The sequence below is a fragment of the Vulpes vulpes genome, chromosome 9 (genome assembly GCF_048418805.1).
Source record: "Vulpes vulpes isolate BD-2025 chromosome 9, VulVul3, whole genome shotgun sequence".
NCBI lineage: Eukaryota > Metazoa > Chordata > Mammalia > Carnivora > Canidae > Vulpes > Vulpes vulpes.
In genome coordinates, this window is record NC_132788.1 from 92,970,841 (window position 1) to 93,414,692 (window position 443,852).

At 45.7% G+C, this 443,852-nt stretch overlaps 22 protein-coding genes, 1 non-coding gene and 2 pseudogenes across 113 annotated transcripts; 17 read left to right on the forward strand and 8 right to left on the reverse strand.

Annotated features, from left to right (window-relative positions):
* Window positions 1–4,618: 4,618 nt before the first annotated feature.
* NICN1 (nicolin 1, tubulin polyglutamylase complex subunit) lies at window positions 4,619–14,696 on the forward strand. 2 transcript variants are annotated; one of them, XM_025988083.2, is made up of 7 exons: window positions 4,619–4,688; window positions 10,231–10,661; window positions 12,222–12,398; window positions 12,646–12,759; window positions 13,215–13,286; window positions 13,620–13,724; window positions 13,799–14,696. In XM_025988083.2, the coding sequence occupies exons 2-7, from the start codon at window positions 10,530–10,532 to the stop codon at window positions 13,838–13,840; spliced, it is 642 nt and encodes a 213-aa protein (XP_025843868.1). In that variant the 5' UTR covers window positions 4,619–4,688; window positions 10,231–10,529; the 3' UTR covers window positions 13,841–14,696. The 2 variants fall into 2 exon arrangements, with proteins under 2 accessions (XP_025843868.1, XP_025843876.1); XM_025988091.2 differs by lacking the exon at window positions 4,619–4,688 and having other exon boundaries at window positions 10,446–10,661; window positions 12,228–12,398.
* AMT (aminomethyltransferase) lies at window positions 13,799–20,366 on the forward strand. Of its 7 annotated transcripts, XM_072722286.1 has the most exons (13): window positions 14,471–14,607; window positions 14,729–14,812; window positions 15,443–15,720; window positions 15,822–15,989; window positions 16,215–16,362; window positions 16,489–16,569; window positions 17,444–17,575; window positions 17,974–18,052; window positions 18,352–18,497; window positions 18,583–18,763; window positions 18,912–18,974; window positions 19,137–19,292; window positions 19,387–20,366. In XM_072722286.1, exons 4-13 carry the CDS (start codon window positions 15,847–15,849, stop codon window positions 19,563–19,565), a joined length of 1,308 nt encoding a protein of 435 aa, XP_072578387.1. In that variant the 5' UTR covers window positions 14,471–14,607; window positions 14,729–14,812; window positions 15,443–15,720; window positions 15,822–15,846; the 3' UTR covers window positions 19,566–20,366. The 7 variants fall into 7 exon arrangements, with proteins under 7 accessions (XP_025843850.1, XP_072578387.1, XP_072578389.1 ...); XM_072722288.1 differs by lacking the exon at window positions 18,912–18,974; XM_072722287.1 differs by lacking the exon at window positions 16,215–16,362.
* Window positions 20,367–20,659: 293 nt separating this feature from the next.
* On the reverse strand, window positions 20,660–24,158 carry TCTA (T cell leukemia translocation altered). Of its 2 annotated transcripts, none has more exons than XM_025988131.2 (3): window positions 23,720–24,158; window positions 23,342–23,396; window positions 20,660–22,039 (listed from the first exon to the last, which is right to left on the reverse strand). In XM_025988131.2, exons 1-3 carry the CDS (start codon window positions 23,940–23,942, stop codon window positions 22,000–22,002), a joined length of 318 nt encoding a protein of 105 aa, XP_025843916.1. In that variant the 5' UTR covers window positions 23,943–24,158; the 3' UTR covers window positions 20,660–21,999. The 2 variants fall into 2 exon arrangements, with proteins under 2 accessions (XP_025843916.1, XP_025843909.1); XM_025988124.2 differs by having other exon boundaries at window positions 23,342–23,444; window positions 23,720–24,153.
* On the forward strand, window positions 24,072–86,885 carry RHOA (ras homolog family member A). Of its 2 annotated transcripts, XM_025988113.2 has the most exons (6): window positions 24,072–24,542; window positions 28,608–28,684; window positions 75,922–76,078; window positions 78,816–78,936; window positions 84,468–84,598; window positions 85,636–86,885. In XM_025988113.2, exons 3-6 carry the CDS (start codon window positions 75,923–75,925, stop codon window positions 85,807–85,809), a joined length of 582 nt encoding a protein of 193 aa, XP_025843898.1. In that variant the 5' UTR covers window positions 24,072–24,542; window positions 28,608–28,684; window position 75,922; the 3' UTR covers window positions 85,810–86,885. The 2 variants fall into 2 exon arrangements, with proteins under 2 accessions (XP_025843898.1, XP_072578394.1); XM_072722293.1 differs by lacking the exon at window positions 28,608–28,684 and having other exon boundaries at window positions 24,270–24,542.
* A 973-nt stretch (window positions 86,886–87,858) lies between these two features.
* On the forward strand, window positions 87,859–89,074 carry GPX1 (glutathione peroxidase 1). Its single transcript, XM_025988104.2, has 2 exons — window positions 87,859–88,245; window positions 88,520–89,074. Exons 1-2 carry the CDS (start codon window positions 87,988–87,990, stop codon window positions 88,877–88,879), a joined length of 618 nt encoding a protein of 205 aa, XP_025843889.1. The 5' UTR covers window positions 87,859–87,987; the 3' UTR covers window positions 88,880–89,074.
* Window positions 89,075–97,027: 7,953 nt separating this feature from the next.
* Window positions 97,028–150,061, forward strand: USP4 (ubiquitin specific peptidase 4). 5 transcript variants are annotated; one of them, XR_011994399.1, is made up of 23 exons: window positions 97,586–97,796; window positions 100,405–100,532; window positions 104,578–104,708; window positions 106,051–106,177; window positions 106,763–106,908; window positions 107,037–107,098; window positions 124,751–124,891; window positions 125,752–125,869; window positions 129,437–129,610; window positions 131,849–132,007; window positions 133,795–134,019; window positions 134,758–134,841; window positions 135,752–135,846; window positions 137,398–137,494; window positions 138,128–138,319; window positions 138,950–139,038; window positions 142,333–142,560; window positions 143,841–143,911; window positions 144,174–144,292; window positions 144,646–144,795; window positions 145,832–145,935; window positions 148,842–148,930; window positions 149,300–150,061. XR_011994399.1 is itself a non-coding variant. In XM_025988145.2 (22 exons), the coding sequence occupies exons 1-22, from the start codon at window positions 97,696–97,698 to the stop codon at window positions 149,459–149,461; spliced, it is 2,895 nt and encodes a 964-aa protein (XP_025843930.1). In that variant the 5' UTR covers window positions 97,028–97,695; the 3' UTR covers window positions 149,462–150,061. The 5 variants fall into 5 exon arrangements, 3 of the variants coding, with proteins under 3 accessions (XP_025843930.1, XP_025843944.1, XP_025843938.1); XM_025988145.2 differs by lacking the exon at window positions 137,398–137,494 and having other exon boundaries at window positions 97,028–97,796; XR_011994400.1 differs by lacking the exon at window positions 124,751–124,891.
* A 56-nt stretch (window positions 150,062–150,117) lies between these two features.
* C9H3orf62 (chromosome 9 C3orf62 homolog) lies at window positions 150,118–153,794 on the forward strand. Of its 3 annotated transcripts, none has more exons than XM_025988190.2 (4): window positions 150,118–150,254; window positions 150,959–151,376; window positions 152,232–152,323; window positions 153,239–153,794. In XM_025988190.2, the coding sequence occupies exons 2-4, from the start codon at window positions 150,964–150,966 to the stop codon at window positions 153,502–153,504; spliced, it is 771 nt and encodes a 256-aa protein (XP_025843975.1). In that variant the 5' UTR covers window positions 150,118–150,254; window positions 150,959–150,963; the 3' UTR covers window positions 153,505–153,794. The 3 variants fall into 3 exon arrangements, with proteins under 3 accessions (XP_025843975.1, XP_025843960.1, XP_025843968.1); XM_025988183.2 differs by lacking the exon at window positions 150,118–150,254 and adding an exon at window positions 150,464–150,584; XM_025988175.2 differs by lacking the exon at window positions 150,118–150,254 and having other exon boundaries at window positions 150,404–151,376.
* A 6,500-nt stretch (window positions 153,795–160,294) lies between these two features.
* On the reverse strand, window positions 160,295–202,810 carry IHO1 (interactor of HORMAD1 1). Of its 2 annotated transcripts, XM_072722294.1 has the most exons (11): window positions 202,732–202,810; window positions 201,710–201,930; window positions 198,455–198,527; window positions 190,894–190,963; window positions 187,251–187,425; window positions 185,176–185,339; window positions 172,418–172,466; window positions 172,112–172,199; window positions 163,715–163,818; window positions 162,558–163,173; window positions 160,295–160,633 (listed from the first exon to the last, which is right to left on the reverse strand). In XM_072722294.1, exons 4-11 carry the CDS (start codon window positions 190,947–190,949, stop codon window positions 160,608–160,610), a joined length of 1,278 nt encoding a protein of 425 aa, XP_072578395.1. In that variant the 5' UTR covers window positions 190,950–190,963; window positions 198,455–198,527; window positions 201,710–201,930; window positions 202,732–202,810; the 3' UTR covers window positions 160,295–160,607. The 2 variants fall into 2 exon arrangements, with proteins under 2 accessions (XP_072578395.1, XP_025843978.1); XM_025988193.2 differs by lacking the exons at window positions 160,295–160,633; window positions 202,732–202,810 and having other exon boundaries at window positions 161,172–163,173.
* Window positions 184,481–184,584, forward strand: LOC112913330 (U6 spliceosomal RNA). Its single transcript, XR_003233661.1, has one exon. It is a non-coding gene; the product is annotated as a U6 spliceosomal RNA (small nuclear RNA).
* Window positions 202,811–208,396: 5,586 nt separating the features above from the next.
* Window positions 208,397–209,136, reverse strand: LOC112911598 (RWD domain-containing protein 1 pseudogene; annotated as a pseudogene).
* Window positions 209,137–210,713: 1,577 nt separating this feature from the next.
* On the forward strand, window positions 210,714–219,220 carry CIMIP7 (ciliary microtubule inner protein 7). The gene is made up of 4 exons (XM_025984249.2): window positions 210,714–210,731; window positions 211,781–211,894; window positions 218,386–218,442; window positions 218,816–219,220. Exons 1-4 carry the CDS (start codon window positions 210,714–210,716, stop codon window positions 219,218–219,220), a joined length of 594 nt encoding a protein of 197 aa, XP_025840034.1.
* A 768-nt stretch (window positions 219,221–219,988) lies between these two features.
* On the reverse strand, window positions 219,989–225,063 carry KLHDC8B (kelch domain containing 8B). 2 transcript variants are annotated; one of them, XM_025988215.2, is made up of 6 exons: window positions 224,723–225,063; window positions 223,274–223,782; window positions 222,029–222,193; window positions 221,463–221,687; window positions 221,263–221,364; window positions 219,989–220,848 (listed from the first exon to the last, which is right to left on the reverse strand). In XM_025988215.2, the coding sequence occupies exons 2-6, from the start codon at window positions 223,647–223,649 to the stop codon at window positions 220,652–220,654; spliced, it is 1,065 nt and encodes a 354-aa protein (XP_025844000.2). In that variant the 5' UTR covers window positions 223,650–223,782; window positions 224,723–225,063; the 3' UTR covers window positions 219,989–220,651. The 2 variants fall into 2 exon arrangements, with proteins under 2 accessions (XP_025844000.2, XP_025844006.2); XM_025988221.2 differs by having other exon boundaries at window positions 224,250–224,772.
* Window positions 225,064–228,810: 3,747 nt separating this feature from the next.
* Window positions 228,811–236,902, forward strand: CCDC71 (coiled-coil domain containing 71). 5 transcript variants are annotated; one of them, XR_003233403.2, is made up of 6 exons: window positions 228,821–228,904; window positions 231,074–232,797; window positions 234,130–234,218; window positions 234,290–234,397; window positions 235,500–235,563; window positions 236,882–236,902. XR_003233403.2 is itself a non-coding variant. In XM_072722297.1 (5 exons), exons 2-5 carry the CDS (start codon window positions 231,126–231,128, stop codon window positions 234,605–234,607), a joined length of 1,785 nt encoding a protein of 594 aa, XP_072578398.1. In that variant the 5' UTR covers window positions 228,821–228,904; window positions 231,074–231,125; the 3' UTR covers window positions 234,608–234,653. The 5 variants fall into 5 exon arrangements, 2 of the variants coding, with proteins under 2 accessions (XP_025844090.1, XP_072578398.1); XR_011994572.1 differs by lacking the exons at window positions 235,500–235,563; window positions 236,882–236,902 and adding an exon at window positions 234,517–234,653; XM_072722297.1 differs by lacking the exons at window positions 235,500–235,563; window positions 236,882–236,902 and adding an exon at window positions 234,517–234,653 and having other exon boundaries at window positions 231,074–232,622.
* Window positions 236,903–236,952: 50 nt separating this feature from the next.
* Window positions 236,953–260,465, forward strand: LAMB2 (laminin subunit beta 2). 7 transcript variants are annotated; one of them, XM_025988257.2, is made up of 34 exons: window positions 236,953–237,078; window positions 237,197–237,317; window positions 247,713–247,798; window positions 247,915–248,087; window positions 248,186–248,321; window positions 248,403–248,476; window positions 248,883–249,071; window positions 249,164–249,227; window positions 249,462–249,664; window positions 249,753–249,873; window positions 250,205–250,393; window positions 250,598–250,777; window positions 250,898–251,010; window positions 251,246–251,325; window positions 251,415–251,547; window positions 251,787–251,945; window positions 252,023–252,150; window positions 254,971–255,103; window positions 255,282–255,474; window positions 255,556–255,699; window positions 255,908–256,139; window positions 256,223–256,386; window positions 256,470–256,694; window positions 256,783–257,000; window positions 257,110–257,206; window positions 257,295–257,667; window positions 257,762–257,946; window positions 258,204–258,445; window positions 258,525–258,873; window positions 259,192–259,399; window positions 259,477–259,618; window positions 259,703–259,879; window positions 259,971–260,130; window positions 260,210–260,465. In XM_025988257.2, the coding sequence occupies exons 2-34, from the start codon at window positions 237,277–237,279 to the stop codon at window positions 260,344–260,346; spliced, it is 5,448 nt and encodes a 1,815-aa protein (XP_025844042.1). In that variant the 5' UTR covers window positions 236,953–237,078; window positions 237,197–237,276; the 3' UTR covers window positions 260,347–260,465. The 7 variants fall into 7 exon arrangements, with proteins under 7 accessions (XP_025844042.1, XP_072578397.1, XP_025844068.1 ...); XM_025988272.2 differs by lacking the exons at window positions 236,953–237,078; window positions 237,197–237,317 and adding exons at window positions 246,602–247,311; window positions 247,542–247,621; XM_025988283.2 differs by lacking the exons at window positions 236,953–237,078; window positions 237,197–237,317 and adding an exon at window positions 243,727–247,311.
* Window positions 260,466–260,568: 103 nt separating this feature from the next.
* USP19 (ubiquitin specific peptidase 19) lies at window positions 260,569–272,193 on the forward strand. 50 transcript variants are annotated; one of them, XM_025988365.2, is made up of 27 exons: window positions 260,569–260,820; window positions 262,306–262,562; window positions 262,812–262,847; window positions 263,017–263,145; window positions 263,232–263,365; window positions 263,439–263,741; window positions 263,857–264,016; window positions 264,204–264,360; window positions 264,473–264,544; window positions 264,663–264,778; window positions 264,881–265,101; window positions 265,187–265,382; window positions 265,467–265,600; window positions 265,709–265,867; window positions 265,952–266,062; window positions 266,544–266,654; window positions 266,735–266,836; window positions 267,581–267,721; window positions 267,815–267,933; window positions 268,187–268,324; window positions 268,424–268,737; window positions 268,842–268,952; window positions 269,040–269,256; window positions 269,340–269,492; window positions 269,590–269,750; window positions 269,832–270,010; window positions 271,048–272,193. In XM_025988365.2, the coding sequence occupies exons 2-27, from the start codon at window positions 262,439–262,441 to the stop codon at window positions 271,273–271,275; spliced, it is 4,026 nt and encodes a 1,341-aa protein (XP_025844150.1). In that variant the 5' UTR covers window positions 260,569–260,820; window positions 262,306–262,438; the 3' UTR covers window positions 271,276–272,193. The 50 variants fall into 50 exon arrangements, with proteins under 50 accessions (XP_025844150.1, XP_072578416.1, XP_072578419.1 ...); XM_072722315.1 differs by having other exon boundaries at window positions 271,703–272,193; XM_072722318.1 differs by having other exon boundaries at window positions 264,887–265,101; window positions 271,703–272,193.
* Window positions 272,194–274,852: 2,659 nt separating this feature from the next.
* QARS1 (glutaminyl-tRNA synthetase 1) lies at window positions 274,853–282,612 on the forward strand. The gene is made up of 24 exons (XM_025988422.2): window positions 274,853–275,810; window positions 275,969–276,116; window positions 276,491–276,600; window positions 276,756–276,831; window positions 277,260–277,324; window positions 277,900–277,953; window positions 278,080–278,140; window positions 278,482–278,553; window positions 278,669–278,754; window positions 278,928–279,014; window positions 279,435–279,534; window positions 279,646–279,724; window positions 279,806–279,914; window positions 280,013–280,143; window positions 280,230–280,322; window positions 280,435–280,572; window positions 280,661–280,748; window positions 280,838–280,981; window positions 281,084–281,188; window positions 281,374–281,466; window positions 281,585–281,712; window positions 281,806–281,872; window positions 281,949–282,074; window positions 282,469–282,612. Exons 1-24 carry the CDS (start codon window positions 275,694–275,696, stop codon window positions 282,517–282,519), a joined length of 2,328 nt encoding a protein of 775 aa, XP_025844207.1. The 5' UTR covers window positions 274,853–275,693; the 3' UTR covers window positions 282,520–282,612.
* Window positions 282,613–283,810: 1,198 nt separating this feature from the next.
* Window positions 283,811–336,482, forward strand: QRICH1 (glutamine rich 1). Of its 6 annotated transcripts, none has more exons than XM_025988449.2 (11): window positions 283,838–283,987; window positions 285,437–285,496; window positions 294,826–295,155; window positions 315,634–316,674; window positions 323,749–323,926; window positions 324,766–324,920; window positions 326,925–327,039; window positions 333,069–333,177; window positions 333,532–333,683; window positions 333,991–334,081; window positions 335,520–336,482. In XM_025988449.2, the coding sequence occupies exons 3-11, from the start codon at window positions 294,847–294,849 to the stop codon at window positions 335,710–335,712; spliced, it is 2,343 nt and encodes a 780-aa protein (XP_025844234.1). In that variant the 5' UTR covers window positions 283,838–283,987; window positions 285,437–285,496; window positions 294,826–294,846; the 3' UTR covers window positions 335,713–336,482. The 6 variants fall into 6 exon arrangements, with proteins under 6 accessions (XP_025844228.1, XP_025844234.1, XP_025844224.1 ...); XM_025988439.2 differs by lacking the exon at window positions 283,838–283,987 and adding an exon at window positions 284,295–284,717; XM_072722337.1 differs by lacking the exon at window positions 283,838–283,987 and adding an exon at window positions 284,295–284,504.
* A 205-nt stretch (window positions 336,483–336,687) lies between these two features.
* IMPDH2 (inosine monophosphate dehydrogenase 2) lies at window positions 336,688–341,609 on the forward strand. Of its 6 annotated transcripts, none has more exons than XM_025988460.2 (15): window positions 336,716–336,910; window positions 337,356–337,404; window positions 337,606–337,725; window positions 337,846–337,920; window positions 338,211–338,417; window positions 338,917–339,004; window positions 339,078–339,277; window positions 339,360–339,450; window positions 339,551–339,646; window positions 339,923–339,994; window positions 340,651–340,794; window positions 340,881–341,025; window positions 341,123–341,266; window positions 341,346–341,429; window positions 341,534–341,609. In XM_025988460.2, the coding sequence occupies exons 1-15, from the start codon at window positions 336,813–336,815 to the stop codon at window positions 341,553–341,555; spliced, it is 1,635 nt and encodes a 544-aa protein (XP_025844245.1). In that variant the 5' UTR covers window positions 336,716–336,812; the 3' UTR covers window positions 341,556–341,609. The 6 variants fall into 6 exon arrangements, with proteins under 6 accessions (XP_025844264.1, XP_025844245.1, XP_025844253.1 ...); XM_025988468.2 differs by having other exon boundaries at window positions 336,719–336,910; window positions 337,624–337,725; XM_025988479.2 differs by lacking the exon at window positions 339,923–339,994 and having other exon boundaries at window positions 336,688–336,910; window positions 337,624–337,725.
* A 571-nt stretch (window positions 341,610–342,180) lies between these two features.
* Window positions 342,181–343,833, reverse strand: NDUFAF3 (NADH:ubiquinone oxidoreductase complex assembly factor 3). Its single transcript, XM_025988491.2, has 6 exons — window positions 343,690–343,833; window positions 343,251–343,437; window positions 342,963–343,155; window positions 342,738–342,804; window positions 342,525–342,625; window positions 342,181–342,445 (listed from the first exon to the last, which is right to left on the reverse strand). Exons 2-6 carry the CDS (start codon window positions 343,325–343,327, stop codon window positions 342,329–342,331), a joined length of 555 nt encoding a protein of 184 aa, XP_025844276.1. The 5' UTR covers window positions 343,328–343,437; window positions 343,690–343,833; the 3' UTR covers window positions 342,181–342,328.
* Window positions 343,834–346,113: 2,280 nt separating this feature from the next.
* DALRD3 (DALR anticodon binding domain containing 3) lies at window positions 346,114–349,594 on the forward strand. Of its 3 annotated transcripts, none has more exons than XM_025988515.2 (12): window positions 346,114–346,716; window positions 346,790–347,085; window positions 347,207–347,463; window positions 347,545–347,624; window positions 347,712–347,840; window positions 348,215–348,285; window positions 348,398–348,459; window positions 348,560–348,642; window positions 348,718–348,900; window positions 348,988–349,101; window positions 349,205–349,273; window positions 349,361–349,594. In XM_025988515.2, exons 1-12 carry the CDS (start codon window positions 346,231–346,233, stop codon window positions 349,478–349,480), a joined length of 1,950 nt encoding a protein of 649 aa, XP_025844300.2. In that variant the 5' UTR covers window positions 346,114–346,230; the 3' UTR covers window positions 349,481–349,594. The 3 variants fall into 3 exon arrangements, 2 of the variants coding, with proteins under 2 accessions (XP_025844300.2, XP_072578439.1); XR_011994574.1 differs by having other exon boundaries at window positions 346,138–346,716; window positions 349,031–349,101; XM_072722338.1 differs by lacking the exons at window positions 349,205–349,273; window positions 349,361–349,594 and having other exon boundaries at window positions 346,137–346,716; window positions 349,031–349,165.
* On the reverse strand, window positions 349,125–358,528 carry WDR6 (WD repeat domain 6). Of its 2 annotated transcripts, none has more exons than XM_025988501.2 (7): window positions 357,909–358,528; window positions 350,955–353,436; window positions 350,762–350,845; window positions 350,554–350,670; window positions 350,348–350,466; window positions 349,645–350,248; window positions 349,125–349,525 (listed from the first exon to the last, which is right to left on the reverse strand). In XM_025988501.2, exons 1-6 carry the CDS (start codon window positions 358,006–358,008, stop codon window positions 349,791–349,793), a joined length of 3,360 nt encoding a protein of 1,119 aa, XP_025844286.1. In that variant the 5' UTR covers window positions 358,009–358,528; the 3' UTR covers window positions 349,125–349,525; window positions 349,645–349,790. The 2 variants fall into 2 exon arrangements, with proteins under 2 accessions (XP_025844286.1, XP_072578435.1); XM_072722334.1 differs by having other exon boundaries at window positions 350,955–353,431; window positions 357,904–358,038.
* On the forward strand, window positions 354,716–355,577 carry LOC112911854 (U6 snRNA-associated Sm-like protein LSm3 pseudogene; annotated as a pseudogene).
* Window positions 358,310–373,302, reverse strand: P4HTM (prolyl 4-hydroxylase, transmembrane). Its single transcript, XM_025988535.2, has 9 exons — window positions 372,674–373,302; window positions 372,408–372,489; window positions 363,917–364,107; window positions 363,016–363,112; window positions 361,099–361,261; window positions 360,357–360,542; window positions 359,565–359,655; window positions 359,233–359,356; window positions 358,310–358,743 (listed from the first exon to the last, which is right to left on the reverse strand). Exons 1-9 carry the CDS (start codon window positions 373,013–373,015, stop codon window positions 358,523–358,525), a joined length of 1,497 nt encoding a protein of 498 aa, XP_025844320.2. The 5' UTR covers window positions 373,016–373,302; the 3' UTR covers window positions 358,310–358,522.
* A 4,389-nt stretch (window positions 373,303–377,691) lies between these two features.
* On the reverse strand, window positions 377,692–432,768 carry ARIH2 (ariadne RBR E3 ubiquitin protein ligase 2). 2 transcript variants are annotated; one of them, XM_025988568.2, is made up of 17 exons: window positions 432,609–432,748; window positions 429,573–429,634; window positions 427,007–427,349; window positions 409,788–409,833; window positions 398,250–398,317; window positions 393,819–393,882; window positions 391,901–392,051; window positions 390,588–390,709; window positions 389,223–389,332; window positions 387,392–387,509; window positions 386,344–386,394; window positions 386,232–386,253; window positions 383,958–384,109; window positions 382,614–382,757; window positions 381,953–382,021; window positions 380,224–380,307; window positions 377,692–379,994 (listed from the first exon to the last, which is right to left on the reverse strand). In XM_025988568.2, the coding sequence occupies exons 4-17, from the start codon at window positions 409,824–409,826 to the stop codon at window positions 379,923–379,925; spliced, it is 1,266 nt and encodes a 421-aa protein (XP_025844353.1). In that variant the 5' UTR covers window positions 409,827–409,833; window positions 427,007–427,349; window positions 429,573–429,634; window positions 432,609–432,748; the 3' UTR covers window positions 377,692–379,922. The 2 variants fall into 2 exon arrangements, with proteins under 2 accessions (XP_025844353.1, XP_025844338.1); XM_025988553.2 differs by lacking the exon at window positions 409,788–409,833 and having other exon boundaries at window positions 432,609–432,768.
* Window positions 415,421–416,364, forward strand: LOC112911883 (large ribosomal subunit protein eL8). The gene has a single exon (XM_025988577.2). It carries the CDS (start codon window positions 415,502–415,504, stop codon window positions 416,300–416,302), a length of 801 nt encoding a protein of 266 aa, XP_025844362.2. The 5' UTR covers window positions 415,421–415,501; the 3' UTR covers window positions 416,303–416,364.
* Window positions 432,769–443,852: the final 11,084 nt, after the last annotated feature.

Consider the following 443,852-nt stretch of genomic DNA (forward strand, 5'->3'; position numbering starts at 1 on the left):
GTCCCTCATGAATAAATAAATAAAATCTTAAAATAAAAATAAATGGGGGAATCCCTGGGTGGCTCAGCGGTTTAGCACCTGCCTTTGGCCCAGAGCGGGATCCTGGAGTTCTGGGATCGAGTCCCGCGTGGGGCTTCCTGCATGGAGCCTGCTTCTCCCTCTGCCTGTGTCTCTGCCTCTCTCTCTCTCTCTCTCTATGTCTATCAAGAATAAATAAATAAAATCTTAAAAAAACAAATAAAAATAAATAAAAATAATAAATGTTAAAAGATTGAAATCACACAAAGAATATTTTCTGATCATAATGGAATGAAACTAGAAATAAGAGAAAGAAAACTAAAAAAAAAAAAATCACAGTGGCTCAGTCAGGTAAATGTCTGACTCTTGATCTCAGCTCAGGTCTTGTTCTGGGAGTTGTGACTTCACCCCACATTAGACTCCATGCTGGCGATGGAGCCTATTTAGAAAATAATAAAATAGGGGTGCCTGGGGGCTCAGTCAGTTAAGCATCTGCCTTTAGCTCAAGTCATGATCCCAGAGTCCTGGGATCAAGCCCCATGTTGGGCTCCCTGCTCTGTGGGGAGTCTGCTTCTCTCTCTCCTTCTGTCCTTCCCCCTTGTTTGTGCTCTCTCATCCTCTCTCTCTCTGTCAAATAAATAAAATCTTTTTTTAGATAAAATATTTTAAGAATAAATCAAAATAATAAAATAAAATATTAACAAACAACAACATCAGCAGCAAAAAATACTCCGTAATGGTTCATTTTCATGTGGACCATGGAGTATCTGGACATTTAGCCAAACATTATTCTGAGTGCGGTGTTTGTGAGGGTGTTTCTGGTTAGGATTAACATGCAAAGAGACTGAATAAAGCACATTTCCCTCCCTAATATGGGTGGGCTTTATCCAATCAAGTAAAAACCTGAAAAGAACAGAAAAGTTTAGTAAAAGGAAACTCCTCCTGCCTGATGGCTTGAGCTTGAAACACTGTTTTTTTCCAGCCTTTGGACTGGGACTGACAAATTAGCTCTTCTTGGGTCTTGAGTCTGCTAGCTTTGGGACTAGAATTTTTTTTTTAAGATTTTATTTTTATTTATTCATGAGAGACACAGAGAGACACAGGCAGAGGGAGAAGCAGGATCCATGCAGAGAGCCCGACGTGGGACTTGATACCGGGTCTCCAGGATCACACCCTGGGCTGCAGGCGATGCTAAACCGCTGTGCCACCAGGGCTGCCCGGGACTAGAATTCATACAATAAAATTTTCTGGTTCTTAGGCTTTCAGACTTGAACTGCACATTGGCTCTCCTGGGCTTCCAGTTTGCCATCTGCAGACCTTTGGTAGTTCTCACCCTCAAAACTGCATGATCCAATTGCTAATTCTCTCTCTTTGTCTATGTATAATATAGCATGCTCAAAAAATAAAAACTGTGGGGTGCCTGGCTGGCTCAGTAAATAGAACATGTGACTCTTGGTTTTAGGGCTGTAAGTTCTAGCCATACGTTGGGTGTAGAGATTACTTAAAAATAAAATATTTAAAAACAAATATGCTCGACATTTTATTTATTTATTTATTTATTTATTTATTTATTTATTTATTTATTTTTAATTTATTTATGATAGACATGGAAAGAGAGAGAGAGGCAGAGACACAGGAGGAGGGAGAAGCAGGCTCCATTCCAGGGACTCCGGGATCGCGCCCCAGGCCAAAGGCAGGCGCTAAACCGCTGAGCCACCCAGGGATCCCCAACATTTCTCCTTTTTAAAACAATTTTCAGGGCAGCCTTGGTGACTCAGAGGTTTAGCGCCGCCTTCAGTCCAGGGCGTGATCCTGGAGACTGGGATCGAGACACACGTCAGGCTCCCTGCATGGAGCCTTCCTCTCCTTCTGCCTGTGTCTCTGCCTGTCTCTCATGAATAAATAAGTAAAATCTTAAAAGAAAAAAAAAAAACCACAACAACTTTCAAAAGACTTTATTTATTTGACAGAGAGAGCATAAACAGGGGAAGCTGCAGAGGGAGAGGGAGAAGCAGACTCCCTGATGAGCAGGAACCCTAGGATCATGAATTGAGCCGCAGGCAGACACTTAAGGGACTGAGCCACTCAGGCATCCCTTGAGGCTTGATTTTAAGTTTTGTTACGTGGTGACCTAGACCGAACAGTCTAGGTCAAATTTTTATCCACAACTAAAGCAGTTTCTTTCTGGGCATTTTGCACAATGTCCCATGAATTAGTGATGGAGGCAGACTGGATCTGAGGAGCCAGAGAGGGTCCTGTAGGACTAACTAAGCAGGTCTTGGCTTCATTAAGGATGGAAATCAGATGTGAGCCAGTAGAAGGTGAAAGCAGATTTTATTGAAGATATATGTATATGGAATGATATGGACAGAGTGTCTGGGAGACTTGGAAAGAACATGAGTCTTGTTTTTGCTTGGGGCTGGGGTTTTTAATGGAGATGGTGGTCTGGTGCACATATCCTCTTAGGCATCAGGAATTAGAACAAGAACAGGGTCCAGGTACTCTTCATAAGTCATTCATTTCCTGAAGTCAAGAGTCTTGGTGTCAAGGTGTTTGGAGTCAGTGGTCTTGGAGAACATTCATGATGACCCTGCTTCTTAGATGTTATTTATTGTGCTGGAAGCCTCCAAAGATATCACTGTCTCTTTATCCCTTATAAAGAAGACATATGGAAGGTGGGGTAAGATGGCGGAAGAATAAAAGTCCTCAAGGAAGACATATGCTATTTGTATTACAAGGTATGTGTAGAGTGCAGTGTAGAGGCCTGCATCTGTAGGGTGGGGTGCAGGTCCCAGTAAGAATAGAAGCCAGAGCAAAGGGAAAAAATGGCTTTTCTTTAGGGGTCCTTTCATCTTCCTTGTCTAGTTTTTTTTGTTTTTCTCTTTTTCTTTCTTTCTTTCTTTCTTTCTTTCTTTCTTTCTTTCTTTCTTTCTTTCTTTCTTTCTTCTTTCTTTCCTATGGCTGATGGGAACACAAACTTTCCGGCTCTAAGTAAGATTGGTGTTATAACCTTTTAATTCTTTTTTTTTTAACCTTTTAATTCTTTTGGCTAGTTCTTTCTTTGACCTTGGGTAGTTTCCTCACATGCATGTACTGATTATTACTAAGCTGAAGCCTCAAAGGGATTCCCCTAGAGATCCCTGGAACCATCTCTCTGTGCAACTTTGTCCTGTCTAGCTTCTAGCCATCTTTACCTCCCGAAACTCCTGCTTTTGTCTCTTCATCTCAGGGAGTCTGACACTCCACCCAGGTTCCTCCTCCTTCTATTTGGAAACTCTTTCCTGACAGTAATCTGGGATAATCATGTGCTTATTTTGTTTATTCCTCCTTTCTTAGGGATGACTGTCCTGTGCTGCCTGATGGACGATGTCTGAAAATGATTGTTTCATGTATTTGTGTGGTTCTTTAATTGGGTCATGTGGGAGGGTAAATCTTTCCCAATTACTCCATCTTAGCTGGAAGTGGAACTCCCTAAAATCGAACAATTGTTTATTTGGAATGTTTCTATTGAACACCATCTATGCCCAGCATGACACTAGAAGATGTGGGATACAAGCCAACAGACTAAATTCCTGCTCTCCTACCCCATGTAGCCCAATGTGGGAGACAGGCTTTGGGGGGATGATTATAATAAAATGTGGAGACCCTCTGACAATATACAGTGAGTGATCTAGCTTAGTCCAGGAGATCAAGAAAGTGCTCCCTGAAAAATCAAAATCTAAACCAATAACTGAATGGTAGATAGGTGGTTGGTGGTAGTGTAGAAGTGATCTAATGAGTGTTATGTGAGCAGGCTACAAGGAAAGAGTGGGCAACATTCAATACAAACTGGAGTGACAGTGCCAGCGTTGGGGAAAGGGGCAGGTTCTTTTTGTTTTTAAGTTGTTTTGGGGGACACCTGAGTGGCTTAGTGGTTGAGCGTCTGCCTTTTAGCCCAGGGCGTGATCCTGGGATCTGGGATTGAGTCCCACATCAGGTTCCCTGCAGGGAGCCTGCTTCTCCCTCGGTTTGTGTCTCTGCCTCTCTCTGTCTGTGTCTGTCATGAATAACTAAATAAAATATTTTAAAAAAATAATAAAGTTGTTTTTGTTTGTTTGATAATCTCTACATCCAACATGAGGCTCAAATTTACAACCGCAAAAAAAAAAAAAAAAAAAATTTACAACCGCAAGATCAAGAGTCACGTGCTTTTCTGAATGAGCTAGCCAGGCACCCCTAGGGACTAGGGTTTTTTGTTTTTTTTTCTTTTTTAAAGATTATTTATTTATTTATTTATTTATTTATTTATTTATTTATTCATGAGACACACACACACACAGAGTCAGAGACATAAGCAGAGGGAGAAACAGGCTCCATGCAGGGAGCCTGATGTGGGACTTGATCCCGGGACTCCAGGATCACTCCCTGGGCGGAAAGCAGATGCTCAACCACTGAGCAACCCAGATGTCCCAGGACCAGGTTTTGAGTAGCCGGTGGCAGGAGCCATTCATGCCTTGGATTCTTGGACTTACCAAGAGCTTTTGGATTTGACCTTGAAGCGGAAGGATTCCATGACGTGTTGTTTTTTTTTTTTCCATGACGTTTTCACATTGAAAACATTGTCTTGCCACAAAGTGGGTAATGGATTGGAGGGACTGGAGTGGAGTGACTGTCTACCTGAGAGATATGAGGTGAGACTGGTCTGCAGTGAGGGGCCACATAGGTCTGTGTCTCCTATTGTAACTGAACTAACATGAGTTTGCTCCTTGTTGAGTCACAGAAACTACACAAGGTAGAGTTGTCACACAAAGGAAATTTTATTTGCAGCAAAGAATATCACAGGGAATAACTTACAACTTTGACTCCCAGAGTGAGAGTGAATGGGTTCCTTTTATTTAGGGTTAGCATGAATATTTATTTATTTATTTACTTATTTTATGTATTTATTTTTTAAGCTTTTATTTTATTTTTATTTATTTATTTTTAAGATTTTATTTATTTACTCATGAGAAACACACACACACACAGAGGCAGAGACACAGGCAGAGGGAGAAGCAGGCTCCATGCAGGGAGCCTGATGTGGGACTTGAACCCAGGTCTCTAGGATCAGGCCCTGGGCTGGAGATGGCGCTAAACTGTTGAACCACCTAGGCTGCCCTTATTTTTATTTTTTTAAATTTTATTTTATTCTTTATTCATGAGAGACACACACAGAGAGAAGCAGAGATACAGGCAGAAGGAGAAGCAGGCTCCACACAGGGAGCCTGACGTGGGACTCAATCCCGGGTCTCCAGGATTGGGCCCTGGGCTGAAGGTTCTGCCACACCACTGAGCCACCCGAGCTGCCCTAAGATTTTATTTTTAAGTAATCTCTACACCCATTGTGGGGCCCAAAATCATGACCCTGAGATCAAGAGTCACATGCTCTACTAACTGAGCCAACCAGGTGGCCCCTAGGGTTAGGATGAATATTTAGAAATGGGAGCTTTGGGGCACCCAACTGGCTCAGTTAGAAGAGCAAGCAACTCTTAATCTTAGGATCGTGTGTGTGTGTGTGTGTGTGTGTGTGTTTAATATTTTATTTATTTATTCATGAGAAAAACACAGAGAGAGAGGCAGAGACACAGGCAGAGGGAGAAGCAGTCTCCAAGCAGGGGAGCCTGATGTGGGACTCAATGTGGGACTCGATGTGGGACTCAATCCCAGGACTCCAGGATCACATCCTGAGCCAAAGGCAGACGCTCAACCACTGAGCCACCCAGGTATCCCAGGGTCATGTGTTTGAGCCCCACAATGGGAGTAGAGATTACTAAAAACAATACATAAATAAACTTAAAAAAAAAAAAGAGAGAGAGAAGGAAAAGAAATGGGAGCCTTATCATATGTAAAAGTGGGCATAAGGTCATGTATGTGCCTTAAGGAAACACCCATATACATACTTTGTATGTTATATAAACAAGGCTTGTGCTTCTCCTTGGGTGGAGACTCTAGTATTATGATGAGATAAAGGTAACTGTCAGTGAGTCTACGGGTCTCTTCATGGTCCATCTGCCCAGGCATGAGTCAAGGGTTAAGCTCAAACTCGTCTGGGTGGTCTGGGCTGCCAGAACACTTCATTTAGGCAGTTATCATTGCTTGAGGGGTAGTTTTGGTTTCCATTACAGGATGCTGCATGGATCCTGGGGGTCTTTTGCCTGAGCTAAGAGATAAGCTGGAAAGGAGAGTTTAGGGGGAAATGTGGGACAAAAGTCAGTGGGTACTAACAGGTGAGCAATAAAGGTCAAGTCTTGGGGTTCTAGCTGGTGGCCTGACTATGCTTTCAGATCTGAATCCTGAAGCCCAGAGCCTGTGTGTATCCTCCAGATTTCCAGGGGACCTAAAATCTGGGATTTGGAGAAGTCTCTGCTCCAGCATGAGGTGATTTTCATGAAGAGGAAACTCTCAGGAACCTGGAGGGACCCAGACTGTGAATCATTAGTCTGAGTTCAAATAGAGATAGCAATGGCCAGTCCAGAAGACCCACAGATATAAATTATTTTCCCTATACAACAGCCAATGAGAAGACAGGGGATGTCTTCTGTCACTAGGAGTCTCTGGGGGCACCTGGACTGGGAAGGCACAAGTGTACCAGGCTGTTCCTTAGGCTGGCCTGGAATCCTGGTTCTGTATCTTACTGATATGATATTCCAACTCCACTCTGAGAGCTCTATGGGTTACACTGGGTCTGCGTCTTTGGGTTCCTCAACATAAAGAAGGCCCAGGTCACCAAAGCTGACCATTACCTGGAGGGTTCTGACCTGTGAAGAAGGAGCCCAAAAGAGGCCCTGGCTCCAGCTTTACTCCATATTGCTTTATTGGCTTAGGAAATCACTTAGGACCACTTCTGGCCTCAGCTTTGTTATAAATAAACAGGCTTAACTAATGACCTCTGTGGCATTGTTTCCACAAGTGCCTGGAAGGAGGAGGATGATGATAAACATTCATTTTTTGTTTGATTAACATTTTTGTAATGATTAGCATTCATTTTGTTTTGTTTTGTTTTGCTTTTTTTTTCTTTTAAAATCATGTTTATTGGGACGTCTGTGTGGCTCAGCATTTGTGCATCTGCCTTCGGCTTAGGGAGTGATGCTAGGGTCCGGGATCAAGTCGTGCATTGGACTCCTTGCAAGGAGCATGCTTCTCCCTCTGCCTGTGTCTCTGCCTCTCTCTCTCTGTATCTCTCATGCATAAATAAATAATATCTTAAAAAAAAATAAAATCATGTTTACTGGGCATCTGGGCGGCTCAGTGGTTGACCATCTGCTTTCAGCTCAGGTCATGATACTGGGGTCCTGGGATCCCAGGACCTGGGGTCCTGCGGGCAGCCTGTTTCTCTCTCTGTCTATATCTCTGCCTCTCAATCTGTGTCTCTCATGAATGAATGGATAAAATCTTTTTTTTAAAAATCATGTTTATTGAGGTATAATTTAGATGCAATAAAAATGCAAAAATTTGGGGGCATCTAGCTGGCTCAGTCAGTAGAACACATGTGATTCTTGATCTCGGGGTTGTGAGTTTGAGTCCTATCTTGGGTGTAGAGATTACTTAAAAATAAAATCTTTAGGGACGCCTAGGTGGCTCAGTTAATTGATTGTGTCTTTGGCTCAGGTCATGATCCCAGGATCCTGGGATTGAGCCTTTCATTGGGCTCCCCTCTTCCTCCCTCTCTCTCTGCCTGCCACTCCCCCTGCTTGTGTTGTCTCTTTCTCTGTGTCAAATAAATAAAAACTTAAAAAAATAAAATCTTGGGGACACCTGGGTGGCTCAGTGGTTCAGTGTCGCCTATAGCTTGGGGCGTGGTCCCTGCAGGGAGCCTGCTTCCCTCTGCCTGTATCTCTCTCTCTATGTGTGTGGGTGTCTCTTGTGAATAAAAAAAAAAATCTCTATTAAAAAAGTAAAATCTTAAAAAATTCACAAATCTTAAGCATTCAGTTTAATAAATTTTGACAATTGTCTAGACAAATATAACTATCACCACAATCAAGTTTTATTATTCTTTTTTTTTAGAGAGATTTTATTTATTTATTTATGAGAGACACAGAGACAGGCAGAGGGAGAAGCAGGCTCCATGCAGAGAGCCCGAAGGCTCTCTGGGACTCTCTGATCCTGGGACTCCAGGATCACCCTGGGCCAAAGGCAGGCGCTAAACCGCTGAGCCACCCAGGCTGCCCACACAATCAAGTTTTAGAGCCTCTCCATCACCCCAAAGTATACCTTTGTTCTTCTTCATAACCAAATCCTTCCCTTCACTCTCTGCCTCAGGAAAAACTGTTCTTATTAATTTTACTATAGATTAGTTTTGTCTCTTCTAGACTTTCATGTAAGTGGAATCATACAGTATGTACTCTTTGGGGTCTGACATTTTTTGCTTAATTTAGCACATTTGAGATTTAGTGGTGGTGGTGTGCATACTATTTGTTCATTCCTTTTTATTTTATTTTATTTTTTAAAAATTATTTATTTATTTATTCATAGAGACACACAGAGAGAGAGAGAGAGAGAGAGAGAGAGAGAGAGGCAGAGGCACAGGCAGAGGGAGAAGCAGGCTCCATGCAGGGAGCCCAACATGGGACTCGATCCAGGGTCCCCAGGATCAAACCCCCGGCTTCATGCGGTGCTAAACCGCTGCACCATTGGGGCTGCCCTTAAAAAAATGTTAAAATATGCGTAATATCTACCATTTTACTCATTGTAAGTGTAGAAGTCAGTGGCATTAAGCATATTATTATTATTATTATTATTATTTTATTTGAGAGAGAGAGCACAGCAGAGGAAAGGAGCAGAGGGAGAGGGAGAAGCAGACTCCCTGTTGAGTAGGGAGGCCAATGCAGGGTTTGATCCCAGGACCCCAAAGTCAGACACAACCAACTGAGCCACCCAGGAGCCCAGCATTAAGTATATTAATAGTGTTGTATAATCATCACTACTATTTCCAGAAATTTTTTCATCATCCTAAACACAAACTTTATACCTGTTAAACAATATCTCTATTTCCCCTCACCCCTAGTCGTGGCAACCTCTATTTTACTTTCTGTCTCTATGAATTCGCCTATTCTAAGTACCTCATGTAAGTGTGATCATATAATATTTGTCCTTCATGTCTATTTTTTTTCACTTAGCATGATATTTTCTTTTTTTATTTTAAAGATTTTTATTTATTTATTTATTCATGAGAGACACACACACACACAGAGGCAGAGACACAGGCAGAGAGAGAAGCAGGCTCCATGCAGGGAGCCCAATGTGGGACTCCATCCCAGGTTTCCAGGATCACACCCTGGGCTGAAGGCAGGCCACCCAAGCACTGAGCCACCCAGGCAGCCCAGCGTGATATTTTCAATGTTAACTTATGTTAATTTATTAGAGTTTCATTCATCTTTAAGGCTGAGTAATTCATTGCATGTATATACCAGGCTCTGTTTACCCATTCATATGTTGATAGATATTTGGATTTGTTTATTTCTTTTTATTGCTGAGCAGCATTCCATTGTAGAGATACACCACAATCAGTTTATCTGTTCATCTCTTGGACATTTGGATTATTTCCAATTTCTGTCTATTGTGAACAAAGTCCTTGAGTGGGCCTATGCATTCATTTCTCTTGGGTAAATACTTGGGAGTATAATGGATGAATCATATCGTAGGTATGAATTTGGTTTTTATTTTATTTTTTTAATTTTTATTTATTTATGATAGTCACAGAGAGAGAGAGAGAGAGGCAGAGACATAGGCAGAGGGAGAAGCAGGCTCCATGCACCGGGAGCCCGACATGGGATTCGATCCTGGGTCTCCAGGATCGCGCCCTGGGCCAAAGGCAGGCGCTAAACCGCTGCGCCACCCAGGGATCCCTGAATTTGGTTTTTAAAGAAATGCCAAACTTTTTCAGAATAGCTGGAAATTATAAGTGGATTAAGGTCCCAGGCACTCCACATCCTTGCCAGTCTTTAACTTCAGCCCCTTCAGTGGGGTTGTGCGAATTCTAATTTGAACTTCCCTGAGGAATAGTCACATTAAGCATCTTTTCATGGGTTTATTGGCTATTTATATTCTTTTGTGAATTGTCTGTTCAAATCCTTTGTCCATTAAAAAAAGGGGGGGTTGTTCATACCTATTTTTGCAATTAATGTTTGCCGGGCACTATGCTCATTAGTGCTCAGGGCATGATATGCTTTAACTAACGACCGTCCTGCACAGGTGTAATAACGGAGCATAACAGACGGTGAAAGGCCAGGATCGCTAAGACACAGAATGGCTCGGAAATTTCTGGGCAGGGCCCAAGGCTCTTGAAGGCTTGCGCTGAGATTGGCTGAAGGAACCCTTCCTCAAGCACTTCCGACTCCCGGCCGGCTTGGGGCGTCAGTAATTGGCCGGGCTGGCCCAGCGCGAGGTTTTCTGGGAGTTGTAGTTCTTGGGGACTCTGCTGAGGACGCCGGGAAGGACCCGTAGTCCGAGGCCAGGAGCAGCAGTTGGGCTTGGTCGAGGCTGCTGACACCATGTCCCGTGTGTCGGTGCCCTGCCATGTGAAAGGTACCGTGGCCCTGCAGGTGGGCGACGTGCGAACCTCCCAAGGCCGGCCTGGTGTGCTGGTCATCGATGTCACCTTCCCCAGCGTCGCGCCCTTTGAGGTGAGCCAGACCCGTGGGCGCGACTGGGGCTCCTGGGCGGGGCTGACCTGGGAACTCGGGCGTATCCCAGGCATTTAATCTTTTACCGAAAGCCTCTGCAGTGTCCTCGCCCTTGCAAATTAGCTTACCATTTATTTATTACCTCAGTTAACACATATTTACTAGAATGCAGCCTTCTGTGCTATTCTCTTCAGCATCTCTCCCCCATGTCCAGGACAGAGCTGGCATACAAGTGCTAAGATAATAGGGTGATGCTGGAAATACAGTTGTCTACTAAAGAGAGGTCATTTTGTTCCTGGCCCAGGGGCTGGGGAATCACTGGACAATGAGTTACCCCAAAACCTGCCTCCTGCCCATTCCCTACAGTCCCTGCTGGAGGTCAGGTTCAGCTCATTCCTCATCAGGATCATTTTAGTGTTTCCAGTTTCCAGTCTCCAGTTGCTGGTCCACATGTGCTGGCAGAGTGACCGACACTACAAGACCTCAGCACAGAGGACAAAGTCCACATTCTAATGGCTTGGCATTTGGGGCCACTCTAGGCCTGTGCCCTGCCTGCTTCTTGACCCCATGCACTTTGTCCCATGGTGTGTGATCACCTTTCAAGTTGTTCCTTACCATAAGCTGGGAATCCTCACTAAAACTCCCAACCTGTAAATACTGATTCAGTAGGTTTAGGGTGAAACTTGTACATTTATAGTTTTTAAAAAACTTGCTTGGGTGATTCTGGTGAGTCTTCAGGAATGAGAATTGCTGTAGCTAGGCTGAATCACTGCTGTTTCCAGGGTGGGCCAAGTTCTCTCAACCTTTGGTGTCCCTTTGCTTATGTTACTTTTATACTCTTTCCCGTTCCACTTGGTGAACTCTTCCTTCTTGAGGCCTCATCTGTATATTTTCTGCCTCCTCCAAAGTTAGGGTTCTGACCTCTGGGAGCCTCTTAGACCTTTTTTTTTTTTTTTTTAAGATTTTGTTTATTATTCCTGAGAGAGGCAGAGACATAGGCAGAGAGAGAAGCAGGCTCCTTGTGGGGAGCCTGATGTGGGACTTGATCCTAGGACCCTGGGATCACTATCTGAGTCAAAGGCAGACACTCAATCACTGAGACACCCAGATGGCCCAGCATCTTAGACTTGTGCCAAGATCTGCAGTCATGGTTTATTTGCATGACCTGCTCATTTGGGCTGTGAGCTCTTCTAGGAAAGGGAAATTGTCTTTGGGCCCAGTGGGTGCTTGTTGAAATTGTTCGATTGGTAGAAGAATACTTTCCCTTTTTTTTTGTTTTTTTAAGATTTTATTTATTTCTTCATGAGAGAGACACACACACACACACAGAGGCAGAGACACAGGCAGAGGGAGAAGCAGGCTCCATGAAGGAAGCCTGATGTGGAAACACGATCCCGGGACTATAGGATCATGCCCTGAGTGGAGGCAGATGGTTAACCACTGAGCCACTCAGGTATCCCAGAAGAGTACTTTCCCAAGGGGAGGAAGAGATGGTAGGTTTGAACTTCTCAGGCCCTGGGCCTGGTTCTGATTTGTCATGGTAGTTTGTGTGTGCTCTAGTTACAGGAGATAATGTTTAAGAATTACTACACAGCCTTTCTGAGCATCCGTGTTCGCCAGCATACCTCAACACACACACCAGCCAAGTGGGTGACCTGCCTGCGGGACTACTGCCTCATGCCTGATCCACACAGTGAGGAGGGAGCCCAGGAGTATGTATCGTTGTTCAAGCATCAGGTCAGCTGGGACTCAGCATGGCTAGGGAAGTCCAGATAAGGGCTCACAGGGGATGTAGGGATTGGGCCAGGATACCAGGAGGGAAGAGGGGAGGGGAGGCTGGCCTGGGCTTGTGCCATGGAGAGATTAAGGCCTGGGGAGGCAGCATCTTGGCTTATTGCTGGTTGGGAGGCTCTTGGGCAGTGAGCTAGGGCCTTGCTGGGTCCTTGTGTGTGTGTGTGTGTGTGTGTGTGTTTGTATATGTCAGATGCTGTGTGACATGGCCAGAGTACTGGAACTGCGCCTGATTCTGCGACAGCCATCACCACTATGGCTGTCTTTCACAGTGGAGGAACTGCAGATTTACCAGCAGGGACCAAAGGTAGGTGACCAGCTCAGAGCTGTTGCTATGAAAGGGAATGCTGGGTGTGGGGCTATGGCTGGGAATGCTGGGGTAGGAGTGGGAGTGAACAGTAAGACTCAGAGGGAAATTAGCCAGGAGGGAATGCTCAGAAGGAAATTAGCCAGGAGGGAAGTTAGCCAGGAGAGGTAAGGTCATGTCCCCATATCCACCTGCCTCTCTCAGAGCTTGAGCCTTCAGGTGCTGGGAGACACTTCCGTTCCTTGTGTTCCTGGGGCCTCCCGCATAGCAGAAGAGCTTATGTAGTCTCTAGCTCTTAGGTAATCTGACTGCCCCTTGGACCGCATGGACCCCTGAACAGGGTTTCTCAGTGTCTGAGGCTCAGGTGCCCTTCTGTCTGCTCCAAGGACCTTGGAATCTGGTCCTAGGGCTTTCCCACTCTGCGTCCTTTAGAGCAGTTTGCCTTTGTTTTGCAGAGCCCCTCCATGACCTTCCCCAAGTGGCTCTCCCACCCAGTGCCTTGTGAGCAGCCTGCTCCCCTCATTGAGGTAAGCCCTCATTGTGAGTAAGAACCATGTATGAAAAGCTCTTGTGTCCAGCACAGGCCCAGGTGGGCCTCTTTCTGCAAGAATCTGGGGTTGGACCCAGGGCCCTTCATTTACTCTGTGCCATCTTCTTGGGTGGTGCATGGGATTTGAGGTATCTCTGAGTGAGGCTGGGCTGGCTACTGCACATGAGGCTCCAACGTCATGTTTCACAAGTCATCTGGGAATATTACTAGTGTCAGCTGGAGGGCCCCATAGCCCAACTTGGCTTCTCTGGAGCTTTAAGGGCACTGCTGGGGAGATACCCATGGCCACTGACCCCTCCTTCTGGAGCAGGGTCTCCCAGACCCCAACAGGGTATCCTCCGAGGTGCAGCAGATGTGGGCACTGACAGAGATGATCCGGGCCAGTCACACCTCTACAAGGATCGGCCGCTTTGATGTGAGTGATCGCTTCCCTCTGCTTCATTCCTGTTGCCCTGAGTGGGTCAGATCTGATAGTCTTTTGTGTTGCAGGTGGATGGCTGTTATGACCTCAACTTGCTCTCCTACACTTGAACTATGGCTCTTAGCCAAGATGTTGGCCTTCCGTGTCCACCCAGACCTGATTTGGGCCACCAGAGGCTGAAGTGCTTTCCCTGTGCATTCCGAGTGTTGCCTGCATGCCCACTATGTCTGGGCCACATTCACAGATTCAAGATTCTTGGGGGCTGTGTTGCTTCAGCATGAGCTCTTGGCAGGGGTGTACTCTGTCTTAATCTGACTGCAAGCTGAAATTCTTTTTCCTACCCTAAAAACACTCCAGTTCTACTTACTAAGAATCCCCATGTGCCCTCTGCTCCTTCTGCCAACATGCACACTCCAGTCTCCTGCCTGCTCCTTCACCCTGAGTGCAGTGGGTTGCACCTACTAAACCGGCTCTAACTATTGTTGGAAGGCTGCTGTAGCCATGGCACTCAAGTAGTTTGAAGTGTGAGGGGAAAACCGGAGCCCATTTCTTCCTTCTGCGCCCTCTAGTGGTCTTCTTTCCCTTTGTGTTATGCCCATAAGAAGTTGTTTCCTGTCTTACCTCCTGCCTGCCTAGGGAGCAAAGCTGGGGATTTGGGCAGCCTGAGCCCCTTGGTTCCTGAGCTGGCTTCTGGATGTGTGTTCAAGTGGGTCTACCCATCCAGCCTGGACAGGTGCCTCCGGCAAGGCTGGCATCTGATAATGAGTCCTGGGACCTTTTTGTCTAAAGCACATCCTTGTCCCTTCTCCCAGCTGCCACGTTCCAAGAGTCATGCTCAGTGTGATAAAAGATCAACCTTGGTAGGGTGTGGGTCCAGGTGAGCATTCTCATTGGTGTCCTTTAAGAGACTGACATCTACTACAACCCCAGGCCTGCTGTGGAATAAAGCAGGCTGCTCTTAGAAAATCTTTTAAGTTTTTTTCCTGGCTTTGCCCCAGGGAGCTGGGATGTAGCAGTACTGCAACCTGTGCTAGACCTGGAAAATTGGACATTTGTGTGGCTCAACAGCTTTCTGGAGGAAGGTCAGCCACCTTTTGGTGACTACCCTCTGCTCTTTATCTATCAGAGTTCTTGCAGGTGTTATCTTTGCCTGCAGGGTCATTTATTTACCCCATTCGGCTTTTGCTAAAAGGGTAATGACCATAATCCTGTGCTCAGGGAGTAGCAGCCCTCAGAGAGTGTGTGTGTGTGTGTGTGAGAGAGAGAGAGAGAGAGAGAGAGAGGGAGTGGGGGGAGGACCTTGGGGGAGTGGCAGGAACTGTGCTTCATTCATATCCAGCACAGGGCCTAGTGTGCAGCAAGATCAATAAATACTTGTGGAATGCATGACTGCTGGCTGCCTGTGTCCTCCCAGTGGGAGAGCCCCGAGACCCTCACCAGAGGCCAGATTACTGATGTGCTCAGCATGCTGGCTGGATCCACCCTCCAGCAACCTCTCCACCCCTCCCCCTCCTGTGACCTTACACTCCTGCTGTCCTGAATGTGCAATTCAGGCCTTTTGGCCTTTTATGGAACTTCGACCTTTTGGAGGCTGAGCAGTCAGCAAGGGGAGGTCTAGCCCCTAGCTCTGTTTCTGAGCAGTTTAACTGGTTTGGACAGCCTAATCTACCCTGGAAGATCAACTTGAAGTGCCTGGGGCTGTTTCCCTACAGATTGGAGTCACTGTCCACTGCTCGAAAGCCCCGCCTGCCCTTGGGGCTGCCTGCCTTTGGGGCTGCCCGCCCCTTCAAATCCCCTTTGTGGGAGAGTGACCTATCCCAGCAGAGCCCGGACTACATCTCCCAGCGTGCCTGGCAGAGTGGTAACCTCTGTGTGCCGGCTGCACCGGTTGCGGGCAACAATGCAGCGGGCAATGACCGTGGTACCCCATCTGGGCTTGCGGCTGCAGGCGCTCCCGTTGGCCCTGGGCCGTCCGCTCAGTCACGCACAGGTGGGACAGAGGGTGATGGGGTATGTTGCTGATTTTGGAGGTGGGCGAGGGAGGAGGGTGGAGGCCGGGACACTGGTGGCCCTGAACCCAGCCACCCGCAGGACGTACTCCGAAGGACACCTCTTTATGACTTCCACCTGGCTCATGGCGGGAAGATGGTGGCGTTTGCAGGCTGGAGTCTGCCTGTACAGTACCGGGACAGTCATGTTGACTCACACCTGCACACACGCCGGCACTGCTCGCTCTTTGACGTGTCCCACATGCTGCAGGTGAGCAAGGGGAGCACACTGTTTGCTAGATCAGGGCTTCCCATCTACAGTGGTGCAACTCTTGGCTTTGTTGGGAGCTGGATTCCAAGGGCCACCCTCCCAGAAGAGGTGGAGGTCTAGGTGTTGTAGACTATGGCTCCCAGGAAGTTAACTCAGAGGGTCTCTTGGTTGTCTCTTTAGTCTTTTCAGTCTGCTCCTACTCAGTGGTGTGCCTTTATGTCCCAGGTTCCCCAGGGCTGGTACCCACTCCCATCGACTCTCCTGGGTGTTGGTTTGGAAACGGGGGTATTTCAGGATGGTGCCGGGCCCTTTCAAGTTCCCGAACTTCCCCCATTTCACCCTCTTCTGTACTGGCAGAGGTGGGAATCAGAAGGTAGGGCTCTGCCACTTGCAGAATCAAAAGGACTGCTCAGGCATTTGGGCTGGGTTGGACTGGACTGTGGACAGCAGGGAGGATGCCTCCTGCCCAGTGGCCTGAGGTTTTTGATCTCTTTCCCAGACCAAGATACTTGGTTGTGACCGGGTGAAGCTGATGGAGAGTCTAGTGGTTGGAGATATTGCAGAGCTAAGGCCAAACCAGGTGGGCCCCTCTTCTCTCTTGTATTTCTGCTCAGTGGGTGTTCTTATTCTTGAGCCAGCAATGGGAATGGTGGGGGCACAGCAATGGATCAGACACAGCTGCTCAGGGCTTGCAGTCTTGGGAGATGGGGGTCCCTGAGTCATGTCTAGACGTTTAGTTATCTGCAGGGAGAGGTTTATTCTGTCCTTAGCCACATCAGGCTGGGAAGCCAGAGACTCAGGTTTATGTCCTGTATTGTGACCTCCATGCTGCCAAACCTCTTGCAGTGCAAAGGTAGTCCCTAAACCAGCAGTCTCATCACCAAGAGCTTGTTAGGAATATACTCTCAGGCCCTGCTCCAGACCTGTGGAATCAGAACCTACATTTTTAACAAATACCCAGGTGATCCATGTGACCTTTCAATCTCAGGCTCTGTCCATCCAGTGGGGAGGCTGTGAAGCCAGCCCCCCAGTATTTTGAAGTATTGCTGTGGCATTTATGGGATCATCAATGGACTTTGAAGTTTGTCTTGGGGTTTGGGGCACGGACTAAGTTGTCTGAGGTCTGGGTGGGATGAAGCACCAAGGCCTAGGAGTCCTGGATTAAGTGTGAAGTGGGTCTCTCAGTACTTGAGTGGGGAGAAGTGCAGAGGCCCCACCAAATCAGGGAGGTCTAACAAGATGAGAAAGGGGTGAAAACTTTTTCAATGCAGGAAGATTAAAAAAAACCCTGGGGTTGGGCAAGGGCCTGGGTTTACCTAGCCTTGTCCCCACCCCCCCACCCAATCCCGTTGCCTGAGGGTTCATTAATTAGTAGCCCCAGGGGTGTGTCTAACTCATATACTTTACCTGGGCCTCCTGAACCTGGAAGCAAAGATGTTCCACTTTGGCACTAGGGGACACTGTCGCTGTTTACCAATGAGGCTGGAGGCATCGAAGATGACTTGATTGTGACCAGCACCTCTGAGGGGTACCTGTATGTGGTGTCCAATGCTGGCTGCTGGGACAAGGACTTGGCCCTCATGCAGGTACAGCCCTTCTGTGTTCTAGGTACCCTGTCTTCTTTGTTCACAGAACAGCATCCTTGTTGTCTAGGACAGACCTGGCAGGGTAAAGGGGCTCAGACAATGTCTCTTTGAGTGAATGAACAGCAGGCCAGAGTGGGCCCTCCATGAAGAATGCCAGGTTTCAGTGATGGGAGAGTAGGGAAGGTGAAACTGGTCCTGGCTCCCAAGTGAGAAGGTGGAGGCTGGAGCCTGATGTTAACACTCGCAGACCTGAGCTGCGGTTGTTCCTACCACTTAGTTATAGGACCTTGTAAGATAGGAACCAGCTTATTCTGCCTAAATCTTCAGCTCTCAGCCCACAGTAGGTGCTCAGTAAGTGGTCCCAGAAGCTGATGTGTTTCTTCTGTCTTTCCTTTCAGGGCAAGGTCAGGGAGCTTCAAAACATGGGCAGTGATGTGAGCCTGGAGGTGGTGGATAATGCCTTGCTAGCCCTGCAAGGTGAGCAGGCCAGGCTGGGGTTGGAGCCGACCTTTGCCTTGCTGGCTTTTTTGACTGCTTAGCACTGGCCATTCTAGGAGGGAGGTGTCGATGCTGTAGTAGTTGTGTGCCATAATTAAGTTTGGAAATAGGCACTCCCTCCACCTGCTGTAAGGCCCAGGGGCTGTGGGCAAGACCATCTTCTCCCACCTGCAAAGTAGGACTTGCTCAGGGCTTATTCTGGCCCGAGTAAGGGCTCTGGTCCAGGTTTGAGGGAAAATGGGAACCTGGACACTTGGTCACTGGCTCCCTGGGCCCAGGCCCCACTGCGACCCAGGTGTTGCAGGCCGGCGTGGCAGATGATTTGAGGAAATTGCCCTTCATGACCAGTGCTGTGATGGAGGTGTTTGGTGTGTCCGGCTGCCGCGTGACCCGCTGTGGCTACACAGGAGAAGATGGTGTGGAGGTAGGTCAAGAAGTGGGAGTTAGGGTAGTGTGCGGCCCAGGACTCCAGAGCTAGTTGCTTACCTCCTCACTGGTGTCCCATACAGATCTCGGTGCCAGCAGCAGCGGCAGTCCGCCTGGCTGCAGCTCTGCTGGAAAACCCAGAGGTGAAGCTGGCAGGGCTGGCAGCTCGGGACAGCCTGCGCCTAGAGGCAGGCCTCTGCCTGTATGGGAGTGACATTGATGAGCACACCACGCCTGTGGAAGGCAGCCTTAGTTGGACACTGGGTGAGTTGGGCTGGCACTCAGGGATAGAATCGCAAAGGCTGCAGTGGCTAGCCCATGACTGCTCCCAAGGGTGTGCACCCTGGAGCAAATGATGCAGCCTCCCCAAGCCTCCTTTCCCTGAAGATGCCATTGTGACTTTGCCCATTAGACGCTGAGGATCTTCAGCAGGCTGAGGTGGGCAGCACAGCCTCTTTAAGACCTGGGGCAAGAGGTGGGTGGCCGACTGCAGTACAAAGGAGGAATGGGGCTTGGGAGAACCTGAGCAAAGGGGCCCTCACTGTTGGATGGATGTTATTTGGGGTCCTTGTAACTAGGACCTCCTAGGGCCAGGGGTCTTATGGACTATAGCTAATCCTGGGGTGTCATGCTTCAGGGAAGCGCCGCCGAGCTGCCATGGACTTCCCTGGAGCCTCGGTCATCATTGCCCAGCTGAAGGGCAAGGTGCAGCGGAGACGTGTTGGATTAACATGCGAGGGGGCACCTGTGCGGGCACACAGCCCCATCCTGAATATGGAGGGCACCGTGATTGGTAGGTGGACCAGAGAGGTTGGGGAGCTGTTGTTCCCAGAGGGTGGGCATCAGAGTGGTAAGGTGGTGCTGACCTATGGCATCTGCCCACACAGGTACAGTGACCAGTGGCTGCCCCTCTCCATGCCTGAAGAAGAATGTGGCCATGGGTTATGTGCCCTCTGAGTACAGTCGGCCAGGTACCCCACTGCTGGTAGAGGTGCGGCGGAAGCAGCAAATGGCTGTGGTCAGCAAGATGCCCTTTGTGACCACAAATTACTATACCCTCAAGTGAAAGTGGCTTGGGGCAGGGGCTCTCCCATCCAGGAACCTGGACCTGTAGGGCATATAAGGGTTGGTCAGGAAGCTGAGGCTGAATACACTGGGGTGGCTAGGGTGGAGGTGGGTTCTGGTTGTCTGGTCAAGGGGGGGGCCCATACCACCTATTCTCACTCCCACCCTCATCCTAGGCCTCTTCAATTTCAAGACCCCATTTCTGAGCAAGAGAGCGGCTGCTGCAATGTCAGCCTGGGCTCCCACTGACCCCCTTCTGGTCTGTCTGCCAGAAGGCTATGGGACACTGTCGTTCTGGCATCTCTCCCTTCCACTGTGCCAGTGCTGGCTGTGGAGTAATAGCTCACTTTGGGGGGTGGGGGGAATAAAGCCTGCCCGACCTACCTCACCATGGTTTCTCACACTGCAAAGGAGTTATTACCGTGGGTAGTGCCGGACGTCTCCTTCAGTTTACTTTGCACGAATGCAAACTCCTGCCTCTCCCTGGGCAGGAATGATTCCTGACTCACTGAGGGTTGGCCCTGTCTGGCTGCTGTGCCTATGTAAACTTGGGGACAGCTGAGGGGCACAGACTCACTCTTCCACATTCCCAAGTTAGCCCAGCCTGCTGCCCAGTAGCAACCATGCCAGGCTCACCACCTGTTCTGAGCCCTAGGGCTGCTGTAGGACAGGCTGGGCCTCCTGGACTTGCCTTACCCTGGGCTGACCTTTGCCCCTGGGGCCCATTACTGGACTCCACTCACTCCTAAAAAAAAAAAAAAAAAAAAAAAAACATTAAACAAGCTTCCTTCTTGCTTGCCAATCTCTAGCTTCATTGTCCTTTGTCTACATGGTTCCTGGGGTGCCAGCTCAATGCCTGCTTGCCTGGCCTCTGAGGCAAGCTCAGAGTGGGTTCCCCTTGAGAAGGGCAGGTCTAAAAACTTAACGAGGATAGTGCCCCTCTGTATTGGGGCATCCATTGCTGCTCCTCTAGGGAGCTGGCCTCACCTCTCCACCTCTGCAAGTTATTACATTCTGGGTACTGAGGGGCAGTACCCCTTAATATTCCCCCTGTGCATGTACACCCTTGTCCTGTCTGAATAATCACACAGCTGATGCGCTTCCATGTTTAATAAACCACATCCTCAGTTGAACCTGGGGTGAAATGTGAGACCCTGATTCTGTGTGGTGGTGTCAATGGATAGGGCTGGGGTGCAAAACCGCCATCCTATCAGCCAGAAGATAGCTCTGGAATAGGTACACATACATCAGTTCAGTGTAGTCCTACTTCCAGTGCACTTCTGCTGTCAAGGTGGCCAATCCAAAGGCTGACAAATACAAATGTGACTTCTACTAGAGAAGCAGTGACAGGACACTGAGGTAGGTGGTGGCCCAGCAGAAGCAGGAATACAGCCTTCAGGAAAGGAGACAATTCTAGGGTTATGCTGTTTTCAGAAACTGGCATGTGCCATTCACACATTTGGAAGCTCCCTTGGCCCACTGTCTAAATGGCGGCCTATGGCTCTTCCCTGTTGAGAGTTCTTGGGCTGAGATGGTGCTAGTAGAGAGTTGCTGAGCCTGTGCCTCTTAGGATGAAGCTTATGTGGTTCCTGGTCAAGATGGGAACCGATGAAGCTGCAGGACATGGTGGGGCAGGGCCACTCCACATTACTGCTTAGTGTCTCCCTGTGAGGGGGCAGGGTACAATCTCATGGGTACTTAAAACAGTTGGGGGTGGAAGGTCACTCCCTGGGGCTCAGCCTCTTTTAGGCACCCAGTTTCCCATAAGAATTGAGAGGAGTATGAATTGATATTCAGTAAAAGACCATTTCTACAGCCTGACTCACACCTGGAAAGCTTTGGATGGGCCAGGGAGGAGGGTGTTGGGTGCCTCTGTGTCCGGATGGTGCCAGCTCCCCAGCCTGACTCTTGAATGGCCAGCTAAGTAACCACAAAGTATAAGGCCATGTCCAGTCCAGAATTCCCTGGCTTCCTGCCGACGAAGCAAACATTCAAGAAACCCAGAGCTTAGGGGAAAACAGGCTTCCTTTACAAATCCCAGAGCTGGTCAACCTCAAGTTTCCTCTCAGGACAAATTTCTATGGGGTCATATCCCAGGGGGATGAGAAGAGGGACAGGAAAAAGCCAAGGAAGAAAATGGACAGTTGGTCTCCCCAACCCAGAGGCTTCTCCTGAGCTGACCCCTGAGAGGAGGAGCATGCCTTCTCTCCTTAAGGCACTCAGATCAGGGTAGAGGCGAACTTTACTGGTCCAATGCCTGGGACTGCTGGAGACAAGGCCAAGGGCAGTGGAGGCCCAGGCCTCCAAGCACTGGGGTATTCCCTGCCCCCAACCCTGACCTCCCTGCCGTCGTCTCAGGTCTGGGCGGCAGCAGAACCCAGTGTGGGAACCAGCAGAACCGGTGATGTCCCTGGAGATCCCTCTGCTGCCTTTCCTTATTCTCTGTGAGTTTTGAGAGGTTCATTTGCTGTTTCCCTAAAAAGTGATGGAGAGAAGAGAAGGATTATTCTACAGGCAGCTTAACAGTCCCTGAAACTGGTTCTCTCTAGCCCTTTTAAGGGCTGAGGTGGACTCAGAAAGGCCACACTACAATCTAGACCTCTCTACTGAGTTCCCACAGCCCACTCGGTCTCCCACCTTTCTCCCGCTGACATGTTATTCCTCCTGGTTCCTCACCTTATGGAGTGCCTACCTTTTCCCAGTTGCCCAGGTCCTGGGCAGTGGCAGGCAGCCTCCTAACTGGCCTCTTGCCTTCTCTATTGGACCCCTTCATCTTCTTGCCATAAAGCGGCAGTTATAAAGGCAAGTTAGATTAGACCATAGCCTTGCTGAGTCCTTTAATAGCTTCCTGAGACTTAAGGTCAGGTTTCGTGGTCCCTCCATGCCTTCATGTTTGAGCTATAGTGTCACAGCCTTGTCTATCCTTCCAATGTGATACCCTTGTTCTTCCCCTGGGTCTTGTTCTATCCATTCTCTCTGCCTGGTACACTTAAGCACTCCCTAGCCTTTGCCCTTGGCTTAGCTGTCTGTTTTGGGAGAAAACTGCCCTCACCCCCTGCTCTACTGCCCTTTCCTTTTATTATTTTTTATTTTTTTGCTGCCCTCCTTTTTAAATCTTGGGCTCCCCCTGTAAAGGGCCTGGGTTCCTTGTTCTCTGGACCTAGTGTGGCCCCTGTCATGATAGGAGCTCAGAAATTGGTTGAATGAATGCTCTTGATCAGGGAGTTGATGTTTTACAGATGAGGCGGCTGACCCTGATGAGGCCAGTCAATGCAATAAGGACAAAGGCTGGGCAGCCCGGGTGGCTCAGCGGTTAGCGCCGTCTTCAGCCCAGGATGTGATCCTGGACACCCAGGATCAAGTCCCATGTCAGGCTCCCTGCATGGAGCCTGCTTCTCCCTCTGCCTGTGTCTCTGCCTCTGTCTCTCATGAATAAATAAAATCTTAAAAAAAAAAAAAAAAAAAGGACAAAGCATCCTGCCTTTTTAAACTGAGGGGCTTGCAGTAGAGTTGAACTCAACAGACCTGCTACTTTATCTCTGAAATTTTGACAGTAGCACCACCAGCCCCACAGGTTGCTGAATAGCCTATCAATGGGCTGTTAAATTGGTATCATTCGAAGCCTGAGCTCTACTTGCAAGCCTTGGAGCTTGCTGCAAAGGCCACTAAACTGGTGGACTCCTGCCCTGAGAACTTCCTGGCCCTGTCCCTGCTCCCAGCATAGGTGTGTCTTCTGCCTGCCAAGCATGGGGTTGCCATGGGCACAGATTTACTTACCACGAAGTGAAATGCGTGGAGCCATCAGGTGTGGATCCGTTCTGGCCGCCCAGACCTGGGGGCAGGAACACATCCAGAGCTGCAGCAGGCTTGGGGTGGGAATCTGAGCAAGTATCAGCCCAGATCAAGTTAAAGGCCAGTGATGTTGTTTGATGGAGTCTTGTGGGGGCCTTAAAGGGACTAGTGGTATTGTCTGATGGAGGTTCAGGGGAGCGGTTAAAACGTGATGGGTGGTCCGGGATTTCTGGCATGAAATGGTATGTTGGCATGGGTCAGGGTAGAGCATAAAGTTATGATGAGGTTTTTAGGAGACCAGTGGTAGTCTAGGGAGTTTTGGGGAGCCCAATGATGCAGTCCGGTGGGGATGGGGAGCCTCACCTGGGCGGTGATACAGCCCTGTTACCGTGCTCCCGTAGAACCCCCACGCCAGCTGGATGCCCAGGAGACTTATCACCAACCACAGTAGCAGCAGCTTGAAGAGGGTAACGCGCATGTCCTGCGCCTCCCACTCCCGCAGGAACTCGCTGCCCAGGGTGCCCAGGGTGCCCAGCACCAAGGTCGGCAGAGACTGCAAGGACTGCCCAGACCAAGGCTCCGCCATGACTGGCCCATGCCCCACCCGGGGGACTGTCACTATAGCACCCACTGCGCAGGCGTCTGGTCTTCCGGGCCAGGCCCGTTAATGCGCACGCGTAAACCAGGCAAGGCGAGCCTACTTCGCTTGCGCGAAGAGTTGGCAGTTTGGGGAGGAGTACTAAAACCGCGCACGCGCACCTAGCCCCACCCTGCTTACTTAAAACGATGAGTGAGACGAGGAGCATAAAATAGCAACCAGGTCTTTTATAGCCCCGGAGTTCCCGTGATGCCCCACGCGGCTGCAGTGATTGGTTAAGCGCCCTGCTTTTAGGGCGTGGACGCGCTCCTGAGCAATCGTGGCTGAGCTGTAAGTGTGCGCGCGTGCGCGGGGCCGCGGCTGGGGCCGGCTCGAGCCCGCTGGCACACGGGGGCGCGCACGTCGCTCCCCGCCCTCCAGCCGCCGACCGCCCTCGCTCGAGCTCCCCGCCCGCCGCCCGCCGTCCTCCGTCGGTTCTCTCGTTAGTTCGCCGCGGTCTTCTCAGCCACCCGCCCCAGTCTCCGAGCTTCGGACTCGCGGACAGGCGCACTCGGCGCAGAGAGGCCGGACTGCGAGTCGTCGCCTGAGGTGAGCCGAGAGGGTTCTCTCCTGGCGCCGCGGCGCCCCGGGCCCGCCCGCCGCTCTTCCGGCCTCCCGCCCGCCCGCCGCCCCGCCGCGGCCGCGCCCCACCTGCTGCTCTCAGCCGGCTACCCCTGGGCCCCGGCCCCAGCCTTCTGGCCGGGGCCCCGCTCCCCAAAGCGACGGCCCCGCCCGCGCAGTCCCCGGAAGCGCGCCCCGCGGCCTCCCGCGCCCCTTCCCCCGCCCGGCCAGGCCTGGTGGAGCCCAAGACGCCCGCCCGCGGTCCCTGGCTCTTCCTCTCTCACGGCCGTGCGGGGCAGGGCGGGGGCTTCGAGCTGGGCCCGGCGACCGCGCGGTGCAGCCGGTCCCTGCGAAGCGCGCGTGGCTGTCGGGAGTTGAAATGGGAAAGAAACTCTTTACAACTCCATCTTGGCTTTTGCATTGAATATGAAACATGAATCACCGTTTTATACGGGGTGAAGTCCAGTTATGTTTTGGGTAGATTTTCTTTTTAAATGCAGTAGTTTCGGAGATTGTGTAAGTAAAGTAGTGTTGAAATCTTACGGGTTAGGATTCTTGGGTATTGAAAAGGGAATTTTCCAGTTGAAAACACTTTTTCATGATTTAAACTCTATTGCATTGAAATAGAGTATTAATTTGCAACTTTGCTTAGTCTAAGTTATTGCCTTGATTGGAATCCCCTAAACATCTGTCCTTAGTTACCGATTGAACCCAATTACAAGCTGTCTTTATTAAATAGCACTATTTGCACTCAAATCGATTTGGTCAAGACAATGTGCAGTAGTTTATGGTGGAAAATTGGTATCCTTTTTTACCACAGTGTTTTCCACTTGTGTTTTTTTAATGGTCCTGATTTAAAGTTTTTACCAATATTGGTGATATGTTTCCTTCTTTTGGTGTTTGTCTTTGAAGTAAATGTTTTTTTCAGGTATGCATTTTATAGCCCTCCCTGCCAGATCTGAAGGGGAAAAATACTTAAAGAAAATTCTTTAAAATGTTATATGTGGTGAGAATTTTTCAGTCATTTAATTTTTCAACCACTAAATGGTTGAAAATGGTACATATATGTACCATTGCATGATTGTCACTTTAGACATGGCTAAATTGGTAGAAATACTGGTATGAGCGTTGGGCGTGACATTGTTTGGCCTGAAAGTACAAGACTAATTCTTAATTGTGAAGGAAAACTTAAAGATCTTTTGATAAATTGTTTTTATAGTAGTTCCATCTACTTTTGTAGATGAGTGGTGGCCCTTGGGAACCTAACAAAATAGATGAAAACTCGGTTTGAGTCAGAGTCTAGGCTTAGAGTTATGGCTTCTTTTCTCATAAAAAATTTGTACCGGAGGGAAGAAGAGAATAGAAATCCACTGACTTTTTCATATATCTAGAATTTTAGACCCAAAGGTATCTTCAGGACTTATGGTCCAGCCCTATTTGCAGATGAGGAAACTGAGTCTCAGAGACTTACATAAATTTCCTAAGGTCATTTTTCTGGTCAGGTGCAGACCAGAACTCTGAGATATTCTTGTACTCTGAAACAACTTGCTTAGAGTTAAGTAAAATTCAGGACTTATTTCCAGTATTTTCTTCTTTTACATATTACTGATTTTATATATGTTTTAAGAACCTGAAAAATTCATTTCTAAACAAACTCAGTTCTTTAGATTTCACTGTGCTCTCCTCCCTGGAACTGGATGGTCCTACAGCAGTTGATTGAAATACATAAATGAATATACAGAGTCCCTGCTTGGCCTAGTTTTAGCTTTAGGTGTTTTGGGGTTTTTGTTCGCTTGTTTGGTTTTTTTTTTTAGAGATTTATTTAACCATTTGAGAGAGAGCACGAGCATGGGGAGGTTTTGAGGAAGAGAGAGAAACCCTAGCTGACTCCTCCCTGAGCTCGGAGGCCAACTTTGGGCCGAATCTCACAACCTGGAGATCATGATCTGAGCCAAAACCAAGAGTCTGATGCTCGACTGAGTGTACCACCCAGGGGTGTTTGGGTCTTCTTGAGGGAACAACTTCTTCCAGTGTGAGGCCCAGACTCCCCTGCTCCAAAGCCCAACATAATTAGGTCAGACCAAGATGTTCTAATGTGACTGAGGGCTCTTTTGCCTATTAATTTGAGGTGGGATGGTGAGAAACTGCACATATTAAGTAAATAGTTCTGTGTATGTGTGGCAGTAGTTTTATCATATTCTCATTGTCCTGATTGTTCTTAGGAGAGTGAAAACAGGTAGATATTGAGGTGGAATTCAAGCTGTGACAGGAGGAGGAGTTGCTACTTTGGGTTGTTTTAGTTCTAGAGCTGAGAGATTTATGTTAACTCTCAGAAGACAGACTGATACTTCAGCTTCTAAGAGAACTAATTTGGGCTTGCTGAGCTTCTCTAGACAGCACTTTGGGTTTAATTGCATTTTGCTGCTAGTGATAATGATAAATGGTACATAATCACTGGATTTTAATCACATATATTTATACTTTAAAAGGTACTTAAAAGTTATTTTACCTTCCCGTAGCACTTAGTTTAGTCTTTTATGTCCCTCGCTAGAGGAACTTTGTTTGCACCTACATATTAATGTAACTAAATTTTAAACATGTGTTAATGTGTCTTACTATACTGTGCTCTTTGGGGATATGCTCACTGTTAAGTACTTGTGGGATTAATAAATTAAAATTTCCAAGACAGTTGGAAGTTAATAATTACTGTAAAATTCCTATTTCAAGTGTTTCTATTTCAAATGACTCATTTTTGATCTGTGGTGCTGTAGTATTATGTGAAGGCCCTGTATACTCATAATTATGGTAGTCATGTGACAGAAAAATCAGCCGTCGAAGCTGCTCATTCTGGGTGTTGGTCTGAATTTATTGGTGCTTCCTCCAGAGGATTGTGAATAATATTTTATAGTTAAAGTGGTCAAAATACGAGATACACTCAGTTATATTGCAGCCGGTTTGCAGTTTGTCCCAAAATGAGCTTGTTTTGTTTTTAATGAAGAGAGTGGGTAAAGTAAATATGTTAAAGAATGTTTATAATAGTGTCTCACTATTCAGGTGAAGGTAAAGAGGAGAACATAAGTGACCAAAATATTTGGAGTGGAGTAAAGGGAGAAGTGGAATGTAAAATGAAATTAGAGAGGTGGGTAGGAACCAGATCATGTCGGGCCTTTAGGATATGGGAAGTTCTTTGGGATTATTCTGAGATGAGAAATCATTAGATGTTTTTTAGCAGGAGAATAATTTGATCTGATGTTAAATAACTAGAATCACTCACCAAGAGTAGGGGTAGATCTGAGTTCATTCTGACTTTATTTTTTTTTCTCCAAAGATTTTTATTTATTCAAGAGAGAGAGACAGAGACATAGGCAGAGAGAGAAGCAGGTTCCATACAGGGAACCCAATGTGGAACTCGATCCCAGGACTCCAGGATCACACCCTGGGCAGCAGGCAGACGCTTAACCACTGAGCCACCCAGGTGTCCCTCATTCTGACTTTAAATAGTAAACTAATATTGATCATTTCTGACAAAAACATTATAAGCATTTCCTAATACTATTTTCCTTGACCTAATGACTTCACCCTGATTTTTTATTTTCTGACAGTTGCCTTTCAGTTTGTAATTTCTCTGTAATGCCTATATTAATAAGAATGTATAATTAAATAAAGCAAGTTATTCATATGTTTGTGGTAGTCTAGGTGGTAGGTTACAGGTGTTCATTGTAAGATTCCTTTAATTTAGCCGTATGTTTGAAAAGTTTTATAATGTTGGAAAATTAATTTACATAGGATTCATTTGCTTTTAAAGGGAAATATTTAGAAAATAATATTCATAAGATAACATTGGTTGTGAATATTAACTGAAGGAGGCTAAGCTTGTATAAATGTGATAAATTTGGTGGTATATTAGTCAGAAATTAAATTCTACACTTTTTCCCTCTCTTGGATTCTAAATTATGTCTTGGAACTTTGGGCAAGCCTGTTTACATCCTGTGTTTTGTGTTGTTCCTTGTAAAATGAATAGACATAATTCCTGATATATTTATATTTTTATAGTGCCTACATCTGAGAATTTCAAGGCACTTGTAGAACTTCTGCCACATAGCCCGTGGGTCTTGCAGCACATTTGTAAGGTATGTAAATAGAAACTTTTTTACTCTCTTTTTCCCATGGAAGACGTGATTATATATTAATGTTAAGTTCTAGGGAAATGTGAGTGCATTATTGTTTTTTTTGTTTTGTTTTGTTTTTTTTAACTTTTTTTTTTAATTTTTATTTATTTATGATAGTCACAGAGAGAGAGAGAGAGAGAGAGAGAGGCAGAGACACAGGCAGAGGGAGAAGCAGGCTCCATGCACTGGGACCCCGACGTGGGATTCGATCCCGGGTCTCCAGGATCGCGCCCTGGGCCAAAGGCAGGCGCCAAACCGCTGCGCCACCCAGGGATCCCTGAGTGCATTATTGTTAATGATTCTCTTTAGTAATCTTGAGAGTTTTTTAAATCTTACTCCATACGTTTTCTCTCTGGTCTTCTTATCTTTCTATGAAGTATTCCTCTAGCTTCTTTTTTCACTTATAAGTCTGCCTGCTTTCCTTCCGAGAGGGGTGGGGAGGGGCAAAGGGAGAGAGAAACCCCAAGCAGGCTCCACGCCCAGTGCACAGCCCAATGTGGGTCTTGATCCCACAACCCCTAAATGATGGCCTGAGCCAAAACCAAGAATTGGACCCTCACCCAACTGAGCCACCAGGTGCCCTAAGATATTTCTTTTTCAGATGCTATATTTTCTAAGGATATTCACTGTGTTATATACATACCTCTTTCACTTCTGGGCCATTCTCATCTTTTACTTCTGGGCCATTATTCCATCTGTTTTTCATCTTTAAGTTTTCATTATTTTAATAGTTTGGTTCTTATACAGTTTATCCAGAGGTTGTGGTTTGGATGTATCAAATTATCATTAGCAAATGAGCCAGCTGGAGAATGAAGATCAGAGGACAATCTTCCCTCTTACCAGAGGGGTCGGAGTCACATTGGCTTAGGTGGGAGCAGTGTTAACAGCTGGTATAATAGCTCATCCTGGGGTTGTTTAGATATTTAAACTAATTACAGATAAAGGAAATAGAAGTATCTTCATTCATTCCATGATAAATATCTTGGTCTAGTACTGTTTTTATCAGCTTTCCTTGTTTTTGGGGGGATCTGAAGGAACTCTGTAGATGGAGAAGTGAGCTGTGAAGGAGATGAATAATCTCTTTTGATGAGATGGGCTACCTGGCAGTGAAGGCATATAATGGTAATGGTTTTGATTAGCTTTGAACTCCTTGGTATGGTAAGAAGAATGGCCAAGCTAGGTTTTGGTTTTGTCATTCATTCATTGAACAAGTAGTTACTGAATGGTTACTATATGTCAGAGCTGTCCTGGGACACATCTGAAGAAAACAGAGAAGGTCCTTGCCCTTGGGACACCTGGCTGGCTCATTTGGTAGAGCATGCGACTCTTTATCTTGAATTCTTTTGATCTTGGGGTCGTGAGTTCAAGCCCCAATTTGGGCATAGAGCTTACTTAGGAAAAGAAATAAACTGTAGGGACTGCTGGGTGGCTCAGCAGTTGGGCATCTGCCTTTGGCTCAGGGCATGCTCCTTGGGTTGGGATGGAGTCCTGCATCGGGCTCCTTGCTGGGGGCCTGCTTCTCCCTCCTTATGTCTCTGCCTCTCTCTGTCTATTGGATAAATAAGTAAAATCCTTTAAAAAGAAAGAAAGAGGGCAGCCCAGGTGGCTCTGCAGTTTAGCGCCTCCTTCAGCCCAGGGCATGATCCTGGAGATCCAGGATCGAGTCCATATCGGGCTCCCTGTGTGGAGCCTGCTTCTCCCTCTGCCTGTGTCTCTGCCTCTCTCTCTCTCTCTCATGAATAAATAAAATCTTAAAAAAATAGAAAGAAAGAAACTAACTCTCATATTAAAAAAAAAAAAAAAAAGGATGTTCCTACCCTTAAGTTTTTTTATTTGTTTTATGATATCTTTATTCCTAAAAATATAGACATTTGGTTTGGAACTAAAGATTGTTAGTTTTGAATCTTATCTATTTTTCTCAATATCACTGACAGGAAGTAGAAAGCACATTAGGTGTTAATAATCACAAAAATATTAATAGTCCCGCTTCTTGAGTTAATGTTCTAGTAGGGAAGTCTCATGAAAGGTAAGGGATGGGCTTCCCTTTTTTAGGGAACAGCAAAAAAATTCTTGAATGGCCGGAGCTTAAAGAGTAAGTGGAAAGAGTGGAAGAAATAAAATCTTACATGTAGACTGTGTCCAGATCTTGGAGGAACTAGAAATTTAGAGTTCATTTGGATTGTATTGGAAAGTTACTGAAGAGTTTTTATAATGGGAATAATGTGATCTGATTTATTTATATTTCTAGTTCATGTATGGAAAATAGACTATAGGGTGACAAAAACGGAAGCACGGAGATTTATTGGAAACTATTTGAGAGAGCTTTTGTGCACAGTAGGAGGGGCAAAGAGAGAATCTCAAGCAGACTTTTTTTTTTTTAAGTATTTATTTATTTATTCATGAGAGACCGAGGCGGGGGAGCAGAGGCACAGACAGAGGGAGAAGCAGGCTTCATGCAGGGAGCCCGATGTGGAACTCAATCCCAGGACTCTGGGACCGCGCCCTGAACCAAAGGCAGATGCTCAACCATTGAGTCACCCAGGCATCTCAGACATAGATACACTTAACCAGGTTATTTCTGTGAGCCTCAGGACCTATCTATAAAATGATGATTACATTTAATTTATCGAAATTATGGATTTTTAAAAAATATTTATTCACGAGACACACAGAGAGAGCAGAGACGTAGGCAGAGGGAGAAGCAGGCTCCATGCAGGGAGTCGGACAAGGGACTCAATCCCGAGATTCACGCCCTGAGCTGAAGGCAGGCACTCAACTGCTGAGCCACCCGGGCATCCTGGAATTTTTTTTTTTTTTTTTTAAGGTAGGCTTCACACCCAGCGTAGAGCCCAGGGTGGGGCTTGAACGCACAATCCTGAGATCAAGAGTTGGATGCTTAACCAACTGAGCCACCCAGATGCTCCCATTTTATAGGAATTTTTTTTTTTTTAAGATTTTATTTTTTTAAATTTTTTATTTATTTATTATAGTCACAGAGAGAGAGAGGCAGAGACATAGGCAGAGGGAGAGGGAGAGAAGCAGGCTCCATGCACCGGGAGCCTGACGTGGGATTCGATCCCGGGTCTCCAGGATCGCGCCCTGGGCCAAAGGCAGGTGCCAAACTGCTGCGCCACCCAGGGATCCCATTTTATAGGAATTTTAGGTGAAATAATATATGAAGAGGACAATGCTCAATGCATACTAGTTTTCTTCCTTAGTGGAAATACTTGTTTAACTCTAATAGATTTTTTTTTTTTAAAGATTTTATTTAATTGATGCAGAGGAAAAGTGTGTGTGTGGGAGGAGGGGCAGAGAGAGAGAGGGAGAAGCAAACTCCCCACTGAGCAGGAAGCCCAATGTTAAGACTCCATGCCAGGACTCTGGGATCATGACCTGAGCTAAAGGCAGATGCTTCCCTGACTGAGCCACCCAGGCGCCCAATATGAGACCATATAAATTATCTTAATTTATTCTTGCGCTGTAGTAAGGATTCTGCCTTTATTTGACTCCGGGATCATTTAGTTCCACTCTTAAGCAACGGTAAGTAATAGCAGAGATGGTACTTTCCCAATAGACAGAAAAGTAGGTGGTGGGATGAAGATTTTTTTCTGCTCAGACTACCTTTTATGACTAATGGGTTCTTGGGCAGTTTCTAACCCAAGCTAACTCCTGCACACTGTGTATTGAACTGTGGTTGAAGAGCGTTCAGTCATGAAGCCAGAAGCATTTATTTTTCATGTACCTGCTATATGTACACTTCATTCATCTTTCAGGCTTATTCTTAGGAGTTTTGTTTTTCATTGTTCTTTTTTTTTTTTTTTTTTAAGATTTTATTTATTTATTCATGAGAGACACAAAGAGAAAGAGAGAGGCAGAGAGAGAAGCAGGCTCCACACAGGGAATCTGACGTCGGACTCCATCCCTGGTCTCCAGCATCACGCCCTGAGCTGAAGGCGGCGCTAAACCGCTGAGCCACCCAGGCTGCCCTTCATTAAGTTTTCCAATTTTATTAACACTGCATCCTGACCACAGTCCCTAAAACAAATTCTTTTTTCAAGTGTTTTTTTATTTAAGTAATCTCTACACCCAACGTGGGGCTCAAATTCACAACCCTGAGTTCAGGAGTCTCATGCTTTTCCAACTGAAAATATTTTTTTTTGTTGTTTTTAAATATTTTATTTATTAATTCATGAGAGACACGGAGAGAGAAAGCGAAGCAGAGACACAGGCAGAGGGAGAAGCAGGCTCCATGCAGGGAGGCTGATGTGGGACTTGATCCCGGGACTCCAGGATCATGCCGTGGGCCCAAGGCAGGTGCTAAACCGCTGAACCACCCAGGGATCCGAAGAATTTGGTTTTTATCTTTTGAAGCTCTTAGCTGATTTTATTTTGTTTTGTTTTGTTTTATTTTATATTTTTTATTTTAATTAATTAATTTATTTTTCTTAGCTGCTTTAAAACACAGATATGGGACACCTGGGTGGCTCAGCGGTTGGGTGGCTACCTGCAGCTCAGGATGTGATCCCTGGGTGCCTGGGTCAAGTCCCACATTGGGCTCCTTGCATGGAGCCTGCTTCTCCCTCTGCCTATGTCTCTGCCTCTCTCTCTCTGTCTCTCATGAATAAATAAAATCTTAAAAAAAAAAAAACAACAGAGATTTAATTGTTACTTTAAAAAAAATTGTTTGTTGGGATCCCTGGGTGGCGCAGCGGTTTGGCGCCTGCCTTTGGCCCAGGGCGCGATCCTGGAGACCCGGGTTCGAATCCCACATCAGGCTCCCGGTGCATGGAGCCTGCTTCTCCCTCCGCCTGTGTCTCTGCCTCTCTCTCTCTCTCTGTGACTATCATAAATAAATAAAAAATTAAAAAAAAAATAAAAAATTGTTTGTTTTGACTTTAAGCATGTTTGAAAATTCTACTTTTGTTTTTTATATATATACTATTTTTACCTTTTTCTCATTTTATTTTCCTTTTTTTAAGACTTTATTCATTCATTCATTCATTTATGAGAGACACAGAGAGAGAGAGAGGCAAGAGACATAGGCAAAGAGAGAGGCAGGCTCCATGCAGGGAGCGTGATGTGGGACCTGATCTTGGGGGGGCTCGACCCTGGGACTCCAGGATCATGCTCTGGGCTGAAGCCAGGCACTTAACTGCTGAGCCACCCAGATGTCCTTACCTTTTTCTCATTGTGTTCAAGCCTTCTGTTGCAGAGCTGTGTCTTTCATGAATCCATAGTGAATGCTATGTCACTTTTCTGGTGTTTTTTTTTTTTTTTTTTTTTTTTTAAGATTTTATTTATTTATTCATGAACACATACAGAGAGGCAGAGACACAGAGGGAGAAGTAGGCTCCCTTTCTGGAGCGTGATGGCAGAACTCAATTCCTGGACCCTGGGATCATGACCTGAGTGAAAGGCTCAACCACTGAGCCCCCTAGCCGCATCTTCTGGTGTATTTTTATGTAACCCTATTATTTGATATTTAAGTTTTGAGAGCCTAAGGAAGTACATTTAAGTGGATGTTTAATGCTGTAGCTGTATGTTTTTTGCCATGAAACCATTTTATTACGTGATTTGGCAGTTTTGTTGGAAATAATGCATTTAATTTTTTGTGGAAAAATTATTTTCTGGATGAAGTCTCTTGTTTAACTTCTCTAGTTACTTACTTGGAAGGAAGCTCCTGTTTATCTCTTGAAGGTCTTAAGTTCAGAAGAGAAAGGCAGTAAATATCTTGGGTAAGAGCATAGGTTCTGGAGAGTGGCTGACAGTTAAGTACTAGTTCTTATGCTTTTTTTTTAAAAAAGATTTTATTATTTATTCATGAGAGACACACAGAGAGAAGCAGGCCCCCACAGGGAGCTCGATGTGGGACTTGGTCCCTCAACCAGGATCATGCCCTGAGCCAAAGTCAGATGCTCAACCACTGAGCCACCCATGCATCCCAACTTTTTTTTTTTTTTTTAAGGTAAACTCTGCCCCCAATGTTGGGCTTGAATTCATGACCCTGAGATTAAGAGTCACATGCTCTACTCACTGAACCAAACTGGTGCCCCTAGTTCTTACACTTAGGACCCTGGACAGTAACGTGACCCCTTTGAAACTCAGTTTCCTCTTCTGTAGAATAGGAATAATATCTAAATGCTATGAGGATTCAGTGAGAGAGAAGCACGTAGCTCCAGTGCCAGACATGCAACCCTTTAACTTTGACTATTCAAGTTACAGTTTGTAGTACCCAATAATCACACTCATTTAATGTGGAAGAAATGTTATTTTAAGTTTGTTTTTAAGTAATCTTAGCACCATGTGTGGAGCTTGAACATATAATCCCAATATCAAGAGTTGCATGCTCTACTGACTGACTGACCCAGTGAGGCAGCCCAATGTGGAAGAGATTTTTTTGGGGGGAGGAGGTAGCATCCTAAGATGTCATTCTTGGGGAACTACAACAGAACTCTGATGCTTAAGAACAGTGGCTCCCAAACTTGGCTGTTCCCAAACTTGGGATCCAATTTCCAAAATTGGAGTCATTTGGGGAGGTTTGTTTTTGTTTTTGTTTTCTAATCATCTTTATTGAAGTATAATTTGCACACAGTAAAATGCAACTATTTAAGTGATAGTTTGGCAAGTTTTGGTAAATACATACACATGTTTAATTTGCCACCCAGTCAAAAGATGAAACAGTTCTTTGGGAAACTTTATTTTATTTTATTTTATTTTAAAATTTTATTTATTCATGAGAGAGAGGCAGAGACACAGACAGAGGGAGAAGCAGGCTCCACGCAGGGAGCCCGATGTGGGACTCGATCCCGGGACTCCAGGATCATGCCCCGAGCCGAAGGCAGGTGCTCAACCACTGAGCCACCCAGGCGTCCCGGAAACTTTATTTTTTTTTATTTTATTATTTTGGGGGGGGGGGGGACTTTAAAGTTTTCTATTTTTTAATACATTTTTTAAGATTTTATTTTATTTATTAAGATTTTATTTATTTACTCATGAGAGACCCAGAGAGAGACAGAGGAAGAAGCAGGCTCCATGCAGGGTGCCTGATGTTGGACTCGATCCCCGGTATCCAGGATCACACCCTGGGCTGAAGGCGGCGCTAAACCACTAAGCCACCTGGGCTGCCCTAAGATTTTATTATTTATTTTTTTTTTTTTTTGCTAAAATTTTATCTTATTTAAATTTTTTTTTATTTTTTTCATTTATGATAGTCACACACACACAGAGAGAGGCAGAGACACAGGCAGAGGGAGAAGCAGGCTCCATGCACTGGGAGCCCGACGTGGGATTCGATCCTGGGTCTCCAGGATCGCGCCCTGGGCCAAAGGCAGGCGCCAAACCGCTGCGCCACCCAGGGATCCCTAAAATTTTATTTTTAAGTAATCTCTACATCCTGCATGGGACTTGAACACATAGCCCAATTTTTTTTTTTTTTTTTTAAGATTTTATTTATCTGTTCATGACAGACATAGAGAAGCAGACCTAGTTAGAGGGAGACGTGGGCTCCTTGCACGGAGCCTGATGCGGGTCTTGATACCCCAACCCAGGATCACGCCCTGATCCGAAGGCAGACGCTCAACCGCTGAGCCACCCAGGTGTCCCTGTCCCCGAGATTAAGAGCTCCACTGACTAAAAAAAAAAAAAAAAGAGCTCCACTGACTGAGCCAACCAGGTGCCCCACAGTTTTCTAAGTAGGCTCCACACCCAGCATGGGCCCAACGTAGGGCTTCATTCAAGATCATTGACCTGAGCTGAAATCAACAGTTGCCTGCTTATGCATATTTAACCACAATAAAAAAAGAGGGGTGCCTGGGTGTTTCAGTCATTTAAGCAACCAACTCTTGGTTTCAGCTCAGGTCAATGATCTTAGGGTTGTGAAGTCGAGCCCCATGTAAGGCTCCTCACTCAGTGCAGTCTGCTTATCCCTCTCCTGCTCATGCATTCTTTCTATGTCTCTCTCTCTTTCTCTAAAATAAAATATCAAAAAGAGCAAAAAATACTAGATAAAAATAAAAACATACAAAAAGTTTTTAAATAAAAGATGGGGGCACCTGGCTCGATCAATTGGTAGAGCATATGACTGTTGATCTTGGGGTTGTGAATTCAAGCCCCACATTTAGGGTAGAGTTTACTTTACAAAAAAATGTGTATTTTTCCTATTCCAGAACATACTCCTCCTCTCATTGTATTACTTGCTTTGGGGCTTTAAAAATATTTTATCAGGGTCCTGGCTGCTCAGTTAGAACATTCAACTCTTGATCTAGGGATTGTGAGCTAGGTGTAAAGATTACTTAAAACTTTTTTTTAATTTTTAAAATATTTTAGAGCAAGGGAGTTGATGAAGCGTATATATGAAACAGTGCAAAAGGGGTAGGCATGAAAAATAAGCCTTTCTCCATTTTAATCTCCCAAGGTCCTCTTTTAGAAAAAAAACATGTAACTGTTTCCAGTGTATCTTTCTAGAGATACTGTGTCTATATGTATATTACACATTTTTCCTTTTTTAAAGATATATACTATTGTGCATCACAGTATTATTTTATCCTTTCTCCTTTACAATAGGCCTGGATGATTATATGGCAAGATATTTAATACCATACACTGTGGAAAATAGTTTGGCAGAGAGTTAGAGAGTTAACATACAACCCAGCCATACCATTCCTAGATCCACACACAAAACAGGTATTTGGACAAATGTTGGTAGTAAATGTTCATAGCATCACTATTCTTATAGCCAAAATAAGAATAATTTGGAAATAAGTCCAGTAGTCCAAAGGAGGAATAGATAACAAATGTGGTTATGTATATACCATGGAATATTATTCAGCTATTTAAAATTTGAAGTAGTAAAACTACATGCTATAACATGGATGAACCTTGAAAGTGTTATGCTAAATGAAAGAAGCCATAAACAGAAGGTCGTATATTGTATGATTTCATTTATATGACCTACTTAGAATTGTAAATTTATAGAGCATAAAGCAAATCGGTGGTTGCCAGGTGCTAGGAGAGAGGGAACTGGAGATAAACTGCTTAATAGGTATGGGGTTTTCTTTTGTGGTAATGAAAATGTTTTGGAACTAGATAGACTTGGTTGTTATACAATATTGTGAATGTGCTAAATATCACTGAATTGGGACACCTTGGTGGCTCAGCAGTTGAGCATCTGCCTTTGGCTCAGGGTATGATCCTGAGGTCCCTGGATCAAGTCCCACATCAGGCTCCCTGCATGGAGCCTGCTTCTCTCTCTGCCTGTGTCTCTGCCTCTCTCTGTGTGTCTCTCATGAATAAATAAATAAAATCTTAAAAAAAATAAGTAGCACTGAATTATATGGTTTAAAAAGGCAAGCTTTATGTTATGTGTATTTCACCTCAATTTTAAAAAAGAAAAAAGTTGTAAATAGGTGCAGGCCCCACCCTGAAGAGTTTTCATCTGCTAATCACAGAGCCTTGAGAGGAATAGAGATGTTTGTGCCAGAACATAGGATGTCTGGCTGTGTATTGTCCTTACTGAAAAACCTAGGCGGTTTACTGGAGCTACCTTTTGGTTTATTCTTGTCTGTATGGCAATTTTGCAGACAAGCATTGTCTTGGCGGGCAATGTTAAGTGGAGAATTAGACTGCGCAAAGTCAATTCCTGATTCTGCCCATCCATTTAAGGTTAACACTGGAATATTTACATTTTGAGGTGAATGATACCACACACTGACTTAGAAAGCCAGAAGGGAGTGTCTCTTCCTCCAACCCCAAAGAAGAATTTGAATCTGGGGTGGTTCTGACTTGGCTGTATATTAGAGGCTTTGTGGGGTTCTCCTCTGCTTGCCTTTGTATGCTTTAGGCCTGTGCTCTTCATCTCTAAGGGCCCTTGAACTGACATCCATCCTTGACAACTGCTTGATCAAGATGGCAAAATAACAACAGTACCAGGCTCAAGGGCATTATGAACAAATGGACAGATGTTGAGCCTTTTTTGCCAGAGGTTTCCTATGTTGTCTGCAGACAAAATAAATGGTTTTATGTTTTGGATTTGATTTCCCAGTGTTTAATGGTGTCTCCTGTTTGCTAGGTTTGGGTGAACCTGGAGTGGATAGGACAGGTTTCTGCACACTGCACTGAAATGGATTCAATGTAGAGATTTTCTTCTCTGACTTTTTTTCTTCGTCTGACTTAATGAAGTAGTATGTATTCTATTTATTTTAGATGCATACTTTAACAAAGGACAAAAGAGTAGAATGGAAGGTATTGGAGAAAGGAGCACCTGAAAATCTACACTTTAAATCAGGTTTATTGTTTGTACGAAAAATTGATTCTAATTTGGTGGTTACTTTTGGGACTGTCTGGAGAAAAGGCTGTATTTTGACCTTTATTTTCAGTTTAATAATAGCTTTGCTTCCAGAGAATGCATCGTAGGGCATTGTTTAAGCTTTTGTGGGATTCACAAAAAAAAAGCTTTTGTGGGATGCGTGTTTAGGTACAGTATGGCTCTTGTGGAAAAATTGAAGTCTTAAACCACTGAAAGAGTATCATTGTGTTATAGATAACTGAAACTTGCTTTCTTAAGCTTTAAAATTTGTTTTATTTCTCTAGTGGATGTCTTTTTCCCTGTCTTGCAGTATCTGGGACCTAAGTTTCCTTGTGTAATAATTGAGATCTTTCTTCCTAAGGGAAAGAGTTTTTGGGTTCTATCCTTGGAGTCTGTTGGCCTGCTTTAGGACTGGCCAGAATGGCATTTCTGTCACTCCCCGTTTTGTTTCTGAGCCTGATTTTCAGGGGTTTCTGTCTCCTGTGTCTTGTCATAGGCTGCACCTGTTTCTCACCCCTGCATACATTTTTCTAAACTGCTGTGAATTCAGTTACTGGTCAATTACAGAGTTGTTTATTAAAATAAGAGCAAATGAGTTCATAAGAAGGATCTGAGTTTTAACACTCTTGTTAAGGATAAGTTTCTGATTTATATGAGGGTTTTCTATAATTCTGTGAGGGTAAATTATTGAACTACTAAAACAAGTGTCCTGGGAGATTGTCTCACCACTAGTGTACACAGCTGATGTTGTAACTGTTTTCTTTTTAAAAATCTGTGCTCAGCAAATTGATTATATAGAACTTCTTTGCTTCCTGGAAATGTATTGTTTTTTTTAATTTGTTATTTGAACACTTTACTACTATGTGCTTTGCACCTATGCTTATCTGACAATGGTGGATAAGATAGATATGATTCTAATACTAATAGAGTTTGGGAGGAAGAGGGGTATAATGAATGAGGTAGAGAAATGTTTGGTGCTGGGGGAGTATCCAAGGGGCCTGATCTAAGCTGGGAGCTCAGAGAATGGCCTGAAAGACAGTGACTTAGCCTAAAGTATGAGTTATCCAAGTAGGGGAAGGGTAGGTGGGGTGCAATCAGGACAAAGGAAAGAAGGAGAAAAGCATGGCTTAATATCTTTAAAGGATATTTTGTTTTGGCTGAGGGTGGTTGTATCTTTTAGATTTTAGGATTTCCTAAAATAATGTTTTGGGATTTATATGTTTTCTTATCTACAATATGACATTTTGTACCCAGATTTCATCCAAAGTATCTTTTGCAAAATTTGCATTGACAGCACAATTTGCATTGACACTACACCCTCCTGCGGAAACAGACATTGACAAAACCTGGGGTTGAGAGGAAGTGCATTATGATTGTCCTTCTGTGTGTAATTCACAGGATTTTTTGGAGTTTTAAAATGTTTTTATACTTTTTTTAGTTTACTTCCCAAAAGACTATAGAGCTTTTGCTTTTGTTATAGTCATCTGTACAATACTGATTCATAACAACTTATTTGGAGAGAGAAATAAAACATACAGTAGTTCTTAGCACAGTTTCTGTTACCTGTGGTCAACCGTGGTCTAGAAGTAGTGATCCTCTTTCTGATATCTGTCAGAAAGTCATAAGTAGCCTAATGCTACATCACAGTGCCTGTGGCATTCACCTCACTTCATCTCGTCACATGGGCGTTTTACCATCTCATATTATCACATAAAGGATGAGTACAATATGGTATTTTGGGGAGATGGGGAGAGGCTGCATACACATAACTTCTTATAGCATATTGTAATTGTTATATTTTATTATTTAGTCTCTTACTATGTGTAATTTGTAAATTAAATTTTATAATAGGTATGTATACACAGGAAAAAGTATAGTATATATGATTCTGTACCATCTGTGGTTTCAGGCATCCATTGGGGGTCTTGGAATTTATCTTTTGCAGAGAAGGGGGGTAATAAAGGATCTAAAATTTCAAACTGGGTTATATAATTGAAGCATATGGATGTCAAAAAGGTAAGTTTTACAAACTCCTAATCTTGTGTCCACTATGTTTAAAGTAATAAGTGCATTAAAAATAAGTGAAAATTAAATCATGTCCAAAGCTATCCTGTATTAAATGCTTTTATTTCTTAGGTGATTGAGAAATGGTAGAAAGCTTGTTGTAATCATCACTGCTTCTTTTGCGTAATTAGTTCCTTTGAAGAATTATGAGGTAAAATTATAATCATCTCAAGTGTTCTAAGTTAATCATTTAAAGCTGTGATTATTTTATCTGCATAGAAATTTATTCATTATCTTTCCAAAATATTGTAAAGATCTTGATCCAGCAGAAGCAGCATGGTTATTCAGTTGAATTATTTCTACTTCTGCTTCTTGGCTGGAGAACGGTTTGTGCCTGCTTATAATGAATGTTTGCCTAATAAATGTATAATACATATATTGTAACCTAGTAACACCATCTGAAACATCTTTGGTGGCTTCTTATCTGCTGAAAATAAGCTAAAAATTGTGCACAGAGGCAGATTTACTATGAATCTAAGAAAATAAGTATTACAAAATGTGTAGTCCCTTAACAAGTTATTGAAATTATTCAGTTAATTTAGGTTATAGAATTCATTTTTTTAGGTGTTTTTTGTTTGATTTTGTTTTAGCTTGTAGAATTCAAATTATTGTCAGCCCTGAGGTTTAGCTTAAATACACACCATACCCAATCTTTAACTTATTTAATTTAAAGCCTATTTTGTTTTAACTTCCCAAAAGAAATAGCAAGAGGAGCTCAGTCCAGTTCTCTGAGACAATAGCATCGTTATCAGTCAGGAAAAAATGAGACTTAAAGGCATTAGAAAAGGTGCTTAAAAAGTATTGAGAGGAATGTGATTGTGTGTCTATGTTTAAAACAAACTGGCATTGGGATCCCTGGGTGGCGCAGCGGTTTGGCGCCTGCCTTTGGCCCAGGGCGCGATCCTGGAGACCCGGGATCGAATCCCACATCGGGCTCCCGGTGCATGGAGCCTGCTTCTCCCTCTGCCTGTGTCTCTGCCTCTCTCTCTCTCTCTGTGACTATCATAAATAAATAAAGATTAAAAAAAAAAATGTTTAAAACAAACTGGCATTGGGTTAAGGATTTTCATAACTGCCTTTTGGAAAGTTCTGAAAACCACAACTGTTTTTGATGGCAAAACCTGAACTGAACTGATGAGAGGTTGCTTAGGCTTTATCCTCCTTAGTATGAATGTTCGTGTATTTTACTGAAATATTAACCCATTGAGTGTATTATGGAGTATTTGGCATTTGCACTGTATCATCTTTCTAAAATCTGAAGAATTCTGAGTTTTGAAACATCTAGTCCCAAGGCTTTTAGATGAACCATTCTGGGCCTATAATTCTAGACAGTGAGAAGTAAGCTGAATAGTAATTTATTGCTTTTTTTAACAGGAAAGAGAGTGGAATGAGGTGTGGGTATGATACTTTGGAAGACTAATTGCAGGTGACTCTTGAACAAATGGGGGTTAGGTGACCAAAATCTGAATATAACTCCACTCCCTGAAAATGTAACTAATAGCCTACTGTTGATTGGAAGCCTGATAAATAGTCAATACATTGAGTATGTTATACATATTACATACTGTATTCTTACAGTAAAGTAAACTAAAAGGAAAAAGGATACTAAGAAAATCATAAGGAAGAGAAAATACATTTAGGACTCTACTGTAGGTCTGCATATAAATGGACCAGTGCCGTTCAAACCTGGTTTGTTCAAGAGTCAAATATATTTGCTAGACTGGTAAAAGTTTCATTTTAGGAAAAACAACATTCTTTTCAGGTCAGGCCATATTGCAAACTGGTCTTCAATTTCTGGACAGTTGGAATTTGGAGGGAGTTGCTATTTGTCCAAAATAAGACCTAAATAATAAGGAGAAACATTTATTGAACACTGACCTACTTTCAGTAGGTCTTTTTGTCTTAATCTTCATACCAACTCTTTTTAGAAGATTTCATCGGGCACAAAGCTAGTAGGTAATAGAGCCTGGTTTAATTCTTAGTGTAGCTCCTTTACCACTACTGTTAACAGCTTATAACTCAATAATTATTGCTGCATAGAACTGAAATTAGTTTCTTCTTCTTTTTTTTAGATTTTATTTATTTGAGAGAGAGCACATAGCAGGTGGGAGGGCCAGAGAAAGAAGGAAAAGCAGACTCCCTACTCAGCGGGGAGCCTGAGATGGGACTTGATCCCAGGACAGAAGGAAGGATCATGACCTGAGCTGAAAGCCCACACTTAATCAACTAAGCCCCCCAGGTGTCCCTAAAATTAATTTCTAGTAGAACCTTTTACTTTGGCTAGTCTACATGGGATCTGTCTATGTAATGAATATTTCTAATTTTACTGAGTAGTCCATATGGTACTGCATGTTCATTAGACACATGCAGGATGGGACTCAGATTTTGAAACCCAAAAGTAATGTTTGCTCAAGTAACATTTTTGGTAATATTTTGGGTGGGGATGGGAGGTGGGTGAGAATCACCTGGAACTCTGAGAACGCGTCAGGTGGCCCCTCCTAGAAGGTGTGGATGAGGTAGGAATTGGAGTGCATGTAATCATACACTATATTAAATAGTCACCAACTATATAAAATAATCCTCCAACTATATTAAATAATCCATTATTCCTCCAACTATATTAAATAATCACCATTATTTAATATGGTGATTGTAATGCACAATTTCCAGGCCTTTTCCCTGCTGTTTGGGACCACTTACTAGAAAACAAGAAGGGAATCCTAATAGGCCTTAAAAACACTTATTCTTAGGGGTGCCTGGGTGGCTCAGTAGGTTAAGCATCTGCCTTCAGCTCAGGTCATGATCCTGGAGTTCTGGGATTGAGCCCCACATCAGACTCCCTGCTCAGTGGGGAATCTGCTTCTCCCTCTGCCCCACACCTCATGAGAGTACCTCGTGTTCCCTCTCTCAAGAGATCGAGAGATTGAGCTCTGTCAGGCTCTCTGCTCAGCAGGGTGTCTGCTTCTCCCTCCTCCTCCCCTCTTGCTTGTGCTTTCTCTCTCTCAAATAAGTAAATAAAATCTTAAAAAAAAAAATCCTTAAAAAGTTATTTGCTAGATTGGGAAAAGTTTCAATTTTGAAAAAACCCTACCCTTGAATGTACTCTAATTTATGGAAAAAATGAATTGTGCTTTAGCACAGTCTTCAGTGCTTTAGCTGTTAATAAGTTATTTTTGATCTTCTATAACGAATATCTTCAGCAGTTGAAATTGCTGCTCTAGGGGTGCCTGAGTGGCCCAGTTTAAGTATCTGCCTTCAGCTCAAGTCATGATCTCAGGGCCCTCGGATCAACCCCTGCGTTGGGCTTCCTGCTCTACCTGCACTTGTGCTGTTTCTCTCACTCTTTCTCTCTGTCAAATAAAATCTTCTTGTTTTTTTTAGAAAAATTTTTTTAAAGATTTTATTTATTCACGAGAGACACAGGGAGAGGCAGAGACACAGGTAGAGGGAGAAGCAGGCTCCATGCAGGGAGCCCGAGGTGGGACTCGATCCTAGGTCCCCAGGATCACACCCTGGGCCGAAGGCGGTGCTAAACCGCTGAGCCTCCCGGGCTGCCCATCAAATAAAATCTTAAAAAAAAAAAAAAAAGAAAGTAATTGCTGCTCTAAAATACTCCCAAGAATGGGATGCCTGGCTAGTTCAGTTGGTAGAGTGGGTGATTCTTGGTTCCTAGGTTATACCTTTGAGGTGTAGAGATTACTTAAAAAAAAAAAAAAAAAAAAAAGGCAAAACCAAAAAACTTAAAAAAAAAATTTTCCAGGAGGGACACCTGGGTAGCTCAGCGGTTTAGCACCTGCATTTGGCCCAGGGCTTGATCCTGGTATTCTGGGATCGAGTCCCACATTGGGCTCCCTGCATGGAGCCTGCTTTTCCTTCTGCCTTTGTCGCTGCCCTTCTCTCTCTGTCTCTCATGAATAAATAAATAAAATCTTAAAAAAAAAAAAAAAAGTTCCAGGAGTACTTATTGTCTTCAGTGCTCTTGCCATATGTAAGATGATAAGATAGATGTTTAGTCGTCGCCACCCCCCATATCATTCCATACATGAATGTACGGACTAGGGAGTTTTATATACAGTAGTTTGTTATTTGTAAGTCTTGTTTGGAAAGAAGTAACTTCCTAGTTGAAGAATGAGACTTAAGGCCAATTTAGAAAATAAGGGAAGTGCTTAGAGGAAGTAAATTTGAAGGCTAATGTCTAATCTTAGTAACTTGAGATTTTGAAAGTTTCCTTTCAAAAAGTTAAATTAACTCTTTCTTATACCAATGCTTTTTTTTTTTTTTTTTTTCCTTTGGTAATCTCTACATCCATCTTGACACTCAAACTCATGGCTCTGAGATCAAGAGTTGCATGTTCTTCCAGCTGAGCCAGGCAGGCACCCCATACCAATGTATTTTTTCTATTAAGAAGGCTAGATTTCTTATCCTTGATTTAGTAGGCAAACACTTCGTTTAGTGCTATTTTTTTTTATTAGGTGTGGGGAATATAGAAATGAAGATAGTCTTTTTTACTGAAATTTACAATTGGTAGTATCCAACAGTTAAACATTAGCTGATATATCCTAGGTATTGTTTATTCTAAGCTCTTTCCTCTGTTAACTCATTCAGTAATTACTACTGTCCTGTGATGGTAGGAACCATTATTTTCCCCATTGGTACAGATGATGAGGAAGTAGAAGTACAGGGGTTAAGTAACTTGCCCAAAGATTCACAGCTTCTCTGAATACTAGTAGTTGTCCCCTACTTCTTTCTACCACTGCAAACAATATCAAGTGATGCAGGCTTACATAATCTTTGGGAAGCAGCCCCTAGTAGACCAAGTGCTATCCAAGTTCAGGGATGAAGAGTGAGTAGTCAGGGAGGCCTCTCTGGGGGAGGTTGTAACTCTTGACCTAAAAGGAGATAAAGAAAGGTATTATGAGTGGTGGGAATCAGTTATTGGTAGTGTTATATTGTACTTGAACACAGATAATAATCTTTTACCTCCTTACAGGGAAAAGAGGCTAACCTAGGGAAGTTGTAAGGGGGAAAGGGGACAAGTATACTTTTATAGCCTCCAGGGGGTGAGATCCCAGGATGGATCTCTCTCTCTTTTAAGATCTTATTTATTTTAGGGTAGTAGGGGCAGAGGGAGAGAATCTCAAGGAGAGCTGTAGGGGCTGGATGCCACAATTTTGAGATCATGAACTGAGCTGAAATCAGGAGTCCTATGCTTAATTACTGAGCTACGCCAGGCACCCCTCTCCTATTTTTAGATTGCACCACCACCTTTAGCTCAAACTTTGTTTCCCATTCCCAGCTTCACTGTCAACTGGTGATCTTGCTTCTTACTTAATTGAGAAAATGGAAGCAATTAGAAGGGTCTGCCATTATATCTACTCACTCGCCAATGTTTGGCTCTTGTGGTCTGCTTCCTCCTCTTTTTGGAGCAGTCACTTAGGAATCCATAGTTTGGGATCCCTGGGTGGCTCAGCAGTTTAGTGCCTGCCTTCAGCCCAGGGCCTCATCCTGGAGTCCCAGGATCGAGCCCCACGTCAGGCTCCCTGCATGGAGCCTGCTTCTCTCCCTCTGCCTGTGTCTCTGTCTCTCTCTGTCTGTCTCTCTCTCTGTGTGTGTCTCATGAATGAATGAATGCATAAATAAATAAATAAATAAGATCTTTTTTTAAAAAAAAAAGGAGGGATCCCTGGGTGGCGCAGTGGTTTGGCGCCTGCCTTTGGCCCAGGGCGCGATCCTAGAGACCCGGGATTGAATCCCACGTTGGGCTCCCGGTGCATGGAGCCTGCTTCTCCCTCTGCCTATGTCTCTGCCTCTCTCTTTCTCTCTGTGTGACTATCATAAATAAATAAAAATTTAAAAAAAAAAAGAGTCCATAGTTCATGTCCAGGGTTCTCTCCTCCACTTGTTGTAGATATGTTCCCTTTAATCTCCAAACATCATTGTAGCAGCTCTCCCCTCTCCTGCCTCATTCAGCATATGGTCCACTGGCCAGCCCTTAATGACTTCACCTAGCTGCAGCAGAGGCCAAGAAATGTAGTTTTTATTATTGGCAACCACATGACCAAAAAAGAGAATGATAGATAATGAGACGGACGACAAGCAGTCTCTACCACACCTTCCAGACTGTGTTTTCTTCTTTTTTCCCCCAGCCTGTTTTTTCTTTTTCTTTTTTTTAAGATTTTATTTATTCATGAGAGAGACAGAGACCTAGGCAGAGGGAGAAGTAGGGTCCATGCAGGGAGCCCTATGTGGGACTTGATCCTGGGACTCAGATCATGACCTGAGCTAAAGGCAGATGCTCAACCACTGAGCCACCCAGGTCCCCCATTTCCTGACTTTTTGAAAGTGTTTTATACCACCTACCTCAGTGCCCTCCTTGTCTCCTCAGTCCACCACAGTCTAAAGTATTATTCTTTCCTCAACTGAAAAAGGGTTTTCCCTGTGTTCCTCGAGGCCTTTTGGTTGCTATGCCTATGCCCTTTTCACTAGCTATGTAATATGAACCTATTCCTTGAAATGCCCTCTTCCTTTCTCTTGGTGCTCGTTGTCATCAACGACTTTCTGACTGTTCTCTTCAAATATCTCTGGCTTCTTTATGCCTACCTTTTTCATGTTACTAGCAGTCTCTTTGGATACATCACTGTTTCCCATTCCGTACACTTAAGGGCTATCCTGTTTTTACCTGTAATAACAACTTATCTGGGCACTAATCTTTTTCAGCTGGTTGGAGAGGAGAGGGGATATGTAGGGTTAGGAAAAAGCCTGTTAGATATTAGGCTTCTCTCTTCTCCAGGGCACTCTAATACCCTCACCATGGTCTTCTCATCCCTGTCCAGTTCATCTCTTAGCCATTTGTCATGCTGCTGCTTAGGCTGTCTTTGTAAATCACAGATCTGATTATGCTGTTTCCTTGGCTTTCCCTTGCTTACAGAATAGAACACACGTTGCTATGCATGACATTCCAGATCCTCCAGTCTATCACTCATATTTCTAGCTTCATTTTCCATCAGTCTCCTCTCTGAATTCTTATATTAAGGGTCATTGAGGTTATCTATTCAGGCTGTTGCTCACATTAGGAAATATTCTAAACTGCTACCACTCTTCTCAACTCCTCAGTGTACTTGTTCTTCAAGGTCTAGGTCAGATGTTAACCTTTTCTGAAGCCTTCTGGAAGAATTCCTTACTTTTTATTCATACCAAAGAGGAAGAATTTCTGTTCCAGCATTTAATTACATTGTATTTTCTTGAAGACTGTCTTCCAGATAAGGCTGCTCTCTAGCACCTAGAACAGAGAAAACCCACACTTTGTGTTAAGCTGATCAAGTATAGAGGAGATGAGAATTGAGACAAGGGCACTGGACCTGGCAAGGAGGTGATTGCCATTGTATTGAAGTAGTGGGTGGAAGAGTGACTTGGAAGAAGCATGAGGGATAGGTGGAAGTGCCTGCCAGAATTTGTCTTTAAGTGACCTGATTAAATGTTTTCTACAAAACCTATAGGATGAAATTATGAGTATGTTTTCTTTGGCAGATCCTTGTAGCATGCAAAAAAAATTGAGAACATTGAATAAGAATTCTGTGTCTGCCAGCCATGATAGAATTGTTTAGAATAGTGCTGTCCAGTAGACTTTGTGACCATGGACATGTTCAGTATCTGCCCTGCCCAGTATAATAGTACTGTGTGTCTGTTGAGTATTTGAAATGTGGCCATTGGGACAAGGGAAGTGAATTTTAAAATTTCAATTAATTAAGAAATAGTCACATGTGACTAGTGGCTACTGTGTTAAGCAGTGGAACTGTGACAGTACCATCTTTGGGAATGAATGCAGCCCAAACATTCTCTATGTTCAGATGCTTCAAACAATGACTCTGCTCCCATATATTTTTTTTTCACTATTTTTATATTCCAGTTTGTAACTCTTATAGAAGTCTTTGGCTTTCTCCCTGCTTGTGTATGATTCAGATATGAGGGAAATCTTCAGGATGTTGAGGAGAGCTTCACATGTGCCTCCTTTGAAAGGTGGATTGAAGTTAAAATTTTATTTCTGTATATAGCAACCGCTGGTGGATTACACAGTGGTTTTTTTTGTTTGTTTTTGTTTTTCCATTCAGCAAATGCATGTAGATAATCTAATGGTGTCTGACATTGGTGGTGTGAAGATGAATAATACTGTCCCTGCTCTAAATTAACTTTCAGTCTAGTAAAGAGTCTTGATTAAATATGAGTGATAAATAAGTGTGAAGAAATTTATGAAGTAAGTTGGGTGGGTTGACAAAAGGAAAGACATGGGGAAAGAAGTGACTTTTGTTTTCGTGAAAGGTAAATACTTACTATATAGACAAGAGGTTAGGAGGCTTCATAGACAAAAGGAGGTCTAGAACCAAATATGCCTTTAATTTTATAAAATTGTATTGTGATGCCGATGTTAGTGGAATACAGTCAATTGGACCCTTTACCTGGAGACTTGAGGGTGACTTTTAATTTCAGAGAGCTTTGTTGGAAAACATTGATTCTGCAGTGCTGTCCTTAAAACCCAGAACGTATCTTTGCTATCTGGGTTTATTTACTTTTAAGATTTTACTTAATTATTCATGAGGGGCAGAGACATAGATGGAGGGAGAAGTAGGCTTCTTGCAGGGAACCTGATGCGGGACTCGATCTCCGGACTGGGATCACACCCTGAGCCGAAGGCAGACCCTCAAACCTTGAGCCACCGAGGCGTCCCATTATCTGGATTTAAACTAATTTTTTTTTTAAAGATTTTATTTATTCATGAGAGAGAGAGAGAGGCAGAGACACAGGCAGAGGGAGAAGCAGGCTCCATGCAGGGATCCTGATGTGGGACTCGATCCCAGGTCTCCAGGATCATGCCCTGGGCCGAAGGCGGTACTAAACCATTGAGCCACCTGGGCTGCCCTAAACTAAATTTCTTTTTTTTTTTTTTAAATTTTTATTTATTTATGATAGTGAGAGAGAGGCAGAGACACAGGCAGAGGGAGAAGCAGGCTCCATGCACCGGGAGCCCGACGTGGGATTCGATCCTGGGTCTCCAGGATCGCGCCCTGGGCCAAAGGCAGGCGCTAAACCGCTGCGCCACCCAGGGATCCCCCTAAACTAAATTTCTGATCTTTGATCCTTGAGCTGATTTTTCTATTCCACCATCTTTCTTACCTAACTCTAGGTGAAATTCTTGTTTGTTACACTGGCTTGCTTAGTAAAGCCAACTTTGTAGGTAGGTTCAAAGGTTTTGTTTTTAAAGATTTTATTTATTAGAAAGAGCACAAGCAGGGAGAGCAGCAGAGGGAGAGGGAGAAGCAGGCTGCCTACTGAGCAGGGAGCCCGATGTGAGGCTTGATCCCAGGACCTTGGGATCATGACCTGAGCCAAAGGCAGATGCTTAACTGAGCCATCCAGGCGCTCCATAGTTTGCTTTTTAAGATTTTATTTTTAAGTAATCTCTACACTCAAGGTGAGTGGGGCTCAAGCCTACAACCCTGAGATTAGGAGTTACATACTCCCATCAACTGAGCCAGCCAGGCACTCCCAACAGTTCTATAGTTATTAATGATTGGTGTATAAACATATATATAGTAGGTACTGTTTATTTTCTGTCATTGAAATGTCTTCGGAATCCTGTAGGTGCCTAACCTTGAGCAGCTTTCTGCTCATCTTTGTTCCAGTTATAATTAAGCTATGCTTTTTAAAATCTCAAATCACAATATTTGCAACAACTTGTTACCTGCGCTTGTCACTCTGAACTCTTTGAAGATCTGTTAGATGACTTCTTCACTCTTCTTCATCAAGTAAACTTTTCACTTTGATTCCCTATTTTCCCCTCCTAATGTCTGTTCTTTCATATTAGTAACCATGATTCCTTTTGGCTTTTTTTTTTTTTTAAGTAGACTCCATGCTTGGGCACTTGGGTGGCTTAGTTGGTTAAGCATCTGCCTTCGGCTCAGGTCATGATATAAAGGTCCTGGGATCAAGCCCTGCGTCAGGCTCCTAGCTTAGCAGAAAGCCTGCTTCTCCCTCTGTTGTGTGTCTCCCTCCCTCCTCCAGCTTGTGCACTCAGGCGCACACTCTCTGTCTCTCTCTCTCTCAAATGAATGAGTGAATGATCAGTCTATCTATCTATCTAGATAATCTTTAAAAATACATTTAAAAAGTAGGCTGCATGTTGGGCATGGAGCCCAACCTGGGGCTTGAACTCATGACGCTGAGTCAAGACTGTGCCACCCAGGTGCCCACTTTTGAGATTCATTCATTCATTCATTTAAGATTTTATTTATTCATGAGGGACACAGAGAGGGGGGCAGAGACATAGGCAGAGAGAGAAGCAGGCTCCATGCAGGGAGCCCAATGAGGGACTCGATCTTGGGACCTCAGGATCACGCCCTGAGCCAAAGGCAGATGCTCAACCTGTGAGCCACCCAGGCTTTCCTCCCTTTTGAGATTTCTTGAGAGAGTTTTAGTTTCTCTATTGCCACCATTAACGTTTGTAATTTTTTCTTAGAATTTTGAGCCCAGGATTAGGCCGTATATTTCCTGTTCCATCTGTACTTGTTACATATTCAGTATTTCAAACTGACTAGCATTTCACATAAAGACTGGACTAAGCCCTGGCATGGATTGTCAGGCGATTGCCTCTTAACAGCCTTTGGGTGATATGGATGAAGCACAGGCACCTGCCAACAAATGGAGGGGAACCATCCTTTCTTTTGTAAAACTCATTTGTTTCTGTCTTCTGAATCAGTGTGCAGATTTAGGCCTACTAATCACTTTTTTTCTCTTGAGTTAAAATACACATAACAAATTTACCGTCTTACCCAGTTTAAAAAAGATTTTGTTTATTTGAGAGAAAGTGTGCGAGAGTACAAGTAGGGGCGAGGAGTGGAAGGCAGAGGGAGAAGCAGACTCCCCACTGAGAAGGGAACCCACCTCTGGGCTTGATCCCAGGACCCTGAGATCATGACCAAAGCTAAACCGACTGAGCCTCCCAGGCACCCCCCATCTTAGCCTTTTTTTTTTTTTTAGCCATTTTTAAATGTACAGTTCAGTGGTATTAAACACATTCACATTGTTGTGTAACCATTACCACCATCAATCATCTTGGTAAATCTGAAATTCTGTACTCACTGAACATTAACTCTCCATTGCTCCCTACTCTAGCCCCTGACAATCACCATTCTGCTTTCTGTCTTTATGATTTCAACTGTTCTAATAAGTACCTTATATAAGTGGAGTCATACAGTATTGGTCTTTTTATAAATGACTATTTCAGTAAGAATAATGTCATTAGGGTTCATCCATGTCCTGGTATATTGCAAAATTTCCTTTCTTTTTATAACTGAACAATACTCCATTGTATGTATATCACATTTTGCTTACCTATTCTGTTTAATGGATGCATGGATTGCTTCCATGTTTTAGCTACTATAAATAATGGTTCTATGAACGTGAGCATACTTGTATCTCTTCAAGACCCTGTTTTCAGTTCTTTGGGGTATATATCCAGAAGTGGAATTGCTGGGTAATATGCTAATTCAGTTTCTGATTTTTTTGAGGAACTGCTCTACTGTTTTCTTTTTTTTTTTTTTTTTTTTTTAATTTTTTATTTATTTATTTATTTACGATAGTCACAGAGAGATAGAGAGGCAGACACAGGCAGAGGGAGAGGCAGGCTCCATGCACCGGGATCCCGACGTGGGATTCGATCCCGGGTCTCCAGGATCGCGCCCTGGGCCAAAGGCAGGCGCCAAACCGCTGCGCCACCCAGGGATCCCCTGCTCTACTGTTTTCCACAGCAGCTATACCATTTTACATTCTTGCCAATGCTTGTTATTATCTTTTTTTTTTTTTTCTTAAGATTTTATTTATTTATGAGAGGCAGAGACACAGGCAGAGGGAGAAGCAGGCTCCATGCAGGGAGCCCGACATGGGACTCGATCCCGGGTCTCCAGGATCAGGCCCTGGGCTAACGGCTGCACTAAACCACTGAGCCACCTGGGCTGCCCTCTTTTTTTTTTTTTTTTTTTTTTTTTTTCAGTAGTGGTTGTCCTGATGGGTGTGAGGTGTTACCTCATAGTTTAGATTTGCATTTCCCTAATAATTAGTGATGTTGATAATTTTTTCTTTTTTTTTAAGATTTTATTTATTTATTCATAGAGAAAGAGAGAGAGAGAGAGGCAGAGACACAGGCAGAGGGAGAAGCAGGCTCCATGCAGGGAGCCCGACGTGGGACTTGATCCTGGGTCTCCAGGATCACACCTCAGGCTGCAGGCGGCGCTAAACCGCTGCGCCATGGGGGCTGCCCTCAAATGGTTCTTTGTTGTTGTTGCTGAGTTTTAAGAGTTCTCTATATATTCTAGATGTTAATCCTTTATCAGGTACATGGTTTACAAATATTTTCTCCCATTTTGTGTGTTGCCTGCTTATACTGTTGATGGTGTCCTTTCAAGCATGAAGGTTAATAATTTTGAAGACAGATGTACTTGTATTAATTTTGCCTCTGGGGTCATATCGAAAAAAATAATTGCTCAATCCAGTGACACAATTTTCCCTGAATATTTTAGGTTTTTTATAATTTTATTCTTAGGTTTAGGTCTTTTATCCATTTTGAGTTAATTTTGTTTATGGTACATGGTAAGAGTAAATTCTTTTACTTGTGAATATCCAGTTTCCCAGTGTACCGTTTATTGAAAAGACTGTCAATTTCTCAAAAAAATATCTTTACCATGTCAAAACTCAATTAACCATATTTGTTAAGGTTTATTTCTGGTCTCTTTGTCCTATCTCATATGACTATATGTCTTTTTATATACACTGGCATTTTGATAGGGTTTATATTAGTCTGTAGATCATTTTAGAAAGTTTTTTTTTGGTGGGACTCCTGGGTGGCTCAGCGGTTTAGCGCCTGCCTTTGGCCCAGGGAGTGATCCTGGAGTACCCGGATTGAGTCCCACATCGGGCTCCCTGCATGGAGCCTGCTTCTCCCTCTGCCTGTGTCTCTCATGAATAAATAAATAAAATCTTTAAAAAAGAAAAAAAAGTAAGTTTTTTGTGTAAGTAATCTCTACACCCAGTGTGGGATTTAAGCTTACAACCCCGGGATCAAGAGTCACATACTCTACTGACTGAGCCAGCCAGGTGCCCATGCCCCTCTGTAGATCATATAGTATTGTTATCTTAACAACATCAAGTCCTTTAATCCATGAACATGGGATATCTTTTCATTCATGTCTAATTTTTTCAACAGTGTTTTGTAGATTCCGTTATACATTTGGCCTTCAGAGCTTTTTTGCTGTAGAAAGTTTTTTTGTGGTGACATCTCCTTATGATGACAGAAATGGAGTGATGCTGAATCCTTAATATAAACTACCTTCCACTAATCCTGAAAAAAGTGTTAACAATGAAATGAGAACCCATTTGCAGAAGGGAAAAGTTGCTTTTGTAGATGGAATGAAAGCAGACAACTAGCATCTATTCTGGCCTTTCTAAAAGTATTCTTTTCTTCCCAAATTAATTTTTATAATGCAAATTGATTCCTTGAGCGATTCTCTTAGCTAGGTGTGAGAAGATCACGAGATTGTAGTAATAATATATAAACTATGACAGACTGAACTCTTCACTTGCATTCCATTTACACGAACCTATAAAATCAAAATAAACATCCATCAGATGATTACTACATGAGAGATGAACCTTCCTTGACTATTTCTTGGCTACTCTCAATAACTTAAATAGTCTGTACTTGGGGGGAGTGGGAGGCATGGGAAGATACATAAAAAAGAGAAAGAGAACAAAGACTAAACTCTTAAAAATTCTTAAGATACCAGAGGGGGGAGCAATAAAGAAAACATGATACAAAGGGACCCCTGGGTGGCTCAGCGGTTGAGCCACCTGCCTTTGGCTCAAGGCGTAATCCTGGAGTCCTGGGATCAAGTCCCACATCGGGCTCCCTGCATGGAGCCTGCTTCTCCCTTTGCCTCTGTCTCTCCTGAATAAGTAAAATTAAGAAAAAAAAAAAATGCACCTGGAAAGAAGTGTTGGAGACCCGAGATCGAGTCCCACGTCTGGCTCCCTGCATGGAGCCTGCTTCTCTCTCTGCCTGTGTCTCTGCCTCTCTTCGCGCTCTCTGAATGAATGAATGAATGAATGAATGAATAAATAAATAAATCTATCTTAAAAAAAAACACAGTTAATTTTGTGCACAGTTCAGTGAATTTCACAAAGAAAGCAGATACATGTAGCCACCATTAAGAACAAGAAGCAACACAGCTAGCATCCCCAAAGCTTCCCTGTGTCGTCATCTTCTTAAGGCATCCTGGACTAGTCTAATTTCTTTCACTATTTATTGGGTTTACCTGGATTTAAATTTCTTTGCTGGGGGCAGCCCGGGTGGCTCAGCGGTTTAGCGCCACCTTCGGCCCAGGGCGTGATCCTGGAGACCTGGGATCAAGTCCCATGTCGGGCTCCCTGCATGGAGCCTGCTTCTCCCTCTGCCTGTGTCTCTGCCTCTCTCTGTGTGTGTCTCTAATGAATAAACAAATAAAATCTTTAAAAATTTTTTTCTCTGCTGGATTTTGTTAGGGCCTGGTTTATTTTGTTTAACAATTTTCCAGAGATTCATCCAAGTTGCTTCGAATAGTAGTTGTCTTTCATGGGTGTATAATCTGTTCTTTGACACAACATCATGTATCCATTCAACTAATGACTGATGAGTGTTTCTTTTCTTTTCTTTTTTTTTTTAAAGATTTTATTTATTTATTCATGAGAGACACAGGCAGAGGGAGAAGCAGGTTCCATGCAGGGAGCCCGATGTGGGACTCGATCCCGGGTCTCCAGGATCACACCCTGGGCCAAAGGTGATGCTAAACCGCTGAGCCACCGGGGCTGCCCTGATTGTTTCTATTAGGAAGTGTTGCACATATGTTTGGTATACTTAACTACACATTTTTGTGGTTTTTTTTTTTTTTTTTTTTTTTTTATTTATTTATGATAGTCACAGAGAGAGAGAGAGAGAGAGAGAGGCAGAGACATAGGCAGAGGGAGAAGCAGGCTCCATGCACCGGGAGCCCGATGTGGGATTCGATCCCGGGTCTCCAGGATCGCGCCCTGGGCCAAAGGCAAGCGCCAAACCACTGCACCACCCAGGGATCCCTTTTTGTGGGTTTATACCTAAGATTGAATGTTCTGCTTTAGTACATGCTAGTAAACAGTTTTGCAAAGTTGGTTGTATACTCCCACCAGCAGTAAAGTGAGTTCCAGTTAATTCGCATCCAGCAGCACTTTTTTTTTTTTGAGAGATGGGGGTACATGTTGGGGGGTTGGGAGGGGCAAAGGGAGAGAGAGAGAATCTTAAGCAGGCTCCATGCCAACTTGGGGCTGCATCTTCTGACCCTGAGTCATGACCTGTGCTGAAATCAGGAGTTGGATGCTTAACCAACTCAGCCACCCAGGTGCCCCCGATCAGCACTTTTTACATTTTAGCCATGCTGGTGGGTTTGTATCAATGTCTCATTGTGGCTTGAAACTTTTTTAAGATTTTTTTTTTTTTTTTTTTTTTAGAGGGCACATGCATGTGGGTGGGGGTAATGGGGAAGGAGAGAACAAGCATGGACTACATTGGGTTTCCCATGGGGAACCTGCTTATCCCTCTGCCTATATCTCTGCCTCTCTCTCTGTGTCTCTCAGAAGTTCTGATTGAGTAGGTTTGTAGTGGGAGCTGAGAATTTTCATTTCTTTCAGGTTGTCAGGTGATGTTGATAGCACTAGTCTGGGGACCAATTTGAGAACCACTGTCTAGAGACTCAGGATATTGAATTATCATGGCTAGATATTTTTCTTAATAAGATTATTTTGTTAATTGAAAACTATGATTGAACGATTAAAAATATAGGTCAGTCATTATTAGTGCCTTACAGTATTTTATTTTTGTCCAGTGAGCAGTTATTTAAAATTTCCAATTCAATGAAGCTAGGAAGACTAGAATGTTTTATACTAAACTCTGGGCTAAATGAATACTCCAGAAAACCTTCAGGAAGCTATCTAGACAAATGAGTCTACATGATGGTCACAGAAACATGAGGAAATAACCAAAGACTGCTGTGTGAAATGGAGAGAGCTGAATGTTAATACATGGTTGTGGTTTACCTGTCCAAGTGCAGGAAGCAGCCACTCTTAACTCCTGAACATGTCTGATGGACAAACCATTCCACACTGCAACTAGATGAGCAAGGCAAGTAGGAGTGCAAATAGGCTGTAGTTACCACAGGAAATCATTAGACTTGTAAAAAGAAGTGTGAAGAGGGCTGGCCACCCCTTATCAGTCTTACTGTAGCAGAGTTTCCTGCAGTGCAGAAAGCCACAACTGTTGCTTGACATCATCTGTCCCCTAGTGAGAGTAAACAGACTTAAGACACACTAGAACCAAGAGTTGCTAACTTCATAGCAACTCAAACGTACTTGACATTTGGCAACTCTCTCTTCCTCTTTTTATGTAAATGACATTCTAAAAAGAATGTGTGCAAAAAATCATAAAAGGCTAGAAAACAACCTGGGAAACGTCAAACAAATGTAACATAGTTTTGAAACCACCAGACTTTTTTGTTTTGTTTTAAGTAATCTCTACTCTAAACTTGGGGCTTGAGCTCAAGAGCCTGACATCAAGAATTGCATGCTCTGTGTACTGAACCAGCCTGGTGCCCCCAAACCTCAAGGTTTTTGATAAATACATCAAAAACTCAGGGAAAAATAACAGTAATCAGTCACTCTGGGTTACATATTAATTGATTGACTTTTTCACAGTGTCACCAAGGTTTACTTGGGTAGGCAGAGGTGAAAAGGATTGCTTCTTGACGTTTGGGGGAGAAGTAGCACAAGAAAGTGGAGTCCTTACGAATGGGGGCTCTGGAACATATTGCTTATTTGTTCAGTGCCTGGTTCTGCCCCTTACTGGCTAACTGTGTGACCTTGGGCAAGTTAGCCTTTCTATACTTCATTTTCCTTATCTGGAAATGAGAATACTAGGCTTTATCTCATCAGGCAGTTACAAGGATTAAATGTGTTAATAAAAATTAAAAATTTTGTAACAGCATTATTAGAGTGTTTACTATTGCTCGCAGTTTCCGCAGTGGTGGAAAACAAGGCTTCTCCACCTTTAACTAAATGCCTATGAGTCTAGGTATAAAAGAGGAGAAAAAGGAAGCTGTGGAGAAGGCTGACAAAAACAAAAGATGACCCAAATAAATGGAAAGACATTTTGTCTTCATGGAACAGAAGACTTAATACTGTAAAGTTGGCAGTAATCCTCCAATTGATATATAGGTGCAGTGTAGTCCTTATTAAAAATCTCAGCTGCCTTTGCAGAAATTGACAGGCTGCTTCTAAAATTCATTTGGAAATCCAGGGACCCAGAATAGCCAAAACAATCTTGAAACAGAACACGGAGGATTCACAACTCCTGCTTTCAAAACTTACTACAAACCAACAGTAATCAAGACAGTGTGATACTGGCATAAAGACAGACATACAGGTCAATGGAATAAAATTGACGATCAAGAAATAAGTCCTCAGGCAGCCCGGATGGCTCAGTGGTTTAGCACCTGCCTTCGGCCCAGGGTGTGATCCTGGAGACCCGGGATCGAGTCCCGCATCGGGCTCTCTGCATGGAGCCTGCTTCTCCCTCTGCCTGTGTCTCTGCCTCTCTCTGTGTGTGTCTCTTGTAAATAAATAAATAAAATCTTAAAAAAAAAAAAAAAAAAGTCCTCATATTGAGGGTCAATTGATTTTAAACGTGGTTACCAACACCAGTGGGGAAAGAATAGTCTTCATAATGCTAGGATGACTAGATTTCCACATGACAAAATAATGAAGTTGGACTCCTACCTCATATCATGTATAAAGATTAACCCAAAATAGATAAAAAGTCTAAGTGTAAGACTTACAACTATAGAAGTCTTAGAAAAAAGTATAGATTTCTCATGATCTTGGATTTGGCAATGGTTTCTTAGGATACACATCGAACAGACCTTTTCCCCAGAGAAGATATACAAATGGCCAATAAGCGCATGAAAAGATGCTCAACATTATTAATCATTAGGAAAATGCAAATCAAAACCATATGAGATACCACTTCACACCCACTCAAATGGCAATAATTAAAAGAGGATAGTTTTGGCAAGAATGTGAAGTAATTGGAACCTTTGTACATTGCTAATGAGAATGTAAAATGGTACAACTACTCTAAGAAACATTTTTGCAGTTCTTTAAAAAGCAAAACATAATTGCCTAACATTCTACTGTATGTATATATACACACACACATTCACACATACCACAAAGGAGCTGAAAGCAGAGACTTGAGCAGATACTTTAATGGACACCAGTGTTCATGTGGCTTTAGTACAATAGCTATAAGGTGGAAGTAACACCAAGTAGCCATCAACAGGTGAATGGACAAAATAGGGTACATCCACACCATGGAATATAATTCAGCCATAAAAAGAAATGAAATTTGATACATGTTACAACATAGATGAACATTAAACATGCTGTGTGAAGTAAGCACAAAATGACAAATATTGTATGATTTAGTTTATATAAAGAGATCTAGAGTGACAAATTTATTATTTTTAAAAAGATTTTATTTGAGAGAGAGAGCAAAGACACAGGCAGAGGGAGGAGCAGACTCCATGCAGGGAGCCTGACGTGGGACTTGATCCCGGGATTCCAGGCTCATGCCCTGGGCCGAAGGCAGGTGCTAAACTGCTGAGCCACCCAGGGATCCCCGTAGAATGACAAATTTATAAGGAAAGTAGATTAGAGGATTTTATCAAAGACTAAGAGGGGAGAAGAATGAGGAATCACTGTTTAATGGTTACATTAAACCATTACAATGTTTAATGGTTGGGGTGAGAAAGCTTTGAAAATAGTGGTAGTAATTGCACAACATTGTGAATGTAATATTGCCACTAAATTGTTGTAAAGGAATAAAACATTTCATGTTTGTATCCTTTACTCTCAGTACTCCACTACAGCATCTTCCACTTCTCACACATTGGTCACCAAATATGGAGAGGAGGTGGTTCCCACACCAAGCAGTTCTGCAACACTGAGTGGTGTCTTCAATTCAATTCTGACACTATCTACCTGAAGTTAGCATCAGATCCCACAGGTTAAGCATAAGACTGCCCTACAGCCTCCTACTTCAGACCTCAATAGCAAGTCCAGGTTATTACCTGTGCTTCTGACTGGTTTAAATCCCAGGGTCCAGGATTCCATGATCTCCTCCTTGAGTTCAGTTAATTTTCAAGAGCAGTTCATAGAACTCAGGAAAAAATTTTGCTCACTAGATTACAAGTTTGTTACAAAAGCATACAACCCAGGAACAGTCAGATACATAGCACAAGGTATGTGAGAACAGATCTGGAGCTAGCTTGCCCACCCACCCTAGACGTGCCACTCTCAGTACCTGCACATGTCCACCAACCTGGAAGGTCTCTGAACCTCACTTTGTTTGTTTTGGGAGGGGCTTTATTAAGTAGGCATGATTAATTAAATCATTGGCCTTTGGTGATTACTTCAATCTCCAGTCCATCTTTCCTACCCTAAGTTGTCAGGGAGGGGCTAAAAGTTGCAACCCCCTTATCACAGGATGGGGGCTCCTTCCAGGGGGTTCCCCTGGCAACCAACCCCCCATCTTTAGGGATTTTCCAAAATCACCTCCTTTACATAAATTCAGGTGTGGTTGAAGAAGATTTTGTTACGAATAACAAGATACTCCTTTCACTTTAATCATTCCAGAGCTGTTTCAGGAACTGGAGCTATTTGAGGACAAAAGATCAAATATAGGGATCCCTGGGTGGCTCAGCGGTTTAGCACTTGCCTTGGGCCCAGGGTGTGATCCTGGATTCCCGGGATTGAGTCCCAGGTCGGGCTCCTTGCATGGAGCCTGCTTCTCCTTCTGCCTGTGTCTCTGCCTCTCTCATGAATAAATAAATAAAATCTTAAAAAAAAAATCAAATATAATAAATTTTTTCATTGTTCATATAATTTGAGAAATTTCAAGGGTTATAGGAACCATGTGCTAGGAACAGGGACTAGGACCAACCAAATATATATAAATCAGTGTCTCATTTGTATACTTAAAAATAATTAAAATGGCAAATTCTGTTATAAATTACCACAACTCCTAAAAATTGTCTATGGTTTTCTCCAGCTTTATTGAGATATAATTGACATAAAACATTGTGTAAGTTAAAGGTGTACAAAGTGTTGATATGATACATTAGCTAACACCTGTATCATGTCACATAATTACTATGTCTTTTGTAGTGAAATCATTTAAGATTTACTCCTTAGCAACTTTCAAGTATACATACAGTATTAACTGTAATCACTGTGCAGTAATTAGATCCCCAGAATTGTATACTTTCAATATATAAATTAACTTATTTATATGTGACTTATATTTCAATAAAGCTATTTTTTAATAAAGCTATTTTTAAGAGCTTATTTTCACTTGTGTCTAGCTTCTCCGCCCCCAGTGTGACTAGTTTGTTGTTATTCCACAGCATGTTTGTTGAGTAGACCTGGCCTAGTTTAATGTTTACTGGCAGAAATATAGGCTAATAGAATTTGAGTATGATTGACTTGTAGGCCTTTTTGGCAATGAGTAAATCCTTTGTGTCTGTCCCAATTTCGTAAGTTATATTTCAGTAACATCTCTAAAAATGGATTCTTATACAAGAATGGTTTTTCAGTTTGAAAATTAGTGTGTTTTAACATACTGGCCTTATACTTAATAAATTCTAGTAACTAAACTTCTTTCCCCATTGATAAAATAGGTATAATTATCATTCATCTCTGTCTTTGAAAGTTTAGGGTCAAATGTATAGGGAGGGCATTGTAATACACTAGTGTAGGTGTCATGGTCACTCATGAATGTCCACACAGGATCTGTCATAGCAGTTTTTGAAACTTCTGATAGCATTTGTATTATTAAAGAGAATACCAGAAGAATGGTTAGTATAGTGTGTTTGTCTTTGTCTCTTTCTTTCTTTCTTTCTTTCTTTCTTTCTTTCTTTCTTTCTTTCTTTCTTTCTTTTTCTTTCTTTTCCTTCCTTCCTTCCTTCCTTCCTTTTTTCCTTTCTTTTCTTTTCTTTTCTTTTCTTTTCTTTTCTTTTTTCTTTTCTTCCCTTTCCCTTTCCCTTTCCCTTTTTTCCTTCCTTCCTTCCTTCCTTCCTTCCTTCCTTCCTTCCTTCCTTCCTTCCTTCCTTCCAGTTGTATGCCAGGTAATAGGTGTAGAATGGATTTGAGAGCCACAAGCAGCCTGTGATTAGCAGTAGGCATCACTATCAGACATGGCAGTGAAGTGTATCTTGTGGTTCCTGTGGTTGTCCCTCTGATGGGGGCCAGTGAAGTATATGCTTTGGAAAGTGCTTCATCAGCAGTGCCAGCAGAGGAGACGCCCTGAAAAGGGGCGCATCACTTCTGGGTACTTACACCTTGTCAGCCAGGATTTGCACATCACAAAAAAGATGTTCTTACCCTCTGTTTTCTCACTGCTTTTCGGAGGAGAATGTTTATGTCCAGACAGCCTTTATTTCCTCTTGTGAAAGGAAGATGGTTTCCATAAGGGCATTATCTTGCCATTCGTTCCCAGCTCTGCTCCTCAGCAGCAGGGCCAGCCCCATCCTCCTGAGTTCCAAGTAAGAGCATTCTGTGTTAAGTTTCGAGTCTTTGGACCAGTAAAACAAAGGTTCCTACCATTAAAGAGTAATTAATACGGGTTTTTTTTTTTCCCCATTTGTTTTTTATGCTTTAACCACAAGATAATTGTAATGCTAGCTGTAGACAGTTATCCATGTGTCATTATGAAGTTTACCCTATTGCTGTAGCTTAAATCTCTTATGTCCCAGCATTCTGGACACAAAAAGGTCTTATTGACCCTGTGTATGTGGTCATCAGTAAGTTTTTGGGTGAGACTATACCAGGAGGACTGAGGAGCTTTCATTTTGCCTATAGAATAGTAACTGCCTGTTGTCAAAGCAAGGCATGCTCCATATCCAAGTCAGGGTCACCTTCTTATTGTTGTGGTTGATCTTGATTTGCAGTAGCTGTTGATATTGATAACTGCCTATATTTCCTTTCCAGGGAATTTTCCTGGGCTTGTAAATCAAATGGCAGGGTTAGGTGTGATATACCTTGTATGCTGTCCCACTATGAACAGTAACCACTAACAGCAGTCATTTTGCTCAGGTGTTACCTGGCTTTCTGGCAGCATGTTTTCAAGCGTGAAGTATCCAATTGCAAGACAGTGATGATAGGAAGTATATGCTTGAAATTGGAGGCTTTTAAAAGGTAAATAGCAAACTTTATATGACATATTAGACTTAAAGAGGGGAAGCTAGAATGTTGACTCCAAAATCATTCCTAGTAAGTCAGGCAGAAGTAGTTTCAGGTTGACCTACTCTAATTAGTTTGCTTTTTCAAAGGAATATCATTGCAATTCTCCTAGTATAGCATATATGCAGGTCCAAATGGTCTTTTTCAGTCCTTTTGTGCTTGGCCTATGTTAGTTTGATTAGAATTTCAGTTGTCTGATTATTCACTGTTCCACATATTTTCCCCCCAATCTCCTGAGTTCTGTAAAAAAGTCCTTGCTTCAAGAAAAGAGTAATCAGAGTGCCAAGGAGTTGGGGTTCTTTAATCAGTATTTTTGGGAAACTGCCCGTTCTTTGGACTTTCCTCTGTATAAGCATCCCATTAGACATACTCTTGCCACACTAATAATTTAGCTCCAAATGGCACAGACCAAGCCAGATGTGGTCCCTATCCTTAAGGAACCTAACATTCTAGGAATGGATATAAGTTAAGCACACAAGAACTATAACTCCTATCTCTCTTCCATAGAATAGGATGCCTGATAAAAGTGATTGAATTGAGGTGTATGATATAAGGATTAAGAGAGGACCAAAGCCTCACTTGGAGGCAGCATTTGATTTGGGGGAGTGAAAGATCTAGGACCATAAATAAGAAATAGGCTTTGGCAGGGCGGGGGAGCACCAGGCTGGTTCTTGGGTAGAGCATATGATTTAATCTCAAGGTTGTGAGTTTGATCCCCACTTTGAGCATAGAGATTACTAATAATAAGGGCAGCCTGGGTGGCTCAGCAGTTTAGCGCCACCTTCGGCCCAGGGCCTGATCCTGGAGACCCGGGATCAAGTCCCATGTCGGGCTCCCTGCATGGAGCCTGCTTCTCCCTCTGCCTGTGTCTCTGCCTCTCTCTCTCTGTGTGTCTCTCATGAATAAATAAATAAAATCTTTTTTTTAAATAATATTAAATCTAAAAAAAAAATGCTTTAGAACAGAAGGCAGTCTTTGGGGTGGACAGATGAGGTGTTATTTTCTGAAGAGAAGAAGAAAAAAATTCAAATAAGGCATGACTTTGAGCTGAAGTGGGGGAGTTTTACAAGTCCAGTTAGTGGAATTAGGTGTGTGATAAGGAATGAAGAGAAAGTGGGAGGAGAAAATCAGAATTTTAGAGGACCCCATGGTAAGGCTAAGGAGTTCTTGACCTGATTTTGACATTGAGGACCTTCTGACGGCCTTTGAGCAAAGGCATGATGGGCTAAAGCCCAGGCATAGGAATGTAGACTTCATCTGCTGCAAGCAGGGTAGAAGGGAGGTGAGACCAGTTGGCTTTTTGCTTTTTTCCGGGTAGGCAGTATGGAGGACTATTGAACAGTGATTATGAGAAGTCAAAGTGGGTAGGTAGTGGTAGTGGTGGAAGGGGCAGAATTCCCCAGAACTTGAAAGCAGTCTTGCTGTGAGAGACAAAAGAAAAGTAAGAGAATTGTTTAACCACAGGGTTTCTTATCTTTTTTACTATAGTATAGAGGGAGGGAGGGACAAAGAGAGAGAGAGAGAATCTTTAGCAGGCTCCACAATGGATATGGCTCCATCTCACAACCCTGAGATCGTGACCTGATCCTAAATCAAGAGTGAGATGCTTAACCAACTGAGCCACCCAGGTGCCCCAAACCACAAGGGTTTCCACAGTGAGTTTTTAGGAGTGTAATTTTGTTTTCATCACCAAGATTGAGGTAACTGGGAAGAGAAGATTTGATAGAAGTTGGGGTGATACCTGCAAGACACTGAATTTGATATGCAAGTAGAGCATAGAGTTCATGTATCAGGTTTAGAACAGGGACCAGGTCAGAGTGAGATATAGGAGTGTTCATAGAAGTGTTTTTTGAAGAATTGAGATCCTCAGAGATAGGTAGAGTATTAGAGTGATTAGATGTGAAGGCTGTAATTAATGAGACGGACAACAGATATCGGCACACCAGTGTACTGATGTAAGTTACAACAAAAAATACGAGGGAGAATTCAGATTATATTTTGTGAAGGTAGGTTATTGGTGATTTTTAAAAGAGATTTTTATTTATTTATTTAGTTTTTTTTTTAGTTTTTATTTTTATTTATGATAGTCACAGAGAGAGAGAGAGAGAGAGGCAGAGACATAGGCAGAGGGAGAAGCAGGCTCCATGCACCGGGAGCCCGATGTGGGATTCGATCCCGGGTCTCCAGGATCGCGCCCTGGGCCAAAGGCAGGTGCCAAACCGCTGCGCCACCCAGGAATCCCTATTTATTTAGTTTTTTAAAGAGATTTTATTTTTTTATTCATGAAAGACATAAAGAAGCAGAGATACAGGCAGAGGGAGAAGCAGGCTTCTCCCAGGGAGCCCTACGTGGGACTCATTCCCCATAGCCCAGGATCATGCCATGAGCTGAAGGCAGACGCTCAACTGCTGAACCACCCAGGCGTCCTGGTTATTGGTGATTTCTGAGAAAGTTTCAGTAGTTTGAGCCAGAAGGCATATTGGAAGAATTTTAAACAAGTCAGTGGATATGAAGCAGCAGAAATATATACCTTTTCTTTGAAATAGGCCAGAGAGAGAGCAGTAACCAGAAGAAAGTGTGGATGTGGGATGGTTTATTATTTTAAAGTAGGAACACTGTGCACTTTATTGTAGAGTGAGAGAGAAAAACTGTTAGGGAGAGAGAAAGAAGGTGAGGGGTACCAAAAGTGGCAATACTGAAGGAATTGAAAGGTGCTAGAGGATGTGAGGTTAAGCCTATTGGAGGGTGAGACCATAGTAGTATGAGCTGCAGGAGCTGCTATTTGCTGAGTGCCTCCTGTGATGCCAGACTCCATAAGATGCTGAGATACTGTACTCCCTGTGGAGGAGTGCTGCCCTGGAGGCCTCTGGTGCAGGCTTCTGAGTCAGTGAGCTGTCTGCTGTTGTGTCTGTTGAGTATGAAGCACAGGATTACATGTGTGGCACTACATGTAGCTCCTCTGTTGTTTGTGGGAAATGTATTACAATACTGTTTATCTTTGTTAATAACTGCTTAATGTAATTTGCCAAAGTATGGTCCACAGCCAGAGCACACTGTTTTTTGAGATTGTGGGGAAAGACTGATCTTGTGATGATCTTGTGATGACATGGTGCAATAAAGTGCACAGTGTTCCTACTTTAAAATAATAAACCATCCCACATGGTAGACAGGTAACCTTATTTGGAGTAGGTATTTTCAGCACCATGGGAGGTCTCCTTTCGACCTTTCTTTTTCCTTTAAATTTTTGTGAGGATGGCAGAGTAACTCATATAAAGGTTTTGAACTGAGGAAAGAAATCACTTACATAGTGTTACAGGTAACTTAAATAGATATGTCATAACTGTTAGTGGACAAATAAACCTCTCCTCAAAATCCTTTAAGATTTATTTCTGAGACTGCATTCAGCCTAGAAAATGACAAATCTAGCTGAAAGACTGCGGATAGAGTTCAGGGTGATTTTCTTTCTCAAGCTGGCAAGCCATGTACTTGAAAAACATACTGGATTTATAGCAAAGTGAAAGGAAAAGACTAGAGTAACATTTTCCTGGGTCATTTCAGGAAATAACTCGATGTTTGTACTTTTCACTTCTTGTCAACATCTCTGGTTGTGTGGCCAGACTCCCAGAAATCAACTTCTGATTCTAGGCTTTATTTTCATTTTGTCCCATAGTCACTTGTAATTTCTGTCTTTTTCACCAGTAAAGGCTGATGGGTTTTACACTTTTCCTGGGCCAAATGTTCCCCAAGGAAAAATTTCCAAAGCCTTTTTGGTGCTCCTTAGCATTTTCATTTTGGGTGTCCTTAACCACATTAGATTGAAAGAAATTATTTCTTTTTTTTTTTTTTTTTTTTTTTTTTTAAAGAAATTATTTCTTGAGAATTGAGTGCTTTCTAGGAGGGAGGTATTCAAAGCTGGCAGCCTTTTTTTGAAACAGGAATTTCCTGATAAATTTTGTTTGCATCCCTTGAGGCCCTGGTTGTTTGCCTTTGGGCACAAACCAATACAAGTTAGGCCTGAAGAGATGTGTAAAGTGTATAAAATCTTGAAGTGATTTTGAGAGGATGGGAAAAACAAAATGATTTATAAATCCTATCAAGTTGTTAGCAGTCAGACTGACTAGAAGAATGATTTTTAAGAGGTAAATTGATTAGTGTCTGTGCCCTGGATTCTGAAAATGAGGTAATCTGTCTCCTTTCTCATTTAATAATTTTTTTTTAATTTTTTTTTGTTTTCTTGTATTTAATGCCTATTGTATGCTCACTAAATACCAAACCACATAAGGTTGCAAAGAAATTTAAGTACATTCTTTGCTCTTAGGTGATTTGCAGTCCAGTTGGAAGACAAAACACAAGTGAAACAACTGCAGGAACTTGAGGCAGGTTCCATATCCATTAGAAATCCTGAACAAAAAAGGGAAGAGGGAGCTGAAGGGGTTGCCAGAGTACTGAGCTATATAGTTAAAGGGTCTCAATATAATACTGTTTTGATTGCATGCTCCTGTTGCTTGTTTTTTTAAAGTAGGCTCTGAGCCCAGTGTGGGGCTTGAACTCACAACCCTGAGATCAGTAGTCACATGCTCAAGGCACCTGGGTGGCTCAGTAAGTTAAGCATCTGCCTTCAGTTCAGGTCATGATCCTGGGGTCCTGGAATTGAACCCGCATCTGACTCCCTGCTCAGCAGGGAGTCTGCTTCTCCCTCTGCCCCACCCCCTGCTTGTGTTCTCTCTCTCTCTCTCTCTCTCATAAAAGAAAAAGGAAAGGAAAAAAAAGTCACATGATCTACTGACTGAGCCAGCTAGGCACCCCTGCATGCTCCTGTTTAAAGAATGATATTGAGCACATTTCCTGTTTATGCTTATTATTGTGCTTTCATTTAAAAAAAAAAAGATTTTTATTTTATTTATTCATGAGAGACATAGAAGGAGAAGCAGGCTCCTCACAGGGTGCCTGATGTGGGACTCTATCCCTAGACCAGGATCACATCCTGAGCCAAAGGCAGACGTTCAACTTCTGAGCCATTCAGCTATCCCTGTGCTTTAATTTTTGTATTATTCTAGATCTAATGCTTTTGTGCAAAAAGAAAAGATTTTTTAAAAATCACTAGATTACTTTTGGGTTTGGTAAAACTTTATAATGTCTATGTGTATATACTTAGCCAGGTACATACTGCAGTATGTCAAGCATACTGAGATCTTAAAAATGCTGATGGCAGCACTGTGAACCCTTCCATTATGGAATCTTCTGCTTAGGAGTTTATGCAATTAAAATTTTATTTTAAGAATTTTATTTGTTTATTCATGAGAGACAGAGAGAGAGAGAGAGAGAGAGAGAGAGAGAGAGAGGCAGAGACACAGGCAGAGGGAGAAGCAGGCTCCATGCAGGGAGCCTGATGTGGGACTCCATCCCGTGTCTCCAGGATCACACCCTGGGCTTCAGGCGGCGCTAAACCGCTGCGCCACCGGGGCTGCCCTGCAATTAAAATTTTAAAGCTAGGTACAGGTGGGTGGCTCAGCTGAGCATCTGCCTTTGGGTCGGTCAGGGTGTGATCCCGAAATCGGGGATCAAATCCCACATCGGGCTCCCTTGCAAGGAGCCTGCTTTTTCCTCTGCCTGCCTATGTCTCCCTCCTCTCTGAGTCTCTCATGAATAAATAACATCTTCAAAAAAAAATTGGGGGGGCGGATGCCTAGGTGGCTCAGTGGTTGAGTGTCTGCCTTTGGCTCAGGGCGGAATCCCGGAATCCCAGGATTGAGTCCCACATCAGGCTTCCCGCATGGAGCCTAGTTCTCCCTCTGCCGATGTCTCTGCCTCTCTCTCTACGTGTCTTTCATGAATAAATAAAATCTTTAAAAAAAATTTTTTTAAGCTAAATTCCTTAGGTATTCTAGACTTAAAAAAATGTGTTTCTCATGTTTGCTTCATGTACCTCCAGTGGATTATCGTGGCTACTCCAGTTTGGGAAACATTCCATTTAGATAGTCTGGTTTTGTGATATGTATTTGTTTTTTGTTTGTTTGTTTAAGATTTTATTTATTTATTCATGAGAGACACACAGAGGCTGAGACACAGGCAGAGGGAGAAGCAGGCTCCATGCAGGGAGCCGGATGTGGGACTCGATCTCGGGTCTCCAGGATCACACCCCAGGCCGAAGGCGGCCACCAGGGCTGCCCATTGTGATATGTATTGTTGAGGATTCATTTGACTACATATAATAAAGACCTGGAAATTACCATATTAAAGAAGACAGTCATTTATTTTTCACATAAAGGAGGGTAGAAGTGTAGGCAGTCTGTGACTGAGGTGGTGTCTCCCAAGAACAATTAGGATTCAGACTCTACCTTTTATTTTTCCAATTCCAGAATGGCATTTATGTTTTTCATCCACACATCCACGTCCTCACGTTCCAGGATGGCTCTTCAGAAAGTAGCCTTGGCTCCAGGTTTAAGCACCATGAAGGAGGAAAGGGACAAAGAAGGGCATGTGACTTCACTTTAAGGAAGACTTCTTGGAAGTCTCACAGGCATTGCTGATTACATCTCATAGGCTTGAACTTTGTGTGTGAATATGTATATGTGTATATATATATATATACCTATATATGTATATGTATGTGTATATTTATATATTAGGTACATACATACCTAATGTAAGGGAAGCTGAGAAATGTAGTCTTTTAACTAGGCAGCAAAGTACACAGCTAAAAATTGAAGTGCTGTTCTAAAAGGGATTGTAGGAATTGGAGTGGTTGACCATTAATTAGTCTCTGGCAAATAGGATGCTAGAATTCTTTTTTGGTAACAGCTTTATTGAAATACACTTCACATACCTTACAATCTACTCATTTAGAGTGTACTATTCAATGTCATGTATTTATACTATATAGTATGTTCATAGAGCTTTGGCTGTGTATCCGTCTTATGACAATTTCACTACCGGTCTTTTTTTTTTGTTTTTGAAGATTTTATTTATTTATTCATTGATTCATTCATGAGAGCATCTCATGACAATTTCATCATCCCAAAAAGAGGCTCAACTGTTCCCTTAGTGATCATTTCCTTTCTTCCCTCTTCCAACTCCCTTCTTTAGGCAATCACCAACCTACTTTCTGTGTCTGTATTTTCCTATTCTGGACATTTTACACACACACACACACACACACACACACTGTATTATTTTGTTTTTTTTTAATGTGAGGCTGAACTCATGACCCTGAGATTAAGAGTCCTCATGCTCATCTGACTGAGCCAGCCAGATGTCTCTGGACATTCTATACAAATGGAGTCACTCAATATGTGGTTCTTTATGGTTAGCTTCTTTATATATGTAATGTTTCAAGTTTCATTCAACTGTAGTATGTATCAACACTTTTCTCTGTCCTGAATATTATTCCATTGCATGGATATATATGCCACATTTTATGCATTTATTATTTTTTTTTTTAATTTTTTAAATTTATTTATGATAGGCACACAGTGAGAGAGAGAGAAGCAGAGACACAGGCAGAGGGAGAAGCAGGCTCCATGCACCGGGAGCCCGACGTGGGACCCGATCCCCGGTCTCCAGGATCGCGCCCCGGGCCAAAGGCAGGCGCCAAACCGCTGCGCCACCCAGGGATCCCTGCATTTATTATTTTTGGATGTTTGGTTTATTTCCACTTTTTGACTATGATGAATATTTTTTATTAAGATGTTATTTATTTAGGGATCCCTGGGTGGCGCAGCGGTTTGGCACCTGCCTTTGGCCTCGGGCGCAATCCTGGAGACCCGGGATCGAATCCCACGTTGGGCTCCCGGTGCGTGGAGCCTGCTTCTCCCTCTGCCTGTGTCTCTGCCTCTCTCTCTCTCTCTCTCTCTCTCTCTCTCTCTGTGTGACTATCATAAATTTAAAAAAAAAAAAAAGATTTTATTTATTTAGAGAGTATGCAAGCAGGGGGAGGGGCAGAGGGAGAGAATCTTCAAGTAGGCTCCCTGCTGAGTGCTAAACCCAGCATGGGGCTTGATCTCTTGACCTGAGCTGAAACCAAGAGTCGGACTCTTACCTGAGTCACCAAGGTGCCCTGGCTGTGAATATTTCAGTGTTGCTGTGAACATTTGTGTATAAGTGTTTGTGTGGACATAGGTTTTCATCTTTCTCGGATGTATGTCTAGGAATGGAATTGCTAGGTCATATCCAGACCCCCCCCCCCCTTTTTTTCTTCTCTTTTCTTTTTTTTTTTTTTTTTTTTAAGATTTTACTGGAACGCCTGGGCGGCTCAGTGGTTGAGGGTCTGCCTTTGGCTCAGGGCATGGTCCCCAGGTCCTGGGATCAAGTCCCACATCAGGTTCCTCTCAGGGAGCCTGCTTCTCCCTCTGCCTATGTCTCTGCCTCTCTCTGTGTTTCTCTCATGAATAAATAATCTTTAAAAAATAATGATTTTATTTTAGGGAATGCATGAACATGGGAGAAGGAGTGGAAGGGGAGGCAGGGGGAAAGAATCTCAAGCATATTCCATGCTGAGTGTGGAGCCTGACATGGGGCTTGATCTCACCACCCTGAGATCAGGACCTGAGCTGAAACCAAGAATCAGATGTTTAATCAACAGAGTCACCCAGGCACCACCCCCAAATCAGCATCTTTATTGCAGTCTCATAAGAGACCCTGAGCCAGACCATCCATCTAAGCTGAGTTTTTTTGTTGTTGAGTTACCCTGAGTAAGGGTTCTTCATGTATTCTAGATAGTATGTTATTTGTAAACATTTACTCCTGTTTGGTTGTTTTCTTATTTTCTTTTTTTGTTTTAAGTGGTCTCTGTACCCAACAAGGGGCTTGAACTCAGGACTCTTAGATCAAACCTTACGTGCTGAGCCAGCCACATGCCCCATGTCTTCTCATTTTCTTGATGGTATCTCTGGAAGTACAGAAGTTTTAAGTTTTTATGAAAGTCCAATTATCTGTTTTTTCCTCAGTTGCTAGTGATGAATATACTCTTGCACATGCACACAAAGGGGATGGCCAGAGGGAGAGAAATTCTCAAGCAGACTCTGCTAAGCATGGAGCCTGATGTAGGGCTTGATCTTAGGACTCCTGGACCCTGAGACCACAATGCAAGCCAAAATCAAGAGTTAGGAACCCAACCAACTGTGCCACCCAGGCGCCTCCAATATATTCCTCCAATATTTTCCGTTAGGTTTTATTTGGTATTTATTTATTTGACACAGAGCAAGAGGGTGAGCGCAAGCACAGGGAGCAGCAGAGAGTGAGAAACAGGCTCTCCACTGAGCAGGGAGCCCAAGGCTAAGGCAGACAGCCAACCAACTGAACCACCCAGGCACCTTGCCCCAAATGTATATATATGTATTTTTAAAGATTGTATTCACTCATGAGAGACACAGAGAGAGGCAGACACATAGGCAGAGGGAGCAGCAGGCTCCCTATGGGGAGTCTCATGTGGGACTCGATCCCAGGACTCCAGGATCAGATCTGAGCCAAAGGCAGACAGTCAACCACTGAGCTACCTAGGTGCCCCGCCCCAAATATATTCTTAAATATATTACTCACAGTGACCAAGAGGTGGAAGCTACCCAGTGTCTATCAGTGGATCAGTGAGTAAACAATGCAGTATATACATATACAATGGAATATTACTCAACTTTAAAGAAGGAAGGAAATTCTGATGCACGCTATAACACCTATCAAACTTGAAGACATGCTGAGTAAAATAAGCCAATCCCAAAAGGACAAATGCTGCTTGGTTCTACTTCCTTCCAAATGAAGTAGGTAGTGGTAAAACTCAGAGATAGAAAGTAGAATGGTGGTTATCAGGGGTGAGTGGGTAGAAAGGGGGGATAGGGAGTTAAATATTTTATGATTTTAGATCTTATATTTGGGCTTATAGTTCATCTTGATTTAACTTTTGTATATGATAGGGGCACCTGGGTGGCTCCAGTGGTTGAGTGTCTGCCTTTGGCTCAGGTCATGATCCCAGGGTACTGGGATCGAGTTCTGCATCAGGCTCCCTGCAGGGAGCCCTGCTTTTCCCTCTGCCTATGTATGTCTCTGCCTTTCTCTTGTGTGTGTCTCATGAATGAATATATTAAATCTAAAAAAAAAAATTTTTTTTTTAAATACAATATGAGGTGTGGCTTTCTAACTTGATTCTTTGTGTGGATCTCCTCAGCACCATTTGTTGAATAGAATGCCTTTCCTCCATCAGATTGTCTTGGCATCCTTGTTGAAAATCACTTGACCCGGGACGCCTGGGTGGCTCAGCGGTTGAGCCCCTGCTTTGGCCCAGGGCGTGATCCTGGAGTCCCGGGGATTGAGTCCCACATCAGGCTTCCTGCAGGGTTCCTGCTTCTTCCTCTGCCCTGTGTCTCTGTCTCTCATGAATAAATAAATAAAATCTTGAAAGAAAGAAAGAAAGAAAGAAAGAAAGAAAGAAAGAAAGAAAGAAAGAAAGAAAGAAAGAAAGAAAGAAAGAAAGAAAGAAAGAAAGAAAGAAAGAAAGAAAGAAAGAAAAGAAAGAGAGAGAGAGAGAGAGGGAGGGAGGGAGGGAGGGAGGGGGAGGGAGGAGAAAGGAAAGAGAAAGAAAGAAAGAAAAGAAAAGAAAAGAAAACAAAACAAAACAAAAGAAAACAAAAGAAAACAAAACCACTTGACCCTTAATGTGGGAGCATATTTCTAGACTCTCAGTTCTATTCCACTGATCTCTATGTCTGTCTTTATAACAGTGCAATAGTATCTTGATTACTATAGCTTTAAAACAGCCTTTTTTTTTTTTTTAATCTTTCTTTCTTTGAGAGCACAAGTAGGGCAAGGAAGGGTAAATGGTGAGGGAGCAGACTCCTCACAGAGCAGGGTGCCCAATGTGGGGCTCCATCCCAGGACCCTGAGATCATGACTTGAGTTGAAGGCAGATGCCTAACCAACTGAACCACCAGGCACTCCTACAGTAAGTTTTAAAATCAGGAAGCTTGAGTCCTGCAACTTTGTTCTTTTTCACTATTGTTTTTACATTCTGAGTCCATTGAATATCTTTGTGAATTTTCTAATCAGTTTGTCAATTTCTGTGAAGAAGCCCTCTGGTATTTTGATAGGGATTGTCTTGAATCTCTAGAATAATTTGGAAGATGTTGCCATTTAACAATATTGTCTTCCAGTCCAGAAACTTGAAATGTCTTCATTCATTATCTTCATAGATCTTTCATAGATCTATTATCTTCATAGTTCTTTCTCAACAGTGTTTTGGAGTTTTCAGGGTATATTTTATACTTTTGTTAAATTTATCCTTATTCTTTGTGAAGCCATTGAAAATGAAATTGTCTTTTAAGATTTTATTTATTCATGAGAGACTTGCAGAGACAGAGGGATAAGCAGGCCTGACACATGACTCGATCCCCACCCCAGATCACAACCTGAGCCAAAGGCAGATGCTCAACCACTGAGCCACCCAGGAACCCCTGAAATTTTATCTTCTTAATTTCATTTTCTCTTTGTTCATTACTAGGTTATAGAAATACAGTTGTTTTTAGTATGTTCGTCTTGTATCCTACGGCCTTACTGAATTTGTGTTTGTTTTTTTTTTAATAGATCCCTCCTTTTTTTTAAATATTTTATTTATTTATTCATAAGAGACACAGAAAGAGAGAGAGTGAGTCAGAGACACAGGCAGAGAGAGAAGCAGGCTCCATGCAGAGAGCCCGATGTGGGACTTGATCCCGGGACTCCAGGATCATGCCCTGGGCTAAAGGCAGGCACCAAACCGCTGAGCCACCCAGGGATCCCCTGAATTTGTTTTAATAATGTTTAGTGGGTTCCTTAGGATTTTCCATATATAAGGTCATGTCATCTTCAAGTTAAGATAGTTTTATTTCTTCCTTTCCAATCTGGATGTCTTGTTTCATCACCTTGTTTAATTACTCTGGCTAGAGTCTCCAGTATCATGTTAGTTAGAAGTGGCAAGAGTGGCCACTCTTGTCTTGTTCCTGATCTTGAGGAAAAGCTTTCAGTCTTTTTACCATTAAGTATAAACATCTGTTTGGGGTGCTTGGATGGCACAGTCAGTTAAGCATTCTACTATAGGGTTGAGCTCAGGTGATGATCTCAGGATCCTGGGATCAAGCCCCACGTCAGGCTCCACACTCAGCATGGAGTGCTTACATATGGTATCGCCATCTGCCCCTCACTCCTATCCTGTCCTATCCTATTCTATCCTATATTATCCTTTCCATCATCTCTCAAATAAATCTTAAAAAGAAATCAAGTTTAAATAGTGTAACCGTTAGTTGTGGAGTTATGACCTTTTGATGTCAAGTGGAAAGCCGTACTAGCATTTTGTATTTGGGTGTGCTATACAGACTTGTGCCCCATGGTTAGAAAAGTGTGTGTCATAGCTTGAAGCTATTAATAGCTTATGCATTCTAGATAACACCTTTGTCTCATGTTTCAGCATGGCTGCCATCCGGAAGAAACTGGTGATTGTTGGTGATGGAGCCTGTGGTAAGACTTGTTTGCTCATCGTCTTTAGCAAGGACCAGTTCCCAGAGGTGTATGTACCCACAGTGTTTGAGAACTATGTGGCAGATATTGAAGTTGATGGAAAGCAGGTGAGTACACTTTTCATAACAACTGGTTTCATTTTGTATCTTAGGCTGTTCATAGAGCCTGTAGAGAATTAGGTCTTTTTGTTTCTTCAGTATACAGTTTAATGATAACAAACGTGTTTGAATGAGAAATCCATTCTGTTCTTGCCATCTTAACTTTATTAATTTTTAACTGCTATCATCTAGACTTTGCTAACATTCCTACCTATTTATATAGGGAAGCCCTAGTATATGTGCTCTTAACAGTTTTATTTTATTTTATTTTTTTTTAATTTTTTTTTTATTTATTTCTGATAGTCACAGAGAGAGAGAGAGAGAGGCAGAGACACAGGCGGAGGGAGAAGCAGGCTCCATGCACCGGGAGCCCGATGTGGGATTCGATCCCGGGTCTCCAGGATCGCGCCCTGGGCCAAAGGCAGGCGCCAAACCGCTGCGCCACCCAGGGATCCCTCTTAACAGTTTTATTCCTAATACTTCATTCAGCACTAAAATACGGGATTACTAGGTCAACAGGTCATTTTATGGGTCTCAAAGGGCTATACTGATCTACTCCACCAGCAATGTGACAGTTAAATAACATCCTCATATTTAATTTGTGTAAATGGTTTTTGACTTTAACATAAATAGGCTGCCACCTTTGCTTCAATTACCTGTCACTGGCAATGAGAATGGTGTTTCTTCATGTCTGTCCTGAAAATCCACTGGCAAGACTAGAGGAAAACTCTTCTGGAATTAGAGTTTATAGATTTTTTATTTTCTGCTTTTTGTTGTGAATATGTCTTATCCAGCTTCCTGTACATATTTTGAAGATGCATGAAATTCCCACTGCAGGTGGGTCAGCTGAAAAAGAAAACTAGAACAATGGGCTCTTCTCCAATAACTCAGTCCTCTCGGGCATTTGTTCACGTGTCTCATGCTGCTAGCACCTAATATATTGGCCCCCATAATTCTTTTTTTTTTTTTTTAAGATATTTATTTATTCATGAGAGACAGAGAGAGAGAGAGAGGCAGAAACACAGGCAGAGGGAGAAGCAGGCTCCATGCAGGGAGCCCAATGTGGGACTCGATCCCGGGTCTCCAGGATCACACCCTGGGCCGAAGGCGGCACTAAACCGCTGAGCCACCCGGGCTGCCCTGGCCCCCATAATTCCATGCCCTTTCATCCTTCTCATTTTTCTGCTTTACCTTACTATCCCTTTCTGTTCTAGTGCCTCAGTTTGTGGCACTGTGTTTGGAAAGCACATTAAGCCAGCTATTCAGAATTCTAGGGTCCCTGAAATAAAAATGCTTGGTAGTAACTAAGTAACCTCCAACTTGAGAAAGGGTACTGCCTTAGAATGTTCATCTAAGAGTATACAGTAACAGAGCCTAGGAAACCATCAAAGATTCTAGGTAATTGTGTCCCAGGAACAGACCTGCCAAAAATGGAAAAGCCCATTCTAACAAGAGATAGGCCCAATACCCTGAACCATTCATTTATCAGCATATAGGGTTGGATGTGTCTCACTGAATACACATGAGGCATGAAGGGGCCAGGGCGGCGTGATTTGGCAGAGAGTAAATGTTCCAGTTTGTTGTGAGGATTGGGTATCAAAGTATTAGAAATACACATATCAAACTGATGTTGTGTGTGTGTGTGTGTGTGTGTGTATGATAGAAGTGCAGTGGGCCTCGTGGAGGTTGTGAGTGATGCATCCTAGGGCAGAGTTTGAGGGTGGAAGAGATAATTAGCCATCAACTTTAAGGAAATGATGATACTTAGAAACTTTGAAATATGGGCTGTGAAAGTTCTAGGAGAAAAAAAAAAGGTATTCCAAATACTAGGAGAGCTTTGAGCACCATGGGGTCGCTAAGCAGAAGATGTTAAAATCCCATTCTGGATGTGAGAAATCACAGGGCTGGCTGCAGTGCTGGAGAACATGGAGGGGGACCTCTGTCCAGAGCCCAGGCATTAGCTTGCCCTCCTATCACAGGAAGGTGAGCAGGTTTCCAGGTGTGAAGGGAATACTTTACTTTCTTAGTGATGCTTTCATTCACATTTTTTGAGCAGAAAAGGCAGGTCCAGAGACCTTTCTTGTCCACTCAGACCTTGCCTAACACCTAGCCTGGTGTCTTTTCTTACCCACCAATTCAAATACCTTTTTTTTTTTTTTTAAGATTTTTTTTATTTATTAGCAGAAGAACAGAGGGAAACAGAGAAGGAGAAGCAGACTCCCCATTGAGCAGGGAGCCCAATGTGGTGCTCTATCCCAGGACCTGGGACCATGATCTGAGCCAAAGGCAGATGCTTAGCTGACTGAGTTACCCAGGTTCCCCTCAAATAATCTTGTATCCATGTTTGCACATTGGGGCAAAATGATGAGAAAAACATAAGGAAAGGGTTATATTAGAATATATAGGGGAAAGTTACTCAGGTCTAGTGTTTCTCTGTCATGTTTTGTACACTTGGTAGAATGTTGTTTATAGTTGATTTTCCTTGTTCAACTGCTTTTCTGTGTATAATGTTTATAATTAAATACTGTGCTTTTTTAAATACTGTGCTTTTTACAAGATAAGTAATTTTTGACTCTATTTTGAATTATGTACTTTATATACTGCTAGTATTTTGAGAAATTTCAACCTAAAACAATTTAAACACACCCTCTGCCTCAGGTTTGTTTTACTATTTTGGACTATTTGCCATATTCTGAAAGAGGGTAGGATTAACCTTGCATTCTTACGTTTATTTTTCCTATCACAGGTAGAGTTGGCTTTGTGGGATACAGCTGGGCAGGAAGATTATGATCGTTTGAGGCCTCTCTCCTATCCAGACACTGATGTTATACTGATGTGTTTCTCTATTGACAGCCCTGATAGCTTAGGTGAGTAGCCCTGCGGTCTGTTGTTTGTCACTGTGTGCCTGCCTGGCTGACACTGGTTTCTCAGGTTCTTTTTCATGCATCAACTGGTAAAAAGCAAACATGAACTTCAAAGAAGGAGTCATCAGTGGCTGGAGTAGAGGCTTCGGACTATAGAGCCTAAGCCTTGGGTCACTTTTCAGCCTAGGTCTCCTATGGCTGCCATGTGTCTCTACCTTGTAAAGTAGGTGGGTTATCAAATACAAAGCCATCTTTTGGACTAAGATATTGGAAAGGCTTTTTTGGGTGCTCACCTTTTTTTTCAGTACTTCATATTGCCTGTTGCTTCCTGATATCTAGACTGGTGATTTGCTGTTTCCTGGTATTGTTTTTGTTTGTTTGTTTAAAGGTTTATTTTTTTGAGACACAGAGACCACTCAGGGAGGGCAGAGGGAGAGAGAGAGAGAAGGAGACTCCACTGAGTGTGGAGGTGGATACAGGGCTTGATTTCACGACCCTGAGATTATACCTGAGCTAAATCAAAGAGTTGGATGCTTAGCTAGCTGAGCCACCCCGGGCCCCTCCTGGTAATGTTTTTATTTATTTATTTTTTTTTTTATACTCATTTACGATAGACATAGAGAGGGAGAGGCAGAGACACAGGCAGAGGGAGAAGCAGGCTCCATGCAGGGAGCCTGACACGGAACTCGATCCCGGGACTTCAGGATCGCGCCTTGGGCCAAAGGCAGGCGCTAAACCGCTGAGCCACCCAGGGATCCCCTGGTAATGTTTTTAAAGCCACATTTTAGCCCTTTTCTAAAGTATCTAGGCTAATAAGGAGAGACTTGAACTTGACCATTGCACTAGCTCAGTTGGTCACACATCTCAGAAGCCACTGTCCTTCAGAAAGAGACTGAATAACACTGACCTCACACTCTGCAGAACAAGGCACCAGGGCCTGAAACAGAACTTACTTTCAGTTTGTGCTGATAAGTTTGAAATGTCTCATGGTGGGCAGCCCCGGTGGCGCAGCGGTTTAGTGCCGCCTGCAGCCCGGGGTGTGATCCTGGAGACCCGGGATCGAGTCCCGCGTTGGGCTCCCTGCATGGAGCCTGCTTCTCTCTCTGCCTGTGTCTCTGCCTTTCTTTCCCTCTCTCTGAATAAATAAATAAATAAATCTTAAAAAAAAAAAAAATGTCTCATGGTGATGTAGTGCTGTCTTTACAAGGTAGCAGTAAGGCCAAGAATATTGTTATCATTAACACAAACCATCTTGGAGGGCCTGCTGGTGATTTGGGCTTGTGCTGGCCAGTTAGGGTTGTGTGACCTTTTTTTTTTTTTTTTCCATAGTTATACTCATTTTAATGAAAATACTTGGGCACTCCCAAGAGTTTGAACCACTTTATCAAGGTTATGCAACCCAAGGAGTCAAGCTGAGACTGAGCTCTCTGTGCAGTGTCTCCCAGGACTGAAACAGAGCAAGTCCTCTCTGCCATTGGTTAACTTTGGTCATTTTCAACAGTTGTTTTAGTTCTGGGTTTTCAAACAAATCTGGCTTGCTTTGGGGGACTGTTGGAAGGCCCTAGAGGGTAGGGCAGAGCTTCAGGTCACAGAAAACAGACATGTGATACCCTCCCTTTACACACACAACATAGATTATGTCTAAATCCTGTAGGAATGAGGAAAAAACGTGTGCCCTCTATCTCATCATCCAAGGTATAATCCTCTAGGGACAGAAACATCTTCGGAGCAAAATGTTACTTGTCTACATGTCTCCTGGTCTCAAGGGAGGTCTTTAGCCGCCCCCTCCCCCTTTTATTTAAAGTAGGTTGCCCAGTACAGGGCTTGAACCCAAAGCCCTGAGATCAAGACCTGAGCTGATTTCAAGAGTTGGATGCTTAACTGACTGAGCCACCCAGGTTCCTTTCTTTAGCTTTTGATTTCTCTTTACTAGCCATGACTTGTTTCTTGATGGCCCTTCTCCCAGAAGGCAGGCCCTGGGGAGGAGAGCAGAGGTAGAAAGTAAAGAGGCAAAGAGAGATTGATCTCCTCTGAAATACAAACACACCTAGGGAGAGGGTCTGATGTTGGAGGATGCTCTGCCTTCCTTGGAGGTCCTTGCAAGAGTGTGATTGTTAGGTGGAGCTCCTTTGCTGAGCTAACTAGCTTGGCTTTGCCAAAGTACTTTTAAAAGTTCTATTATTAAAAATAAATAAATAAATAAAAATAAAAAAATAAAAGTTCTATTGTTGAAGGTGCCTGAGTGGCTCAGTCGCTTAAGTGTCTACCTTCAGCTCAGATTATGGTCCAGAGTCCTGGCATTGAGCCCTGCATCAGGCTCCCTGCTCAGCGGGAAGCCTGCTTCTCCCTCTCCCTCTGCCATTCCCCCTATGTATGCTCTCTGGCTTTTGCTCTCTGTCAAATAAATGAAATCTTAAAGTTCTATTGTCTTGGCTTGGATAGGGTGGGGCGAATCCCACCAGTAGTTGGCCGAAGTAAATAAAATGTGTTACGGGAACTCAAAATCTGGATCAAGAAAATAAAAAGCTATTGTCAATCTAATGTTATACTTTGGTTTTACTTGCTTGGATGTTAGACTATTGCCTTACCTCTAGGTATAGGATAACAAGTTTGATCAGGAATCAGGATGTTAAAAAAAAACAACAACAACAAAAAAAAAAAGGAATCAGGATGTTGTGAAAGTTTCAGCCCTGCTGTCTGGACTGGCAGTTGGTCTAGAGTCTATAATACTAGTTTGAGACCTGGGGTAGCAAACTTACAAAAGACCGAATAGCAAATGTTTTAGGCTTTGTTGGCCATATATTCTAGTAAACTTTGCCACAACACTCAATTCCACTGTTGTATCACAAAAGCAGCCACAGAAAATATATAATGAATGAGTTTGTCTATGTTCTAGTTAAACCCCCCCCCCCTTTTTAAAGATTTTATTTATTTTAGAGAGTTTGAGCGAGTCAGGGAAAGAGCAGAGGGGGAAGGAATGAGAATCTGAAGCTCTATGCTCAGAGACTCATGGGACTCAGTCTCACGATTGTGAGATCATGACCTGAGCCAAAACCAAGAGTTGGACTCTTAACAAACTGAGCCACCCAGCCTCCCCACGTATTTTTTATTTATTTGTTTGTTTGTTTGTTTGTTTGTTTATTTGCACATGCAAGAGAGAAGATGAGGAGGAGGGGGAGAGGGACAAACAGACTTCTCACTGAGCAGGGAGCCTGACTCAAGGCTCTATCCCAGGGCCCTGAAATCATGATCTGAGCTGAAGTCAGACACTTAACCAACCAAGCTACCCAGGTGCTGACAAGATTGTATTTGTTGACCCCTGATCTAGATGATAAGGATTCCTTCTCCTGGTTTTCTGGAATTCCCAAAGGCCATCATACAACCCCACAATAAATCCATGCAAGGTGCTATGCCCCAATGTGATCAGATTATTTTAGGGGTAGGAGAGATTATAGGTGATTGCCATCACTGAATTTAAGAATAAAGTTTTGGGGCACCTGGCTGGCTCAGTCAGTAAAGCATGATACTCTTGCTCACACTGGGCATGAAGCCTACTTTAAAAAAAAAAAAAAATGGAGGGGATCCCTGGGTGGCTCAGCGGTTTAGCGCCTGCCTTTGGCCCAGGCACAATCCTGGAGTCCCGGGATCGAGTCCCACTTCGGGCTCCCAGCATGGAGCCTGCTTCTCCCTCTGCCTCTCTCTCTCTATGTCTATCATAAATAAATAAAATCTTTTAAAAAAAAAAAAAGGAAAAAAATTATTCACGAAAGGAGGAGGCAGCACAGGCAATTCATTTTAATTTTTGTGTCCTACACTCCCAAGGGATGGGGGACTATTGGGAGTAATAATTTCATATATTCAGCGAATAATTATTGAGCGCCTATTTATGAAAGAAACTTCTAGATTGAGACAGAAGAGCAAATACAACAGTAAATCCAAGAAACATAACAGTAGATCTGATAGCAAGAAATTTTACAGATAACATTCTCAGAAGTGGTTATGGAATGGGTAGTTCAGAGGATGACCATAGAGGATGGTCAGCAACCTTGCTGAAAAGGTGACTTTTGGGAGAGACCTAAAGGAACTGAGGGAGGCCAATACAGATACCCAACAAAAAAACCTTTCCAGGTAGGGGGAACAGCAGATGCAAAGCCACCAAGACAGGAAGAATAAGGAATCTCAGTGTTGTAGCAGAGGGTGTGGGAGTGAGGGTTGCAGAGCCATGTGGTTAATGGTGTGGACTTTTCCTCATCACGAGTGAGGTTGGAGCTCTTGGAAGGTTTGAACAAGGGAATGAGGTCTCATTTACCTTTTAAAGTGATCACTGATCACAGCTGCAGTGAAAAGTAAGAACATGTGCAGAGGTGAGAGCAAGGTTCAGAGCTCAGGCTGTTTGGCTTGGTCCTTAGAAGTGTCCATCTTCTGTCCTAAAGAGTGGAGCATTAAATTATAGGAGTTTCCTGACCTCACGCATTTAGCTTCTTTACCTGATGTGGTTCCTCAGCCAGAAGACAGAGCATCTTTCCATATTCTAAGCAGTTCTTGCCGTTTGTTTTTTTTGTCTTGAAGTCAGAGAATAAACAGTTTACTTCTAAACTACAGCCTCAAATTACAAGCAGACTTTTTTTTTTTTTTTTTTTAATTCATTCATGAGAGACACAGAGAAAGAGGCAGAGACACAGGCAGAGAGAGAGAAGCAGGCTCCTTGCAGGGAGCCCAATGTGGGACTGGATCCCGGGACTCCAGGATCACACCCTGGGCTGAAGGTGGGCGCTCAACCGCTGAGCCACCCAGGTGTCCCAACAAGAAGACCATTTAAATGATTGTCATATTAAGTACTTTGTATGCATTGATTCAAAATAGCCCTGTGTAAGGTAGGTAATACTGTTAACCTCATTTTGTAAAATCATGCCTGACCCTGAGATGCCCAAGCCATGGTTGTGGGAGGTTGAACCTGGCCACTTACACAACATGATTGATGTACATCCAACCTTTCTAAATTAGTACCATATTGGCAAGAAGTGGTTATCACTCATTTTTGGAAGTCAGTCGAGCTATTTGAAAATACCAGTAACCTACATGATGGAGGTCATGTTGAAGGTCCATAAGCAAGGTGTAGAGAGAACATGGGGAACCTGGGCCAGCTGCAGCCCTAGAATGGAGACCCTTTCTGTAAGATATGCTCATAGTTACTAGCCAGCAGTGATGGAAATGGTCCACGAATAGCTTCCCTCCTTGGGTCAGGTTGCATCATGTGGAGCCACCTTGTATTCTGGATCCTTTGTTCCTCCACAGCTTTAACTGGGCCCCACTTCACAGGAGCTGAGCTCCTTAGTGGGGACTGAGGAGAAGCTGGTGATTTTGTGCTTAATGGAAGGGGGTTAGATTTTGCCTTTTTTCTGTCGTTTTGAAACTAGTGAGATTCTATTAAATGTCCAGCATACTTTAAAGTAGTTCCCTTGCAGTTTAACTAGGGCTCTTGGACATTCATCAAGATCAGAATTGTATGTAACACCAAATTTTGCTTCTTTCAGAAAACATCCCAGAAAAATGGACCCCAGAAGTCAAGCACTTCTGTCCCAACGTGCCCATCATCCTGGTTGGGAACAAGAAGGATCTTCGGAATGATGAGCACACAAGGCGGGAGCTAGCCAAGATGAAGCAGGCATGGTCTGGGGCAGGGTTCTGTTTTCCTGTAGTATTCTTAAACTCGGGGCCCAAAGTTGGATGTTGAGGGGGCCCAGCAGAAACTCTCACAAGCCAGGTTATTTATTTTTTTTTAATATTTTATTTATTCATGAGAGACACAGAGACCGAGAGAGGTAGAGACAAAGGCAGAGGGAGAAGCAGGCTCCATGCAGGGAGCCTGATGCGGGACTCAATCCTGGGTCTCCAGGATCATGCCCTGGGCTGAAGGCGGCACTAAACCGCTGAGCCACCCGGGCTACCCAAGCCAGGTTATTTAAAGAGTCCCAGAAGCCTCTCTTTCTCCATTCGTCCCTCATTCCCTGATGCCTGTTCAGAGGGTCCTTAAGACTCCCTACTTATCTGAGATGGGAACCTCTCCTGTGAGATAGCACTATGCCTCCAAGGATTGCCTGCCTGAGACAGCAGTAGTCAGTGCTCCAAATGCCCAAACTTTATCAAGCTCTGGATTTCCCTCTCCAGTTGTTACCCTGCTATAATGTGAGGCCAAAGATTAAATTGGTAGCAACCAAAGGATCAGGAAAGCTTGAGGACAAGGAGTCTAGAGAGCCCTGGTGCCTTTATAAGTGATGATGAGGGCTTCCCCAGTGCAGGACAAGAGCCTTAATTAAGATATTCAGCCCAGGTTCTTCCACTGAAGTTTCTCTGTTTAAATGTCAAGGTCAGGATTTATTTCCTTTCATAGGCATTCAGTCCTCTCTGAAGCCAACAATTGGAAGACCCAAGTGCTTACTCTGGATTGACAGCTTGAATCATTTGCTCTTGATTTCCTCTTTAACCCGGCAGGGCTTCTCTGGCCTCTCCCTTCTGTCTACTTCTCAGGAAGAGCCTGTTTGATAGGGATTTTATATTGGGGTAGGGAGGGTCACTGCATATGAGTTTCATAAGACTCCTCTAGGTCTGGCAGCTTTTAAAAGAAGTTTTTTAAGCTGAATTTTGAGTACTTTATACTTCATATATGTGACACTTAACTGAAAGTGCTTTTCTCTTTGCTAGGAGCCGGTGAAACCGGAAGAAGGCAGAGATATGGCAAACAGGATTGGTGCTTTTGGGTACATGGAGTGTTCAGCAAAGACCAAAGATGGAGTGAGGGAGGTTTTTGAAATGGCCACGAGAGCTGCTCTGCAAGCCAGACGTGGGAAGAAAAAATCTGGGTGCCTTGTCTTGTGAAACCCTGCTGCAAGCACAGCCCTCATGCGGTTAATTTTGAAGTGCTGTTTATTAATCTTAGTGTATGATTACTGGCCTTTTTCATTTATCTATAATTTACCTAAGATTACAAATCAAAAGTCATCTTGCTACCAGTATTTAGAAGCCAACCATGATTATTAATGATGTCCAACCCACCTGACCACCGAGGTCCTCCTGACACCGCTCTAACAGCCCTCCTCTGCACTCCCACCTGACACACCAGGCGCTAATTCAAGGAATTTCTTAACTTCTTGCTTCTTTCTAGAAAGAGAAACAGTTGGTAACTTTTGTGAATTAGGCTGTAACTACTTTATAACTAACATGTCCTGCCTGTCATCTGTCAGCTGCAAGGTACTCTGGTGAGTCCCTACTTCAGAGCTTTACTCCTTAACAGATTTTATTGGCATAGCTCTGTGATGGTCATCCAGTTTTTTGAAAATGTGCTTATCCAGAAAGGCTCAAGTCCATGCAGCTGTGGCAGAGTTACAGTTCTGTGGTTTCATGTTAGTTACCTTATAGTTACTGTGTAATTAGTGCCACTTAATGTATGTTACCAAAAAATAAATCTATCTACCCCAGACTAGATGTAGTATTTTTTGTATAATTGGATTTCCTAATACTGATATTTGTCATCCCTGCAGAAAGTGTATTGGTTTTTTTAAAAAAGAAAGTGTATTTGAAAATAAAGTCAGATGGAAAATTCATTTTTAAAATTCCCGTTTTGTCAGTTTCTCTGATAAAAGATGGCCCGTTTCACCTGTTTTCAGCCCCACATATCCTAGTACCCTTCCCCAGAGCTGGGCTAAATAAATAAGAATTTGGTTTCATGCCTGAGACACTCAGACACTTCAAAAGGTGGCATAACCTCTCACCTGGACTGCAGGGTCTGGCTCTAGTTCACAGTGCTCTTTTTCCTCACTGTATCCAGGTTCCCTACCAGAGGAGCCACCATTTCTCTTGGGTGGCACTCAATTTCTTCTCTCCAGCTGACTAAACTTTTTTTCTGTACCAGTTAATTTTTCCAACTACTAATAGAATAAAGGCAGTTTTCTAAACTTCCTGTATCCTGGTGTTTGTGTTGCTCTCTCCAGGGTTGGGAGTGGGAGGATATATATGTCTAGCCTAGCTCTGTTTGGACTATTTGAATGTGAAATATCAGCTTGCCCCCCACTCTGACCCCTCAATTTGGCACTAACCCGGCTCCTAAGGAGGTGGAAATGCTTTTTCTGTGTCACGTTCAAGTTCACAGTGGCCTAGTGCGGGGAATGCAGTGTACCAGGGAGACATGTCGGGCACTCCCAACAGTCATTCCTCTAGAGGAATCTCAGGAGTGTGACATTTTTTGCTTTCTATCCATTTTTAGTCTTTTACTTAAAGGTCTGAGCCTCAGGTTGTTGATAGGTATGAAGGATGGTCTCAAATCTGCCCATCCACTCCACAAGGCAGGGAGGGGCTGGGACTCAGTGGCTCCTTCCGAAAGCCAGTGTTAAGGACAGTGCCATATTGGAGATACAGGAGAAAGGAGACCAGAGGCCTAGATAAGAACACACTCCAGGCAGCCTCAGAATGCAGGGAAATGAGTTATAGCTGCATTTTGGAGTTTGATCCCTGGCTGCCCCTGGCATTGCCCACTTTCCTCCAACAACCTTCCTAGGGCTACAGGGCCTCATCGCTGAACTCGCCTTGGCAGCCACTGCTAACTGCACCACCACAAGTCACAACTCGCTCTGTGCACCTGGCGACAAGTAGGGCACAGACTGCAAGGGGAGTAATATGGCTTGACCTGGGAGGGTTCGTAAACAGGAGCCGCTCCCCGTGCTGTTGCTGCCCAGTTCCCTTGGGTCCTGCTTCATCCCTTAACTAAAAACCTTTGAGAAGGAATCGGAGCCCTCTTGGGCCTGTGCCCTGGTCGAGGTAATTTTCGCCGCCACCGCTGCGCTGCCTAAACTGAATCTGCTGTGCCTGCGCCTCCACACCGCCTAGGCGGTGCCCGTATCCGGCCAGGGCGCACCCTCCCACCCGGCTGGAGGGAGGGCGGAGGCCGGATGAGGCGGGGCCGTGAGGGGGCGGAGCGCCCGGAAAAGTGCCTGCGCCACGTGATCCTACAATCTTCGCGGTCTCCAGCCGCAGCTCCGCACTCCTTTTGGGTAGCCAGTCATGTGCGCCGCTGCCCTTGCTGCAGCCGCGGCGGCGGCGGCCCCGCGCTCTGTGTACGCCTTCTCAGCGCGTCCGCTGGCCGGCGGGGAACCTATGAGCCTGGGTTCCCTGCGGGGCAAGGTGCTGCTCATCGAGAATGTGGCGTCGCTCTGAGGCACAACGGTCCGGGACTACACCCAGATGAACGAGCTGCAGCGGCGCCTCGGACCCCGGGGCCTGGTTGTGCTCGGCTTCCCGTGCAACCAGTTCGGGCATCAGGTACGCGGCGAGGGGCAGAGTGGGGTGGGCTTGCACCTGGGGTTGGGAGCGACGGCGAGACGGCCGTCGGGCAGGACAGCCGCAGACCCTGGCTGCAGAGAGACGGGCTGCTGGCGCTCGTCCCAGCTCGTCTCGGGTCTGCCTAGGGGTTGTACAGGAAAGGCAAGAGCGTGATGACTCATCGAGAAACCTCGGTTCGAACCTCTCGGTTTGCGTTTCGAACGTTTCCCTTCCCCTTGCGGGCCCGGATTCCAGTTTCTCTTCCTTCCCGCAGGAAAACGCTAAGAACGAAGAGATCCTGAATTCCCTCAAGTACGTTCGACCTGGCGGCGGGTTCGAGCCCAACTTCACGCTTTTTGAGAAGTGCGAGGTGAACGGCGCGCAGGCGCACCCCCTCTTCGCCTTCCTGCGGGAGTCTCTGCCTGCCCCCAGTGACGACACCACTGCGCTAATGACCGACCCCAAGTTCATCACCTGGTCCCCGGTGTGCCGCAACGACGTTGCCTGGAACTTTGAGAAGTTCCTAGTGGGCCCAGACGGCGTGCCTGTGCGCAGGTATAGCCGCCGCTTCCCAACCATCGATATCGAGCCTGACATCGAAGCCTTGCTGTCCCAGGGGCCCAGCTGTGCCTAGGCAACCCTCCTTTCCCTGCTGCTTGGCAGTCACAGCGCTGCCCTCTGGGGATTTCATCCATGATGGTGTTTCCTTGAAATCTGCATGGAGGAACGCCTGAATTCCAGGAAAGTCCCCTGAGCTGGGCTCTTCTTGTCCATCCCAGCACCCCCTCCCTAACTAGGCTCCTCACTAATAAAGTGTTGGCCGTCAGCAGAATTGTGTGTTTGTCTTGGTCAGTTGGGGACACCTTCCTTAGTAACCTCATTGTCACAGGGCTGTGAGCTTAAGTCCCCGCCCCTTGGCCTTTGTTTTAGCCAAGCCTGAACTTCCTGTGCTTTTGTTTTCGGTGTGTGGAAAGCCTAACTCCTGTCCTAGTGTTTTTCCCTCTGCCAGGATATTCAGTAGGGCCATCCCAAGGCCCTCTTACAAAAGAAAGTCCTGATTCCAAAAAGAGGAAGACAAGTCAAGGGCTAACTATCTAATCACAGCAGTAGGCCTCCTTTCCAAATATTTGCTAGGCATGAAACAACATTCACAAAAAAATAATACCATGAGTTCTCATTCAGAGTATGGCTTCTCCAAGTGCCAGGCCCACCTGTTTTACACAATTGTAAGTCCATGCAATTTTACAGTTTGTTTTCCATTACTTGTTAGATCATTGCATGTTGCTACCCAGGTTTACTTAGTCTGCTCTGGTGCTGCCCATACTGGTTGTTGCCTGTCATGTATTCAGAGTGAGAAGGGTATACAACTGGCCCTTCTGAACATGCCCTGCATGGCACTTAGCAGTTGGAATTGGACGATTAGGCTCAGGGTAGGGGCTTATCTTGGGGGCCAGCTGCTGTTTCTCAGGTGTGGTTTGGGTCTAACCTCTCCCTCTTGGTTCTGCTGCCAATCTTTTGAGACAGACCTGGGGCCACTTCCTATCACAGTCCAGGGGACTCTTCAGCTTGGATGCAGCTTCTGCTTGGGCAGACAAGGATGCAGAAACGTTAGCAGTGTCACCCAGTCCAGAATGTGGGCTCATCATTCAGTCCTGGACCATGTATTTTGTTGGCTGCCAGGAATGCAGTGCTCAGGAAGGCAGAAAGGATATATAATTACTAAAAGCTTGTGTAGTTCTGAGGTAGTCCAGTGTACTTTGAGAATAAGAGAGCCTGGCTTACTAGGAAGGAGCATGCTTCCCTCCTGGAGGAAACAGCAGTGAAGCTGAAGAGAAGTCAAGCAGCATCTGAGGAATGAACTGATGGAGGATGGACAGGCAAGGAGTATGGTGTGCAAGGGTCTGAAGTGGGAAGGGGCATCACTGACTGAATTGGACAATACAAGGACAAGCAGGTTTGGGGAGAAGAGTATGTGTTCAGATTCAGACATCTTGCATGAGACATCCAGGTGGAATATCTGGAGCAAGTAGTTAGGCTCAGAGAAGGAGTAGGGGTTTGAGACAAAGGCCTAGCAAAGGGGACAATAAGTAGCCACTGCAGGGTATGAGATCATCTGGGGGAGTGGCAAGAAATAAGTAGGGGTGGGGGGCAGGAAGGCCCAAGGCCTATTAATTCACTGTAACAGGCACAGTGGGAAGAACAAGAATGGAGCCAGGCATAAGAAGGGATATTTCATAACAGTTGCTGGGGCAAGTGCTTGTGGATTGAACGTTCCTCAGCAAATAGTTTCAAGGGGACAGATGGAGCTGAAGCCAGATAACCAAGTGTCCAAGATGTGTCAGGTCCTGTTCTACATGAGATATAGAGCCCCCAATAATCACCAAGGTACTTTTTTTTTTTTTTAAAGATTTTATTTACTCATCAGAGACACAGGCAGAGGGAGAGGTAGCAGGGAACCCCACATGGGATTTCATCCTAGGACTCCAGGATCACGCCCTGGGCCAAAGGCAGACGCAAAACTGCTGAACCACCCAGGTGTCCCATCAAAGTATTTGTTAAAACTTCTGTTCCATTGCCCACATCCAGACACTGCTTTGGAAAGTCTGGGAACTTAGGTTCCTACTCAGCTACCTACCAGCTGAACCTGAGTATAGACTGTGGTCCAACTCTTTCCCTTTCCTGTAAAGGGTCAGTGGGGCCCAGCCACATTCTCTGGTTAGGCTCCTAGATGGGAAACCGGGGCTTTCCAAACTGACTTCAACCTCTTCCCGCCCAAGCTGCCTGGTGACTCACTCTTACCTACTTTTTTTTCCCTCTCAGTTTCTTGCCTTGGGTTGCCAAAGAAAGGAACTTATATGAGTTCCCAATGTGGCTGCCCCTGGCTGGCATATCCTCCTAAGACTTCAAGCTGCCTGCTTCCCTTGACTTAAAAGTCCTTTCCAACTCTCTCTTCTTCAGGAAGAATCAGAATAAAGCCAGTTAACGCTGCCTCTTCCTCCCCAAGAAACTGGGAATCTTCCCCCAAAACATATAAACACACACTCCTACAGACATTCCTTATCATTCAACCATGAAACCACTACTGGCTCTGACCTGCACCCACGACACCCCATCGTGAATCAGCAGTTCAAATGAACAAGTAAAAGTGAAGGAATCCCAATGAGCCTGCCTGAGGTCCAAGTTTGTAAAGTGGCTGCAGGACATTGCTTGATTCGGGAGTAGGCAACACCATTTAGGCCACAGGCTTTTTTTTTTTTTTTTTTTTTAAGATTTTATTTATTTATTCATGAGAGACACACAGAGAGAGAGGCAGAGACACAGGCAGAGAGAGAAACAGGCCCCATGCAGGGAGCCGGACATGGGACTTGATCCTAGGACTCCAGGATCAAGCCAGGGGCCGAAGGGTGGCGCTAAACCGCTGAGCCGCCTGGACTGCCCTGCCACAGGCTTTCTGAGAAGAGAATGACCAGTTGTTGTTAGGTTCAGAAGCTTTCATTTTTGCAGTTCTTCCAGAAATACTGGGTTTTCTTTTTGTTGTTGTTAAGATTTTTATTTATTGGGCAGCCTGGATGGCTCAACAGTTTAGTGCCGCCTTCAGCCCAGGGCCTGATCCTGGAGACCTGGGATGGAGTCCCATGTCGGGCTCCCTGCATGGAGCCTGCTTCTCCCTCTGCCTATGACTCTGCCTCTCTCTCTGTGTCTCTCATGAATAAAAAGTAAAATCTTAAAAAAAATTTTTTTATTTATTCATGAAAGACACACAGAGAGAGGCAGAGTCATAGGCAGAGGGAGAAGCAGGCTCCCTTGGGGAGCCTGATACAGGACTTGATTCCAGGATTCTGGGATCAGAACTGAGACAAAGGCAGACGCTCAACCACTGAGCTACCCAGGCGTCCTTGTTTTTGTTTTTAAAGCATCAAATATGATAAAATTACATAGAAGTACATCAAATCACCACGATGTACACTTTATATATTTTACAATTTTATTGGTCAATTAAATCTCAATAAAACTGAAAATATATCTGATAAAATTCAGATACATTTTTCACATTTAGCTCTTTATCAGGTGCAGATGACTTCCTGATTCTGTCTCAATGTAGTTCCACAAACAACATTTAAAACTAGCTTATTGGGATCCCTGGGTGGCGCAGCAGTTTAGTGCCTGCCTTTGGCCCAGGGCGCGATTCTGGAGACCCGGGATCGAATCCCATGTCGGGCTTCCGGTGCATGGAGCCTGCTTCTCCCTCTGCCTATGTCTCTGCCTCTCTCTCTCTCTGTGACTATCATAAATAAAAAAATAAAAAATAAAAATAAAACTAGCTTATTGGGGCAGCCCGGGGGGCTCAGCGGTTTAGTGCTGCCTTCGGCCCAGGGTGTAGTCCTAGAGACCTGGGATCAAGTCCCGTGTCAGGCTCCCAGCGTGGAGCCTGCTTCTCCCTCTGTGTCTCTATCTCTCTCTCATGAATAAATAAGTAAAATCTTCAAAAAATAAGAAAATTAAAAAAACTAGCCTATTAAAAAAATTAAAATAGGGGTGCCTGGGTGGCTCAGCAAGTTAAGCGTCTGACTTGGGCTCAGGTCATGATCTCAGGGTCCTGGGATTGAGCCTCACATCTGGTTCCACACTCACAGGGAGTCTGCTTCTCTCCCTCTCCTTCATGTTCTGTTGGCAGATTTCTGTTATTTTACAATCAACAAATAGACTGGAAGAGCATGTTTTCACACATGGAGGTATGACATGGCTGGGATGGTACTAAAATAAAGCCCAGCTCCAGCTGGTCACACAAGTTATCAGATACATGCTTTGCATCAGGCTCTGCTGGAGTGGGAGCTGGGAGCACAAATAAGAGTTCTTGCCTGAGGAGTAAGGGCTTGTGGAACCCGACCCTAACCCTGGAAGAACTAGAGAAGCAAACTCTAAGCCCCAACATCCTTAGCTTTGACCTCCTTAAGGACAAATCAACTCTAGATTTTTTTTTTAAGATTTTATTTATTTATTCATGAGACACACAGAGAGGGAGAGAGGCAGAGACACAGGCAGAGGAAGAAGCAGGCTCCACACAGGGAGCCTGGCACAGGACTCAATCCCAGGTCTGCAGGATCACGCCCTGCCGAAGGCGGCGCTAAACCGCTAAGCCACTGGGGCTGCCCTAAAATCTTTTTTAAAAAATGAAATGTACTTCTAGAAACTTTTACTTTTTCATAGTCCCCTGGTCAGGTTAAAGGAGCACAGACAAGAAGAAAACAGAAATATCCCCTGAAGAGACCTGTAATCAAAAGCTCCCCAATATTTGTGAACACTGCCATGTGTACTCTGTCATTCCCGACCAAGTATGGACCAATGCTGACTTGGGAGGGCCAACTCCAGTTAGGTGTAGAGCAAGCCACAGTGCCAGCAAGGCAAGAACTTTATGATTTGGAACCAAATAAAGCTTAACATTCACACACCCAGACATTACAAACTCTCAGTTAGGTCATCACAGTTCAAGATCAAGCAGTACATGACAAATAAGTCAAACCTGTTCCCTCTAGCTCTCTTCCTGCTTTCCTTCCTGTTCTTGTGGCCCAAGCTGCCATGGCAATGGGTGGGGTGTTCAGTTCTGAGGTTTGGCTGTGAGGCCGAGTATCCTACTAGGCCTACACCTTTCCTAGGCTAAAAGGCCCAAAGAGGACATGGCCCCAGTGCCAAAGTGTCTCCTGACCTGAATCATTAATTTCTTCCATAATCCACAGGTCACCCACAACAGCAGGAACACACAGGCAGATGTTCATTGTTTCTAATTCTCAATCTTTAACATTTTAATCAAACTCACTAGGGACGCCTGGGTGGCTAAGTGATTGGGCATCTGCCTTCAGCTCAGGGCGTGATCCTGGGATCTGAGATCAAGCTCCACGTAGGGCTCCCTTCGAGGAGCCTGCTTCTCCCCCTGCCTGTGTATCTGCCTCTCTCTCTGTATCTCTCATGAATAAATGAATAAATCTTTAAAAAAAAAAAACCTCACTAAAAGCGTTTTATTTTTTAATTAATTTATTTTTTAAAGTTTTATTTATTTATTCATGAGAGACAGAGAGAGAGAGAGGCAGAGACACAGGCAGAGAGAGAGAGAAGCAGGTTCCACACAGGGAGCCTGACGTGGAGCTTGATCTCGGATCCCAGGATCACGCCCTGGGCCGAAGGCAGGCGCTAAACCGCTGAGCCACCCAGGGATCCCCTTAATTTATTTTTTAAAAAAGATTTTATTTATATATTCATGAGAGACACACAGAGAGAGGCAGAGACATAGGCAGAGGAAGAAGCAGAGCAGGCTTCCTGTGGGGAGCCTGATGCAGGACCCAATCCCAGGACTCGGGGATCACGACCCGAGTGGGAGGCAAATGCTCAACCACTGAGCCACCGAGGTGCCCCTAATTTAATTTTTAAGTTCTATTTATTTAAGTAATCTTTATAGCCAACATGGGGCTTAAACTCAGGACCCTGAGATCAAAAGTGACATGTTCTTCCAAATGAGCCAGCCAGGTACCCCATTAAAAACGTTTTAATACTTTGGAAGTAATTATTTTCTGACTACGACATTTCTCTCCCTCACATTTCGACTACTGGCACTTTGTGATCTTAGTATAAATTTTTTAGGAACTATCCATAATTAGAGCAAGATTTTTACAGCCATTTAATAGCACTGAAGAGATCCTGCCTTAAAAAGTTTTCATATTTATAATTAGGTTTTGGCCCCTTTTCTAGTGGTGCTGAGGACTTGTCCTACTTCCTTAAGACTCTGACCCATGCCATAAATGGTATAGGAGAAACTGCTAAAAAAAGAAGAGAGAAGTAGACACCCTGTAATGTAGGTTCTGAAGTCATGTCGATAACCTAGCTTTCTTTTTCCATAAATAACAGGGCTAAAGGTGGTGTTTCTCATTTAACAACATTTTTAATATTTTCAGATAACTTTCACAGAAGGGCACTCAGGTTGTCAAGGTCGGCTCCCCAGATGCAGAATTATCACGTGGTGGTAATTCTTATCTGCGGAGGATTAACTGCTATGAAGTTATTTAGTTATTCAAGACAGTTTTAATTCCAAATTTACTTTTCTTCTCCTAGCTACCCAACTCCCAAGAGGCCTGTGTTACCAGAGGGTACCTGAGGGGTGTCCCAGGTAGCATATATTCGATTCATGCTAATTTCAATTAGCCAAAACCCAGGATAAAAATAGTAAATTTGCTCAAATGACCTATCACACCTTCACCTAACCAGTGATCCCTCCTCCATCCCCAACACTGAACATGGCTCATCTGTTTCTCCTTCCTCATTGCCATCTCTCTAGTTAAAGGTTCTTAATAGGTCTCTTCTCAGCTTCAGCTAGTTTGTCTCTGATCCAAAACCTTTTACAATATCTGGGGGGCATTTATTTATTTTTATTTTTTAAAGATTTTACTTATTTATTCACGAGAGACAGAGAGAGGCAGAGACATAAGCAGAGGGAAAAGCAGGCTTCTCTGTGGGTGAGCCTGATGTGGGACTCAATCCCAGGACCCTGGGATCACAACCTGAGCCAAAAGCAGATGCTCAATCACTGACCCACCCCGGCATCCCTCTGTGAGCCATTTAAAGCAGAATATATGGCCTTTCTGGCCTGTTTTAGCTTTAGATCAAAGGTTCTTTCCACTACTCTGTGCCCAGCTTAATTTCTTTCTTTCTTTCTTTCTTTTTTTTTTTTTTTAAGATTTTATTTATTTATTCATAGACACAGAGAGAGAGAGGCAGAGACACAGGGAAAGGGAGAAGCAGGCTCCATGCAGGGAGCCTGATGTGGGACTTGATCCCGAGTCCCCAGGATCACACCCAAGGCTGCAGGCGGCGCCAAACCGCTGCGCCACCAGGGCTGCCCCCCAGCTTAATTTCTAATCCTTAATCTTTGGTTCTGCCCTACCTGTTCCAGAAATTGACTCCTGTAGTTTCCCTTCTTATAACATAAACCTCCAATTTCTATGCTTCTTAAAAACCACACTCAAGGGGGCACCTGGGTGCTCAGGTTGTGATCCAGCAGGGCCTGGGATAGAGTCCTGCATCAGGCTCCCTGTGTGGAGCCTGTTCTGTCTCTCTCTGTGTGTCTCATGAATAAATAAAATTTTAAATAAAAATAAAACCACACTCAAATGCTACCAAGTCAAACTTGCCCTTTCACAACTCTAGGGGTCTACAGTCTTTGGTTCATACCCTTTCATGGCACTTACCTATACCATACAGTGCTTGATGCTGGGGTTATTTGTGGGAGATCTCTTCTCCATTAGTTTGAAATCAGGCACTGTGACATTTTTTTGGGCAGGAACTGCTAGAAAATGAATGGTGACTCATCAAGGCCAGCTGCCCGGTCTCTCTGCTCTGGGCTTACTTCCCACTCCATGAGGTGAGCTGTGCTTTTTGTATGCAGGGCTGAGTGGAAGACACATAGTGTTCAGGACACTGAATCTTGTTGCAGCAACAAATTATTATTATCATTACTTTTAAAGATTTTAATTATTTATTCATGAGAGACAGAGAGAGAAGCAGAGACACAGGCAGAGGGAGAAGCAGGCTCCATGCAGGGAGCCCGTTGAGGGACTCGATCCTCAGACTCCAGGATCACGCCCTGGGCCAAAGGCAGGTGCCAAACCACTGGACCACCCAGGCGTGCCTGTAGCAACAAATTAAGCAGCAACTTGGGCACCTAATGTGGAGAACACACCCAGATCTCTCCTTCTAACCTCGCTGCTATCGCCACTCAGCGGCTGCTTGTTTCCCTGACAAGGCAAGCAGCTAGCTGTGTGGAGGGCTTGGGTTATTCGGTCGTGGGCCATGATTCTGGCGTCTAGACTGTTTGAAAGGAGTGTTAATGACTAGACTACACCGTCGAGTCCCGGTCCCAAGGCGCAGGAATACCGGCACTCTCCAATATCCCTGCAGGGCCTCCAGGACCGGCACCCGGATCCCCCGTTTGGAAGGCTAAGGACTGGCTTAAGATCTCCAGCTCAAAGCAAGAAAAGCTAGTTCCAGGGCTTCTCGCACCTGGCCCTGGGTTTATCTAAAAAGCAGGCTAACACCGTGGGCCTGGACGGGGTGCCTGAGGGGTCAAGGGGACTGCGGTCAGGTGCCTAAAGATCGCCGGGCTCGACAAAGGGATGCAAAGCAGCCCACCTCGCGGCCCCCAGAGCGGCAGAAAGGGCCCGCACATTTGCCAGTACCCACCTCCTCCTCCAGCCCCCTCCCGGCTCCGCCCCGCCCCGGTGGGGAAGGGCCGCACGTGATAGGGAGAAAAGGCAGAAGCAGGCGAGCGGACGTTCGAGGCCGCGGCGCTAGGTGGGGCTTGGGTACGCGCGTGCGTCCGTGCGTCCGTGCGTGCGTGGGCGTGGCCCGCAGCACGCCGTGCGCGAGGCGGATGTCCGGGCCGGCTGGGCCGGGGCGGCGGACGAGATGGCGGAAGGTGGAGGGTACCGTGAGCGGCCTGATGCGGAGACCCAGAAATCCGAGCTCGGGGCCTTGATGAGGACCACGCTCCAACGAGGGGCGCAGTGGTGAGCACCGGGCCCGCCTTTCCGCCGCCCAGACCCAGAGGCAGGGGCTCTGGTCCTTAGGCCAGACCTCTCTTTCCCGGCTTGGATAGGGGCCGGGTGGGGGCGGTGTTAGTGACCCTGAGAGGGTGTCCTGAACCTTGTCTCTCAGAAGAGGACCCGTAGAAGCACCTCCGGGAAAGTGTGAGGGTTATCCTGGCCCTTTCGGAGCCCCAGAGGGCGGACCCGGTGGGGGGTAGGGGCTACAGGGTACGGGGAAGGGGCGTGCTCACGGGGACCTTCAGGATGGGAAGAGCCCCTTACCTTCGAGGACTCTCTGTGTGACCTTGAGGGAAGGCGACCTCACCTCCCCGACCTCGGTACCTTACTATTAAAGCCAGGGTAGCAGTATTTGGCATCCCCACGTTATGGGTTGAGAAGAACATCAGAAGTAGATACTTTTGTAACTTGTAAATTCTCGAACAGATGTCTCCAACAAATGTTTGAAAGCTCCGGGTTACTTTGGTTGCAAGTGTCAAAAATAATTGTGGCAGCAGCGTTTCAGTGTGGGGGAGGAGGATAGCTTAGAGCCTAGATAAGAAGATGAAAAGTCCATGGTTTAGAAGAGCAAATCTGAGACAGTAGGCTTCTTAATAAATTAGTAGTGAAGAGATTCCTGGGTGGTATTATCGTGTGGGAGTAGAAAGCTAAGGCTTAGATTTGCATCGGATATGATTGAACATCGAATCTTTAAGAAATTAGGTGGTGTTTATGCTACTTAAGGTAATTGAGCAGGAAAAGGGAAACATTTGGATTAGGAGGAATTCAGATAGGGCTGTACAGCAGGGCAAGCAGAAGTTATCCTGCTTCAGAGTGATAGATGAAGAATATGTGGCAAGATCAGAGAGAGGATGTTTCAGATAGTCTAAGGTCACACTAAAAGTGTTTGGAGAGTATATTGTTCAAGGGGTTTAGAGGGAGGAACACCTGGGTGTTTCAGCGGTTGAGCATCTGCCTTCCGCTCAGGGTGAGATCCTGTAGACGCGGGATGGAGTCCCACATCAGGCTCCGTGCAGGGAGCCTGCTTCTCCCTCTGCCTCTCTTTCTCTGTCTCTCACGAATAAATGAAATCTTAAAAAAAAAAAAAAAGTGTGTGGGGGGGTTTGGAGGGAAAAGAACATTTTTTTAAAAAGATTTTATTTATTTCTTAGAGCGAGGCAGAGACACAGGCAGAGAGAGAAGCAGGCTCCGCCCACACAGGGAGCCTGGTGTAGGACTCGATTCCAGATCCCAGGATCATGTCCTGAACCAAAGGCAGATGCTCAATCACTGAGCCACCTAGGCGTCCAGGAAAGGAGCATTTTAAAGATTTGGGTGTATATATAGATCCTTGTGGCTTTTGGGAAGCTACCTGATCGCTCAGGTTTGTTTTTTATAAAACTTAAAGGACTTGGGATACCTGAGTGGCTCAATCAGTTTTAAGCGCCTTGCTTCACCTCAGGTCATGATCCTGGGGTCCTGGGATCATCCCTGCATCAGGCTCCCTGTTCAGCAGGGAGTCTGCCTCTCCCTCCTCCCCTCCCCCTGCTTGTGATCTCTCAAGTGCTCTCTCTTAAATGAATAGATAGACAAAAATCTTTAAAAAAAAAAAAAAAAAAAAAACCTTGAAGGATTCACCAATATGATTGTTGTGCTTTTTTCCCCCCACAAAGATTTACTCCTCCTCTCTTAATTGTAAAACATCATAGTGATACTTTTTAAAAATTTTTTCGTAGTGATACTTATAAAAGTTAACTGTCCTAGACAAGAACTTCTATAAAGATCATTTGAAAAAAAAAAAGATCATTTGAAATTACTGAATTACTCATTAGTGAACAGGAATTTACTCATAGGAGGACTTCATTTAAATAAGCTTGAATCCAATAATTTCCTTTCATTTATTTATTCATTTATTTATTTATTCATTCTTTTTTTTTCTTAAAGTAGATTCCATACCCAGTTGTAGAGTGCTGTGTAGGGCTTGAACTCACAACTCTGAGATCAGAACTTGATTTGAGACCAAGAATTGGATGCTTAAGCAACTGAGCCACCCGAGCACCTCTCATTCTTTTCTTTTTCTTTCTTTTTATTTATTTATTTATTTATTTATTTATTTATTTATTTATTTATTTATTTTTAATTTTTATTTATTTATGATAGTCACAGAGAGAGAGAGAGAGAGAGGCAGAGACACAGGTAGAGGGAGAAGCAGGCTCCATGCACCGGGAGCCCGACATGGGATTCGATCCCGGGTCTCCAGGATCGCGCCCTGGGCCAAAGGCAGGTGCCAAACCGCTGCGCCACCCAGGGATCCCTCTTTTTTTTTTTTTTAAAGACTATTTATTCATGAGACAGAGAGAGAGGCAGGTTCCATGCAGGAAGTCTGACATGGGACTCTATCCCAGGTCTCCAGGATCACACCCTGGCCTGAAGGCAGTGTAAACTGCTGAGCCACTAGGGCTGCCTGAGAGTGTGTTTTTAAATGGGAATTGTGTGTTCTCCAGGTGGAAAGACCATAAAAAATTTAAAGGAGCAACTGCAGAAACTCAGAACCTCAGTTTTTATGGCATAGTAAATTTTTATCTCTGTCTAGGTATCTTATTGACAGCCGGTGGTTCAAGCAGTGGAAGAAGTATGTGGGTTTCGACAGCTGGGATATGTACAATGTGGGTGAACACAATCTGTTTCCTGGCCCGATAGATAACTCTGGACTCTTCTCAGGTATATTATCCTATTGCTTTTCTAAGTGAAATAACCACCTAAGCAGTGGCCTGAGGTCATATTTATCATTAACATGAAGTTGTGAACCTAACTTTCCTACTGTGATGGATTAGAAACAAGTGTCCTTGATTTGCGTCAATAGCAGAAATCTTTGTAGACCCTCAGGGAGAAGTTAAACTATTTTTCCCCAAACTTAACTGCTTCAGGCAGAAGCATGCTTCTAACATTTTTCTTTTGCAAATTAGTTTTGCTAGAGATGTCAGATTTTATATTAATTAGATGTGGAATGGAAAGAAGTAGGATATCATTTTGAAATTGCATCTGGAATTTGAAATTTGGGTACTATAATTTTTTGTTATCTTTTTAGTGGAACAAATTGCACACCTGTCTACATCCATCAAGCATTCCGATGATAGTAGTTTGTCATAGGAGTAGTGTGAAGAGAGGTGGAAGGTAGAGTTATTAACACCGTCAGCTCTCATGATTGAAAAAATTAGCATGACATACCAGAGCTGGGCTAGTACCTCTAGATGCATAGATAAGACAATTGATCTTTCCTGGGCTGTGTTTTGCCTAGCTTTAGACTTCCTTGCAAGCAGGATAGAGCTGATCTATTGATTGTGCCCAAGGCGGGGAGTAGGAAGGCAGACTATGTATGAGGCTTGATCCAAGTACTTAACGCTAACCTGGGTGTTTTTAAAAATGAGCAGTTCTTCAAATCAGACTTGTTTTAGGGGAGGTCTTAGTGGCATAATAATTCATGTGCTTTATTTCCTGATGATGTAGGTCAGATGGTGTCATCACATCATGCAGTTGGCCTGAGGGAGCACGGGGTTGTGTGTACATCCCCCCCCCCCCCCCTTTATTTTTTTAAGTAACCTCTAACCCACTGTGAGGCTTGAACTCATGACCCTGAGATCAGGAGTTGCATGCTCTACTGACTGAGCCAGGCAGGTGCTCCTCTTTTTTTTTTTTTTTTTTTTTAAGTAACAGATTTCTTAATGCTTTTAAGAATACTAGTGGTGTGAATTCTAGGGCTAGAGGGGCTCTGTGAAATCATTTTGGTAAGGGCAAGCTTTCTTCCATGGTCCTCCATTTTTATGTCATTTGGCTATGGCTTGAAACATTTACTGTGTGCTTAGGAGGTGAGAAGTGTATTCTGTTCAGACCCTGCTTGGAACATTGACAGTGCAGGAATGACCTATCTTTGGTGAGATAGGTTACCCCCTTAGTTCCCAGACTCAGTCCCCTGTCCCAGTCAGGCTGCCTTTCACCTAGGGAATGGAAGTGGCTGGGTGGGACTCTTGAAAGTGTAGGAAGGATAGGGTACAGCATACCCTTGCTTATGTTGGTCTGCAGAGTACCCTTCTTTCCACCTCTGTACCTGCTGTATATCAGATGGAATCCCTGTGTGTAGGCCAAGCTGTGCTCTCACTTTCCCCCCCTTTATTTGCCTCTGTTGAAGAAATTTGCAGAGACTAAATCCTCATTCTCAAACCTTTGTGTGATTCTGAGCATGATGCCTTTTAGACTGATCTTGTTTCAAGTGAAAATAGTAAACTTCATTGGGAATTCCCAGTCATGTTTCCTGTATTTGTACTGAGTCTGGAAGAGTGACGTGGGTGAAAATCATCACAGAGCCTTAAAGAGGAAAATGCCCTGTGGAAATGATGCACTTGGTGTTGGTGGTGCTGAGAGATGCATGTCCCTTTCCCACATTTAAAGGTTTCTAGCCACTGCGTGACACTGTGTTTAATGCCAGATCTGCATAGTGCTTATTGTTAGAAATGAAGAAGAGTATCTCCCCAAGTTAGACAAGAAGTGAGTAACTTCTGTGGGTTTTAATTTATAAATCAGAGAAAAGTTTGGAATTAGGTGTCAATTTTGTCAAGCAGAATGATATCAGGGGATCATCCTTTTATTGCTCACCAAAAAAGGCCTGGTTTATTGGTGTTAATAATCATGCCAGAGCTGCTGTGGAAGGTGGTTGGCTCATCAATGAAAAGGATCCATCTATTTTTTATCATTATTATTATTATTATTTTTAAAGATTTTATTTATTCACAAGAGAGAGAGAGAGGCAGGCAGAGACACAGGCAGAGGGAGAAGCAGGCTCCATGCAGGGAGCCCAACCCGGGACTCGATCCTGGGACTCCAGGATTATGCCCTGGGCCGAAGGCAGGAGCTAAACTGCTGAGCCACCCAGGGATCCCCTATGATTATTATGATTATTATTATTATGATAAAATACACATCACTTAGAATTTATCATCTTAACGATTTTTTAATTTTTTTTTTTTTTTTTAATTTATTTATGATAGGCACACAGTGAGAGAGAGAGAGGCAGAGACACAGGCAGAGGGAGAAGCAGGCTCCATGCACCGGGAGCCCGATGTGGGATTCGATCCCGGGTCTCCAGGATCGCGCCCTGGGCCAAAGGCAGGCGCCAAACCCCTGCGCCACCCAGGGATCCCTCATCTTAATGATTTTTAAGTGTATATAGCATTAAGTATATTCACATTGATTTGCAACCAATCTTGAGGACTTTTTCATGTTGCAGAACTGAAACTCCATACCCATTAAACAATAGCTCCCAATCTCCTTCCCTCTGAGCCCCTGGCAGCCACCATTCTACTTTTTGTGTCTGAATCTCACTATTCTAGATAACCTCTTTTAAGTGGAGTCATTCAGTGTGTTTTTCTGTGACTGCCTTATATTATTTAGTATCATATTCTTGGGTTCATCCTCATAGCATGTGTCAGGATTTCCTTCCATTTAAAGTTTGAATAGTATTCCACAGTAGTTGTATACCCCATCATAATTATCTGTTCATCCAACTCACCTTGGTATTCCTGTCCTCTGCTGCTATTTGACGCCTTTCCTATTCTCCCCGGAAATGAAAAAGGCAGAGGCGGATCAGATCTGAAACTTGGCTCTAAGGAAGGGCAGAAGAGCTGATGGGATAAAGTATAAATTGCTGGAGGGGCAAGGGGTCATGTGGGACTGGAAGCCCTAGTCACCTTGTGAATGCTATTTATGATTTTGGTTTTGTTTTGCTTGTATATATTTGCTTTTGTTTTGCTTGTGTGTGTGTGTGTGTGTGTGTGTGTATGTATTTATTATTTATTTTTGTTAAAGATTTTATTTATTCATGAGACACAGAGAGAGAGGGACAGAGACACAGGCAGAGGGAGAAGCAGGCTCCATGCAGGGAGCCTGATAATGGGACTCAATCCCAGGACCCTAGGATCACAACCTGAGCCAAAGACAGATGCGCAACTACTGAGCCACCCAGGCATCCTATGCCTTGAGTTACAGATGAGGGGGCACTGTTGTGCATACTTTTGCTTTCCCACTTTTGTGGCTTGTGCTACGGCAGGAGTGGGTGTTGATCAGCACAGGGAAGCTCCATTGATGGGAGATGATGGTTGAGTCTTCTTTTGATCCAGTTCCTTGGTCCTCAGTTGAGGGAGTGTGTATAAGATTGCGGATGTCCACTTCTGACTTCTACTAGTTATGCTTCCTGCCTGTGGTGCATGTGAGGTGGATGTTTAGCACGTTAGGGTCTTAAAGACATCTCCCTCTGTAAGGGGTTGTCCAGCTGGGTTTTTACTTGGGACTGTGGGAAACTAAAAATACTGAATACTCTTGATAAAATAAAATTAACTTCAGTGATGTGTTTGTTGCTTTCTTAGTAAATCAGAAGATGATACTTGTCTTCAGTGAAGTTTCAGTAAGCAGAGTATTATGTTAAATATTCATATTTAAAGTTTTCATTGTGGATTTGGGAAGCACGTTGAAAATGTAAACAGGTGTTTTTTATTCTGCGTACTCCACTTCATTATAGAAGAAAAACCCGTTTCTCTGAGGGCATGGCTGAAGACAGTTGCCAGGTCTGCTCTGTGTTATGACCAGTGACAGAATTTTGTGATTTTGTAACTGTTTCTATAATAATTTTCTTGTTTCTGAAAAGTACATAAGAATTCTGTTAAACATTTCTGGGAAGAAGATGAATGAATTATGAGGTGTTTTGTTTTGTTTTCAGATCCCGAGAGTCAGACATTGAAAGAACATTTAATTGATGAATTGGACTATGTATTGGTCCCAACCGAGGCCTGGAATAAATTACTAAACTGGTATGGCTGTGTAGAAGGCCAGCAGCCCATTGTCAGAAAAGTGAGTATGCAGATTATCCCAGCTGCTGGTCAATGTTTGTGAATGCTCCTTGGGGACACCGGTGTTCGTTTTCCGGGGTACTGGATGTACCTAAGGGGTTGATGTGTTTGAGGCCTTGTATCTGATTCTCTTTAGGGAATTGTGGTCATGAGTGTGGTGAGTAAGGCTGCTCACCTGGGATGTTACAGTGAGTGGCCTCCAAACATCAGAGCTGCCCAATGGCTTGGGGATGTGTCCAGCAGTGCCATGAGAGCACTTTCTGGCAGGCTGTATGAGAGAAAGTTTATTTGGGGTCATACAGACATATAATAATGTACTGCTTCATTTATCTTACAACTTTTCTGAGACTACTTTTTTCTCTGTGCTTGTCTTTGGCCACACTGTTGAATATCTCAAAAAGCAGATGGTTATAAGCCAGAGAAGAATAGCCTTCTGAGGGAAAGTGGCCCGTGGGATAGAAACCCAGATTCTTCACCCTTTTGGTAAATGGGACTTTGGAGAAGACCACCAATCCTGACTCCCATAGTCATTTGCTTGCTTGTCCTACCAGAGGGGAAATCACAGGAGCCCACATGCCTGCTAATAGGTAGACATTGGGTAAATTTCTCACTCTTCCTGGTATGTAGTTCCCCTTCTCAGAGTAGGAAAGAGCTGCAGTCCTGAGGCCATGCTTCTAAGAGTCATTGTTTGGGACCGGAACTACCTACTTTCTCCAACTGTAAACCTGGGCCCCTGAGGGGGGTTAGGGATCAAAAAGTTGGGGGTGTGCGGTCTCCTTCAGATGTCCCCTAATGCCCATAGTGCTGCCATATGGTGAGTGTTCTGCTACCACAGGGATTTAGCTACATTCTCTAGTTCTCTCTTTCAACAAACCCTGCAAGAGAGATACCACGATCCCAACTTAGAGATGAACAGTGTTTTCTCTGTGGTGCAGTTTTCTAGCTAGCTCTGTTTCCATCCTTCCTCATGAGTGGAAAGATTTTAAACTCCTAGGACAGATGCTCGTGGCTTTAAAAATCTGTCCTTCTGATCCCCTGATCACTTAGGGAAACTGATTTTTTTTTTTTAAAGATTTTTATCTATTTATACATGAGAGAGACACACATAGAGAGAGAGGCAGAGGGAGAAGCAGACTCCATGCAGGGAGCCCAATGCGGGACTCGATCCCAGGACTCCAGGATCATGCCCTGGGCCGAAGGCAGGCACTAAACCGCTGAGCCACCCAGGGATCCCTGGGAAACTGATTATTGTGTGGATTCTGCCTCTTAGCACTGATGAAAACTATCATTTCCAAGACTGCCTGGTATGGAACCACTACTTCACCTGTGCCTCTTGTTTGCAGGTTGTGGAGCACGGCCTGTTTGTCAAGCATTGCAAGGTAGAGGTGTATTTGCTGGAACTGAAGCTCTGTGAGAATAGCAACCCCACCAATGTGCTGAGTTGCCATTTCAGCAAGGCAGACACCATCGGTGAGTAGCTTGGCTGGGGTCCTGAATATCTGGGGGTAGAGTGCAGAGCACTATAGCTGATGGGAAGGAATCTGGGCACCCCCTCCAGAATTGTTATCCACAGTCTCAGGTTGTGGTTATCAATCCTGACCTGGTTCTTGTGGATAGCTAAGCCTGGGAATCATGTTTTATAGAACGCTGGGTGTGCTCCTACCTGTTTGACATAGTGATAAAGATGAGGAAATGCAGATTCAGAGAGGTTACAGTAACTTAGAGAAAATGTCAGGGCTGGTATTTGAAACCACATTTATCTTAACCTGGAAGATAAGCTTTCTTACTTTTCTGCATTGCTTAAATGTTATAAATGGGACCCACTTCATCAAAGGAGAAACATAGGGAAAATTTCTAGGTATGTGAATGAAAGAGGATGCCTGTGGAAGATGTGTGGCCTTAGGAATCACTGAGGGGCTGAGGTTAGTCAGAACTGTTAGTCCAAAGCACCGTGTGACCATCCAAACAGGAAGGAGGATGAGCATTAGCTTGCTACAGCTGGTTTTAGCCTTGTGTCTGGAGAAAACCCTGAGTGATCTTTCTGCCTGTCCCCAGCAACCATCGAGAAGGAGATGCGGAAGCTGTTCAACATCCCTGCTGAGCGTGAAACACGGCTGTGGAACAAATACATGAGTAATACCTACGAGCAGCTGAGCAAGCTAGACAACACTGTCCAGGATGCCGGGCTCTACCAGGGTCAGGTAGGATGGCTCAGGCCACACTCAGCAGGCAGCTCTGCCAGGGTCTGTGGCCAGATAGCTTCTGGTTCTGAGCTCGTCAGCAGTGAGGTCCTTTGCATATTCCTTACATGGTTTCCCCTTTCACTTAGGTGCTAGTAATTGAGCCCCAAAATGAAGATGGCACATGGCCGAGACAGACCTTGCAGTCAAAGTAAGTGAACTTTTTCTTGGCTTGTGGCTGGGCACACAGGTGTAAGAGACACTATTTCCTAAGGCTTTTACTTGTGCTATGAAAAAATTTTCGGATTCAGATGAAGAAACCTTCCATTTCATATCTAGAGTCTGTGATATTGGCCTCAGTAAGCAGCTGGGAAGCTGTCTGAGGAAAGCTGTAAGGGTTTGTGAACACTGTGGTGAGCCTCTCCTTATTGAGAATGAAAGAAGGAAGAGAAGGGTCACAGATCCCGGAATGCTCCTCTGCTAAGAGGTGGCTTTGTTTTTGCCAGGGGCTTTTATTTTCTCCACCTGTGGTTAGAGGCTTAGCTGGAAAAGAAGAGGGCTCAAGCATGGGTCCTGTGTGACTTAAAGTTTGATTCAAACCCCCTTTTTACCCACAGGCCTGTTACTCATTACTGCTCTTTCCACTTACTGGGGCAATTATTCTGCTGTTAAACTGTGCCCTCAGGCACCTCTATCTCAGGAGAGGTTTGTGTGCGGTGTGGAATTGTGCATGTCCTGAGAAGGGGTTGGAAGAAGTGATGAGTTTTTCTTAACTGTATAAGGTGGGAGAATTGTGTCTGTGTTATGATAATTATGGGTACGGTGCTGGTCTTGGCTCTCTTCCTTCAGTCAGGTCTTGGACAGTAAGTGATAGTGTTGGGCTTGTAGCTCTGTGGAAAATCATGAAAGATACAGGAACTCTCTTGAGAAACACTCCAGAACATACAACATTTTGCCAACAATCTCATGGGTTTTACAGATAATCTGAAGCCTAGCCATGGACTCTAGTTTTAGAAACCCTGGTCACCAGTTCCTAACAAGATGACAAATAGCTGTGGTAGGCCAAATAATGCCCCCCTCCTTGTCCAAGTCTTAATCCCCAGAACCTGTGAATATGTTAGGTTACATGGCAAAAGTAATTAAGATGTAGTTAAGGGTCTTGACATGGGAAGATTATCCTGGATTATCTGGATGGGCCCAGTGTAATCACAGGGTGATTGGGGAAGACGGAGTCAGGGAAGGAGATGTGGGGATAGAAGCAGAGTCTAGTGATGACATGCAAGAAAGACTTCACTGGATGACGACCTTAGTTTTGTTGGGTGCAAGGAACTCAGCTAGGTATCTATTAAATCATCCTGATGAACACCTTCGAACTCAACTGGAGATTTAAGAAAAGAATAGCTGCAAATCTACAAATAAAACAGTGACTGCTTTATACAAGGTAGGAGGTGCAGAGAAGTGAATCTGAGGCGATATATGGGAAGATAAACCGCAGAGGGAGGGAGCCTTTGTAAACTGGCTACCAGAAAGTATTAGAAAAGTAGGGCACAAAATCAGAACTTTTAGAAGTCTGTTCCCTTGAGGCAAGTCCCTGTCTGAAAGGCACTCAGGTGGGAAAGTGGAGTGGGATCCCAGATGAGACAGTGTTGCCTCAGGATCCCTAGGGTCAGAGGAAGACCAGGCGTGCCCAAGTGTGGCAGGGTTCCCAGGCATCTGGAGTGGGGAAGCCAGCTGTAATCAGTGAGCCTACTCCTGGGACTTGTGCCATAAACCGCAAACTGTTCTCTGAGCAGGGGCCCAGTGAGCTGCAGGACCAGTGCTATACACACACACACACACACACACACACACACACAATCACACACAGTGCGTGCTGCAAGAGTCTGCAAGGTCTGGAGACTTGAAGAGGGGTCACGTGCCTGAAATAGAAATGCTCAGTCACAGGGTAGGTGAGCGCAGAGTGCTGATAGAAACCAGAGAGAAGGGTGATTGACTGATTTTCCTTGAGGGCACACTGAAGAGTTGGGGCAGGGTACAAGTTTCGGCTTTGGGGCTGGAAATTGGGAGGCTGCCATTTTCATTCTCATCCTCTAAAGCAGTGTGGAAAGGCTTCAGGGAACAAAAGCCACATAGAGCAATCCTGAGCTCTTACTTAGCCTGGCCCCCAGGCAAGGGTGGTACAGTTCTGCCCGGGGCAGACACCTGATAATCAGCACATCAGGCCCCTCCCTCAGAAGATCAGCAAGAATATCCAGCTAGGACCAAGTTTATTGATCATCGAGAGCTGCAAAACTCCACACTAGGGGAAAATAGTATATAGAATTCATGGGCTTTTTTCTCATGATTTGTTAGTCTTTCAATTTTAAGTTTTTTCTCATTCCTTTTCAATCGATTTCTTACTTTATCAACTTTTTTTAAGTCTTAATTTTCATTTTTACAGTTACTTTTTATCCTTTCTTTGTTTTTCATTTTATGTTTGTACATATATGTTTTTCTTCCTTTATAATTTTGAGATGCAGTTTTCTTCTAACAGGCCAAAATACACCCAGGATATAGTGTATTACTTTGTCCTGTTTATCTGTCTATGGATTCTTTTTTTGTGTCTTTTAATTTTCATTTTCACAGTTATATTTTTTCCTTTCATGGTATTTAATTTTATTTTTGTACATATATAAGGGTTTTGTTTTGTTTTGTTTTGTTTTTACAATTTTGGAATCTAGTTGTCTAACAGACCAAAGTACACACATGGTCCAGTGTATTGCTCTGTTTATATTCTGTCTTTTGAAAAATTTATTTATTTATGTATTTTAGGTTTGGGGTCTCTTCTGATTTGTTTAGTGTATGTTTTTCTCTGGAATGGTTGTTGCCATTTTAGTATTTTGTTCTCGTTCATCTATTCTTCTCTGGACAGAATGACAAGACGGGAAAACTCACCTCAAAAAGAACAAGAGGCAGTACTGATTGCTAAGGATCTAATCAGTATGGATATAAGTAAGATGCCAAAACCAGAGTTCAGAATAACGATTATAAAGCTACTAGCTGGGCTTGAAAAAAGCATAGAAGACTCTAGAGAATTCCTTTTTGAAGAAATACAGGAAATAAAATCTAATCAAGTTGAAATAAAAAAGGCTGTTAATGATATGCAATAAAAATGGAGGCTCTAACTGCTAGGATAAATGAGGCAGAAGAATTAGTGATAAAGAAGACAGAATTTTAGAGAATAGAGAAGCTGAGAAAAAGAAATACTGGATCTCGAAGGAAGAATTTGAGAGATAATGCTAAACAATTTAGAATAATTGGGATCCCAAAAAAAGAAGAAAGAGGGGGGCAGAAGGTATATTGGAGCAAATTATAGTGGAGAATTTCCCTAAACTGGGGAAGGAAACATGCATTCAAGTCCAGGAGGCACAGAGAACCCCCCTCAAATCAGTAACAATAGGTCAGCACTCTGACATATAATACTGAAGCTTGCAAATCTCTGAGACAAAGAAAAATTCCTGAAAGCAGTTCAGGACAAGAGATTGGTAACCTACAAGGATAGAAACATTTGACTTTCAGTAGACCTACCCAGAGACCTGGCAGGCCAGAAAGGACTAGCATCATTTATTTTGGGTGCTAAATGAGAAGAATAAGCAGCCAAGGATACTTTATCCAACAAGGCTGTAATTCAAAATAGAAGGAGAGGTAAAAAAGCTTCCAGGACAAACAGAAATTAAAAAGAATTTGAGATCACTAAACCAGTCCTGCAAGAAATATTAAAGGGGGTCCTTTAATCAAAGAGAGAACCCAAAAGTAATAGAGACCAGAATGGAACAGTGACAATATACATTAATAGTGACTTTGCATGCAATATAGTGTCACTAAATTCTTTCAGTGGTTACTCTGAATGTAAATGGGCTAAATTCCCCAATCAGAAGACACAGGGTATCAGATTGGATAAAAATGGAAGACCCATGGATCTGCTGACTGCAGGACACTCACTTTAGACCCAAAGACAAAAAAAAAAAAAAAAAAAAAAAGACCCAAAGACACCTCCAGATTGAAATTGAGGGGGTGGAGAACCATTTAGCATGCTAATGGACATCAAAAGAAAGCTGTGGTGGCAATCCTTACATCAGACAAATTAGATTTTAAACTGTAATAAGAAATAAGGAAGGAGACTGTATCATAATTGAAGAGTCTATCCGATCAGAAGATCTAACCATTGTAAATATTTATGCCCCTAACCTGGGAGCAGCCAGTTTTATAAACCAATTAATAACAAAATTAAAGAAACATTGTTAATACAATAATAGTAGGGGACTTTAGCACCCTATTCTCTGCAGTGGACAGATCATCTAAGCAGGTCAGTAAGGAGACAAATGCTTTTTTGAATGACACACTGGACCAGATGGACTTCACAGATGTATTCATAGCATTCCATTGTAAAGCAACAGAATACATATTCGTCTCAAGTGCACATAGAACACTTTCCAGAATAGATCACATACTGGGTCACAACTCAGATCTCAACTGGTACCAAAAGACTGAAATCATTCCCTGAATATTTTCAGACCACAATGCTCTGAAAGCGGAACTCAATCATAAGAAATTTGGGAAGAAACACATGGAGGTTAAAGAACATCCTACTAAAGAATGAATTTGTCAACTAGGAAATTAAATAAGAATTTTAAAAATTCATGGAAACATGAAAATGAAAACACAGCTGTTAAAAACCTTTGGGATGCAACAAAGTTGGTCCTAAAAGGGAAGTGTATTATAATATAAGCCTGTCTCATGAAACAAGAAAGGTCTCAAATACACATCATAGCCTTACACCTAAAGGAGTTGCAGAAAGAACAATAAAGTCTAAACCCATCAGGAGACGAGAATAAAGATTAGAGCAGAAGTCAACAAAATAGAAACCGAAAGAATAGAACAGATCAACGAAACTAGGAGCTGGTTCTTTTTTTTTTTTTTTTTCCCAAAGATTTTATTTATTCATAGAGACAGAGAGAGAGGTAGAGACACGGGCAGAGGGAGAAGCAGGCATCATACAGAGAGCCTGACGTGGGACTCGATCCAGGGTTTCCAGGCTCACGCCCTGGGCTGTAGGCGGTGTGAAACCGCTGCGCCACCGGGGCTACCTGGAGCTGGTTCTAAGAAATAATGAGATCAATAAGCCCTGGCCAGACTTATCAAAAAGAAGAGAAAGGACCCAAATAAATAAAATCATGAATGAAAGATGTTAGATTAGAACTAACACCAAAGAAATACAAACAGTTTTAAGACTATGCTATGAGCAACTATATGTCAACAAATTAGGCCATCTGGAAGAAATGGATGCATTGCTAGAAATGTATAAACTGATGTGTCCGAGTGCCACAGTTAGTTAAGTGTCTGCTTTTGGCTCAGGTCATTATCCAGGGTCCTGCAGTCAAACCCCGCATTGGACTCCCTGCTTGGCAGGGAAGTCTGCTTCTCCCTCTTCCTCTGCCTCTTCTTTCTCTCTCCTCCTCCCCTCAAATAAATAAAATCTTAAATACCAAAATAAAATCTTAAACAGGAAGACCTAGGAAACCTGGACAGACTCATAAGTAGCAAGGAAATAGAAACAGTAATGAAAAATCTCCCAAAAGGGGCAATCTAAGTGGCTCAGTGGTTTAGCACCTGCCTTCAGCCCAGGGCATGATCCTGGAGACCTGGGATCGAGACCCACATCAGGCTCCCTGCATGGAGCCTGCTTCTCCTTCTGCCTATGTCTCTGCCTCTCTCTCTCTCTCTCTCTCTCTCTCTCTCTAAATAAATAAAATCTTAAAAAAAAAAAAAAAATCTCCCAACAAATAAAGAGTCCAGGGCCAGATAGCTTCCCAAGGTAATTCTTCCAAACATTTAAAGAAGAATTAATATCTATTCTGAAGCTGTTTGAAAAAAATAAAAATAGAAGGAAATCTTTCAGACTTTCTATGAGCCCAGCAGTACCTCGATCCCAAAACCAGACAAAGATCCCACCAAGAAGAAGGATTACAGATCAGTATTTCTGATGAACATGGATGTAAAAATTCTCACCAAGATACTAGCCAATAGGATCCAACAGTACATTAAAAGGATCATTCACCACGACCAAGCAGGATTCATTGCTGGACTGCAAGAGTGGTTCAGCATCTGCAAATTAATCAATGTGATACACTATGTTAATAAAAGAAAGGAGAAGAACTGTATGATCCTTTCAGTAGATGCAGAAAAAGTATTTGACAAAGTATAGCATCCTTCCTTGATTAAAGCTTTTCACAGTTCAGAGATAAAGGGAACATACCTCAACATCAGAAAAGCTATATACAAGAAGCCCACAGTGAATATCATACTCAGTGGATTCCCCAAAAAATGAGAGCCTTTCCCCTAAGGTCAGGAACACAACAAGGATGTCCACTCTCACCACTGTTGTTCAACGTAGTACTAGAAGTCCTAGCCTCAGCAATCAGGAAACAAAAAGAAATAAAATGTATCTGAATTGGCAAAGAGAAGGTCAAACTTTTGCTCTTTTTTTTTTTCAAACTTTCACTCTTTGCAGATGACATGATTCTCTGTGGAAAACCCAAGACTCCACCCCAAAATTTCTAGAACTCAGGAATTCAGCAAAGTGGCAGGACATAAAATCAGTGTACAAAGATCAGTTGCATTTTTGTATACTAACAATGAGACAGAAGAAGGAGAAATTAAGTACTTAAAATTGCACTGAAAACCATAAGATAGCTAGAAATAAACCTAACCAAAGAGGCAAAGGATCTGTATTCAGAGAACTATAGAATACTCATGAAGGAAGTTGAGGAAGACACAAAGAAATCCTTGCTCATGGATTGGAAGAACAAGTATTGTTAAAATGTCTATACTACCTAGAGCAACCTGTACATTCAATGCAATCCTTATCAAAATATCATCAACTTTTCTCACAATAATCGTAAAATTTGTACAGGACCAGAAAAGACCCAGAATAGTTGAAGGAAAGTTGAATAAAACCAAAGCTGGTGACATCACAATTCCAGAGTTCAAGCCACACTGTATCACAAAGCTATAATCTTCAAGATGCTATGGTGCTGGCACAAAAACAGGCACATAGATCACTGGAACAGAATGGAAAACCCAGAAATGGACCCTCAAGTCTATGGTCAGCTAATTTTCGGCAAAGCAGGAAAGAATATCCAATGGAAAAAAGATCGTCTCTTCAACAAATGTTGTTGGACAGTCTCATGCAGAGGAGTGGTTCATTTTCTCACACCATACATAAAAACATTCAAAATGGATGAAAGACCTAAATGTGAGAAAGGAATCCATCAAAATTGTAGCAGAACACAGGCAGCAACCTCTGTGACATCGGCCACAGCAACTTCTTGCTAGACACGTCTCCAAAGGCAAGAGAAACAAAGGCAAAAATGAACTATTGGGACTTCATCAAGATAAAAAGCTTTTGCACAGCAAAGGAAACTGTTGACAAAACCAAGACAACTGACAGAATAGGAGAAAATATTTGAAAATGTCTCAGCAGATAAAGGGTTAGTATCCAAAATCTGTAAAGAACTTATCAGACTCAATACCCAAAGAACAAATAATCCAGTTAAGAAGTGGGCAGAAGAGGGATGCCTGGGTGGCTCAGTGGTTGAGCTTCTGCCTTCAGCTCAGGGTGTGATCCCGGGCCAGGGATCGAGTCCTGCATCGGGATCCCTGCGAGGAGCCTGCTTCTCCCTCTGCCTATGTTTGACTCTCTGTTTCTCTCATGAATAATTTTTTTTTACAGAAAGAAATGAGCAGAAGTTATGAACAGACATTTCTCCAAAGAAGACCTAAAAATGGCCAACAGACACATGAAAAACTGCTCAATATCATTTGGCATCAGAGAAATACAAATCAAAATCACAATGAGATACCACCTCACACCCATCAGAATGGCTAAAATTAACAAGTCAGGAAACAAAAGCTGTTGGTGAGGATGCAGAGAAAAGGGAACCCTCTTACACTGTTGGTGGGAATGTAAGCTGGTACAGCCGTTCTGGAAAAAGAAGTATGGAGTTCCTCAGAAAGTTGAAAATAGAGCTGCCCTGCAACCCAGCAATTGCACTAAGTATTTGTCCCAAAAATACAAATGTAGTGATCCAAAGGGACGCCTGCACTCCAGTGGTTCATAGCAATGTCCACAATAGCCAAACTATAGAAAGAGCCCAAATGTCCCATCTACAGATAAATGGATAAAGGTGTGGCATATGTGTGTGTGTGTATACATACACATACACATTGGAATATTATTCAGCCATAAAAAATGAAATATTGCCATTTGCAATGACTTGTATGGAACTAGAGGGTATTATGCTAAGCGAAATAAGTCAAACATCATAGTATTTCACTCGTGGAATTTAAGAAAAAACAGGATCATATGGGAAGGGAGGAAAAACCAAGACAATTAGGGAGACAAATCATAATAAATTCTTTTTTTAAAAATTTTTTATTTATTTATGCATTATAGTCACAGAGAGAGAGAGGCAGAGACACAGGCAGAGGGAGAAGCAGGCTCCATGCACCGGGAGCCCGATGTGGGATTCGATCCCGGGTCTCCAGGATCGCGCCCTGGGCCAAAGGCAGGCGCTAAACCGCTGCGCCACCGAGGGATCCCCATAAATTCTTAATCATAGGAAAGAAACAGCATTGCTGGAGTCGAGGGGGATGGGGTAACTAAATGATGGATGTTAAGGAGGGCACCTGATGTAATGAGCCAGGGAATGTGGGCAGCCTCTAGAAGTTCTTACAGCCTCTACTAAGGAACACAGCTTTTTAGGTCAGTGAGGATCATTTTGGATTTCTGACCTGCAAAACTGTTAAGATAATTTATGTTGTTTGAAGCCATTAAGTTTTTGGTGATTTGACAGCAGCAATCAGAAGGCTAGCCTAGGGATCCCTGGGTGGCGCAGGGGTTTGGCGCCTGCCTTTGGCCCAGGGCGCGATCCTGGAGACCCGGGATCGAATCCCACGTCGGGCTCCCGGTGCATGGAGCCTGCTTCTCCCTCTGCCTGTGTCTCTGCCTCTCTCTCTCTCTCTCTGTGTGGCTGTCATAAATAAATAAAAATTAAAAAAAAAAAAAGACTATTTAAAAAAAAAAAAAAAAAAAAAAGAAGGCTAGCCTAAACTGCTAACTCTTTTCTCGGAACTGGAAATGTCTAGAGCTGAGAAAAAATAACATAAAAACTGTGAGGAACCCCCAGGGGAAACAAGGTGGTCGGATTTCTGTGAGGTAGGGTTGAAAACTCAGCAGAAGAGGTTGGATGTACTGGCCAAGGGACACTCTTAGAGTCCTTAGAGTCCTGCCTGTTTCTCTTCCTAGTGCTACTTCTTCACATCCTTTCCATACCTTGAGGTCTCCGATTCCAAAGAAGGGAGATAACTTTTGTAAAAGAGCAATGCCTCTTTGAATTTTCCTGAAGGTTAAAGCCTCCCTGCAATTTGGAGTGAGCCTGTGGCCGGTGAGCCCAGAGTGAGAGTCCTGAGGTACACTCTCTTCTCCCCTCCCCCTAATAGTGCCAGACACTGTTCTAATAACTGTAGATACAGCAATTAACAAAGTTTCTATCTCAAGGAACAGTAAATAGACCAGAAAAGCCCACATGTCCAATGATTTTTAAGTACTGTAGGAAAAAATCAGGGAAGAAAATTAGAAAGTGTTAGGCTTTGGGAAGGGTTAGATTTAAATAGGATGATGGGGAGGACCCACGGAGGTGCCATTTGAACATGATCACAAAGTCGGTGAGGGAGTCAGAAGCCAGCAGATTGCTTAATGAGAATAATGTGAGGCTGAGGCACCAGCAGTGCTGGCAGTTCTGAGGTGGAAGCAGGCTTTGTTGAAGACTGGCAGGAGTTTTTTGTGGCTCATGCCAGAAGGGATGGCAGGAGGGTTTGGGGGATGAGGTTGGTGGGCCCCATGGGCCACGTGAGACCATGGATTCTACCTGAACTCCATAGGGAGTTCCTTGGAGAGATTGCTGTGAGTGGAGGAGTATGGTCTCACTTGGTGAATAGCTCACAGGGAGCTGTGATGAGAAGCTGACTGGTATAGTCAGAGTGGAAGGAAAATGGCAGATTGACAGCCTGTGGTAGTGGGAACATAATTCATGTTCCCAGCCTCCTGTGTGGATGCAGTAAGCATAATGAATATCAAGCAAAGGAAGGAAATGGGTCCATGAAACAGGAATAAGTAGGCATCCTTGGGAACAAAGAATTCAGGAGATGGGTTGAATAGCATATTGGATGTAGCTGAAGACTGAATGAGCATGTTGGAAGGTCAGGTTTAAGAATTCTGTAAGGCATTGGGATAAAAAGGTGAAAGGTGAAGCACAGTGCTATAAGGATGAGTGTAGAAATGTCAATATTTGTATAATAGAAATCTCAGAAGCAGAGAGGAAATGACAGGAAGAAGGGGAAGAACATGTTTGAGAATATAATGACCAAGAGTTTCTCAGAAATCCTAAGAGGGAAAGGTCTGTAATTTAAAGAATGCTAAATATGACAGATGGGAGGAAGAAAGCCCACGCCTCGACACACTACAGTGAAAATTTAACAAAGATGTAGAGAAAATTCCAAATTTTTTTGAAAGGAAGTCACAAAGGAATAAGCAGACCAGTATCAAATTTGTCAGTAGCAACAATAGATCTAAGAGCTACTTTTTCAGTGTCAAAGTAAAATGGCTTTAAAAGTAGAATTTTGTATCTTACTAAACTGTTATTTAAACGTAGTATTTTTTTTCCTCTAGCATAGCTGACCTTGGAAGGTTTTCCACACGGAGCTCTTGAGTGGGGGAAGTACTTTTAAGAGCTCAGCGGCATGCAGTAGAATCCATAACACATGTGGGAGAGCACATAGCTAAGGAAGTGTTCTTTTGGTCAGAAGAACAAGGGTTTTGTGATTTTGGAGTAAGCAAAGATTTCTTACATGAGACAACCCCACAAACCCTGGAGAAGGAAATGGATAGAAGGGGGTGACTGACTTACAAGTTAAGAACGTCACTAGAGAGTAAAAAGGCAAGCCACGGGGTGAGAAAAGATATTTGCAATACATATGTCTGACACATTGCTTATATGCAGAATTTTGAAGAAGCACCTCCAAGTCAATAAGTAAGTTAGGCAACCCTATTAGAAAAGAGGCAAAGAAAAATCTTTAGAACAGTTACTTTACCAAAAAGGATATCCAGATGGCTAGCAAGCACATGGAAAGGTGTTAACCTCAGCAGTCATTCAGAAATAGCAAATTAAAACCACAACTGCTTCTGCACACCCACTGGAATGGCTCAGTGAAAAAGATAGTACCAAGTGATGTTGAAGTGTGGAGCACCCCAAATTGTTTGGCCTTGCTGGTGGGGCATATCAATTTGTGCAGTGATTTTAGGAAAAGATTTGGCAACCCATACTACATGAAGAATTATGTGCATATTCTACAATTTAGCAATCCACTTCTAGGCATACAGCCAGCAGAAATACATCTGATGTTCACTTAAAGATAGGTTCAAAGATACTCACGACAGCACTGCTTGTCACAGTCAGAAACTGGAGTTAAACCAGATATCCACCAAAAATAGAGGGGATAGATACATTGTGGTATATTCACACAGTGGAAGCCTGTAGGGATCCAACAATGTTGAGTATCATGAATGTTGAATGAGAAGCCAGACAAAAACAGCATCCTATAATCTCTTGATACAAAGTTTAAAAACAGGCAAAACTTACATTGGGGGGGCTCAGTATCATGGTAGTGGTTAGCTGTGGGAGGAAGAATCATGGCTGAAGAGAGCATGAAGAGGACACATGGGGTCTAGGGGTGTCCCGTTTCTGTGTCAGTATTGGTTATGTAAATGTATTCACTTGGTGCAAATTTCTTTTTTCTTTTTCTTTTTTTGGTGCAAATTTCTTAATTTTGACTTAGATTTATGTATTCTGTATGTAATTCTTCAATAGAAAGTATAAGAAGAAAGGTGTAAGAAAGCAACCTACATCAATAACAGTCCAGAATTAAATTCTGGGCAATCCCAACATGGAAGACAAGTACGGAATGGGTGACAGTACAGAGCAGAGAGAGATGGGAACATGCTGAACTCTTTGTCTGTGGGGAAGTGTGGATGGTTACAAGTGTAAGTAATTGATGGGGAAAAATAATAGTTACAGGTCCTAAGAAGTTAATTGAGTAACTGCCAGAAGTGTAAAAATAGAATATATATGTTTGAAATGTATTGATTAGGAAAGCTTTGATGGCAATTAAAGAGATGTTGGAGAGATGTTGGGCAGCCCGGGTGGCTCAGCAATTTAGCACTGCCTCCAACCCAGAGACTGATCCTGGAGACCTGGGATCGAGTCCTGTGTCGGGCTCCCTCTGTGGAGCCAGCTTCTCCCTCTGCCTGTGTCTCTGCCCCACCCCCATAAATAAATTAACTAAATCTTTAAAAGAGAGAGCGAGAGATGCTTAAGTCTTTCCAAGTAGAATTTCTGAGGTGGGCAGTCCAGTGCTGGTATCATTAGAAACCCAACCACTCTGTCCTGTTACTCTGCTGTGTACAGCTTCTACTTCAAAGGTGCTTGTTGGGCAGCCTGGGTGGCTCAGCAGTTTAGCGCCGCCTTCGGTCCAGGGTGTGATCCTGGAGACCCAGGATCGAGTCCTTCATTGGTCTCCCTGCGAGGAGCCTGCTTCTCCCTCTGCCTGTGTTTCTGCCCCTCCCTCTCTCTCTCTCTGTCTCTCATGAATAAATAAAATCTTAAAAAAAAAAAGGTGCTTGTCTGTGGGTCCTGGGTCCAGGATCCTGGAGCTGCTGTGGTTACACCTGTATTCAAGTGGCAAGGGAGGGACACCTGGGTGGCTCAGCAGTTGAGCATCTGCCTTCAGCTCAGGCTGTGATCCCAGAGTTCCGGGATCGAGTTCCCCATCAGGTTCCCTATGGGGAGCCTCTCTATCTATGTCTCTGCCTCGCTCTCTATGTCTATGTCTCATGAATAAACAAAATCTTTTTTAAAATGTGGCAAGGAGGAGGAAGCAGGAGGGACATAGCCCCCCCCCCCCTTTTTAAGATTTTATTTATTCATGAGAGACACAGGCAGAGGGAGAAGCAGGCTCCATGCAGGGAGCTTGATGTGGGAGTCAATCCCGGGACTCCAGGATCTTGCCCCGGGCCAAAGGCAGGCACCCCGGACATAGCCCTTTGAAGGAAATTTCCCAGAAATCCTACATAAAACATTTGCATCTCTTTGGCCAATGATATGACCATACCTGGCTTCGGGGGAGGCAGGGAATTGCCTCTTAGCAGGGTTGCAAAGTGTCTAGCTAAAAATTGGGGTTCATTAAGGAAAAAGGGCAGAATAGCTTACTGGGAGGCAAAATGGGGGGAAAACCCTCCTTTTCTTCTCTTTCTACCAGTACTTTTGCCCACCATACATGTGTAGGTTTTCCCCACACATCCAGTTCTCTGATTCCTGCTGGGTATTCTACAGTTTCACTCAGTTCTGGCACAGTCTACCTGGAAGTAGCATCAGATCCCACAGATTAAGGGCTCAGTCCCATCAGACTAACCCACTTTTTAAAAAAAAATTTTTTTTATTTATTTATGATAGTCACAGAGAGAGGGAGAGAGAGAGGCAGAGACATAGGCAGAGGGAGAAGCAGGCTCCATGCACTGGGAGCCCGACGTGGGATTCGATCCGGGGTCTCCAGGATCGCGCCCTGGGCCAAAGGCAGGCGCTAAACCCCTGCGCCACCCAGGGATCCCCCAGACTAACCCACTTTTAATCCCAATTCCAAGTATGGGTTGTTACTGTTAATCAGAGGCTCCTGTGACACCTCTTTGGACTTGATAATTTCGTGGAACAGTTCACAGATCTCAGGAGGACAGTTTACTTACTCGACTGATTTGTCATAAAAGGCTATAACTTGGGAACAGTGAGATGGAAGAGGTGTTGGGTGGGTTGGGAAAGGGGTGAGGATTTGCCATGTCCTTTTTAGTCATGCCATGCTTCTGGCACCTCCATGTTTTCTCCAACCCAGAAGCTGTCCAAAATTCCCATACTTCAGAGACTTTTGTACAGTCCTCAGTAATTAGGCATGATTGATTCAATCATTTACCATTGGTAACAGAACTCAGATTTCTAGCCCTTCTCCCCCCACTGGGGGTTCGGGGTGGGCAGCTGCAAATTCCAAACCTCTGCGTGGTTAGTTCCCCTGGAAAACGCCATCCTTTGTGACTTTCCAAAAATCATTGACAAACTGAGGTGTGGTTGAAAGGCATGTGTTGGAAATAAGAAGACATAGTTTTCACTTTAGCACTTTGAAGCTGTTTTGGAAACCAAGGACAAAAATGCAAGTATAACAAAAGATGCTCTCATCACTCTTATCACTGAGGAAATTACAAGGGTTTTAGGGACTGTGTACTAGGAATTTTGGACCAGACCAAAATACATATTTCTTATTTTTTAATTTTAACTTATTTTTATTTTAAAGATTTTATTTATTTGAGAGAGAGAGAGCAATAGACAAACATGAGGAGAGGGGACAGAGGGAGCCTGAGAAGCAGACTCCTTATTGAGCAGGGAGCCTCATGTGGGCCTCAATCCCAGGACTCTGGAATCATGACCTGAGCCAAAGGCAGATGCTTAACCAACTGAGCCACCCAGGCACCCCCTTCTTAGTTATTTAACAGTACATATTTCTTATTATAAATCACAATACCCTAGAAGACAGGAAACTGCCACACCTAGGAAGGGAAATTGAAGGCAAAAAAGGAAGAAAGAAAAACTGAGAAGTTGGTAATTAAAAAACAGGAGATAAGGAGGCTGAATTGAGGCTAGCTCAAGTAGTGATTAGCTATAAATGGATTAAACTCACTAATCAAAACTCTCAGCTCAGGGCAGCCTGGGTTAGCGCTGCCTTTGGCCCAGGGCATGATCCTTATCCTGGAGACCTGGGAGTCCCACATTGTCGGGCTCCTTGTATGGAGCCTGCTTCTCCCTCTGCCTGTGCCTCTACCTTTCTCTCTCTCCGTGTCTCTCATGAATAAATAAATAAATAATCTTCAAAACTCTCAGCTAAGATTTTCTTTTTTTAATAGGATTTTTTCAAGTTTTTTTTTTTTTTTTTTTTTAAGATTTTATTTATTCATGAAAGAGGCAGGGAGCTGGACTCAGGACTCGATCCCCAGACTGGGATCACATGCCCTCATCCAAGGACAAATACTCAACTGCTAAGCCACCCAGGCATCCCTTAAAGATTTTATTTATTCATGAGAGAGAGTGCAAATGTGAGAGAATGTACAAGCAGGGGGAAGGGCAAAGGGAGAGGGAGAATCTGGCCTCCCACTGAGCAGGACCCTGGAATGCTAACCTGAGTAGAAGGCAGACACTTAACACCCAGGTGCCCCTTTTGATAGGATTTTCTCAAAGAAAACAAACAGCCATAATCAGTAATGCATCATCTATCAACCAGACACAAAGATTAACATTGATGAAGTGGTAAAATCCATCTAGTGAATTTGTCATCAGGGGAAATCATTGATTGGCCTAGCCCTCCCCCCACTTTTTTTAACCCACCTATAGAATCCGTTCTACATGTGTTGTGGCAGGAGAACAGCCTAAATTGTTTCTGTCCAGCTCTTCTTAGTGAGGGCCACCTTGTAAATTCTGAACATCTTAAGACAGTTTTCTCTACCTTGTAGATTGCTCCAACTGTTGTGTTTGTGCTTCCAAGGCTTTCTGTAGATCTGGCTGCCGCCCCCCCCCCCCCCCCCCTTTTTCTCTTTCCCTAATTCTACCTCCCTCTAATGTTACTTGCCTGAGTTAGAGCTCTGCACCATGGCCCCCTTTCAGGGCTGCCTGCCCAGAACTAGAAGAGGCCACAGGTCCTGACGTGGAAATGTGGGTGCATGCAGACGAGGGGTAACAGCGTTGGTGTGGGGAGAGCACAGCTTAGGATGATGTGAAGGCAGTGAGGATTCTAGCTAAGATTTCATTGTTATCTTTTTTTTTTTTTTTTTTTTAAGATTTAAGTAATCTCTATACCCAGCCTGGAGCTCACAACTTTGGAGATCAAAGTTGCATGCTCTACAACTGAGCCAGCTAGGCACCCTGAGTTAATTGTCATCTTAATGATAATACTGGGTACCAGATTCTGTCTACTTGAGGTCATCCCTGTAGGGTGAGCTCATCCACAGAGCAGCTTTCAGCCTGGAGAACATCTGAGAAGCATGCAGAGGATGGATATTGGAGCAAGGAAGGCAGGCATGTTCTAGTGATTGGTAAGGACTGGAGATGCTTAGAAGCTTCTATGGATTTTTCCCGTTTTGAGTTCAGAGAAATAGAGTAAGTTACCAGTGAACAGTTAGTTAAAAGGGGAGTGTTAGTTAGACTATATGTCTTGAGGTTCTGTGTATCAGAATTTAAGTTTCACTATTCTATAGTACCTGTCAACAGACCTGAGATAACTGCCATATCATATCAGCCTTGGATAGTGACTTTCCTGTCTGCATAGGAGGCTGGGAATACCTACATTACATTGGACAGGTTTCATGTGTGTGTTGAAGTCACATGGGTGGTGCAAGAGTGCCCTTTGTCTGCCAAGTCTCACTTACTGAAATATCTGGGTTCTTGGACTTCTTTGCAGCATGAGGATGAGGCTCTGTGAAGCAAATGGTCTTTAGGATTTGAGAAAGGTGCATTTCCCTGTGGGGAGGGGCAAGGGGCTGGAGAGCCCTCTTTCCTTCTAAATCACTGTCACGTCAGAGTGTGGAGCAGAACTCAGTTCCTGATGCCCATTTAGGCCCCTGGATAATTTCCTGATGTCTGTCTGCTGCAGGTGTATGTGCAGGTGTGTGTGTCTGTTGCCTTGTTTTGCTTTCTTGCAAGGAACCCTGGTTGAGAGCAGATCCCATGAGGTTGGGCTCTCTTGCTGAGGCATATCATAATTTTCTGGAGTCTGAAAATAGCCCCAAATCTAGATGGAAAATCACGTTTGTGCATATTTGAAGCAAAGCAGAACGATTCACTTTTTCTACACATTCTTATACAGATTTTAATAGAAAATTGATAAAATTCATACCAATTTAATATTTTAGACAGCCTTTGAATTTATTAATCTGAAAGTTGGTATAAATCTAAAGTAAAATGCTGTGAAAAATATTGAAACCTGAGTTTGAAATAGGACTTTTGGTAAATTTGAGGAAGCAAAAGGAATTCTCTTTGAATAGCATAGTGAAACCAAATTACCGGGGATCCCTGGGTGGCTCAGCGGTTTAGCGCCTGCCTTTGGCCCAGGGCGTGATCCTGGGGTCCCAGGATCGAGTCCCGCGTCAGGCTCCCGACATGGAGCCTGTTTCTCCCTCCTCCTGTGTCTCTGCCTCTTTCTCTCTCTCTCTCTATGTCTATCATGAATAAATAAGTAAATAAATCTTAAAAAAAAAAAAAAACCAAATTACCATTTTCCTGTTATAGTGTACTTATAGCTAGCTGTTCATTTTGGGTCAAGTGTTTTGGGGAATATTCATCTCTTATTGGCATATTTCTATGTTTTTCACTGGTAACTCTTCTCAGGGAAGTTTATGATTTATAAATCAAACCTGGTTGCCCTAAAGATCAACCTTGTGGTTTATCCTGCTGAGAAATTGGGTGGGTGACCATGTGGATCAACGAGACCAGGAAGACCAATTAATTTCTTGATTACTTAAATAAAATTTATCTTGAAGTAATATGAAAGTAGGCCTTTTGCAGTTTATTTTAAATAACAATATGGAGAACATTTATTTCTTGAAAAGAGATATAAGGCATTTGGTAGGGCTTGCTTTTTGCAAAAAGTCAGTAGCCTTGTCTCTGCTTCTCTCTCCCAGATCAAGCACTGCGCCTAGCAGAAATTTTCCTACCTCTCCAACATCATCAGCAAGTCCCTATTCCTCAGTGTCTGCCTCTCCCATTGCAAATGGTGATAGCACTAACACCTCTGGGATGCACAGCTCCGGTGTCAGCAGGGGGTAAGAGCAGGCCCTTTCACATTGCTTCCCTCCCTCTTGAGTCTTTCCTAGGCTGCACCAGGAGAGCTTCTCTGCTGCCACACTAGTGTGGGATTATCCCACTAGACTAATCTAGTGGGATTAGCGTTCCCCATGGGAACATGCTACAGGGAATGTGGTTTCTCTCTTTCATATCCACCATAAAATGCCTCCTACTTTTCACTTATGTTTCTTGTCCTTCTATGATCTGCTATTTTGTCCACAGCCTTAGTCACTGGTGGTCTTGTGGGGTCACCGCTTTTGTATGTGACGGGGTGAGCTGGCCATATTAGAGCACAGTAAAAGCTGTGAGGGAATGGTTCTCAGCTATGGGAGAGCCCTGCCTGCTTCCCTTCTAGGTGGCTGTGATCCTTTATGCAAGCATCTCAGGAGAGCCTGCCACAAATCATAGACTGAATGGAGGAGGAGGGTCAGGCAAGAGAATGTGCATGAATACTCAGGCACAGTCAGGACTGAGTGTGGCCTGGTGTGTGGTGACAGGTGTGAGCTCTTGATCTTGGTAACCACATGTTCTTCCCTGAAGTCACGTGGCAGTTAGCCTTCTAGAGGGATATACAGCTAGCATTTGCCAAAAGCCTGAGAGTAGAGGACTCCGCATCCCTTCCTGTAAGGATGTGCTTACCACCTACGATGATGTCAAATCAAGGCCAGGGGTGGGAGAAGGATAGTGGTGAAGGGCTGGCAAGGGGAGTAGAAAGAACTTGTATCATGGCATTATTACCAGATAAGAATTGTAGAGGCCCTGGAGGAGCCCCAAAAGGCATCCTGAGGGCATGCGTACAGCACTCACTCTTATTGTTGATGTGGGTTATGTTTTCCAGTGGATCTGGCTTCTCTGCTTCGTATAATTGTCAGGAGTCCCCATCGTCTCACATACAGCCTGGGCTCTGCGGACTTGGAAACCTTGGGAACACCTGCTTCATGAACTCCGCTTTGCAGGTAGAAGGGAGAACTGTCATCTCAATAACACTGGTGCTTTAAGAGACTGATGCTTGGTTAGGAAAGGCATGCTAAAATGTTGGGAGGATCCTTTCCTGGGGGTCCCTGCTTACTCTTTGTTAATATTTCAGGGTTCCCTATCAGGACATCTCCCTTGGTTAGTACAGAATGGCCTCATCCGTGTTAATGGCCATAAAATGTCTTCTTAATTAGTTCTGGGATGGATTTTACAGTAAAAATATTTTGAATTTTGTTGACCATTAGGGAATGATCTTCCCAGAACATATTAGAGTACTTGTCTGGTTGGTTTTTGATGGGAAGAGAACTCACAGCAGCTGGTACCATCTTTTTACAATGATAGCTGTCTTATCTCATGCCCCTGATTGTGCAAAATCCTAAAATCCTCCCTTCAATACCTCATTTGTTCATTGATCAAATATTTTGGGGACATACTATGTGACCATACTATGGTGGACATGGGCTGGAGTTAGGGTCCAACTACAGAATTAGGAGGGCACAGTTCCCAAGACTGTCTTCCTTTCTGATGCCAACTGCAAGTTTGGGAGTCCCTAAGACTGCCTTCAGTTTCAATAATTTGCTTGAAGAACTCATAGACTCACTTAAAACTATTATACTCACAGATATAGTTTATTATAGGGAAAGGGTATAACTTAAAATTAGCCAAGGGAAGAAAAAAAAATAAGGCAGAGTCCAGGAGGGTCTTTAGGGCAGAGCTTCTGTTGTTTTCTCCCTGTGGAGCTAGGATGCATTACTCTCCTGGCATTGATATGTAATGGTAGTCGTGGGGTATTGCCAAATATATGTAAACTCATCCGAGCTTTGGTTTCCAGAATTTTTGTTGGTTACATGGTGTGATTGATTGATTGCCCAGATTGTTAAACTCAGTCTCTAGGTAGATAGATACGATGTGACCCAAGGCTCCCCCTGCTCCCCACCTCCCCATCCTGCCCCCACTAAGTCACAGTGTTGGTCTTTCTGGAGTGGTTAGCTCTCACCCTAAGATGACAGTATAAGTATGGCTGCCACCACCCCAAATCACAATGTTAGATTCTCCACTATGACTGATAACCTCCAAACAAAGATACTCTTGTCAACAAAGTACTTTCCAGGAGCTAAGGGCAAGAGCCAGACTTTCTCTTTGGGCAAGGCCAAATTCTTTACTTTACATAGAGACTCAGTGGTGAACAAATGAGACATGGTTTTTATACTTACAGTACTTTTAATCTAACTTTGAAGTTTCATGGAGTAGGAAGGAAAGGATAAAAAGACATGTAAAAAACTAGGTAACTCCTGGGTTTGGAAATTATTTTTTTCTATGTGGTGAGATGGGAAGAGCTGAGCAGTAAAGAAAAGAAACTTGAGATTTGGCTTTTCAGGTAGGTTTTTTTCAACTCTGTATCCTCAGTTTTCCTCAACTGTTGAATGAAGATAATAATGAGGTCTATAGCTCTGCATGTAAATATCAGGAAAAAAAGAAATGCTAAATTCCGTGATTTAAGTTTCTATCTCCTAATGCTAAGAACAAATGAAACCCAGATGAAGTGGCAGGAAAGGAATAATAGAAGAACAGAAATTAACGAAATACAGGGGTGATTTACATTACAGCCAAATATGTAATGTAATATGTCTTTGGCAAAAAAAAACTAATAAAATTGATATAAGTGCTCAGGGTAATTGAAGAGGAAGAAAAGAGAGAAAATATAAATGACCAAAACTAGAAATGAAAGTGGAATATCACTATAGACCCTACAGCCATCAAAAAGATTAGAGAATAGTAAACTACTCCAGAAACCCAGTATTGCACTGTATGTTAATTAAGTAAAATTTAAATAAAATTAAATTTAAAAACTTCTAAAAAGGTTAGAGGATAGTAGAACAACTTTATGCCATTAAATTAGACAATTTAGATGACAAGTTTGGACGTGTTGCTCTGAAAGGCATAATTTATCAAACTTACACAGGAAGAAATAGAAAATCTGAAAAGTCTCATATTTGTTAAAGAAATTGACTGAGGTTGGGGGGCACCTGAGTGGCTAGCGGTAGAGTATGTGCCTTTGGCTCAGGTTGTGATCCTGGGTTCCTGGAATCGAGTTCCGCATCGGGCTCCCCATGAGGACCCTGCTTCTCCCTCTGCCTACGTCTCTGGCTCTCTGTCTCTCATGAATAAATAAATAAAATCTTAAAATAGCAAAAAATATATATATAAATTGACTCAGTAATTAAAAAGCTTTATTATTATTATTATTTTTAAATATTTAATTTTTTTTTATTTTTATTTTTATTTATTTATGATAGGCACACAGTGAGAGAGAGAGAGAGGCAGAGACACAGGCAGAGGGAGAAGCAGGCTCCATGCACTGGGAGCCCGATGTGGGATTCGATCCCGAGTCTCCAGGATCGCGCCCTGGGCCAAAGGCAGGAGCCAAACCGCTGCGCCACCCAGGGATCCCTAAAAAGCTTTATAACAAGGGAAATTCTTGTTCTGGATAGCTTTTTTGGTGAATATATTCAAAGATTTAAAGCAAGAAGTGCTACCAATCATATATATTTTTTCAGGAAATGGAGAAAGAGGGACAGCTCCCCAAACCATTTTACAAGGCAGCACACTCTGATACCAAAACCTGACAAGGAATTGTTTTTTCTAAAATTTTATTTTGAAGTAACCTTTACACCCATTGTGGAGCTTGAACTCAGAACCCTGAGATCAAGAGTCACATGCTTCGCCACCTGAGCCAGCCAGGCGCTCGTGGCAGGAAGTTTTAAAAAAAGGAAAATTTTAGTCAGTCATATCTCATAACTATAGACACAAGTAACATAAGTGAAATTTTAGCAAATCAAATTCAGTGATATCTAGATGAAAATGTCGAATAAGTAGGATTTGTACCAAGAGAACTTGGTTGGTTTGACACCTGAAAAATGTATGTGTGTCATTTAGCATAGTAACAGAATAATGGAGAAAACCATATGACCATCTTAATAGATGTAGAAAAAAAATTTGATAAAATAACAGTTTTTGAATTTGGAGAGTTAAAGTTTTCATGTAAACACGTATATTGTGTTATTCATTGTTTTTTTCTACTATCTTGTTATCCTGATCTTTTCCCCCATAATGTTTTGGCTCTAGTAAAATATTTTGTCTTCAGCTTAATTATATTTTGTCTTCCTGTGAGACAGTGGAATGTTCCAATCAATTCCAGTTAAATTATCATCTTAACATTATGTTAAAAGTGATCATGCTTCATTGAATAGAAACTTACTCTGTCAGGTACTTGGGTGCAGCTTTTGCCTTTGGATAGTTATTTCAGAGACAGTTCTTAGGCAATGAGTGTGAGCCCCAAGACCATGTCCTCTGGAGGTTAGCTGCAAGGCAGGCTACCAGCTTGGGCTTCTGGGAGGCTGTGCCTTACTGTTGGTGAGCCTTGCAGAGAATCTGCTGAGAACTTCATTTTGTTGGGAGTTGACCCCTCATTGGCCATTAATAACTTGGTTTATCTTTTTCTCTGTGTGTTCACCGAGAGTGTGAGCTCTGATCATGTTCTCTTTCAGTGCTTGAGCAACACTGCACCACTGACCGACTACTTTCTCAAAGACAAATATGAGGCTGAAATCAACAGAGACAACCCTTTGGGAATGAAAGGGGAAATTGCAGAAGCCTACGCAGAGCTCATTAAACAGATGTGGTCTGGAAGGGACGCTCATGTGGCACCTCGCATGTTCAAAGTAGGTTGCTGTGTGTATTTTTTTCCATTTTAGGGAGAGTGATTTAGTGTTATAATGAGGTATTCTAGTTGCATATTGAGGTTAAGATGGGGTCTGAGACTAAAAGACTCACACGATGAGATCCTTCTTTTTTCTTGTTTAGTCATTCAGCACATACCTCTGGGCTGAGGATACTGTTGGTTGCTCAGAATGGTGTATTGTACCAGTCTGGAAGTAGGAAACCTGCTAACACAGACCATAACAATTCAGTTTAATTTCCAGTATTATCTGAAGGGTATTCCCAGGTTCTCTGAGCCTGGAACCTATACCCACTGTGGGCTCCGTAACTCAGGAATTGGGTTGATATTCTTGGAATGTGAAGGCAGTTTTCAATTGGATCTTCCAGATAGGAAGATTGGGTGAACTGTAGTGGGCTCTTGGAGCAACTTGGGCTTTCTCTTGCTTTCATATTTTGAAATCTGAGAGATCTTTAGCCTGCACCACTGCAGTTCACGGAGCCTTCGTGAAGCACATGGTAGAAAAAAATAGGCATATTTTCTATTCAAAGGGGATGAGGGGGAAGTAGCACTTGGGCTCAGTGAGAAAATTTAAATGGTTTATTGAAATTGAAAACTAGGGATTCCTGGGTTCAGTGGTTTAGCGCCTGCCTTCAGCCCAGGGCATGATCCTAGAGTCCCACGATTGAGTCCCACATCAGGCTCCTTGCATAGGAGCCTGCTTCTCCCTCTGCCTATGTCTCTGCCTGTCTCTCTCTCTCTCTCTCTCTCTCTCTCTCTCTCTCTCGGTGTCTCATGAATAAATAAATAAAATATGTTTTTTTAAAGGAAAGAATGAAATTGAAAACTAATTCTTTTTTTTTTTTTTTTGAAAACTAATTCTTTTTACCCCTGTAGTCACATTAATCCCTCAGAAATATGCGTAAATTACAATTCCATACCATAAAGTCAGAAAGGGACTGGAATCAGGTGATGGCACATTAAGCTCAAGCTCCTATCAATGAACAATTGATAGACCGTATTTAGGGATGTTAGGGGTAGTGTAGAGCTTCCTTGATGATAGACATTTTCTCTCTTTGCACGGTCTGCTTTGGCAGCCACTAGCCACTTAAAATGTGGTTAGTGTGAACAGGGAACTGAATTTTTTTAATTGTATTTAATTTAAAAGGTTTTATTTATTTGAGAGAGAGAGAGAGAGAGAGAGAGACAGCATAAGCTAGGAGGAAATGGAGAAGCAGACTCCCAACTGAGCAGGGAGTCCGATGTGGGGCTCAATCCCAGGACCTCGGGGATCATGATCTGAGCCAAAGGCAGACACTTAAGTGACTGAGCCACACGGGTGACCCTATTGTATTTGTTTTTAATTTAAATAGTCACATGTGGGGCAGCCCCGGTGGCACAGCGGTTTAGCGCCGCCTGCAGCTCAGGGCGTGATCCTGGAGACCCGGGATCGAGTCCCACATCGGGCTTCCTGCACGGAGCCTGTTTCTCCCTCTGCCTGTGTCTTTGCCTCTCTCTCTCTGTGTGTGTCTCTATAAATAAGTAAATAAATCTTTTTTTTAAAAAAATAAATAAATAGTCACATGTGGCCAGTGGCTATGGTACTGGGCAACACGGTAGAGAGCATTGATTCTCCAACTTTAGGATTCATCAGAACCTCCGGAAGGGCTTGTGAAAATACAGACTACTGGACCTATCCCCAGAGTTTCTGATTCTGTCCAGGTTGGGCCCAAGAATGTGTATTACTAACAAGCTCCCAGGTGATTCTAGTGATGCCAGTTGGGGACCATACTCTTGGGGATCATAGATGCAGAGCAGTGCAAGGCAGAGTTACTTAAAGAGAAGAGGCCTGGTAGGTACAGGAGGATTCCTCTGGCTGAAGAGATACCATTTGTAAAGTTGTAATGGAGAGTCTGAACCAAAGAAGGAAGTAAGAGAGGGACTCACGTCAGTACTTCCAAGGTTCTGGCTGCTCAGGAGACCACCCTTCACTTCACTCTTTTAGGGTACTGGCCCAGGTGCCAGGTTCACTGTTGTCCTGGCTTTTAATCTGAGCCCTCTCTCTGGCAAGAACTACTGGCCTCCTTTAGGCTCTTGAGGAATTAATTGGGCCGCTCAACCAGATGGTACTCTCCCTTACTGTCCCAGCTGACCCTGCAAAGTTAGTTTTGATGGCAGGTTCCCATCTGACTTCACTAGTTCTTTAAATCTTATGCCTCTGATTTGGTTGCTTTTGTTGTAGACCCAAGTGGGACGTTTCGCCCCTCAGTTTTCTGGCTACCAGCAACAAGACTCTCAGGAGCTGTTAGCCTTTCTTCTAGATGGATTGCATGAAGATCTGAACCGAGTAAAGAAGAAACCCTACCTGGAACTAAAGGATGCCAATGGGCGGCCAGATGCGGTATGATATAGAAGATTTTTGAGCAATAGCATTTCATAGATGTTGCCTTTTACTGAGAGTTGTAGGGACATTCTTTTGGTCTTTGAGTATTGGTGCCGGGGCCCTGGTTGCCTCTTGCTCTTGATGTGGATCTGGGCTCTGGTAGAGAAATGTATTCCAGGTTAGAAAGAGGCAAACTCTGGTTACTCCAGATTCTCCTGCTTGGGCTTCTTTAAGTTAGTGTCAGTTTGCATAGTACAATGCTGTTGTTGAATCAGAGACGAGGGCAGTCTGAGAACTAAAGTGCCTGTAGTATGAGCCTTGGGATTATTACTGCCCTCATTAAAATACGTAGATGATAGTAAAATAGTTTATTAATAACATTATTAGGGCACTGATTTTTTTTGGCCTTGATTTTCCAATCTATGAAAAGGAGATTTAGCATTCAAGTTACCCTATCACATTGGACTTGATCATATGAAAACTTTAAAGTAGTATTTATATCTTGAAGAAAAAACAATGAGTTAGCTGAACCATAGTATAAAACCTCACACACACATATATATATATACACACACACACACACATTGGAATACTGTTCAGCCATCAAAAATTAAAAAAATCTTGTCATTTGCAATGACATGGATGGAACTAGAGGGGATTATGCTAGGGGAAATAAGTCTATCAGAGAAAGACAATTACATGATCTCCCTCAGAAGATCATAGGGGGGGATCCCTGGGTGGCGCAGCGGTTTAGCACCTGCCTTTGGCCCAGGGCGTGATCCTGGAGACGGGATCGAATCCCACGTCAGGCTCCCTGCATGGAGCCTGCTTCTCCCTCTGCCTATGTCTCTGCCTCTCTCTCTCTCTCTCTGTGTGTGTGTGTGTGTGTGTGTGACTATCATGAATAAATAAATAAAATCTTAAAAAAAATATTAAAAAAAAAAAAGAAGATCATAGGGGAAGAAAAAAAATAAGATTATCAGAGAGGGAGACAAACCATAAGAGACTTTTAATCATAGGAAACAAACAGGGTCACTGGAGGGGAGGGTGTTAGGATGGGGAGTTTGGTGATGGGCGTTAGGGAAGGCATATGATGGAATGAGCACTTGGTATTATTTATATAAGATGGATGAAATTGGGCAGCCCCAGTGGCTCAGCGGTTTAGCGCCCAGGATGTGATTCTGGAGACCCGGGATCAAGTCCCACGTCAGGTTCCCTGCATAGAGCCTGCTTTTCCCTCTGCCTGTGTCTCTACCCCTCTCTCTCTCTCTCTCTCTCTGTCTGTCATGAATAAATAAATAAAATCTTTAAAAAAAAAAAAAAGACTGATGAATCACTGATCTCTACCTCTGAAACTAAAAACATATATTAATGAATTGAATTTTAATTAAAATAAGTAAAAATAAATAAAAATTGACTTTTATACACCCCCCAAAATAAATAAATAAAACCTCACTGAAGGGACTTTGGATCATTGAAAACCTTATAGGAAGCAGTCCTTGTCCTAGTCCAGTCCATTTGCCATTTGCTGTCAGGGCTGTCTCCCATCAGAGACCACACAGATCCCTATATGCCCCACGGTCCAATGTGAAGACTTTGTTAAGTGTGGAATTGGGCATAACACTGGAATGTAGTTGTGAGTATGGTATGCTAAGAGTAATCCAAGCCCTGGCTGGCCTGGACCAAGTTCTTTGCTGTAGAGACTGCCTCATGATCCATCTCAGAATCTGTGGTGGATCATTCTGGTTGAAAGAGTAAACAACTCTGATGAGGTAAGAATATCTGGTTTATCTTTCTCCTTCCAGGTGGTGGCAAAAGAAGCCTGGGAGAATCACAGGTTACGGAATGACTCTGTGATTGTGGACACATTCCATGGCCTCTTCAAATCTACTTTGGTTTGCCCAGAATGTGCTAAGGTTTCTGTGACCTTTGACCCATTTTGCTATTTAACTCTCCCACTGCCCCTGAAGAAAGATAGAGTTATGGAGATCTTTCTGGTTCCTGCTGACCCTCGCTGCAGACCTACCCAGGTAAGAGGATCTGCACCCTCATGGCACCCTTCATTGTGGGACCTTGAGTAGGGCTTCTTCTACCAGCTGCCTCTGACTCCCTGTGGCACTTGCCTAGGTGTGTTCCCTTGGCCTCCATCTAACCTTTGTGTAATCCTGTAAGGATTCAAGGAAGATTGTGATGGTCCTTTGGGCTTCTCTGTCAGTTTTTTTCCTCGTTTCATTTGTTCAACTCAGGTAATATGACTGATCTGCTAAGTGGTCCTTGCATCTGAATACTGGGAGGCCGCAGCAGGGTACTCGGTCAGTCAGCTAAGAGAGTCTGGCCAGAACAAACGGCTGGATGAGTGGCATGGTCAGCAGGTCTGCAGTGTTCCGCCTTGCTGCCAGCTCACTGAATGACCATACTGCTTCATCCTCTGGCTTCAGTTTCTTCACCTCTTACAGATCATGGCAATCTATACTTTTTAACAATTCCTTAAAGGAAGGAGTAAAGGACTGCCAAAAGTTAAGAATGAGACGAATCAGTATTTAGGAGGGAAAGAAATGGGTGGGCTCCTTTGCTGCTGCTGGAATAGAGAGGCAGGTGCTGAGGCAGAGGACTTGCTGTTTGTTTTCCTGACCACTCATGTGGGCCCTTGACCTCATGTACGCTGTTCTTAGGAAAGAGGTTATGTTTGCACTCTGATGCCTGCTCATCCCAGCTCATCTACCCTTTGCCAAGCACCCTTGTCACCCCTCCCATCTTTCTATTTGCAGTACCGTGTGGTCGTGCCATTGATGGGGGCCGTGTCTGACCTGTGTGAGGCTCTTTCCAGGCTGTCCGGCGTTGCTGCAGAAAATGTAAGGGTGGTCAGTGGCAATTGGTCTGCTGGGGCCACTTTGTAGTCCTTTGCTCTGTATTTTCAAACTTGTGCCCATTTTGAGTGGGAAGTTTTTTGGCCAGCACAAACGTGATTATATGTGGATGCCTCAGTCCTGGCCCTCATTCACTGTGCACACTGCAGCTGAGACTGTCCCTTCAGCCATGGGGAACACTGTTTCTCCTCCATTGATGGCACACTAGCCAGAGGGCCAGGAGTAGGGTTCTGCTTTCAGCTTTCCTGCCCCTTGCCACATGACCTCTTCTGTAGTATGAGAAAGCTGGAAGTTCTTTCCTACACTAAATTCTGTAAGTCTGGAGTGACAATGTCATATTCTTGATAGAAATCTGTATTTAAAAGCAACTGCCCTCACAGGACTTTCCACTGAGCCTGGCCCTGTGTGGAGGTGGGGAAAGTGAAGAACCCCCCCGCCCCCGCCCCATCCTCCTGTATAGTCTGAGTCTCAGCCCTGGTCAGTGCCCCTGCTCAGCCCCACTCCCCTTGCACCCTTGCTAGTGTTAGGTACTTGCATAGTTGGGGTTTGGTGTGTTCAGCCATGTGCTGAAGATGGTTTCAAGACTCTTGGCCCTGGGGGGCACTCCAGAGGTTTCTGGATGAGTACTAGTATTTGGTCAGCACTTACTCCCCACCATTACTGCCATTTGAGGGAAGATCCCATTGTAAACATCAGGACAGATGTTGCCAGCATGTTTTCTGCTGGTGGTATTCATGCTGTTCTTCTTGGGGTTTGGCCCCTGAATTCTGGGGCTGGTTGCATGGTGGTCTCTCTGGAGACCACCGTGTGGCAGCACATCGTTTTCATTGGCTCCTGAGTTTTATGTAGAAGCTCTTACCCATCCTGTAATCTTTCTGTTACTGTTGATTCTTAGATGGTGGTCACAGATGTATATAATCACCGGTTCCACAAAATTTTCCAAATGGATGAAGGTTTAAACCACATCATGCCTCGGGATGACATTTTTGTGTGAGTACTTGTGGTTTCTGCTGCAGTGTCCAAGGAAACATCCTAGAGGCTTTGCCTTATAGGTGTCTCTAGAGCAGAAGATTTGGTAGTCAGTGCTCATGTAGATTTGCCCTGACTCCTGGGTGCATAGGATGGATGTTCAGAGAATTGTGGGCAGCCATCAATGTGCTAAGCACTTCCTGGCACTTCAGAGCTAGACATTCCAGATAATTCTCTTCAGCATGGACATAGTCTTTTGTCAACAATTACTACCTGTTAAGAAGGCCTATTTAATGGTTCCACAGATGGTTTTGCTATCAGAAATCTCTTTCTCAAGAAGAGTTAACAGCTGTGTAAGGGGCCACGGGAAGGTGAGAGAAGGGATGTGGTAGGCCATGGCTCCTTTAGCAGGTGCCATCTCAGAGTGACAAGGAGGGTTGATAGAAACAGCCTTTTTCTCTTCTAAAATCATGTAAGCTCTGATACTTATTTTTCTCTTCCATGTGGGGATAGTACACTGCCAGTTCCTGTGGCCCCCTGGGCCCCCTCCCAGGTCCTCTTTAGGGCCCTGTAATTTTGTGTGTCTCTCTCCCAGATTGGGTAGAGTGCAATATGAGCTTGCCTGCGCTCCCTGACAGCCACTTGCTCAGGGAAGCTTGAATGTAAACCATAGCCATGCTCTTTCTCCCTCATTCCCTCTCACTGGAAACTTGTCCTCTGCTGAGAAAGGTTTTTAGGATTTGTTTTGGTTGAGGAATGCAGTGCACAGAGGAGGTATTTTCTTCCCTTTAAGTTTTCAGGCCGGTGACTTCTAGATCACTCTAAAAAGAGTACTTCTTGACCACATCTAAGATCCTAGTTCTGTTCACACTTATGCAGGCTGCCTCCCAATCACAGCCATCTTCACTCACTTTACAAACAGAGGCACCAGGGCTCATGCTGGGCATCGGGCTAAGGCTTTCCATTTCTGATCCCAAGTCCTGAAAGCATCTCACCTCAATTTGGAAATTAATGTTTACACACACCAGAGCTTAGAGGAACTGGGACATTGCCATATGGGGAGCTTGGCAAACCACCACCAACAAAAGAATTTGTAGAGTGCTGAGTGCCAACCGTCAGAAAACAAATTATTTTAAAGATGAATTGGTAATTGTCATGAAAACATACTTGTACTAATATTTTTTTAACATGTGGTAGACTGTGCTAAGTTACTGAATTTTCATGGCTGTCCCATAAGGTGGGTAATTCCATTGTTTACTGAGTAAGCGGAGTCAGAAGGGAGCACTTGGCCCCGTTAGAGCAGCCAGAAAGTGACAGCGACAGACCTGGAATTTGGGCCAGACTCTCTCCAAGACCATGTTCTTGTCCCTGATCCTGGACAATAGGGTCTGTACCTAGAGCACACTTTGGTCATTTTTTTTTTTTTAGTTTTCCTAGGGCTCCTACACATACTTCATTTAGGATTGTTTGCCAGGCATCTGGGGAGGGGTGTGTGTGTGTGTGTGTGTGTGTGTGTGTGTGTGTGTTTAGTTTTCAAAAATTGAATCAGTAAGTTTGTGTCTCCCCCTATAGGAAGAGGGAAAGACTACAGTCGGTTGCCAGCAATTTTGGTAACATCTGTTCCAGGATAAAACATCTATAAATCTCCTCAATCCCATGTATTCACTAAGTAAGACATATTTTTCAAAATCATTGATTTGTATTTAGCATTTTCTTTGGTTATCTCTAATTTTTAAAAAATTAAATATGATTCTTTAATTTCAATGTTTTTGAACAAAGATGGCAAACAGTTTTATAAATTTGTTTCCTCATTTGAAATAAAGAACCTTTGCCTCCTATTTTAGGTATACATTCTTGTATGATACTTGGTTTTATTAAAGGTCAGGGCACTTAGGAATACCTTTTTACAAGTTGACAAAAGATAAACTTGGTGACAAAAGATAAACTTGGTGGCCAGCCCCCTGTCTCCCCCACCTCTGTGTCTGCAGTGATGGTCCGGATGACACCTGTCATCTGTGTTGAGTCCCATTTGAAGGACCACAGAGTTGAGGCCCTGGTTGGGGGAAAGAGAATCATGTTAGCCCCAAGTCCTGGGTTATGTAGGTTCACGTTTTGCTGACAATGACCCTTGGGATTGCTGCCCCAGTTTCTAGAATCATCTTGGAAATGGTTTATCCACCTTTTATGCTGAGGTATGGTTTGTCCCAGTAACCACAGTCCTGGCCACCATGTAACTGCAGCTCAGATTTCTGCTTTTCATGTGATCCACTGCTGAAGGTACCCTTTCATGTGATTGACACAGGTACGAGGTCTGCAGCACCTCTGCTGATGGCTCTGAATGTGTGACACTTCCAGTCTACTTCAGGGAAAGGAAGTCCAGGCCATCGAGCACTTCCTCTGGGGCGGTGCTATATGGGCAGCCACTGCTGGTTTCTGTTGCCAAGCACAAGCTAACCCTCGAGTCCTTGTACCAGGCTGTCTGTGAGCGTATCAGGTTGGTGTCAGGAATGTGTTTTGCTTATTTCCTAAAATCATGATGGGCCCAGTCATAGTAGTGACTGCCCTCTTGCAGAGTGCCTCTGTTGTACCTGGGTCCTCATTCCTATGAAAATGCAGTTGGGCCATCCCCTGGGAGGGCCGGGACAGGTGCTCTTGGGACAGGGCATCTGGCACATCTTATGCACCATGATACTGGGGACCTATATTTCCTCTGTGATCCCTGGAATCATATCTGTCACTTGTTAGTAACTTGGTTTAAGCTATCTAGTGCTTTGATGTCAGTTTTTGTTTGAATACAGTTTCCAAAATACTCTGCTGTCATTCTAATGTTACTGAGAAATATTTCTTTTAATGATGGTGCCATGTGACATTCATAAACGACTTGAAACAGGCATTCATAGAAGATTCAGTCTTCAGTGACTTGGTATTTAAACATCTTATTTTTGGGTTCCTCTAAATTTCTTAAAATATGGAACTATCATGTGATTTTAAAGCTCTTTTATGTACCTGAATTGCTTTGTGAAATAGCTGTATGTCCATTGTGAACCACATGTATCTGAGTAGTAGAGAAAAACAGGTAAATGTTACAGCTAACAAATAATTTCTTTTCTTTCTTTTTTTCCAGCCGCTATATCAAACAGCCTTTGCCTGAGGAGTCTGGCAGCTCGCCCTTGGAGCCGGGGGCCTGCAATGGCTCCAGGGGCAGCTGTGAAGGTGAGCACTCACCATGCTGTGGGGCTATGACTGACCAAATCCCTCCCGACCTCCCCCTTCTTCCAAAGGTGTGGTGTACACAGGAGAGGGAGGCGCTAAGGCTGGATGAGGGCTCTGGCTGGAGGGCAGACCTGGGAGCTCCATCACATTGCTCTATGCTGCCAGCGTCTGTTCTCTAGCTTCAGCTCTCTGTGGATTCTGCTTAGACATGTAGGCTGGGTTTAACCATAGGCAGAGTTAACCTCACAGAACTGAGTGACTTGCCAAGGGTCATGGGGCAGTTAGGATTTGATTTTAGTCTGTTGGAATTTCCGAGTAGGTGCTTAGCTAGTAGCCCTTGACCGCCTCCATGGCCTGGCATCTATCTGAAGATCTATTACCTTGGCCCTTACCCATCACTCTGGTGTGGCAATACCTCTGGAAAGGACAGGAGTCCTGGCCAGCCAGTCAGAGGGCAGAGGCTGTTTCTCTTGAGTATTTCTTTCTACCCAGGAAGCTACAGGTGATAGCTGACTCTAGATAGCTCCTGTTTCAAGAGCGAAGAGAGCCACAGTGTGCAAAGAGGTAGGATAGGCTGGTTGCAGGAAACCCAGAGCCCTTGCCATCCTCCCATGGCCAAATGCCCACAAGCTCATATTTGATTGGGGAGCTCAGGTTGTCACTCTTCTTTTGGGGGCCTAGGTAACTTAGTGGATTTATCACTGTAAAACCACAAATGCCAACTTGCACAAATGCAAGTTAATGCCATACATTTTCAGTTGCAAATTCAAATGCTCGGATTTCTCCAACACACACACAGTCCTGGAAAGTGAGAGGTGACATTAGAAATAATGCCCACAAGGCTCCATCCTCAGTGGATATTGCAAATTATATTTTATGGTATTTAGTATAGTCATAATGTTATTCTTGCCTAGAATATATTCTCCCACTAGGGATGAATAAGAGCGTCTTTTGTACATAGGTCCCATGTGCAGAGATGTCAGAGTGGCTGTGGCAGTTTCTGAGCAGACCCTGGATCATGGGTTCTTGGCGTTCTGTCAGTTAAAGCACTGTGATTCCTAGCTTAAAGTGTGGGGTGGACTTGAAGTTTTCTCATTCCTCTGAACTCATCTGCAGAATGGGATAATAACTTTTTCACAGTTGAGGTTGTAACTTAATGAGATAATGTGGGTTAAAGTATGGCATGTAATAGGCGCTCAATTAATAATAATCATACCATGTAAATATTTGCTCTTGTTACAATTAGCCTAGCTTTTTAGACATTTTGTCTGTCGGTTTTGTCAGAACAGAGAGAGGTAGAGTGTACACAGGCAGAGGGGGAAGCTGCCCCATGCAGGGATCCCGATTTGGGACTTGATCCCGGGTCTCCAGGATCACGCCCCAGGCTGAAGGTGGCGCTAAACCGCTGAGCCACCCAGGCTGCCCACTGCCTTCTTTTGAGTCTTGGTGCGTAGACTTTGAACTCCATTTAATGTTGAAATACTTCTAATGTCTTTACTGCCGTGGCTCCTCATCAGGCCTCTGTGGCTGTCTCCTATTGATTCTCTGAGCGATCTTGGGTGGCTGCTTTCAGTGGACTCTGCTTTCTTTTCTCATCCTGTGATATACATTTCTTGGTATTTAATTCTGACTGCATTAGCAGAAGCTTCCTGAGGTTGTCTGAGTAGCTGGTAGCCAGTGACACAGCCAGGAAACACAGTTTATAGTTTCAGGGCTCTGTTTGTTCACTGAGTGGGCCTGAAGCAGGCTTTGGCTGTGTTCCTCTCAGAGAGGTAATGGGTAGAGCAGGGTTTCCACTTGCTGGTTTGGGAGCGGAGCAGGCCCACCTGGGTGTAAAAGAGGCAGAGCCTCCATCTGTCTCTGAGCCAAGTGAGCTGGTCTTGGAAACAGAATGTCTGTGAGTATGGGGCTTATGCCAGCTGGCTATTTAAGAATGGTACCGATGAGGACCCATGTCACACCCTCATCCACGGCTGTGTTATTTCTGTGGCCTGAGAGGAAAGTGCTGTGTTGTCTTGGACCTGACTTGTCTTTCCTTGTGAACACTGCTGAGGCAGACTGTCTTTAAAAGAGGATTCTTGGGCAGCCCGGGTGGCTCAGCAGTTTAGCACCACCTTCAGCCCAGGGCATGATCCTGGAGACCTGGGATCGAGTCCCATGTCGGGCTCCCTGCGTGGAACCTGCTTCTCCCTCTGCCTTGTGTCTCTTGCCTCTTTCTCTGTGTCTCTCGTGAATAAATAAATAAAATCTTTAAGAAAAGAAAAAGAGGATTCTTATGTTAGAACATCCTCTTTTCCTTGGAGTTTCCATGTCTACTCATGTTGCCCAAGTATATAAACTTCATGTTTTAAATGTTTTCTTCTCCTGTTACTTTTCCATCACCTCTTGGAGCTGTCCCATCTTTGTTGAAATTGCTTATCCAATGTCCTCACTTTCCCTTTGGCCCAACAACAAAAAAGTGCGATGATCATATTCATGGGTCGCCTTCGTGCAGCCACAGATACCAGTTCTCTGGAAATACCTGGGAAATTTACTCATCAGCATAATGTCTCTAGAATGCCTATAAAACTCTTGAGGGGTACCTGGCTGGCTCAGACGGAAGAGCATGGGACTTGATCTCAGTGTAATGAGTTCAGGCCCACATTGTGTGTAGAGATAACTAAAAAAATAAATAAATCAATTTAGAAAAATTCTTGAAATTCTACCATCTCAAATGAATAAGGGCGGGGAAAGTGGGGAGGACTGTGTCTGCTGTGTCCCCGGAACCCAACCTGGCACCTGTACCTGAGCCACAATCACTGACTACTTGTTGAAGGGCCAGCCAGCATGTTTCTTGTAGAGGAACTGAAGCTTTAACTTAGTATTTGTGATCATAGTAATACTTTTTAAATTGACATTTAAATTGTTTCTAAACCACTCTGGTCCTTTTTTCTCTGTGGATCAAGTGACAAAGTTGAAAGAGTCTGAGGATGTGGGGTGAAGCCCAGTAAAGTACCAGGTGTGGAGGGGCCCACATTTAGGACAGGTGGGCCTGCTGACTCATCTCGTGCCTTTGGGGGCCTCAGTAAGCTTTCCTGGGCTCACGCTTCCTTATCACAGGTTAGCAGGACCCACTCTGCCTGTCTCACCAGCTTGGGGTGAGGGTGAATTCAGGTGCCTCGTAAAGGGCTAGATGTGATTTCACACGCAGAGAACAAAATCTGGAAGGAAGTACCATAATTAGGTATAAAAGTAAATTTTTAGCATTGAAATGTTGGCAAATTATATATGCTTTGGTTTTCGTTTGTATGCCAGGAGAAGATGAAGAAGAAATGGAGCATCAGGAAGAAGGCAAAGAGCAGCTCTCAGAAACAGAAGACAGTGGGGAAGACGAGCTAGGAGGTGACCACGAGGAGACCACCCAAAAGAAAGTCAAAGGCCAGCCCTGCCCAAAAAGGCTTTTTACCTTCAGCCTTGTGAACTCCTATGGGACAGCTGACATAAATTCCCTTGCAACTGATGGAAAACTACTTAAACTCAACTGTAAGTACTTTTTTCAACCTTTCAAACTAGGTTTGGGTTGTAGGATTGCTTAGAATCTGTTCGAAAATCCTCTTTGCTCTCAGTATTCGATGCGCTGGGCTCTCACCATCTCCCTGTAGCTTCAGGAACAGACATGCATGTGGGCCTTGGCTTAAAGCTCCCTAACTGGTCTCTGTTTCAGAGACTTGACCCCTGCCCCAGCCATCTTGTCAGGCTTGTCCCTCTGGTCCTCGATGACGTTAGATGGAAGTGAGCTCTTCCTCCACTGCCACTACCCTCAGGACCTTTGCTCTGGATTGATAACACTTCTCATGCCTCCCACATGGCAGCGTTTCCCCAGAGTCCTCTCACTTATGAGACTACATGCCTATTTCTTTTCTTCCATAAGACTGCTCATGACATATGACCCGTCTAGATGGTGGTCATGGATTTCATGGGCTGTTTGTTAGCTGGAGCCGTGAAGGGGGCTGCCGTGCACATGGAAGAGGCATCCCAGCAGGATGTGCATTGTGTGGAGAGCCCGAGAGGATGGTGAAGACTCCTGCCTGGAAGCATTACTGTGTCTCCTTCACTGGAAAATAAATTCGCTTTCTTTCATTCCCTTTCTTTTTCCTCAGATCTCTTTAAAAATTTGTTTTCATATCAGCTTTATTGACGTGTTTTCGGGTCTTTGTGTCTTTGTCTCCCTGTCCCTGCAGCTCTTGCCTCTCTGTGCAGGAGCCTCCTTCTCTTGTCCAATGCCTTGCAAATTCTAGGTACCTTCTCGAACTCCAGTCTGGTTCCCCACCTCGGTCTTCCCATCTCCTTCCCCCTCTGTCGCATGCTGGGGCCTGGAAAGTGCCCGCAGGGAGTAATCTGTGCTGGTGTAGGCTTCACCTTGTTTGTTTTCCTTCTCTTGGGGGTGGCACTGTGCCTCTGCCTGATACCCATCGTCTCAAAACAGGCGTTTCATTATTTTGTCAGCATTCCTCATGAGTTAAGATGGGAAGGTGATTCTCGTCGCTGTGACTTTATCTTAACTTATACTTTTCAGTAGCCCATATGGTTAGCACCCCTGGAACTTAACTGTGGCATTGAGGAAATCTTTGCCAAAGGATTTAGGGGTCCAAGGGTTCAGACCTGGCTGGCTCAGGGCTGAGCATTGCTCTTGCTGTGGCTGGTGATGGGAGAGCAAGAGTTGATGATGCAGCTTGAGTGTTTTCTTTTCACTCCTGTCACTTGAAGAGCCTTTCCTGTTGCTGGTCATTAATAATGAGTAACACTGTGGTCCTCCTCCACAGCTCGATCCACACTGGCCATCGATTGGGACAGTGAGACCCGGAGCCTGTATTACGATGAGCAAGAGTCTGAGGTACGTGACTCGGGATTCTTGGTCATGAAGCAGTGCTGGTTTCTGCTCTGGCTGTATATTTGGGTCACTCTCACCAGTTCTCCGGCAATTTAACAAATTCTGTTCAGAATGAGAATGGAAACCACTTAAAGATTTTGTCACATTATGTTCAGAGGCTCCAGAAAGTATATTATATTCTAAGCATAGAAGTTTGTGAGGTTGTGGCTTAACCTGGTAAGAACTCATTTCCCCACCAGAAGTCAGCGCTTTTTTTCCCTCACAGGCCTATGAGAAGCACATGAGCATGTTGCAGCCTCAGAAGAAGAAGAAGACTGCCGTGGCCCTGAGAGACTGCATTGAGCTCTTCACCACCATGGAGACCCTTGGGGAGCATGACCCCTGGTATGCAGCTCCCCAGTCTGGGTGGGGGCCCCCATGCACCCTGCACTGATCTGCTGGGGCCATCTGTGTACATAAAAATCCTTTTTTGAGGGTGGGGAAATGTGCCACTGTCACTTCTTTACATTGACCCTATATCACAGTCTGTGCAAATTGTTTTCCAGACTAAGAAAGCCATGCCTCCTTTTCAGAAGGTGGCTTAGACATACACACACACACCCCACCCTGAAGCAATCATGCTAAGTACAGGAAAGGATGCTGTGGGATTGTGGCTATGCCTGTGTGCTTGGGTGCTCAGGGGCCCTGGTCCCATCCCCCACCGCCCCAGTAAATGGAGGTTTCTCTTTTCTCTGCAGGTACTGTCCCAACTGTAAGAAGCATCAACAGGCCACTAAGAAGTTTGACCTGTGGTCCTTGCCGAAGATCCTGGTAGTCCACCTCAAACGTTTCTCCTACAATAGATACTGGAGGGATAAGCTTGACACAGTCGTGGAATTCCCAGTCAGGTGGGTCCCTGAGCTGCAAGTTCTTAGGAGAATTCAAAAGTAGGCAGAAGACTTGGGCACTGATTTACTGAGAGTTTTGTCACCAAAGACATTTCTGCTTTAGGATGCATGTTGCTGGGCTTTAGGCAGTTGGACTTGGGCTCACCCCTCTCCCCATCCTCCTACCTTTAGCGAAAAGATTGTCCTACAGAAGCACTTTCCAGGCTCAGAGTGAGGCTAATCATTTCTGCCCTCTGACTGAACCAGGCCTCCCATCCGTCATTAGTCCCAGGGAGCCTGGTCTCAGCTAGACAGCACAAATACAGTGCTGCTTCTCATTAACTGGGTGATGAAGCAACCAGAGCATGCTCAGCTGAGGAGAATTGGATAACTGGGGGCTGCAGTGGGGGTGCAGATCCAACTGTCTTGTTCCTGGGGCAGAGAGTGGGATTGACTAACTCCCTGTGTTCCCGGGTCCCAGGATGCAGAGTGTAACTGACACAGAAAAGGAAGCCAGCCTCATAAGAGTTCGTCTGCCAAATGCAGATTTTAAAATGCTCACTGGGCAGTGGGAGTGAAGGTAGATGCATGGAGTATAGACGTGTCAGTGGGAGAACCTGGGTGGTGGTACAGGAGGATTTGTTGTAAAATTTAACTTCTCTGTGTGTTTAAAATTTTCAAACTAAAATGTTGGGGAGAAAAGTTTTCTGGGGCCTCTTTTGGTATTTAAATTTTTATGGCATCAACTGTAATTTTGATCCTAATTGCCCTTCCTACATAGTTGCTGCAGCCCTCTTCTCCATGCCCAGAGCCCTTCCTCACTGGTGCTAGCTTGGTGCTTGGATCTAGCCGGGCAACTTCTCTCCAGCCTGCATAGGCCAGTGGTCAGACGAGCCCACAGGGCCCCTGCCACGCAGCCTGGCTGTGCATTCCTGATGTAGTTACTGTTTCTGCTTCCCTGTGTCCTAGCCTAGTACAGAGAAGGGGTTGCTGGGTTACTCCAGCTGCTTTCTCTAGTTTGATGCAGTAAAGGCCATTTTTTGTGTTTTGTGCTCAGAGCTCTGAACATGTCCGAGTTTGTATGTGACCTGTCGGCAAGGCCTTATGTGTACGACCTCATTGCCGTGTCTAATCATTACGGAGCCATGGGAGTTGGCCACTGTAAGTACTGGCATCTGCCACCTCTGACATGTTGAAATGCCTGTGGCCAGTCTCACTGGTCTCTTCCTGTGTGCCAGGCCCTGCCCTCAGTACTTTATCTTTAGTGCTTCAGGCCTCAAGTGTCAAGGTTTCAGGTTTGGTTCAAACTACTACTGCTTCTCCATTATTTTTCTTTCTTTTTTTGGGGTAGGGATGGAGCTTCATGTCTTCCCCCCCACCCCAGATTTTAGTTTTAAATGGTCTCTACACCCAACATGGGGCTTGAACTCATGACCCCAGAATCAAGAGTCCCTTGCTCCACCAACTGAGCCAGCCAGGCACCCCAGTCTTCATATTCTTGAATCCAAGTAATCCCGACCTCTGGGAATCTATCCTAAGGAAAGTACTTGACATTGGGAAAAAGCTTAATGCACAAAGATTCCCCTATTTATAACAGTGAAAACTTTGTAGCTGCGTTGGTAAGCCAACAGTTGGCACTGCTGTCCACCTACTTGATGGACGAGAACACCGCCATTGCAAAATAAACAATAACATGGGGAAATGCCCATGACATGTTCAAACTCGTATCACTGTAGAAGCTCATATCACAACTACATTAAAGCAAAAATCAACAAAACTTTCTCTTTGCTCTACCTTATCTTCCAAAATGTCTAGAATGTGTAGGTTTTTGTTTTGTTTTGTTTTAAACTATTTTTTATTTATTTTAGAGAGAGAACCAGCACTTGCGATGGGGAGGGACGGAGGGAGAGGGAATCTCCAGCAGACCCCTGCACTGAGTGTGTAGCCTGATGCAGGGCTCGATCTCATGATCCTGAGGTCATGACCTGAGCCAAAACCAAGAGTTGGATGCTTAACCTCTGAGCCACTCAGGTGCCGCTGGAAATTTTCTTTTTTAATGAAAAGACTTCGTATATTTTGTTACTTGTTTGTGGAAGGGTGTTAGTGATGCTTGAAGTGAAGAGCTGGGTTTCTTCACATCTCTGCTGCATCTACACCATGCCAACTGCCACTACACCCAGTGTTAGGACCCCAGAGATGGCCGCACAGGAGGTTTCAGTTCCTTTTACATTCAACAATAGATTATAGAACTTCCCTAAGCTTCAGACCTCTTCCCTATACTGTGACACTTTTTCTCTCAGCCCAGCAGTCTGCTTTCTTGCCCCTCCGTTTTTACTGTATCACCTCATGGCTCAGGATGGCTGCTCAGTGTCTGGCCCTCATGTCTACATTGCACACTATCAGAAGAAGAGAAAAATGGACGCAGCCTTCCCCTTTAAGGCAGCCTCCTAGAAGTCCCCCCTCAGCTCTTCTGTGGACATTTCATTAGCTTGTAACTGGGCACGTGGTTACATGTAGCTTTAGGAGAGGCTAGGAAATAAAATTGTGCCTGTTTGAAAGTTGGGGCTCTCCTAGAATGGCTATTGGTGATCCCTCGTCACATCATACCCTGTAGCACTTAATGCAGCTTTTTTCCAGAAAAATTAATTTCCCAGAATTAATTTTGGGATCTGTGTTCATGCATGCCAAATGAAATAACTTTTAAAAGTTTTAGTATATAAACATACCACTTGGGCAAGTTCCTTAGCCTCCATATCCTTCGGTGTTCTCTCTCATCCATGAGATCAGGCTGGTTGCCTGAGGACCCACATTAGGTCCACAGTTGGAACTCCAGGATTGAGAGCCACCATTATTACTGTAATGCCAAATGTAGGGACAGGTCCTTGGCACCTTTTCCTGTGTTCTTCATCCCTGCAGTAGGCGCCCAGTCCTCACTGGAGAGTTAAATGGCTGGCCCAGCGTCACGCAGCTGGTGGAGACTAACAGCCACTTCTCCATTAGAGTCATTTTGTAGAGGGTGGGGTGGGCAAGGAATTACTCATTGCTGCTGGGATTGCTGTTTACAAACATCCTGCTGGAGAATAGTATAAAATCAAGATAGAAAGTGTTGGCTGTGGGGAAGGCTTGGACCACTGTGAGGAATTGTTACCCAGCCACAGACTTTGATTCTCAGAGAAAGATAAAATTTAAGCCATCTTGTTCACATCCCAGCTCTGCAAGCCTGAACGCCCAGTGTATCCCTCACTGGGATTACCCCAGAGGCTCTGGAGGCAGGAAGAGGCAGTAGTAGCCATCTACCTGGACCAAGGGGAGTTTGATTTGGTCTGTTCTTTTGAAAGCCATTTTGCTTAAATCTTAAACTTCATCAGCTTTTATGGGTCCTTGGCTCTGGATTATTACTTATAGCCATCCTGAAGATTGATACTGATTTCTTTGTTTGATTAGTTTCCCAAAATTACAGTTTAAAAAGCCTTGGTCTGTGACAACTCCATTTTTGCCTTTTTTTTTTTTTTTTAAAGAGTGGGAGGGGAGAAAGAGATGGGAGGAAAAAAGAAAATCCTAGGCAGGCTTCATACCCAGCATGGAACCTGATGCAGGGCTTGAACTCACAACTCTGAGATCATTACCTGAACTGAAATCAAGAGTCAGATGCTTTAACCAACTGAGCCACCCAGGTGCCCCATTTTTACTCTTTTCAAGAAAGAATAGATTTCAAAAAAAAAAAAATTAGTTATCTTGGTTGTATTTGTAAATTATTCTTTTATTTTTTTTAAGATTTTATTTATTTATTCATGAGAGACAGAGAGAGAGAGGCAGAGACACAGAGGGAGAAGCAGGCTCCATGCAGGGAGCCCCACGTGGGACTCGATCCTGGGTCTCCAGGATCACACCCTGGTCTGCAGGCAGCGCTAAACCGCTGCGCCACTGGGGCTGCCCTGTAAATTATTCTTAATTTCAGGGCCTATGTTTTGTTTTTTTAGAGTTTTATTGTTTAGTCCAAGTCTAATAAACTAGCCAGATTAGTTCTCTGGTGATTGCTAGAGGTATTTTCTTTGTTGACTTGGCAGATACTGCGTATGCGAAGAACAAACTGAACGGGAAATGGTATTATTTTGATGATAGCAACGTGTCCCTGGCCTCTGAAGATCAGATAGTGGTGAGTAGGCTCTAATACTTGGCTCCTCCTCTTACCTTGATGATGGATTAAAGCTGGGAAGAGCCTCCTGGGCTAGTTGGTTATTTGGTCATCCTGATGTGACAATGGGAGCTGGGTGTGGTAGAGTTGACTGCCATTCCTTCCAGGACCCTTCCTAAATGAGAAGCTAGGTTCTTCTCTGGGTTCTGTCACAGGGTACCGGCCTTTCCCCACGCTCTGAGCAGGGTCTCCTTCCTTGTTGCCTCTGTTTGAATGCACAGGGCAAGATGGCAAAACTCTGAGAGTGGGTTTTGAACAGTGAGAGAAAAGCCAGGGAGAGTGGATGGTAATTCCAACCAGTGAATGAACTTTTCCCCTCTTGTGTTATAGACAAAAGCAGCTTATGTGCTCTTTTACCAACGTCGAGATGATGAATTTTATAAGACGCCTTCACTTGCTAGTTTTCCTGGATCCTCTGAAGGAGGGACAAGCCCAAGCAGCTCACAGCAGGGCATGGGGGACGATGAGGCTTGCAGCATGGACACCAACTGATGCTGCCTCCAAGACCCTGCCGCCCCACAGCACCAGTGTAATCCCCCAGGAGAACATCTTTGACACCCTGAAGACTACTAGTGTTTGGTCTAAAAACCAGATGAGGAAATCCCCTTCTTTTATGAGCAGAAGGAAAAAAAAAAAAAGACCCTGTTTGCTCAGAAGGGTTATGTCAAGAGGCTGAATTATTTTCTTTTTACACAGGTGGTGAGAAGTTTCTGTAAGACCTGTAGAGCTGGAATGTGGGGGTCGGGAGGGGGGGCTACACAGTGGAGTAAGGCCGATGAATTCCAAAGAATGGAGAGGAACACTGTAATTGAGGATGGTGGCCATGAAGACCTACAGCAGGCTGCCCTGAGTTCCTGGATTTCTTACTCTGGTGCTGGTTCCTGGTCACCCCAGCAGTCTACCCACAGTAAACCAAGCCTCAAGTTCACTTGATATCCCCTTTTCCCTTGCTGTGCACTGAGATGGGTTTATAATTCCCACAGAATTAGTCCCTGAAGCCTGTTTGTTTCCCTTTGAGCCATCTTGGAATTTCCATCTTTCTCTCCCCTAATGAAATGAAGATATTTGGTGTTGGGGTCTCCTGCCCCTCAATCTCGTGTGGAACCTAGCAGTTCTGTTATGTCCCTCACCATCTTTGATGAATTGACTGTTGGATATGGTGTGGAGCTTTTATTACATACCACTTAAAAGAAGTTGGTGTACAAAACTTCTGGGTACAGTAGCCCATCCAGTTTCTCTCCACATTGGCTTGAGAATGGGAACCTTTCCCTTCTTACCCACTTTGGTAAGAAGTGAGATCCCCGCCCCACCGGCAGCTTTCTGGGCGGCCTGGCCCCCCCTCACCCCAGTCCCGGTTGCCCCCACCCCCACCCGCTGTCCAACGGGTCCCTGCCGCCTCCCTCGCTGGGAGGGGTGGGGGTGGGGGGACGGGCTTCCAGCCGGGCCGCGTGGGTTTTAAGAACGGGGTGGGGTGGTCGCTCCGGGCATTCTTATCTGACCTTTAACCTTGGCAGGGTGGGGATCAGGGAGCGCCATTCTTGAGCGCGTGATAGGCCGGGGCGCGCAGCGACCGTTGGCGGGGGTGGCAGTGTAGCCACACTGCCGGGTGAGGACGGTGAGGACGCGGCTGCAGACGTGGCCGCCTGCGGGCTGCTGGTGGGGGCCGAGGGTGCTGCACACATGGCCGGGCCTCGGCTGGGGCGGGCGGGGAGGGCGGGGAGGGCGGGCCCGAGCCCGGGGAGGCGGGGCCGGGCGTCCTTGGGGCTCCCGCCCGATCGCAGGTTCCTCCCAGAGAACCGCGGGCTACACCCGCCACCTGGGAGGAAGGCGCCCGCAGTGTGGGTACCTCTAGCCACTGGCCTGTGGAGTGGATCGAGCTCTGGGACATGCGTCTTTCGGGGGTGGTTTACAACCTAGTCTGTAACGTTATTCTCGTTTTGCTCTGTGCATTTCCAACGTATTACATAATAAAGACGTGGTCGCTTTTAGGGGAAATGTCTGAAAAACTGAGAAGATGCAGAAAGGAGCTGACTGCAGCCATTGACCGGGCCTTTGAAGGCGTCAGTCATTCCCAGGAATGCTCAGGCCGGCAGAGGCTGGAGCTGGACGCCGCCGTGCCGCCCTCCCCCCTCCCTGTGCACCGGCTTCTCTGCAGGAGGCACCCGCTGGCAGCCTGCTCCTCCTCCGCAGCTCCTTTCATCCCAGTCCCGTGTGCTCCTGAGAACGAGAGCCCTGCCTTTGCTCCAAACCATGCCCCAATGAATGCAAAGCCACATGCTTTATGCCCGAAAAGAAAACCTCTGACCAGTAAGGAAAACGTATTGATGCACTCCTCCATTTTGGCACCCGAAAGACAGTTTTGGAGAGCCGTGGGAGATGGGGAGAACTGGAGAAAAGACAGCCTAAGGTGATTCCAATTTGACTGTAAAAAGTTAGGAGGGGGACTCTGACTTCTGAACATTTTGAAGTTCCTAAATTGAGTCTGTAGCATTGCTTCTGCCTCCCCTTGAGGACTGTCAGACCATTCCCAGAAATCACTTTGCAGTTCCCAGTGGGGTAGTGAATGTTAGAGAACCTGATTTCTAAGTCACTTCAGTTTTTATGCTGCAGAAACAAAGACCTTAATTTCAATGTGCATACTAGGGAGAGGCCAGACGGATGGGATGGCTTGGCCCTACTTCTTTCATCCTTCTCCCTTCACCCCCATCCCACCCGATGAGGTTTTAGACCATCCCTGGGTTAACATCTCCCTAGACCTTTTTTCTCCCTGATAACTTTCAAGTTTGTTTATTTATATAATCTCTACATCCACTCTGGTATCAAACTCATCACCCCAAGGCCAAGAGTCACATGCTCTTCTGACTGAACCAGCCCGGTGCCCCTCTTCCAACTCGGTTTAAACTGCCTGGTTCTAGGCACCTTTGGAGCAAGGGTGACCATGTGGGTTGGAATTTCAAGGTCCTGCCATCTTGGCTGCCCTGGAGGCAGAGAAGGAAGAAGCCATTTACTTGGTTCAATTCTAACAAATTCATAGGCATGAATTCGCCCTTGGTGATGCTCATGAGTCCTGAGGATGATGCTACTAGTCAACTTACCTGACTTAGCAGTTTCCAGTTGTCTGCTCTAATCACAGCACAAGAGTCAATTTAAAGTTACAGTATGTTTTTGTTTTTAGGATTAACACTGAGTTCCCTACAATACTTTATTGAAAGAGACTCTAACTCTCCACCTTCTTTTTTTTTTTTCCACCTGGGGGCTACAGGAAAGATAAGGAGAAAGATTTGAAGGTTGACTCAAACATGCCATTCAGCAATTCTAGCCAAGAGGTCACAAAAGATCTGCTTGATATGATCGGTGAGTACAGAGGCCAGACCTGTCCTCTCCTTGGGAGAATAGGTCCTTCACACGGGCTCTTGAGTCAGCAGATGTCTTTAAAAAAAAAAAAAAAAAAAAAAACAGTACTCTCTTAGTTCTCATAAATCTTTAAAAAAAAAAAAAAATTAGAAGAAAAGTTAGAAGCCCAAAGTTCCCCTGTAATTCCAGCACCCAGAGAAAGCCACTGTTAACAGTGCTGTATACCCTGCCAGAGGTTTTTTCCTACACATCTGTACATTCTGTAGGCGAACTATATATGCCCTGTTTTTATTTTTATTTATTTTTTGTATGTTTTTTTTTTCTTCAAATGACTCACGCTGCACATTAGATAAACAGCCTGAAGCTGTTGGCTCTGGAAGGGCCTCTAGGTTATAGGGGATGAAAGGGAGGAATGGTGGGAGGAGCCACTCCCCTGAGGCCACAGAATAAGACACCTGCCAGGCTACTGGCAGCCTGTGAGTGGCTGGAGTCTCTTCCAGTAGCCTCAGCCTCAGCCTCAGGAGGAAAGCTGAAGGGCATCTCCCTCCACTCACCATCTTCCATAGTCCTTGCCAGCGGGGGCAGCATTCCCCTAAAGACTCCATTGTTTTCACACTATGTCTTGTCAGGTGTCATGTGTCATGGCTTGTCATGAATCTTGTTACCTAAGATTCAAGACAAGCCTGTATATCTCTATAGTCTTCCACTTCCACTTTCCTTGGGGACTGGCAGGTAGCTGAGCTCAATAACTCTGGGACTAGACGTGGGCACCTTAGAATTTGGCACTCAGCCTGGGAGCCTGCCTGTCCCAAAGTCTCTGAAGAGTGGCCACCCTATGTGGGTTTTAACTTGTGCCTGACCTGTCTTCTGAAACCTCTCACTGGAATTGTAATGCTGAACGTTCTTATTTTAAAGACCACACAAGCATCCGAACTATTGAAGAGTTGGCTGGGAAACTAGAATTTGAAAATGAGCTGAACCGTGTGTGCAGTCGTTGCGAAGACTCGCCCTTCAGGGAGGAAGCCTGGGCCTTGCTCGTGGACGAGAGCCCTCAGAAGGCCTCGGATACTGACCCCGGCAGCCTCAAGCAGGCTTTTGATGATCACAATATTGTTGAGACTGTGCTAGACTTGGAAGAGGACTACAATTTGATGACCTCTTTCAAATACCAAATTGAGTAAGGACAGTTGACTGGAGCTTTGGTTCTTTCTAGCAGGAGGCTGCCATTCAGACAGTGATCAGTGTCACTGGGGGCCACTGCCAAGTGGCTGGTAGGATCTGAGTTACCACACCTTCTTTAACTTCTACTTGTGTCCCTTTTTGAGCTGAAAGCCCAATTTTTTTATTCTGTTGCTTTGAAATGTTTCTTACTGTAGTTTTTTTTTTTTTTTTTTTTCACTTTTCTTGGCATCTGAAATGTGTTTTTTGATGTTTAATACAACCCTTACCCAAGGTGGGTGTTGGCCATGGGCCTCTGCTGTGTCTCCTGGTCTTCTTTTCCATGGGTCCCTGAAGAAGTACTGGGACCACAGTCAGGGTGGGCTTTGTATACCCCCTGGGACCAGCCCATCCCAGGCCAGCACAGACTATTGGCCTCAAGCCCTCCTATCCTTGCTCACTTTGCACACAGGGCTGCCTGTTGTCTTCGAGGAGGGCCATACCCTGCTCATTTCCAGACCAATCTCCCCTCAGCACCCCTAACCCTGACCCTGCGTAGCTTGAAGGCCTCCCTGCCACCATCCCTCACATCAGACACCTGGGCCCCCAGCCAAGGGCAGTGGGAGGAAAAGGGAAACACAGGTCCTGCCCATCTACCTTCATGCCTGAGCCCTCATGCATCCCACTCTAGGCCTGGAGACCCGGGAAGCCATAGGTAGTTCCAGTGGCATTGACCCTGCTAGGGCAAGACGGGCAGGAGTGAGGGAGGAAGCAGTCTACTGCCTGCCTGAGGTCAGCTACAGCAGCAAAGCCTACCAGGGCTGCTCCACCGTAACTCTGGACAGAAATGACAAGGACATCCTCAGAAATTTTTTTCTCAGAAATTATTTTGACGAATGTCTCAAAACCATGATGTTCTTTGGTGGCTTTTTTTTTTTTTTTAAGATTTTATTTGAGAGAAAGAAGGTGTGTGCATGAGTTGGGGGGAGGGGCAAAGGGGAGGCGGGAGGAAAAGCCCCACCCCTGAACAGGGCTTAATTCCAGCACCCTGAGATCATGACCTCAGCTAAGGGCAGACACTTCACTGACTGAGCCACCCAGGTGCCCCTCAGACCCATGATGCTCTTTCAGGAAACATAAGCTATCAGGCAAGTTTTAATGGCCTTGCAGAAACGGAGTCTTAGAGGAGTATCTGCCTTCTGGGCTCATATGGGGAGGACGGCGGGGTGGTGAGGAGGCTAGCACAGGGGCTATTTGTAAGACCCAAAGAACTGGGAAGGAAAGCCCAGTGGCCAAGGGGCCCCCTTGCCAGGTCGTTTTTCAGGCTATAGACCTCAGCACAGGGCAGGCTGCAAAGCCAGTGACACAGGCCTGGTGATTCCTGCAGGCTCTCAGGTGGAGACTGCACACCCACCCTTCAGCGGAGTGGCCACTTACGAGGTAGGCCTCCCCTGAGATGGGCCTCCCCTGCCAAGGCAGCTGCCACCGTTGCCCTGCCTGAGGCAGAGGGCAGGGCCAGATTAACCAGAGGCTCCTCCCTGGTCACCTGACATTCAGTCCCTGTGGTCCCTGCACAGGGGTTGGGGGACACCCTCAGTAAGCACTTGCAGTCTGTGGAGTCGGGGATCATTTTCTTCTCCCTTAGCAGGAAGGACCAGAGCAAATGAGACGAAATGCTCACAGCATCCTGGGTTGCCCTGCTCAGACGAAGAATGGCTGTGTGCATGCTAGGGGTCTACTTGATATCCAGAAAAGCCAGGGCTCAAATAATAAGTGTTGATGTGGATAGTCTCCCATAGAGATGGTAGAGCTTAATCCAACCTCAATCCCTTCATCACCCCTTGAGGCCAGGCTAGACTTAGTAACTCACTTCCAAGGACCAGAGCAGTGAAAAGAAAAAGAGTAGATTTCTATGGGGAAGCCTGATAGCACCTAAGCAAATGAAGGTGAACACCATCAATGATAGGGAGCAATGGGAAGGGTGCTCCTACCTCTGTTGTGTTCTTACCAGGACCCCATCTCCCTGGTCTAATCATAAACTAAATGTTAGACAAACCCAGACTGGGGGGTATTCTGCAGGATGCCTGGCCAGCACTCCAGATTGTCAAGGGCATGAAGAACAAAGACTCAAAACCTGTCACAGACACATTGACTAAGGAGACACACTGACTAAATCTTGCTGTGGTAGTCTGGATTGTATCCTGGAACAAGACAATGGAAAAACTGGTGAAGTCTAAATAAAGGCTAGAGTTCATGTATTTATGTTTCTTAGCTTTGACAAATATGCTTCAGTTATGTAAGATTAGGGGAAGCTGAGTGAAGGGTAGATACAAACTGTCATCTCAACCCTTCCTATAAATCTAAAAGTTATTCCAAAATGTAAAGTGTATTTGTTTTTTAAAAGTGCACTTGATCTCCAGTTTGTACAGATGTGTGTATGTGAGAACAGTGTATACAGGAGATCGTTTTGGAAGAACAAGGGAGTTTGTCTTTTTTTCCCTTGTCCATATTTTCTAATTCATCTGCTGTGTGTGTGTGTGTGTGTGTGTGTGTGTGTGTGTGTGTGTATATACACACACACGCACATATATATGGCTTCTTAAAGCCCTCATCTACACCAACCAGCCATGGGTATTCCTCCCCAGCTAATTGCCCAGAGCTGACCTTCACAGTCCCCAGAAACTGGGGCAGAGGCCAGACCCCCATGGGAGGACTCACAGGACCTTGACCTTGAGGATGCTGGGTCCTAGGGACTGGAAGCTCTAGGTCTGGAGCTCCTTCTTCAATGTTCCATTCATGCTCCCCCAGGGTCTTTGCACAGGAAGTGGGTGCTGGGAATGGGGGCCTAACCCTAACCCTAGAAAACTGAGAGGATTATTTCTGCCCATAGAGGAGACTGTGAGCCTTGAGAACAAGGGTCAGCATGGGGGAGGGACCTGGCACTACCTGGCTGGACAGACGGATATATTACTGCTTTAGCTAAGTCTTTACCAGAGGGGTAACTCATCCTGGGATCCTCGAATGAGGAGCTATTCCTCACTGTAGAAACACAGCATCCAGTTTAAGCAGGTTAGCCCTGAACCTCTGGCTCTCCAGTCCCAGATTAACAGGAATAGCCATATGGTCATTTCCCTGCTGATATGGACTCCTGTCTGCATCTCTGGCTCCCTGAGGTGCTCCAAGGAGACGTTCCTGCCTTTGTCATCTGCTTTACTGGGCAGATGTATGCTCATCTATATATAGCGGGGCAGGGGTTTGGGGCAGTGGGTTTCCAAGGACTTAGCTAGAAGGGGAACAAGAGTCTAAAACATTTATTTTAATAAAACTTCCTCAGGTTTTCAGGGGACTGAGACCAAAAGCTTCTTGGGGAGACAATGATAGTCATATTTGAGAAACTAAAAATGTTTTACGTCATTTGGTTCTCTCCCCCGCAGCTCATCTTGGCAAACCAAACAATCACTGAATTGTTTCCATGGAAACACCAAACTGATTTGGATTAGCAGAATCAAAATAGTAACAAGGCAACCTCAAGAATAAATAGGAGCTTTGGAACCTGCTCATCACAAACTGCAAATTCAAACCACAGCACAAGGCACGTGAGAAGCAGGGCCCATCCAGCCCTGTAAGAGGTCTCCAGGTCCCCTGGCTGCATCCCACCAGTGTCCATGCCCTAGCCACTAGAAACCAGCTCTATATGCAGGCTGGCAAGACTTTGTAAGGCAGGAGATGGTCCGTAGAAGCTCCTAGGACCTGCTGGAGGGCAGGCAGGGAAGGCTGAGGAAGAAGGGATAAGAGAAAGGAGAGAGGTGAGGCAATGGTTGAGTGAAGGTCAGCAAGGAGCAGAGAGCCACAGCTGAGGCCTGAGAGCTGAGCAACAATTCTTTCAAAAGGACAATTCAAGGATGGCCATGGGCTGGAAATGTTGCCCCTGCCTTCAACCTCATCCAGATTGCCATGTTCACATTCCTGGGCATGGCTATCTAGCTACACGGGTCTAGAGTCTGAAATCATGCCAAGTGAGGTCTGGGGGCACTTACGGTTAGTATGCCTCTGCTTCTGTGTGGCTCCAGCTAGTGCAATCAGGCACTGGGGCCTGCCCTCTCATCTCTGGGTCTCTGGGCTCCCCTCAGCCTGTCTCCTGCTCCCCCTCACTGGGGAAATAGGGGAGCCACCTCCTGGCCCACCTGCCTTGCCTCCTTGAACCCTCTACTTCTAATCCCAGGAAAAACTGCAAGGGGGTCAGGAGATGAGGCAGAAGGCAGCAGACAACCTGGGCGCATGTGTCCCTGTGCACCCCAGAATGTGCTGATAAGGAAGCATCACCGTCCTCCCACTAGAGGAGTTGTGAGCTATTAGTGATCAATGAAATTGAGGAAGAGGATTTGCAAAAGAGGCCTGATTCAGGCCAGTCTCCCTCTTCCTGAATGGCCAGGCTGGGGGCTCATCTGGTACCAGAGTGCCACTGCTAACAGAAGCACAGAACATTTACCATGGCAGTGACCAGTGAATAAGGCATGCAAACAAGGGAGGCCACCGCACCTGATTATAGATCATTATTGAAAAGGCTTTCGTCCCAAGACTGTCTGAGGCTCTGGCAATTTGCTTTCTCCCTGGAGCATGTGGAAGAATGTTAATATTTTAAGTTCTAGCTAAATATTTATAGAGTAGACAAAGTTTTGCTTAGGAAATCTACTTGACGATGGATCCCAGCCCTAGTGGGAAGGACTGTCTGTGCTCGGCTGGCTAGAAGATGCCTGATTTGATGAAGAGTTTTGGCCTAAGGCCTGGTGTGAAAAAATTTTCAAAACTGCTCAATCCTTGTAGGAAGCAACTATCTTTTTAAAGGCAGAAAAGCTATTGTTTTCTGGGTACTTTGGGTAGAGAGGGGTTGCTGGCACCTGGCCTGGGAGAGAAGAGGGCATATGCAGGAGACTCCTCATCAGGAGCCCTTTGGAACTTCTGAGACAAAATGCAAAGGCTTGCCAGAAAGACTGGACTTTGCGATAGAGCTGTTCAAATGATGAGCGAGAAATCCCTGCCCTAGGTATTTGTCAAATGTCTATTAGTGTCAGACATTCTCCTGGATGCTGAGGATACAGCAGGGATGAGGCAGATGCTGCTCTTGCTTTTGAAGTTTATATCCTATCCAGCAAGGCAGATAAAACAGAAGTATACACATCAGTACACCACTCCAGATGGAGCTGTAGGAGAAAATTAAAACAGGGTAAGGGCATGGGCAGTGAATAGGGCAAGCTCCTATAGAAGAGATCACAAAAGGCCTTTCTGTAGGTGACATTTAAATTGACACTTGAATGTCAAGACAGGTGCTGTGGTTGGCTTTATTCCCCTCCTCCAATGTAGCTGGGGTCATGAACAGGCAGAGGAGCCCCTAGGTGGCTCTCTGGGCCCTAGGTCCACAGACACTTGTCCCCTGACCCCCCCCCCCCCATCTGCCCCTGTGTGGCCACATCTCTGTCAGCATCCAGACAGCCAAAAACGTTGTGTGCTCTGGGAATGTGCCTGAGCTATGTCACGCTCACCAAATCTGGCAAGTACTCAGTAGTTTCAAAAAAAAAAAAAAAAAAAAAGTCTTAGGAATAAAATAAGAAACAGAATATCCTTTCTTGATGATCACCAGAGACAGGCAGTGTAATTTTAATTAACCCAGCCTTGTTAGAAGATAAATTTACTGCTCATTCTACAAAAACATCCAGCTCATGGAACACTGAGTCACTCTGATCTTTGACTTCATAACACAAAAAGAAATACTTCTGAAGAAATACAGGATTTCATAACAGCAGAATCAGAACAGAGGGTCCTGCTTTGGCATTTCAAAACTGGACAGAACCTTCAATGAGAAGGCCGCAGTCATAAATATTAATGGAGTTCTCTCGACAGGGTCTCAACTTTGAGTTAAAATGATTAAACTTTTCAACTTAGAGTAATAAGATATTTCCAGATACAAACCCCTGTGGTCCTCAAGTCTCATGCTAACCACTCAACAGCCACCTGTAGTCAGTGTGAGAAGGGCTAGAAGGAACCCATGGCTTAGCCGGACCCCTTCTTCCCATGCCTCCTTGCACAAGGAGACAAAACCAGTAGGGAGGGCAAGTAGAAGTTGGCAGAGGGCAGGATAAACACATCCAGTGAGGCTCACAGGGAGAAAAGCCAGGGAAGCCTGAGGCAGAGGCCAAGTCTGTACTTCCTTGGCCTTGGAAAGGGCTGCTGCCGTTGCCTGTGGCTCCCAGCTACAGCCCACAGGAGGCCCTTGATCTGGAAACGGGGGTAAGAGCAGCTTAGGCTGGTGCCCAGGATCCCTGCAAAGGTGTCGAAGGACAATTAAACTCAGACTTTTGTGGGATACACACCCTTGAAAATAAAGAATGTAAAAATAAAGATCAAGAACCATTGCTTTCTTAATGGTCCACTCAGAGGCCCCATTGTCATTTACTGTACTGCCTTAAAAATGGGCAACAACATGGATGGAACTAGGGGGTATTATGTTAAGCACAATAAGTCAGTCAGGGAAAGATATCATATGATCTCACTCACATATGGAATTTAAGAAACAAAACAGATGTCATAGGGGAAGGGAAGGAAAAATAAGAGGAGACCAGAGAGAGAGACAAGCCTTAAGAGACACTTAACTCTAGGAACCAAACTGAAGGTCGCTGGAAGGGAGGAGGTGGGGGGATGGGATAACTGGGTGATGGACATTGAGGAGGCCACAGGATATATGAGCACCGGGTATTTATGCAACTGATGAGTCACTGAATTTCACCCCTGAAAATAATACAGTATATGTTACCTAAATTGAATTTTTTTAAAGATTTTATTTATTCATAGACACAGAGAGAAAGAGGCAGAGACACAGGCAGAGGGAGAAGCAGGCTCCACGCAGGGAGCCTGACGTGGGACTCGATCCCAGGTCTCCAGGATCACACCCCCGGCTGCAGGTGGCGCCAAACCACTGCGCCACCAGGGCTGCCCCTAAATTGAATTTAAATAAAGAATATATAAAAAAAGAAAAGAAGAAAAGAAAATGGGCAGATTCTGGAAGCCATCCATCCAGTGAGGATTTTTACTTCAAAACAATACAGGAAGAGAATTCAGTCTGAGTAGGGTGTTATTCATAATCATCTTGGGAGGAGCCTATGGAATAAAAAGAAGGTATGTATCTTATCTATTTGACTTTTTAAAAACTATTTATTCATGAGAGACACAAAGAGAGAGGCAGAGACACAGGCAGAGGGAGAAGCAGGCTCCCTGTATGGGAGCCCGATGAGGGACTCGCTTCCTGGACTCCAGGATCAGGCCCTGAGCTGAAGGCAGATGCTCAACCAATGAGCCACCCAGGCGACCCTCTATTTGATTTTCTTAATTAAGTTGGTGGGAGATCAGTAAATTTAATGAAAAAATATGCTTTTAAGTTTTTTGGGTTTTCTGTGTTTTTTGTTTTGTTTTGTTTTATTTTTAAGAGCACATGAGCATGAGTGAGGGGAGGGGCAAAGGGAGAAGAGAGAATCTTTTTTTTTTTTTTTTTTTTTTTGAGAAGAGAGAATCTTAAGCAGGCTCTACACTCAGTGCAGAGCTACATGAAGAGCTTGATCCCAGGATCCTGAGATCATGACCTGAGCTGAAATCAAGAGTCGGATGCCTGAGCCACCCAGGCACCCCCCAAAAAATATGCTTTTAAATGTTTCATATATTTTATTTTTTGTTACAAAAGAAATATATAACAAAAACTCAAAACTGCAAGATAGAAAGCCAAAGTCTCATAATAGGCCCATTGCTCTCCAGAAATATTACTGGACCCTTAGATGCTCTCATTAGCTTAAAGAGTAATTGAAAATAGGATGGGGAAAAACAGGAAGAAGGGCAGAATTGTGCAGCTTGTAGACAGCGCCACTCTGGGCATCTTTTGGGTCCATGTCACCTCTTTTTCATTGGCAGCTTAACATTCTCTGTTTCTCTGTTCACAATAAGGTAGACTTAGTGTATCCTGTAATACTTGCACTGATGAAAAAATGCAAGCACTCTGACAGTAAAACTGAATAAATATCATAATAAAAATATACTGAGGCCTGGAAAGGTATCAGTTATGTGTAGGAAGTACTGTGAAGACCAAAAATGTTGTGTTTGGGAGTCATGCTGCCACAGCAACAGTTCTGTGAGAGCCCTTCTGCCACTCAATAGACAGCCCACCTTTCATCAAAATCAGCACCTTCCACCTGATGCCCTACACTGAGGCTGCTGCTCCAGCTCATCACCACTGTCTTCACACACTTCATTTCAATAAATAAGGATGCACTTATCTCTTAAACTTGCCATGGGTAGCAGCTGGTATCTAGAATGCCAGATTTGCTCCCCTGGCCTTGCACCCATCCTGCACTGAAACCTCCCCCCCGCCCCCCCCCCAGCAGGGCCTCTGAGCCTGAGGGCTCGTCAGGCTCCAGGGACTTTCTGCCGCTAGACAGCCCCAGTGTGCTATAATTTGTCTTTCCAGCTGAGACCAATAAACTATCAGCTAAAGTCATTATGTGGGCTGGTCAGAAGCCATCATCACTGCTATCAAAACCCAGGTCATAGAGCATATTCTTCCCTGGCTCCTTGCTCAGAGGGCGCTCTGAACTTCCAAGGTTGAGGTCACTGAACCAACTCATATGGTGGTCCCCGTGGGAACTGTTAGAGAGCAGGCTGTTGTCTAGGGAAGAACACCCACTGAGCTGTAAGATATTCCTTTGCGCTGCTCTCATTGTCTTACAGGGCATGACTGTTCCTGCCATAACAGGGCTGACTAGCTTTGTGGGGCTCCTGGGGTCCCACAAATGCAGGGGCTGAGCAAGGGGCTCCTGCTGCTCCAGGGGGGACCTTTGTGGGCCAGAAACTGGAGGCTGAGGATATTTAGAAGTGACAGCACAGTTTTTGCTAGGGGTTTGTTCTTGTTTCCTGGCTAGGAGCCTGCCTCTGTGGGATTTCCTGGTCTGCTGTTTCTTGCCTTTCCCCCCTCTTTCCACAGTTTTGCGTTTCTGTGCAGCCCTCAACTTTTGTTCACAAGGGTCACACGGAAACACACCTTGACATTTTTGGCAGGTGTTCTTAATGCAGGTTTCAAAGTTGTTTAAGTCCAGGGGTATAAGCCTTGAGGCTCTTTGGGAAACCCAGTCCCTATCACCAGGAACTTTGCAGCCTGGGAAACCAGAGCCATGGTACTCAGAACTGGTTTTAGTCAGAGTCCGGTTCTCGCAGTTGGTCTGCACTGCCTTGTCCTTTCCTTGCCTGTTTCTTTTGCTGGTTCCAGCTGCCATCAGTGCAGTCTCTTCTTGGAGAGTATCACTTTTTGCTCCCTCACTTTGGACACGAAATTCTCCAGGCTGCGGGGAGCCCATATTCAGATTCCATATGCCAGGGAGGGCCTGAGCCTGCCACATAACTGGTTCTTCAGAAGCATATCTGTCGTGCCTGGTGAAATTGAGACTCTGGGCCAGAGGTGGTGAGGTCTGGGAAGTGCTGTCTTTCACATGCCCCGGTACCCAAGGGACTGAAATCAATCTCTTCAGCTCTGCTAGGACACTGGCCACATTCAGCTGGCCTAGCTGATCACACAGCTGCTGGAAGTCCTTACTCTGCTGGGCAACTAAAACTTCAAGGTGCTTCAGGTCAGATTTCATTTCTATAAATTCTGCTTGTCTCTAGGGAAAGACGTGAGAAAAGAGTTAGGGACCCTGCAACTCAGAACGCACAATGAAATGTGCAAACTAACCAAAGGATGTGCTAGCAGAACCAAAGCTTGTCCCTTGCTGGGTGCTTTACAGAGGAAGGATGGCAACATTCTGGAGCAGAGCCCCTTGGGTCCACATGATGCCAGGGAACCTTGGAGGAGGAAGTTAGCCTCTACCCTGGTCCATTACCAAGGGACCTATCTGGCTCCTATTCTTGGCTAAAAAAAAATTGCAAATTTAAAGGTGTCTATCTGGGTCTTAGTGACAAAGCTAAAAACATACTTGAGGGGCAGCCCCGGTGGCGCAGCGGTTTAGTGCTGCCTGCAGCCCGGGGTGTGATCCTGGAGACCCAGGATCGAGTCCCACATCAGGCTCCTTGCATGGAACCTGCTTCTCCCTCTGCCTGTGTCTCTGCACCTCTCTCTTTCTGGGTCTCTCATGAATAAATAAATAAAATCTTAAAAAAAAAAAAAAAACTTCCTTGAGGATAGAGGTTGGGATCCACACTTACAGCTTCAAATCTCTTCTGTATCTCAGAGATGACCTGCTCCATGTTGCCTTTGTCATGCACTGTTTCCAACACCAGATCACTATGGGCCTGTACAGTCTCTTGCACTAAATACAGAAAAATGACAATTACTTCATGAAGACTATGGCATGCCCCACCTGCCCATACCATATGATGAAGAGGGAAGAGCTGAAATCTGGCATGGGCCACTTGAGCCTGCTCTGCTAATGTCCAGGATTCTCCGCCCAGATCAACCTTGGTGAGGAGAGCAAGCCAGAGTAGGACGATTCCTCCACTGTCTCTTCTTTCCTTCCTCCCTGAGAATATTCTAGCCAAGGCAGACTCAGTCTCATCAGCCTCCTGGGGACTCTGAAACCTGCTTCCTAGATGACGGCACGAACTTTTTCCTTGGCCTACATTCTTGGTCCTGTCATCAGAGTGATCTCTTCAGAATGTAGATGTGATTATACCTCCTCTGAAACCTGCACTGTAACTTTCAATAGCACCCCGCTGGCCATTGGATGAAGTCCAAATCTTTACATTGGCCATGAAGACCCAGGCTCACTTTCCCCTTACCCTCTCTATCCAGCTCCACATCTCTGAGGTCTTTCTTTCTTTTTTTTTTTTTTAAAGATTTTATTTATTTATTCATGAGAGACAGAGTGAGAGGCAGAAACAGGCAGAGGGAGAAGCAGGCTCCAGGCAGGGAGCCTGACCTGGGACTCGATTTAGCGCTGAGCCACCCGGGCTGCCCTGAGGTCTGTTTTCTATGCAATCTCTCTCACCATTGGCTTTGTACATGCTCTTCCCTTGGCTTGGAGTATTTATACTTCTATCCCAGTCAACTCTACCCATTCCCTTCAACCACTACCTCTGTGCAATTAATTCATTTTTTGTTAAAGATTTTATTTGAGAGAGAGAGCATGAGTGGGAATGGTAGAGGGAGAAGCAGACTCTGAGCTGGGAACCTGATGTGGGGCTCAATCCCAGCACTCCAGGATCATGACCTGAACCTAAGGCAGACGCTTAACCTACTGAGCCACTCAGGTGCCCCTCAGTGCAACTAATTTCTTTTCTTCCTTATGCTCTCAGCAATCACCTCCTTTGAAAATAGCCATTTCCTGGCAGGCTTGGGGGCTCCTTTTCTCTGGTGTTGGCACGACGTGTGTGCTCTATTATCACTTATCACCCACCATTTATTTATCCTCTATTTACACTTGGGCTGTAATGAACTTGGTGACTTGACTGACTTGCTAACCACTCAGGACTGATACTGATTCCTCTCTTTGGCATAGAGTATTTTACACACACACACACACACACACACACACACACACACTAACACATTGTGTTGCAATCAATCATTGCCATCCTGTTGTTAAATGGCAGGTCATGTGAAGATGCTTCTTACATTTATTTAGCAAATACTTGATGAGTATCTGCTATATGCTATAAGCTATTATAAGTTCACATACATCTTAAATGCATAAGAAGTATAATTTACAGATAATCAGGAATAACACACCAGATATTCCTTTTATCTTCTCATAACTGAAAGGGTGTTTCAAGATTCTTGACAAAATTTTTTAAAGATTTTATTTTTATTTATTCATGAGACACATACACACACATAGAGAGAGGCAGAGACACAAGCAGAGGGAGAAGCAGGCTCCATGCAGGGAGCCTGACGTGGGACTCGACCCCAGGACTCCAGGATCACGCCCTGGGCTGAAGGCGGCACTAAATTGCTGAGCCACCTGGACTGCCCAACAAAATTTTTTCATTTTAGGTGGGTAAAAAACAATTTGGCAACAAGAGAGTGTTTAGCTCTTCACAATAAATGGAAGGAAAACCAGAGTGACGTCTGGTGCTTGAAAAGACAGGATAATAATCTCAAATTTAGTCTTACTTGAAAACTTGCCTCAGTCTGATAGGTGCTTTGGTTAGTTCCCCGTATTCTAACTATTCTGTCGCTTTTGTCTTCTCCTATTAGCTAAGGGCAGGAATTTAGCATATGCTATCTGATAAAGGTCAAGTGATTTATCTCAGCGTTCCTCTTTAAAATAAAACATAAGGGCACTTGGATGGCTCAGTGGTTGAGTGTCTGCCTTTGGTTCAGGTCATGATTCCAGGGTCCTAGGATCGAGTCCCATGTCAGGCTCCCTGCATGGAGCCTGCTTCTCCCTCTGCCTATGTCTCTCTGCCTCTCTCTCATGAATAAATAAATAAAATATTTAAAAAACAAAAACAAAACATAATCCCCCTCCTAAAAGGAGTCTTACATTTCAGATTTCATATATTAACATAAATTCTAGATATATTAACAATTTTACTATAAGTAAACCATAAAGTAAGAAGGAAAAATGGGGGAAATTGTAACTTTGTAAGGAAAGGCATTTCTAAACAAGACATAAAACCCAGAAAACATTAAAAAAAAAAAAAAAAAGATGAGTGAGTTATGTATCATTGTTAAATTAATTCCTGGGTAGTTTATCTTCTGTGTTAGATTTATAAATGGCATCTTTTTTTCCCATTACATTTTTGTTAATTTCTGCCACCTTACTAAATTATCTTACATTTTGTGGCACTTTTCCAGTTGGTTCTCAGAATATCAAAGGAAAACATGAGGCTCAAAAATCTCTATAAAGGGAAAAAGTCAGGAGTACCCAGACAACATACAGAATCTAGAAGCAAAATGGCATCAAACATCTCATTAACCAAACTAAAACTAGAAGACAATGGAGCCATCCCTTAGAAATTCTGAGGACAAAGCATTTCCCACTAGGATTCTAGACCCATGTGGAGATAGAAAACATTTTCAAACATGCAGTGTAAGTTAGCTCTCATACACTCTTTCTCAGAAAGCTACTGGAAGATGTGTATGATGAAACACAAGTATAAACTAAAGTCCAGGAGACAAAGGGATCCAAGACTGGGGATGAAAAACAGAGGATCCTTAGAATGACAATGAAGAGAAGTCCTAAGCCTGGGACCTCAGGAGTTATCTGCCCGGGGTTAGAGCTAGAAGATGGAGCTCCAGGCAGGACATCTCTAATTAGAAAAGGAAACAGAAAGAATTCCTGATGTGTTTGAATGTATTATTTGTAGATTTACAGTTTAAGAATTATCAGAGAACTGTGCTAGGAATATGGAAACAATCTTGAACAAAACTGTGTACTACATACATGAATTTTTGCAGTTTTGAAAGGAAAAAAATAAACATGTACATAAATAAATGAAAATTGTACTAAGTGCTATGATAGGGATTATAATAAAAAGAACAGAGTGGGGGCACCTATTTCAGATAAGGTCATTGGAGATGAAGACATTTAAGGTGAGGGACACCTGGGTGGCTCAGTGGTTGAGCATCTGCCTTCAGCTCAGGTCATGATCCTCGGGTCCTAGGATTGAGTCCCATATCTCCCTCTGCCTATGTCTCTGCCTCTCTCTGTGTGTCTCTCATGAATAAATAAATAAAATCTAAAAAAAAAAAAAGGACATTTAAGGTGAAACCAGAAGGATTAAAAGGAGCTAGCCCTGCAAAGATTAGGGGAAGGTTATTGAGAAAAAAGAGGACAGCAAGTGTAAAGTTCTGAGGCAAGAAAGAGCCTGGTAGGACTATAAACAGACAAACCAGTGTAGTCTTGCAAAAATAGCAATAAGAAATGGTAAATTTCATTTTATGTTTATTTTACCACAATAAAAAAAGAATTTTCTAGAAGGCAAATTTTCTCCTATTACCCAATACAAAGTTAAATTCCATATGTCAACCAATTAGAAAAAGGCTGTTTACTTATGTTTCAAGTACTAGATTCCTATTCCTAAATTTAGTCAAATATTTTTCCAGACATCCTTGTGGATATTTGTAGTAGAAAGCAAATGTAATTATCCTATCCTAGATGAATTCCTAAATAGCAATGTTTCTTAGCAACAGTGAACATTACCAACCACAAAAGCAGAGAATGAAGAAGGCAAGCAAAGTGTTCAGTTTCAGAGTGAGTACTCAGAAAGCATCTATCTGTGGTCCCACAAAGTCTTTCCTTGTCCCCTTGGAAACATATGTTTGGGATCTTTACTTTCACAGGAGCATTTTTTTTTAAAAGATTTATTTATTTTATTTATTCATGATAGACACAGAGAGAGAGAGAGAGACAGAGGCAGAGGCAGAGACACACAGGCAGAGGGAGAAGCAGGCTCCATGCCGGGAGCCCAATGCGGGACTCAATCCTGGGTCTCCAGGATCAGGCCCTGGGCCAAAGGCAGGCGCCAAACCAAGGATCCCCTCACAGGAGCTTTTATATCAAGCTCATTACTTCCGGGATCCCTGGGTGGCGCAGTGGTTTAGCGTCTGCCTTTGGCCCAGGGCACGATCCTGGAGACCCGGAATCCCACGTCGGGTTCCCGGTGCATGGAGCCTGCTTCTCCCTCTGCCTGTGTCTTTGCCTCTCTCTCTCTCTCTCTCTCTCTCTGTGTGACTATCATAAATAAATAAAAATTGAAAAAAAAATTTTTTAAATAAATAAAATAAAATAAAAAAAGCTCATTACTTCCAAAATCTATCCCTTTTTTTTTCTTTTAAAAAGTTTAAGAAAATAACTCAAACCTAGAACAGTATAAAAAAATATGCAATGAAAAATGACAGATTCGCTCCCATGCAAACCTTGGTTCACTTCCTGGAATTTAACATTACAAGCAGTTCCTAGAATTTTGTGTTGATACATTGGTACATGTGCATATCTATGTGTATAGATTATAGATCATGTGTGTGTGTGTAAGTGTATGGGTGTTATTTAGAAGAGGACTCATTTCATTTTTGCTTTAGCAATAAACATCAGGTATTTTTAACTATTTTGTAAAAATGCCATTTAAAATCCATTTCCATATCCTGGACAGTATCTCTGTTTTCTTTGAAGATGATTTTTTAATTCATTTCTATTTTTGTGATTTGACAAGGCTCAGATTCTACACTTTTCCACTGATGGCCAGTGGTTTTCCTTTTATGTACTCTGTAATTTTGCTCTCCTTGCCATGCTGATGACAGCCTGAGGAAAGGTCTGGGAGCCTCCATGTATAAGAAGCATCTCCCATTTTCTTCAGGATGCCCTTCCTAATTTTCACTGACTGGTCATACTCCTCCACAAAATGTACCCCGGAGTAAATTATGTGCACACAAGCAGCACCTTGCTATTATTATTTAACGATGGACAGATATTTCCATTTTAACATGGTTCATAAAGATAGACCTCATTCTTTTTTTTTTTATTTAAGATTTTATTTATTTGAGAGAAGGAGAGAGTTGGGGAGGTGGGGAGCAGAGTGAGAGGGACGAGCAGACTCTGTGCTGAGCTCAGAGCCTGATACAAAGTTGGTTCCCAGGACTCTGAAATCATGACCTGAGCTGGTCAGATGCTTAGACTACTGAGCCATTCAGGTGCCCTAGACCTCATTCTTCTTGGTGATTATATGTGCCTTGCTTAGAAAAGCATTTCTTGACTCCAAAATTATAAAAATGTTGCCCATTGTTTTCTTTTTCTTTTTCTTTTTTTTTTTTTTAAAGATTTTATTTATTCATGAGAGACACAGAGAGAGAGGCAGAGACACAGGCAGAGGGAGGAGCAGGCTCCACGCAGGGAGCCCGACATGGGACTCAATCCCGAGTCTCCAGGATCACGCCTTGGGCTGAAGGCGGTGCTAAACTGCTGAGCCACAGGGGCTGTCTGCCCATTATTTTCTTATTTATATTACTTATTACTATATTATTTCTTATTTATATTACTTAATCACTACATTTACTATATTGATTCATATGGAATTTATGTATAAAGTTATCTATTTTCCAAAGAAGATATTTTCTGATCTTCTTTCTTTTTTTATTTTTTAAAGTAGGCTCCACACCCAGCATGGAGCCCAATGCAGAGCTTGAACTCCTAACCCTGAGATCAAGAGTTGAATGTTTAGCCAACTGAGCCACCAGCACTCTGATTTTCAATAGCAGCCCCTCCTTTTTATTTTCCTATTGATCATATATTTTTTAAAGATTTTATTAATTTACTCATGACAGACACAGAGATAGGCAGCGACATAGGCAGAGGGAGATACGGGACTCAGTCCCAGGACCCCAGGATCATGACCTGCCATGACCTGAGCATCTGCTCAACCACTGAGCCACCCAAGTGCCCCAATCATATTTTTCAATCCCTATTAGGTGCTACTGCTTTTTACTAATTAGCCCACCCAAACTTAAATTAGGATGTGGATGACCTTGGTAATTTATTCTATTATTCTAGTCTTCAGTCCTCAACTGAAGAACAAGAGGAGCTGGATTAAATGGCTTTAGGGAACCAGTGTTCCCTCTGGTTGAACAGACTGACTAGGGAAAGATTTCATGACCTCCGTTCTGTGAAGGTACCAATTACATTGTAGCACAAGAGAGCACTTTCACACAGTATCTTTCCCTTTCCCTTATGAGCCACAGTAAATGCGTATTGAAGGCTGCAGGATGTACTGGCTGACAAATTCAGTGTTTCAGGCCAGCTAGACTGGGCCAGACCATGTGAAGATAGAGGATTTGTTTGGTTCCTCTTTCAATGACTAACTTCCTGATCACTACATACCAAGAAAAGGAATGACTTTGGACAGGCTATTTATGCCATTTTCAAGAATGATCTGGCTTTCTAGGGGTGCCTGGGTGGCTCAGTTGGTTAAGTATCCAACTCTTGATTTTACCTCAGGTCATGATCTCAGGGTGATAGAATCAAGCCCTGCGTCAAGTTCTGCACTGACCACAAAATCTGCTGGAGATTCTCTCTCCCTTTCTCTCTGCCCCATCCCGCACACTGCCACTTGAGCTCCATACATACATACATACATACATAAAATCTTTTTTTAAAAAAGGAATGATCTGGCTTTGTAATTAATATGATGCCACAGTGTCTGTTACTGTTTGCCCTATCAACGTGGCTCCTTCTCCTGAGTCTTACCCTCTAAAAAGGAACCATCAGGATGAAGGATCAGGATCCCTATGCCTACTATAAGCCAGACCCAGTTCTAGTCCTCACTCTGTCTTGATCTTGTATTGGGAGTTTGGGCACTTCCATTCCCTAGTCTGGGCTAAGAATGTCACACTTATGCTGCAATCCTCCTTTTTGTACTTCACTTAGCTTTAAATGAAGAAAACAAAAAGTGGGCAGCCCGGGTGGCTCAGCAGTTTAGTGCCGCCTTCGGCCCAGGGCGTGATCCTGGGGACCCTGGATTGAGTCCCACGTCCGGCTCCTTGCACGGAGACTGCTTCTCCCTCTGCCTGTGTCTCTGCCATTCTCTCTCTTTCTCTCTCTCTGTCTCTCATGAGTAAATAAATAAAATCTTAAAAAAAAAAAAAAAAGAGTGCTTTCCTTGGGCACTTATAAATGAGTTATTCTATCACTTTACACAAAGGAAACACTCCTGGTTTGCTTCTGCTCTTTGTCTTGCTACTTCTTGTGAGAGTAATAGTCCCAGGTGTCCATAACTGGTTTCGAAAAAGATTAGGCACAGTTGCCCTATGTGTGGAATACCCAGGTTGGAAGCCAGCAGACAGCGCAGTGCTTTTTTGCAGACAGATGGAGATTAATTTCTAAGCCACACAAAGGCATTAATTTTTGTAAATCATGAGCAATCATGATTCCAAGGCATTTAAATAAGTTGACTTCAATTTGTTTAAAATAAAAAATAAACACACAGACAAAAGCAAACAAGTACAGATGCAGTCATCATCTTGCTATTTAGCTGAGAAGCTGTTGGTTCTACAGAGGTGTCCGCCTAAGGAGAGCAGTGTTATGGCTCTCTTCTGTTTAGTAAGAGCCAGGAACATGTTTTATTTAAACATAAATTGCTAACTGGTAGAGCAAGGGACTTTACAAACCACTAACTGAAATGGAGAAAGAGGTAATTCACTACAAAATAGCTCTCATTGAAACCAAGGCATCAAGAAGATTGGGTGGCTGGAGTATTTCTAACTCCTAAGGGAGCAGTCTTTATTTCTAAGTCCTAACGGAACAATGTCTTTATAGACAATACAGACAGCAATTCATTAGGGATTCAGGGATGCTTCTGATTCACTTTAGGCAGTGAGATGAGAAATCTGGCAGAGCTACCCATCCTGAGGCAGCAATGGGATTACTAGGTGGAGGATTAGTGCTTCACAGGGGGCAGCTAAGGACCAGGAACACTCCCACACCTGGGTGGGTCCCACCACTGAGTTCAGTGTGCTCCACATCTCTTCAGGGCTAACCTTAATGTACCCATTCTCTCATCTGAAACACTATGGAACCTCACCACTGACAGAAACATGGCTAGGGTCAGAAAGTTCAGTTCACTGCACACAGTGCCCTCTGCTGCTAACCTCAAATACAAGATACTCACATGTCTTAGTCACAGTCTCCAAACAATCCAAAATTGTTTGGCTTCTTGAGCTGAGATGTTCCTCAGATTTTTCCACAGATGTCTGCAACTAAGAAATCCCAGATTAAGAAAGAATTCACGGATTATTGACTTATTTTACTAACTTGTAATATTGTCATTTAATAATTTTAAAAAGGTAGTTAAAACATGCTAAAAAAAAAAAAGAAAAGAAAAAACATGCTATCCTATATGAGTTAAGGTCAATGTAATTAGTAAACTTCTTAAAATGTAAAATGTTCTAATTCCTTGACATGTAGCTATACTTACCCTGTGAATGCTTTCTCTGATATGGGAAATTAAGTTGTATAGAGTCTCACTAGAATAAGCAAGAAAAAATAAAATAAATCTTTGTAAAATACTGAAAAATTATGTAACAGAATTGATTCCATAAACATGGCAGGCTTCCACTTGGTGCAGCATCAAAACAGTGCTTGATTAGATTGGACACTCACCCCTGAAAAATTTTAGTGTCCAGCAACAAAAAATGAGAACATAGACTTGTTGTGAACATTGCCAAGGCAAAACATTTTTTTCTTTTTAAAGTTTACTCTCTTTGTATCTTCAATAAAGTAAATATTAGCAACTCAAGTGGCTACTACAGTAAAAGAGATCAGCTTTCATTTTTGTAGCAACAATAGCTAGTCAAAAATTCCTGGAAACATCTTAGTCTAATGACTGTTACTTTGTAAGAATGGGTAGAGACGATTATTGGATATTATTATATCCAATATTATTACATTTAAATTAATATAAATATTAATTTTGGGGTAATATTAATTTTTTAAAGAGTTTATTTTGAGAATGAGAACAGAGGAGGGGCAGAGGGAGAGGGAGACCGAGAATCTCCACCAGACTCCCCACCAATGGCAGAGCCTGACTCTGGCTTGATCTCATGACCCTGAGATCATGACTTGAGCCTAAACTGAGAGTCCAGGGCTTAATCAACTGAGTCACCCAGGCATCCTTCTTTTTTTCCCAAAGATTTTATTTATTTATTTATTTATTTATTTATTTATTTACTTATTTACTTGCTTGCTTGCTTATTTATTGGAGTGGGGGGAAGTAGAGAAAAGGGGGAAAAATCCAAAGCAGATCCACCTTGGAGCTTGCTCTAATGACTGGGAGATCAAGACGTGAGCCAAAACAAAGAGTCAGCCACTTGACCAGCTGAACCACCTAGGTGCCCCAGCAATATTACTTTTTAATGAAAAGGAAACTATCACAATTATTCCTCAAATAAATATGCCATTTTCGAAAAGATTCAGACATGGATTATCATAAAATTATTTTTTTACAGATTTTGTTTCTTCAATCTGCACAATATAAATGCAGATATCAATTTTTGAACCCTAATAGGACTATTCTTCATACCAAGTCTTTTGGATGCTCCACCAGACTGACTTTTTTTTTTTTAAGATTTTTATTTATTTATTCACAGAGACAGAGAGAGAGAGGCAGAGACATAGGCAGAGGGAGAAGCAGGCATCATACAGCCTGACGTGAGACTCTATCCAGGGTCTCCAGGATCACACCCTGTGCTGCAGGCAGCGCTAAACCGCTGCGCCATGGGGGCTGCCCCACCACACTGACTTTAAAAGGAGAATTTTATAAAACCATTAGGGTCTACAAGCCTTATGCTTTTTATGAAGCAGATTGGGACATTACCTGAAAACAATAAAAATATTAAAAATAAAAAGTTAATGAATTAGGAGCACCTGGGTGGCTCAGTCAGTTGAGCATCTGACTCTTGATTTCAGCTCAGGCCATGATCTCAGGATCATGGGACTGACTGTTCCCAGGCTTCAGGCTCACCAGAGAGCCTACTTTTCTCCCTCTCCCTCTCTGCCCTTCCCCCCTGCTCGTGTGTTCATGTGCTCTTTCTCTCTCAAATAAATAAATCTTTTAAAAAATTAATGAATTAAGGATATTAAGAACAGAATACTATTAAATTATAAATGTACAGAATAAGAAAGTAACCTAGAAATTAAACATAGCAGAAACAAGTAGAATAGTAAGGAAATAGTACAGAAAATAAAACAAAAGACAAAGAGATGGAAAATAGATCAATAGGAAAAATAAAGAGGATCAATGCAGGAGATCCAACACACACCCAAAACTAGAGATTCAGAAGAAAGAAGAAAAATAGAGAGATTTTCAAAGATAACAAAAGAAAAATTCCCAGAACCAAAAAAATAAGTTTATATAGGTCCAAAGGAACCCCTCAATGCCCAAAGATTATAACATGCCGTATCAGAGCACATTTACTGAAAAATTTCAAGTTTATGGATATTGAGAAGGCCTTAAAAACTTCTGGAAAGGGGGCTGCCAGGGTGGTTCCGTGGTTTAGTGCCCCCTTCAGCCCAGAGCGTGATCCTGGAGACCGGGGATCAAGTCCCACGTCAGGCTCTCTGCATGGAGCCTGCATCTCCCTCTGCCTGTGTCTCTGCCTCTCTCTCCTCTCTGTGTATTCTCATGAATAAATAAATAAAATCTTAAAAAAAAAACTTCTAGAAAGAAAGAACGTAATGTACACAGATCAGGAATTAGAATGGCATCAGATCTCTCTCTCTCTCTCTCTCTCTCTCTCTCTCTTTTTAGATTTTATTTATTCATAGAGACAGAAAGAGAGAGAGAGAGAGTCAGAGACACAGGCAGAAGGAGAAGCAGGCCCCATGCAGGGAGCCCAACATGGGACTTGATCCCAGGACTCCAGGTCATGTCCTGGGCTGAAGGCAGGTGATAAACCACAGAGCCACCCAGGGATCCCCATCAGATCTCTTAAAAGCAACATAAAAGTGACATGGCAATGAGAACAATGCTTTAGAAATTTTGGGGAAAAATAGTTTCCAATCTAGAATTCTATATCCAGCTTAAACTATTTGCAATCAAGTGTCAGGGGAAAATAAAGAATTTCAGATATGCAAGGTCTCAAAAAATTATTTAGGTGCCATGCACCTGTTGTTAAGTTTCTGGAATTTATGTTCCACCAAATCCAAGGAGTACAGTAAGAAAGAAAAGAATGTAGGATCAAAGTAACAGAAAATCCAACGCAGGAGAGAGGAGGTAGGAATGCTTAGGATGATGGTGAAGGGAAGACTCAGGATGACAGCTGCACTGCAGAGTAAGAGAGTACAAAGTTCAGATCAGAATTAGTAAGGCTGACTGAGAAGAAAATGACACTGAAAGAATTTCGGATGTGTTTGGGTATAAAATAAGGAGCTTCTGTGGCACCTGGATGGCTCAGTCAGTTAAATATCTGCCTTCAGCCCAGATCATGACCCCAGCATCCTGGGATCAAGTCCCACATTGGGCTCCCCCTGCTTGGGATCTTTCTCTCTCAGACACACGCGCGCACACACACACACACCCTCTCTCTCTCTCTCTCTCTTTCTCAAATAAATAAAATCTTTTTAAAAAAATAAAATGAGGCTTTTTAAGTTTTGCTGCAGAATTTGGGGATGTGATTCCTACATTGAAAATTCAGCAAAAAAGAAAAAAGGTAATTTTTAACATTTAGGAAAACGTCATCATACTGTATATAATTTTTCTAGGCTATCTAGATAAGGATTTAAAGATTGAAAATCAATTTAGGGCAGCCCAGGTGGCTCAGCAGTTTAGCGCAGCCTTCAGCCCAGGGCATGATCCTGGAGACCTGGGATCAACTCCCACATCGGGCTCCCTGTGTGGAGCTTGCTTCTCTCTGCCTGTGTCTCTGCCTCCCTCTCTCTCTGTGTCTCTCGTGAATAAACAAATAAAATCTTTAAAAAATAAAATAAAAATAAAAAGCAGATTGAAGAGCACCTGGATGGCTCAATCGATTAAGCATCTGCCTTCAGCTCAGGTCATCCTGGGTTGATGGGATCCAGCCAGCAGTAAGCTCCCTGCTCAGTGGGAAGTCTGCTTCTCCCTCTCCCTCTACCCCTCCCCCCCGCTCGTGCTCTTTCAAAAAAATAAAATCTTAAAAAAATAAAAAATAAAAAACAGATTGAAAAATAGTCCATAGGAAACAACATTTAAAAAAAATACATAAAAATAGAGCAGCATTATATAAAACATTGCTAATGGTGGTTCACAGAGTAAACTGATTCAAGAGGCAGACTGGAGGATCTTTGCCCAAAACTCCTCCTCAGTTTATATGTGCCCCTTTAGATGGAGTCTTTCCTGACGCCCACAGTCAGAGCTGGGAGCCTGTCCTCAGGGCTTCCAAAGCATTTGGATGCAACCTCAACAATACCATTTGTAACTTTGTACTTAAGAGTGGAAAGTCCAAAGTCTTTATTTTAGGCTGGTTTGCATCTGATCCTCTTTTCTGTTTTAGTTCTTCAGGTTTGGGATCTTGGAGGGAAGCAGAGCCTCCTTCTTCTAGAGGTTGATTGTGCCAGGGGCTTGCTTTCTTAGCTTCTCCTGAACCCTGGGCTCTTCCCTCACACATAACTGGCCAGACCAAGAGTCAGGAGGAAAAGACTGTGAGTTCTCTCTAGTGGCTGTTGCTCCAGTACAAGGAAGATAGAGCTCCAGGAGAATAGTAAAAGTATCCAGGCCTACACTGGTTACAGTGTGGAGAGGTCTATTACAATCTGGGCAGCGGGTAGCAGGCAGGAGAATCTGTACTAGACTAATTTTGTGGTTTGTTTGGAGAATTATTCACAATGGGTAGCACTTGGCAATTGTAGGACTGTTGCAAAAACTCAAAGAGGCATCATTTTCTTCCTTGGAAATCAGAATCCTGATTTTTTCCTCCCTGGATACACTTGCCACCCAGATAGATGACATTCCCAGATTCCCCTGAAGTTAGGTACAACCATGTGAGTAAATTCTAGCCAATGTGAGGTATAAGGAATGTTACATGCAACTTCCAAGAAGAATCCTAAAGGGAAAGGAAAATACCCTTTGTTCTTTCCTTCATCTATCATGTGTCTGGAACTCTAACAACAGCTAGAACTCCAGCAGCCACCAAGCACTGTGAGGACAGGGGTCACACTTTAGGGATGGGAGACTAGAGTGCTGGAAGGAACCACATCCTTCAGAACCATGAACCTACCATTCTAGTCCCAGACCACATACTTTGGGATTATTTTTGCATTAAAGAAAAACATCTATCTTTTTAAAGCTTTTCTTATATGTATGAGTGTATATATGTTATATGCAGTTGAACATAATCCTAGCTAATAAAATGAGCTACCCAATATCTTTTTCTCTTTTTATTTTATTTTTTTCTTTTCAAATTGTAGTTGATACTCATCAACTATTCAATATCTTTTAATAACTTTTTAACATTAAAAAAACTTGGGATCCCTAGGGGGCGCCGCGGTTTGGCGCCTGCCTTTGGCCCAGGGCACGATCCTGGAGACCCGGGATCGAATCCCACGTCGGGCTCCCGGTGCATGGAGCCTGCTTCTCTCTCTGCCTGTGTCTCTGCCTCTCTCTCTCTGTGTGTGTGACTATCATAAATAAATAAAAATTAAAAAAAAAAAACTTTTTAAAGATTCTAGTTATTTATTTGAGAGAAAGAGAGAGAGAGATAGGAGAGCACAAGCAGGAAGGAGAGAAGAAAAGAAGCAAGCTCCCCACTGAGCAGGGAGCCTGTCTCAGGGCTCTATCCCAGGACCCCAGGATCATGACCCAAGTCAAAGGCAGACACCTAACTGACTGAGCCACCCAGGCACCCCAACATTAAAAAAATTTAAGTTAGGGGGCACCTGGGTGGCTCAGTCAATTAAGCATCTGCCTTCAGCTCAGGTCATGATCCCAGGATCCTGGGATTAAGCCCTGCATCAGACCCCCTGCTCAGCAGGGAGCCTGCTTCTCCCTCTCCCTCTGCTGCTCCCGCTGCTTATGCTCTCACACTGTCAAATAAAATATTTAAAAATGTTTTCAGTTAACACAGGAAATTAACTGTGTACGTGTGTATGTACACATTTCTGAATTTTAACACAAACTTGGGGTTCATGTAACCATTACTACAATCAGAAGGGTAGTATCCAAAGAACACCTTCATGGGGATCCCTGGGTGGTGCAGCGGTTTGGCGGCTGGCTTTGGCCCAGGGCGTGATCCTGGAGACCCGGGATTGAATCCCACGTCGGGCTCCCGGTGCATGGAGCCTGCTTCTCCCTCTGCCTATGTCTCTGCCTCTCTCTCTCTCTCTCTCTCTCTCTGTGACTATCATAGATAAATAAAATTAAAAACAAAAACAAAAACAAAAAACACCTTCATGATGTCCCTTTGTAGTGAAGTCCAGCCTACATCCCTTAACCTCTGGTAATCAGTGACATATTCGCCATCTCCATAGTTTTGCCTTTCTCAGAAGGCCATGTAAATGGAGTCATATAGTATATAACTTTTGAACTGATTTTTTTCACTCAACATAGTGTCTTTGAGATTCACCCATGTAATTGTATATCAGTAGTTCTTTTTTTTTTTTTTATTGCTGAGTAGCGTTCTGTTTTATGGACATACATTGTTTGTTAATCCATTCATTTATTTAAGGATATTCAAGTTGTGTCTAGTTTTTGGTAATTATGAACAAAGCTGCTATAAACATTACTGTACAGGCTTCTGTGTAAACATAAGTCTTGATTCAGGGTAAATGCCTAGGAGAATTACAGAGGCATATAATAAATTAGGTTTACTTACAAGAAACTGTCAAACTCTAGTTGCCCTATATCCTTGCTCAGCACTTGGTATTGTTAGCTTTTATTTATTTTAAGTTTAGCCATGCTAATAGATATGTAGTAATATGTCATTGTGATTTCAACTTGTATTTCCAAAATGGCTAATGATGTTGAACATCATTAGGATCATTTTTGTATTGAGCATTTTCATGTACTTATTTGTTATCCATATATATTTTTTAAGTTTATTTTTTTAAGTAATCTCTATATCCAAAGGGGGGCTTGAACTCACAACCCTGAGATCAAGAGTCACATCCTCTTCCAACTGAGCAGGCCAGGTACCTGCTGGTTATCCATATGTTGTTATCCATATGTTGTTTTTGACGTATCTGTTAAAATCTTTTCCCATTTTTTTTATTGAGTTGCTTATTACTTACTAAGTTTTAAGAATTCTTTTTATATTCTGAATATAAGTCCTTTGCTGAAAACGTTTACAAATATTTTTCCCTTTTTTTAGCTTTTTTTTTAAGTGTTTTTTTTTTTTTTTTTTTTTTTTTTTTTAATTTGAGAAAGAGATTGAGAAAGCATGAGCAGGAGGCAGGGCTAAGGAGACAGGAAAAGCAGACTCCCTACTGAGCAGGGAGGGAGCCCAATGTGAGGCTAGATCCCAGGACCCTGAGATCATGACCTGAGCTCCTGAATTAAAGGCAGACAACCAACTGAGCCACTCAGGCACCCCTGTAGCTTATCTTTTCATTCTCTTAACAGTGATTGTTGCAGAGCAATCACCTTAAATTTTGCTTAGAAATAAACAAAACACAGGAAACTCTAAGCCAGAACTTTCATACTTTGAATTCAGGTTTCCTTCCCCAATTGCTACCATTTACTTTTTTCAGAGACTTCAAATGCCACATGCACTGTGTCCAGGGCTTTTATTTTTTTTAAAGATTTATTTATTTATGATAGACACGGGGCGGGGGGCGGTACAGAGACGCAGGCAGAGGGAGAAGCAGGCTCTGTGCAGGGAGCCTGATGTGGGACTCCATCCCAGGACTCCAGAATTACGCTTTGGGCCTAAGGCGGCACTAAACCGCTGAGCCACCCAGGCTGCCCTGTCCAGGGCTTTTAAATTGCATTCAGTGGGAAAGATAGGATAGAGTATGCTTACTCTGTCATACCCAGAACCAGAACTCATTCAAGAATCTTTTTAATGGGCATCCCGGGTGGCTCAGCTGTTTAGTGCCGCCTTCAGCTAAAGGCGTGATCCTGGAGTCCTGGGATGGAGTCCCATGTTGGGCTCCCTGCACAGAGGCTGCTTCTCCCTCTGCCTGTGTCTCTGCCTCTCTCTCTCTCTCTCTGTGTGTGTCTCTCATGAATAAATAAATAAAGATCTTAAAAAAAAGAATCTTTTTAATAAATTCCTTTTCCATTTAAATGAACTTATTTCTATTATTTACAATCAATAACTCCAGTCTAGTTGTATAATTTATCCATCAAATGTCTGTTTTCCTAACCAGACTGAGAACTACAAAGATAAATTTATAGTACTGGGCCTAGCACAGTGTTTATTTAGTGAATGTATAAATAAATTTCACTATGGTGGGCAGCCCCAGTGGCGCAGCGATTTAGCGCCGCCTGCAGCCCGGGGTGTGATCCTGGAGACCCGGGATTGAGTCCCACATCAGACTTCCTGCATGGAGCCTGCTTCTCCCTCTGCCTGTGTCTCTGCCTCTCTCTCTCTCTCTGAATTAATAAATAAATCTTTAAAAAAAATTCACTATGGTGATCAACAATAATTGAAAGAAAGATAGAAAAAAACAATTACTAAAAGAACATGAGACACCTGGGTGGCTCAGTGGTTGAGTGTCTGCCTTCGGCTCAGGGCATGATCCTGGAGTCCCGAGATCGAGTCCCACATGAGGCCTCCTGCATGGAGCCTGCTTCTCCCTCTGCCTATGTCTCTGCCTCTGTGTGTGTGTGTGTGTGTGTGTGTGTGTGTGTGTCTCATGAATAAATAAATAAAATCTTTAAAAAATAATAATTATGGAAAGAACAGGGTTACTTTATAATCTACTTGTGGTCCTTGGATGATTTTTTAGTTATGAGACTAATTTCTTTTCTAAAATATTACAGACAGGGATCCCTGGGTGGCGCAGTGGTTTGGCGCCTGCCTTTGGCCCAGGGCGCGATCCTGGAGACCCGGAATCGAATCCCACGTCGGGCTCCTGGTGCATGGAGCCTGCTTCTCCCTCTGCCTGTGTCTCTGCCTCTCTCTCTCTCTGTGTGACTATCATAAATAAATAAAAATTTAAAAAATAAAATAAAATAAAATATTACAGACAACCCCCCCCCCCCCAATAATCTGAGTAATGGACATGCATTGTTTGGTGTACCCAGAATCCTCCTCTAGTGGGGAACTGCTTCTTTCTTATACCAAAAAGTGGTTCGGAGACACCTGGGTGGCTCAGTGGTTGAGCGTCTGCCTTTGGCTCAGGGCATCATCCTGAATTCCTGGGATCGAATCCCACATGGGGCTTCTTGCATGGAGCCTGCCTCTCCTCCCTCTACCTGTGTCTCTGCCTCTCTTTCTGTGTCTCTCATGAATAAATACATAAAATCTAAAAAAATAAAAAGTGGTTCTGGTGAGGACTTCCAATTACACCTCCCTCCTTTCATCCCTATGACCTAAGCAAACCTACCATATCCTTCCACTGGGATTTTTCAAATTCAAAGTAAGGGAAAAGAGACTCTCTGTGTTGGTAGGAAGCTGGTTTCTAATAGGAAAGAATACTATAGATGGAGAGAGAAGCACAGAAAAAGATGCTGATTTCATTTTATTCTCTGTCCTTCCCAGGTTGGTTAAATGAGCTAATATATTCTGTTTTGTCAAAGCTACTTTGAGGTATCTATTTACTACCAAAAGAGTCATAACAAATGCAATATGAACTAACTGATTAGGCTTCTTTTCAGATTTCTATCCCTCATACACACTCCTTATAAGTTTGGGAAAGGGACACTTGGTAGCTCAGTGGTTGAGCATCTGCCTTTCGGCTCAGGTCATGATCCCAGAGTTTCTGGATGGAGTCCCACATCGGGCTCCCTGCAGGGAGCCTGCTTCTCCCTCTGCCTATGTCTCTGCTTCTCTCTGTGTCTCTCATGAATAAATAAAATAAATCTTAAAAAAATAGTTTGGGAAAATATATACTTTCAAAGCACAATATGCAAAACTATGTCTTATAGTATCTCTTATGTTTGAACCCTGCACTAAGTCTTAGCACTTTCTTGCTTCCAAATTTACAGCAATATGCTTTCTCTCTCTCATTTAAAAATTTCTCATTCCTTCCCACACTTTTTTTTTTAATCTTTTTTTTTAATATTATTTATTTATGATAGTCATACAGAGAGAGAGAGAGGCAGAGACAAGGCAGAGACACAGGCAGAGGGAGAAGCAGACTCCATGCACCGGGAGCCCGATGTGGGATTCGATCCCGGGTCTCCAGGATCGCGCCCTGGGCCAAAGGCAGGCGCCAAACCACTGCGCCACCCAGGGATCCCCTCTTCCCACACTTTTTAAAGGATTTTATTTATTTGAGAGAGACAGAGAATGAGTGGGGGGAGGGCCAGAGGGAAAAGCAGACTCCCTGTTGAGCAGGGAGCCTGAAGTCGGGCTAGATCCTAGGACTCTGGGACTATGACCTGAGCCAAAGGCAGACACTTAACCAACTGAGCCACCTAGGCACCCCCCACATTTTTTTAAAGCAACATGAGGCTTGAACTCATGACCTTGAAATCAAGAGTTTCAAGCTCTACCAACTGAACCAGTCAGGTATCCCATTCTTACCACATTTCTGACAAGCACTAATTGACAAAAAACAAAACAAAACAAAACAAAACAAAAAACCTAAAATCTAAAATCTTGGGTTTTGGGTTCAGTAGTTATGCTGCCAACTCTTAATTTTGGCTCAGGTCATGATTTCAAGAGTCATGAGATGGAGCCCCACATTGGGTTCCACACTTAGAGCGGAGTCTGCTTGAGATTCTCTGTCTCTCCCTTTGCCCCTTCCCCTGCTTGCACTCATGCTTTCTCTCTCTAAAGTAAATAAATAATTTTTTTAAAAATTTTTATTTATTTATTCATGAAAGACACAGGTACAGAGAGAGGCAGAGACACAGGCAGAGGGAGAAGCAGGCTCCATGCAGGGAGCCAGATGTGGGACTCGATCCCGGGTCTCCAGGATCACACCCTGGGCTGAAGGCGTCGCTAAACCGCTGAGCCACCTGGGCTGCCCAACAAATAAAATCTTTAAAAATGATAATATAAAGTAAAATGTTGGGTTTCATTTTTGCCAGAATGTATTAAAATTATGATTTTTTTTTGCCTATAAGTCAGTATCTTGAGCTTGAAAATTTTTTTAATGGGGAGAGATTCTTCAGAGTCCTCAATTATTTGTTCTATTTAAGTGCTATAAAAAAATAAGTGCTATATAGTTTTTGCTATCTAGTTAATAATAACTGTTAATAGAAACTAATTTCACTACAAAAAAAAAGAGAGAGAGAAGGAAATGATATAGGGAGAGATAGCAAAAGGAAACAAAGAAGAAAATTTTGAGAGAGGGATGCCTGGGTGGCTCAGCGGTTTAGTGCCACCTTCAGCTAAGGTCGTGATCCTGGGGTCCTGGGCTTGAGTCCCGCGTCAGACTCCCTGCATGGAGCCTGCTTCTCCCTCTGCCTGTGTCTCTGCCTCTCTCCCTCTGTCTCTCATAAATAAATAAATAAAATCTAAAAAAAAAAAAAAAAAAAAAGAATTCTTAAAGAAATTCTGGCTCTTTCAACAGGAAAGTACTACTGGTGACACTAAGTGATAGATCTTCACTGTCACAGAAATAATAAAGTATATCTCTGCTTGAGTGTTATGAATTCCATGATACCTAAAGATGTTCTTTGATAATTTACTACCAAGAAATAAGCAACTTAATTTCCTAATTGACTTCAAATTACTTATTTATAAATTAATAGAGGAGCCCTAATTTATCTCATGTATTTGCTAAGGTAAATGAATAAATATAAAACAAATAAGACTATGTATAAAACTTGGAGTATACCTTAAAAACTACCAACATTTTGGGGCACCTGGCTGCTCAGTCAGTGGAGCACATGACTCTTGATCTCAGCGTTTGGGGCTGGAGCCTCACGTTGGTATAGAGATTACTTAAAAATAAAATCTTAAAAAAAAAAAAAAAAAAAACCAACAGGGACGCCTGGGTGGCTCAGTGGTTGAGCGTCTGTCTTTGGCTCAGGGCATGATCCTAGGACCGGGGATAGAGTCCCACATCGGGTTCTCCTTGCAAGGAGCCTGCTTCTTCCTCTGCCTATGTCTCTGCCTCTCTCTCTCTCTCATAAATAAATAAATAAAATCTTTAAAACAAAAAACCCCAACATTTTGGGGTGCCTGCATGGCTCAGTTGGTTAAGCATCTGCCTTTGGCTAGGGTCATGATCTCAGGGTCCTGGGACTGGGGCTGGGATTGAGCCCATGCGGGGCTCCCTGCTCATCAGGGAGCCTGCTTGTCCCTCTCCCTCTGCCCCTCCTGCCTACTCATGCATGCTCTCTTGTTCTCCCTCAAATAAATGAATAAACAACAACAAAAACCACCAACATTTCAAAGTGAGGAAATCAGCCTGGATAGCCTGAATCAGCTTTTTAAAGAATTCATGTGCTGTGCTCACTTCAGCAGCACATATACTAAAATTGGAACTACACAGAGATTAGCATGGCCCCTGCACAAGAATGACACTCAAATTCGGGAACCATTACATATTAAAAAAAATAATAGGGATCCCTGGGTGGCGCAGTGGTTTGGCGCTTGTCTTTGGCCCGGGGCGCGATCCTGGAGACCCGGGATCGAATCCCACATCAGGCTCCCGGTGCATGGAGCCTGCTTCTCCCTCTGCCTATGTCTCTGCCTCTCTCTCTCTCTCTGTGACTATCATAAATAAATAAAAATTAAAAAAAAAAATAATAATTCATGTGCTATCTTCTTTTTTATTTTTTTTTTCATGTGCTATCTTCTTAACGCTAAAGCAACTGTTATCTAATTTCCTAACTCTGATGATCTGAAAAAACAACAAATTAAAGGGCAGAATTTTAGGGAAAATAAACATAACATTACTTGAATATTCTATTTCTCTAAGAAGTCCCATAGCTTCCTTTTCAGAGGGCCAGAACTGTGGCAGTCATAGTCAAATTTGCCACAAGCCACACTGACAAATAAGCAAATAAAGAGTAATTATTAGACGAGCTATAACAGCAAGAGTGTTATCATGCTGAAATAGAATTATTTAACTGTTAATATTCCATTTTCTGTTTCCCTGAGAAAAGATGAGATGTCTCATCTACTTGAATGGTTTGCATACCTGTCACATTTGTCTTTTGCCCTTTTCTTTTTCTCTTCAAACTGTTCCAAAAGGCCTTTTGATTTTCCAACTGACAAAGGAAGAGGAAATAAACCTCTATCTTGTGTATCTCCTCCAAACAGCTGGGGTTTTGTCTGGTACTTTGTGAAAATACTAGGTTCACTCTGTTAAATGAAAAAAATAATAGCAGTTCATACATGAAAATATTTATAGCATTCAGTATTTTCTACACAATGTAGAGTCACATTGAAGTGCAAACCATAATATTAAAAACAACATGGTTGGGATGCCTGAGTGGTTCAGCGGTTGAGCGTCTGCCTGCAGCTCAGGGCCTGATCCCAGGATTCAGGATCGAGTCTCACATCAGGCTCCCTGCATGGAGCCTGCTTCTCCCTCTGCCTGTGTCTCTGCTTCTCTCTCTGTGTGTCTCATGAATAAATGAATAAATCTTCAAACAAACAAACAAACAAACAACATGGCATGTAGTATTTCCTTTTTAATTTATATAAATCAAAAAATTACATTAAAGCAATTCTTTTTATTAATAAGGTTTCTGCCTTACCAGCCCAGAGATATTTAAAATATCAGCTAATCAGGGTACCTGGCTGACTCAGTCAGTAGAGCATGTGACTCTTAATCTCAGGGTCATGAGTTCAAGCCCCACGTTAGATGTGGGGCCTACTTAAATAAAAATAAAAATAAAAATAAAAATAAAAATAAAAATAAAAATAAAAATAAAAATATCAGCTAAAATGGCTTAAAATCAGTTGCACAGATTTGAAGACAATAACAGAATTATTTATACTGTCTTTGAGAGGATATGTTTTTTTTTTAATTTTTTTTATTTTAAAGTATTTTATTGGAATCCTTTTAATAAAAACAAGTATTCATATTAAATAAGTCTAATTGGTCTAAAAGTGTTTTTTTTTTTTTAAAGATTTTATTTATTTATTCATGAGAGACAGAGAGAGAGAGAGAGAGAGAGAGAGAGAGAGAGAGGCAGAGACACACAGGCCAAGGGAGAAACAGGCTCCATGCAGGGAGCCAGACGTGGGACTTGACCCCGGGTCTCCAGGACTAGGCCCTGGGCTGAAGGTAGCATTAAACTGCTGAGCCACCCAGGCTGCCCCTCTGAGATGATATGTTAAAGTTCATATATTAATAAGTTTAATTCAATTACTAGTTGAACTAGACTTCTTGATAAGTTTGACATGGACTGGACAGTAGGCATGCTGGCATGCAGTGAGTTATTGCTTGCATTCTAAAGCAAAACTTACTCTGAAACATTCAGGGAGTACCTTTCCTCCTTCATATCACTGGGGACCAATTTTTGTATTGAAATACTTATCTGAGAGCATACCCTACTATCTTAAAGCACTGACCTAATCTTATCCATGGAATCTCTATTTGATGCAGGTAAGTTTGTATACAGAGTTAAATCTAGTTTTAGACCATAATAAATAAATATATAAAAATATTTCTGACACACAAAAGAAGACAGGCTGGTCTCAAAAAATTGAGAACTCAGGAGACTCTATTATTGGTTCTGGCCCTTATTCATTAACTAAGTCCTCAGAATCCTTATGTCCTTCTCCAAGGAGATAACATAGCATAGTAGACTAAAATTCACAAAGTACTTAAAGTTTCTTAGAAAAATGTTCATTTAAAATAAAATTTATGTTACTTTATTCCTATTTTTCTAAAGCCCTGGTTTCTTATGAAATTTTAACAAACAATAGTATGTCTTAGAAAATGTCATGCAAAAAAAAAAAAAAAAAAGAAAAGAAAATGTCATGCAATATTTGGCTCTCCCTGAGGGCAAAGGTACTGGCAATATTCTGCAACATATATATTTTTTCTATTTCAGACTACCAAATCTGTCAAATTACTGAATCACCAATCAAGTACAAATCCATTTAGGAGAGTAATCCTTTTTTTTTTTTTTTTTTTTTTAGGAGAGTAATCCTTAAAGATGTAAATTCTAAAATATAATCCAACAGAATAATTCTTCTTTATAGCTTATCTTCATATTGACTATGAAATATGTGCAGAGAAATTCTAGAAATGAGACTCACGTCCAGAGAATTCGGTTGTGACTGTTTTGGATGTCTCAAGTGGACACCAAAGTCCAAGGGTGCTGACAGAGTCTCTGAACTTTCTGGACAGAACTGTGATCCAAAGAGGAACTGAGAATCACTGAGACTAGAGTGATCAGTCTGATTATTATTCCAGCTAGATGACTTAGTGGTCCTGAAATTAAGCAAGAAAAGAGAAGTATATCAAGTGAACAAACATTCTGAACAAATGAAATCATAATTCACAGATATTCATTTCAAAATACTCTGGGCAGAGTACTAGTTTATTTTGACCTCCTAGTCCCCTGCACACTGCCAATACTATCTATAAAAAAAAAACCACAAATTCTGAATGCCAGACATTTTGATTACTGGAGAACAATCAGATAGAAATTCAAACATTAAGGAATGACACCATTATTCCTTGTAAAATAGAACTGTGAGCTATAACACCCTTCAGGGAAGTTCCTGAAATTTTTAGAGATTAAAAGAACATTGAATCTGGGGGAACCTGGGTGGCTCAGTTGGTTGGGCATCCAACTCTTGATTTCAGCTCAAGTCATGACCTCAGGGTCATGGGATCAAGCCCTACATAGGGCTCTGTGCTGGGAGTGGAGCCTGCTTGGGATTCTCTCTCCTTCTCCCTCTGCCCTTCCTCCCCACCCCATTCTTTCACACATACTCTCTCTCTCTAAAAAAGAATCTGTTAATCACTAAGGGAATGGATAAAAATAAAATATGGTGTATGCATATAACTGATGCATTAGTCAGAAGCAATAAACTAGATTTACATATAACCACCTGATAAGTCTCCAAAATGTCATTTTGAGTGAAGAAAAAAAGTAAAAATTGAATGAACTCTATCACATATCATTTATATAACCTTTTAAATTTACATCATACCACACCAAACAAGTATGGAACTGAGTATATAGAAGGTAAATTAGAACTCTCATTAACTCTCCAGAATGTGCCTACAAGGAAGGAAGGAAGCAGGATTACAGGGAGAGTAGGAGTCATAATACAAAAAACACAAGACAGCTTAGTTACAGACTAAATGTTTGTGTTCTCCCAAAATTCTTATGTTGAAGTCCTAATCTCTAATGTGATAATATTTAGAAATGGGACCTTTGGGAGGTAATTAGGGTTAGACAAGGTCACGAGGGTGAGGCTTTCATGATGGGAGAGTTTGTCCTCCTCTTTCTTTCTCTTCCATGTGAAGACACAGAGAGAAGACAATTGTCTGCAAGCCAGGAAGGGAGCCCTCACCAGAAATTTTCTAGCTGACATATGGTTCTAGGACTTCTAATCTCCAGAACTGAAAAAATAAATTTCTATTGTTGAAGCCATCCAGTTTAGGATACTTTGTGATGGCAGCTAGCAGACTAATATCAGTCTTATCCAGACTGAAGAATATGATCAACTCAGATTTGTGCACAGGAGGATTCATTAAAAATTGTTTTTGAAACAAAGTGGTGTTCCCTTTCACACCTTTAGTGTCTTATTCTTGCTTACTTTAATTAAGCACTTCCAGCTGTGGACTTCTAGATTCCCATAGATTTCTATGCCAGCCTTTAGACTTGTAATATAAAAGAGAGTGATATTGATAATGACACAGTAACACTTGAACACAGTGTATTAAGCCTTTTACAGACACAGCACATAAGCAGGTAGACAAGTAAAATATGATCTTCAAGTTTTTACTTGTAAGACATCTCAATAACAATTTGTGTTACTTAATGCTATTGTGTAACCTGAAAAAAAAAACATACTTTTCATTAAAACACACAAACACAAATCACAAATTCCTTTTAAAAAAGCTAAATCTAGGGGCTCCTAGGTAGCTCAGTTAGTTGGTTAAGCATTCAACTCTTGATTTCGGCTCAGGTCTAATTTCAGAGTTGTGAGATTGAGTCCCACATTGGGCTTTGTGCTGGGCATGGAGCCCACTTAAAATTCTTGATTCTTTCTCCTCTCCCTAGGGCCCTCCCCCTACCCTCTGTCTCTCTTTCCTCCCTCTCCAATAAATAAATAAGCCAAATCTAAAGTAATTAGATAGCATATACGTACATATTCTAAGCCAAAGGAACCATCATATATGAATATAAGACAAAAATTCTAATAGTTCGGGCAGCCTGGGTTTAGCGCCACCTTGAGCCCAAGGCGTGATCCTGGACACCCGGTATAGAGTCCCACATCTGGCTCCCTGCATGGAGCTTGCTTCTCCCTCTGCCTGTCTCTGCCTCTCTCTCTCCCTGTGTCACTCATGAATAAATAAATATTTTAAAAATTTCTAATAGCTCAAACACAGGAAAGAGCAATTATTTCACTGACAAAACCATTTTCTAAGATTAGCTAAAGTAATGGGCTGCACACATATAATATAGGTTGCATAATCATTGCTCAAAATAGCTTTAATAGCTCTCTGTGACTACCCTCTTAGATCAAAGAGAATAATTAGCTGAGCTGGAAAAAAAACTGTGAGCTTATAGAAATTATGTAGGATTTATATCTTAAAGTTCTGATTTGGAATTTAACAAAGACATTTTCCCTACTTGTATCAACTGCAAGCATTTTTTTTTCTTTTTGAGAAATAAAAAGTACAGTGCTCTAGGTTTTTGTTGAATTAATAACTGTCTTCAGGAAGGTGTTAGGAAGGAAATAAACTACCCAATAATAAAACATACCAAAAGCAATTAAAAATCTCTTAAATATATACTGCTTCTGGGGCACATCTACCACGTTAGCAATGGCAGGCCCACTGCATGGCTGGCAGACACAAATGTAAATACTTCAGTGGAGTAGTAGAAGGGGCAACATCTCAGTGAGCCTTGTCAGTAGCTGGAGTGGCTCTTAACTCCACAGTACCTACCATTGTACTATACAACTGAATAAATACATATCTGAACATGGTCTTAATTTTGCTCCTTGATGTTTCAATATCAATCACTCCATGTCTAATTCTCACAGGCCTCATAGTCTCTAGGCCCAGTGCTAGACACAGAACCACTGCTCAATTAACACACATAGCTGAATTGACATTGCTTTTATAATCAGAAAATAAGCAAAAGAAAAAAGACAAGTATGGGAGAGCAGTGAAAGGAAGGGAAGAAAAGGGGAAGAAGCTATATGAAATAACTCTGTTACTAATTAACTAATAAGAAGGGGAGACTTTTTATACAAAATCAATATAGGATCTTCAGTATCAGGGGCGCCTGGGTGGCTCAGTTAAGCATCTGCCTTGGGGTCAGGTCATGATCCCAGGGTCCTGGGATCAAGCCCCACATGGGACTCCCTGCTCACCAGGGAGTCTGCTTCTTCCTCTGTCCCTCACCCTGTTCTCGTTCTGTCTCTCAAATAAATAAGTAAAATCTTTTTTAAAAAAATCCTCAGTGGGGATCCCTGGGTGGCTCAGCGGTTTAGCGCCTGCCTTTGACCCAGGGTGTGATCCTGGAGACCCAGGTTCGAGTCCCACGTCGGGCTCCCTGCATGGAGCCTGCTTCTCCCTCTGCCTGTGTCTCTGCCTCTCTCTCTCTCTCTCTGTGTGTGTCTCTCATGAATAAATAAATAAAATCTTAAAAATAAAAAAAATATATATTAAAAAAAAAATCCTCAGTATCAGAATATAAACCAGAAAACTTACCCAGAGCCAGAAGGAATACTGAGCATTTCTTTGATATTCCAGACATTAAAATTCATTTCTTATGGTTACCCTATTAGAAAGAGAGGGATATTAATTTAAAAAGTTAAGATAGTGGGCAGCCCGGGTGGCTCAGCGGTTTAGTGCCGCCTTCGGCCCAGGACATGATCCTGGAGACCCGGGATCAAGTCCCACGTCGGGCTCCCTGCATGGAGCCTGCTTCTCCCTCTGCCTGTGTCTCTGCCTCTCTCTCATGAATAAATAAATAAAATTAAGAAAAAAAAAAGGAAACCTCCCTCTTAAAAAAAAAAAAAAAGTTAAGGTAGTATAACTTTCCCCCAAAGATTATAGGATGCCTGAGTGACTCAGTGGTTGAGCATCTGCCTTCAGCTCAGGGCATGATCCCGGGGTCCTGGGATTGAGTCCCACATTGACTCCCTGTAGGGAGCCACCTTCTCCCTCCAACTATATGTCTCTGCCTCTCTCTCTGTGTGTCTCTCATGAACAATTAAATAAAATATTTAAAATCACTTTACTGGTGACTATTATATGTAGATGAAGACATTTCAGCAACTATATTTCCATCCATTTGGTGAAAACTCCCATTAAGTATGGGTCAGAAAAAGGTATTTTCGAAGCACCTGGCTGGTTCAGTCAGTGGAACATGTGACTCTTGATCTTGAAGGTTATGAGTTTGATCCCCATGTTGGGTGTACAGATTACTTAAAAATAAAATCCTTTTTAAAAGAAAAAATAGATATCTTCTGCTATTATCTTTTTAAGATTTTATTCATTCATTCATTCATTCATTCATTCATTCATTCATTCATGAGATACACAGAGAGAGAGAGACAGAGGCATAAGCAGAGGGAGAAGCAGACTCCCTGCAGAGAGCCTGATGCAAGACTTGATCCTGGGATGACCTGAGTGGAAGGCAGACACTCAACCACAGGCACCCAGGTGCCCCTATTTTCTGCTATTAAATTGCATACAAATCCCTTCCTTCTTAATACCAGGGAGATCTCAGTCATCTGCGAGACAGTAAATTTGAATTCCATCTTCTACTCTCTTGTCCTTTTCTCTTGCCAACCTGTTAATAATCTGCCTTTAGGAAAAGACCAATAAACTATTTTTCACTGCCTGATACAATGAATGACTTAAACTATAACCTCTCCCAAGAGGACTAGTTCTTTACAGATCATAGGATACTGGAATGCCAACTGTGCTGTGGAATTTGGGCAATAAGAAGCTGGATGGAAAAAAAAAAAAAAGCTTGATGAAGAGTGAATGCTTTGGGCAAAAGTACTTTCCCATACCTCTTATTTCCAACTCTGCTCATTTCCAACCTGATACACTGCACAATATGGTTCATTATTATGATCATAGAGCCTGGATTTTATGAAACAAACCCAATTTCTAAATTTTGTCTCCCTGATCTCACGGAACATTCATATTTATCAGGTTATATTACCATTGAGGGTATCAGAAAATGATTCCCATACAAAAGTCAATCACTTTCCTATATACCAGCAATGAACAAATGGAATTTGAAATTAAAAACACAATACCTTTTATATTAGAACCCCAAAATACTGAAGTATAAATCTAACAAAATATGTGTAAGATCTATATGAAGAAAACTATAAAATTCTGATGAAAGATACCAAAAAAGAACTAAATAAGTAGAGAGATACTCATGTTCATGGATAAGAAGATTCAATATTGTCAAGATTTCAGTTCTTTCCAACTTGATCTATATATTCAATGCAATCTCAAAAAAAATTTGAGCAAGATATTTTGTAGATATTGACAAACTGATTCTAGAGTTTATATGGAGAGACAAAAGATCCAGAATAGCCAACACAATACTGAAGGAGGAAAGCAAAGTCAGAGGACTGACACTACCCAACTTGAAGATTTACTATAAAGCTACATTAATCAAAAGAGTGTGGTATTGGGACGCCTGGGTGGCTCAGCAGTTGAATATCCGCCTTCGGCTCAGGGCCTGATCCCAGGATCTGAGATCAAGTCCCACATCAGGCTCCCTGTCAGGAGCCTGCTTCTCCCTCTGCCTATGTCTTTGCCTCTTTCTCTCTCTGTCTCTCATAAATAAATAAGTAAATAAATGTTAAAAGAGAGAGAGAGAGAGAAAGGTATTTGCAAAGGAACAGACTAATAATAGATCAATGGAACAGAATAGAGTGCCCAGAAATAGACTCACTCAAATATAGTCAACTGATCTTTGATAAAGGATCAAAGTCAATAAAACAAAGAAAACATAGTCTTTTGAATAAATTGTGCTGGAATATCTGGATATCCACATGCAAAGAAAATCTAGACACAGAGTTTATACCTTAACAAAAAATTAACTCAAAATGGATGATACAAACCTAAATGTAAAATGCAAAGCTATAAAAACTCTTAGAAAATAACATAGGAGGGGGGTCCCTGGGTGGCTCAGCAGTTTAGAGCCTGCCTTTGGCCCAGGGTGTGATCCTGGAGTCCTGGGATCAAGTCCCACGTCGGGCTCCCTGCATGGAGACTGCTTCTCCCTCTGCCTGTGTCTCTGCCTCTCTCTCTGTGTGTCTCTTGTGAATAAATAAATAAAATCTTTTTAAAAAAATGAAAAAAGAAAAGAACATAGAAAATCTAGATGACTCCTACACTTGACAAAGACTTTGTAACTACAATGCCAAAGACATGATCCATAAATGAAAGAATAAGCTGGAATTCCCTAGAATTAAAAACTTCTGCTCTAAAAAATAAAATAAAATAAAATAAAAATAAATAAATAAATAAAATAAAAACTTCTGCTCTGTGAAAAACACTGTCAAGAAAGTGAGAAGATAAGCCACATACTAGGAGAAAATATTTGCAAAAGATATCTGAAAGAGGCATCCTGAGGGCAGCTCGGTTGGCTCAGCAGTTTAGCGCCGCCTTTAGCCCAGGGCCTGATCCTGGAGATGCGGGATCGAGTCCCACAACGGGCTCTCTGCATGGAACCTGCTTCTCCCTCTGCCTGTGTCTCTGTCTCTCTTTCTCTTTCTCTGTCTCTCTCTCTCTCTGTGTTTGTCTCTCATGAATAAATAAATAAAATCTTAAAAAAAAAAAAAAGGCATCCTGGGACGCCTGGGTGGCTCCGCAGTTGAGTGTCTGCCTTTGGCTCAGGGCATGATCCTGGAGTCCTGGGATCAAGTCCTACATTGGGCTTCCTGCATGGAGCCTGCTTCTCCCTCTGCCTATGTCTCTGCCTCTCTCTCTCGGTGTCTTTCATGAATAAATAAATAAAATCTTTAAAAAAAGAAAAAGGCATCCAAAGTATCCAAAATATACAAAAAAAAAAGAGATCCTTTTTAAAAAAATTATGTTTTTAAGTAATCTCTAATCTCTATACCCAATATGGGGCTAAAACTCATGACTCCTAGATTAAGAGTCATATGTTCCACTGACTGAGCTAGCCAGGTGTCCCAAATATACAAAGAACTCTTAAAAACTCAATAATAAAACAAACAACTCGACCCACAGATCAATGGAATAGAAAAGATTGCCCAGAAAATAACCCATGTATATATGGTTCATTAATTTACGACAAAAGAGCCAAGAATATAAAATGGGGAAAGGACAGTCTCTTTAATAAATAGTGCTCGGAAAACTGGACAGCCGCATACCAAAGAATGAAACTGGACCTCTGTCTTCTTAGATTACATAGAAAATCAACTCAAAATGGATTAAAAACTTAAGTTTAAGACCTGAAATAGTTAAATTCCTAGAGGAAAACATAGGGGATAGGCTACTTGACATCAGTCTTGGCAATGATTTTTTGGACTTGACACAAGAAGCAAAAGCAACAAAAGCAAAAACTAAACAAGTGAGACCACACCAAACTGAAAAGCTTCTACACAACAAAGGAAACCATCAACAAAGTGAAAAGGGGAACCTGTGGAATAGGAGAAAACATTTGCAAACCATATATCTAATAAAGTGTTAATATCCGAAATAATGAACTTGTACAACTCATAGAAAAAAAACCCCAAACAAATAAATTAACAAATAGAGGAACTGAATAGATATTTTTCCAAGGCAGACACACAAATGGCCCAAGGTACATGAAACAGTGCTCAACATCTCTATTCATCAGGGAAATGCAAATCAAAACCACACTGAGATATCCTCTCACATTTATCAGGATGGCCATCATCAAAATAATAAGAGATAAATATTGGTGAAGATGAGGAGAAAGGAAAACTTTGTGCATTGTTGGTGGTAATGTAAATTGGTGCAGCCACTATAAAAAAGTATGGAGTTTCTTCAAGAAATTAAAAATAGAACTACTATATATAATCCAGCAATCCTCCTCCTGGGTATATCTCCAAAGGATATGAAAATAGGATATCGAAGAGACTTCTGTACTCCATGTTCATTGCAGCATTATTCACATAGCCAAGATATGGAAACAAACTGTCTCACAGTGGATGAATAGATAACGATAATACACACACGCAGAGAGAGGAATATTATTCAGCCATAAGAAAGAAATTCTGCTACTTATGACACCATAGAGGGAACGTAAGGGCATTATGCTAAGTGAATAAGCCAGAGAAGACAAATACTGCATGGTTTCACTTGCTTGTGAACTTAAAAAAAAAAAAAAAAAAAAAAAAAAAAAAAAGTCAAACTCATAGAAACAGAGCAGAAAAATAGTTGCTAAGGGCTAGAGGGTAGGGGAAATAGGGAAACATTGGTAAAAGGATATAAACTTTTAGGTATAAGATAAATAAGGTCTGAAAACATAATGAATAGTGGGGTGAGTATAGCTGATAACACTGTATTGTATAATTGGAATTTGCTAAGAGAGTAAAACTTAAATAGTTTTACCAAATAAATAAATCCATGCATACATACATAAACAAATAAGTGATAATAAGAGGTGATGAATGTAATAATTAACCAGATGGGAGAGATCCTTTCACAATGTCAAATCATCATGATGTACACTTTAAATATACTACAATTTTATTTATCAATTATATCTCATTAAAGCTGAAAATAAACCTAGGCAAAAATTTAACAAGAATTGTCCAAAAGCTATGTAAAGAAAACTATAAACCATTCCCGAATAATGAGAAAGATACATCATGTTCATCGATAGAAAGAATCAACATCACAAAGATGTCAAATCTATCCAGGTTAATTTATAACTTTGAAATGTCCCAAAAAAATACCATATTTTTTTTTCTACAGGGAGAAAACTGATTAGAATGCTCATTTGGGGAAACAAGCAAGACCAGCCAGGAAAATCCTGAAACAGAAAAAGAGGAAAGAGAAAAAGGGGGGAAAAATGGGGGTTGGGGGGAAAGCCAGCCCTACTAGGTATTAAAAATATATTATAAATCTTCTACAATTTTACAGATGTATATTGGTACATGATTAGATAGACAAGCCAGTAGAATAGATTTATAACAATAGATCTATCTGAAAATGGAAATGTATATGAATATATAATAAAGATAGCATCTCAAAAAAAAAAGATAGCATCTCAAATATATTGAGGAGAGAAAGACATTTTATTTTTTTCAAGATTTTATTTATTTATTCATGAGAGACACACAGAGAGAGGCAGAGACATAGACAGAGGGAGAAGCAGGCTCCTCGCAGGGAGCCCAATGCAGGACTGGTTCCCAGACCAGGATCATGCCCTGAGCAGCAGGCAGACACTCAACCACTGAACCACTCAGGCGTCCCGAGAAAGAGATTTTAAAAAGTAGAGTTGAGAGGTGCCTGGGTAGCTCAGTCAATTAAGCATCTAACTCTTGGTTTTGGTTCAGGTCATGATCTCAGGGTCCTGAGATTAATCCCTGAGTGGGACTCTGCGCTCAGCACAGAGTCTCCTTGTCCCTCTTCCTCATCTCCTCCTGCAGCTCTCTCTCTCACTCTCTCTTGCACATAACATCTTTAATAAAAAAAAAAAAAAAAAAGAAGAAGAAGAAGTAGAATTGGGATAACTGAATAGCTATATGAGAAAAAGATTAGGATTGGATCTAGTCCTTTTACCACACACTACAAAATATCCAAATGGATCAGAGATAATATAAAAATGAAACCATAAAAGCACTGGAGGGGAAGCTCACAAACTCCTCTATAGCCTGGACGTGGGGAAAACTTTGACTCAAAATCCAGAAGTAATAAGAGAAGACACCAACAAATCTGACTGCATGCATTTTTTTAAAAGATTTATTTTTTTTGAGAGAATGAGTGGAGTGACAATCTGAAGCAACTTCACACTGAGCCCAATGTGGGGCTCAATCCCACAACTGCAAGATCATGACTTGAGCTGAAATCAAGAGCTGGACACTTAACTGACTGAGCCACTCAGGCTGCCTGACTTCATGAAATTTTTAAAAAGAACATTTGGGGGATCCCTGGGTGGCTCAACAGTTTAGCGCCTGCCTTTGGCCCAGGGTGTGATCCTGGAGTCCCAGGATCAAGTCCCACATCAGGCTCCCTGCATGGAGCCTGCTTCAACCTCTGCCTGTGTTTCTGCCTCTCTCTCTCTCTCTCTCTCTCTCTGTGTCTCTCATGAATAAATAAATAAAATATAGAAAAAAAAAGATTCTCTCTTAAAAAAAAAAGAACATTTTGTAGGGTGCCTCGGTGGCTCAGATGGTTAAGTGTCTGCCTTCAGCTCAGGTCATGATATCTGGGTCCAGGGATTGAGTTCCACCTCTGGCTCCCTGCCCAGCAGGGGAGTCTGCTTCTTCTCCTTCTGCCTTTTTCCTGCCCCCACCCCGCACGCTTTTGTTCTCTCTCTCTCTCTCTCATATAAATAAAATCTTTTTAAAAAGGAACACCTGGGTGGCTCAGTCAATTGAATCTGTTTTCTGCTCAGGTCATGATCCCAGGGTCCTAGGATGAAGCCTCACAGTGAGCTCCCTGCTCAGTGGGGAGCCTGCTTCTCCCTCTCCTCCTTGCTCACATTCTTACTATTTCTGTTTCTCTCTCAAATAAATAAATAAAATATTTAAAAATATAGAACATTTTGGGCAGTCTGGGTGGCTCAGCAGTTTAGAGCCGCCTTCAGCTCAGGGTGTGATCCTGAAGTCCCGGGATTGAGTCCCACATCAGGCTCCCTGCATGGAGCCTACTTCTCCCTCTGTCTGTGTCTCTGCCTCTCTCTCTTCTGTGTCTCTCATGAATAAATAATAAATAATCTTTAAAAAAAATAGAACATTTTGTTTCACATAAATGTCTTATAGAAAACGGCCAAGACATATGACCCAATAATGCATACTCAGTTTTTGATCTAAATATTATTCACCACTAAAAGGAACCAGGTCTGGGACAGGAAATGTGCAAGATGAGTCTGGGACATCTTGTTGTCCCAGAGAATAAGTAGTTATCAAAAACTACTAGGCCCAAAGATAACTGAAGATCCTAAAGGTGCTTCCTCTGTTAAATTTATAATTATATTTTTAAAGACCTTCATCAGTCGCTTTGGAGGATAGGCAACCAACTTATTATTCTGAAAACTGGTAGAGTAGACAAAAGAATCAATCATTTATCTTACCTTTCTAGAATAGATGTACCTCAAGGTAACCCACATAAACGTGAGAAAGTTCTTCTTTATAGAAGTATTCCAGCTAATAAACACAGAATGAATGGTAGAATTAGATTATCACCATTTTGGAGGTCCAATGAAAATAAAGGATCTAAGCAATGATCATCAGTGGCTGCTAAAACCATGAGGTGGAAGGCTGATAAGAAACTGCATAATGAATAGGTAATGCTGAAAATACCAAAACCTCTTAATTGATCTTTCCACTACAAAGACACCAGCCCTCGTAAGTACTTCTTGTTGAGATTCAAGCATTACTAAAGAAGTAAGTATACTTGCCAAAAATAGAGACTTAAGCTGGTTAAGCTTCTAGATCTAAGGACCAGTTTGCAGAAAATACAAGTATTTAAATAGAACCAGAGGAATATAATCACCAAATTTAGAGTGATTAATTCTATAGTTTAAATGACTATATTCTTTTATTATTTTTTCAAATTTTATTTATTTATTCATGAGAGAGAGAGAGAGAGAGAGAGAGAGAGAGAGGCAGAGACACAGGCAGGAGAAGCAGGCTTCATGCAGGGAGCCTAACGTGGTACTCGATTCCAGGTCTCTAGGATCACGCCCTGGGCCAAAGGCAGCGCTAAACCACTGAGCCACCAGGGCCACCCTACTATATTCTTTTAAAGCACAAAAGGCAAGGGGTGCCAGCATGGCTCAGTTGGTTAAGCACCCGACTCTTGGTTTCAGCTCAGGTCATGATCTCATGGATTGTGAAATCAAGTCTCTAGTTGGGCTCCATGCTCAGCATGGAGCCTGCTTGAGATTTTCTCTCCCTCTTTCTCTGCCCCTCCTGCTTGTGCTCTCTCTATCTAAAATAAATAAATATTTAAAATAACCTAATGTTTGTGCTTTGCTTTAAAACAATGTAGATTGGAGGACCTAGAGAGGGGTTTAGACTGCCCCAGGTTATTTATTGAAGCTAGGTGATAAGTACCTACATTAGAGTTCATTTATCCAATGATTTCTACTTCTATAAGTTTGAACTTTATCACAATAAAAAGTCATTAAGTGAATGGATAAATACCTTGTATTAGCTGACATTTCCCAGGTTTGTTACCTCCAGCCCAGACCCCTCTCCTGAACTTCCCACATCTATATTCAACTGCTGACCTGACAGCTCTACTTGGGTGACTAAATATGCACCTCAAACTCAACATATCCAAAACCAAGATCATCATCTTTCCCCCAAATATTCTCCACCTATAGTTTTCCTATTCCAGTTAATGGCAACTCCATCTTTCTAGTTGCTTGAGCCAATATCTATGAGTCCTCTTTGACTCTCTTCTCACTAACTCTTTCAAATCTTATCCAGGATCTGCCCATTTCTCATTCCTTCTACTAGAGGTTTACCAGATAAAATATATACCCCGTCAAATTTGAACTTCCCAAATACTGCACAGGACACACTTGTACTAAAAAACTTATTATTTACCTGAAATTCAAATTTAACTCAGTGTCCTGTATTTTTATTTGCTAAATCAGACACTACTCTACTGCCACCAGTTTGGATTACCGAATGGCCTCCTAACTGGTCTCCCTGATTTTACTCTTGTTTCAACTTTTAGATTCTTCTTTTTGAAGCAAAGTTCTTCCAACCTTAAATCAGATCATATTATCCCTTTGTTCAAACTCTCCACTGCTCCTACGCTACTCAAATACAAGCCAAAGTTCACACTCCACACACCTCTTGCAGGGCTCCCCAATGTTGTTCTCCCTTGCTGGGCACACAACCAGCTTCAGGTCCCTTTCCCATACTGTTTCCTCCACTTGGTTCACTTTTCCCTCAGATATCAGCATAATAGGCCAAACCACCTCCACCACCTCCAGGTGTTCTCTCAAATTATCTATTCAAAATTGTAATGCCTCAATAATTACTATTTCTCCCTCACTTTTTCTCCACGGCATATCATTCATTATTCTAATACACTATATACTTTATTAATTTATCTTGTTTTGTCTATTTCAGTATGCACACCCTAGCCTACTACAATGTAATGTTAAGCTCTTTGATGATAGGAATTTTTGTGTGTTCTCTTCCATACTATATATCCTCAGTATCTAGAATTGTGCCTGGCACATAATGGTGTCCAGAAAATATTTACTGTAGATGAGTTTTTTAAAAAATAAGAACTATGAGTGCCTGGGTGGCTCAGTCAGTTAAGCATCTGCCTTGGGTTCAGGTCATGATCATGGGGTCCCAGGATCTGACCCCATGCCCCCATCTCTTTGCTCAGCAGGGAGTCTGCTTTTCCTTTTCCCTCTGTTCCTCCCCCTTACTTGTGCTCTCTAATAAATCTCTTTTTTTTAAAATAAGAACTAAATTAGGACAATGGAGCAAAACTTTCTAATTATCCACAAATTTAAAAAGATATAGGATTTGTTTTAAATTATTACATTTCAAACCCCTAGATCACCACAGACTTATTACATATTTTAACAAAGGAGAACTGAAGTAAATATAGGATTCCTGACTCTTTATTTATTTCTTTGATAATCTGTTTTTTCTTCCATCCACACGTGAAAATTCTTCCTTCTAGTCTAGATTTAGAATCTTATACACGCCACTACAAGACCATTAATTAGGACTATTATTACATCTAGATGATAAATTCTCTATCTTCCATTTCTGTTTATGCTGAGGAGAATAATTTATGCAGTATGTGGCTTGGGGTTTAGAATAACTACATTGGGGATTCCAAACCTAACTTACTCTTAAGAGGTTTCATAAACGTTGAAAAGAATTTCATAGTTGCACCCTTGACTATGTGTAAGGATCACATGGGGCTTGACCTACTCAGCCTCAGGTTTATCTGTTCTTTGAGCATCTATCCATTAGCATGCTATTATAGGCTTTTAAATTCCCAGAGGGCAGGGACACCTGGGTGGCTCAGCAGTTGAGCGTCTGCCTTTGGCTCAGGGCATGATCCTGGAGTCCTGGGATGCAAGTCCTGCATTGGGCTCCCTGCATGGAGCCTGCTTCTCCCTCTGCCTAGGTCTTTGCCTCTCTATCTCTCATGAATAAATAAATAAATCTTATAAATAAGACATAAATCTTATATATCTGTATATATAAAATCTTATAAATTCCCAGAAGGCAGAAATCCCATCTGCCTAAAGCTGTCCTTGCAGATGCTCGTATACTAGTAATGAAGAGGTAGTCATTCTTAGGCAGGACACTAGGTAAATGAAAACTGAAATACATACATTTCAAGGGCAGGATTCTCCTCTTGCCCTCCAGTCCTATTAGAAGCATAAAGTAGAGGAAAGGTTTAGGGGCTCCTGGGTGGCTCAGTCATTGAGCGTGGGATTCTTGGTCTGAGCTGGGATGGTGATCTCATGGATCCTGGGATCCAGGCTTGCAGCCTCCGCGCTCAGCAGGAAACCTGGGGATTCTCTCCCTCTGTTCACCCCACCCCCAAATAAATCTTAAAACAAAAGGCAGAAGAAAGGGTTAAGTGCATGCAAGGATTGCGACTGTCTCCATAGGAAGGGCTCTTGCAAAGTTGTAGGTAGGGGAGGAACATGTGGGCTGAAGAGAATATCCTAAGGGTCTCACTGAGCACCCCTCACCCCCATCTGACCCCGTCCGTCTTCAGTACTGAGAATCCTGAAGCATGTGTGCGGTCCTCCACTTGCCCCTTTGACTGCTCCACTCGGTCGCTGAAAAAAAGTCTGTCCCCTCAGACTTTGCGGCCCCGCGGGCCGTCAGGAGGCCCGCCTCAGCCTCCTGCAGCCATCCTTTCACCTTCAGTCCCTTTTCAACCAGGAGACATGCTCTGGGCTTCTAGACTAAATCATTTCATCGTCCTTTCCAGAGGTCTCCAAGGGATATTGCATAATAATAAAAAAGGCAAATCCCAGTCGGTTTCCCCGGATTTCTGTTCACCCTGACTTTCTGGATCATTTCTCTTCCTTGTGTCTCTTAGTCCCGGACTCGGGATGAGAGGCTGTGGAACCTCGCGAATCTGACAAAAACAGCTCTCCAAGGATGACCACAGAACGTAAAGTCTCCTTGAAGACCCCAAAGTGGTCTTTCGTCACAGGGAAAGAATGAATGGCTAGGAACTCCAGGACAAGGATCAAACGGACAAACTAGCGTCCCAAGAAACTCCTCTGAGGTCCCCGGAAACCCCGAACTTACTCGTGAAGCCTCGCATGGTTCCCCAAAGCCCCGCCCCCCCTCCGCTCAACGTTCGCCCCCCACACACACACACCCTTCACCACACCTCTCTTCCCCGCCCTCTCTGACAAGCCCCTCTCGCCTCCACTTCTGAGGCCCGGCTCGCGCCCCTTCTGGGGCGTCTCTGATCTCGCCTCAAGGCTAGTTCGACGGAGGTTGCCTGAGCATGCGTGATCCCTCCCCTAGGGCCCGATCTGACCAATGACGGTTAAGGCCCGCCCCCTCTGCAGCTCGAGACGATGGCTTTAATTGTTCTAACGGTTCTAACGGTTTTAACGGTTTTACTAGCAGGTTCATTGCCCAGGCTAGGTGATCTACCTTTCACTGCATACCGCTGCATGGCCCACGTGTACCTCGCAAGATGTACCCGCGCACCTCTACAGTCGGACTGCTGCCACCCACACCCCCTCCCCAGGAGTTACCTGACACATTGCTGCATGCGGAGTAGATTGAGTGCCCAGGGGCTAGGGCATGGCTGGGGCCAAGTGGTCCTAACAAGAGCTGGGTAGGGGGAGCCACTGGGAGGAGAGGCGCTGTGGTCAAAAGGGGACACAGAACTGGCAACCTGTAGAGAGAAAAAGGCAAGAAATGATCCAAGGTCTGCTGGATACTGGGACAATCTGAGGGCAGGGTGAGTAGGGGTAGAGGTTGTAGGGAGGAGGGGTCTGTGTAACTGCCTCTGATGGCTTTTAAAGCAATGAAACAGAGATCACCAGTGAAAGAAATAAGTGGAAAACATTATATTGAGCCCCAGGACATACAACTTTAGAGACCTAGATAAGGAAAAAGCAGCAAAAGACCCCAAGCAGGTGTGGTCAGAGACAGCGGAGGACATCCAAGAGAGAGAGGTGCTGTGGAAGCCTCCTGGACCGACCTTCAAAGAGAAGGAGGAGGGGATCCCTGGGTGGCGCAGCGGTTTGGCGCCTGCCTTTGGCCCAGGGCGCGATCCTGGAGACCCGGGATCGAATCCCACGTTGGGCTCCTGGTGCATGGAGCCTACTTCTCCCTCTGCCTATGTCTCTGCCTCTCTCTCTCTCTCTCTCTCTCTCTCTCTGTGTGTGTGTGTGACTATCATAAATAAAAATTAAAAAAAAAAAAGATTGGGGACGCCTGGGTGGCTCAGTGGTTGAGTGTCCACCTTTGGCTCAGGGCCTGATCCTGGAGACCTGGGATGGAGTCCCATGTCGGAATCCCTGCAGGGAGCCTGCTTCTCTCTCTGCCTCTCTGTCTCTCATGAATAAATAAATAAACAAACTTTTTAAAAAAGTTTAAGATTGGAGAGTTGGTAGGCCCAGAGATGGGAACAGTACCAGGGTTAGAGGTGTCTTTTTATGTTTGCATAGTTTATGGGTCATAGCTAGGATGGTCTCTGACAAAAGTTGTTTCCAATCATCTGAGGGACTCCTCCTACTGGTTAGGTGAGGGAGTTTTTGACTCTACAAGATTCTTGGTGGAACTGCCATGGCCATCTTGCCCCACTGGCGGTCAAAACCACAATGTAAATATAACGAACCTAGGGAGCCACCCTGGGGCAGAAGTTGAAGAGGAGAGCACATGTTCTGCACCTGTGGCTCTTGGTAGGTCAACCCCTGGGTTTTGGGAGCAGTAAGACCAGGATGTTAAAAGCCACAAAGTTAGGATGTTTTATCTTCAGGCTTCTAATGTATCACCTATTACAGCCTTTGCCTCCAGCTCATGTCTGACTGCCTACTTTGTCAATGTCAAATGCTGCTGATAGGTCAGGGAAAATGAAGAGTGAGAATTATTGGTGACCTTGACTAGTGGTGTAGTAGGAACAAAAACCTGATTAGTGTGTGGATTCAAGACATCTGATAAAGAACCAAAATATATGAAGAACCCTTAAAGCTCAACAATAAGGGGGCGCCTGGATGGCTCAGCGGTTGAATGTCTGCCTTTGGCTCAGGTCGTGATCCCGGTTTGGGGATCGAGTCCCGTATCAGGCTCCCCACAGGGATCCTGCTTCTCCCTCTGCCTATGTCTCCGCCTCTCCCTGTGTGTCTCATGAATAAATAAAAAAGCTCAACAATAAGAACACAACCTGATTTAAAAATGGGCCAGGAGTGCCTGAGGAGACTCAGTGGATTAAGTGTCTTACTCTTGATTTCGACTCAGGTCATGATCTCTGGGTTGTGAGATCAAGCCTTGTGTCAGGCTCTGTGGTGTGGATGGAGCCTGCTTAAGATTCTCCCTCCCTCTGCTCCTCCCCCTTCTAAAAACAAATAAATGGACCAACACAGAGTTTAACACATTGCACCAAAAAAGATATACAGATGGCATATTAGCATATGAAAAGATGCCCAACATTATATGTTATTAGGGAAATGTAAATTAAAATAACACAACAATGAGCTACCACTACACAGGAGAATGGCTAAAATTCAGAACACATGTAACACAGATGCAGGTGAGGATGTGGAGCAACAGGGAACTCTTATTCATTGTTATTGGGAATACTAAATGGTAGTACTTAGTATACTAAATACTTGGAAGTATTGTTCGGCATACTTGGAAGTATGGTTTGGCAGTTTCTTACAAAACTAAACATACTCTTATTATACGATCCAGCAATAATGCTCTTTAGTATTTACGCAAAGGACCTGAAAACTTGGGCAGCCTGGGTGGCTCAGTGGTTTAGCACTGCCTTTGGCCCAGGGCGTGATCCTGGAGACCCGGGATTGAGCCTCGCGTTGGGCTCCCTGCCTGTGTCTCTGCCCCCACCCTCTCTCTGTGTCTCTAATAAATAAAATCTTTAAAAAAAAAAAAAAAGGACCTGAAAACTTATGTCCACACAAAAACCTACACATGGATATTTATAGCAGCTTTATTTCATAATTGCCAAATCTTAAAAAGCAACAAGAAATTATTTTCAGTAGGTGAAAGAATAAATAAACCATGGTACATCCAGACAATGGAATATTTTTCTTAAAATTTTATTTATTCATTTAACAGAGAAAGCACAACAAGCAGGGGGAGCTGCAGGCAGAGGGAGAGGGAGAGAGCAGGCTCCCCACTGAGCAGGGAGCCCAATGCAGGGCTTGAACCCAGAACCCTGGGATCATGACCCAAGCCAAAGGCAGATGCTTAACTGACTGAGCCCCCTAGGTGCCCACAGACAATAGAATATTATTAAGCACTAAAAAGAAATGAGCTATCAAGCTAGGAAAAGACATAGAAGAAAACTTCAATATGTTTTACTAAGTGAAAGAAGCCAATCTGAAAAGGCTATATACCATAGTATTTCAACCATATGACATTGTGGAAAAGGGAAAATTATATAGTAAAAATATTAGTAGTTGCCATTGGTTAGGGGGGAGGGAGAGATGTATAGGTGGAGCACAGAGGATTTTTAAGGCAGTAAAACTATTCTTTATGATACTATAATGGTGCATACATGTAATTGCAGTATACATTTATCCAAACCCAAAAAATATACAACTGCAAGAGTGAACCCGAGGTAAACTGTGGACTTTGGCAGATAATGATGCATCAATTTAGGTTCAGCAATTATAGCAAATGTGCTATTCCGGTGGAAGATATTGGTAATAGAAGAGGTTATAAAACATAGGGGGCAGAGGGTATATGAGAAATTACTGTACCTTCCACTCAAGTTTGCTGTGAACCTAAAATTGCTTTAAAAAGTATATTTAGGGCAGCCTGGGTGGCTTAGCGGTTTAGCGCCACCTTCAGCCCAGTGCGGAATCCTGGAGAAGTGAGATCCTGGAGACCTGGGTTCGAGTCCCACGTCAGGCTCCCTGCATGGAGTCTTCTTCTCCCTCTGCTTGTGTCTCTGCCTCTCTCTCTCTGTCTCTCATGAGTAAATAAAATCTTAAAAAAAAGTATATTTAAAAAATATATATGTGCACATATATGTATATGGAGAGCTTTGTATATCCATACAATGGAAAGTTACTTAGCCATAAAAAGGAATGAGTGATTGATAGGCACAGTGACATGGATAAAACACAAGATAATTATGCTGCATGGAAGAAATCAGACACAAAGAATACATATTGAATGATTCCATTTCCAAATTCTAGAAAATGCAAAGTAATGCTTAGTGACAGAAAGTCAACGAGTGGTTTCTTGAGACCAATGAGTGCCATAGAGGAGGATTACCAATGGGCAGAAGGAAACTTGGTGTTGATGGAAACGTTTACTACCTTGATTATGGCTATGATTCATACATATATACATAGAACAAAATGTGTCAGATTACACACTTAATATGTGCAGTTTGTTGTGTTAGTTGTACCTAAATAAAGCTTTGAAAGATAAAAACATTACAGATAGAGTTGATGTTCTACTCTGCCTTCCTGAAACCATTCCCCAGGTGACTTTTCTGAATTTGATGTTTATCATTTCTATGCATGTTTTATACTTTTAGTTCATATGTTTATATCCATAAACAATATATAGCATTGTTTATAAATGGTACACTTTGTGCATCTTTCTACAATTTGACTTTTTTGACTTACCATCTTTAAGATATATATGTGTGTGTGTAGATTCAAGGCAGCCCGGGTGGCTCAGCGGTTTAGCGCCGTCGTTGGTCCAGGGTGTGATCCTGGGGACCAGGGATTGAGTCCCGCATTGGGATCCCTGCATGGAGCCTGCTTCTCCCTCTGCCTGTGTCTCTGCCTCTGTGTGTGTGTGTGTGTGTGTGTGTGTGTGCGTGTGTCTCATAAATAAATAAATAAATAAGATCTTTAAAAAAAAAGATATATATGTGTGTAAATTCAAGTATCTTTCCAATTGCCCTATTGGTAAAACATTCAGGCTGCTTAGTTTTTCCCCTATGCAGATGCTGCAAGGACCTTTTTGTACCTATGAATACATGTTAGAGTGGATCTTCAGGGTAACTATGGTAGGGCTGGTTTTCTGGCTCGTAGGGTTGTATCAGCGACAGCAGCATGCGCTGAGTGTTTTCTGCTGTTAAGCTTTTTATTGGTACATTTTTAGAGGCTTATTGCCAGTTTCTTTTGGTTAGTGGAAGGGGTGAACTGTTTGTGTCCCTGTGTTACAAATGATAGACAATAATCTGCCGAAGGGTAGCTTAGAATGGAACCACAATGTCAAATGTTTTCGTGCTCTTTCTTTTGCTCCTCTGTTATGCTCTCCTTCTTTACTGGGGCTCTGGTAACAGTCACCTAACCAGTGTTTTCAGATGCCAGACTCCTAAGAGAAAGGTTGACAGAAACTTATTCTGAAGCAGCAATTTTATCCTTTATTTTTTTTAAGATTTTATTTATTCATGAGATACACACACAGAGAGAGGCAGAGACACAGGCAGAGGGAGAAGCAGGCTCCTTGCAGGGAACCCAATGTGGGACTCGACTCCCAGGACTCCAGGATCACGCCCTGAGCCAAAGGCAGGCACTCAACCACTGAGCCACCCAGGCATCCCCTGAAGCAGCAATTTTATCTTAAGAACCATCAACCCTTTTAACATTTCTTCTGACTCTGTGGAATGCTTTTTTTTTTTTTAAGATTTTTTTTTATTTATTCATGACAGACACAGACAGAGAGAGAGAGAGGCAGAGACAGAAGCAGGCTCCATGCAGGGAGCCTGACATGGGACTCGATCCCAGGTCTCCAGGATCAGGCCCTCCGCTGAAGGCAGTGCTCAATCGCTGAGCCACCCGGGCTGCCTGGTTACACAATTTTTTTTTTTATTTGAAACTTTAAGGTCAGTTTATTAAGTTCAATGATGAAAGCTATCAGAAGAATATTCTCCTGAAAATTATTTTTTCTTAGAAAAAAAGAAAGGAAAATCAACACCTCCACACAGCCACAGATGCTGTGGCAGTCACACCTCTCTGTAGATGGGGATAGTCCATTAGTCAGTCAGATCACTCTCTGGGTCAGCAGGATTATAGTCTGGATCATCCTCATCATCCTCTAGCTCCAAGTCATCCATTTCCTGGAACAGGGATTCATCTACCTCCACATTGTTTCCAGCATCTTCCAAAAACTGGATATCAGATGTGTCAAGATTATGATCTGTTTCAAATAGCTGTTTCCCACTTAATTTATTTTTTCCTGCTTGTTCTTCTTCTTTCATTCGTTTCTTTTTAATTTCCAAGAGTTCTGCATCAAATTTGGCCTTCCAACTTAAGAAATTCTCAACTGTGACAGGAGTGCCATGAAATAATTGCTTTTCAGCTTCTTCTGCCTCTTTCTCTTTTTGTTTCTTTTCTTCTTCTCTTCTAGTTTTTATTTGATCTACTATTTCATTTAATTTTTCTTGCACAGCTGTCACTAAAGTAAAGATCATTACCATACCAAGGTTTTCTTCTGCCTGTAACGCTAATAGTTTTAAAATATCTGAGACATCATTATCTTCTAGATTTTCCTGGGAGAATATTTCATAAAGAGGGGCTTCATCTGGGTATTTCTCACTGTATGTAAACTTGAGGGTAGTCTGGACAGTTTCATCATTTTCTCCAGCCTCAGATGTCACAGTAATGGTGAAACTGGGTGGATTTTCTGATAATACCAGTTAATGACACTCTCAAACCCCTCTTCACTCATCCCCTTAACATCCTCACAGCACAGCTGTACTGATGGTGAGAGAGAACATGAACAGGACTGGAGCTATACAGGGGTAGCTGAGAGACATCTGCCTGTGAAGGAGTTGGGGTAGATGGACTCCAGGGCCTCCAGCTCTTTGCGCTGCTCCTCGCCGTAATCTGTCATCGTGGCCCTCTCTGCTGCCCATGGGCCGCCCAGCCACCCAGGCGGCGCGCTGCAGCTGGGACCGCCGCCGCGCCGGGAGCTGGTTACACAATTTTAAAACGCAGGATTTGCCTCTAAAATGTTCTTAAGGGACGCCTGGGTGGCTCAGCTGTTGAGCGCATGCCTTCAGCCCAGGGGCTGATCCTGGAGTCCCGGGATCGAGTCCCACATTGGGTTCCCTGCAAGGAGCCTGCTTCTCTCTCTGCCTGTGTCTCTGCCTCTATCTCTGTGTCTCTCATGAATAAATAAATAAAATATTTTAAAAAAATAATAAAATAAAATGTTCTTTGATATTTCATTGACTGTGAGTTCATTACACTCCACTGTGGAGTATGTTTCTATTTGTTAATGCTAAGGAGCAGATTTCTCACGAAGTAAAAACAAGCAGGAAGCACAAAGGAGTAGCAGGCTGGGCACTGCCTCAACAATCTCAGCAGCATTATGCAGTCACAACTCCCTAATTCCCTTTGTCACTAAGCAACAAGAAGTTGACCACTGAGAGTCTCTTACCTCAGACATAGCCTCAAAAAGACAAGAGGAAAGTTTGCCTTTTTACTTCCTGGAAGGATGCAAAGTGCGTTAGTAGGCTCCTGGGTAAGAGTGCACTTTACATTTAATCTTGGCTCCTGGCTCTGGGGTAGTACCTGAAATTTGAATGAATCATGAGAACAAATTTAGTAAGGAAGATTTCATCCAGCATCCAGGCTGGTGGAGGACCCATGCCCCCTCTGCCATTCTAAGATCACCCCTGGAGCCTACTTAGTCTTTCTGATGCCATGTCTTTTTCCATGGGTCCTGGTCTCATGCTAACCAGCTGAACCTCCTAGTCTTCTAGCCACCCCATTTATTCCCAATTCTTTGCTTGGTCCCCCTAGTAATCCTTTGCTTGGTCTTCTGAAGTTTGACTGCTCTCTATACTCAGAACATCTTGAGAGCAAAGACTGTTTTCCACCTCTATAGCCCATGCCTAGTCCCTTGCTTGGAATGCAGTAAAGGCAGCCTAGTAAATAATATTGAACTAAACTGAATAGAGAGCACATTCAACAGATAGTAGAAAGATGGTCAGACAAGCTGGGCAACCCAAACCCTCAGTGGGATGAGAAGATAAAAGGCTTCTCAGTCATATATAGGAATCTGCTATGATGGCCAGAGGCTGAACTTGGGACAGCATCTTTCTTCACTGGGCTATAATCATGGAGGACCAGATACACCCTTCCTTTCCAGGGAACTCTCAGGACAAAGAGTTCAGCTCTAGGAGTTCCCTGGCTAGACATGGCTGTTGTCCACAAGGTATCCATCTAATGATATCCACACAGTACAGCTCCTTCTTAGAACCCTGATAAATGCTCATTTCTGTCTTTTGCCAGTCCCTGTCTCTGAAATTCTCTCCAGAAGGTACTACTGTTGGTAAAGTACTTCTTTTGAAAAGCTTATTTCTTGCTTAGGTGCTCCAGTTTCAGAGGGTATCCTTCTTGCCCCAGAATAGCAAAGTATGTGGCAAACAGGTGTTCATGACTTTGTCAATAGATGCCTAAGATGGATTCATTCAACCTCCAGGGAAGGATCCTATCACCAGCCAGTGGCCCTGTTATCAAAACTTCTCAGTGCTCTGAATAATCCCAACTCAGAACCTGTCTGGTCCCCTCCCCTGCCAAAAAGTCTCTCTTTGGTCTTAGAAGAGAATCCGTATTCTTAAACTTGTGTGGGCCCTGCCCCTCCCTGACCTTAACCTGACTAGTTTGCTCATAATCCTTTAGTCATAAGGATTTTAGTTCTTTTCTGTTCTTCCAACATATCTCTCTCTTTCTGGCCTTGGAACCTTTGCTCTTTTGGTTCCCATCACATAGAATGCTCTGCTGTTCCTCACACAGCTGACTCTTCATGTTCAGGTCCCACCCTCATTGTCATGAGGGGCTATCCCTGTTCCCTGTCATTCTTGATCTAGTCATCAGGTTATTTCTTCCCTGACTCTATTTGCTGTGTCTGATTCCTTCACCAGAAAGTTCACAAGGGCCAGGATATTTCTGTCCTTTCACTGTTGTCTCCCCAGCTTATGTTAAGGCCTAATGAAAGAAAGAGGGGGAAGGATGGAATAAAGGAAAGAAGAGAAAAGAAAAAACATATACCCTTTCTCTACACACACATAGCTCTCCCAGGTGGGCCAGTATAGCCAAGGCCAGCTGTTCTAATGATGGATGGGAGACAGGTATCCCTCTCCTCAGATTCTTTGTATTCTGTCAGTAGCTCCCAGGAGAGGCTTCTGGCCTGGGGACCCTGTGGGTCTGAGACTCAGAGTCAGGGTTTGGGAGGGATTCATCCTCATGCCTGCCTTATTATAGCACAACACTGGCTTCTATGGGCACTACAGAGGCCAATTCAAGAGTGAAAGTGCTCAAGAATACCGCCTTGCAGCCAAGCCCCAGCCTCCAGCAGTGTTCCTGCAGCGATGTCAGGTACAAGGCAGCCCTGGGGGCAGCTGGGGTGGCTGGACCAGTTTCTGCTGCTTTTGGACCCCAAAAGCATCATCCCCAGAACTACCACTGCTGGACTGACACCTGAAGCCAGCTTATCCTCAGGAAATGCATGTGGCCTGGCCACTCTTCCCTGAAATGGCAGATCTTCCCCCTATAGAAAGGGTGGAAAAGAGCTAGTACCAAGCTGAACAGTCTTTCTCAATGCTCCTTTTAGGTGAAAGGAGGGTCAGGGCCCAGTTTGGGTAGGTGGCCATGGGGAGAGAGCTTCCAGAACCCAGAAAGTAAGCCTTCAGTTTTGCCAACAATGGCTCTCAAGCTCAGATTCCTTGATGTCATGGAAACCTATGGTCTAATTCACAGTCAGCCTTGTAGTCCAAGGGGCTCAGGAGGCCTTCACTGGTAAGGGAAGCAGAATATAAAGTGTCTAGGTACCCACCCACATGCATAGCCAAGGAGGACTGGAAAGGAGTGATGGCAGAAGTGGCTAGAAAAAGGCTTTCAGAGAACAGGAGAGAATGCAGGGCCCAGACCCTCTACTGCTTCTAGTGGAGACAAAGAGGGGGCACTGAGCATCAGTTGAGGTTCTAATGGTAAAAAGCTTACTCAAAACAGGAGAACTCAGTAGAATGCACATGCAAAGGAGTGGATGTGAGGACCTCAGGTAAAGGTGGTATCATAGGTTGGTAACAACCAAGCGGTCACTGAAGGGACAGGAGAAGGTATGGGTCCTAGAACCCAAAAGGAGAGGGAGGTGTGGAGAGAACCACCCAGAGAAGAGTGGTGATTTTGGGTAGAGAGACACAGACAGGTGGGGGCTAGTCTGGGAAGGAGTTAAAAAAAAAAAAAAAAAGAAACATCTCTTTCCTTCCCTCCATCTCCTCCCAGAGTTTTCCAGTGGCCAGAGGGAAGGCAGCCTGGTGAAAAATGCACTCAGACCAGCCCCCCCTGGGCAACAGCAGGGTGGAGAACATGGAAGGGGACCTAGAGGAGTGTCTGGAACATGCTCTGCCCACTGCAGCTTCTTACTTCCCAGCCTCTAGCCAGATCCTACTTGATCTGCCATCTGAATTCTCCCTGACTTATTTTCCCAGGTCAAGAACAGGCTCCTAGAGGCTACCATGCCTGAATTTCCTTAGAATTCTCAGTTGGAAGGGCTTCCTGACACTGCCTATAGATGAGCCAGGTCCAAATGCAACTCCAGACTGCTCTTCTGGGGCCACCTTCCCTTGAGAGTAATGGGACCTGGGTAGTGTAGGGACAGAGGCAGACGGGGCTTCCTGCTGGGTGTTTGTAGTAGCCCAGTGGCAGCTATCATTCTAAAGACTACAACATCCTCTCAATCTGTCCCCCAGGAACAGAAGTAGGGAACATGTTTTGGGATATGTTTTAATTGAAGACTTGCTACATAAAGCATTTACTAGCATTACTAGCAGTCCCAAAGAGCATAATCTATGTGTCTTAGGTTGATTGTATAAATGCCAAGTCTGGTGGCTCTATGCCTAAAGCTTTTTCAATTAGTGGGATTGCTTGGTGAAGGTGCACATTTTATTTTCCTATTAGCTGAGAGATACCAGGTTTCAGCCAGCTGCTTGCATCTATTATTGTTGAAAACCTTTTCAATACGTGATAACACTTCTGTTTAGTTTGGGGCAAGTAGAAATTTTGCCTGTGTCATTGAGATGCAAAAAAAATTCTCTTTTCTTCTTTTTCTTTTTCTCTTCTAGGCCAGATTAATTTATTTCTAGCCTTCACATGCCTAACTCTTAGGACATGTAATTCTGGTCCTGTTTGTTCTTAAGGTCAGACAAGAGTCCCAGGGACTCATGGTTTGGAGTGGGTCCTTCCTTGATGGTGCCATGATTGTTGTGTCCCTCCCTGCCCTACCCCTCCATACCTCAGTGTGTCACAGGGGTTCCTTACTCAGCACCCTACTGACTGTGAAATGCCCAGGCTTCACAGGGGCCCTCATAGCCCTCCCCCATGCAACTACTGCCGCCAACCCCCCGGAAATCTACCTTTCCTCCAAGGCTTCTTTAACTGGAACCCCAGCCCAAGCCCCACCTGCTCAGAGACCATGGGTTTTATCACCTCAATGGAAAAGGAGCCCTAGAAACCAAGATGCAGGTGAAATTCTCCCCAGAGAAAAGAATACTCAGAACTGCCTAGGTGGAAGGAAATGACTGCACTTCTCACCAGGCTCTCACTATTGTCGGAACAAAACTTGAGTCAGTATGAGTCAATACATTATTCCGCCACTGTAATAGTGAGTTTCTCTTTTCCGGGGATGGTGTCTAAAGGCATTCAGAAGGACCCAGAATCTGATATACCATCATAAGCCATCCTATCATACAGCCTCTAACAAAACTAGGCTATCCTAAACTCCTGGTAATAGAATTGTGTACCTTTATACCAACTAGGTTGGGAAAGCACCAAAATCTGCATATGGCATATGACCAGGAGGACTTCAAGAAATTTGTGTTGTGAGACCTAAAGTTCTTATGAGGTTGTCTAAAACAAACAAACAAACAAACAAACAACACATCAGCAGGGCATATGGTAGTTCCATATATGCTAAGTGTATGTATGAACATATCAAGCACACTTTCCTTACTGAGGAGAAAACCACTGTGAAAGTGTTGAAAGCACAAGCACAAAGTCAGTCTATATATATATATTATATATATATATATATATTTATTTAGTATATATTATATATATTATATATAATATATATATATAAGTAATGGGACCTGGGTAGTGCAAGGACAAGAGGCAAACAGGACTTCCTGCTGGTTGTTTGTAGTGGCCCAGTGGCAGCTGTCATTCTAAAGACTGGAACATCCTCTCAATCTGTCCCACAGGAACAGAAGTAGGGGAGATTATATATATATATATATATATATATATATATATATGAGAGAGAGAGAGAGAGAGAGAGGGAGAGAGAGAGAGGGAGAGGGAGAGGGAGAGGGAGAGGGAGAGGGAGAGGGAGAGGGAGAGGGAGAGGGAGAGGGAGAGGGAGAGGGTTTTCAGAGTCAGAACTGCCTCCAACAATAGTGGCATCCACATTCTAAGGCTATGTACAATTCTTTAGCAAAAGATAGAGTTGGAGAAGAAATTTGGGAGTCAATTGGAAATTGCTACAGACCCTTAGTATTATTGAAATTTTTATTGAAAGGACTATAAATTCATAACTTGTGAGAAATAATAGAGATCCCTTCTATACTTTTCCCTGTTTTCCCCAATAATAACATTTTGAAAAACTATAGAATAATATTGCAACCAGGACATTGACATTAATGCAATCCACTTATCTCAGATTTCTAGTTTTACTTATACTCATTTGTGTGTGTATTAAGATCTATAAAATTTTATTACCTATGTAGGTTTGTGTATCCATCACCACAGTTAAGATACTGGCCAACATCGCCAAGTATCCCTGGTAGTGCCTTTTTATGACCAGCTTCCTGCTACTTCACCCTTTCTCTGTCCCTAATCCTTGGCAACCACCAGCCTCTTCTCCCTTTCTAAACATTTTTTTTTTTGAAGATTATATTCATTCACTCATGAGAGACACAGAGAGAGACAGGCAGAGGGAGAAGCAGGCTCCACACAAGGAGCCCAACACGGAACTTGATCCCGGGACTCCAGGATCATGCCCTGGGCTGAAGGCAGGCGCCAAACTGCTGAGCCACCCAGGGATCTCCCCTTTCTAAAATTTTGTCATTTCAAAAATGTTATACAAATGGAATGATACAGTATACAATCTTTGGAAATTGGCTTTTCTTACTCAGCATAATTTCCTAGAGATTCATCTCAGTTATTCATGGCTCATTCCTCTTCATTGCTAAGTAGTATTTTATGGCATGTATATACCAGTTTGTGTAACCACTCACCTATTAAAAGATATCTGAGCTGATTCCAGTTTTTGGCTCTCACAAATAGAGCTGCTACAGGTTTTTGAGTGAACATAAGTTTTCATTTCTTTGGCATAAATGCCCAGGAGTGCAACTGCTAGATCATATGGTAGTTGTATGTTTAGTTTTTAGAAGATACTGTCAAATGGTTTTCTAGAATGATTGTACCATTTTACATTCTCATCAGCAAAGTATGAGTGATCTGTTTTCTCTGCATTCTCCCAAAATTTGATGTTGTCTGTTTTTAGCCATTCTGATAAGTAGGTCATGATATCTCATTGTGATTTTAATTTGCATTTCCCTAATGTTTAATGATGGTGGCAAACATTTTTTTCACGTGTTATTTGCCATATGTATATCCTCTTCAGTGTAATGGCTTCATGTTGTTTGCCCATTTTCTAATTAGATTGTTATTTTACTGTTGAGTTGTGAGAATTCTTTATATAGTCTAGAAATTATTCCTTTATTGGATATTTGGCTTGCAAATATTTTTTCCCGGTCTGCAGCTTGTCTTTTCATTTTCTTTACACAAACTTTCACAGAGCAGAACTTTAAAATTTTTTGATGAGGTCCAGTTTATCCATTTTTTCTTTTATTGCTCTTGTTTTTGGTGTCAAGTCAAAGAACTCTTTGCCTAGTTCTAAATACTGAAGATTTTTTTTTCCTATTTTTTTTTAAAAGGCCCCGGGTTTTTAATCCCTGTCGTGTCAGTTTGCTTTATGAGGAATGAAAGGTAAGGCTGGCTGGCTTCCCACCTTCATGGAGCTTTTATTCTATTTGGAAACCAACACCAGCTGTCTAAGGCAGGAGGTACTGATAGGGGAGCTTGTCAAAGACACATACCACAGAAGATTCTCATTCAGGAATCTGGGATGGAGCTAGCTTCAGCCTTTTATCTAGGAACCTGTTGTCAGCCATTGCACATATCCTAACCCAGCCAAGACTGACCTCATCAGATCAGACACTTCATTCAGGTCTGCAGCAGGAGAAGCTGAATGGCTGGGGACAGGGAACTCTGGGGGCAGACAGCAGGCACAAAGGCAAGGTGGATGGTCCTGGGAGAGATTCCTAAGATTCCTATTGAGGTCTAGGGGCCTGGGAGGTGGTCTTTCTCTGCCTGGGGTTAGGGCATGGTTCTCTGGCTCCACCTGGGCCAAAGGAAATACTCTGGGGACTTTCTGAACCCTACTCATTAATTAAACAGCAAACACATATTTTCTCAGGCACTGGGCTCAGTGTTGGAGTTACAAAGGTGAGCAAGAAAAAAAACAAAAAAACAAAAAAACAAAGGTGAACAAGACAGATAATAACCTTTGCCCATAAGGAGCTTATGTTCTAGTCAGGAGCCTTAGACACTAAGCAACATCATACTATGTAGTCACACAGTATGCCATGTGAAAAATGCAGCACTAGGATGATGGCACCGCTAGTGTCAGTGCTCGAAGAAGCCCTTTTAAGAGGGAAGTGAGGGGGTGTCCTACAGCCAGCTGCCCGACTGCAGAGTCCCAGACAGAAGGCACAGGTGGTGCAAAGGCCCAAAGTGGGAATTGCTGGTGTGTTTGAGGAGCTGGATGCCAGGGTGGTTCTAGGTAATGGAGAGATCAATATTGTGTGCATCTCATGGACCACTATGATGATTTTGGCTTTTATAAACATGAGGAACTATTGTGGATTCTCAGCAAACAAGGGAAGTGATCTGATCTGCATATCAGAAGAATCATTCCTGCTAAGAGGACAATAAACCGGAGGGGAAAGTTTGGAAGCAGGGAACCAGGTAGGAAGCTCTTGCAATAATTCAAGCAAGAGAATAAGGTGGCTCTTGGAACAGGGAAAGCAGTAGACATGTTGAGGAGTGGACCAATCCCAGGCACATATTGAAGGAGTAATCAACAGGATTTTTTTGGACACATTGGATATAGGGTGTGAAAGAAAAGAATCAAGGGGACTCCAAGCTGTTTGGCAGGATCTATCTACCAGCATCTGACATGGAGAAGGCTGTGAACAGGTAGGATTGGGGAATGATCCAGAGCTCAGTCAAGTGTTTGGAGATGCCTGTAAGACATTTACAAGGAGATATGTAGGCTGTTGGCTATTGAGTCTGGAGTTCAGGAGAGAGCTCAAGCTAGAAAGACAAATGGCAGTTTCCAGGTGGAACTTAGGGCCTAGAGTTTGGGTTGTTGATGAAGGACTAAATGTGGAGAGAGGGGAGGAGAGAACCAAAGCCTGTGCTGGACAATCTAGAGTTAAAGGGCCTGACATGAAACTTGAACCACTGCCCTCTAGATGGACGGATATCTCAGAAGATGCCTCAATCCCTTCCTCAATCAGCAGCCCTAAGAGACTTCTGCTTTGGAGGCAAATGCTAGCATGAGACGTCCTAGGAGTGAGGCATTGCTTAATTTGTAACTGCTCTTTCAGGATTTTGGCAAGTTTAGCAGTTTAGGGGTAGTGGCTCCTGGCACCTCCCCTCCATTATAGGTTCTGAGGCAAGATCTTTAAGGGCAGGTGAGCATCATTTTCCCGCATTCATCTTCTTTCTCTCTGTCTTTAAAGGAGCCAGTGCAGCGACACTTCTTTTCCAAGCATGACAACCGTACGTCTTTCGACAAAGTGAGTACTGAAGAAAGGAGAGTGGGTAGGGCCCTAGCCTAAGTTGAAGCTGAGGTAGGGTGGAGGGGATAAGAAACTGTGGGGAGGGAGGACTCCTGGCAACCTCTCTCATTTGGGAAACAGTCCATTCCCCAAACAGAGGTGGTACCTCTGCTTTGATTTCATTTTGCCTGACAATGCACAAATATCCTAGGGGTCACTGACTTTCTGGAGGCTTCATGCTGGAATATAAGGCATGGCTGGGGAGGCAGGCCCAAGAGGCTGGGGTACAGGCCAGGGGAGCCAAGCATCACCAACGAGGCTTGGGTTGGGGAGGGACCAAAGAGGTGGTTGGTACCAGGACTGTGGGCCAAGGGCCCATATTGTTGAGGAGGGCCCCTACTGCCTGCTGCAGGGAATCGGAAGGCGGAAGGACCTGGACCGCCTGTGGCAACGGCACACCTTCCTGCGCTGGGCACCCTGTGAGCTGGAGTTGAGCCAGCAGCGGCCTCTTGAATCCTCCTACCAGGCCAATTTCCAGTCAGGCCCAGGAGTCAGTGACTTCCCTCAGCGTCTTGTCCACTTTGTGCAGATACAGCCTCCCCGTACCAGCACCACCTACCAGCAGAACTTCTGCCAGCCATCCCGGGGTGGCTACTGTGGCAACAACATGGGGTCAGTCACCGACACACTGCCTGACCTCCCAGGGATCCCAAGACCCAAGCTGCTGCAGCATTACCTTCATGCTGGGGTCTCTGAATGTCTAAACTGGTCCAGAGCATTAAACAAAGATAGATGACACAGCGGTCTGTCTGTGCTTGCAGTCCAAGTGGTCTTAGAAGCTTCAGAGCAGTAAGGCCCATGGCACCTCTGTGCTGGGCAGGGGAGGTGCTGCCCTGGGAACCCTGCCACTAAGCAAGAAGGGATAAAGCCTGCAGGAGGTTACGGGTTCAGGAGGGTTACCCTGGCTGCAGCAGATCAGTTCTGGGACCCGAAATCCATTTCTGCAGTAAACCCAGATGTGAGACCCTTGCACTCTTGTGGCTGCAGGGAAAGCAGAGTCAGTGGGCCCTACTAGTGAGCAGCAAAGACTGGAGGAGGAGGCTGGCAGCTTTGATTTCTCCAGGAGGCTATCACGCCTCTAGGGGTCTGGTGGGAGGCCATGCAGTTCTGTCTAATGCGGGACAGTGGGGGACTGCCCTGGCCACAGCCCCCACTAGACCACCCCTCCCTATGGAAGTAAGCCAAGACTTTGAGGAGATGCTGCATGACACAGATCTGGTATTCACTCATCCTGATCCCGTGGTGCTTTGTTGTAGTTTTCTGAGCTCTTCTCTGGCTGCCTTTGAGTGCCCTCTAACCCCCAAGACAGCAGAGGGCAGCAGTCATATCACCAAAAGAGAAGCTAAGGCTTAGGTGGGGGCTGAAACACCAGAACACTTTGGGGGCAGAAGCCAGATCCAAAAGGCTACTCTGGACCCTCATCCCTGGGAGAGTGTAGGCCCCTGAAGGAGAGCAAGCAGCTAGCTACAGGGGCAACACATGAGTCCACACTGAGGGCCATACACCACATTTTAGCAGCACTTTTACTTTCACATCTGAACTTCCTGGGTCCTCACAACAGCCCTGTGAGGTAGGTAGGGCAGGAAGGTTTCAGAGATCCCCATTTACAGATGAGGATGCTGAGGCACAGAGAGGTGAAATGACTTGCTCAAGATCACACAGTCAACAGTGTAATGGGCCCAAAGCCAATATTCCCCGGGGTCCTCTGGAGGGTCCTATATCCACTCCTCTATTTCCTCTGTGTCCTGTGACCTCTCTGAACTTGCCTGGGGCCACAGAGGCCTTCAAGGCAGACTGACAGCTAGGATTTCTCAGGAACAGCCATGGGGGTGAGCCTGGTCAACTCCAGGTAGGCACTAATCCTGTGGGGCATGAGGCCAGCTCTCCAATCCTCCCACTTTCCGGTTGGACAGAGGGCCCAGTAGTTCCAGAGCAAGTGTGGAGCTAGGCATGATCCATGAATGAATGGGGATAAAGGTGGGTATAAGCATATGTGTCCTGCACTAAAGACAAAGTCCCCTCACTCTTTGAGACATTTGCCTCAAGTGCCTGCCCCTGTGCCTCCCTCATCCCACAGAGCCACAGTGAGCTTCTTCAGCAGCAAAAGGAGCCACAGATATTTGCCTCTGGCACTGCGTTGCTCCAGTTGACACATCCCATCAGGCATTCACACCCCATCACGCAAACACAGAGCCTCCACAGCTTGGCTGGGACCCTGGGCCACACCCCCAATGACAAACAGCCGAGACCCAGCCTGCAGACTAGAACAGGAGCAGCGGGCTGTGGGCATGGTGGGTAGGGCCTCCCAGCGTCGCCGGGCAAGGCTGAAGCCCTCCACAGAGCCCAGAGGGCATGGCTGGTTTCCTGCAGGAAGGAGACAGAAGTTGTAAAAGGCACAGGCCACAGGGGCTCCAACTCATGCTTGCTAAGCCCAAAGATGGCCGAGTAGGCATCACCCCAAGATGGGCTACCAGTGCCTTGCTACTCATTGCCCCCATTCATCATTTGTTAATTTCTTTAGATTTGTATTTGTCCATTCATTCAATGGTCACTTGTCCTGTTTCTGTTTCCTAGGCCCTTGCTGGTACAGAGCCCATCAGTCAGGTGCTGAGGGATTCCCCAAGAGTTAGGCTATGCAGACTATACCCGATCTGTGTAACGGATTGGAAAGGGAAGCTCACAAAGCCCTGATCCCTGGAGTGCCTGAAGAAGGGCAAGAGGTGATGGTTCCTGCTTGGGGTTATTCCTTCCTGTATTGGGCTCCCCAGAGATACTCACCAAGGCCCCCGATGGCCATGATGTGGCCCCCAAGGGAGCCAACCACAAAGTCGGCTCTCTTATCCCTCATGCGTAGGCTGCGGGGCAGCTTGGTCCAGGACCCTGCAACAAAGGGGAGGTCAGATCCAGCCCCACAACACACCCTGTGCCCCTCCATCCCATGGGAAGTGGGAGGACAGCCCAGGCTAGCCACTGCTCACCATGTTCCAGGTCGAACATCTCCACAGTGTTGACAAAGTGTGGGCGAGAGTAGAAATTGTGCGGCCCAGGCTGCTGCAGGCCACCCAGGCTAAAGACATTGCCTTCCGCCATGGCACAGTCAGCAAAGGCCCGGCGGCTGGGCAGGCTTGGGTGCCGGGTCCAGGTACATGCCTCCAGATCAAAGGCCTCAAAAGCAGTCACTGGGAGCTTTCCCTGGCGGCCCCCTGCCAATGGAATTGGGGAAGCAACCTGGGAAGGAGCCTGGGAGGCCTGGCAGGCTCCTCCTTCACCAGGTTGCTAAGCCTTCACCACCGCCCAGCCTAGCCACCCATACCCAGCTGTATGCACACCAGAGCATGGATCACCTACCCTGCCAATCCTTAGGCACTGGGGTTTGGTTTTCCAGCCCTAGGAGGGCCACCAAAGGTCAGAACCTCCAAGCAAGCCTGGCTCACTCAAAGTTTCTCTTGTCCTGCCATCTCAGGCTAAACCTTATCCCAGCCAACCTATGGGGATAGGTGCTTCTGCACTTCGAGCCTCTTTCCCACATCCCCCAGGCCCTTACCCAGGACATAGATCTTGTTCCCGTGCAGGAAAGTAGAAGCCCCGTAGCAGGGTGTGGGCATGGAGGGTAGCGAAAGCCAGCAGTCCCGTCGGGGCTCATACACCCGAACTTGGGCCTGGGGGGCCGTGTCTGGGCCCATTCCCCCCAGGGCATACACCATACCATCTGCATAGAAAAGAGTGATTCAGAGTGTACCTCAGCCTGCCAGGGCACCCTATCCTGACAGCTGCCCTGGTCAGGTCTGGGGGTGGCTAGGGACCCACACGTTTGTAGTACCCCTCCCAAGCAGCAGAGAAACCCTCCTTCCTTCCTGGAGTGGGGGCTGGGAGAGCTAGGATTCCTGCTCTGGCCAGGGCCCCTAAAAGTGAAGAGCAGGAGGCAGATGATCTAATTATAATCCATCTCTGTCTCCCTGGAGATGCTATGGCAACCAAGTCTGGCATCTAAGCAGGACTGGTGGTCAGACCTAGAGGCCACAAGGTGGGGGCTCCCCTAGGGAAAGGAGGGTGGAGGATGGTTTAGGTCAGGGAGGGACATATGGGGATGTTAAGCATGGAATTCAGACTAGGGAGGGAGCTCTGGGGATCAGCTGGGGGCTAGGAGAGGGGCTGAGGATTGTAGGATGGAGGTGCTGGCTGCAAGCCTGCTGCCCAGAAGCCCTGCCAGCACTTCTGTATTCCATCCTTTCATTAGGGTAAGTTCTGGCCCTGTTACATCCTCCAGGTCAGCTGGGGGCACGTCTGGGGGCCTTGGGGAAATGGGTCAGTCAGCTGAAGGCTTCCATGGCAACTATCCCCAGGCCAGCTTGGCCTTCCCATCTCAGACTCCCTGGTAAATGTGTACATGGAAGGAAGAGGGGGGAGGGAGTCTAAGCACTTACTGGGCTCTGAGCCAAGGCCCTGCTCCCTTCTTCCTCCCCTAGACTATTTATAACCCTGAGAGTCATTGGGCTACCCCTCCTTACCTCTTAGAGAAGAGGAATGGGCAGGGAGGTGGTTAGGGCCTCCCATCATGCTGGAGGCCAGCCTGGGCTCTGCCTCCCACTTCACAGCAGGAAAGGGCAGTTAAGACTGCTGCTAGCTCAGCTCAGAGCTAGGTAGGAAGGGGTCTTTACAAGAGTCATAGCTGTGTCCAGGGCACTCAGACAAAATTTACAGCTCTTGTCCAATTTCTGAGGGTAAGGGACCATGTCAGAAAAGAATGGAGGGTGTTGGGCACCTGAGGGACTCCCTTAAGGCCACTCACCTCTCTCCACAGTTGCAACCCCCATGGCTGCCTGAGGGAGGGTGGCCCGACGCTCCCAGCGGCCCTCATCAGCCAGGAAGGCCTCCACGGCAGCTACAGGGCTCTGACCCTCATTCACACCGCCCACCACTAGCACCTGCTTGCCCAGCACCACAGCAGCCGCACCAGCCCGGGCAGTGGGCAGGGGTGCCAGCGCAAGCCATGTATGTGAGGCCATATCCAGTGTCTCGGCAGTGTCCAGGGGCAGGCCAGCCCGGCCACAGCCCCCCAGCACTAGCAGGTGCCCATCCTGGTATGCCACTGTACCATACACCCGGCAGGTGGGCATGGGTGGGAACACCTGCCAAGCAAAGGCCCGGCCACCTCCTGTAGCCATGCTGTTCACCTCCAGTGGCAGGCCATACTATCTGCTCAGGCTGCAGGCCTCACTGAGGAGCATGATGGGGCCTCATCTTGACTCTACCAGGGCTACAGGGAGTGTCTGAGCAGTTCAGGGACCTTGCCTTCACCTGGAGGAGAGAGGGAAAACAAAGGGTCAGGGCCCCTAACCAGTCCCTCGGGGTACAGGTGAGCAGTCTGTAGCTAAGGGCAGGACTGGCGCAAAATCAGTCGTGGGCAAGGCACAGGGAGGACCCACCGCTGCTGGCTAGCACACCACTGAGAGGCCTTCCTGGGTGGGAAAGAGGGTGGATTCCCAGATACTCCGGCAACTTCTCCCCTTCCTATGGGGCATGAGGGATTCTCCTCCCAAACCCTGCCCTCACCTAAGAACACCCAACATCCCTCCCCACTTCAAATCTAGGTCTTAGGTGGGTAGTAAGTTGACCAGGATAGGACACTCCACCCTGGCCCCCTTCTCTTCCTCTTGACAATCCTCATCTGGTGCTCTGCATGAATAGAGTCCTACTATACCCGCCTCTTACTGCCTTCCGGGGTGCCCTGGGCAGCCAGGGATCAGACTCCAGGGTATACTTACAACCCTTTTGGGGGCCATTCCATAGAGATCATCCATTCCCAGCAGCAAAAGGCCAAGATCAGAGCGTTTGAGACTGGGAGGGGAGGAGTTGGACGCCAGGGTCCCATATTCCCTCTTCGGGTCTAAGGGGTTTGCCCATGCCAGGTTCCCAGAGGCCAGTCTCCTTGGTGTCCAGAAGTAGGGAGAGGGGTGTTTTTTGGATCCCATGAGCATATGACTCTAGACTCCTATAGTCCAGGGCGTTTCCAGTAGGAATGAGCAGCTGGACTTCCAAGTACCCGCACAGCAGATCCCCAAGTTCCTCAGCCTCTCCTTTCCCGTGGGGGCCACGCTCCTGGGACCCTTGGCGTGATGGCCTCCTGGCCCCAAACTTCGAGCTCGCGGGAGGCGGGGGGCGGGTCCAGGCGAACGCACTTAGGGCTCTGCGCCCCGCGCCCCAAACTTCCCCTGAGCGCGGCTCCTGCGGGACTCACCGGCCGGGGCTCCGGCGCCGCCGGGGCGCGGGGTCCGCCGTTCCGGGTCCGTGCCGGCTCTGGCTGGGGCTGAGGCCAGGCTTCGGCGGGGCTCCGGCGGGGCTCCGGCTTGGTTCGGCGCGGGGCGGGGCTGGACCGGGTCCGCCCCTCGTCCCCCCCTCGACTCGGGAAAATCTCCCCCTGCCTTAACCCTGCACCTGCCGTGGCCGGAACAGGGCGCGTCGACCCATAGTCACAGGCAAACCTGTAAACAGACAGACGGACATGTGGACGCTGGGCCTGCCCAGAATTTAGGGTCCGACCTTGGGCGAGGGGCGAAATGAGGCAGCAGTGAGCAACACAACACGTGTATGGTGGGGGAGCGCTCAGAGCGGGACCCAGCCTAGGAGCACCCGCGTGGTGGGGGGTGAGGAGTAGGGGGTGGCGGCAGGGGGCGGGCCTGCAGAACCAGCTGGCTTGAGGGGCGGGCGCCCGCCCACCGGCAAGGAGCTTGTGGGAGCCCAAAGACTGGCTTTGCGGCGGCGCCCCCTGGAGGCCACTTGGGGCGTGGCTTGGGCCTCTGGTGGGGGCGACGGCTGGGTCGCACTTCCCCAGGAACGCAGCAAGGTGTAGAATAGGTCTTACGGTGGACATTGAGGCTAGCAGGGGATGGAGGAGCGGACAGTGCCGGCCTCAGTGCTTGACAGGCCCTTCCACAGGCCTGGGTGGGGGAAGTATGCAGGCAGGGTAGATCTGAGCAAGGAATGAGCTTCAAGAGTCAGAGGCCAGGGGACCTCCCCAGACAAGTCACTCTGTAGGGCCTGAGGCCTGGGCTATTCCCGGACCCAAGACATTTTGTAACTGTTCATATCCAGGGTCCTAGGCCTGTCTATAGCCAACTCTGGGACCAGGTGAGAGCAAGTTGGGGTGACAGAGGACTATCTATTTCAAACCCAGACCCTGGCCCAGCCTATCTTCTGGGCATTCAGAGTATTGGCTAAGTCTGTGAGCTGCTGGACCATTTGTGCAGGTTAGTGGTCACCTAGAAGAAATCCTTGTGGTTGTCTGTGCTTGCCACTATCTTGTCCCTCTTTCATGGACAGTGTGTGTCTCATTTTCTTCAGAAGCACATCTGGAGACAAAGATATCAGTACACACAGTTAATGTGGGAAGTGAAGCCAGGAAGCACCAGCAGAGGAGTGGCAAAAAGAGAAAGCAGCCAGTTAAGTTAAGGCTGTGTCATTAAGCAAGTTACCACTGTGGGCAACTGGGGCCAATCTTGCTGGGTTCCTTGCCAGAGCAAAGGTTGCTTGAAGAATTCATTCTCAAATCTCCAACAGTCATGGATTGAGAGCAGCTTGGGGGGCATTAACTCCTTGGTTTGCCTAATTTCTGAAGCCAATCCTGAGTGTGAGCAGAGCGTTCTTCATGATCAGAGAGTCTGAGCCCCTTTTGCAGGCTGGCAATTGGAGTTGGAAGGCCTCCATGGAAATGGTGATCCAAGGCCAGGTATAGAACCTGGCTTCCATCTTCTCACTCCACTCTGCTCCTAACTTGCTCTTCACTTAGGCCACTGGTACCTTCCTCCACAGAGTGTTCACATCGCTCTGCAAAACCCCTCCCATTTCCCACTATTCCCTTTCCAGGCCCTTTCCTCTCTCTGGCAATTAAGCGCTTAAAAGTCTTCCACTTTGATAAACTTCCCAGTACCCCAAGTCCCTCCAGTCTCCCCTTCCTCCCCTCCAGTCACCTTGATATCTGCTACTCTATGTCCACTGCTTCTCCAAAATTGCTTTTGCCAATGTCACTATGGAACACCATATAGCTAATACTATGGGTCCCTACAGTCTTTGTCACAACTGAAATTTTGTTGACATCCTCAAAGTTTCATTTCTTGTGACCTTGGGACCTCTGCTCCAAATTGTCTTGCTTCTCAGAGTCTTTTGCAGGCAGTGCTTCCTCTTGTCCCAAGGAAGCAGCTCCTCAAGATCCAGCCCTGGCATTTCTCCTGTCACACAGACTCCCTCCTGGGGTAATCCCTCCGAGGCCCACTGGCCTCACTCACAACTAGATCTCCACCAGATTTCTCTGGTCAGGTGGAAATGGGTCTAGGGCCCATTACTCAGGCCTGTAAAAGATGCCAAATGAAGAGCAAGGGCTGGATACTGGGATTACCCTGTAGTCTCTACCAACCTCATCTTTTCTGATCCCAGTTATGCCTACAGGGTCAGCATCCACCAAAATCCAGGTCAAGTCACACACTTTGCTCTGATGAATGCTCTCATAGTTCCATCTGGGACATACTGAGCACTAAGAAGAAGAAGAAGGCTCAGCTTCTCTCCAGGATGTTAGGATTCCATGACTCCTACTATCCCAGTTCTAATGTCTGCAAAGGATAGAGCCTGGAGATGAACCTGCCCTACCTATTACTCCATTTTGCACTGAACTCTGGGCTGGACATCACCAGAGAGTGATTCGCTTTTCCAGGACACACCAAAAACTATGCCATCCCTGAAGGCTGGGCCCTACCTCCTCATGGGGCTGGCTTCTGTTTACACAGTCCTGGCACCACCTAAACATGGGAGACCGACCAACACTGCTGGCTTTGGAGAAGCTGTGGAAGACAAGTGGGGCAGAAGATGAGGCTAGATTGGTCCTGAGATTAGCAGCTAATCCTCAACCATGGATGGGACAGAGATAGGGCTCACCCACAGCTGGGGACTGGACATACTAAGGTGGGACTTCCTGATTGTACCAGGAGACCCTGGCCCTTAGGACTCCACACTTCCCTTATTTCTAACAGGATGAGGGGCTAGAAGCACTGACCCCAGAGGAGCAGGAGAGTTTGCATTTATTGTTGGACACCTTGGCTATCTTTGAAGGCACTGAGGATCTCAGTGCTGAGGCTCTGGGAAACTCAGAGTTACTAGATAAGGCTTAGGGCATGTTGGGTATTTCTCTTTAGGGGTGCCCAGACCCTTATATATAGGCAGGAAAATGTAGCACAAGCCTGAGGATCCTGGGGTCCTACAGGGAGGGAGAGAAGCTATTAACCAGTCCCTAAATGAAGCATCCACTCACCCTCTTGTGACTGCCCACAGGCTTCCACCTATCTCCAGCTACCAAATATGGCACCATTATACATATCAGGGTCCAAGTGTTGTGACAATATTTCTGCCTCCTAATTCAGGCTCTGACTCAAGTGTAAATGTCCCCACTATCTCATCCATGAAACTAGAGCTTCCATGCTGGCTCCCAACCTGGACTTGCAGGGGGCCTAAGGGGGGCCTTTGGTCAGAATCCAACCTCTTAGACTCCAAAGGTTAATTTCAACCTGTGTCATCTCACCTGGTGCTGTTTGGGCAGTGGCCCCTGTAACCACCACCTCTCCGCTGACCCCAGGGTACAGGTAGCAAGACTGAGGTCCCAGTCTCCTAAGCAAAAGGATAAGGATTCTGGGCAGAGTTAAGACTGAAGGCAGACTTCCTGCCATTGACAGGGCTGAGGCTGGGCAAGGGTTCTCCCACCACGACCATGCACATGTTCCTAGGCAAGTACACTGGTATTCTAGGACTCTCAGATTGGACATGGCCAGCTTTGGGGTGGTGGCAGCATGTATGTGCATGCCAGTCTTTCATGCCACGTGCCAGCCTTATTCTCAGGAAGAGAGGAGGGCCTGCTGCCCTTGGGGAGGTACCTCTGCAACACCCCCAGGCAGGCAAGAGGCATTCCTCTTTCCTTCTGGTCAAGAGCTTAGGACAGAGGCAGGCCTTGTCCATGGCTGTGGGTGGACCAGAGCCTGGAGGATGGCTTGGAGTTTGCAGGGAGTCCCTCCCACATGTCTCTGCACCACCAGGCCCGTGAGAGGGAATGTCAGTTGGGCCCTGACATGTCAGGGAGGGCTCCTGTGCAGTCGTGCCTGGGACCAAGGCTCAGAGCTCTTGTGCTTCTCAGACTCATGCGCAGGTCCGGAATGGATTTAGAGCGTTTCCTGTCGCCACCTCCTCCAGGAAGCCTTCCTTGGTACCCACCGGCCCTGCTCCCAGACTTTGGGGGAAACGGGGTCTCGAGGGGTCAAGGGTCACTAGGGCGGGCCCGGCCCCGGAAGCGGAAGTGCGGCGCACTTCCGGTGCGCAGCGGGCGGCCATGTTGGAGCAGCGGAGGCGGCGCAGAGGCGCGTCCTGGGTCCCCGCGGCGGCGCCGGTAGGTTGGGGCCGTGGGCCTAGCCGCGCCGCGGAGGGGCAGTCCGCGAGGCGACGGGGCGGATGGGCCGGGCGGCCGGCTCTTTCGGGACCCGCGCCCTCCACCGGCCCGGCCAAGATTCCTCCCACCCCCCCACCCCTTGCCTAGCGACCCCACCCTGGGGCTGTGCGACCCAGTCGGGCTCGCCCCGCTCGCCCCGCGCGTTTCGCTGCCTCCAAGATCCCTGCTCCTACCCGCGGCTCAGGCCCCAGGGACATGGACTCCCAGGCCAATGGCCCTGATCTGTCCCCAACCCGGTCCCCCTTGGATGAGGCCTCTCCCTTCCCCCATCTTTCATCAACTTCCCTGTCGGCCCCGGGGGCACGTGTAAAGGGAAGTCGGGGGCGAGACTGCAGCCTCTGTTTCCGGAGCCTCTTGGAAAGCCCAGAAGACCCTTCCCAAGAGTCTAGACCGACCTGGGCGGAAGAGCCCCCAGTTCACCCCCAATATCTGTGCCTGCAGGGAAACAGCCCTCTCCCTATTCAACAGTTCACAGTCCTGGGAACTACACCCCTTGGAAAAAAAATAATAAAAGAACTAAAGTCATGTGCAAGGATTGTGCTTGGAGAATGGCCTCTGGAGAGAGGAAGTGCCGAGACACCTGAGGATCCAAGAATGTTTCCAAACAAAGAGCCCCAGGGCACTTCCTCCAGGGGATTCTGAAAACTTCCTCTGCTCCATTAGGGTGGTGGGAAGAAGCTGCACAGATGCTCCTCCTGGCCCTAGGGACCTGCCTGATCCCAGCTGATCTTTTAATGCTCCAGTACAGCTGGGGAGCTCCCTCTGGGAGCCCTCAGTCCTGGGTTGGGCATTAGACATTAGTCGTGACTGATGCCTTACGTCGGAGATGAAGCCTATAACAACTTGAGTGTTTCCAGACAGCTCCATCTGGGCTACACTGAGGTCTGCAGCCCTCCAGACCCTAGTTAGGACAGCACAAATCTCTAGTGTCCACCTTATTAACCATTCTGTTGGATCCTTTGGCTGTCAGACCTTAGGCTCTTGGTCTGGCTGCCTGATTGCTCAGACGTGTGTCTTGAGTACCTGTTACTTAACTTTTTAGTTTTTGTTGAAGGAGAGTCTGACTCTTACTTTGGGATTAGTCTCTGTGATTTGAGTGCCAGGAGTCAAACTTCTGAGCCTGTCTGGGGATTCTGAAAGCAGAACTTTTGGAGGACGGGGGTTCACCCCTGAGCACCTGAACAACAGCAGCTGAAGGAACTGAGATGGGCATGACTTCAAGGCTCATGTTGTCCTGCTCTTAGTTGTTTTTCCATCTAGATCTCTCAGTCCTAACCAGAGACCCCCGTCACACACACTAAATGTGCCTTACTGTTTCTCATTTCCAAGCCATTGCATAGGCTGCTCCGCCCTTTGCTCCATTTCCATCTGGTCCTTCCTGTTCATCAGTTGTGTCCCACCTAGGTGTTGCCTCTCCTAGGAATCCTTCTCTGACCCAGTGGCAAGCTGAGCTGGGAGCCAATGTGCACTCCCCAGAACTTTGATGGTCTCTGTCTTGTCTTCTGTATAAGGCTCCTTGAAGGCAGATATTCACCTGTGTTCCCAGGGTTGAGTCTAATACCAGATTTCTGGCCTCAGAAAATGGAGAATTGAATTAAAATGGGCCAACCAAGCCCAAATCTTTCCAGGGACCCAACAGCCGCTTGGATGCTCTCATGAGCTTCTGGACATTTATCTTGAAGAAACTGCCTCTGACCCATATGGGTCCTCCTTGCCATCCCAGTCTTCACCCTGACACCATGATAGTTCAGGAGACCAGGGTTTTGCAGCAAAAAGTGGCTCACTGGCCAGGCCCCTCTGTATCGCACTTAGGCGAACGCACTTAGGGCTCTGCGTTCAGTGGTGGTTATTGTGGAGAGTGCAGGCCCTGATGGACTTAACCTACTTGCCTTGCCCCTTATCTCAGTGCCGTTCTTTTTTTTTTTAATTTAATGATATATTTTCTTTAATCCAATAAATCCAAAGTATCATTTTTTGTAAGTAATCTCTGCACCCATCATGGGGTGTGAACTCATGACCCCAAGATCAAGGAACGCATGCTCCACCAACTGAGCCAGCCTGGCGCCCCTCGGTGCCGTTCTTATTGATTCTTTTCCTCTTGTCTTGGAGGTGCTGAGCGCTGGTTTGTGGATACCCAGGCAGATCTGCAGTGCCTAATGCCATGAGCGTGGTGGTGCAGCATGTGGAGGAGAAAGCTGTGCACTCCTGGTCGCGGATCTCCACGGCAGGGAAGAAGGCCCTGGAGGAGGCGCTGCTTGTCTTTAACCCCATGAGCCAGGATCTCAGTGCCACAGAGGCCCAGCTTGTAGCCTTTCTGCAGGGCCTGCGGGATGATGGCTTCCAACCCACCATCCTGCGCAGCGGTGATGTCTATGGCTATAGTTCATGCACAGCCAATCCCCCAAGCCAGACGAAACTGCAAGCTCGTGCCCCCACCCCAGCTGCCACATCACCTCCAACCAGTGCTCCCCGAACTGCCATGCGGCTGCCTGCAGGCCGGGCCACGCTGCTCCCTGTGCCACTATCTGGAAGGCTGGCCAAAGCATCCACACCAGCCCTTGCCAAACATGCTACCACCAACCTGCTGCTGAGCTCCCTGAAGCAGTCAAGTGCCAGCCGTGCCCAGGGTGCAGCAGTGGGCTTCCCTGCCCACCTCTATCCAGGTGTCTACCCTGCCATGCGGCTCTCTGTTGTCCTTGAGGCCCTGGTTCCACTAAAGACTCCCATGCCCTGCTTGGGTGCCAAGCACAAGGCACAGTCACTGCAGCTCTCGCTTGCAGACTCTCCCCTGAAGCTGCGCAAAGGTCCAGGAAAGAGGCCGGGGAACTGTCGATCCAAAGCTCCCAGAAAAGCCACAGGCAAGGGCCCTAAGTGTCTGACTCCCAGAGCCCCCAGGGCCAGACCTCAGCAAGGCACTACGCCCCGGAACAAGACCTACAAAGCCACTGGGTCCCTTAGTGGCCTACGAATGAAAGGTGGCTCTGCTTTGGGCACCAAAACATCACAGTCCAAGGCAGCTCGAACACTGGCCAAAGCTGCCCAGGCCAAGGTGGCTCGAACACATGCCAAAGCTGCCAAGGCTCATGCAAAAGCCAAGGCAGCACAGATCAGGGCTAGGGCCAAGGCAGCACGGATCACGGCCAAGGCCAAGGCAGCCCAGATCAAGGCCAAAGCCAAAGCCAAAGCCAAGGCAGTGCGGGCTAATAAGGCCAAGGCCAGGGCAGTGCAGGCTAAAGCCAAGGCCAAGGTTGTACGAGCTAAAGCCAAGGCCAAGGTAGTACGGGCTAAATCCAAGGCCAAGGCAGTGCGGGCCAAGGCCAAGGTGATGCGGGCCAAGGTCAAGGTGGTACGGGCCAAGGCCAAGGTGGTGCGGGCCAAGGCCAAGGTGGTACGGGCCAAGGCCAAGGTGGCTCGGACCCAGTCAAGGAGCAGGGGCAGGCCAGAAGGGGCTGTTCAGGCCAGGACTGCAAAAAGGGGCCAGAAAAGCCACCCTGAGACTGTGGGGCAGAAGAGGAAAAGGGCTGAGGAGGCAAAGGATCTTCCTCTCCGGAAAAGAACACGACTTGGGCCCCGATCACCTAAGGTGTGGCTAGGGCCTGGAACAGCAAAACTGAAATTCCGGGCCATCAAGGTGGACAGGCGGTCCTCAGATGATGAGGTGCGGCAGCGGGCTCAACAGATCCTCCGTGTGAACCTGTCCCCTGTAATACAGCTCCAGCCATTGCTGCCATACTCAGCATATAGCAATGTTTGGGGAAACTGAGTCCAGTTGTCTGTGTGGCCAGTGGCACAGTGTGCAATGCCCATGGATTCTACAACCCCAAGGACTCCAGGTGCCTCTCCAGGGCCCAGAGAGCCACCGTTTCTCCTTTCAGAGACTGGAGGATATGGGGTGGTATGGGTGGATGGGAGGGGTGGTCTCATGGCGCGATGCACTGTGATTTGTTACTCTTTGAGTTGTACCTCCACTGTTCCATCTATCACGTTTTATACCTTTCCACCTTCCAGTCTCCCTGCCCACCCTTCATGTTTTTGTTTTTGTTTATTTTTTTATTTTTATTTTTTTGCGTTTGGCTGCTGATAGGCCAGCAGCATATAGAAAAAGTGGCCACAGGAACAGGGCTGCCAGAGAGGGTCCTGGCAGCCTGAGATGGGTCATTGATATGGGTGGAAAGAGTAACTCCCAGGCTCTTCTGGAGGTGCTGGTCTCTGTAGATGTTGATAAGCAGCCCCTGAGGACAGGGGCAGAGCCACCCTGAGGGTGGCATACCTCCCCTTAGGCCTGCAGTGGTTTGTTATCCAGGTAGGCCCTATACAAGAGGACAGTGGGTGGCTCTGTGAGGAACCTTGCAGCCAGCAGGTTTTTAGGCCAGGGAGGCAGGGTTTTGTGGTACTGCTCCCCAGGGGCTGTTCAGACAGCCTGGTCTTGTCTCCTAACCTGCTCTGGCTAAAGTCTTGGGACTTTATCTGAGCTTGTCTGGGGCAGGGCCAGGCCTGAATTTGCTAAAGTAACTCCCTGAACTTCCAGCCTTGATTGACCTCCCCAGTTGGTGGCAAGGAATTAGGGATTGAGTCAGAGGCCAGGGCCCTGGGTTGTAGGGCCACTGAGTGTCCTCACTGACTGCAGAATTTTCTCCCTGGATGAGTGGGATACTGTGTTAGCTGAGCCAGGAGAGTTTCCACAACTGCTTCATCCCATCATCAGTGCTTTCTGCCTGGGTCCCAAGCACTCTGTTCTCAGGTCTAGCCTTATCAAGCTTCCCACAGGGGCATGTATGTGTTTCAGACATTAATGGCTCTTCCATTCGGAAGTACTGGGCCCTGAACAAAACTAGCTCCCCTCCCATCTGCCAGTCTTTCCCTGTCTGCCTAGCCTGAAAGGCAATGGCTGGGGCTGGCAGGGAGGGGAACACATTCCCCAGAGGCTCCTAGAGACCAACAGCCTTTCAGGGCTAGGGGTGGTAGCCTCATTTGAATGAGAATCAGATCTTTTCCGTCTCTGGATTAGTCTGAACCCTGGCCCCACTAGCGCCTGCTGCATTGGATGGCAGACCTGTAGAGAAGTTTTGCTTGCTTTTTGGTACTCCTTCCCTCTTTTTTTTTTTTTTTTTTTCTCTGCATCTGGTGGCTGCAATTAATAGGGTGCGGTCTCCCTTGGTTCCCAGGCTCTAGGGACCACTTTGCTCCCAGCCTCACCGTGGCTTTACAACCCTGCATGCTCCTTGTGTCTGGCAGTCCTGCTTTCATCTACCATGTGAGTATGGGGCCACACCCTGCTCCTCAAGGGCAGCCTGCTTGGGGCCCACTCTTCATCCTCTCTCTCAGGCCTGATTCCAGCTTCCATGGCCCAGGACCCCCAGCCGGGCTAGGCTTCTTCCTTTCCAGTCTACAACTCCTTTCAATTCTGCTGCTGCTGCCACCAGTGGATGAGAGGTTGGCTCATTTCCCTGAGGGGCATCCAGAGGGGAAGAATTCTCCAGGCCTCCCTGTGGGGCAGTGAGGTGGGGGATACCCCTCGAATCTCTACCCAGACCCTGTCCTTCCCAATCCAGGCTCCCAGAAAAATTGCTGAGGAGGTGCCAGACACACTTCCCCCACCCAGCTGCTCCAGTGGCAGCTGCTACCCACTTACTGGCGACTTGATTGGTGGCTGTGGCCAGAACCTTCGAGCCTCTTCCACCTGTGACCTTCATGGCCCTGAGCCTATTGCATTGTCAGTCACCTATAGGTGGGTAGGAGCGTGAGAGCTCTGGAGATGGTATCTCTGGGTTTTCCTGGGTAGGTTTGGCCTTTTGGGGGTTTAGGTCATTGCTGGGGGCTGCAGAGGGAGGCCTGTGCTGTGAAATTTTGGAAGGGGCCTGTAGCTCCATGTACTTCCTGCCTTGTCATTCTCCTTGGGCATTACCCCAGGAATCTGAGAAGTGCTTCTTTTGTGATTCTTGGAACCAGGGAGGCCATGGCATTGAGAATGTGCTCTCGAGTGGTTGTGGCAACAAGAAGACCTGGTGGCAAGCAAAGAGTGATGAGGGTACCCATGTGCCCATGTGTGCGGGTCTAGGGTCAGGGCCTGGCCACTGACAAGCCCTGGTGGTTACAGATGTTGAGAATGTCACCATCCAGCTTGACCTAGAGAGTACCTTCTACTTTATCCACCTCATCATGACTTTCAAGGTGACCCAATGCCCCAGTCTGAAGTCTTACTTTGTGCCTCCTGACCTGATGGCCACCAGTGATGCTTGCCCCAGGTGACCCAAGGATCCCCCTCCAATCCCCAGACATTCTGCCCAGCAGCTCTGCTCCTGGAGCGCTCAATGGACCATGGCCACTCCTAGCACGTGTACCAATACTTTGCCTACAACTGCTCAGGCCTTTTTCCTGGGATCCCTCTTGCTCCTGGCCACAGAGTCAGTGATCTTGTTTGTGACCAGCGTTACTCTAACATTGAGCCTTTCACTGAGGACAAGGTCAGGCCCAGAGGAAGGGGGGTTGGGCCATGGGGTGAAGCCAGAGGCTCAGGTTTGCTTTTTTCTCTCAGGTAATTTTCAAAGTTCTGGACCCAGCCATTCTGGTGGAGAGCCCAAACAACCCCAAGATTCAGGGTAATAATCCCCACAGCCAATCCTGTATCCTTGCATGTCAAGATAGCCAGATACTGGGGGGAAGGTGAGGTCCTCCCTGGGTGTATACACAAGTGGGGCAGAATGGCAGGCAAGCCAGCATCATTCCCCAGCTCTGCCCCGTCATAGTCCCCTATTGTGAGCCCTGTTATGGCTCCCCCATTCCTGTCCCATCATTGTTCCCCACACCCGTGCCCAGTGCATAGAACAGGCATGTGTAGCAGTTTCCATTCTCTGTCCTATCTGCCCCATCATAACTCCTTTATGGGGCCCCATTGTGGTTCCCATCACTACTTTCTATGTCAGCCCCCAACACTGTACCCCATCACTGCACTTATCACTGAACCTTGTAACTGTCCCCTCTTTGAGCTTCCGTCACTGCCCCCACTCTGGTTTCCTGGGATTGCCCTTCCCTGATTCATCACCAGGGCCTTAGGTGGTACCCTACATCTCTGCAGCTACCTCTAAGTGGTGCCAGGGTGTCTGGGTTGTGACTTCTTTCTTGTAAAGCTGAAGTCTTGAAAGAAGAGACATAACCAAAACCCAGCAGGGCAGCCCAGAGTCAGTTCAGGTGAGTACCAGAGCAGTACATACCCCAACCTAGCTTTTTCTCTGTACTCTCCACCCATCTTGACTGGTTATTACCAACTACTCGCTGAGTTCCCATACTAGGTTTCTAAGCAGCTGTTGCTTTTCTGATCTGAAGAGAGACAGCTGGCAAAGGAGGGATAAAAAAGATAACCTTAGCTCAGCCATGGACCCATCTCTCCCATGTGTACATTGAACAAGTGTCCATTGAGCTCCACTGTGTGCCAGACATCTATCCTCTGAGCAGTGCTCAGTGGGGAGCAGATAGACAAGGTATCTCTCTTCTTGGAGCTGACAATGAAAGAAAAGGGATAAATAAGTAAACCAGTAACTGTATATGGTTCGGCTGGATGATAAACTGATTTCTAGTTTTGATGATGGGCTGGGAAATGTTAAGCTTTACTTTATTAAGGAAGCAGGTTTCACATATCTAGTGATGCCAGGAAGCAGTGGGATGGGCAAGTGTCAGCTCAGGAGTGATACCAGGGCTTGAGCCATGCAGAAGTGGAATCATCACCTTTAGGCTATAGTCATCCAAAGATGGTATGCCCAGAGGAACAGGAATGGGAGAGTCCCACTGTAGAAATGATGGAGGAGGTGGCTGTAGTGATGTAGAGAGAAAAGAGACTCTACCTCCATTCCTTCCCCTTCCATCCCAGCCATAGAGGGATGATGACCAGTGCACCTGAGGTCTCCCAATCTGTGTCTCCAGAGCTCCTGCATGTGACAAACCTCTGTGTGAACTTCTCCAAACTGCGCACACTGACAGGCCACTGGGGGGCCTACATGGACACCCCTTCTACTTCTATGGCCTTTCATGAGCTCATGGCCAGAGGCAGCTGCCAGTGCCCATGGCCATGCCTCTGTGTGTAAGCCCACAGCTGAGACCCAGCCAACAGGAAAGGCATGGTGAGCACCACGGCGGGGGGGGGGGGGGGGGGGGGGGAGGGGGGTGGGCATCCTATCGCTGGTAGGGTGGGCGTGTTAGGGGACTGAGGCAGACTCATCTTGCCCTCCTCCCTGGCAGGTGCATGGCCTTTGCGTCTGCTGCCACCAAACAGCTGGTACCCACTGTGAGTGCTGCCAGGACCTGTACCAGGACCACCCATGGCAAGCAGCAGAGTCTGGGCACCTCCACGCCTGCCAGGGTAGGTGCCATGCCCTGTCTGCCTGGCCATACTTGCCTGGGTGAGCCCACCCTATATCCACCTTCCTTGTTCTGCCCCAGAATGCAAGTGCAGTGGGCATGCCTGCAGTTGTCCCTTTGACATGGCCTTGTATTTGGCATCTGGCAATGTGAGTGGAGGCATGTGTGAGCGTGTCAGTACAACACAGCTGGGCGCCACTATGAGCTCTGCCAGCGCTTCTACCGAGATCCCAGGGAGGATCCCTGTTCCCTTCACCCTTGCAAACGTGAGCCCTCCAATCCCCATTCACAACTCTGAGCCTTCAGCTCCATGGTGACCTCTGACCTCTGTTCTCATTTCTGACCCATGATCCAGCCTGTGACTGTGACCCTGTGAAGGGTGTCTGTGTGATGCCTACACAGGTGACACTTGGGTCTCCTCTCTGGGCAGTGCCACTGCAAAGTTCATGTTTGGGGCCAGCGCTGTGACTTCTGCCAGCCCCGTCGCTATGGCCTCAGCCCTACCCACACAGAAGGTTGCCAGTGTGAGTTGCTCTGGGAATGTACCCCAAATCCCATGTCCTTGCTCTGCCCCCAATCACTGCTCTGATAACACCATGTGCCTACCACTGCAGCAGTCCCAATAGTGCCCTAAGAACCCTGTGCCCTAGCCTGCAGTTGTGACCCCCAGAGCTGGGTCCCTGGCACTCATATCTGTGACAGTGCCTGTCACTGCAAACGCTTTGTCTCTGGACGGGACTGCAGCTGTTGTCTGTTGCACCTTGATCCACCTTGTGATTTGACCTTGATTTTGAGCATTGAGCTGCTAGAAACTGATGAATATAAGACTATAATCAGTGTGACTATAGACTGAGCCTTGCACATCGGTTGATTCAGCTCCCTGATCTGGTAATCAAGGTCAATGCCACCTTAGCTAGCTGAACCAGCATATGCCCGTAGGTGGGAGCTTTGGGAGCATAAAAAGAAAAGCAATGAAACAAGTTACAACAGTATTGAGTTTAAAGATGTTTGGAACAAACATGTTTGAGGGAACACTCAGTCCAAGAAACAGTTCCATCCATTTCTTATCTTTCCTTTAATGTAAATCCTTTGCTTAATTATTACTTTAACCCCTGCAGTGTCCTCTTATGAAGTTGTGCATAAGTACACTGGGGTTTCCTCACCCCCTCAGCAATAAGCAGAGGAGCATTTGTGCCCTTTAATTTCCCTTTTAGGTTAGGAAAATGCTTTAAAAATAAAAATTACTCTCTTATAACAGGTCTGTGGTCAGGATTTAGTGAAAGAAATAGAAATCACTTTATGTATTTCCCACAAAAGGAATTCAATACAGGGGACTGAAAAGTATTAGAAGTAAAGACATAGGAACATGCTTCAGTGGTGAGGATGCTACTTCTGCTGCCATATTCACAATGGTAGCTCTGTCTCCAGATGTCCAAAGAGCCTGCAATGCTAAGTCTGGATACTTTTTAATGCTCACTTCTCATGGCCTTGTTCTAGCTGTAACAGCAGCAAGGTGGCTTCTGCTACACTTCTGCCTTCTGTAAGTCCAAAACATGAATTCATTCGAGAACCTTTGCTGCAGTAGAGATTAAGAAACAGTTTGTTTGTTTTTTTATGTACCCTTTCCTCCTGCAACAAGTAGTCCCAGTATATGATCTCCCAGGCCCCAGATCTTCCTGTCCTTTTTCCACCTACTTGCTCTCTCTTACGGCCCAAGTTCTGGGGTCTGAGAAGTGACTCTCTAGGCTGCTGGCCCTGTGACTATGACTTTGGGGGTGCCTACAGCAACAGGTACAAGGCAAGGCCTGGGAATTGGGATCAAGTGACAAGAAGCCGGAGTTGACTCTCCTCACCCCCATGCTTGCTCAGGTGTTCTGCTGGGGAGGGCCTCTGCCTGTGCTGCCCTTACCTCCGTGTCTGTCTCTGCCATGAACTCCAATCTGGGCACTTCTGAGCTGCTCTTGACCAAGCCACTGCTGAAGCTGAGCTTGGCCAGGTCCTCCAGGCAACTGACCCCCAGTTGCCTGTGAGTGTCCAGGTGGGGCAGGGGCAGGAGGAAACCATGGCTCTGACTTGGTTTTAAGGGGAGGGAGGGAATGTGTAGAGAGAACTAGAGCAGAGTTAGGAAGGTGAGAAGTCCAGGTGAGAGCGTCAGCATGGTCTAACATTTGGTGCCTTAGAACCCATATTTTCAGGGCAGTATGGGAGAAGAGAGGGCCAGAATATTGGAGGACACTGACACTTGACTTGCCCCAGGGGTTCCCTGGCCTGCTCCTTCCCACTGTACACAAGCCTCAGGGATCTCTCCTGGTTGGCTCCAGCTCCAAATTCAGAGACAGCGTGACCCTCGATGTGCCCACCACCCTGCTAGACAAGCCTATCACGGAAACCAGCTGCCCAATGTGAGGAATCTGAGGAACAGGCTGGGGTCATAGGTCACGGAAGGTCTGAGTAGGGATGAGGCCCATGCCCTGGGATATGGGTCCCTGAGGCCTGGGGGTAATGGGAATCTAAGTCCTGAGGGTCCAGGCCTTGGGGTGATCTAAGCCCTGGAGTCTGTGTCTCATATCCAGGCCCCAGAGGAGCCCCTGCCCTTACAGCAGGGAGCTGGCTCTGCACTGCAAACTGGCTTGGACTTTGCACATGTGGTTGATGGGGCTGGCCTCTCTCTACTGGCACCCACAGTGCCTTATGCCATGGAGTATGACATTGTCCTGTGCTATGAGACCAAGGTCTGTGACATAGGTGCCAAGCAGGTGAATGGGTGATGTGATGCTGGATGGTGGGCAAGCACGGCTCTATGACTGCTGACCCCTAACTCCAGGCACCTGAAGACTGGCAGGCATTAGTCTGTGTTCATGCCTAATCCCTCCCCAGGAGCATCCACTGTGCCCATCTGCACTCAGAACAGCTGAGTGTTCCAGGTGGCCTTGACCTATGAGCACAGATCGGCAGGACCCTAGGACCCCCAACACCCAAGATCCTAGTATGCTGACAACACATTTGAAACCACAAACTGGAAAATCTCCAGTATGGAATATCATTATGCTGTACAGCAATCAAAACAGGGACTGAATGTAGAGCAGTAGGATTTAAGAAGTTGGCCTTTTTTGCATGGGTCATAAGATGAAATACTGGATGCAGCAGAAATGGGACATCCCTGGGACCACATGATCATGGCCTCCTTATCCCACCCTTACCCTTTCCCTGCTCCTGCAGAGCTGTGGTTTTATCTAGACCTTTCTGCTTTGAACTGGGAACACACTACGTGATCCTGCCAAGGGAGTGTGGAGACCTGAGGGAGGCACTATCCTGGATTCCGTGAGGTCCTAGGGGCACTTCCCCACATCCGGGGGAGACAAATTATAACATGATGATGTGGATGCAGTGGGGCTGGGGAGTAGGCATCCCAGAGGCCTGGAGTTTCACCAAGAGGATAGAAACAGGTGGATAGTGTGAGGAGGGGGATCCAGGCAGGAGCAAAGCACATATCAAAGAAAGAAGATGAGAATAGGCAGCCATCGGACCTCAGCGGTCCTATGGGCCACTTACTGTGGGGCAGTGGGGAGCCATGGAAGGGGCTTGAACAGGGAAGATTCATGGAGGAGAATGAATTGTTAGGAGGAGGCTGCTGCTTTGATTCTGAGTTGAAAGTGGCATTGCCTAGACTAGATCGGGGCCATTGGAGAGGAGGAAGAAACCGATTCAGAAGAGGAATGAAAAAGGGCAGGAATGGGCTGTGAGATCCACCGCACGCAAGGAAGAATAGTTAGGAGGTACTAGTCAGTGGTGGGGGGCTCACTGCCCTCTGCCTGCCACCCTCTATCCTCCTATCAGATTGTGCTCTTGCCTCGGATGAAGGAATTGCCTGGGCTGAGATCTCTGGACCCTGGGGCCACAGAGCACTTACAGTAGCTCTACAGGGCAGGCTGCATGGAGGCAGCAAGGACTGGCCTCTCCAGCACCATGCCTGAGGTTTGTGTCTGCCTTGTCTGCAGCATCTCAGCCCTGCTCCATCGGGGTGGCCTTGGTGAGTGTGTGCCCCTGGCTTGAGGGGGCTGCAAGATAAGGGTTTCAGGAAGATGAACTGTGAGGTTCATCTTGCTCTTTCTCCTGTCAGCATGTGAGTGCCATCCCCAGGGGTCACTGAATACTGAGTGTGCCTTGGGTGGGCAGTGCCCTTGCCATCCTAATATCATTGGTTGTACCTGTGGCCACTGCATATCTGGAACATAGGGCTTCGGGCCCACTGTTTGCAGTGGTAAGCCTTCAGGGCCAGTGAATATGGGTATGGGGTCTGGAACCAACCATATCCTTTCTCTACATGACTTGATTGCCCGGTCATTCCCCAGAGTGCCACTGCCACGCTGAGGTGCCACCAGTACCATTTGTGACCCTGTGAGTGGGCAGTGCACATGCCAGGCAGGCTTTGGTGGTTGCCGCTGTGACCACTGCCTCTCTGGCTGGTGGGGCTTCCCATGCTGCCAGCCTGTGCCTGCAATGGGTATGCTGAGTTGTGCCACCCACTTACAGGTATCTTTCAGGCTTGCCGTGGATCCATCATAGGCTGACACTGTGAGAGGTGAGCACTGTCACTGACGGGTTGGGTAGGAATTATGATGAGTGGGTCAGGCCCCATTCCTTGTGCTACTGCCCACAGGTGCCTGGATGGCTATTATGGAGACCCTACCCTGGGCTCGGGCCAGCAGTACTGACCTTGCCCCTGTCCTGGGCTCCCTGGCTCTGGCCTCTATCATGGGATTTCCTGTCATGTGGACAGTGCAAGTGGATGGGTCCTCTGTTTCTGTGCACCTGGCTATGCAAGTGAGGGATGTTTGGCAAGGGCAAGCCCATGGCCCTGCTCATTTGTTCACAATTTCAGCGGGTCCATGAGGCAAATCTTTGTCAGTGCCACCTGTAGAGCTGCAGGCTGGGTACCTCTCCTGGAGGAGTTGCTGTTCAAGGATAGGAGGGCCAAATGGAGGGGAGCTATAGGCATGGAATCTGTAAGCCATGAAGGTGGGCTGTAATGTAGCTTCTGTGTTCTCTCTGTGTTCTCTCTCTTGGCTCAACCTTGGACTTTCTGGTTGGGTGTATGGGACCTAAAGGCCACAAGGATACAGGAAGATACCTGAGACAACCCATGCATATCTCAATCCTTTAGAGGCCTCCACTGTGACTGCTGTTCCTCTGGCTACTTTGGGTACTCTTGGCCAGGGGGAGACCCTGGGAGGAGTCCATGCTGACCCTGTCAGTGCAACAATAATATCGATCCCCGTGATCCTGCTGCCTGTGACCCCCCAGTGGGCACTACCACCACTGTTTGTACCACAGCCATGGTCCTAGCTGTGCCCACTGCAGGCCTGGCTTCCATGGCACTTGTTCCAGGGGGCTGCTGGCATGAGTGTGTGATGAGGATGGGTGGAAACATGCCAAGGTGGGTGGACGGGTTCTTCCTCAGTCCCTGCCTCTTCCCAGGCTGCAGCTGTGACCCACAGGGTACTGTTTCTGCACAGTGCCCATCTCAGGCTGAAGCCTGCTTCTGCACCCAGGTCAATGGGCTGTGCTCTTGCTGTCCCCACACACTGGGGTGGGACTGTAGCCACTGTGCCCCCATCTTCTGGAACCTTGGGGGACTCCAGGGCTGTGAGCCCTGCAATGGCCATGCCCAACACACTGTGCAGCCAGCATGTCACCCAGCGAGTGAGGCCATGTTGCACATAGCTTGTGGCAGTGGCCAGGTGTGAGTGAAGGTGTGTGTGCCTATGACAGGATGTTACTTGTGGCTGGTGTGAATGTTCATGTGACCAGCAGCACTGGTGTGTGTGGCTGCAAGCAGGTGTGTGAATCTCTGTGTTTGTGTTACATAAACTATAAGGTAGGGGCAGAATTAGGGGTAGAGCAAACATGAGACTGCATGTACCTGACCCTGCATGCAGCTGTGTGCTAGTATGTGGGTGACCCACCGTGAATGGGTCCCAACAAGTGGAGTGAACATGGTGGGGGTTAACGGGGGGGGGGAGGCTGAGGAGACACAGGTGAAGGGTGAGGATTGAGAGCTAGTACAGGCAAAGGGGGATTACCACTGTGAGGAAGAGTTTCCAGGAGGAGAATGGTCAGCGACTGAATGAAATGAGGCCTGAAGCATGCATTCTTGTGTCCTTAGTGAAGAGATGGTGGGAATCAGGGTGAAGGAGGCATCGGGGTGAGGAAATGGAGACAGTGGGGTGTTTGGGTCAGGACACAGAGGAGGCAAGGACAGCAGATCAGGAGACCCTCAGAGGGTCTGTGGGAGGTGGCAATGTGGGAAGGTGGGGGCTGGCCAAGGAGGTCAAGCCAGGAGAAGCAGGAAGGGAGAAGCCTTCAGCCAAGCACAGGTGTGGGTGCTGCCCGGGGCAGGAGCAGGGCAAGGAGAAGACTGTGTTTGGTGTGCATATGCTGCCTTTGAGCACTCATATCCTTCTCCCTGGCCCAGAAGAGGCTCTGTGTTCCTGCTGAATGGCCCATGCTCTTTTCCTTCAGGTCACAGGTTAGTGCACCTGCCAGGAAGGATTTGGGGGCCATACGTGCTCCAGGTGTCAGGATGGGTACTGGGGTGACCCAGAGCAGGAATGCAGAGGTGAGAGGGCCACTCAGAGATCCACACCATCTGGGGTGAGGTTGCCCTGAAGAGGCCCAGTGTGGAGTAGCAGGGGAACAGTGGGGCTTTCCTCAAGGAAGAGCATAGCATGTTTATTGCTGTTTCCCCCAAAACTCAAAGAAATGCTCATGAAAATAGCTGTTGGCAAGGCCAGGTGGGATATGCACATAGAGAGCACACATCAGGTGGCTTTTTTCTGAATCCATCTTCCTGACCCACCCCTACCTACCAGCTGCAGCAAATCTAGGCCACAGCAAGCTCCACAGGAATCCGGGCCTGGAAGTCATGGCATCGTGCAAGGGGGCCCTGGGGTATGGCCACCCTAGCCCATGTGCAAGCAACTGCGCAGATCCTCTAGCATTTCTTCTTAGGTACCTGTATGCTTGTTGTGTGTCTGTTCACAGCTGAGGGAAAGGGCAGGTGGGCATCTGAGACATCTGCTATCATCTGCTATGATACTCCTTCCAGAATAAGGAATACTCCTAAAGGTTGACCAGAGTTCGGGTGGGAGCACTAGTATGCTAGTAAATGTTTAACAATTGGCTGGAGGTCAGAGGGAACTGATTTGTAGTGTATGCAGGTTTCCATGGTGTAAGGAAATCCACCATGGCTGATTTTAGTCTGCCTATCATTTACCAGCTGATTCACAAAATTCCTGAAAATTTAACACTTGGCTCTTGTTAGCTCCCACCACACCATGTAGTCATGTGAGAGGTTAGGGTCAGGGTTTGTTGGGTCAGAGATCAGAGTTCACATCTGAGATTCCTACCCCCATCTCCATTCCCACAGATGAAGGTGCAGATGCTGTGAGTGTGGAGCTGGTGGCATGGTGTAGGCTGGTGGTGCCGCTCCTCCAGAGTGGGGCAGTGGGCATTGCTCTCCTGCTGGGTCAGATCCAGGGGGACCTCCCTGCACCAGACACCATAGGCCAGGAGCTGCCCAGATCTGAAGGTGTCCTCCATTAGGCACAGCAGACCAGGTGAAGGGCCAGGAGGCTGGAGGCAGAGGTCAGAGGGTAGGGAGGAAAAGAATGCACAACTGATCATCTGATCATCTGCACCCTTCAGGGAGGGGACAGCTAGGGCCAAGGACCAAGCACTGGATGTTCATGAGGTACTGGCTGAGGTGGGAAGTCACGCAAGGGCTGCAGAGCGAAAGCTGCAGGCAGCACAACAGACATCCTGAGGCCTGGAGGCCAGTGTACAGGAGGTCACATCCCACTCCTACCTTTGTTCAGTGGCTGCTATTATCCCTATTTTCGCCCTGAGATCCTTGAGCCTTTGTGATACCTTAGCACTACTAAATACACAGACCATGAAAGCACCCTACTTAGTTGCTACCTTGCTATGACCTCCTTGTGATCCTCTGACTTGGTGGCAGGGCACCTGGCCTGGGTGATACTAACAGTGGAAGTGACCCTAGTCCTGGGGCATCTGTCCAGTGCAGCTGTGGCTTTCAGGACCCATTTAGCCCTGAGTCAGTGGCAGGCCTGGGAGGCAGAAGAGCAAGCAGTACATGTAATGGGTGTGGCAGGGGGCCTGAACAAGGTGAGATGGGTACATTGGACATTGAGAGGTGGGATTTAGGCTGGGACTGAGCTATGCTGGGCTGAGGCAGGGTCTCAGTTCTAAAATCCCCTATCCTGTCCCCCTGAAAGGAATCTTGGATAGCAATGTGCCTGAGACAGTAGGATCTAGGTGGGGTGGATTTTCAGGACAAGTCCTGCTCTAGGAGTTGCAGGTGGCCCAATTAGGCATGGCAGAGCTGCAGAAGGGCACAAATAGCCTGGTGGCCACAGTGCAGGACACAAGAGAGCAGACACAGCAGGCACAAGCTGAAGCCCAAGACCTGTTGAAGTGGGCGCCGAACAGCGGGAGCCGGCTAGAAGGTACGTGGAGGGGCCATGTCGGGGTGGATATGGAGTGGGATAAGTGTCAGAGTCAGAATAGGGATGGTGTGGGAGGGTTAGGGTTGAGGTCAAAGTTCAGAACGGGGGTCAGATGTTAATTCAGGTTAGAGCTCATTTAGGGGCTGGGGTTAGAGTTAAGGTCATGACAGAGTTGAGCACCAGAGTCAGAGATTAGGGCCAAAGGTGAGATCCTGGCTCACATGACCTGATCCTCAGGGTAGGAGCACCACCTGGTGCAGAATGAGCAGATACTGGGCAAAAAGGTGGCCACCCTGTGGGCCCTGGAGCAGTGGGCAGCAGAGCTGCTCAAGCACATGCAGCCATGGGCAAATGTGAATGCCACCTGCTGACTGTAGTCTATAGATAGTCTGGTCTAGTAAGATAGACCAGATCTGGGACTACCTGAGTGACTCATGGTGACCCCAGATTGACTCAAGAATCTCTTCACCTTGAAAGACCAAGGACTTCACCAAATGCCTTCGTTGACCCTGAGTAATCCCTCATGCATCCCCATGATATCCTCCAGTGACCCTCTGTCCTTGAGAAACGAGATCATGTAAACCCCAACAGAGGCCATCCAGTGCCTTTGATCCTGATAAATCCTTTTCTGAGTGATCTAAAACTCTGAGTCACTTCTGATATCCCTGAGCCCCTCAGGTTGACTATGTGAGCCCCAGAGTAACTGGAGACCCTGCTACCAGTAATTGGAGAAACTCCTAGAGACCCTGTAAGTCCAGTAGATTGTCCCCTGCTTAGACTCTCCCTGAGAAGCCTGTTGATCCCCCTGAAAAATCCCCAGCTTTCGTCCCCAGTCCCGTAGCTCTGGGTACTCTCTACCTGGCCCCAGACAAAATGAGTGGGGCACAGCTTTGGCAGCTCAGAGCCACTGGGGCCTGGCCCTACAGACCTGTGGAGTCCTCCCGCCTGTGGTCCCTGGGGCCTGGGTGGGGCACTTGCTAGCAGCTCGCATTCCAAGCCCGGGCTCTGGCCTCTCGGCAGGCCAGAAGGCATGGGATGGATGAATGGCTGTAAGATCTGGATTCACTCCCTGCCTCTGTCATCGGCTGCCCAATACCCATTTTCACACTGAAAACCTGAGACAGCACTTTTTGTGCCTACTTGCCGTAGTGACTAATGGAGGTGGATACACCTGGAGCCATGATTTGGGCAGGGGATGGCTTTTCTCCACTTCTCCTCCTACCCCCCATCTTGTCCTGTTGCTTGGGCCAGGCCAACAAATTTTCCACATCCCTAAATGAGGAGCTTGATGTGTCTGTGTGCTCTCTCTCATCTCCCCACTGATGCTGGAGCCCAGGGACTGAACAGCTTAGTTGATGGTGACTTCCACAGCACTTACAACACTGGGGACAAAGGCTGTGTTCTGTGGGCCATTTGAAGTCTCAAGATCAGACTGCTTTCCTTTGCTCATGCCAGATCCCTTACTTGGTGAGCCCCTTAACTGTGGTAGCCTAAAGCCAAACCCCTTTCCCCTTGTTCTGCACAGGTCTGGGCAAGGGAGCACAATATAGATTTGTGAGTGAGCTGGCCTGTGTCTGGTTTCTAGAGTGAGGGTTGTTTCTGGAGAGGTGGGAGGAGAATCTTTGCATGGTATGTACTCCTGCCCAAGATCCACTCCATGCTTTCCTTCTTGCCGTGCTTCTCAACTTTGCTCAAAGTCGCAGGACTCAGCTAGTGGAGGGACCGCCGCTGGCTGGAGGATTGAGTGGGAAATCAACCCTGGACTTACTCCGGCTGGGTCTGCATGGCACCCCAAGGGCGGGGGGGGGAGGTGGGCACGGGCTCCAGACTCTTATCCCCCCCCTCATCTGTATTCCCTTCCTCTTCAGGATGGAGCGGGCCCCAGGGGAACGAGGGAGGGACCTGCGGGGACAGCCTGGGCCCTGGGAGCTTCATGTGGGCCTACTGTTGAGTGGTGAGAGGGCCTGGTGAAGGCCTGGGTTTTGTGGGGTGTGATGGTGGGTCCTGGGAGAGCCAGCCCTGGGGCTACTGGTGGGAGCACGGCAAAACTGGATGACCCACTGTTCCCAGTGCTGGCCACTGCCCTGGCCCAGGCCCTGGCCCCGGATATGCCAGGCTGTTCGAGGGGAAGCTGCTACCCTGCCACAGGTGACTTGCTAGTGGGCCGTGCTGACAGACTGACTGCCTCATCCACCTGTGGCTTACATGGCCCCCAACCTTACTGCATCGTTAGTCACCTACAGGTGCGGCTGGGTGGGATGGGGGTATTCAGGGATGCGGGGGAGAGGGTTCTGGCCCTGCCTGTGGCACTGACCCTGACCTTGACTCTGACCCAACCTAGGATGAGAAGAAGTGCTTCCTGTGTGACTCCCGGCGCCCCTTCTCTGCCAGAGACAACCCAAACAGCCATCGCATCCAGAATGTAGTTACCAGCTTTGCACCACAGCGCCGGGCAGCCTGGTGGCAGTCAGAGAATGGTGAGGCCGTGGATGGGGCATGGGGTGAGCAGGGTTGCCCACCAGTAGTCTCAAGTCCCTGACCTCCGACTCCTGCCCCAGGTGTCCCCGTGGTCACCATCCAGCTGGACTTGGAGGCTGAGTTTCATTTCACGCACCTCATTATGACCTTCAAGGTGCCCGCATGTCTGGGAGCCTGCTTGAATCATCCTGCTTGGCTCCCCCTTGCCCCTGAACAGAGTCGCAGCTCCTTGGCCCAGCCTTACTGAGCTCTTATGCTGTGTTTGACTGCATGGGAGGCTCCTTCATCTCCCACACCTTCTGTTGCCTTCTGCCTTCAGGACTTTCCCCATGTTTCCCCAATGTGAGGCTGGATCAGGCGTTGCCTCCCTGGGCCCCATGATCCCTGAGCCTTCCCCCTAGAAGTGGCTACCCTCCCTGATTATTGCTTGGCTTCCAGTGGTCACCCCCACCTGTCCATGAGCTGCTTAAGGGCAAGCCCTAGCTGGGCAGGGCTCTTGATGGGCCTGGGGTGGACTTGAGTCCTGATGCTCACTGATCAGCCATGCCCCCCCCACCCAGACGTTTCGTCCTGCTGCCATGCTGGTGGAACGCTCAGCTGACTTTGGACGCACCTGGCATGTGTACCGATATTTTTCCTATGACTGTGGGGCTGACTTTCCAGGAGTCCCACTGGCCCCACCACGATACTGGGATGACATAGTTTGTGAGTCCCGCTACTCAGAGATTGAGCCATCCACTGAAGGCGAGGTGAGGACTGAGATCTGACATCGGGCAGGATGAGGGGGGATGATGGGCCTGAGTCAGAGTCCAGTGTTTCTAATGGCTCCACGTCCCTCCAGGTCATCTATCGGGTGCTGGATCCTGCCATCCCTATCCCAGACCCCTATAGCCCACGGATCCAGAGTGAGTGTTCCTCCCTTTGAGCCTGGCACAGTCCCAGCGTCCGGCTGGTGACTATTTGGGGCCTCAGTAGCTATTTTGGGTACTTCATAGGGCAGGTGCCAAGTCCAATTTAGCTCATATAACAGTAGACAGGAGGTCTCACAAGGTGACCTTGGCAGCTGCAGCCCCTGAGTGGGCATGGGGCAACAAGAGCCTGCCTGGCCAGCTGGCTTCTAATCCTTTCCCCCCACTTAGACCTGCTGAAGATCACCAACCTACGGGTGAACCTGACACGGCTACATACGCTGGGAGACAACCTGCTTGACCCACGGCGGGAGATTCGTGAGAAATACTATTATGCCCTTTACGAGCTGGTTGTTCGAGGCAACTGCTTCTGTTATGGACACGCCTCACAGTGTGCACCTGCCCCAGGAGCACCAGCCCATGCTGAGGGCATGGTGAGGGGCTTCAGCTGGCTGGAATGGGGCTGGGGGCAGGGACAGGTCTGGCTAGACAGTGCTGACCACTTGCCTGCCCACCTCCTAGGTTCATGGGGCCTGCGTCTGCAAACACAACACTCGAGGCCTCAACTGTGAGCAGTGTCAGGATTTCTATCATGACTTGCCCTGGCGTCCAGCTGAGGATGGCCACAGTCATGCCTGCAGGAGTGAGTGACATCCTGGCCCCTATAGCCCCAGAACACTGTGACCTGGCTGTGCCTTGGGTTGAACTTAGAGGGGGTTGGTCAAGTGCCTAACACTCAGGTTATATCTGGAGGGTATCCAGGCCTTGATGCCTCTGGGGACTCTCATAACTCTCCTCCACAATCTGCTCTGGGCAGGGGCCCAGTATGATGCTGAAACTGTAAAGTACCTGAGCCCCCACCCACAAATTCTGGCCAGTGGCAAGTACCTGCCGTGTCACTGGGACCCCTACACCCCTTAGCCTCAGGATGTAGTCCCTCAATTGGCCTTTGTCCTGCCTTTCCCTCCCCCAAGAATGTGAGTGCCATGGGCATGCACACAGCTGCCACTTTGATATGGCCATATACCTGGCATCTGGCAACGTGAGTGGAGGCGTGTGTGATGGATGTCAGCACAATACAGCTGGGCGCCACTGTGAGCTCTGCCGACCCTTCTTCTACCGTGATCCAAGCAAGGACCTGCGGGACCCAGCTATGTGTCGCTGTGAGGCTGGGGTTGGGGATGGGAAAGCTGAGTCTGGGGTAGGAAGTAGAAAGCCAGATTGTTGTCCAGGTTGTAGGGATTTGGGGTGGGGGTGGGGGCATAGGGTGGACCCAGGCTGGAAATCTAGGCTGGGGGAGGCTTGGGAGATGTGTGGTGCTGGACTAGTTGGGATTAGGGTGACCCTGCACCTCTTTTTGCCCTCAGCCTGTGATTGTGACCCCATGGGTTCCCAAGATGGTGGTCGCTGCGATCCCCATGATGATCCTGCCCTGGGGCTGGTTTCGGGCCAGTGTCGCTGCAAAGAACATGTGGTGGGCTCTCGCTGCCAGCAATGTCGTGATGGCTTCTTTGGACTTAGTGCCAGTGACCCTGCAGGCTGCCGGCGTATGTGTATCTTGCTCTAATACCTGTACTGATGTTAACCCTTGACTTCTTACTTTTGACCCAACTCAACACCAGCACTGCCACAGCTCTCCAGAGTGTGATGGGTCTCTTTCCCTGCAGGGTGCCAGTGTGATGCACGAGGCACAGTGCCTGGGACCACCTCTTGTGACCCCAACAGTGGAACCTGTTTCTGCAAGCGTCTAGTGACTGGACGTGGCTGCAACCACTGCCTGGTGCGACTGGAGGGGGCTAGTGCTATGGGGTCCTGTACTTATCCTCAGAGTATAGGGCTAAGGGGTGGTGGGTGCTAAGAGCTTAGAGTCCATTCTTGGCTGAGAGGCCTTAGGTTGGAGAGGTGAAGGTTGGGAGCCATGGTCTAGGGACTATTTTCACCAAGGGGTAGTAGATTCCCTGATGGGTGGTGAGGGGGGTCTGTTTCTAGCCCCCCAGCAACTTCCTCTCCCCTAGCCTGGCCACTGGGGCCTGAGCCATGACCTGCTTGGCTGTCGTCCTTGTGATTGCGACGTGGGCGGTGCCTTGGATCCCCAGTGAGTGCTGTATCAGGAGTCCCAGGAGGGGTGGGAAAAGAACCTGGGCAGGATAAAGGGTCCTTCTTGAGTAACCGTGGGCTTTCCAGGTGCAGTGAGGCCACAGGTCAGTGCCACTGTCGCCAGCACATGGTGGGGCGACGCTGTGAGCAGGTGCAGCCTGGCTATTTCCGGCCTTTCCTTGATCACCTAACTTGGGAGGCTGAGGATACCCGAGGACAGGTAGGGGGCAATGGACAGGTAGGGGGCAACGTTGGAGGGCAGGGCTTGAGTTGGAGAGGTGGAGTTATGTACCTGCTTCCACCTCCAGCACCACATTGGCACAGACAGTGTGCCGTTGTCAGGGGAGGGTGTCTAACCTTGGACAGGGCCTCAGCTGAAGAGCTGGGGTTTGAGGACAGGTTGTAGCAGAAGAGATGGTGTCTTACCTGAGCACCCACCCTGAGCTGCATACCTCCCAGGTGCTTGATGTGGTGGAGCGCTTGGTGACTTCCAGTGGGACTCCATCCTGGACCGGCCGGGGCTTTGTTAGGCTGCAGGAGGGTCAGGCACTGGAGTTTCTGGTGGGCCCTGTGCCGAGAGCCATGGACTACGACCTGCTGTTGCGCTTGGAACCTCAGGTCAGACCCTGTGAAACATGACCCAGAGCTGAACTTCTAGGTGTAGTAGCATTTCCTTCATCTTCCCATCCTTCCAGGTCCCCAAGCAATGGGCAGAGATGGAAGTGACCGTGCAGCGCCCAGGGCCTGTGTCTGCCCACAGCCTATGTGGGCATGTGCTGCCCAAGGATGACCACATCCCAGGGACTCTGCAACCAGAAACCAGGTGAGGGTACTAATGGTAGCATCTATAATGCTGGAGAGTTGGGGGCCAGCCCTAATTCCCTGAAGGGCACTTGTGGGATGCCACTGCTCATTCATCTGCCCTTGCTTCAAGTGCCTCCTCCTGAGTTCTGTTTGCCAGGTGCTGTTAGGCATGGCATAGGTCAGAAGAAGGAAGTAGAACAAGGCCTTCTCTCTTAGGGGTCTAAGTTCCAGAGGCCTGGGGCAAGAATTAATGAGAAACTAGTGTCACTATAGGTAATGCCCATCGCAGAGGGGGTTGGGTGGAGATGTAAGGGTGGGGATGGGGAAGGGAGGGCATCAAAGCATTCTGAGCAGGGATGTGACTGGGCTGATTATTGTTTTATTACATTTTGGGTAGTATTTGTTTGTTTCATGTTATCTTTTTTTCATCACTTTATTTTTTAACTTTTTGTTTGTTATGTAAATATTCAAACAATACACAGAAGTTGAGAGAGCAGCGTACAATGGGCCACACCCATTATAGACATTTTACCAACTGTGATTTGTGTTTAACAAAGATCCCTCTACTTGCTGAGTGGAAAATAGACTTAAAGGGACCAAGGTGGAAGCTGGAAGATCTGCTGCAGGCTATTGAATTAGCTGAGTGACAGAGGTTTAGCCATTGATGGGGCAAGATGATGAAGTTTCCAGAGGATTCTAGCAGCCCAGCTGATGACTTAGACATGTAGAAAAGGGAGATAAAGTGGAAAGATGACTCTAGCATTTTGGGTTTGTTCATCTGGGGGAGGATTGGGCGCTCTATCTGAGATAGAGACATAGGGAGAAACAGTTCTGAGGTACTTAGGCATATGGAGGAGAAGGCCAGTGGGTGGTTGGATTTCTGTGTCTGGATTTTCTGGGAGGCCTCAAGGTGGAGATAATAATTTGGGACTTGTCACCAGAGAGATAGGTCTAAGTGAAATGACCAGAGAAAGGAAGGAGGACCAGAACCAAGCTTTGGGGTGTTAGACGTCAATAGAAAATTGGGATCTGGGATCCCTGGGTGACGCAGCGGTTTGGCGCCTGCCTTTGGCCCAGGGCGCGATCCTGGAGCCCCGGGATCGAATCCCACGTCGGGCTCCCGGTGCATGGAGCCTGCTTCTCCCTCTGCCTGTGTCTCTGCCTCTCTCTCTCTGTGTGTGACTATCATAAATAAATAAAAATTAAAAAAAAAAAAGAAAGAAAAGGAGGATCTGGGGGAGAAAATCAGGAGTGTGGATAAGTTTCCAGAAGGGGACAGAAGAGTGTCTCAGGAAAGAAGATACACTGCTTTAATCACATGCCACTGAATACTGGAGCAGACAGGAATAGAGAAGAGGCTTCTGGGTTTGGCTACATGGAGGTCAATGGTGAGTTTGGTATATAGGCTGTCTCCATGGCATGTTGGCATAAAAACCCCATTGGAGTGGGAGGCTAGAGTGGAGGCAATGAACACAGTCCAGTTTTAGGAATTTGTTATGCAGGAAAGCAAAGATAACAGCTAAGGGAGACTCAGGGATTGAAGGAAGATGTTTTCAAGGGGGATAAAAGAACCCTAGCATGAGGGGTGGTGCACCTGGTGGCTCAGTTGGTTAAGCGTCTGCCTTCAGCTCAGGTTATGGTCTCATGGTTCTGGGATCGTGTTGTGTTGGGCTCCCTGTTCAGTGGGAAGTCTGCTTCTCATTCTCCCTCTGCCCCTCCTCCTGCTTGTGCTTTCTTACACTCATGCATACTCTCTCTCACTCAAGTAAATAAGTAAAATCTTAAAAACAAAACAAAACAAAACAAAACAAAACAAAACAAAAAAACGGGCAGCCCAGGTGGCTCAGTGGTTTAGCGCCGCCTTCAGCCCAGGGCCTGATCCTGGAGACCCAGGATCGAGTCCCACGTCAGGCTCCCTGCACAGAGCCTGCTTCTCCTTCTGCCTGTGTCTCTGCCTCTCTCTCTCTCTCATGAGTAAATAAATAAAATCTTAAAAAAAAAAAAAAAAGAGGGATCCCTGGGTGGCGCAGCAGTTTGGCGCCTGCCTTTGGCCCAGGGCGCGATCCTGGAGACCCGGGATTGAATCCCACATCGGGCTCCCGGTGCATGGAGCCTGCTTCTTCCTCCGCCTGTGTCTCTGCCTCTCCCTCTCTCTCTGTGATTATCATAAATAAGTAAATAAAAATAAAAAAAAAAATAAAAATTTGTTTAAAAAAAAAAAAAAAAAGAATCCTAGCAGGCTGATGAGAATGACCTAGGAAAGGCAGGGCCAGGTGGCTGAGGGAGAATGATATAGTCTCAGTGAAGAGGAGCAGAGGTTGGAGGTCATAGTTGCAGGAAGTCTGAGGAAGCTGTTGAAGAAAAATTGGCAAGTATTTTGCCAGGGAAATGCTGTGCGGTTGCAAGGTTGTAGAGCATGTTTCAAGAGATTGGTCTGCACAGGTATAGGATTCCAGTGAGGCATGTTTGTGGGAATCTCCTGTATAGGGGCACCTGGGTGGCTCAGTGGTTGAATGTCTGCCTTCGGCTTGGGTCATGATCTCGGGGTTCTGGGATGGAGTTCTACATTGGGTTCCCTGCAGGGGCCTGCTGCTCCCTCTGCCTATGTCTCTGCCTCTCTCTGTGTGTCTCTCATGAATAAATAAATAAAATCTTTAAAAAAAGGGGGTATCTCCTGTATAGATTTTCTGTCAGGCTGTGCAAGTGTCTGTTGGCATGACCCAGTCCTAGTGTCTCTCTTGGCCAATGATTTAGTTGTTGGTGTGCGGGGTGGGGAGGCCTAGGATGGTGGGTACAGTGACCCTGGGTAAACCCCATATCTGTCTTTATCTACCTCCAGGTATATGGTGTTTCCCAGACCTGTCTGTCTTGAGCCTGGCATCTCCTACAAGCTGCTTCTGAAGTTGGTGCGAACAGGGGGAAGTGCTCAGACCGAGGCTCCCTACTCTGGACCCAGTCTGCTCATTGACTCGGTGAACAGTCCCTCTCCCGACACTGACCAAGGAGGCCGGGTCTGTGGGATGGGATCTGCAGTGGTGGCTGGACAGGGGCCTGTGACAGAAGAGGCAGGCCCATGGTGGTGTTAAGTACTCTGGTGGTGCCAATATGGTCCTGGCTCTAAATCTTCCTCTTCCTTGCTCATCTCTTTAGCTGGTGCTGCTGCCCCGTGTCCTGGTGCTAGAGATGTTTAGTGGGGGTGATGCTGCTGCCCTGGAGCGCCGTGCCACCTTTGAACGCTACCGTTGCCATGAGGAGGGTCTGGTGCCTAGCAAGACCCTTCCCTCTGAGGCCTGCGCTCCCCTCCTTATCAGTCTGTCCACCCTCCTCTACAATGGTGCCTTGCGTGAGTGTCTGTGTTTTGTGGGTTGGTGGGGCAGAGGTGTGGGGCCCCAGCCTGACTTGGCCCTACCCACCTGCCCCACAGCCTGTCAGTGTGACCCCCAGGGCTCACTAAGTTCTGAGTGCAATCCTCATGGCGGTCAGTGCGTGTGTAAACCTGCAGTGGTGGGGCGCCGCTGTGATCACTGTGCCCCTGGCTTCTACGGCTTTGGTCCCACAGGCTGTCAAGGTACTTGCCTACCTTTTTTCCCTCTTACTTTCTCTCCCCCCACTACTGTTTTCTTTCCAACTCTGCCTTTCTCTAACTCTGTGTTAGACCCCAAACTCCCAGCACTGTAACACTGGAAGTTCTCTTCCATTCCGTGACTTTCCTACCCTAACCCCATCTAGATTCCCTCAAACCCCCCTCCCTGGTTCAGCCTCTGCCTTGCCCTCAGCCTGCCAGTGTAGCCCTGAGGGGGCACTCAGTGGCCTATGTGAAGAGACCAGTGGGCAGTGCCCCTGCCGAACTGGTGCCTTTGGGCTTCGCTGTGATCGCTGCCAGCGTGGCCAGTGGGGATTCCCTAGCTGCCAGCCATGTGTCTGCAATGGGCATGCCGACGAATGTGACACCCACACAGGCGCTTGCCTGGGCTGCCGTGATCACACAGGGGGTGAGCACTGTGAAAGGTGAGCCTGGAGCAGCAAGGAGTGGGTTGGTGGGTTTGAAGGCTGCTCAGGGATCACATATTTCTTCCTGTCCTTCCCTGAAGGTGCATTGCTGGCTTCCATGGGGACCCAAGGCTACCATACGGGGGTCAGTGCCGGCCCTGTCCCTGCCCTGAAGGCCCTGGGAGCCAGCGTCACTTTGCTACTTCTTGCCATCGGGATGGGTACTCCCAGCAGATCATGTGCCACTGTAGGGCAGGGTACACAGGTGAGTAGATAGATAAGGTGCAGGCATGGGATCAGGGTGGGGCAGCTGAACTGAACATTCATGCCTTCCCCAACTGTGGGCAGGGCTACGGTGTGAAGCTTGTGCCCCTGGACACTTTGGGGACCCATCAAGGCCAGGTGGCCAGTGCCAACCGTGTGAGTGCAGTGGAAACATTGACCCTATGGACCCTGATGCCTGTGATCCCCGCACGGGGCAGTGCCTGCGCTGCTTACACCACACGGAGGGGCCACACTGTGCCCACTGCAAGCCTGGCTTCCATGGGCAGGCTGCCCGACAGAGCTGTCACCGTGAGTGTGGGAGAGTATGGGGAGGGGAGGGCTGTGGTAGGGCTCTGCTGCTCGGACTCCCCTTGATTAATGTGCTTGACTGGCACAGGCTGTACCTGCAACTTGCTGGGAACAGATCCCCAGCAGTGCCCGTCCATTGATCGCTGCAACTGTGACCCAAGCAGTGGGCAGTGCCCATGCCTCCCCAATGTCCAGGGCCCTACCTGTGACCGCTGTGCTCCCAACTTCTGGAACCTTACTAGTGGCCACGGCTGCCAGCCCTGTGCCTGTCATCCAAGCCGAGCCAGAGGCCCCACCTGCAATGAGGTATAGGACCCCCCCTGTGGATCCCTGGGTGGATGGGGTCATCTGTCTGTCTTGAGTCTCAAGAACTTAGCTTCTGATTGAAGCTTTGAAATCTGTGTTCCCACTCTAGTTCACAGGGCAGTGCCACTGCCGTGCTGGCTTTGGTGGGCGAACCTGTTCTGAATGCCAGGAGCTCCACTGGGGAGACCCTGGGTTGCAGTGTCGTGGTGAGAGTCCTAACAGGGCCAGAGTGGGTGGGGGACTTCCCAGGATGCCCCCGCTGGCACCCTAACTCTGATCTGCCCTTTCCTACAGCCTGTGATTGTGACCCTCATGGAATAGACACACCTCAGTGTCACCGCTCTACAGGTCACTGCAGCTGCCGCCCAGGAGTGTCTGGCGTGCGCTGTGACCAGTGTGCTCGTGGCTTTTCCGGGGTCTTTCCTGCCTGCCACCCATGTCACACATGCTTCGGGGACTGGGACCGTGTGGTACAGGATTTGGCGGCCCGTACACGGCGCCTGGAGCAGCGGGTGCAGGATTTACAACAGACTGGTGTGCTGGGTGCCTTTGAGAGCAGCTTCTGGCGCATCCAGGAGAAGCTGGGGACTGTGCAGGGGATCGTGGGTGCCCGCAACACCTCAGCTGCCTCCACTGCACAGCTCGTGGAGGCCACAGAGGAGCTGCGGTGCGGAAGGGTCTAAGGATACATGGAGGGATGGGGCAGAGACCCAATGGACCAGGGCTGAAGCTTCTCTAAACACCACTCCTCACTGGCACAGGCGTGAAATTGGAGAGGCCACTGAGCACCTGACCCAGCTAGAAGCAGAACTGACAGATGTGCAGGATGAGAACTTCAATGCCAACCATGCACTTAGCAGTCTGGAGCGAGATGGGCTTGCGCTTAATCTCACGCTGAGGCAGCTGGACCAGCATCTGGACCTGCTCAAGCATTCAAATTTCCTGGGTGAGCTTTCAGCCAACTAGGCAGGTGGACCAGGGTTGGATGATCTCTTTTTCTTCTTAGAGAGTGTGAGTGGGGAGGGGTAGAAGGAGAGGGAGACAGAATCTTAAGCAGGTTCCAAGTCTAGGGCAGAGCCCAACACAGGGCTTGATCTCAGTGACCTTGATCATGACCTAAGCCAAAATCATGAGTTGGATGCTTATCCCAGGCACCCCAGATTTGGTGATCTTTTGCTGACTGCCAGCCTCTGCCCAATATAGGTGCCTATGACAGCATCCGCCACGCCCACAGTCTCTCTGCAGAGGCAGAACATCGTGCCAACACATCAGCTTTGACAGTGCCTAGCCCTGTGAGCAACTCAGCAGATACTCGGCACCATACAGAGATGCTAATGAGTGCCCAGAGGGAGGACTTCAACCGCAAACACAAGGCCAACCAGCAGGCACTAGGCAAACTCTCTGCCCGTACCCACTCCCTGAGCCTGACAGCCATAAATGAACTGGTAAGGCACAAGTGTAGGGTGGGACATGTAGGTGTGGCTGTTCTTTCCACAGGGCCCTGACTTGTTCTGTGCCTGGCAGGTGTGTGGACCCCCAGGGGATGCACCCTGTGCTACAAGCCCTTGCGGGGGTGCTGGCTGTCTGGATGAGGATGGGCAGCCCCGCTGTGGGGGCCTCGGCTGCAATGGGGCAGTAGCCATGGCGGACCTGGCACTGGGTCGGGCCCGGCACACACAGGCAGAGTTGCAGCGGGCACTGGCAGAAGGTGGAGGCATCCTCAGCCAGGTGGCTGAGACCCGTCGGCAAGCAGGCGAGGCACAGCAACGGGCCCAGGCAGCCCTGGACAAAGCTAATGCTTCCAGAGGACAGGTGGAGAAGGCCAACCAAGAACTTCGGGAACTTATCCAGAGTGTGAAGGACTTCCTCAGCCGTGAGCCTCCCGTGTGGCCCAGGCCATGTGGTTGTTTCACCCGTGTCTGTGTTCATACTTATGTCCCTGGGTTTATACTTGGGTCAGGGCCTGCACTGGATCTATGTTTAAAACCCCACGTCTAGTTCCTAAACCCTTGCCTATATGTGGTCCTCAAGTCCATGACCCCCAAGTCTCTGCCCACTTACAGTTCTTGTAGTTACATCACTATGCCTATTAGCAAACTCATTTTCCATGTGTGGTCTCACACCCCAAGATTGTGTCTGATGCCCATGCTGGAGAATCTGTGTCCCTAAGCCCTTGCCTGTGTCTCCATAGAGGAGGGGGCTGATCCCGATAGCATTGAGATGGTGGCCACAAGAGTGCTAGAGCTCTCCATCCCAGCATCACCTGAGCAGATTCAGCACCTGGCAGGTGCAATTGCAGAGAGAGTCCGGAGCCTGGCAGATGTGGACACAATCCTGGCGCGTACCGTGGGAGATGTGCGTCGGGCAGAGCAGCTACTACAAGATGCACGGCGGGCAAGGTCTGACCATGACCCTGGCCCCTATCCTTGACACCTGGTCCTGATACTTATAGGCCCTGATTCGCTGTCTTCCTCAGGAGCCGGGCTGAGGGTGAGAAGCAGAAGGCAGAAACAGTACAGGCAGCACTGGAGGAAGCCCAGAGGGCACAGGGTGCTGCTCAGGGCGCCATCCAGGGGGCAGTAGTTGACACACAGGACACAGAGCGGACCCTGCACCAGGTGTGGTCTCTCTGGGACATCAGTGGGGCAAGATTATGGGCATGCACCCATAGACCTGTTTAACCCTGGGTCCACCCGTGACAGGTGCAGGCGAAGATGGCAGGTGCAGAGCAGGCACTGAGCTCTGCAGGCAAGCGGGCTCAAGAATTGGATGGTCTCCTGGAGGCTCTGAAATTGAAACGAGCAGGGAATAGCCTGGCAGCCTCTAGTGCTGAAGAAACAGCAGGCAGTGCCCAGGGTCGTGCCCGGGAGGCTGAGCAGGTGGGTAGAGCCAGAGCCAGCTGGTGAGGGTTGGGGTAGAGGCTGGGCCTCCACTGGGCCACCACGCTAACTCTGCCCTCTATATTCCCAGCTGCTGCAGGGCCCACTAGGCGACCAGTACCAGACAGTGAAGGCCTTGGCTGAGCGCAAGGCCCAGGGTGTGCTGGCTGCACAGGTGCGGGCAGAACAACTTCGGGATGAAGCTCGTGGCTTGTTGCAGGCTGCGCAGGACAAGCTGCAACGGCTGCAAGGTGAGGATTGGAGTGGGTGGATGCCAGAGGTGTGGGACTGTGGGAGTAGGACCTTTCAGCTGAGACCTGCCCATCCTAGAGCTGGAAGGCACCTATGAGGAGAACGAGCGGGCACTGGAAGGCAAAGCAGCCCAATTGGATGGGCTGGAGGCCAGGATGCGTAGTGTGCTTCAAGCCATCAACTTGCAGGTCCAGATCTACAACACCTGCCAGTGACTCTTGCAGGATTCCTACCCCAGCCCCCAGCCCCCAGCCCCGCCGCACCCCTGTTACTGCCTCTGCATGGAAAAGTTCCCACCCTGACTAGGCCTTCAATAAACTGCTGTGAATCCCCACCGCGTTGTCTGGACTCTGATTTGGAGAGGGCGTTGTCTCTGGGCGGAATCTCAGGATACCACCAGCAGGGCCAGGGCGAGGCCAAGCCACCGGAGTCCCGCCTCCTCCGTTCGGGCCCGCCCCGGAGCTGCCCGCCGCCGCGTGCCCACTCCCACCGGAAGTGCGTCACTAGCTAGGCGCTTCGCCACCCGCGGCCTTAACTAGAAGTCGAAACAAAACAAGCGGCCGAGGCGGCGGCAGCGGCGACAGGACGGGGGAGGGGCGCGCCGGAACCGGAACCGACCAGACGCCGGAACCGGAACCGAGAGCGGGTTGCCAGGGCCCTAAGAGGGCTGGCGGCGGCGGCCTCGCTCGGTGAGTGGGACGGGCCGCCACTGGCCTGTCTGGCTGGAGCCGGGAAGGCCGCGACGCGAGCCCCGGGCTGCCTGTTCAAGGTCACGGGCCGTGCCAGCCTCGACTCCTCGAGCCTCGCGGCGTGCCGGGCCCACCGATGCAGGCGGGGCCGTTACTCTACCCCCGGGGTCGGCCTCCTGCCTCCGAGAGGGCTGGCGGCTAACGAAGGCGGCTTCCTGGAGGAGGTGGTGGCGGGCCCGGGGTTTGGAGGCTGGAGCTGAGTCCCAGCCCTGCCGGGGCGCTGGTCTCTAGTCAGTAACCCCGCGCAGCAGGATAGGTCGGAATGGTCTCTAGACAGCCCCTTTCTTGTCTCGGTATCCCCAGGAGAAGTGGGAGGGACGCGACCTTAAGCTGAGGCCTGGTGCAGAGGCGGAGGGTGCCCCCCCCCCCCCCCAGCTATGGATCTGTCGTCATTAAAGATCCAACCTCCTAGTCCCCCATAGAAGAACGTCCCTCTAACCCTCCACCACACACATACCTTGGGGAACACAAAGTAGTCAATATTTACTACCATCTCGGGCCAGGCTTGAGGCTGCAACGGGTCCTGGATTCATAGTTCATCCCCACTGTTGTCTCAATTTTGAAAACTTTATTTTGGATGGAAAAACAGTCCAGAATCTGATGGGTCTGTGGGAAACTGAATAGAAAGTCTCTAGCCCAGTGCTGATGAGTGAGTGGACCTGGAAAAGAAGGGGATGATGTCGGCTTCATTCTCAAACTGGATGCTCGTCCTGCCTTGGCTCTGGGGCAAGATTGCTACTGAAAGGGTAGTGTGACAGCTACTCTTTTCTCCCCAGCTTTTGCAGGTCCTTTTCTGCTTGGGATAGCAGTTGGAGAGGAAAATGTCTTCTGGGATGTGGGAAGAAAAACCAAACCGTGCATAGGAATAAATTCAGAGGAGGGTGGGAGTTGGCAGGTGGCAGGTGGAGCATCTTAACACCAGGACCTTGCCTGGGCAATGATAGCACCTGGGCTGAGCCTGTCTTGAGCCACAGAGCCTGGTCCCTTTGCTGTTTGATCGTCTTCTCCTTTCTGCCTTCCTCCTCCACCTCCTACTTCTTGGGTGGTGACTAAGCAGCCAGTGAGAGTGAGGAAAAGTGAGCACCCTGCTCAGAGTGCCAGCCCTGTGGGCTGGAGCCATGGCTTCTCTCCAGATTGGTTGAGGAGACAGGTTCCAGGCTATGGCTGCCTTGACCTGGCATCTCCTCAGTAAGGCTCCTATCTTTGTGGGTCTGTATGGCAGGCATTTAGGAGTCTCTACCAGAAGTTGTTGCTACTTGTATTGTTTTTTCCTTCAGAATAGTCTGAGAGTGTCCAGGGCTACATTAGGTGATGGAGAGATAGTGTTCTATAGGCTTAGTCATATTCTGGGGTTGCTGAGCCCTGGCTGTGACTGTGGAGCAAATTGTTGGGCCTTGGTGGTGATCACTGGTCCCTTTTCATTAGGCTGTCGGTTCCTTGGAGAATTTGGCCCCAAAGAGTTGCCAAGATAGCTGGGCCAGGAAGAAAGCGCCGTAGCCCTGACCCAGACGCCGTTACCGACCCTGGGGCACTCTGGCTGTCAACCAAGCGGCTCAAGATGTCTGGTGGGGCCAGCGCCACAGGCCCAAGGAGGGGTCCCCCAGGATTGGAGGAGGCCACCAGTAAGAAGAAGCAGAAGGATCGAGCAAACCAGGAGAGCAAGGATGGAGATCCTAGGAGAGGTGATTGTGATATTCCCACAGTACTTGTGGTCTCCACCCTGTTGAGCATGCAGACTAGGGGTTGAGAGATGACATTTTTACTGTTCCTTCTGTTTTGGTCTGATACTGAGAGAAGGACTCAGAGCAGGCTTGGTAGAGTCTCAGCTTTAAGTCTATGTACCTGGCTGAGATCCTGAAGATGGTGCTTGGTGGAGTGGTAGGGTCTTGGAGACTACCTCCCATCATCATTTCCCGGTTCTTTGTTGTCAGGGTCGGCATCTTCTCGGGAGGAGCAGGCCAAAGAGGGTGAGTAATAAATAGGCCTTTTGGGTGCTAGAGTGCTGGGGGTGGGGAGGAAACACTGGGGCTATAATGCCTTCATCTGGAGCAGTTCTGTTAGGGCTAGGTCTCTGGCACCTGTTTATCTCCATCAGGAGCTTATGAGACCCTCATAGTCTCATTGGTACTCCTACAGAGTTGTTGCTTGATTGGAGGCAGAGTGCAGATGAGGTGATTGTCAAGCTGCGTGTGGGAGCAGGTCCCCTGCGGCTGGAGGAAGTGGATGCTGCTTTCACGGACACAGACTGTGTGGTGCGGCTTCCAGGTATGTCCATCTGCCCTGAGCCCAGTGGTGTATTTGAATCCTCTGATATTTCCCACCCTAGCTCACTGCCCCTACTCTGTCTCCAGGTGGTCGGCAGTGGGGTGGTGTTTTCTACGCTGAAATAGAAAGTTCTTGCACCAAAGTACAAGCTCGTAAAGGTGGCCTCCTGCAGCTGGCACTGCCCAAGAAGGTGCCTCTGCTCACATGGCCCTCTCTTCTGGTAAGTTCCACAGCAGAGTAGGGTAGGGATAACCAGTGTAGTTGACAGGGCCTGACTGCTGTATCTTTGATAGAAGAAACCTCTAGGGACCCAGGAGGTGGTACCAGGGCTGCGGTGCCAGGAGAATGGGCAGGAGCCATCTCCCATTGCTCTGGAGCCAGGCCCTGAGCCCCGTCGGGCCAAACAGGAGGCCCGGAACCAGAAGCGGGCCCAGGGCCGTGGTGAGGTAGGCGCAGGGGCTGGCCCCGGGGCCCAGGCAGGCCCCAGCGCCAAGAGGGCTGTGCATCTCCGCAGAGGGCCAGAGGGGGAAGGGTCCAGAGATGGGCCTGGACCCCGGGGTGATGCCCCCCCCTTCTTGGCTGAGACAGCCACCCAGGTGAGAGTGGGGTACCTGTGGGAGCTGGGAGAGGGGAGAGTTGGGAGATGGTCAGCAGTGGGGGGCCACCTGCCAGACCTGCAGCTGATCCTGCCCACAATCTTGCCACAAATAGGCTGAAGCTGAGGAACAGCTCCGGGTACCACCATTGAACCCCCAGACCTGCCTCTTGGGCTCAGAGGAGAATCTAGCACTCTTGGCAGGAGAAAAGACTGTGTCTCCCAGGAATGATCCAGTCTCCCCAGCCATGGCCCGGAGCAGAGACCCTGAGAAAGGTGACCGTTCCAAAGAGGAGATGGCAGTGGCAGCAGATGCTGTAACCTTGGTGGATGGTAAAGGTGGGGCTAGGGGTGGGCAGGCAGAGCCCTAGGTTGGGTTGCAAGGTTGGTGGGTGGATAGGGAATAGAACAGCAGTGGGCTGGAACCTGTCCTGGGTGGTGCTGAGCTGTGGTCTCAACGTAGAGCCGGAATCCATGGTGAACCTGGCATTTGTCAAGAATGACTCATATGAGAAGGGGCCAGATTCTGTGGTGGTGCACGTGTACGTGAAAGAAATCCGCAGGGACACCTCTCGAGTGCTTTTCCGCGAGCAGGACTTCACACTTATCTTCCAGACCAGGTGGGTGGGTAGGCAGGAGCTGGGGCAGAGGGTACACTTCAGGCAGGACAGTGTATCTCATGCTCTTTTTCCCTACCCTTCCTACTGCCCTTTCCCTGGTCTGCTTCTGCAGGGATGGAAACTTCCTGAGACTACACCCGGGCTGTGGGCCCCACACCCTCTTCCGTTGGCAGGTGAAGCTCAGGTGGGTGGTTCTCGGCCCCCAAGCACTGTGCCTTGTCCCACCCTGGGCTCAGTCTCCCTGGCCCAGCTAGCCCAACACCTACTTCACCTAAGTCCCTGAGTTCAGCCTTTCCCCACAGGAACCTGATTGAACCTGAGCAGTGCACCTTCTGCTTCACCGCCTCTCGCATTGACATCTGCCTCCGTAAGCGGCAAAGTCAACGCTGGGGGGGCTTGGAGGCCCCAGCTGCACGAGGTCTGCACACGAGCTCCCTTCATTGTCCAGCCTTCATAACCTGGACCCCCAACCCCTGCCACATGCTGCTAACCACCAGCCCCCTCATTCCCCCTTTTTAAGGTGCAGTGGGTGGTGCAAAGGTTGCCGTGCCGACAGGTCCAACCCCTCTGGATTCGGCACCACCAGGAGGCACCCCTCACCCCCTCACAGGACAGGAGGAAGCTCGGGCTGTGGAGAAGGAAAAACCCAAGCCTCGGTCTGAGGACACGGGGTTGGATGGTGTAGCTGCCCGTACGCCCATGGAGCATGTAGCCCCAAAGCCAGAGCCACACCTGGCCTCGGTGAGAATCCTGGGGTGGGGAGGGCCAAGGGTAAAGGCTGGAGAGCCTCAGGGCTACTCTTTCATGCCCCTCCTTGCTCCTACAGCCCAAGCCCACATGTATGGTGCCTCCAATGCCCCATAGCCCAGTGAGTGGAGACAGTGTGGAGGAAGAGGAGGAGGAAGAGAAGAAGGTGTGTCTGCCAGGCTTCACTGGCCTTGTCAACCTAGGCAACACTTGCTTCATGAACAGTGTTATTCAGTCTTTGTCTAACACTCGGGAGCTCCGTGACTTCTTCCACGGTGAGAGCAGGACCAGGAGCCAAGGGCTGTGGGCAGAGGGGATGCCTTTCCCCGCTCACACTTCTACTTGGCTGCTGTCCCTAGACCGCTCCTTTGAGACTGAGATCAACTACAACAACCCATTGGGGACTGGTGGGCGTCTGGCCATTGGCTTTGCTGTGCTGCTCCGGGCGCTGTGGAAGGGCACTCACCATGCCTTCCAGCCTTCCAAGTTGAAGGTGATCTGTGGCCACTCCCACCCTGGCTAGATAGGGTGGGGAAGGCTAGCCAGCTGGGTATGTGGTGGGTGTTGGGGCTCCGTGCTCACACTTGGCCCCTGTATCCAGGCCATTGTGGCGAGCAAGGCCAGCCAGTTCACAGGCTATGCACAGCATGATGCCCAGGAGTTCATGGCTTTCTTGCTGGATGGGCTGCATGAAGACCTGAATCGCATTCAGAACAAGCCCTACACAGAGACTGTGGACTCGGATGGGCGGCCTGATGAGGTCAGGATTGTGGGCAGAGGTGGGCATATCTCATGCATATCCCAGTCCCTGGGTCTCCTTGATCCTCACCACTCTGCTCCTCAGGTGGTGGCTGAAGAAGCATGGCAGCGGCATAAGATGCGGAATGACTCTTTCATCGTAGACCTATTTCAGGGGCAGTATAAGTCGAAGCTGGTGTGCCCTGTGTGTGCCAAGGTGTGAAGGGCTCCCCTGGAAAGAGGCCCCTAGCTTGGTCTAGATAGCTTGGTTAATTTGTAGTTGGGGGCATGTACATCTCAAGATGTTGTTTGAGCAAAGAGACTGTCAGGGAGGTCTTCAGCTTCTTTGTGGGCTGCGGAGGTCAGGCTAGATAGCTCTCCTAACTGAGATAAAAGGGGTGTTTGGGTTCAAAGCCAGCTTATATGGTGGGGCCGAGGTATGGGTAAGATTGGAAAGACATTTAGGGTACAGGTGAGAGACAAATGGATATGTGGTGAGGCTGAGCAAGGCCTCAATTGCCAGAAAGAGGGAGTATTCTCTCCTGGTAGCCATCCTAGTCTGTACAGTATTCTCAAGCCTGAGAGTTGAGAATACTGAGGCCCTAGAGCCATCCGAGTACCTGGGTTGGGCCCCCTGGGTGTAAGCATCCCGTCCCTCACTCCCTGTGCAGCCACCTGGTGCCACTTGTGTATCCCAGGTCTCCATCACTTTCGACCCATTCCTCTACCTGCCGGTACCCTTGCCACAGAAGCAGAAGGTTCTCCCCGTCTTCTATTTTGCCCGGGAGCCCCACAGCAAGCCTATCAAGGTGAGAGAAGTGGGCTCCTATTTCTGGGCGTCCCAGAGACCCTGGTCCACCTCCCCCATGGACTCTACTTTTGTTACCAGTTTCTGGTGAGCATCAGCAAGGAGAACTCCAGCGCAAGTGAAGTGTTGGACTCCCTCTCTCAGAGTGTCCACGTGAAGCCTGAGAACCTGCGTCTGGCTGAGGTACATCTGTCCTTCCCTAGAGTCTTAGGCACACAGATATATATATACGTGCTTTCAACACAAACCCATGTGAACACATACGTCTGAATTCATACCTATACACCTATGTACATGTGACTCCACAAAACCCACTGGTGTGTTAGGGGTTTAGGCACGGTTGAAGCCAGGCATTTGTGTTGTGTAACAAAAGTGCCCTCAGTTCTCCAGGTTGCCATCGTCAGGGTTTACTCCCCCTTTGGTGGGGACCCTCAGCTGCTTTTCCATCTTCATACAAGGAGCTGGAGCTTTCTAGCAGCTGTGGTTCTCCCTCTATCCTGCTGCTCCCTCATATTATCCCAGATCTGTGTGCTAGTCTTTCACAAAGATTCCTAGCTTCTGGCCTAGAAGTGCTGTCTTTGGGGATAAAAGTAGGAAGGAGCCTCCTCAGATATGGCCCCACCATAACAGCCATGTTGCAGTCTCAGCAGGGCCCCACTGATTGATAGAGTAGAGGCCTTGGGTATGGAGTGCTGGTCTGGTAGGTACCTTTCCCACTCCCAGCTTTCAGACTCTCTGATGCACCAGGCTGCTTATTTTGTTGGGCACTGAAGCTAGTGCCAGCAGAGGCATATGATGCTTTCAGGCCACAATCTCCCCTCTGCTGCCCAGATCCAAGTTCAGGGCCAAGCCTCCTTGTTGTGCCCTGAGTCAGGGCTAGAGAAAGGGCTCGTCCTCACATAGGATCTGTGTGTTCTCTGCCCCCAGGTGATAAAGAATCGTTTCCACCGTGTGTTCCTGCCCTCCCACTCATTGGACACCGTGTCCCCATCTGACACACTCCTCTGCTTTGAGCTGCTATCCCCAGAGTTGGCTAAGGAACGGGTGGTGGTGCTAGAGGTGCAGCAGGTAAGTGAGGACCAACCTGATGACACAGGGCCCTGTGGAACCAGGGGCATCTTCACCGGAGCTGGCCTTGCTGAGCCAAACAACCCACCCTAGCGCCCCCAGGTGCCCAGCATCCCCATCTCCAAGTGTGCAGCCTGCCAGCGGAAGCAGCAGTCAGAAGATGAGAAGCTGAAGCGCTGTACTCGGTGCTACCGCGTGGGCTACTGCAACCAGTGAGGACCCTGTGGTCTCCCCCTCCCAAACCCTGCTGTCCATGTTTCACTTGCCATCCTACCTCCTCTCCACATAAAGGCACATATTTAAAACCCCTTGCTTATCGTTCTACTCTGCTAGGGTCTGACTTTTAAGGGTTGGGGTGGGGGGTAGGGCTGGCACATGCAGTTCCTAAGGACAGAGGCTAGCCCCCAGTGGAGAGTCATAAGAAGTGGGGCCTTGGCCCTATTCTTAGTTCCCCCTTCCCTCCAGGCTCTGCCAGAAAACCCACTGGCCTGACCACAAGGGTCTCTGCCGCCCTGAGAACATTGGCTACCCATTTCTGGTCAGTGTACCTGCCTCACGTCTCACTTACGCTCGTCTTGCTCAGCTGCTAGAGGGCTATGCCCGGTGAGTGCCCAGTGGTTGGATTAGGGTGGGGTAGTTGGGGGAGCAGAGATGTCAGGTAGGCTTGTCAGGATTCTTACTTGCCTTGCTGCCTGTTGCCAGGTACTCTGTGAGTGTATTCCAGCCACCCTTCCAGCCTGGCCGCATGGCCTTGGAGTCCCAGGGCCCTGGCTGCACTACGTTGCTCTCCACTAGCTCCCTGGAGGCTGGGGACAGTGAGAGGGACCCGATTCAGCCGCCTGAGCTCCAGTTGGTGACCCCTGTGGCTGAGGGGGACACAGGGGTCCCTCGGGCATGGGCGGCCCCTGACCGGGGCCCTGTGCCCAGCACCAGTGGCGTTTCTTCTGAGGTGCTGGCCAGCGGGCCTGTTGAAGTTGGCTCCTTGCCTGCTGGTGAGAGGGTGTCTCGGCCCGAAGGTAAGAGTCTGCTAAAAGGCTCTGCGGCTGGGGTAGGGGAGGTTGGGGGAAGCTTATTTAGGTCCCAGTAGGTAGGAGAGCTCTGATTTTATGTTTTTTCACAGCTGCTGTGCCCGGATATCAGCATCCAAGTGAAGCCATGAACGCCCACACACCCCAGTTCTTCATCTATAAAATTGATGCATCTAACCGAGAGCAGCGGCTGGAGGACAAAGGTGTCTGAGGCTATGGGTGGGAGCCACGGGGTGGCCTGGGCTGGCCACTCCCGCAGCTACGTGACCCCTCTCCCTGCCCATTTCTAGGAGACACCCCCCTGGAGCTGGGTGAGGACTGTAGTCTGGCTCTAGTCTGGCGAAACAATGAGCGCCTACAGGAGTTTGTGTTGGTAGCCTCCAAGGAGCTGGAATGTGCTGAGGATCCAGGGTCTGCTGGTGAGGCTGCCCGTGCTGGCCACTTCACTCTGGACCAGTGCCTGAACCTCTTCACTCGGCCTGAGGTGCTGGCACCGGAGGAGGCTTGGTGAGGACAGGGCAGCAGGCAGGGAGTGGGCTGGGTAGAGTGGAGATTTGCTGGCCTTGACCCCACCTCTGGTCTTCTACCAGGTACTGCCCACAGTGTAAACAACACCGAGAGGCCTCCAAGCAGCTGCTGCTATGGCGCCTTCCTAACGTACTTATTGTTCAGCTCAAGCGCTTTTCCTTTCGGAGTTTCATCTGGCGTGACAAGATCAATGACTTGGTGGAGTTCCCCGTTCGGTGAGCCATGAGCCCTGGTCCCTGTGGTCTGGTCGTGGCGGGTGTAGCATCCTGGGTACTTGTTGACTGTCTCACGTTTCTGTGGCTGGGACCACAGGAATCTGGACCTGAGCAAGTTCTGCATCGGTCAGAAAGAGGAACAGCTGCCTAGCTACGACCTGTATGCTGTCATCAACCACTATGGAGGCATGATTGGCGGCCACTACACTGCCTGTGCGCGTCTACCCAATGACCGCAGCAGCCAGCGCAGCGACGTGGGTGAGGGCACACGCAGCCAGCAGGATAGGTGGTAGGGGTGGTGGTGCAGGTTATGTTCACACTCTTCCCACCTCGCTGTAGGCTGGCGCTTGTTTGATGACAGCACGGTGACAACAGTAGACGAGAGCCAGGTCGTGACGCGTTATGCCTATGTACTCTTCTACCGTCGGCGAAACTCTCCTGTGGAGAGGCCCCCCAGGGCAGGTCACTCTGAGCACCACCCAGACCTAGGCCCTGCAGCTGAGGCTGCTGCCAGCCAGGTGAGGCATGGGAGAGGCTTCACAAGCTAGGGAGCTCAACTCACAGATGGGATGGGGTGGGGCACAGCCTTTTCTCCTCCAGCCATAGGTCCCTGGAGTCTTGGGATTCGTGATCCTCTTACATCAGAGTCCTAACTGGAGGGATTCCCATGCTGTAGTGACACTTATAAAGGTGCACACACACCAGCACGTTGCTGTTGGTGTACATATAGGCATTCTCTTGGCACAGGCTAAGTAGTTGCTTTGAATCTCACTGGGTAGGTTGTCATAGATAGACTGTACCTTACATTCTCCCAGCTTCCCCATGCACCTTCCTCACATGCCAGCCAGCCCACAGACCCTCACTTGTCATAACTCCTTTTTCTGATGTGCACTTAGGACAGGGCCTATCCAGGCTGGCCATGGGCTAGGGTGGCCGCCACCTTCTCTGGGGTGAGCGTCTGTCCCTGCTGAGCCCTCGGGGTCTTCTGTCCCTTACTGATGTGGAGAGCCATAGTTCTGGTTGGTGGGCACAGCTGTATCTCTTGACTGGTTTCTTCTTTGCTGTCCTCTCCTTTGAGCCCTTTCTGGTCAGATGCAGAGGAATCCTGATAGAAGATGGTCACAGTCTATCTGGACATGGGTGGGAGGGAGCCAGATTACTTGGGTTGACAGTTCTATCCTCTATGAGCTCCTCTGTGGGAGGCCTGGGTTAAAAAGCTGGCAAAAAAAAAAAAAAAAAAAAAAAAAAAGCTGGCCAGCTAACTATCTCCTCCCTCCTTTGGCCAACCCCTGTGGGAAGCTGCATGTCAATTGGGAAGCTTCTTGACAGGGCCAAAATGCTGTCAAGATTCGCCTGCCTTGGTGCTCTGTCTGGACAACCCTGAGAATCGCCCGCTTGGCTCCCATCTGCCCACCTCCCAGCTGCTTGACTTGGGTTGTGTCAGGGGTTATTGCCAGTCACCATGGGTGGGACTTCATGGCCAGGGGTCTTGGGAACACCGGGTCCCTCCCTACCCCCTGCCCCAGGTGCTGATGGCCGTTTCCGCACACTGTAGGCTTCCCGGATTTGGCAGGAGCTGGAGGCCGAGGAGGAACCGGTACCCGAGGGGCCTGTGCCCCTGGGTCCCTGGGGGCCCCAAGACTGGGTGGGCCCCCCACCACGTGGCCCTACCACACCAGATGAGGGCTGTCTCCGGTACTTTGTTCTGGGCACCGTGGCAGCTTTGGTGGCCCTCGTGCTCAACGTGTTCTATCCTCTGGTATCCCAGAGTCGCTGGAGATGAGCTCGCCTGCAGGCAGCTGCTGTGAGCTGGCCCACCTGCCTGCCTACCGGGCAATGCCTGCCTCTGTGGTGGGGACCAACTCTGGGCTTGGGCCTCAGTGTGTGCATCTGGTGGAAGAGGGTGGGGAATGTGGTTCCTGCAGGGGCAGAGCATCCTAGGGTGGGTATCCGTCCAGCTGTCTGTCCGTTTGTCCTGCTGCTCTGATCCTTGGCCTGGGGCTTAGCCCTGCCCAAGCAGCTTCCTGTATTTAAAGTGTTAATAAAGTGAGACTGTTCAGGCCCAATCTTGTCTCTCTGTCTCAACGCCGCTGCTGTCTGCGCCTGCCTTGGGGCCCTCCCTTGGGTGCCGGGACTCTGAGCCAGCACCCCCGGGATGCCAGGCAGCATACCGGGCAGCCCCCAACCCCTGTCCTCATATTCTGTTGCAGGGACTAGGCCCTGGCCAGGCCCCCGAGGTGGCCCCCACGCGGACAGCCCCTGAACGCTTCGCCCCCTCTGTGGACCGCCCAGCCCCCACCTACAGCAACATGGAGGAGGTCGATTAGCAGGTCCCTGGCTGGTGGGGTGGGGTGGGGACTGGGTTTGGGGAATCCCTGACAAAGGGCCAGCTCTTTGCCGCTTCTCTTTCTCTAACCCAGAGGACACTGGCTTCATCAGTTTGGGTTGGGGGTATGATTGAGGTGGGAACCTCACAGGTTGGGCCCTCTTGTCAGCTTGACCCTCCCAACTCATGGGTCTTGGCTTCTCCAGCCACCCCTCAGTGCTGCGTGATTTGATTCTCAGTTGTACCTTCAATTCTTTCTGACTCGCATCATAAACGTTATAATTTTATTCTTAAAAATTGTAATTTTTTTTTTTTGCATTTTGGAAGTGATTGCTGCTGTTTAAATATATTTTAAAAATAAATGATAAATAAGCAGACCTAGTGAGTGTGATGCACCAGGTGCTGTGGACACCTTTTCCCATCATCTAGAGGGTGTGTTCGTGTGTGTGTGTGTGTATGCACGTGCACGCTAAAGACCCTGAAAGTGCTCTGGTCTGAGGAGAGATTGTGGGATCCTACCTCAGCCCCTCTGGGTCACGAAGCCATCATCTTTCTGAGGCCTACCTGCCGTCCTTTGATCCCGAACCAGTTCTGGGTCTCACGTGGAGGCAGCTATGTTTGACATCATTATCAATACTTCACACCTAAAGAATGGATGCATACCCCATGAAGCTTCAGAGGCTGGGGTAAAAGGTGTATGCACTGGAGTAGCCTGCGGCTGACAGCCAGACAGCAGGTCATGGAGGACTTGCTGGGGAACAGGAAGCACTGGAGTACTGTCTTTCTCCTTTCCTAGTATCAGGTCTTTCTTGCTGTAGTCTGAGCACCATCTGGATCCCTTAGTGGAGAACAGAGCAGAAAGAAATGCTCTGGGGAGAAAGATCCTGCTCCAAAAAGAGGACAGGCAGCAAGCCCAGAGCTCGTCTTGGCTGCCATTGTGTGGAATGGAAGGTGCAGTGTCCTGCTAGGCCATTTCTTCGAGTCTTTGAGACCTTGGCTCCTGGACTTTGCCCCAGGCTGTTCACCCATCGTGGGTCTGCAGTCTTGTCCTAATCTCAGAGCCTCTGTTACCTTGCACATATCCATATCAAGGGAAAATCTTTTTTTTTTTTTTTTTTTAAGATTTATTCATGAGAGACACAGAAGAGAGAGAGAGACATAGACATAGGCAGAGGGAGAAGCAGGCTCCCTACAGCAAGCCTGATGCAGGACTTGATCCTGGACCCCAGGATCACAACCTGAGCCAAAAGCAGGCACCTAACTGCTGAGCCACCCAGGCATCCAATAGCAAGGGCAAATCTTATGAGAACCTTCCTCACCTCTTTTTTTTTTTTTTTTTTTAAGATTTTTATTTATTTATTAATGAGAAACAGAGAGGCAGAGACACAGGCAGAGGGAGAAGCAGGCTTCATGCAGGGAGCCCGACGTGGGACTCAATCTTAGGTCTTCAGGATCACACCCTGGACTGAAGGCAGCACCAAACCACTGGGCCACTGGGGCTGCTCTCCTCACCTCTTTTTATGGATAATGCTGCCTCCTCCTCTGTCCAGTTGTTTGAGGGTAAGGGTGGGTGTCTCCAGCCAGAGGAGATGGGGAGCAGAAGTACTGATGAGGTGAGTATTTAGATAAGTCAGAAAGAGTAGAAGGTAGGTAGAGATGGTGCAGGATATTGGCAGCCCTGTAGATCCATCCTTGCTCCAAGCCTCTGGGGCCAGTCTTACAAGAAGCTTAGCATGTAGGCCCTGCTAGTACACCTTAGCTCGGAGTTAGGGAGGGCAGTGAGCAGAGGGAACTCCTGCAGAAAGCTACCCTTGTGACCAGTGTTGGCTTTTTCTTATGGGAACATGGCACAAGGGCAGTGTAGGGTTGCTGGCTATGGAGTGGAGCCTGGAGAGATGGGTGTGAGAACCTGCAGAAATGGTAAAATTGCCAAGCTGAATGCTGGTGCTAGCATACTGTTAGAGGGCCTTCTAGGTATGGGCTGCAACAGGATTGTGCTGGAAATTTACTGCACAGCCCCAAATGTCTAGCACCTGGTGGTCTGCTTGTACTGGATGCACTAATCCAGGCCCTTTGTCCGCCCCTGACCACAGCCTGCTGCTGTTGTGTCTGCCATATAACCTTTCTGTGGCATTTGCACTGTGGCCTCTACTGTCTCTGTCCTGTCAGCCCCTGGGCCCAGTCTCTTCCCATGCCACAGCTGGGCCTTGCTGACCACTGCTTGGTTTTCTCCTTGATCATCTTTTTCTTGATTTTCCTTGAAGTAGTGCCAAGGACCCATGTAATAAGCAAGCCAGCCCCTGGGCTGGGCCATAAAATTTAAAGGTTCTATTCTGTGCAAGTCATAGGGCTCCAGAGGGCTGGCTAGCCTGCCACACTGGTGGGGCTACTGCCTCATCTTGTGATATGGAGCCACAGCATTCCCAGGGTAGGCACCATGAGAGAACCAGAAAAGGTGATGCAGGCTATGACTTCATTGAGGGAGCCATCACAAGATCTATAGATGGTGATGGTGCTGTAATAAATCCTTCAGTGGCGTCAAGTACAGAGGGGATAGTGGGTGTGGCAGGCACTGTGCTCATAAGTACCTTTGTTGTGGGCTAGGTACCTGCAGCTGTGGACTCAGCACAGGTGTGGTGTGGCTGAGGCTCTGCTTGGTGCCTCTCCATGGCACCACTGGACTGCATCCCCTCCGCTCAGTGCCTGCACCTGGCATTGCCTGGGCTGGACATCAGGCTGGAGCCATGGGGACCAAGAGTCAGGACCGGATTTAGATATCGATGCAGCATGTGGCACTAGGCAGAACCTGGATGTTGTCATGTGGAATTTGGTCATTAGTGGGATATGCAGGACACAAAGCAGGACACAATGTGAATGGATTGCAATCAGTATTCTGCCCAGTTCTTGAAGGTCCACAAGTATCAGTGACACCAAAGCCTCCAACAGCCTGAGTTCAAATCCCAAATTTTGGGATCTCCTCACCATCCCAGCAGCTCCAGTTCCACAAAGAATACAGATTGTTCTGTTATACCCCGATTCTCAGCAGATCCTGAAAGCAGGTCCAATGAGACTGGGGAGATTTCCCCAAGCACAATAGGCTTCATCATGAAGACCGAATCTCCTCTGCCCCACCAAACCCCAACTTCAATAAAATATCTTGTCAAATATTTGCAGATGGATTTCTAGGTCTAATTTGCTTGTGGTCTTTGTGACATTTGCATGCTTTGGCAAGGGAGGGTAAGTGTGTCAGATTTTAAAGCACATCATAACCGAGCATCTCGGAGGTCCTTCCTGGCCCAAACCCCTCTGTCTCCTGGCCAGGTGTGTCTAGGTGGGCGCCTGAAAAGTACTGGACTTATGGAGTCCCTCTATCTGCCATTAGGCACATTATGTGTGCTGGAGTCTTGACCGCATTTCCCCTGGAATCTTGAACGGATTTCCCGGAGCTCAGGGAGGGTTGGTTGGTTGGTTTTTCTCAACTGTTTCCATGATTACTCCAAAGCTGTGACGTCAGAACCGTAATGGGAACTCGCAATTGCTCCCAATAACAGAACTGGCATGGTCCGAAGGTTTCCTGCTTCTATGCTGAACACCTTCCCTCAGTCCGCGGCAAATACCCCCTGAAGTTCTGCCGCCCACTAGCACTGCGCTTCAAGAGATCGGAAGCACGAAGACGGAAGTGAAGCGCCCGGAAAGGCGGGATTGGGCGGCCTCTGTTCTTTAAATGGCGCCGACGAGCCCGGCTAGCCCGCCCCTTCCTTCCAGGAAGGCCACCATTGGCTTTCCTGGCGGTTTCGCTCTTCTATTGGTCAGTGGCCTAATACCAAAGTGCAGATTGGCCCCAAAGTTTTCTTTCGGTTTCCGGTGTCCCAACAATGGCGGCTCTGGACTCCCTGTCACTCTTCACTGGCCTTGGCCTGAGCGAGCATAAGGCCAGGGAGACGCTCAAGAACACGGCTCTGAGCGCGCAGCTGCGCGAGGCGGCAACCCAGGTGCGAGTCCCTCTGCCCTTGGTCCTGGCTGCGGACTGTGCTCCAGTGCGGTGCTAAGTCCCGATCCCGAGTCTGATCCCGATCCCAATCTACCAACTTTGTCTGATTCGCTTTTCTTACTGGGCGTGGGGCTTCTCTCCTGACCCCTTGGACCGCAGGCACAGCAGACTCTGGGCTCCACCGTTGACAAAGCTACCGGGACCCTGCTGTATGGCTTGGCATCCCGACTAAGGGATCCCCGGCGTCTCTCTTTCCTTGTGAGCTACATAGCCAATAAGAAGATCCACACGGAGCTCCAGCTGAGTGGTAAGATCCCTGACTGCCCTGCCACTTCCACCTCCAACTCCTCTCTTCAGCCAAGACCTCTATCTGCCCTTTCTGCCAAGTCCCCCAGTGTCTCTCCATATGCTCCTACTGCACTCCTCTCTAAACCCAGGTCCTGGCAATGAAGGGTGGAGAGACCTCCCCTGGTGAGACTGGGGAACTGTGTAGGTCTGAGGGAGAGCCTCTCTTGGAACAGGATTCTTTCCTATTGTCTCAAGGCTTCTCTAGGATGGTGTAAGGCTTAACCTCTGAGGAGGCCAGTCAACCTCTCAGGAGGCCAAACTGTGACAGGGTTTTCATGGGGTTAGGGCCTTGTCTTGGAGCTGAGATTCCACTCATTGATTCTCCTTTCTTAGCTGCCCTTGAATATGTGCGAAGTCATCCCCTGGACCCCATCAACACCGAGGACTTTGAGCAGGAATGTGGAGTGGGTGTCATGGTGACCCCAGAGCAGATTGAGGAGGCTGTGAGTCTTTTCTTAGACATCGGGTACCTCTTTACTACTGACCCTGGAAAGGAGTGGCTCAGCTTCTCCACCCAGGAAGACAGGGTGAGTGTGTGGGTCCCTAGAGCATTTCTGAAGGACAATTTTTCTGAACCACATGGTTTGGCTTTCTGCAGGTGGAGGCTGCCATAAATCGCCACCGTCCCCAGCTCCTGGAGGAGCGTTATCGTTTCAACATGGGACTGCTGATGGGTGAGGAGGGCCTGGGGGCAGAGGTCTATGTTGTTCTCCCTCCCTGGTCATGCCTTTTAGGGGAGGATATAAGTGAGAGAGGGAGGAGAAGGAGCAATAGAAGCATTAAAAAAAAAAAAAAGATTTATTTATTTGTTTATTCATTCATTCATGAGAGATACAGAAGAGAGAGGCAGAGACATAGAAAGATGGAGAAGCAGGGTCCTCACTGGGAGCTCAATGCGGGACTTGATTCCCCAACCTGAGATCATACCCTGAGCCCAAGGAAGACGCTCAACCGCTCAGCCACCCAGGTGTCAGAATAGGAGCATTTTTAAAGTGGTCTTGCTAGGCCCAGGCTCTGGTTCTTGAGGTCAGCCAGGACTTTTTCTCAGGAAAGAGTAGGAAGTTCTTGGCTCTTCTGCAGCTCCTTGTGCCCATGTTTCTAGGAGAGGCTCGAGCTGTGCTCAAGTGGGCAGATGGCAAAATGATCAAGCACGAAGTGGACATGCAGGTAGGTAACTTCTTGAAGTAAAGCAGGCAAAAATTCTTCCATGGACAGTGCCTAGAGTTCACTGAGGAATAAATGGGGGCAGGAGGGGAAGACACCCTGTCCATATTTTGACGAGGGAGAACAGAGCCTAGTATGGAGGGCAGCACCTTGGTGGGTAGTAAAAGGCTGGAGCCTCTGGATTATGCCTGTTTTCGGGTGAGTTGCTTTCTTCTTAACCTCAGTTCCCTAATCTTGTAAATAGAGACGATATGGCCTTCATCTCAGATGATGGCATAGAATCACAAAAGGCTGATGACTGAGGTAGTTTGTTATCTTGATGCTAAGCCCACAGTACTTTTCTGTAAGTGGCAGCTTTTGTTACCTGTTTTCTTACCAGCTTTTGGACTCTCAGAGGGGAAAGAGACTTTGAGGCCAGTAGAACCATGTGAGGAGCAGAAGTGGGATGGGCTAGGTAGGTTCTTCAAGGCAGTGTTGGTAGGCAAGCCAGGAAGCCCTTAGGTGGGTAGGGGGTGTCCATCAGGCACTCCTTGAAACAGAACACTCCTGTCTCAGCCCTGACTCTGGTTTCTGCTCAGGTTCTTCACCTTCTGGGTCCCAAGACTGAGAGTGATCTGGAGAAGAAACCCAAGGTGGGGCTCAGTATGGTCCTGTATCCCTGGGGATGAAGTGTGGTGGGGTGAGACTTCAGACTGGGGAAGGGAATATCTGACCCCAGTGATCGCAGGACCCTGACCCAACTTTTGGGCTTCTCTCAGGTATCAAAAGCTCGGCCAGAAGAAAAAGACCAGAGGACAGCAAAGGACCTGATGGAGAATGGTGAGAGGCTTGAGGTCCCTGCCACATTCAGCTTCCTGACTTCTGGGCTTTTCACCTGATGGGTTTTTATAGCCCAGTCTCCTCAGGCTGTTAGCTTACTCATCACCCTGCCTTCTGCCAAACTGCAATTTTTGGTGTTTCCTTTGTTCCCATTACCTAGAGACTAGCATGAGGAAACTGAGGAGTCTGGCTCAGTATCTCTTGTCTCGGAGGTTAGGGAAGAGGGACCTGCTTGGCTCTCTTCTGGTTGCGGAATATAGGTAGTACCAAGAGGTACCTCCCTGAGCTGGATGGGATAGGTGTATTCAGAGGATAAGTTTTCCTTGGTCTGTTCTTCATAGGTGAGGCTGCAGACCAGACCCTGTCTCTGATTGAGCAGCTTCGAGGGGAGGCACTTAAGTTCCACAAGCCTGGTGAGCTGGCAATCAAAACCCTGGGGGAGGGTAAGATCTTGATAGCAACTCTTACAGCCAGGGTAGGGAGCCTTGGGCTGCAGCCTAGTCCTCAGGCTTATTCTGGCCCTGGCAGGTGAGAACTACAAGACCCCGGGTTATGTGACCACTCCACATACCATGGATCTACTGAAGCAGCACCTGGAGATCACTGGAGGACAGGTGTGTGGAAGTACTGTCAGGCAAGTTAGTGCTGTCAACACGGCAGGGGGCCTGGGCTGCCTTCATACTTCTCCATCTATCCTATCACTGTGGCCTCCCTGCAAAGGAACATCTGTTCCTTTAGGGGAGTCAGTTCTGGCTTAATTCCCCTGTTCCCATTTCCTTTATCTCAGGTACGTACCCGGTTCCCGCCAGAACCCAATGGAATCCTGCACATAGGACATGCCAAAGCCATCAATTTCAACTTCGGCTATGCCAAGGTGAGTGTGTAGGGATGTGACAATCAGGGTGATGCCTTGTTACTCCCATGACTGGATACCAAAAAGGTGTCCCTGCCTTTCCTGCTGCTCCTATGATGTGCCCAGATCAGACACATGCCCAGAGGCCATGGAGGGGAATCACATATGTGATATGCGGCTAGCAATTCATTTGGCTCATTGGGAAAAAGCTCTAGGTGAGGCAGTGAGTTCAACTCTGGTGAAATGCCCAGTGCAACCCCTCAGGCTTAGAAAGAGGATGTTTGAAGTTGGTGTAAAGGCACTTAGATACAGAAAGATGAGTGAAATTTCTGAAGGCATTTTCAATTCTGACATGGGAGAGCTCTGAGAATGTCTGAGTTCGGTGAGTTGGACTCTGGGAGCTGATGATGTGAGAGCTCACAGATTCTGTGACTCTCCTAGGCCAACAATGGGATCTGTTTTCTGCGCTTTGATGACACCAATCCTGAGAAAGAGGAAGCAAAGTTCTTCACTGCCATCTGTGACATGGTGACCTGGCTGGGTATGGGCTGGGCAAGGCCTGGGAAGAAAGACCTGGGTCAATGGGCCTCTTGGGCTATGGCTTGTATTGGGTGTCGCTAACTGGTACTCATATTGTCTTTTTCTGCCCCAGGTTACACTCCTTACAAGGTTACATATGCCTCTGACTATTTTGACCAGCTGTATGCCTGGGCTGTGGAGCTCATCCACAGGTGAGGCCAGGGCCATCCTGTAGAGCCAGGTAGGCTGCCCAGGACATAGCCATCCTGGGTACTCACACCTCTTCCACTTAGGGGCCAGGCCTATGTGTGCCACCAGCGAGGAGAGGAACTCAAGGGGCATAACTCATTGCCCTCACCCTGGAGAGACCGTCCCATAGAGGAGTCACTGCTGCTCTTTGAGGTGGGGTTCTGGAGGGGCATTTGGATCTGGGTGGGCCAGAGTGCTAAGGAGGAGATGCCCCTGTGCTGAGAGGCAGCCTGAGCCCTTGCTCCTATCAGGCAATGCGCAAGGGCAAGTTTGCGGAGGGTGAGGCCACACTGCGGATGAAGCTGGTGATGGAGGATGGCAAGATGGACCCTGTGGCCTATCGAGTCAAGTATACACCACACCATCGCACAGGGGACACCTGGTGGGTGTGAGCATGGGGTGGGGCTGTGGAGTTGTAGAGTGGGGTGGTGGGTCTGGATGGTGGGGCCCATTGCCTATGCCCTGCAGGTGCATCTATCCCACCTATGACTACACACACTGCCTCTGTGACTCCATCGAGCACATCACCCACTCACTCTGCACCAAGGAATTCCAGGCCCGGTGAGGGAGCTGGGCCCACGGGGTGGGTAGGGCCAGTGGGATTCCAGTAGCCCTTCCTGTGGTGTCTCTCTGGTCTGAGGTGACCAGACCTGACTCTACCCTCCTACCCCAGACGCTCTTCCTACTTCTGGCTGTGCAATGCATTGGATGTCTATTGCCCTGTTCAGTGGGAGTATGGTCGTCTCAACCTTCACTATGCTGTTGTGTCTAAGAGGAAGATTCTCCAGCTTGTGGCAGCTGGTGCTGTGCGGTAGGTGTGATTGTTTGCCTCGCTGAAGGTTGGAAGTAACTAGTGGTGTATACTGCCAAAGGCTTTCTCACCACCTTCTTGCCTACAGGGACTGGGACGACCCACGGCTCTTCACACTCACAGCCTTACGACGGCGGGGCTTTCCGCCTGAGGCCATCAACAACTTCTGTGCTCGGGTATAACCCAGTGGGCTGGGTGAGCAGGTGAGGGCTGAGCAAAGCAGTGTGTGGTTTTGGCTGTGAGTGATGCTGATCTTTCATGATAGGTGGGTGTGACAGTGGCACAGACCACAATGGAACCCCATCTACTAGAAGCCTGTGTGCGTGATGTGCTGAATGACACAGCCCCACGGGCCATGGCTGTGTTGGAGCCATTACAGGTCGTCATCACCAACTTTCCTGCTACCAAGGTAGGTGTGCCTCCACGTGTGATATGTTGTGGGGGTGTACTTAGGTCTGGGTATGGGGATCCCAGTGCCTAGTGTAACTCAGACACCTATCTCCTGCTATAGTCCTTAGACATCCAGGTTCCCAACTTCCCAGCTGATGAGACCAAGGGCTTCCATCAGGTTCCCTTTGGATCCATGATCTTCATTGAAAGGACTGACTTTAAAGAGGTAAGTGGGGGTGTGAAGGGTCCTATTTGATGCTGAGCCCAGTCCTGAGATCTCATCTCTTCTGTCAGTCCACCTACTTCCTACTTCAGATGAACTAGCGCCTGCCAGACATGGGGGTGGGGGAGAAGCCTCTTGTACCTGTTTGGCCCATGCAGTCTTGTGTCCACACCACTTCCTACCTCTAGGAGCCAGAGCCAGGCTATAAGCGCCTGGCGTGGGGCCAGCCTGTGGGCCTGAGGCATACAGGCTACGTCATCGAGCTGCAGCATGTTGTCAAGGTGAGAGCAGGCTGTAGCCTTCCTCCTTCAATGCCTGCTGCGGGGAAGATCTGGGTGCATGCAGCCTGCAGTCCTAGTAGTGGTCCCTAGGTCTAATTGTAGGCCCCTTAACTTCCAGGGCCCCAGTGGCTGTGTAGAGAGCCTGGAGGTGACCTGTAGACGGGCAGATGCTGCAGAAAAGCCCAAGGCCTTTATTCACTGGGTGTCACAGCCTCTGACTTGTGAGATTCGCCTTTATGAGCGACTGTGAGTGAACAGAGCTAGGGTATAGGGAGATACAAGATGGGCATTGCCTGCTATGGCTACTTAGCTGGAGTCTGATCTTCCTTCTGGCTGCAGATTTCAGCACAAGAACCCTGAGGATCCTGCTGAGGTGCCTGGTGGATTCTTAAGTGACCTGAACCCGGTAGGCTCATTGGGGTGTAAGGTGGAGGGTGGTGGGTCTCCCTGGGTGGATGCCCACCTGAATTCCTTGCCCACAGGCATCGCTACAAGTGGTGGAGGCAGCGTTAGTGGACTGCTCTGTGGCCCTGGCAAAGCCTTTTGACAAGTTCCAGTTTGAGCGGCTTGGCTACTTCTCCTTGGATCCAGACAGCTGCCAGGGACAGGTGCTTGAATTTACCTGTCTGCCCTTTGCACAACAGTGACAGTGGTGGCTGCCATTTACTGTGCTAAGTGCTCTGCCGACATTCCATTAGTTAATCCTTACCACCTGAGATGGGGTTCATATTTTACTGATGAGGAAACAGGTTCAGAGATCCATGCACAAAATTTTGGACCCTGCTTTTCTTACTCAAGGTATAGGGGTCAGGCATAGTGGTTGTTATAATCTCTATAAAGTGGAGGTCCAGAGCCATCTAGTCCCCTACCCAAAGTCATAAAGTTATTGAGAACCCGAGTGTCCTATCAGCTCCTCTGGAATGGGGTGAGGGTAGGGTCTGGTGAGGTCTGGTCCTCCTAGCCTGGTTCTGGCTTGATAATTCTTCCCCCTCTGCCATCCAGCTTGTCTTCAACCGGACTGTCACTCTTAAGGAGGACCCAGGAAAGGTGTGAGCTGTAAGGAAGCCCCATGGACCTACCTCATGCTTCTGGAGGCTAGGGATACCCCAGACTCCGTGTCAATAAAAAACAGCTAAATCTCCTGGAGTCCGTGTGTTCTCTGTTTGCACTTCCAGCCCCTGAGGATCTTAGAGACTTGCTGGGGGTAGGGAGTAGGTGCACTACACACAGAGCAGTACTGACAGCTTTGAAACCATTGATGCACTTCTTAGTACTCAAGTGCAGGGACCTGGGCCTGATTCAAAATCCTCTATACCTGGTCTGAGGGACTAGCAATCTCTGGGTGCTTTTCCACTGTTAGGAACCTTTTGCTAGAAGGATCTGGAGGGTTTGTGTCTGCCTGCGTGCCTAGGCAGGTGAAAACACACATGGTTTCAGTCCAGTCATTCAGCAAATAATCATTAATTGCTTACTACATGCCAGGCACAATAAGAAGAGGAAGACTTGTGCAGTGGCCTTCTCATTTGACCATCTAGTTGGGGAGACAGAGGGTGACCAGGCACTGTGCAAAAGAGGTCTCCCTGGAGCCTGTGCAAGGCTGGAGGAAGTTCCTGACCAAGCCTGTGCCTCAGACTACTCTCAGGCAGTGATTCCTTAGGGAACCCATAAAGACCAAAGAGATGTTTGCCAGCGCAGGAGGAACAAGTGCAAAGACCCTAAGGCCCTTTTAAGAAAGCCTATAGCTGACTGGTTGCCCTCTGGGACAGTGTGGGCTACCACTGAGGTCCAAGTGTCCCTGCAGCTTTAACACCCTCCACATTTTCCCTGTATACAAACACCAGGCTACCAGAGGCCCGCTTTAAGGTGGACTGGGTCCTGGAAAGCTGGATTAGGACGACAGCAGATTGAGGAGGGGGTTCCCAAACGTCAAAGACTCCTGCAAGAGAGTGACTCTGAGCTTCCCAGGTGAGACGATGATACGGGGGCGCAGGGCCTAGGTCAAGGGCTGTGGGGGCTACCTTAAGCAAGAGACGGGGCCCCGCCCCACGTGGGCCTGCGCGACTAAAGGAGGCCCAAGCACGCTGCAGAAGGTGGGTCCAGAGAGCAAGCTTGGATCCCCAAACCGCCCAGGCTCCAACTCCCGGCAGATCTCCAGCCCTGGCTCCGCCCAGCATGGAGCGGCGTTCGAGGGCGGGGCGCTCCGTCCTACACTCCTGGCTTTTCTCGCTGTTTCTGCAGCCCGAGGCCCAGCCTCTTGCCTCGGCAGAAGCGTTCCCTTTAAGTTTGGCCAGGAGGCAGCCTCAACTCTCGCGGGATCCGACGCTTCGGTTATCGCGAGAGGGGCATTCGGCACCCATTGGCTGTGAGGGTTGAATGTAAGATGGCGCCCAGGGAGCTGTGAGGGGAAAATCCTGTCGGTCTTGGAGCGGCGACGGCGGAACCGGGGCCCCAAGCGGTGCGGCGGGGCCGGCGGGTAGAGCGGCGGCGGCGGCGGCGGCGACGACGACGACGACGTCGCCGGGTGAGGGCTGCAGTGGGGGGCAGGGATGTGGCGAACCTGCGGGCCTGAGACAGCGGGCCCACCCCACACAACGGCGGGCGGGGGCGGGCGGGCGGGCCGCTGCCACTGGGCCCAGGAGACCTCGGGGCGGCTCCGGAACGGAGAATGCCCCTGGGCTCGCGCGCTCCCGCCCCTTGTGGGGTGGGGAGAGGCAGGTCGGGGACTCGGGTGGGCGCGGCGCGCGAACGCGCACTGGTGCTCGCGCGCGGCCTGGCCTGTTTATACGCGGGCGCGCGCGCGCTGTGCGGCCCTCTTGGTGCGCGTGTCCGCCGACGTGCGCGTTCCCGGTTCGGATATCTCCGCTCTTGGAGCTGCGGCCCTTGGGCAAGAGCGGCTTTCTGTGGCGCGCGCCCGCCCCGCGACCCCTGGCTTCGGGACGCGCGCCCTGCTGTTGGGTGGTGGCGGCGCCGCGGCCGCGAGGACGCGCAGGACACCTCTGCTGCGTGGAGCGGCGGCGAGCTGGCGGGCAGCTCGCAGTGTGAGGAAGGTTGTGGGTTGGGCCCTTCCTGCTCTGGTGACGTCCCCGGACCGCTGCGGCCTAGGCCTGGGGAGAAACCAACCGGCTTTGCCGTCTGACTTGAGGCTCCGCTTCTCTGCGAGGCGGGCGAGATTGCTCGTTCTTCTCGAAGAATGCAGTGACCTGAGGCCAGTGTGTGGGGACGGTGCTGCCCTGTTTCTGAAACTGAGCCCTGTAGGTCTGTGAGGGCAGCGAGCCCACTCGAATGTCCTCACCTTGTTCTGGTGCTTTGTGCTGGAGAGGGAAGGTTAATCCTAGAAGGCTCTTCAGCAGTACCTGCTTTCTTGTCATTGGGAAGTAATTCTTCCACAAGCGCAATTCCCACACGTCACCTCTGTGCGCTCCGGAAGGGGATCTTTTTCTGTAGTCGTGAAACTACCCGAGCTTTAAAATTCCACTTCACATCTTTAAATGCAGCCTTTTCTTCTGTGTGGGTGGGAGGGGCTTAGTGTACTCTGTTAGACTAAGGAAGGCCCGCTGTCGTTCAGCCAGAAAGTTGCCCAGAACAAAATTAAGTAACCTGAGAAATCTGTTTTTGCCATCTTTTATAATTATAAAATTTCCCAACAGAAATTTTAAAAATCTGTTCATGTATCACTGTAGAAGTCACTTTTGATGTAGAATTTCAATCCTTTTCAGGTTTTTTGTTCTGGTGCTAGGGGAGTTCTAGGTTTGTCCTAGAGAAATACGTACTTTTCTCTAAGACAAGACGTCTGACTGTTGTACAGTCTTGCTTAATTGAGTTGAAGGAGAAAGAAGCTGAGAGGAGGTTAAATTAGCAACTAAATTTAATGATGGGGGTCGTTCTTTTAAAATACTGTATTTTAAGGACGAAGTTAAAATTTAAAAAGAGGCTGAGGATGGAAAGGACTTCTTTGTTCTATCTTCTTCAGAATGTTACAAGTCTTAAGAACTCAGGACAAGCAGCAGAAATACATGCAACATGGTGACTGGTGAGTTAAAATCATTCATATGCTGAAATATGTGTGCAGTCTTTTTCCTAGTAATACTGAAACATTACAAATCCTGCCAATCATCCTGGGTGCTGACAAACTACTAAGTGCTGGGAAATTGAAGATGTGCATCTTTGAATCCAGCCAGTTTGCTGCTTGAACAATTTTATCTTGAAATGTAAGTCAGTGCAACTTTCAGGTTTTAGCAGGAGGAAGCCACCAGCTTTTCTAAGGACCTTAAATGGTTCAAAGAGAAGCAGTAAAGTTTGAGATACACTTAAAATTTTTAATATACCTTTTAGGCCTGCTTGTTCTGGGATATCTTTTTTTTTTTTTTAAACTATTAAGTTTGAGATCTGCCTTTCAAATTGTTTGTAGATAATGTTTTTTTTTAAGCTCATTAACTTAGATTTACCTATTAGAAGATGTCCTACTTCCAGCCCTCTGTGATGAATGATTTGTGTACCTTTTCGTGAACCTTTGCTTTTCACATCCCCTTTCTAGTTTATGTTGTTGGTATTTCACACAAAAGATCATATAGGGGTTCAGGTTTCTTACAACTTTGAATTACTCCCAAAAGGTAACCAAAATAAGTCAGGGGCTTATTAGTTGTAGCTGTCTTCCATTATGACAGGTTCAGAATCAGGGATCTCTTCTTTAAGCTTGCATGCTGTCTTTCAATTTAATCAGTTGTGGTTTGTCCTCCATGTGTCATGCTTCTTGTCTACTTTTTAAATGGCCACCCTTCATCTGAAATCGTCTTTTATTTTATTTCTCAGCCTCAGAATGAGGTGTTACATGAACACCTGTTCTATTACTTTGTACTTGGTTGCGCTGCATTTTGTTCCAGATGTTTTAAGTTCTCTCCAGACTAAATGCTTCATTTGTCACACTGGATTGTGATTTCCGATTGTGGCTGCATGAAGAAATGATAGATTAACCTCTTGCTTTGCTGAAAAGGGGAAGAGAATGAACCTTTGGTGTCACATTTGAGGCTAGAGCAAAATGGTAGAGCTGGTGGGCTGTGTCAGAAAGCTTTTTTTTTTTTTTTTTTTAACCTATCTGTAAATTCAGGTGATCTGTATAAAATTTAATGAAAAATTATAAATTGAACCACAGTGTAACTGCCACCTCTTCAAGTAGAACAATGGCAGCATCCTAGCACCCTTCATAGGTCCCTTCCTGGTCATAGTTTCTCAACTACTAGTGCTAATTACCATTCTGACTTCTGTGACAATCATGTTCCTTTTACTTTTGTCACCCTTGTATCCCTCAACAACATAGTTTTGTTTGCTTTTGAGTTTTATGTAAATAGAATTGTTCTGTATTTTATGTTTTCTTCCTTTAGGCATTGCTAAATTCACCCACGTAATGTGTTGTCATAGTTCATTCATTCCAGTTTCCTTATAGTGTTCAGTTATATGTTTATACTGTAATTTACTTTTGCCTTCTACTATTAATAGACACCTGGATTCCTTCCACTTTGGGACTATTATTAACAATGCTACTGTGAACATTTTTATAGGAGTATCTTTCTATATGTGTGTGTCATACACACCTAGGGATAGAATTGTTGGGTTATAAGGAATGAATAATGTCAGCTTTACTGGTTAATGCAAATGGTTGTGCCAATTTATAGTTCATCAGTCTTTGGCAGGAATGTGAATTTAAGTTCCTGATTGAAAGCGTGTTGCCCTAAAACAGAAACCATGGCAAAAATGCCCCTAAATCAGGAACTCCTCTGGTAAAGGCATGGGGCAGATGAATGGTCCGATGGGGTAATACCGGTCACAAACCCTGTATTGGGTTAGTATCTTTAAGAATAGACATGTATCGGGGATCCCTGGGTGGCGCAGTGGTTTGGCGCTTGCCTTTGGCCCAGGGCGCGATCCTGGAGACCCGGGATCGAATCCCACATCAGGCTCCCATGGAGCCTGCTTCTCCCTCTGCCTATGTCTCTGCCTCTCTCTCTCTCTCTCTGTGACTATCATAAATAAATAAAAATTAAAAAAAAAAAAAAAAAAAGAATAGACATGTATCCCAATTTGGTTTTTTTTTTTTTTGAAATGACTGTGTTAATTAAGACAGATGTAACTGTAACTCCTTAAAGTAGAAATTGATTTATTTTTTAATGGAATGTATTCTTTAAACCAGACTTACAAAGCTATGAGCAGCCATTGGTAGAGTAGATGTGAACCATGAGAAGGGCCCAAGAACATGACTGGGTAAACAGGAAGAGGCAGGGCTCTGAGGTAGCTCAGAGTTTTCTTCTCTTAGTTCATCCTCATATTCAAGACCCAATTTGTGGAGCTCCATTGGGAGTGGGAAGAGGTATCAAAAATTTGGGGACAAGATAAGATGATTCTGGTGAGTACTTAAGTCTTGTCTTAGTACCTAAATAGAAAAAAGAAAGAAATTGACAAAGAGACCTATGAAAATGTAATAGATTGTTGCTTTGGAATAACTTGTTCCATCATACCCGCTTGTGTTCTAATGATAACATGATAAAAGTAAGGGCATCTGGGTGGCTCAGTTTGTTCAATGTCTGCCTTCGGCTCAGGTTAGGATCCCAGAACTTGAGCCCCACTTTGGGCTTCCTGCTCAGTGGGGAGTCTGCATCTCCCTCTCCCATTCCCACTCCTGCTCCCCCTGCTTGTGTGCATGCTCGTGCCATCTCTTTCTCTCTCTGTTAAATAAATAAAATCTTTAAAAAAAATTTTTTAAGTAATAAAAATAATAACTATCATACACTCTGGGCCTAAATCTAGTCAGACACTCTGCTAAGCTCCAGTAGAAGGTACAGGGGAAATACTAGTGATTAATGGGTGAATGAATACAAGTGAAAATTTCCAGGTCTGTTGGTGTGGGGTAGGTCTGTTTATTGTTTTGCAAAGCAACTATGCTTAAAAGTATTCAGAAGCAAATGCTTGTTTACAGACTTCCCTACCCCCAAAAGCCCCAAAGCGTTTTTCCTCTCTTTCCTTTTTGACTCCCAGAAATTGGGAGTACTCTACTGTCCCTCCAGCTTCATGTTTTTTTGATGTAGAAAACATGAAGTATTTTCTGAAGTATTTTAATCAGTTTATTTACTGTTCCTCACCAAATCTTTGACTTGAAGCAAGTTAAGAATCTTTCTTCTTTGGGGGGTTGTAGAGAGTTTATCCATTTCTTTATTACCAGTGCTCAGCCTTCTGTTTCTTGTGAGCAGTATTTTGAAGAAGTTAACAGTCGTCATTATTATGCAAGCTGTGGTGCTTCATAATTTTATTTTTTAAAGATTTGTTTATTGGGGATCCCTGGGTGGCTCAGCGGTTTAGCACCTGCCTTGGCCAGCCTGGGGGCGTTTTCCTGGAGTCCGGGGATTGAGTCCCACATCAGGCTCCCTGCAGGGAGCCTGCTTCTCCCTCTGCCTGTGTCTCTGCTTCTCTCTCTCTCTCATGAATAAATAAAATCTTGAAAAAAAATTATAAGAGACAGAGAGAGGGAGGCAGAGACACAGGCAGAGGGAGAAGCAGACTCCATGGAAGGGAGCCCGATGTGGGGGACTCATTTCGGATCCTAGGATCACGCCCTGAGCCAGAGGCAGATGCTCAACTGCTGAGCCACCGAGGCGTTCCATGGAGTTTCAGATTTTGAGGGAAAAATCATGTTATGATCAGCCAGAACTGTTTGTGTCTGTTATTTTTATTGTATAATCACTGTGTAAAAATGATTAATGTTTAATTATCTTTTTGATTCAATACAAATTGTGGAGAATACAAATTAAACAAGAAGAAATTTGAGTTCTCTGTGATTCTACTGCCAAGGCATAACTAGAGTTATTTTGTGTCTCTTTTCCCATTAGGTGTATAAACAGTACTGGGATGTATAAATAAAATTGTATTGCTTCCCTTCTCATACGTAATTTAAATAAACTTTGTGTTGAGGGGACAAGAAATCTTCCAGATAGTTTTTTAAGCTGCTGTATTATAGAAAAATCTGTAGAATGACACAGTAAATGCTTAGGGGCAGACTTTCTTCATATGAATTTGGTATATGATAACAGTGGCATTTCAAGTCTGGGCAAAGGAATTTCAATAATTCAATAAACAATACAGGGACAAGTTGTTTGCTTTTGGAAAAAATAAAATTAGACCTTGACCTCACGTTATGCAAAATAAATTTTAAATGATCAAAGCATTATATTAGAAAATCACATTGTAAATTTAAAAATGATAAGTGATTAATGACCTGACCTTATGGTAGAGAAGGCTTTTTCTGAGCATAAAAACAAAAGAAGAAACTGTCATCACCACTATTGAGAATTTAATTTTTCTCAGTGTTTTTTTTTTTTGTCACTGACTAGTCTAAAATATTGGAATATATTTCTGAAGCTTTCCCTCTACCCTCCACCCTCTTCTAAGCACCACTTTTGTGTCAGATCAAATGCTGACTTAGTGTACTTTCATTATTGGGATGTGTCAGTCTGTTGGATACTGCCAAGTGAGCAGGTTAAAAGGACAAGAAATGAAGCCATGTGTTTTTTAGTCTGTATAAATGGGCAGATTGGAATGTTCTTTTAAATTGGCCTTTTCAGTTAAACGTTTAAGTTCTCTAGGGGGCGCCTGGCTGGCTCAGTCAGTAGGGCATGCAACTCTTGATCTCTGAGTTGTTGAGTTTGAGCCTCACATTGGGTGTAGAGATTACTTAAAATCTTAAAAAAAAAAAAAAAAAGATTTTTTGTAAGTTCTCCATTAATCCATTATTGGTTAATATTTTTGGCTTCCTCTGATTCATTGGTTCTCAAATGATTCTGTGGACTTGTACAGAGTCAGTGAAGAACGTCCTAGAGGCTTAGTGAAAGTAAAAAGCAATGAGAATTGGGAAGCAGTGGCTTCTGCTTGAAGCTCCACTGGCTCTAAGTTTGGAGCACCGCAGAGGGTTTTTATACTTTGTAGTCTAAACTGTTTAAAATACAAAAGGTGGTTTTATCGTATAATATTTCAGGTATTTTCATAAGGATACAGAAGAATAGAATGAGTACCTATTTATGAGCCTTTAGCAACATTTACTGAGTTTTATAGAATTTTTCCTAGTTCAAGCTGTTGGTGGTTTTTTTTTTTTTTTTTTTAGTGAAATCTTAAAAGAATGAACTTTGAGACCTTATAGCAGATATATTTCTAAACTTCTATTTTATTCTTTCTTTTTTAAAATTAAATTAAATTCTTCTTCGCATAGAATCCACACCCAGTGTGGGGCCCAACGCAAGGCTCCGACTCATGACCCTGAGTTCCTGGCCTGAGCTGAGATCAAGAGTCAGACACTTAAGTGACTGAGCCACCCAGGTGCCCTTTATTCCATTCTTTTTGAGAGCTGAATATCCATGCATCTTATTTGTCCTTTTTGGAATAAGTTTATATTTGGACTAGAGTTTCTTATAGTGATTTATTTTAAGATACTATTCTAGAAATACAGATAGGATCTGCTTATATCCCGAGTTTAATTTGGTATGAAATGCTTTTTTCTAAAACTAAATGATTGATTAATTAGAAGCTATACTCCTGGGGTGTCTGGGTGGCTCAGCCAGTTAAGCATCTGCCTTTGCCTCAGGTTGTTGTCTCCAGGGTCCTGGGATCAAGCCCCATATCCGGCTCCCTGCTTATCTGGGAGCCTGCTTCTCCCTCTCCCTCTGCGTGTTGCACGCGCTCTTTCAAATAAATAAAATCTTTTTAAAAAAAGAAGAAGAAACTCTACTCCCTTTGCTAAATGCTTATAAAAAATGGAGGACACGGGAATTTAATTTCCTTCCCTTACGTAGTGGGAAGTCTAGAGATATTTGAACATTAATAAGTCTACAAATAGAGATTTAAAGCTATGAAAGTGGGCAGCCCGGGTGGCTCTGCGGTTTAGCGCTGCCTTCAGCCCAGGGCCTGATCCTGGAGACCTGGGATGGAGTCCCACGTCGGGCTCCCTGCATGGAGCCTGCTTCTCTCTCTACCTGTGTCTCTGCCTCTCTTTCTCTCTCTGTGTGTCTCTCATGAATAAATAAATAAAATCTTTACAAATTTTTAAAAAATAAAGCTATGAAAGTGGTCATGGCAAAAATAACAATGTGATTGGCAGGGGTTGGTGAGAGGAGGAGGATGTTTAAATGACCTAAACTTACCTTTCCTGAAGGACAGGTCAGTATTTAAAATTGGTAGATCAAGAAAGCATACTTACCTGGTTTTTGTGGTGGTGGTGTTTTTAATGTTTCTATACTAGTTGAATATTTCTTCTTAGAAAACGGATGTTACTTTTACTGCCCTCCCCTCCCCCCAAAAAAACCAAAGAAACCCAGAAAACCTGGTATAATTCTCTGAATACTGAAGAAAATTTGTTGCTAGGAGGAGAAGTTGGTGCTTTTTTCCTTTATATTTAATATCAGGCTTCAGATGAGGTTTAAGCCTCCTGATTACCAAAACTTGAAAGAATGAAGGTAAATAAGTCATAGGAAGATTCAGGGCTTGCCTTTACCAAACAATGTTTGTTTGAAGGTTTTCCAATTCTATGAGCTTAATTTGCATTTTTTTTTGTATTTGTGTGTGTTTGTACTTATTTTCTCCCACATTTTATACAAAAAAAAGGTTTTGCTGCATCGTTCTCTATACTTTTAAAAAAATTGCTGTGACACAGTAGCTATGATTCCAGTACAGACAGTCTCAGACTTCAAGCAGTCTCTCGGAATTTTGTGAGAATACAACTAATTGTTGAAGAAAATAAATCTGGGGAAATGTAAATTTTAGTTGACCACTGTTGTTCTTTTGTAATGGAGGTGGAAAACGGAAATATGTAGCAGCATGGTAGAGAACCAGTTAATTGCTGTTCATATATCTCTTCTTTGTTCCTTTTTGAGTAGAAGGGTAGGTGTGATTAAGTATTTAGAGTCACATGTTGTGAATTTTGTAATGTTGCTGGATCTGTTTTATGAGAGCTCCCTTCTTCAGAAGGAAATTCCAGTCATGATGCTCTTATCAGAGGAGAGATTTGACACATTCATGTCAGTGTGGTGAGTGACTGTGGGTCACCTACACTGGAATGTCCTTCTCTGAATAGGTAACAAAAGGATAAGGTGCTTGGCCTGGGTTGTGGTCTTTCTCATTTGTGTCTTGGACATCATTGAGAGCTTAATTTCAGAGTCTTATAGCAGACCTCCTAATATTCAGCTCTGAGAGAAGATATCTGGAAAGCCCTTGCAGCAGAGAGAAGGGAGAACTGAGTAAGGGAGATGGTCAGAAGAGAAGTGAGAAAGGGACGAACGAGTTAAATTTCAGATTAGAGGTTGTCAGCAAAGGCTTTAACCTTGCACTCACCTGACCTGCACTTGCTGTTCTCTGTACTTTATTGTGCTTGGGGTTTCCTGAGAAGTAGAGGCTCTCTTGAGAGTAGTGGCCTAGGATTTGATTTTAGATAGGATAAGGTGTATGTGTTGTTCTTCATGAAGAAATATATTTACAATATACTATATGCATCATTGTAAGAGATTTACTGTTGAGTCTATTCTGTTTGAAAGTACCCAAGTATAATTTGCATACTATATTTACAGTGACCCACAGAAATGTTACCAGTGTTAGTAACTTAATAACAATAAGGATCATATGTTTCTTTGGTCTCAACACTTGTCCTGGATATATAGGTTCTTTTCCCAAGATATATACTAACCACTTAGCAAGAAAAAGCGTAACTGCTATGATTATAATTTATAGATGTTACAGGGACAAAGAGCCATAATCTTTTTTTTTTTTTAAGATTTTATTTATTCATGAGAGACACACAGAGAGAGAGAGAAAGAGAAAGGCAGAGATACAGGCAGAGGGAGAAGCAGGCTCTATTCAGGGAGCCGATGCCGGACTCGATCCTGGGATTCTGGGATCATGCCCTGGGCTGAAGGCAGACACTCAACTGCTGAGCCACCCAGGTGTCCCTGAGCCATAATCCTTATTTACATTCAATTAGAAATGCAGCATAGATACACATACATGTATGTGCCTACCACATGTGTCAGCCATTCAGAGATAATCGGGATATAGTCTTGTCTGCCAGGATTTTAAAGTCAGGTGGGAGAGCGGAGATGATTAGTCATATCTCTTTTATCTGAACATAAGGTAAAACATCTGGGCAGTGAAAGAGTGACTGGCATTTCTAGTCTTGATGCCCTTCTAGCCTTTCCTTGATGGCTCAAGGAAACCACTTTTCCATTTATGGTTGACAGAGGAGTCCTTTTTGGCAAAAAGGTTCCCTTGGTTTGTGTGACTCTCATATCCTGCTGCTGCTTTTGTTCTGGAGATGGTTCTGATCCAGAGAGGAGGGAATGGTATGAAAGCAGCAGTGGCTGGACATTCAGCAGTCTATAGGTAGATTGCACAGTTGTCTCTCAGGTAATTGAGAATTACTATCTACCCCTGCAGATTCATTCTTAGGGGAAATACTCTAATGAAAAATTTGCACAATTTATTTTGAATTTTAGTAGTGACCTAGTTATTTAAAGCACTATTCAGCTTCCTCCAACTAATTTTAATATTAGTAGTTACATAGTGCTATCTTTGTCAGGTATTTTTTAAAGTACTTTACATATGTTTAACTTTATGTCAATTATGCTTGATAAATACTATTTTGTCCCCATTTTATACACAAGAAAACTAAGGTTAACTAACTGGTCCAGGGTTTCAGAGCTAAGGAGAGATCAAACTAGGATTTGAATCCAGGCGGGCTAGCTCTAAAATCCATGCTTTGATCAGGAAGCTGTGCTACAAAAGAACGTGAGCAGTATATGGTAAATGGATTATTGGTGTTTCTGTTGGGAGATGAAGTATAATATATATTCTCTTTTTCGAGGGTCTTGCTATACAGCTAGATGGCATATATGTTCTTCACTCTAGGACGTAGTTGGCAGCAGAAACTGAATACGCCAGAAGAATCCTTGCTCCTAGCTTCCTTGGTAGTCCTCTCTGTGATGGTCACAAAGTAGTTTTGCATGTGACTTGTATTGTCCAGTGCTTGGCTCCAAGAAGATAGCATTGGCCTAGTGCTGGATGGAGAGTGTGTTTTCAGTCTGTTTAATCCAGTACTGTGACGCATGCCTTTGTTTTTTGTTTTCAGTGTGATAGTTTGATTTAAGAAATGTTAATAGAAACATTTTAAGACACTGTTAACCAAAAAAAAGAAAAAAGTATAGTAACTTTATTTTAGATTCTAGATGTACACGGTTCTCCTGAATATACCACTCTGATGCAAGAATGATTACTTTTTGCATTTCAAAATATGAAAACAATAGCATAATTTTGACTTCTGGTCATTTATTTTATTTCTAGGAACCCTAAGGACTCTGCAATATGAATAATTCTCTGGAGAACACCATTTCCTTTGAAGAGTACATCCGAGTGAAGGCTCGGTCTGTCCCGCAACACAGGATGAAGGAATTTCTGGACTCACTAGCCTCAAAGGGGCCAGAAGCCCTTCAGGAGTTCCAGCAGACAGCTACCACTACCATGGTGTACCAACAGGGTGGGAACTGCATATACACAGATAGCACCGAAGTGGCTGGTTCTTTGCTTGAACTTGCCTGTCCAGTCACCACCAGTGTTCAGCCACAAACCCAACAAGAACAGCAGATTCAGGTTCAACAGCCACAGCAGGTTCAGGTAAAAAGGAAATGTTGAGGCGCATCCTGTTTAATAGGTTTTATTTGCCATCAGGGTTTTGGTTAGTAGGAACATCACATCTTATATACAAATGTCCAAGGTTATTTTCACTAAGGGGAGTATTCTGTTTTTTAAAAACATTTTATTTAACACAAAGCCTTTCACACTACAGACTAAAAATGTTTGCAACCACCAGAAAATAAAAAGACTACAGATACATGCCATTTGATTTGGAGAATTAAACAATACAGGGATTAGAGGTCTTCTGGGACTGGATTTGGATGTGACACAACTGTGAAGGTTCCCTTTTATCTATATCACCCTGAACAGATCAAGAGCAAAGGAGGGGCTCATCTTAGCTCATTACTTAAAGCATGGCATTTGGAACTTATTTTAAAATATATATGATGCATTTTAGTGATCTTCATTTAGTTCTATGGTTCCACGACTTAGGTCACTTGTAGATTTCTAGGTTTGCATTTACTATTTGTGATCCTCAGGAAATAATGCTAATTGATAATGAGCTTTCTCAAAGAGGAGAAACTAATACATTGGGGAAGTAAAAGTGCCTCATGTGAAACTAACAGAATGCTCCATTTACAAATACTGCTTTCTTGCTCCTTGCCCTCAATGCTTTCTCCACCAAGAGAATTGGAAAGGGTAGAACCTGACAGAGGGGCAAGAACTATGGAGAGGTATGTCAGGTGAGATAGAAAGACTGTGGCCTCTTTGCTCCTTAGGAATGCAGGTAGTTATATTGGAAGGACACGGCCTCTGGAGTTGCATTCCTGGGTTTAAATCTGGCTTAACCTCCTATTTGTTGACATGATTTCAATCTTTTTAGCTCTAGATTTTTCATCTGTTGAATAGGGATAATAACTATTTAGTGAGACTGAGCCAGATAATAGATAAGAAAACATCTGGCACTTGGAGGAACACAGTCTTTGTTATTTCCATTCGTTGTAAGGAAGGAGGGGTACAGGAAAGGTAGATAAGAGAAGGCTGACTTTTTGGTTTGAGAAATTATTCTGCTGTTATACAGCTTGGACTTCGTTTTTTATAAGATTAAAATGGCTTAGGATCAGGGCATCTGACTGGATAAATCCTTTGACCATGTGACTCTTGATCTTGGTCGTGAGTTCAGACCCCATGTTGGGTATAGAGCTCACTTTAAAAAAAATAGGGAAAGGGGCGCCTGGGTGGCTCAGCGGTTGAGCGTCTGCCTTCAGCTCAGGTTGTGATCCCGGGGTACCGGGATGGAGTCTCCTATCAGGCTCCCTTGATGGAGCCTGCTTCTCCCTCTGCCTGTGTCTCTGCCTCTCTCTTTCCGTGTGTCTCATGAATAAATAAATCTCTAAAAAAACAAAAACAAACTAGAGAACCAAGTGCTTTGGGATTTGAGTCTAAAGTGTTGAGACTTTATGTTTAGGATGGCTGGTTGAGGTCACCTATTAACATATTCTTTCCCCAAAAGCTCTATAAATAAAAGAAGAAATGTGAACATAATAATAAATCCATGAAATAGGAATACTGAGCGTAGAGCCTGCTTAAGATTCTCTTTCTCTCCCTCTGCCACTCCCACCACTTGTGCTCCCTCTCTCTCACTTAAAACAAAAAAAAAAAAAACAAACTCATAAGGCAAATATATTTTCATTAATAACTGGCTTAAGCCAGATGGGATTTAATTTTTCTAAAAGTTAGTTTTGTAGATTTAACTTAAATATTGATACTGATGTTACATGAAAATTGACATTGTTAATCTAAAGCTACCAAAATCATAAGCCAGACATAATTAATAAAAATGTGACTGAAGATACAACTTTTTTTGTTTGTTTGTTTATTTATGAGAGATGCAGAGAGAATCAGAGACATAGGCAGAGGGAGAAGCAGGCTCCTTGTAGGGAGCCTAATGCGGGACTCCATTCCAGGACCTCCAGATCCCGAGCTGAGCTAAAGGGCAGATGCTCAACCACTGAACCACCTGGATTTCCTGAAGATACAACTTTATATAAGACTTTGAAGAACGTTTTTTTTTTTTTTTTTTTTTTTTCTGAGTAACATTAGAATCAAATATTGCCTTGTAGTTACAAAATTATTTTACAGGGGCACCTGGGTGGTTCAGTTGGTCAAGTATCCAACTCTTGATCTCAGCTCAGGTCTTGATCTCAGGGTTGTGAGTTCAAGCCCAGCTTGAAAGCCCAGCTCCATGCCCACTTAAAAAAACACCCAAATTATACACACATGTTGATTTCTTGATCTCTTTCATAGGTCTACCTATACTGTTTAAAAGCATAATTTTTGAAATTAAAGATAGCACATAAAAAAAAAGATAGCACATGAGGCATAGAGAGGTTGTCTTTTTTTTTTTTTTTTTTTTTAAGATTTTAATTACTCATGAGACACAGAGACAGAGAGAGAGGCAGAGACAGGCAGAGGGAGAAGCAGCCTCCATGCAGGGAGCCCAATGTGGGGACTCCATCCCTGGTCTCCAGGATCATGCCTTGGACTGAAGGTGGCGCTAAACTGCTGAGCCACCTGGGCTGCCCGAGAGGTGAAGCCTTGTACCAGTACCTGCTGTTTGTACCCAAGCTGTTATAACTGGAGTCTGTGCTTTTAAATAGTGTTTCTAATATGCCAAGAAGTCTTAGAAAGTAGGAAAAAATGATAGTAACAAAATGAACAGAGGGGTGGCGCTAATAACCTTATCAGAAGATGTTTCATACTACTGGTGATTATGGAAGTATAAATTTTATTTTTATTTATTTTTTAAAGATTTTATTTATTCATGAGAGACACACTGAGAGAGAGAGAGGGGCAGAGACACAGGCAGAGGGAGGAGCAGGCCCCATGCAGGGAGCCTGACGTGGGACTCAATTCTGGGTCTCCAGGATCACACCTTGGGCTGCAGGCGTCTCTAAACCACTGTGCTACTGGGGCTGCCCTGGAACTATAAATTTAAAAGTGAAATATATTTCATTTATTAGGAAAACATTTATAAAGATTTCACCCAGGGCAGCAAGGGTATGGAGAGGATAAATTAGTGTAACTTCTTTAAAGTGATTTTGGCAATACTTGTGAGATGTGTAAATGTGCATACCTTTGGCCTTGCATTTGTGTTCGCAGATATATTTGTATACAAGGATATTCACTGCTGCACTGATTATAGAAGTAACTAGAAACAAGTCAATAAGGGAAATGGCAAATAATGATACAATTTTAGTATACATTCCTCTGTAGCCAGAAGAATGAGGTAGGTCTGTGCATATTGACAGGGTAGGATGTTTAACAGATTGTCAAGTGTCAAAACTAATTTAGTATTGCTGATTTTTTTTTTAAGATTTTATTTATTTATTCATGATAGACATGGGGGCGGGGGGTAGAGACACAGAGGGATAAGCAGGCTCCATGCCGGGAGCCTGTTGTGGGACTCAATCCCAGGACTCCAGGATCACACCCTGGGTCAAAGGCAGGCGCTGAATTGCTAAGCCACCCAGGAATCCCCAGTATTGCTGATTTTTAACATGTAGAATGTAGTGGTCCTTGAATAAGAGTGAAGTTTAAAACAGTAATTGGGCTTGGGAATAGGGTGCTAAGGAGACAGATTTCCAGTTTTTATTTACTTATGTATTTGTTTTTAAGTAGGCTCCATGCTGGGCTTGAATTTTTTTTTTTTTTTTTAATTTTTATTTATTTATGATAGTCACACACACAGAGAGAGAGAGAGAGGCAGAGACACAGGCAGAGGGAGAAGCAGGCTCCATGTACCAGGAGCCCGATGTGGGATTCGATCCTGGGTCTCCAGGATCGCGCCCTCGGCCAAAGACAGGCGCTAAACCGCTGCGCCACCCAGGGATCCCACTGGGCTTGAATTTTTAAGTAAACATGAGGGAATGCCTAGATGGCTTAGTTGGTTGAGTGACTGACTCTTATTAGTTTCTGCTCAGAGGCTCAGGTCATGGTCTCAGGTTTGTGGGATTGAGCCCTGCATCTGGCTTCTCGCTCAGTGGGGAGTCCACTTCTGACCTACTCACCCAGCCCCTCTTCCTGCTTGCATGTGTATGTTCTCTCTCTCAAATCTTTTTTTTTAATTTATAGAAATATCTACTTTTAAAATTTTATTTATTTTTATTTTTATTTTTTTTAGATTTTATTCATTTAATCATGAGAGACACACAGAGAGAGAGAGAGGGGCAGAGACACAGGCAGAAGGAGAAACAGGCTCCACGCAAAGAGCCCAGTGTGGTACTCAAACCTGGGAATCTGGGATCATGCCCTGAGCCAAAGGCAGGTGCTCACCCACTGAGCCACCCAGGCGTCCCATAACGAAATCTTGAAGATGGGGCAGCCCCGGTGGCTCAGTGGTTTGGCGTCTCCTGCAGCCCAGGGCGTGATCCTGGAGACCCAGGATCGAATCCTACGTTGGGCTCCCTACATGGGGCCTGCTTCTCCCTCTGCCTGTGTCTCTGCCTCTCTCTCTCTCTCTCTCTGTATCTCTCATGAATAAATAAATATTTAAAAAAAAAAGAAAAAGAAATCTTGAAGAAAAACTAATTTTGTATTTAAAGAGAAGTCCTGGGGCACCTGGGTGGCTCAGTCGATTAATTGCCTTCAGCTCAGTTCATGGTCTCAGGGTGCTAGGATCAAGCCCCACGTTCAGCTCCCTGCTTAGCAGAGACTCTTCTCCCTATGCCTCTTTCCCCTTTTGTGCTCTCTCTCATTCACTCATTCTCTCTCTCTAATAAACAAATAAAATCATAAAAAAAAACAAAAACGAAAAGTGGGGAATATTTTGCTTTGAACTTACAGGTATAAGGCAAGGATTCTTAACCGTTTTTCCTTATCCCATTTTTTTTTTTTTTCTTTTAAGATTTTGTATATTCATGAAAGACAGAGGCAGAGACATAGGCAGAGGGAGGAGCAGGCTTCATGCAGGGAGCCCAATGTGGGATTTGATTGACTCCCAGGATCATGCCCTGAGCCAAAGGCAAACACTCAACCGCTGAGCCACCTAGGCCTGCCCCTATATCAGACATCTTAAGCCTCTTTATGTATAAACCCCTTTACTCTAGGCTTAGGTATAGCAATGAACAAGACAGAAATATATATTATAATACAGACCTTGTGGAGCATACATTATAGCTGGAAGGAGATTGATGGTACATAAGATAAGAAAAATCTTGTTATATAGTGATGAATAGAGAGGAGTGAGACAAAGCAGCTGGAGGGACTAGGATAAGCTCCAGTGTGCTCTTAACATCGAGTTAAGACCACAGAGTGTTGGCAGATGAACCTTAGTGGTTATCTGAGGAAAGAACATTCCAAATCAGAAAGCTCTAAGATGGGAGTCTGCTTATTTAAAAAATATTTAAAAGGCTGGGGTGCCTGGGTGGCTCAGTTAGTTAAGCGTCCGAGTCTTCATTTCAGCTCATGTCTTGATCTTGGGGTCATGAGTTGAAGCCCCATGACTCTTGAACAATGTGGAGTTAGGGAAATTTTCAACTCCTTGCACAGTTGAAAATCTCTGTGTAATTTTTGGCTCCCCCTGAACTTAAATAGCCTACTGTTGACTGGAAGCCTTCCCAATGACATTAGCAGTCAGTTAACACATATTTTGTATATAAATCTATTATATACTGTATTTTTATAGGCAGAGAAAAGAAAATGTGAAGAAAATCATAAAATACGTTTTCTTTTTTTAAAGATTTTATTTATTTGAGAGAGAGAGTGCATGCACATGTGAGGGTGGGGGAGCAAAGGCAGAGAATCTCAAGCGGACTCCACAGAGCCCGATGTGGGGCAGGGCTCAATGTTAGGACCCATGAGATCATGACCTAAGTTGGACACTCAACCAACTGAGCCACCTAGGCATCCCAAGAAAGTACATTTTTAGTATTACACCGCATTTATCGAAAAATAACCTGTGTTTAAGTGGACCCATGCAGTTCAAACCAAAGTTGTTCAGGGTCTGCTGTATTATCTCAGCCTAACCCATTTGATAAGAATAAAAAATTGTGTCTATATTTTTGTTATTTAAAATTTCAAAATAATATACTATCTTGGGAACCTAGGCTGTTTTCTAGATTCCTTTTTTTTTTTTTCTTTTTTAAATTGTGGCAAAATTAGATTATTTTTTGAAAACCATCTGTTATCACCAGAGTTTCCTTTGTTCCCTGACCTCCTGACTTCCTCATCTGTCCACCCTAGAAGCAGCACATACATTGCTGGATTTGACAAAGTAATTACATCCTTAGAACATTTTTTTTTTTTAAGATTTTATTTATTTATTCGTGACAGACACAGAGAGGGGCAGAGACAGGCAGAGGGAGAAGCAGGCTCCACACAGGGAGCCCGACATGGGACTCAATCCTGGGTCTCCAGGATCACAACCTGGGCCGAAGGCGGCGCTAAACTGCTGGGCCACCAGTGCTGCCCCTTAGAACAATTTTAATGAGTCTGTGGGAGACAAAGGTATATGTTAAAGGTTAATCACAAGGGTAACTATCTGAATAAGTCTTAACTGTGTTCCTTTACTCTCTACTGCTAAAACAGTCACACTTCAGGCCACCAAATGTGTGGGTTTTTTTCATATCGACCAATTCTCTGACAACAGCTTGCTGTCCTACAATTCAGTTGACACTGTCTACTTGGAGTTGGTGTCAGGTCCCACAAAGTAAGGAATCAGTCCTACAGGATTGCCCCCCAGCTCATATACCAATCATAAGTCCCAGGATGTCACCTGTATTTCTGGTTGACCAGCTGTCAATTGGGATTCTCACTACCCCTCCTCAGGTTTTTCATAATTTGTTAGAACAGCTCACAGAACTCAAGGAAACACAATTACTGATATATTGTATAATAAATAATACAGAAAATACAAATGAACAGCCAGATAGAGACATACAGGAGCCTCTGTCCTTATGGAGTTGGGGTCCACCACCTTCCTGGCATGTGAATGTGTTCACCAATCCAGCAGTTTCTTAAACCCCATACTTCTGGGATTTTTTTTTTTTGATTTTTTTTTTTTTTTATATGATAGTCACACACACACAGAGAGAGAGAGAGAGGGAGGCAGAGACACAGGCAGAGGGAGAAGCAGGCTCCATGCACCAGGAGCCCGACGTAGGATTCGATCCCACGTCTCCAGGATCATGCCCTGGGCCAAAGGCAGGCGCTAAACCGCTGCGCCACCCAGGGATCCCCTACTTCTGGGATTTTTATGGAGGCTACATCATATAGGTATAATTCTTTAGTAACTCAGTCTCTATCTAGCCTCTCTTTCTTCTACAGAGAATGAAGTGTGAGGCTTAAAGTACCAAGCTTCTTTTTTTTTTTTTTTTAAGATATTATTTATTTATGAGAGACACAGAGACAGAGATCCAGGAAGAGAGAGAAACAAGCTCCCTATAAGGAGCCTTATTCGTGACTCGATCCCAGGACCCTAGGATCACAACCTGAGCCAAAGGCAGATGCTCAACCACTGAGCCACCCAGGCACCCTGAGTACCAAGCTTCTAAACATGGCTTGGTCTTTCTGGTGACTAGCCTCCATCCATTAGCCCACCAAGAGTTGCCTCATTAGAACACAAGATGCATATAGCACTTTTATTATCATGAAATCACAAAGGTTTTAGAGCTCTGGCCAGGAACCAGAGAGAACAAAATACATACTTTTAATTATATCATAGTATCATACAGCTAGGTAAGATAAGGAGCCACCTTTTTATTTTTGTTTTTATTTTTATTTTTATTTTTATTTTTATTCATTCATGAGATGCAGAGACACAGGCAGAGGGAGAAGCAGGCTCCACGCAGGGAGCCCAATGTGGGACTCGACCCTGGGGAACCCAGGGATCCCCAAGGAGCCACCTTCTGAAGGCAAAAACAGGAGCTGCCATGTAAATGCCTTGACAGTGTGTACAATACTAGGAAAGGCCCAAGTTTTCTGTTCCTGGTAAATCAACCTGAGCCAGGTGAAGGGGATTCATTTGGAACTTCCCTTTCAAGAGGCCTCTTGTTGGATGTTTCCTAAAGTAGCCACATAGAGTTGAATACATGTGCCAGAGAAAACGCCTTCTCATGGCGAATCCCAGGGGTCAGGTTTCACTCATAAAATTTTAGCCCCCCCAAAATTACTTGTTTCTTCTCTGCCCTTCTACAGGGTGGGAACTGAGGCTTCACACAAGGCTGGTTGGTCGATCTGACCTCACTAAGTGAAGTATACTTTGGGGAAGGGGATCTCATCACTTGCTTCTTTTGGTGTTCAAAGTGAATATCTCAAGGCTTCAGTGGCTCAAAGTGCAACTCTTCCTTGTTTGTCATTTCAACTTTTGTCCCTCTTTCTCTTTTTCTTCTTGCTGATCTCCATGCTGGATGGTCCCTAATTCCCCATCATAGTGTGGAATTACTGAGAGTGAGGAAAGAGTTAATCAAGAGCCAGACATGGCTCTGAGACAAACAGGAGTTTGGTCTGCCGCTGCAGTTTTATACATATCATCTTAGGCAAGTGATTTAACCACAGAGTTCATTTCCTTATCTATGTCATGAAAATTAAAGACTTTATGTTGTAGTTACTTTAAGGATTATGTAAAATATTGAGTCTTAAACACTTTGCCTGGCACATAGTAATCCTTTAATAAATAAATAATAGCAGCTGTTGTTTTCTTATGATTATTAGTGCCTTTTCTACCTAGGGTTCCAATGGCTTTACTTTTTTTTTTCTTTTTAAGATTTTATCTATCTATCATATATCTATCTGTCTGTCTGTCTGTCTATCTATCTATCTATCTATCTATCTATCTATCAGAGAGAGAGAGGGGCGGAGACCTAGGCAGAGAGAAAAGCAGGCCCCACGCAAGGAGCCCAGTGCGGGACTCGATCCCGGACCCTGGGATCACACCCTGTGCCAAAAGCAGGTGCTCAACTGCTGAGCCACCCAGGCGTCCCTCCAGTTGCTTTTCAAATATTTGAAAAGTATCCAAAGATTTATAAACAAGTATTCCCACACGGTTGGTAATTTGCCACTTTATTCTTTCTTTCTTTTTTTAAGATTTTATTTATTCATGAGAGAGACAGAGAGGCGGAGACATAGACAGAGGGAGAAGCAGGCTCCTTATAGGGAGCCCGATGTGGGACTCAATCCGTAGACCCAGGATCACGCCACGCCCTGAGCAGAGCCCTGAGCAGAAGGTAGACGCTCAATCACTGAGCCATGCAGGCATCCCTTTTCTTTTTTTCTTTTTGTAAGTAGGCTCCACGCCTAGCGTGGAACCCAAGGCAAAGCTTGAACCCAAGACCCTGAGATCAAGAGTCAGATGCTTAACCAACTGAGCTACCCAGGTGCTCCATCTTTTTTTTTTTCTTTTAATACATAAACTGTTAACAGATGCAGTTCAGATCTCTAATACTCCTGAACGTCAGCCAGTCTCAGGGTAAATACTATTTTGAAGTTTTCAGCTTGGTGTGATATTTTCTGTATTTGGGTATTGGTTTTTACTTGCAAATATCAAACATTTCCCCTCAATTCCTTGGTTTATTCAGGTGAAATGACTAACAGTAGCAGTTAGTTCAAGGAATTTGTGGGAGGGCCAGAGAATGGGTCTTAGAGACTGTGTAGCCAGGAACAGGACTCCGGTCACATTGCTGGCTTGCTCTGGCAAGGACTTGCTGCTGCACCCTTGGGCACAGGTCCTTGCTCTCCTAAAGTCTTGTTGGGATCTATGCCATCCTGCTCCATTTCTGCCACATTCCTCCACTCTCACCAGAAAATGGAGATTGTGGTTCCTGCTGCCTCATGTTGCTCCCATCTGAGTCCAAATTTCATGTACTGTGTGTCTAATTTGGGAAGCTTTGGTCACATGCCCTCATTCTAGCAGCAGGAGGGGTTCAGAGACTGATTCTGGCTTCTGCCTTGGAGAGGCAGCATTCATGTTATGATGTATTCTGCAAACATGGGTTTGCAGCCAAAAATGGGACTGCAGTCAGCTACTCTCCCTGGCACATGTGGGCTGATTGGGATCTTGATCATCACTTTGGATTGGTGAACCATTTATTGCTGCTTTTTCTGGCCCTTCATGTCCAGCCTTTTACTCACATTTAAATTTCTTCCCTGACCATATTTTTAAGTTCATTTGTATAAGAATTTGGTAAATGTTTAATATGAATAAAGACTTTTACCATTTTCACTTACTTAAAGAGTGAAATTCTACCAAAGTCCCTAAAGTTTTGCTAGGCTAGTTGTTAAATGTTGCAGATAGGTTCCTCAACTAGTGTGGTCTTCCACCATACTGAGCACTGTCCTCAGCTGTCCCTCACAGACTCAAAACATGTAATGGAATGTGAGCCACATACGTTATCATAAGTTTTCTAGTATTCCCTTTTTTAAAGCGGATAAAAGAAAAGTGCAATTCATTTTTAAAAATCACGCTTAGTCACAATATAATATTGCTTTTTTTTTTTTTAAGATTTTATTTAGTTTTTTCATGAGAGACACACAGAAGCAGAGACACAGGCAGAGGGAGAAGCAGGCTCCTTGCAGGGAGCCTGATGTGGGACTTGATCCCAGGTCGGGATCATGACCCAAGCTGAAGGTAGACGCTCAACCGCTGAGCCACCCAGGTGTCCCGGGATTTACTCTCCTAACAACTTTTCTCTAAACCATACAGCAGTATTCACTACAGTCATCCTATTGTGCTATTGTACATTATATCCCTAGCATTTGTATATTTTGTAACTCAGAGTTTGTACCTTTTGACCAGATTCATCCAGTTCTTCCACCTCTCTGCACCCACTGCTTTTAGTAATCACAAATCAACTCTTTTTATATGAGTTCTGTTTTTTAGATTCCACATATATATGAGATCATTAGTATTTGTCTTTCTCTTTCTGACGTACTTCACTTAGCATAAAGCCTTCAGTGTCCATCTGTGTTCCACAGATCTCAAAATTTCTTCCTTTTTGTGACTGGATAATACATTTTAAAAATATATTTCATAATTTCTTCACCCATTCATTGATAGACACTTCAACCATTTTCATGTCTTATTATAAATAATGCTTTGAACATGGGAGTGTAGATATCTCTTTGACATGTTTTTATTTCCAGAGAATGAATTTATTTATTTATTTATTTATTTATTTATTTATTTATTTATTTAATTAATTTATGATAGTCACAGAGAGAGAGAGAGAGAGGCAGAGACACAGGCGGAGGAAGAAGCAGGCTCCATGCACCGGGAGCCTGATGTGGGATTCGATCCCGGGTCTCCAGGATCGCGCCCTGGGCCAAAGGCAGGTGCCAAACTGCTGCGCCACCCAGGGATCCCCAGAGAATTTATTTATTTGTTTATTTATTTGAGAGAGAATGTGTAAGAGAGAGAGAGAGAGAGAGCGCACGAGCCCTGAGTTGGGGGAGGGGCAGAGAGAGAAAAGTAGGCTCCCTGCTCCCAGGACCCTGGGATCAACCAGAGCTGGCAGAACCAGCTCAGAATTGAAATCTAATTGCAGTGTGGTACCTGTATAGAAAAGGTAGAAAGCAGTCTTTCCAGGTTGAAATATAAAATCAGAATGCTGGGATCCCTGGGTGGCGCAGCGGTCTGGCGCCTGCCTTTGGCCCAGGGCGTGATCCTGGAGACCCGGGATCGAATCCCATGTCGGGCTCCCGGTGCATGGAGCCTGCTTCTCCCTCTGCCTATGTCTCTGCCTCTCTCTCTCTCTCTGTGTGTGTGTGACTATCATAAAAAAAAAAAAAATTAAAAAAAAAATAAAATCAGAATGCTTAAGAAGAAAGTAGTGCTGTACTATAACATGGTCAAGAGCCCAGAAATATGGTTATTTTAATTTCTCATCAGCAGGGAAAAAATGGCAATTAAAAACTTTGGAAAAGGTGAGAGGTACTGAATGAGAAATTTGAATGATTTAAATGTGAAGGGGACTAAAACAGTGTGATTTATGAGGAGTTAATAGAAGGTGAGAAACTGGTTTTTGAAGCAGTAAAACCAAATTCATTCCCTCAGAAATATCCCTGTCTCCTGTTTGATATATAACTTTTCTAGGATATGCTAGACTTAGAGATGATCTTTTTCTTCTTTTACCTCTTTTTACCTCTTGAGAATCCTCTTAAATCTAGTCTTAAGTTTCAAAAAGCTTTATGTTTTATATATTTATATATGTATATGTATGTATTTTATATATATAGTTTGTTGAGTTACCAGTCTGTCAGTTTGGCTTTTTTTCTTTTGAGACAATTGACCTAAGTATTATAACCTTGAAAATCACAGATAAACCTGTTCAGATACATAGGGCTAATGGGTTACAGTACCAATTTCTGAACGTCTTTTCCTTTTTTTTTTTTTCCAATGAGGAATTCTGAGAAAAAATACTCAAAGTTGAGCAGTTCTTTCAATTCACTTCTTTTACTTCCTTTTCGAGTAAAATTAAATCTTTATTTTGCTGAGTTTCCAAATTCTTACTATGATTACGTAGCAGTGATTAACCAGATAAAAAGTTAATGTTTTTATATAAATAAAAAATTGGAAGGGAGATAATAAAAATAACATTTAATTCTTATCGACCAATGATAGTTGTGAATAAAGGTTATGAATATATAATAGCTCATTTCTTATTCAGTATGTTGACATTGGTAAAGAAATGTCACAAAGTGTTTTTAACTCTTACTCCTGTAATTTTAAATTCTAACTACTTTGGATCTAAAATGGCATCAAATTATTTGTACTTGTTTATTCTGGAGCGAGGAGTAGTCCTATTACCACCACCACCACCCCCAACCTGTAGTTCTGATTCCATTTTATTTGCGACAGCTTGTTTCTGTTTCTTTTGGAAGTCTGAATGTTGATAAGTGGTTTCTAAGAAAAATCACTTCAATACTATAGGGGCATATGGGTGGCTCAGTCAGCTAAGTGTCCAACTCTTGGTTTCTGCTCCCATCGTGATCCCAGGGTCATAGCAAGCCCCTAATGGATCTTTTCAGTCAGCATGGAACTTTTTAGTTGGCAAGGAGTCTGCTTGAGTTCTCTCTCCTCCCTCTGCCCCACCCTCCCAACCCCCCTGTGCTTGCTCAGGTGTGGTCTTTCTAAAAATACATGAATAGGGCAGCCCAGGTGGCTTAGCAGTTTAGAGCTGCCTTCAGCCCAGGGTGTGGTCCTGGAGACCCAGGTTCAAGTCCCATGTCGGGCTCCCTGCATGGAGCCTTCTTCTGCCTGTGTCTGTGCCTCTCTGTGTCTCTCATGAATAAATAAAATCTTAAAAAAAAATACATGAATAAATCTTTTTTTTGTTAAGATTTTATTTATTTGACAGAGCACAAGCAGGGGGAGGGGCAGGCAGAGGGAGAGAGAGAGACACAGGCTCCCACTGAGCAGAGAGCCCGATGTGGGGTTCAATCCCAGGACCCTGGGGTCATGACCGGAGTTGAAGGCAGGTGCTTAACTGACTCCCACCCAGGCACCTCGATAATTAATCTTTAAGAAAAATATAATAGTAAACTTACGAAGCATATTATCACTAAATCATATCACTATGATATGTGAGACAATTGAAGCAATGAAGAATTGTTTCCTAAAGATGAGCAAAGGAAGTGGTCTTTTGAGATAGAATTATCACTAAATCATATCACTATGATTTAGTGATAATAACCAGACTTTTATTTATTTATTTTTTAAGATTATTTGAGAGAATGTATGACAGTGAGGGGGAAGGGCAGAGGGAGAATTTTCAGGTCAACTCCCTGCTGAACACGGAGCCTGATGTGTGCTCAGTCTCACTGCCAATGAGATCATGAGATCATGACCTGAACCAAAACCAAGAGTTGGACAGTTAACCAAATGAGCCACTTAGCTGCCCCAATAACCAGGTTTTTAAAATTTTGTTTTTAAGCAAGTGATAACAATTATAAGGTGTACTGTGTATCTTAAGTCTGTAGCAGTGGGGGTTTTTTTTTTTTTTTTTTTTTTTGAAGAGTTATTTATTTAAAGATTTTATTTATTTATTTATTTATTTGAGAGCATGTACAGAACAGGAGGGACAAGGGAAAGGGAGAGAATCTAAAGCAGACTCCCCACTGAGTGCAGAGCCTGATCTGGGGTTTGATCTCACAACCCTGAGATCATGACCTAAAGTGAAATCAAGAGTCGGACACAAAGTCTGAGCCACCCAGGTGCCCCATTCTCTGTAGTATGCTGTGCTGTTTGATAGCATTTTACCCACAGTGGAACTTCTTTCAAAATTATGTTCAGTCTTTTGGAGCCCTGCTGCTGCTTTATCAGTTAAGTTTTTGTGATACTCTAAATCCTTTGTTGTCATTTCAACAATCTTAACAACATTGTCACCAGGTATAGATTCTGTCTCAAAAAACCACTTCCTTTGCTCATCCTTAAGAAGCAATTCTTCATCCATTAAAGTTTTATTGTGAGAATGCACCAATTCAGTCATATCTTCAGGCTCCATATTCTAGTTCTCTTGCTCATTCCACCACATCTACTTTCTCTAAACTGAAATGTTGAACACTTGGAAGTAATCTGTGAGGGTCAGAATCAATTTCTTTTAAACCTCTGATAATGCTGTATTTTATCTCTTCCCATGAATCATGAGTGTTCTTAATGGTATCTAGAATGGTGAATCCTTTCCAAAGGTTTCAGTTTACTTTGCCCAGATATTCAGAAGAATCACTCTCTATCTAAAATATCATTAGCTTTAAAAAATTTATTTTTTATATTATAAGACTTTAAATTCAAAAATATTCTTTGATTGCTGGGCTGCAGAATGGATATTGTATTCACAAATGTGAAAACAATTTTCTTGTTGTACATGTCTATTAGACCTCTTAGGTGACCACATGGATTGTCCATGAGCAGTAGTATTTTGAAAAGAATCTTTTTTTTCTGAGCAGTCGGTCTCAACAGTGGGCTCAAAATTAAAATATTCAGTAAGCCCTATTAAACATGTGCTGTCATCCAGCTATTCTTGTTCCATTTACAGAGTACAAGCAGAGTAGATTTAGCATAAATCCTAAGGGCCCTGGGACCCTTGTAGTAATAAATGAGCATTGCCTTCACCATAATGTCCCCAGCTACATTGGCCCCTGACATAGAGTCAGCCTCTTCTTTGAGGCTTTGTAACCAGGCATTGCTTTCTCCTCTCTAGCTACGAAAGTCCTAGGTGGCAACTTCTTCAAATACTCTGTTTTATCTACACTGAAAATGTACTGGTTAGTATAACCACTTTTGTAATTATCTTAGCTAGGTCTTCTGGATAACTTCCTGCAGCTTCTATATCAGCACTTGCTGCTTCACCTTGCCCTTTTATGTTACGGAGACAGCTTCTTAAACCATGGAACCAACATCTGCTAGCTCTAAACTTTTCTTCTGCAGGTTCTTCATCTCTCTCAGCCTTTATAGAATTGAAGAGAGTTGGAGTCTTGCTCTGAATTAGGCTTTGGCTTTATGGGAATGTTGTGGCTGGTTTAATCTTCCATCCAAATCATTTAAACTTTTTCTTTCCTTTTTTTTTTTTTTAATTTTTTTTTTTAAATCTTTATTTATTTATGATAGTCACAGAGAGAGAGAGAGAGAGAGAGAGAGGCAGAGACACAGGCAGAGGGAGAAGCAGGCTCCAATGCACCGGGAGCCCGACGTGGGATTCGATCCCGGGTCTCCAGGATCGCGCCCTGGGCCAAAGGCAGGCGCCAAACCGCTGCGCCACCCAGGGATCCCCCTTTTTTTTTTTTTTTTTTAAGATTTTATTTATTGACTCATGAGAGGCCACCCAGCGGGAGAGAGAGAGAGAGAGAAGCAGAGACAAAGGCAGAGGGAGAAGCAGGCTCCATGCAGGGAGCCCAACATGGGACTCGATCCTGGGTCTCCAGGATCACGCCCTGGGCCAAAGGCGGCAGTAAACCGCTGAGCCACCAGGACTGCCCTAGACTTTTTATCAGCAATAAAGCTATTTGATGTTCTCGTTTATGTGCTCACTGGAGTAACATTCTTAATTTCCTTCAAGAAGTTTTCCTTTTGGGAACCCTGGGTGGCGCAGCGGTTTGGCACCTGCCTTTGGCCCAGGGCGCGATCCTGGAGACCCGGGATCGAATCCCACATCAGGCTCCCGGTGCATGGAGCCTGCTTCTCCCTCTGCCTATGTCTCTGCCTCTCTCTCTCTCTCTCTCTTTGACTATCATAAATAAATAAATAAATAAAAAGTTTTCCTTTTCATTCACAACTTGACTGTTTAGTACAGTAGGCCTAGCTTTGAGCCTACCTTGACTTTTAACATGTCTTCTTCACTAAGTTTAATCATTTTTAGCCTTTGGAAATGACTCTTCCTTTCACTTAAACACTTAGAATCTGTTATTATTAATTGGCCTAATTTCAGTATTATTTTGTCTCAGGGAATAGGGAGGCCCAAGGAAGGGGAAACAGCCAGTTGGTTAAAGCCGTTAGAACACATACAGTTACAGATTAAGTTTGCTATCTTATATGGGTAGGTTTGTTGGGCCCAAAACAGTTACAACAAATAACTGAGTAACATCAAAAATCTTGTTGACAGATTACTATAAAAGACATGATGAAAATGCTTGAAGAGGGCAGCCCAGGTGGCTCAGAGGTTTAGCTCCTCCTTCAGCCCAGGGCCTGATCCTGGAGACCCAGGATCAAGTCCCACGTCAGGCTCCCTGCATGGAGTGTGCTTCTCCCTCTGCCTGTGTCTCTGCCTCTCTTTCTCTCTCTCTCTGTCTCTCATGAATAAATAAAATCTTTTTAAAAAAGACAAAGAAAAAGCTTGAAGTGTTGTGAGTTCCCTAAGTGTGTCACAGAGACATAAAGCGAGCAGATGCTGTTGGAAAAATGGCGCCAATAGACTTGATCAGTGCTGGGTTGCCACAAATCTTCATTTAAAAAAACTAAACAGGGGGATCCCTGGGTGGCTCAGCGGTTTAGCACCTGCCTTTGCCCCAGGGCGTGATCCTGGGGTCCCGGGATCGGGTCCCGCATCAGGCTCCCAGCATGGAGCCTGCTTCTCCCTCCTCCTGTGTCTCTGCCTCTATCTCTCTCTGTGTGTATCGTGAATGAATGAATGAATGAATGAATGAATAAATAAATAAATAAATAAATAATTATTTAAAAAATAATAAAAATAAAAAAAACAAAACAAAACCATATTGTGTGGTGAGCACAATAAAGCAAAGTGCAATAAAGCTAGATATGCCCTTTCATAAGAGTAAACTGTTTATGTTAATGTGATTGGTTTTTGTGATATTCCTAGTTTTAATTTCTGATACAGTAAATATCAATACCTGTATCCATATAAATAAAAGCTAATGGGGATCCTCAATAATTTTTTGAGAGAGTCCTAAGACCAAAAAACTTGGAAATTGATGTTTTGTATTAACTGGTTCCATAGTTTCCTTTATGTCCTTGTTGAAAGCACTGATTCTAAACTTGAGCATGCATCAGTCACCTGGAAGACTTAATATTATTGGGCCGGTTCCCCAGAGTTTCTTTTTTTTTTTTTTTTTTAAACAATTATTTTTTTTTTATTTTTTTTTATTTATTTATGATAGTCACAGAGAGAGAGAGAGAGGCAGAGACACAGGCGGAGGGAGAAGCAGGCTCCATGCACCGGGAGCCTGATGTGGGATTCGATCCCGGGTCTCCAGGATCGCGCCCTGGGCCAAAGGCAGGCGCCAAACCGCTGCGCCACCCAGGGATCCCTCCCCAGAGTTTCTGATTCAATAGTTCTGAGGTGGGACTTGAGAATTAGTATTTCTAACAAGTATGCCTGCGTGATGATGCTGTTGGCCTGGAAACTATATTTTGAGATTCACTGGTGTAAAGAAATACTGCTTTATAATGAAGGAAACCTATCTTTCAAGCACCTAATCTTATGTTCACAGTAACTGTGTAAGGACTTAGGTCTTTCCCCCCTTTTTATTATACCTGAGGAAACTAAAACTTAGGGGACTCACAGCTAGAAAAGTACAGCAGCAATTCAACTTCAAGTCTAACCCCAAGGTCTGTTATACTCTCTTTATAACTTCCTTGCTTTTTAATTAGTAATGGCTTTTTTGAGATCTCATTCTCATATGATAAACCCATTTAAAGTATACAATTCGGTGAGGTGGGGTTTTTGTTTGGTTAGTTTTTTAAAGATTTATTTATTTTAGAGCCAGAGAGCACAAGTGGGAGGGGCAGAGGGAGAGAGAATCACAAGTAGACTCCACACTAAGTGCAGAGCCAACATGGGGCTCAATCTAATGATCCTGTGATCATGACCTGAGCTGAAATCAAAGAGTTGGATGCTTAACCAGCTGTACCACCCAGGTGCCCCCACCTGGTGGTGGTGGTGATGGTGATTTATATTTATTTTAGAGAGACCAAGAGAGAGTGTATATGAGCAGGGAGTGGAGCAGAGGGAGAGAATCTTTTTTTTTTTTATTTTTTTTAAGATTTTATTTATTTATTCATGACGGGGGAGGGGGCAGAGACACAGGCCAAGGGAGAAGCAGGCTCCATGCATGGAGCCTGACACAGGACTTGATCCCGGGACTCCAATATCACGCCCTGGGCCAAAGGCAGGCGCTAAACCGCTGAGCCACCCAGGGATCCCCAGAGGGAGAGAATCTTAAGCAGACTCCCCACTGAGTGCAGAGCCTGACAAAGGACTTGATCCCATGACCCCAAGATCATGATCTGAGCTGAAATCAAGAGTCCAATGCCTGAGCCAACTGAGCCACCTAGGCGTCCCAACAATTAAGCAGTTATTTAATCTACTCTCAGAGTTGTGAGAGTTGTTACTCTCTAAACCTTACATCAGTTTTAGAACATTGTCATTACTCCAAAAAAGAAACACTATGCCCATTAACAGTTACTTTACATTTTCCCCAGTCCTCTGCTCTTAGACAACCACAAGTCTACTTTTTCTTTAGAAGTCTTGTTTTGGACATTCACATAAATGGACTTGCAATATTTAGTCTTTGTGACTGACTTCCTTAGCATAACGTTTTTCCAGTTTCATCTAGGTTGTAGCATATATCAAAATGTCATTTTTATTGCTAAATAATGCTCTGTTCTATGGAAATGGTACATTTTATTTATCAATTTATCAATTGATGAACATTTTGGTCGTTGCTACTTTTTAGCTATTATGAATAATGCTACTATAAACATTTTTTGTGGGCATAGTTTTCATTCCTCTTGGGTATATACCTAAGAGTGGAATTGGTGGGTCACGTGGGTTGTTTTTCATAAGTTTGTCATATGGTATGTTTAACCTTTTGATGAACTGCTAGACTTCCAAAGCAGCTACACTCCTACCAGCGATATGAGGATTCTAATTTCTTCACATTCCTGTCAACACTTGTAACTATCTTTTTTTTTTTCTTTTTTTTGTAGCTGTCTTACTGGCTTTCAAGTGGCGTGTTAATGTGGTTCTGATTTACATTCCCATGACAACTAATGATGTTGAGCCGCTTTTCATGTGCTTATTTGCCATTTGCCAACCTCTATTCAGATTCTCCCTCATTTTTTTTGTGTATGATATGAAGAAGTTTAACTTTATTGATTTTATATGGATAACCAGTTATCTCAGCGCATGCTTGGTTACTTATGTGATGTGTCTCTCCTGTTATTACATAATCTCTCATCTGCCTTCTTTTTACCTTCCTACTTCGTACCAGTGTTTAGAGTTTAGATATGTGTGTCTGAAGGAAAAAAATCTTCTTTTTCAGATTACAGGCAACACATGGCATCCTTTCGTGATGCTTTGTATGCCAAGATAACAATAATAAGAAATGAGCTGCATTATTGTTAGAAATGTGTGTGGTTCAGGATATAGTTTTATATATAATCTAATTTCCTTAGATTAAATTATCAGGAATCTTGGTGGGGTTTTTTTATGGGCTTCTTTATTAAAACAAAGCTATCAGGTATCTGCATTTTAGTAGCAATGTTGGGAGATCTCTCCAAAAGGGATTTCAAGAGTTTTGTTTCTACTGTTTTTCACTGATCTGTGGTAGGAGTAGTTTTGATTCTGGGTTGAGAATTGCATGCCTTGAAATGTACTTACCTTAACAGAACATTCGTCCCCACGCTTTTTATCACTCAACCCATGGATAAACAATTTTTTAAACATACACCAAAATATATTTTTGTAAATTATATACTTATATACCAAGGTGCAAAAACAAAGGGTGTCACATTTTAAAACAAAAGTTAAAAATAAGCAGAAGTTCTGATATTTTCATAGATCCCAGTTGATAGTCCTGCTTGCTCTGGTAGATACTTGTAGCTTCGAATGCTGTGTGATGCTGGAGGATTTTGTGTATGATTTTGGGGATTGTGGTCTCCTCAGAAGCCTTGGGTATAGCAACCCCTCCTCCTCACATCACCTAGGGCTCCTGCCTGAGATCTCTTCCTTTTGGGGATGGATCCTTAATGTTGCCTGGTTCACTCACTGCTGAATCTTGTCGCCACAGGTACAGGTGCAGGTACAGCAGTCTCCACAGCAGGTCTCGGCTCAGCAGCTCTCCCCACAGCTCACCGTTCACCAGCCTGCTGAGCAGCCCATCCAGGTCCAGGTGCAGATCCAAGGCCAAGCACCACAGCCGGCAACCCCTTCCATCCAGACTCCGTCTCTGCAGAGCCCCAGCCCCTCGCAGCTGCAGGCAGCGCAGATCCAGGTGCAGCATGTGCAGGCAGCCCAGCAGATCCAGGCTGCAGAGATTCCAGAAGAGCACATCCCACACCAGCAGATCCAGGCTCAGCTGGTGGCTGGCCAGTCTCTTGCCGGGGGTCAGCAGATCCAAATCCAGACCGTGGGTGCCCTTTCTCCACCACCGTCTCAGCAGGGCTCACCCCGGGAAGGGGAACGGCGGGTTGGCACAGCCAGTGTCCTCCAGCCAGTGAAGAAGCGCAAAGTGGACATGCCCATCACTGTGTCCTATGCCATCTCAGGGCAGCCGGTGGCTACTGTGCTGGCCATTCCACAGGGCCAGCAGCAGAGTTACGTGTCTTTGAGGCCAGACTTACTGACAGTAGACAGTGCCCACTTGTACAGTGCCACTGGGACCATTACTAGCCCTACAGGAGAAACCTGGACCATCCCTGTTTACTCTGCCCAGCCCCGTGGGGATCCTCAGCAGCAGAGCATTACCCACATTGCCATTCCCCAGGAAGCCTACAATGCAGTTCACGTCAGTGGCTCACCCACGGCCCTGGCAGCGGTAAAGCTGGAGGATGACAAGGAGAAGATGGTGGGCACCACGTCTGTAGTGAAAAACTCCCATGAAGAGGTAGTGCAGACCCTTGCAAACTCTCTCTTTCCAGCACAGTTCATGAATGGCAACATCCACATTCCAGTGGCTGTGCAGGCTGTGGCAGGCACCTACCAGAACACAGCTCAGACTGTCCATATATGGGACCCCCAGCAACAGCCACAACAACAAACCCCCCAGGAACAGACGCCGCCGCCGCCGCCGCCACAGCAGCAGCAGCAGCAGCTCCAGGTTACTTGTTCAGTAAGTGAGACTTATCTAAAGGGCAGCCTGCTTCCCCAGGGCCCTGTGCAACACAGAACTTTCCTGGCAACCTCTGGCTTGTTTATTGCAGTGATGTTGGTCTTGCAGTGATACAATATTTAATAGTTTAGTTGGGGTCGAGGAGGGGAAATAAAAGCAGCAGTTGAAAGCTATGCAATAGGCAGGAGTTCTGTCCTGGTACCTGGAGATAGATACCTTGGGTCCTTTTTTTTTTTTTTCTTTTAAGATTTTATTTATTAATTCGTGAGAGAGAGAGGGGGGGGGGCGGGGGCAGAGATATAGGCAGAGAGAGAAACAGGCTCCATGCAGAAAGCCTGATGTGGGACTGGATTCCGGAACTCCAGGATCATGCCCTGAGCTAAAGGCAGATACTCCTTTTTAAAGAGGATAAAAGAAAGGTGAAATTCGTGTTTTTTTTTTTTAATTTTTTTAAATTTTTATTTATTTATGATAGTCACACAGAGAGAGAGAGAGAGAGAGAGAGATAGAGAGAGAGAGGCAAAGACATAGGCAGAGGGAGAAGCAGGCTCCATGCACCGGGAGCCCGATGTGGGATTCGATCCCGGGTCTCCAGGATCGCGCCCTGGGCCAAAGGCAGGCGCCAAACCGCTGCGCCACCCAGGGATCCCAAATTCGTTTTTTAAAATCACATTAAATCACAATATTTTTATTTTATTTTTTTAGATTTTATTTTATTCAATGAGAGATAGAGGGAAAGAGGCAAAGACATAGGGAGAGGGAGAAGGAGGCTCCACGCAGGGAGCCCGATGTGGGACTCAATCCCAGGACTCCAGGATCGTGCCCTGGGGCTGAAGGCAGGCGCTCAACTGCTGAGCCACCCAGGCATCCCAGGTCCTTCTTTTTTTAAGAAGAGTAAAGTTCTAGGGAAAAATTAATGGGACACACTGAGTGTTATCTGATTTTAATAACCTACTTTCTGCATCACAAATGAGTGGATCTTGTGGAACCCTGTAAAGTTTAGTGCACAGGCTGTAAACTCATCACAGCGGAAAGGCTGTGAAATTGTTCTTTTTTAATTGCCATCTGTGGACACGGGTGAATTAGAAAATCTAAAATACTTCTGGTGGGCCTGTTCAAAGTAATCACCTTTGGGAGTATCAAAGAAGCTACCACTATAGGTGCTTTTGTGTTCCTTAAAAATAATCAATCCTTGGTTAATTTTCTGTTACAGAAGCTATTTTGAAAAAAATGTATTGGGGCGCCTGGGTGGCTCAGCGGTTGGGCTTCTGCCTTTGGCTTGGGGCGTGGTCCCAGGGTTCCAGGATCAGGTCCTGCATTGGGCTCCTTGCGGGGAACCTGCTTCTCCTCTGTGTCTCTGCCTCTCTCTGTGTGTCTCTCATGAATGAATGAATGAATGAATGAATGAGTGAATAAATAAAGTCTTAAAAAAAGAAAAGAAAAATGAATAAAGTCTTAAAAAAAGAAAAGAAAAATGAAAAAAAAAAAGAAAAGAAAAATGTATTTTGAAATAATTTTAGACTTAACTCTTTTGAAATTCTAATTTCAAAATTGGCTTTTTTCTAATTGTTAAATTTGTTTTTTAAGAGAAGGAGCAAAGCATGGTGTGAGCAGGGGAGAGGCAGAGGCAGAGAATCTTTTTTTTTTTTAAATACTGGAATTTTTATTTATTTATTTAATTTTTATTTATTTATGATAGTCACAGAGAGAGAGAGAGAGAGAGAGAGAGAGAGAGGCAGAGACATAGGCAGAGGGAGAAGCAGGCTCCATGCACCGGGAGCCCGACGTGGGATTCGATCCCGGGTCTCCAGGATCGCGCCCTGGGCCAAAGGCAGGCGCCAAACCGCTGCGCCACCCAGGGATCCCGAGAGGGAGAGAATCTTTTTTTTTTTTTTTTTTTTTTTTTTTTTTAATTTTTTATTTTATTTATTTATGATAGGCACACAGTGAGAGAGAGAGAGGCAGAGACATAGGCAGAGGGAGAAGCAGGCTCCATGCACCGGGAGCCTGATGTGGGATTCGATCCCGAGTCTCCAGGACCGCGCCCTGGGCCAAAGGCAGGCGCCAAACCGCTGCGCCACCCAGGGATCCCCCGAGGGAGAGAATCTTAAGCAGACTCTGTGCTGAGTATGAACCCATCTCAGGTCAGTCTCATGACCCGGAGATCATAACCTGAGCCGAAACCAGGAGTCAGAGGCTTGACTGAACCATGCAGGTGCCCCTAATTGTTAAATCTTTTTAAGGATACCTCAGAAGTATGGATAAATTACTTAAAACTGTTAGCAAACTTCAGGGCCTGTGGTCTCATGGGACTGCTGAATGAACTGTGCCTCAGCAAAGGGACTCCTGGGAATGCATGCAAGGGAGCTGGCCTAAACAGGGCACTATTAGACCAGGGACTTAGAAACTCAGGCCATAAGCAAAGGCTGACTAAGTGGTTTTACAGAGAATGGTATATTATTGTAGGTCACTTTGTTAGGAGCCTATTTTTTCTTTTTTTTTTTTTTTTTTTTTTAGGAGCCTATTAAATATCTAGCTATCAGGCCTAGAAGTAGAACAAGACAGAATCATTGCTTCAGGTAGCTTTTATTCTATTTTTGGAATAAGAATATATGATTTCTATTTTCTGAATCCTCTATAAGGCAGCATAATCGAGTGTGACATTGTGTGCTCCACACACACAAAAACAAACTGTATTCAGAAACCATTCTAGGTTAAAAAATCAGCAGAGGTGTCTGTAAAAAAAAAGCGTGGTGTTTGATCTCTAATTTATAGCTTCAGCTGGCAAGAATGAAGCATCATCATTACAGAGCCAGGGATGGACGGAAGCAACATGGCCCTAGTGCAAAATGAGAGGGGGACTATGGGAGAGGAGTTAGTATGGGAAGCAAAGGATCTATGTTCCCAAAATGCAGAGTTGAGCTTAATCTAATCTAATGTAGGAAATTTTTCCAGAATCCTAAGAGTTGTGATAAGAAGAATCAAGTACAGATGTGTAGAATTAATTTCACGTAGGAGAGACCAGCCTGGATAATTGCAATGTAACTCAGCTCTGCTCACAGGATTGGGGAAGACATCAGGCCTCTCAACTTTCCTGGGCCTGATTGTCCAAGTTGCAGATCAGGCCTCTTTTGATGCTCATTGGTCTCTGTAATTTGTACTTCTGGCCCCTTAAACAAGAAAAGATTTTTTTTTCTGGAGTTCATTTTATTTATTTATTTTTAAGGTTTTTATTTATTTGACAGAGAGTAAGCACAGAGGGAGAGGGTGAGGGAGAAGTAGACTCCCCACTGAGAGGAGAGCCCAATGCTGGGCCTGATCCAAGACCACGACCTGAGCTGAAGACAGATGCCCAACCTGCTGAGCGTCCTAGACGCCATTGGAGTTCATTTTAGTAGGCCAGTGTTCTTCAGAGGCAATGTTTCCTTTGGGAAAGTCTTATTGGAGGAGTGTATGTCCAGTATTACCAGAAAAGGAAAAATAGAGAATACCCATCATGTAGGAGAGATGAGTTTGTCTGTTTATAGCACAAACATCCCTCTACCCTCCTTATTAGGCTTAGTGATAGGTGTTGAGGAACAGATATGAATGGGGAGTCTCTGCCCTTGGAGTACTCATGGTCCGTGGGGAAGATAATTGTGCTGTGATATAAGGAGAACTGATGACAGTGTTGTGCTCTTCACCCAACAAACCCTTTATGAAAGTTCTCTTATCACCTGCCTTTAAAACCAGATTTATGGAGAAGCCTCCATCCCTTGCGCTCACATCCACCTCCATCTATTGCCCCATTTCTCCCCGTGCTTTATTCTCAGCGTTCTCAAAAGCATTATCTACACAAGTTGATTCTGCCTGGTAACCACTTTTCTCTTCAGTTTACTACTGTTCTTGTCAAGGTCAGCAGTGATCTACCTCCCTGTGGCAGATCCAACAATCTGTTTTTATCTCACAGCAGCATATGATCAACAGACCATACCTGCTTTCTTGGAATTCTCCTCTGGTATGGTTTTCTTCCTACCCCTACTGGTTCTTTTTCCTTCTCAGGAGAGTTTGCTGATGCTTCTCTCTGAACCATACATGTTAACGTTCCTCAGAGCTCAGCACTAGCTTTCTTTTCTCTCTCAAGAATTTCTATTGCCATGGTTTCAGCATCCTCTAGATGGCTGGTGCCACTGAAGATGATAGTCACTGACACTATATGCCAGGCAGTATTTTAGTGTTATACATGGTAACTCATTTAATTCTCACACCAACTTCATTTTATGGATAAAGAAACTGACACAGATTAAACAACAAAACCAAAGCCACAGTTAGTAAGTAGCAGAGTTGGGGTTCAGCTCTGGACAGACTGGCTGGAGCCCATGTTTTAAACCCTGTGCTGCAGTGACATATAGATCTTTATCTCTAGACCATGCCTTTCCCTCTGGACCTTTCTCATGCATCCAGCAGCCTATTTTTCATTTACTTGGATTTATTGAAGATGTCTCAACCCTTCATTAGCATCACCTCTACTGCTAGTGAAAACTTCCCCTCTCAAGGCACCTGGCTGGCTCACTTGGTGGAGAGCATGTGACTCCTGATCTTGTGGTCATGAGTTCTAACCCCATTTGGGGGGTAGAGTTTATTGATCGATAGATAAATAGATAGTTTGGATGGATAGATGACCTATTTAAAAAACAAACCAAAAAACTTCCCCTCTCGGAAAGTGGTACCATCATCCACCTGTTTGTTTAAACCAGAAACACAGGAATCCTCTTTGAGTTGCTTTCCCTTATTCTTCACAGCCAACTCATCAACACCCACTTTGATTCTGCCACCACACTTCTCAGAATTTCTTAATTGTCTCCATTGTCACCATCCTAGTCTAGGCCACTAGCACCTTAGCTCTTCAAACCATTCTCCATAAATCAGAAAGAATTTTTTTTTAATGTAAGATTATGTCACTTCCCAGTGTAAAACTCTCCGGGCTCCATTATAAATAAGAAAACTTAATACCATAGTGTATAAGGCCCTACTTATATCAGTAGTTTTCATCCTGGTTGGTCTCACTACTACTCCTACCCACTGATAGACATTTAGACCATATAAAAGAATTTTATCGTCCAGATGCTTGGGAATGTTACATTATTGGGTGAAGGTACACACTGAAGGGGGCCTGGCTAAAACCAGAAGCAAAGTGCTGCCCCACATGCCCTGATCCCCACCTACTTATCCAGTCAGACTTCTAGATTTCTAGCTTGGGTAGATGGTATTGCCTTTGAACAAGATAGGGAGGGAACTCTGAGGAGAATAGTTCTGAATGGGAAAGGGTGATGAGTTCTATCTGTATATGTTAGTTTGAGGTAGTTGTAAGATGTTCATTTGGAAACATACAGCACCCCCTGGGTATATTAAGTGGAGATCGAGGTTGGAGGTCCATAGTTAACAAAAATTTCTACAAACATGAAAATCCAAACTGGAAAAGTGGGAAAGACTCACCAAGGAGATTGATAGTTAAACTGGGAAATGTGTCTAGAGTGGAGCTTCTGGGTTGACAGACATTCAAGAGCCTCACACTGGTATTGCTTTATCTCCTTGTTTAATTATCTTATGAAAGCTAGGAGGAGAGTCTTTACTTATATTCATTGATAAGCAGATTTATGTGTCATATATTTTGCCTTCAATTTGAATAATTTGACATGCCTTAGCCCTTTGAGTAGTCCCTGGCATGGAAAGTTGCTCAAAGGAATTTGTTCAAAGTATAGACAGGTGTGTGAGACCCAAGAACCTATGCCTAGTATCTTTGTTGGTGTCTATCCTGCCCAATATGGGGATTGTGATTGAGGGTTATGGACATGCTCTGCCCCTTTGTGTGCATGGCTTGACTGTTAGACCATTGAGGACAGGATGACTCTTCCTTTGGAGGTAGGAAGCTAGAGCAGTGCCTCCTGTCTTCAGGCACTAGAGCAATATTATAAAGAATATTATTGCCTTAGGCAATAGAGCAGTATTATTAAGAAGGAATTTGGGGGAAAGAAACAACTTTATATATAGCTAGAGAAGCCATATAGATCTTGAGGTCTTATCAACTCTCATCTTTCAGTGGCAGGGAATGAACACAGCTTTTGTTTGTTGTACTTTTCTTTCTCAAATGATTTTCAACCACGGCTGGACATAGAGTCACCTGGGAGCTTTTAAAAATACTGATGGCAGGTCCACATCTTAGACCAATTAAATCATAATCTGCAGGGTTAAGGCCCAGACATGGGTATTTTCTAAAAGCAGCCCAGATGTTTTTAAAGTATACCCATGTTTAATGGTCACTACTCTGGACACTTGGTATTCAAAGTGTGGTCTGCAGACCAGCTCCCTCACTTGGGAACTTTTTTTTTTTCCCTCTCTCTCTTTCTTTCTTGGGAACTTGTTAGAAGTGGAGATTTTCAGGTCCCACTTGAGACGTTTCTTTTTCATTTTCTTTTTTTTTTTTAAGATTTTATTTATTTATGAGGGAGGCAGAGACAGGCAGAGGGAGAAGCAGGCTCCATGCAGGGAGCCCAGTGTGGGACTTGATCCCGGGACTCCAGAATCACACACTGGGCCGAAGGCAGGCACTAAACTGCTGAGCCACTCAGGGATCCCCGAGACGTTTCAAATCAGAATCTGCACTTTAATAAAATCGTTAAGTGATTTTTTTTTTTTTTTTTTGTATTTTATAGTTTGACAAGCAGTGCTTTGGGCACGTAGTTCTGAGCAGTAGTCACTGCTCAGAATTTTAGAACTTTAGAATTGCCTTTTAATGTGGAAAGGTTTTTGAAAGACTATAATCGATTTAAAAAGAGATCTCCGTGTGGAGCCCAGGTATTGGTATTTTTAATTCAGAGATTCAAATGTCCAGCCAGGACTGAGAAGCACTGCAGTAGCCTTAACTGTCCCTGGGGTAAGGAGAAGAACTCCAAAGGTCTCTTTGAAAGTAAGATAACAAGTGGAAGAAAGATATTTTTGTTAGAAGAACCATAGGTAACATTTTTCTAACAGTTTTGGAAATACTGACAATATGGAAAACAATATTGACACATTTTGATGGTTTCTCTCTCATAGGCTCAGACTGTCCAGGTTGCTGAAGTTGAGCCACAGTCACAGCCACAGCCTTCCCCAGAACTTCTGCTTCCAAATTCTCTGAAGCCAGAAGAAGGGCTTGAAGTATGGAAAAACTGGGCCCAGACCAAGAACGCTGAGCTAGAGAAGGATGCTCAGAACAGACTGGCACCCATTGGGAGTGAGTGTTTATGGGTGGGGTGGGTGGATTCTTTCTAAAATATAGTGGTACTAAAAATAAATAAATAAATAAAAAATAAAATATAGTGGTACTGAAGCAACAGGAGTACAGATGGCAGGAAAGTGGTGTCCCTTGGCTCCAAGGGTTAGGGATTACCATCTGAAATAGTATGCTAAATGCAGGCCTGACCTGCTGCAAATGAGCAGGATTTGTGTTTGTCCAAGACCTGGCATTTTTATATACATTTTTTTTTCTTAAGATTTTATTTATTTATTAGAGAGAGCGAGAGAAAGAAAGGCAGAGACACAGGCAGACAGAGAAGCAGGGTCCATGCAGGGAGTCTCTGACGTGGGACTCGAGCCCGGGGCCTCCAGGATCACACCCTGGGCTGAAGGCAGTGCTAAACCGCTAAGCCACCCGGGCTGCCCTATATATATTTTTCTGAAGTGGACCTTGCACATCTGGGCAGAGTGAATTGTGGAAGGATATAGGAACCAGTGAGTGTCTTCAAAGCCTTAGCATTATATTCATATCTTACCTTCTAGCGTGTGGATTTTATGGGGTTTTTGCTTTCATGTCTTGGTCCTAATAATAATTTTGAAGGTATGTAAAGTGGGGAGGATTTTGAGAAGGAAACTCTTAGTGTAAATAGGGCATACAGGATTATTGTCTTAATAGGCCAGTTCTGATCTTAGATACAGGTGACCATTTCTGTCCTAGCTCTCTGATGATCAGTATCTTCTCTGAGCCCTCCTTCTAGGGATATGAGCAACCAGCAAAGAGATTACTATTTCCAGGACCCCTATTCACTTTTGGGTCACATTTGGCTTGTGTTGCAGGGCGCCAACTGTTGCGATTCCAGGAAGATCTTATCTCTTCTGCTGTGGCTGAGTTGAATTATGGGCTCTGTCTAATGACACGGGAAGCTCGAAATGGAGAAGGTGAACCTTATGATCCAGATGTGCTCTACTATATTTTCCTGTGTATTCAAAAGGTACGAAACAACCTCACAGAAATATGTTTGAGCAGTGTTCCCACTGGGTATTTGCTGGTTACCCAGATTAGTGAAATGATAAGCAAATGATAAGGAAGTTCTCTTTCAATTATGTAATGAGTTTTTCTCTTTTTAAAATTTTATTCAAATTCTATTAATGTGTAATGTGTTAGTTTCAGAGGTAGAGTTCAGTGTTTCATCAGTTGCAGTAACACCCATTGCTCATTATATCCTGTACCCTCCTTAATGCCTCTCACCCAGTTATTCCATTACCCCCACCCACTTCCCCTCCAGCAACTCAGTTTGATTCCTAGAGTTAAGAGTCTCTTATGGTTTGTTGCCCTCTGTGATTTCATCTTTTTTAATTTTTCCCTCCCTTCTCTTTGACCCTGTTTTGTTTCTTAAATTCCATATATGAGTGAAATCAAAAATTGTAAAAGACCTAACATATTCACTTAAAAAACAAAATTATGACATCATAATAAAATTATGACATCCACCATAATTCCAATCACCTAGATTATGTTAAACTTTTGTTAAATTTTTTTTTTAAAGATTTTATTTATTTATGAGACACACACACACACACACACACACACACACACACACACACAGGCGCAGAGACGCAGGCAGAGGGAGAAGCAGGCTCCATGCAGGGAGCCTGATGTGGGACTCGATCCCAGGTCTCCAGGATCAGGCCCTGGGCTGAAGACAGCGCTAAACCACTGAGCCACCTGGGCCGCCCAAAAATATTTGTTACGTCATCCTTTTTTTCTTTTTTTAAAGATTTTATTTATTTATTCATGAGAGACAGAGAAAGAGAGACAGAGACAGAGGCAGAAGGAGAAGCAGGCTCCACACAGGGAGCCTGACGTGGGACTTGATTCTGGGTCCCCGGGATCACATCCTAGGCTGAAGGTGGTGCTAAACTGCTGAGCCACCGGGTTTCCCTGTTATAGTATCTTAAGAGCCTTTTATTTTTTATTTTTTTAAAAATATTTTATTTATTCATGAGAGACAGAGAGAGAGAGAGATACAGGCAGAGAGAGAAGCAGGCTCCATGCAGGGAGCCCAAAGTTGGACTCAATCCCGGGTCTCCAGGATTATGTCCTGGTTCAAAGGCAGGCAGTCAACCGCTGAGGCACCCAGGTGTCCCTTTTAGAGCCTTTTAAAAAAAAATCACAAAGCATTTATATAATGCCTTTTTTCCATTAAAGTAAACATGGTTTACATAAAAGTAATTTAACCAAAAAAAAAAAAAAAAAGTCTGGTGCTAACATTCAGCTCTTTTCTCATTCCCTTCATTAACATAATTATTTGAGTCCAGCTAGAACATACAACTATAGTTAGACTCTCAGGACATCTATGATGAAGCATAACAGGAAAGCTTGATTAGGACTGGCAGTTTAAGGTAGCAGGGATGGATTTTTTAGTGTATAAATGCTCTTATGGAGAAGCTCACAGTATGGAAGAGTACTTGCTGGTTGGGACTCACTGTATTACCTGGGCCTAAGAAAAGTCTGCCTTCCGGTTTTATTCCTCTTTCTTTCCAGTCACCCAGGGCACTGAGTGAATTGCTTTATTGCTGTTTTCATTCCAGGATCTCCCTAGTCCTGGAAGGTAGGCACATTCATTTCCACTTACAAAGAAACTGAGCCCCAAAAGTAAAAATATTCATATGAGTTACTTAACTTACACCGTAGCTAATAAGCTGGACCCAGAGCCTGCATTATGTTTTTTGTTACAATGCCTTGCCTGGGTGAAACAGCACTCACAAAATCTTTCCCATTGACCCAATTCTCCAGAGTGTCATGAGAGTCATTTCACATCATCTGAAGTGTACTGTGGAAGTGTCAGATGCTGGACATTTTTTACCTGTTGTCTTGGTGTGTTAAGGAGGCAGAAATTGGTATGGAGAGGCGATGATACCAGTAACATTATGTTTATTTCCCCTGAGAGTTTTACTCAGGAGATTACCAACAACTTTTATTGTTTTTCTCTTAGTATCTTTTTGAAAATGGAAGGGTTGATGACATTTTCTCCGATCTTTATTATGTTCGATTCACGGAGTGGCTACATGAAGTTCTGAAAGATGTTCAGCCCCGAGTCACTCCACTTGGTAAGAGTCTTCCTAGTCCTTGGATGTCTTTCCCACCTGGGTTTAAAAAAGGTCAGCTGCTTGTGGGGCTGGCTATGATACAGCGTGTGGGTGAAGAGGCTATAAATCCTAGGTACCAGCATCAACTTCTGTGCTGCTTGGCCTGATATGGAAGGGGCACTGCACACCAGACAGAACTCTGATGGTCCTGGTGTGGGAAGAGATGGGGGCATGTGGAGAGTTGGGGTAGTTACTCTTTTTCTTGGTTAGCTTTAATTAAAATTTACTGATTAAAATTAGAATCATTACATTAAGAATTATGAACTGTTTCATCTGTAGGTTACTCATGTTATATATTGGAGTTTTCTTCTATATGTTTGAACGTGTGTGTGTGTGTGTGTGTATTCTACATATATAGAACATAATTTTTACTTTACCTATATAACCTTCTGGGCAGCATATATGTTGGAAAGAACAGGAGATTTACAGTAGAATGTGGTGTTTGTGTTTTGTTTTTAATAAACGTTTATCTTTTTGGGGCAATTTTAGGTTAACAGAAAGAATGAGCAACATAGAGAATTCTCATTTATTCCCTCACACACTGTTTCCTCTACTATTTAATATTTTGTATTAGTGTTGTGTATTTGTTATAATTGATGAGCCAATATTAATATTAGTAACTAAAGTCTATAATTTACATTAGGGTTCATGCCTCCTGTTCTACATTCTGTGGGTTTGGACAAATGTATAATGATATGTATCTACAATTACAGTATCATACATAATTTTCAGGGCTCTAAAATCCTCTGTGTTCCACCTATTTATCTCCCGCCCCCTACCAAATCCCTGGCAATCACTGATCTTTTCACTGCTTGCATAGTTTTGCCTTTTCCAGAATGTCATATAGTTGGAATAATTCAGAATATTTCAGATTGGTTTCTTTCACCTAGCAATATGCATTTAATGTTCTTGTGTGTCTTTTTTTGTGCCTTGATAGCTCATTTCTTTTTATTGCTGAGTAATATTCCATTGTATGGATGTACAACACAATTTGTTTATCCATTCACGCATTGAAGGACATATTCGTTGCTTCCAAGTTTTGGCAATTATGAATAAAGCTACTATAAACATTGTGTGCAGGTTTCTGGTGAAAGAATAGACAAATCACTGGAACAAAATAGAGAGCCCAGAAATAGAGTCACACAAATATGATGAACTTACCTTTGACAAAAGAGTAAGGATAGTTCAATGGAGAAAGAATAGCCTTTTAATCAAATGCTGGAACTGCGGGACATCCCACATACCAAAAAATGAATCTAGATGCAAACCGTACACCATTCACAGAATCAACTCAAAATAGGTCATAGACCTAAATTTTGTAAAACTCAAAATCATAAAATCCCAGAAAATAACATAGGAGAAAAACTAGGTGACCTTGGGTTCAGTAGCAGCTTTTTTGAATATAACACCAAAAGCACAATCCATGAAAGAGAATCATTGATAAGTTGGGCTTCATTAAAATTAGAATCTTATGCTCTGTGAAAGACACTCTTGAGAGAATGAAAAGACAAGCCACAAACTGGTAGAAAATCTTTTGTAAAACACATATTTGATAAAGGATTGGTATCCAGAATATACTAAGAACTCTTAACACAGCAATAAAAAAAAGAAAAAAACCTGATCCAAAAAATGGCCAAAAGATCTTTACAGTTTCTTTACCAAAGAAGATCTACAAGTGGCAGATGAGTATATGAAAGGATGCTTATCATTAGGTATCATCAGGAAATTGCAAACTAAAATGACATACCACTATATATACCTATTAGAATGATTGGAATCACAAAGATTAGCAGCCCCAAATGCTGGATAAGGAAGTACAAGAACTTTCATTCTTTCTGGTAGGAATGCAAAATGGTCCAATCCCTTTATAAGACAGTTTGACGTTTTCTTTAAAAAGAAAACATTTTGGGCAGCCGGCGGTTTAGCGCCGCCTTTGGCCCGGGGCGTGATCCTGGAGACCCGAGATCCAGTCCCACGTTGGGCTCCCTGCATGGAGCCTGCTTCTCCCTCTGCCTGTGTCTCTGCCCCCCCCACCCCCCCCACCCCCCCCCCCCCCGTCTCTCACGAATAAAAAAAAATTTTTTTTTTCTTATGATCCAGCATTTGTGCTCCTTGGTATTTACCCAAATCAATTGAAAACTTATATCCACACAAATATCTGAGGTTGTTGTTTTGTTTTGTTTTGTTTTTTAGGGTTTTATTTTATTTACTCTGAGAGATACAGAGTGAGAGAGAGAGAGAGGCAGAGACATAGGCAGAGGGAGAAGCAGGCTCCATGCAGGGAGCCTGATGTGAGACTCGATCCCTGGTCTCCAGGATCACGATGTGGGCTGCAGGCAGTGCTAAACCACTGCACCACTGGGGCTGCCCGAAATATCTGAGTTTTAATCCTGGCTTTACCATTAGAATGTATGCTGCTTAAACTTTTTTTTTTCCCCATTAAAAAAATCTACCTGGAATTAAAAACTTTTTAAAAATTGAGATATAATTGACATGTAACATATTAGTTTTATGTATAGAGCATACTGATTTGATATATCTTGTGTAATGGTCTAGTTTAGTTAACATCCATCCCCACACAGTTACATGCTTAACCTTTAAGAAAAAACTAGTGGTTAAACAAATACTTTTTGAGTGCCTGCATTGTGCCAGGCAGTATTGTAGGTGTGGGTAATACAATATTGTAATGAACAAAATGGAGTTTATAGTCTAATAGGGGGAGACAATGTGTAAATAACCAATTATTATTGAGTGTCTTAAAGAACCAAAGCATTGGGAAATGGAAAGTGTTAAGGACATTAGATGGGAGGCATTGCTGAGGGACTGTCCTTAGAACAGAAGGCAAGTAAGTGAATCACTACATGACTTACAAATTTTCAAGACAGGTGTGGCTCTGCAGAGTTTGCTTTTAAAAATTGGTATTATGGGAATTTCAAGCACATATAAAAGTTAAACAGAATAGTTAAATGACATTCCCATGTACCCACTGTCCATGGGAAACTTGTGTTACGAGTACACCTGTTTTTCCCTTCCCATATTTTGAAGTAACTCCTAGATACTTTATTCATAAATATTTTACTATGCTTGACATACTATGATGCCATTATTATACTTGAAAAAAGGATAATTCCATAGTGTCATCAAAATCTACCTACCCTTTGTTCACATTTCTAAGTGTTTCATAAATGTCAAGGTACAAATAAGGTCTACACATTGAAATTGCTGGTATGTTCTAATATTTAGCTTTAATCTTTAGTTTTCTTCTTGATTCTATTTCTTGCAGTTTATTTGTGGAAGAAACTAGCCACTGATTGATTGAGAAAGAGAGAGCACGCAGGGAGGGAGGGACTGAGGGAGAGAAGGAATCTTAAACAGGCCCAACATGGATTCAATCCCAGGACCCTGAGATTATGTCCTGCCAAAACCAAGAGTTAGATGCTCAACCAACTAAGCCACCCAGACACCCTATGAAACTAGCCTTTTAAATTGTCTGATTACACCCCCATATTGTAGTTTAACATCGTTTTCTATGTTAAACTGTATTTACAGCTAATCAGTAGTTGCATATAAAAACTTCATTGGTTAAGTTTTGATTTTTATGTTTTCTTTTTGGCAAGGTTATGTCATAGATGGGTTATATACTTCTATCTGATACCTATAAAATGTCTGAATCCATTAATTCATTAGGAGTTGCAGGCGATGGTATTCTGATGTTATTACTTCTTCATTATTAGCTGAATTACAAAGTAAAACATTCCCTTGCTCACTCTTTGAACATCTAGCAGTATAGATAATGGATTTTATTTTTTAAAGATATTATATATTTATTCATGAGAGACACAGGCAGAGATAGAAGCAGGCTCCATGCAGGGAGCCCGATTCAGGACTCGATCCCAGGACTCCAGGATCACGCCCTGGGCTGAAGGCAGGCCCTCAACTGCTGAGCCACCCAGGCATCCCTAGATAATGAATTTTATAGGAAGAGCAGGATAAGGGCTTATTTCTTCTCCTTGTTTAGCAGTTTTTATGGTAATGAGTTGGCTTACCGGTTTAGTCCAGTGATAACCAATTCACTTTTCTTTTTAAGGAATCATTATGAGCTAATAATGAATTTATATATGTTTAATTTGGTTCAGTCTATTGCTGTTCCTTTTTTGTTTATTTGTTTTTTGTTGTTTTTTTTTTTGTTTTGTTTTGTTTGTTGTTGTTTTGTTTTGTTTTTAAAGATTTTATTTATTCATGAGAGACACGTGGAGAGAGAGAGGCAGAGATACAACACAAAGAGAGGGAGAAGCAGGCTCCATGCAGGAAGCCCAATGTGGGACCCAATCATGGGACTCCAGGATCTCGTCCTGTGCCAAAGGCAGGCACTTAACCGCTGAGCCACCCAGGCATCCCTGTTACCGTTTTTTGATGTACAAATTTTTTCATCTTTGACCATTTGGAACCTCTTTAAATTGGCTTTTAAGTTCTTTTGATATAGCCCTACTTCCTTGGTTTCTGATTTGCCAAGTGTTCCAGACTGATCTTCGACATTTTCTATTTTCTGTCTCAATGTGAGATTGGTCAGTTGTCCATGGAGCCTGGTTCCTTTTAGTAGTAAATGGTATTTTAAGTAGCACAGTCTGGATCCATGGGGGTGTTCATTGCTCCTGGTCACTGTTTCTAACTAAGCCTTTCAGTGGGAAGAACTAAGAAAATACAAAATAAGTCATGTTGATGCTCGCAGTCCATATTCAGAATTGTAAAGTTTTTATATGATGTCCCTATCTGCATCTCCATTCTTCCATGCCAGGAGTCCTGGTTTTTAGGCCCTAAACTTCACTTTAGGTTGTATTAAGAAGTGGTTAAAGCTAGGGAAGCGCATATAAATGGCAAAGTGAAGTAAACCCAAGAAAATAGCACATGCCAAGATATGTATGGGACCACTTCTAGCACTGGCCTTCTCCATGAAGGGTGTTTTGTGCCACTTACCTGCTTCAGATATGTTCGATGGCGAGGAAGTTTATCTCATTGCCAGTAGGCCACAGAATAGAAGATTAGAAGCAGAGCTGCCCTAAAGAGGTGGGAGTGCACTTAATGGAGTCAGTGGGTCAGCTTTGGCAGGAGCAGAGAAGAGGAATGTGTTAGGCAGAATATTTCTTTCCCCACTTCTAGGTAGTGACATCCTTACTGCCTGCCTGGAGAATCCTGAAACTCCCCAGGAGAATGCCTTCACCATGGCCTCAGTGCCTGGTACACAAACACTTGTATATTAACTGTTGAATGAACACATGAAGGGGGCTTGGTGATCAACTCAGGTATTCTCATCCTTTGGTGTAGACCTGGCTGCACAGGGTTTTTAATCAAACACTGGCCTTTGCCCCTGCCCAACTCTCAGTTCACTTACAAACCAGCATCTTTTTTTTTTTTTTTTTTTCAAACCAGCATCTTAAAGTAAAACCTGCCCTGTCAGGGAATCCTAAAGTAATTCTGAGTATCATTCTCCCCTTTATCCAGAGAGGGAATAAGAATGAGTTTGCTTTCTAGAGGTGGAAAATGTGAGAAGTTTAGCAAGGGCAAACAGGGGTACCCATACGAGTTCTTTGGGCCCTTGACACCTGAAAATATGATGAAAGCTTTGTACTCTCTTTAGAGAAGTATGAATATATGCAGAGTTTGATTTATAGTTTTGGATGTTTCACTATTCTTTTGCCCCACTTTAACCTTGGATTAGAGGAACAATTAACATCAGGTAAGAGCAACCATATAGGGCAGTGTTTCTCAGGAATTTGTTAGAAATGCACATTATCAGGTCCCATCCCAGAAATTAGGGCTGGGATTCAGCCATGTGTTTTAACAAGCTTCCAGATGATTCTGCCATTCCCTAGGGAGATTTTTCTGGTTAAACTTGTACTCTTCTGTGGTCCTTGTGCCTCCCACCTCCCATCCTGCACCTCTGAGGGCCCACCTGCCATCCTCTTGTTGTAGCAGTGCTCTATTCCTCCTAGGCTATGTCCTGCCCAGCCACGTGACTGAGGAGATGCTGTGGGAGTGCAAGCAGCTCGGGGCTCACTCCCCTTCTACCCTGCTGACCACCCTCATGTTCTTTAACACCAAGTAAGTGTTCTAGAAGCTCCATGCTTAGCCACTGCTGGCATTTGCCCAGTGAAGAGGGTGGAAACTATCTAGGTAGATCTAGGAATTCCTTTAACACATATTTGAAAGCCTCTGGGCTACTGAAAGTCTTCAGACCCATTTGGCTACATTTGTGTGGTGACCAGTGAGGCAGTCTTGCCAGACCCCTGCCATCAGTCTTGATGTGGTTCCTCCACTAGACAGTGTTTTTGGGTATGGGCCTGAGCAGATCCTGGGAGTGTGCGCAGCGGCTCCTCTGAGGCACCGATGGTAGAGGGTAAGTCATAGTCTCCTCCTGGCACCCTTCCCTTTGCCTTGCTTTCACTTGTGGTGCAGATACTTCCTGTTGAAGACAGTGGACCAGCACATGAAGCTGGCCTTCTCCAAGGTTTTGCGACAGACAAAGAAGAACCCCTCTAATCCTAAAGATAAAAGCACGAGTATTCGGTACCTGAAGGCTCTTGGGATACACCAGACTGGCCAGAAAGGTAGGGGCTGCAGAAACAGGTGTAACTTGTCCTGCCCTGCCCTTGTGCTTGGGGGGGTTAGTGTTGAGCGTGAAGATTGGGATTTGCTGGATAGGAATTCTCCATTTCCTTTTCCCTACCTAGAAACTTCAAACTCTTAAAAACAGAGATGCCCCAGAAACAGTTGTGCTTTTTCCACTTCATGCTTCACACCCTTTCCCCTCCCAGTAAGTCCAGTTGGGATGGCTAGAACCCTAAGGTTCCTAATCTGGGCCTGAGCTAAGGCAGTCTCATGCCATGTCTCTGGTGGTGGGGGTATGTTTTATAGTTACAGATGACATGTATGCAGAACAGACGGAAAATCCAGAGAATCCACTGAGATGTCCCATCAAGCTCTACGATTTCTACCTCTTTAAATGGTGAGGAAGCTTTATGGTGGCTGGATGACTGTGTGCGTGTGTGCACTGTATCTGTGTACAAGGCATTCTTTAATCCCAAACTGAGAGTAAAAACATACTCCAAAAAGCTAAATATAGAAGCAACCTGATTGATTTCCTCAAAGCATATGAAATGACTAGCATTGTGATCTTTATATGGTCTCCTGTCCTGGAGAGAGGAATAAAGGTAGATGGAGGAAAGTATAGAAGAGCAACCTCCATCACGTGGCATGGCCTTCCATCTTCCTGGCCTTGAAGATAGCAACTAGCAACATCAGTCTCGGGGTTTCCTTTCCTTGGCTTTTACTCTATTGCCCTTGGCAGTTTGGCGTGTTATCTTTACAGCAATGCCAAAATCATCTTTCTATGTTACAGATCTTATATTATTTAGATTAAAACCTTCAGTGGTTTAAATTTATGGTATAGAGAAAGAGTGATCCAGATCTTGCCAACAAGGGCATACGTATATTCCCCACTGCTAATTCTCACATCCTAGTAGTTTTTGGCTTTCTAGCCGCACTGGCTCCTCTCCACTGAAGGGTGTCATGTTCTCCCTGCCTCCAGGCCTCAGCATAGAAATTTTCCCTGTTGAGCAGGCCTCCCCTCCCCACCCCCATATTTGGCCAGTTGGCTCCTATCTCTCCCTCTTCTTGAAACAGCTTTATCAGGGAAACATTTCCAGATTCCCTATCTGTTCTTTTGGGCTGTTTCCTCTGTAGAACTTTATTTCATTTTATGTGTATTTATATAAATATTTAATTGTTGACCATCTCTTATCTATAAGCGCTATAAGGTAGGGAGTCTTGGATCCTGCTTATTTCTTGAATACCAGCACCTACTGCTTATTTCTTGAACACCAGCATCTAGTACAGGCCTGGCACACAGTGACCCTTTTTGATAAATCTTGAGTGGATGGGCAAGAGGGTGGCATGGGCTAAGTACAGCACAACATTGAGGAGGGGGGAGGATGAGCCCAGCTAAGGGTCCCAGCATCATAGCCAAGCTGGGAAGGCAGAGTCCCTTATGTAAAATTTAGGAATTGCCAATCATTTGAGTAAACAACATAAGCAAACACGTAGAAAGGACCTTGTAGGTGGTAAAATTGATTCCAAGTGGGATATGTTGGATTCAAGTAGATGATCTCTGGCGTACTGAGTGAGGCAGGTGGTTAGAGAAATCACAGCGTGTGGCATGTGAGGGAGTTGCTGAAGGGAGGCAGCCTATTACTGGTATTGGCAGTATCCCCAAAGGAGGTCCTAGGGGTAATGTGAGTTGACTGTGTGGAATTCAGTAGCTATGCCATCATACCTTCAAGAGCTCCTGTCTTCTCACCTTTTGCATACAACATCTGGATGATTCTAGGGTGGGAGGGTTGGGACTGTTGTGGTTTTACCCAGCTTTTACTGATAATATTTTTCAGCCCCCAGAGTGTGAAAGGCCGGAATGACACGTTTTATCTGACGCCTGAGCCAGTGGTGGCCCCCAATAGCCCAATCTGGTACTCGGTCCAGCCTATCAGCAGAGAGCAGATGGGACAGATGCTGACTCGGATCCTGGTGATACGAGAAATTCAGGAGGCCATTGCAGTGGCCAACGCAAGCACCATGCACTGAGATCCCTAAGCCATGGTGCAAGGGAGATGATCCAGGAAAAAAAAATGGACAGACTTTCACACTAAAGAAGAGGCCTCCATTTTTTCTTTCTTTCTTTTTTTTTTAAATTGGTGTAGTTATGAAGCCTTTCAGACTGCTTCTGTTTAAAATGTAAAAGGAAACTTTGCCTTCTGTGCGTCACCGTAAATCTGCTGCAGCAGATTTCTCAGCCCGTGGGGGGCTCTGGGTTTCCTGAAAGCCAGATGTCCTAGAAAGTTGCTGGCTGGCTTTTTCTTTTTTGTCTGGGGCCTGGGGAAAGGGCTCGGACTGTTAGGAGAAATGTGGCCCCTTCCCTTACTCCAGAAAGATGGAATTAGTGACGGACCCTCCAGGGAATCTCCCCAGCTGGCTTCCACTCTGACTGGCAGACGTCGTTGACCACAGGGGAGCCATGGTCTTTACTTTCTTCATGCTCAGACATAAACTTAGCATCTTAATGGAAGGAAAATGAGGGGAACTTCAATTATGATTTATTAAAGACAATTTCTATTACACCCTCCTTTATGACAAGTGACATTTTAGATGTTAAAGTAAAAACTTTACCATGCCTTTTTTTTTTTTTTTTTTTTTTTTTTTTGTGGCCTAACATTGAGGCCTTAAACCTGAGGCTCCTGTGCCTGATGGAATTCTTGTAACATACACTTGTGTATCATATAAAGATACCACTCTGTTTCTCTTATGTATTCTTAATCTAGTTGTTTATTAAGAATGACAAGCACGTCTTTTCAACATGCTAGTGAACATCGACTCTTTATTTGGGAAGAACCTGGCGGGCCATTAGAAGCAAATCTTGCCTGCCAATTGAATGGGTCACGGTCCTGTGGGAGGGGGAAGCTTCGGGAACACTCGCGTCCGTACTCCTACGGCGCGCTTTGCGCATGCGTTCACTCGATAGCTCCGCCCTCGAAGCGTGCGGGCTCCGCCTGTTCGCACTGCGTCCTGACGTCAGCGGCGCGCAGGGCGCAGTGACGATATCCGCGGGTTTATATTGGCGCGGCCCAGACGGCAGAGGCCTCTGCGGCGCGGTCTTCGGACACACGCGGCTTTGCCCGGTGCTGGCCATGGCCGACTACCTGATTAGCGGGGGCACGTCCTACGTGCCAGACGACGGGCTCACGGCACAGCAGCTGTTCAACTGCGGGGATGGCCTCACCTACAAGTGCGGGCCTAGCGGGCTCACCTGGGCGAGGAGTGGGGTGGCGCGCTGGCCTGGGAGGCCGGGCGGGGTTTTCCTCTGAACTCGCTTGGACCTGGGCATGGGAGACAGGTTCTGGAAAATCCCCCTCCCGTCTCTGGGGTTCCGTTTGATAGATCTGAAGTGGGGCGGGATGGAGGACGCATCTTGGCAGTGCTTAAGATTCCAGACTAGAAGCTCCATTCTCTCGGCACATGGAGTTGTCAGGGTTCCAGGGTCGCTGATGACAGCTAGGTGGCAGAAAAGGTCCTGACTCCCATCTCCACCTTGTGATTTGTCTGCCCTGCCTTGACACGGGCTAGGTCAGTGCTCTCTAGGTCCAAATGCCTTATGACATGATCTATGGGGATGGAATCTCAGGCTGCTCTAATCCTGAGCCTTACTCCCAATTCACTCCCCTCCCCCGTAGTGACTTTCTCATTCTCCCTGGGTACATCGACTTCACTGCAGACCAGGTGGTGAGTATGGCCAGAAATTGGGTCCTGAGCGTCAAGGTTGGGTAAGGTACTTGTTTCCCCTGGTCTTTTGGCTACCACATCAGGTTTGGGCATGCGGGTGGATTCTATGGAAATCTTATTGGCATGCAGGTCATACAGAGTACTCGGTTTATGGGGGACCTGACACCATCCTGAGGCATATGAGGTGTTTTTCCACATTAGCTGGCTGTATTTCCTCAGGACCTGACTTCTGCTCTGACCAAAAAGATCACTCTGAAGACCCCACTGGTTTCCTCACCCATGGACACAGTCACAGAGGCTGGCATGGCCATAGCAATGGCGGTGAGCATCATGGGGTGGAAGGACAAAAGAAGGGGCCTCACACTTTTCCCCAAAGACCTACACAGCCATGCTGCTTTGTCTTTTTTTTTTTTTTTTTTTTACCTTTTGTTTATCGTGCAGCTTACAGGTGGTATTGGCTTCATCCACCACAACTGTACACCTGAATTCCAAGCCAACGAAGTTCGGAAAGTGAAGGTCAGAAGGGCAAGGATCATGGTCAAGAGCTCCTGGGAATTGCACTGAGGTGGAGTGGGGTGGAAGTGGGGGATTTATTCTCCTAATTTAGGGTCCTTTCTTCCCCACTTTGGGGTTCATTAGACCCTGTGTCCTAGGCAACAGAAGAGGACCAGGTGGATAGTACCTATAGCTCACTCATGATTGAACTGTGATTTGGTCATATGGTACTGCCAGAGGGGGAGTTGGCAGAGACCCCAGGCTTCAAACTGGTAAATGTGGTTCAGAAATGTTCTTACCATCCCTTCCAGAAATACGAGCAGGGGTTCATTACAGACCCTGTGGTCCTTAGCCCCAAGGATCGAGTGCGAGATGTGTTTGAAGCCAAAGCCCGGCATGGATTCTGTGGTATCCCAATCACCGATACAGGCCGGATGGGGAGCCGTTTGGTGGGCATCATTTCCTCAAGGGACATAGATTTTCTCAAGGAAGAGGAACATGACCGGTTTTTGGAAGAGGTGAGTGCAACTGACAAAGCAAAGCCAAGTTCTGGTGGCCAAGGCTTAAGACACCATCTGTTGCCTGAATGGCATCTCTGGGGGCCTCTGCTTCCAGGAAAGATGAATGCCCTGCCAACTGTCTGACCCCTTCATAGTTCCTGGAGTTCTTCCCCACCAGATGTTCTCAATCTGCCCAAGTGTTTGCCAGCACACATGCTAAGTTGCCACTCCCAAGGTGGGATCAGTGCTCAAGGACCAACTTTGGCCTCCTCTTGTCATTGCTCTGGCATGGCCCTTCTTTCTCTATTATGTAACAGGATGTTCTGTGTACCACATTGTCTTTTCTACTTAATTTTCACCCATGCTACTATATTGCTAGACTAGCTGTTGGGTTCACTTAAGGTGGTTTGAGTACAAGGTAGGATCATGGTGGTATGTGGAACATCATCCGAGTTAGGGCAGGGTCTGTTGGGGGGTCTGGTCTCTGGCCCTTTCTCAGAGCCCCCCTCCCTTGTAGATCATGACGAAGAGGGAAGACTTGGTGGTAGCCCCTGCAGGCATCACACTGAAGGAAGCAAATGAAATTCTGCAGCGCAGCAAGAAGGGTGAGTTTTGCAGGTGGAAGGGTTCTGGAACCAAAGACCAGCGTTCTGATTTATGTACCTTCCCTACCCCCAGGAAAGTTACCCATTGTAAATGAAGATGATGAGCTGGTAGCCATCATTGCCCGGACAGACCTGAAGAAAAACCGAGATTACCCACTGGCTTCCAAAGATGCCAAGAAGCAGCTGCTATGTGGAGCAGCCATTGGCACTCATGAAGATGACAAGTACCGGCTGGACTTGCTAGCTCAGGCTGGTGTGGATGTAGTGGTTTTGGTGAGCTCTTGCACAGGCAGGGTGTGGTGGTTGGGACAGCTGTCATATTATCAGTCTCACTGAATCTTTCTCCCTATCCCAGGATTCTTCGCAGGGAAACTCCATCTTCCAGATCAACATGATCAAGTACATCAAAGAGAAATACCCCACTCTCCAGGTTATTGGAGGCAATGGTGAGGCAAGACTGGGCACCCAAGGATGTAGAATAAGAATTAGGAGAGCTAGGCTCCCACTCAGACCTTCACACAAGCCTTTTACTGTTCGTTACTATAGTGGTCACGGCTGCTCAGGCCAAGAATCTCATTGATGCTGGTGTAGATGCCCTGCGGGTGGGCATGGGCAGTGGCTCCATCTGCATCACCCAGGAAGGTAGGAAATGCTTCACTGGGACCCTCAGAGGCCCTGGCTTCAGCAGGACCCTTAGCCCCATATGGCCCAAAGCCAAGCACTCTGTGGAAACTATACTGAGTCCTCCCAATAGGGGCAATCCCAGGGCCAAAAAGGCCCCTTGAATGGATGACATGGCTGGAAGACGAGCTCGTCATTCCTCACCTGCCACCCCCTGCCCCTTCCCCCTTGCCTAGCCTGGCCTTCTTGCTCCTGCTGTGCACCCTCTCTAAACTCTGGTCTGTTTGTTTTATTTAGTGGCTCCCAAGATCCCTCCAGACATAAAGTCCCACAGCCCCAAATGCCCTTCTACTGTCAAGGGCTGCTATAGTAAGTCCAGCCCGGCCCACTGGCCCGGCCCAGCTGCCCACTGCCCGGCTGCTTGGTTGACTGTAGCTGTAGCTCCCGGGGTTTGTGGTGCTGTTGGGTGGGCAGGGCAAACTGAATGACAGACCATGGTTTTGGGGGCTGCTGGAGAACACAGCTCCTTCCCTTACTGGGGTGCTCACAGGGGACCTTCTTCCCCAGGTATGCCCTAGTCTGCCCACATTTCCTACAGTAGGCACAGCTCAAGGACCAACAAGCTCTCCCTTCCACGTGACCACTGCCCTGATTTTGCCCAAGCTGCCAACCATGCAGGGAGGGAGTGGTGGACCTCTGGGTACTAACTGCACGGTAACCCCTACCCCCACTTGATACCAGTTGGGTGGGGGCTTTTTCCCGGCTGCTGACTGCATGTGCCTGAGGCTGCCCTGGGCCATGCACACATGCACGCGCACACGCAGGGTTAAGTAGAGGCCATCACAGCTGTTTGAACTGCTGAAGGCAGATGGGGCAGCAGCCATTCCAGACATGACTCTTTTTTCAACCAGGCTGCAGTCCTGGTACAGGTGTAGCTGAGAGCTCCTGGGTACTGAGTTATGGCCACAGGGCCCCTTGCCTGTCCCCATTAATTCCACCCACCCATCTGTTCCATTTCTCAATAGTGTTAGCCTGTGGGCGGCCCCAGGCAACAGCAGTGTACAAGGTGTCAGAATATGCAAGGCGCTTTGGTGTTCCTGTCATTGCTGATGGAGGAATCCAAAATGTGGGTCATATTGCCAAAGCCTTGGCCCTTGGGGCCTCCACAGGTGAGGCCCAGCACCCAGGGAGTCTGGTGGGATTCCTTCCCCAGTGCCACTCAGGGTCTGCTCCCATCACTCCTATCTGTCCATAGTCATGATGGGCTCCCTCCTGGCTGCTACCACTGAGGCCCCTGGCGAGTACTTCTTTTCTGATGGAATCCGCCTAAAGAAATACCGTGGTATGGGGTCTCTTGATGCCATGGACAAGCATCTCAGCAGCCAAAACCGCTATTTCAGGTAGGACAGGAAGACAAGTTACCCTATGCTGACAGCCTTGTACTGATAGCCTTATCCATCCTTGACCTTTCCTATGTTGTCTTGCCTCTCCCTACAGCGAAGCTGATAAAATTAAGGTGGCCCAGGGGGTGTCTGGGGCTGTGCAAGACAAAGGGTCCATCCACAAATTTGTCCCCTACCTGATCGCTGGCATCCAGCACTCCTGCCAGGACATTGGTGCCAAGAGTTTGACCCAAGTCCGGTAAGCCTGAGGAGCTGGGAGATAGGTAGAGGAGCTAGTTGAAGGTTAGGTACCCCATCTGATATTTGCCCCTCTTCAGAGCCATGATGTATTCTGGAGAACTCAAGTTTGAGAAGAGAACATCCTCAGCTCAGGTGGAAGGTGGTGTCCACAGCCTCCATTCGTAAGTGGCGGACCCTTTTGTACCCACCTACCCTTGGGGCAGAGGTTTCTGCCATGCCTCCTTCTTCCTGCCCCTACCTCAAAGCTTGGTTATTCTGCTTACAGGTACGAGAAGAGGCTTTTCTGAAAATGGATACAGCATACCCCCTTGGTTTTTCAATAAAAGTTTGGGAAAAAAAAAGTGATGCCTGATCTTTGAGATCTACAGGCAGATGTGGTGGCCAATATCACAGATGCACACAAACACAACACTCATTTGTAGGGAAAGTCTTCAGACACGGAAGCCAGGATATTCCTTGGATCTGGAAGGAGATACTAGTTCTAGATTCAGAAAGTCCCTCCTGAGCAGCTCACAAGGTAGGTCTGGCCAGTTCTGGCTCCTAAGGGTTCAGTCTCACATTGTGGCTGCTTAGGACAGGTCATGGAATAGTCCATGGGGGCTGTGGACTGGCACCCATTGATAGGGCTTCCTGCTAGGCCACATGGGACCAGGCTAAGACCCACATATGTAGTCTCTAACTTGAATCTCCAAAGGACCTTCTGGAGAAAGCACTGAGGTCCCCTCAAACCTGCATGTGAGCAAGTTAGGTACATTTGCAGTTTTAACAGGTGCCTACACTGTCTCCTGCCTCTGAGAAGCTAAGTAGTCTAGATAAATAGGGGATTCCCCCTTGATTTCTTCACAACTCCCACCATGAGCCCACTGTACCTGTGGCTCCTCCTGGCCAGCAACACATCTAATACAAAATGGGAAAAGTGGATTAAATTATTAATTTGCTGGCAAGAAAGACAAGAGTTACAGTGCCAAAGGGGGAAGGGCTAGTGAGAGCGCTGCAAACCCCTGCGCTCTGGAAAAAGTGCCAGGGCCTTCCTGGACAGGTTAGGTCAGTTCCTGCTGGTTCACTCTGGAGCTTGTGCCAAAGATGTGAGCATAGTCCCTCCAGGTGGAGGAATAAGAGCAGCTCCTGTTACTCGGCCTTCATGACACAGGAAGTTGAAAGTGGCACAGGCATTGGGCTGCAAAGAGAAAGCCTGCATCAGCTTGGCTAAGGCCAGGCCTGGGCCCTGCTCCGCACTCCCCAGCGGCAGGACTTACCGTATCCTGTACTTCCACCGCGATGCCCCGCTGCTTCAGGGCTTGCAGCACCTGGGGCTGCAGCCGTTCAGTCCGGTCTCCGGTGCCCACCACAACAATCTCTAGGAAAAGACGACCACCACTAGACAATGGCAGGTGTGTGGGGAAGCTGGGGCGGGGTGGCTTTTGGCTCTCTAGGGCTGGAAGCACCTCAACCCTCCCCTTCACCAGTACCTATTCGGGGCTCCAGCAACCAGAAGAGCGAGAAGCTTTCTTCGATGATGTCCCGGTGAGTTCCTACCTGTGTTGGGAGGAGGCAGGTTAAACACAAGTTCGCGCAGTTTTCCCCACAGAGCCCTTACCTGCGCCACAAAGGGGTAATGAAAAAGCCAAGTTTGCCGGGGACAGAATCGGGGGGACGGGCCTGGGACCCTGGCCCTCCGCCTCCTCACTGCTCACGTTCCACTGCACCACCGAGTGCGGGAGCAGCGCGCAGGGCCCAAGGACGCGATTTCCATTGACCATGAAGCCGCGGCTGCTGTAGCTGTCGATATACATGGACTGCGGGGACTCGCGCTGCAGTAGGGAGATGCGCGTCCGCTGATACAGCTCGTCGTCCGCCGGCGTGAGCCGATGCCCTCGCTGTGGGACCCTGCGGAGGGGTATGCTCAGGGCCTAGGGGGCAAGGAGGGGCCGGGCCGCGATCGCCGGCCGAGGGGTGAGGGCAGGAGAATCAGGGACGCTCACCACAGCAGCTCGGCTGGGGCGCAGCGCAACGCCGCTTGCGCTCGGCATAGGCCGCGAAGCACGAACGCGGCGACCATGGCGGACCAACTTGCACGGAGGCCGGCGCTGGGTCAGTCGGGTCGTGGCGGAGCCCACCGCGGCGTGACGACAGCGCCCCCTGCGTCCCGGAGGGCACCGCGCAGGTCGGCTGCTCCAGCGCAGGATTTTGAGAGAGTCAACTGATGCCAATTGTCCCAGGAGGGCCCATCCCCCAGCGCGGCTCCGGTGTCTGCACCTGCCGCCCGCCCCGCCCCGGGTCCCCGCAGACCGTCCTGGGGGAGCCAGACACCTGGTGGCGCGGCAGGCCTCAGAGTGCAGCCTCGGCCCCCGCCACAACCTGGTCCCCGGCTCTCAGCCATTACGCAGGGCTCTTGGGGACTGGGGCGGAGCGGCCGCGCACCTGGTCGAGTCCCGCACACCTGCTCAGGGCGTGGGGGCCAGCCTCCAATCCCCTAATCCCAGGCTTTGGGGCGTCGGGTTCCCAGGGCGGGGCGGCCGGCTCAGGTTTCCCTCGCTCTCCAGCGAGTCACGCCCCTCCCTAACCGTCACCCGCGCGACCGTTGGCGTCGCCGCCGCGCGTCTCCCGGGGCGTGGCTGCGCGTGGATTGGCTTCTCGGCAGCGCGAGGGGGCGTGGCTGATTGGTTTCGCCTTAAAATGGCTCCGAGTCTGCGGCCCCGGCCCGCGGAAGGCAACGCAGTAGTAGGGAGTTTGTGGCTTTTCGGGTGGGATCGACCGGGCCGACAGGACCAGATACTGAACTAGACAGCGGCTGGAGCATCTCCCTGTCGTCGCTCACTCTGCTCGCGGCCGAGAATTCCCCGACCCCCCGTCTTGAGCCGAATCAGAGGGCCTACTGGCGCGAGAGTCGCTGGCGCCCGCGCGGGTTTCAGGCATCTCCGCGCCCCCACCGTGTCGTGGCCTCAAGGGAACGTTGACGCGTCTGCTACCCACGGGGCTGGGGGGTGGGGGGAGGGAGGTTCGGCAAAGCGGAAGACGGTCGCAATGGAGCCCGTGGGTCGCGTCGCCGCTACCGGGCCCCTGGCGGTCCGGGCGCTGGCAGAGTCACGGGACAAAGGGCCCCGGGTGCGGGGGTGTCACCGAGGCGGGTGCGCGGGTTTACTTCCTCTCCGGCCCCACAGGCAAGTTTCTCTTTTGGTCGATCCCGAAGCCCTCCCTGTCACCTACACTGCACGGTGGCCTGGCTTCATGGGACCAGCAGGCGTAATCCTACCCTGTGGGTCTAATCCGGATCGGGACCGGTCCCAGGGGAGGCTCCCACCAATCTTCCTATTGTTTGGGGGCCCAGGTGAGCGCCTCGTTCCCACTACACTCGGTTTTACCCTCACTCCTAGGTCCGTCTTCTGGTACTGGGAATCGGGGGTCCTGATCTGGCCCCAGGGCAAGGGACCACCACCACCCCTGCTGGGGCATACCCATCGCCCCTCCCTCCCCCCGCCCACGGCTGGACAGCGGGCAACGGAATCCCAAAAGCAGCTGTTGTCTCCAGAGCATTCCAGCTGCGCTTGGATTTCGTTCCCTGCTCTCCTGCCAGAGCAGCGTCCTGGCCTAGATGGGGTGGGCCAGCTCCTGACTCCCAGACCTATTTTATTTGGGTCGCCCTGGTCTCCGCCCGTCTCAGGGGCTCCCTTAGGCTGGAAGTGGTGGGCGTAGATGTCGGAGAGCCTGGGTTGTGATCATCTCTGGAACTTGGAGTAGCATTGACAAGGGAGGGCGGTCGCAGGTCCTTCAGTCAGGGCCGCAATGGCGGTGAGTCCCACAGGGCCACCCCAGCCCACAACTCGCTATAGATAGCCTTTCATTTCCTGGGGAAAACCCACCCCAACCGTCTTCGTGTACCAAGAGCAGCTGAAGTCTCCAGCTTGGCCTCCAGCCCTCAGCCCTGTTAGCAGCTCTCCCAGGGTCATGGGCCTGCGGAAAGGAAAGAGCTTTGGAATGACACGATCACTCCCGTTGAGTGGGCACCCAAGAAGCCATCGGGAATGTCGTGTCCGCCCAGTGCTCTTTCAGCGATCCCAGCAGGGCCTTGCAGCCCTGGCCCAGAAAGGGGTCTTGCCAAACTTCCTGCCCCTAAGACTCTCTCCTTTCTGAGCTCTGGGTACTCTCACTGCTCCAAAGCAGAAATTAAGGGTTTCCCACACTGCTGTGTCAGGTTCAATCTCCCGGAAAGAAAATAGAGGAAAAGGGGATTTAAGTTACACTGAAATGAAATTCCGGAGCCCTCGTGACACAGAGGGAAGAGCTTTCTCTCTGTAGTGAAGTGGGATGCTCCCAGCTGAGAGCAGTCCTTAGACTGGGTCTTCTCACGGTCACATCGTTTATTTTGCCTACAATGGCTCGTTTCCTAAGCCAGGAGGCCAGAGTATCTCTGTGTTAATGTACACAAAGGTTAAAAGAAAAGAATTAAAAGCTGGTAATTCTGGAAACTATCGTGATGGTTCTAATTCCTCAAAAATCAAGAGAAGAAATTCTACCAGAGCACGCATTTTGCTTTAGTTAAGACGACCCAGATCGCAAGGAGGAAATGCTTGTAAATAACCTGAGGCCATGGATCCCTGGGTGGCTCAGCGGTTTGGCGCCTGCCTTTGGCCCAGGGCGTGATCCTGGAGACCCGGGATCGAATCCCACGTCGGGCTCCTGGTGCATGGAGCCTGCTTCTCCCTCTGCCTATGTCTCTGCCTCTCTCTCTCTCTGTGACTATCATAAATAAATAAAAATTAAAAGAAAAGAATTAAGAAAAATAATAATAACCTGAAGCCGGAGAACACAAATTGTTTCAAAAATAAGATTTTGTTTTTTTTTTAGGAAGTCGTGAAAGTGGCTTTAATACTAGCTGCTCTATTCCACTCACAAATCATTTAGAACTTCTGACGTTTGATCAAATGTCAAATTTGGGGAATGAAACGTTATCAAAAATAGGTTATGATTTCGATGAGAGAAACAGTCCGGTCCGGGCCCCGCCCGGTAGCAAGGATCCTTTCCCTGGTTGCTAATGCCGGTGACGACGACAGAACTCTAGGCCTACGGCGGACCCCGAGATTCCGGACCCGGGACAAGGCAGGGCAGACAGGCCACGCGGAGAGAGTGCTGGGGCCGAAGGTCGGAAGCTGCCGCCACAATTCCCTCTGGCGCACCTGTCAGCTCAGGGACCGCCACCCGATACGCGCCCGGGTCAGTCGGCCCTCCCGGAAGTTCGGCCTCCTGACGCCCTGCTTCCGGTTCCGCCTGCTCCTTCCGGTCGCCATGGCGACGGGGCGCCTGGGGGTCGGAGAGACACTAGGGGCCCTCAACACGGCCCTGGGGCCTGGCGACCCAGTGTGGTTCAAGGAGACGCGTGCCCGCCACCTGCGCGCCCGAGACTTCCTGGCACCGCGGCCCGCGTTGCAAGCGCGCTTCGGGGATGGACAGGTGGGCGCCAGCCGGGAGGGCATGTGCAGCCAGTGGCAGCGCCGCAGCCCGCTCACCGCCCTTCCTTCCACAGGTGCCGGAGCGCGTGATCCGTGCGGTGGCCGGCCTGCAGGGCCCCGGCGTGGCCCCAGTGATGCGCTGCGCGCCGACGCCCGCGGGCCTGGCACTCCAGCTGCAGCGGCCTGCCGTCTTCGAGCGCGTGCTCGGCGCTGTGCCCGCCTATGCCGTGCCCGCCGTGCCTGCCGCGCCCGGGCCGCGAGTTCTCCTGCACTGCCCGGCGCTGCGCGGCGCCCCTGGCTCGCTCCGCTTGAGCCGGCTGCGCGCCGTGCTCGTGGCCGATCATTTGGCGCGAGCTCTGCGCGCTCATGGGTGAGCGCGTCGCGCGGCCACAAAGGCCGGGGTAGTGAGCTGGGCTTAGAGCCAGTGCCGGTGGGAAGGAGGGGGAGCTGCGCCGGGTGCCCGATCTGAGACCAACACCCTCGCTTTGCAGGGTGAGGGTGCGCCTGGTGCCCGCCGTGCGGGACCCGCACATGCCGACCTTCCTGCAGCAACTGCGGGTAGACTGGCCCGCTGCCTCGGAGAGTGCCGCCACCGAAGCCCTGAGGAGCCGGGCGCTTGCAGAACTTGGCCCGGCCCGGGAGGGCGGAGCCCTGGCTCCCGGCGTCCTAGGCACAGTGTCCCTGAAGGAAGTGTTGCAAGAACGGGGACGCGCAGCTGGCTATGACCCCAAGCTGGACAAGTGTCTGGGTAGGAAATGGAGCCTTGCAGGGCCAGAGAGTTGGTACCCTGTCTTCCTGGCTAGCCTGAATGCCCCTGTGTTCTTTGCAGTGACTGAGGATCAGTTGTCTGTGCTGGCCGAGCTGCAGGAGGCTGTAAGCCAGTGGCCCCAGGCCAGCCCTCCAGGCCTGGTTAGTAACTGACCCCCACCCCCAACCTGTAGGCCTCTGGCAGGCCATGTCCTGTGTCCACGCAGTGACCATCCTCCTACCCTGTAGGCTGCGGCCCCACATGCCAGTGCAGACGTCTGCATGGTTGTACACGTGGTGAGCTGTGAGGAGGAGTTCCAGCAACAAAAGTTGGACTTGCTTTGGTGGAAGCTGGATGATCAGGCTCCTCTCACACAGGTAGGCTGGTGATGATGGAGGTCCCCCGACCCCCATCCCCACCAACCTGAGGGCCCTTGAAAACCCACCAACGGACATATTAGCTGAGTCCATAGGTGACACTTGACCTTAAGAGAGATGTTAGGCTTGGTGAATGGGTACTTGCAGCAGGTGTAGCGTCCTGGGAGATGGCAGGGTGTGGAGGCATCCTAGAGAACATCGAGGAGTAATAGACTGGGGAAGCTGGACTGTGTCCCGAGCAGTGAGCCTGAGAGGGGCACAAAGCCTGGTGGCAAAGGGCACTGGGGGAGTCCAGGCACCAGATTTAGGTTCTTTGAGGATCTATTGCTGGAGGTACCACCCCCTGGGCTAACCACCTGGTATCTTCCTGACAGAAGCACCTGGTCTGTGGCCCAGTGAAAGTCACTGGTACACCTAGCAAGTTGACTGCCCCTGAGTACTACGAGTGAGTAAGGCTGGAAGGGAGGCCACTGAGTTGAGGTGGGGGGGATTCACCATCAACCCCCCTGCCCCGGGAGGTGCCTCTGAACCCTCCACTCACCCTTCTCCAAATGCAGGTTCCGCCACACCCAGGTGTGCAAGGCATCCGCACTGAAGCATGGCAGGGACCTGGTGCAAGGTGCGCCTGGGAAAGCCTGGCTAAGCCTGGCTGTGCCCTGCGGGACGGGCAGGTCACTTGCTTCCCTGCCTGCCCAGGCTGACCAACTATATTCCCTCAGACCCAGCCTGGACAGAGATCTTCAGCATTCTCTCTGCAGCAACTATCAAGTTTGAGATGCTCAGCACTGCTCCACAGAGTCAGGTGAGCCTGAATGCCATGCGGGATCGGGGCTAGCGAAATGGGGTGTGAAGGCTGCACTCATGCCCCCTTCCTCAGCTTCTCCTGGCCCTGGCCGACAGCAGCATCTCCACAAAGGGCACCAGGAGTGGCACCTTCGTCATGTACAACTGTGCCCGGCTTGCCACGCTATTTGAGGGGTACAAACACAGCACAGAACAAGGTCTGTACCCCACTTTTCCACCTGTGAGCAGTCTCGATTTCTCACTGCTACAGGATGAGGTGAGTGTCCTCCTGGGTAGCTAGGCACCTGCAGGAGGTTGGGACCTCCCCTCCTAGCACCCTTCTCCCCCCGACCCCCACCCCCAGGGCGAGTGGCTGCTGCTCTTCAATGGCGTGCTCCCTTTCCCAGACCTGCTGGGCCAGACAGCAGCCCTGGCATGTGCAGCCTCAGGGCTCCACGTGACTGCGCGCACTGAGACGGTGAGCCAGAGAAGACCGGGACAGACACTGCACACTCGATGCTTTATTCTGGGCTGGGCACGAGATCAAAGAGACCGGCCAGTGACTCAGTCTCTGTCTCTAGATGTGCAAGTTCCTGGTCCAGCTCAGCATGGATTTCAGCTCGTACTATAACCGAGTACACATCCTAGGGGTAAGTACACAACATGAGGGGGTGGGGGATTGCAGGGGGGGCAAGGGAAGCAAAGAATGAGACCAGCAGGCCCCTTCTCTCCTCCAGGAGCCTCGACCACACCTGTTTGGTCAAATGTTTGCCCGTCTCCAGCTTCTGCGGGCCGTGCGTGAGGTGCTCCACACTGGCCTAGCCACGCTGGGTCTCCCTCCACTGAGCCACATCTAAGGCCACTGAGACCCCAATATCTAGGAATGTTTACAAAATCTTCACCTGGAAAAAAGATATAAAGATTTTATTAGAGACCTGAAGCCAAAATAAATTGTTTCTGTTACATACAAAGCCCAGCCCCAGGGTGTATTTTTGGCCTGCCGGAACAGCACCCTACTCACCTCTAGCTCCTGCTCTGAAGTCAGGAACCCGCGGCTGCCGCCTCCTCCTCTCAAGGCACACTGGGCATGAGCACAGACGGTCACTCCTGTTCCATTCTGTCTGCGAGCAGGTCCCATGCCCAGCACGCCGGCCACCGCGGGATACCTTAATCATACCAGTTGTAAACCTCAAGCCCCTGGCCCCCAAGAGCACAGCGGTGGCCAAACTCAGGGCTTACAGGCCAGCAGTCCATGTCCGCCACATCTGGGACATGGTACACAGTACTGTTCATGAAGGTGGGCTCACCGTGACCCAAACGCCAGAAGGTCAGCCGTTGGTCAATGGAGGCTGAGACCATGAGGCTTGGGCTTAGGATCTTAAGGCCTGTCACATGGGCAGCATGTGCACAGGGGACGGAATATTCCTCTAGCACATGCAACTGGGGTACCAGATCACCCCCCATGGCTTCTTCCAGCTCTGGTACCTCCATGGCCAGCACAAAGACATGGAGGGAGCCGTCCTCACTGCCACTAGCCACAAGATGGCCCTCACGTGTGGGCAGGGTGTGTAGGCTGTTGACACCACAGCTATGAGCCTGGACGGTCAGGCAGGGGGTACCCAGGCCTGGAGGAAGAAGATGGTTGTCAGGGCCCAGCCTGCCCCACGGCTGAAAACAAAGTGGGAGACAGGAGGGACAGCCTTGGCTGCACACCAGCTACTCACGGTAGGGAAGCCCGGGGTCGGCCGGAGGCTCCAGGGCACCAGAGCCATGGTCCAGCACGGTAGTGAGATCCCAAAAGGCCAAACTGCCATCGGTGGCTGCGCTGCACAGGAACAGCCTCCTGGGAACCAGGGAAGAGCAGCTGGGTCAGTGAAGAAGATGGAAAACAATGGGAGCCCCTGCCCAGCCACCATGCAGCCCCTCTCACCGCCGCTGGTTGGGTGCCTCATGTGTAAAGGAATGGACCTTGAGGACACACCGCTTGTGGTGGAAGGTTTCAGCCAGGAGCTGCAGCCGCCGCCCTGAATCCTGCAAAAGGAAGAGCCTGGGGGGCGGAGGGTGGCTCAGCTCAGAACCCATTCTGGACAACCTTCCAACCTTTTTGTCTTCACCCAGGGCCCTCTGCTCTCACTCACCTCACTGCTCCATCACTGCAGGCTGCAGCCACAAGGGGGCCGAGACCAGGCCGGTCAAGCTCACAAACAGCTAGGGACATGTACCTGCGGAGAAAACACCCAGACAGCAGTCAGGGGAAGCCTGGGAGCAGCTGCAAGGGGCTTGCCCTGCATGACACCACCCCATGCTCCTGCCTCGCAGTACACACGTCACCTGGTCTCTGGGTCCACCTTGACCATCCGGTGCCGATTGCGCTGCCGGTCCCAGTACTCATCTAGCCGGTGGGACGAAAGATGCATGACATGGCAGGCGAGGCGGCTTGGGGTGCTGGGGTCCGGGGTGACCATGATGCTGAAGCAGTGCATCTCAGCCCGGCCCCCCGCAGACACCACATGAGCAGTCAGGCCTGGCCGAGGATCCTGAGAGCCACCTGGGGTACCAATACCCCACACAGCCAGTGCACGCACGGAGGAGATATGGTTACAAACAGCTGTAAGTGCATGGGCCGAGCCAGTGGCTGTGGGGAGCGCCAGGACACAGACGGTAGTGTCCTCACTACACGTGATCACAATGTCAGTCAGGCCTGGCCCCTCGCTGCCAGGCTCCAGGTGGTCAGGCTGCATGAAGCTGGGCACCTCATATTCAGGCCCCAGAGTGATGGTGCCCACACGCTTCACACAAGTGATCTCACGGCCATGCAGGCTCTCCCGGAGAATCACATGTGGCCGGGTGCAGCCACCCAGCGCCCGGTAGAGCATGACATCCCCATCTTTGAGGTAAGCAAAGGCCATAGCTGCCTCAGTATCAGAGAAGGCCCAGGAGCGGTGCCCTCCACCACAGTTGACGATGTGCAGCTTTTCATGTGACCGGGGACTCCACACCACAAACTCATTGGCATGGAAACCCAGGATGACCATACTCCCATCAGCCACCATGCGGAGCCCAGCCACCCAGTTCATGCCTCGACAGGACTTCTGCCTTAGGACTGGCTGCAGTTGGCCGCCTCTCACAAAGAGCTGGTAGTAGGCACCATCGCGCCCTGTAGTATACACGTAGCCACCGTGGCAGGTGACTGACGTCACACCCTGCTTCCCATGCAGAGAAGGGAGGGTGGACACAGGGCCCCACTCAGTCAAGGCAGTTTCACCCCCACCACTGCCACTACCTGCTCCAAGTGCTCCAGTGACAGCTCCGGCCTTGCCCCCAACCCCAAGATCCTTGAGCAGAGCTGGTCTGGAGGGAAATAGCAACACAGAGCCCCGGCGGTCCCCACACACAAGGAAGTCACCAGGGGGCAAGAAGGCACTGCATGTGTGCCATCTCTGCTTGCTCGGAGGCAACAGGTACCGGCAACGTTCCTTTACAAAGATGGCTTTGCCAGTGGGTGCGGCTGTGATTTCCAGGCAAGCCACCACACCACCGGGGCCCGATGCCAGCAAAAGGAGTTCCTCGTAACCACGCAGGGCCCAGCTCAGACTATGCACTTTCCCACGAAAGAGGGTCAAGTCCACGGCTGCAGTTGGAGTGTTGATGGGGACAACCTTGACACGACCCTCCCCGTTGGCCATGGCACAAAGTCCGAAACCCTCGGGACCAGGGGCTGCCTCCAGGAGGCAGTAGGACTGGAAGCGCTTGTCCTCCAGCAGCTGCTCCCAGCACTTGACCTCAAGGTCGTAGAGATACAGGGCCCCTGTATCAGTCACTGCCAGTAGTCGCCACGAGCCGGCCAGCGTCACAGCCTTGAGGGTACCTGGTCTGCTACGGGACTTGAAGCAGAGAGCTGAGACCCCTGAACCCGGGTACCCACGCCCTACCAGGTGCCACAGCCGGATGCCTGAGTCATCGCCCCCGGTTACCACCCAGGCCTGCCTCTCATGGGCAGCTATAGCCCGAATGCCACGACCCTGGTGGCCCCGAAAGGCCTGAAGGATCTCACCTTCATGGCTCCATACCAGGCAGACACAGTCCTCTCCTGCACTGATAAGGTAATTCTCTAGGAGCTTGACCTGCCATACGCGGGCGCTGTGCCCAAAGCAGTGCCCAATATTCTGTACCCGACCTCCAGGCACCCTCAGGTCACCCACCTTCCAGATGCGGACGCTTCGGTCTTCTGAAGCTGTTGCCAACAAGCCCTTGCTTTCCAGGTATGACATGCTGAAGATGACACCCACATGCCCACTGACTCGTCGGTCAGGGGCCACAGGCTTATTGTCTATTAAAGCGGCTGCTGGGTACCAGACAAGGAGCTGATTGGAAACTGCACCTGCCACTATGGTCAACTCCTTCCAGGTGTCCCCGATCAGACAGGCTGAGGAGAGGGTGCACCTGTCTGTACAGGGTACCTCCTGCAGCATGCACCCTACCACAGGGTCATATAGCACTACCGAGTTATGGCCCAGGGCCAAGGCCACGTTGCCCTCAAGCCAACGTGCATCCCAGATCCAGTCAGACATGTTCCACAGGCCAGAGCGCCAGAGCTCCCGGAAGCGGCCAGGTCCCCAGCTAACTTTCACAATTCGGAGTCCCTTGCTCCCAAACACAGCCACCATAGCCTCCGAGTCAACGTCTCCATTTGGTTCTGGTCGCACCCGGAACCCGTGGATAAGATAGTGGCCAAGCAGGTTCTGCACACGCTTCATCATCCGCAGATGGCCACCAAAATCGAGGCTGTACACCAGGACATCTGGCCCCTCACCTAGACAGAAGCAGAGAGCCACATCAGAACCTCTCTCAACTCTGATAAACCATGAAGAGACAGGGGCAGGGAAAATTCGGGTATATAATGTAGCCTGTGAATGCTCTAGAACACACAATCCTGCTAGCTTGAACCCTGGAAAACCCTTGGCCTCTTTCAGGTGCCTACAGTCACTCCAGACACCTCGGTTCAACCTGGCTTCCTCAAACATAGCCTCTTCCTCACCTCACCTAACTTCTCATGCTTCCAGCAGGAACCCTCGCAGCCTTCATCCCAAATCTGCAGTGGCATCTGCCTCTATGCACTCTTCCCACTCTCCCTCCCCTAGGGAAGAGGGGGTCCTCAAAGGTGATCCTCCCATGTTTGGGACATAGCAGAACCCCTCTGGATTTCCAAGAGCTTCTTCCATACAGCTCAGATGTGAGCATATTCAACACTGACACGAAAAACCAGGAGATAGCCCCCACATGGGTAGCCAAGGCTCCCATGACCCTCAACTGCCTTCTGGCTGCCTGGCAAGCAAGGCCCCTCTTACTCAATGCTTTTCACTCCACTGCTCACTCCATTGACTGTTACCAGCCTCTACTCAGCTCCAGCCCCAGCCCCAGCCCCAAACCAGGAAGATCATGGCTTATTCCCCTAAGCTTCCCACATCTTCTCATGTTCTCAGTCTCCAAGTCCCCTGTGCTCATTTTCTAAAGATTTTGCAAATCCTCCCCACCACACTGATTGTGGTCCAGGATATCAACTTCTTTTTTTTTTTTAATTGAAACTACTTTATTTTTTGTAAGATTTTATTTATTTATTCATGAGACATAGAGTGAGAGGCAGAGACACAGGCAGAGGGAGAAGCAGGCTCCATGCAATCCCAGGACCCTGGGATTATACCCTGAGCAGACGCTCAACCGCTGAGCCACCCAGGCATCCCTAGGATATCAACCTTTTAACCTGAGATCTTAACCTGAGATGACACTAATAGTCTCTCATGCTATTCTGAGCCTGCAATCTCAATCTTTCCACACTCGACATTCACTGAGCATCGATTATACACCAGACAAGGAACTACACGCTGGAGTAGTAAGTAAGACAAACACAGACCCAGGCTCCTGATCATCAGGCAGAAGCTAAACAGTATCACCCAGGATCCCTGGGTGGTGCAGCGGTTTAGTGCCTGCCTTTGGCCCAGGGCGCGATCCTGGAGACCCGGGATCGAGTCCCACTTCGGGCTCCTGGTGCATGGAGCCTGCTTCTCCCACTGTGTCTCTGCCTCTCTCTCTCTGTGACTATCATAAATAAATTAATTAATTAAAAAATAAGTAAATAAACAGTATCACCCAAATAAACTACATTGTTATATAACTTTGGTAAATTCCAAGAAAGAACTATACAGGCTGCTTTAACATAAAAGAGGGAAATTGACTTCTGTGATTTTTTCCCTCCAGAAAACATTTGGCAGTATCTGGAGACATTTTTGGTTGTCACAACTGGGTTATGTTAACTGGAATCTAGGAGTAGAAGCCTTGCTGTGATTTGAAACGTCCTGTGAATCACAGACAGCCCCTCACCCAAAAAATGACCTGGGGGAAAGGGCGCAGGGTTTGAAAGATGGCGGACAACATGGACCAGCAACAAACTACCAACACTGTAGAAGAGCCCCTGGATCTCATCAGGCTCAGCCTGGATGAGCGAATTTATGTGAAAATGAGAAATGACCGAGAGCTTCGAGGCAGATTACATGCTTATGATCAGCATTTAAATATGATATTGGGAGATGTGGAAGAAACTGTGACTACTATAGAAATTGATGAAGAAACATATGAAGAGATATATAAATCAACAAAACGGAATATTCCGATGCTTTTTGTCTGGGGAGATTGTGTTGTACTAGTTGCTCCTCCATTAAGAGTTGGCTGAAACAAAGAATTTATCGTGTATGGAATATAGGAGATTTTGTATGATTGCCTCTTTAAATGCAGAAGACATCAAAAGAGAAACCTGCATTCATTTTGATATTAAGAAATGACCAAGGATTCTTCCACTCCTGAAATGAGTTGATTTGCAGATAACTCAAAAATTCTTAAGCTAAAGGGTATTTTAATTTTTTTCCCAACTCTTTCAATAAATGTGATCACCAGGATGCAGAACTCTTTGTTCAGGAATTCATTTGCTCTGTTGTTTTCTCAGACAATTTCTGTTATTTTTTTCCTTTAAATTAAATTTCATGTTTCCTTTTTTAAATTAAAAAAATAAAAATAGGGATCCCTGGGTGGCACAGCGGTTTGGCGCCTGCCTTTGGCCCAGGGCGTGATCCTGGAGACCCTGGATCGAATCCCAGGTCAGGCTCCCGGTGCATGGAGCCTGCTTCTCCCTCTGCCTATGTCTCTGCCTCTCTCTCTCTCTCTCTGTGACTATGATAAATAAATAAATTAAATAAATAAATAAATAAATAAATAAATAAATAAATAAATAAATAAATAAAAAAAAAGACCTGGGCCAAAACATCAACAGTGCGGAGACGGAGAAACTCTAGTGTCCTCTAAGCAGACTTGGTGAGTATCAGAGCAGGCCACCCTGAGAAATAAATAAGCAGTGGTAACCAGAGGAAGAGCAGGCATGCAGGGGAGATGAACAGTAAGTTTGATGGAGGTGAGCAAGAACTCTGGGTCATGTGGTTGGAATAGGAAACAAAGGGCTGGGGGATGGACTAAGAGAATGCTGCTGATGGGGTCCAGGAGCCAAAGGTGCAGAGCCTGGAATGATGGCAATAAGTAGAGAAACAGACAGAAGCCACAAGTTTGTAGTCAAAATCAACCAGACTGGCTTGAGGACTGAGGGAGTGGCTTGGGCTTGGGCACCTGGGTGGCCGTTGTTCCCCTTGCTCAGCTGGAGCACCCAACAGGAGTATTTCAATTTTAAAGCACCTGTGCACTTGGGCCTAGAACTTATAAACAAAGGAGGCTGGAAATTGAGATTATAAGTGCACATAGGCAGAATTTGAGAATTGTAAAAATATAAAAATCACTTTGGAAGTCACAGGAGCAGGAGAATTCACTTGAAGAGCTTTCTAACCCACATTTCCTAAGTCATTTCCCTGCTTAAAACCCTTCAAAGGGCCTCTCTCCATGACCCACCATTAAGTCAGATCTAGGTATAAAATAAAACAATCTGGCCTCTGCTCATTTCTCCAGCCTCTTCTCCCACACTCCACTCCTGCTCAGTCTCCCAGGAACTCCCTCTCTTCCCCAAAGTAACAAATTATCAGCATCAAGGCCTTTGGCAGGCTTATCCTCACCAAGAACTCACCTCTTCTCTTCTCTTAGCTCATTCCTGTGATTCTTTGGGTTTCTGCCTACCTATCCCCTTCTGCAGGAGCCTTAGAAGTCTAACCCATGATAGGAACCTTGGACTCCCAGAGCTCCCACACCAGATCCCTCCTCTTGCACAAAACCATTCTTTCAGGGGACGCCTGGGTGGCTTAGCTGTTGAGCATCTGCCTTTGGCTCAGGGCGTGATCCCAGAGTTCTGGGATCAAGTCCCACATCAGGCTCCCTGCATGAAGCCTGTTTCTCCCTCTGCCTATGTCTCTGCCTCTCCCTCTGTGTGTCTCTCTTGAATAAGTAAATAACATCTTAAAAAAAAAAAAAAAAAACCACCCCTATAGGATAGGAATCTCATTCGAGGCTTGAGAGTCAATGTCCTGCCTCAGGAACCTTAAAAGACCCAGCAGCACCACCATCAGTAACTAGTGGCTTCCATTCGGTCCTCGATGCTCTCCAGGGTTCTGCTGCTTCAGATGGCCCATACTTCTCGACCTGACCTTCCGCGAAAGGCCATCAACATTGGATTCCCTGGATGCAACTATCTCAGAAGAAGCCTCGGGTCTGCCTCCGCAGCCACTGGCCCAATCGGGAAGGTTTCATCCTTGGTTTCCTGGTTTCCCGCCACCCATCCTCGTCATACTCACCTTCCACGGAGAAGCCTCACCCGCCCCTCGGAGGCCAGAGCCCCGTCTACCGGGCCCCGCCCACCCACCCCCCAGATGCCACACCACAGACCCTCCCCTCCCAACTCCCCAACCTTGGGGGGGCTCACCTCCAACCTACCAGCTCCGCTCCCGGAAGGGGCCCCACACCGTTCTCCCTCTCTTCCCCGCCTCCCAAGCCACTGCGGTTCCCCGTGCTTTCCCGCGGCCCCACCGCCCTTTCCATGTCAGATGCAGATTGTGAAGGAACTCGACAGCCACATCGGGTTTTGTTGTGTTGGGTTTTTTTTTTTTTTTTTTTTTTTTTTTTTGTCTTTGGGGCCCCTCCGGCCGGGTCTCCAGCCCATCTCCTGGGTTCCCGCCCACCTCGGTCGGGCTTCATCCGGCCGCCCGCCCTCCTCCTTAGGGGCATCCCTTTGTTCTCATGGTCCCGCCCCATGCAAGCGCCCGGGTTCTTATCCGCTAGCGCGCGCCTCGAGCCAAACCTCACCCGCCAACAGCCGATCCCCCACGCACTCCAGACCCGTGACCGGGAGCAGTATGAGCTCGGAGGTTGCCCGGGGCCAAACGTAGTCCTCGGGAGCGTCCATGGCGATCCTTCTAGCCGCCGCGCCTGCCTTTGCCAAGAAGGGATCTGGGCTCTCGCGAGACGAACCTTCCTCGCGCGCAGCCGAGCCGATCTGCAGCGGCCTTAGCAACAGGTAGCCGAGCCCAGGGTCGCCCGCTGCTGATGTCCAATCACGACCCTTCGCCCCACGCAAGCCAGCTCGTCATTGGCGAAAGCGTCCTCGCCCCTCCCCCTGACGTGAGGCTCGCCGAGCGCTGCGGCGGGCCCCTACAGGCCGGGTCTACCTCCCCCCGACCCCACCTGCTCCTTCTCGGCCCAGCAGCTCCAACCCGTGTAGTTTTATTTGAGGGGGCATAAAGGGTCTGTACACAATAAATAACACGAATATAGGAACAGTGCCCTAGTCGCGGCTGGAGACGGGGATGGGGCAAGACATCGGCCGAGCCTTTGGCCTGCATCTGGACAGGCGAACGGCGGGTCCCCCCGACCTGGGGCGGCAGGAGGCCTGTGGCTGGGGGCTGAGGCGCGCCCTGCCCTCAGAGCTCCACGCGCGCGTCGCGGTAGGCCCGGTCCACGGCCCACTCTGGCTGGGAGTCGGCGCCACCTTCTCGGGCCAGGCGCGCCATCTCCTGCTGGAACAGTGCCTGCCGAGCCCGGCTGGGATCCACATTGATCCAGTTGTTGGCAATCCACTTAGTGCCGCGTGTGACCAGGCAGCCCCCGTGCAGCGAGTAGTCATCCACGTCGCCCACCCAACCTAGAGAGGAGGATGGTGTGAGCAAAGGAGGGGACCAGAGGGACTCTAGGCTGTGCTGACCTGAGCTTGACCTCATAGGGGCCAAGGGCATGGCCAGGGTGGGCCCAGCTGCGCACACATGAAGGGGCAAAGTCTGGCCCCAAGGTCTCCTTGGGGCATGGTATCTCTCTCCAACTAATGCACTGACAAAACTACTGGTCTGAAACCAGCCTTCTTGCTCCTAGTCCTGTCCACAGCCTGAGTCAATGACAGATGTGTCCCCAGCCCCAGTGAGCTGGAAGGCTAGAGCATCACGGAATCCATTACAGACCTCAAGGTAACCCAGGAGGCTACACAGGTGCGTGCCCCTGAAGTCACTGAGGATGGTCTTTGGGAGGCACCAGGGACAGAAGAACATTTGTAGGGGTGCCAGAAACATCCTACCAGGGTGGCTGTCTGGGCTGGGTAGACTTCCCTCATGGTACCCTTGGCCTGGCCACAGGCCCTCACCTTGTCCATCAGGCAGGTAGTTGTACCAGAAGACTGCTGTGCCCTGCCGGGGCTTGACACGCAGATTCCCCTTGTCACAATGCCTCCGAGTGTCACGGAGATCAACATCATCCTGAATCAGACTCTGTGGGCAGCAGGATGCTGGGGTTCTCAGACTGCCCCCACTGTACGCCCAAGAGCCAGGGCCAGAAAGCCAAAAGTGGCCAGAGGGAAACCAGTCAGAAGTGCCCAGGGGATCACTTAGGCGCATCATCCCAGGTCTGGAGGGGTATATACTATGATTGCCCAAGGCCCTGCCATCCCACCAGAGTAACAGCCTGGTTGGCCCTTACCATTTCATCGTAGGTTCTGTTGTCTGCTACAGGGAAGACAGTCTCGCCCCCACCGGTGACGTTGTTCAAATAAAACAGCACTGTCATGTAGCTGTAAGGCAGGGGGGCCTGCTGAGCAGCTGTGGACACTCCCACGGGCTTACCTGTGGGCAGGATAAGCTGCCCAGGTTCCCAAGGGCAAGAGGGGTAGGCTGAGATCAGTAACACTGCACATCAGTGCCAAGATGTCCCTAAGCCAGTCCTTCCTCCCACAAACCCAGTCTCTTTCTATGTGTCAGAATGTTTTGTGTGATCACAGGTGCACTTGGCTAAATTGCATGGCTGGCAGGGAAAGGTATGCAAGCAGAAGCAGCACAACCATGCAGGAGGGCTGGTTGGGAGTAGAAGGGGCTGACCCCGAGCAGTCACATGAAGGGAAGAGACCTGCCGACCTGCCTCCCTGCCTCAGCAGGGAAGGGGGACAAAGCTTCAAAGACAGAAGCTGAAGCCTCCAGCAGTGGAGGAGAATCAAGACCGAGGGGAGAGGGGGGCAAAAAAAGCTGGAGACAAAGCCTTGCCCCATGCCTCAGAGCTCTGAGAACAAGTGTTACTGTCTGTGGGTACCTTAGTTTGGCCACCCCTTTCCTGCCACTTGGTAAACAAACTGCGGGGAAAGATGGGGTATCCTCAGACGGATGGCCCAGTGCTCCCCTGGCCTGACACCAGGGGTATACTGGTAGGGCAGGGCTGTGTTTATGTCATGGGAATGCCTAGTCTGGGAGTTGAAGGCCACCCCAGGTGGGAGGTACTTGCCGGCAGGAGGTCTCGAAGGGTACAGACTCATTGGCTACCAGCTTGGTATGGGAGCAGATGGTCTCTGGGTACACAGGCCCGCTGTCCACATGGGCATGGTAGTGGCCTCCCTCGCCATACCGCACAACCTGCAGTGGCTCACTGAGCTCCACGATTTCAGGTGACAGGCGGGTGAGGCGTAGCACCCTGGTGGACAGCAGGCATTCAGCTGAGCAGTCCCATGTAAGGTGGTGCCCTGGAGAAGCCAGACCCCGGACCTGCCACCAGCTCTGCCCCTGCCCAACTCCCCTGAAAGCCCCTGACATCAACCCCAGACTGGCCCGGTAGGAGCAGGAAGGGGTTACTCATGAGCCCTTCTCCCTGGATGCCAGAGACTGCGTTAGGTGGGGAAGATGAGATTTCCACTAAATTGGGAGTGGGAGTCACTCCCTCCAGGAAGGAGGTTGCTTATCTAAAACCCCTGGCTGCTCAAGGGCAGGGGGGCCTGTGGACAGAGATAAGACGTCATTTCTCTAATTAGCGAAAAACAAACATTGCAATCTATTTCTAATCCCAAATGTATATTGTTTGCCCACAATTAGGGTTAATTTGCCTTTGTTAATTGCCTGTCTTTTAATGGGTCCTAATCCCGGTCTAACAAGTAGAACTTAATCCTGAGTTGGCTAACCAAGTCTGTCCCCTTGGCCCCAACCAAGAACTTCTGTGTGGGCCCCACAGGACCTGCTCCTGCTGCGGTGCTCACCTCTGGCGGATGGCGCGCATGACGTGGTGGGCACCTTCGCCCTGGTAGAGCCACGTATGGTGGCTGTTCCGCACCAGCTCGCTGGAGGCCGCCTTGTGGCTCCTCATGTACTTGTGGAAGTCTCGAAGGTCCATGTCAGAGAACTCCTGCAGGCTCAGCACTCCTGCATGGGGCGCCATCATCAGTGCCTGCAAACTCATGTACGGAGGCCACGGTGGCAGGCTGCACCATCCTATCTACCCCTGGCTTCAGGCACCAAGGGCAGTGCACCTGTCCCCCAACCTGAACTCCTTGGTCAGATGAACCTGGCTTCTGTCACATCAGGCCCTATGAAGACCTAGGGAAGTTCACTTCCTCAGTTAAACCCTGATTTGGCCCCCCAAAGGAAGAAGCCCAACCCCTAGGCACTGGGGTGGCTCAGTCGGTTAAGCATCTGCCTCTAGCTCAGGTCATGATCCCAGGATTTGGGAATCCAGTCCTGCATCAGGCACCCTGCTCAGCGGGGAGTCTGCTTCTCCCTCTCCCTCTGCTGCTCCCCCGCACCCCTGCTCGTTTCTCTCAAATAAATAAATAAGTAAGTAAATAAATAAATAAATAAATAAATCCCAACCCCCTACTAGATTGGCCAGAGCAGGGTTGCCAAGCGAAGCTTGAATCATATGGCCAAGACCCTAGGCCAAGGACTGCCCCTGGCCCTCCAGCCTGGCTCTGAAGCACAAAGTGGCTACTCTCTGGTCCTCTAGAGGGTGAAGAAAGAGTAGTCAGTGCTGGTTTCTACCCAGGGCCTTCCATGCTAGAGTTTAATCTGGGGCAGGTCCCCAGGAGTTCCCTTATGACCTCAGGTCCCAACCTGAATGGAATATATCTAGCTAGCTAGCCAGTCTTGTCTGCTGGGTTACCATGCTAGCTCAACAAAGAAAGCCAGACCACTCCCCAAAATGAGAACGCTCTCTCCCTGTTCCTGGCCAACCCACAAAGTAGAAGCTCCACTTTCTTGGGGTTCTGGAAGAATAGCTGGTGTCTGTTCCATTTATAACCTGGCCAACCCAAAGGAGAAACCCATTTTTTTTCTTCTTTTTTTTTAGGTAGGCTCCATGCCCCCAGCATGGAGCTCAGCATGGGGCTTGAACTCATGACCCTGAGATCAAGACCTGAGCTGAGATCAAGAGTCAGATGCTTAACCAACAGCCACCCACGCACCTCTAAGGAACAAACTTTCTACTGTTTTGCCCAGATTTCTCTGAGAGTAGGGAACACAAGGCCTGTCAGCTTGTCACCAGCTCTGTACGTAGGGGCAGTAGCAGCATAATGCCCGTCCAGCCACAGGTCTTGGGCAGATCCTTCACTCTAGGTTGACCAGCCCCAGGACCATTCTTCCAAGTCCTATTTCACTATTGTACCTTCCCCATTTCATCCAGAGCTGAGTGATTACTACACCTCAGTAACATCCTGGTTGTTATTACCAAAGGAGAGTAGGGTACTTGCATGACAGCTCCCCTACCCAAACCACGCCCAGCAGTTCACAGGACTCTAGGTAGGCAAGAAGAAGGCAAGATCTTAGACTAGAGAGGGTGTCTTCCGGGGGTAGACCCTGTGCCCGGCTGGAGAGAGGTGGCTGGAACAGGATGAATGGCCAATCTCAAGCTGACCTCACTGGCCCTCTGCTCCTACTGTACCTACTCTGCCCTCTACCAACCAGCAACTCCCTTCCTGTACCCTAGACTGTACCTGTTGAGGTCAAAAGGGCCTCCAAGAACTGCCCTCTAGACTGTCACCAAGGCAAATGTGAGGACTCAGCCACCCAGGAGTGAGAGCAAGGCTGGATCCTTGCCTCCTCATCTCTGGCTACTCTAAAAGCTGGGTATACAGGGGGCAGGAGGCTTCCAGGGACAGAACTGTGGCGAGATATGAGCTCACCATCACCATCAGGGTCAGCCTTGATCGCTGAGTACATCTCCTGAATGTTCTCTGGAGTCATCCACCGTCCATTTCCCAGGCGAGTCTGGGCCAGGACCTAAAGCACAAGATGGTCCCTCAGTGGAGTGGCCCCAATGATGAAGAGCCACCAGAGCACAGACAGCTGCCCAGTTCTTGCAGTAAGGGCTAAGGGTTCTGGTGACGGGGTATGGTTGAGGACACAGGACAGAGCCTGAGGTCCCTGAGCTAAAGGGAGGGTAGGCAGAGAGGCCTACAGGCATCTGGAGAGGAGGCTAAGAGACCTGGGATAGCTAAGAGACCTATGGCCTGGCATTCCTGGCCCTGTTGGGACTGTGACCCACTCAGATACTCCAAGTTAGACAGGGGAGGCCAAGGCCTGGAGCTTGCATGTGAACAAGCACCAAGGGGAAGCCTGGCCAGGGCATGATCACTGGGCTAGTCAAGACGACCAGGCTCTGTGGGGCACTCTGTATAGGTAAGGGACTCTACACCCTGCCAAGACCTGTCAGAAGCCTGGTGTGAGGGCCATGTAAAAGCGATATGCAGACTTTTGGCTATCCTAAGACCTGCCACCCCCTCCACCATGATTTTTGTGGGGTGCCCAGCCATGGCAGCAAAGAATCCAGACCACAGATGGCACACCACCCAGGAATTGTGGCAATAATGTCATCACCCCCAGGTGGGTTTCTCCTACCATCTTTTGGGGTTCCCAGGCCAGCAAGGGGCTCTCCAGGGAAGGAAAAGGGGGCCTCTGGGACTGGGTATGCCCCAGCTGATCTGAGATGGCACCTGACTTTTGGGGCCAGGGCTGAGCAGGCCACTAGAAAGACAGTTCTAGACACTCCCACCCTGTGCCTACTCCAGGTCCCCAGATCCCAACCTCGCGGAGCTGCAGGCGACCATCATGGTTCTGGTCCAGCAGCCGGAAGAGGTCCAGCTGGCTGACCTGCATTGTGCCCATTGCCTCCTCGTATTCTTCGGTAGGCAGAATCTGGCTGCGCTGTAACCCCTTCATCTGGGCCAGGTGGATGATGAGCCGACATTCCTCATCACTCAGGAAGCCAGGGATTTCTGCCAGAAGAGGAGGTGGGTGAGGCCAAGGACGGAGCCAGGGTACCGATGCAGGCATTAACTTCCTCTCTGCCGAGTTCCTGGGGGTACTCCTGTCCCCTGGTGGTCATCATGTCAGGACTTCACACACCCCTTTACCTCTACTCTGGACTCTAACCCCAGGATTGAGTTGTCCTGCAAAGGTTGGCCTGCATTTGGAACACAGGTTTTTGTCTTTGATGCGACAGCACACATTTCCCAGGGGAGCCCTGAGAAGCTTGCTAGAGCTAAGCTCACCCACCTTGGAGTGCGACTGAAGGCCAGAGGGTTGACATCCACTTCTGACTGGGTACATATTTTAAAGTGGGTGATGGTGACTGGGTTTTGCTTTCATTTTTGCTTTTCAGTATTGATCAAATAAAAACAAAGTGTGAAACATTCAGTGCTGTAGGCCAGTCCTTGCCCTCTGCTCTCCTGCACAAGTGGGCACTGACCATCTGCCTAGGGCTGACCTGCCCAGTGCTGACCTGCCCAGTGCTGGCACATCTGTCAGTGGGGGTCACTTAGGCTTTTGGCAGATGCTCGGAGATGATGCCCTAGGTATCCTTTTTTTTTTTTTTTTAAGATTTTTATTTATTTATGAAAGACAGAGAGAGAGAGAGAGAGAGAGAGAGAGAGAGAGAGGCAGAGACACAGGCCGAGGGAGAAGCAGGCTCCACGCAGGGAGCCCGACGTGGGACTCGATCCTGGGACTCCAGGATCACGCCCCGGGCCAAAGGCAGCACTAAACTGCTGAGCCACCCAGGCGTCCCAAGCCCCAGGTATCCTCTGCTTTGGGAACAAGTGTACACTAAATGTCATGCCTCTAAGTCCAAGTAAAGGCCAGTCAGGCTTAGGGCTTGGCTCCAGTGGCTGGATGTCCCCACACAGGCTCCATAAGCAGCATGGTCGAGCTGGAAAGTGAGCCTCAGGCCCCAGGAGCCCCAGGCACTCTTAGACAGGAGCATGGCCCTGCATCATTCCCTCATTCCTGGGAGAGAGGACTTCCTTAGTTGGGGAACAAGAGGCCCACCGAGGAACTGACTGGAGGCAGGGCCCTGCTGCCAGTGACCCCTCAGAACCGCAGAGTGGCCTACCACCTCTCAGGGTTAGACTCCCAGCATTAAGTTCCAGGCACTGCCAAAAGGAAGGGAAATGGCTGCCCAGAGCCAGGAACGGTTTTTAGTGGTTTTCACAGTAGATCACACTTAGGTGGCACAGACTCTGTGTCCTGTCCTAAGCATGTCATCAACTCCTTAATCCCTAAATTCACCCTAGAAAGCCAGGCCCCCTTGATTTGCCTTTCTTACCCATGAGGCATGGCCAGCACAGAGACATCAGCTACTTGCTTAGGGCCACCCAGGCTGTTGTACTCAAGTCCATGCTCACAACCATATTCAGCTTCCCTGGGTAGATGACTCAGATGTGATGACACTGAGGGCAAGACAAAGGTCCCCACCTAGGCCTGCTTGACCCTCTCCCAACCAAACAAACCCAGAAAGGGTGTGAGCCATCTCCTGGGAGTAGGGTGGGGGGTGCAGGTGCTCTGGACAATGGGTTAGAACAAACTGCTAATCAACAGTCACCTCCTGGGTAGCTTAAAAAATAAATAAACAAGAAAAGTAAACCAAAAAAAGAAAAAACACAGGCCCAGGTTTCTTCAGTTTATTAAGTGCTGGTAATCCACAGGCCCAAAGATGCCACCAACCTCTACAGCCCCCTACAGAGTGCTAATCCAATGCAAACAGTCCAGGCCAGCACACTGGGGCCTAACCAGATGGGGGGGGGGGGGCGGTCCCCAGCACCTGGGATCTGCACAAACACTGGCTCCTGGGGTGAGGGTACAAACCTATAAAGCCCTCAACCTCAGCCCATGAAGATCAAGATAGACAAAGCAGGTGATGGATCAAGGGCTGTGGCTGTTAGTGGCACTGGCGGTGCTGTAGGGGGTCAGTGGAGCAGGGGCTCCCTGAGGCCCCACACGGTGCATGCCCATTCCCCAAGCCACGGTGCTGTGCCATGACATTGGCTACACAGAGATGCGGCTGCCCAACTTGCTGGATCATGACACATCGGCCCAGGCTCTCCAGCAGTCAGTCAGCTGGCTGCCCCTGCTGGCCATGGAGTGCCACTCTGATGCCCGCCTCTTCCTCTGCTCTCTCTTTGCTCCTGTGTGCCTTGACAGGTAGGACGGGGGCTCCTGGGTGACGGCAGAGGGACCTTTCCTCTGCCAGGGCCTGTTCACTAACCATTGCGGTGTACCTCTCAGGGCTGGGTGCTGACAGGGGTAGGGAGGGAAATAAAGATGAAGGATTGTCTTGTCAGGGTGTTCCTGACACAGGGGAGCAGGTGCCCATGGGACAGAGGAGACATAGGCAGGGGACCATCAATGGTGAGCACCCTTGGCCTGGACCCTCAAAGCATCAAGGGCTCTTGAATGTCAAAATATGGCTAATGGGTAGGCTGCTTTGGGTTGGAAGCTCCTCTCTAGTGAAGTGTGGAAACTGCTCAAGGGATCCTGGCAAGAGATGGAGCTCATCTGAGGGCCTTTTCTCCCAGAGTTCAGAGATCACAAGGCTGATTCCTCTTCCCCAGCCTAACCTCCTTCATGAATCACAGCTCGTTCAGTTCCTTCTCTGCAGAGTGAGGGACCTTCCCAGAGCCTCAGGGTGACCATGCCAGTAGCACCAAGAATGGGCTCCTTCAGAATCCAATGATCGGGCCTCTGTGCTCTTTGCCAACCCCAGCCCTGGCCAGAAACTGCAGTCTCCTGCAGGCCTTCCAGGACAAGAGGGAGGGCTCTGCTTTCTCCTTCCAAGATGGGGGGTGAAGGCCCTTCGCATACACCCCTCTCTGCTGCACTGGATGTCCTCCTGAGCTGGAGGGGGGAGGTGCGCTGGAAAGCTGGAAAGCAGACAGGCCACAGGAGGACGGGGGTGGAGGGGTGGAGGGGGTGCATTAAGACCTAAGCGCTGTTAAGGGACATGCAGGGCTGAGAACTGTTGCTAGGTGACCAGGTGTCGTTGCCCAGCAACCGCAGAGTCCCAGGCTTGCCTCAGTACCAGGAGCGCGAAAGGGGGGGCATCCAGGAAGCCCGGTCCTCCTGAGCGACCCGTCGCCCGCCCCCATCCTTCCCCCCACCTCCGCAGGGTCATAGGCCGCAGGCCAGCTGTGGGCCCACCATGGCCTGCTACAGCTACCCCTGGTGGGCCATCCTGCACTGCAGCCATGTCCCTGCTGAACACAACCTCAGCCTCTGCCTCTGCGGTCTGCGGGGTCTGCTGTTTCCAAGGGCTCCCGCCTGGGCCGCCCACGTGAGTCCCCGCAAGGCCTGGGAGCCGGGGCCCACCCGCAGTGCCCCACCCTCCCAAGCGACTGCCCGCAGGGTCTCGCTGGCAGGGGAGATGAGGAACCGGCCACAGGAGCAGGTCTCAGGGTGAAGGAACCGGGGCCAGTGAGAGGGCCCCCCCTCCCCCGTGCTGGTGGCCCCTCCCCAACTCCTGCCAGCAGAGCCTCACTAGGTCCTCCCCCCACCCCCACCCCCAGTGCTGTGGGCCAGCTGCAGGGACTGTGAGTTAGTTGCAGGACGCCTGCTCCACCAACGAGGTCCTGGACGTGCTCTGTGCCAGCGACTTTGGTGAGCCCCTAGTGCCCAGCAGCCCTTACACCAACCTTAAAAGTGCCTCTGTTCCAGCTCCAAACTCGATGTAAGACAAATGAAAGAGGGGGCACTCAAATGCTTTATCTGGTTAGAGCTACAAAATAAATGCCTTTAATAAACGAGGCATTGCTAAAAACAACACACCCAACAAATCTGCTTAGGAGGGTGACAGCCAAGACTTCAGCTCTTCTCTAGGACTTGATTAAGAGCAGAGCATCAGAGAGTGTGGTTCAGCAGGTGGAGGGAATGAGGGTACTCCTAGAGACCCTGCGCATCACCCCACTCCTCTGATCCCATTCAGCAGTGAAGGTAGGCTCTCCCAATGCAACGGGACATCCTTTCGTCTCTCAGACTGCCACCTGGACTCCGGGCTAGAGGTGCTGAAGACAGGCCCACCGCCTGCTGTACAACTGGCCCCTACTCTGCATCACTGGCTGTAACTGGATGCCATGTGCGTGCACAACGTCTTGTGAGGAAGGCATGCTGGGACCTACGTGCTAAGTGGGGAGTGCAGGGCCCTTGGTTGCTGGTAACCACAGCCTATGTTTGGAGCCAAGGCCACCAGAATCTGCAATTGGCTGTGCACAGGTGGCACCATCACTAGTGCCCAGAACAGGGGTTAATACAGGCAGAGAGAGCCTGCCTCGGCCTTGGCAGCAGCCACACAAAGCACGCGCTGCCCTGGACACCCATAAAACCCTCTATCTTCTGCCCTTCATGGATATTTGCAGACCAGAGTCCAGAGAAACCCAAGGAAAGGCCCAAGCAGGACAGAAACCCACTTTGGTGGTCACAGCTAAGGGGTCCCTTCCTGCCCAGACACAAAGGAGGCTGGCTCTCTGGCAGCTGTGTGTGCTGGGTACGCAAGACCACCTTTCTGTCCTTCCCAGGCCTGGGATGACAGCCTGGCTAATGCCCACAAGCCCCAGCAGCCCAAGCAGTCTCAGGGCAGGTGCAAAGCCTGTGCTCACCCTGGGCAGGATGCTGCTCATCAAGCCCCACAGATTCCATTTTATCTGTCTGACCTTTACTGAGTCCCTGGTTCCATCACGCTGCAGGCCCATGAAAAGCATAGGGGGTGGGGACAAGTCCGTGCAGAAAACTACAGTAAGCTGCTTACAAATCTGAACTTATATACACACAGAGTTCTTTTCCTATTTCTGGGCCTCCAGTGTTTGTCAAGAACACAGTGGTCTTAAGTAACTGCCTAATTGTTTTCTTGAGCTGACCTGGAAATCCTATGATAAAGCAGTCATGGTTTTAAGATAAATTGTTTTGTGTATTGTATTGTATTACTCATTTACCATAACTAGTTAAGAAAATGGGCTAAAACTCTTTTTGGCCTTCTGGAAGTGCTCCTGCTGCTCTTGAAGGAAAAGCCAGATTAGAGGGCACCTGCCCAGGTGGTGGGAGGTCACTCTGAGCAAGCAGACCAGTGCTGGTCTGACTGAGTGCCCAGTAAATCCCTCCAGCCAGCCAGTCATGACCAGGAGTAGACACGACTCCACCGGCTGCTGGTTACACAGCCAGCACAAATCAGGCCTCCCCTGCACGCAGCTCACCTTTAGGGAAGGGTACAAATGACAAATAAATAGAGAAGACAGTCTCCAGTGATGCTAAGTGCTGAGAAGAAAACCAGGCAGGCTGATGCAAAGGTGTCTGGGAACCTCTGAAGACCAGTTTGAGGTCAAGACAGGTCTCTGAGGAGGGGATGTATGCACAGAGGCCCAATGGAGTGGAAGAGACCCTCTGTGGGAAAAGCCAGGTCTGAGCCTTCTGGTGGAGGGCACAGCACATCCAAAGGCCCCAAGGCAGCATGAACTTGGGGAAAGCAGGAAGTGAATAAGGGGTAGTAGGAAATGAGGGGACCAAAGGAAACTGAGGTGAAGGGGGAATCTTGGGAGACTTTTAAGGAAGGGGGTGGTAAGACTGATCTGTTGTTTAAACACAGAATGGGGGTGGGATGGAGGAAGAAGTGAGCCTCATGAAAGGCAGAAATGTCCCCAGAGAGATGACAATGACTCAAAACTGGAACACCTCTCTTCTGAACTGAACAGGACGAAGTCCTCAGCTGACTTCTGATGGTCCAAATCCTTGCAAAATGCCTACCACAGTCAAGCAGGTATAGGGCCAAGCACTCACAGTGGGGCCTGAGTGGCCCAGGATCCATTTGCTCCAGATCTTTGGGGACAAACTTGGGAAACAGGGAATGTTTCCCAAAGGGAGAGACTGGTTGCATGGGATCTTCCCCATGGAGTGGTGGGGCTCCCTCCCCTGCAGATGTGGGCACTCTGGGATAGAACCCATTCCCCTTGTCCCAGCTTATACCCTGAACACCCACCCCTCAAGCCCTGGCACCCCCCACCCCCACCCGAGGCTGAGAGTCACAGGTCTGGAGCCAAGGGCAGCAAGGCAGAGGTGGCAGGGCCCACAGCAGGCCCATTATCCCTGGCCTCCCTGCCTGTATAGGGCGGCAGTAGATGAACAAACAGGAAGCCACAGAAGACGAACACTGCTCCTTCTTGAGGTAAGGCTTCCTTCTTTGGATCCATCCAGCACCACAGCAGTCAGGGGCTGCTCCTCCTCCAACATCCTCTCCCTGTGCTCTCCCTGCCTCACAAGTGAACTGCCTATATAATCAGCGATCTTTTCTTCATGTGGCTCACCTTGTTTCACCACGGGGCAAGCCCCAGAACCCCCTGGGTGAAACCTGGCGCACCGTCCACCAGCAGACTCAAAGTCAATGTAAAAGTTTGAGAGAAAATGGGAGCCACAGCTGGAGGCTCTTGCTGTAGCCACCCAATTCTCCCAGCCATGAGCTTTATAATTTGTACACAGACCCATCTGACGGCTTAACCAGACCTGTTTACCTCGTGTCACATCTCTCCTGCGGCCTGTAATTTGCAGGGTTTGGGTTTCTCATTCTCTGCTCTGCAGGACTTTGATGCAACAGCTACATGTTAGGGGGTGAAGGGGACAGTTATGGCCTCATAACCTTTAACCTAACATATATCTGAATTAAGTGCATACAGGTCCCCAGAAAACTGAGAGCACAACCTCTTTAGACAGGTCTGTTCATGGCCGTGTAGCAATAAAAGGGTGAGTGCTGTTCCCTTTGCCTGTATCACCCTTTCCTGACAGCCACCTGGCTTGATCCCATAGCTCCTAGAGGTCTTTACTTAAATATCTTTCACAGGGACGCCTACCTTGGTCACCCTGTTGAGAGTTTCAACCACAGTTGAAATTCTATCTTATTTGTCTGCAATCACTTATCACCATCTGACATGCTATACACATTTGTTTGTTTATTGTCTGCTTCCTTATTCGAATGTCAGCTTTAGGTGTGTGTGTGTGTGTGTGTGTGTGTGTGTGTGTGTGTTGGTGGTGTTTTGTTTTTATTTTTCCTATTTTGTTCAAAGCTGTCTTCCCAGCACTTAAAATAGTGTGTGGCACAGACTTCAACCTTATGCAGTAGTAATAATAGTAACAATATTTTAGAGCCCCTCCCACAACAGGACCAAAATAACTATTTCTCCTTGCACCGCATGAACGTGAAATCATTCTCATAGGTCTAGCCATAATCTTCAACCAGGGCCCTCTGCCCCAGGGGTGATAGCATGTGCTCAGATGCTCTAATTTGGTCCCCAGTCCTCTCCTTAAAGCCCCTAAACCACACAATCCCCCAGCAGGCAGGAACAGCCCAAGGTCTGCAGGTAAGTGTGTCATTGAAACTAGGTATCCAGGGCTGGGTGGGCAAACCTATCCTGGGCAAGGTCATGGGTCTGGGGAACCCCACCTTGCTGACTCTGGTAGTCTTTGAAGGACTTCAGAGTCTTCTGAGCTGGCATGTTGGCTATAGAGTACAGGCTCTAGCTGTAGGAGTCTGGCCAAGCAACTACAGCTCTCTGTGCCTCACTTTCTCACTGAGGAACCTGAGGGTGGGATCCACACCCACCTCACAGAGGGGCTGTAAGAATGAATTGAAATGATCATATGAAGCCTAGCACATAACCAGAGCTCAGAAAATGTGAGCTTATGGTGCTGGTTTCAAACGAGGTCACACTCCGTGGAAGGTTTTGCCTACTTATGGCTGAACACAACTCCATCCTAAGAACCCCAGAGTGCTGGTAGCTAAGGCTGGTGCTCCAGTGGGCCAGGTCTGGGGACGCAGTTTATCTACATTGGACACCTTCTCACCAGTCCACAGGGCCCACCTGGGCAGTGAGATTCCTCCTGAGGCACTGTGATCAGCTCGGACGAGGTCATCGGTCTCTCCCACCCTCCCCCAATTCCAGAATGTGACAGAATTAATGATGGCAGGCAGTGTCCAGAGGTGGTTTTCAATGAAGTGTTTAGACAACTGCCTCAGGGTCATAAGGCCCAGCCCTCTAATGGAAGATACGCTGCAGAGTAGGAGTCGGAGAGGAGAGAGTGGAAAGGTCGTCCTGTCACCCTATTAGGGAGGTGGGGGTTGGTAATTCACTTGGGGAAACCTTTGGGTAGAAAAAGAGCTACTTTGAAGCAGCCATTTTCAAAACATAAGTCACGTGGCCAACATGAGCCTCCAGGCGCCCCCAAACTGCAGCCCCTGGCCCCTCCCGGGAGTGCCCGGCGGACTTACCGAAGAGCAGCGGCTTGAGGCTGAGGGTTCGGATGAAGTGATCCCTGTCGGCGACCAGCTGGACCTTACGCTCGTGCCCCACCTAAGGGAAGGGAGCACCGCGGGCAGCCCGGGCCCCAGGCCGCGCCGCCCGAGCAGGGGGACAGGCGCCCGGGCCCGGAGCGCGACGGGCCGGGGCTGCGCGCGGGGCAGACGCAGGGAGGAGCCAGGAGGTCGTGGGCGGTCGGCCGGGAGGGCCTGGGGCGCGGCGAGGCGAGGGTCCTCACCTTGATGCCCTCGAGCCGGGTGAGGGGACCCAGTGTTGGCGCGGGCCCGGGGCCCTGGGCGCGGCGCTGGGGCCCGGGGTCGCTGCTCTCGTCGCCGTTGCTGTAGTGCACGAAGAGCAGCAACGCCAGCACGTTGCCCAGGTACAGGTGCACGAACACCATCAGCACCAGGAAGTAGGCGCGCGAGCAGATGCCGCGGGGCTTGCACAACGGCCGGACGGGTGCGTCCTCGCAGTCGCCCAGCGCGGCCGCGGCCCCGGTCCGCTCGTGTCCAGGCGGCGCCCACTGCGGACTCACGGCCTCGGGCCTCGGGGCCGCCGCCGCCGCCGCCGCCGCCGCCATGGCGCCCAGGTCGCGCGCACGCCCAGGGGAGGGGCCGCGGGGATGCCCGCGCCGCGCCGTCGCCTGGACAACCGCCGCGGAGACGGCGCGCGCCGCGGTCTCTAGGAGACGGTGCCTGGGGATGCTGCGCCCGCCCGCGCCCGCGCCCGCCCGCGCCCGCCCCCGCGCCGCGCCGCGCTCCGTCTCCCTTGCGCCCTGGACCCCGGGCCACTCTGCAGTTTCTCTTCCCGGGCCGGTTACTGTCAGGAGGAGACGCACGTCCCCCAGGGCAGAAGCCGGCCGCGCCTCCTCCCCTCAATGTAGATGCTGACAAGAGCAGTACCCTTAGAAGAAACCCCAGTAGTAGTTCCTCCGTCCCCTGGTTAAGATGCACTTCCCTCTTCTCGAAAAAGTATGATCTGCGTTTTCTCCTTGCCGGGAGTGGGGTGGCAGTGACGCGGCAGTGCCAAGAGATGACTCAATAATGCGGCGGTTTGGGGTTGCCGCGGAGGCCGACGACCGCACACGTGATGGTGTAGGACCCGCAGCTTTCGGCACAGCCGCTCGCCAGCTTAGAAGGCCAGGACTGGGGCGGCCCCGGGGGCTCCGCGGTTTAGCGCCGCCTTCGACCCGGGGCCTGATCCTGGAGTCCTGGGATCGAGTCCCACGTCGGGCTCCCTGCATGGAGCCTGCTTCTCCCTCTGCCTGTGTCTCTGCCTCTCTCTCTACCTCTCTCTCTCTCTGTTTCTCATGAATAAATAAATAGGTCGGTGCACCTCACAGGGAGGCCTACAGGAGTCAGACCTTAAGAAGACGCTGCCTGGGACACCTGGGTGGCTCAGCGGTTGAGCGTCTGCCTTCGACTCAGGGCATGATCCTGGGGTCCAGGATGGAGTCCCGCGTCCGGGTCATTGCGGGGAGCCTGCTTCTCCCTTTGCCTATGTCTCTGCCTCCTTGTGTCTCTCATGAATAAATAAAATCTTAAAAAAAAAAAAAAAAAAAAAAAAAAAAAGCAGCTGCCTGATATGCAGGGTTGCATACACTCCTGGACAGTGGGATCCAGGCTGGAGTGGTCAGAGAGGGCTTCCTGGAGGAGCTCTGGCACCAGGAAGCTCAAACTCTTTAACAATAACCTGCAAGGCATGGAAGCAAGTGCTCTGGAGCTTAGGCGCACAGGAACATTTCTTGCTTCAAAGCTGGCACAGGTGAAAAGGGAGAGAGGCACTGTTCTATTAGGAAGGGACTATTCTATAATTGAGATACCATTGCCTCAGAGGAAAAGTAGACAAGATTGGGCCCGTTCAGGATGGTGTCCCCTCAGATTACCACCAGGTATGGAGGTGGGAGGACATACCAGTGGCCAAGTGCCAAACCCTGGGCATATTCATGCTCCCAGCTCTTCTAGTGCTAGATTATCCTCAGATCTGCATGTGCTTCAGAAGCCAACCCCTCCAGGTGTACATGCAGACAAGAGCAGCACCACTGAGGCAGGTCTCACTAGTGGTTTCCCTTTACCTTAACATCTCTCTCCTTCCCATTCTCTTCCAGGAAAGTGGAGTCTGCATTTTCTGGTCTCCCCAATAGAGCAGGCAAGGGGATCCAAAGGCAAGCCCATCTCCTTCTCTCAGAGGTTCTGCACATAATCACAGGTTTCACCAGTGCTCAAGCACGTTGGCACATCCAATCATCCAGCTACCCTCAGGGACCATCTTGTCAATCTCCTTAGGATACTACAGAGAAACATTGCCCAACCAAAGGAGACATTCTGGACATTTCTAAGGGAGAAGTGGAGGTGGTGGTAATGGGAATTGTTATGGTTCAGCCAAAGGTGGGATGCTGACCAAACACTATCAGTGATCCAGCATTCTGCTTCAGATGGAGTGGGAAATGACAGCTCTGCAGGTAATCAGGTGAGCCTGGACTCTGTGCATGGAGATAAAGATAGAGAGGCAGCAAGGGCCTGGCCCCTGCTCCTTGAAATGAATTCTAAAACACATACATAACATACAAACACAGAATGATCACAAAAGAGGGCAGCCCGGGTGGCTCAGTGGTTTATCGTCGCCTTCAGCCCAGGGTGTGATCCTGGAGACCCGCGTCGGGCTCCCTGTGTGGAGCCTGCTTCTCCCTCTGCCTATGTCTCTGCCTCTCTCTCTCTCGGTCTCGAATAAATAAATAAAATCTTATAAAAAAAAAAAAAAAGAGAGAATGCTCACAAAAGAAATGTTCCTGATTCAAATGGAAAAAAATTCTATTACCTGCTTAGGAGCGTCCAAATTTCCTGCAGCTTGTCCTTAATCCACTCGAGTTAGGTCAGAAGTCCCACAACTTCCAAGTGCATAGCACAATCAAAGCAAGTAAATTAAATCAAAGCAAGTAAATTGTCCCTGGATTGTATTACTTTCCTAAATGTCTTTATTTTTTTTAATCTCCTAAGTTCTTTAATGTGAAAAACACCAACCCACCAAGCCACAGTTTTACCAAGGATGAAGGTTGAGACCCATTTCCTCTTTAGCCTTTTAATATTTATAATTAGATCACCACAAAATCCTCATATTCCTTATTTTTCTGAATCCCTTTCTCCCATATTCCTATCTATTGTATCCAAGTTGCTTATGCCCACTGCCATGCACCATTCCTTCCCTAACCATCACTAGACAACAGAAGGCAAGCCTGTTGGGGCACTAGGGGTGAAGGGGGTGGGTGGGTGTGCTCATTGTCTAGTTCTGCTCCACCTGCTGTTAGTTGTGGGAATTTCAAACCACATCATAAACTGGAACTTGGCTTTTTAAAACCTATGGACCTTTTGCCACCTAAGGGCCATAAGGTTTCTTTTTTTTTAAAGTAGGCTCCACACTCAATATGGGGCTTGAACTCATGACCTGGAGATGAAGAGTCCCATGCTCTACCAACTGAGCCAGCCAGGCACCCCATTTTTAAATTTATTGTTTTTTAAAAGTAAAAGGTCCGTAAGATTTTTCACCCTCAGGCTGGCTCACCTCACAGGGATGGAAGTCAACTGCTGATGTAGTCACATCTGGGCCTTGGGCTAAACAGTGTTCCAATCTCTATTACAAAAATTGGATATTTCCAGTTTTTTTTTTTTTAAGAGATTTTATTTATTCATGAGAGACACAGAGAGAAAGGTAGAGACATAGGCAGAGTTCTCGGAGAAGCAGGCTGCCTGTGGGGAAACTGGGGGACTTGATCCCGGGACTCCAGGATCACACCCTGAGCAAAAGGCAGATGCTCAACTACTGAGCCCCCAGGTGTCCCATATTTCCAGTTTTTAACAGCAAATATTTGTTGTTTTACTAGCGGTGACCTTGGGCAAATTACTTCCTATTTTGTGTACTGTGACTGTCTTGTGGGGACTTAAACTCGGCTAACAAGCCAAGATCAAATAGCTGTCCTCATTACCCAAAATAGGGCCCAGTATAGGGACACTACTCTTGATTGTTGCACGAACCCTTGGAGACTACGTGGAAAATCCCTCCTCTAGACTTTGCTAGAATGTGTTATCTTCTCTTGTTCATGGTTTTTAAAAAATATTTTATTCATTCATGAGACACACAGAGAGAGGCAGAGACATAGGCAGAGGGAGAAGCAGGCTCCTCTCAGAAAGCCCGATGTGGGACTCAATCCCTGAACTCCAGGATCAGGCCCTGAGCCAAAAGCAGAGCTTAACTGCTGAGCCATCCAGGCATCCCTCTTGCTCATTTTTAAGATCCCCAAGGGTATGGTGCCAAGGCCATGATCAACGGGAGTGACCCTTCACCCTGGGCCTTGCTGCCTCAGTGAACACATTCACTAGTGACCAATTCCATCTGTGCTCATGTTCTGGAGGCCCTGAGAGGGTAGAGTCCATGGACCCTTTGCATACCACTGTATGCCCAGGTGCCATGCATGGGGCTTGGCACACCAGAGGGCCAAGGATGAGCAGCTGTGGAGTTCAGACTGGTAGTATCTAGGGCCTCTTTTACCTTGCTGACCCCAGACATACTTCCCAGAGCTTTAAAGCCTTCACCCCTGAGCGATCACTGAAGTTGCCGCCACCACAAATGTGGACCCCCTCAATCAGAACCCAAACTCCCTTGGGATGCCTGGGTGGCTCAGTGGTTAAGCACGCCTGCCTTCTGCTCAGGGTGTGATCCTGGAGTTGGGGGATCAAGTCCCACGTCAGGCTCCCTATGGAGCCTGATTCTCCCTCTGTGTCTCTGCCTCTCATGAATAAAATCTAAAAAAAGAAAAAAAGAAAAAAAAGAACCCAAACTCCCATTTCCTGTCCTCAATCCTTGGGAATTAAACTCTATACACTCAGGCTTCTGTCTAGAGTTCTATCCTTGTAACCCCAGAGCCCCTCTGAAGCTACTCCCCCACACTAGACATTCACATCTGAAGGACCCAGGGGGTCTTTATTCCACCACTATCTCAGGATCTATTTGTGGTGGGGGGAATGCTTACGCCCTGCAACCCAGGGAGGGAGAGGAAAGCAAAAACTGCCAGGATATACCACTTCCCTCCGCAGGTGCCCTCAGAAAGCCAAAGAAAGGCAGAACAGAGGGTCTCAGTGGGACCTTCACAGCTCTCTAGAGGAGGGGGCTGATCACCAGGAAGGCCCTCATTTGGTACTCACCGGCCAGAATCCCTTGGGGTGTAGGCTCAGGGGGTAATTTGGAAGAAAGACTCTACACAACTTTATAATCAGAAACTTTATTTTGAATAAACCACTCAACATTGAGCAGATGACGTTGCCTCAACTTTTTCTTTGAAGAAAACAAAGATAAATGGTAAATTCATGAAAACATTGTGCCTTCCTTTATCTTCTATCCTTTGTAGGGCAGAAAACTCTGCCTGACCTTTCCCATCTTCCTGATGATGCTGGCGAAGGATAGCCACGGGGGCACAAAAGGTTCTCCACAGGTCAAGGGCTGCAGGCCACAGTCTGGGCACAGAACCTCCTACAGCTCCAGTGCTCAGGGCCACAGCTGGGAACAAGTGCACTATGTGGTAGCTATGCAGTCCAAAAAATGCCCAGGGATGCCCAGGATGTGACTTAAGGCGCAGAGCTACGCCTCTGCCATGGTGGTGACACTGAAAGGAGTAGATAGAGAGGTAAAGGCTCCAGATGCCAGGATCCTCCTTCAGTGAGCTCCCTGCTGTTCCATTTGCTGCACTCCTAACTTGTTCTCCCACTCCACTCCACAGTCCCTCCCTTGCAGATGACAGGAAGAGACAAAACCTGGGGGGTGGGGTGGAGGCAGGGAGCCTGCAGCCAGCTGTGTACCCCACAACCCCAAGAATCACAGCTGTCCTGTGTCTTCAAGAGTGATTCAGTTTATAGCTAACAGGGTACCCAGGAAATTGCTGACTGAGGTGAAAATGTCTGAACATCAAAGAACTTCCAACATAATATTCACAAGACCTCCCAAACAACTCTTTCAGGAGGTCAAGGAGGCCCTACTGGGTACAGACAGCTCTGCTAGCCTCAGAATGGAGGCAATGAACAAAGCCACAAAAGCCCCAAGAATCACAGATATAACTTTTAAAAGGCCCACAGGACCAGGTTCAGAACAGGCAGGATATCACCAAACTACTTGTTTCTTTGCACTCAACTATGCAAAACCTGGCCCTCTCCCCTGGTCAGCCCTTCTAGCATAGTAGCTGGGACCACAGACCAAGGACCCTCCTGGCCTCAGACTCCCAGAACCCAGAGATGATGTCCTCCAACGGCTAGAGCCAGGCAGGGGCAAGAGCACCCAGCCCTCAGAGCAGCCACAGAACACATTCCAGATAACATGAAAACTACTTGTGCAAACAAGGCCCCTGAGCCAAGAAGACCTGTGCCCTTGGGAGGGCCATGCTGAACTTTGACCCTAAAGTTCACCAGAGAACAGTGTAGCAGGACCATGTTAGGTATGGATAGGTGTGTGTGAACCTAGTTAGTTACATCACTGGAACACTGGCACAAAAGCAGGGACCAAGGTAAAACAAATTTATTTTGGGAAATAATTCCCTTTAAAAGTAGATCTCTATTTTTAGGAGACAAAAGAAAACACTGCTGAACTCATGTCCCCTGGTCTGGAGGGCCACAAACCTACATATGCTCTGCCGTGGGCTCTGGTCTCAGTAGCCAGACCTGGGTAAACCTGAAAGAAAGATGAGCCCACAGACACACAGTGCCATCGGAGACAACACCACTTTGTGACAAGGCCCTTTTCCGTATTACATCCTCACTTCAAGGTAAGGCAGATGCACCTGACCACAAATGGCTCCCAAAGAACCAGGCAGGAAGCATGTTGCGATTCCCTGTGCTCCATGCCCATTACACAGGCCAACTCAGTTCCCTACTGTCTGCTACCCACACTCTTCCCTTGAGACACCAGCTGCGGCCAAACACATGAGAGTCTGGAAAACAGAGACGACCACCACCCTGGGCCCTCTTACAGGAGACATTCTGAGGCAGGGTGGGCAGGCAGCATATGTTACATTCTAAGTAAAATAGCTAGAGGGTAAAACACTCCAATGCCAATTTATTTTTAAAAAGGGTTCTGTGTAATTCTATGGTTTGCTTTTTTTTTTTTTTTGTAGAATTATACAACCTTTGAAAATTACATAAGTTGTAATGATCTAATACTATTAATAGTCATTCAGAAAAAACTTTCCCTCCCTCCCAACAACCATCCAGGGGGAATTAAAAGTCCTGAAAAGAGGCCAACTCAACATGGCCTCTACCCTGGTAGAAACAAAAAGCGAAAAGATGAGAAGAAAACAGAAATGGACTAAGAGGTGTGTGGCCAGTGTCTGTCAGGAGTGGGGCCCTGGCTGTTGCCTGAGGTGGTGAAAGGCAGAGCCTGCAGCATGCAGTTCAGCAGCCGGGAGGCCTCGCAGCCACATCGTCCTCACTCCAGCACGTCCAAGTCCCAATCTAGGTGTCATGGAAATCCTTCAGCAGGGTTCTCCTCCGTTGCTCTGCTATATGCATCTGGTTCTCTAAGTCCTGCACCAGGGAAGCAAGATGGTGCTTGCATGGCCCAGTCCCCAAGAGCATGGAGCGGCCACAGCCACACCCACGACATCAGGGGCTTCGAGGGATCAGAGGTACTGCCCTTCCCACCCTTCTCCACAGCAGCTTCCAGTCCACATGCTCATAATGACCCTGTCCTCTGTTCACATGCCAGTCCTCCCTGGCCTGCAACAGAGGGACCAAGAAGGGGGCAAGCACTTACCCCTCTGTCATAGCTGTCTGCACGCTCCACTTTCCATGACAGGTTTTCGATCTCAGCCTCCAGCTGAGCCTGCTGGTATTCAAACTGTATGGGCAGAGCAGGAGGGTCAAAAGGAGAGGGGCTGCAGCCAGGGCAGGGCCTGCAGATGGGAGGGGCAGACGCAGCACCTCAGGCTCGCATGAGCTACAGACAACCCTGAGACTGTCCTCAGAGAGCAGTGCTAGTTCCTGGAGCCAGAGCCAGAACCCAATCAAAAGGCATTTCGAAGAGTACAGTCACTTGGGGGTACAGCCAAACTCACCCTCCACCCCCCCAAAAAAGGGGAAAAATTTCAGCCACTGAAGACAATATTCCTAACATACAGTGAAATAGTTGCTGTGAAAACAAGTCAGAGAGTATATTCACAGACCTGGTATTCACTGAATATTTCATTTTTTCAGCCCTTTTGAAAATCAAGTCTTAAAAATATTCAAACCATTTGACTTAGTAATTGTACATCCATTGTACAATTATACACAAAATGTTTCTCAATATCTTGTTTATAATAATGCAAAAGAGAAACAATGAATGCCCCAGCTGATGGTATAACCATATAATGAAACACTTATGTACTTTTAAAAAATGGTATTTACCAGGCAGCCCGGGTGGCTCAGCGGTTTAGCACCGCCTTCAGCCCAGGGCCTGATCCTGGAGACCTAGGATCGAGTCCCACGTCAGGCTCCCTGCATGGAGCCTGCTTCTCCCTCTGCCTGTGCCTCTGCCTCTCTCTCTCTGTGTCTCTCATGGATAAATAAACCCTTTTTATTTATTTTTTTATTTTTTTTTTAAATTTATTATAGTCACACACACACAGAGAGAGAGAGAGAGAGAGAGAGAGAGAGGCAGAGACATAGGCAGAGAGAGAAGCAGGCTCCATGCACCGGGAGCCTGACGTGGGATTTGATCCCAGGTCTCCAGGATCGCGCCCTGGGCCAAAGGCAGGCGCCAATCCGCTGCGCCACCCAGGGATCCCAACCCTTTTTTTTTTAAAGGTATTTACCAATCTGGTAAATAAGGACCACTGCAACAATAAAAGAATATCATGCATATAATTAACATTAAACATAGAAATAATGTTAAAAGGCAGAAGAATGCTAACAGTGGCCATGTCTTTCTAGTGAGGTTATGGATGATGGCAATGTTTTTCTTTGTTCTCCAACATTTAAACAATAATATGAATTACTTTATAATCAGGGCCAACAGCCCATATCTAAGATAAAGAATTAAACAAAGATGTTAAAAAGTCCACTAAAATTTAGGAATGCATATGCTGGGTACCTCCAAAACCATGGGTGCTGGACTTCTAAGTGGCCACAGAGCTTTTTAACCAGTCGCCCTATAACTATGGCCTTCAGGGGCTTTGGTCTATCTGCCTTAATATTAAACAAATGCCAGGCTCTGAGGTCTATTTTAGAGATGCTTAGAAGGGAACTTTTTTCTTTTCTTTTCTTTTTTTTTAAAGAGAGAGAGCTCACATGAGCAGGGCTCGATTTCACGACCCTGAGACCATGACCTGAGCCAAAATTAAGAGCCACTCATTTCAGCCCCAGGAGAACTGAACTTTTAAAACTGACAGTTTTGTTCTGACCTCCCAATAACCAGGGTCTGGTCTCCACTCTCCTGGGAAGTGCTGGTAGACAAAGCTACCTCTGAAGCTAAGAGGGCAGAGAGGAGGACTGCTTGGCCTTACCAGCTTCTTCCTGGGTCCAGACTCCATGTAGTATGCATATGGATAAGTGTACTGCAGGGTGTATCGGCACTACAATAGAAGAGAGAAGACATCTGCACGAGTGAACCTAACCTGAACACATCTCAGGTGGCTTTTGCAATTCTTACCCAACCATGCAAGTTAGCCTGGCTCTATAGGTATAGGCTCAAAAGAGATGAGGCCACGCCCCAGGATGAATTGAGGGACAAGATGGGAAAAGCTGGAACATAAATGGTCACAGGACACCCACAGTTCCTTTTTCAAACTCATTTATTACCAGCAGCTGCCTCAATGGCTCTTCCCTCAAGTTGGACATCAGAGTCCACACATCTATCTCAATACTTGTCCAAAGACAATCTTAGTTTCTCCTGAGTGAGGCATGGATGGGACAAAAGAAGAAAAGGGCTCTAGTTTTCCCTGCAGTTCCTTCCCTGAGGTAGTGGAATAATTTTCTTGGAAATCCCCTGGCAGCCAGCAGCAGACTGGGTCCTCAGTGGTCATAGCCCAGGGAAATACAGACCTCGAAGCAGACGCATGCAGAGCCACACAAAGTGTTGTGTTCTCTTGCCCCCTATAGTGCCTCCCATCCTCAGATATCTGGGCCTATTAGGGCCAGGGACCAGAGGAGTGAGGTGGTACAAACCTTAGCCAAGAGCTTGGCAGCATTCTGTAGGTATTGCCAGTCGATCCATGTCCCCAGATTATTCATGACCCTCTCCTGAATCTTCTCATGAATCCGCTGGTATGTCTGTGCCTCCAGCTGCAAGCTCTTGTTGTGGTTTTCCCACTACAGGGTACAGAGAAGGAGCACAAGTCCAGACAGAAGTTCAGAATAGACACCTTGGTTGGCACAGCATGGCCACAGCTTCATCTAACTTATGGGGACTGTATGTCCTTGAGAGTGCAGGAGGACTTTCTCTTCTTTTTAAAATATTTATTTATTTGAGGGATCCCTGGGTGGCGCAGCGGTTTGACGCCTGCCTTTGGCCCAGGGCGCGATCCTGGAGACCGGGGATCGAATCCCACATCGGGCTCCCAGTGCATGCAGCCTGCTTCTCCCTCTGCCTGTGTCTCTGCCTCTCTCTCTCTCTCTCTCTCTGTGACTATCATAAAAAAATAAATTAAAAAAAAAATAAAAATAAATAAAATAAAATATTTATTTATTTGAGACAGAGAGAGAGAGAGCAAGAGAGCATGCAAGGCAGAGAGAGGGAGAGAAGCAGACTCCCTCTTGAGCGTGGAGCCTGATGTAGGCCCATCCCAGGACTCTGAGATCATGACCTGAGCTGAAACCACAAGTCGGCCACCCAATGGACTGAGCCACTCAGACTCAGTCCCCCAGGAGGGGGGAGACTTCCTCAGCCCACACTACTAACCCTGTCCTGAGCAGCTGCTTGCCTGCCAGATCACTCTACCATCTAGGGCAATAGGGCTTCAGCCCTGAGGACTAAACAAAGTTAGGTACCCACTGGTCTATTGTGTGCGAGATGCCAGGGTGGCTCAGTGGTTGAGTGTCTGCTTTTGGCTCAGGGCGTGATCCCAGGGTCTGAGATCGAGTCCCACATCGGGCTCCTTGTGGGGAGCCTGCTTCTCCCTCTGCCTATGTCTCTGCCTTTCTCTATCTCTCATGAATAAACAAAATCTTAAAGAAAAGAAACCAAATGTGCTGTACTCTGTGGGCTTCTGAAAGGTCTTCCTGGGAGGAATTGCCCTCTAAATCTGATTAAGATGGTACCAAATGGAAAAAGACTATCTGATGGCCCCCTCATTGTCCTTCAACCCACCATTCAAACAGCTTTGTTGGTCGTGGCTTGCCCTGTAGAACCCAAAAGCCACATTTATGGAAGCATCACTCAGGTCCACTGCAGAATCTACTTTTCCTGACTTCTGTGTGTACATACTGGCACACTAGTCTGGGACTTCTACCTCAGCAGGCCAGCTGGAAGAAGCCCATCCCTGAGGAGCAGCTGCAGGAGAAGATGCCTACCCTCTCAAAGTAGAACAAGTACTTCTTGAGGGCCTCCCTGGCCTGGGCTTGCTGGCTCTGGTTGACAATGTCGGGGTTCTCCTTGTACCGACTGCACTCATAGTACTCGCTGCCATGGGTCTTCCAATCTCCTAGACACATCCAGCAAAAGTCTGCAAAGAATAGAGAAAGAGAAATTTATACCCACAAGATAAGCCCACATTCCTCCAAAGGCAAAGCAGTGGGACAGACAGATCCTGTGAAAGGGGAGTGAAGTGGGGTTGTCACTTGACCAGAACTCTTAATTTAAGAGTGTCTCTTTTCAGAAGGAATGTGCACCTCTCCTCTTTGTCACATCCCTTTGTCCCTGTAGCCTTTCCTTGCCAATATGAACAACAGCCAGCGGGTATTCTCAGTTCCATGAGCACATAAGCTTGGTACCTTTTCAACCCAACACAGGCAGATGCTGACCGTATAATGCTGATGGTCAATGCCATTGAGAGAAGCAGATACCTGTCCAATGAGGCCCATCTGGTTGTCCAAAACATGTTTGCCCTCCTGACTACCTCCTACCCTCAAGACATCTGTCCTAAGAAGATTTTGTACATGAAGCTGAGAATAAAGGCTTTCCCCTATTTTGTCATTTTTTAATTTAAAAGAACACATCTATAAAATCAACTGCTACCAAGAGTTCCTACTCAGAATTATGAGTCTACTTCTATACCGAGGAAGCAAAGAGGAAAAAAATAAAGATCCACTCAACATTCAACATCTAACAATTACTATGGCCTAATGGAGAAAGGCCAACCACAGTTCTGTTAGATGGCCAGATCTATATCCTGTCTCTGACAGCGAGTAAACCCTATTTCCCAGGATTCAAGTTGGCTCACTGACTTCTCCAAAGGATCTCTTACAAAACTTGGGGGATGCTAAAGCAAGACCCAGAGACTCAGAGGTTGTTCACTTTTCTTCTCGGAACCTTCACTGAACAGCAGCAATACTGGCTATTTCCTTAATCGAGGAGGTGGGCCTTGTTACTGTCTTAAATACTACTACAGGGCAGCCCTGGTGGCTCAGCGGTTTAGCACTGCCTTTAGCCCAGGGCCTGATCCTGGGGACCTGGGATCGAGTCCCATATCGGGCTCCCTGCATGGGGCCGGCTTCTCCCTCTGACTGTGTCTCTGCCTCTCTCTCACTGCATCTCTCATGAATAAATAAACAAATAAAATCTTTTAAAAAAAATTAAATACTACTACACTGCTTAGGGTTGCCGGTAGAGGTGGTCGAACTATGTAGCAATGCAAGGGATGGCAACTAACTCTGGGTGGTGAAGGACGGAGAGACTGTGGGGAGGGACACACAGAGGACTTCTTGGGTACTAGGAATGTGATGGGTACTGGGGTGTTCACTTGGCATTTCTCTTTAAACCGTATTCAAGTCTTATGCACTGTTCTAAGTGGATGATACACATCCCTGTCACTCAAACACACAACGACAGAGTAGGATACCACTGAGGAAATATGCCACTACCAGCAGCCTATCTTCATTCTATACTTCACAGTCACTGTTCTCTTCTAATGCCTTGCCATGTCCACTCTGATCACAGTGTGTTTCCTGGGAAAACACAGGAATAGCATTAGATGGACCCTTACAAAGAGATACCCTCAGGGCCTCCTGGTCAGCATTGAAACTGCTGTGTAAGAGACCTATTTGGACATACTTTCTACCTGAAGGAGTTTTATTTCTTTACTTCATCTGGCAGGAAGCAAAGTAAAACCAATAGGTTCTATGTAAGCTTCCCCAATGGATGAATGAGACCTAAAAGGCCAAATCAAAAGCCCTTATGGAAACTTTGTAAAAACCTCCATGGAAAAAAAAAAAAAAAAAAAAAAAAAACAACCCTCCAAGGAAGACTCTTCTGTTGCTCCCTCCAATAAAACAGCCTACTCTAATAGGTATCTGTAAGGTAGCACAGATAAGTCCAACACTACTTACCTGCCTTTGCAAAAATAAAAAGAACATACTAAGATCTTCTTGGATGACTGAGGATCATGAAGGTCTAAGAGTCATACCAATCTTGACTTCTGACTATATGTGCCAGCAAGATGGCAGGAGGCACCAGAGGAAAGGAGTAAATAAAAAATCAAGAGCCGCTTTAGACTGGTTATTAAAAGTGACTGAGGCTGCCCTTTGTCACTTCACCATAAAAGCACTCAGTAAATGAGCACTGGAGACCCATTGCACAAGAAACGCAGACTGTGCCACTGGGCCTTCTGCACCACGCCTGGGACTCACCGTGTTTACACTTGGAGCATTGCTGTCAGAGGGAAACAAAAGAGAACATGTTAAGGGCACGCTGACCAAAGGCTCCATGGCACATATGCAAAGAGTACAGGCTTCTGCTCACCATGTGATTACAGCCTCCATTCTTCTCAATGCAGATGTTGCACTTGGGACACTGAGGAGACAGAAGGGCGCCGTTAGGCTCACGCACCACCAGGCTGGTTCTAAGACAAATTACACAAAGCTCCTGGCACCCGTGCCCAGTAGCTCATCGTGCGAGCCCTTCTGGGAAGGAGCATCTCACTTAAATGTGGCGGGTCGCTGAGGCTGGAACAGCAATTCAAGGAAATGAGGTCAGCACGTTTGGCTCTGAAACACTCCAAGTACTGGCTGAGCCCCACTAAGTCTTCCACCATCTGTCTCTGCCACGAGGCTGCTCAGATTAAGCACAAGCTGAGTCAGCACAAAGCCTTCCTGCTTGGGAAGAATGCCAAAGCAACACAAGAGCTGCCACACTGGACTAAGTCCTGCTCAGCTTCCCTGGACTTCTGCTTCCACAACAGGGCAAGGAAACAACTTCTAAAGCTCACTTGCTCTCATCTAAAAGATGCCACAACCCAGGCAGCAATGCAGAGACCAGCTGACACTTTCCTCTCCCACTGCTGTGAAGCAGACTATGTTTAATGAGGGCACGGTCACAGGTCTGCTGTGAGTGCAGCAACTCAGCACATGACTGGCACAGGGTAGGTGCTGAGTCACCTGGGGCTCAAGGGGCTGAAGGCCATGCTTTCCCATGGCAAGTTTCAGAATGAGAACTGGGCATGCCTGGGCTTGCATCAGAGCCCTGCTTTTTACTATATGTTGCTATCAACCACCTCCCTCCCAGGGCTGTTAAAGCCCAGGAGATATTAAAGAACACCTGGTTTTCTTCTAATTAGTCACTCTATAGGTCAAACTTTATCAGGCAGTTCAGTATTTTATTAAAATAAATGCACCCCACACATACTATGATAGTCCGTTGCAAACTCTGCCAAGTCTGGGCAAGGGTCTGCAGCCTCCAGCAAGGGCCCTGGGGCCCTGGGTGTTCTGCTCTCAAATGGCCAGCCTCCCAGGCAAGGCCCTAGGCAGCATTAAGGAGGGCAGATCCATGACAGGTAAGATACAGTCCTTACGTCTTTAGTGTGAGCACTAATGTAGTTGGCTGTTTCAGAGTCGTCTGCACACTTCGTGAGCCATTTCCGGATTGTGGCGCAGTCTGTGGGGGCGTGATACATCTGACGACACTTGAAACTTAAAAACCAGAAAAGAAAAAGATTCAAATAATTGTGAGGTCAGGGTCCCATGTTTTCAATTTTCCTTCTGTCCAAGCCAACAGATCCTGAATTAGAGCTTTTCAAAGATGTTCAGTCACCTCTCAAGGCCTTTGGGATCTTTACTTACCCAGGGTTATACTGAAATACTGCATGAATTTCTCTTCAATCTAAGCATTTCTAAGACATACTCTTAATAAATCCAAATAAAATGATTCCATCTTAAATATTTTCTGTGGTGTCAACCTTCTCTGAAAAGATGTCAAATTCAGAGTCCAGCCTCTTAAAGGGCATAGTGAGGTGCTCTGAGACGGTAACTCAGCTCAAACCCAAGGCAGAACTGAGATCCACTTTCTGGGAGTCTTGACTAGCTCCCAACCAGATGCACACTGTATGTACACATGACAGAATTTGTTCAGTTTGCAGGGGGATGATATATCTGACAATGCCTGAAACTTAAAATTAGAAAAGAAAAACACTCCAACACTCATTGGGCTAGGCTTCCATGTTTTTAATTTCTCTTTTGTCCAAGTGAACACACCTCTGGCTAATAAAGGCTCTCAAGCAAACAGCCTAACTTATGCCCAAGGGAAAGATGTTCATAATGTGGGACACAAAAGAAGGAGAGAACTAGTGTTTCTTTTTTTTTTTTTAGACAAGAGCTGAGATCAAGAATTGGATGCTGGGGATCCCTGGGTGGCTCAGTAGTTTAGCGCCTGCCTTCAGCCCAGGGCATGGTTCCTGGAGACCCAGGATTGAGTCCCGCATCGGGCTCCCTGCGAGGAGCCTGCTTCTCCCTCTGACTGTGTCTCTGCCTTTCTGTGTCTCTCATTAATAAATAAATTCTTAAAAAAAAAAAAAAAAAAAAAAAGAGTTGGATGCTTAACTGACTGAGCCACCCAGGCACCCTTATGTTAGTGGTTCTTCATCTTTGGTAAGCCAGAGACTTCCTCAACAGTGTCTTAAAGGCAAGAACACACACACACACACACACACACAAACACACACCACATTTTCATGTAGTTTCTCTGAATCCCCACCGTGAATCTTCTAGGGAGGCATGATTAGGGACAGACACAGATGTGGACCTACATTATGGCTCTATCATTGCTTTGTATCTCCATTTCCTCCCTTATAACATAAAGGTAACAGTATCAATTGTACACATTTGTGACAATGAAGGTAAAGTGATGAGAATAGTGTCTTTCCCATGGTAAGCCTTCAGTACATTTTAGCAATCCCCAATATCTACTGAATGGAGTAAACCCCAAGTAGATGTAAACTACCTTTATGAATTATAGAGCTATAAAATTAGCCTATTAAGGCCAAGATGGAGAAAGAGTCAAACACTGAAGGTTGAGCTTTCATACACAGCAATATGTGATTATCTGTGCAGGCACATACACAGCCACATAGACAAATCTCTGTGCCATGAGTCTCACTAGCATAAATTATAGCACATTCTCCAAGAACCTGTGCTACTTTTTTGTTTCCAGACTGAGCATTATCAAACATCCCGTGGAACATGAGATGCTGGATACATACCCTGCCCACTTGGAGCAGAGCTGCAGTTTAGTCTCTCAAAGCCCAGTCTCTCCTCTCCCAGCCCCACCCTCATCTATAGCAACACCAGTGGTACTTTGAAGGGCAAAGCAGGAGCCCAGGGCTGCTGAGCACTCTCACCCACTCTTACCAGAACACCTCGTTGCACCGATTGCACTGTACTCGGCGAGCTCTAGGCTCCTGTACCCGAATAACCATAGGGCAGTCTGCACCAGGGCACAGCTGGAGCTGGTAATGACTCTGTGAACACACCAAGGGGACACAATGAGGACATCCCCTAGTCACTGCTTCCAAATCAGACTTCCCTGAGAGCTCGAACACCTTCTATCCTTCCAGCCGATGACTTTTATCAAGGGGCTACAGGAATTCAGAAAGGATGTCACAAAGGATAGCATTAGGCAGATACTGAAGACGTATGAATGTTTAGCCAAAACTAGGTAGTAACTCACTAGAATGATCTAAGGGTAGATGACAAAATGGAGTACAGAACTGTGTCTGTGAGATGAATGCACAAACACCAGGTCTAGAAAGGAACACAGCCCAATCACCCATGCTTTGAAAGTATTATTTAAGTGAAATTAAGACTGAGAAAGAGAAATATCGTATGATTTCACTTCTGTGCAGAATCTAAGAAACAAAATGAACAAACAAAACTCAAAGATACAGGGAATGGAAGGGGAAGGGGGTTATGGGGTGGGTGAAATGGGTGAAAGGGATCTATTATAGGGTGACAGGTGGTAATTAGATTGTGATCGCTCTGTAGCATATAAAATATTGAATTATTATGCTGTATATCTGAAACTAATTTAATGTTACACACTAATTTTACCTAAAAACAAAAGCCCTGAGAGGCTCAGTGACCCTCACGCATAAACCAAAGGCAGCAAGCAGCCCAGGGAACAAGGGAATGTTATTCTACAGCTCATGAATGAGAAGACCCAGCCCATCAGATAATCTTATAAGCTGAGGTTCAAGTAATAAAGATGAGAACTACATTGCATGGGGGCAGCAAGCCTGATCTTGGAGCCCAATAGAGAAGGGGGAATCCAAAGCTGACCACGCTGGAATCACGGGCAAGTTTTCATGCTGCACAAGAAGCAAAACCCCTTCTCTGTGCTAAATCAGTAAACCAAACAGCCCTGACATAGCCCTGACTAGTGTTCAGTCCCTGACATACAGTAGCTTATTTAAGCAACTGTGAAGAAGGTGAGGAAGGCAGACCATTCTCCAAGAGAAAACCAAGGCTCAGAGAAGTACAATAATGGGTGGAAGCCTACACAGTGAGGAAGTAACAGACCTGGGATTCACGTCATGTCGGTCTGACTCCAAGGCCTGTGTTCTTCACTACCACTCTAGTGGCTTCTCCACTTTGTAAAAGCCAGAGCTCTTTCTTCAAATTATAGCACCTAATGGCAGGCTCATCTATAAAGTTACTGTGAACATGTGATGGAAAGGAGGCTCAGGAAGACAGACATGCGACAGGGGCTAGTCATACCTCCACATAGTCCCTAAAGAGGTAGCGCCTGTATTTGTCTCTCAATTCTTCATTCGGCAGCAATGGAAATACAAAGTCCTCTGGAGTTCGGAGTGGGCAGTCCTGAGCCATACAAGAGACTCCTGTTGAACAAAGACAACATGATGGATAACTGCACTGCAGAAGACACAACAATATATATTTTCCCACTGAGTTCCACCAACAAATTCAAGATTCCACACAGGAAACCTCTGAAGCCACAGAATTTATTTAAGGAAAAAAAGAGAGAGAAAAATTAACATATTTGGAGTGGACACAACTGGAATTTACCTCAAATTACATATATATCACAAATAGCCACTGAAAAAGCAGTAGCATCTAAAAAATCCTATATGGGGGATCCCTGGGTGGCGCAGCGGTTTGGCGCCTGCCTTTGGCCCGGGGCGCGATCCTGGAGACCCAGGATCGAATCCCACGTCGGGCTCTCTGCATGGAGCCTGCTTCTCCCTCTGTCTGTGTCTCTGCCTCCCTGTCTCTCTCTCTGTGACTATCATGAATAAATAAATAAAATCTTTAAAAAAAATAAAAAATAAAAAAATAAATAAATAAATAAAAATAAATAATCCTATATGGTTCTTGGGGCACCTGGCTGTCTCAGTTGGTAGAACAGGTAGGTGATTCTTTTTTTTTTTTCCTTTTTTTTTTTTTCAGGTAGGTGATTCTTGACCTCAGGGATGGGAGTTCAAGCCCGCCCCGCCCCCCTCCCCGGCGGCACAGAGCTTAATTAAAAAAAAAAAAAAAAAGATTCTTATACGGTTCTTGACTAACAATTTCATTTTGTGATATTTAATATTATGTGCAAGCGATTACTAACCAACACAATGAGATTCTGTAGATACCATTAATCGGATGCTAACTGAGTTCTGATACCATCAAGTCAAAGTATGACAAACACTCCTATAACCAATCACCAAATCTAATTTGTGTTATGTTACTTTAAACAACAGCAATTTTTGAGTGTTTCTGAATGATGGCTACTGCTTGGGGCATCAAGATAGGGTAGGCAGCTTAATAGGAGAGTTCTCTCAAAATTTCACCTTGCATGAAATTTATACATATATGCCCAAACAAAAGCCTTAATCCTCTCATTTTGCTCAGGATTAGGGAAAACTTTGTCATTGTTCAGCCTGATGTGTTTGGAAACTAATGGTTCTGACAATAAAAACCCTAATCTGGCTCAAAAGAAAACACACACTTGACCTGAGTACCCACAAGGACAAACCTGAAGATAAATACTTCATGCCAGCCTTGTACAATTTCTGCAGCAGACTCACCCACACCCACGCCGTCCTTGACAAGTACTGAGCAGTGCTGCTCCCAGCAGCTACGGCAAAACTGGTGCTGACAGGCCAGAGAAAGTAGGTTTTCCTTCCGTACAAACTGCATACACACTGCGCAGTGGTGAGGGGGGTGGGCCGTGGGAACCTGGGGAGAGGCAGAGCAAAATGAGTAACGAGGAGTCTTCAGATCCTGGGAGGCTATAGGGGTGCCACATGCAGCTAGGTGCATGATAGGTAAAGCTGACTCTGCAACAAGTGTCAGAACTCAACTGCAATGTGTGGGCTCTGTGGGTTCTAAAAGTTCTGAACATAAAGCACAGATCAAGAAGGCTTCCTGAAGGATGTGGCACATGAGCTGGGATTGCACAATCACTAGGATTCAGAAAGGCAAAGGAAGGCTGAAAGGACTTACAGTAGTTTATAATGCCAGGCTAAAAAGCTCAGGATTAATAAATAAACAAACAAATAAAATAAAATAAAATAAAATAAAATAAAATAAAATAAAATAAAATAAAATAAAATAAAATAATAAAATAATAAAATAATAAAATAAAATAAAATAAAATAAAATAAAATAAAAAAAATAAAATAAAATAAAATAAAATAAAATAAAATAAAATGCTTGGGATTTCCAAATTGCCGAAGTCCTTGGAGGTCATTCAGTCCAACTTCTGCTTTTAGATGTTACAGGGTTTTGTTTATAAACTGCCCCATTCAGTGTAAAGAGCTGCCCTCAGTAAGTACTACAGAGGTTCTTCAGAGGCTCAGCTAAGCATGTGAAGCTTCTAACAAGCCCACACTGCAAGTTTACTTGTCAAAGATAGTGCACTTTTCCCACACGGACATGCTCAAAATACAAAATATTACAGTTTTTACTAAGTCACAACTCATCCTTAACACACTGCAGAGATGTCACATACAATTAATTTAGAGGGACGAGGAAGGCTTCTACTAGGAAATAAACCTTTTGGGTGTGGGAAAATAACTGCAAAGCTTGAACTTCAGAAATCATGCCATGCTATATGAACTGGTAAACAAAGACAACATGGGGCCCCTGATCCAAGACACAAACTGATGGATAAGTCCACAACAGGTTTACATTAGGTTCTAGTTAGTTCATTGGGAATACAAAAAACAACTAAAGGAAAAACGCTGTATTTTCATGTTTATCCAGTATGCCCTGGAAATGTTCTCCTCAGAGCTATGGAAGTTGTTTTTTTTTTTTTTTTTTAATAATAATAAATTTATTTTAGAGCTATGGAAGTTATGTGGTAATTGGAGCCCCAATTCTCCCTCCTAAAGAGTGAGGACATGGCCCTTACTCACTTGACAGATGTTTGTTAAACTCCTAAATACATAGGAAATTGCTATGCACTATAAGATATGGTTCCTATTCTTAAGCACACACAGTCTGGTAGGGGAGCTGAAAAGATAAGTGAATTGCTACATCACACATGTAAAGATTTCAAGATCTAACTAGAGGTGTCTGGAGAGGAGAGATCACAGGCTTTGTGAGAGACAGCTTGATGTGGGTCTTTAAAGCTGAGTTCCATTCCCACAAGCAAAGACAGGGACAGGATCTGGACATTCCAGACCAGGGATGGCACAAGCAGAGTCAAAGAAGCGTGCAGTAAGCTTGGGAACACCAAGGAACCTAGCAGAAATGGAGTATAGGCTGTAAGTGTAAAGAGAAAGGTGAGGCTGAAGAGGGTCCCAGGACTGGCAAGGATTTATTCTTCATCCACAAGGAAACTCTTTAAACTATAATGGAAATGGAAGATTTAGGCCCATATTTAAACAAAAACCTCAGGCATGTTGCACTATAAACACAGAAAGACGGTTGTCAATAACACCATAAGCCACAGCAAAAACCATGTGTATCAGAAGCCTTGCTCAAGTGGGAGACACTCACATGTTTCGAGGGACTGGGCTGAACTCGAGCCTCAACGAGCAGCTGAGCAGAATTAGACTTGTATCTACAAAACAAAAAGCAGAAATAAAGGGATTCAGAAATGAAGACTAACATTTTAACCTCTGAACAAAACCAGAAGGGACCAACAAGTGCCGTGGTTATACTCAAGTGTCTTTGTCTCTAACTTCCTTTTGACAGAACCAAGCTCCCTCTTACTTTAGTATAAATACTTTTTTCTCTTTCAATTTTTTAGCTCTCAATTGGTATGAGAATAATAACCCCGCTTCAAAGACACCAAACTGTAAGAAAAATACTTATGAAGGACAATGTCTGTTTTCAATTCCTTTCTGGGAACACAGGCAAATAAATAATCTCTGTATCTTTGGAACAGGGAATGATATATTAAGACAAAGAAAATGCAGGGGCACCTGGTGGGCTCAGTTGGTAGAGTATGCGACTATTGTTTTAGGGGTTATGGGTTTAAGGACCATGTTGGGCATTGAGATTGGTTAAATAAAAACTTTAAAAAATGCAAAGCATAAAGGAAAACTGACAAATTATGACAATTATTTTACATTTAAGAAGTTCAGTTCACACACCATAAAGTGAAAAGCCACGGTATAAATGGAAGATAATTCAATACACATATAACTGACAAAAAGTTGATATTCAGAATAAACAAACTTCCTACAAGTCCATTTGAAAAGACAAGCCCATTGGAAAGACAATTAAAAAATGGTAAAGACAGAACAAGCATTGCACAAGAAAGAAAGCACAAATGGCCGCTAACATGAAAAGATGCTCAACCTCCATAATAATCGGGGACACAATTATATGCCCATTTATACCAACCAGATTGTAAAACTTCAAGTTTGACAGTATCAGGAACACTCATATACCACTGGTGGGCATGTAATGTGGTACAATAACTTTGGAAACATTTTGCCATTTAGTAAAAGCTAAGGGACACACCCTTACTTTCTATATTCAACCCTAGAAAATTTATATGATCCTAGAAGTCATGCACAAGAGTTTTCAGAGCTGCATTTTTTTTTTTTTAAGATTTTATTTATTCATGAGAGACACAGAGAGAAGGAGAAGCAGGCTCGATCCCAGGTCTCCAGGATCATGCCCTGGGCTGAAGGCAGCGCTAAATCGCTGAGCCACCCAGGCTACCTGAGCTGCATTATTTGTAACAGCAAAAAAACTAAAACTCACAAATGGTTTTTGACAGGAATATGGATAGGATGTCATAAAATGTAGCCTTGTTCATTTTAAAGTTGAAGAACACACACAGCACAATTCCATGTCTGTAAAGTTCTAAAAACATACAAAACTAGGGCTGTCTGGATGGCTTCAGTTGATTAAACATCTGACTCTTGATCTCAGCTCAGGTCTTTTTTTTTTTTTTTTAAATTTATTTTATGATAGTCACAGAGAGAGAGAGAGAGGCAGAGACATAGGCAGAGGGAGAAGCAGGCTCCATGCACCGGGAGCCCGATGTGGGATTCGATCCTGGGTCTCCAGGATCGCGCCCTGGGCCAAAGGCAGGCGCCAAACCGCTGCGCCACCCAGGGATCCCTCAGCTCAGGTCATATCTCAGGGTCCTAAGTTCAAGCCCCATGTTGGGCTCCATGTAGGAGCCTACTTAAAAAACAAAAACATAGGACGCCTGGGTGGCTCAGTGGTTGAGCGTTTGCCTTCGGCTCAGGTCATAATCCTGAGGTCCTGGGATGGAGTCCTGTATCGGGCTCCTTGTAGGGAGCCTGCTTCTCCCCCTGACCTATGTCTCGTCTCTACCTCTCTCTCTGTCTCTCATGAATAAATAAATTTAAAAACAAAAAACAAAAACAAAAACAAACCCACACAAACCATACAAAACTAAAGGATATATAATTTAAAAATAAGTAAGAAAATGATCAATACTGAATTCAAGATACTGGTCGCTTTGGAGAGGAAGGAAGGGGGTGTAGCCAGGAAGAAACTGCCACCAGAGGCTTTTGAGTAAAGGTCAGAGGGTTTCTTATTTGGGTGGACACTTAAGTATATTTGCTTTATCATTCTTTAAAACCTACACACATCACACACGTGTACACACATACATACGCTTTTGAAAAAGAAACATTTCATAATAAATAATGCCTTTCTGAAATGAAGTATGGGATACATGGATTTAAAAATAAAAACAGGGGTGCCTGAGTGGCTCAGTTGAGTGTCAGACTTAACATTCAGTTAAGTGTCCGACTCTTGATCTTATCTTGGCTCAGATCATGAACTCAAGGTCCTGGGACAGAGCATCACATCAGGCTACAAGAGGAGTCGGCTTGAAATCCGCCCCGCCCCTACCCTTCCCCCTGCTACCCTTCACTATTCCTAAAATAAATAATCTTTAGAAATAATAAAAACAAAAACAATTATCATGTGGCAATAAAAGTGTCACACAAAACCTAGGAAAATGCATTACCCAGAAAGCAAGAATCTGAGCAGGGAAGAATGTCTTATATATGTGACTTCTTTATTCCTCCCTAGTCAGAACGCCTCCTTCAACTGCCTTTTTTTTTTTTTTTTTTTTGAAGATTTTATTTATTAATTCATTCATGGGAGACACACAGAGAGAGGGAGAGAGAGGCAGAGACACAGGCAGAGGGAGGAGCAGGCTCCATGCGGGGAGCCTGATGCGGGACCTGATCCTGGGTCTTCAGGATCACGCCCTGGACTGAAGGTGGTACTAAACCGCTGAGCCACCGGGGCTGCCCCCTTCAACTGCTTTTATTCCTATTTCTCACACTAGTATTCTTAGTATCTTCAGCTATCTTGTCCATTTCCAAGTTAGGCTACCAAGTTTGGGCAGTGAGAAATACCCCACTGCTGGCACCTACATGGGTCCAGAATTCTGGGTAGTAGAAACAGCAGTGCAAACAGCAGAAGTTCACCTAGAAGTCTATCCAAAGGTACTTGTCTCTTGGGTATAGAGAGTGAGAGTGCAGTTGGTGAAATCAGGAGCACACTTGCTCCTTCCTGAGTGGCTGAGCTGCTCCAGCAGGTACAGCCATTCATTATATTTAGCCTGGAGAAGCAAAGGCATGACCTTCTGCAGATAAATGGATCACACCATAAAAAGGAAGACTCACTGGTACATGAAAGAGCAGGGATGGTGACTGGGTGATTCTCACCAGTGGCAATTTTGTTCTCCAGGGGTTATTTGGAAATGTCTGGAGGCATTTTTTATTTCAAAGGCTTGGGGTGTTAATTTCAGGGTCCCAGATTATCATGGAGGTTGAGCATCTTTTTATGTTAATGGCTGTTTGTGCTTTCTTTTCTATGAAATGTTTGTTCTGTCTTTTGCTGATTTTTGTGATTTCGTCTTTTCAAATGGATCCTGCCAGAGATTCTGCCAAACTTCCTACAATTCACAGAACAGTGGCCTTACAACAAAGAATTATCTAACTCAAAATGGCATGGGTGCGGAGGATGAGAAATCCTATGCTAGACAGAAGCACATGCCTCTGGTGGGGCATAGGGACTCTTCCCAGAGGGCACAGCGGGAGGATGAATCCCTCCTTCTGACAACTTCTAGGACATCTTAAGATTCCAAACCTGTGCCTCAAAAGGTCTGGTTCTGGTGGTAAGCTGGCCTATTTTTTCTGAAGGTAATATTCAAAAGTATGTTGCATTCCTCACTTGATATATTCAAAAGAAACAAATGGAGATGTTGGCAACTGTTATCTAGAAGGGCACTGATCACAAGTTCACAATGGCATAAAAAAACTGAACAAGGGATGCCTGGGTGGCTCAGCGGTTTAGCATCTGCCTTCGGCTCAGGGTGTTATCCCGGGGTCCTGGGATCTAGTCCTGGATCGGGCTCCCTGCATGATGGAGCCTGCTTCTCCCTCTACTTGTGTCTCTGCCTCTCTGTGTCTCTCATGAATAAATAAATCAATTCTTAAAAAAAAAAAAAAGCCTGAACAGACAGGGGTTTAGAAAAAGCATGGAACATCTATACAATGAAATACTGAGCCAGCAATAAAACTGAGGTAGAAGGACGCCTGGGTGTCTCAGCAGTTGAGTGTCTGCCTTTGGCTCAGGGCATGATCCTGGAATCCCGGGATCGAGTCCCACATCGGGCTCCCTGCATGGAACCTGCTTCTCCCTCTGTCTATGTCTCTGCCTTTCTCTGGGTCTCTCATGAATAAATAAATAAAATCTTAAAAAAAAGAAAAAAAAACTGAGATAGAAAGAATATGATGTAATTACAGAAAAACGTTCTCCACATATCGAGGAAAAAAGGAAATAAAATATGATCCAGTGTTTTAAATAAATAATATGCACATTACAGAGATATACTCCAAAACATAAACAATAATCACCACTGGGTGGATGGGCAGGGAAAGAAGCTACAGGCAATGCCACCTCTTCCCCCAAACTCCTTACCTGTCCAATATCTCTGCAACTTGCCAGTGGAAATTAACTAATATAAGTTTAGCAACTGAATGAGATACCTATAAAGAAGAAAAAAAAAAATCAAATTACAATTGTAGTTTCTTTCAGAGAACTCCACATTTTGAGAAGTGCAAATATTCATGTCTATAGCAGGACTAGGCTTGATTTCCAAATTCTTCCTCTTGGTTTCTCTGCTTCATCTTTTAAGTTTAGACTCATTATCTTAGTGGCAATCTTAGTGTCATCAATGACACTTCCAAGAAATTAGTTTGATTTGAAACTTAAGTAAAACTCATCCTGTCTACAATAACAAGTCAGCATCCAATTGAAGCAAAAGAGTTGTGTGCTCCCTAATGTGGCCCATGTTCCTGCAAGCTGCTATAGGAGAGCATATATGGGAAGTGCACCTCTAGTTAGGCCTGTTATTCACAGAAAATCTCCAGGCTTGGACTTCTTGTATAAATCCAGCAAATCAAAACATTCCTGTTTAAGATCTCTATATTCTTGATAACCAATGAGCCCTGATTACAAGTTATGATTTAAAAGCCTATGGAGAGCCTTGTGGCCCCTACATTTTAAAGTACACTGGTTGTGGCTATCAAAGAGCCTCAGGAGGTGCTTTGAGCTAGCAACTCTACTTCCATAAATTTTTTTCAGGAAATCATAGAAGATATGTGTACTGCAATCTTTTATAACAATAAAAAATTAAAAATAACCTAAATGTCCAACAAAAAAGAACTAGCTAAATAATATACGACAAATCCATACAATGATTTAGTATGCAGTCATTGAAAAGGATGTTACAGAAGTTTATGGACGTAGAAAGTTCACATTTTAATGTTAGGCTAAAGAAGCCAGTAGTTAAGACAGCATGTACATGTTATAGCCACAAGACCTTATTAATAGGGGAAGCAGATTGGGGCACCTGGATGGCTCAGTTGGTTAAGTGTCTGACTCTTGATTTCAGCTTAGGTCATGATCTCAGGGTTGTAAAACAGAACCCTGCATTGGGCTCCGCACTGGCCTAGAGTCTGCTTGGGATTCTCTCTCTCCCTCTGCCCCTCCCCAGCTCGTGCATGCACATGCACATGCGCTCTTTCTCTCAATAAAAAATATGGGGAGGACAGACTAGTTACAAAAATTAACACCCTCAGCTTATCAAGACTAGGGTAGGGCCACAGAAGATAGAGTTGTGTTAGGAGGTCTAGATCAGGCTTCCTTCCTTAAGAGAGCACTGCATAGCACTAGAGTGCTAATGAATCAAGGAGAAACAGGAACACACTTCAGGCCAGGGAGCTAAGAGAACAAACAGAACCTTGATACTCTGCCCCCTGGACTGTATCTTTACATTTTTTTCCCCAAAGATTTTATTTATTTGACAGAGCGAGCATGCACACGCACAAGTAGGCAGAGCAGCAGGCAGAGGGATAGAGAGAGAGGGAGAAGCAGACTCCCCACTGAGCAAGGAGCCCATGTGGATCTTGATCCCAGGACCCTGAGATCACGACCTAAGCAGAAGGCAGATACCGAACCAGCTGAGCCACCCAGGCACCCCTGGACTGAGTCTTTAAACAGGAGCTACCGAGGAACTGTAAGGCAGTTGGTCCACAGATAAGAACGGCAGGGGGAAAGACACAGTGATCAACATGTAATCCCTGCTCCTAAAGCTCAAGTTACTCCTAAAAGGAGACAGGTGCACACTTACAAAACAAGGGCATGTTCCAGTACATAATCAGTGTCAAAGGCTATGCAGTGAGTGAGTGCCTTTTTGTCCTATAGCCGAGGTACATCTGGAGAAAACCAAGGTCTCAAGACAACACACTTCACTAAGAATGGGGGTCCCTACTTCCCTTCCATGCAAGGTAACAGGTATCTGATTCACACATGTTGTTATAGTATTTTCTTATTGAGGACCATGGAGACTTTAGGTCTCAGATTCCTGAATTATAATGACATTTCTTCTAACTATAGCCATAAAAAAAAAAAAAAAAAACTATCCACAGCAAACCACTATCACAAAATAAAGAGACAAAACAAATGGTTTAAAGATAAATGACTGGTTTGGATGTAGCTTCTGGCTACAATTTTTTTTTAACCTGATATTGATATTGTTTTGGACAACCTCCTCACTGGAGCCTCTTGTATCACCTCTTACCTAATGGGGCCCAAAACAGCCCTCCACAGTTTCTATCCTGACTTCTAAATATATTGGCATACGTTGGCTACTAGGTCCTATCAAAGGTAGTACTAAACCACCTGGAAAACCAGAGGAGTCCTATGTCCAGCAGCCACCCCCTCGTCTCACCACAGATGGCTTAAGTGGAGCCTTTGAGCTAAAAACAGGGGTCAGGCTGCCTCTCACAGATCCACAGAGCCTAGAATTGGACTGGACAGAGGTTGGCCACTCAATAGATGTCAATCATTAAATGATATCATGTCTTTAATCTGTAGATTTTCAAAATGTAATTCCTCAACTTTCCTTAGGAAACAGAACTTTAACAATACCTTGGTCTGATCCCTTTATTTGAACAGCACTAACAACAGCAACAAAACCTCAGAATTTACACACCTGGTGCAGCCCACAATGGAAAACATGGCCTTCTGTTGAAACAAATTTTATTAGTGATTCCAAGTCCACTAATGACAAACTCAGAATATCCCAGCAGAGTTGAATTTTAGTGAAAAGAAATTATATGAGGAGGGGATACATCTACCACTTTAGGAAACTGACAGTGGAGTGATATGAATCTATTCTTTCAATGCCAATAGCCAAGAATACATCAATATATACAAGATAAAAGGCACACAAGTGGGCAGCCCGGGTGGCTCAGTGGTTTAGCACCACCATCAGCCCAGGGCCTAATCCTAGAGACCCGGGATCGAGTCCCACATCAGGCTCTCTGCATGGAGCCTGCTTCTCTCTTTGCCTGTGTGTCTGCCCCACCCCCGTGTCTCTCATGAATAAATAAAATATTTTTTAAAAAAGAGGCACACATGTATCAGCTATATGTACCTCCCACCAGCCTTCTGCAGGAAGCACTACCGTGATCCCCATATCACAGATGGTGGTGTGAAAATGGCCCACATTATATTCATAGTATATCACAGAAAATCAAGGACTCTCCCTCAATAATCCATTATAAACCTGAAGGAAGGGATCCCTGGGTGGCGCAGCGGTTTAGCGCCTGCCTTTGGCCCAGGGCGCGATCCTGGAGACCCGGGATCGAATCCCACATCGGGCTCCCGGTGCATGGAGCCTGCTTCTCCCTCTTCCTGTGTCTCTGCCTCTCTCTCTCTCTCTGTGACTATCATAAATAAAAAAAAAAAAAAAAAAAAAAAAAACAAAAACTGAAGGAACTCAGAGACCATTAATTTAAGCAAAATTCAGTGTGACTGTGCCTCGCCCTATCATGGATGCCAGGCAATCTACAGGGAAGTTAGGTTCCAAAAGTCTCTCTGGTGGGGCAGCCCGGGTGGCTCAGTGGTTTAGCGTCACCTTCAGCCCAGGGCCTGATCCTGGAGTCCCAGGATCGAGTCCCGCATCTGGCTCCCTGCATGGAGCCTGTTTTTCCCTCTGCCTGTGTCTCTGCCTTTCTCTCTCTCTTTCTGTGTGTCTCTCATGAATAAATAAATTAAAATCTTAAAAAAAAAAAACACAAAAGTCTCTCTAGCAAAAACAGCACAGGGGTAGAGTAGTAGTACCTAGAAGAATTTATGCTAAAAAAAAGTAGTCTCAGTAGAGAGGCCATCTTATCCCAGATTTGGGGTCACACGAGAGAATGGACTGCACAGGTGCCCAGCTGTATCTCAGAGGAAGCAAACATAGTGATTTGGGGGGCAGAAAAGGACATGGTTAAGGGTGCAAGGGTGCCAGTATTTAAGCCATCTTCCACAAGAGGGCCAGGACACACATTGGGGATGATATTAAAACATTAAATATGGGACTCCCTGGTGGCTCAGCGGTTTAGAGTTTGCTTTCGGCCCAGGGCCTGATCTGGAGTCCCAGGATCGAGTCCCACATCAGGCTCCCTGCATGGAGCCTGCTTCTCCCTCTGCCTGTGTCTCTGCCTCTCTCTCTCTCTCTCTCTGTCTCTCATGAATAAATAAAAATCTTTAAAAAAATAAAATAAAACATTAAATATAAAAATCTGTCTTTCTCAAAGTGCAGGCAGCTGAACTCTCTCAAGAAAGAATTCCCTGAGTATTCACACCATTACTATTTAATGCTCAGAGAGCTCAGTAACCCATTCTGAATCAATACTTCACAACTGGGGAGTCTTCCATTTTTCTGTACGCTTTCAATTGTGGAGAACAGAATCTTTTAGCAGCATCAAGATGAGGTCTTGCTGGACTGTTTTGATCAAGATTAACAACCTATCAGTGGGCAGCCTGGGTGGCTCAGTGGCTTAGCGCCACCTTCAGCCCAGGGCCTATCCTGGAGTCTCGGGATCGAGTCCCGCGTCAGGCTCCCTGCATGGAGCTTGCTTTTGCTTTTGCTTCTGCCTATGTCTCTGCCTCCCTCTGTTTCTCATGAATAAATAAATAAAATCTTAAACACACACACACACACACACACACACACACACACACACACACACAACCTATCAGTACTATTGTCTGGACTCCTCAACTCCATAACCCTCAGCATCACCTTCCCGAAACCCTGATGTAAAAGTAATAATACCCGACAGCTCTTACAGAGAGCTCTCACATCTTGCTAGATCAGTTCCCATCCTGTTTAAAACCCATCAATGTTTTCCAGTACTGACTAAACAAACCTTAAGCCCTCAGTGTAAGAATCATCAAAACCCCTATGTCCTGGACTCTAGCAACAAACCAAGTGATTCTAGCACCCCCATGCATTTTGCTTACTATTCTCTGCCAAGGATGCCCTTTTTTTTTTTAGCAAATACTTGGACATTAAAGAACATACTTCTGTAGAACCTATGTGTCATAGAGGAAATCACAAGAGAAATTAGAAAATATTTTGAACTGAATGATAATGAAAATACCACAGAATAAAACTTGGCGAGATACTGCTAACATGATGCCAGAGAGAAATTTACAACTGTAAATGTTTATGTTAGAAAAAACAAAACAAAACAAAACAAAAAAACAAATCAATGATATAAAGTCCCCTTAAGAAACTAGAAAAAAGGGGTGCCTGGGTAGCTCAGTTGGTTAAGTGTCTGCCTTTAGTTCAGGTCATGATCTCAGAGTCCTGAGATCAAGCCCCACATCAGGCTCTCTGCTCAGTGGAGAGTCTGCTTCTCCCTTTCTGTGCTCAAATGTGTGCTTGCTTGCTCTCCCCCGCCCCCCATAAACAAAATCTTAAAAAAAAAAAAAAAAAAGAAACTAGACAAAGACAATAAAAATAAATGTTTAAAAAGGTGGGGGGGCTGGGTAGAGTGTTCAGTTGGTTATACATTCGACTCTTGGTTTTGGCTCAAGCTCGGGTCATTATTTCAGATGAAGCCCTATGTTGGGCTCTGAGCTCTGGGAGGAGTCTGCTTGAGGATTTTCTCCTTCTGCTCCACCCTCCCCACCCCCACAGGTGCATGCTCATGCTCTCTATTGCATATAAGTAAATCTTAAAAAAAAAAAAAAAAAACTAGAAAAAGATGACTGAACTCAAAGCAGGTGAAAGGAAAAAATTATAGAGAAAAAACCCAGAAATACTAAAAATTCAACCCAAATAATACTGAAGATCAACAAAACTTAAAAAGATCAACAAATTTGAAAAAAACTTTAGCTATAACAATTAAAGAAAAAAGAGAATACAAATTACCAATACCGTAGTGAAAAAGGGACTACCCCTACAAACCTTGGTGATACTAAAAGTAAAATACTACAGGTACTAAAAGTAAAATAAGAGACTATTATAGAAAATCTAATTTTAATAAATCTAGTATCTTTTTTTAAAGATTTTATTTATTTATTCATGAGAGACAGAGAGAGAGAAGCAGAGACACAGGCAGAGGGAGAAGCAGGCGCCATGCAGGGAGCCCAATGTGGGACTCGAACCGGGCACTCCAGGATCACGTCCTGAGCCAAAGGTAGACCCTCAACTAGTGAGCCACCTTGATAAATCTAGTATCCCTTGATAAATCTAGTATCTTAGGTGAAATTGACAAGCTCCTTGAAAAATAATCAGCAAAACTGGCACAAAATGGAAAAGATAAACTGAGTAACTTTATGTCTATTAAAGACATGGAATTCATGATCAAAATTTTTCTCACACAATTCCATCCCATAAATTTTTACTGGTGAACTCTAACAACACTAATCTCACACAAACACTTTCAGTAGCTCAGAAAAGGGAAAGCAATACTTCTTCCAAATTTATTTTATGAGACTAACATACCCTGGATACAAAAATCTGACAAAAATATAACAGAAAGAAAATTACAGACCAGTATCCTTTATGAACATTGACACAAAAATCAATCCAAATATTTTAACAAGTTAAATCCAGAAATATAGAAAAAGGACAATATATCATATGAAGTGACGTTTATCCCAGGAATGGATAGCTGATTTAACATTTGAAAGCTCCTATTGTAATTCATTAAATTAACAAAATAAAAGTGGGAAAATTATAATTTCAGTCACAGAAAACCCATTTGACAAATTCAATATTCATTCAGGAAAAAATTCCCAGCAAATCAAGACAAAATGTGAATTGCCTGAATCTGATAGAGGGCACCTATGAAAAGCATTGTATTCAATGATGAAACAGTGAATGCTACTATCAGGAAAATGGTACAGATGACCACCCTCACCATTTAACATTATATTAGAGGCCCTAGCCAGGGCAATAAGGCAAAGGGGGGGGAAAAAAAGATATAAAAGATATTAATAAAATATTGGAAAAACAAGAAGCAAATCTGTCTCTATTCCTAGATAAAATGACTGTTTACTCCGAAAATTCTAAATGAATGTACAAATCTACTACTAGAATAAATGAATTTAGTAAAATAACAAAATACAAAGTCAAGTGTGTTTCTATACAGCAGCAAACAAATGAAAGCTAAAATTTAAAACAGGTGAAATGTGTTTTAATAATATATATTAATTAGACTAATACATCTAAAATATTATTTTAGGGACGCCTGGGTGACTCAGTGGTTGAGCATCTGCCTTCGGCTCAGAGCGTGATCCCGGGGTCCTGGGATTGAGTCCCGCATTGGGCTCCCTGCATGTAGCCTGCTTCTCCCTCTACCTGTGTCTCTGCCTCCCTCTCTCTCTCTCTCTCTTTCTCTCATGAATAAATAAAATCTTTTAAAAATAAATAAAATATATTATTTTAACATGTAATCACGAAAATTATTCATGAACTATTTTATTTCACATCTTTTTTTCATGTAAGTCTTCAAAGTACACTGTATATTTTAGAATTATACCAATTCAAACTGGCCACATTTCAAATGCCCAGTGGCTACATGGGGTCATAGCCACCAGACTGAACAACATAGCTCCAGACTGAACACAGAAATCAGAATTAATCAAAATCGAAGCAGGGTTTTTTGGGGGACAGAGGGCACAAATTAAAAGTTGATCCTAAAATCTGTGGAAGGTAAAAGGTCCAGAACATTTCAAGCCTTCTTGAAAGAGAAGAACAAAGTTGAAGGACTTAATACAATCTGACTTCAAAACTATGAAGCTACGGTAATCAAGACCGTGAAGTATAAACAGGCTTAGAAACAGATACCAATGAAAAAGAATAAAATCCAGAAGTAATCTCAGACATTTAGGGTTAATTTTATTTTATTTTATTTATTTTTTTTTTTAATTTTTATTTATTTATGATAGTCACAGAGAGAGAGAGAGAGAGATGCAGAGACATAGGCAGAGGGAGAAGCAGGCTCCATGCACCGGGAGCCCGATGTGGGATTCGATCCCGGGTCTCCAGGATCGCGCCCTGGGCCAAAGGCAGGCGCCAAACCGCTGCGCCACACAGGGATCCCTAGGGTTAATTTTAAACAGAGGTGCCAAGGAAGTCAGTAAAGGCAACATTCAACAAATGGTTCTGGAATAATGGAACATCATTATACAAAAACAAACCACAGAACTTAGACACTTCATAGCCCGCAAAAGTTAACTCAAAATAGCCCATACATTTAAATGTAAAACTAAAAACTATAACACTTCCAGAAGATAAAATCTCTGCAAACTTGGTTGCAGATTTCTTAGATACAATAATGAAAGCACAATCTTTAAAAGAAAAAAATCGATAGACTGGACTTTATTAAAATTAAACTTTTATTCTCCAAAGACATTAAGAAAATGGAAAGGATACTCCAGAGTAGGAGAAAATAATTACAAATCGTATATCTGATAAAGGACTTAATACAGAATCTATAAAGAACTCACAGAACTTAAAGACGACAAACAACTCAACTTTTAAAAATGAGCCAAAGATTTGAACACTTTACCTGAAAAAAGTATGAACAGTAAATAAGCAAAAGATCCTCAACATCACCAGTCATAAAGGAAATGCAAATTAAAACTACAAGATACCACTTCACAGTCTCTAGAATGAATATAATCCGAAGGACAGTCAATATCAAGTTCTAGCAAGGATGTGGAAAGAATGTAAAATAGTCGTCACCTTAGAAAACAGTTTGGCAGTTTCTTAAAACATTAAACACACGCTTACCATACAACCTAGCAATCCCACTCTTAGATATCTATCCAAGAGAAATGAAAACATATGTCCATTTAAAGCCCTGGACATGAATGGTCATGGCAGCATATTTCATAATAGGCCCAAACTAGAAACAACCCAATGTCCATCAACTGATGAATGAATGCATAAACAAAATATATCCATACAAAGGAAAACCATTCAGCAATAAAAAGGAAAGCACTACTGACATCTAATACCACATGGATGAAACTCAAAACATTATGCTCAGTGAAAGAAGCCAGATACAAAAGACCACATATCGTACAATTCTATTTATATGAAGTTTCTAGAAAAGGTAAAACCATAGAGGAAGAAAGATGATCTCAAGTTGCTTGGGGCTGTGAGTAGGGACTAATGAACACAAGGGAACTTTCCAGATGATGAAAATGTTCTGTAACTCAGATTATTGTGATGGTTACATAGCTGCATAAACTTACTAAAATTCATCTAATGGTACACTTTAAAATGGATGAATGTAATGGAATGTAAATAATACTTCAATAAATCTATATAAAAATAAAATCGGTTGATGGCTAGATACATAGCAAAGCACATGTAGCAAAAGGTTAGCAATTGTATAACCTTGATAGTAGGAATTTGGATGTCCACAAATCCTTAAACTTCTTTGCATGTTTTAATTTTTCAGAAAAGAAGTCAGGAGGGAAAAGTTTGTCAAACTTAATGTAATTATAATAACTTGCATAAACAAATGTCACAAGAAAAGGTTGATCTTTATGCTACTGTATCAAATAGTCACTCTGACCTTTTACTTACTCCTTGAAATGAAAAATTCCCCTTGGAGTTTTAACATAGTTTTGACCAAAGGTTAAATGATCATACAATGTGAATTACTGCATAAACAGATAAAACTTCCACATAGGTCCATACTGCTAATAACTTTACAACAATCTCTGGCTCTCTCTCTCTCCACCTCCCAGACCAAGCCTTAGTGTTCCACTAGATGCTCTGCTCCTAGTCTTTCAGCTCCTTCAATGTTGCTGTTCACAAAGCACAGCTCTCAGGCCTGTCTTTGAGTCATCACAGTCCTGCTTAAGTCTTGGTAGGTGTGAACCTGAACCCCAAAGGTAAGAACTCCTCTCTCTATTTTTCCTGGGAGCTGGGGAAGGGAATGTGATTGATCAAGGTAGGGAAGGGAGGGCAAATAGTGGTATAAAGTTTATCAAAGACTGAAGGATGCCCTCAAGTCTCTGGTAGTCCAGAGTCAAAGATGTGATAAGAGCAGAGGCCAAGGGAGCCTATCTCCCTTTTTCTCCTCTTTCTTTGTACCCTCAAACCTGACCAACAAGGGGGTCAGGAGCCTCCGGGGAGCTTTCCTTCAGCTTGAAAAAACAGTGGGATCACTCTCTGTTGTCATTTTAAACATTGCTCTGCATTGCCAACCCAATCTGGCTTTGTTTTGCCATTGCATTTATAATCCCAACACCCTCAAATAGTTTTTAGTTCTGCATTTTAGGAAGCCCTTAGCTACATCCATGTTGGAAAGGACTTTGCTTCTGGTCATTAGTATTGCCCCAAGGCTACAGGCAAAAATATTTGGTCATCTTCTACATAGATTGTATTCTATGTTTGGGACAGATGCTTAAAAGTTATTTCCCTGAAACAGGCCCTCAAAACATGTTCAGTAGTTCCCATCTGTACATAGATACCTAAAGGAGTAGATGGCTGCTGGGGCATCAAGTTCTCCTTTCTCTTTCTTATAAACAATGCAATAAGTGTGCCATATAATTCTATCCCTAATTCCTAAGTAGGGCTTGGGGGATGGGAAGTGGGGACCAGTGGGAAATCCAGAATATGCACTAGTGATGCTAAGATTTTCTCACAGGGACATAATAAAGCGTGTATTAATTCTTTAGCCACTGTTACCAGCAAGGAGCTCCTCACTGGTTATTAGTACACAAGTCTACTACATCTGCATTTTATTAGATATTCTGGGGGCACCTCCTTCCATGTTCTAAGGGCTTCAGAGACTAGAGAGATGAAATAATGTAAACATCCAACTGTTACTTAGAGCAGAGACTACCTTGACAAGATAAAACTTCTGAATCTGCATGGCCTCCAACCCACTTATTACAAGGAGACAGCAGCAGGATTTCAAGACTTCAGATAAGGTAATTCCAGCAGCAAGCAATATGGTTATCAGCTTATATTTCAGCAATTCTGTGACTTGCTGTCTCATCCTACGTTTCAACCTTACTGTCTATATTTTCTCCATTAGGTCCCTAAGCAGAAAGCAGACTGTGGTAAAAATGATTTTTAAAACCACAGGTCCCCAAGTCCACCTCAAGTCTGTTAGTAAATGAGAGCCACAAATTTCTTTGTCTCTATCAGAATTTTATATTCATCATTGGAACAAACATTTCTTGATCTCCTGACCACGAAGAACTTAAAATACCAGAGCGAGATAAACCTTGCTACTGAAGGAAATGATAAGTACACACAACATTTTGGATCCTTTCTAATACACAGCCAAGAGCCACCTTTGGAAAAAATGTTTTAAGTTTCAGGTATTTAACAGTTATTACTTGACATCCCAGAGCACTTGGATAGTATGTTTATTACTCAAAATAATGCATAGAATGTGCTAATTTTATGTAAGGACCAAGGTACACAGTGAATAGCCTCTGCTATTGACAACAGTTGCCCAAGGAAACCTCTAAGCATGGTCAGTTGCTTCTTCCTCTTTTTAGTCTCCTACAGCTGGTTCAAGCTGTCCAGCCCTTGGGGACAAGTTAATAACACAGCTTGCAAATAGATCTTTCCCCCAGAAAAAAGAAATCCAGCAGCCCACCAAATCTGTCACCAGCCCTTCCCACACTTACCAGTGCCATAGGGAGGATGCAGCTGATGGCAGTGAGCATCAACGGCCTGAAAAAATACAGGTGGTAGTTTCAATTTTTATTTAGAATTCTTACTTGCCAACTGCCTGAAAATTTTTAAGGCTACACGATTGGGTCTCGATGCCTCAGCCTGTGTTAAGCCACTTTGTGGTCCAATCACATTTGTTAATAAACACTAATGGTAATTCAATAAACAGCAGAGATGAAGGAAAGGAGTGAATTGTGGGTGAGCTTCTGGGTCTAGGGTAGAAGGGGACATGATATAGGAAAGCTAGCCTATGGAGATCAAGATGGATGAATTCAGGTCTTGGAGGGTAGGGGGTGGGGTGAGAAGGTACTAAAGGGATAAGAGGAAGAAACAAGGTTAAAGCACAGAGACAAAGGAGTAGGTGAACATGACCCTAGAATGGGACAAAATCAGCAGCAGTAGTGGTGATAGTGGGGTGGACCAGGTCTCTGACCTTAGGCAAGGCTCACTCCTACAGTCTAATTTAAGTGATGGGCCTTCCTTTCTCCCATACTTCATATCTACATATTCTCAGCTTCTAGGAGGTCAGCTCTCTGGCTCCTGATGACAATTCTTCCTTCCACTTTTTCTTTACAGGTCTCTGTGAAAGGAAGGCTGACTTGTAATAGAGGTACCCATGGTATTCATGCTTTAAAAAATCTGAAGGTTTCTCTCCAGTCTAACCTTAACTCAGTTCTGTATCCAATCATTAAAATAAATACAAAAAACCCCAAAGACCTCACTAAATAAAAAGTTATTTATGCAAAATGCAATAAAGCAAAAATATGAGCCATCATCCTTGACCATGAGGGTACTTTTTTACTATGAAAAATTCCAAGCATCTACAAAAATGAAGAGTATGATGAAAACCTTGTACCTGTAACCCAGCTCCAACATCAACTCATGGCCCAGTCTACTCTATCTGTACCTCATCTATCCAATACCTCCTACATTATCATGCAGTAAATCCCAGCCTATCTTTTAGGGTGTACATTTTAATGATAAACCTCTAGAAAGCAGTTAGTACAAGACTGGTTAAGCCCCTACTAGAATTCTAAGAGTTTTCCAGGGGGTGCCATACAAGCAGAATGACCACCATTTTTTGTGAACCAAGGCCATATCCAATAACCACAACTCAAAGAAATGCAGACAGGAGCTGACATCCAATGAACTGCATATACTAGGATTAAAAGCCAAATCTACCATGTTCATGCAGCCACAGCCCATCTTGTCCAAAAATGATTTCAGGGCAGCCCTGGTAGCGCCGCGGTTTAGTGCCGCCTGCAGCCCAGGGCGTGATCCTGGAGACCCTGGATCGAGTCAGTCAGGCTCTCTGCATGGAGCCTGCTTCTCCCTCTGCCTGTGTCTCTGCCTTTCTCTCTCTGTGTCTCTATGAATAAATAAAACCTTAAAAAAAAAAAGATTTCAAATAATGCTCTGCCTCTTGTAACTACTGCTACTGTGAAGAGACGTAATAAGAGGGAATACCAAATACTATCTTGGCACTACCATTCATGTTCCCACTCTTCCCTAGAGGGTACCTCAGAGGCTAGCATATCTTACTGTAAAGCCATAGACTCCAAGAATATATTTCAAAGACAGAGCTACAGATTGCTGGCCTTAGCTATGTTTAAACCATTAATGCTATTTTTATAACCTTTCTTCTAACTCCATCAGAAATGGAAGCTCCTTGAGGACAGAGATTTGAAATAATTTCCCTTCTCTGCCATACCCAAGCAACTGGAACAATGCCAGCACTAGTACTAAGTCCTACATGCTAACACTATCCTCTGTCACTGCACACCCACATTCTCCTCCAGAACCCAGAGAGGCATCAAGATCTTTCAAGCATTCAGGTGATGCAGGAAGAGGCCAGATATAGCTCCTGTGAGGAAGGTTAAAAAATATAAAAAATAAAAAACGAAAGGACAAGAGGTCTTCTGAGAGTTTGTATAGAGTTCTGAAGGGCAGAGATGCTTACAGTACATTGAGGAGACAAAAATATGAGTTAGGGAGAGGGGAAACAGGAAGGAGTTCAGGCTGATTTCTGAAGAAGCTACTTTAAGTTTTTCAACAGATCAAGATAAAGTGGTACACTTAGTGGATATATTAGAAAATATGAAACAAAAAAAAAGAAAATATGAAACAGAAGTAGAAAAAGATTTTTTATATCTCCTCTCTCACCATTCTAAAAAAAGAAGTAGCAGAAACTAAAGGCAAAGAGATCTTAAAATTATGTTATGGTAGAGGTCAAACTATTTTTTCCTCAGCTCTCAGCATCTATCTAAAAGTTAAAACAACAGAAGACACTCAGGAAACACTTGTTTATTGGGAATCAACAAGTTCTTAATCTATCCCAATTACCAATGAACAAAGAAAATCAAATGGTTCATAAAAAGCACTTTGATGAAAAGGAACAATACCTGCAACCCCATTCCTCCCCAGGTTCCCAGTCTTCCTACCCAGGAGAAATCTCTACCGGTTTTGGTTGTCATCATCATTAAGCATACCCATAATTCTCTAGCAGATTTAGTTTACTTATACTACTCCCTATCTCCCCTTCTCAGCCCCAACCTTTCTATATTTAAATTACTATTTTCAGTTCCTTCAGTTACCTTTGCAACTTTAAAATATCGTTTACAGGACTGGAACTGCATTTTCCTCCTTGTGTTTCCAAAGTCACCATCCTTGGGCCATTCAAAGAAGGATATTCACACATTAGGTACAAATATATTATCTCTATTAAGTCGCCACCAATCATTCATACTTGTGCCACATTTTTTTGCATAGAATTTTTCTGCCTTGCATAGGAATTCTAATTCCCTTGCCTCTTGTAAAGAGTTCTTTACAACTCTGTAATGGTTTCTTCACTGTATTCCAACTATCTTCCAGCTTCTCCATTTTATCTATTGCTTGGAATCTACTCATTCTTATTCCTGAATAAATTTTTCTTGGATTCCACCAAACCTGTGTTCAAATTTGGCTTGGCTACTTTCTAGGGTAAAACAGAGTTCCTGTTGTACAGGTAACATGATACTTTAAAAGATATATATTTTATTTATTTATTCATGAGAGACACGGAGAGAGAAGCAGAGACACAGGCGAGGGAGAAGCAGGCTCCCTTTGGGGAGCCGGATGAGGGACTTGATCCCGGATCATGGGATCAGAATCTGAGCCCAAGGCAGATGCCCAACCACTGAGCCACCCAGGCGTCCCAACATGATACTTTTCATTGGATTATTAGGTTAGTTCAACCATTTCTTGAATATTTTCTTTTTTGATTTTTCATCTGCAAGTAACTGCTTCAGAAAAGGTATAAGGAGAAGAAATTTCGGGAGTCCCTGTACATCTGAAAACAAGTCTATTTTGCTATAACAGAATTCTAGGTTCAAAATCATTCTCTCTCAGGACTTGGACGACTGCTGCTCCATGGCCTTCTGGTTGTCATTGTTGTGGATGACACATCTGAAACCATTTGTTTTAGAAGACCCAGTGTATCTTTATGGAAACTTTCAGGGTTTTCTTCTATTCTTGTTTTTCTGAAATTTCAGTGACAACTCCAGCAGTGGGTCTTTATTCTTCTGGGCAATGGGTACAATCTTTCAAAATGAAGAATGCTCTTCTTTAGATTCTGGAAATTTTTTTTTTAAGATTTTATTTATTTATTCATGAGAGACACAGAGAGAGAGAGAGGCAGAGACACAGGCAGAGGGAGAAGCAGACTCTGTGCAGAGAGCCTGACGTGGGACTTGATCCCAGGACTCCAGGATCACGCCCCGGCTGAAGGCAGCACTAAACCACTGAGCCACCTGGGCTGCCCAGGACATTTTCTTATTATACTTTTAAATATTTCCTTCCTTTTAATTTTTTGTTTTCACTTCCCTAAAATTCTGGTAGATTATGATCTCTGGATGGATCCTCTATGTCTCTTTCTTCTGCATCAATTTTTGGCTGTATCTTGGCTTTATATTGAGATTTTCTCTAGTTTATCTTCTGATCTATCTACAGAATATTTTTTAACTTGGCAAACGCATAATTTGTCTCCGTGAGCTTTTTTATTTTGACATTTTCTTCCAGATGGCATCTCTGATTGTTTGATGCATGCTGTATCTTCTTGAATATCTAATACTAAATAGTGTGCTTTAAAAAACAAGTAAAATCATCTACTGTCTACTGTAGACAGTACATCTACTGTCTGTTTCAACTCAGATCAATTTTTCCTATTTCTCTTCCACTCTGCATGTTTTCCTCAAATGTCTGGTGATTCTTGGTTAAAAACAAAGGGTCACCAAAAAGAGGGGGAATGAAGTAGTGATAAATGCTGTAACTTCGATGAACCTCAAAAACATCATGCTAAGTGAAAACACCCAGACACAAAAGATCACATACTGCATGAATCCCTTTATATGACATATTCAGAATAGGTAAATCCATAGAGACAAAAAGCAGATTAGTGGTTGCCTGGTGCTGGGGAGATTGGGAAAGAACTGTTTAATGGGTACCAGGTTTCCTTTTGGGTAATGAACATGCTTCTAGAACTTGATGGAGATTACGGTTGCACACTGTGAATGTAGTAAATGCCACTGAATTTCAACTTTATTTTTTTTTTAATTTTTAAAAAGATTTTATCTATTTATTCATGAGCGACACACAGAGAGAAGCAGAGACATAGGCAGGGGGAGAAGCAGGCTCCCCGTGCGGAGCCCAATGTGGGACTCAATCACAACCTGTGCCAAAGGCAGATGCTCAACCACTGAGCCACCCAGGCATCTCGAATTTCAACTTTAACATGGTTAATTTTATATGAATATTACAATTTTAAATGGGGAGGAGGTGTCAGGAAAACGAATCCTAACTCTGTATGTGGACAAAATCTGTCAACTGACAGGCTTTTTTTTTTTAGGGTGCTTAATTAGAGGAAGCTTATAAATAAGACTCAAGAGTCCCCAAAGTGACCAATGAAGTCAGTCCAATCTCACACTCTCTTAGGGCCCTCTTTCTCTCCGGGTTATGCTATGTTCAAAAATAAGCAGATTATTTGCCTAGAAACCCAGTGAGGGCATGGTTGACTATTTTATATAGAAGCCTTTAATTTGGGACAAGGGGATGGCTCAGTGGTTGAGTGTCTACTTTTGGCTCAGGGTGTGATCCTGGAGTTCCGGGATCAAGTCCCACGTTAGGTTCCCTGCATGGAGCCTGTTTCTCTCTCTGCCTATGTCTCTGCCCCTCTCTCTCTCTGTGTGTCTCTCATGAATAAATAAAATCTTTAAAAAAATCTTAAAAAAAAAAAAAAGGAAATCTTTAATTAATCCCCTCATTTACAATTCATTTATCTCTTCCAGCCTTTGCCAGTCAAATCAGAGCCCACAATCTCTTCAAAGATCTGCTGGACAAACTGGCTCCTGTGTGTAAGGTCCTCACATGCCAGTCCCCTCAACCTACTCTCTTTGTTGTGTTATGAGTTTATAACATGAATACATACACCTTTACTTTCATTTTAATATTTCAAAATCGAAAACTACCTCTAAATTTACCTCATGCTCTTACCTCATGCTCTTCATAATCTCTCTGTGCCTTCCCCAACTCTCCAACCACTGATTTACTTTTTTTTTTTAAGATTTTATTTATTTATTCATGAGAAACACAGAGAAAAGAGAGAGAGAGAGAGTCTCCTCTCCGACAAGCCAAGATGCCGAAAGGGAAGAAGGCGAAGGGGAAGAAGGTGGCCCCGGCCCCTGCCGTGGTGAAGAAGCAGGAGGCCAAGAAGGTGGTCAACCCCCTGTTCGAGAAGAGGCCTAAGAACTTCGGCATCGGACAGGACATCCAGCCCAAGAGGGACCTCACCCGCTTTGTCAAGTGGCCGCGCTACATCCGGCTGCAGCGCCAGAGGGCCATCCTGTATAAACGTCTCAAGGTGCCTCCTGCCATTAACCAGTTCACCCAGGCCTTGGACCGCCAAACAGCTACACAACTGCTTAAGCTGGCGCACAAGTACAGACCAGAGACTAAGCAAGAGAAGAAGCAGAGGCTGTTGGCCCGGGCCGAGAAGAAAGCTGCGGGCAAAGGGGATGTCCCCACTAAGAGGCCGCCTGTCCTTCGAGCTGGGGTTAACACTGTCACCACCTTGGTGGAAAACAAGAAGGCTCAGCTGGTAGTGATAGCCCATGATGTGGATCCCATTGAGCTGGTTGTCTTCCTGCCTGCCCTGTGTCGCAAGATGGGGGTTCCTTACTGCATTATCAAGGGGAAGGCCAGGCTGGGGCGTCTGGTCCACAGGAAGACCTGCACCACTGTCGCTTTCACACAGGTTAACTCGGAAGACAAGGGAGCTCTGGCTAAGCTGGTAGAAGCCATCAGGACCAATTACAACGACAGATATGATGAGATCCGCCGCCACTGGGGAGGCAACGTCCTGGGTCTGAAGTCAGTGGCTCGCATCGCCAAGCTGGAAAAAGCAAAGGCTAAAGAACTGGCCACCAAGCTGGGCTGAGTGGACGCTGTTGAACTTTCTGTACATAAAAGTAATAAAAGGTTCTCTTTCAGTGAGTGTCAGTGGGTATTTGGGGTTGAATATACTTGATCTTGTTACCGTAAGTTAAAGTTGTTTAAAATCCAGGATTTGTATTTGATGCGGGGTGGGAGTTGGGGGAAGACGACGTGCTATGTGGGGGGTGCAAGGCGATGGTTCTGAACAAGCAGCTCACTCACACCTTGGTACATGGTACTTGAACCCACTGATTATGATCAGATTGTTGCATAGGTAGAAAAGGCAAGCACGGCATGTGTACTGTATGGATTTATTCATACCGCTCATACCTAATCCACATAAATCGTATAAAAAGAAAACAAAAAAAAAAGAGAGAGAGAGAGAGAGAGAGGCAGAGACACAAGCAGAGGGAGAAACGGGCTCCATGCAGGGAGCCCGATGTGGGACTCAAGATCCCGGGTCCCCAGGATCTAAACTGCTGGGCCACCTGGGCTGCCCTACTTTTTTTTTTTTTTTTTTAAGATTTTATTTATTTATCCATGAGAGACAGAGATTGAGGCAGAGACATAGGCAGAGGGAGAAGCAGGCTCCCCACAGGGAGTCCGATGCGGGACTCATCCCAGAACCCTAGGACCACGCCCTGACCCAAAGACAGACACTCAACCAGGTATCTCACTGATTTACTTTACTTCACAATGGGTTTTCATTTTCTAGAATTTTATGACTGAAATCATAAAAAATAAATAAATAAATCATAAAATATTTACTCTTTTCCCTCATGCATACTTTTTTGGGATTTACCAATGAGGCTTATGAGCCATTCACTTTTTATACTGCTAAGAGATATGTTGTTTAATAGGCATGCCACTATTTGTTTATTCATCTGTTTGTGGATATTTGGGTTGTTACCAGTTTTTGGCTGTTGCAAATAAAACTGTTACAGACATCTGAATATCAAACAAAGACAAATGGGGGGGACAAAGGTATGTGAGGGGAGCCAACCATCTTGCAGCAGAAGCCAATGTTAACACACCTTCAAAAAAAGGTCTGATGTGTTCTACATCATAAAATTCAAAACTTTTAAAACATTCACATTGTATTTATGATTGCAGATATTATTAGTCATTTTTATGGCTACTCATTATCTACATGGACCAAAGAACCCGCTTTTATCTCGATAACCAATTACATAGAAAGTTACCGTTAGACATCAAAAATATTACAGGAAAAAAAATACAGGAAACATCCAACTTGCCAGTATACGTGGGTGTCTTTATCCTAATCCCACTCCAGTTATGAAACCAGTACGCTCTGAACATTGGACACATCGTTTCAGCAGCCCAAGAAAGGACGCATTCTTTCCTCCTCGCTTTAATAATTGTTTCACAATTCTTTTGTACTTCTACATGAATTCTCCACATGAATATAATGTATAATTTCTTACCTTGCCTCTGAAGATTTTGTTTTATTATGTCTGCATGAAGTTCAGGTTTCTGTATCAAAATTGACAAAACTAATTCTAAGATGCACACTAAGCTGGAAACCACACATCTACGAAGTATATACTGTCTCTGTTTAGAATTCACTCAGCTTCATGGAAGTCCTTTGACCAGTATACCTTCTATTTACAAATGGGAGAATACAGAAATAGAGGTCTGGGATTAAATTATCAACTTTTGCATTTATAAACCTAGCTTAGATAGATCAACAACAAGCAACTGTCAAAGAGTTTAAACCCTGGCTTACAAACAACAGTTGTTGTTGTTGTTTTAAATTTTATTTATTTATTCATGAGAGAGATACAGAGAGAGAGAAGCAGAGACACAGGCAGAGGGAGAAGCAGACTCCATGCACGGAGCTGATGTGGGACTTGATCCTGAGCCTCCAGGATCACACCTTGAGATGAAGGCAGACGCTTAACCACAGAGCCATCCAGATATCCCACAGTTTCTAATCAGCATAAATACACAGCAAGAAATATGCACAGAGTAGTACAGAGACAGGAATGTCCAACTCTGCCAAGGGACCAGGGAAGGCTTTGTGGGAAAAGGGAGTCAGGGGAAATCCTCAGCTTCCAGCTTGGTGAATGGTGGTATCACCAATCAAGACAGAGAATCCAGGAAGCTAAGTCTGATGGCATTGGAGTTATTTCTTGTAAAAGGAGGCAAGGCAGAATCTACAGATTCTACAAAATGATGGGGAGAACCTAAAATAAGGGATAAAAGGAATGAGAATGGGTAGAGCATGTACTGGCCAAGAACGAAATCGCTAGTCAAAGAGAGCAACTTTCCCAGATGGAGACCACTCTTTGTTCATTTCTGTAAGAACAGCTCTGTTCTTTTAAACTCTCCAAACCAACCTTTTGCTCACTTTCCTTGCATTTTTCTGTTTATGGCTGATAACTTGCGGTTTTCACAGTAAAACCATTTCATGTGTATAAAGCTTCATGACAGTTCAAAAAAAGGGAACACAACATAAGCTTCATATTCTGACAATTCATGTCAATTTGAGTAATCAAGCCACAGAGCAAACACATTTTAGGAAGAACAAGATGAGAAGCTTCCTGTATTTCACTCTGTACCTGTCTCAAATCTTTCCTTAACACTTCCCTCTTTCAGGCAGAGAAATCTAATCTCAAACTTTTCCTAAGGCAGCAGGGGAAAGGCTAAATTAAAAATTAGGGGTGAGGGGGTATGGAACAGAGCACAAGTTGAAGAAAAGTAAGGAGATGCCCAAATAATAAGAACTCCAAAATCAACCAAGTACTTCATTAATTAGTGCTGTCAATGCAGGCCCAAGATCAAACACTGCAGTCAACCAAAAATGTAGAAATAAGACAGGTACTATGCTCCCCTGCATTCTTTTCCTGGTTCCAATTCAAAATTCATTTTGTGCTATTTTTACTTTTCTTATTAGTGGGCCCCAGGAGAAAGGAACCAGAGGCTTCCAATAAAGGCAAAAAACTAAATAAATAAATAAATAAAATCCAAAGTACATGATCCATCTACCACATGCATACTCAGAGACATCATCAGCAATATATCACCTAGAACCTTCTTCAATGTGGCTTTTACCCTATAATTGAAAATGCACAATTCTGATGTGTTCTAAGGAATCACGGCAAACATGTGAAAGTAACAATCCCACTTGATCTGTACTTGCCCTGCCTCTACCATGACCATTTGTTTCATGCGCCAGGCACTTTACATTATCTCATTTAATGCTGTGAAAGAGGTATTATCATTTTACAGATGAGAAAATTGAATCTTACAGATGTTGAGGAACTTGCCCAAGGTCACACTATATTAAATGGCAAAAAAAGGGAATGGAGCCCAACCATCTGATCACTAGCCCAGGCTCTGGCCAAGGCCCCACAGATACAAAGGCCACATTCATGTTCATAGAAATACAACCAGTCCCCAAGAACTGCAACACATAAGTACTTACCTAAATGCCCAATGGTGAAAGTTTGAGCAAATTATGCCTCAATACTATGGTTTGATATTCAGCCATTTAAAGTGATTTATGAGAATGAAGTAAAAATGGGGAAATACTTGAAATACAGGCATACCTCATTTCATTGTACTTTGCAGATACTGTATTTTTTTAATAAGTCAAAGATTTGTGGTAACTCTGCATCAAGTAACTCTACTGGTACCACTTTTCTAATAGCATTTGCTTTACTTCAGGTCTCTGTGTCACATTTTGGTAACTCCTGCCATACTTCAAGTTTTTTCATTATTATTATGCTTGTTATAGTGATCTATGACAAGTTAACTACGACTCAGTGAAAGCTCAGGTAATGGTTAGCATTTTTTAGCAATAAGGTATTTTTTTTTTTAATTTTTATTTATTTATGATAGTCACAGAGAGAGAGAGAGAGAGAGGCAGAGACACAGGCAGAGGGAGAAACAGGCTCCATGCACCGGGAGCCTGACGTGGGATTCGATCCTGGGTCTCCAGGATCGCGCCCTGGGTCAAAGGCAGGCGCCAAACTGCTGCGCCACCCAGGGATCCCGCAACAAGGTATTTTTTAATTAAGGTATTCATACTATTTTATAGACACAATACTACTGCATACTTAACAGACTACAGTATAGTGTAAACATAACTTCTATATGCACTGGAAAACAAAAAAATTCATTTGACTTGCTTTATTGTGATATTTGCTTTATTACAGTGGTCCTGAAACCCAACCTGCAAGATTTCTGAGACATGCCTATATATAAGAAAAAAGCAGAATATAAAAATACACGTACATAACAATTTCAGAATGTAACATCAACTAGGGCAGGGACCATCTATGTTGTTCGATGCTATTTTTCCAGTGCCTACCACATAGTAAGTGCTCAATAAATATTGGTTGAATGAATTGAAGCACAGTAATATTATGTATGAATATGGGTAAGACCTGAAGGATTCTAAGCAAGGAACAAAACTTTTATTTTAGGTTAATGGAATTATGAAAGATATTTTTTAAGTACCATAGAAACAGCTCAACAATAAAAGGTTAAATATAAATAAGTTCAGGATTAGAACACAAATGTAGATTAAAATCACCCCTTGAGGGGGTGCCTGGGTGGCTCAGCTGGTTGATCAGCCAACTTTTAATTTCAGCTTGGGTGGTGATCTTGGGGTCATGGAGTTGAGGTCTGTGTAGTCAGCTAGGCAGGGAGTCTGCTTGGGATTCTCTCCCTCTCTCTTTGACCCTCTTCCTGTTTGTGCTCTCTCTTTCTCTCTCTAAAATAAATCTTAAAATAAAATCACCCCTTGATCACACATGGTTCCTATGATAGTGTGAAAGCAAAAGAAAAAAGACTAGATTGAATGCTGGCCTTCAATCTGATGAAGAGCTTCTTTTCTGGAAGGCCATAAACATGTTGTGTGTGGTGCCAGGTATTCAGTGAGCACACAAAGTCAGAGATGACAATAACCTTTCTAAATTGGCAAGATAGGGACAACTGGAACACTAGTTGTACTTAGGCAATTCTCAATGTCACTCTGGACATTCTTCATCTCCCTTTAAAAAATAAATTTGTACATAGTAAAACAAACATCAGATTTCCAAACTAAAGCATCATGAATTACGTCAACACACCCACTAACAACCAACTATTTCAAACACAGGAATTTAATCTAGATTCTACTGAGATACAGGCATGCAAAGAAACCTGACATCAGGTCATAAAAATAGAAATCAGATGGCTGCTCAGCACACAAACACTCAGTGTTACCAGGCCCAACTTGAGGATACTTTCCCATTGATAGAAATAAAAAAATAATAATAATTACCATTAACAAATATGCAAATAAAAAGGTCTAAAATCCCACTATATCAAAATACAAAAAAGTTGATTTAGTAAGTAAAATTAAAATGTTTTCCAGATATTATATAGAAACTTGGTGCCACTTAAATGAAAGACTAAGTATAAGGTATTCCGTGAAGAACATCAATTGCTCACGTTACCAGTAACAAATGCATAGAAACAAGACTGTTTTGATCATGAGACTATAAAGACTTCCATACTTCAAGTCAGAAGCCCTGAAAACTAATTATGCTTCATCCACAAAGAGGAAAAATGATCCACCGAAGAAGAGTCATAAAAGAGATTTTCCAGCTACATTTTGCTGAATATCAAACACTAGATTTAAAATAAATTCAAGCAAGGGAGTGGCAAAATAAAGTATTCTATGTAACATTTTCCCAGCTCTACTATAGTTAACACAGCAATTCATAAAGCAAGAATTGTAGTAAAAGTGCTCATTATAACCAGTTTATTTCTCCAATCCCATCTGAGGAACACCCAGGCTTAAGAAGTGAACAGTGCAATTCAGCACTGAAGAAGTTTAAAGAAATCTGTTCCTTTCCTCCAGTAGTAAAGAGACCTCAGGTTGCATTCACAATCTTCCACATTTTACTCCCTTTAACCTGTACTCTTAGTCTCCCACTCTAGCTTAGAAGGTAACTTGCCTGCCCCCACGGCTTACTGACCCCATTGGGCTTGGATTCACTGCCCTTCCACTCCACCTTCAAGGTTCTCCCATAACACAGAGCTGATAGCTCACTTTTGTCCCATTAGACCAGATCTAGCCTAAAGTGGAATTATTTCTTCTTTCTAATGCATTTGGGTAGGGCCCTGAACCACACTTCTCTCCTGCCCACATCCTAACCATGCTGCTGACAGGAGGAGCAAAGCATGTGGGAGACTCCTCTGGCCCATCATAAATAAAAGCCAGCCTGAGGCTGATCCCTTTCTGAGCAGCCTGATAGCAAATGCCTCAGGAGTTTCATAAAATAGTACTAATAGGATTCACTGAAGCCAAAATTCTTCTTGGCTAACTACTGCACATTTTGCAATAAAAATGGCTGTTATTACTAGAAAAGGCCTATCTCATCTATAACAATAACACTCAAATAATCTTTGTGTGAGTTTCATATAAAAATAAAGTGTTTTAAAAAGAGAACTTTCTTTTCCTTAAAGACTTTCCTTAAGACATACATAATCACTACAAAATATTTGTCAGAGATTTTTTCCCCCTTCTACAACATCATATCTCACCTGGCAATCATCTAACCTCTAATGACTACAGTTGATACTTGAACATGGGTTTAAACTGCACAGAGCCACTTACGCACAAATCTTTTACAATGTAATACTGCAAATGTCTTTTCCTTATGATTTTAACATTTTCTTTTCATCATCTTATTTTATTGTAAGAATCCAGTATATAATACATATAACATACAGAACATGTGTTAATTGACTGTTTCTGCTATTGGTAAGGCTTCCAATCAACAGTAAACTACTAGTATTAAGTTTTGGGGGAGGGCAGCCCAGGTGGCTCAGGGTTTAGCGCCGCCCTGAGTCCAGGGTGTGATCCTGGAGACCCGGGATCGAGTCCCACATTGGGCGACCTGCATGGAGCTTGTTTCTCCCTCTGCCTGTGTCTCTCCCTCTGCCTCTCTTCTCTCTCTCTGTCTCTCACGAGTAAATAAATAAAATCTTAAAAAAAAAAAAAAAAGTTTTGGAGGAGTCAAGAAAGTTATAAATGGATTCTTGGCAGTGTGGGGTTGGCACCCCTAATCCCCACCATTGCTTAAGGGTCAACTGTATTCTATCTGTGTAAGATGATAGCTCATTCTAAAAACAACGCTTCCGTTTTGCCATATTTGAAAAACAGTAGTTTCCTCACAATACCAGATAAGCATTTTCTCTGTTGTCTGTTCTTAGCCCTTAATCTGATTTCCTGGGCACTCTCCTTTCTCAATTAATGATCTAATTCATGGGATTTGTCTCACAACACATATAGGAAGTTACCCTGACACCAAGGGCCTTCACTAAACCAAAAACGCAGTGCCCAATTGGAATTTTAATATTTAAGAGATATCAAATCTCAAAAGGCAATAAATAAAAGGGTCAATTTTATGCTGGACAACAGCTCATCCATAGGCAACTGCCAACACACAAACAAAACAAATAAAACAGACATGACTATCAGTGAAAAAGTCGAGCCAGTCCTCAAACTTAGCTTCCATTCATAAACAACTGTTCATATGGCTATAATTTTAAACCACAAACATGTCATATTTTCTACCAGCCAAATAACACCTAAATCATATGAAAGAATTAAATATTTCAATATGTCGCAGAATTGTACAAACAGCACCATGACCAAGAGGGGACATCAGTAGTAATCTGAATGATCACCATTAATCTCCACTCTCAGATACACATGCAACAGGGGAGCTAGAAGAGCCAAAGCACCAATAAACACCATTCTATAAATGCAGCCCTCCCGTCCCATGAGATATTAATTACAAAAATAAAAACATTAGTTTTTATCCAGACTGAAAAAGGAAGATTGTATGTGATCCCTCTCTTTTACTCTCAACCAGGCTATTTTTGCCTGGTCTCTTCCTGAACTACTTAAAATATCACTGAGTCCCTTTATGTGCAGCCAAGCCACCAAAAGAGCCAGGACCCTTGCTGCCCAGCCCCAGAAAGAAAATGGTTATTAGCATAGTTCTCAGTGAGGTCTAGGGAGGGGGAAAAATATTTTACTGTGATCTAAATTTTCATGGACTATTTTCCCCCCTTTGCCCCATTTTTCTCTTTAATCCTTTCCTTGTGTTTCAACTTTCTTTTTATTTCTTCATCTCTATACCAAGTTCTTTTTGCTCCTTCTTTTCATGCTCTTGACGGTCAGAACAATGCCTTTTCATGACAGCAGAGATGTACAGCAGAGGGACTAGGAAATCTGACTCACACCAACAGCATCAGCTATTGTTATCAACAGCTGACAAAATTCATGGTATCCATGAAATTATTCAACACTATTAAGGAGTAAACACTGTGACAGGAATGATGGGAAGAAAAGGTATAAAGCAGTTTGTGCCCTCCAAGAAGTGACAATCTAGTTGGAGAGATCATGCAAAAATACACGAAAAAGTAAAACAACATAAAGCTGTTCAAAGACTGCAGTATGTGCTCTAATATACATGAGTTGTAATGTTCAGGCACTGAGAACAAAGGAGGGTACAACCACTGTGTTGCAGGGTCTCAAGAAAGCTTACTTGGGGGAAAAGTACAAGCTAGACTCTGAAGGAGCCCTGAGGGGATAAAAAGTGAGGAAGCAAAGGGAGGCCTTTCTATCCGGAGAAGACTTTTCAGAGGGCTGACCCCGAATTAGCTTAATAATAAGGAAGAATGTAAAATGGTAAATGTTACATGTATTTTACCACAATTAAAAAAAAAAATGAGGAGAGGTTTCTGGGCTCCTCAATTGTCTCTTACAGGGTAGGAAAGTCAGCACAGAGGGCCTGACAAACACAATTCTTTTTTTTTTTTTAAGATTTATTTATTTATTTATGAGAGAGAGAGAGAGAGAGGCAGAGACACAGGCAGAGGGAGAAGCAGGCTCCATGCCGGGAGCCCGATGCGGGACTTGATCCCGGGACTCCAGGATCCTGCCCTGGGCCAAAGGCAGGAGCCAAGCTGCTGAGCCACCCAGGGATCCCCGACAAACACAATTCTTTTTTTTTTTAATTTTTTTTATTTATTTATGATAGTCACAGAGGGAGAGAGAGAGGCAGAGACACAGGCGGAGGGAGAAGCAGGCTCCATGCACCGGGAGCCTGATGTGGGATTCAATCTCGGGTCTCCAGTATCGCGCCGAACCGCTGCGCCACCCAGGGATCCCAACAAACACAAATGAGAACATCTGATGAACTCAGTCAACTGATACTGTCCAGCATATAGCCACACACCTGATGATACCTTTTCTAATTTTAAATACCAACACATAAATAAATAAATAAATAAATAAATAAATAAATAAATAAATAAATACCAACACTGTGTATGACCTGACGATACCGTTAAAGCAAAAGAAACTAGCTGACCAGATAAAGAGGTGTTTGTGAGGAAGAGATCTGATGCCTTTTCTATCAGGGAAATGTCCTCTAGAAACAGAGGTCCCAGTAGCTTTGCTAAAGCTATAGTGTAGAAATCCCAAATACAGAGGTTCCAATGGGTCTCCGTTCTTCAATTTTTTGCTGAACACAAGGAGAGGAAGTCTGCAATACTTCCAGGAGCAAATCACAAAAAAAGCTGTATATTTCAACTTCCCACTAGCTGCTAATAAAGCCCTGAGTATCTAAATCCAAGCTATTAGTGAATCTTTGCTGGCTACGGGGGTGGGGTGGGGGTGGGGGTGGGGGAATCCCTAAAATAGATAAAACAGTAGATAATAGTAGATAAAGCAGCTTTTATAGAAATCACACACAACACACCTTCGTTACTTTCATTTAAATAACAAGAAAATTATGCGGATTAAATCATGCCAAAGTGTCCTTGACCTTCACTTTAAACAAATTAACAAGATCCATATAACAGTTCCTGAAGAAAGGGCAGTGAAAACAGTGAAATAAGAGAAATGGCCCCACTTTCACATAATGGCCAACAGTAGAAGAGAAAGAAACATGCTGGGATATTGTCTAAATGCCCATAAAAATATTCATAGTACACAATGTTTTATGTGAGTATACTATGTACTAGTCTAATATTGCATAGCACGAAACATACGTGGTGAAGACAATAACTGGCCTGAAGTGCAAGAATGAAAAACATGCTAGCTTAATTGTTAAAAATAAGATTTTTGCAGGAATAAAAAACTCTTTAAAATTTCCATAGAACACCCCCCAAATCAAGGAGATACAAGCTAAAATCTCTTTCAACATTAGACATTAGCACATGAAACAACGGAGTTCAATCAGACCAGAGGCACCGATTATTCAGGGCACACCCTGGGCACCTCTCAAGACATCTGCCAGAAACTCACACATAGTTGTGTACAGGATGGTGATTCTGAGGCTAATTATATCTTATCTCATAAAGTTTCATAAGACTCACTTTCTGAAACCAGTGTTAACCTACATAATTCTGCTTCAGTGTACTTCCAATCTATCCTAAATCTACCCCATTCTTCCTTTCCAATCCTTAATGGTTAGGAATTTGAGGGTCTTAAATATGCATATTTTAGAAAACAAGGTAAAGCATTAAATGTGTCCAACCAATCCAACATATACCTAAATCTGGTTTCACTTACAGCGCCATTCAATCAATGTGGAGGAGACATCAGTTAGCAACAGCTCATATTTAGATTTAATTAGGGTAAATTACACTTGAAATTGACAACACTGCTCACCTTTAGGACAGAGGCTAAGCTGGTCATGTGCTCATTGAGGGCACCCTCGGACTCCTTGTAGGTCAAGCAGGTGAACTGGTACTCCTCGGGATCAAAGGCGTCAGCCCCCTGCTGCTCCACATCGCTGGCTACTCCCACGTAATAGTCCTCTATGTCCCCTGGGTCCTCATCCTCTTCTTCCTCCTCACAATTTGGGTCATAGTCCTCTTCATTGCTGTCAGACCCCTGGCTATTCATGTCCACAGACATCTTAGCATCCAGCCAAGTTGCAGATCAGGAAAGCAGTTTTTTCCCTCCCCCCAAACTTTACCACTTTCTCAAATGCATTAGTGTTTTTTGTCTTCTAAGGAAGGAAAAGAAAAAAATTAGTGTTACTTTCACTGTGAGAAATTATAACAGTAACCACTCAAGAATAAAATAGCATAGCCTGGTCCTACCCCCATTATGGCCTATGCCAACTCTAGTCCCATTTACGAAATGTCACCATCATCTCCCTACCCAGGCTTATCTAAAGAAACTCTCTCCTTGAGGGGCAGAAGCAGCTAATAATGGTAATTTCACATGAAGGGCCTGGCATGAAAGAGTCAGGAAGGCTGTCTTCTCTATGTCAAGGGGTCAAATTCCCACTGACTTATCCTTCCTGCAGGAATCCTTAAGATAGAGGCACATCCCCACAGTTGGAGGCCCACAGGGGAAGAAACCTAAAGGCTGAGCTACCAAAATTTAAAATCTCTTTGCTAATTATGCCCTACTAAGTAATGACACAGACAGTATACAAATGACACAGTTCCTTCTCACTACAATGTCCATGAAAAGAACACTACTCTTTCACAAATATCACTCTCAGATATCTAGAAAACAGGTACATGGTGAGTAAAGAAAACATAAAAGCTACAAGGCTTTTCAACATCCTCCTCTAGTCTGCAAAGTTAAGTGATTTTTCAGGATTTTTTTTCCAGTTTTAAAGGATTTTACTGATCCTTTAAAAACAGTACTTTGATGCAAAGAAATTGATCCAATAGTGAAGGAAAACTATAGATATACAGAGATTGTGGTAAATAGCCATTAACTTTTCTGCACAAGTACTATAGTTCAAGATCATCTGCAAAAAACAGTATTTAGTGATTTTTTTTTTAAAGATTGTATTTATTCATTCATGAGAGACACAGAGAGAGGCAGAGACATAGGCAGAGGAAGAAACAGGCTCCCTGTGGAGAGCTTGACGTGAGACTCGATCCCAGGACCCCAGGATCATGATCTGAGCTGAAGGCACATGCTCAACCACAGCCACTCAGGTGCCCCTTAAGTAGTGATCTAAATCTAAAAACTAGTTAAACAGCTGCCTCTGGCTCAGGTAACAATCTCAGGCCCTGGGATTGGAGCCCCAGGTTAGGTTCCCTGCTCAGTGGGGAGCCTGCTTCTCCCTCTCCCTCTGCCCCTCCCCCAGTTGTGTGCATGCTCTCTATTAATAAATTTTCAAAATCTAAAAGCTAATAGAACTTTAAAATGCAAGAGCAGCTGTATTGGATGGTATATAACTAACTCATAACCAAATCTAGATTAAATATAAAAGTATATATAAAGCCTATTTGAAATAGATAATCTCTCAAGGGAGTGCCTGGGTGGCTGAGTAGGTTAAGTGTCCAACTCTTGACTTCAGTTCAGGTGAAGATCTCAGGACAGTGAGATCAGCAGGGAGTCTGCCTGAGATTCTCTCCCTCTCCCTCTGCCCCTCCACCTGCTCTCACCATGCGCATTTTCTCTCTCTAAAATAAATAAAATAATCGTTTTTTTTTAAAGATTTGTTTAGGACATCCCGGGTGGCTCAGTGGTTTAGCACCACCTTCAGTCCAGGGCATGATCCTGGAGTCTTGGGATCGAGTCCCACGTCGGGCTCCCTGCATGGAGCCTGCTTTTCCCTCTGCCTGTGTCTCTGCCTCTCTCTCTCTCTCTGTCTCTACAAATAAATAAATAAAATCTTAAAAAAAATAAAAATAAATAAAGATTTATTTATTTATTCATGAGAGACACAGACTGAGAAGAGAGGCAGAGACATAGAGGGAGAAGCAAGCTCCTCGCAGGGAGCCCGATGCAGGACTCGATCCCGGATCCCGAGATCACAACCTGAGCCAAAGGCAGGTGCCCAACCGCTGATCCACCCAGGTGTCCCAATAAAATAATCTTAAAGAAAAAAAGAATCTGTCAAAAAAAAAAAAAAAGAATCTGTCAAAAAAAAAAAAAAAAAAACCACCATAATTAAGACAAAAAATAAAAATGAAATACATTGAAATAAATGTGTAAAAAAATCCCAAGTGTGCTGAACATGTAACCAGTCCAAAGTACTACAGAGCCACGTTTTAATATTATAAAAATATCAGTGAATCTAAGTTTGACATGCTAACCATAAGTACTCAGTTTTTTAAAAATCATATTAATGAGACAGCAGTAATATAATTTTGCAATTTGACTTTTAACGAATTGTCTTATATGGTAGAACCAACTAATTACAAATGAAGTACGGTACTTCTCCTTTAGAAGAAAAAGTTAATCTTTAAAATAAAAATACCTGTAATGCTTGAAGATCTTTCCAGATGTCACCCCAAATATTCTATGTCATATAATTTCCATCTAAAATGAAAAAAGAAAATTCTATTTATATTTTTGAAGTTGGTACCCTGGTTTTGCAAATTTATTTTTTTAAAAAGCAAAGACATGTAAAAGAATAAGCAGCAAGGGGCCAAAGTAACTATGAAATTATTTTCTTATAAATCCCACAGAAACACGTACGTCATTATAATGAAAAGAGTTACACAACCTTCTAATAAAGAAAGCATCAAAGTAAACAGCCAATAATAATTTAACCTGGAATACTAGTGATGTAAATAGATACCCAATTCCCTCCCTCAGTTTGAAAACCCACTACCTTATTTCTCCTATTGTTCAGATTCCCTAAATTACCAACACAATTTCTTTTTTTTTTTTTTTTTTTTTAAGATTTTATTTACTTATTCATGAGAGACACACAGAGAGAGAGAGAGAGGCAGAGACACAGGCAGAGGAAGAAACAGGCCCCATGCAGGAAGCCTGATGATGCAGGACTTGATCCCAGGACTCCAGGATCACGCCCTGGACTGAAGGTGGCGCTAAACCGCTGAGCCACCCGGCTGCCCTACAATCACAATTTCAATCCTAAATGTTACATTCAAGTGGACAAACTAAATTGCAACTGACTTAAAGGGAGATTTTTAGTATAAAGTCATTTCCATGGTAGTAATCTAACACAAAATATTTCATATCTCACCTTACTCACAAAAAATTTATTTTGAAATAAAAAATGTTCCCAACAGGATGCCCAGTAGGCAATAGTAACACCCATCTGCCACCTCTTCTGACATGTTCAAAGGCCATTTGACCTGCTCGGAGATACAGATCCCACTATCCAAGACTGAATAAATACTACTTGCTTACTCAATTAGAAATCTTATGTCTATTTCTTTTTTTCTTTTTTAAGATTTTATTTATTTATTCATGAGAGACACAGAGAGAGAGAGAGGGGCAGAGACACAGGCAGAGGGAGAAGCAGGCTCCATGTAAGGAGCCGGATGCGAGACTCGATCCCAGGTCTCCAGGATCACACCCCCGGCCAAAGGCGGCGCTAAACTGCTGAGCCACCGGGACTGCCCTCTAGTTCTTTATCCTTTAAGATTTCGTGGAAAATCAGAACTTATAACTTCCAAAAAAAAAAAAATACTTCAAACATAGACTGGTAAATATAAATTTAATGAAAATCAAAGTCCAAACAATGATCACGGATGATTATTTCTAAAATATTAGAGAACTGATTTTTTAAAATCCTTTTTCTTTTACCTGTATTTTTATTTAAGATACTGCTTATTGGACAAATAAACCTTATAAATATTGCTCCCATCTACAAAATTTTACTACCAATATTAGTTCTCATTTAATGAGAGCCAATTTCAGGTCTGACTCATTCTCATTAAATCTTCACAAACCTACAAAGTGGCTATCATCTCCTTCTTAGGAATGAAGCTACAGTTCAAAAAGGTTAAGTAACTTGCCAGCAACCAGTATTACTCAGAGTCCATACTTCCAACAGATCCACTGGTTTTGGGGATTCATAACTCTGCACCACCCTTCCAGAGAAATTAATACTATCCACAAAGATGCCTCCAGAATCACAAGAAACAAAAGACCATGCTTGCCACTTTCTCTGGATTTCTCCCCAGGATCTGAGCTTAGAGGCTTCTCACCCACTAAATATTCAAGAAGCAGGGGAGAACTTCAGACTCCTCTCCAAAAACGAGAAAGTCATTTCACACTTTGTGGGTATTCTAGGTCCATATTTAAATAAAAACTTAATTTTTAATCTTTTCAAAGTTAAATATCCCTAATTCTACTCAAAAGAGTGCTGACATTGCTCAAAGGGGTCAGAATGTTATTGCCTTATAAATAGAACTGATGGCACGGCCTCGATTTCTTTTGGATGTTAAATATTATCCCTCTACCCCAGACAGAAAAGGAATAATGGAAATTACTTTTCCCCCAGAGCCAAAGTCACGTGTTCAGGAGGCGTGACACCCTCCCTGGCCTAAAGGATCCAAACTAAAGACTTCTCTCTCAGTTTAAAGTTGACGAGAACAAAACACTCTTGGCGAGTCTGAAGATGTTTACTCTAGACATAATATTTGACTCTGAATAGTCATTTATCAAGGCTACATCTCCGAAGAAAACTACTTAACACTTTTAAAATAGGAACCAGTAACTTAGTTTCAAAACCATACACACTATACTATCCTGCCTAATACAGTAGCCACTCGCCCCATGTGGCTATTTTAATTTAAAAATGAAACAAACACCTAAAATTTGTTTTTTTCAGTCGCACTAGTCAAAAGTCAAAATGCTCAGTAGGCATGTGTGGCTAGTGGCTACCTACTTAAGAACAGAAGTATAGAATATGTCCATTGTGGCATAAAGTTCTACAGGACAGAGCAACAGTCAGTACAGAGGTGAAGTCATCCGCCAACACGGCTGTCTCTCCTACCGCTAGCACAGCAGGGTCCGGCGACCCGGCAGAGGCGCCGCCGCTCCTGGGCCGCACGCCGCACGTTTCTACCGAGGCGCAGGGGCAGCCGCGAGGACACGGAGCCCACGCGCAGGGGCACCCTTCGCAGGCGAGCGTTAACCAACTGCACGGGTGGCACTGCCAGGGCTCGGAATGAAGACTAGAGTGGGGAGCCCCGGAGGCGGCGCGTATCCCTGGCGCGCCCGGCGGGGAGGGCCCAGATGCGCCAGCGCCAGTCGGTCAGAGGCACTGGCCTCCGACCTCTCTGGGAGCTGGAAAGACAGCAGGAGGAGGAAACAGACGCCAGGCGCGCGCCCGCCCGGGTCGTAGCCTTGAGCCACCCCCTTCACGGGCGGTGCTGGGCGCTGAGACTGGGAACCGGCGGCCAGGGGCACCGGGGCCTCGCGGGCGGCGACGAAGGCGGAGCCCCGGTCCGTCTAGGGAGGCGCGCGGAGAGCCCACCCCCCCCTCCCCGGCCTGCCGGGGTAAACAAGGCCGCGACCCGCGCCGCACACTTACCGGGAGCCGGAGCCCGTGGCCGCTGAGCCCGGGCGAGCCAGACCGGGCCGGGCCGGGCCAGAGGAACCGGACACAGGCGCAGAGGCGGCGGCGGAGGCGACGGGCCGACGCCGGTCAAGGCCCGCGCTCCTTCCTCCCGCGGAGCAGTCTCCGCAGCTCCGGAAGTGCTCGGTGCGGCTGCGTCACTTCCGGCCTGGGGTCGACCCGCGGTCGCTGGGGTCGCGACTGGTGCCGAGTGGTATCGTCCCTTGGCCAACGCTTCATTGCAGGCCAACGCGTCATTGCAGCCCAGCGCTCCGATCTCGAGTGTGACCCGGCACCGCCGGCGCCCACGACTGCGGGAGGCAGCAGGGGAGAGGAGTCGGCTTATTGGAGAATGGTCAAGGGAACTCTTCCGGCTTTCGCCTGCTCTCGCCGCCCGCCGGGATCCTTTTAACCAGCGCCTTTCTTGACGGACTGCTCTCTCCACCGTTTGTATTCGAGTGTAGTGCACATAGAAGACATACTAACGTTCGTAGAATGGTACAGGATTGTTGTTTCCCGGTCGCTATCTGGTGGAAGGAGGACTGGGGTTTCAGGTCAGCGCGCCGGGCCGGGAATTTCTGCCTAACACACACTCAAGCCGCCGCCTGGTGGCCCCCAAGCCGCAGACACCACGCCGGGCTTTCCCTCGACTCCCCGGGGGGCCTGGCCCACTCAGTTATCCAGCTTCCCATACATCGTACATAATTGAATCGTGATTTTGTTTCTAAAACTCCGCATTTGCCTTGCTCATCGTTTCTTCAGACAGTTGAGGAAGTATGTGCCATTATGACTGCCAGTTACGTCTAAGGGCCTGTTGCCAAGGATTGTGGATAGAAGGAGCCCCTGAGGCTCACTCCAGTTGCTGCTGCACAAGTGGAAATGCAGGTGAAGCCGGTGGTCCTAGGGAGGATCCTGGCTGTGCATGTCCTCACATAACCCAAATTATTTCCACCCATACACAAGTCGTGTATATACTGATATTCAAGATATTTATGTGTAAGAAGCTCTCTTACTTCGTTCTTGCTTCTTGTGTGTATTCGTGTATTTAATACATGGTTTTCACCTTCCAATTTAAGACCGTGTACCTAAATAAAATGCAAATACTAGAAAGCTTCCCCCCCCCCCAAAAAAGAAACAAATACCAGAAAGCCCAAATTAATTGGGAGTGAAAATTAATAGCAATGACTTACAATTGTAGGATTATGAGTTTTATCTGTTAGCAACATAAAAGTCGACTAAACTCCAATGTGTTTATTTCACTTGTTCTGACAAAACATTCCTTTAAATTATGATACTCACAAAGGACCTAAAATATATTTTCTGCAAATGAAATCTCAATTATAAGCTCTCATTTTGGGTTACCAGTAATAAAAACTCTCCAGCAAATAAAAGGAAACAGTCTTTCTGTAGCATTATTACATTTGCAAAATAAAGAATTTGTTCTTGTCAAGCACATCGGTGTACATACGATATATTGGAATCCTACATGTCCTTATTTGTTCACCTGTCTTTCCCCTGCTAAAGGTGTTTGTTTTAGAGAGGGAGACAAAGAATTTTAAGCAGGCTCCACACTGGTTGGAGGTTCAATCGTGCAACCCTGATATATGACCTGAGTCAAAATCAAGAGTTAGATGCTTAACCAACTGAGCCACCCAGGTACCCCAAACGGTGGGTTTCTTTCTTTCTTTCTTTTTTTTTTTAATATTTTATTTATTCATTCATGAGACACAGAGAAAGAGAGGCAGAGACACAAGCAGAGGGAGAAGCAGGCTCTATGCAGGGAGCCTGACGTGGGACTCCATCCCGGGTCTCCAGGATCACGCCCTGGGCTGAAGGCGGCGCTAAACCGCTGAGCCACCGGGGCTGCCCAAATGGTGGGTTTCTTAAGGGCACAGATCCAACCTTGTTTTCAATATTATTCTATTATATAAACATTTATTGGGCTGATATTTTTAACCAGTAGGAATTTCTCTCCAGGAAATAGAGATTGAGGATTAAGCCACAATGTTTAAGGATATGCATACAATGGGACACCAGGGTGGCTCAGTGGTTAAATATCTGCCTTTGGCTCAGGGCGTGATCTGGAGTCCCAGGATTGAGTCCCACATCAAGCTCCCTGCATGGAGCCTGCTTCTCCCTCTTCCTGTGTCTCTGCCTCTCTCTCTCTCTCTCTCTCTGTCTCATGAATAAATAAATAAAATCTTAAAAAAAAAAAAAGAAAAGAAAAAAATTGGATATACAAAGCATACAAATACATGCTTTGGAATACTGATTCAAATAGGAAACATTTGCAGCATTCAAAACGTCTAAAAGAAAAGAAAAAAAAAACGTCTAAAAGTAAGAGTTTGTTAAATTATATGGTAAAGTGGGGATCCCTGGGTGGCTCAGCGGTTTAGCGCCTGCCTTCCGCCCAGGGCGTGATCCTTGAGTTCCAGGATCAAGTCCTGAACTGGGCTCCCTGCGTGGAGCCTGCCTCTCCCTCTCTCTCTTTGTGTCTCTCATGAATAAATAAAATCTTAAAAAAAAATTATATGGTAAAGTATACAATAAAGAAAACCATTAGCAATGATGCTGTAAGAGGCATCTATTAACAAGGTATTATTGATATACCCTTAAGTGAGAAGAATAAGAAATGAAATGCACATGATAGTACTTTTCCAAAATATATATGCATATAAAATATATAAAGTTTTATTATTTCTGTGGTTCAGGAATCCAGATAGGCCATAGTGGGAATGGTTTATCTCAGCATCTCAATGTCTGGGGCCTCAGCTGGAAGACTTGAAGGCCTTATAGGAACTGGAATCATAGGAAGGATTATTTACTCATATATCCAGTGGGTTTTGATGGCTGTCAGCTGGGGCCCTAACTGGAGCTGTTAGCCAGCACACATAGACACATGACCTCTCCATGTGGTCTGGTTTCCATGATAGCTGGGTTCCAAGGACAAGTGTTTTAAGAGGAATAGAGCCAGGTGGAAGCTGTATCTCTTTTTATAACTTAGCCTTTGAAGTCACATGTTACTTTCTTCTACATTTTATTGGTCCAAGCAGTTACAAATATTCTCTCAGGTTCAAAGGAAGGAAATGAAGCCTCACCCTCGATAGACGAAAACCAACATTGTACCACACTGTAAGAAAAGCATGTGGAATGGGATATATATGTTGGTGTGGCCATCTCTGGAAAACATAAGATGTCAGATCACATATTACATATATGTACCTTATACATATAGCTTTCATCTTTACCTTTATTTTAATTATACAAGTAATATATTGATACATTAAAGTTGTAAAAATGAACACAAAAGTATTTTTTTTAAAGATTTTGGGACGCCTGGGTGGCTCAGTGGTTGAGTGTCTGCCTTTGGCTCGGGTTGTGATCCTGGGGTCTGGGATCAAGTCCCGCATTGGGCTCCTTGCAGGGAGCCTGCTTTTCCCTTTGCCTGTGTCTCTGCCTCTCTCTCTCTGTGTGTGTGTATCTCTCATGAATAAATTAAATAATTTATTTTATAAATAAATGTCAATTCTCTGTTCAAAATCCTTCAAAGCTTTCAATCACAGGTTTTAGCCTTATAGGCCTATAGGGGTAAGGTCTGGAGGCAGATGCCCAGGTTTAGAATTCCAGTTTGGTGACTTCCTAGTTGTGTGAACTACTGAGCAGGGAGCCCAGTGCAGGGCTTGATTCCAGGAGCCTGGGATCATGACCTGAGCCAAAGGCAGACACTTAACTTGACTGAGGCACACAGACACCCCTAATTGGTTATTGTTAATGTATTGAAAAGCTATTACTTTCTGGATATTGTTCTTGAGTCTGTCTCCTTACTTAAATTGCTTCTTAGTTTCAATAGGTCTTCAACCAATTGTCTTCATTTTTTCATTTTTTTTTTTTAAGATCTTTATTTATTCATGAGAGACAGAGAGAGAGAGAGAGAGAGAGAGAGAGAGGCAGACACAGGCAGAGGGAGAAGCAGGCTACATGCAGGAAGCCTGGTGTGGGACTGGATCCCAGGACTCTGGGACCACACCCTGAGCCAAAGGCAGACACCCAACCGCTAAGCCACCCAGGCGTCCCTCTCTTCGTTTTTCAAAGTAAGCATTTGGATCACTGAAAATTGTGATATTTTGGATTCTTAATTTTTAATATTTAAAATTTTCATTTATTGTTTCCTTGCCTTATCTCCCTCCCTCTCCTTTTTTCTTCCTTCCTTCCTTTCCTACATTCTTCTTTCCCTCCCTCCTTTCCTATTGGTCTTATTGTCTTGGCTACCATGTTCAATAAAATGTTGAGCAGTAATCATGATCAAAAGCATCTTTGTTCCTGTTTCTAAAAAAAAAAAATATATATATATATGGAAGTTTATAATATTTCACCTTTAAACATTTTTGCTAAGATATAGTTACTAGGTTGCTTTAAAAAATTTTTTTAAGATTTTATTTATTCATGAGAGACAGAGAGAGAGAGACACAGGCAGAGAGAGAAGCAAGCTCCATTCAGGAAGCCTGACGTGGGACTCGATCCTGGGTTGGATCAGGCCCTGGGCTGAAGGCAGCGCTAAACCGCTGAGCCACCAGGGCCGCCCTAAAAAAAATTTTAAGTAGACTCCACACCCAACATGAGGCTTGAACTCACAACCTGGAGATCAAGAGTTACATACTTCTGACTGAGCCAGCCAGATGCCCCTATGTTCCTCTTTTTTTTAAAGCTTTTTTTTTTTTTTTTTTTTTTTTTAAGATTTATTTACCTATTCACGAGAGACATAGAGAGGCAGAGACATAGTCAGAGGGAGAAACAGGCTCCCCATAGGGAGCCCGATGTGGGGCTTGATTCCAGGATTTCAGGATCATGACCTGAGCCAAAGGCAGCCACTCAACCACTGTGCTACCCAGGTGCCTCAAGTTTTTCTTTATTTAAGTAATCTCTACATCCAATTTAGAACTTGAACTCACAACCCCAAGAGCAAGAGTTACACACTCCTCTGAGACAGGCAGACACCCCCACACACTTTTGTTTTCTTTTTTTTTAAGATTCTATCTATTCATGAGAGACACACAAAGAGAGGCAGAGACACAGGCAGAGAGAGAAGCAGGTTCCACGCAGGGAACCTGATGTGGGACTCAATCCGGGGCCCCAGGACCACACCCTGGGCTGAAGGCAGGCACTAAACCTCTGAGCCATCCAGGGATCCCCTGTTTTGTTTTCAATAAGGAATGATATTGAATACTACTATTGCTGGTCAGACTTTCTGGAAACAAATGCTGAGATGGAGGTGGGAAAGCAAGGTATTTTTTAGGGACTGACACATGTAAAGGGAAGGAGCAGGAAGCAGAATTGGGTAGAGGCAAAAACTGTGTTGCAGGCCCAGTGAAACTGCCACTAACCCAACAGCACTGGAATTGATGTGGGAAACAAAGGTAGAAGAAAAGTTGTTAAATTTCCTTGCCACTTTACAACCCATTGACAAGTCCTTGAAACAGGCAGAGTGACATTCCTCTAGGGACTCAACTGCCTGGATGTTGACACTTTGCTAAGGGCAAAAGCCCAATCCCCAGGATCCTGTAAGTCTACTTAAACATATAAAGATTCCTTTGGAAACTTGCTTTATCTCTACCCTGCAAGATACATGTTGGTAATAATCCCCCAAGCATATGACCCACTGATAGACATCTGAAGAGTCTCATGACTAAGGTTTTATTAGACAGTAATAATTAACCTTTTCCTAACAAAAGCTAGCCTTCTCAAAGTTCTGGAAACCTTGCTTCCAAAATTCCTTAGAGACTATACTAACTTACTCCCAACTTGAAAGTATATAATGTGCCACTATTCATGACCCCAGTGCAGCTCTTTTTGCCCACAGGTCCTGTCCCCATGCTTTTAATAAAACCACCTTTTTGCACCAGAAACATCTCAAGAATTCTTTCTTGGCCCTTGGCTCCAGACCTCACCAACTTTCCAAAACTACATCATTTGGCCACCATGAAGAGACCCCTCTTGCTTTCTAGAGCTTTCTTTCTGTTCTCACCTTCACTTAATAAACTATCACTTCACCCTTTTGTGACCACTAGATTCATTCTTCAACTCTGCAACCCTGTAACACAATGAACAGTGCCTATCAGAGTATTTTATACCAGGTCAGACTGGCCAGGCACATCTACATTTTTACATACTTAGATTTATACACTTGCACTGTCACTGATGTGGCCTGTCTTGGGAAGGTTATGACTAGGAGGGAGGCAGCTAACTGAAACTAAGGACTGAGTACTACTCTACGTTCCACAGCTGGGCAGCCAGGCCTTCTTTGAAGAAGATTCCAGGTGGTACAACTCCATGCCTACCACTAGTATTACAAGGTTCTTACCACTTATTTATTTATTTATATATTTGGTTCTTACCACTTATTGAGATGATCATAGGATTTCCATCTTTATTACATTAGTGTTATGATCATATTATGGGATTTTTAAGTAAGCTCCATAGGGCTTGAACCCAAGACCCTGAGATCAAGAGTTGCATACTTCACCCACTGAGCCAGCCAGGTGCCCTGGGACTCACTGATTTTAAACCACATTTGGTCATAATACCTTATCCATTCAAAACTTTGTGGAATTGATTGCTAATATTTTACTTTTAATATGTTTGTTATTCATGCATTAAGTGACAGTAATTTCTGGTTTTCTTTTTCTTTTTTTTTTAAGCCATTCAGATTTTTTTTTTTTTTTTTTTTTTTTTAATTCATAGGAGGCAGAGACACGCAGCTTCCTCCCACTTGAATGCTAGTTTGGTTGGGTATAAGATTGTAGGTTCAGAATTTTTTTACCTCAGAAGTTGGAACTTATTTTCTGTTGTATTATAATAAACATAGTGAATGAGAAACCCACTATGTTTTTTTTCCTTGCTTGATAGCCTATATTTTTCACTCTGAAAGCTCTTAAAATTCTTTTCCCTTTTGTTCTGAAAATTTGCCACAGTACATATAGATGCTTTTGATTATTCATCTTGCTTGGTACTCACGGGCCCTTTTCAGTTGAAAGATGTGAGATTCCTACTGAGATATTTTCTTCTTTATTTCTTTGATTATATCTTTCTCTCTTTACTCTGTCCTTTCCTACTGTAAATACTATTAGTAATACTATTAGTCTGTCCTTTCCTACTTGAAATACTATTAGAAAGGTGGGGACTTCTGAATCTGTCTTCTGTGCCACAATTTCCTTTTTTTCCCACAATTTTTCTTTTTTAGCTTGTCTTTTTCACATTGCCTTTTTAAGAGATTTATCAGCTTGATTATTCAGCTTTCTAATTGTCTTTCTAGGAGTAACTATATTTCAGCTCACCTGTGAAGTACTTTTTTTTTTTTTTTTTAATTTTTATTTTTTTATTTATGATAGTCACAGAGAGAGAGAGAGAGAGAGAGAGAGAGAGAGAATGGCAGAGACACAGGCAGAGGGAGAAGCAGGCTCCATGCACCAGGAGCCCGACGTGGGATTCGATCCCGGGTCTCCAGGATCGCGCCCTGGGCCAAAGGCAGGCGCCAAACCGCTGCGCCACCCAGGGATCCCCTGTGAAGTACTTTTAAATTTAAGATTTCTTGTGGGTTTTTTCTGGATGCCATTTACCTTCAGGTGTATGGAGTTTGAAATCCCTGTGGGCAGCAGGGTTGGGAGCACAGGGATTGGAGAGATTTCACCCCAGACTTAGAATTTGAGACCAAGAAGAAAGAAAGAAGAAAAAAAGGACTAAGGAAGAGACATTAGGAAGATTAGACCACATTTGATTCCCAGGGTTTAGGAACAAGGCTTCTCATCTGAGGTCCTGGATGGCATTAAGTTCTCATGAGACTGAAAACATCCCTGGAGGTACATATGTATAAGTACATTTTCTGGTGAAAGGGTAACCAGGGGTTCTCCACCCTGAAAATGGCTAGAAACCACTGGTTGGACAATGTCAAACATACAGAAGCAGCTTGGTACACTTCTCTTGCAACTATGTTATGAAGTAGGAAGAAGGACACTGTGTGCTGAATGGAAGGAAAAGTGCCTGTAAAGGCCTTGGACAAGGGTGGGAGGCAGTTAAGTAATAGGTCTGTGTGGTAAACCAGGAGCAGCTCAGTTTGCTCAGAGATGAAGATACAGTCTAGAGAAAAACACAATTGAGGAACTAAGCTCCTATGAGATTATGAAAAGCTTTGACTGCCCAGGGAATACTACTTGTATTTTATCCTGGTGAAATGAGGAGCAGAGAATGATTTTTTTGGCCAGAAAACTGCATAATTAGATTCAATTTCATGTCAGTTTTCTAGTTGTGGGTAAGGCTGACTAGACGAGTAGGCAGGAAGACCATTTGGTTAGTGGATTATCAGTTACTCTTTGAAGATTGAATAGAATCTGGTGGGCTTGAGTGAAGTCCATACTGAGGTCTGCCATGGAGGTGCTCAGGCTTACCAGCAGGGATTATTAGGAGGGCTCTTCTAAATCAAATACCATCTGTCCTAGAAGCTGTTCTGAGTGTAGGTTGATTCTAAATTAGCCTCTCTTCTGTAGCCAGAGTTTACAAGCAGTAAATAAGAGAAATAAGGTCCCATTACTAATCCCTGAATCTTGAACCATCTGCTCAGTAAAACTGAGGTCAGTCCAGTGATTAGTACAGGGTTTTGCAAATGGGAGGGATTGTGAATATGTGGCCCTCTCCTGGTTGAAATGCCCCAGAATCTGTGGGAAACAAAGACAATCATGATCACTGGGGAAGAAAGTCAGGAGGAGATCTCAGATATCAGGAACTGACAGTCTGCTTTGCACTTAAGCTCTGTTTTAACTGCTCTTTCTTATTCTAATGTATGACTTTCTTCTCCTCAGCCATACCGAAGCCCTCTGAGGACAGAAATTTCCTTTGTAATTTACTCAACAACAATCATCCTGCCCCCCCTTTTTTTTAATAAAGAAGGAGGTGGGATGGTCAGAGGGAGAGGATCTTAAAGCAGACTCCCTGCTGAGCATGGAGCCCAACATAGGACTTGATCCTATGACTCATGAGATCATGACCTGGGCTGAAAGCAAGAGTCAGTTGCCTTCTGCCTTCAGCACAGGTCCTGATCCTAGGGTCCTGGGATTGAGTCAGGGCTTCCTGCTTAGCAGGGAGCCTGCTTCTCCCTCTTCCTCTGTCGTGCTTCCTCCACTCTGTTCTCTCTTGCTCTCTGCGCTCTCTCTCTAAAATAAATAAATAGGGCAGCCCCGGTGGTTCAGCAGTTTAGCACTGCCTTCGGCCCGGGCGTGATCCTGCAGACCCCGGATCGAGTCCCGCGACCGGCTCCCTGCGTGGAGCTTGCTTCTCCCTCTGCCTGTGTCTCTGCCTCTCTCTCTGTGTCTCTCATGAATTAAAAAAAAAAAAGAAAGAAAGAAAGAAAAAAGGGCAGCCCTGGTGGCGCAGCGGTTTGGCGCCGCCTGTAGCCTGGGGTGTGATCCTGGAGACCTGAGATCGAGTCCCGTGCCATGCTCCCTGCATGGAGCCTGCTTCTCCCTTGCCTGTGTCTCTGCCTCTCTCTCTCTGTGTCTATGAATAAATAAATAAAATCTTAAAAAAATATATATAAATAAAATAAATAATCTTTTTAAAAAAATTTTTTTATTTATTTATGATAGTCACAGAGAGAGAGAGAGAGAGGCAGAGACATAGGCAGAGGAAGAATCAGGCTCCATGCACCGGGAGCGCGACGTGGGATTCGATCCCGGGTCTCCAGGATCACGCCCTGGACCAAAGGCAGGCGCTAAACCGCTGCGCCACCCAGGGATCCCTCCTTGCCTTGCTTGAATAATTTTCTTCTACCTCAGAGGTTCCTAACAATGGGTACTTCTCCAACTCAGTCACAGAGCTTGAAACACTCTTGTGCCAGACTCAGTTCCAGAGATTCAAAGTCAGAGTCCTGGAGATACTAGGAATTTAGAAGAAGCTTGCTGGATGATGCCACACACACCAGATACTACCCCTACCCCTTTAGGGACCTTGTCTTATCAGCGGCACTTTCTTTTTTCTTGACATTTCCCAACCTCAAACCCATCTTAAACATGGCAATCAAAACCTTCCTTTAAGCCTTTGTTCTTTTTGCTTCCCTGCCAAACTCGAACTAGTAATTAATTGACTCTTAGTGCCTCTGCCTTCTTGCTGCCTGTTCAGTACTCAACCTACCACATCAGCACTCCTGGCAAGTTTCTTCTAAATGCCACCAGTAACTCACAGTTAAACCTAAGGAGCATTTAAAATTCCTTAGTTTGACCCAGCATTTGACCCTTTCATCTCTTTTACTAAAAGGCATCATTCTCTTTTTGGTTTCCTCTAAAACTCTAGTAGCAAATTCTGCTTTGGGGGCTCCTTCTAACATGCCAGCCCACTTCCCCATGTATATAGTCTTCCAGGGGTTGTATATATATCTCTCTGCTGAAGTCCTCCTGGCTTCTGTCTCTGGCCTTCATCTCTCTCCTGGTTCCTGATCTGTAGACCTGGTACCAAATGTGTCCACAGTGTGCCATGAGTATTGCAACTGCAGTATGTCTAAAACCCAGATTTGCTGCAGGTTTCTGATAATATTAGCCTTTGGGTTCTATCTCCTTTTCCATCCATCAATGACCCTTGTCTCAGTTCATGCCTTCACTCCCTCTTGCCTGGACTACAGTAATTACCTTTTGTCTGATCTCTCTGCTTCTAGTCTCTTCCGACACAAATTCATCCACCTAAAATAGGCATTCTAAAACAAATCTGATCAAGTCACCACTGTGCCTAAAACTGTTCCATAGATCCCCATCATCTCTTAGAAAAAGTCTATGGCATAGAGTATGTAGGCTTTGGGCCCTTGCCTCAGCCTTCTTGCCCTCCACTCCCCTATAGGACTTCTAGACCAGCTAGGCTCAGTCAGATCCCAATCCTGATCCTGTTACTCTTCTTTCTGCCCTCAGTATACATGGTCCAACTATCTTCCCCACTCCAGGCTTCTTTCTGTCTAGTCTGGGAATACTACAAAGGAGGGCTATTATCAAGTCAGCTTGGCAGTGAGATACCTGCCACATGGCTATTGTTCACAGCTTTTTTGTTTATTTAAGTTTTATTTAAATAATCCTGGCATGGGGCTTGAAATCACAACCCCAAAATCAAGAGTCTCATGTTCTTCCAACTGAGCCAGCCAGGCACTCCTGTTCACAGCTTTTTAATTGAAAATTTTCAAAGTACAGAAACAAT

Excerpts from the sequence above, each read along its gene's own strand:
- NICN1 (XM_025988083.2), top strand. The coding sequence starts at position 10,530 with ATGTCCCGTGTGTCGGTGCCCTGCCATGTGAAAGGTACCGTGGCCCTG. Across the intron at positions 12,399-12,645 it reads TATCGTTGTTCAAGCATCAG|ATGCTGTGTGACATGGCCAG; the intron begins GTCAGCTGGGAC and ends TGTATATGTCAG. Across the intron at positions 13,287-13,619 it reads AGCCTGCTCCCCTCATTGAG|GGTCTCCCAGACCCCAACAG; the intron begins GTAAGCCCTCAT and ends CTTCTGGAGCAG.
- AMT (XM_072722286.1), top strand. The coding sequence starts at position 15,847 with ATGACTTCCACCTGGCTCATGGCGGGAAGATGGTGGCGTTTGCAGGCT. Across the intron at positions 15,990-16,214 it reads ACGTGTCCCACATGCTGCAG|GTTCCCCAGGGCTGGTACCC; the intron begins GTGAGCAAGGGG and ends TTTATGTCCCAG. Across the intron at positions 17,576-17,973 it reads AGGACTTGGCCCTCATGCAG|GGCAAGGTCAGGGAGCTTCA; the intron begins GTACAGCCCTTC and ends CTTTCCTTTCAG.
- TCTA (XM_025988124.2), bottom strand. The coding sequence starts at position 23,942 with ATGGCGGAGCCTTGGTCTGGGCAGTCCTTGCAGTCTCTGCCGACCTTG. Across the intron at positions 23,445-23,719 it reads AGGGCTGTATCACCGCCCAG|ATTCCCACCCCAAGCCTGCT; the intron begins GTGAGGCTCCCC and ends ATACTTGCTCAG. Across the intron at positions 22,040-23,341 it reads TCCACGCATTTCACTTCGTG|GGAAACAGCAAATGAACCTC; the intron begins GTAAGTAAATCT and ends ATCACTTTTTAG.
- RHOA (XM_025988113.2), top strand. The coding sequence starts at position 75,923 with ATGGCTGCCATCCGGAAGAAACTGGTGATTGTTGGTGATGGAGCCTGT. Across the intron at positions 78,937-84,467 it reads TGACAGCCCTGATAGCTTAG|AAAACATCCCAGAAAAATGG; the intron begins GTGAGTAGCCCT and ends TGCTTCTTTCAG. Across the intron at positions 84,599-85,635 it reads AGCTAGCCAAGATGAAGCAG|GAGCCGGTGAAACCGGAAGA; the intron begins GCATGGTCTGGG and ends TCTCTTTGCTAG.
- USP4 (XM_025988145.2), top strand. The coding sequence starts at position 97,696 with ATGGCGGAAGGTGGAGGGTACCGTGAGCGGCCTGATGCGGAGACCCAG. Across the intron at positions 129,611-131,848 it reads TGGCACCTCGCATGTTCAAA|ACCCAAGTGGGACGTTTCGC; the intron begins GTAGGTTGCTGT and ends CTTTTGTTGTAG. Across the intron at positions 143,912-144,173 it reads ACGATGAGCAAGAGTCTGAG|GCCTATGAGAAGCACATGAG; the intron begins GTACGTGACTCG and ends TTTCCCTCACAG.
- C9H3orf62 (XM_025988175.2), top strand. The coding sequence starts at position 150,856 with ATGCGTCTTTCGGGGGTGGTTTACAACCTAGTCTGTAACGTTATTCTC. Across the intron at positions 151,377-152,231 it reads TGGAGAAAAGACAGCCTAAG|GAAAGATAAGGAGAAAGATT; the intron begins GTGATTCCAATT and ends TGGGGGCTACAG. Across the intron at positions 152,324-153,238 it reads AGATCTGCTTGATATGATCG|ACCACACAAGCATCCGAACT; the intron begins GTGAGTACAGAG and ends CTTATTTTAAAG.
- IHO1 (XM_025988193.2), bottom strand. The coding sequence starts at position 190,949 with ATGAATTTTAATGTCTGGAATATCAAAGAAATGCTCAGTATTCCTTCT. Across the intron at positions 172,200-172,417 it reads TCAGAGAAAGCATTCACAGG|TTGCAGACATCTGTGGAAAA; the intron begins GTAAGTATAGCT and ends GGGATTTCTTAG. Across the intron at positions 163,174-163,714 it reads TACAGAAGAGATTTGAAGCT|AGACAAGCAGAATTTATAGA; the intron begins GTAAGTGTGGAT and ends GTCTTTCCCTAG.
- CIMIP7 (XM_025984249.2), top strand. Across the intron at positions 211,895-218,385 it reads TGTTCCTGCAGCGATGTCAG|GAGCCAGTGCAGCGACACTT; the intron begins GTACAAGGCAGC and ends CTGTCTTTAAAG. Across the intron at positions 218,443-218,815 it reads ACCGTACGTCTTTCGACAAA|GGCCCCTACTGCCTGCTGCA; the intron begins GTGAGTACTGAA and ends ATTGTTGAGGAG.
- KLHDC8B (XM_025988215.2), bottom strand. The coding sequence starts at position 223,649 with ATGGCTACAGGAGGTGGCCGGGCCTTTGCTTGGCAGGTGTTCCCACCC. Across the intron at positions 222,194-223,273 it reads GGTTGCAACTGTGGAGAGAG|ATGGTATGGTGTATGCCCTG; the intron begins GTGAGTGGCCTT and ends TTTTCTATGCAG. Across the intron at positions 221,688-222,028 it reads GAACAAGATCTATGTCCTGG|GGGGCCGCCAGGGAAAGCTC; the intron begins GTAAGGGCCTGG and ends TTCCATTGGCAG.
- CCDC71 (XM_072722297.1), top strand. The coding sequence starts at position 231,126 with ATGAGCGTGGTGGTGCAGCATGTGGAGGAGAAAGCTGTGCACTCCTGG. Across the intron at positions 234,219-234,289 it reads GTCCTGCTTTCATCTACCAT|GCCTGATTCCAGCTTCCATG; the intron begins GTGAGTATGGGG and ends CCTCTCTCTCAG. Across the intron at positions 234,398-234,516 it reads CTGCCACCAGTGGATGAGAG|GCTCCCAGAAAAATTGCTGA; the intron begins GTTGGCTCATTT and ends TTCCCAATCCAG.
- LAMB2 (XM_025988249.2), top strand. The coding sequence starts at position 247,476 with ATGTACTCCTGCCCAAGATCCACTCCATGCTTTCCTTCTTGCCGTGCT. Across the intron at positions 247,622-247,712 it reads CCTGGACTTACTCCGGCTGG|GATGGAGCGGGCCCCAGGGG; the intron begins GTCTGCATGGCA and ends CTTCCTCTTCAG. Across the intron at positions 249,874-250,204 it reads CCACAGTCATGCCTGCAGGA|AATGTGAGTGCCATGGGCAT; the intron begins GTGAGTGACATC and ends CCCTCCCCCAAG.
- USP19 (XM_025988308.2), top strand. The coding sequence starts at position 262,439 with ATGTCTGGTGGGGCCAGCGCCACAGGCCCAAGGAGGGGTCCCCCAGGA. Across the intron at positions 265,601-265,708 it reads TCCAGCCTTCCAAGTTGAAG|GCCATTGTGGCGAGCAAGGC; the intron begins GTGATCTGTGGC and ends CCCTGTATCCAG. Across the intron at positions 269,751-269,831 it reads CAGCCAGCGCAGCGACGTGG|GCTGGCGCTTGTTTGATGAC; the intron begins GTGAGGGCACAC and ends ACCTCGCTGTAG.
- QARS1 (XM_025988422.2), top strand. The coding sequence starts at position 275,694 with ATGGCGGCTCTGGACTCCCTGTCACTCTTCACTGGCCTTGGCCTGAGC. Across the intron at positions 278,554-278,668 it reads ACTTAAGTTCCACAAGCCTG|GTGAGAACTACAAGACCCCG; the intron begins GTGAGCTGGCAA and ends TGGCCCTGGCAG. Across the intron at positions 280,749-280,837 it reads TCAACAACTTCTGTGCTCGG|GTGGGTGTGACAGTGGCACA; the intron begins GTATAACCCAGT and ends CTTTCATGATAG.
- QRICH1 (XM_025988443.2), top strand. The coding sequence starts at position 294,847 with ATGAATAATTCTCTGGAGAACACCATTTCCTTTGAAGAGTACATCCGA. Across the intron at positions 316,675-323,748 it reads AGCTCCAGGTTACTTGTTCA|GCTCAGACTGTCCAGGTTGC; the intron begins GTAAGTGAGACT and ends TCTCTCTCATAG. Across the intron at positions 324,921-326,924 it reads TTTTCCTGTGTATTCAAAAG|TATCTTTTTGAAAATGGAAG; the intron begins GTACGAAACAAC and ends TTTTTCTCTTAG.
- IMPDH2 (XM_025988460.2), top strand. The coding sequence starts at position 336,813 with ATGGCCGACTACCTGATTAGCGGGGGCACGTCCTACGTGCCAGACGAC. Across the intron at positions 337,405-337,605 it reads ACTTCACTGCAGACCAGGTG|CTGGCTGTATTTCCTCAGGA; the intron begins GTGAGTATGGCC and ends TTTCCACATTAG. Across the intron at positions 339,647-339,922 it reads CATCTGCATCACCCAGGAAG|TGGCTCCCAAGATCCCTCCA; the intron begins GTAGGAAATGCT and ends TGTTTTATTTAG.
- NDUFAF3 (XM_025988491.2), bottom strand. The coding sequence starts at position 343,327 with ATGGTCGCCGCGTTCGTGCTTCGCGGCCTATGCCGAGCGCAAGCGGCG. Across the intron at positions 343,156-343,250 it reads GCCCCAGCCGAGCTGCTGTG|GGTCCCACAGCGAGGGCATC; the intron begins GTGAGCGTCCCT and ends ACCCCTCCGCAG. Across the intron at positions 342,446-342,524 it reads CGGTGGAAGTACAGGATACG|CCCAATGCCTGTGCCACTTT; the intron begins GTAAGTCCTGCC and ends TTCTCTTTGCAG.
- DALRD3 (XM_025988515.2), top strand. The coding sequence starts at position 346,231 with ATGATTTCGATGAGAGAAACAGTCCGGTCCGGGCCCCGCCCGGTAGCA. Across the intron at positions 348,643-348,717 it reads GCACTGCTCCACAGAGTCAG|CTTCTCCTGGCCCTGGCCGA; the intron begins GTGAGCCTGAAT and ends CCCCTTCCTCAG. Across the intron at positions 349,102-349,204 it reads TGACTGCGCGCACTGAGACG|ATGTGCAAGTTCCTGGTCCA; the intron begins GTGAGCCAGAGA and ends CTCTGTCTCTAG.
- WDR6 (XM_025988501.2), bottom strand. The coding sequence starts at position 358,008 with ATGGACGCTCCCGAGGACTACGTTTGGCCCCGGGCAACCTCCGAGCTC. Across the intron at positions 350,846-350,954 it reads AAGGTGGACCCAGAGACCAG|GTACATGTCCCTAGCTGTTT; the intron begins GTGACGTGTGTA and ends TTTTCTCCGCAG. Across the intron at positions 350,671-350,761 it reads TGCAGTGATGGAGCAGTGAG|GCTCTTCCTTTTGCAGGATT; the intron begins GTGAGTGAGAGC and ends TCCGCCCCCCAG.
- P4HTM (XM_025988535.2), bottom strand. The coding sequence starts at position 373,015 with ATGGCGGCGGCGGCGGCGGCGGCGGCGGCCCCGAGGCCCGAGGCCGTG. Across the intron at positions 372,490-372,673 it reads CCCGGCTCGAGGGCATCAAG|GTGGGGCACGAGCGTAAGGT; the intron begins GTGAGGACCCTC and ends CCCTTCCCTTAG. Across the intron at positions 364,108-372,407 it reads CCTCAAGCCGCTGCTCTTCG|AAATCCCTGGCTTCCTGAGT; the intron begins GTAAGTCCGCCG and ends CTCTTCTGGCAG.
- LOC112911883 (XM_025988577.2), top strand. The coding sequence starts at position 415,502 with ATGCCGAAAGGGAAGAAGGCGAAGGGGAAGAAGGTGGCCCCGGCCCCT.
- ARIH2 (XM_025988553.2), bottom strand. The coding sequence starts at position 427,255 with ATGTCTGTGGACATGAATAGCCAGGGGTCTGACAGCAATGAAGAGGAC. Across the intron at positions 380,308-381,952 it reads CTGGACCCAGGAAGAAGCTG|TTTGAATACCAGCAGGCTCA; the intron begins GTAAGGCCAAGC and ends CTGCCCATACAG. Across the intron at positions 379,995-380,223 it reads CAGACAGCTATGACAGAGGG|GACTTAGAGAACCAGATGCA; the intron begins GTAAGTGCTTGC and ends TCCCTGGTGCAG.